General features: G+C 45.9%; 1 protein-coding gene and 1 long non-coding RNA gene across 2 annotated transcripts; both read left to right on the plus strand.

Moving 5' to 3' along the window:
* The first annotated feature begins 86,639 nt into the window (after positions 1-86,639).
* Positions 86,640-354,459, plus strand: ASPDH (aspartate dehydrogenase domain containing). The gene is made up of 8 exons (XM_078655309.1): positions 86,640-86,708; positions 133,432-133,503; positions 283,227-283,371; positions 283,508-283,592; positions 294,393-294,542; positions 314,979-315,205; positions 339,631-339,788; positions 353,492-354,459. Exons 2-8 carry the CDS (start codon positions 133,452-133,454, stop codon positions 353,527-353,529), a joined length of 855 nt encoding a protein of 284 aa, XP_078511435.1. The 5' UTR covers positions 86,640-86,708; positions 133,432-133,451; the 3' UTR covers positions 353,530-354,459.
* A 185,129-nt stretch (positions 354,460-539,588) lies between these two features.
* On the plus strand, positions 539,589-556,177 carry LOC144767582 (uncharacterized). Its single transcript, XR_013598267.1, has 5 exons — positions 539,589-539,707; positions 547,595-547,655; positions 550,126-550,316; positions 551,956-552,040; positions 555,744-556,177. It is a non-coding gene; the product is annotated as an uncharacterized LOC144767582 (long non-coding RNA).
* Positions 556,178-576,716: the final 20,539 nt, after the last annotated feature.

Raw genomic sequence — 576,716 nt, forward strand, 5'->3', positions numbered from 1 at the left:
GATTTGCATATAGCTGGGTCTGAATTGATGTGGCGAAGTGAGCTAAAGAATGATGATGGATTCAACCCAGATCTGTAACTGGGGGTGAGTCCCTGAAACGTTTCAGCGTTCCGTCCATCATCTCCTTGTGATTACTTTGTTCACTCTAATTTGGCAGTGTAGGTCCAGACGTGGGTCCCTTGCTCACTATGCCTCTGGAATCAAGCTAGCCTGGCTGATGAAGGGTGGTACTCAGAAACTGGTCCCAGGATGCTTGTTTCCGGATCAGGGAAGACTTGGCTTGGCAGTTTGGGCCCGGCTGTTCCCCTGGGGCACAGAGTCAATGCTGATTTGCATATAGCTGGGTCTGAACCGATGTGGTGAAGTAGGCTACAGAATGATGATGGATTCAACCCAGATCTGTGACTGAGGGTGAGTGCCTGAAAAGTTTCAGTGCTCCGTCCATCATCTCCTTGTGTATGCTTTGTTTGCCCTAAGTTGGTAGGGTATGCCCAGACGTGGGTCCCTTGCTCACTTTGCCTCTGGAATCAAGCTAGCCTGGCTGTTGAAGGGTCTTGCCGAGACACTGGTCCCAGGATGCGTGTTTCTGGTTCAGGGAAGACTTGGCTTGGCAGTTCGGGCTGGACTGTTCCCCTGGGGCACAGAGTCAAGACTGATTTGCATATAGCTGTGTCTGAACTGAGGTGGTGAAGGCAGCTAAAGAATGATGACGGATTCAACCCAGATCTGTAACTGGGGGTGAGTCCCTGAAAAGTTTCAGCGTTCCGTCCATCATCTCCTTGTGATTACTTTGTTCACTCTAATTTGGCTGTGTATGCCCAGACGTGGGTCCCTTGCTCACTATGCCTCTGGAATCAAGCTAGCCTGGCTGATGAACGGTGTTACTCAGAAACTGGTCCCAGGATGCTTGTTTCCGGATCAGGGAAGACTTGGCTTGGCACTTTGGGCCCGGCTGTTCCCCTGGGGCACAGAGTCAATGCTGATTTGCATATAGCTGGGTCTGAACCGATGTGGTGAAGTAGGCTACAGAATGATGATGGATTCAACCCAGATCTGTGACTGAGGGTGAGTGCCTGAAAAGTTTCAGTGCTCCGTCCATCATCTCCTTGTGTATGCTTTGTTTGCCCTAAGTTGGTAGGGTATGCCCAGACGTGGGTCCCTTGCTCACTTTGCCTCTGGAATCAAGCTAGCCTGGCTGTTGAAGGGTCTTGCCGAGAAACTGGTCCCAGGATGCTTGTTTCTGGTTCAGGGAAGACTTGGCTTGGCAGTTCGGGCTGGACTGTTCCCCTGGGGCACAGAGTCAAGACTGATTTGCATATAGCTGGGTCTGAACTGAGGTGGTGAAGGCAGCTAAAGAATGATGACGGATTCAACCCAGATCTGTAACTGGGGGTGAGTCCCTGAAAAGTTTCAGCGTTCCGTCCATCATCTCCTTGTGATTACTTTGTTCACTCTAATTTGGCTGTGTATGACCAGACGTGGGTCCCTTGCTCACTATGCCTCTGGAATCAAGCTAGCCTGGCTGATGAACGGTGTTACTCAGAAACTGGTCCCAGGATGCTTGTTTCCGGATCAGGGAAGACTTGGCTTGGCAGTTCGGGCCCTGGCTGTTCCCCTGGGGCACAGAGTCATTGCTGATTTGCATATAGCTGGGTCTGAACCGATGTGGTAAGGTAGGCTACAGAATGATGATGGATTCAACCCAGATATGTGACTGAGGGTGAGTGCCTGAAAAGTTTCAGTGCTCCGTCCATCATCTCCTTGTGTTTGCTTTCTTCGCCCTAAGTTGGGAGGGTATGCCCAGACTTAGTTCCCTTGCTCACTTTGACTCTGGGATCAAGCTAGCCTGGCTGATGAAAGGTGTTACCCAGAAACCGGTCCCAGGATGCTTGTTTCTGGTTCAGGGAAGACTTGGCTTGGCAGTTCGAGTTGGACTGTTCCCGGGGGGGCACAGAGTCAAGACTGATTTGCATATAGCTGGGTCTGTCCTGAGGTGGTAAAGTGAGCTAAAGAATGATAATGGATTCAACCCATATCTGTGACTGTGGGTGAGTGTCTGAAAAGTTTTGGCTCTCCGTCCATCATCTCCTTGTGTTTGCTTTGTTCGCCCTAAGTTGGCAGGATATGCCCAGATGTGGGTCCCTTGCTCACTTTGCCTCCGGAATCAAGTTAGCCTGGCTGTTGAAGGGTGTTACCCAGAAACCGGTACCAGGATGCTTGTTTCTGGTTTACGGAAGACTTGGCTTGGCAGCTCAGGTTCGACTGGTCCCATGGGGCACAAAGTCAAAACTACTTTGTATATAGCTGGGTCTGAACGGAGGTGGCGAAGTGATCTAAAGAATGATGATGGATACATCCCAGATCTGTGACTGGGGCTGAGCGTCCGAAAGTTCTAGCGCAGCCGACCAGTATCTCCTTATGCTTGCTTTGTTCGCCCTAAGTTGTCAGGTTGTGCCCAGACGTGGGTCCCCTGCTCACTTTATCTCTGGAATCAAGCTAGCCTGGCTGTTGAAGGGTGTTACGATCTGTGACTGGGGGTTTGTGCCGGAAAAGTTTCAGCGCTCCGCCCATCATCTCCTTGTGTTTGCCATGGTGGAATCACCGCCATGTAATGGCTGTCAGAAAGTGATAATGGGGGGCCTAAACAGGGCCCACGTCTGCCGTAGGCCGCTGCAAAGTGACGCTGGGGGTAAAGGTGATGTCCTCACTTACTTCCATGCAAGATGTGCCTTGCACAACATGGTGCATGGCACACGGTCCGTGGATGTCCAGGAGGTGCTCTGTATCAAGGCAGCTTGTGCTGTGGCCCTTTACCTTGACTGCAGCACAAGCTGCCGTGGTGCAGAACACTTTCTGACTGTCAGAACTGCAGTCATATCTAAATGCGGTGGTCGGACTACCCTCTGCTTGTCCACCAGTATCCTGACTGCTGAAATAGCGGGCAGCGATCCGACGGACCGCCATCAAAATCAGAGTCAATATGTAATTGTTAACTGTTCAGTTATGTCTATGTCTTGGTATCTTCTACGGACATGTGGAGTATCGCTTGTGGCTTTTTTAGTTTGTGCTATTTATTGTTTTAAACGGGGAATAGGTGTTAGTTGCCCTATTACGTGTAATGGTACTCTAGGTAAAATATCCTTAAAAACTTTGCTTGTCGGCTCCTGAGAGCTAGTGCTTGCCTCTTTTATATCCCGCAACACTTCTTGTACTTCTATTCCTGTCCCGTTTGAGGGGTAGTTATGCTGTCTTACATGAACTACTAAATCATCGTTTGTAGTTGCCCTCCCATAGCATGCATTAGAAAAATATTTAGTAGATTTCCAGTTTATAGTTTCTGATGATGCACTTTCTTGGCTGAAGGTGTAGACCATGTGATGTAGTCACAGCTTTTCTGTCTGTGAAGTGATACCTTTTAAACTCTTGCATGTTTGTTATTAACATGTTTAAAAATGCATTAACTCATATTTTGTATACTTTATGCATGTTCTGGTGAAATGTTTCACCTGGTTTGCAGCTTTTCCCTTGGAGGAGTTTTAATGTGCGACAGGCGTTTTTGTTTCTGTTGATAGAAAAATAAAAACAGAAGGTGATCCAGCTTGTTAGGATGCATATTTTAGTTCTTTAATGGTTTGAAGAACAAAGCCAACGGAGTTTCTTTGTCTTGCAGCATTTGTTGTTTTTGACGTATTTAGGTACTCTATTTAGTGTATATTGTCGATTTAATTGTTTGTTTTATTTTATTGGTTAAAGTTGTTTTATATTTTAATGTTATTGGGTTCCATGGTAAAAGCTAATGTTAGTGTTACTATTCATGTATAATATAGAGCTACATTATTTTTGTTTATAAAAGTATTTAGATATGGATACTAATTAATTTCTAGGTTTGTTTTTACTTGTTGTAGGTAAAGGTAATTTTTGGGGGTTTTTATTGTAAATATTTTGGATTTGTAATTTTTGGGTTGAATGGTAAGTATTTTGTTGATGTTATATGCCTGTGGGTAATTGATGCGCTTTACAAATATCAATCAAATCTAATCAAATGTAAAAAGTGTTTTTTAGTGTTTTATTAATGATGATTTAGTTACTCTGGAAATAATATTGTGCTTTATTTTGTGTGGATTTATGTTTTTGGCATATTCTATGTTTATTTAACACCTTAGGAGCTTGTAAATAAACCTCCCCAGTGCTGTGCTGTCCATTATCCAGTGCTGAACTGGACGTCCAGCGGTCGCACGCAGCACTGGGGAGGTAGTGCCCGTGACGACCGTTGGCCGACGGCAGCACTTAAAGGGTTAAAGGTAACAATATTTTTGTTTCTGATATTTTTGTTTTCAATATATTTAAAATCAATAACATTGATATTTGTCTTCTTTATATTTGTGGTTTTTATAATTAAGCATAGGGAGTCAATATATTCGTTATCTATGCTTAATTTCTGCTATTTTGTATTTTGATATATATTGGATTGATATTATATCAGTGGTCTGTATGTATGATCTAAAGCATAAGTATACTATCTGAAATCTTGAAGTGTTGATAATAAAAAGTGTTTGAATGTTATTGAAAATGAAGAGGCAATTTTGTTTTTAACTAGGCCATAGCGTGTCTGTTTGTGTTTTCTCTATGGGCAGTTTGATACCACAATTCATCATTGGCAAGAGACTGTCCAATTACATAAACGTTGCAACCAAATTTGCAGCTCAAGAAAACATGAGTTAACTAGTCAGTTCTGTCCCAGTATAGCCAGATCTCTTTTCAGTGCCCTTCCCTGGGAACCTGGCTGCTGGAGTAGACCAGGGTGAAGGTCTATATGTAGGCCCTTGCAAACAGATAACAAAACTTTTCAATCAATCAATCAGCCAGGGGTTTGTAAAGCGCAGCTACTTACCCATGAGGGTCTCAAGGTGCTGGGGGTGGGGCGGTGCTTTAGGGTGCTGGGTCTCTGAAGAGCCAGGTCTTGAGGTCCTTCTTGAGCTGGAGCAGTGTGGGGCTTTGCCGGAGGTGGAGATTGTTCCAGGTCTTGGCTTCGAGGTAGGATAAGGACTTTCCACCCATTCTGGTCTTGTAGATACATGGGACGATGGCCAGAGAGTGGTTGGCTGATTGGAGGTTTCTCTTGGGTGCGTGGAAGGAGAGGCAGTTCTTTAGGTATGCAGGTCCGATGTTGTGGAGGGCATTGTATGCGTGCGTGAAGAGCTTAAATGTTAATCTTCTTTCGATGGGGAACCAGTAGAGATTGCGGAGGTGTTGGGTGGTATGGTTGTGATAGAGGATGTCAAGGATCAGTCTGGATGCTGTATTGTAGGCGGTCTGGAGCTTGCAGAGCAGTTTTTTGCTGATTCTGGCAAAGAGAGCGATGCCGTAGTCTAGTCTGCAAGTGATGAGGGCATGTGTGCCCGTGTTTCTAAATTCAGAGGGTATCCATCTAAGCGTTTTTCAGAGTATGCGGAGGGTGGTGCAGCAGGCCAAGGATGTGGCACTGATCTGGCAGTTCATGGTGAGTGATGAGTCCAATAGGATGCAAAGGTTTCGTGCATAGTCTGTTAGGATGGGGGGGTTTCAGCGGGTGAGGGCCACCAACTGTCATCGCATGCTAATCCTAATTTAAGACAAAATCCTAATTTAGGACACAATCTTAATTTAGGATAAAATCTTAATTTAAGACAAAATCCTAATTTAAGACAAAATCCTAATTTAAGACAAAATGCTAATTTAGGACAAAATCCTAATTTAAGACAAAATCCTAATTTAAGACTACTAAATGCCTTCTGTGAATAACAAAAGTAGTAAGTTTAGGATTTTGTCGTAAGTTAGTTCTGCGAATTGAGCCCATCGTGTTCGTGCACAATGGAGGATGTTGTTATGTTTATGCACCAATTAACATATATGAATGTGTGAGGAGCACTATTCAATTTTATTGGTTATTCAAGGGAGGTGGATGTATGCCGTTTTGGCTCTCATTTTATTTATTTATTTATTTGTTTATCTGAAAAGTTGTATATAGCGCTGTCTAGACCCAGAGGTATCAGAGCGCTTTATGGGCCAGATGTAGGTGGCCAATTACCGGTCGGTAACGGCCGAATTCGGCCGTTACCGACCGGTAATTGGATTTTGAGATGTAGGAGCATGTTTTACAGAATCGGTATTTTACCGAATCTGTATTTACAGATTCGGTAAAATTACCGAATCGGTAAATACAGACTCTGTAAAAATACCGAGTCTGTAAAAGCATATGTAGGTAGCACATCTTTGAGTGCCGCAGGCCTTTCAGATTCGGTATTTTAACACCCAATCCAATTGGGTGTTAAAATACCGAATTCAGGTGTGCATGCACATGTGTGCATGCACACCTAGCCATGTGACAGACAGACATGCCCTTAGGGCATGTCTGTGTGCCACATGGCGCACATGCCTATTTTTGGGGTGCCAGGGGGTGTCAAAGTGACACCCCCTGCACCCTTGCTAAAATCGGTATTTACCGATTCTGTAATTACAGAATCGGTATTGCCCATTGATTCCTATGGGCTTCACAGCCCATAGGAATCAATAGGAAATACCGATTCGGTATTTCCAGATTCGGTAAATACCGAATCTTAAAGATTCGGTATTTACACATCTGGAAATAACTACATCTCCCCCCTTCATATTTATCCACTTCTTAAATACAGAATCGGTAAAATTCGGTATTTAAGAAGTGGTAAATAAGAATTACCTACATCGGGCCCTATATGAGTTACAGCAAGTTACAGGTTACATAGTTACATCACATAAATCAGAGCCACAGGGGGAGGAGGGGGGGAGGGAGGGAATACACAACGGAAGAAACGAGGAAAACAATGTCAGATGTCCGACTGGGTAGGTGACCGCCGAGGAGGTGAAACCAGAGCCAGACTCCTCTTTAGCTGCATGTGACAGCTCCACCGCGCATTGGCCAAGGTTGCTCATGCATCAAGGTGAGTACAAGCAGTTTTGAAGCTCATGAATGTGTGACCCACATTCGGCTTGTCCCATACAATGCTACAAAGCAGATGACACTTGTCCAGACGTTAAATAGCTGCAACTCCATATCAATGGCCAAATTCTATTAAATCTGGACTCTTCATGTTCTCCTTTGGTGGACTGGTTTTTGAACTGGCACATGTAGCAGTGACAGGACACACAGATCACAAGAATGCCAAGGTTGAGGTTTGGCCAATACAGTTGCATAAGCCACAATAATACACATGAGATGTCCATGTCAAACTCAATTCAGTATATGACAGTGAACATTCATGTAATGTAAGTTCATAAACAGAATCGGGGTGGGGAGCACACTGCCTCACAGTCCCAGCTCAGTTCGCCCCTTTGCATCCTGGTAAATGCAGTACACAGTTCAAACTTACTTCAAGGATGAATCATCTGGGGTTGCTGTGTGCCTGTGAGTGGTACTGTGACCTGAGAGGAACTTGGCAGCAATTCCAGCAACCCCAGATGATTTTTCTTTGCTCTCTGAAACTGCTGCTCTCTACTGATGAAGTGCTCAACCCAGAAATACGTGTCTAGAGATATACAGCAATGTCTGCACCAACTTTGGTGAAAAACTCCAGATAATTTTGAAGTAAGTTTGAACTGTGTACTGCATTTACCAGGATGCAAAGGGGTGAACAGTGCTGGGACTGTGAGGCAGTGTGCTCCCAACCCCCATTAAGTTCATAAAGACTGAGGGGCAGATTTAGAAGTCACTTGCGTCTTTTTTACACTGCCATTGTGTCACTTTTGTGACGCAGCGGTGGAGCAAACCAAGCGCCATGCTGCTGGGTAATTACAACGTGACGCATCTGGGAGATGCGTCACGTTGTACAGCCGTGCACCACATGTAGGCATTCTGGCACTGGGGTGGGGGGGGGCGTTCCAGTGCAGGAACAGCTCCTAAAAGTGGCTGAGTGAAATCTACAAGATTTCACTCAGTCACTTTTAGGGCCATGCTGCGTCAAAACACTGCGCCTGCTTGAAGCAGGCGTAAGAATTGACGCAGCATGTTAGCGATTGGGCAACCCCTAGCCTTGCTGGAGCGGCGGCGCACTTGCCATGCCACTCCAGCAAAGCGCTGCTTTTCCACTGGAGATGCGTCATGCATCTGCCCAACCAAGCGTCACGGTGTGCCGCATTGTAAATGCGGCGCATCAGGGGTGGCGCACAGGTTGGCAGATGCATCGCAACTCTTCTGGGACACCTCTGCTGATTAGCAGAGATGCGTCAGAAGTCGTAAATCGGCCCCTGACAACTGTAGAGTGTGATCAGAGGAGAACAAAATCTGACCTTGGTTCATCTACGTATGTGTCTTGTCCTGCATGTAACAACCACCACATCAGGATTTTGTTTACAGAAGAACTGCAGGAACCAGTCCGGAGCAGAAGGACATCAGTTCGCCGGCAGCTACACCCTCTTTCCACCAGCGAGGAAGAAGAGGTAGAGGTGGAGGAGGAGGGGACCTCAACATCAGCAGGCCAGGGGGTTGCGCCCACCCGGGGTGAGGAAGAACACGACTCTGGTGCTACATCCCCGGTGAAGGCTGTGGACATTGTAGAGGAGGGGAAGGACCGGACACCTCGGACCATGATAGGGTGGAGAGCCACTCACCCACACACTTGTCACCAGTGGTTCCCAAAGAGGTGTCCCCGGGGCAGGCCAACATTCAATCTGGGCCTGCCATCTGCCCCTCCTTACCTCTAGTGTCCCCCATGCCACCGGGGGCTCCAGCTCCATCCCCTGAAACCTGTCCCCCTCCTCGTAGCCGCCAAGCCGAACACATCAGCTCCGGACCTGAGGCACCACATCCCTCCTGTCCCCCCCAGGCCCCTCCCGGTGTTGTTCCTGCTGTGGCTGTGCCAGGGGACTTGAGTTAGATGGTCGAGGGTCAACCAGAAATATCCGCTCTATGGACAACCTCGGCACCCACATCCAGTCCCTGACCACAGCCATATCGTCTGTTGTCTCTCAAATCCCTTCCCATACCACCGTCAATGTGTCCCCCTGTCCGTTGCCCCACAATGTTTCCCCCAGTACTCCTCGTGTGTCACGTACCCATGTGGTGCCTGTTCCTGTACCAGCCAGCCGTGTGCCTGCGTCGGACCCTGAGGATCTAGACATTGTGGTCCTGGAGAAAGACCAGAAGGACACTTGACTTTTGGACTGAGACATTGTTCCGTCTTTTTTTTGTTATTAGACTGGTTTCCCTGACGCTCCCTGACATATTATATTTGTTTTGCCCCACCCCAATCCAAGTTCCCTTCTCCTTCTGCATTAAGATCATCATTTGGTTTCCTTTCTCCCTTCCAAGCGGACGGTTTGTTTTTATTCCTACATTAATATCTTTGAAGAATTCTACTTTGTTTAACTTGTTTGACTTCATTTTGAATGTCTGTTTCCAAATATGTAAGAAGAAACAGGAGTGTGACCCATAAACTAATCGGGATTAGGGTTCAAAGGTATAAAGGTAAAACAATATCCCAAAAGGTATGAATGAAAAGGCAATTTTTGTTGCATGCACAAGGCATTGCATAGATTAGAAAAAGGAGACACTTATTCAAATGATTTAAAGTCAAAATTAATTTTTGTATTTTGGTATTCAAACAAGGTAGGAAAAATTCACATAGAAATAGTTATGTACAGCACACAATTAGACAATTCAAATGACAACTGATAGGGCTTGGTGCTCAATATGTACAAGTGATGTGTGGCAACGCAAGTGAGAGAGTGAACAGCGATGGACGGCGCAAGGTGAGCAAGGTGAAATATTTACAGTGAGTAGCTCAACATGTGACACAGAATCAGTAACTTAATATTGCACAATTCGCAATTTCAATGGAGTCACAACAAGATGTGCCTATAATTTGCGCTGTGGAGTCGACGACGTTTCGGTCCTTAACCAATGTGGACCATCTTCAGGACAAAGTTGTCTCGTTTCAGGTGCTGTGAGCGGGCGAAGTCTCAGCCCCGATCCGGAGGATCCGGCGAGTATCGTCTGACCGTCCAGGGACTGACATTTCTGGAGGGCCGGAGGAGGCGTCACAAACAGATCGCGGCAATTTTGAATTCCGGCAGCCAGGGACCTGGAAAGTTACAGGATCTGGGGACGAAGTGAATCCGAGTAGGCGTACCAGCCAAGGGTCAGGAAGCCTGCGGCTAGCGTGTAGGTCATTCCACACGCTAGCCGCAGGCTTCCTGACCCTTGGCTGGTACGCCTACTCGGATTCACTTCGTGAACTCCAATGAAATTGTGAATTGTGCAATATATATGAATTTTTCCTACCTTGTTTTACTACCAAAATACAAAAATTTATTTTGACTTTAAATCATTTGAATAAGTGTCTCCTTTTTCTAATCTATGTAATGCCTTGTGCATGGAACAAAAATTGCCTTTTCATTCATACCTGGTGGAGAAGTGTGGCTCAATGGTTAGAGCGGCAGACCCTGATGCAGAGGTCTAGCCCGGGACCAGGGTTCAATTCCCCACCTCAGCGGGTCTTGAGCTCCAAAATTCCACGGATCTGATAATTCCCGCCTCGGTGCCTATTCCAATCATGGAGTCCCACTCTGCAACTCTGGGCAATAGCTTGCTTAATCTCCACAACAGCCCCCACAATGCTAAGGATGCCAGGCCTCCACCTTGGGGGTGCCCAGGAGTGGACACCTCACAGGGAAAGCCAGGGTGGGTTCCACAGCGGTATTCGTACAAGCGCCTTGAGACCCTTGCGGGTGAGTAGTGCGCTATACAAGTATCCATTTACATTTTACCTTTTGGGATATTGTTTTACCTTTATATGTTTCCAAATATGGACACATATTTTGTGAGTCATATGCTATGCACATAATATTGTTTTGCCATGATGGGTTACACTTGTAACTGTCTCACACACACATGCCTACATCATTAGACAGGACATGATACACAACAGGATATTACTTTTGTAGATCTTTATTTTCACTATACACCTAAGGACCCAAAGACAAATTGACCACGTGAATGTCACTGGTGATCGTGTTTGCGTCTCCGCAATAGTGGGGGTGATGAACGCTGTGATGGGTCAGGTTGAGCTTGTCGCCTTCATATATGTGGGTGTTGTACAGGGTGATCAAGAGGTGCAGGTGCAGATGGTGTCTGCACATTTGGTGTCTGTGCCTGGACAAGGGCTGGTTGTGCAGGTGGTGGAAGTGACTGTATAGAAGTTGGTGGTGGTTGTGCAGGTGGTGGGAGTGACAGTTCAGGGGTTGGTGGTGGTTGTGCAGGTGGTGGGGGTGGTGGGAGTGACAGTACAGGGGTTGGTGGTGGTTGTGCAGGTGGTGGGAGTGACTGTGCAGGTGGTGGGGGTGGTGGGAGTGACAGTACAGGGGTTGGATGGTGGTTGTGCAGGTGTTGGGGGTGCCTGTTCAGGGTGCCGGTGTGTTTGTATCCCTTTGCTGTGGTTCTGTGCAGTTAGTGTTACAGGTGTGTGGATTTGCTGTCCTGCACGCCGATATGATTGTTCCCCTCCCTACGTTGGCCGTGAAGGGAGACTTTGGATCACTTTCACCATTCCCTCCATCATCTCCATGGCCAAGGCATGGCGTCTTGCACTCTCTTCCCTTTGGATAGATATCAGGTCTGTCATATTCCTGGACATTTCCTGCCAAGTGCTATCCATCCTATCCAAAGCTTGGCACACCCTGTCCACCACCTGAGGGATTTGGACCATGTCCTGCAGGGACCCAGACATGTCTGACAGGGTAGCCCCTATGGCATGAATGTCCTGCCTCACATCTGCCTGCTGTTGGCAGAAGTCCTGCTCCCACTGGCCACCATCGCCACGTACAGGCCCCCTCTGCAGGTGTCTGCCAGGGATGAGATGAGCAGGTTCAACAACAGGGGGGGTGGCAGGTGGAAGACTGTGGGCAGGAGAAGGGTGCCCAGGGGATACCTGCACCACAACAGGGCTGGTACTTCCCACAGATGGTGGAGAGAATGGCAGGGATACACTGCATAGGGAAGAGCGGGTAGGTGAACCACCATGTCGGTCTAGGATGTGAGGGCTGTGAGGGAGTGATGTCTGTGATTGGATGTGTGAGAGCCATGGCTGGTTTGATCTATGCTGAGGACATGGTATTGTTTGTTTGGGAGGAGGCAGAAGAACGTTGCTTGGCAGAGGATGTGATGCCATGACATCAGAATCGTCATCCACGGAGTCGATGGATATGTGGTCATTATCCTCCTCAAATCAATGTTCTCATGGTCTTCCTCCTCCTCTTGAGCATGACTTGCTGCCGACATCACTGCCTGGAGGATCAGGGAATTCTCCCCTCTGATTCCCCGTCGGCCAGCACTGGTCGTCGGTCTGTCATCCTCTCCCTCAGCATCCTCTGAAACACAGAGGTTGCAACCGTATTAGTGATTGACCAGGTATTACATGTGGTGCAACACCAGGGTTGTATTAACTGTACTTTGCATCAGCAGATGAGGATCATGTGATCTGGTTGGGGTACCACCACTAATGACCGCTCACACCATAGCACTGAGGTGTTACACGGAGATGTACATAATACTAGCAAACTCACCAGCTCCAGCCACAACTCTCTGTCCCTTCGCGTTCCCCCCTGGTGTATCCTGCAGCACCTGTCTCCTCATAGATGTTGTAGACATAGCTGTAGAGGGTAGAAACAACATTCTCAATGATCTGCATCACCAATTGACAGACAGGCATATGTGACACTCCTGGTTTGTATTTCACTTTGTAAACAACAACTGTTGATTCCATGCAGAAGCGGATCTCGATCTCTGTCATGGCTTAGTAGTCTAAGCTGGTGACACACCTCATGCCCGATTTACCTGAAGGACAGGTGCACAAGGGTTTCACTGCTGCAGCCAGGATGTCATGCATCCCCCGGGATGGTGTCCGCTGCAGTGGTCTCATCCTGTCAGCACCTGTGATGAGAAATACATGTCCATATTTTAGTACAACAGATTGTGGCTATGAGCCAACATGTCATTCTCATTAACCATTTGCGGATAATCAAGGACGATGTGCAGCATGTTGACCTCATTGACTTTACATGTTGGCACCTGCTCACAAGCAGCATTTGCCAGCTGTTACATCCATGCAGCACTGACATCAATAAGATGACACATCAACTGACAAACCTGTATGAGAAGGTTACTGATATTTCAAGGAAGGGGATAAATGACCCGGACTCATCTGCATCACACTGATTTCACCTTTACTATTGAGACTAACATTTTTCATGGGTGTAATGTTGTCTGTTAGCAAGTCAGAAAGGAGTTCATGTGTGAGGTGTGCAGTTGTCAGGGACATGATGTTTCCCATTTGTGCTTCCCTACCCATGAGGTCACACAGCTCATTTTTGAATGAGAGAACACAGATTACCAATGTCCATCCTTTGAGTGTCCTCTGTTCCCATACTCCATTTCCAACATCATGATACTACTTACCTGACAACGGATGGTGTCTTGTGCAGCAGACATCCAAACCTCATATGTCAAAATCTCACCTATACATGTGAATACGATAGAAGGGATGCAAGCAGAAAACAACATTTGGTTATGATCACACATTGCAGATGATGTGAGAAGCTTTGAGGCTTCCCACCTGCACTGGATTATCGTGTTGCTCTTCAGCCAATTCATTTTGCAGGTGAAACTGCATGAAGAGTCACCTTAGCAGCCTCTACACCAATCTCAAAGGTACACAACTAGCACCAGTGTGTGCCTCAGCCATACCAATTTCATTTTGATTTAACCATGTACATTTTGCTAGGGATTGATCCTATCATTGAATTGCAAGCCTGTTGTGTTTTGGTCAGTTCATATGACACATTGTTCTATTGTATGTCCATTCTGCACACACTTGGCATACGTTTTGTGTCAGCCTCTCATTTGCCACCAGGGTCTGATCTGCCATGTGTTCAAATGCCATATGTGAGCATAATGTGATGCAGGACAACAGTGTTGTACAACACATACGGTGGAGGTGAAAGGCACAATTAATGAGCATTCAGACAGGTTGACTTACCTTGGCCTAGCACCGGAGCAGTGTGTGGTCCCTGGACAGATATCACGTCCAACCTAGTAGCAGAAGTCAGTGTGCGTGTTTGATTCTGGGAGGACCGCATTGTACCTACAATGATAAGTGTGTTTTGCAACTTTACATTTCTGCTGCCACATGTGATGCACTGAATTTCTGGCACAGAGGACGAGCACAAGCAGTTGTGGGCACCACCGTTGCAGAAGTGTGTCATACATGATGTAATGAGTGATCCCACATATAACTTAGAATGGGCCCACTACCTTGATGCTACCTATATCACAATAACATGCCTACGAATCCAGAGGTAAGTTCCACTATCGTGTTTTGTTGATGCCCAGAAAATAATCCATCCAATGTACGCAGTACATGACCAGCTGTGTGGACTGTGCAATTTAATGTATATTGGAAAGATTTGAAGTTGGTATGCATTGTCAATACTACAGAGACTGGTATCTCACTGCTTGTTCATCATTTCCACATCTGTGCAAATATGATTTCTTGATTAGGTCTACAGACACTATTTCAATATAGTGGGCACACACTTTTGACTAGTTGTGGCCCTCGATTACAGGATTGGTTTCCCTGGTCTGGGACTGTTGGTGAAATACATGTTGTGTACCACAATTACAAAGGTATGATGAGCCAAGAAATTTTATATTATGTCTTTCGCTGTTCACAAATGTCATATGGTAAAGGTGAATGTCCATTGACAACTCCAATTGTAATGAAGCAAATTTTGCATCTCTGGTTCACTTACATAGGTGGGCACTATTTGTCCCACTGTCGTCTCCTGACAATGTATGCATTTTGACCATCTCCTGGCCAGTTTGACTTACCAGTTAGTGTGGTTGTCATGCCTTCCTCTGTATGTTGCCGATTCTTCCCATTAGATGCGGTGACCTCTGCTACTGCAGTTGTCTGTGCTCTGGCTGGATGTGTCAATGGGTGAGAAGAGAGAAAAGTAACCAAATGGGAAATGTGCTTGTGGAACTTTTCAGGGATTTGCCCATATCTTCTGCGTGCTAACAGTGTTGTGAAGTACTGCTGCAGACGGGGCAGGTAGGAGCAGTGGTGTGTTGGGGATGTACTGGCATGGCAGAGTGGAAAATGGACAACAGAACATGTGTATGACATATTTTGATCTGATGATACTCTCTTCTGTGACACAGCGGTGGTGACAACAGACGACACATTTAGAAATATTTGCAACGTGACGCTTCTATGGTGAAGCGTCACGTTGTGAGGCCCTGCGCAACATTAAACCAGCATCAGCTTTGTTGTAGGCAGGGTGGGCATTCCTTTGGGATATGCAGCGTACAAGTGATTCAGTGAAATCTACAGAGTCACTTTTTAGAGGCCACTGCGACGCAACTTACGCTGGCTTGAAGCAGACGCAAGGAGTGGCGCAGCACGTTAGGTATGGGCAGTCCATGGACATTATTGGAGTTGCATTGCTCTTGCAACACGACTCCAGCAAAGCCCCCTACACACCATTAGATTCAACACATCTGTCTAACCCTGCGCCACAGTGCAATGCCATGTAAACGCGATGCATCCGTGTTTGCGCAAGGGTTGAATTGCATGTCACATGGGTACTGGTGTTTCCCTGCTAATATTTGTCAATAGCTACTTTTTTTTTAAACTTTATTTAGCATTTCCATGTATCATTGCACATTTTCAGTGAACATGATCAGTTATTTAATTAGCAGGGTTGTGTATGTACGGCAGCAGTACTGTGCCCATGTTTTCAATAGAGGGGGAGGGATTAGCCTTTTCTGATGCAAAGGATTCTGGGACTTGTGGTGCTACATAGAGGGTGACATATGAGTCTCTGACTGACTTTATTTTTATATACACCTTGGACAAGTTCCATAATCACAATGACAGTGTAACACAGACAATCTTTTCATGCACTTTTTCTTTTCATTCCATTTACCTGGTAACACGTAGCGGACGCCACTGACAGGCAGCCCATGGACCAAGTCTACTGGTGCAATAGGGTGGGAGTCCATATAGGCGTTTGTGGTGCCTGACTATGAACTCCGCAAGCATGGTGGTCTCCTCTGCTGTAAAGTTCCTTTTTCTCCTCATTTCCATTTTCTGTGGCACTGTCAGCGTTGTGAACAATTGTAGACAACAAGGACCCCCTGAGAGACGGATCAATTTCGGGTCAGGGCAAAAATTATAATGACAAATAACACACCCAGTCAAACAACCAAAGTTGAGGTAGTGACTACCTCAACTTTGCAATCTTTTTATTTGTGTACTTTATGTATTTTGACTATAATGTAATGTGTTACCAAAATATATATATATATTGTTTTTTATGTATTTTTTTTCAATGTATATGTGAAAATTATTAAAACATTTTGATTGGTTTTTATACAAAACTTCCTTCCAGTTCAGTGTTATTTTTAGTTTGCTGGTCTTCATTGTATTGTTAAACTTTGGTTGTTTGCATGGGTGTGTTATTTGTCACTGTCAGCGTTGGGGACACTAACTCTCTGTGGCCAAACCTGTTCCTTCAATGTGTGCTGCTTTTATGTGTTTTGTGGTGCTGGTCAATTAGTGTTAATTGGCTTCAGCTGGAGCGTGGTGGGGATAGTAGGCACTGGCAACATTCATCATGGCAAAATGGAGCTATTGGCTGGGATTGGCTGCAGTGTGTCAGCTGATCCATGGTGGGGGATGGTAGGCACTTGGACAGGTGTTTACCCTTGGCTAACATGACCAACTCCAGAATTCGTATCTTCCGGCCTGGAATCGTATTTTCCAGCCCGGAATCGTAAATTAAGGCACAATGCCGTAAATTGCGGGCCGGAATCGTAAATTCCGCCGCAGAGCCATAAATTCCGGCCCAGTGGCGGAAATTACGGCCCGGGTGTGGACGTAAAGTTAGTAGTCGTAAGTCTACTCTGTGAATACCGAAAGTAGTACGTTCATTCTGTGAATACCGAAAGTAGTGAGTTCATTCTGTGAATGCCAGAAGTAGTAAGTGCATTCTGTGAATACCAAATGGTAGTAAGTTTAGGATTTAGTCTTAAATTCGTTCTGTGAATCGGGCCCTGCCTTTATTGAAGGAGATTGTTTTACAGTGTATGAAATTGATTGTACTTTTTTTAAAGCAAACCACGTGCCAGGTATATTGAATTATGCAGCTGATGCATTGTCTCGTTTTAAAATGCAGGCATTAAGGTCACTCATCCCAGATGCAGCAATACACCCAACACCTTTCCCAGAACATCTTTGGCAGCTTGGTGACCCCAGTTATCGGACCTCGTGGCAGCTAGCCTAGCACCGAGAACCAGCAGTTTGTACGAAGGGGCGTTTGGGTCTTTTTATCATTTCTTGGGGCAAACGTAGGAGCAAAAGTGGCACGACCCAGTGTCAATGGTGGCATATCTTGCTTTTTTGAGGGAGCAGGGGCGCACAGTAGGAGGGGCCAGGTGGCATATTATGGCAATATCATTTTTTGCTAAGGTAAAAGGAGCAGGGGATCCCACGAGGAGCCTTTTGGTGTGCCAGGCTTTGAAAGGCTGGCAACTCTTGCAGGGGAGACAACCCAACGTCAGGAGACCTATAGGACTGGAAACTTTAGCTAATTTGATGGTAGCCCTGCCGCGGGTTTGTGAATCCACAAGTGAAGTGGCGTTGTTTCAAGCGGCATTCTGCCTCACATTTTATGGTGCCTTCAGGATAGGAGAACTAGTGCCAAAGAACAAAAGGGACTGGCAGGGTGGCCTACAGGTGGGCCATGTAAACATAGGCAGGGACTCTGTGTTGATCTCTGTACATAAGTCCAAGACATATCAGGGAGGCAGGGGTGAGAGCATAGTGCTAAACAGGGCAGAGAACCATGCATGCTGCCCCATTGCCAGACTAGAGGCCTTTATGGCAAAACGGGCGAGAGTCACCGAGGGCCTCTTTTGATACATAGTGATGGGTCACCCCTCACTATATTTAAGCTCAAAAGAGTCATGGTTCTGGCCATGCAAGATGCTGGGCTGGATTAAGCTAACTTTGGGACCCACTCCTTCAGGATAGGGGACGCCACGGAGGGTGTGGCCAGGGGTTTGAGGGACGAGCAGGTCAGGAGGATCGGAAAGTGGTCCTCTAACTGTTATAAGAGATATGTGCGGCTGCATATGCTTTAGCTCATTTTGTTGGTGTCTTCATTTAACTGCGATATTCTTCACCCTGTGACTCAGAGAGAAAATGGCATTAGTCCACTGATACAGTGTGCTGTGTGCAGTTATATACGTCTGTAGCATGCCGGTGTGGCAATACACTTACGGGTGTTCTATTCTTCACGTTTACTTACAGTTTCGTCAACCTGTAACTCAGGGGAGAAGGCTGCATTGGTCCCCAATCAAGAGAAAAGGAGGTCACACTGTCAATCAGGAGGACGGTGGACAGCGAGCTACGAATGAGCAGCACAGGTGATGGCTCAAGTTTAATCTTGGGCCCAGGAACAGCAAGAAATTTGGGTTGTGGGACATTCATATGTCCAGCATTTGAAAACTTTCTTTTCAGGGGCCTACGAGGCCAGGACACATCAGTTGGGAACAAAGATCATATTTTATGGGCAGGGCGGTCTGTGCTTGGGACAATTCAGAGAACTGGTGAACCGCGCTTTAAAAGTAAGTAGGGGACCACCTGCGATCTGGATCCTGCACCTAGGGGGTAACGACTTGGCTCGACTAGGTTGGAGGGTGCTAGTGGAGGACCTGCTCATTGAGGTAGGTTGGTTGGCAGAGAGGTGCCCCGAGTCTATGATTGTCTGGTCTCATATGATCCCTAGGTTTCAGTGGGGAGGGGAGAGTCAGTACGGGTGTTGAATCACGCTGTAAAGCGGATCAACAACAAATTTTATAAGCTGTTCAGGACCCCTAAATTTAGGTCAATAGGACATAGGCACATCAGGGGGGATCTATTTTTTTTCTGCAGGATGGGGTTCACCTCTCATACAAGGGAAATCAGGCCTTTATGGAAGACATCTTCGCTTGGGTGGAGAGTATGAGATGCAGGACATGACCTCCTAGAGGGCTGAGGGGGAGGCCAGATAGTCAGGCAACTACGCTGGCCTGTGGCAGTAAGGTAATTGTTGGACTTGGTCCTTTTTTCAGGGTCATCCCTGAACTTTTCGCCTTCCTCCTGTATTTTGTCTGACATGTTTTTGTTGGTTTCATGACTCTGCGCATTTTATCACTGCTAATTAGTGCTAAAGTGCATATGCTCTCTGTAATACAGATGAATGGTAGGAACTCCAGACGTAGTCATGAGGTAAGTTTCATGCAGAGGTTTATTTAAGCTGAGATGCAAGATGGTATATTCAAGTATAATTCAAGGCCCCGCCAGGAGCAGGTTCTTAGCTGCTCAGCCCTCAGTCTCGAACTATCTATTCTCTCACAACCAGTCACACTAACATTCTGCTCTCACATCAACATTCTAACACTCCAATACAAATTCATACAGGCTGAGCAGCAAGACAAGGAAATCAAAGTACAACACTCTCCCTATTGTAAATTGATGTATGGATTAGTGATTCCATGATTGGCTGATTTTGGTTTACTTGTCAACCCTAGTACAGTGCACTGAGTGTGCCTAGGGCTTGTAAACCAAATGCTGCTAGTGGGCTTGCGACACTGGTTGTGCCACCCACAGAAGCAGCCTGTAAAAGCGTGTCTAAGGCATGCCATTGCAGAGCTTGTGTGCGGTCTGGTACTGTCAGGTTGACTGGGCACGTGCACCCACTTGCCAGTCCCTAAACCTTCCCTTTTCTTCATATCAGACACCCCTATGGCAGGCCTACGGGCAGGGTGCATGGTAAGTATAAGGTAGGACATGTCCTGGTGTGTGTGGCATGTCCTAATAGTGAATTACAGCTATTTTCATTTTTCATTATTGCAAGGCTACCTGTTCCCCATAGGCCAGAATGGGAAGTTAGATTATTACATCTTATAATCCTAATTGACTCAAGGAACATGGTAGAAATTGGAGTTTAGTACGCCTGAACTCAGAATGATAAAATACATATTTTAGTGAAGTCAGTCTTAACATTCTGTGTTTGAAAATATCACTTTTAGAAAGTAGGTATTTTCTTGTCTAACTATTCAAGCCTGCCTCTGCTAGGTTGTGTATTCCTTGTCTGGAGTTTGAGTGACAGGGCTGGGGGATTGCAGGGGACAGGATGAGTCAGCCCGGTGGTGAATAGTGAGATCTGCATCTAGATGGGAGGGAGGAGTTGCACCTGGGACCTGAATAGAGCTGTGCCTTCCCTCCATAACGCTGGCTCCACCTCCTGTGGTGTGTCTGATGATTCTGCCCTGCACTGTGAAAGGATAGAAGGAGTCATGTCAACAGAGTGCTCCAGAACAGGTTTGGACTAGGCAAATGACCCTCTGCCCGCAGAGCACAAAGGATTTTGGGGTATAAGTACTGGGACCCTGATCCCAAGAATTTAGATCACTTTTGGACAAGAAGAAGAAACCTTTGCTGAGTAGTGGAACCAGAGAGACTGAGGAGAGACTATCCCTGAGCTGCAGTGCTGCTTGGGAGATTGGCCTGCAGTGGTTGCCTGTCTGCCAAAGGAAGGAGAAAGGAACTTTGTGTACTTAATTTCAACTTGTAAGGATCTCCAAGGGCTTGGAACAGAGCTTGCCTCCTGCTGAAGTCTCAGGGAGTACAGACTTCACCCACCAGCTCCCCAAGAGTCTTCCTGAAGTGTCTGCAGTTGTGCTGGACTTTTTGAGGACTTGCGTGTTCCAAGGAGCTGGAAGCGCGACTCAAGAACAGGAAACGTGTCGCCAAACTGCCGCTGTCACATCACACCACGAAGCGCCTGGCATCGCCGGAGTAGAAGATCAACGTCGCAGCAGACGCCGTTGCATCACCGGGAAGCGTGTCGCAGGACAAGAGGATCGACGTCGTATCAGACGCCGCCGCATCTCCGAGAAGCGTGTCGCTGGGCCTGTCGTGGCTCATCTCCTGAGAAGAGGATCAAAGTCGCAGCAGACGCCGCCGCATCACCGGGAAGAGTGTCGCTGGGCCTGTCGCGGCTCGCATTGTTGCGGAAGCAACTAGCATCAGCAGCAGAGACGATCGACGGCGCAGCAGACGCCGCCACATCACTGGGAAGTGGGTCGCAGGGCCTGTCGCGGTTTGCATCGTGTTAAGCATCTCGCATCGCCGGAGAAGAGGATCGATGACGCAGCAGACACCGTCGCATCACCGGGAAGCATGTCTCATCAAGGAAAAAGCACCATCTTTATTTCTTTCCACCAGATCTTCAACGGATCACCATCCTTACGTGTAAGGGACAACCGCATCACCTTCCCTGCAACACTTTCGTTGCCCTGCGTGTCGTATCTCAAGGTACATTGATTCAAAGTGTCGCATTTTAGGATCCAAAGAGAACTAAGCTAATTCTACCATTTTAAGAACAGTATTGTGGATTTTTGTAGTTTGTGGTCTTGTGATAAGTCTATATAAAGAATAGTTATTTTTTATATAAGACCTGTGTGGTGTCCATCTGTAGTGTTGTTACTTGATTACTGTATGTGTTCACAAATGCTTTACACACTGCATCTGAGATAAGCCTGTCTTCTCGTGCCAAGCTACCAAGTGGGTGAGCAGGGGTTATTTTAGGAGGGTACCCCCTTACCCTGAATAGAGGCATGCCCTGGTAACCTCACGCCTTGATTATAGCAACGTTCTGTATCTGGCGGTCACGGGTAAATGTATGCAAAGGCTGCAAGTTATACAGAACGCGGCTACTCGGCTAGTTCTTATGCTCCCTAGGAGGGCCTCCTCGAAGATGGTGTTAGGCGTGAGTCCTGTTTAAGGCACTGTGCGTCTGCCATCGTATCATTCAGGGGACTTGTCCATCCTATCGCCAACTGAGATTGGTTGGGACGGGCCAGGTGTGTGTCTCTGCCATTGAGAAAGCTAGGATGGGCGGCCGCTCTTTCCGCTTTTTGGCAGCTCAGCATTGGAACAAGCTTCCTGTGAGCCTACAGTAGGAGGTCTCAGAAGCTATCTTCCAGAAAAAGCTGAAAACTTATTTTTTCCCTGCAGGATAGGCGTGCTGGGCCAGGCTGGGTAGGGGTTGTGGCAGTTTTTGAACCGTAGCGCGGGGACACACTTGCCGAGTGTAACCATGCGCTCTATAAATGCATCTATTATTATTATTATTTGTCACAAGTACCTACCTGTGCCAACTAGAGATCCCGAAATCTAACATTGGTGGTCAGCGTTGAGGATTCTGGACTTGCATTTGTGACTCATGTGCAGTGATTGGTGGACACTACTAGTGAGTGCAGACCAAAATGCAACCACGTACTATTTTTTCCTGTTTCCATTTCGAATTTGGTTTTTGGAACTCTGGTTAGTTGTTGCACCTGTTGGACCTTGTCAAAATGGAAGTCAACTTTTCTCACCTGTTCATCTACAAGACAAGGGAGCTAAAAGTATTTTGCAAGGAGAGGGGGCTGCCTGTGAAGAGGAGATCCACAAGGCGGGATCTTGAGGCAGTCCTGGCTAGCTATGAGATGCTATGTTGGGAAGCAATACTAACAGATGACTCTGAGGAGGAATCTGAAGGGGAGGAGCCCCAGCCAGAATACCAAGAGGGCAGTGGCCCTGAGGAGGAAACATTGTGGGAAATATTGGCTCGTGAAGAGACAAATCGGATTCGTGCTTGTGACTGGAGGCTGAGGCAGCTAGACCGGGAGTGCAAGGAAATTGAGCGAGCCGTAGCTGAAAAGAAAAAGTGTGTAGCTCAGGAAGTGGGCTTGGCTGAGTTAGAGGTGGAGTCAAGCTCAGATGGTGGCAGCAAAATTGAGTTATCTAGTGCTGAGGGAGCAGTACATATACCCAGAGATGTGGCGCCTGACTTGAAGGAGGGGGTTAACATACACCAGGAGGTTCAAGGACGAGGTAGCTCCAGTAGTGCGCAGGGTCCCTGAGGAGAATGGGGAAACTGGCGCAGGGGTTCATGGTCCTAGTGGTGGAAGGGACACTCTACTGACTCTAGATGAGAGGTGCAGGGAGAGGAGTTCCCCCAAAGTTGAAGTAGTGTATGTGAGTGTTTAGACAGCCCAGAAGAGTGTGGGTTGAGTGACAGAGATAGTCAGATACTGTCTTGCCAATCTCAGGAGAGTGGTGTGGAGTACATAAGTGAGGCACTGGATGGTGAGGTGAAGGATAGTTTGGTTAACCCCTGTGAGGGGCTATGTGATCACATCGTGGGAGAGCATATTGTAAGTCTCTGTTTTCCAGAGCTTTGCCAACACCTTTCGGAGAGTGAGTTCTCTGACCCCGGTAAGCTCACATGGGAGGCAGACCTTTTGGTGGGTTCCATAGGGTCTGGAGAGGCATGGGGGAGTGACCTGGTAGGGAGTGGCTCAGGTATCTTCAAACCCAAAGTGGTGGAAGTGGTGCAGAGTAGCCCAGCTAGGTCCCATTGTAGTGGGAGGGGTGTAGAGGCTCACGTCCTGTCTCAGTGGCGAAGGAGTGAGTGTGGGGTTGAGTATCCCAAGGTGCCCGAAACCCAGTCTCAGAGCCAGGATGGTTCTGTATGGGAACACCTGCTGGGAAGCCTAGCCTGTCCTGATGGGCCACCCGTTGAGGGGGATCCCCTAGTGTATTGTGAGCTGGGAGTGTGTGTAGTCAGACCTCCATCAGTTCTGGTGTCTGGCAGTGCCTCTCCAGTTGGGAGGGTGCAAAGGTCCAGACTGAGGGGTGAGTGGGGGAAAGAGTCCCCCATGGAGGAACCAGTGGGTCAGGGGCCAGCCAGAAGGGCTGCGTCACCAGAGAATGGCCATGGTGACACCACTTCTGTCCTGTCAGACTGGAGGGGGGTAAAATCGATACCACCATGTATCGCATACCAACAGACCGCAACAGTTTGCTCCATTTTACCAGCCACCACCCTAAGCCCTGAGACTGAACCTGCCTTTCAGACAATTCCTGCGGGTCAGGCGCAACTGTTCCAACCTGCCAGATTACAAAACTGAGTCCTCCCTACTATCCAGAAACCTGAGGGATAGAGGGTACCCCACCAGAGAGATATCTAGGGCACGCAAACGTGCACAAAACAACCATAGGGGTGACCTCCTTGAATACAATACCCGGACGACAAAGGAGGCAGATTTCCTTACTTGTGTCACCACATTTTCGCCTGCCTCAAACGAAATCAAAAAGATAATCTGGAGCAGAATCATTTCCTGGACGAAATACAATTTGGCTTTCGTCCAGCCCATGGCACCGAAATAGCTCTTCTCACTGCCATGGAGGACCTTCGTATGCGTTCAGACAGGGGCCAGGCAGTAGCTCTGATCCTGCTGGACCAGTCTGCCGCATTCGATATGGTTAATCACGTGATTCTATTGGAGAGACTAAGGGAGGCCGGGGTGGATGGCACTGCCCTGCACTGGTTCCACTCCTTCCTGCGGGACAGGAAGCAGGCTGTGTCCCTTCCCCTGTTTCAATCGGCCTTCTCCCCTGTGCTCTACGGGGTGCCTCAAGGCTCATCCATCAGCCCGATTTTATTTAACATTTACCTTAAACCACTGATTACGTTAATAAAATCCCACAGGCTAAAGGCAATCAGCTACGCTGACGACACTCAGCTCATCCTCTCTTGGGAGGGTGAGGAATCGATCCCCTTGGAATCTTTTCATGACTGTCTGCGAGACACGGCTGGTTGGCTACACAATAATTCCTTACAGTTCAACGCCTCCAAAACCGAGGTTCTGTTCTGTGCCGGAAGTCGGATCCCCCGCCCGTTCCCGGCGGAGTTTTGGCCCCCTGAAGCCCCGGAAAAGCCACAGCCGGTCACCACTATTCGCAATCTGGGTGTTATGATGGATAACAAACTCAGCATGGAAGCCCAGGTTGCGAAAACAGTGTCCACCTGCTCGGCCCTCATTCGCTCCCTTCGTAAGATCTTCCCACTTCTCCCCTCACAGGCCCGGGCTTTAATAGTCAGTTGTACCATTCTCAGTCGCCTTGACTATTGTAATGCGCTGCTGCTCGAGGCCCCGTCCGTGTTGTTAGACAGACTCCAAAGAGTTCAATCTGCCGCTGCCAAACTGGCCCTTGGCTGGTCTAGGAGATCTTCGGTGACTGCGGCAATGGCCGAGCTTCACTGGCTCCCTATGAAACAGCGAGTGGCATTTAAATCTCTCTGTCTTGTTTTTAAAGCCCTGCATGGAGTCGGGCCCGGCTCCCTGCAATCCATGTTTGACTGGTACATTCCAACCAGAGCCCTCCGATCTACAACGGCCTGTCTTGTCAAAGTACCGAGATTTAAAAAGGTCAGGACCGGAGGGAGATCTTTCAAAGTTGCAGCTGCAAAATTTGGAATAGCTTGCCCCTGGACATCCGCCAAACAAAGGAACTTCTCCCTTTCAGGAAACGGGTCAAAACTTGGCTGTTTCCTAAATGTTAAACTTCTGGGTATTCTATTGATGTCTCCCAGTGCATCCATCTTAGGAGTTATCTCAGCGCCAGGATACCTGTAAGGTGATAGCCGCGCTATATAAATGTTTTAAATAAATAAATAAATAATCAAACGACACTGGCAAATTCTGAACACAGGTGACCTTAATCTTACCACACCCAGATTTGCCTTTAAAAGGTCAAGGAATATTAAGGATATTCTGGTGCATACTAGACCAAAGAAGGCTGAGCCACCTAAACAAACCACTCTCTGGCAACTACCGCCTGTACGGGGACACTACCAGTGCGGCTCCTGCAGTGTGTGCCCCTTCACCAGCACATACAAAACTATCTTCCTGACGGACACCTTCCGCTGGGAATTACGGGGTCACACGAACTGCAACACTCCCAACTGCATCTACTTTTTGAGATGCCCATGCGGTCTCCAATACGTGGGCATGACCTCCCGGCCCGTGAAAATCCGAATCTCTGAACATAGAAGCAACTTCCGTTGCAAGAAAACAAACACTAAGATGTGCAGACACTACTTAGAACAGAACCACACGGCTGACTCATTGTCCTGGCTAGTTCTTGAAACCTCCGCAGACAGATCCAAGCACAATCATTTCCTAAAGGAACAGAGGTGTATACACCGATTATCCACAGATAGCCGGGGATTGAATGAGGATATTCCACGGAGTGCTCTGTGAACACGTCTCTGCATATACATCCCTAATCTGCCTAGCGACCTATGCCTAGTTCAATGTACTTCCTCTGGTTTGCCCCAATATTTGAGACTATGGTTAATTCCTGTGACAATATCTGTCTAACAACACTGAACAAATGCCAGATTAAGAGACCAGACAGAATATGGCTAATTCGCTTACCACTGCACAACGTTGCCACATAGCGATAAAACCCAGGCTATATTTACTTACTTTTTATACACTATCCTCCACTCCATCATGGCCGCCCGATAAACCACCTTAAGCACATGACCTACCGGGGAGTTCTACTTCCTGTTTGGGATTCTTAGACCACACCCGGGTTGCTACTTAATGAGGAGAAACACAACCGGCTCTCCACTATCCGGACCCGGTGAGATGGGTAGGCATTACTGGCCCTGACACAAGCAGTAGAAAGTAAGTGTACCATCTATACAACGCCAACAGTGGGGCTCTAACTACTGGAAAAACAGGTATCTAGGGTTACTACTTACCTTAATACCATCCCACCCGTATCCTTCCCTCCTCAGCCTCAACCCCTATGGCTTCTCCCTTGATGTCAGACCCACCGGGTACTATTGATACCCCATAACTCTAACCTTTAGGTGAGTAACAGTATTTCCGATCCCCTGGGTCTGTGATTAAGTTTTAATGGATATTGCTGCTACCAGTTTTTTAACTTGTTTTTAACCACATACTAGTCACTATCTCCACTAGTATGTCACTTTTTCACAGTGTGTTCACGGTCACTATAGGGTCACATGTTGTTACTTACCTGTGGTAATGTTCTCCTTTGTCTCCCCTCTTTAGGCAAGAGCAGGGTCAAACAGGTAGTACAACTTATGTGCTGTATTTAACACTGATACTAATCATTAGGTCATGTTTTGTAGATTGTAGTTTTTTACTAGGTCCTGAAGAATCGCAGTCAATGTACTAGAAGCGAGAAACATGTTGACCACACCACTTGCACTTTAGCCCCGGTCCAATCTGGGAAACCAAAGTACCCATGAACACCGGCTGCCCTTGATTTTAATTGTGGGAGAGGACCACCAGAATAAAATTGTTTTCTGGTACCTTGTACCACATTTTATCCTCACCCGCACTATCTACTCTGTCCTGGCCCCTCACCCCTACTTCACCCATAGGCAGTTGGATAAAAGATCTCCGATAAAGAGCCCCTCTTTGAGGTGAGCCCGTTGGGCATTGCACCACCTGCCCAATGAGGAGCATTGCCTATGATGAAGCATGACACTCGCAAGGGTGTGTGAGGCCATTATATCCAACAAATTGGATACCCAGGGGTGGTCCTCCATTGAGCACTAGCCCTTATACCTTAGTGACCTTCTCCTTCTTTCTTTCTCCCCCTAGGAACAGCGCAGTCATCTCTCTTGTTGTCTTGATATCTGGGGCTACGACTGCGGCCGGACCTTCCATTCTCTTTTCTCTGAATGGTAATCAAAGACCTACTGGATCACAGTTGATCCTTGTCCTCCCCTACCCTTTGTTACATTCTCTGCACGGCTAACCACCGTGGGGATTCACTGCTTGGCGGGTAAGATTAGTTCATTCCCCCACCTTTTCTATCCTCAGTTAATAACTGAGAGATCCACGGGCCCTGTTAACTTTTTTCAGGGTACCTACACTTTCCTGTTCCTTTTCCATTTACACCTTCATCTCTCCTCTCTATACCTTTACCACCACAAGATGGATGGACAAGGATTGAGTTTCGGTGATGATGATGCGGCAGCTATCCATAGATTACCATCCATCCTTGGCTTCGATACAGAAACAGCCACTGGGAGCAACTCAGCGGATTGGAAATCACTCTCCGATATGAAAAGAGAGTGGGTTAGAATTACCCTACATGGAGCACTCATGGCTGAGTATTTTAAGGCAAAAATAGCACCTAATGGCCTTATCGTTAAAAACTTCCCCAGGATATTCTGGGAGGATGGCCAATTCAAGATCGAATGGTCATTAATCTCTTGGAAGTGTACACACGACCTCCTTATTTTATTGGTCAATACAGCAAAACGATTAGCGGATGAACTGCTCACCAAGATTCAGATTGCAGAAAATGCACTGAAGAGTGCCGGGCAGAATCCAGGCTTCAAAACCAAGCTGGCTAAATTGAACAAAGAAATCTCTGAACATAAAGAATTTCTGATGAAGCAAAAGGTAACCAAGTTACAGAAAGATATGCAGCGTTTTTCTAAAGAAAAGGTCTATCCATATTTAAAGGATGACTACGTCCCTCCGGGGACGAGCTACCTTTCAGACTCCAGTGCCAATTCCTTCAGGAGAGGATCAAATAGTGACAGCAACTCTAGCGGTGATGATTGGCAATCACAACCCCGGAGGGGGAAGAGAGGAGGGGGACGTGGACAATCATTTTACCCACACCCTCCTCTTCAGGGCCCACCGTTTTGGCAATACCCCCAATTTCAATACCCTGTGCCACCGTATGCACCCCAGTATCCACCTCAATTTGCCCCCCATGGCATCAACCAGCAGCCTTTTTAGACAGAGGCTGGGGCAGAGGACGTGGACGCAAGCGAGGAAACGGGCCAGACAAGAGGGTACAATGGGAGGACACTCAAGGTGAAGGGATGGACACGAGGAGCAAGACAGCACAAAAGTAAGCTTAGTAGTGAATCTTTCTTCACGCCAACTTACTGCAGGTTAAGAAGAACTGCTCCAGAAGGGACTCGGGTTCCTCCCTACACCTAAGATTGACCACTTCCAACAGAGCTGTGAAATCCAGATGTTTTTCCGTAACATCAGGTTAAGAGCTTTCTTTGATGGGAGACCACAAGAGATTCCAACTGACTCAGGTCTCCATAACCCTTCCAACTTCACCCCACATAGTGGGATGGTCCCCAATGAAATCCTCACGTATGAGCAGGCTGTGCTCAAATACATTGGGTCTATGAGACCGAGCAAGAAACACCACAACCTCTCTAATTCTGAAAGACAGATGCTAGATTCCTTAGCCAACGATCAGACCATCACTATTAAACTGCTATCACTGGGCTGGTTGAGTCTGCTGAATGTCAGGAGTGGATCTCTAAAAAGGAGGCTGATTTTCTATCCAAAAAAGAACCCAAGGTCCCCTATTTCTACATCCTCCCTAAAATACATAAGGGGACCACCCCCGTACCAGCACGCCCAATTGTATCAGGCATTGACTCTGTCCTAGAGCCTTTATCACAGTTTTGTGACCACTTTCTACAGCCGCTGGTAAAACGAATACCTTCCTACGTCCAGGACACCACTGATGTCCTACGCCTGCTGGATAATCTACAGGGGGATATCCAGGTCGATTTTCTCATCACCCTAGACGTCGAGGCCCTCTATACCAACATCCCTCAGAGGGCCTCACTAGGGGTGATAGAGAGAATCCTCAGTGCTGAAGACTGGAGCTCTCCTACACCACCTTCCTTCATTATGGAATGTGCTACCCTTGCCCTTACGGAGAACTACTTAGAGTTTAAAGGGCAGCATTACCATCAGACCCAGGGGCCTTCCATGGGCAGCACTTTTGCCCCCTCGGTAGCCCGCCTCTACATGGCAGACTTCGTAGGAAGACACATCAATGGGCCAGCGAACCCCTACCATCTTAACATCAAACTATGGAGGAGGTTCATTGATGATATCCTGGTACTTTGGACAGGCACTGAAGATCTATACAAAGAGTTCTTCAGTTGGCTAAACACGCTGAACGAATACCTCCACTTCACCATAACGGCGTCGGCATCCAAAATTAAATTCTTGGATCTCACTGTTAGACTGGAGGGGGGTAAAATCGATACCACCATGTATCGCAAACCAACAGACCGCAACAGTTTGCTCCATTTTACCAGCCACCACCCTAAGGCCCTGAGACTGAACCTGCCTTTCGGACAATTCCTGCGGGTCAGGCGCAACTGTTCCAACCTGCCAGATTACAAAACGGAGTCCTCCCTAATATCCAGAAACATGAGGGATAGAGGGTACCTCACCAGAGAGATATCTAGGGTACGCAAACATGCACAAAACAACCATAGGGGTGCCTTCCTTGAAAACAATACCCGGACGACAGAGGAGGCAAATTTCCTTACTTGTGTCACCACCTTTTCACCTGCCTCAAACGAAATCAAAAAGATAATCAAACGACACTGGCAAATTCTGAACACAGGCGACCTTAATCTTACCACACCCAGATTTGCCTTTAAAAGGTCAAGGAATATTAAGGATATTCTGGTGCATACTAGACCAAAGAAGGCTGAGCCACCTAAACAAACCACTCTGTGGCAACTACCGCCTGTACAGGGACACTACCAGTGCGGCTCCTGCAGTGGGTGCCCCTTCACCAGCACATACAAAACTATCCTCCTGACGGACACCTTCCGCTGGGAATTACGGGGTCACATAAACTGCAACACTCCCAACTGCATCTACTTATTGAGATGCCCATGCGGTCTCCAATACGTGGGCATGACCTGCCGCCCCGTGAAAATCTGAATCTCTGAACATAGAAGCAACTTCCGTTGCAAGAAAACAAACACTAAGATGTGCAGACACTACTTAGAACAGAACCACACGGCTGACTCATTGTCCTGGCTAGTTCTTGAAACCTCCCCAGACAGATCCAAGCACAATCTTTTCCTGAAGGAACAGAGGTGGATACACCGATTATCCACAGATAGCTGGGGATTGAATGAGGATATTCCATGGAGCGCTCTGTGAACACGTCTCTGCATATACATCCCTTATCTGCCTAGTGACCTATGCCTAGTTCAATGTACTTCCTCTGGTTTGCCCCAATATTTGAGACTATGGTTAATTCCTGTGACAATATCTGTCTAACAACACTGAACAAATGCCAGATTAAGAGACCAGACAGAATATGGCTAATTCGCTTACCACTGCACAACGTTGCCACATAGCGATAAAACCCAGGCTATATTTACTTACTTTTTATACACTACCCTCCACTCCATCATGGCCGCCCGATCAACCACCTTAAGCACATGACCTACCGGAGAGTTCTACTTCCTGTTTGGGATTCTTAGACCACACCCGGGTTGCTACTTAATGAGGAGAAACACGACCGGCTCTCCACTATCCGGACCCGGTGAGATGGGTAGGCATTACTGGCCCTGACACAAGCAGTAGAAAGTAAGTGTGCCATCTATACAACGCCAACAGTGGGGCTCTAACTACTGGAAAAACATGTATCTAGGGTTACTACTTACCTTAATACCAGCCCACCCTTATCCTTCCCTCCTCAGCCTCAACCCCTATGGCTTCTCCCTTGATGTCAGACCCACCGGGTACTGTTGACACCCCATAACTCTAACCTTTAGGTGAGTAACAGTATTTCCGATCCCCTGGGTCTGCAATTAAGTTTTAATGGATACTGCTGCTACCAGTTTTTTAACTTATTTTTAACCACATACGAGTCACTATCTCCACTAGTATGTCACTTTTTCACAGTGTGTTCACGGTCACTACAGGGTCACATGTTGTTACTTACCTGTGGTAATGTTCTCCTTTGTCTCCCCTATTTAGGCAAGAGCAGGGTCAAACAGGTAGTACAACTTATGTGCTGTATTTAACACTGATACTAATCATTAGGTCATGTTTTGTAGATTGTAGTTTTTTACTAGGTCCTTTAGAATCGCAGTCAATGTACTAGAAGCGAGAAACATGTTGACCACACCACTTGCACTTTAGCCCCGGTCCAATCTGGGAAACCAAAGTTCCCATGAACTCCGGCTGGCCTTGATTTTAATTGTGGTAGAGGACCACACAGAATAAAATAGTTTTCCGGTACCTTGTACCACATTTTATCCTCACCCACACTATCTACTCTGTCCTGGCCCCTCACCCCCACTTCACCCATAGGCAGTTGGATAAAAGATCTCCGATAAAGAGCCCCTCTTTGAGGTGAGCCCGTTGGGCAGTGCACCGCCTGCCCGACGAGGAGCATTGCCTATGATGAAGCATGACACTCGCAAGGGTGTGTGAGGCCATTATATCCAACAAATTGGATACCCAGGGGTGGTCCTCCATTGAGCACTAGCCCTTATACCTTAGTGACCTTCTCCTTCTTTCTTTCTCCCCCTAGGAACAGCCCAGTCATCTCTCTTGTTGTCTTGATATCTGGGGCTACGACTGCGGCCGGACCTTCCATTCTCTTTTCTCTGAATGGTAATCAAAGCCCTACTGGATCACAGTTGATCCTTGTCCTCCCCTACCCTTTGTTACAATCTTCGCTCACTGTCAGGTAGACAGGGGTCGGGAGATCTGCGCCAGGCTGACTATCACACAACACATGAGTTATGTGTTACCCTCAGGGGGGTCTGCGTGCTCCTAAGGAAGTCCTGGTGCGCCAGGCAAGTGTTCAACCTCAGGGTTTGGACCCTGGGTTGGGAAGCCAGTTCAGGTGTTGTCTGACTTGGAGGAAGGGGCAACTGTAATCAGTGTCCTGACCAAGGTAGCTTCTAGGGGTACCACTCCAGTTGGGAGGGTGCAGTGCATTGGAAGGGGGTGCAGAGGGAGGTAGTCCTCGCCCCTGACCCTGGTGTAGCCCATGGGTTTAGACCCTAGGTTGAAGGGCCAGGTTTAGGGTGTCCCCCTGACCTGGAAGCCCAGTTGCAGGATAGAACCCCTGAATTGGTAAGCGAGTTGTGCAGGACACCTGCCACAGGTGCCCTGATTATTATGGAAGGGAGTACCGCTCCAGGTGGGAGGGTACAGAGCCCCAAGGAGGAGGACCGGGTGTACCTGTACCTGTACCTGGCGGTTTGTCCTGCCGCCAGGTACAGGCCTGGGGCTGGTGGGTCAGTGTCAGGATGTCATACCGGACCTGACAGGAGGGAGAGTGGATAAAGGGTGCCAAGCACCTGGGGCTGCTGCCCCCCGCTCTCTGACACCACAGAGGTTTGAGATCCCTGAGAGGCATAAGGCCTGGGTCTCATCCATGACTACTGTCAGTGGCCACTGTGACTTGCTGCCCGTCTTTTGGGACAACTCGCTGGCGGTAAATGACTAATCGCAGGATCCCCAGAGTTCGGATAGATATGCGGGCCCCTTTCTGTACCACTTTCTTCTGGGCCAGCCGAGCTACCAGCTGCTAATGGCTAGAGGATAGATTAAATATAGCTCTGGACTGCTGCGATGTCGGGGGCTTCAGGTTACCCCCTCGAATATACTCATGGGGAGCATTAGCATAGAGTTGTGCCCCACCCTGACTACAAATTAGAATTAGGTACTGGAAAAAGGGGGTCCCAATGTAGAACAGAAATAATTAACACACAGTTAAATGATAATGACACAATTAAAGGGTCTGCAATGTTTAATTCACAGAGCAGACACAATTAGGATATAGTATCCAGCATTTCTCATTGCAAAGACGGTTGATTAGTGCCCAGGGTAGGGGAGGTGGTAAAGTGAGGTTTGTGCAGGTAGGGAGAAGTGACCATAAAAACAGACGGTAATCTGAAAGACTGAACCGTAATTTGAAATATATACATGAACATAAATCACATCAAGTCAATTGAGCAACACATGCCCCGAACAGTACATCAATGTTACAATTGCGGAGAGAGGGGCTGGAATCATGGGGATTGGTTGTCGACGTTTCGACCCACTATGTGCAGGAATTCATGGAACCCTTGCGGCGGGGTCTTCATCAGGACGGGTGTGGGGCTATCAACCTATTAATATTAATAATGGGTGTGTATTAATAAAAAGGTCTACAGATCGCATTTAGAGACAATAATAAGGCACACATTATGAAAAGAAGTGGGAGGAGCATACCTATCGGATTGCCGCTCAGCATCTTAGTGTTACTTGTAGGATTGCTCAGGTTGGGAATACCTACGGGGTACGAACAAAAGTATTGTGCACGTATTAGTTAATTATACTCGGAAGACCCTGTAACAGTAAATGGTCCTCAATTAAATAGAAGAGACTCGTACAATAAATTGGTGAGACTTACACGTTAATTGTAGCCAACCACATTCAGGCGGGGATCAGGGACGGCCCGGGGACGTAGGGCACAGGAGACTCTCGAATCTGACAATCAATGGGGGAAACGGATTAGTAAAATCACCCCAGATCTAGTGCAATGTCGAATGCGGGATACAACCAGTGCAGCTTACCAGCGGTTCTGGTGTGAGTCAGAGTCGTCCCCATGAGGTTTGAGTGGCGTGGCGCTTGAATCTGAAGGTACCCGCTGCAAGAGAGAACCAACAGCGATAGATGTCAGGTCAAGGGCATAAATATATTTAGATAAGGAAACACTAGGTAAACCTGTATGTTTACCGAGGGGAAAGAATCGGCCCAGCGTCTCCGCGTTCACGTCAGGAATCTCAACCAGACTTCCTGTATTGGAGGTAGTTATGGAAACCGGGTCACATGGCACAGGTTCGACATGGTAGAAAGACTAAAAACCTCAAAGTGGAGAAGTGTAATTCATCTATTGAAAGATATAGATCGAGTATATGGGGCAAGTATTGTAATTCCAGTAAAGAGACCCGCGATTGCGTGTGTGTGTATATAAAACCCACATTATTGTAGTTAAACATTTCATCAGCATGAAAAGTATAATACCGCAATTTGTAATTACACATGAGCAGAAACCTGAATAGTCTAGTTGTTACCAAGTGATTATCATGTTGGGGGCCATAATCAATTTAGGATCAAATCAGGAAATAGTACAAAACATATGAGAGGAAACCCATCCAAAGGTGTACCTATCACAAGATGGTATAACCTGGATATCATGCATTATAGCAGAATTGTTCTGGATGGTTGGTACTTATCCAGTCACAACATTAAAAAGACCACTGTTAACATGCACACTGAACATAAAAGCAGTCCTTAGATTGTTACTGATAATGGTTACGGGGATCAAGTCCTAGGGGAAGGAATTCAGTATGGAAGGATTTTAGGACAGTGTGGCTAATTGGGAGAATGAATTGTCATGTTCATTCAGACCGGATAGGATAGAATTAAAGAAAAACATCCATTTGAGCTCTCGAATGTTCAAAATTGTGGTGATGTTACCACCTCGAGGTCCAAGCTTGGCTTTTTCAAGTATCACCCACTGGAGACTTTCAGGTGCATGGGAGGCTGATTTGAAGTGGTCAACAAGTGGTGCTCCCTGGACCTCACATCGGATCCTGCTCATGTGTTGCAGGATACGCATTTTTGCCTTTTGCTGTGTCTGTCCAATATAGATTAACTTGCAAGGACAAATTATGGCATAAATAATGTTATTGGTGTTGCAATTGCTAAATGATTTTAGCGGAACCTTCCATTCTTTGTAGTGGAATTCCTTTGTCTGCACAGTGGACTCGCAAGCCTTACAGTTCCCACATCTGTAGTGGCCAATTGTTGGCGGAAGATTCCACATGGATGTAATCGTGGGTTCTTCAGGAGTCGGTAGCAAGGAGCGTACCACAAAGTCTTTCACACTTTTCGCTTTCTTGAAGGCGTGTAGTGGAATGCCTGCTTGATTGATGTCATCCGATATGAGTTTCCAATGTTGGTTGATAATGCGTTTGATCTTGTTGCTCTTGGTCGAGAAAGTAGTGACACATACTAAACGATCTTGGGATTGCGTAGTCTGATCCTTCTGAGTCAGTAGTTCTTCACGAGGGTAGAACCAGGCTCTTTTTCGTGCTTTTGAAACCAGTCTTTTGGGGTACCCACGTTCTTTTAGACGACGTGCCAGATCCTCAGATTGTTCGAAATAGTGTTCTTTAATAGAACAATTTCGGCGAATTCGCAAAAACTGTCCAAATGGCAGATTGTCGCGCAGAGCTCGAGGATGATGACTACTATATTGTAGTAGAGAATTTCTTTCCGCCGGCTTGCGGTACAGTGTTGTCAGTAAGGTACCTTGGTCCTCATAGATAGTGCTGTCCAGGAAATCCACACTTCGGTTGTCGGATTGGATGGTAAATTGGAGGTGAGGTAATTGCTGGTTTAGCCACGTGTGAAATGATGATAGGTCGGTTGGATCCCCATTCCAAATTATCAAAATATCATCGATATACCTCATCCAGAGATGTAGATGATCTCTGAATGGGTTATGTCTGCACAGTACCGTATCTGCCTCAAAAGCTGCCATATACAATATAGCCACATCCGGGGCGAAAGGAGCCCCCATCGCCACACCTTGTGTCTGCAGGAAAAACTTGTTCTTAAACATAAAAAAGTTTTTTGTCATCGCTATCTGCAGTAGTGCGATGATAAACTCTGTAGAGAAGTGTGGCTCATTGGTTAGAGGCGGCAGACCCGTAAGCAGAGAACGGCCCGGGACCAGGGTTCGAGTCCCGACGCGGCAGGGACGTGGACCAGGGTCAGCGGACTCGATAATTCTCGCCTCGGTGCCTACTCTAGTCAGAAACCACACTCGGCAACTCTGGGCATCAGCTTGCCTCATCTTCACAACGGCCCCCCCAGACCGCCGGGGATGCTTGGTTGCACCTTAGAGATACCCATCAGGGACCATCTCTCAGGGTGAGCCAGGACGGGTTCCCCAGCGGTCGAAGCGTGGAGATACTCCTCCGGGAGTCGATTCCTAGCGCTATATAAACCCGCAATTAATTAATTAATTAATTAATTAATATGTAGGTACTTGGACAGGTGCAGGTCTTGTCTGTAAGAACTTAGTTATGACTGCAAGCGCTTCCTGTTGAGGAATGCATGTGTATAGGGAGACCACATCGCAGGTTACGAGCTGTTGGTGTTGTGGATCAAATGGGAGTATTTCAATAATGTTGATGGTATGTAGAGTGTCCCTGAGGTAAGTCTGTGTTGCTTCAGCCAAGGGTTTCAGAAAGAAATCGATATATCTACCCAAAGGTTCTAGGATCGAACCACACCCCGAGACGATGGGACGCCCGGGTGGGTTCTCCATACTTTTGTGAATCTTTGGGAGGGTGAAAATCGTGGCCAGCCTTGGATGTTGTTGGTTTAAATAATCAAATTCATTTTTGGACAAAAAGCCCAGATCAAGGCCTTCCTTGGTTAACTCTAGGATTTCTAGAGCTATTGCTTTCGAAGGATCAGATCTGAGTTGTTGATAACTAATTCCATCCATCAGTTGTCGATTAATCTCAGATTCATATTTGGAAACGTCTTGGACCACAATAGCTCCGCCTTTGTCTGCCGGCTTGATGACGATCTCGGTGTTGTTCGCAAGAGAAAGGAGGGCTGTTCTTTCGGATTTGCTAGTGTTATATTTGATGACATCTCTCCACACCACCGCATCGTATGCAAGAATTTTGTGTGACATACTGCCAGATGGAGGAACAAAAGTAGATGGAATCCTTAGACCAGTGTTTGAAGGATTTATATAAGGATTGGCATTGCGGAAAAAGTACTTCAGTCTTATTTTGCGGAAGACTTTAAACAATTCCGTTTTAACCGTAAAATGATCCGGTTTGCTGGTTGGAACATAGGACAGTCCTTTCGTCAGTATTTTTACTTCTTGTTCACTCAATCAATCAATCAATCAAAGACATTTATAAAGCGCACTACTCACCCGGAGGGTCTCAAGGCGCTTGGGGAGAGGGTGTCCGCTACTGCTCGAACAGCCAGGTCTTGAGCTTCTTCCTGAAGGAGAGGTGGTCTTGGGTCAGGCGCAGGGCGGTGGGGAGGGAGTTCCAGGTCTTGGGGGCCAGGTAGGAGAAGGACCTTCCTCCTGTTGTCGCTCTTCGGATGCGGGGGACGGCGGCGAGGGCGTGACTGGTAGATCGGAGATGACGTTTGGGAGCGTAGAAGTTGAGGCGGTTGTTGAGGTAACTCGGGCCTTGGTCGTGTAGGGCTTTGTGCGCGTGGGTGAGGAGACGAAAGGTGATTCTCTTGTTGACGGGGAGCCAGTGCAGGTCTCTAAGGTGTCCGGAGATGTGGCTGCATCGGGGGATGTCGAGGACGAGTCTGGCTGAGGCGTTCTGGATCCGCTGGAGTCTCTTCTGGAGCTTGGCGGTGGTTCCGGCATAGAGGGCGTTGCCGTAGTCTCGATGGGGATCCACCGGAAGATCTTCCGTAGCATGCGCAGGATGTTGAAGCACGACGAGGAGACGGCATTGACTTGTCTGGTCATGGAGAGGGAGGAGTCCAGGATGAAGCCCAGGTTGCGTGCGTGGTCTGTGGGTTTGGGTGCGGTGCCCAAGGCGGGAGGCCACCAGGAGTCGTCCCAGGCGGAGGGCGAGGAGCCCAGGATGAGGACTTCCGTCTTGTCTGAGTTCAGTTTCAGGCGGCTGGTCGTCATCCACTCAGCTACGTCTTTTATCCCTTTGTGTAGGTTGGTTCTGGCGGCGTCGGGGTCGTTGGTCAGGGAGAGGATCAGCTGGGTGTCGTCGGCGTAGGAGATGATGTTGAGGTTGTGTTGGCGTGCAATGGCCGCAAGGGGGCTCATGTAGATGTTGAAGAGGGTGGGGCTGAGCGAGGACCCTTGAGGGATGCCGCAGATGACTTTGGTGGCCTCTGACTTGTATGGTGGTAGGCGGACTCTCTGTGTCCTTCCATCGAGGAAGGAGATGATCCATTCCAGTGCCTTCTCCTGGATTCCGACATTGCTGAGGCGCTGCACTAGGGTGCGGTGACAGACAGTGTCGAATGCTGCGGAGAGGTCTAGGAGGATGAGGGCCGCTGTTTCTCCGTTGTCCAGCAGGGTTCGGATGTCATCGGTGGCAGCGATGAGGGCGGTCTCGGTGCTGTGGTTGGCTCTGAAGCCCGACTGAGAGGGGTCGAGGGATCCATTCGTCTCGAGGATGGCGGCCAGCTGCTTGTTGACGGTCTTCTCACTGACTTTGGCTGGAAACGAGAGGAGTGAGATGGGGCGGTAGTTCTTGAGTTCGGTGGGGTCTGCTGTTGGTTTCTTTAGTAGAGCGCTGAGTTCGGCGTGCTTCCAGCTCTCAGGGAAGGTGGCGGTGTCGAAGGAGGTGTTGATGATGTCCCGCAGGTGGGGTGCGATGACGGCATCGGCCTTGTTGAAGACGTGGTGAGGGCAGGGGTCGGTCGGAGATCCGGAGTGGATAGAGTTCATCGTGCGGATGGTGTCTTCTGTGTTGATCGGGGTCCAGGCGCTGAGGGAGGTGGTGGGGGGCGTTGGTGCGGTCGTGGGGAGCATTGGTTGTGTGCTGAAGCTGTTGTGTATGTCGGCGATCTTGTTGTGGAAGTAGGAGGCGGGGGAGTTGCAGAGGTCTTGCGATGGGGTGATGTCGTTGGATCCAGCTTTGGGGTTGGAGAGCTCTTTCACGATGTTGAAGAGTTCCTTGCAGTTGTGTGCGTTGTTGTCCAGCCGGTCCTTGGCTCGGGGTGTGGTTCGATCATAGAACCTTTGGGTAGATATATCGATTTCTTTCTGAAACCCTTGGCTGAAGCAACACAGACTTACCTCAGGGACACTCTACATACCATCAACATTGTTGAAAAACTCCCATTTGATCCACAACATCAACTGCTCGTAACCTGCGATGTGGTCTCCCTATACACATGCATTCCTCAACAGGAAGCGCTTGCAGTCATAACTAAGTTCTTACAGACAAGACCTGCACCTGTCCAAGTACCTACAGAGTTTATCATCGCACTACTGCAGATAGCGATGACAAAAAACTTTTTTATGTTTAAGAACAAGTTTTTCCTGCAGACACAAGGTGTGGCGATGGGGGCTCCTTTCGCCCCGGATGTGGCTGTATTGTATATGGCAGCTTTTGAGGCAGATACGGTACTGTGCAGACATAACCCATTCAGAGATCATCTACATCTCTGGATGAGGTATATCGATGATATTTTGATAATTTGGAATGGGGATCCGACCGACCTATCATCATTTCACACGTGGCTAAACCAGCAATTACCTCACCTCCAATTTACCATCCAATCCGACAACCGAAGTGTGGATTTCCTGGACATCACTATCTATGAGGACCAAGGTACCTTACTGACAACACTGTACCGCAAGCCGGCGGAAAGAAATTCTCTACTACAATATAGTAGTCATCATCCTCGAGCTCTGCGCGACAATCTGCCATTTGGACAGTTTTTGCGAATTCGCCGAAATTGTTCTATTAAAGAACACTATTTCGAACAATCTGAGGATCTGGCACGTCGTCTAAAAGAACGTGGGTACCCCAAAAGACTGGTTTCAAAAGCACGAAAAAGAGCCTGGTTCTACCCTCGTGAAGAACTACTGACTCAGAAGGATCAGACTACGCAATCCCAAGATCGTTTAGTATGTGTCACTACTTTCTCGACCAAGAGCAACAAGATCAAACGCATTATCAACCAACATTGGAAACTCATATCGGATGACATCAATCAAGCAGGCATTCCACTACACGCCTTCAAGAAAGCGAAAAGTGTGAAAGACTTTGTGGTACGCTCCTTGCTACCGACTCCTGAAGAACCCACGATTACATCCATGTGGAATCTTCCGCCAACAATTGGCCACTACAGATGTGGGAACTGTAAGGCTTGCGAGTCCACTGTGCAGACAAAGGAATTCCACTACAAAGAATGGAAGGTTCCACTAAAATCATTTAGCAATTGCAACACCAATAACATTATTTATGCCATAATTTGTCCTTGCAAGTTAATCTATATTGGACAGACACAGCAAAAGGCAAAAATGCGTATCCTGCAACACATGAGCAGGATCCGATGTGAGGTCCAGGGAGCACCACTTGTTGACCACTTCAAATCAGCCTCCCATGCACCTGAAATTCTCCAGTGGGTGATACTTGAAAAAGCCAAGCTTGGACCTCGAGGTGGTAACATCACCACAATTTTGAACATTCGAGAGCTCAAATGGATGTTTTTCTTTAATTCTATCCAATCCGGTCTGAATGAACATGACAATTCATTCTCCCAATTAGCCACACTGTCTTAAAATCCTTCCATACTGAATTCCTTCCCCTAGGACTTGATCCCCGTAACCATTATCAGTAACAATCTAAGGACTGCTTGATGTTCATATGCTTTTATGTTCAGTGTGCATGTTAACAGTGGTCTTTTCAATGTTGTGACTGGATAAGTACCAACCATCCAGAACAATTCTGCTATAATGCATGATATCCAGGTTTTACCATCTTGTGATAGGTACACCTTTGGATGGGTTTCCTCTCATATGTTTTGCACTATTTCCTGATTTGATCCTAAATTGATTATGGCCCCCAACATGATAATCACTTGGTAACAACTAGACTATTCAGGTTTCTGCTCATGTGTAATTACAAATTGCGGTATTATACTTTTCATGCTGATGAAATGTTTAACTACAATAATGTGGGTTTTATATAAACACACACGTAATGGCGGGTCTCTTTACTGGAATTACAATACTTCCCCATATACTCGATCTATATCTTTCAATAGATGAATTACACTTCTCCACTTCGAGGTTTTTAGTCTTTCTACCATGTCGAACCTGTGCCATGTGACCCGGTTTCCATAACTACCTCCAATACAGGAAGTCTGGTTGAGATTCCTGACGCGAACGCGGAGACGCTGGGCCGATTCTTTCCCCTCGATAAACATACAGGTTTACCTAGTGTTTCCTTATCTAAATATATTTATGCCCTTGACCTGACATCTATCGCTGTTGGTTCTCTCTTGGAGCGGGTACCTTCAGATTCAAGCGCCACGCCGCTCAAACCTCATGGGGACGACTCTGACTCACACCAGAACCGCTGGTAAGCTGCACTGGTTGTATCCCGCATTCGACATCGCACTAGATCTGGGGTGATTTTACTAATCCGTTTCCCCCATTGATTGTCAGATTCGAGAGTCTCCTGTGCCCTACGTCCCCGGGCCGTCCCTGATCCCCGCCTGAATGTGGTTGGCTACAATTAACGTGTAAGTCTCACCAATGTATTGTACGAGTCTCTTCTATTTAATTAAGGACCATTTACTGTTACAGGGTCTTCCGAGTATAATTAACTAATACGTGCACAATACTATTGTTCGTACCCCGTAGGTATTCCCAACCCGAGCAATCCTACAAGTAACACTAAGATGCTGAGCGGCAATCCGATAGGTATGCTCCTCCCACTTCTTTTCATAATGTGTGCCTTATTATTGTCTCTAACTGCGATCTGTAGACCTTTTTATTAATACACACCCATTATTAATATTAATAGGTTGATAGCCCCACACCCGTCCTGATGAAGACCCCGCCGCAAGGGTTCCATGAATTCCTGCACATAGTGGGTCGAAACGTCGACAACCAATCCCCATGATTCCAACCCCTCTCTCCGCAATTTTAACATTGATGTACTGTTCGGGGCATGTGTTGCTCAATTGACTTGATGTGATTTATGTTCATGTGTATATTTCAAATTACGGTTCAGTCTTTCAGATTACTGTCTGTTTTTATGGTCACTTCTCCCTACCTGCACAAACCTCACTTTACCTCCTCCCCTACCCTGGGCACTAATCAACCGTCTTTGCAATGAGAAATGCTGGATACTATATCCTAATTGTGTCTGCTCTGTGAATTAAACATTGCAGACCCTTTAATTGTGTCATTATCATTTAACTGTGTGTTAATTATTTCTGTTCTACATTGGGACCCCCTTTTTCCAGTACCTACTATGACCCAGGTCCCAGTGACTTTTCTTGGGTAAAACCCCCCTGCATATACCCTACAAATTAGAATTTGCCTGCTCCTGAGAGGTAGTGGGAAGTACCACTGGAGAAACATCAGTCATATTCTGGTTAGGCTTGGATTGACACAAGGCACTGACTTTCTCCAATATCCCATCAAGTTTATCCAGTTTCTCTGTAAATGGCAATAATATGTCTCTGATTGTAGCCGTCCGTTTGTTAAGAATATGATCCGAGGAGGACTCATTCAGGAGTGCATGATGCTTGTCATTCCTAAGATGGACCAGGCCTGGGGAAACTATTGGACAAGCAGGAACAGCCGTCCTACACTTCCTCTTAGGTTTTGCTGCTGGAGTCCAAACTAAGGTGGCAGCGGCCACTATTGAAGCGCTAGTCCTGATAGAGATGAATGAGAGGATAGAACACCTCAGGTCACACAACTATTAGGCCACTTAATCAGGCTCTCTTCCCTGCCCTCATTACAGTCAAAGTGGTACAAAAGGGGGTGGTGATGGACGAAGCATCTGAACCAATCAAACACTCACACCCAGTCAACAGATCTGGGTTTAATCCATCACCGTTCTTTAGCCCACTCTGCCACCCCAGTTCCGACATGGCCATATGCAAATCAGTCTGACCCTGTGCCTCATGGGAACAGTCCAGCCCGAACTGCCAAGCCATGTCTTCCCTGGACCGGAAACAAGCATCCTGGGACCGGTTTCGGATTCGTAATCCTCGTCAGCCAGGCTATCTTAAATCCAGTGGCCAAGTGAGCAAGGGACCCATGTCTGAGCATACCCTGCCACACTTAGGGCAAACAAAGCGATACAAAAGGGGATGAAGGACGGAGCGTTTGAGCAAATCAAACACTCGCCCCCAGTCAACTGATCTGGGTTTAATCCATCACCATTCTTTAGCTCACTCAGCCACCCCAGTTCAGACATGGCCATATACAAATCAGTCTGACCCTGTGCCTCATGGGAACAGTCCAGCCCGAACTGCCAAGCCATGTCTTCCCTTGACCGGAAACAAGCATCCTGCGACCGGTTTCGGATTCATAATCCTCATCAGCCAGGCTATCTTGAATCCAGTGGCCAAGTGAGCAAGGGACTCACGTCTGAGCATACCCTGCCACACTTAGGGCGAACAAAGCGATACAAAAGGGGATGATGGACGGAGCGTTTGAGCAAATCAAACGCTCATGCCCAGTCAACTGATCTGGGTTTAATCCATCACCATTCTTTAGCTCACTCAGCCACCCCAGTTCAGACATGGCCATATGCAAATCAGTCTGACCCTGTGCCTCATGGGAACAGTCCAGCCCAAACTGCCAAGCCATGTCTTCCCTGTACCGAAAACAAGCATCCTGGGACCGGTTTCGGATTCATAATCCTCATCAGCCAGGCTATCTTGAATCCAGTGGCCAAGTGAGCAAGGGACTCACATCTGAGCATACCCTGCCACACTTAGGGCGAATAAAGCGATACAAAAGGGGATGATGGACGGAGCGTTTGAGCAAATCAAACACTCACCCCCAGTCAACTGATCAGCCTGCCTCTGCTAGGTTGTGTATTCCTTGTCTGGAGTTTGAGTGACAGGATCTGGGGGAATCCAGGAGACAGGCGGGGGCAGCCCAGGGGTGAATAGAGAGATCTGCATCTAGATGGAAGGGAGGAGTTGCACCTGGGACCTGAATAGGTCTGTGCCTTCCCTCCACAATTCTGGCTCCACCTCCTGGGGGCGTCTGATGTCTCTGCCCTGCACTGTGAAAGGAGAGAAGGAGTCATGTCAACAGAGTGCTCCAGGGCTGTGCCTTCCCACCACAATGCTGGCTCCACTGTCGAAAGGTAGGGCCGAATTCGACCAAGAACCCTTCAGTATTTGCCCGGCGTTAGCCGCCTCTCATACCATTCGAGATTACCAAACAAAGAGGCAGGCGCTGGAGACAGAAGGCAGGAAACAGGAGTTTATTCCGACGGAGCAGAACACGTCAAATCAGACAACAGGGTATCTTCTCGAGGTGCTCTAAACGCATCCTTGAGGCCTGGCCTCTTATACACAGGTTTATTGCTTTATTACATAAAACACATTCTTGTTAATACTTTGATGTACGGAAAGGCATCCTCGGAATCTCTGCTCCAAACCCGTTCCCACACATATTTACAGTAAAAGTCCCCACCCCGATCTCAGTAGGTGATGACTATCGCGCAGCTGGATATCCCGCCGGCTCCCGGAATGTGTGCGGCTGATCGGATCTCATGGGGTGGGGGCTTTTATCAGTCATAGATTCTCTGAAGAGGGACAGCTTCCTACTGTAAGGGGCAATAAACTGTATCCGCAGGGCTAGGTGATGGCCTGGGATCGGGCGGGACAATCGGGCACAGAGGAAGGGCGTTCATCAAAGGATGCGTGATCATTAAAGGGACGGAGGGAGGTGTTAGTCGGGTACGGGATGTGGCTCCGAGGCAGGGCCGCGCTGAAGGGGTGGTTTATGGCCCAAGCATGTGAGAACTTGGGCTGTCAGCGCGCGGGGGATGCTTGCGGGGTCAGAGAGGGAGAGAGAGAGACGCGCTGGCTATCGGCAGTGGGCAGAGAGGCCATGGCGTTCAAAATGGCTGCTACTTACGCGCACATTTGAGCTAAAAGGGGACAAGATGGCGCCGATAATGTTTACGTCGCAATCTAGATTTTAACACCACCTCCTGTGGGACGTCTGATGGTTCTGCCCTGCACTATGAAAGGAAGGAAGGAGTCATGTCAACAGAGTGCTCCAGGACTGGTTTGGACTAGGCAAAGGCCCCTCTGCCCTCGAGAGGACAAAGGATTTTGGGGTATAAGTATTGGGACCCTGATCCCAAGAATTTAGATCACTTTTGGACAACAAGAAAAAACCTTTGGTGAGGAGTGAAACCAGAGAGACTGAGGAGAGACTATCCCTAAGCTGAAGTGCTGCTTGGAGGATTGGCCTGCAGTGGTTGCCTGACTACCAAAGGAAGGAGAAAAGAACTTTGTGTACTTTATTTCAACTTGTAAGGATCTCCAAGGGCTTGAAAGAGAGCTTGCCTCCTGCTGAAGTATCAGGGACTATAGACTTCACCCACCAGCTCCGCAAGAGTCTTCATGAAGTGCCTGCAGTTTTGCTGGACTTTTTGAGGACTTGCGTGTCTCAAGGAGCTAGAAGCGTGACTCAAGAACAGGAAGCGTGTCGCCAAACTGCCACTGCCACTTCAGAACACGAAGCGCCTCGCATCTCCAGAGAAGAGGATCGACGTCGCAGCAGATGCCGCCGCATCACCGGGAAGCGTGTCGCAGGAGGAGAGGTTCGACGTCGCATCAGACACAGCCGCATCTTCGAGAAGCATGTCGCAGAGTCTGTCGTGGCTCATCGCCGGGGAAGAGGCTCGGCGTCGCAGCAGACGCTGCCACATCACCGGGAAGAGTGTTGCAGGGCCTGTCGCGGCTCGCATCGTTGTGGAAGCAACTCGCATTGCCAGCAGGGAGGATCGACGTTGCAGCAGGCGCTGACGCATCACTGGGAACCGTGTTGCAGTGCGTGTCACAGCTCGCTTCGTGTAAAGCATCTCGCATCGCAGACGCTGTCGCATCACCAGGAAGCATGTCGAATCAAGATAAAAGCGTCATCTATATTTCTTTGCACCCGATCTTCAACGCATCACCGTCCTTGGGTGTAAGGGACTACCGCATCACCTTCCCTGCAACACTTTCGTTGCCCTGCGTGTCGCATCTTAAGGTACATTGACTCAAAGTGTCGCATTTTAAGATCTAAAGAGAACTAAGCTAATTCTACCATTTTAAGTACAGTATTGTGGATTTTTTTCGTTTGTGCTATTGTGATAAGACTACATAAAGAATATTTATTTTTTATATAAAACCTGTGTGGTGTCCATCTGTAGTGTTGTCACTTGATTACTGTATGTGTTCACAAATTCTTTACACACTGTCTCTGAGATATGCCTGTCTGCTCGTGCCAAGCTACCAAGGGGGAGAGCAGGGGTTATTTTAGGAGTGTACCCCCTTTCCCTGACTAGAGGCAAGGGTCCCTGTTTGTCACAAGTACCTACCTGTGCCAACTAGAGACCCCCAAATCTAACAGTCATGATTGGTAAGCATAGTCTTCGGTCCTTAGCGGTCAGCACCATGTAACTTCAGGGGCAGTGACATCTGGTAAGTAGGCTGTCGGGGTGCGGGGTCAGGGAGTCATTCTTCCCAGTGGGCCTGTGGCCACCCTCGCATGCGCATGCGCATCAGGGTACAAGTATGCAGAAGTCTGCAGTCCCGGTGATGGAGTATAAGGCTCAGGGCATAGGGGGGTCCGGGGGAAAGTATCCGTCCGATAAGCTGTACCCCCTGCGCACCCTTACTCCGGTCGAGTATTTGTGGTTTACCGGGATCGGAGGCTGCCAGTTATAGACCTTGTCGTAGGCTCTAGAGGGGACACGCAGAATGTGAATATATGCATTGTTAGATTTACGGTAGGAGTGTCTTGTGTATTAGAATTTGTTAAGATTAGCCAAGTTACAGCATTCGTCTGTACTTTCTGCGTAATTTTGTACAGAGATGTTAATAATTCATGTTTTTTAATTTTATAATAAATACGGCCAGGTGTTCACTCCCCCTCCCCCCCAAACTCTCACCCAATCCAAACTTGGCGTGGTCTTACTGATTGTCTAGGAGGAAGGGAGGTGGCATCCATTCCATGGATTTGGTGGGTCCTAATGAAAAGGGGACTTAGGTAGTACCAGGCCATATGGGTGTAAACCTGTGATTACTTCCCTTGAGGCTTAGTGTTGCCCTCCTCCCCGTTTATTTCCATGTCTTGCATGTACATTCATGACATTCACATTTTGGGGGATCTGAGGGTAACTGCAATTTGATGGGCACCTTTTATGTCATTTTAAAGCTTGCTCAGTGTGACCACTGTTTTCCCAATTTCTCCTCTTTGGCAGGTGCGTCAGTCTTGTCTCCCTTTGACCCCACTGTTCCTGTATTACTTCCCCAGTGCACAGGCAGAGCTGTATAGTGCACCTGCCTCCTTTATCCTCTCTTTTCCTGCTACCTTCCGGCTGATGAACGAGGAAGTAAAGCAGCACACCCGCAAAGGGGTTTGCTGTTCCACTGGAAGGAACAAGCGAGTTACACAGAAAGCCTTTCCCCATCTTGCACAGTACACAGGGCACGTCTGCTTAATCATGGTAAAATATTAACCTTGTGTTATACAGGGACCATTAGCGCATCTCCAGTTCCACTTTACATTCACAACCAGGCGGCCGCGCGCATGTTACATAAAGTGAACATACTCTCCAGAGCCCAGGACGTCACGTGCCGTTCAGGAAGCCGAGGCTTTCCATTCACTCTGGCACGGATGTGTTGGAAAGGGCCCAAGAGACGTATCAGATGTTAATAGAGGTGCCCACTAAAACATGCGGAAGTCTCTCGGCATAAGGCTTGGGAAACAACGACATTTGAATGAGCCTACAACTACGAGACTCTACCGTCCTGACTCTTACAGGAATGGGCCAGAGACTCTAGGAGGCAGATTTATCAAAATTGCGCTGCCACAAATTCACTCAAAGTGACGCAGAGTAACACAAAGTCTTAAAAGTGTGTTTACTTTCTTTCAAGCACAAAACATTTTCCGTCCTAGAAAAGTGCCATGTGTCGAAATGCATAACAGTGCTAAATTTGTCAAATAAGGGGTCAAAGTTTTTGTTTCGCCAAAGGCCCTGATGAATGCTGGAGTTGCAGAATACCACGGGTGCTTGCTTTTGATCCACCTCGTGCAGCTTTTGTTGTCCACACTACACTTCCTGTGTCTCCATCTCACTTTGCAAGTTTTTTTCATAACTACGTTCTCCTTCTGTCAATGTTTTCCCTGTTTGTTTCTCTTCCCCATTTTATCCCCTTTTCTTTTCTCTGATGCTTCCTCCAAAGACATGATGAAAAATCACTCCTGGTCCCCTAAATCATTGTCCGTGCCCACCATCATCTACCACATGTATAAATTAAGCACTAGCATTGTGATACTATAAGTTGAACATATATGGCTGTTGCAGGGGAGACCTGTTTGTTTTAAATTGTCTTACAGTTCTGTGTTATTGTTTCAGTTACCTGTCATGGGGCCAGATTTACAAGTCCGTTGCGCCACTTTTATGTCACATTTAACATGGGAAAAATTACGCAAAAGTGGCGCAAGTGGCTTGTAAATCTGCCCCATGGTGCTTAGTTTTTGTGTAGTGTAGCACTTAAATACTTGTCCTCGCAACACTTTAGGTTCTTGCAGGAAGAAAAATGCCCCTCATGGTGTTGGTACATTTAAACCTCCCCTGCCCTGGCCAGAAACTCATCTGTTGATAGTGCAGTTTAATTGAATATTGGGGAAAATGCATGATGGGCGAATGGTGCAGATCACATATAATGGGGGCACAATTCTGTAGTCTATAATGTGATTGTACACTCTACCGGAGACGCTTCCTCAGTAATGATCTTATGTTTCTCAATTGAAAACATTAACACAAAACTGCTTGTAAAAAACTGTAAGATTAACAGTAAGAGCGAATGAATGGTAATTATATAGTATGAGGCAGTGTGACAATCAATCTGAGTGAATTTATGGAAGCAAGAAAGAGTGTTTGTAAACGTGAGAGAGAGAGAGAGGGTGCCAGGTAAATGAGTGAGAATTGGTGAGAGTTAGTGAAACAGTGAGATAGAATAAGTGAGTCAGAGTGAGACTAAGTGAGATTATGTGAGAGTGAAACTGAGAATGAGAGTGATTGAGAGTAACAGCGAGTGCAAGTAAATTGCCCGAAAGTGAGAATGTATAAGTGTGGGAGTGTGAGTGAAAACAAGTGTGAGTGAGTGAATGTAAGTGAATATGAGTTAGAGTGTGTATGAATGAGAGAGGGCCACAGGGAAGTGAGTGAGAGTGAGTGTAACTGTGACTGAGTATAAGTTAGTCGGAGTGAGCGATAATACACGAGAGTAAGTGCAAGTGTGTGAGAATGATTATGAGTGAGTGAATGTAGGTGAGCATGAGTGCGAGAGACATGTGTGAGTGAGTGTGAGACAGAGTGTGTGTCTGCACGTGAGCTTATGTATGTGTAAAATCCTCTCTTGCAGTGCACCTTACTGGCATGCACTGCTGACTGACTCAAACATGATGCATCAGGAAACTCTTTCCATTCCCCATCCCTTCTGCACTGCCACATAACTGAAGGAAGCTGTGTACTGTAAAAAGGAGGTGTTTGACCAATCAATAGTTCTTTGCAATAGTTCTTTGTCTCTGTGGTTCCAGGAAGAACAAGCAATACTCATCGCAAGTATAACTCAGTTGTCGGTGACTATACACAATGGAGAACTGGCCTTCACCGCTGGTACATTATAGATAAGGATCCATTTTTGCATTTTTACTGAGTTTGTACAGATCAGTACAGAGATTAAACCATCTATTTTTCTGTTTGTATTTATTTTTAAATATGGAAAAATACAGAAAATAGGTTTTCTTTTGAGTGATTTTTGATTTTCTAATATCATGACTTCTAGGCCAAAAGCTTGCAGACTGACACATTAGGAGAATTTAACAAGCATCTGCAATGCAATTGGTCTCTCACTTACGCAAGTCTGTACTATTGGCATTGTAAATGACAATTATTGGCATTGTAAATGACAATGCCTTTTATTTATGTTTTGTTTTCTAAAACAGAAATAAAAAGCATTGTCATTACAATGCCAATAGCTTAAACTCTCGCAAATGTGAGACCTATTGCTTTCCAAACGCTTGAAGGCATCACTGAATGGCCCCCTTCTGTCTCCCATGGCCCCCGAAGAGCTCCTTGTTTGCTATGAGTTAATGAGGTACTAAGGAGGGACTAACAAGCCTAATAACGAATCAGAGGCCATCATTTACGAAGGACAATGACACATACCAATGACAAATATGGGCAGGGAGAGGGCGGAGCTTCAAGTACATACTCCAATACAGTACAGCTCATGTGATGCCCATGCTTGACCTAAAAAGGGACACATTTTCCTAATAATACTTTAAACATTTGCAGGTATACTTGTGTATTATATGCCAATGCCATGTGGGGTTTTATATATGAGTAAATCATTATATATGGCTTGTAGGAGCACTAAAACCCACAAGGCATCCAATTGGCAATGTCCTTTCATCAGTTAAATAAATGCGGAAATGTACTTGCTTCTGTAAAAATGTTCTCTGAAACATAAAATAAATTCAGATAAAAAGGGGCATACATGAAATATAGATAGCATTAACTTTCAGCATGATTCAACAGTGGACAAGCTGGTTTACATCCTCAACTTCAGGAATCAAATCCATAGGCTTAACACAAAACAAAAAAATTAATCTTTACAGCGAACTGTCATCTCAGAAGGGCTCTTGTCTCAAACCCTAGAGACCTCAAGGAAGTAAGGGATGGTAGGCTTTTTTACATGCTTAGCCGCAGGAAGCATTTGCTTCTCACCAAGGATTGGGAATTACTTGAGTCGGCAGAATTGGGTAACACCAGGACAAAGTCAATGACATCCAATTTAGAGATGCTCTTATTAATCCCATTTTACCCTGTAATACTTCACTGAAACTCTCCATGCATATTACACCTCCCAGCAGCCTCAGTCACTGGGAGGAGACCTGCTGCCTGGTTTTCCCTCCACTGCCGGCAATATCTCGGAGCACCAACTCCTGCATCGCGGGACTTCACAAAAACTCTCCATGCAGACTACACCTCCCAGCAGCCTCTGCCACTGAGAAGAGCCCTGCTGCCTTATTTTTCGACCACTGCTGGCCATTTTTGGAGAGCTGACTTAGTAACACGTGACTCATGCGGCCGGCACCCGGGCCAAGGGCAGGCCCGTCCACACCTGTCTGAGCCCGGCAGAGCCTGGGTTGGGCCACCCCTCTTTCCCTGTAGTTTTCGGGTAAGTCACCTCGCCCTCCCCTCTTTTATGTTTCGGCGCTAAGTATATGCCCTTTTGCCTGTCAGGCACTGATTTATTCTCAGCAGTCAGCTGTCCTGTAGTCTCCCTCAGCCCCATGCAGCCTCGGCCCGCTACGCGAGCCCTTCTCTGTCTGCCTGCCCTCCATCCTTGCCTGATTTGCCCCTTGTCCTGCCCCGCAGAACCACCTGTGCCCCCTCTGACTGCCCCACGAGCCAGTATTCCCCCACAAACTCACCTCCTGCCCCTCTCCCTGCCATGCCAAGTACCTCCCCTGCAGTGATTCACTACCACTCCCTCCCCTGCCAGTGCCCCATTTCCCACCAGCATGGGAACCGCAGGGTGACAATGCAGCGGACGCACGCATATGGCTCACCTCGCTCAAGCCTGGACCACGCCCAGCAACAAGACCCCAACCCGCACGAATAGCCACTACTTCACCTTACATGCATTTTGGGCCCTGAACCCCAGACGCCATGACACAACAACTGCGCCCCCCACTACCCCAGGACCACCGAAGGCCCTTTTTCCTACTGGAGCTGCCACTTCACCTTCATCACCGATGATACCACCCATGCCACACCCATCAGTCACACCACATCACGCATACACACCAACATGTCCGACGCCAAGACCTCAAGAAAGATCTACTGCTTGCTGATCAGCACATGCTCACTTGGGAAACACGCTACGGAGATTTGGGACACCATCACGAGGCACACTCTGGATGCTGTCTTCATCACAAAGTCTTGGCTGAACCCCTCATTTGCTCCAGACATCGTCAGAGCCACCCCTGACAGATACAAGATCTCACACCAGGACCGATCCAACAGAAACAGCAGTGGCATCGCCAAAATCTACAACGAGAACCTAAAATCCTCGACCACCACAGATGACTCCACCCCCTTCAAAGAACACCTCAACTTCCAACTCCGAACAAACAGCAAAACGACGAACAACAGCACCCTCACCTTCAGGCCACTGGGACACGGCCCTGCATTCTGCAACACCAACCCTGACTTAATTGCCCCTGTTACCATCAACGGAAATCTGTACATCTTCCTAGGAGACCTCAGCTTCCACCTTGCGAACACCGTTGATGCCAACACGGACAACCTCCTAGAAAGTATGGCCAACCTTGGACTCTAATAGCTAGTCAGCGATCCCACCTTCACCTCAGGACCCACATTCAACTCTATCTTCTCAGCCAGCAACATAGTAAAATACACCCACACTGAGAAGCCCATAGGACAGACCACATTATCTCAGAACCAACCAACACCCTATCTCCACCGCAAGCGAGACACGGCACAGCTGGGAAAAGGTATCAGAGCAACAATGGAGCAATGTTTTCAACTCTACCTATCCACGACCACTGAAGACATAGAACAAGCGGCGGACAACTTTGCGTATTGGATCACGGTGGCAAGTGGTGACGAAGTCGCACAGAAAAAACCCCAAAACCCCAAGAAACAACCACAACAACCCAACTGGTTTATGGCAGAACTAAAAATCCAGAAAGAAGGAAAAAAGATGTTGCACCAGTAATACCCTTGAGGACCAAAAACACTTCAAAGATGCCCTCAAACAATACCAGCACCTCCTGAAGAACACCAAGAAGACCGCCCAACCACCCGAATCAAGGACAGCTCCAACAACAGCAAGGAACTTTCCAACTTAGTCATGGAGTTCACCAACCTCTCGGTAACTGAAAACATCACACCCTCACAAACTCTCTGCAACACCCTCAAAGACTTTTTCCATAACAAAATCAACACCATTTACCAAGACTTCGTTCCCCAACCCCCTGTCGAGGACACCATCAACTGCATCACACCGATTGATGCACACCAACACCAGCACTAGCTCACCTCATGGAACACCCTCACTAAGAAGGAAACAATATCCATCCTGAGATCCATCCATGCTGGAGCCCCAGCAAACCCCTGCCAACGTGATACCTTCAACCATGCCAATTAACCCATCAGGAAAGAACTCACAAGGGTCCTCAACGCCTCACTCAACACTGCCCACTTCCCCCAGAAAGGGAAATGTTGATGTGAAGCCACTGCTAAAGAGGCCATCCTCAGACCCATAAGAATTTAAGAACTACTGACCCATCTCCTTGCTCCCTTTCCCAGCCAAGGCCAATGAAAGAACCATCAACATTAAGCTCACTAGACATCTGGAGAACCACAACAATCTGGCTTCAGAGAAAACAACAGCACTGAGACAGCACTAGTCACAGCCACAGATGACATCAGAAGGTTGCTAGACCATGGAGAAACAGCAGCCCTTATCCTCCTCAACCTCTCAACAGCTTTCAGAACCGTATCCCACCAAACACTGATCAATAGACTACACCAGACTGGAATCCAAGGAGCAGCCCTCAAGTGGATTGCATCCTACCTCACAGGAAGAACACAGAAGGTAATCCTCACTCCCTCCTCCTCGCTCCATGAGAACATCATCTGTGGTGTAACTCAAGGCTCATCCCTCAGCCCAACCCACTTCAACATATATATGACACCACTAGCCAACATTGGCAATAGCCATGGAATCAACATTATCTCCTACACTGATGACACCCAACTCATTCTCTCTCCGACCAACGACCCAATGACCACCAAGTATAAGTTACAATGATGCATGAAAGACGTGGCCACGTGAATGAACAACTGTCTCAAACTCAACACCGACAAGACAGAAGTACTCATCTTTGGGAAAGGCATGGATACCCTTTTTAACAATGAATGTGAGCCATCTGAGCTGGGCCCTACCCCCAAACCCACTGAACATGCCCACATCCTCAACAGCCAGCTATTCATGAAGAAGCAGGCAGGTGCCATCTCCTTCACATGCTTCCTCACCCTCCAAATGCTCAGGAAGTTCCTCAGATGGCTCCCACCCCACACCAGGTGAACAGTCATGCAAGCTCTCGTCACCAGCAGACTAGACTATGGCAACTCCCTCTATGTAAGGAGCACTACTCAACTCATGGTGACACTCCAAATTACAATCCAATTATAAATACTGTATGCAGTTCTTAGTGTGGAATTACTAAGACAGATAGTCCCTAGGAAAGAAATGTGCTTCAATAGGACATGGGCCCTCATCATCGGGCTAGCTCCTCGTTGGGCGCGCGCTGCAATGCTCGTCAGGTACAAGGTCATGGATGATGTGAGGTGTTTTCCTCTTTCTATGCATGCTGCAGAATTCAGCATGCTAGAAAGAGGAGAAATATAAACATTTTTCCTCGTTGTGCCTCCTTAAGCCTCCCCTGGGGAGACATGGGATACTGATGCATTCCCAGGTTTACAAAATGTTTTAGATCTGGGAATATGGCAGAACCCATGGGAGTTGCGTGGGAACACCCACATCAACACCCATGGCACTCCCCTTTCAAGCAAAGTGCTGCGTGAATAGGAGCCCTATTTCCAAAGCCACGAAAAGCCACGCAGGGTGGTTTTATGTGTCCTTGTAAATATGAATCACAACACTGCGTCACCGGTGCATCAAAAAAATGGACACACTGGTGACGCAAGGGGCTTGTAAATATCCCAAACAGGCGGGAACGATCCCTTTTGGTCCGATTCAGGGCAGGTGCTGTGTTGAGGCTCATGTGCTTCCAAGGGGTCTATATATATATCAATGGGGATCCTGTATTTCTGCTTGCCCTTGTGCTGGGACCTCTGCACATCACTGATGCACTTTTTATTCTTTTGTCATATAGGTATTATTTTACACTATTCCTTAAACCGATTTTAAAAGGTTTATAATTTATGAGAAGTGCTGCAGCAACTTGGCAGCCCTGATGTTTGTTTTCGCGTCTGCTTCTTTTTTAAATCAGCTGTATGATCTAGGAAAGCCATAGATGTAAGTTACTGCTTTCATGAGTAGCATTACTTTTTAGAAAATTACATGAATTTTAACTGTTTATTGTCTTAATACTGTACGAGTTTTTACTTTTGGTTTTTTTATCTGTTGTGTTGGTTTTCAGGTCTCGAGACATGCTGTATCCCGAATATGGGCATTTAGCTTAGTAGTCCCTCCTTAGTACCGCCTTGTCTTGTCTTTTTACATCCCATAAGGACACCCCTGTTACATGTGTTGTTACTCCCTAGATTTTCATTACAGCCTCAAGGCACTATTTTCTTAAAGAGCTTAAGGCAGGACACACGCTTGTCCTAAGTAAGCTGGCAGTGTTTACTCACTAGAACATCTCATATTTATGAGACCATCTATAAATTTCCATTCATGAGCTCCACACAGAGGAACAACCTAATCCAAAATTAATGTAATAATTATTTTGTCACATTTCAAAGCTACTACTTGTATATATGGACATAGCTATTTGAATGTACTCGTAGTACTGTCTTGCATTCAATGCATTATGGGTAGGGTGGATTTACCATATCTTCTGCAGGGCAGGATGCAGTACCATACGTGATCAAAAGAGGTCCTCTTTTGGCCACATATGTACTGCACCCTCAAACATGGCTAGGTAAAAAACATTGCCATTTATAATGGCAATAATTCCAAGTTTGTAGACATACAGTGCAGGTGGTGCCTTGTTCACTAGGGACCTCTAGGAGCAGCTTGCGGTATTGCGCTTAGACATGCAGTGCTGATGCCTTGCTCACTAAGGAGCTCTAGGAGCAGTTTGCGGTACTGCACCTAGACATGCAGTACTGGTGCCTTGCTCACTAGGGACCTCTAGGAGCAGCTAGTGGTACTGCAGCGAGACATGCAGTGCTGGTGCCTTGCTCACTAGGGACCTCTAGGAGAAGTTTGCGGGACTGCACCTAGAGATGCATTGCTGGCACCTTTCTCACTAGGGACCTCTAGGAGCAGCTTACAGTACTGCCCTGAGACATGCAATGCTGGTTCCTGACTCACTACGCAAGCATTTGCAATGCACTAGGTCTCACATTACTGAAGATATGAGCATTATTATTTCAACGCCAATACCTGAAACTATAAGTAATGTGTGACCTATTGCATTGCAAATGCTTGTTATCTTTTATGGTTGTTCCAACCTAATCAAGATTGATTGATTGTTTGAATCTAGATGCCCACAATAAAAATATGGTAAACTTGAACTTGTTCTACCTGTATCTCCTTCCTATACATAGATCTATGCTTGTAATCATGTTTTCTTTCATATATGCACTATCACATTACTCAATCATGTATCCAACACCCACCTGTTCATACACTTTTCCATGCACTCACTCACCCATTTCTCGAATACATCTCTCACCACACACTGACTTATTCTTACATTCACCCAGACATACACCAATCAATGAATAGGCATCAAAAAAGCAAGACCTGTTTTCTTTGTGAACCCACATTTCTTCATGACACTTTGAAGCAAGCTTCTGGTGTCACATGAATACTAATGATAACGCCGGATTCTTATCTTGTCTTATGTCTCCACTTATCAATCCTAAGAATCCACAATTCGCTAGATCTTTTTATCTGCTAGAAAGTGTAAAGGGGAGAAACCATTTCCAAATTCAATCATTAACTGTCCAAACAATTTAGGTTCGATGGACCACTGACTACAATTAAGGTTTGAGGATTAATTACAAAGCCAAAAATAACTGGACATATAAGAACCTCAGTACGAGGTTAAGAAAATAAATGGGCACTAATACAAACATAATCCTACGAAAGAGTCTCATCTGACTCAGAATAAGGAGAATTGTAAGTTCCAAAAGCATTAGGCATGCAATAATCACTCTAAATTCTATCTTAGTATTCATTAACCTAGAAAAGAAAAGCAATTAATCTGTCCCTACACTGTGGCTAAAGTGACATTCCTACTTAGCATCACCCCCAGGCAAGAGAGAAAAAGGTGTCAGTAGTGAAGACTTCCTCAGAAGTACACTTACTTTGCGTAGGTAAGTAGTCAAAGCTACAGAGCTTGTTCTAAGATGCTCCTTCTAACTTCCCTCCTCATCCACGACTCCCAATTCATCTGCACTCCTAAACCATCTGTGTCTCCTACCGCGGAACACTGACTCTAATACAAAATCACAAAATAGTAAAACACGCCCTTAGCACGCCTCTTCGGACAGGTCCTCTTTTAGTATTTTTCCATCTAAACTCTGACTCCAGCCAAAAAACGTTGAAGTGTCCTTGGGTCCCAGGCACCTTCGCTGCTGAAAGTATCATATCTGCATTCCTGTACACTCCCATGGCGCCTTTCCTACCATCCTAACTTCTAAAACAAAGAGTTATTCTGCCTAACGAGACGTGTGTCCTTGCACTTGCAACAGAAAGCATGTGAGAGAAGCAACCTTGCACGCACACAAAAGCTACAAAATACTGTCAACCAAGAGCCTTCCCAAGTAAAAAATAAAGTTTAGGCCTGCAAATTTTAGCTAATATAAGAAATCATGAGAAGGCCTTTCATAATGAAACATAGAAATCATTTAGACTTTACACGTTTATTCATACATTTTCTAAGGCATTATTTTCACTACTTTTAAACACATGAATAAACAAACTACACGTGCAAACTTTAATATGGTGCACGTTTAACCCTAATGCATCATTTTAGACTCATACTAATTCACTAAATATCACTCAAAATACATTTTCAATGAAACACTACATTGCTCTTCATAAATGACATGGTTAGATTTCTATTTGCACTAATGTATGCTGCTTTAGTATTGCAATTCTAATAATCACACGTTAATACATTTCTCTAAATATGCAGGTGCTGACTATCGGTGATTATGATGCACCCCTACAACTTTCAGACTAACATGGCACTCTATCAGTTCCCCACTTTGATGACTAGTGTCATCACCAAAACCACAACTTCCTTGGAGAAAGAACCGACTTAAACGGAACTTGTTGCCATCCTTTCTCGTTTGCGCCTCTCCATATACCTAAGAACCTGATAATGACTGACCTGCAGTCTTTCCATCCTCCTCTCTTGCTCTCTAAGTGATCTCCAACTCTATTGGCCTTATACCACTTGTAAGATCTCACGAGACCCCACAAACTAATCACACAAGCCACAACTATAATGAGAGGCTTCAAGGCATATCCAAGAAAACCCTTTCCCAAATTTGCAAACCAAATTCCCACCTGACTAAACCCTTTGCCAACATTCTCCCAAACTCCTTCTTCAGTCAGGTCCTCAATCTCATGATGAATCATAGTGATGTTACCTATATATTTCTCCAGATCCTTGCTAGTATCCGGTATATAAGTACAGCATTCTTGGACGTTCAACATTTTACATACTCCGCCCTTTTTTGCCAAAAGGACATCTAAAGCCTGGTCTGGTGGCTCCATGGACTAATGCATCCACTGCAGGGGCCTGTGTTCGACCTCATGGTCTTAGGTTCAAATCACGGCGGGTCCACTCAGCCTTTCATCCATTTGAGGTTGATAAAATGAGTACTATTGAGTTGGATAACAAAATACATGTGTTATTTCAGATCCAAGATGCCCCGTTGCTGGGGTGAATATGCGCTTTACAAATACACATGTTATGTTATGTTAAAGCAAGTCTATTCTGCAAAACCATAGCCCTTCCACCAGCACCAGTGACTTTGCTGTGTTCATTGATAACTCATCGACCACAGTCACCAACCTTCGTATTTTCTCATCATTCAAGATCACTCCCAAACCTGGTTTCACTGCTCCAAATAAATCTCCCACTATTGCTCCAGCGCTTTCACTTCTTTTCACTCTCAAATGCTTCCCTCCTTCTAGAAGCTCCAAATCCTCTGCATGATATATCTTGGAAAAATGATCGCCAAATAACACGTGCCATACCATTTCGCAGGCAATCTCACATAAGCATTTGTTCCACACACATAATAAAAAGTTGGTATCAATTGTATCGGACTTGTAGAAAGTCCTTTGCCGAATCTTCCAAGGTAAAAACATGATCACACGTAGTCTGTCCCACTGGAAGATTCTCATATTATGTCTAATGATGCCTTATGCACAACTTCCCTCTCTGCTCCTTATCCAAAGCAATAGGACCATAACTTCATTTTGACTTATGCAATCTCTCTTCATCTGTCTAATCCATTTTACCCTCTCATGAATCTCGTAACTGTGTTAGTTTTCTGTATCTATCTTCTACCTCATCTACAAACTTTTTCTCTATCTCTGTTAATGAACATAAACAGAAAAAAAAGCAGGGTTTCAGGTGTGAGGCACTAAAAGGGCGCACTGCTAGGATGGCGCACAGTTGGTTGTATGAAGGCAAAAAGGTGCATGCAGAAGAGAGGAAAAGCCCTGTAACCCCTCACGATGTGTTATTGGGACACACCAAGTACATGAAAAACAAATTCTGCAGCACACTTATGGGGAAAGTAAAGTTAAGGCGATGTCTCAATGGACATAAGATGCAAAGTTCAAAGGCGAAGAAGTTGTCCACCAAATTAAAGAATCTTCTTTTATTGTTCGCACATGAGCCAGCCGACACGTGTTTCGTCGCAAGAAACCACACTGTTTCTGCGACTCCTCAGGGCTGGGGAGGATACAAAATAACGGATGGAGTATACAATGATACAGCATGAAACAACTTATAATGGTGACTGTATATGGTGTGGAGTTGTGATGTGAGCGATAGAAGTGAGAAGTTTAATATTCACATTTCAGTGTGGATGCACACAGTAACACCTAATCACCGGATGAGAGTCAGCGAGTACAGTGTAGTAGAATAGGTGGAACGGTAGTGCCTACAAAAGTGATGTCTAGCACAGTTCTATACGTTACATATGCAAGCGTAACTACCAGTGACGCACCAAGAAGAAAAAAGGTGAGTAAGGTACCATAAATGGGGAAGTGAGTGGGGTTTCAGCTCATAAATAGAGAACAGGGTGTGCATCCTACCTGTAGGGGAGAGGTGTGAGAACAACAGGTCTGTAGTGCCAGGAAGGAAAAAAATATATGGGGGGGGGGGGGGGAAAGAGAAAAAAATATATATGTTCCGTCACAGGGTGTTCTGACGTAGATCAAAGTTGTGATCAAATTACGTAAGAACGGGTGTCCCGGGCAGGGGCACATACAAAGCAAGGAAAAAGAGTGGAGAGAATTCTCACCGCGGTGCCGGTGATAATTCCGACCCGGCTCCGCTCGAGACCGGGTGATGTTGAAAACACGGGTTGCGTACAATGGAAAGATGTTTCTCGCGCAGTGCTGTGGTGGCCCTGTGGACAGGTGAAAAAGTCTCATAAGTGGTGTACCTGAGTGAGTATCACAGAGTGAGCACCTTACTAAGAAGTGTCCCGGAGAAACTGGGTATTTAGCTCACCTTAGTAGGAAGACCTGGTTTCTCGAAGTGTGCGTATTAAGGCTGAACAGGACCTCCGTGTCTTCAGAGTTTAAGGCAAGGGGCCTTATAGGACAGTAAGTCCCTGTAGGGATCCAAATTCGTCAGAAAGGGGACAATCCACAAAGAAGCCGAAATGGAGGAATCCAAGTTGAAAGAGGGACAAAAAAGATAGAGAAATTCACATGAAGATCCTTGTGTCAGGAACTCCCTAGGGCACTAGTGACAGGAAATAGATCAATTAATACGTCAAACCCCGATATAGGTGTCGCTCTAAAAGACGGTCGGTTGACAGTAGTAGAACCGATGTAACAATGCCAAAACAAATAATATAAAACACGCCCAAGTTAAATCTAATGGTCGCAGGCTACTGTTAATATCTGATGCACTGTCAGACACTATCAGAAAAATGCCTCCGAGGCTCACGTTGATAAAGCGAGTTCGCTTACACGGAGGCGTCCGTGTCCCTCTTTAAGATACAAGACCCGTTTGCCCAAAAAAGGGTGGCGGCTATGCTCTGCGTTCAGAAGTTGAGATAGCGTTTTTGGTAGGTTAAAAAGTAGAAAGGAAACCCTGAATGTAGCTGTAAAGGAGCAATAGCTCCAAAAACGTAACTCACCCGAAGTGCGGGGATGCTTCAGACGTGACTTCTCAGAGTCTGTGTTTCTGTTCCGGGTGCGGTCACGTGTCCCCGCACCCGGAAGTGAATTAATAGCCTTCCGCCTACCAGGTCCCGGATGTTGGTAACTAGAGCGCCGGCTCTGTTAATCCAACATTAATTCGTGCGTGCACCTTAAATAACCCAAAACCGATCTGGTAGCGAGACAGAGATTAGGAGTATCTGATCGGGAATTAATGTGAATAAAAATAATAATTAATTGTGAAATCAATCTTGAGGAAAGAAAAAAGAGAAAAAAGGGTGCATATCTTGACGCATGCAAAGTGTTCAAAGAGACAAGTCCAAAACTGTGACTATTATTGAAACAGTCTAAAGAAAATTCACATATCGCGGCAGAGCAGGTAATCAAAAATCATTAAATGTGATGGTGCTGGATGACATTCACGTGACATTATATATGGAGGGTGCACCATCATGGGGCAAAATCGCACAATACAAATTGTGATTATACTAGATAGAATTCTCGTGACATATATGTACAGAATGCATTAGTGATAGAACCACATACTTAGTGATTCACATTCCTCCTCCTTTGTGTAAAGTCTTTTCTAAATGTAGTGTGGAGCGGAGAGTTTGAGGGAGCATCCCCTCAACAAAAATGCATGAATAACTGGGCCCTCATGTAAGTCTCAAAGGGAGTATAGGGATTTGTTACAATATTAGGTTGATATGTCTAGTCACCGCTCACCTACGGTGAGATGAATTGCAGGAATTGTGTACCTGGAATGGTTAAGTGAGATAATGCTTAATTCAAGGGGATATAATCTCATAAGAGATAAATTACTTCTAATCACCCAAGAAATATTGCATCTCGTGATCAAAATTTAATCCGTGGTCGACGCTCCGTAAGCGGAGAATCCACGTGGCTTCTAAGCGTCTAAGTCTGAGTTCCCGGTTACCACCCCTTGCTCCTAGAGGTACAGTGTCTATCCCATAGAAGGATACCGTTTTATCAAGGTTCTGGTCCGAGCATGCAGCCGCATGCAAGGCCACGGGATATCTCGGATCCTGTTTCTGAATAGCCCTAATGTGCTCTGCTATTCTGTCTTTAAGAGGACGGATGGTACTGCCCACATACATTTTCTTGCAAGCACATTCAATAATGTAAACTACAAAACGTGTAGTGCAGTTAATGTTCGTTCTGATGTTGAATTTAGTTCCTTTTGTGTCGTAAAATTCTTTAGTCTTGTGTTTTGCCCAACGGCACATGGAACAAAATCCACATTTGTAAAATCCAGTGTTTTGTACTGTGAGCCAAATATTAGTTGTTGAGTCTCTTGGGATGGTAGGACTTAGTCTGTTACGTAGCGTTCTTCCCCTTCTGTATGTGATCAGAGGGTATTCACCTATGTATTCCTGAATGCTTTTATCACCTTTTAGAATACCCCAATGTCTGACTAGACTTCTGCGCAGTGATCTGTTTTGACTGGTGTAGTCTGTGATCAAACGGATCTTGGATGTGTCAGATGCTTTATCAGTCCGTTTATTCATTAATGTATCCCCTCTTTTAATGTTTTTCACACGAGTGGTCGCTTTTTGTAGTAGCTCATCTGTGTACCCTCTTCTTTGGAAGCGGGTGGTCATTTCTCTTAGATTGAGCATGAAGTCCTTGTCATCACTGCAATTTCTGCGTGCTCTTAGAAATTCACCATAAGGAATGGTGTTGATTTGGTGTGGTGGATGGGCGCTGTCTGCACGTAGGGTTGAATTACAGGCCGTGCTTTTTCTAAAAAGTCTGCTATTAATTTTGTTGTTAGCAATGTAAATCTCAAGGTCCAGAAATTCTACTCTGTCTCGACTAGACACAATAGTAAAGCTCATATCCCACGTGTTATGATTCAAGTAAGCATGGAAGTCATTCAAATGTTCTTGTGTACCTGACCAGATTAAAAAGCAGTCATCAATATATCTTCCCCAAAATACTATTGAGTCTACAAAAGAAACACCCTTAGGTCCCCAAATCAGGTCCTTTTCCAATGCCCCATTTTCCAATTCATGGGGGCATTGGAAAAGGACCTGATTTGGGGACCTAAGGGTGTTTCTTTTGTAGACTCAATAGTATTTTGGGGAAGATATATTGATGACTGCTTTTTAATCTGGTCAGGTACACAAGAACATTTGAATGACTTCCATGCTTACTTGAATCATAACACGTGGGATATGAGCTTTACTATTGTGTCTAGTCGAGACAGAGTAGAATTTCTGGACCTTGAGATTTACATTGCTAACAACAAAATTAATAGCAGACTTTTTAGAAAAAGCACGGCCTGTAATTCAACCCTACGTGCAGACAGCGCCCATCCACCACACCAAATCAACACCATTCCTTATGGTGAATTTCTAAGAGCACGCAGAAATTGCAGTGATGACAAGGACTTCATGCTCAATCTAAGAGAAATGACCACCCGCTTCCAAAGAAGAGGGTACACAGATGAGCTACTACAAAAAGCGACCACTCGTGTGAAAAACATTAAAAGAGGGGATACATTAATGAATAAACGGACTGATAAAGCATCTGACACATCCAAGATCCGTTTGATCACAGACTACACCAGTCAAAACAGATCACTACGCAGAAGTCTAGTCAGACATTGGGGTATTCTAAAAGGTGATAAAAGCATTCAGGAATACATAGGTGAATACCCTCTGATCACATACAGAAGGGGAAGAACGCTACGTAACAGACTAAGTCCTACCATCCCAAGAGACTCAACAACTAATATTTGGCTCACAGTACAAAACACTGGATTTTACAAATGTGGATTTTGTTCCATGTGCCGTTGGGCAAAACACAAGACTAAAGAATTTTACGACACAAAAGGAACTAAATTCAACATCAGAACGAACATTAACTGCACTACACGTTTTGTAGTTTACATTATTGAATGTGCTTGCAAGAAAATGTGTGTGGGCAGTACCATCCGTCCTCTTAAAGACAGAATAGCAGAGCACATTAGGGCTATTCAGAAACAGGATCCGAGATATCCCGTGGCCTTGCATGCGGCTGCATGCTCGGACCAGAACCTTGATAAAACGGTATCCTTCTATGGGATAGACACTGTACCTCTAGGAGCAAGGGGTGGTAACCGGGAACTCAGACTTAGACGCTTAGAAGCCACGTGGATTCTCCGCTTACGGAGCGTCGACCACGGATTAAATTTTGATCACGAGATGCAATATTTCTTGGGTGATTAGAAGTAATTTATCTCTTATGAGATTATATCCCCTTGAATTAAGCATTATCTCACTTAACCATTCCAGGTACACAATTCCTGCAATTCATCTCACCGTAGGTGAGCGGTGACTAGACATATCAACCTAATATTGTAACAAATCCCTATACTCCCTTTGAGACTTACATGAGGGCCCAGTTATTCATGCATTTTTGTTGAGGGGATGCTCCCTCAAACTCTCCGCTCCACACTACATTTAGAAAAGACTTTACACAAAGGAGGAGGAATGTGAATCACTAAGTATGTGGTTCTATCACTAATGCATTCTGTACATATATGTCACGAGAATTCTATCTAGTATAATCACAATTTGTATTGTGCGATTTTGCCCCATGATGGTGCACCCTCCATATATAATGTCACGTGAATGTCATCCAGCACCATCACATTTAATGATTTTTGATTACCTGCTCTGCCGCGATATGTGAATTTTCTTTAGACTGTTTCAATAATAGTCACAGTTTTGGACTTGTCTCTTTGAACACTTTGCATGCGTCAAGATATGCACCCTTTTTTCTCTTTTTTCTTTCCTCAAGATTGATTTCACAATTAATTATTATTTTTATTCACATTAATTCCCGATCAGATACTCCTAATCTCTGTCTCGCTACCAGATCGGTTTTGGGTTATTTAAGGTGCACGCACGAATTAATGTTGGATTAACAGAGCCGGCGCTCTAGTTACCAACATCCGGGACCTGGTAGGCGGAAGGCTATTAATTCACTTCCGGGTGCGGGGACACGTGACCGCACCCGGAACAGAAACACAGACTCTGAGAAGTCACGTCTGAAGCATCCCCGCACTTCGGGTGAGTTACGTTTTTGGAGCTATTGCTCCTTTACAGCTACATTCAGGGTTTCCTTTCTACTTTTTAACCTACCAAAAACGCTATCTCAACTTCTGAACGCAGAGCATAGCCGCCACCCTTTTTTGGGCAAACGGGTCTTGTATCTTAAAGAGGGACACGGACGCCTCCGTGTAAGCGAACTCGCTTTATCAACGTGAGCCTCGGAGGCATTTTTCTGATAGTGTCTGACAGTGCATCAGATATTAACAGTAGCCTGCGACCATTAGATTTAACTTGGGCGTGTTTTATATTATTTGTTTTGGCATTGTTACATCGGTTCTACTACTGTCAACCGACCGTCTTTTAGAGCGACACCTATATCGGGGTTTGACGTATTAATTGATCTATTTCCTGTCACTAGTGCCCTAGGGAGTTCCTGACACAAGGATCTTCATGTGAATTTCTCTATCTTTTTTGTCCCTCTTTCAACTTGGATTCCTCCATTTCGGCTTCTTTGTGGATTGTCCCCTTTCTGACGAATTTGGATCCCTACAGGGACTTACTGTCCTATAAGGCCCCTTGCCTTAAACTCTGAAGACACGGAGGTCCTGTTCAGCCTTAATACGCACACTTCGAGAAACCAGGTCTTCCTACTAAGGTGAGCTAAATACCCAGTTTCTCCGGGACACTTCTTAGTAAGGTGCTCACTCTGTGATACTCACTCAGGTACACCACTTATGAGACTTTTTCACCTGTCCACAGGGCCACCACAGCACTGCGCGAGAAACATCTTTCCATTGTACGCAACCCGTGTTTTCAACATCACCCGGTCTCGAGCGGAGCCGGGTCGGAATTATCACCGGCACCGCGGTGAGAATTCTCTCCACTCTTTTTCCTTGCTTTGTATGTGCCCCTGCCCGGGACACCCGTTCTTACGTAATTTGATCACAACTTTGATCTACGTCAGAACACCCTGTGACGGAACATATATATTTTTTTCTCTTTTTCCCCCCCCCCCCATATATTTTTTTCCTTCCTGGCACTACAGACCTGTTGTTCTCACACCTCTCCCCTACAGGTAGGATGCACACCCTGTTCTCTATTTATGAGCTGAAACCCCACTCACTTCCCCATTTATGGTACCTTACTCACCTTTTTTCTTCTTGGTGCGTCACTGGTAGTTACGCTTGCATATGTAACGTATAGAACTGTGCTAGACATCACTTTTGTAGGCACTACCGTTCCACCTATTCTACTACACTGTACTCGCTGACTCTCATCCGGTGATTAGGTGTTACTGTGTGCATCCACACTGAAATGTGAATATTAAACTTCTCACTTCTATCGCTCACATCACAACTCCACACCATATACAGTCACCATTATAAGTTGTTTCATGCTGTATCATTGTATACTCCATCCGTTATTTTGTATCCTCCCCAGCCCTGAGGAGTCGCAGAAACAGTGTGGTTTCTTGCGACGAAACACGTGTCGGCTGGCTCATGTGCGAACAATAAAAGAAGATTCTTTAATTTGGTGGACAACTTCTTCGCCTTTGAACTTTGCATCTTATGTCCATTGAGACATCGCCTTAACTTTACTTTCCCCATAAGTGTGCTGCAGAATTTGTTTTTCTGTTAATGAACATGTCAAGTTATGCCGGGGGGCATATGCTGTATCTAACTCTAAAGATGGAATGAAATACTTCCTAAGCCTATCTTTGCTTTTATAGTAATCATACTTATTCAAATGCTTATAAGCTGGTACTTCAGGAAGCACTACATCATAATTGGAAAAGAAATACTCAAATTGACCTCTTCCATAAAAGAGACTAAGCAACAAATTACATGAAATACCATATGTCAGTGGAAGGTGGTGATGTTGAATACCCTTGTCCACTGAGGCAGGTAACTGCATACACGCATAACAATCCTTCGCATTCATCGCATCTATATACTCGTAAAGCAACTTAGCATATGCATTAAGCTTGAAATCACCTCTAGAAAGATCTACATGAAATTTACAACTCTCTTCTAGCAACAAGGTTCTTTCAGCTCCTATGGTGACCTCTTTCTGGCTAGAAGTGGGAGGTGTAGGTGTCCCCTGTACCTCCACTGCGTGCTCATGTGGGGCTAAATATGAGACTACAACTACTAGGCTTATGAAAACTCCACTCCACCTACAAGTGTACCTACTATGCAACTAGACCAGCCTCCATGTTCTCGGACGAAGTTCCCAAGTTCTTAGCTCAGCAACGAACGCTCAAGAGTCTCTTCCTTTTTCCGCTACTTGTAAACCAGTTCCACAACTCTCTGAAAAGGCTGGAAGTCCCCTACAATTTCAGTTCTTTATTTACACAGTCCAAAAGACGTCCTTAGCCCTTCTCCTTCCTCTACGGAAAGTCCCAAAGTTTCATCTTCTTCCACTTGGGCCTAGGTTATCAATCTTTTACTTATTTACAACAAATTCCCTTTTAGTCCAAAATAGTATTTCCTCCAATTATCTCTAGAACGTGCTGCAAAAGTTCAAGACGTAGAATAATTTCTTCATGAGACGGCACTTTAAAACCAAACAACAGTCTGTTCAAAATCAGGTAATAAATTCTGCTAAAAACTGGGGGATTCCAAACTGTGATGGTCAGTATTCCTTTGATTTCAAGTCCTGGAACCAACAACACCACATCTATTTTCACGTTAGGACTATTGCTGACCACTGTCCCTCCCCTCAGCCTCCTGGACCCCAATACTCCTGGCATCGGTCACAACGGAAGACCACTCCGGAGTTGCTTATCTCTGGCAAAGCACCCTCATTCGTCTTGACCTTCTCAGACCTCCATGAGCTGGCCCTTCTTCGCCCTCTTCTTATTCGGAATCTTCACATACAGGAGCGAGATATCTCTTTGAGACCAGTCGCAGATTCAGACGCCTCGGCCTTTCAAGCCACACTTCTTCTGCGTTCTGAGCTCTTTTGCTCTCCTCTTGCTCACCCTGTGCACTACTTCCTTCTGCAGCAACAACTTCCTCCTTCTGAGGCAGTATCGATGCCGCTGTTATGGTGACCCTGCACAGCTTGGCCTGGTGAGAAACCAGATTCGTCGGCGACCCTCACAGCTTGGCTTATCCTCTACAGTGGCTCTGCCACCTCAGCTGGATTTTCATTTGGGAGAAGAGCTGTTTCTTCCAAAGGTGCTGAAACTCTACGGGTGTGGGAAGCATGCACCCAATTTGGCAATCCTCCACACTTTACAGCAGTGTTCTTTACCAATATCTCTTGGTAAGGGCCTCTCCAATGAACTTCCAAGCAGCTCTTCCACACATGGTTTCAGACAAGCACCCAGTCCCCTGGACACAGGTCGTGAGAAAGATCACTTGCAGCTGGAACAGCAGCAGCCTGCACCTGATGAGACACAGAACGGACCACATCAGCGAGTCCCTTGCAATAATCAAGAATCAGATCATCTGTGATGTTTATCAAGGCTGTCAATGGCACTGCTGGTAACCTCATTGCCCTTCCCATCAACACCTCATGAGGAGAAAGACCTGTTCTCCTGTCTGATGTGCTGCGAACGCTCATCAGGACCAGAGGCAAAGCATCAGTCCACTTCAAAGACGTAGACGAACACACTTTTGCCTTTCAAGCTTTCAAAGTCCCGTTAACCTGCTTCACTATTCCAGAAGCCTCTGGACGATAGCTACAATGGAGTCTTTGGACCAAATTCAAAGCTGTACAAAGCATCTTCATGACCTTACTGTGGAAGTGTGTCCCTCTATCCGATTCCAAAGAGGTCGAAAAACCAAATCTAGGTATGAGTTCCCTCAACAACAGTTTAGCTACAGTTGGTGTATCACACGTTCGTGTTGGGTAAGCCTCCACCCACCACCAAAATGTACCTCAACACATTGCACCTAGGCATCTCAATGAAGTCTAACTGCATCCTATTGAAAGGTCCTCCCAACCTCCCAATGTGATTCAGTGTAACCACAGTCTTCTTTCCAGCATTCAACTGTTGACATGTAACAGACCTCTGACACGGATGTACGTTGTTACAACGCATGATTTTACCACGCATGCCGTTACAACACAAGTTTTACAACGTAAGCCATTACAGCGCATTGCTTTGGGGGGTGCTGGATAGTGAATAGTTTAATTTACTATTCCAACTCCAGTCCCCGTGGATAGTAGGGAAGGTGTTGGATAGTAAATTAAAACTATTCCCTGTCCTAGAGCGCCCCCAGTGCAATGCATTGTAATGGTTTATGTTGTAAAACCTGCGTTGTAAAGGCACTGCGTTTTAAAAGTTGCGTGGTAAAGGATGTTTCCCTCTGACACACATCTTCAGCCACTACACAAAATTGTGGATTGCACCACGTCTGTCTGAACACTCGCACCATTGCATCTCTGCCCAAATGTACCGCACCATGAATTTGTCTTGCCATCGGGTTCAGCAGATCAACAGGTAATACTGCTCATCCATCACTCATGACCCAAATGTCAACGTCCCTTTTCTCACAACCTGATTTAATCCACGCACTTTTCTCTTGTTCCTGCAGGCTCGTGAGCTTATCCCAAGTGTCTGCCATGACCAACATCATGATGAACTTGGTTCTTTCTTGCCTCTCTCCTGTGTAATCTCCAGTGAAAATACAGCCTTGTTCAGCGCAAAGTGTGCAACTATATCAGCATATTTATTACCAAAAGAGACAAAATCAGTCCCTCTCCCATGAGCTGTGCACTTTACCACAGCAATCTCCCTACGGCGCTGCAAGGCTTCCAATAGTAGCCTCACAAACTCCCCGTTCCTAATAGGAGATCCAGATGATGTCATGTAACCTCTGTGTGACCATAACTGTCCGAAGTCGTGAAGAGCACAAAACCCATACTGGCTGTCGGTGTAAATGCTAATTCCAATTTGGTCAGTGGCCAGGCAGGCGCCAGTCAAGGCAATGATTTCAGATACCTGTGCGGAGTATACTCCTTCTAGACAAGCAGCTTCAACCACTCCTGTAATGGTACAAATTCTGCTCTCAACTGGCCAACACTGTCTCTTAAACATGAACCATCGACAAAGAATATCTCATGAGGGTCAGACAGAGGTTCATCAACAATGTCAAGTCTCGGTTTGGTGCAAAGTTCAGTTACATCGAGACAGTCATGATCCTCACAATCTTCATCAAGTGTTTTTGGTAAAGACATCAACGTAGCTGGGTTCTAGACAGAGCACCGTCTTAGAGTCACATTTTCCACAGCAAGTTTGACTCGCTCGTAGCGTGTGAGTCTATTGTTGGTCAGGTGCTGAGCCTTCATCCTCTAATTGAGCAGTTCAACAGAATGTTGAACATATACAATCAAAGAATGCCCCATCACCATGCTTTCACACATTTCAATTGCAGCAATGGACTTGAGAGATCCGGGCAACGTCGAAGCTACTGGGTCTAAAGTAGCTGAGAAATACGCAACTGGCCTACGGACACCACCATGATCCTGAGTCAAAACTGATAATGCACAACCTTCTCATTCACAACAGAATAATGAAAAAGGCTTATTGTAATCAGGCATTCCCAGGGCCAGAGCACGACATAAGTCTTCTCTCAGCTCCAAAAATGCTTTCATACAGTCATTGTCCCATGGTACCGGATCACTCACATCCCTGTGCGTCAGCCTCTGCAAGGGTTTCGCTTTCAGAGAGAAGTTGGGAATCCACTGGTGACAGTAGCCAACCATCCCTATGAACATTCTGACCTCCCTCTGTGTGGCAGGCACAGCCATACCCATAATGGCCTCAATTCCACCAAGTGACACCTTTCACTTGCCTTTCTCAATATGGTGACCCAGATATTGCACTTCATTCAGGCAACACTGTAACTTATTTGAAGACACCTTGTGTCCGTTCTCTGCCAAATGATTCAAAAAGGCAATAGTGTCAATCCTGCGAGCATCCTCTGTCTCGGACGCTACAAGGAGATCATCTATGTACTGTACGAGAACTGAGTTCTGCGTCAGCACAAGACTCTCATGTTTCTTCTTCAAGATCTGATTGAAGATCCATGGACTCTCTGTAAACCCTTAAAGAATACAACATGATTTTAACACACGGTTTTCCAACTTTAATGCAAAAAGAAATTTGCTCTCTTCATGATGTGGTATCGAAAAGAAGGCTCGACATAAATCAATCACTGTGAACCACTCTGCTTTGCATGGGATCTGAAAGAGTATCACTGATGGATTCGGTACCACTGGACAACACAGAACAACTATACTGTTGACTTTTCGCAGGTCTTGCACAATCCTGAATTTCTGATGATGATGAAGCATGCCACCACTGGTGACTGATGGGAATCCGTCCTTGTGATTAGTACTTCCAAGTTCTAGGATATAAATAAGTTTCCCTTTGAAAGTAAGGGAGACTGTGCTTTTTCAGATTCTCACTTGTTTATTGTGTTTAGACCCGTGGATAGTTATGTGTAATATCTGTCTCTTTTGGCTCCTGAACTGTTCGATCTTTCTTGACCCAATCAATATACTGTGGAGCTACCTTGGACTTCAACCATGTAATCACTTGTTCAAACTTTTTCATGACAATAGGCGAAGGACCATTCGTAACAGAATCCCTTTACACGCTGTCCACAAATTGCTTGGGAATACGATGTCAAACAGCATATTCAAGTCGATCTACAACACCTTCGAGATCTTAACAAAACAATCAACCTGTTTGCACCATTCAACTGGCTTTTCCCTCAGCTTAGGGAAGTCATTTGTGAACGCTGCCAATTCACCCCTACTCCAAGGCACATGCCCTCCGCTAGCTACCTCTCACAAAGGGTAATTCTGTACTCCCAGCATTCCCCCTTCTGGAGGCGGTGTCTCTCCTACGCTCTTTTTGGCACTCTTCTTTTTGGACCATCTTTCTTTCCATTTATCGAGCATACTCCATGCACGTATCCCTATAATCAGTTCCTGAATGTGAGACCTCAGCCCAATAACCCTCTTCTCTTCCAGTTCCTGATCATTGTAGTGTAAGCTGTGACCCCCTTATAACATCTGTGTTTTTGACAAATCCACCTCGTACCTCTTTGCTAAGTCGGACAATTTCTCATGTGCCGCCCTTGCCTTACGAGTCATGTCCTTTGCTACAAACAGCAACTCATCTGGTTCATAATGCTCCACTCTCTCCAAAGGCAAATTTCCCTCAATTATGTCATCTACTTCTGCCTTTAGTCTCACTACATCCATCATCTTTGCCCTTATTGCCACTCTCAGTGTCAATCCACTAGATGCACCACTCAATTTTTCGGTTCCACTGCTCTGTTCCCTGCATCTATTCCGTTCAACAGTGTCTCCAAGGGCTGTTCTCCTCACTCCCGCGATCCCAACTGCTTTTCATTCTGTCATTCCTATTCCTCACAGGTGGCTCCCACATTTTTAGGTCTGACCTCGAGTCGGCAAGGGATCTTGGCCTCGCCGTTCTCATCTTAATCTGTCCCCTTGACTAGTCTTCAGTGGCTGGCAATTGTGAACTCTATTCTAGGGGCCTCGGTGAATGGGCTATTCCGCTCACCATGCCATTCCCTCCAGGGCTAATTCTGTCTTCTACTCTTGGCTGTGATGTACCCCCAGTCTTCACTTGATCTGGGTTGTAAACTGACATAATGGGGCCAATGGTAACCAGCATCGTAAGAGCGTCCGACAACCTCCTAACTTCAGTTACTCCCTTAACTTCTGTGCTCACTGGGATCGGTGTTCCCATCCCTCCAGTTGAGAGTTTCCCAACTATTCCTGCACTAGCAGGAACCCGTGATTCCACAATCCCCTCTGTCGGGGCTGGCTTTCCCTCTTCTGAGTCTGGGTTATACGGAGGTGGTCTCTCTGATAGCAACCTCTTTATCAAGCTGTCATCGGTGTCACTATCGCTTTCCTCCGCACACTTCTTTTGGGCGTCTCCTGTCTTTACCAACAACTGGAACAGCTTATCCTCCTCAATCGCTTGCACCCTCCATCTCTTTACCAATGTATCCCATCTCGCATCTTGAAAGGCCCTGACTGATCTTCTCACTCTTTCCTAACTTAGTTCTCTCTTTCTTTCATGAGCTGCTCTAATCCATGCATGCAACACTTCAAACTGTGTTGGTCTAGGTAAAGGTCGCAAATAACCCATAATTGCCTCTAACCGATGCAACACTTCCAATCTGAAAGCTCAATTCTTCATTTCCTCTGTCATCTTGCACCTATTCTCGAGCCAAAGTATAGTATGCAATCCCACATTCGTAGCCATGTAATGAGCTGGGGTGTTTTCGGGCGGAGCCTCTTCTCCTCCTCGAGTAACCACCCGTTTATCTCCTCTACACATATCTCGTAAAACTCTAAAACACTTCATACTGAAATCACTATCTTCCTTTTGCAGCGCTCTTTTACTTCCTGATGACTATCCACCAATACCAGCACGGCTTCACACCAACCGACCTATGGCAGCGCGGCACCCTCTGACATCACTTTTCCTCCTCTCGCAGCAGTTCCCCTCCTTTACAATTTTCTCGTACTCTCCACGGGTCCCTTTCATGCTCTGAAATAACCGTTTGTCTGCAAGACGACCAAACATTCACTTCACTGACTGTCTGTCCACAGTCTTGTGTAATTGTCTACCTCAATCTGGCAACTGTCTGTCCTCCAACGACCGGACAATCACCTCAGCTGATAGGCTTCAAATGCTCAATGTTCCACTTACAACAACCAACGACCAACGTCGGCTACCTAGGCACTCACACATTCGCTACCCCTATCTCGGTTTGGGTAGTCGATGACATCTCACGACTCCCTCTCAATGGTTGACAATTACTCTCTGTGTGTCTTCTACACCACAATCTCTCAGGCTACTCGTCAACCCTAAGATTCCCGGGCTGCGCGCACTCACAGCCTGATCTCACAGTCACTCAACACTCACTCCAGCTCCGCAAGACATCACACCATTAAACAACACCACAATCTAACAACACATGACCCTGTTTATACTCACTCTCCCACAAACTGCTGCTTTTGCCGTACCGTTACTTTCCATCAGTTTCCATCAACTGCCGTCGTCCTCTGCTGACGATCCACCGGACAACCATTCCTTTAAATCTATGGGGCTCAGGGATCTCTTATCCTAATCTAGATCTCCCCTTAATCTAGAGAGAACCATCCATCTCTGCTACCAACTAATAACGCCGGATTCTTAACTTGACTTTTGTCTCCACTTACTAATCCTAAGAATCCACAATTCACCAGATCTTTTTTTTCCTGCTAGGAAGTGTAAAGGGGCGAAACCATTTCCAAATTCAATCTTCAACTGTCCAAACAATTTAGGTTCAAAGAACCACTGACTACCATTAAGTTTTGAGGATTTATTACAAAGCCAAAAATACCTGGACATACAAGCACCTCAGCACGAGGTTAAGAAAATAAATGGGCACTTATACAAACATATTCCTATGCAAGACTCTCATCCAACTCAGTATAAGGAGAATTGTAAGTTCCAAAAGCATTAGACATGCAATAATCGCTTCAACTTCTATCTTAGTATTTATTAACCTAGAAAAGAAAAGTAATTATTCTGTCCCTACACTGTCGCTAAAGTGACATCCCTACTTAGCATCATCCCCAGGCAAGAGAGAAAAAGGTGTCGGTAGTGAAGACTTCCTCAGAAGTACGCTTATTTTGCATACGTAAGTAGTCAAAGCTACAGAGCTCGTTCTAAGATGCTCCTTCTAACGTCCCTCCTCATCTTAGACTCCCATTTCATCTGCACTCCTAAACCATCTGTGTCTCCTCCCCCGGGACACTGACCCTAATATAAAATCACAAAACAGTAAAACACGCCCTTAGAACGCCCCTTCAGACAGGTCCTCTTCTAGTATTTTCCCATCGAAACTCTGACTCCATCCAAAAAACTTTGAAGTGTCCTTGGGTCCCAGGCACCTTCTCCGCTGAAAGTATCATATCTGCATTCCTGTACACTCCCATGGCGCCTTCTCCTACCATCCTAACTCCTAAAACAAAGAGTTATTCTCCCTAACAAGAAGTGTGTCCTTGCACCTGCAACAGAAAGCATGTGAGCGAAGCCACCTTGCACACACGCAAAATCTACAAAATACTGTTGACCAAGAGCCTTCCCAAGGAAAAAATACATTTCAGGCCTGCAAATTTCAGCTAACATAAGAAATCACGAGAAGGCCTTTCATAACGAAGCATAGTCTCCACTGTGTCCCCGAGCCTCGCTGCTGCTGCGAGTTCCAGGCCCTCCTCCACCCGCAGGCTCCTGCCTGCGCCTCATCCCTGGTGGCCCAGCGGTGGGCCTGTAAGTATTTTGTGTGTCTTCACTGTCGTTTATCTTTTTTGTTCGTTTTTATCTGTTACTGTTACTGTCTGTACTTGTCCTTCTTCTTAGACTCTGCCCTCTAGTTTGCCCCTGTCTCCGTTATCTGCTGCCTGTGTTTGCCACTGCTTTTGTATGCCTTCTGTGCCCCTTCATAGTTGCCACTGTGTTTTTGTTTGCCTTCTGTGCCCATTTCTTGTTTTTTGCCACCGCTGTTCTGTACCGCTCCCCCCTCCCACCGCCCCATGTTTCCCGCCGCTGCGTCCCCTATGGCCTGCCCCCCCATGACCCGATTCGTCCCCGCTCCCCCCCTCCCAGCTGCTCCTCCATCCCTAGTCCCCTCATAATGCAGGCCGCTGCACGGCCTCGCAGCTTCGGCGCGCCTAAGGCAATGCCATCTGCGCCCTTCTGTGCCTGGACCGCGCCCAGTGCCAGAACCCCTGGCCCCCACCGGAGCCAAGAAACCCGACTGAGATACGACACCGCCACCCTCCACGCCCTCAACACCGGCCGATCATCCACCTGCTAACGAGCCACCCCGAAGCGCACCCACGGACCATTCTCCTGCGGAGAATGCAATCCGGACCTTCACCCCACCCTTAACAACAGGCAACAACAACCACCTCAAGTGCATCCTGCTCAACACCCACTCCATCCATAAGCACGCCGTCGAACTCTGGGAGCTCCTCGACACTACAGCTCCCTGGGACCTCCTCGGCACTACGCCTTCCTCACGGAGACCTGGATGAACGCCTCCTCAGCCCCCGACATCGCCACAGCCATCCTGGACGGCTACAAGATCACACGGAAAGACCGCACCAACAAAACCGGAGGGGGAATCGCCATCGTCCACAGGAACACCATCAGCGTCTCAACCAACACCGAGGAAACCCTCACCACTGCCGGACACCTACACTTCCAGATCCACACCGACCCAAAGACCACCCTCAGAGGAACCCTCATCTACAGACCCCCCGGCCCACGCACACAATTCAGCGAAGCCATCGCGGACTTCATCAGCCTGCACGCCCTCGCCTCCGCAGACTACATCCTCCTAGGGGACCAGAACTTCCACCTGGAGAACTTCAACAATAAAGACACCACCACCCTGCTTGACAACCTAGCCAACCTCGGACTCAAACAACTGGTGACCACCCCCACCCACTACGCCACCCATCTTCTCCGCCAGCAACCACGTCACCTACAGGCACACCACTGGCCTCCATTGGACCGACCACAGCTGTATCCACTACACCTTCAAGAAGACTACATCCCACCACCTCCCGCAGCAGATCCTCTGCAGAAGCTGAAGAAAAATCACCACCGGCCAGCTCGTAACGTCACTAAGCCAGAACCCGGCATCCGACACCACTGACCCCAACGCCGCCGCACGCAGCCTCACACAGTGGATCAGCAACTGCGCCAACACCCTCGCACCACTGAAGAACTCTCCTGGCAAGCCCGGCAACAGAATAGCCACCTGGTTCACCGACGAACTCAAGGACTCTAAGAAATCCTACTGAACCCTCGAGAAGACCTGGCAAACACATGGCAGAAAACAATGCAGCTCTCAAGAACGCCACCCGCATACACCACCAACTGATCTGCACCACCAAGAGGACTTCTTTCAAGGAGCGCCTAGACAACAACGTACACAACAGCAAGGAGCTCTTCAGCATTGTGAAAGAACTCTCCAACCCCAGCGCCAACTCCAATGACATTCCACCATCACAAGACCTCTGCGACGCCCTCGCCACCTTCTTTCACCGCAAGATCGCTGACATACATGACAGCTTTGGCGCGTAGACTCTGCCATCAGCCACAGAACCATCACCCCCCACCGCCACCCTCAACACCTGGAACCCCATCAGCATTGAAGACACCACCCACGTAATGAACACCATCCACTCCGGCTCACCATCCGATCCATGCCCCCACCACATCTTCAACAAAGCAGACGTCGTCATCGCACTCCACCTCCGGAACATCATCAACAACTCCTTCGCGACCGCCACTTTCCCAGAGAGCTGGAAACACGCAGAGATCAACGCTCTACTGAAGAAACCCACAGTGGACCCTAAGGACCTCAAGAACTTCCGGCCCATCTCCCTTCTTCCCTTTCCGGCGAAAGTCATCGAGAAGACTGTCAACAAACAGCTGACCACCTTCCTCGAGGCAAATTGCTCCTTTGACCCATCCCAGTTCGGATTCCGCGGCAACCACACCACCGAGACCACCCTCATCGCAGCCACCGACGACATCAGGACACTGCTCGACAACGGGGAAATATCCGCCCTCATCCTCCTTGACCTCTCAGCTGCCTTCGACAGCGTCTGCCACCGCACCCTAAGATCTCTCCTCCACAACCCAGGGATCCAAGGAAGAGCCCTGGACTGCATCACATCATTCCTCTCCGGCAGAACCCATAGAGTCCGCCTCCCTCCCTTCCACTCCACGTCAACCAAGATCATTTGCGGCGTACCACAAGGCTCCTCGCTCAGCCCGACTCTCTTCAATGTCTACATGAGCCCCCTCGCCGCCATCGTCCGCGCACACAACCTCAACATCATCTCCTACGCCGATGACACCCAGCTGATCCTCTCCCTCACCAAAGACCGAGCCACCGCCAAGACCAACCTCCAGGAAGGAATGAGGGACGTCGCAAACTGGATGAAGTTCTGCTGCCTGAAACTGAACTCGGACAAGATGGAAGTCCTCATCCTGGGACCATCCGCCTGGAACGACTCCTGGTGGCCCACCGCGCTGGGCACCACACCGACCGCACCGACACCCACGGACCATGCACGCAACCTGGGATTCATCTTGGACTCCACACTCACACTGTCCCAACAAGTCAACGCCATCTCATCCTCATGCTTCAACACCCTGTGCATGCTCCGAAAGATATTCAGATGGATCCCCACCGAAACAAGAAAAACCATCACCGAAGCCCTCGTCACCAGCCGGTTGGACTACGGGAACGCCCTCTACTACGCAGGAACCACTGCAAAACTCTAGAGAAGACTCCATCTCATACAGAACGCCTCCGCTCGCCTCATCCTCGATATCCCTCACCACAGCCACATATCCGCCCACCTGAGAGACCTGCACTGGCTTCCAGTCAGCAAGAGAATCAAGTTCAGGCTCCTCACCCACGCACACAAGGCTCTCCACGACATAGGCCTCGACTACCTCAACAGACGCCTCACGTTCTACACTCCATCCCGCCAGCTCTGCTCCGCCAGCCTCGCCCTCGCCACCATCCCACGGATTCGCGGAATCACCACCGGAGGAAGATCGTTCACCTACCTGGCCGCCAAGTCCTGGAACTCCCTCCCCGTCCAACTTTGACTGACCCAGGACCACCTTACCTTCAGGAGACACCTAAAGACCTGGCTGTTCGAGCAGTAGTAGCACCTCCCTCCCCCCCAGCGCCTTGAGACCCTCACAGGTGAGTAGCGCGCTTTACAAATGCTATGATTGATTGATTGATTGATTGACACGTTTAATCATACATTTTCTAAGGCTCTATGGAAGCATTAATTTCACTACTTTTAAACACATGAATAAACGAACTACACGTGCAACTTTAATATGGTGCACGTTTAACCCTAATGCATCACTTTATACTCATACTAATTCACTAAACATCACTCAAAATACATTTTCAACTAAACACTACATTGCTTTTCTTAAATGACATGGTAACATTTCTATTCGCACTAACGATGCTGCTTTAGTATTGTAATTCTAATAATCACACGTTAATACATTCCTTTAAATATGCGGGTGCTGACTATCGGTGATTATGATGCACCCCTACAACTTTCAGAATAACATGGCGCTTTATCACTATTAACACCAAAAATAAAATAAGGCAAAAAATCTCATTTATTCTCCTAGATTTTAGCTTAGTTTTGTGAACAAAAGCAAAGTGTCCCTGGTCTCACTTATTTTTGCAGTACTCTTCCTAGATTCTAACTATAGATTCCTCAATCTCCTCTGAAAATATCAGACTCAGGGCCCGATGTAGGTCGGTCGGTAACGGCCGAAAATCGGTATTTTCGGCCGTTACCGATCGGAATAGAGACAACGGGATGTAGGAGGCCGAAATCCGGCGAAATCGGCGATTTTACCGATTCGGAAAGTCACCGAGTCGGTAGGATTCCGAATCGGAAAAAAGTAGGAATCGGAAAAAATCTCCGATTCGGTAGAATACCTAATCGGAGATTTTTCCGATTCCTACTTTTTTTCGAATCGGAATCCTACCGACTCGGTGACTTTCCGAATCGGTAAAATCGCCGATTTGGTATAAATTCCGATTCGGTGAAAATCCGATTCGATGCGAAAAGCTTAAGATTGAGATGTAGGTAAGCACTGAAATACCGATTTTGCTTCAAATTCGGTATTTCAGAGTCGGAAATTAGCATGGATTGGGATCAGGTGGTAACCAGGTGCAACCTATAAAAAAGGACCCAAAATGCAGTTCTACTTGCAACATGGCAGCTTTCTATGTCATAGCAAGACGGCTACGGCTACAGCAGGAAGGAGAGAGGGAATGGCTGAGACAGGAGCAGGTCTACAGGCAGAGGGTGACCCTGTGCATGCTGACAGATCCAGAGATCCTACAGAGGTACAGGCTGGAGGCAGACACCATCAGAGACCTCATCAGGGTCCTCCAACCCCTGTTGCAGCACCCCACCCCAAGGGCACACGCAATCCCTGTGCAGGTGCAGGTGCTATGCTGCCTACACCTGCTGGCGTCTGGCAGCTATCAAAGTGTAGTTGCTGTGGCAGGAGGGGTGACCCAGAGCAGCCTGTCAAGGTTCTTCCACAAGTTCCTTGATGCCATGATCCAGAGGATGGACCACTACATTTCCTTCCCTTCCACCCATGCAGAACTGGCACAGACAAAAGCTGAATTCTATCAGATGGCAAGATTCCCCCACATCATTGGCTGCATAGATGGCACACACATACCGATTTGCCCCCCTGCTGACACGGAATACGTATACCGCAATCGGAAGTCACGGCACACCATAAATGTGCAAGTGATATGCAATGCCAAGTGTGTGATCACTGACCTGGTTGCAAAGTTTCCGGGGAGTAGCCACGACTCCTATATCTTCCAGAGTAGCGGTATTTATGCACGGCTGATGGCAGGGGAATTTGGCGAAGGATACCTCCTAGGTAAGACACAGTGTCAGACCCCCATAACCAAAATTGCAGTGTGAAGTACATGTATGCATGTGAGTAATGTTACCCCTTCTCCTTCTAGGCGACAGTGCATATGCCCTACGCTCGTTCATTCTCACCCCTTACCTCAACCCCTCAACACCCAGCCAAAGGAGGTACAACCGTGCCCACAAAAGCACGAGGAACGTAGTGGAAAGGACCTTTGGCATCTGGAAGAGCAGGTTCAGATGTCTGCACAAGAGCGGAGGTGCAAGGCAATATACCCCCATCACCTGCTGCAAGATTATTGCTGTCTGTGCAATGTTGCACAACCTTGCAGTCAGGAAAGGCACTGAGGTAGAGTTATCCGACTACGAGGACCCTGACGATGACAATGCTGTGCCACTACCACTACCTGCTGGAGTCTCTGCACCAACTGACGGCAGATACAGGCGTCAGGAGATCACAGACAACTATTTCTGAGTGAGTACAGATGCACAAACAGGTCAATGTATGTTTTCAGAAATTAAATTTAATAATGTTGCATCAACGTTACTGCACTGATGTGCAACAAAAGAAAAGTTAAACAAGAAGGGGTAGGAATGTCCAATGTCCGGGTTGCCTCACCCGCAGTGGCAGTCTTATTTTTTGCTGCGCTTAGCAGGCCCACTAGGATGAGCCTCACCCCCTTCTGAATGCCCTGCAGCCTCAGCTGAGCGCCTGCTGATCTGGCGCGGCTCTGACGCAGCGCTGGCCGGGCTGCTGCGGCTGCTGCTGTCCCCAGCCTCGCCCAGGACGGGATTCACTACGGTGTTGGAGATGAGTAGTGTCTCCATGGCGGTTGTAATACGGCCCATGCCCCTAGTGACCTCGGACATGTTCTGTGTGAGGCTGGCCTCCATGTTTGCCCCACGTTGGCATAGCTGGGCAGTCGCAGCAGCAAGGCGGTTGAGTGACCTGTTCTGCACTCGTGCATCCCTGCGACGACTCACCTCATGGTCATCCAACCTGTTGCAGAGCTGGGTGATGGCAGTGGTCATTCGGCCAATTGATGTCGCTATTTCCTTGTTGCTGTCAACGAAGGTCTTGAAGCCCTGTGTCATTTCACCCATCTGCAGGTTGTGCAGGCGCAACTGGCGATGGCAGGCCAGGATGGATTTCGCCTGCATCCTGTGTATCGTGACCATGCTGGTCTCCAGCCCTGCGAAGACGCTGCCTCCCGGTGCTGGTATTGGGCTGCTGGTTGCACGTGGCCTACGTGGATTCCTGCTGCCCTGCTGTGTGTGCTCTGGTGACGCTGGTGTCACGGGGTCTTGTGCAGGAGCCTGAGCCGCTGCCCCCTCCATGATGACTAATGGAGCTACAATTCTCCTCCGGGCCGGGGAAGTGGCAGGTGCAGGGTGGCTCTGTGGTGGTGTGTTCTCCGGGGAGAATAGCAATGAGGGCGACTGAGACTGAGACAGTCGGGGGGAGTGTGGAGTTGTGAGGGAATGTCCAGTGTCCTCCTCATTTGCCAGGGCACAGCTGTTGTCCTCCTCCTCCTGTGCTGCTGCACTGGTGCTTGCCACCGCCGCACTGGCTGTTGGTGCTGGAGCTGGTGCTGGAGCTGATGCTGCTCCCCCGCCTGATGGTGCCCCTAGGTATAAAGAAGCATTTGTCAAGTGGGTGCTAATGTGTTCCAGTCACTACTATTAAAGCATTGCACATCTCATTACAAACACGTTGATGCTGTATTACTGTTATTTATCTTATGCTTGTGCTGTGGCATTTTTGGTAACTTTTGCAGAGTACATTTAGGAAGATGCATTGCTCATGTCTGTTGCTAGCAGTACTGGCCTGGGGTTTGGCTGTGCATTGGGTCTGTAGGGGAGGTGTCTGGTATGGTGTGTCAAGTTGCGCATGCTTCTTACCTGTAGCTGTAGCTCGGAATGAGCTATCCAGGTCCCCAATTCCCACGACACTGGCCCTCTCGATGGTGGTCGCCACTAGTTCCTCCAGCTGAGTGAGGGGTGGCGCACGGTTTGTTCCTCCTCCAGTGAGTCCAGCCTGCTTGTGCAGGTCGGCCAGTTTGCGCTTGGTCACGCCACGGATGTCATAAAACCTCTTCTTGAGGTCGTCTAGGCTCCTGTGGGTGACACCAACTGCATTCACTTTCTCCCCGATGTCGATCCACAGCCTCCTCTTGGTGCTCTCCGGAACAGTGAGGGACAGCCTTCCATATAGCTGGGTGTGCACCCTCACCACCTCCTCCACCAAAGTTTGCAGCTCCATGGTGCTGAATTTTGGATTGCGCTTACTTGCTGCCTTCTGGCTCTCTGTGCTGGTATCCATGTCTCACAGGGATCCTGCTCACAATGCTGCTCTCTCTGTGTTTGCTCAGCTCAGGCAGCTTTCCAGAAAGTTCTGATGAGTTGCACCTGCCTGAGTTGCCACTCCCTGTGGGGGAGGGTGCTTACAGCTCATTGGCTGATGTCTTCAGTGTCACTCAACCTGCTCGGCAAAACTGCATTTTCCGATTCGGTATTTTCCGATTCGGTATTTTCCGAATATGTTCGGTAAATACCGATTCGGAATGTATAATGCCTTCCTATTGGCCTTTCGGCCCATGGGGCGTATTTATATTTCCGATTCGGCGTTTACCGAATCGGTTGGTTCCGCATTTTTTTATTACCGATTCGGACGTGTCCGACCCGGCCTATACCGAATCGGTACTTGGCGATTCGGTACGTACCGACTCTCGATACCGAATGCTACCGATTCGGTATTTTTCCGATGTTTTTTTCCTACATATCATTTTCCGATTTTGAAATACCGATTCGGTACGGATCGGTATTTTAAAATCGGTAAATGCGTTTTACCTACATCGGGCCCTCAGTTTCTGAACTTGAATCTACATATTTGTGAATCGGGGCTGTAGATTAGCGGCATGGCGTTTTTTTTGTTGCCGTTTTTTTATAGTGCGAACCCGACCCAAAGGTATCAGAGCGCTTTACATAAGCACCAGTTGCATTACAGACAGCCACGTTCATTTTAGGCACGGGGATAATATGGGGCATATGTAGGTAATTTCCATTTTGCGATTCTCAAATAGCGATTTTTAAGGAATCGCTATTTCAGAATTGCAAAATGGAATGTAGGTAAAAATTCGCACATTTTTTGCGAATCTCTAATATTCCTTAATTACGATTAGCAAATTGTGAATCGCAATTAAGGAATGAGTGTCCCATTCATTCCTATGGACCAAGAGGCCCATAGGAATGAATGGGGATACATTCTCAAATTGCGATTTTCTATGAGAAAATCGCAATTTGAGAATCGCTATTCCAAGGGTGCAAGGGTGTCCAAAGGACACCTGTTGCACCCCTGGAATGTGCCTGTAAGTACATGTGGCGCACAGACATGCCCTAAGGGCATGTCTGTGCGCCACATGGCACATTAAATTTAAAAAAAATGCATTTTGACAGGAAATCGCAAAATACCATCTACTTGGAGTAGGTGGTATTTTGCGATTCCTTAAGCTAAAATCGCAATTTAAAAGGCACCCCTACATAGCATTTAAGGAATCGTAAAATTGTGATTCCTTAAATGCTTGAGCAAATTAAGGAATCGCAATTTTTGCGATTCCTTATTTTGCTATGTGGCTCCTACATACCAAAAGGCCGGAATTCTGCTAATTACGGCGTTTGCGAATCGCAAACGGCTTCCTACATATGCCCCTAACAGCCACATGCATCAAGCTAAAAACCGGTCCCAAACGGGCAGATTCTCAGAATCTGCCCCTTTGCTACCGGTATTTTTGCATTTGGGATGCATCATCCCAAATGCCAAAATCGCAATTTAAGGAATCTCTAAATTGAGATTCCTTAAATTGCGATTGCATTTAAGGAATCCCAAATTGAGATTCCTTAAATGCAATGCATCAAAGTTAAAAAATTTGCGATTTCGCTAATAGGAGTAGCAAATTACCATGAAGTTCAACTTCATGGTAATTTGCAAAAACTTTGAAAAATGCACTTTTGTGCATTTTCCAAAGTTTCATGTTGTGCACACACATGCCCTAAGGGCATGTGTGTGCGCAACATATGTGCACAGATCAATTTCAGGGGTGCAACAGGGTGTCCTTTGGACACCCCTACACCCTTGAAATTGCATTCTCAATTTGCGATTCGCTAATTGCGATTCGCAAATTGATAATGTCTTCCCATTCATTCCTATGGGCCTCTAGGCCCATAGAAACGAATGGGGAGGTATTCCTTAATTGTGATTCGCAATTTGCGAGTCGCAATTAAGGAATATTAAGAAATCGCAATTTTTTTAGGGATTTCTTCATGCATTGCCTTTTGCTATTCCTTATTAGGGAATCCTTATTTTTCGCTAATAAGGAATTGCAAATGGCATTGCTGATGCATGTGGGCCTAAGGGCCATATGTGTCAAGGAACCATTTGCGATTCTGTAATAGCGATTTTTAAGAAATCGCTATTTCAGAATCGCAAAATGGCTTGTATCAAGAAAAACACTTTTTTTTGCGATTTCTTGATATTCCTTAATTGCGAATTCGCAAAGTGCGAATTCGCAAATAAGGAATACTTTCCCATTCATTTCTATGGGCCAGGAGGCCCATAGGAAGGAATGGGAATTTTTTCTCAATTTGCGATTCGCAATTTGCTAATCACAAATTGAGAATAATTTCAAGGGTGCAGGGGTGTCCAAAGGACACCCTGTTGCACCCCTGAAATAAGCATGGGTGCACATACGTGCCCTAAGGGCATGTATGTGCGTCACATTGCACTTTGAAAAATGCTGAAATGTGCATTTTTCAAGGAAATCGTTGGTAATTTGCGATTCCTTAAGGGCATTTTGGATTTTTTTTTTTCTTAATACATTGCATTTAAGGAATCGCAAAATTTGCGATTCCTTAAATGCAATCGCAAAATAAGGAATGGCAAATTTTGCGATTCCTTATTTTGCACCCAAATTCTTTCATAAATACCATTTGCGAAAATGATTTTGCAAACGCCGAAATTCTGCTTCATAAATACCATTTGCGAAAATGATTTTGCAAACGGCGAAATTCTGCGAATTTCGGCGTTTGCGAACCCATTTGGCCTTGATACATATGGCTAAGTGATTTGCCCAGAGTCCCAGGATGCTTGCGCCTCCCGCCAGACTCGAACCTGTTCCCCCAGCTTCAAAATCGGTTGCTCTTTCCCCTGCAGAGAAGCTGTTATTCACCTGGAAGTTATATAATTATTAACTACTGACTCCAAAGGCTGCCCTGCTCCTCCCACAATGCTTTGCAGGTCAGTGGAGTGCACTGCCAGAACCGGCAGCAGCCTGAAGTGCAAGCTGCTTCTAAAGGTACGTTTACCATACACGTTGAGCCTTAAAATCCGCAGTGGCAAATATAGGGCGACCCAACATCACATGGGGAGATTTGAGCAAGAAACCGCTGCGTCTTCGCATACGGAGAAGAGAGATTTCGAAAGAGCAGCGAGGGGTATTGTACGTTCCACTTGACTTGCATCAGAGGGAGATTCTAAAGGTGCCACCCGGAGAACGAAACCCAAGCAGACATCAAGCAAAGCACGTTCTAGAAGGTTTTGCGCGGCTTTGTGAAAATAATAGTGTTTTCTATTTACTGCATGGCCCCTTTGAGAAGCAGAATCTTAAAGTAGCTAAAGGCGCTGGGCCTGTTTAGGAGGCAGCACGGCAGCATCCTTTATCAGCACCAGAAACTACTGCAGCGACCCACCCCCCCTGCTAAAACATGGTGCCCAAAGGGAATTATCTTTTGGCATGTACAGCTTATCCCAGTAGTTGCCCCCTCACCTTCTTGACCACTAGGTGCTTTAATATGAGGCAAAGAGGAGTGTGGGGCGCTAGAGGGAAACCACTGTAGTGTAATGTAACTTCCTTTATATAGTGCCTCGCTTACAAGAGAATTTTTTTGTTGCAGTTTTATATAGAGCTAACTCGACTCGAAGGTATCAGAGCGCTAATTGTATTACATACAGACACATTCATTTCTGTAGGCATGGGGAGATTAAGTGATTTGCTCAGAATTTTTGACTCGAACCTGGTTCCCCAATATCAAAGTCGGTCGTTCTAACCATTAAGCCACATCATCTGCTGAAAGACATTATAAAGCGGTTACCATGCTACACTACTACAGAAGGGGGGTTACTTCATTCGAATAATGTTGAATGGCAGTCCATCCTACCTGGTAAGCATGTTTGGGGTTGAGTTTGAGTGACAAGAGTGGTGCTCTTATTTTGCCTGGGTTGCTGTGCCTAGACACCTGATAGGCGATGAGAAGTGAGACAGAATAGATGTACTTTAATTTCGTGTTGATAAAGTCTTTAGCATCTGACAAAGAGTGACAGAAGCAAGCAGGGGATACATTGTAGATGCTCTATTTTTTCCCCTCAGATGATGTGCGTGACATGCAAACATGCCCTGGATACAGGCAGCCTTTGTAAAGAAGCTGAGTTTATCCAGGAGTGATGAGAAGTAATCCACAGGCATGCACAGAAGAAAAGCAGTTGTCAGAGATTAGGGTTATTTATTTGGGTATCCCTACCAACTCATTACACCCACTCTGATTAGGTCAAACGGCTGTTCTGAGAGCATCCCTGTCCAAGCACTAGTAGCTGTAGAAAGAGCAGCAGACAGTCCCTGGAGAAGTGAGTGATACGTCCATAGAGAAGGGTGGGATAAGTTCAAGCAGTAGCAACAGTCATATAGTAAATAGCATAAAGCTATAAAATTCCCAACCAATGCAGAATAATAGGGACAAATATAATGAGCATATAATCAAATAGACACCAAGTTTACTAAAGTAAGTTAAGGGGAACCAGAGATGTGGATTTTTTTTTATGTCTCAAGACGAAAACACCTTGAAAAAGTCAACCACTTTGGAAACACAAAAGTTAGGGGTGGAAAGAGAGCTAGGTGCAATTCCATGCCAATGATAGAGTAGAACATTCAGTGGTCCTTTAGTATTTGAGTCCTTGTTTGAGACCTCTCCTCTCAGAAAAAGCTAGGAGTTAGATGCCAGGATTTTTCTTCCAGCAGGGCTGCCTTTTTCAGATAGAGTCTTCTCAGGTCTAGGAATGTTCTGAGGTGGTGGTGGTGAAGGTATCAGATTTGTGCTGTGCACTAGCTAGGGACTGAAGGAATTCTACCACACAATCCTACATTTTTTCTTACAGTCCCCCACCTCTTTTTATAGCACTTAATTTTTGCTTTAACGTAAACGTTCTGTTTCAAAAAGGAGGGACTCATATGCCACCAGATAAATAGAAGAAGCACTCTTCCAGCCAAAGATGTGTATTTAAGCTCTAGAGATGTGATGATTTGCAGAACGTGTTAAGCCAGTTCTGGCTCAGCAGCTTAAAGTACAATTTTACAAAGATACGTTTCTGCTTGAGTTATCAAAAATATGACTTCAACGTTAGGTCAGATTTTAAAAGCCAGGCAGGAAATAACTTTAAACCATTTTTCTAACCCTTTCTTAAGCAGTGGTGGAAAAGAAAAACTTTATTACCACCTAGGCCTAAAAGGGCTAGCCTGGGCTACATAACAAAATAGTTTGGGGTTTTATTTCACTGTGCCGGCATATTAATCCCAATATGTAGTGTGCTCTGTTTTTATATATTAGCAACAAAGCCCCCTTGGCTTACAAGGCACACTTTAGGGATGACTTATGAATATATAAAAATAGGCTTTTGCTACATGACAAAGGCAGTTTTCCCTGCTATTTGTCATTGCTGTACATTTAAACATCAAGATAGTGAGACCACGGTGGTGTTCATGACAGAAATCTATTTCTGTCATGTATGTGGGTGATGTAAATACACACTGCATCCCAAATGTGACATTTCACTTTTTATGCCACAAGTACACTTAAGGCACCATTTACACTGGACTTAAATGTAGGGTGACCAGATTTTCCGAATGAAAAACCAGGATGGGCACAGACACAGAAATATAACTAAGGGCCAGATGTAGGTAATTCCTATTTACCGACTCTTAAATACCGAATCATATCGATTCGGTATTTAAGAGTCGGTAAATAGGAAGGTGGCATATGTAGGTAAATCTTATTTCCTAATTACCGATCCGGTAAGATTCGGTATTTATCGATTCTGTAAATACCGAATCGGTATTTCACATTGATTCCTATGGGCCTTGAAGCTCATAGGAATCAATGGGAAATACCGATTCGGTATTTTCAGAATCGGTAAATACTGAATCTTGCAAGGGTGCAGGAGGTGTCACCTTTGCACCCTCTAGCACCCCAAGTACAGGCTTGTGTGACATGTGGCACACATACATGCCCTAAGGGCATGTCTGTGTGTCCCATTGCACAGGTGTGCATGCACAGATGTGCATGCACACCTGAATTCGGTATTTTACTACACAATAGGATTGTGTGGTAAAATACCGACTCTTAAGGGCCTGTGGCACTCTTAGGAGTGTCAGCTACATATGGATTTACAGAATCGGTATATTTACCGATTCGGTAAAATTCCAAAGTGGTAAATTTACCGAATCGGTAAATATACCGATTCTGTAAATAATGACCCACCTACATCTCAAAAGCCAAATATCAGTCGGTAACGGCCGGAATCGGCCGTTACCAACTGGTATTTGGCTACCTACATCTGGCCCTTAATGTCCTATTTACATTCCCTCCCTTGGGCTCCAGGGTCAGGCGGCAGGTGAGCCTGGCATTGACTTATGGGCTCTGCAGTCCCGAAAGACGCTTCATTAACTCCTTCAGTGCTTCTTGAAAGCGAAATGGCAGCACAGCAGGCAGTCTATAGTAGCACATTTCTGTCCCCGGTTTTTGAGTGAGGGCCGGTTGAAATGTGATAAATGTGTTTAATGTGCAGGTTCACCTGACCCTCTCTTAAATAATGGTACATGTATTTGTTTTAGAAGAAAGTATCAGGACACCAGGACAGTCTTTTGAAAAACTGGGGGTGTCTGGGCAAATATGGGACATCTGGTCACCCTACTTATATGGAAGTTATATAGTCCACATAGGGAATTTCATTGTACAGCACATGATTTACTACTTTTTAGCAGTGATAAAGTGCACAGATTCCTGAAGCCGGGAAAAATAGGGTGTAGAAGAAGATGAACAGCCTGGGGTGAGACAGATTTGCTCCACAGGCAACCTCTAACCGAGAGCTAGAGTAGGATAATCAGTTCCTTGATGAATTTCCCTGCTCAGGTGATTGAACAAGAGCAATGTACCACCTCAACAATGACACATCCATTCTATTCACCTCCAGCCAGATATCCTGCACAGTATAGACCTATTTTTTATGTTGAGTTTTCTACAGCGCAATATAGATCCAAAAGTATCAGAGGGATTTACATGAGTATCAGTTGGGTTACAGACGGACACACACATTTTGTTTTGCTAGGCATGGGGAGATAAGTGATTTGCCCACAATCACAAGATGTTGATGTTGAGCGTCCCTGCCGAGACTCGAACCTGGTACCCCAGCTTGAAGGTCGACCACCCAGGCCATTAGGCCACATCCTCTCCCCTCTTTAGTCAGTAGGGCACTGTGGGAGTCAGGAGGCCTTCTGCTTTTTGTGTCTCTGTAACAGGTAAACAGTAAGCCAACCACTTGACCCTTAAAGAACAGTTCCAGGCTCTGGGTGCCAGCAGGATTCAGGGTTTTTTTAGTCCTTGAGTCCCTGTGTAAGTCCTCATTTGTCCAGCAGGAGCTTGAAGTCAGAAGTTATGATTTTTCATCCAGCAATGCCACCTCCTTCAGAAGGAGTCTGGCCAGGTCCCAGAAAGTCATTAGGAGGAGGTGGTGGCATACTATAACGAACTATATTGCACTAACATACCTATTTTCTTACATCCCTCAACTCTTTATGCAGCACGTCCTTACTGTAAAATTACCCAGGAGCCTCTTTTTCAAGATGGTGGGACCCAGATGCTACTAGGCAATCCTGTCTTTAGCTACTTGGCCACTCCCTTATATACCAAGGTGAAACGTGGTTGTCCTTCTGACTTTTCCATGCAGACTAATTGTCTAGGAGGGTCACAGGAATGAATTGAAGAATCATTCCTTGGCATCTCCAAGTCGAAAGAGGTAGTGCTAAAGCTACTCTTTGTTCTACCAACTGCTACTATCCACTTCCAGAAAGCTGATCTCCACTAACTGGTCAGCAGTTAAAATCCATTGGCCTTTCCGTGGCCCAGAGACAGGGCATTGTCCTCTGAATCAAAATTGTTACCTGCAGTAGCCAAAGAGATGTTTTGGAAGTGTAATAGATTTCAGAACTAGTTTTCCCACCTATTGTGATTGGGGATTAGCTGCCTAAGACTGTTCTGGGAATAAATAAGAAAAGCACTCCTTGACATCTCCAACAAAAAAAGAGGTAGTGCTAAGGCTGCTCTTTGTTCTGCTCACTGTTTCTCTCCACTCACAGATACCTAATTCCTGCTAGTGGTCAGCAGTTAACACCAACAGGCCTTTTTTGGGCCCAGAGGCAAGATATTGTCCTCTGAGGTGGAGGTGTGAACTCTCCCGTTAAGAATTTGCATTCCAGCTTTAGAAGTATGATTAGTGGCAGAACTGGTTTATGCCAGTTCTGGCTGAAACAGCCTAAATTAAAAGTTTTCTAAGTTAGATTTCTGCTAAGTTAGATTTGTGCCGGCACAGTGAAATAAAACCCCATACTGTTTCAAACCTATGACTCAACCATTATGTCAGATCCTAAAAACTAAGCAGGAAATAACTTTGAAGCATTTTTCTAGCTGTTTCCCAAGCAACAGTGAAAAATGAAGGTTTTAATCCCACCTAAACCTACAAAGTCGAGCCTTGTCAATATAGCAAAGTAGCTTTTTGGTTTGCTTTTTGGTTTTGTCCCACTCTGGGGGCACACTAACCCCAATACTTAGTGTGCCCTATTTATATTAACACCCTGTCCTGTCAGCTTACAAGGTACACTGACTTAGGTGTACATGAAAATAGGTGTATTCTACGTGCAAAGGCAGTTTTCCCTGCCATGTGTCATTGCAGTGCATTTAAACTGAAGCCTAGCCTGAGAACAGTGGTGAGCCTGGCAGAAATGTATTTGCATCATATATATGGGTGGTGTAAAGATTCACTGCAGCCTTCATATAAAATTTAACTTTCCATGTCATAGGCACGATTAAGGCCTCCACTGCTACCAGACACTCACCGCCACCCCAGCCTTCAACACTGCCGACGCCAGCACCGGCAACACCCAAAAATACATCCTCCTCAACGTACGCGCCATGCACAAACATGCCATGAAAATCTGGAAACTACTCGACTCTCTCTCGCCTGACATCGCCTTCTTCACAGAGACCTGGACCAACGCATCCACCACCCCCAACATCAGCACCGCCATCCCAGATGGATACAAGATCCAGAGGAAAGACCGCCCCAACTACCCAGGAGGGGGCCTCACCATCGCTACAAGAGCACCCTCCGCCTCACCACCACCAGCAAACCTTCCCCTCCACTGAACACCTGCACTTCCATATCCAGACCACCCCCAAAGCCACACTCCGAGGAACCCTCATCAACAGAACCCCCGGCCCCTGAATGCCCTTCGCCATCACCATTCACCGACTTCATCGCACCTCACTCCATCGCCTCAACAAACTACATACTCATTGGAGACCTGGACTTCCACCTTGACAGCCTCAGCAACCCCAACTCTTCTATCATTCGTGACAACATCACCAGCATTGGACTTAAGCTACTCGTCAACACACCGACCCACAGAGCAGGACACACCCTCGACCCCATCTTTTCTGTAAGAAACAGCATCCAATTCAGCCACACAACGCAGCCGCAATGGACCGACCATCACTGCATACAGTTCGCTATCAACAAGCCCAAGGCAACCAAACCAGTCCCACACTCCCCACGAAGGAACTGGGGCTAGGTTACCAACCAGCTTCTTAACTCCAACCTCACCCAAGACAACCACACTGGGGCACCCGATGCAAACGACGCAGCCAGAGAACTCCACACCTGGATCTCTAACTGTGCATATGAGCTCGCCCCACTGCGCAACCCCGACAGACAACGCTCCAAGAAAGCCGCCTGGTTCACCAGCGCTCTTCAAGAAGCCAGAACCACCTGCAGAAGCATGGAGAAGAACTGGAGAAACACCAAGACAACTGAAAACCACACCACCTAGAAGGATGCCATAACGGACTACCACAACCAGATCAGAGCCACCAAGAGGAACTTCATCCACAACAAAATCCTGGCCAACTCCACCAACCCCAAGGAACTTTTCAGTGTAATTCAAGAATTCACCAACCCATGCATCGGAACCACAGACATCTCCCCATACCAAGACCTCTGCGACAAGCTTGGAACCTATTTCCACCTCAAGATCAAAAACCTCTACGACAACTTCAATAACCATCCACCAGGCACCACAGGTGGCCCCCCTCGCCTCCCAGAAACACCAGCCAGCCCACCATTTCCAACTGGACATCGATCACGGCCAAAGACACCGCCTCAACCATGAAAAACATCCACTTGGGCCCCCACTGACCCCTGCCCCCCTCACATCTACCACAGAACCGTGGCTGCCATCGCTCCCGAAGTACAACGCACCATCAACACCGCCTTCAAAATAGGCACCTTCCCAGATGACTGGAAGAGCACAGAAGTCAGACCTCTGCTCAAGAAGCCCGCAGCTGACCCCACCAACCTCAAGAACTGTCTGCCCATTTCGCTCCTCCCCTTCGGAGCCAAAGTTGCAGGGAAAACAGTCAACAGGAAATTGACACAATTAATTGAAGAGAACGCCCTCCTCGACCTGTCCCAATCCAGATTCCGAAGCAACCACTGCACAGAGACCACCCTACTCACCTCCACAGATGACATCCACACCCTCCTGGACCAAGGCCACTCTGCAGCCCTCATCCTACTCGACCTATCAGCGGCCTTCGACACAGTCTCCCACCATACACTAGTCACCAGACTACATGACGCAGGCATACAAGGAACAGCCTTGGACTGGATCTGATCATTCCTCACCGGAAGAAGCCTAAGGATCAGAATCCCACCCTTCCTCTCCGACCCCACGAGAATCACCTGCGGAGTCCCACAGGGTTCATCCCTGAGCCTCACCATCTTCAACATCTACATGGCCCCCCTCGCTCCCATCGTCCGACAACACTGCTTCAACATTGTATCCTATGTCGATGACACCCAGCTCATCCTCTCCCTCACCAAAGACCCCACCACTGCCAAACTCAACTTCCAGAAAGGAATGCAAGACGTCGCAGTCTGAATGACCAACAGCTGCCTGAAGCTCAACGCCAAGAAGAGAGAATTCCTCGCCCTCGGTACCACCCCTTCTGCATGGGACAGCACCTGGTGGACGACTGCCCTTGGAAGCCCACCAACCCCCTCAGACCACGTCAAGAACCTCTGCATCATTCCTGACTCATCACTCACCGTGAACCGACAGGTCAACACCGTCAACTCCAGCTGCTTCAATACCCTCTGCATCCTCCGTAAGACCTTTAAGTGGACACCCCTGAGTCAACGAAGACAGTCACCCATGCACTCATCACCAGCAGACTGGACTATAGAAATACACTCTACGCTGGCATCAACAAGTCCCTACTCCGCAAACTCCAGACAATACAGAACACTCGTCCTTGTCATCCCTGACACGAACACATCAGTCAACACCTACGAAGTCCCCACTGGCTTCACGTGGAGAAAAGAGTTGATTTCAAAATCCTCACTCACGCCTACAAATGCCGACACAACAACGGTCCCAAATACCTCAATGATAAAATCAACTTCCACGTACCCAAAAGAAACCCCCAATCTTCCAACCTCGCACTGGCCGAAACCCCGCGCATCCACAGAGCCAGAGCAGGTGGATGATCCTTCTCTCACATTGCAGCCAAGACCTGAAACAAGCTAACGGCAGACATCAGATGTGCCCCCTCCCTAAACACCTTCAGGAAGACCCTCAAGACCTTGCTCTTTGGCATAACAGATCTGCAGACCCCCCCCCCACCCCAGTCAGCACCTTCAGACCCTCACAGGTGAGTAGCCCGTTACAATTCCCTGGTTGATTGATTGATTTTCATTTAACCTATAGGGAAGTTCAATAGACTAAATAGGAAGTTCCAATGCACAACAGATGATTTAGTTGGGAAGCACAGCTACATTACTACTGTTTAGTAGTGGAAAAGTGCACAAAATTCTAAAGCCAAAAAAATAGTGTCTGGAGAAAGGCAAAATATTGTGGGTTGTCCATAAAAAAGGCATTTTTGCCTCTGCAGCCATAGCAAATGCTCTTTAGGTACTACACAAGGGCAAGAGAGGAGCGACACAATGAAGAGGGAATAGAATGTGACCCATGGTCAGCCATCGTGAATTATGCAAAGAACAATAAGCAGTAACCAATAGGCCTTCTCAGTGATCAGAAAACTTTTAAGACTAGGCCACTTTGCAAGACCTGAAGCCTACTGATCTATGGCATACAGCCCAGTACTCCCTTCCCAGGCCTGTCACCATTAACTCACACATCACCACACCAGGTACCCCTCTCTTAGAAGATTAGACACTTAGCTGCTCACAATGTCCCATGGTGCAGTTTGTGTACATTGTATCTCCTGTTTTCCTACTACTACAGTGATGTTAAGTGTGAGAAGTTGTCCTGGCATATGCTGTCCACTAGTTATACTGGGGACCTTGCACCAGTCCAAACAACCCTTATTGATGATAGGTTTAAGATAACCTTCATTGAAAGCTATCCTAGTGGTAGCTATAGAGAGCAGCCTTCAGGCTAAGTCTTGAAGGAGTGTAAATCAGCTTGGTTTACCAGTTTATAACTTCTTGAATGACCAAATGAAATGGGAACCATACAAGGTCTATATAAAATATATGTATTTATTACTAAACAATCTCTACTAACCTCTTTATGAGATTAGAGAACAAGATACACAATATCAACGTGATAGAACTTCAGTAAATAGCACAATATACAGTGGGCCCCAGGGGGAGAACAAATCATATATTAAGAAAGTGGTATAAGAAGCACAACTTGACTAACCGGGTGCATGGGTGCCAAGTGGTGTCGGGAATCATCGCTGTTTTCAATGGCGAGTTGCTGCAAAGTGCTGCTGCCGTGGAGAGGAAAAGTGTCCGGTGTGATCCAAGCCTGGATCGGAGATGAGAATAACCTGAAAGCAGAGGGGACAGAGTCTGGGTCACTTCAGGGGAACCAAGGGCACGGTAGACCAATGCCCACCAATGTTGGGTGTTTCAGGTGCAATGAGCTTGACTCCACTGCTACGGGGACCAGTAGACGTCAATGATGACCAGAGTCTGCAGGCGAGCTGTCCCATGAAGGATGTCGAGTGCTGGGGTACCGGTGTCCAGATCAAAGACCAACAAGCCTTGGCAACAGAACCCTCACAGTGAGAGTAAAAAGGCTCCGGGATGCACCAGCAAGGTCCAGGTGACTCCCCAAGCGATAGAGAGTCAGGACACTTCTGGAGCAACCAGGTAAGCCCATTCAAAGTTACAGTACCCTTCTCAGGGACCCACAAGTTGAGGACAAGGGACCGTGAAGGGACCTCGAGAGGAATCACTAAATACCAGCCCACAGGTCACTCGTGGAGTGTAGGCCAGTAATCTTCAGTGGAATCACTGCTCGGGCTCTGGACTACAAGTAGCCTAATGCACAGCCTCAGGGATCGCCAAGAAGCATATGCAGCTGCAAATGGTCACAGTGTCCAGGGGTTGGGGCTGCAAGGTCAACACAAGGACTTTAGATCTCAGGTTTGCTGAGAGCACGGATCGGCCTCGGGGAAGTTTGGAAACCCACCTCCTGTGTTGCAAAATCTTCGGAGTCCTTCAGGAGCTGCATATTTGCAAACCAGACAGATGCGTCTTTGGTGCCTGCCTTACAGGGGAGTAACTCCTTTACTCCAAGGGAGATTCTTTGGTCATCCAACAAAGTGTAGGGGTTTCTACTTTATACCCAAGGAAGGGGTGGGACAAACTCTGGGGACCCACCTATGAGCGGGTCAGGATAGAGGGGTGGTTACACCCATGTCCTTTGTCCAGTTTCATGCCAGAGCAGGGGCTGGTAGCCCCTGCAACCAGTTTGAGCTGGACTATGCACAGAGACACCAAATGTGCCCCCAGTGCAGACATCAAAGCACTCTTAGAGGGCACCCACCCAGGCCCAATACACTAAAGCCTGTCTGGGAGGTAGTTACACCTCCCTGTGGCAGGAAACCTATTGTACAGCCTCCCACTTCCGGAGTATCATCCAGCAGCAGGAGGCCAGACTCCTGTCTGTGGCTGCAGCATCCATTTTGTGATGGCAGGGTTCTGTTAAGCTGGTACCGGGTGTACTGGTGTAGTCACGTTTCTCCCTCTAGGAGGGTGGAATCAAACGTCCGCCACCAGGACTGGTGAGGAGGTATGATTTCAAGGTGTTTGAAACCATTCCAAAGTCAGCATTTACCGCGAGGTTATAATGCACTTAAGAGTATATGGTCTGGCCGCATCACGGAACAACCCCGGATAATAGATTCCGAAGACTACAGAGGGGCCCTGCTCATGCATGAGCACCCTCTTACACAAAGCCCAGCACCCTCTCTTTAGGATTGATAAGGCCTGCCATAGGGGTGACTGATAGGTTTATATGTGTGGTGATATAAGGTGAATATAGGGAACCTATATCTAAGTAAGGGGTTCACACATCACCTTACACAGGCTGCTGTAGCAGCCCTGTGGTGTCATTTTCAGTGGTCTCTGAGGGGCGGCATAATACATGCTGCAGCCCCTGAGAGGCCTGTGGGGTACCTATGCCCTGGGTATATAGGATACAATATACCAGGGACCTATAAGGGTACACCAGAATCCAATCTGTGGTGTACCTAAAGTACATGCAATCAATTTAGGGAGAAAGCAGATAGGCTGGGGTACTAAATAGCAGGATCCCAACCAAACTAAGTCGAAAACCAGCAAAACACCAGGAAAAAATTGGGGGCAACCATGCAGCCAGATTCCACCTTCCTACATTAAGAAGTCATTCCAAAGAACACATCTGATGTGGGGTAAGGCTTAGGTAGAAAAATATTATGAAGAGAGAACATGAGCAGAAAGTTATAGTCTGGAGAGTGCACACAATGGCAGTTGTTCAGGCAATAACACATTTTTAACCTACCTGGGCTTTATCCCATCAGTTCAAGCCCTCTTCAATCCAACCTTAGCTGTGCATGCCTTTTAACATCCATTGACTAAAAAAGGAAATGGGTGGGGCCTGGCTCTTGATCCTTAAGTTAGCACTGGCGGTCTGGGCCAAGCAGAGCTTGAAAGTGTGTTTTGTAGTGTTCCCTTACGAGGTGAGATTGAGGTCATGGCTATTGTTAGAAATTGGGGGGTCTCTAGTTGGTAGTGGCGGGTGCCCTGTCCCAGAAGGGACCCCTCCTTCTAGTCAGGATCAGGGAGTTATACACCCAAGATAAGCCCTGCTCACTCCTTGGTTGCTCTGCACTAGCAGGCAGGCCTATCTCAGAGGCAATGTGTAACGCATTTGTACTAAACACACAGTAACACAGAGAAGACACTACACATTGACACCACACCAGTTTACAAAAACAAAGTTTATCTTAACCAAACAAGACCAAAACGACAGAAAAGCCAACATACACAACTCAAAATATGACTTTTTCAAGGTTTCAAGCAATACTGTCCATATGAAACTATAGATGCATGGTTTTTACACAAAGGACATCAAATGATTCACAAGGCATTGGTTCCTAGGTCTTTGGGGAGTCAATGCAACAGGTCTGCTGAACACTGAAGAAGTGATGCGTGCAATCCAGCAAGTAGCGGAAAGCAATGTGACGACTTTCAAGGCAACTCCGGTCTGCGGATGATGCGTCGGCGATGTGTGGCACCCAGGTGCGATGCGTGGAAATCTAGATGCCCTGGAGGGTGATGTAGAGGCAGCAAATAGCCACTGTGTCGGTTCCTTCAGGCGCGGTCCAATGATGCATTGTTTCTCTTAGTTGCACAGCAGGGCCTGCGTTGGAGTCAGTGCAGGGGTCTCGGACTTCGGAGACTGGTGCACTAAACACAGCGCTCGGCGGTTCTGTGGGCCGCTGAAAGGCGATGCTTCAATTTCTTGAGGATAGGCCTGGTAGGAACAGTGCTGGAGTTGTGTCGCGCCCGCGACACAACTCCAGCACTGCGCCAACCTTTCACCGGCGACATGCATCTGTTTATCCTTGCGCCATGATGCGCCGCATTTACAATGCGGTGCATCTGTGATGGTGCAAGGGAAACTTGCGTCAAGCATCTTTCCTGGCGCATCCCTGCTGATTTGCAGGGATGGGCCAGGAAACGTAAATCTGCCCCTCAGTATTTATCTATCAGGACATGTAAAACACACCTCTATATGTGCTACCTTTCACATACACTGCAGCCTGCCCCTTGAGGTACCTTGTATCCACCTTAGGGATGCATTACATGAAGTAAAAGGGACGGTTAGGGCCCGATAACTGGATGAACTTGCGAGGTCGACATGGCAGTTAAATAACTGCATGCACACACAATGCAGTAGCAGGTCTGAGAAACATTTGAAAAGGCTACTGGTGTTGATGTGCAATCAGTGATGCAGGCCCACTTGTGGCATTTGATTTACAGGCCCTGGGGACACACAGTGCACTTTACTAGGGACTTACCAGAAAATCAAATAGGCCAATCAGGGATAACCAGTCATAATCACAATTTGCACCAGGAGCACTTCCACTTTGGCACTGATCATCAGTGGCAAAGTGCCAAGAGTATCTAAACCAGCATACACAAAATCCAGCACACAGTCAAAAAATACAGGAGGTAGAGGCACTAAGACAGGGGAAATCTTGCCATGGATTCCAGGTCTAATAGCTATTCTCTCCTTTTCTCCACATCTCACGGTGAATCAGGGGCTAGCATAGACTGAAAGTGATCTCTATTTATTTCTCACTCTAGTTTGTCTTGATGTGCCTGTGTTAGTGTGATCCTCTCCTTCCATCCTTCCAAAGAATTCTTATGGGTTTACTTAGCACAAGTATCTGTGCTTTGGACTATTTTTACATATCAGTCAGCTTCTATGTCTCACCTACAGACATTTTTTAGCTGCTCTCTTGTCGAAAGCCTGTTGTGGACAATACGAATAGTTACGGTGGATATTGGGTCAGCCCTTTGCTTGACGATGGTTGGCTCTTTTGTCCATCTCATTTGTTTACGTCTTATTCAATAGCTTTCCTTCCTGGAGAAGTGTGGCTCAATGGTTAGAGCAGCAAACTCTGATGCAGAGGTCTAGCCCGGGGCCAGGGTTCAATTCCCCGCCTCGGCGGGTCTTGGGCTTAAAAATTCCACAGACCTGATAATTGTCGCCTCGTGCCTATTCCAGTCATGGAGTCCCACTCTGCAACTCTGGGCAATAGCTTGCTTAATCTCCACAACGGCCCCCACAACGCTAAGGATGGCTGGTCTCCACCTTGAGGGTGCCCAGGAGTGGACACCTCACAGGGAAAGCCAGGATGGGTCCCACAGCGGTATTCGTACAAGCGCCTTGGGACCCTTGCGGGTGAGTAGTGCGCTATACAAGCATCAATTTACAATTTACATTTCTACTTGTATTTGTCCATCCCATGGAACATAGCGTCTTTACTATTCTTTTGATTAGATGACTTGTGTGCATTCATGGATCCACATGAGAGAGCTACATTTTACTTTTTCATTTGGCACGCAATGGAAATGCAGAGGTTTTCTTGTTCTCTCCACATTGTACTACTTCCGCGTCTCATCCTACACTTTCTGTGTTCTCTGTGTCGCTCTCCCCAGCTCATCCGTTGCTTCCCTTGCCTCTTCCCACCCTGCTCAGCTTTTTGTCTTTTTTGTTAATTTAAACACCACCCCCATCTCTTCTCGCCTGCGTCTACTTTCCTCCACTCCGACCTGCTTTACGTTTGGTTCCTCGTTCTTATGTCTTTGTCACACATTTTATATTTTCAATTTGCCGCTTTCAGGTTAGTTTCCACCGTCTTAGAATGGTGCATTAAAACAAAAAGAAAGATGCCCACTATGTGGTGATGCACGAGGGATCATGTGTGTTGATGCTTAGGCTGTAATACCGTCTTGATTGATATGTGCTCATGTGCGATAAAGCAAGCACATGTGCAGCACTTTTTTTTCTTTCCAATGCTGTTCAGCATCTGCTTTAACCAATTCGTTTTACTAGTTAATGCTGAATACCATCAGCAAAAAAACATTGAGAATAAGGCCAGACATATTTGCTTTAACAATGCTTATTTATGTACGGCTTAAACCTTAGGCCAACATTGGGGGTGGCGCTTGGATGTGGACAGAGATGGAAAACTGCACTTGCCCCTTTGTTTATTCCTTTCCACTCACAGGAGCACCAATTCAATTCAATTCAATGTATTAAAGTTTTGGAACTCCAATGAGGTCCACTTAAAAATTACACACCAATTAATACATAAAGTGCAATAAAACCACGTGGTAATGCAGCGGAAACAAGATAGTAAACATTTTAAAGATACAACAGTTTCAAGGGATGAAAGTTTGGGATTTAGCAGCCAGCAATGAGGAAACCGGGCATATCCAGAGTTGTGCAAATAGCAGATAGAAAGCAACCGAGACAACGTAAAGCACTTTCGAGGAGCAAAGTTTAGAATTAGCAGCAAACAATGAGAGAACAGAGCATTCCCTGAACTGTGCAAATAACAAGTAAAAGCAGCCTAATCATGAGCACCACGCCCCTGCAGTAGTGCATGTTTGTGCAAAGCAGCGCAGGAGGCACACCGAAGAGATGTACAGGAAACAGGGACGGCTGTGCCTACTACTCCACCTACTGATGTGCCTACTTCTGGTACAATCACTTGCAAGCCTCTGCTGCGATGCCCATGAGTGGGCCTTCCTTGTGGTGCAAGAGTGATGCTCTGACCCTTCCCCACATAGGTCTACCCTGCAATCACTCGTGCAGAGGAGAGCTGACATTCTCTGGATAGTTTCCCAGGCGCCCTGATGTCGTGATGCGCCCTGGAGTGTTTTTCAAACTTTTTCCAACACTCACTTAATTACATATGTGATGAGAATCGTTTTTTCATGTATTTCCAAGTAAAACTTTGGTTCGGCTGATTCGAATTGGATAAAGAAATTATGGAATACTGGTTGTTAGAATCTTATGCCAGCTTGTAATAAGATTATGTGTGCTCTATTATAACTTATTCTGTACAGAATAAGTCTGCAGAGAAAGAAGTCGGTGTAATCACATTGTGTTTGAAAACGAGTTCCAAGTGAACATCTGTTCCTAGTTGCCATGTTTATACCCAAGTACACGTGGCTCTTGTTTCTTCTGTACTACTATGATGAACCGGGGGGCATGAAAGAGAGAGTCAAACGAACTGGATCCACCTATTTCCCAGCAGTGCAGGGCAGCAAAAGATGCAGTGAGAGGTCAAGGAAGTCAGCGAGCAGCAACCTACACTCCCTCCCCAGCTCCCTTGCACTGAGAGAGAGTTCAGCAAGGGACATGACCTCAGTTGAGCGAGGCACCCAGCCTCACATGCACACGAAGACCTCAGCCAGAAGCAATCACCTCAGATTGCATCGAGGGGACTTCACCTAAGGGTACATATCTCGCAGTATGTATGCAGGCTAGGCTGCAGCTAACTGCAGGCACCTTCTACTGCACAAGTGAAATACAGCACCAGGCGAGAGGCAACCACCTTCGGTTGCACAGGAGAATTTAACAAACTGCAACAAGCTCAAGCTATATAAAGAGGTGTAACAGGAGCACATACCTGTGCGCCAGGCATAGAATAGACAGCAACCCCTGCCACTCCCTGCACATGATCAAGCTGATGCTACTTAGTAACAATTTCGTAACAGCCAATCCACTCCTATTGAGCTGGGTTCATCACCGGCAAGTAATCATCATAGAGTACCTGAGAAACTGCTGCACAGATGGACCTTGGCAAAGGGTGATGCTTACTTCACATAGCACAGGAAGAGAGCAGCAGCGCAGCCTCTTCTGAGACCCAGAGCGAAGTACCCAACTGTAATGTAATGTAATGTAAGGTGCACTTGTACAGCGCGGCTGTCACCCAAAGGGTATCCTGGCGCTTAGATTACTGAGCAGCGGGAGCAACAGCATAGGCACGGTCTACTCTCTAGGGAACAATCTGGTTTTCAATTCCTTCCTGAAGCAGGACAAGGTGTTCAGTTGTCTAATGGGAAGAGCATTCCAGAGTCTAGAAGCAGTGAAGCTAAAGGATCTACCTCCCGTTCGCACGTTCTTAACATGGGGGACGCAGATCAGGTATGCAGAAGATGAGCGTAGAGATCTAGCAGGCGAGTACCATACACATTTCTACAAATTGCATACTGTAGCATTAGACAGTCACCATACACTGCACATTGGAGAGTGCAGCATGAAGCAGTCGCATTTCACTGCACATTGGAGAGTGCAGAAAAAGACAACCACCAAGCACCTATACCGAAAAGGTAGAAAATGCAATCAGAGGCATTCACCCTCACCACGTAGGTGGAGAATGCATCAAGAGCCAATTGCTATATACTGCACCGTGGCGATTGCAGCAAGAAACAAACACAACTGAATGCGCAATGGAGATTGCAGCAAAAGGGAATCACCCTTTATTGCAAAAATGGGGAATGCAGTTACAGGCAACCATCCTTCACTACACATATGGAGAGTGCAGCAAGAGGCAGTTACCCTACAGTGCACATTGTAGAGTGTGTTAGAAGTAATTTTTATCCACTGTACAATTAAGGAGTGTAGTAAGAGGCATTTTCAGTAGATGGCACAGATGGGTAAAACAAACAAGAGGCATTTGCCTTACAGTACACTGCATATAGTTAAAAGTAATCACATATACTGCACAAGCGGAGAAGTATGCAAAAGGCAACCACCCTACACAGCACACTGTGGAATGTGTCAAGAGGTGGCCACCGTACACTACACAGGTGGGGAACACACACAGCGACAATTTCCCTAAATCATGAAGATGAGGCGTGCAGTCTAAAGCAATTTTCCTGTATCGCACATGAGGGGGATGAAGCCAGAGGCAATCTCCTTCCACTGCAGGAAGAGAATGAAGACAGCAATAGTGCTAAAACGCCAGTTTTAAATAATTCAAGTGACAGTAAGAACAGCAGAGGGATGCAGCATTATGTAGGTTAAAGAAAGGGCAGGGAACTTTTATCAGAAGTGTTTCCACAGAAAAGGCAGGAGTACTTCGAGTAAAACTGTGCAAAGTCGGTTGCCATGTCGGTCAGAAGTTTGGGGGAGGGGGGCATGTTGCCTGATAGTGATAATATGGCACACTATTGAGACAGTAATATCAGCTTGAAGATATATTGCAACCATAATATTTACTTCCAAAATATTACCTAGGGAATTATTGCTTATCTATTACAAGAAACAGAGTTTGAGTACTTCTACTTAATCTTTAATTTTCTTTTTTGATCATTCAATGCCTCAAAAATGAATTTATTCTCCAAACAGAAACACCACCAGCCGAAATGTGTTCCTCGAAAATTTGTGTCACTTCTTCAGGTCTGTCGTCACAAAACAAATCCACACATATATATAGGTTCCCTTTGAAAGGCTTTATTAAAATACATTTCTGTAGAATTAACTGCATATTTACATTGTTCACAATTCTTTTTCGATGATCTGACACAGATACTCAATTTTTTTTTTCGAGGGGTTGCAAAGTATGGTTTGTGGTGAGCCCGAGGGCGCAGTGATGCTTGCAGGATGGGAGTGGAGCTTTGTGGGTGGTTAAATGTTGCAGGATAGTTTATTAGATTAATTTCCTTTATTTTAGTTAACTTGTAAATAAAAGCTTCCCCATTTAATTAACATCTTTCTGAATGTTAGTGCTCTCTGAAGTAAACAGCAGCCCAGTGCTGCTGTCAACTCGGGGTGGCATGTGAAGGTCAAGAGGGCCGCAGACGGCTCCGGGCCGTACTTTGAGTATCACAGGTTTAAACAATATATTCTCCTTATTAGAACATTGGGATGTTGACGCTCCATTGAGACAATGGAGTACTCTGGGCTTCTACTGGCTGGTAGAAGCCTGGAGAGCAAAATTCCAATGTTTTTTTAAATTTCACAGCTTTTGCTGTGAACAAAGGCTTCCTGAAGCCCGAGGGTAGGGCTCTGTGAGGCCTTTGTTTTTAACTAATTAGAACATTATGCCCTCAAGAGGCGTAATATTATAATGGTGTTAGGACCCTCCGTAGCGGGCTCTACTAGCCATTAAAACCTGCTCCCTTGTTAAAGGCCCGAGCCGAACGCTTGGAGCGCACCTTGAATGGCCAGTAGAGCACGCTATGTTGGGCTCTAGGGCCATATTAAAACTGCCAGCCTATATTATTGAGCCTACATTATTGTCATGATATAACTGAAGGTCTAAGGGGCATATTACCAACAACTAGCGATAATTTTTGTCTCTAACTTGTTTAGAGACAAAAATTATCGCCGCACATCGGCGATTTTTATCGCAGATAAACCTTGCTATTAGCAAGGTTTATCGCAAATGCGATAAAAACGGCCGCAATGCATGAATATCGCTGAAAAGTCAGCGATATTCATGCATTATCGAGCAAATGCTCTTAGCCATGTTATCCACCTCCCATTGGATAACATGGCTAAGAACTGCTCAGGGCAGGTGTTAGCTTTTGGAGATATTGGCGCTTAGCGCGAATATCTCCAAAAGTTGGTAATAGGAGATAGCGATGTTAGCGACTGTTTCCAGTCACTAACATCTTGGCACGCCCACTTTGCATGTCATTAGTGATAAATATCACTGACATGCAAAGCGGGGCCCAAGATGGTCGCTATCTCCAATTAGCTGTCGCTAACTGGTGTTAGCGACAGCTTGGTAATAGGGAGATAATTTTATCTCCGCCTTCTTGGCTTTTAAAGCCAAAAAAGCGGAGATAAACCCCCTTGATAATATGCCCCTATATTTCCAGACAATTTTGTGGTAAAATACTTTTAGGTCTCTCCTCCAGAGCAAGTTCCCTGAAAGGTGTACAGGTAACACAAAACAAAAATATCGATGTGTCTTGCGCCCAAATATCTACGGACTCGATAATTCTCGTTTCGGTGCCTACTCGAGTCACAGGTTCACACTCTGCAGCTCTGGGCATTAGCTTGCTTAATCTCCAGTACGGCCCCCCACGGCGGGATGCCTTGCTTTCACCTTGGGGATGCCCAGTACGGGTATCTCACAGGGAAAAACCAGGACGGGTTCCCAAGGCAAGCGCCGAGATGCCTACGGGTAATCGAGCGCTATATAAGAACGCTTAATAATAATAATAATAATCTTGCAAATCACACTGTTCACGGTTGTCATGACAATCTTAGAATGTGGTCTCCTGGGGGAAAGAGAACATTGTAAGGTGGAGACCACTAATGGAGCTTGAGACGTGTAGAAGTAACTGTGTACTGGACCAGGATCATGACTAAAACCATATCTAACAGCAATGCTCTGTTGAACTGATCCTTACACTTTTTTTGGTGACGAGTTGAAGACGATCCTGGCAGGAGAGAAAGAATCTACACGTGCAGGTTTTGGTGTACCTCTACTGACCTCATTCAAGCACTGCTCTAATACTATGCTGCTGGAAGCCTGCACACATTCGGCTGAACAAACACTACAGAGGAGCATTTATCCTTAAATAATGGGGTACTGTACCTTTGCTGTCCTTTGGATTATTTTAGTAAGTATCATTGGAGTCTGTAACGAGTTTGGCACAAGGGTTCTGCACGCGACTGCCTCCTTTCTTTCTGCTCCTCACGTACTGCATGCGCAACTCAGCAAGCCCAAATTCCTCTGGGGTTATGTATATACCGACAGCACATTATCTCACGTATGACAGCTATCTTTTGGGGAATCTTCAGGAGGGTGTATACTGGATCCTTGCTCAAGTCTCGAATGCTTTCAATTTCAGGCACCTTTAGTAAGCCTGTTGCTTCAGCGACAGGCACGCTTTAATAATGTATTCCCTGTTTGTTCTCGGCGCATCAAGACTGCATACAAAGTGGCAGACACACAGGCACATTGCACTTCCAGGTCATTCAGGTACTGTATTACGTTGGGGGGTATACTTTTAGGCCCATAGGAATGAATGGGGGAATTGGTGCGGTGCCTTTAGGCCCATAGGAATGAATGGGGAGTTATTCCTTATTTGCGATTAGCAATTTGCTAATCGCAAATAAGGAAGCTGTAGGAATCGCAATTTTTTTTGCGATTTCTACATGAATCCCGTTTTGCGAGTCTTTAATAGCAATTCCTTAATAATCGCTATTAAGGACTCGCAAAACGGGACATTGATGAATCTGGCCGTTAGACTTGTACTTTAATCGACAGCTTGTGTATAAGTTGACAGATACAAGTTTTTTCACAGGAAGCAAAGTAAATATGAGCCTGTAGAAGACTATGTTACAATACTTTAAAATTTAGCGTTTACATTTAGGTTTGCAAACCTACATGATGAGTTCATATGTGATCAAATTGTAATGTGTGCTGCAAACACTAATATTTAAGATAAATTATCGACTATGGGTGAATCTACATTACAAGAAGTAATAGATGTTAAGAAAGCTGAGATTACAGGCAGATTGTAAAGACATGAAATGCTGAGCATGGAATGTTATGAGGTCACTGCTGACCTACTGTTAGAAGGTTGGAATTTGAATATGTTATAGCCCGTGATCCTTGCTCAGCTGGGGATGTTGTGATGATATGCTGTTAATAAATAAACTTTACTCTGAAATGTTAACATTGGTACATGGAGAAGTTGTATTCAGTGTCCTTAATATGTTGTCTGCTTATCACCAGGTGGACTTGCATGCACAGACTAGGCATTTGACATCTTTTGTAACACCCTTGGGTGCGTTTCGTTACAAGAGAATGCCATTTGGCCTAGCCTCGGCCTCTGCAGTTTTCCAGAGGATAATGAAGAGCATATTTGGCGATTTAAATCATGTGCTGTGTTTCCAAGATGACATTCTTATCGTGGGTAAAAATCTCTTTGAACATGATAAATTGTTTGAAGAGGTAATGTTGTAAACATGGCATGACTGTAAAAAGAGAAAAATGTCAAATTAGAAAGAATGAAGTGACATATCTAGGCCATACTATTAGTGCCAAGGATATACGTCCAAAAAAAACATTGTGACTGCTATTGAGAAGGCGAATAGACCACAAACTCAGGATGAATTAAAGTCATTCTTGGGTCTAGCAGAGTATTGTGCTAAATTTGTGAAGGGATTTACGGAAATTGTGGAGCCCTTGAGGAAATTGTTAAAAAAAGGAGTTGAGTTGGCATGGAGTGGAGAATGTGAGGATTCATTTTTACATATAAAAAAGGGTATTGCTCATGCTCTGACACTAGGACATTTTGATGTGACGGCAAAGGAGTATATCACAACAGATGCTAGCAAAGTGGTCATTGGTGCGGTGCTCACACAAATTAAAGATGGCACTGAAAACATAATCTGTTTTGCGTCTAGAAGGTTGCAAGGAGCAGAGATCACATATTCTGTGATTGAGAGAGAGGCTTTGGGTTGTTGTTGGAGAATCAACGGGTTCAGGTTTATGTGTGGGGATTCCCTTAAAATTAAGAATGGATCACAAGCCATTGACGTATATTTTCAAAGGTGCAAGAGATTTGAAAGGGAATGTTACGCCTCGTATCTCTAGGTGGTTGCTATCTGTTATGGATTATAATTTTGAGGTAGAGTTTGTGAAAGGTAACAAGAACGTGGTGGCAGATTTTTATCAAGGTTGCCTGAAGACGTGGACGTTGAGGATGAAATTGCAGATGTTTCCAGAGCTGGAATGTTTGCCAATGGAGAAATGGCTATAATTGTAGAAGAATGGGCGGCTGCGAGGGAAGTGGATGTCGGAATGGATAAAGTTGAGGCAAAGGTTTTACACGATTGGGGAGAAAATGGTGAAATGAGTGCTGAGTTACATGAGTACTTCAAATCAAAGAGGAATTGAGCATAGTTGATGGGAAGTTAATGAGAAGAAGTCAGTTTGTCCCTCCCAAAGGTATTTGCTCCAGATTTTTATATATCGCTTACGGGGGGTCACTTGGAACGCGGTATTGTTAAAAGAAAAGTCAGGCAGTCATACTGGTTCCTGGTAAGGATCTAGACATTGAGGAAAAGGTGAGAAATTGTTCAATGTGTGCAAATAGTGATAAAACCAAGGTTGTTAGGCAGCCTCCATTATTTATCATGACTTTTCCAGAGAAATCCTGGAAAAAGTTAGCCATCGATTTTTTAGACCTGTATCTAAATTAGGATCGAACAGTAGATTCATTTTAATCCTAGTAGATTACCATAGGATGTGGTTTGTGAAAAGGATGTTGGTGTAGTAAAGACTTCAAATATTATTGAATTCTTTAAGGAAGTTTTTGTGGAGGCAGGGATACCAATAAAAATTGTGTCAGATAATGGTGTATAATTCATATCTAGCGAGATGATGGATTATCTCTCTGGAATGGAAATCGTGCATGACAGAGTTGCTCTTTTCTGACCTCAAGCCTTTGGGTTGGTTGAAAGAGTAAACCGATTGGTGATGGACAACATATAACAGTCCCTTGCTGTCCCTTTTTGAGAAGGATAATTTGGGCACATAGGACAACTTCTCATTCTCTGACTGGTGTTTCTCCTTTCGTATCGTTCAAAGGAAGAAAGCCAGGGTGAAGGAGTGTCCTGTGTGGCTGAAGGGTGCTGAAACTGACATTGAGGGCGATCGTGAGGAAATTCAAAGAATTGTCCTAAGATCGCAAACGAAAAACATGTTGAATTATAATGTAAAGAAAGGTGTGAAGCGGTGTTGTGTAAAACCAGGAGATTGGGTGGTTGTTAGGCTAAGGGGATTTGTTTGTAAGGGTGAAAGCAAGTTTTCTGCTCCTTGTAGGGCGAAGGAAGTCAAACGTAGTGTGGTGGTTCTGGAGAATGGTGTCACAAGGAGTATGGGTGATATGTGTGAGATTCAAGGGTAGTGCTCTTTGTGCATATCATTGTATAACTTCTTTCTCAGCCTTGATGTAGATGTTTTTATCTAATTGTTCTATTCTGTTTAGTATGTTTCTTTTGGGTTTTGTTCAAATATTGTGAGGGGGAAGATATGTAAGGACATGCAATGCTGAGCATGGAATGTTCTGAGGTCACTGCTGACCTAGTGTTAGAAGTTTAGAATTTGAATATGTTGGAGCCGGTGAGCCTTGCTCAGCTGGGGATACTATGATGATGTGCTGTTAATGAATATACTTTACTTGGAACTACATATGGAGAGTTCTTGATTCTTTACACAGATGCGATAGAGCGGTTATACCTGATTGGGGTGATAAGACAGTTGTGGAAAAGGATAGCAACATATTTACAAAAAAGTACACAAAACATAAGGCCATATATAAGAATTAACACTTTAGTAGGAAACAGGCTACAGATAAAAAAAATCCAGTTCAGACTGAGCAATCTACTTCAAAATTAAAATGTTATAGATGTGCTAATAAATGGCATTTGGCTAATGATAAGAAGTGTCCCGATAGGAACCAAATGTGTTCAGGGTGCAGGGTAGTCTGACATTTTGTAAAAGTATGCAGAAAGCATAAAGTGAAGCGTGTGAACCTTCTTTCACATGATTCATCCACTAGTACCGATGACTCTGATACTGAGAATGTGAACATGTGTGTTTTGAGTGTAGGGAAAGGTGATGTATCAACCATCTAAGGAAGAAACCAAAATGGGAAATCTATATAAGTGGGGTGGTTGTAACTGTTACAGCAGACTCTGGCCCACCTTATACGATACTTAATAGGAAAGTATGGCAGGAGAAATTTGTACCTGTTCTAGGGGACACGTTATAGCCCATGAATACTTGTCCTAAAACCTTTGAACTGGGGAGGAGATCAGAATGTTAGGTGTGAAGGCAATTACATTCAATTTCAAAGATAGAGTGGCAGAAGGTAAACTGTTTGTCGCTGAAGCTGGTCCATTTGTTTTGGGCTGATGTGGATTGGTTATTATACTTGATCTTAACAGCCCAGAGCACATTCTGGTGGTGCAGCCAGTAGATGAACTTGAGCAGAACGTGTTGCAAGAGTATCCTGAAGTCTTTTCTGGTGCTATTGGAGAACTTCAGGGATTTCAACACAAGATCCAGCTCAAATGCAAGGCCAGTCCACATGTGCATAAGGTGAGAAACATACCTGGAGTTATAAGAGAGGAAGTTAAGTGTGAGTTAGAAATGTTGTGTGCAGAAGGAATTATTGAGAGAGCGGAGGCCTCAGAGGGGATTTCTTACTTGGTGTTTGCCCACAGGCGAATGGGAAGCTTAGGTTACGTGTGGCCATGACATATTTAAATAGGAACATCATTGTTGACAAATTTCCATTGCCAAAGATAGGAGAAATTCTTTCAGTCACCAAGGGAGTAAGATGGTTCACCACAATAGACTTCACAGCTACCTACCACCAAGTTCCTTTACTTTAGAACAACAGGAGCCTTACTACTTTCATAAGTTCTTTCGGCTGATTCAGGCATGTCAGAGTTCCATTTGGACTTGTTTCTGCTGCTGCAATGTTTCAGCTTTTAATGTTTGAATTCTTTAAGGATGTAAGTAATGTCTTTTTATGCCAAGATGGTATTTTAATCATTGGGAAGACCAACATTGAACATGACACAACTGTCAGGAATGTAATGGACATTTTGAGCTCTAAAGGTTTACTGCTTAGTTTAAAAAATTTAAATTTGCAAAACAAAGAGTGAAATATTTAGGCCATAAAGTGTCTATTGAAAAATAGAGTTGCTAGAGGCGATAGTTAAGTCTGCAGCACAATATCCTTGGTGCAACATCAACTGTTGCATGGCTAAACTCTTATAATGTCCCAAAGATGCAACCTATTGGCTATGCCAATGGTTGTTTTTTTCTGTAAGCATTGATCTCCCTCTACCCTATCGTCTTTGAACCCCCCCCCCCTCACCCAACCCTGGCTCAGGTTCACATATAAGCACGTAGTGGTGAAGAGCTTCAGTTGAAAGCACAACCATCTTTATTATTCTTTGCCTACTTTTATGGGACACAGCCAAAATAAAGTATTGAAACTAATCGAAAACACAAACATTAGTACATACATTTAATTATCTGCACCTTTTTTCCAGGGCTCACAGTGTACCTACCATTCACAGTCCTTGAGAGGTGCTTTGAAATATGAAACCTTGAACAAGATTATTTTCAAATCGGCCATTGGCTTCATTTTGTACTGTTACAAACACGGACACTTTTCACTTTCAACACAAACCTATAGTTAGTTTAAAATAAGCTCAGTTTACGTCTGGTAAGTCGGAGATTGTGCAGATAAGGAGAATAAATAATGAAAAGAGCCTTGAGGGCATCCATGCCCTCTTCTCAAAGCAATTCCCATAATTTGGCGGCCAGGAGAAGCCAGGTCTCTTTCCCTGGGAAACGTGAAGTTTATCGCAGCTCGTCCTATGACTTCCCTGGCAGGACGAGGCGAATGCATGTTGGGAAAGGAGAAATTAAAAACTTCTCTGGGGCCAACACCAAGGATTCCTTGAAGACACGCATAGTCATGTAATGACGTGCAGCACATCAACGCCAAGGGAAAAGCATTACTTAATGACAACACTGGAGCAAGAGAATAACAAAAAGGCACGGCAGGGAAGAAGTGGGTGCTGGTTCTGGTTCAGTTTTTCGTGGCAAATTAGTTTAACTAGGCGGGGATAGCGGGACCTCAATATAGCGGCAAATATGCAAAATGCTGGAGGGTCTGACTAATGAGGGAGAACTGCTGGTCTGTATTTGATGAAAGACTCCATTTGTGAATCAGTCTGAGTATAACTGAAATCCACAGACTAACAAACATTTGCAATACAATAGATCTCGCATTTACGGGAGTTTAAGCTATTGGCATTGTACATGACAATGCGTTTTATTTATGTTTCAAAAACCAAAACATAAATAAAAGGCATTGTCATTTACAATGCCAATAGCTGAAACTCGCGTAAATGCGAGACCTGTTGCATTGCAAATACTTGTTTGTTTTTGTATGCACTATCATCCTTGAAAAAGCTCCAGGCCTGTGCGCGGTTAAGGGAGTGAAACACGTGTTCGCTGTACCTTTGGGATTGAGTGGTTTTGACTTTAGAGAATCACTTTGGAGCTCTGGCTTACCATTGAAAATTAAGACACTATTATCACATTATTTGCGACATCACCAGTTCTTTATCAAGAATTGCAGGAACAACTCAAGAATATTCACCGGTTCCTTGTTCATTTGTAGTCTTTCGGACTCAATGGGTTAGGGGTCTCCCATTTACTAATGACAAGTGACAACATAGATACCTTCATTAATTAAGGACAGGCAAACCCAGGAACTATCACACCTCCAAAATGGATTCCTTTCACAACAGGCAGCACAGTATGCAGCCCTGGCCCACTTAACGTCTTCCCTGTCCTCTGGGGTTGTCTATGCAGTGCGGTCATAAGGCAACTGTGAACCATGGAACAAGCCCTCTCAATCCATTTAGTCCATGGTACTGGGTGTAGTCGCGGCCGGCGTGTCTCGCGGGTGAGGGTGGCTGTGCAGGGAGGTGGGGGTTTAATTTAACCAAACAAAAATAGACTTAACTTTCCGCTGGCTGGGTCTCGCGTGGTCTACGCTCCTGCGCGCCTGCCCTCCTGCCTCTGGCAGGATCAGGAAGCAGGCAGCCAGGCTCCCTCTGGACCCTTCCCTAAGCCAATCACAATGCTGCAAGCAGAGTTGTGATATGTGGGGACGCCGCCCAGCCAGGGGCATACGGAGAGGCCATGTTCTCCATGCAGGCTACTTTGCAGCCTGCATGCAAAAGATCAGAGTGCACAAGACTGGTTCGGGCAGCCCCAGAGGGCCGACCAGTCACTGGCCCTCAGGAGTGGGCTCATCACTCCTCCCTTGCCCTGCCTGCTCCGCTTCTCGCACTGCGAGTTAGCAGTAGGGCGATGCTCCTCCGCCCTAGTGGAGGAGCTGGCCCTGACTGGGTGAGCTCTTGCAGGGGCCGCAAGGGCAAATTCAATATGCTCAAAGATGTTTTTAAAAACTTTCACGATATCAGCTTGTGAGGCCCCCTCGTCCAGACAGATCCTATAGCTTTTTTTTGTGTACTTTTATATAGCGTGTACTAGACCCCAAGGTTTCAGAGCGCTTTACATGAGCACCAGTTGTGTTACACAAGGCCACATTTATTTTTGTTAGTTTCCGTGAGATTAAGAGATTTGCCCAGAATCACAAGATACTTAGGGGCCCATTAGGATGGCGGGCGGATTGCCCCCGCCAGAATGGCGGTAGCCTCCGCCGACATGGCGGGGGCAATCCGCCCGCCATCCTCACCTAAATGACCCCCGCCATATTAGTAAGGCGGGGGGACCGCGGCGGATGTCCGCCGTTTTTCTGCCCCGGTCGCCTTGCTACCAGGGTGGAAAAGGTCTAATATGGTGGTGGTGTCTAATAGACACCGCCAGCCATATTAGCATGGGCTTTTTTAGATGCCTTTCCGTGGCGGCGATGCCGCCACAGAAAGGCATGCGGTCTTCACTTTGGGGGCCCCCTGCGGGCCCCCAGAGTGAAGGAAAGGTGGGGGGTGCACACGGGGGGTACCTGTGGTACCCCCCTGCATTTTCATAAACAATGTGGCAGGCACCGCGAGGTGCCTGCCGCTTTGTTTATGCAAATGCATACGTGCATTTTTAGCATTGTGGCGGGCGGTGCTGAGAGCACCGCCCGCCACAATGCTATAAATGCAGGATGCGCCCGCCACAGTGGCGGGTGCATCTTAATACCCCCCCGGGGACCCCCGCCCTTATGGCGGGCGGTCCCAATTACCGATAAGTCCGCCCGCCATCCTAATGACCCCCTAAGCGTCATTGCCGAGACTCGAACAGGGTTCCCCAGATTGAACCCCACTAGTCGTTAGGCTACATCCTGTCCAGATCGTCTCTAGATCAGACTGGGCAGATATTTGTTCGGCCTAGGTGCTCATTCCTCTTTAAGGTTACAAATGTGCTCTGGAAGCAGCTTAATTTATTTTCTGTTATTTCCGTTGCGCTCAATTGTATTGTTCATTTCCGGCTATAGAGGTGATACCTCAGGTAAAGAGTTATGGTGGACACGTCACGTTGGCCAGCTGGCAGAGCTGCATTGCCTTCTCAGTTGCATCTTATTATCTTGCAGGGTCAACAGTGGGGCACGTTCCTACGGCTCCTCCTCTTACAGTCAGCTCCACTGCATGCACTGAAAGAACCAACAGGCAACCACCTCATGGCGGCTCAGAGAAACTGGTTTATCCTGCTACGTTTGCCATAGGTGATGTCAGTGCGTGCATCCTCGCGCTTAGGGTGCGTACCTCGCAGATCTCCTCATGCGTGCCGTGCTTACGACAAAGGTCATCGGCCAAGGAACTCTCAGATCCAGCTTATTCATGTCTTGGCACACGCATCACTGGAGTAATTAACATCATAGTTTCAGTTGACAGCAGTTTCAGACATAAATGACGTTTTAAGCCATGTTGGTCTGGCCAGGCATCTAAGTGCAGACGTTTCATGTGCGTAGTGATAGAGCGAAATTGAGCTGTCACACCAGAAGGCTAGCAGTGTGAATAAGCATTGGCCGCGTGGCAATAAAGCCGCATGAAAGTGGCAGCAGGGGGAGGGGGCATGGGCAATTTCCTTTCAGGAGCGTTGCATTGCAAGCAATGCAACGCGTGCACTTCTTTGCTGAAAAAGCTCTGCCGATGGCATTAGGTCCCCTCCTATGCAACGCATGCGCGTTGCGTAGGACAAGACCTAAAAATTGAGGAGCGGTAGAATTATTCCTCCTTGCTGTTTACAAATGAGGATTATGAACTTGTGCCATGAAGGACACCTAGGTATAGCGAAAACAAAGAACCGGATTAAGGAATATTACTGGTGGCCGGGTATGAGTATGTGCGTTGGAAGGATGGTGAGAGATTGCATAGCTTGTCTTAATGCTGACAAAAGTCAAGTTACCCTCAGACCACCTTTTTGCCCTGTGAGTGTTCCAGAAATGCCTCGTGAAAAATTGATGTTGATATCACAGGTCCAATCATAGAAGGTACGGTCCAGAATTATCTGATAGTCGCCCTCGACCATTTCTCGAAATGGCCGGAGGGGGAAATAGTTGAACGTATTGATACCAATTCTGTGATTTGTTTCCTTGATAAATTGTTCCAGAGGGAGGGCTTACCGAAGTCAATTATTACCGATAATGGTGTTCAATTCTCTGCAGCTTTAAAGAATTTTTGAATATGCAATGGCATAAAACATAATACTATTTCATTCTATCATCCTGCCGGGAACGGCGCAGTGAAGACTTTTATTGGAGTGATCAAAGGAGCAATCTGGTTTGCAAAACAAAACAGTTTAGAGTGGGAGAATGAATTGTTCTGGACCATTTGGTCATTCAAAATTGCACCTTGCTCAATGACAGGGCATAGGCCTTTTGAATTAATTCGTGTCAGAACTGCATTCTCCAGGAATAATATTGGTTGGATACCTAATACTAAAAGAGTAGTTTGGGACCCTGTAGTCATAAAAGCTAAGATCGATAAAGCTAAAACTTAGATGTAAAATACCCAACCTACGGGTGGGTGACTGTGTTAAAGTTAAAAAAAACTGGTGTCTTAAGGAGTGGACAGAATAGGTTTTCTGAACCTCATGTGGTAGAGAAAATATTTTGCAATTTTGATTTGTTGAACAATGGGAAAGTTTGCCTTATGAGTTCCTTAGCAGTGTGGAATAAAAAAACGAAGCAGGTGTGCGATAATGGGGGAAAACCCTTTGACTGGTTGTTTGATGAAGGAGGAAGATCCAATTCGGTTCTCGGATTTGGGATTCCCGCTCAGAGTTCTACACCTGTTTCTTCACAGGTAGAAAGGAACATCTCGAGTGGACATAAAACAGTAAGGTTTGGAAGAGTTGAGAAGGAATCCCTCAAACTGAGGGATTATATATGTGAATAAGTCCTTGTTTAGCAAATGGTGACTTATGCTTGTGCACATGTAATTCAAATACATCTACAGCTTGTAGAATGTCATATATTACTAGGACTAACTTAGGAAATATGTAATGTTAGACTTATTCTTTTGTTATGTAGTTTAAGGATTTTATTTTTTATTTTTTGCTTTTGTTTTCAAAGAGGAAGATGTGCTGTGACTGCAGAATGCAGAGTGTTCACGGTTGTCATGACAAGTTTAGAATGTGGTCTTCTGGGGGGAGAGAGAACATTGTACAGTGGAGACTGTTTGTGAAGCATGAGACGTGTAGAACCAACTGTGCACTGTGCCAGGATCATGAATAAATCTGCATCTAAAAGCACAGCTGCTTTGGACTAATCTTTACAAGACTCCTCTCCATATGCCCAGCAAAACCATTGGAGTTCAATCCCTTTTACTTCTTTCTGGTATTTTACCCTTTTTATTTGGGAAGCAAGTGATATTGGTGGGAGTTTTATGTTGATGTCATGATTATTGATGGATCTTCCTGAAAAGGATTTGAATCTTACTAGAAGTAAGAGCAGGGTGTTGCTGGATATTGATTGAAGTGGTCCAGTGTGGTGGATAAAGATGGAAGAGCCAGGTCCAGTTTTCAGGTATAACATATCCACAATATAGGGATACCCCTTATTCACATATCAATGCCTCTACCATGCTTACGTGGTGTTTTGGGATAATAGAAGTCTGGCATCTTTTCCATGCCAGCCTTTCACTGTTGCTGCGGCGCCTTGTAAGAGAAGAGGGATTTTTCAGATGTCCCTCCACTATTTGCCCCATGTGGACTAATAGACGCTGGTCTTCGACCCGACAGTGCTCTGAAACCTGCTAACCAAGCTCCAGTGCCAGTGCTCTTTCCCTAAAACTCTTATATGTGTATCGACAATTCCATTTGGCAGAGACCTTACCCCCTTGTACCCCCTTGTAAGTCCCTGGAATATGATATGGTACCAGGGCTCCCCAGGGCATAGAGTCCTTAGTGCAGAAGCACGGTTCTGTGCCTCCCGGATTGAACCAAGCAAACCTTTGGCAGCAAACCTGCCATTGCAGACTGCAGGAGCAGTACAAACTGCTTAACCTCAACTGTGCCCTCACGATGTATGGCACAGTCAAATGCACTGCTTTTAATATGTCATTCCCCTCTAGAGAAGGCCTCCTGTGAGCAGGATGTGGTTGCTGTATATCAAGAGTGCAGATGTGTAAGTGCAAGCTTTTATGTCTCCATGTTGTCTTTGCCATTAAAGTACGCTACAAGTGATAGGGGTCCATAGGATAACATGGGACTTATGGTATCACCTAAATATGGCCTGTTTGGTGTCCAAGAACATGCCTTCTCTGCCCTGAAATGAATCTGGTGTGAAGGGAAGCCTGGCATGCACCCAGGTAGCACCTAGACGTTGCCACCTGACTGCCCCAGCTTCGCTGTGCTCTGGCTGACCAGCCTGTGCTTTTCCACTCCATGTACCTCTAAGAGAGGATTCTGACCTCCTACCAGGCAGTGTGATCACTCCCAGGGGTCAAGAACAAAGGTTGAGCAGGAAGGTAGATCACACCTGTCTCCACTCCAGCAGTCTAGTGAGGTTACAGATCAGAGCGGTGAGCTTCAAAGGCTGCACTGCTTCTGATATGCATTTGCGCTGTTAGTTCAGTTGAATAAACTTTACTCAGCAGTTAAAAAACAGCCATAAAAGTATAAGTAAACAAAAGTAGTATAAACAGAGCATAAAAATATTTCATCAAACCCTCAATACACTCAAAATTGAATTGGGCATCCAGTAGGGTACAAAACCAAGTTATTTCCAGTACATGGTGCTTATTCTCCAATTTATAGCTTTCCGGATTAAAGGAAACACCATTAAAACACACTTACGACCATACATCCGATTAGATTCATGATCAGAAAGATATCTAATACATACCACTTTTCCTCTTCCTCCAGTTCATAGCTTTCAAAATAAAAAGAGCAACATTAAAACATACCTGATGGTCATTCAGTGCAAGCAAGAACTTAGGGCCATTTGTACATTGATACATCTGGCCCTTAAGGACTTCTTTATGAGTTCTGTTATTCTGTGCACCAAACAATGGTTTCAGATAATAGCGCCTAATCTGGGAATGCAATTTGCAAAACAGCATAAAGTGCAATGTGCTTTGTTTACTAATACCATCACATGGACAAGGGGTCAAGAGGGACAGGACCTCATAATAGGGAAGGCAACCAAGTGGTGCACTATTCCAAGTCTTAGCTTGGATAGGACAAAACGGTGCTGAATGTTGGTAAAAAGAGTTAGGTAATTTTGGAAGCCTTCCTCAAGACTAAGAGACAAGCAAAGTGCTGCTGCTGACTTCCGTTTCTCATTAACCACCTGATGTTCAGCTCTATGTTGTAGAAAGACATCCTTAAAGGCTCTTCTTCGATAGTGATAACACATGGAGGGGGTCAGGTAAATTAAATAGAGTGCTGAAAGAAGAATGCATATATGCCAACCAAGGGATACACACAATATTATCCAGTGCTAAACAGTCTAAAATGATAGATTTAGTAAAACTGGTTACTTCTTTAGACCAGATAGACAACCAAAGTTAAAGCAGTCTTACTGAAATCAGATTCTCCAAATACAATAAGCCAGCCTCTCAATGAGCAATCAGAATTGAGGCAGAGGCTGGTAAATAGAATAAATGTTTCAGGAAATTATTTTCCTGTACTTGCAATGGCTTACATGGGGTGTAGCTCCCAAATAACAAAACAAATTAACTTTAGATATTATGGTATTATCAATAAAGAAAATCTGCATTCAGTTGTTTTGTGCCCAAAAACCATAGTAAACGTTTTTGATTTGTTGATCACCATTTTTGTAGAGGCCATGAAATTCTCCAAAGCATTTAGCAAACGCTGCAAACCGACCGGGGTCCTAGATATCAAATTGGCATCATCCGCAGATAACACTTGGCGGCACACGGCACATCAGCTTGTATAGACTTGAGGGCGTTATCCACTCCATTAATAAAAAGCGATAACAGCTAATGGGCCAATACACAGCTTCCTCTGATTCCTTACTTTACTTTAAAAAATGGAGAACATTCTCCCTGTCGGCTATAACAAAATTTGCTTGATAGATTCTCGTACATACTTGCCAGAAAAATAATAATGGCCCTAAGTACACCCAGCGTGAGCAATGTTGGCCACAAAAGGGCATGTAAACAAGATCGAAAGTGCTACTTAGATCAGCGAAAAAAAGATATAAGGAGCCTAATTTGGCCGAGTCTACTTCCCGATCAGGAGGTCTAAGTTAACGCACTGCTCAATAGTACCAATACCCTTTCTAAAACCAAACTGGGTGGTAGATAAAATGAATGATTCCTGCACCCTCTCTTCCATTTTCTGAAGCAAGATCCTAATCACTTTGAGTGAGGAATCTAAAAGAGATAATGGGCTGCCGTTTTTTGATTTGAGTGATCACCCTTCTTGTAGATAGGAATAACTATTGAAGTAGCCCATGAGGTAGGAATTGTACTAACAACTGCTGCTTTGAACACCCTCACCAGAATTGGACCCCATCATTCTATTGCTGCTTTAAAGGCATCCACAGGCACCCCATCAGGCCCCGGAGCCCTGCCACTAACGCTATCATGCAGAGCTCGAATAACTTCATCCAGAGTAATGTCTAGTTGGAGGTGGTCCCAGTTGCTCCTCTCCACACACCCTACAAGACCACTAATCTTGCTGCTCTTTGCAAATATTGCAGAAAAATGTGCTGTTCATACTTCGTAGGAAATCTAAGAGTGAAACTCTAGTATAACATCATTTTTAAAAAAAGGGGCCTTGACCATATCCCTAAAGAGCTTGTGATCTTTAGAGTCTGTTACTGGAAGAGGTGTGGTCTAAATTATCCCTAGAAGCAATTTCTTCTTTGCTGCAAGGACCCATCTGTATTCACAGTGAAGAGATTTAATTAGATTATAATCCTAGCGGGTGGCAATGTTTTGCCACCTTCAGGTCGTAAGAGGCCTGGGTGCATGAATGGTCAAACCATCTCCGATTCCGGGCTTGAGGAGAGGTAGAATTCTGAGTCAAAAGTGAACTAATAGGGCAGGTCATATAATTAAAGCTTGACAATAACCTATCAGGGGACACAACTTTCTTTAGGCAATAACTAATATCGGTGTAGTTCCTGGCTATTGTTCCCGGAGAATGGTATCTGGCTCCATTCTTATCCATTTAACTTGCAACCCATTGGACCTAATAGGGCTGATATCTTTGACTATATGGGAGGCTACACATTTCTTACCCCAAAAGAAAAAAGGCAACATAATTAGTCCATGTTCACTCCTTGCCAACTGGATAATCCTTGGGGTACCACACAAGCGTCTAACAAGGGCAGATCTCAACACTTGGCCAATAACTAATGTATAATTTATACCTATGAAGTTTGGAATTTGATCCCCGTTAGCACCGCATTTGCTCTTCAAAAACAACAGGTCATAATTGGCAATGACTGAGTTTAATACATGCCCATAGTCGTTGTGACAAAAATGTGTGGAACCCGTCCTGCCTAGATTGGTATTGTCACATACATACTTAGCTTCAAGAGGACATGTCTGAATATTAAAATTCCCTGCCCACAATAATACAAAGCTGGTGTGTATGGATCCTAGAAAGAAATCTAATCACATACACCACCTTACTACTTGTGGTGTGGAAGACATTATTATAAAAATGAACCAAGACCAGGTTAGGACCCCCTTTAATGGTTAACCACAACAGTTGTGAATGTGGGCCTGTTAGAAAAAGCTTTCTACATGTTACTGGAAGTGAGTTAGGAATAGGAATCTGCAGCCTGCCTTTAGCCTGCCCAGCATTTGAAGGAATGGCACCTAAGAAATGGGAACAAAATCCCTCAACTTGGTTAACCATCCCAAACCAAGTTTCCTGCAAACAGAATATATCAAAGCCAGAGATGGTGTTAATTCATTCCTAGGATCACAAATTATTTGATAGCCCCTCCACAGTCCATGTGGCAAATTTGTACCTTCCATCCAAGTCAGTGGGAATATATAACACGTGATTTTCTCATTGTTATGGTGTCATCTACAACCAGAATTAGCATCAGTAATATCAACAAGTGTGACAATTTCAAGACAAGTAACTGGTCCAACACAACCATCATCTACACCTAATCCAGCACTCAGCAGGGCTATGTTTTCATCCAGCAAATTAACTCCAAGGTACACAGCTCCACTAATCAAAGGGCAAGATTGTTTATTATAGCCAAATCAATCATTATCTTGTAGTGAATTCAGTACCTGGAATCTGTTTGTCAAAAGGGGTGGAAAAGTTAGGATCTTGCCTCAACATTGGTTGCAGAAAAGGACCAACTTGGCGCATTGGTTGCAGAAAAGGAACATGTTGATGCATTGAGTCAATGTCATGCAGATATTGAGAAAAAAAAACAAAGGGAAAAGAGCGATTTTGCTGGGGAGACGATGGGTGACACAGATCTTTCCAGGAGTTCACCCGCACAACTAGGGTGTCAAAAATTAAAAACAACACAGTATCCCTTATGTCTTTCTTCAAAGGCCTTATCCATACCACTCTCTTAGTTAATATGATTTGGTGTGCTCTATCAGCTGGAAAAATATGATTAGTGTTAAGCCAGTGAACAACTTTGTTCTTTAAGGACTTCGAGGATTCCCTCAATCCAGGATTCAGGGGAGGAACATTGACCTTAATGGCTCAATGATGTACAACTCGCTGGAGGTAAATTACTAATCGCAGGATCCCCAGAGTTCGGATAGATATGCGTGACCCTTACTGTACCACTTTCTTCTGGGGCAGCAGAGCTACCAGTTGCTAATGGCTAGAGGATAGATTAAATATAGCTCTGGACTGCTGCGATGTTGGACACAGAGGAATGGGGCTTCAGGTTACCCCCTCGAATATACTCATGGGGAGCCTTAGCATAGAGTTGTGCCCCACCCTGACTACAAATTAGAATTGGCCTGCTCCTGAGAGGTAGTGGGAAGTACCACTGGAGAAACATCAGTCATATTCTGGTTAGGCTTGAATTGACACAAGGCAATGACTTTCTCCAATATCCCTTCAAGTTTTTCCAGTTTCTCTGTAAATGGCAATAATGTCTCTGATTGTAGCCGTCAGTTTGTTAAGAATAGGATCCCAGGAGGACTCATTCAGGAGTGCATGATGCTTGTCATTCCTAAGATGGACCAGGCCTGGGGAAACTATTGGACAAGCAGGAACAGCCCTCCTACACTCCCTCCTAGGTTTTCCTGCTGGAGTCCAAACTGAGGTGGCAGCGGCCACTATGGAAGCGCTAGTCCTGATGGAGATGAATGAGAGGATAGAACACCTCAGGTTACACAACTATTAGGCCTCTTAATCAGGCTCTCTTCCCTGCCTGCATTACAGTCAGTCACAGTCAGAGACCATTCAGTGGACTCCCCCAGCCCACTTGGCCCAGGCAGCCCTAAAGATAATCGCTGCTCGGCTAGATCAATTTCCTTGGAAATTACACCTACAGTACGCACAAGGAATGAGTCAATAGTAGTGCTATTTGGGTCCACATCAGGTTTTGCTTTTCCAGGTTTACGCATGGTAACAACTAGGCCCAGATAAAATGCCTTTAGTAACGAAAATGGAACAAAGAAAGGCGACCCTCTCGTTTAATATTGGCGAACAATTTTATGATAGACTAGAACAGGTCACTATATCATCCTTAACATGGGTCTCAGAGGTGTGGCCCAGCTTATCCTTTTCCAGCCACTGACGGGTGTAGATGAGCCTGGTCTTGTCTCGGTCTTTGCCCGGGTGCAAACCGACCACGTCTTTCGCGGCAGCTGAGGAACCTGGGGAATATGGTCTCCTGCCGCGAACAGAGTAGGGAAGGCAACAACAATGAATGAGGCACCCAAATGGGCTGTCATCCCGAGGAGGATACAGTCCTCCTCCCACCACAGGTGTGCTTGGACTCAGGCAAGGTGGGAAATTGGGTATACAAGAGGTGTACACTTCCAGGAAGGCTAGTCACACCTCCAGAGTGAGCAGCCTGAACTGTAAAGCTAAATTAGAATGCCACCATCTTAGAAAAGGTGACCCTGGATGTAGTCACCAAAGTGGCGGATTAGCTGCATTGACTTGCTGCCAATTGGCTACTGTCTCCCACACCCCCTAACCTTAAATATAGGACTTATAACCCTCCTGAAACCAGAAGCTCAGAACCTCAGATCTCAACAATTTACTTCAAGGAAGGACAAAAAGGAGACCGACAACAGGACCACTGCACCAAAGCAAAAGAGGCATACTGTGTTCCTGAGGCAACATACTTGGAAGTGAGCGGACGACCCTTGTCCTTGGCTAAAACTCAGCACTCCCTGGTAAAAAGGATCCCTGTTGAAGCCAGAAGCACTGTCAGTCTCCCTTGGACTAGCAGGTCTAATCCTCTGCAAACTGGAGGTAAAAACACTCACCGGATACAAAGATGTGCTGGTCATCGGGCCCTCAGTGGGATCCTAAATCCAGATGGTTCAGGGCATTTTGGGATTTGAAGTCTCACCTGCACTGAAGTTTCAGGCCATTACGCCACTCCCCCAGGCCCCGTGAAGTTACAGAAGCTTTTCACTGTGCCTACCACTACCAAGGCTTGATGGTTGCCAGTCCGGTAACCGACCCCATAACTCGAAACTGCATTAAGAGGCCATTCCACAACACCTGCAACCAACGTCAGAAACAAAACTGGCCTTGTGATTTTGCATTTCCTTTTCAGCAGCACAATCCCAGTGGTAATAAAGCAGCTTTATCCGTGAGTCCCGTTCAGCACCAAGGACAGCCAGGACAATTCTGCAGCCGGACTCCATGGGCTAGGTAAAATTGAACTGACTGGTGGGGCCTGGTCCTGGGACCGCACCACCTTTACCCTGCAAGGATATAAGGCAACTCGATTCCTAAGTGACCAATTGTCACTACTACTTTTTGCCACTGACCAAAATGGTAAACTCTCACTGTATTTCACTGCTTGATTTTATATTGCTTTGAAAATTCATAGCTCTGGTTATATGTATGCTATTTGGTTAATTTTGGTGTCCTAATAAGATAAAAATACACTCTATCTTTATAAATTGGTAACAGGTTTCTATCGAGTTGTGTCAATTGCTCATGAACCTTACTGGGACTGTAAAATGCTTAACACATGTTCCTCTGATAAAGCTGGACTGCTTTTTGCCACACTACCAGGATTGAGCTAATGATTATTGTTGTTGAATCCAAGGATCATTTTTAAGGCATTGTGATAATATTACATGGTAAGGTTCCCCAGCCACACACATAGTATTCCACTTTCCTACATCCTGCTTTGCAGACGTTGCATTTGAAATGTAGGGATGCAGATTCTGTGGTCTGCCATTTTATGGGAGAGACTAACACTGCATTTCCCCATAATACTTTAATATCAAAATAATTTTAAAAGGTACAGTTCAGTATGTCTAAGTTATGTCTAAGGTTTGGGTTCTGAGATCTCTCAGGTTGGTGCAGATGCTTAGTGGAAAGACCCATTGGCAATGCAGTAGTAGCTTTCATTAACTAGTTTTAGGCATCTGAGAGCACAATAGCTTGTTACTCATTGACTTCACTGCACATTTTAACAAATTGCCATACCCATATCAATTTCTTCCTATAATCCCATTTAGAGTGCTTATCACAATCACAAACAGGCCAGAAATCATAATTTGGCCGTAACATGGGCTACTGGCTAAATTGGGAATAAGAGTATCATAGAAAACCCAGCATATCAGGAATTTCCCCATACACATTTCACCACGTAAAACCGGATGAAATGTGAATGTGTAAAAGAGCTCCTTAAAAGAGAAAAAAACTGCAAACTTGGGATTTCCACAGTTATTTCCCTGTTTACACAGTAACATCTTGTAAAAAGGAGGGAAGCCTGAACACCTGAACTACTAATCCTGCGGGTTAGGTAATACCTTGGTACAGAACTTTTGACAGGATTACCGAGTAGCTCGTAATATATCCACAATGTGCATCTAAACGTGACACCCCTGATATGTGTTTTGAAGCTATCTAAGCTAACAGCTCAGTGTGGGTCTGTGCCAGTATTCTCTGTAAGTTATTTTACATGGTCTTCACATAATTAAGAAGTTCTAGATCAATGCTCATTGACCTGTCAGAAAACCAACAATACATTTGTCTGAGTTCTCAGCCCAATCCATATGCAATGGCATGGAGATAACCAGATGAGAAAGATGGTAGCATCTGTGACTGGTAATACTTCTCCTCTACTTTAAAGTCTATTGACATTGGGTTAATTCAAGAAGCTTCCATGGTGATGTAAAAGGAATAAAATTCAATACTGGATTATACATCTATTAAATGTAATTCAGATGTCTTTTGAATAAGTGTTTTATGAGATCAGGCATTGCCTGGCACTATGTTTGAAAATTAGTTTCCTCTTACTCACTTTTACGTCAGTATATATAGAGAATACATAAAACGTAACAGTGTAATATAGGCCTTTATTTTACCAACGAGTTCTGGTGACATTTGTAAACCACAAGTCCCAAGGCCGACTTGTATATAAATGTCACCTGAACAGCGACATGGCAATATGGGACCATATTACACTTGTTACTCGTTATGTAGGTTTTTATATTGCATGATTTATTAATTGATTTTAGAACTCTCAGGTCTCTCCTTGCTCTCCTGAAAAGTAGCCCAACCTACCTGTATCATTCTGAACTAGGTGCCTCCTACATAGCAGACCTGATTAGGATCCAGCCAGTGCTTTTATGGCATAAAATATGGTCATCGGAATATTCAACTTTAAATCGAGCCATAATTGCTAATTGCCAAAAATCCTCAAACACCCTTACCATTCCGTGGCTCAAATATGTGCACAAGTTTCTGACAGACCTAAGTCGTCTTGAATATTTCAATCTCTCCGAGAGTCTGGTCAATGTGCAAAGGAAAGCTTTGAAACTGAAATGCATCTCATTATTGGAGGAAATCAGATTAGCGTCTGAAATCTGTAAACAAACTGTGCTGAGGAATCAAATGACCCTGACTAGTTTTCCTATGCAACCATATCTAGTCAATGTGTTTAATCCTCGTCACAGGTTTGTGCTTACCCGCTTTCGGTTTGATATTTTCCACCAGTTAATTAGCTTTCCGTTCACTAACAACAGGTCACTTGACCTGGGGAATTGGACGTGTGATGATATTTCACCTCAGAACACTATGCACACCGTGCTTTTCTGTAAACATTTCTCAGGGTTGAGACAGAAATTCTTTAAACCCTTGTTATTACAGTTAGGTTTTACACAATGTCGCCCGGCGTTTATTTACCTGCAAACGCTACCAAATATTTTTATCTGTACAGTAATGTCACATTTTCTGCTGGCTATAGGAAGCAGTTGTAAATAGTAAACATATGATTGTGCTGCGATTACAGTTTTTTAATACTTTTTAACATTCTTGTTTTTATACAGAAGAATTTTGTACCTTGTTTTAAACTTGTATTTTGGTTATTTTAAAGTATTGCCAAAGATGAACTTTGTAGCTTTTATGATTCACTTTGTGATATCAAATAAAGCTTATTTTGGTTTGATTGATTTGATTTTAGAACTCTTTAGAAAGATTTGGAACATTTGAGCATCAGTTGTTTAATATTCATTGTTTGCCTGAGACTGCAGATATGTGTGTTAATTTTTTGGAGAAATGTGTGTTTTTGCTAGGCATAATTTGCTACATTTTTAAAATGTGTTTTATGGAACAATGTGTATTATTATAAATCAGATGTTCAATGGAGAGTGTTGTGTAAGGAAATTACTAGAAGTCATACAAGAACTATACTCGGTAAACTGGATCCAGGTAAAACTTGGTGAAAGCGCATCCCTGTCAAGGAAAATACGTACAAATCGAAGCCTCAAACAGGGATGTGTCTAAGTTCCTTCTTTATGTAACTTGTACATTATACAGATATCATCAATGTTTTAGCCAACTCCAGAGCCTGTCCATCCAAGAATAAACTAAAATCTTACACAACTTCTCTAATGTTTGCCTTGGTGAAACTGGAAAAACATCCTGAGTCGTCCATCAGTGAAACCCCTAGTAGATATTATCAGGGCAAAGTGTATGCCACTATTAACCAGTGGCTGTAAGGTACTCCCAGAAGTTGTCATTAACTGCCATAATTCAATGCTACCTGTTTAAGCAGCTTTTAGCCCTTCCCTTTTCCAACTCAGCAATCCATATTCAACTGAAATTCACTTTGATTAAACTGCCAACCCTGCAAACATTGTGTATACTAAGGGGCGTATTTACAATGTAATGACACAGTGCGCCGCCGCAAGCAATTTTGGGGCTCCGAGCTGCGTTATTTAAAAAATGAAGAGATGCACTGTATTTACAACAATATGGCGCACCCCTCTGCTCTCGCCTGTGCACAAACAGCAGCCATGCACCAACGCATGCACCCTTGCACCATGGTGCAAGGTTGCCTGCAGGGATAAATGTGTTTGTGCAGAAAGGGAGACCTTCTTGCAGAAAAACAGTCATTAATGGCATTTTGCCCCGTCTATGTGTGCTGCATCCTCATAGCAAAAACGAGGAGAAATAAAAGTATTTCTCCTCTTTCCGCCACTTTAATGCCTCCCTTGGAAAGGAGTTTATTTTTGGCGCTGCCTCTGATTTACAAATCCTTTTAAATATGGGGCAGTGTCAAAAAGCCATTTGTGTTGCCTGGGACCACCCACAGCAACACCCATGACACGCCTCTTTGACAGAGAGTACGGTGTGAAAGAGAGCCATATTTACAAGACCATGTATAGCCATGCAAAGTGGCTTTGCGTGGCCTTGTAAATATGGGCCAGCACACAGCACCACCGGCATGTCAAAAAAAGTAATGTTACGGTGGCGCTAGGGGCTTAATAATATCAGGGCCTGTTATAATCTCTTTTATGAATGGAAATTAGGAAAGGGTTAAAAAGCAACCAAAGACAACATAGGACTCTCTCTGGTTCACTTGATGTATCTTTTACAAATGCCTGAAGCATGGGAATCGTCCCTCCCTTTGCCTCATGTCGAGGTAATAATGAACATATAAATGCATGCTGCTTTCTCTGCATTTGATATCAGAACATGCCAGACATTAAAGCACTATGATACCTTAGTAGAATCTTATATTAAAAGACAACGGCACTCATAACCTGAGGAGTACTTCTCATTGAATTTTAAACAGAACTATACTGGACTGATTAGGAGACCCATAGATTGCCCCCAGTGGTTGCATTGTTGGGAGTCATGGAAGGTGTTAGCGACACCATTGGGTAGTGGACTCTTCTGGGGATAGGGGTGGCTTTGGCGATGAGAGACATTGCTAAATGGTGGCAAGCGGTTTCCCCATCTCTAATGGCTTCTTGGAGGCAGGTGATGGACTGGTGAGCCACCCAGGAGAGATCGATCTACATATACCGGGGTTGCCCCAAGAAGCATGAGAAAATTTGAGGGAAATGGTTGACATGTCTTGGGATGCTTTGACAGGAAATGTTTTATATTGTGCAACATGTGGTTTCATTATCTGTCATTGCTGGTGGCGATGTAACACAGTGATTATATGCTCAAAAAACAATACAATGTTTTTTTTGTTTTTTTTATAAAGACTTTAACTACATTTTGATTTGGCCAGTTTGGCACTAGGAGAAAAAAATGAAAAACTGCTTCACATACAGGCCACAGCAGGCCCTTCCAGTATGCACCTGAAACTCTAGCCTATATTCTAACGCAGCTTGCATAAAAAAGAAGGGACATTATTAATTCCATTCTTCAGTCACTGGGGATCAGACCTGTGCCAAGGCGGTGAAAAATGCTTTAACACTGAAGACATGCAGCTAGCCAATGGGTTCATATAGCCTTATAGAGCGCCAAAGCAGACTATACCGGTTATTAAAGGCCCGCTGCAGCGTTAAAGGCCGGAGCCGAAGGCAAGGGACTTTAACAAGGCAGCGGGACTTTAAAAGCTGGTATATCCCTGCTACGATGGGCGATAAGGCTATAAGAACATTCTGCCACTAGAGGGCAGAATGTTCTTACAAATAAAACAAAGCCTTCAGGGAGCGCGAGGGGATTGAAATCCCCTCAGACTCCCTAAAGCCTTTGTTCACAGCCAGAGCTGTGAACAAAGAAACATTGGAATGTTGGAGCTCCGGGCTTATACCAGCGATTATAAGCCCGGAGCACTCCATTGTTTTCAATGGAGCTTCCAACGTTCCAATGTTCTAATAAAGTTAATAAAAAATAGTCACTGCAAAATTAAAAGTCTGCCTTGGTGCTAGGCGTATAATCGCATCATATACTGAAGGCTAAGTCTACATGAATGTCCACTAAAGCGATAAGTCAGGCTGAGGCGTTGTAATTGAAATCCATCGGGAGAATTCAGTATACAATTTGAGATTATATATCTGAAATCTTAGTGTTCACTTTTATTATGATGTCATTTATTTCCTCTAATCTGTTAGTTGAATGTTTTGCAAATGATTTTATGGATTTACATATTTTGATAGTCATGCGTGTGCATTAACATGTTTTTGTAGTGGCTTTTATTAACAATCTAATAAAGTATTATTATTATTATTACTACTCATAGTAATATAATTATGATGAATATTACTATTATTATTAATATTGTTATTATTCTAAATAATAATAATAAAGTAATCGTATATTCTAAAATGCGTTTTTCTTTTGTAATATATTGTTGCAACAAAGTATGTTTAGGAAGACATATATAAAGAAAGTAAAGTGCAATGTGGAAAGGTGTGAGTTTTTGAGAGAGTTTTCTACGTTTACAATGTTTATTTTCTCAGACTGGTAGATGGTTGCATGAAGAGTGGGCCTGCAAGAGGGAGCTTGCCAGGCGTTCTGATTAATGCTCTGCGAGCTGCACTGACTTTGTGGAAGCATTTTCAGCACTGACTTTTTCATTTGTTTAAAGCATCTAAATAGCATGCAAATCACCTAGGCATTGTGAATGATGGGAAATCATTTACAGTTAAAACCGTGTTTCTCTAAAATAGGAGCTTTAAAACCACTGAAAAACATAAGTTGCCCCACTGCCATATTCAGATTTTTTCAGGCCCAGTAGCTGCACTTTGCAGGGTCAAGACTGATTTGCATGTGGCTGCGTACAAATAGGAATGGCACGGTGAGCATAAAAACGATGGGTTTAGGTGCAGATCTCTGTACTGGGGCGAATGTATGCCATTGTTCTGCATTCTATCAATCTACTGTTCTTTTTGCATTTGTCACCCCGAATGGGAAGGGTATGCCCAGATGGGGGTCCCATGCTCTCTATGCCTCTGGAATCAAGCTATCCTGGTTGAAAAGGGGTGAAAACCCAAAACCGGTCTTAGGATGCTTGTTACCAATCCAGGGAGGACCTGGCCTGGCAGTTTGAGCTGGACTGTTCCCATTGGGTGCAGGGTCAAGACTGATTTGCATATGGCTGTGTCCAAACAGGAATGGCATGGTGAGCAAAAAAAACAATGGGTTTAGGCCCAGATCTCTGTATTGGGGTGAATGTATGCCATTGTTCTGCATTCTGTCCATCAATTGTTCTTTTTGCATTTGTCACCCGGAGTGGGATGTGTATGCCCAGACATGGGTCCCGTGCTCCCTATGCCAATGGAATCAAGCTATCCTGGCTGAAGAGGGGTGACACCCCAAAATTGGTCCTAGGATGCTTGTTTCCAGTCCAGGGAGGTCCTAGCCTGGCAGTTCGGGCTGGACTGTTTTGGGCAAAGGGTCAATATTGATTTGCATATGGCTGGGTCCAAACAGAAATGGCAGGGTGAGCAACAAAATGATGGATTTAGGCCCAGATCTCTGTACTGGGGTGAATGTATGCCATTGTTCTGCACTCTTTCCATCAATTGTTCTTTTAGCATTCGTCACCCCGAGTGGGAAGGGTATGTCCAGACGTGGGTCCTGTTCTGGAATCAAGCTATCCTGGCTGAAGAAGGGTGAAACCACAAAACCGGTCCTAGGATGCTTGTTTCCAGTCCAGGGAGGACCTGGCCTGGCAGTTTAGGCTGGTCTGTTGATAATGATTTTATTTCCCAAAAACAAAATTACTAAGAAATAATGCATTTCTGAATTTAACTTATTTAAAGAAAGTGGGCATGAATTCTACAGGAGTTGACCCTTCAGCTTAATCTAGGGTTACAAAAATTGTCAGCTTTTCGCTTCACTAGGGGGAATGAGGTTTTAGGACAATGAAACATACACAGTTCTTTATGAGTATCTACTGTGAATGTATTCAGGTACAGCCACAATTTAAATATTGCAATTCATTGAAATAACTGTGGAGCATGATGCTGTGAGAAGATGCAACTGGCTGACCAAGCCATCTGCTGCTCATACCTATTTTTTTTATGTGTACGAGGTTCACTTAGTATTTCTAGATTTATATGGTTGTAATAGCTTGTATACTTTTGAAAGTAGTTTTAAATTGCATAGTTTTGCTTCTTAGAAAGTTTATGGAAAAGTAGAACTACATGAACATTTGTGAAGGAATGGGGTCAGTGGTCTGCACAAAATTAAATGTTCACCTTTTTTGACCATCACAACTTGAAAAGTTGTAACTCTTGATAGAAACGCTACATATTGATACTGCGCATTTGCAATTTTGAGTGGGGAGTTGACCACTCTTCTTGATCACTTCAAGCCAAAACTCTGATTACGGTGTCGCCACTCGTTCATTCGCAAATGTCTGCATTGTCCAAATCCAAAGGTGTATGTTTGAAAAAAAGAACCTACCACATATTAAGTCTTTTTGATCTGCTCCAACAGGTCTGGGATCAGTGTATGCAATGTCGGGTCAAAAGAAGGTCAGGGTTGGAATCGTTGGATATGGACATCTGGGTAAGTTGTGTTAGTTAAATGTGCTAGTCTCCTAAGAGATTCCTTCAAATTGGCTTCCTGTAATAAAGCACATAAAATATTACTTTCCTATCTCGGAGGACTGTAATTGGAGTTTGTGTCTAGAAGCCCATATAGAGAGGGGCCCTACACACAGGGGCATTCGGTATCATAGTTGTGTTCTGCGACTCCTGTGTCAGAATCTTGCAAACATGGGCTTCCCTCCTTGCAGTTACTCTTAAATCATCCTCGCTTAGAAGATCTGACTTTCATTTGACCATAAGTCAAGAACTATTCTGCCTTAACCCTCTAGACTATTTATCCAGTTAAAAGCTTTTATTTTCAAAAGTTATGTTTGACCAGGAATCCAACTTTGTAGGACCTTCACTTCTATATATATATAGAGGTAGTGTTTAATTGATGCTGGCAGGTAGTTAGCACTGAGACTCATTTTAACCTAGACTTTGACTCAGACCAAGAAAAAGAAAGAAAATACAGGGAGCAAGAACGAGGATAAGAATTACCAGAAAAATGACAGAGAGAAAGCAGGGATTGAAATGAATTTACCGCACTGACATAAAGAGGAAGGAAGTTTAGAGTGGCGGAAGATAAAGGCATTGTGTGAATCCAAGACTAAGCAGCCTGAGTCTTCAGCGACCCTGGCAGCCAGCAGTGCCGGCAGTTGCCTCTTAAGAAAAGTTTTTCACTCCTGCACTTATCTTTTGTTTACAAATGAAGCTCTGCTTAGAACCCTGCGTAGTTAGACCTTCACCTGATAACCATTCATACATGGAATTCTTAATCATGTACCCTTTCTTTGTTAATGCCCACTAAACAAAGGATGTCTGGTTTCAGCCTCATCCACACAGAGTCTTTTTGCCTAAGAATCAAAGCTGCAACATTGCATGCTGTTTTATATACCTTGACTTAGTCGTTGCTTTTTCACAGCAGAACTTCACATCCTAATACCTATTGACTCATAAAGTGATAGAGCGCGCGAGGTCACCCAGCCAATGATTCCGCCGTTTCCGGCTTCAGGGCCCATATACTTTCAATTCACACTATTCATTGACAGGGCGACTTCACGGGCTGCTACCAATTGTGTGTGTTCCCTACTGTTATTACTCAGAGTACCCGACTTACCATCCACCGACACGGGTACCTATGACCTCAACGGATCAGGAGCCTAGCTGTAAAAGGAAAGGCAGCAAATGCAAATTCAAATGACATTCAATATTGTTTGTAAATGACCACGGACAACTGGAAGTTTTAAATGTTTATCTAAAGTTCGTTTTCATCAAGCATTAAACTTACAAGAATAAGGCAATCAATACCCAAGATAATGAAAAGTACATAACTATAGAGAAATAAAGTCAGGGTAACCATTTAAATGCAATAATGAGATGCAAAGGAAATATGCTATGCATTCAAGGCAAGAAATCTTTAGAAAATTTAAGTAAGGCCGTTCTAGACCATATCAGAAAATGACAAACTGCAATGCAAAATATGATTTCCAAAAGGTAGGATAGCATAGGAACAATTTAAAATTATATGCAATTGACTTTATGATTCAACAGTTTGCGGCAAAAGCATGGAAAAATCAACATGTGCAAAGGTGTGTCTTTATTTAAGCAAAAGACTGAAATATAGAAAGGTGCAAGTTTTAAAGAACTTAGAGCAGTATTTACCTAGACTGGTGTGGAAACCAAACCCTGGCCACGGGTCAGTTAAGGACAGGAAACCCTCAAGGAAGGATACCCCTCAAAGGACAGCAGGTGCAGAATGGACACCCAGGACAGGACAGGATACCCTCAGATTTAGGAATCAGGACAGGACCTCAGGACAGGACAGCAAACCCTCAGGACAGAACCGCTCAGGACAGGACCGCACCCGCAGTTTGGAAGCAACGCCTGCGTTCCACCCTCTCTGCAGCTATCGATCAAGATCCCGATTGGATCAGCGAACTCCCAGCAAAGTGCTTCGCCAGCACTTTAAGGTTCAGTAAAACCTTAGTCTATGGTCAATTTCGGACAGAGTGCTCCGCAGCGCTCTGTATCTTCAGTCACCTATTGAGTACGATGGGTCAGTGACAGGTCAGCTAAACCAGACAAGTCGGACAATTCCCTAGGTGAACCCAGGGTAGATATACTGTTTTGGGACAGGGTACCACCCCCCAAATGTTGCAAAGTGTCAGAATCCCCAATTTCGATTGGTCCTAAGGTAGGCTTTGGGTAACACACCAATCATAACACACTATTTGGATGCTTCATTTACATATCTGGGTACCGCCTAGCAAGATTGGGGTTCCCATGATAAACTGTGCAGAAATACGAGTGACAATTAACATTGTTGCCGAGTTAGGACAACTGGCTCCGTTTTCCTGGGTTTTCAGGTCAGTTCTCAGGAGCATCTTGCCCATCACTGCCAGCTGGCTAAGTTCCATCAGCCAAAGTTGTCAGGTCCCCGGAAAGTCGCATATGCGCAGAAGGGACCTCCAAGATGGCTCTCGGTACAGACAGACCCACATTTCCCGCAGTACATGAAAAGTAAGCGAGAACAAATTAATACATAGAAATAACATTATGAAAACACATCATTTGGTTTTGAACTTTCAACTTATCACTACAAAATATACTTATGCAGTCTAAATGTTAGCTACATATAACAGGCACAAGAGCAGTGGCACGAGCAGTACCACGTTACAGGCAAAGCTATGTATTACGCATGCGCATAAATTTCCCTCCAACTCTGCAGACACGTCAGGACACGTGAGTGTGACTGACGCATGCGCAGTAACTAAATACAAGCGGCGGCCATATTTTACGGACACGGATTAAATTCATTAGGAATACACATAGGCAAGCTTCTTAATCCTTATTAAAACTTAATATAAACATTAGTAAGACGTACACTTATTACCTTGTTACACATAAACGAGGTTCATGAATACAGCAAGTCGCAAAATATGCGAAGCTTTGCTTCATCAATCCCCTCTTTGATGATATTTACTATCATCACAAAATAAATGGAACCAGATGCCAACTTTCTTTCACACTTTGTACAACTCTATCTCTTCCAGCAATTTCTCCAGTTTCTCCCTTTCAGTTTTGGTAGGGTGAGAATTTTTCACCTTTTTATAGATCTGATTATTCACTTCCTCCAATTCGAGCTCATCCACACTTCGTTTCACCCCTCTTGCATTCACTTCATGCTTTCTGGTGTGCTTACGGCATTTGCAACAGACAAATATGAAAAATAGAATGAGACCTATAATTCCAATTGGCATCAGTACTTTAAACAATAAGCCTTTACCTATACTAGCGAACCAATGACCTACATTTGAGAGACCATCTACCAGTCTCTTCCAGGCACTATCAACCTCGAGTGGTCTGAGTTCCTTTGCCAAATTAGTAATGTTTCTCACATATCTTTTGAGCTGCACACTTTTGTCCGGAATATAAGTGCAACAATGTTGCGCCTTCAACATCCGGCAGACTCCGCCCTCTTTCGCCAATAAGGTATCAAGAGCAAGTCGATTCTGCAAAACCATTGATCTGATCGCAACCATTTCAGTATTGACCAGCAGAAATCCATGAGCTGTCTCAGTCGACAACACATCCACTATAGTGGACAATTTGCTAATTCTGTGAGTGTTCAGAACCACTCCCACTCCGGGTATCAGTGCACTGAAAATACTACCCATAATCTCACCTATACTTTCTCTTTTACTACGCACTAAGCCATTAGTATTTTCACTGCTTCCAGCAACTCCATTCACATGGTATATTTTCGGGAAGACAATGCCAAAATAGCAACTTCCATACCAGTGATCCGGCAATTTGAAATAAGCCTTGTCCCCACAAATATAATAAATTCCAGGAAACACAGGCTCTGACCCATTTTTGAAACCCCAACCTCCAATCACCTTGTAATTATGTTCACATTCACTGGAACCAATGAAAATGTTATTACAATAGCTAGTCTTCTCGCGGTGAAGACATAGCTTGCCTTTCTTTTCAAAATCCAGCAACAGAGCAGGACCCGCCCCACCAGTTGAGGTGCCTTCCATGTTCTCTGCCCACTTTGGCTTTTTCTGACTTTCGTCATTAGCCTTCTTTTGTATTTTAATTCTTCTTTTCTCTGCCATGTTTAGGAACATCTTTTCCTGCTCATGCAAAGAACAAGTCAAGTTATCTCTGTGTGCGTCAGCTATGTCGATATTACCTATGGTTAGGAAGTAATCTCCCATGTATCGTATTGCGTCACTTTTGGTATGTACAGGATTCAAGTTCCCACGTATAGGAAGCTCAGAAAAGATCACGTCATTATTAGAGTAATAGTACTGTAACGGTCCTCTTTTGTAAAATAAACTAGCTAAAATGCTACAGGAGATTCCGTATGTCAGCGGTAAGTGATGGTATGTCACGCCTTCAGCTACAGAGGTAGGTAGCTTCATGCAGACATAGCAATCTTCAATTTCCATAGTCTCTACATAGTGTATTAATAAGTTTGCAAAAACATTTAAGCGTGTCCTGTTTTTAATTCTATGATAATGTAGTTCTCCCTCATCTGGGGCTTCTAAGTCTTGTTTTGTTTGTCTCAGTGCTCTCTCATGTCTAGCTACACTCTGTGTTGTCAGCTCTTCACTGTCAGTATTTACAATTTCAGTAGGGACAATATTAGTATCTTTGCTTACAGCAAAGGGAATGAAAATTGTTAGTCCTATCCAAAGTAATATCAGGACAACTATACTACAGACACATACCTTGCAGCAAGTTTTGCAACCGCTGCGACTAGGTCTACCATTCACGTTCGAATCAGACATTTTGGCTTTAGAAGAAGTTTCTCAACCCCTCTTTGTGTCTCTACACAAGTATCTTACTTTGTGCAAATTCACGGTGGCTCTTCTTCCTCTTCGTCAGAGTACTCAGGGACGGGCTCTCCGTCGCCTACGTCAGTGATATCGAGATCTTCAAGTTCTTCTAACACAAGTGTCCATTCAGGTGACTTGTACTTTTTGTTTTGTCTCTTTATCCGATCACTCCTTCTTTTGGAAGTGTCTTCTGGTTGTTCTGCTATGCGAGCACTTCTCCTTTCTTCTGCACGTTTTTCTTCTACTGTTTTTATTCTCAGTCTTAATTTCTTTATGTTAGGCTCAAGGTGCTTTCTTTTCTTAAGTCTTTTTGTTGGTACTTGAACTTCGTTCCCTTCTCTTGCCCTTTTGTTCTCATTAACTGTTGGCAATTCTGTCTCAGTATCTTCTTCTTCTATCTGACTAATTCCAGGGCTAGCATCTATTTTTTTTTCCTGGGTACTAATCTGGCCTTGTTCAGGTAAATTGTGTGTTTGCTCTTCAAGTGTCTCTGACTCTGTTTCCTGAACACGTTCTTCTAATTCTATCTGATCCTGTTCAAGCACTTCGATCTCTGGACTTTCTTCTGCTCGAACTATTACACTATGTCTAGTCTGTCCCTTCCCGATATCAGGTGTCAGTGGAGGAGTATCAATCACTTGTTCGGTATTCCCCTCTTGTTCAGGATCCTTCACTTGTTCAGTATCAGGCACCGGCTCTGCAGCATTCACTTGTTCTGTATCAACCACGTGCTCTGTCCCTGTCTGACCTTCTCCTTCCTCAGTTTTGATGTGAATCTCAAGTTTCTGAGGTTCTTCGCCTGTGCCTTGCTTTTCCTCTCTAGTCCACTCTCTACCTTCCCAAAGTCTCTCACTTGTTCGAATGGGGTCTTCAGTGAGATCAATCAAGGGAATCCACTCCTCTGGCCATATGCTCGGCAGCTCGTCTTCCGTTACTTCTGGCTCAGCTTCTTTGACCCCTTCAGCAGGCTGGGCTCCTGGTAGTTCGTTGTCAACTATTCTTGGGCCAACGTCTGCTGATTCTGTAGCTCGACTGGTACTGGGCTGTACGTTGTCAGCTACTTCCGGTCTGGCTCCTGCAGAGTCCTCTGCTGGACGTCCTTCTGCTTCAGGCACTTCGTCTGGTGGTACCTTCTGGGTGTGGCTGGCGTGTACCCAGCGTGGAACTCCTGCACACTTTACTGCTGTGGTAGTTACCAGGATCACCTGACGTTTTTCTCCCCACCTTGGCTCCAGGCAGCTCTTCCGAGTATGCTTCTTTATCTTCACCCAGTACCCCGGGACCAGTTTGTGGAGAGGAGTCGTTGGATTGAGGATGGCGTCTTCTCCGATCTGGCGAGAGATAGAACGCACTTGGTCACCCAATCTCTTGCAGTATTCAAGCACCAAATCATCAGTAATACTCAACAGTTTGCTTCCAGGCACCCATGCTTGCCTCATCACTCTTCCCATAATGATTTCATGGGGACTTAGGCCTGTTTTGCGATCAGGAACACTTCTGAGTCCCATCAGGACCAAGGGTAGGGCCTTCACCCAGGTCAGTTTAGTTGCATCACACAGTTTTGCTAGTCTGTTTTTGATAGTTCCATTTATTTGTTCCACTACTCCAGAAGCCTCTGGACGGTAGGCACAGTGAAGCTTTTGTGAAATTCCAAAGGCCTTACAGAGTTTGTCGATCACTGCATTCTGAAAATGTGAGCCTTGATCTGATTCAATAGTTACTGGAACCCCAAACCTAGGTATCAGTTCTTTTAATAAACACTTAGCTACTGTTTTTGCGTCATTTTGGGGAGTAGGGAAAGCTTCCACCCACTTTGAAAATAAACAGACCATGACGAGGACATATCGTTTCCCTTCACAACGGGGCATGGTGATGAAATCAACCTGTATCCTTACAAAGGGACCCCCGGACCTCCCAATTTTTCCCAGTTCCACCACAGTCCTCTCTCCTGGGTTCATCTTTTGACATGACAGGCCCCTCTGGCAGAGGGACTCTGCTACTTTCCTGAACTTTTTACTGTACCAAGTCTGTTGGAACACTAGAATCATGGCATCCCTACCAATGTGTGATCCTTCATGTATCAACCTCGCCATTGTGCTAAGTAGGTGTCTAGGCAACACAGGCATACCAGTTGGACCTAAAATGACACCATCCACACGTCTTGGTCTACACCCATCGTCCTTCCACTTCTCTCTTTCTTGCCAAGGTGCCGCCTGCTGCCACTCTTTCACTTCATCCCATGTAGGAACTTCTTCAAACACCTGAAGTTGGCAGCTGGTTCCTGGCCCCCCTCGTTTTGGATTTACGATATACCGATCTCTTGCGCACCATTGGGCCACTCGATCAGCATAATCGTTTCCCAGTGATACCTTGTCCATGCTCTTCTTATGAGCAGCACATTTTACCACTGCCAGTTCCTTTGGTAACTGGATTGCCTCTAAAAGGTCCTGAACAACTTTTCCATTTCGAATAGGGGTACCTGATGACGTCAGGAACTCCCTGTGTAGCCACAATTGGCCAAAGTCATGCACAACCCCATAACAGTACTGACTGTCAGTATACACTGTTATGCGTAAGTTCTTCCCAATTTGGCAAGCTTTTATCATAGCAATCAATTCGGCTACTTGTGCAGACTTTATGTGATATAGGTAACCGGCTTCTTCAATTTTCTCTAAGGAAACTACCGCATAGGCAGCACTCAGGCCTCCTTGTTCATGCCTTAGACACAAACCATCCACAAATAGTTCCTTATCATGCACAGGCAATGGCGTTTCCTTTATGTCTGGGCGTGGCTTGGTGTTGAATTCTGTTAAGTCTATGCAATCATGTTCATCATCCACCCCCCCTTCCATATCCTTTGGGTCGGGGAGCAAGGTGGCTGGGTTCAGAATACTGCACCTAACAATGTTTACATTTGCAGCACCCACAAGAATCCTCTCATATTTAGTCAGCCGACTAGGGGTGAGATACTGAGTTTTTGTTCTGGTCAACAAAATTACCACTCCATGTGGGACATACACAGTCACCGGATGTCCCATGACAATTGACTCACTCTGTTCTAAACTGGCACAGGTAGCAGCTACTGCTTTCAGACAACCTGGTAATCCAGCAGCCACTGGATCCAGGGTGGCAGAGAAATATGCCACAGGCCTTCTCGTTGTGCCATGATCTTGCGTCAGGACTGACAACGCGCAATTATCGCGAGTGTCACAGAATAGGGCAAATTCTTTGGAATAGTCTGGCATTCCCAATGCAGGGGCTGTACACAGACAATCTCGCAGTTTGGTGAAGGCTGTTAAGCTTTCATCATCCCATTCTACAACATCTGGTGTTCCTCTCTTGGTCATTTTTATCAAGGGCCTAGCTAGGACTGCAAATCCCAGAATCCACTGCCTGCAGTATCCTATCACACCCAGGAACATTCTGATTTCTTTCTGAGTACGGGGTAACTGCATCTTTTGAATTATTCTCACTCTTTCCGATGTCACTTTCCTGACCCCTTTCTCTATCTGGTGCCCCAGATATTTCACCGATTTTGCACAGAACTGTAATTTGTCAGGGGCCACTTTATGTCCCTTCTCACACAGGTGATTTAGTAAGGCAATGGTGTCAACCACACAATCCCTATGACTTTTAGACGCCACCAAGAGGTCGTCTATGTATTGTACTAAGACAGATTTCCCAGGTAAGACCAAAGTTTCCAAACATTTTTTCAAGATCTGATTAAAGATAGAGGGGCTCTCTGTGTACCCTTGAGGGACCCGGTTCCAGCAATACACGTGACCATTGAAAGCAAATGAGAAAAGAAATTTGCTATCTGGATGCAAGGGAATGGAAAAGAATGCATGACATAGGTCTATCACAGTGAACCATTCAGCATCCCAGGGAATCTGATACAGAATCACTGCTGGATTCGGGACAATAGGGCAGCAGGGGACTACTATCTTGTTGATTTTTCGTAGATCCTGCACTACTCTGTACTTGCCACTAGGCTTTTTAATGCCCATAATCGGGGAGTTACATGGGCTACTCATTACTTCCTGTATGATGTTTCCTTCTAGCAATTTCTGTATTTCCAGAGTAACACCAGCTTTCATTTCTGCATTCATTCTGTAGGGTTTAGTATTGGGGTATATTGCATTGTCCTTGATGGCTATCTGTATGGGGTCCACATTTTTCATTAACCCTACATCTTTCCCAGTAAAGTCCCACACCTCTGGCTTCACTGCTTCTTGGAGTTCTTTCGGTAAATCCTGCATGGTCATTCGTTTAATTTCCGAGTCAGGGCGGACTAACATTATTTTATAAATGCCGTCTTCATCTGGGGTCTGAATTTCAACACCCTTTGGTGTGCAAAAGATGGTACAGTTCATTTTGCACAGCAAATCACGTCCCAGCAAGTTCACTGGACTGGTGTCGCAAACGACAAATCTATGCATTTCCTTAAAGTTTCCGATTGATATTTCCATGGGCTTGGTAACAGGAGTACTAATTAGTTGATTAGATACACCCACTACTTGGATGGCTTCTCCCGAGAGGGGTAGGTTTGGAACGTCCACTGTTCTCACAGTAGAACGGGTAGCGCCAGTGTCCAACAGAAAGGTGACATCATTCCCGTCAACCCTTCCTTCAATGTATGGTCCGGACTGGTCTACCGGCAAGGAGGCGCCAAGTACGCACTCCTCATCCTCCCCTCTCAGGCCCCGTCAGTACTGGTCATCACAAAGGAAGGTATCATTTAAAAGATACTGCGAAGTTGCTGCATTTCTGTTCTCATTGCTTTCCCAGACTTCTATCTCATCTCCTCTCTGCTTGTTTTCCCTTGTATACCTGCTTTGGTGCGCGAGGCACCTGCACTGTCTTTACCTGTGGTTGAGTCTTTCTTGGTCTTTCTTTCTGCGTCTGTGGAGTTAAATCAGGTGTTTTGGGGTTATCATCCGGCAAGTAAGGACACTCGTTACGCCAGTGTCCAATTTCGCCGCACTGATGGCAAGGAAATTTCTTCATAGCCTCCTCCCTGTTCATTCTGGGGCGGGGCTTACTTCCTCCCCCACCCCCAGGACCTTCGTTCTTAGCATTTTTGACCATTGTACTCAACTGCTTTTCCTGCTGTTCTGCGAGCTTCACCTTTTTCCTTGAGAGCCTTTTTCTTTTCTGCCATCTCGTCCTCGCAGTTCTTTGCGTACCGCAGGACCTCGTCTACCTTTTTGGAGTGCCAACAGATTTTGTTATCTTTTATCCACTGACAAATTTCAGGTCTCAAACCGTTTACAAACCTGTAAATAAAGTGCGTCATATCCTTCATCTCGATGTTATCTATACCACTGTATGTTTTAAACACCAGCAACAGCCTTTCATAATAGGAGTGCACTGTCTCCTCTCTTTCCTGCGTTGTTCTATCTATCCTGGTCCAATCAGTTTCCTTAGCTGGCACCTTTAGTTTCAGATGCTGAATTACTTGCTCATACTTTCTCATGACTTCCTTTGAAGGTTCCCCTGTTTCTTTATCTCTTGTGTACTCCTCACTAGGCCAGGCTATGGCTATTTTACACTCGGTCCATAGATCGACCGGGACCACAATATCGAAAAACCCATCCAGGTCTTTCCACAGGCATTTTTGCACCTTTACGAACCTTTCCACTTGCCGGTACCATTCAACCGGCTTCTCGCGCAGTTTCGGGAAATCGTTAGTAAAGGACACAATATCCTGTCTGGACCATGGAACGTGCACATACCTCCCACCTGGTACCTCACGCATGGGGCATAATGTTTCAGGCTTGTCTACTTCTCTTAAAGGGAACTCAGGGGTAGCTTGTCTGGATCGAGCCTCATCTTTCTTTCTTGCCCATCTGCTTCTCCACCTTTCCACATCTCCCCATTTTTGCAAAACTGCAAGCAATTCTTTAATCTGCACCTTCTTCCCTGACACATTCAGGTTTTCTAAATCCTTGTCTGAGAATTCAGCTCTGTAAGGCTTTTGTAAGGGCTTGGATCTTGAAATATCTACCCCCATACTAGCTGCGGCGTCTGTCAGCTTTTCGTGGAGCACCCTGGTACTTCTGGTAAGGCTTTTACACATGAACAGCAATTCTTCTTCAGAATAGGTGTTTAATCTGTCTAACCCCACATTTCCTGCCATCAATTCCTCTATTTCTAGCCTCAGCTTGTAGAGGTCTAAAGGTTTCGTTTGCGGAGCCTGTTTTTCTAAATCACGACTCCAACTTTCAATCTCTTCCGGAGTTACCAAGGAAACACTCCTAGTCCCTGTTGCTGATTCTAATTTAATTTCTTTCGCATCAAAAGGATTATGCCTCTTCGGCACTCCCTTTCCGGTCTGTTTGTTTGGTAGATCCAGGAACACCACTTCGGACTCGCACTCACTGGACTGATCGTCTATCAGTAGGGGCTCTTGCCTCGGCGGGGCCATTATCGGGTTCATAACTGGAGGGTTCGAACTTCCTTGACTATTCCCATACAACGGGACTACTGGTCCGATCGTTACCGGAATAGTCAAAGCTTCAGGACTGGTATTTAACTGGGAGATTTTCTGAATTATTTCTGTTCTCTGTCTAGCTAGGGCCTCTTGCTCCCTTTCATCTAGTACTCTTCCTAATGTTCGGTCAGGTATCATCTGTGGGGTCAGGTGAGGGGTATGACTCGGGGCAGTAGGATGCGTTTCACTTGGTCCTCCGCCATAATTTGGTTTTGGGAACAAAGTTCCTGTGCCAAATGACCTACGCTCTTCCCCATATGGAGGCTGCAAAAAGGGTACTCCTGAACTTACTGGCTTTTCTTCGTTTTCATACAGAGGTCTGGGAAAAAATGTTCTTTCACGGGAATATTTTTCCTCCGGGTTCACGGGCATACTGGGATATATATTTCGTACTTCCGTGGGTCCGGGGTTCTCAAAATAGGGCAACACCTGGCCACCTCCCCCCCTAATTAGGGATCTGTCCTCCTCCTTAATAGATGGACGCTGGGGATTCCCTCCTGTACTGGAAAGTCGGGCTCCCTCATCATAAGGGGGCGGACTTCTCGTAAAGATGTCATCTAACAATTCATCATCTGATTCTCCAAGGGCTCCCCAATGCTTACACTTTTCTGTCTTTTTCTCTTCCCCCGAAGGGGTACATGCTGGCATCATGGGAAACAGACCCTCCACAATCATGCTCTGTCTCCACTGTTTCATCCTCTTGTCCCTAGTCTCCTGTTTCAGCCTTGGGTACCACTTGGTCAGACCTTTGTCCATCCGGGGTTTCTCTCTTTCAAAAGCCTCAATCTCCCATTCCTCTAATGCCTCATACTGCGTTAGTCTTGGTCTGGGATGTAATTCATTCATACGGGTTCTCAAATTGAATAAAATCCTACCATTGAAGGTACCGTCTAACGGAAAAGCCAATACTCCGTCATCTTTTGTGTACCTTACCCAATTCTCCAACCACACACAGGTGTTGTACCCTCGGTCAAACATCATGAATGAGGCAGGAGTATTCGGTGGCGGGATAGTAACACCCTCTCTAGATTTAATCGGTTTGTCCGTTTTGAAATAATTCTTTACCCTATTTACAAGGGACATCTTTCTCTTAGCTCCGTACATGATATCGTATCTATTGGCTTTCCACTGATCCCTTTCAAACCCTTGGTTTCTTGGATCGGGTCTAGTTTCTGGACAATACGAGTGCCACATACGATTTCTACGCTTAACTCTGTTTACAAAGTCACCTCCAATCAGAACGCGTCTTGCAAATCCGTGCGACCAATGAGGTGCACGCGTTCAAATATTTTCGGCCAATGGGTGCGCGGCCCCTTCGTGAGACTGTTCTCACGCTCCGGCGCTTCACCCCTCCTTCACAATTCCAGTCCCGCTACCCGCCCGCTGTTTCTACCAATCCCAGCGCGGCACGGAGTGACGTCAGAGGCGCTTCGCGACTGACTCCCTCCCTTCACAAGGTAACGGAAACTTTCTTTCCTTTTAAAGTGCTCAGTGCTTGGTTATTTTACAACAAATACACATTCGCCACAGTGCTCAAGTGTCTAGACAGGATAGCTTTGTTTTACTGCAAGTAAACTACTTCCATTTACTTTTCACGCGCTGCGGGTAGATCTCTTCCGCCTACCCTTCACTCTAGCATCGGTGCACCTGTTATTCCCCTAAACTCATCCACTTCTTTCCGGGATATATCCGAGTCTAAGGTTTCCCAGCGGACCCCTCTGCTTTCACCCAAGCTCCGAGGAACCTGCTACTCTTCCGATGTGACCCTTACTAGGTTACGCCACTATGGGAATTTTGCCAATGAACCCCGTTACTGACATTTATTCACACACGTATTCAGAAAAACCCTAGTTAGTGCTTCCCGGTTATCCTAACCTGCACCTAACTTTCCTTAAGCCTGTGACCTCAAGACAATGGATTCTATTCACCACTTGCCTTTTCAATTCCCCAGGGAGTTCGGACAACAAGAAACAATACGATTTACAAACGCATGGATTAATACATATAACAATATAAGAACAAGAATAATAATGAAAAAACAATTCATTGATTTTAGCAGCGTATTCACAAGAGAGTGATCAGTCCCCTCGGAACAGCCGCTCTTATAGCAGCATTAATGTACTAGCAGCTCCAGACTTAACTAGTCTAACTAATCCTGCCTAACCTTTAGCTAGTCCCTAACCATCCTCTGATCTACCAGAAAACTGATAGAGCGCGCGAGGTCACCCAGCCAATGATTCCGCCGTTTCCGGCTTCAGGGCCCATATACTTTCAATTCACACTATTCATTGACAGGGCGACTTCACGGGCTGCTACCAATTGTGTGTGTTCCCTACTGTTATTACTCAGAGTACCCGACTTACCATCCACCGACACGGGTACCTATGACCTCAACGGATCAGGAGCCTAGCTGTAAAAGGAAAGGCAGCAAATGCAAATTCAAATGACATTCAATATTGTTTGTAAATGACCACGGACAACTGGAAGTTTTAAATGTTTATCTAAAGTTCGTTTTCATCAAGCATTAAACTTACAAGAATAAGGCAATCAATAACCAAGATAATGAAAAGTACATAACTATAGAGAAATAAAGTCAGGGTAACCATTTAAATGCAATAATGAGATGCAAAGGAAATATGCTATGCATTCAAGGCAAGAAATCTTTAGAAAATTTAAGTAAGGCCGTTCTAGACCATATCAGAAAATGACAAACTGCAATGCAAAATATGATTTCCAAAAGGTAGGATAGCATAGGAACAATTTAAAATTATATGCAATTGACTTTATGATTCAATAGTTTGCGGCAAAAGCATGGAAAAATCAACATGTGCAAAGGTGTGTCTTTATTTAAGCAAAAGACTGAAATATAGAAAGGTGCAAGTTTTAAAGAACTTAGAGCAGTATTTACCTAGACTGGTGTGGAAACCAAACCCTGGCCACGGGTCAGTTAAGGACAGGAAACCCTCAAGGAAGGATACCCCTCAAAGGACAGCAGGTGCAGAATGGACACCCAGGACAGGACAGGATACCCTCAGATTTAGGAATCAGGACAGGACCTCAGGACAGGACAGCAAACCCTCAGGACAGGACCGCTCAGGACAGGACCGCACCCGCAGTTTGGAAGCAACGCCTGCGTTCCACCCTCTCTGCAGCTATCGATCAAGATCCCGATTGGATCAGCGAACTCCCAGCAAAGTGCTTCGCCAGCACTTTAAGGTTCAGTAAAACCTTAGTCTATGGTCAATTTCGGACAGAGTGCTCCGCAGCACTCTGTATCTTCAGTCACCTATTGAGTACGATGGGTCAGTGACAGGTCAGCTAAACCAGACAAGTCGGACAATTCCCTAGGTGAACCCAGGGTAGATATACTGTTTTGGGACAGGGTACCACCCCCCAAATGTTGCAAAGTGTCAGAATCCCCAATTTCGATTGGTCCTAAGGTAGGCTTTGGGTAACACACCAATCATAACACACTATTTGGATGCTTCATTTACATATCTGGGTACCGCCTAGCAAGATTGGGGTTCCCATGATAAACTGTGCAGAAATACGAGTGACAATTAACATTGTTGCCGAGTTAGGACAACTGGCTCCGTTTTCCTGGGTTTTCAGGTCAGTTCTCAGGAGCATCTTGCCCATCACTGCCAGCTGGCTAAGTTCCATCAGCCAAAGTTGTCAGGTCCCCGGAAAGTCAAATATGCACAGAAGGGACCTCCAAGATGGCTCTCGGTACAGACAGACCCACATTTCCCGCAGTACATGAAAAGTAAGCGAGAACAAATTAATACATAGAAATAACATTATGAAAACACATCATTTGGTTTTGAACTTTCAACTTATCACTACAAAATATACTTATGCAGTCTAAATGTTAGCTACATATAACAGGCACACGAGCAGTGGCACGAGCAGTACCACGTTACAGGCAAAGCTATGTATTACGCATGCGCATAAATTTCCCTCCAACTCTGCAGACACGTCAGGACACGTGAGTGTGACTGACGCATGCGCAGTAACTAAATACAAGCGGCGGCCATATTTTACGGACACGGATTAAATTCATTAGGAATACACATAGGCAAGCTTCTTAATCCTTATTAAAACTTAATATAAACGTTAGTAAGACGTACACTTATTACCTTGTTACACATAAACGAGGTTCATGAATACAGCAAGTCGCAAAATATGCGAAGCTTTGCTTCATCAAAAGTAATAGAACAAGCATTGGCATAGCCAATAGGTCTCGCTTTTGGGACCTTATAAGTATTTAGTAATTCAGCACAATATCCTTGCTGCAAGAACATCAACTGTTGCATGGCTAAACACTTATAAGGTCCCAAATGGGAGACCTATTGGCTATGTCAATGCGTGTTTACCTTTGGTATTAGAATCGGCACAAATTGTACATTTAAGCAAAAATCAGAAGCGGGCTGGGTAAACAGACATTTACAATACTTTCAAACGAACTATTCTGTGAATCCTGGGCATTATGCCAGAATTAGAGGAGTTGACCAGATATGTGTTCAAGATCAGTATGCAACAGAAAATGTAGCACGGATCTACATTGAAAGTTGCATCAAGTAAACATATGACCTCAATCATTTCCCTTTCTGTCCACTCCAACCATTCCCTCTACAGTCACTTACCAGCACCCCTTCAAAGGTGCAATAATCTGTGATGGAAATGTATGCAGGGTGCCAGAACATAAACCCTGGAGCCCAGCCACATGCATCAATATACGTGCTCTTATGTCCGATTTTCACTAGAATGACCCTATTAGGACACCAACATATTTCTAAGTCTGGTCATTTTCCTTTTCGCGGGTTAGTGTGACCATTTTCTCTGCAGGTGATGTGTTGTAGATTTTCACTTAGACTTGTCAAACTCACTGTCACTGCCACTGCCATAATGTGCCTTCTTGTCAAGCGAGAGCAAAACTGCACTTGGAGTCGCTAATTATGGTTGGCAAAGAATACTGAATGTATCGAGAAACTGAGCTCTGAGTGGATTCGGCACATTCCTTATGTGAATATTCAAGCAACAACTTAATGTTCACAGAGAAAAACGTCAAGGACTAATGACACACGAGATTAATAGTACTTGCAGTCTGTTGTGCAGGGCTAAGAAACGGATGTCAGAGTAATTACAACAACCACACAATGCAGGCTGGCAAAAAGCAATGAAATATGAGACCGAACCTAATGAAACTAAAGCAAAAAGTAGAGTGCATGTTTCTAGTAATACCCAAGACATGCAGAAGAAAAAGAAACAAAAAAGGTGAAGAGGACTAGCCACTTTTTGATAATCTTCTAGACTTTTGGCTCTTGACCGAAGGCTGTAAGGACCAGAGACAAAAAGCAGAGGGGTTTAAGAGGATATTAATGAGCGGGAAAGGCTATTCTCTAAAATAGTGCCAGATATGCAGAGAAGGTCTCTAGTCTTCATGCTTAGCAGCTCCAACATGACCGCTAATCAGATTCAGTATGGAAGTACCAACATAAAATCCTAACCACATGTCGATAATGATACAGCCAAAAACCAGGAAGAAAGGCCACAGGTGCACTGAAAGCCTTGTACTGCAACTCCAGTATAGATTGGGTGCTCTGATTTCCAAAGACTGAGTAGTCGTACCCGGGTCACTGTTGATAGGAAAGAGTGTGAGCCATCATAGAAGAGTGTGCTAAAGTTTATTGTGCACTAATCTTTGCACATATTAAGGTCAGAACTCAAATTACTCCGATATCATTAAGCATAAAGACTGCCAAGTTAATACAGAGAGTGGTACATTTACCATGCCTCCTCTCCTTATTGGCAGGAAGTCTTGCTTACATCCGAGGATCTATGAATCAAGACACCCCAATTTACACTCTAGTTCAGAAAGAAATTCAGTACCATTACAACTCACCCTGACTTGAATGCGCGTCTCTGGTAAGCTTTCATATACCATGCTGTAGTAAATGACACACCAACATGTAGGAACAGGAGCGAAACACACAGGCTCACGGGTTAGGCACATGGTTTTCATAATGTTTTCAACATTTTACGATACCTACACATAAAGTAGATCACAAAGCATAATACAAGGGTCTAATAAAGACCACAATGTTTTTAAGAATGAGTCATTATGCTGGGTTTGGTAAAACCTCGACTGACCTTACCTACTCATGGTTCAGCCTCTATATTGAGGTATGTATGGGTTAAAATAAGAAGTATCATTACTCGCATATCGGCACTGCTTCATAATAGGAGGTGTAAAGGTTCACAAATTACCAAATCACTGCCCTTCCTCTCTTCAGTAGCACTTTGAGAATGGATATAGTATGAGCGCCCCCACACCCGCTTAAAACCAATGTTGTCAGATAAGGTCCGGTGGAAAAGTCAGCAAGCACTTCACCAGTTTCATCCCATTTTGGGAAAGTCTGTGATTAAAATGCCATCAGCGATTTATAGTCGAGACCAAGTTTTAGCCAGCAGGAAAATTCCATAATAGAAAAATAAATCTTGATTGGTGCTACTGAAGCACCTCTGGGGCAGAGAGAAACCAGTAAAAACATAACATGTGGTCGGGATTGAGAGCATTTACTACGGCGCTGTTCGATAGTGCAAAAAATGGCAAACCTAGACTTAGAGGAAAAAACCAAGAGAGTCTGCAGTTTTGCAAGGAATTCCGGAGACAAATTTAACCGTTCGAAAAAATTTGGCAACCTAGTGCCTCGGAAAGCCAGAGGGACTGCATGAAAAAAACAAGTGGGAGGGGTCGGGGAGTGCGGCCGAGAGCATGGACACACAGCGTTTTCCTTGCGGGAGCGAGTGCAATAATTGCTAACACATGGCGCTGCTCGCTCCCACAAGGGAATCGCCAAACGTGCATGCATTGCCATTCAAAGCAATGCAATGCGTGCACGTTTTTGCCCTCAAACCCAAATCGATTATGAGAGGTCTCCTCCATTGCAGCACAGGCGCGCTGCGTAGGCAAGACCCAAAAAAGAACTAATACAATTCGCATAATATGAATTGGGTTGCCCACAGGACGTACGTGACTTACTGGAGGAGCCATGTGGACAGAGGCCAGTTGAAGCTATCAGATGGCCCTCCAGAAATAGATTTTCTGCTTTTGAATCTTGGAAACATGGTCTTCCAGTTTCAGAGGATCCATACCATAGCCCAGTGGTTCAGTCTTACACATTCAACCAGGGGCTTCTTTGCTAATGATCCTAAAAGTATGGACTTATTTTCCAAGCACTTTACAAGCAGGAATGAGTCCTATACACAAGGTTCCCCTGGATATATACACAGTGAAAGTTTGTAAGTTAATCGACAAAAGACCTCATTCACACTTTTTGGTAACTTCACAGTAGTATTCATATACACAGGGTTCTCCTGGATAGGAGCACAGTAGAAGCTTGTAATGTAATTGACAAAAGACCCCTGTTAACACGTTTTGGTAACTTCACAGTGGTTTTAAACATGGTTTTCCTGATAGTAGCACAGTAGAAGCTTGTAACGTAATTAACAAAACACCCCTTAACACTTTTTGGTAACTTTACAGTGGTGTTACACATACACAGGACTCACCCGAAAAGAAGCACAGTCGAAGCTTTTAGGTTAATTGAAAAAAGACCCCTGTTTACACTTTTTGATAACTTCACAGATGTATTAAACATACACAGGGTTTTCTTAGATTGGAGCAGAGCGAAAGTATGTAAGTTAATTGACAAAAGACCCCTGTTTACACTTTTTGGTGACTTCACAGTAATACCACGAATGTGTAAGTATTTTACTGCACCTCGTAATCATGCTATTACTGCAACTATAGCATTAGAAGGAGAATGTCCAAGTACTGGACTGCTAATCCTAGCATCTTATATTGGGCTGACAAAGCCAGGACAAGTGGAAGGTGTCACACAGCAGCTAGACATTTGGAAGTTCAGCCTGTAAGATTAGCCCTTAAGGTAATCATAGAGGCCTCGAAAAAATATATATATAAAAACACTGATAGATGTCTATTTTGTATAATTCATTCAATAGCCTTGAGGAAAGGCTAAAACTCATAAAATGCACTTTTAGATGAAAACCCTCAGCTAGAACATTGTGTTTCGCGTAATTAATACTACAATACTCATAAGTGATAGACAACACTTAGTTGGGAGCCAGAAATGCTTCTGAATCTGGTTGGATGGGCTGAGAAATTATCTCTCCACTTGACACTACACAACACGCACTGCTGGAGTGGCACTTACAACAGGCACACATGTGGTCTGCTGCAGCAGACTACCAGTGCTCCTGGGTGCCTTGCAAACTCCGAAGCACTGTGATAGTGAAGTAATAAAGACAGAGAAATGTCTTGTGAGGTTAGTTCTTCTAAGGGTTTATTTCAGTAACACAGGTTACAAACACTTTTGCTCTGCAGTCCCCCAACAACTGCCAACTTCCCCCATCAGATTTAGTTTGCCACCTTCCATCCCAAGATTCCACTAATACTCTGAACAAAATGTTACCCCATTGAAGTTCCAAGTAATTCATATGCCAATACATATACAAGACATCTTCCCCTCCTTTTTTTGCACAACGTATACCAAAAACAAGAAGGAATAGGAGAAAAAACAAATATTTGTAAATCAAATAACATACCGTGAAAATCCATAAGAACATACTAATAAACATTTTACAACAGTAAGATTAATCAATAGTTTCCCAAACTATTGCTAAACACAATGTAAGGGTTTTTAACACATTACCTTATATACTCTTGAAATTTTTCAGAAACTTTTCTGTTTCTTACACTTTTACACCACAGAGTCTAAGACATATCTGCCTCTGAATCACAACATTCACCAGTCACGCATTCCAGTACCATAGAATTTCCAACTCCATCACCCAGGACATTATTTCCAAGATCCAAAAACACTTTGCAACTATCTGGTATAAGTCTCTCACTACTCTCGGACTTCTCTTTTGAACACAGAAATTCACCTAAGGTTCCATATTTTTCCACCTACCACATGCACAGCTTTTCTGACAACCTCAATCACTTTCACTGGATTTGACCACTTTGCTAACCCCTTATCCACCAATTTAGGAATCTTTATTCTCACCAAATCCCCAATTTTTAAACAAGAACATTCTGAACCACTTAGAATAGCAAACCATCATCCTTTGGTGCGCCTCCAATCTCTTTTCTATCTTACCAAAATCAACTGTAACATCATAACCATGTTTCCCCCAAGTCACCATGGAATAAACTTAATTCCAGGTTTTTACCTCTCAACACTTGCAAACTGAGACATACCAGTAACTGAATTGGGATACGTTCTATATTACAACAATGTAGCCTGTAATGCCTTCCTCCAAGGTAATCCACTTTTAGTCGCTAGCTGAATAGACTCATTGACCACTCTATTAAATCTTTCTACCTGATCATTAGCCTGGGGATGATAATTGAACACTCTTGTGCATCACCCCACACCTGGCCAAAAATCTATCAAAGCCTTCACTTGTGAACTGGGACCCCTTGCCAATACCAATTCTTCAGGCAATCCTTCTCTGCAAAAAAGTTCAACCAGAAAATCAATGACACAACTAGAATCCACTTTCTCACACAGCCTTACCTCCAGCCATTTTGAGAAATAATCTATCAACAGAACAGCGAAAGCATATTTTTAACCAGCACTGCAAACAGACAAAAAATATTGATTCCCAACTTCCACCATTGATCTTTAGCACACTCTACTGGTTCCATTTCAACAACACATGAAATAACCGACTTATCACTACAAAAGCACGGCAAACAATCCCTCACCCAACCATCAATTATGCCATCAATCCTTGAGCACCAATAAAATTCACAAACTCTTCATTTGATAGCAGACATACCTGAATGTCCTTCATGAGCCACTGAAAATATTTTCCTCCATCCTAATTCTGAGGAGGAACTATCTTATCACCCCTCAGCAGAATACCATTACAAATCATCAACTAATTTCTTATTTTATAAAACAAAGCTAAATCCTTGCTTAACTTCTGTTCTTCAAGCCATCCATTTTAAAAAAAAACTTTCAAATTCAAATCTTAATCACCCTACAGGGATTCCTTCTATTCTTCTCCTGCAATCACCCTCTGCACACCCATACTTTCACACCCCTCTTTCACATCATCTACAGTGTAAGTTACATCACATCTTTTCAGTAACAAATACATCATCATTTAAACATTGAAAATGGGACATGTAATCTGCGTGTACATTATCATATCATGGGTTATACTGCACAATGCACTTATATTCTTGTAATTTCGCTGCCAAACAAGCCAAGCCAACCATGCTGTCAGAGTCCTGCCCCCACTTTCAGATAGCATACTCACCAGGGGCATAAGGTCAGTCCTTAACTTAAATTGTGTTCCCCACAAGAATTGTCTAAAATGTTGTACTGCCCAGGTGCATACTGAAACTCTTTTTCAAACCTTGATGCAGGCCCGATGGGCTTAGGAGCAGTGCTCTTGCAGAGACAACGTCAGGAGGAAGACTGGGCCCCGGTGGCATGTGCAAGCAGGTCCCTCACAGAGACTGAGCAGCGTTATTCTCAAATAGAGAAGGAGGCTATTGCCATCCATTGGGGGTGTCGTCATTTCCACTTATACGTCTTCGGGAAGCCGTTTGTGGTCACGACCGATCACAAACCTCTTGTGGCTTTGTTCGCAGGGACATCCACGAAGCCTCCGCCAAGAATCGAAAAAGTGGATGTTACAACTCCAAGACTATAATTGTAGAGTGGAATACCAACCAGGATCCCGCAATCCGGCGGACTACTTGTCCCGACATCCCCGAGCAGCCACTGACAAAGAGATGGAGGACGCTGCTGACACTGAAGAATATGTAAAAGGTATCACAGCCTGGTCCTGTCCAATTCCCCTGTCCATGCAGGACCTATCCGAAGCCACCGCTAAAGATGAGTGCCTACAAAGAGCCAAGCTGATTTTTCAAAATGGAAACTGGCACAAGGCTAAAGAAGAATGGGAAATTCTGACAATTCCAGCTCAACGGATTATGGAGAGCTTACACCATGTGAAAGATGAACTCACTGAAGATCCAACAGGCTGTTTGTTAAGAGGGCATCGCTTGGTCATCCCCACGTCATTAACGGACCGATGTGTACAATTGGCCCATGTGGGGCATCAAAGCATGGTGAAAACAAAGTCGCGACTCCGCACCAAGGTGTGGTTCTCCCTAATGGATGAGTTGGTGGAGAATGCTGTTCGATCGTGCTCTGCATGTCAGGTCACCGGAGACCTGCCTCATCCTGCTCCAGTAATCACAGAGCCTCGCCCACGGTCACAGCGGTCCTGTTTCAGCATGGATTTTGGCAGCCTGCCTGACGGCCGTCACACATTGGTGGCAATAGATGACTATTCCAAGTATCCCGAAGTGGAAATTGTGACATCCCCCAATGCGGCTGAAGTAATACCTAAGATAGAGAAGATCATGGCCACCCATAGATTGATACAGGGGCTGCGCACTGACAATGGGCCCCCATTCCAGGGACAATAGTTGGCCACCTATCTCACAGCCCATGGCATCCGGCACCGCCGAATCACTCCACGCCGGCCTCAAGCCAATGGTGAGGCGGAACGATTCATGAGGACTCTTAACAAAGTCATCCGAACTGCATATGACAAGAAACAATCGCTAGAGCTAGCTATCTTTACCTTCCTTCGCAGCTACAGGCAGACACCCCACACCACCACGGGGGTAGCTCCAGCTCACCTACTGATGGGTCGAGTAGTTACTAACTCTATACCTCATCATCCAAGATGGCAGCCAAAGGACCCTGATGACCCTCGGATTGATGCTCGTCGGAGAAAGGCCTATGCCCAAGTAAGCCACCAACGGAATGCGCAAGAGAACCGGACCCAAAAAGGGGACTTAGTTTTGCTCAAGAATCGCTACCCTACTGGAAAATTCCAACTGCCGTATGAGAATATGCCCTGCTCTGTAGTAAACATCAAAGGAACCAGAATCATCGCCACTAGAGACCGGGAGACTGTGACCCGCAACGTGTCTCACTTCAAGAAGTTTCACCCGGAACTGCCGGCATCACCCTCCATCCTATATTGAGAAAGAGGGGCCCCAGTAGGTACAAACTAATAAACCAAGACTGGTAATAAAAAACTGTAAACAGAAAAGTCAATCCGCTAACATTGTTTTATTACAATGAAGCTAAGCCAAATATATCAGTAATAGTTAATAATACAAAAATGTTTTTAAAGTTGCCGTGCCCTGGGAGGGGAAGAGGGAAATGTGCAGTGGATGGAGTGAATATAGGGAAGGGTAAGTGACATATACACACGGGCCAAAAGGGCCACACAAAATTGTACAATTTAGAAATCACTGTCCATAGGTTTGAATAATAACCTAGAAAGCAACCAACTTAATGGATAAAATGGATAACACAATATAGAATTGAACAAAGGGAAAATAGTCGACGTTTCGACCCTTTTAAAAACGCAGGCTTGAATGATTCCCTTGCAGTGGGGTCTTCATCAGGACAGAAGACAGGGACACAGACCTGATTTGGTGTAAAAATTCAAAAATTAAGGAAAAATCCATACATTTAATCACAACTACTAAGCACATATATTCCAAAACAAGACATACCGGGATGCTCGTTTTCAAGTGGTGGAAAAAGAACTAGCCCCCCATGTCGGGCGTAGGAACTGAAGACAGTCGCTGGGGGTCCATGGGACATGTTCCTGCGGAGGAAGAGTGCGACGCTGGTGACCTGGATGACTCCTGGATTGGATTGGAGATACTTGTGGCGCGGAGAGTGTGAACTCTTCGGCTCTGTTGGAAGATCGCCGCTGTGAAGTGATTCCAGAGGCTGATGCAATTCCTTCCTCTGGGCGAGGTCAGTCTCAGTACCAGCTGCGGAGAAATCCTGAACTATCGTCCAGACTGAGGGACTATATCATGTAAGACTGTTTTATGTATATTGCTGTGTTTTGCTAAATAACTATGCCCCGTGCGGGGCTGAGTTGCAATATGAAAAGTTTTAACTTGTTGATCATAACATTTTTCTTGCCGCATTCTTTTGATCCTTGTTTGGGAGGAATGTAATGTTGTGACTTGTGACGACACCGTCACGTCACCACGTAAGGGTCATGTGACCCTCAGGTAATAAAAGTAAGGGGACGCGCTCACGTCGGCAGTCGGCGATGGAGGCGAGACCCGAGAGTTACACACACACCTTGGCTCCTCGGTTTATTGTAGTGCACGTGGGCCCTCTCACATAACACTAAAGCCATACCACGTTTCTCATGATGCAGTGGGCCGCATCAGATAACAACGTCTATCATGCATCACTTGTAGAACACGTAATTGTCAAAGCAGCGAGTCGCACCAGATCGGTTCTCTTATAAACACAGTGCTTCCTCCCAAAAGAACGAAACCCATTGAAGTTCCAAGTAATGCATATACTAATACATATATAACAGATAGTGATTTTATCTTGTGAATGCTATTAAAACCTACTTATTTTAGCTAATATATGTGGACCATTGGAATGTACAGTAAAATTAATAAACGGGCTTCATAACTTTGAGTAATACCCTTTGGCAAACCCCCTCCAAGCCCTCCTGGAAAAGGTGGAACTCTCTCCCTAGCCCCCTCCCTAGTGTAATATATGGCTGAAACTGAAACAACTTCCAGGGCTGCTTCCAGCTATCTACCCAGTCATCTGGCAATCCGGCGCCTCAGAGCACTGTAAATGGAGACACCTTGTCTCTAAGCATGAGCTGCACTGTAAATATTTCATACTAGGCAACCCTTGAGCCATCAACTCCAACAAACGTGGAAAGAGCACTGGCAGAGCCTTGCCACTCTCTTCATATGTTACAAGTTGTATGGGCCCGAGGGGTTTAAGCCCCAGCAATAATTCATGCTTGGGGGCTCGACGTGTAGGTCCAGAATAACAAAGTGTCAGATGCCCTTTCACTTTGTTAATCCTTGCCTGAGTAGTTCGAGGTTGAAGGAGGAAGTGCAATATTAGGAGGTGGCGGGAGTAACAATGAAGAAAGCCTTAAGGAAGCCATTTTATCTGGAGTGTGAAGATCTTAGATGGATGAGTATACATACCTGCAACATAAAGGCAGATCTCTCTCAAAACAAAAGCATTAACCTTTTAAGGAATATGCTCAAAATGTGTACTAAATGAAAAGGCCCTTTTAAAGATACCATGCAAGCTTCTGCACCTGTTCAATTGTTCTCGTCACATGTTTGTGTTTGCTAATATGTATTTTGTGGACTCATTTTGTATACCTTTCAAGCAGTCCGAATGCCACTTTACAGCACTAATAAAAACATAACATGATCACAAACCTGCCATATCCCTCAAAAGAAAACTGCACTTAAATCATATTTTCAACGATGTATCACAAATAAATGCTTTTATGATGATATCACTGATATTATCTTGAAAAGTTCCAAATACATTCGAATAAGATTATGAAAATGCATAGTTCTTTAAAGCAATATTTTCATTGCTTCCTGTGACGTTGCTTCCTCTGGAAAAGACATAGGGCCAGAGGTAGGAAGCATTTTGCTGTTTGTAAACGTTAGTGACCGGAGAAATGCATTTTGCCATGTACAGAAGGCAAAATGCAACTCTGTAACTTGTTACTGAATCGCATTTTGCTTTTGCGATTCAGTATTAGGATGCGGTGTGTTTAGGGCGTCCCTTCCTAATACCGAATAGCACTGATATGTATGAATGTTTTGCGACCAGAAATATGATTGGAAAACATTCACAGTTACCACTAACTTCAAGTTGGTGGTAACCCATTCGCAAATAGGAAGGGGTTCACAAAGGAACCCTCTTCTCTTTGTGAATGTGACAACATTTTTTAAGGACAGGAAGTGGTCCCAGGACCACAGCCTGCTCTTAAAAAATAAAAAAGTTAGCTTTTCATTTTTGTTTGCGAATGGCTGCATAGTTCTAGCATTCACGCCAAAGAGTTCCAGACTTAAAGTTTTGATCGGCACGTTCCTCACGAATGGCTACACTCAAGAGCCATTGGTTAGAGAGGATTGATAAAAGTCTAGAGTGAGGTCTGTCCCTGTTGATCAATGACAGTCACATAGATAATAATTTCCAATGTTCTTTTTGTTCTTTTGAAGCGAAATGTGCTGCTTCAATTATTTCTTCCAACAGTACAATCATACTGAGAACAGCTGACACTTGTCTCGCCCGATTAGCCAGCAGGCCCAGGGCTTTTTCAAGGCTGATATTTACAATAGCCTCAGGGGCAGATTTACAATAAGTGGCGCATCCCTGCATATTAGCAGGGATGCGCCACTTATTGTGCGCCATGCCTTCGCCACAATTGATGCGCCGCATTTACAATGCGGCGCACCATGGGGCAAAAAGGCACAGATGCGTGACGCATGTGTGCCGTAAAGGCGTCGCATTGCTGGAGTTGCGTCGCAAACGCGATGCAGCTCCAGCAAGGCTCTGGGGGGCCCTATCTTGTTAATGCTGCGTCAATCCTGACGCAGCATGGGCCCCAAAGTGACTGAGTGAAATCTTGTAGATTTCACTTAGCCACTTTTAGGAGGTGTTCCTGCGCCGGAACGCCCCCCCCCCCCCCCTGCGCAAGAACACCTCCTTCTGGTGCAGGGCTATACAACGTAAATACCCTGCACCATGGTGCATCTTTTGAGCTGCCGCTGCGTCACAAAAGTGACGCAACGGCAGCGTAAAAGGGGCGCAAGGGGCTTGGAAATCTGCCCCACAGTGTTTTAGTGTGGGACAGAGGCATGTCCAAGATACCAATAGTTCTGAAGCAAATGCGTGTTAACGATATGCAAAATAATTAGCAACACAAATTATAATCAATGCAAAACAACAAGAAAAGGAAAGTTAGTTATGGTGAGAGCAGTAATAGACAGAGCAAGTGAAGCAAGAGAAAAAAAAGTTGAAAGAAGAAAGAAACTGGAGAAAATAAAACGATAAATACATGTTAAAGATATGTAAACCTCATACAAAAAATCATAGCTCATTTCACAAGAATAGCAATATTTTTGCCCTACAACATGAATTAATCAGTATATTATATTGGCTACTAAGAACAACAAACAGCCCTTGTCATATCCACATTTAGGAGTCACAAATTGTTTCTGTATATGGGCAGACATAAAATCCTTCAGGTCCCAATTTGATTGAGAGAGACAGACATACTCATATTATCCTCATAAACGAGCGAATCGCTATCAGTGTCAAACACACTGTTGTGCATCGCGGTTTGTGATTTCCTAATAGCGAATCATTAAAATTTGATATTAGGAAATTTCAAACAGGGTATTTTGTACATCTGGCCCATAAGGATTCCTGGCCTGACCTATTTACCCCCTGGTTGGTTTTGTAGGACTTGTTCTCCACTTCCCGGGTAGAAAGGATGGCATGAACCTGGGAAGATGGCGCTATACAAAATGTATAAAACATGAATGATTTATGCAGGTTTCAAGGGTTGGCGCATGCAGTCATTCCCGGGTATTATTTGGAGTGTTGGATATATTGCTCAGAATATTTACCAGGCCGAACATTTCATTTTAAACTCCGGCCTCCCCTGTCCCAATTATTTGGTAACCCTGTCTTCCAATGTCTTCCTCGCATTTTTAACATTCGAAGAATTTATTTTTGTATTTGTAGACAAGGTCGAAAAACAGCTAGAGCTGGAGTAAGGGAGGGTACCTCTAATGCAAGTGCTGCTGAATTGAACTTTGACCAGGGCTGTAAGTGGACCAGGTCTCACCGGGTGCTGAGCAACTGCAGTTTCTTAAAGGGGGCCTCGAAACGGTCTCGGTCAGGCTCTGTTTTGTGCCCTGGCACAGGCGGTCAGTTTTTTTTCTGGACTGCAGTGACAGCAGGCATATGCTCACACTGCTTACTTCTCACAATTGGAGGTTACAGCATGACGTCATGCTACATGAGCTTGTAGGCAGGGGAAGGGGAATCCTTTAAAGAGAGTCAATCAATCAATCATAGACATTTATAGAGCGCTCTACTTACCCGGAGGGTCTCAAGGCGCTAGGGGGGGGTGCTGCTACTGCCCGAACAGCCAGGTCTTGAGCTTCTTCCTGAAGGCGAGGTGGTCTTGGGTCAGGCGCAGGTCGGTCGGGAGGGAGTTCCAGGTCTTGGCAGCCAGGTAGGAGAAGGACCTTCCTCCTGTTGTCGTTCTTCGGATGCGGGGGACGGCGGCGAGGGCGTGACTGGCTGATCGGAGGTGTCGTTTGGGAGCGTAGAAGTTGATGCGGTTGTTGAGGTAGCTCGGGCCTTGATCGTGTAGGGCTTTGTGTGCGTGGGTGAGGAGACGGAAGGTGATTCTCTTGTTGACCGGGAGCCAGTGCAGGTCTCTTAGGTGTCCGGAGATGTGGCTGTGTCGTGGGATGTCGAGGATGAGTCTGGCTGAGGCGTTCTGGATCCGTTGGAGTCTCTTCTGGAGCTTGGCGGTGGTTCCGGCGTAGAGGGCGTTGCCGTAGTCCAGTCGGCTGGTGACGAGAGTCATTTTCTCTCTGGATTTCCTTTCACTTTTTGAAACTCAGGAACAGCGACATTGTCGTTGTGTCACCAGGGCTTTGAGTGGAAGCACGTTCAATATTATATACAAGCCATAGTTGCTGCTTATTTATCTTATGCAACTAACAACCATTGATAAAGCCAATAGTCCAGAATTGTAGGTATGATGTATCTTGTTGTATCATATATCTGGATGCAATGACAAAAACAGCAACATACAAGTCGGGCGGTACACTATCCTAATCACAGACTTTAGCTTATGTGTTTTTAAGCCACTTAAAGCCCTAGCTTTGACACAGGGTCGGGTTCTGCGCGCCACTTTGACCCTGAAGCCTTTTGCTTAGCTGCTACGAATGATGTGGAATATCTCAGCGCTGGGAAGGAAGGTTGGCTGCAAGGGCCAGTGTCACACTTCTCAATGTCAGGCAGTTCTAATGAGATCATGCGCTGTCAATCCAAGCGCAAGTTTGAGGACATCGGGGCGGCAATGTCTCGCGAGTCACAGTAAATTGAAAAAAAATAACATCATGGTTGCGATGCTGGTTCAGGGGGAGTGAGGCAGCCATAATGTGAGTCGAGGCACAGCAGACATGAGCGATGCCACTGGTACATACATAAGCATGTAAAAACTGTATTCTGTTGTCATTCTACTCATTTGGCGAGTACCTGCACTTATTTTTTCCCATTTAAAGCACTGGGGGCACAGAGAGGTTCTATACAGAACCACAGAATCGTGACTGCATTCCAGGCAGCGACATTTTAATGAATGGCTGTAGGTGGTAATTACCCCAGCGTCTCCATTTCGTAAGGAGCATAGGTCAAGTGCTGATCGACTATATTTCCTCTGTTTACACTCCGTATTTGCGCAGAGTCAATTGACGTTCAATAGAAAAAGTAACCAGTGGCGCTTACCAATGGGACGTTGCTGCCACCTAGTGACAGAATGTAGAATTTTCTGTGTGCTGGACAGTGCTCGCCACTCTGCCCAGCACCGACGATCATGTGACGACCATGACTCATCTGATCTTTGTGCTTGTTATCGCACTCCTGCTGCTTCTGCAGCCATTACCCACAGAGAATGATGTCTGCAGACAGGCCAAGTCGCGCAACAATGGCAGCGCCGGGAGTCTCCAGGGCCTATTTTAAGGAAACGCGTTACAAGTCAAAGGCACGAGCGACTGAGCAGTGCGTTGTGAAGCACGTGTTGAAAGGTGTTTTGTTCGCAGCAGACTGTGCTTTGCAGACTTTTGAAGGGGCAGCGTGTATCCTCTTGCCTCGATTGCATTCTTCTGCAAAGTTGGTCAAGTGGAACATTTTGCATGTCCTTCTCCGTCATATTTTGGGATTGACAGGTACCCAGTAATAAAGATAATTATATCAGCGTGTCCTGGAAAGAATCTGTGCAGTCCAGGCATGTAATTGTCCAGCATTTACCCAGCTGCTTCCTGTCCTCTCCCGTGCATAATGGGGGTGGGGAGGTGGGGAGTGGGGGGAGGAGGGGCGGTGTGCAGTGCAACTAGCACAAAGGAAATAGATTGAGAAGTGAGGACATTATGATTTAACTCATGCCTTAATGAAGGAAAGTCTAAGGGGCATATTTACAAGGGCTTTAGCTCCTCTTTTTTCGCTTAAACTTGATTCAAGCTAGCCTGGCTAATGATAGCTGATTAGCCTGAAACCGGTCCCAGGATGCTTGTTTCCGGTACAGGGAAGACATGGCTTGGCAGTTCAGGCTGGACTGTTCCCTTGACAAAAACTACAGGTGATGGACAGAATGCAGAACAATGTCATACATTCACCCCAGTACAGAGATCTGGGCCTAAATCCATCGTTTTTTTGCTCACCATGCCTTTCCAGTTTGAACCCAGCTATATGCAAATCAGTCTTGACCCTGTGCCCCATGGGAACAGTCCAGCCTGAACTGCCAAGCCAGGTCCTCCCTGGACTGGAAACAAGCATCCAAGGACCGGTTTCGGGCTTTCAGCCCTCATCAGCCTGGATAGCTTGATTCCAGTGGCATGGAGAGCACGGGACTCACGTCTGAGCATACCCGTCCCACTCGGGGTGACAAAGCAAAAACAACAGGTGATGGACAGAATGCAGAACAATGTCATACATTCACCCCAGTACAGAGATCTGGGCCTAAATCTATCGTTTTTTTGCTCACCATGCCTTTCCAGTTTGAAACCAGCTATATGCAAATCAGTCTTGACCCTGTGCCCCATGGGAACAGTCCAGCCCAAACTGCCAAGCCAGGTCCTCCCTGGACTGGAAACAAGCATCCAAGGACCGGTTTCGGGCTTTCAGCCCTCATCAGCCTGTATAGCTTGATTCCAGTGGCATGGAGAGCATGGGACTCACGTCTAAGCATACCCGTCCCACTCGGGGTGACAAAGCAAAAACAACAGGTGATGGACAGAATGCAGAACAATGTCATACATTCACCCCAGTACAGAGATCTGGGCCTAAATCCATCGTTTTTTTGCTCACCATGCCTTTCCAGTTTGAACCCAGCTATATGCAAATCAGTCTTGACCCTGTGCCCCATGGGAACAGTCCAGCCCGAACTGCCAAGCCAGGTCCTCCCTGGACTGGAAACAAGCATCCAAGGACCGGTTTCGGGCTTTCAGCCCTCATCAGCCTGGATAGCTTGATTCCAGTGGCATGGAGAGCACGGGACTCACGTCCCTTGCTCACTTGGCCACTGGATTCAAGATAGCCTGGCTGACGAGGATTATGAATCCGAAACCGGTCCCAGGATGCTTGTTTCCGGTCCATGGAAGACATGGCTAGGCAGTTCGGGCTGGACATGAGGCACAGGGTCAGACTGATTTGCATATAGCCATGTCTGAAATGGGGTGGCTGAGTGGGCTAAAGAATGGTGATGGATTAAACCCAGATCAGTTGACTGGGGGTGAGTGTTTGATTTGCTCAAACGCTCCGTCCATCATCCCCTTTTGTATCGCTTTGTTCGCCCTAAGTGTGGCAGGGTATGCTCAGACGTGAGTCCCTTGCTCACTTGGCCACTGGATTCAAGATAGCCTGGCTGATGAGGATTATGAATCCAAAACTGGTCCCAGGATGCTTGTTTCCGGTCCATGGAAGACATGGCTTGGCAGTTCGGGCTGGACTGTTCCCATGAGACACAGGGTCAGACTGATTTGCATATAGCCATGTCTGAAATGGGGTGGCTGAGTGGGCTAAAGAATGGTGATGGATTAAACCCAGATCAGTTGACTGGGGGTGAGTGTTTGATTTGCTCAAACGCTCCGTCCATCATCCCCTTTTGTATCGGACTGTTCCCATGAGGCACAGGGTCAGACTGATTTGCATAAGGCCATGTCTGAACTGGGGTGGTGGAGTGAGCAAAAGAATGATGATGGATTAAACCCAGATCAGTTGACTGGGGGTGAGTGTTTGATTTGCTCCAACGCTCCTTCCATCATCCCCTTTGGTATTGCTTTGTTCACCCTAAGTTGGCAGGGTATGCCCAGACGTGAGTCTCTTGCTCACTTTGCCACTGGATTCAAGCTATCTTGGCTGATGACAGCTGATTTTCAGGAAACCGGTCCCTTGGCCCTACCTCTTCAAAGTACTTAGGCAGTGAGTGGGATGGGATTTCCAAAGTGGGTCTCTCACCTGTTCAAGGATCAATTGGCTAGGGTTCACACGGGCACGGATGTCTCAGACCCCTTAGCTATACACAGGGGTACTATGCAGAGGTGCAACACTAATTGCCATCTGGACCCATTTGCCATTGTCTCCCATGGGGAGAATTCCAATATCCAAGATGCTACATCTCCTGGGTTCTTATATGATTTCTAAGCACTGCCGGTGGTATTGCCCAGCGCCTTCTTTGGGGAACTACGCTCACTATTAACGTTATTAATCTAGGGAGGTGATAGACGCAGAGTGACCCTGTTAAAGGTATATGCTCATCTTGATGGTGGGGGTCTGAGAACCTCCAACTATCAACTCTACTATGCTTCAGCTCAGTTACAAAGGGTTGCTTGTTGGCTGGTGTAGTTTGAGGGGCAGGAGCCTGAGGACATGCTCGGGGAGCTGGGAGAGTTTGGTATCCTAGACTACCTAATGGGTATGGCCTTGGTTACAAAAATAGACAATAAGTTATTAAAAGTGGCCGGGATATGCTGGGAAAAATACATCCTTACATGGAGGGGTCAGCTGATATATTAGCTGAACCTACTTATATGGCCCCTACACCAAACCCGGTGATTGAAGACCTAGTATCTGATGGAGGGTTGGACAGAGGTGGGGAAGACATGCTGGGGTGACTTGACTGAGAACAGTCACTGGCACACATTTGATAATGTAGGTGAAGCATACGGGCTGAGCTCGATATACTTCCTGTTATTGGGGCTCTATCCATTCTGAAGAGACACATTGAGGGGGCCCACAAAGGGTGCCTGAACTACCACTGGGTCTGACAGTGTTGCTAACTCATGGCCACCATTGCAAGACAATCACTCTTATTTATGGTGCACTACGGAGCCAGTTTCCGAACCCGAGGAAGCAGATGAAAATTTGGTGGGAAACTAGACTGGGCGGGGGGTTTATCCATATTGTGTGGCGATGGTGCCTTGAGTCTGGAAATAAGATATCAATGAATGCTAGGCTGAGGTACAGCCAGTTTAATATCATACACCACACTTATATGACACCGAAGAAGGAGGTACATCTACCCGTAGACGTCCTCTGCCGCCGCTGATGTGCTGATACAGATGCGGATTTCCTATTTATGCTGTGGCACTGCCCGGTGATTATCAGGTACTGAGAAGAAGTGTTGTGTTACATGAGGAAATTGACCATGGGACACCTTCCCCTCGACCCTATACCAATGTTATTGGTGATGCGCCCAACATCAGCAAAGCATTAACATGTTAATGTTTTTTGTTGTTGTAATATTTTATTAAATTAGAAAGAGCATATAAATCGTTAAATACAATAGAAAGCAATACACTGACAATATAGCAATACAAGATTCAATGTCAAAACTTTTATATATGGCTCCTGCCTAACCATATAAATACCATTTTTCAAAAACAAGAATATAGAGGAACCATATTAAAAAGTCAGATGCATCACTTGATACAAATTGATCACAAGAAAGGAAAGAGAAAGAAAGGGAAAGAAAGGGAAGATAAGAGGAGAAAGAGAAGAAAGTAGAGTGAAGAGTGAAGAATGAATAGAAAAGAGAAGAGAGAGAGTCTCCTGCTACAAAAGAACGAGAAAAAGAAATTAAGTAGACAACACAAAGGGAAATTGCTCTACCAAACCTTTTGAGGCCAAGTCCACATAACTATCCAGTGTTCTCCATACCCCATTAGAAATGGAGGGAGAGAGATGATTCACCTCCACAGAGGTATGAGCCCCACGGAGAAAAGAGACCCAAGCCCTCCATGTATGATAGGATACAGAACCAAATGATTTCCACTCCGTAAGAATAATCTTCACTGCAATTGTCAACAAGAAATCTAATAAGTGCATATCCACAGAATCTAACGATAATGGCGATGTGCAACCCATGGACCTAACAAGATTAGAGGTAATGAGAGTTGAAACTGAATATTAAAAATTAGCATTAGATGTTTATGAACCAATTCCCAAAAAGATTGAAGTAAAGAACATTCAAAAAACAAACATATGCTGATAGGTACCAGCGGTTAAATTACAACTACAACAAAGGTCATTATCTTTAAGGTTTAGAGAGTGCCAGCGTACCGGTGTCCAATGCAACAAATTAAGAGAAAAGAATTTAGACTGAATTAGAGATGGAGCAATCTTAGAACAAAGAGAAAGTCTCCCAATAAGTTGCCAAGTGTCTGGGGAGATATGTTTGATAAGATCGTGGTCAAAATGGTGTAACCATTTCTGTTTTGTAACAGTCATCAGCAGAGGCAGTGTGGAAGATAGAAATTTATAAATCTTAGAAGCCATATGGCCTGATTTATACCACATAGATAGGAGAGCAACTGTATGAGAAACCGGATCAAAATGAATCTTAGCAACAGCAACTTTGATTTTAAAAAATGTATAAAAGTCGAGATTAGTGAGAGAAAACTCTCGAGCCAAGGAAGAGAAAGGTAATGTATCATGGTTGGAATCATAAAGATGTTGGACACGGGTAATACCTTTATTAGCACAGTAGGCCACCAAAGACGAATCAATATCAATTTTAATTTTAGGGTTATGCCACAAAGAAGACCATCTAGACTTATGGATTGGCTTAGAAACTTTTTTATCAATTGCTTTAACTGCAGCAATGGTATCTAAAATAATAGCACGATAAAAAGGAATAGGCAATGTGGAGGTAGCTAAAAAAGAAGAGGTAGGCAGAGGAGAAGATAATTCCCGCTCAATAAACACCCACGGCGGAGTATGTCTAACATCTGTAGAGAACCAAAGAGCCCCTTGGGAGGCTACAAAAAAGGCACTTGATATCGATCCCAGTCAGGAAAATTACAACCCCCATGTCATTAGGTTTCCTCAAATGTTTATAGGCTATTCTGGCTCTCTTATCACTCCAAAGAAAAAAAAAGATGAAGATAATTTAATAGGAAGCATTGAGGACACAAAATTAATAATAGGTCTTATCATCATCTTTAAAGATTGAAGACGTCCCCACCATGAAATATATACTTAGGTGACCAAGTATCCAGAAGTTGACTAACCTTAAGTAAAGTTTGAGCTTCATTATAAGAAACTGTGTCTGTTAAAGTACTGCAAAACCAAATCCCCAAATATTTAATATGTTTTGATTGCATTTAAAACCAACATCCCCCATGTGTGCAGGAAAACAATGCGCATTGAGGGGAAACATTTCCGTTTTATCTTTGTTGAGAGTATATCCTGAGACACTAGAAAATAGATTAATAGTCTAGGAGATAGCAGGAATTGCTGTGACTATATCATCGGAAAAGATGAGCACATCATCTGCATAGGGAGCTTTTTTGATACAGGTGGAACCAAATCGAAACCCTTTAATATCTTGATTAATTTTAAGTAAACGAAGAAGAGGATCAATAGAGAGTAAAAACAAAAGAGGCGATAACGGGCACCCTTGTCTAGTACCTTGACAGAAATTAAAGAAAGAAGAAGTAGCACCATTAACCCTAATATTTGCCCGAGGATGTGCGTACAGAGACATCACCATATTAATAAAAGGATGTCCAAGATTGTGGGCTCGAAGTACTGCTTGCAAAAAGGGCTATGAGACCTTATCAAAAGCCTTTTCGGCATCAAGGGCAAGGGCCGCCGCAGGCAAATTGGATAATTTTGCTTTCCCTAGGATATGACAAAATGTACGAATATTATCCCAAGCCAACTTACCTTTAACAAAGCCAGTCTGCGAAGGGTGAATAAGTAAAGGAATATAGTACTCTAGACGTTTGGCCAGGATCTTGGCAAACATTTTTGCTTCCATATTCAGGAGAGATATAGGGCGAAATTTTTTAGGGTCCAAATGATCTTTACCCTCTTTAGGGATTACTACAATGGTAGCCTCCGCCGCAGAACCAAAGGCCTCTTCGGCATCAAGGGCAACGGCCGCCGCAGGCAAATTGGATAATTTTGCTTTCCCTAGGATATGACAAAATGTACGAATATTATCCCTAGCCAACCTACCTTTAACAAAGCCAGTCTGCGAAGGGTGAATAAGTAAAGGAATATAGTACTCTAGACGTTTGTCCAGGATCTTGGCAAACATTTTTGCTACCATATTCAGGAGAGATATAGGGCGAAATTTTTTAGGGTCCAAATGATCTTTACCCTCTTTAGGGATTACTACAATGGTAGCCTCCGCCGCACAACCAGAAACTGAACCTGTCGAAATAAAGTTATCGAAAACATCTTTGAGACGAGGCACAAAAGATGGAAGAAAGGTTTTATAAAAAAGAATGGGAAAACCATCTGGATCCGGAGCTTTCCCAGAGCGGGTGGCCTTAATAGCATGAATAATTTCTTCGGATTCAATCAATCTCCCTAACTTTGCCCCATCAGCATCAGAAACAGTCTGAATAGGAATTGTGTTTAAAAATTGTTGGCATTGATCAAGAGAAGATTGATTGTGAGGGGTGTATAATTTACTATAATACTCCCGAAAGACCTCAAGGATCTCCTTAGTATGAAATTTCCTATAGCCAGAACTGTCGTTTATACAAGAAATCTGTGCTGATCTGATATTTGATTCTTGAAACTTTAATGTAGCCGCCAAAACTTTCCCTGCTCGGTTTTTGAGGAGTAGCCGTTTAGACTTTTGTGCCTGGACGCCAATGTGGGCTCTCTTAGTGACAATAGAATTGTAAGAGTATTTTTAATTCTTGATATCTTGTAAGAGCGTCTTGTCCTTAGAAGTCTTATATAAAGATTCTTTCTGCTTAATGGTATCTGCTAAAGCAGCAAGTTCCTTATTAATATCTGAGCTTTTTTGCCATTATGCTAATAATCTGTCCTCTGATCGTACATTTAAAAGCGTCCCATAAAACCACCGGAGAACTAACGGAAGACTCATTTTCACAAAAGAAAGATTTAATATCCTTGTTGAGTATATCAACTTGAGATTGATCATACAAAATCTCTGAATTCAGACGCCAAGAGCGAGGCTCCCTGGTTTCTGACAAGCTGAGGAGAGTAAAAGAAACTGTAGCATGATCGGACACCAGAATGGGATGAATGACAGGATGGAGAACTGGGCCTTATGGGCCTAGCGGCGCAGGGCACGCCTGAGATCTCCGGGTTCACCTGCCTTATCAGACAGAGACACAAGACACTCCGTTAGGCGTATAAAATCAGGTTTATTAGCTGCAGCTAAGCACAGTTGTCCAAGAAGTTACAGAGAGTAGGTTCTTAGGAGACTGCCACTTTATTCCGTGGCAAACAGTCTTTCATACCATACATCTTTACAATACCCACTCCCAAAACATATAACTGTCAAATGAGAAAAGTTCGAATACAAGCTATAAAGTATCTCATGTACACCCTTCTTTCAGACCCCGTGTTCTCCCCTCCCCTCAAGTTAATCAATGCTAGTGCATGTAATTCAGTTTGCAGGTGGCAGGACGTATTTGCGAGCCTCAAAGGACAGTTGTATAACAAGAGAATACACGGAGAGAATAGTGAAGGCCAGTTAAACAAGATAAAATAGAGGAAGAATGGTGGGACCCAAACAGAAATCTAAGACAAGGATCAATTAGTCTAGACATGGATTAACTAACTCGGCCAGTCCCTGACAGCGGTTTCATAAACAAGGACAAAGGGTTACTTTTTAACAGGAGAGGCGAGCAGCTGAAAAGGCAAAAACACTATGTTCGCCGTGTCGCCTGAGTGAGGGCAACACAAAATGGCGGCTGTCACAAAATGGCGGCTGACTACGAAGCGAAGTCGAAAATCACGGAACCTCAGACCCTCCTTTTGCCATTACTCAGGCAAAACAAAAAAGGACTCCCGCTAGTCTGAGTCAATGTCAGTGGTCATGAGGTCAGTGAGCTGTTGCTGCAACATCATTTTAATGTTCTCTGTTTGCTGTGACACAGGCTTTGGAACACACAAGGTGGCACAAAGACCACAGATGGCAGGACCACATTGCAAACAGAGACAACAAGAGAAAATGATGGCTAAAATCATTCCAAGGAAAGTTAACACTTTCCATCCCCACGTGGACAGTAGTCCCCAAAACCATCCCATCACAGACCAATCTCCTGAGTCCTGATGAATAGACTCGGAAATCACATGTAACTTAGAAATGGCTTGGTATACTGTAGGGGCATTATCAGGAATGTAAATGCAGCAACTAGACCCAATCAGTTTACAAACTCCTCCTCTATCAGCAAGGACAATGTCCAAAACCATTCAGTTTTGTAAAGTCATGAGACGATCCGCCTGAAGTTCAGCAGTCAAGTTGCTCAAGGCTCCGGAAGTTATATTGATCGTAGCTTCGACAACACGAACCAACTGTCTAATGTTTCTGCTATTGACCATTGGGCCCCAAAAGGGAAGAAACCCTCTAATAAAGTCTCCTCCCTCTTGTCCGGCTGTGTCTCCAGGATCAAAAACCCCTCTACCATATCTTTTCCTGTGATGTCCTGAAGGAGCAGTGTATGTAGGGGGAAGAAGAAAAAATATATAGCATGTTCCTGAGAAATAGGCAGGAAGCCATGTATAAGCCCTATTGTAACAAACAAAATATGTACCTTGAGATGGTACTAACGGAGAAGAAATCAAAGGGGAGTAGACATAGGTATGAGAACAAACACTCTTTTCCTGTTTATTCTTATTATTGTGACCATTTATTTGCAAACATAGGATACCTTGATGAGGTACAGTCCAAAATGGTAAGGATCTTCATTCTTTAGCCCTATCAGTGAGGCAAGTAATGTAACGAGTCACGTTCCAACCATCATATGCTCGTTTCTCATCCACGGGAATCTTACTAATGTCGGCAATTTTAGCCATAGTAACTATTCCCTTTATCAAAGGACTATGACTATAGTCTGATCCACCAGTATATATATCACCAGGAGGATATCGAAGTTGGTTCTGATATGCATTGGAAAACATAGCCAAATAAGCCCAAGCAGAACTTTCATATGAAAATGGGAGAACTAAATATGGCATCCGTTTCTCAGCGTTATGGGGCATAAGCCCGCAAACCCAACAGTTAGTAGTGTTAACTACCAGTTGATGCTGGTGTAACAACTGGATGAATAAATTGTTGAAATATTCTGGTCTCCTAACTTGTTCATTGTCTGGGAGTGTGTAAAACGTATGCGGAGAGTCAGTAGAAGAAGAGAGTAAAGGAACAGAAGTTGGAACAGGTGCTAGCTGCATAGTTTGGATAACCCATCCCACACAAGCTAATAAACTACATAAACACACTATCGGCCACATGCATCATTGTAGGATTTTGCAATTCCTAAATTGCGAAAATTAAGGAATCGCAATTTAGGAATTGCAAAATCCTATGGATCAAGAAATCCTAAAGGTTTTTAGGATTTCTTAATTTTCGGTGTTTGCGATTCCTTAATTGCGAATCGCAATTAAGGAACGGCATTACATTGATTCCTATGGGTCTTGAGGCCCAAAGGAATCAATGGAAAGGCATTAGCTTTTTGCGAATTTGATTTTGCGAATGACAATTTGTTGATGCATTGCAAGGGTGCTGAGGGGGGTCCAAAGGACCCCCCCCTGCACCCTTGAAATGTTTTTTTTTAGTGCAAGTTTCACACACACATGTCCAAAGGACATGTGTGTGTGTAACATGTCACTTTAAAAAATGCGTTTTTGAGCTTTTTTGCAAATTTTCGCAAATTAACACGAGGGTCCACCTCGTGTTAATTTGCACTTCCTATTTCCTAATTCTCATTTTTTTTAAAATGTATGCATTGCATTTAAGGAATCGCACAAATGCGATTCCTTAAATGCAATCGCATTTTTAAGAATTGCAAAAAATAGCGAGTTTTCTAAAATTATTTCATGCATCCCAAAAAGTGATTTTGGAATCGCAAATGGTCAATTTTTCCGATTCGCACCGTTTGCGACTCCAAAACCACTTGATGCATGTGGGTGTATAATACATAATGCTACGCCACATCGACTAAACAGCGATTTCTTGTACTTGTTTCTTTTTACAATCATAACATCATTCCCTTCCATCTCAGTATCCATTTCTCTAAAGGCGTTGTTCACGGTAATCTTCCTAGATCACTTAGCTGTGATTATTAGCCGTCCTATGACACTGCAAGTCCTGTTGACCTAGTCACTATTCAGGTCACAGCCTAAGACTCCTACCGTGACCCTGCAACTGGATGGATAGTGGAAAGGAAATGTTTTTCAAAAAAAGTAATCAAAGGAAAAGGAAAAAAAAGTGTTCGATTAGTGTTCAATTGTCTTTAGACAACCCGGATCTTAGGTTGTACCGTGTCTTTCCAGGTACCGTTTGGTCCTTAAACAGAGTCTCTGGGTTAGTCGTGTCTAATTTTAGATGTGGTGGTACAGCTTCTTGTAGCACATCATCATCTTCTTTTTCAGAGTTTGTCCAGTCCAGGCGTGCACTACTAAAAGGTACAAATCGGGGTACTTTCTCACATTCACTATCGCCAATGCCTTCTTGAACCCACTGATCATAAGGTAAAGGCAGGGGTACCCTCTTACAGTGCACGCCGTGGACCCAGTTTTTCTTCCCAGCGACTTTTACAGCTGTACGTGTCGTCAAAAGCACTTGTCGCGGCGGCCCCCAACGAGGTTCCAGATTCTTCTTTCTCTGGAAGTTCTTGAGGCACACGAAATCCCCAGGTCGAATGGAGTGACCTGGATCTGTGGAGGCCTCCGGCAAAGCGTTTTGGACCTGTTGATGAATAACACGTAATTTAGTGGTGAGGTCATGCAAGTAGTCAACCAACAATGGATATGGGATGTCAGAATATCTTTTTGGTCAAGGGACTCACCAAACATTGGCTGGGCATCCAAAAACGACCTCATACGGACTAAGTCCTAAACGAGAATGCACAGTTGTTCTCATAGAGAGAAGTGCCAAAGGTAAAGTGTCAGGCCAAGCGAGGCCCGTGCTGGCCTAAATCTTCGCTAATTTGAGCTTGAGAGTGCCATTGTAGCACTCTACCAAACCTGCTGACTGAGGATGGTTTGCCGCATGGAATTTCTGTCTAATCCCAAGACCCGCACACACCTTCTGCATAATTTGACCCACAAATTCACTTCCATTGTCACTCCAGACAATGCGCTGCAAACTGAACCTTGGAAAAAATTCTTTCAAGAGAACTTTAGCAGTGGACAAAGCAGTATTATCCTTTAGGGGGTAAGCCTCTATCCATCTGGAAAAGGCACAAACCACCACAAGGACATACTTGAGGTTGTTGGAACGTTCCATATGAATGTAATCTATTTGTAAAACCTCAAAAGGATATGTAGGGGGAGAAAAATGACCTGCCAGAGTTGTTGTTCCCTTTCCTGGATTATGCATTAAACAAACAATACAATGCTTCACCACATTTTACGCACATTTAGGAATACCTTCATTCTGCCATACTGGAGCCAGAAGCTTGCATATTCCTTTCGCACAGATATGAGCTGGACCATGCGCCATAGTAACTACAGGTAGTACATAGGCATCTGGTAACAACCATCGTTGGTGTTCCGACAATTCGTCCAACATCCTGTCTCATCCAACATTCCCGTACTTTCTCTCCACTTGCTTAATTCCTTCTCAGTCACTTCTGCTTGAATCATTTTCACACTTTCCACTGTGTCCTCACACATACCTCCTTCTCTGACCCAGTTCGCAGGGCCTGCAACATACATATGGCTCTTAACATTTCTCGCTGTTTCTTTCGCGACTTCGTCTGCAAATGCATTCCCACGACCCACATCATCAGTGATCCTTTTATGCGCACTGCACTTTACAATTGCTATTTGGGTAGGCAAGGCAAGTGAATCAAGAAGGTTAGTAACTAACTGACCATGCTGAATTTTAGTCCCATGGGAAGTAACAAATCCTCTTTCCTTCCACAAGCGACCAAAACTATGAGCCACGCCAAAGGCGTATTGGCTGTCAGTGTAAACAGTCACTCTCTTTCCTTTTGCTAACACACATGCTCTTGTCAATGCAATCAACTCAGCTGCTTGTGTTGAATTGTGTGTAATACGTGCAGTTTCTACTACTGTATGCAAAGTGGTAACAGTATAAGCTGCAGTCGTATCACCATTAGGAAGCTTAAAACACGAGCCATCTACCCATAGAATCCCATCCGGATCCACGAGCGGTGTATCCTTTAAATCTATTCTGCCTTTAGTCTCCACCTCTGTTCGGAGAAAATAATCATGCTGATCTTGTGTACCCTCCTCTTCTGGAGTAGGTAACATCGTTGCTGGATTCAAAACATTGCATCGTTTGATGTGTATGTGGCTTGCTAAAAGCGTCAACTCATACCCAGACAAGCGAGCACTCGTAAGATGTTGCGTTTTCGTTCTGTTCAAAAGAGTGTCTACTGCATGTGGTACCATAACAACAAGAGTGTGATCTAATACCACTCCAGCAGATTGACGAATAGAGATCGCCGCTGCTGCTGTTGCTCTGAGACAACTAGGCAATGCCTTGGCTACTGGATCCAAAGTAACCGAAAAATAGGCATGTGGCCTTTGTTTGTCTCCAAATTGTTGTGTTAAAACTGATAATGCACAACCTTCTCATTCATGCACGTAGAGTATAAAAGGCTTACTATAATTTGGAGTACCCAACACAGGAGCAGAACACAAAGCAGTACGTATATCAGAAAAACTCTTCTGACATTCGTCAGTCCAAGGAAGAGGTTGGGGTGTGTCTTTCAGAGTAAGTGCCAACAGAGGTTTAGCCAGTTAAGAAAAATTCGGGATCCACTGTCTGCAATAAGAGGTAATGCCCAAAAAGGCACGTACCTCCTTTTGCGTGGATGGTACAGACATTTGTGAAATTGCATGAATACGTTCTGGGGTCAATCGCCTTCCCTCCTTCGACAAGAGATGACCTAAATAGGTAACCTCTTGGCGGCAATATTGTAATTTAGAAGGGGACACCTTATGCTGTAAATCAGACAAATGTTGCAAAAGCAAAACAGTCGCATTTTTACAGACATCCTCTGAATCAGCAGCCACTAACAAATCATCCACATACTGAATAAGAGTAGCACCTGGAGGCAAAGAGAAAGCATCAAATTAGGATTTCAAAGCTTGGCTATAAATGGAGGGACTTTCACAATAACCTTGAGGTGCACGTTGAAATCTAAAGCTTCGGCCTCCAAGAGAGAAACCAAAGAGATCCCTACTTTCCTCAGCAGTAGGAATGTAAAGAAAGCATTTTTGAGATCGATAACTGAGAACCAAGCAGCCGAAGCAGGGATCATTGTGAGCAAAGCAGTAATATCCGGGACAACGGAAAATTGAGGGACAACAATTTTGTTGACCTCTCGAAGATCAATCACAAAACAATACACATGTGGTTTTGAGGAATCCGTACGTTTAAGAACATGCAAAACAGGACTATTGCAAACATTTCCTCTGGTTTCTTCGACAACACCTTTCTGAACTAAATCATACACAATGGCCAACAGAGCTCTTTTACCATCGCTAGAAGTCTTATACTGAGGAATACGTGGCAACTGAACATCTGGCTTGACAGTAATCATGTAAGGTGGAATTTTAAGCAAACCAACATCATTCGGACCCGTGGCCCAAAGCGTAGCAGGAAGTGAACGCAATTCAAGTGGTAGTTGATCTTTAGACAAATACATAGGAGAAATCAATTTATCTCCCAACGTAAGATGTACAGCAGAGGGGGAACAATACAACGTTGCATGTAGACGTTTCAATAAATCCAAACCCAACAAATTCTCACCGCAACCAGTCGTTAAAATGAGCGGAGCTTCCAAATCATAAGGACCAATAGAGATGGGTAAAGGACATGAAACTGGGTTGCTAACTGGGGCGCCAGAGAATCCTACAGAAACATTCGTTAAGCCAGACAAAGGTGCCCCAGGGAGTTTGTAGTGAATAATAGAACTTCTCATTGCACCAGTATCCAAAAGAAACGGCTCTGAAACACCCAATGTAACAACGTTAACATAAGGCCCATTCTGATCCACTGGAACTGATACCACTCCCTTGCTTTGTCTATGGCTGTCCTAGCTTGTAGAAAAGTCAGAGTTTTCATTCTCAATACAATAATCGTCATTGTAATATTGTGCAGACTGAGAATTCTGCTGATCAAAATAATTCATAGTATTCTGAGGGGGTAAGGAACGCTGTCCTTGAGACGGCGCACCTCGCCCTCTACCCCTAGGTGCTGACTGAAAACCACCACGGCCTTGTGGCCCTGATAGTCCACCATTACGCTGCAATAAAACCGGACAACTACTTTTGAAATTACCTTCCTTTTTACATTAGGCACATTGATTAGGACCCAATGGAGGTCGCGGAACAAAAGGTGCAGGTCTCTGTAACAATCTCTGAAACTGCGGAGGCTGTTGCAATTGACGCTGAGCAGAACGAGGGGATAGGCTTGTTGCAAAAGAACCTTCATCTTCAACTCTTTAGTCTTTTTCTCCATTTTAATCTTTTCTTCCGTATCCCTATTCTCATAATACTGAGCAGTGGCTAATATCTGTGCAGATGAAGAAACAGCCCACAAACTTTCGGAGTCTTTCAATTTATGCGATAATTCCGGAAGTAAATTAAATACAAATTTATCCACAAATAATCGCTGTCCACCCTCCGTACTCATATCTTGACCACTGTGGTCGATGAACGTCTCCTCGAAACGAGTAAAGAAATCAGAGACACTCTCATCTTTCTTTTGTTTACACGCAGCTAACTTATCCCAATTAACTCGGGGGGCAGGCATCATCGTTTTCATTAGAGCTATTATTCTACCAGGCAATACAGTGATCAAAGCATCGGGTTTAGCACCACCTACTTGTGCAGCATCTGCGGCAGTTAAAGCAGCCCAATCACCACCCAAAGCTTTATCGTGGTCTTCCTTACGAATCCGAGCCCATAATGCTTGAGGAACTACATTGCCCATCAACAAATCAATATCTGCCAAATTCATAACGCACGCATCAACAGTCTGGGACAATTCTTTGTAATACCCAGCAGGATTCTTACGAGGATCCGGTAAAAACTGTTTAAGCGCCAGAACTTCAGAACGTTTCCAGGGAACATGTACCCATATATGCTGGAAATGAGCAGGGACAGGCGGAACAGCAGTCTGATCCCCTTCCCTCCATACTGGAGGTACTTCTCGCATAGGATAATGTTTCACTTTATGCCTTACCGCAGGATCCGTCTCAAGAGAAGCTTGAGAGAAAAAGGAAGACCTAAAAGTGATAAGTGTTCGAACAGCATCCTCGACATCAGAACCCACAAAAAGACCCTTATCAAAGTTAGCCTGTATATCAAACAAACCCTGAGGAGGTAAATCCAAATCCATATCACCCCATCCTTTAATCAGAGTATTACACACAACATTAAAAGCATATCTCTGAGTAGGCGCATTCCACTGAAGAAAAGCATCCAAGATATCGCGCACATTATACAGTGGACCACTCATGATCCAATTGTGAGCGATAGAGTCCAACCTAATTCGTTCGTAAGTATCCGGAATTTGACTATAGGATTGTCTTCGGGACGAAGCAGGAGTCAAATTAAGAGACCCGAAGAAAGGCGACAAAAGACCAGAAATGGTAGCAACTAATCGCTGACGAGCTGTAGGAGAATCCGACGGTAAGACTGGAGACAACGTGTTAAGCACGGCAGGAGAAGAACTATCAATATTAAAAGAAACTGACGGTGAAGGAGACTGAGGTACAGAAGTCGGTGGCAAAGGAGGTGGAGGTGGAATTACTGGAAGAGGCAATTGCGGGGTAACCGAAATAACTGGTTAGACAACATGTTGCTGAACAACAGGTTGTAATGGAGGTGCATTAGCACCTAATACATAAGGCGGGGGTAATCGCAACAGATGAGACATTAAAGGATCTTCATCAAGATCTCTACCCTTTGTGGGAGGAGGCAACACCGGATAACATCTATCTATTGCCATACAATGCTGTCGTTCTGAAATGTCAGTCATTTGATCAATTTCATTATTTTTAAACTGTTGAGCAGCCTGTAGGATCGTCATATCCTGTGCTTTCTTATCTTTTGTCGCTTGTTTAATTTTTTTCTGTTTGGCTTCCTTACGCCAGAGGAGGAAAGAGTCCAACATTGCCGGCCGGGCTTTTCGCTTAAATAAAATTGCTTCTAAATTGTCTAATATATCAGGCTCAAAGCTACCATTTTGTGGCCACTGCAGAACACCATCTTTCTTCGTATATCGAATCCATGTGTCATTAAAAATAATAGGACCAAGACCATGTTTTGAATAGAGCTCATAAGTGGGAGTTCCAACCGGAGGAATTGGACAAGAGTCCTCTTGCTGGGAATCCCTATTACAACTAAAACAGAAAAATCTTCTAAACTAAAGTCCAGGCATTTCGTAACGAACTGGACTATTCTCAAACTTCAAGGGGTTTAGGGCAATTATCACAGCACAAACGTATTTACCCCTTGGCTTCGACTAATGCATTTGTCGAATAAAAAAAAACAAAAGAGTGGGAGCTACCCACGTATACTTAACTAAATATTTTCTCACGCCAACAGGTGTTCGTCTAACGTCTCGCGATACCAATCATCACCAGAGGGCCAAGTCAGGGCGACAGTCAGGGCAGCAGTCGTCTGCAGCCGTCGGAAAGGAGTAGCCGCGCTGAAAAAGACCTTCGGTCCACTTTTGACATGCAGGGGTCGCTTGACGTGGTTCGCGAATCCTCCAGAATTTTCTTGCGTGGCTCTTCACGATCTTTGGGCTGAACCGCTACCACTGAAGTCGCCCCATGTTGGACACCAATTGGAGAACCGGGCCTTATGGGCCTAGCGGCGCAGGGCAAGCCTGAGATCTCCGGGTTCACCTGCCTTATCAGACAGAGACACTTCGTTAGGCGTAGAAAATCAGGTTTATTAGCTGCAGCTAAGCACAGTTGTCCAAGAAGTTACAGAGAGTAGATTCTTAGGAGACTGCCACTTCATTCCGTGGCGAACAGTCTTTTATACCATACATCTTTACAATAACCACTCCCAAAACATACAAAACTGTCAAAAGAGAAAAGTTTGAAAACAAGCTATCAAGTATCTCGTGTACGCCCTTCTTTCAGAGCCCGTGTTCTCCCCTCCCCTCAAGTTAATCAATGCTAGTGCATGTAATTCAATTTGCAGGTGGCAGGACGTATTTGCGAGCCTCAAAGGACAGTTGTGTAACAAGAGAATACACAGAGAGAATAGTGAAGGCCAGTTAAACAAGATAAAGTAGAGGAAGAATGGTGGGACCCAAACAGAAAACTAAGACAAGGATCAATCAGTCTAGACATGGATTAACTAACTCGGCCAGTCCCTGACACTAGTTTCATAAACAAGGACAAAGGGTTACTTTTTAACAGGAGAGGGGAGCAGCTGAAAAGACAAAAACACTATGTTCGCCGTGTCGCCTGAGTGAGGGCAACACAAAATGGCGGCTGTCACAAAATGGCGGCTGACTACGAAGCGAAGTCGATAATCACGGAACCTCAAGGAGAGGAGGAGTATCGTAAAAGGGCTAAGTGAACTAGGAGATAGTCAATATGCGAAAAGCTAGAGTGAGGAGAAGAGAAAAAAGTGAAGTCACTACCAGAGGGATTATGTAAGATTAGAGGAGGAACACATGTTAGACATCTGTTTATGAGCCCTAGGAGGACAACATTTAAAAGCAGAATGTCTATCTAAAATGGGATCCATTGGAAGATTAAAATCCCCGCCAACAATCGAATTACCATTATGAGAAACTTCAGAAAGTTTTTTTGTAATAGAACGCCAAAAAAATGGATCATCACAATTCGGTGCATAAATATTCATGACATAGATATCAAGAGAACCATTGGATAAACGAGTCAGCAACCACCTACTCTCCGCATCATGTTCCGCAGCAACAACAGTCAAACCAGAAATTTTGGAAATCATAGTCACCACTCCATTCTTCTTTCCAGAGGCCTCAGAACAGACCACATCAAGAACCCATTCTTTTCGCAATAATAACGCTTCTTTATACGATATTTTGGTTTCCTATAAAAAAACTAAGTCACTAGAAAGGCTTTTACAATAATCCAAAATGTTTGCCCTCCTTACAGGATCATTCAAACCACGCACATTAAGGGATAATAAATTCAAACCTGGCATAATAGCGAAAAAACAAAAAAACAAGTATTATTTGGTGCCAGAAAAAGAACTCCATAATAGAGACATCCGCACAACAATAATAAAACAAAACCACTGAAATCACGAACAAAGGACACCGGCAGGAGACTCTAGGAAAGAAAGAAAGAGGAGAGATTAGAGAAAGAGAGACAGAAAAAAGAGAAAGGAAGAGAAGGTGTAGAGAAAAAGAGAAAAAAGAGCCCACCAGGGGAAGTCTATAAGAGACAAAATGCATGCAAGGGGGGAACGTGAAGGGGCAATCAAGGAGGCCAGCAAAAAGAGAAAGAAAAAACCCAATCACCACACAGGCAAAAAGCAATAGATAGTTAAATATTAAAACAACAGAGAAAGGCAAGGCAGAACAAATATATAATAACATCATAATATATAAACTGATGAAGTACAATTGATCTAACAAGGAGCCATCAATCAATATGAACCGTATTTGAAGAAAATAGCGTATAAAGTGATCATCATATTCATAACATATCCAAGCACAAAATCGATAATACTATAGAACAGTATAAATAAAGGAAGCGTATCCAAATAGATAAACACTCTCAGCATCAAAAGGAAATGCATATATAACAAGTCATACAGCATATTGGAAAAAGACAACTATCAAAAAAGAAATAGCTCAAAAAATTAATAACTGATCTAGAACAGGGTAAGGAAGCAGTGGGTTATATTTCCAAAATAGAATGGTAGAACAAAAGAGACACAATAAATATGAACTATGAACAAGAATCATCTGTGAAAAGGTTAGAAGTACACCACATATTATACACATAAAGTCAAACAAAGAGAAGATATAACCGACCATAACTAATAACTTGAGCGATCCTCACATAAAGTAAGAAATGCATCATACACTATAGTTATTTAGAGACAGACAAAGAAATAGACTAAGATAGTATAATCCACCATACAGAAACAAACCCACCCACGTACAGGAACAAGATGATGATAAAATTACACTAAGCAGTGGACAAGACTTCAAAATAACATACATACATATATTAGACTCACGTAAGAGAAAAAAAAAGGAAGATCTACTTAATGAAAAACAAGAGATAATAAAGAGCAACTAACAAATTCCAACAATATTGTCACCACAATACAAACACTAAAAGGAAGGAAACAGCACTAATAATGAAGAAAGAAAGTCAAAACAAAGAGACAAGAAACACTAACAAAACATAAGAAAAAAAAACATCAAAAACAATAGAACTAAGAGAGACACATCCTTGACAAAAACAGCAGAACCTGCAAGGAAAAAAAGGTTAAAACATGTCAAACATCAGAAACATCTCCTAACTGTGGCATGAATATAGGAGCACAGACAATAGTATTAGCGAACGGATCTAGCAAAACATCCAAGTAGGAATACAAAACATCCCACCAGACAATACTCAAGAACCAGACGGACCAGGAGGAGAAGAAGATTCCATCAGGGACTCTGTCTGATTATCCAAAAAGGTCGATAGGTCTGAAGGCTAAAAAAAAATCTGAGTGCGACCTTTAAGAGTTATGCGAAATCGCGAAGGACCAGCAAAAGAGAATGGAATATTCATGTCAAGCAATCGTCTCTGTAGATTAAGAAAGCCTTTCCGTCTGATAAGTGTCTCTAGCAAAATCTTGTGAGATGGCAATTCTGTGACCCCCACAAGCAATCGCTTTGATTTTCCGCATCTGGGCCAATATTTGTTCAGAATGCTGATGTCGCAATGGTTTAAAAACCACAGGTCTAGGATGAGATGAAGACTTCAGTCTAAATGTAGGAACCCTATGAGCACGTTCTATTTCAAAGTCTTTCTGAAAAGAAATCTGCAACACAGTAGGGATCCAATGGAGCAAAAAATCAAGCATTGATGACGATGATTTCTCCGCGTCCTCTGGTAAGCCAAAGATACGCAGATTACTTCTACAATTTCTATCTTCCTGCCCCGTGAGATCTCTCCGCAACGAAGACAAGGAGCGTTCCATCTGTTGTATTGTTTTAGACTGTTGTTGCGCAGTATCTTCCACACCACTTTTCTGTGATTCAGCAGTAGAAACACGGAGTGATAAGGTCTTAAAATCATTTCTGATTGCTGCAACCTCTACTTTTAGTAAGTCTGTATTGGTTTTAGTTGATTGCGCAATATCATGAACAGCGTTTAGGTGCGATAAAATAGCAACCAGCATAGTACCGTAATCTTTCGGCACAGAATATGGAGTAGGAGAAGTTTGCTTAGATCTTTTAAGATTTCCTTTAGAGTCCTTGGTTTTGGGAGAAAGGCCCATGTTGTCAGCCTAAGGGAAATGCAATAAGAACAAAAAAATTCACAAGCCCACACTGTATAGTAACGTAGCGGAAGTGACACCAGACACCTCACTCTTCAAAAACAGCACTTTAAGAATCAGCAAAGTGGGCAGTACAGAGCCAGAAAGATAAGCCCTCTTACTGACTTACAACAAGGAAAACAGCATTGAATAGCCTCTTAACAATCTTGTCAGATAGGATATGCCGCCATTTTGAGGAGCAAGTCAGAGGAGACAGCCAAATGATGCATTGACACAACCTCAGGCGAAAAATCAGATGCGCAGAGTGCCCTCCAAAACCAGATGATAAGTAGCTGTAGGTGTAAGGTGAATGTCGCAGGGGTAGACACAAACTACACCAATAAAAGCTGGGAATATAGCACCCCACATTGCCTGGATATTTGCAACGCTCTAAAATTCCAATGACGACCAGAAATAAAGGAAATCCTCCTTAAGTAACCAGTAGCAAACTGCGAACGTCATGCAGCATCCTCAATATATGTCTGCCACAGAATTATAATAATAAGAAAAGCATGGGCAGAGAAAAACACGAGCAGCACCACCTGGAGGTAAAATGGCGGCCGCCCGCGAAAATGCTGAGGAGAAAGACGTTGTGAGAATGAAGTCTATAAAGCAGGCAGCGGGAGCAGTGCAAATGTGACCAGAGAGCTCACCGCATATTCCGCTCACCGTAACGCCGTTTTTGAAGGGGCTTCCTTGCCTGAGAGGACCGAAAATCTCTTCACTGACCTCCGTTGTCCCGGAGCTCAAGCGCGACCCTCCATCACACCGCGGCGCGCTTGCCACACCGCCAAACATGTTAATGGTTTTGTGAATCTGGCCCTTGAGTTGGCAAAGCAGGGTATGCCATGGTGTGGAAATCCAGAGCTGCGCCCCCGCTGCAGTGATGGAAAACTGACCTACTGAAGGGGGCTAGAGCAAAGGTAACTGTCTGGTCTGTCATATGGCATCAAATGAGTGCAGAATAAAGATATGATCAATAGGATGATTTTATGGAAATACTGGCAATCAAATCAACCCACTGTAGACGTGGCCCACACTTATGACTGAATTCCTGGTATAAGTAGCCAATGTTTTCTGGTCAACTGTGATGTGAAGGGGATGCCAGGAATTGTATGGAGGCAAATGCTATAATCCCCCGGTTATGAATGTGTAACACTGATAGTGTGGAACTGAGTTTGTGTATGTATTATACATTTTCTGTCAGCCTGGACAACTGCAGATCTCTATAATAATGTCCCTGGTATACTTGTCTGCCTCTGACCACCCTACTAGCTGCTAACTGATTGTTTGCCTTGGTTATTTGTATTGTTGTGAAAACTGTCATAAAGATATACATTAAAAACAATTGATGATGTTGCTGAAAGAATTGTCAGAGGCAATCTGAACTATCTAGTCAGGAAATATATTTTCCAGTCACTTAAAGTTAAAATTTGATTCATTACCTAGATCATTTATTTCCCCATGAGGTTTGAGGAAAAGATTGAGAAAGGTAAGGATTTGGGAATCTGATACTAATTCGAGGATGATTGTACACCATACAATGACATAGTGAAAAGAGAAATATTGATACTAGTATTGGTTTTTAACATCTGACTTGGGCCAGTACTCTGCAGCACAGTATATGTATATATATTAGGTATAATATTACCTACTTGCAGTCACCAATAGGCAGTTACAGTTAGGACCAAGTTCCCGTAGGAAAAGCGTTTTTTGACATGCCTACATATTTTACCGTGGTTGACAAATCTTCACGGAATTTTACCAAAAAAGTGTGCCGTGATTCTAGTTGTGCATGGAACGTTTTGGGGCGATCCGTCAAAGAGAAAATGAGGGGGTCAAAACAAGTGTGTTTCTTATGTTAATTCCAAAAGGGATTTGGAACACGACTAGCCCGAACCCCTGGATGGAATTACACCAAATTTGACAGAAATGTAGCTCTTGGTCCTCAAAGAGTGCTTTTTATTTTTTGTGTAAATCTTCTCAGTAATTTTAGAGTAATTGAAAAAAATGTATTCAATAAATATATATATATTAGGTATAATAGTACCTGCTCTCGGTCACCAGTTATATTAGTTAATATATATGTGAATCTTTTGTCTGCAGAGGCACCATGCAGATGTTACCTAAAAGTATTATATTATATATATATTCCTCCTACGTCAGCGAATTTACCTTCCGGGCTGCCTAATCGCCGTTGGTGCCAAACAAGCAGTGCTTCGACGCATGCTGCAATTAAATCACTCCAGAAGCCTCCTCACTTACAGGAAAGAACTTCGGCACTTCAAGGTGGTTGTTATGGTGTTTTATTCGGCAGAATAAACAATGCCGATGCGTTTTGATGACAAAGGTGCCGGGAGCACCAAAACGCATTGGCGTTGTTGATTCTGCCGAATAAAACACCTTAACAACCACCTTGGAGTGCCGAAGTTCTTTCCTGTATGTGAGGATCGCCAGTAGATAGTTATAGTCAGGACCTATTATCCATAGGAAAACCACAACATTCTATTGCAAATAACTTTGGCGTCGATTGATGAATCTTCTTGAAATTCTCCAAAACTTTTGGCCAGCTCAGTCTGCTCCTTCCCTGAAAGTGTTGGGGTGATTGGTGAAGCGGGGGCCGAGAAAAAAGGGGGTCCCAAAACACGTTTTCCCCATGCAATTTCTCATAGGACCTTTAGCCACGGCTACAGCTCGAACGGCTGAACGGAATTACACCTAATTTGGCAGAGCGGTAGTCCTCAGTTTCAACTTGTGCCTTTGGCATATCTGGTGTCAATCTGTTCAACAGTTTCTTTAAAAATTACGGTTAAAGTCATTTATATATCTATGGGCACGGAGGATCCGCGGATTGTGCGAGGATTGGCCTCGTAGGATAAGTGCACCGTTCCGATCACGCGCGGAATTCTAATTGGCTGTCAAGCTGTTGTAAACATTCGAAACCAGGAACTGTTGGCAGCCATTTTGTGCCTCGGTAGAAGCAAGAGTGAAGAAGTCTGTGAAATATGTTGGCAAAACGTGAGCAGGGGCAGATTAGACATACCCTGTCCCCCTAGGCCTGCTCAGGGGGTGACATAGGGACCCGTAGGGCAAAAAACAGTAAGAATATTTTTTTACAAAAAAAGTCGCGTTATGCGCATAGGATCTGCGCATTTGGTCGCTGAAAAAAACAAAGCATGTATTTTTGAGATATATATCAAGCTTATGTATATAGATGCTGGATGGTTCTAGAAAGAGCCCTTGTGTTTATTGAGAGATTTTAGTAATTACAGGTAAGTACCGATGCAGAGTCTAAAGTTCATGAGGAAGACTTGGTTTCCTTCATCTGTAAAATGTACACTATCTCTTTAATAGATGCCATGCATATTGAAACGCTGATTGTTGTGGTATATACGACAATATTCTATAGTCTCGCAGAAAAGTAGAAAGATTTAATTACATGTTTATTCACTTATCTGCGCAGATCAGGTGTTCCAGTCTTCCCCTATCTCGACGACTGGTTGTTGAAGGTGGGCTCGCCCCAGATAGTCATCTCCCACCTCCCGGCTACGGTCGATCTCTTGCACCTGCTGGGGTTGTCCATCAACATGCCGAAGTGACACCGGTGCTCCTCTCAGAAGCTCCTATTCATCGGAGCGGTTCTAGACTCGGCGCAGTTTCGGGTTTTTCACTCCAAACAGAGGGTTCGGGATATTTGGGCTGATTCTGATCTTTCAGCTTTTATCCCAGGTCTCGGTCAGGTTGACACTGCGGCTCCTGGGGCTGAAGGCCTCCTGTATCCTGGTGGTGCATCACGCAAGGTGGCATGTGAATAAACATAGGCCACGCAGTTTGCGTCCCGTAATATACAAATTTCAGGGGGTGGTGGTTCCCAGAGCTTAAGGGGGTCGTTGAAGCCCACATACTTGTAATGTTGTAGGGGGGGTTGGACTATAACTAACAAAACAATATAATAAACAGCATATAATATGGAGTCCAAAAGAAGTATTGTAGTTAATCTGCCAAACAAAAATTTAAATTAGTGTTTAAAATTAGGTTGATGTGACTAAATGAGGTCAAACATTACAAGTCAAAGTAACACTTGACGATATATATACTTTTTTAAATGTTTCCAGTGTGCCTGAAACGCTTCCACTGGCATTGTACATGCAGACTTTGGTCCACCCTTTTTATCAATTTTAGCAGTTTTAGATATAATGTCCTACCACTGTTATTCATCTCCTAGTTTCTCCTTTCAAATTCTTTTGTAAAGACGTTAACAACAATTAAAGGGAACATTTTATGCATACTTTCAATAAAGCATTTGACACAATGCATAGTGACACCGTATTTATTGAATGTTTTGAAATTCATTTTCACAAGTCTTAAAAAAGGTGAATGCAAGAAAAGTTACCTGACACATATGCAAGACTTCTCTAAAGAGGAGACCCCAATAAAGAGGATTAGTGTGGAACTGCAAGTATGCGGAAGCACTTGCAGACTAAGGATCCGGTCAACTTTGCAAGGGAAAAGTTAAGGAGATTGAAAGAGGCTCCTCCTGCTTCATGAGGAGGCCCAAGTACCAGTGGAGCAACATCGTCAAGTAAGAAGGTTGGGAGCTCTGTATGCCATCCTAAAACCTAATCATCCATTAGTTATACAGAGATCCACCCTGTATCAGAGTCATTCGTAGAAGTGTGAATTTGAGATTATCTGCCACCGAAAACCCCTCAAGTACTTATATCCGTTACTTTTTAACTTTGTCGAGTAGTCGTATTGTGAGTATTTACCTTAACGTTATCCGTTAAAAATTTGTGAATGTGCATGGCTTCGGACAACTAGTAAATGCCATATTTGAGACATCGGTGTAATCAGCTGGAACAGGAGGATATCGTTTTCTTCAACCCCGGCAACTAACATTCTGCAAACTGGCACTCAAAAAAATAATGCATCAGAAAAGAAACATCAAAATAGAAATATCTTGGCTAGGAAACTACTACCCTAGTCTTTGTCAGTCTTCTAGATGCAATGTTCATCATAATTAAATTCAAACTAATGGATGCATTTCCACATCATGCAATGATGCAACTGTACTACTTAATTATTCTCAAGTGGGTTAGCTATCACATAATGAGCAGAGGGGGGCCAACATTTGTTACAATTTTGCCCAAGCTGTTTTGTTCATATTGTGAATACCATGGAAATGAATGTCCAAAAAATGCGGCATCTGTAACTAAAATAAAATAAATATAACTGAGTCCCTACCTATAATCAGCCAAGACTGTATCCATTCATTTTAAATGAGTAATTAATTTTTGATCGGCATTCACACCTTTCTTTCTACATGTACCCAAATCAATGAGGTATTAAGACTCCAATTGCCTTAGATTAAGATCACAGTTTCCCTCTCTTGGATCATTCACTACTGTGTCAATACCCAAATTTTTTTAGCCTTTTACAGTCACCATGACGTACTTCTTGAACAAGTCTCACAATTGGAAATGCCCTGTGTTTGTGGTGTTTTACCATCCTGTGTTCAAAAATTAGTTTTGTGACAAGAGAAACAGGAGACAACGTATTCCCTATGTACCACATACTGCAGGCACACCCCAAAACGTTCACAACATATGTGGTCATGCAAGTTATGAATTTCTCTATCCTCCTTATCTGGTTAGTATCTGGCACTGTATGCCGATTTTTGTCTTTACCAATTCTACAAGCTTTACAGGCTCGACATCTTATGAAGCCCTTAAGGTGTGAAAGGGGCTGAATTATCTTTTCAGAAAGAAGATAGCTCAGTACTAGAGTGACTATTAAAGTCCTTGCTCTCTTATACGCCATAGTTGGTAACTTCCTTATAATGTCAGATAGCATGCCATCCAAGCTGAGTAGCCCCAAAAGTTTTCTTATAATATTTTTGATGCTAGAAATCTGTGAGCTATACTGGGCGGTTGGACTAACTAGGCGTGAGTCCTTTAACCTGATCCGGGGGGTCAACAACACCTTCCTTTTGATTTGGTTGACTTTTCTTTTTGACTGTATCAAAACATATTCTGTGTAGCCTCTGCACCTGAACCTCTTAAAAGCTGCTTCCTATTCACATTGAAAATCTTTATCTAAACTGCAATTGTGACGAATAGTGACGAACTCTCAATAGGGAATGCTCAATTTTGTACTGTAAGGGTGACAGCTTTTAGCATTTAACCAACTATTGCTTAATATTGGTTGCAGAAATAACTTCGCTGTTAGGATACCAATTTCTACTGTCACTGTGACATGCAAAAATATTGTACACTGTCTATCAATCTTGAGTTATAACTACAAATTGAGATAATTTGTAATTAGCTTGAACATGAAATATTCAAGTATATTGTATCATCTTTTCCTACCAGACCACCTGCTCCTCCCATCTGCCCATGAACACATTTGCAAAGCTGGGGAGAAGCATTTTCTCCTTTTCTTTTTCCTCCTGTATTATTAATATTATAATTGTTTTATTTTTTAGTATACTATTTATAAGTTCTATTGTGTAATTAAAATGGTTTTACATTTTATTAGTAATTTATAAATTAATAACTGGTTGTTAGGTTGAGAGTGGAATTGAGTGGGAAGTTATTTAAATCATTATTCTTTATTCAAGATTCTTTTTTATGTTAATGACATATTTATTTGGTAATTAATTGCATACATATTTTAAACAGTTATTTGTTATTTTAATTATGTAAGTGTATTTTGTGATTTTCAAAGTGTAATAACATTTTTCTGTAATTTATTTAGTAATTTGTAATATAGGAGTGGGTTGTTTGGTATGTAGGAGAAAAGGGTGGATAGTTATTTAACTTATTAATTATTATTTTTATTGAAAATTACTCTTTGATGATAATTAAATAATTATTTTAATTAATAGTGTTGGTTACTGGTTAATTGCTATTTTATTTAAGTATATCTTATGATTTTAATATGTGTTTTAATTTTTCTAGTTGTATTACACATTTTTAATTTAGCAGTGGGTCGATGGGTTTTAGAGGATTAGAGTGGGAACTTATCGAAAATATTAATTATTGAGTTTTCTTTGTAATGAGGTTTCTATGTTAATTAAAAAATTACTTGATAATTATGTAAAATATTTAATTGAATATATGTTATCTCAATTATTTGTTGTACTTTAATTGTTAATTTGTTGAGAGGTGTATTTAATAAACTTTTTAAATTAAATTTGATATGCATCATTTGTTTTATTTTAATAGGTTTAATAGGTTTAATAGGTTTAGTTTCATTACTATGTTAAAGATATTAACGTTTTATTTTAGTTTTTTGTTGTTATTTGGGAACTAAGGAGGGAAGTGTACATATTTTAATTTGATGTATTTCTTTATGTCTGTTAAAATATTTTAAAATTATTTTTCTATTGCTTATTTTGTGTGATATATTGCTTTAAATGTTATTTATTTATAAGGCATCCAAAGTCCAGCATTTCTCCTTATTCAGCTTACTTTCTAATGGGAATAGTAAATCTATCCCTCCTAAGTCGAGCACACTTTCTGATGTGGCTTTCATTAGAGTGGTAATAGCAAATATACCCCCTCCAAAGAAAAAACACTTTCCCTACTGTTGCGTAGAATAGAGTGGGATTGGAGTGGGAATAGTGAATCTTCAATTGGTCAAAGTCCATTATTTTCCACGATTTTGTTTACATTGGAGTGGGAATAGTAAATATAACCTCTACAAAGTCAACCACTTCCCCTGCTTTTGTTTATATTCAAGTGGGAATAGTAAATCTAACCCCTCCAAAGTCCCAAAATGTTCCCTTAGTTTGTTTAAATTGGAGTTAGAATAATAAATCTGACTCTTTTGAAGCCCTAATTTTTCTTTAATGTTTACATTTATTATAAGAAAGAATTTTAACTTTTTCATTGAAATTGTATTTTTTTTATTAATTAGGATTTATATATATAGCTCCCCCACAACTGCCCTCCTGTGGTTGTACTATGGCGCTCTTTGTCCAATTTCAGGTGGTGAAGCGAAATCCACAGCAGGGCTGGTTCAGGACCAAATGAGTTGGAAATACACAATCTGGCAACAGTGACTAAGTTCAAAACAAGGAAATATACCCATAAAATGACCGGACAAGAGAAAGTCTGTGAGATGAATAGAAAGACACTCCTACACCAGAAGAAAGCTAAACAAAAAGATGATAATGTCGTCAGATTCATTCAACATTTTCACCGGAATCAGGGCAAATTCGCACAGTAATGAAAAAACACTGGACAGTGTTAAAACTGTCTCTCTCTTTTGACAATGTCATTGGTGATTTCCCTCAAATCACATTCAGAAGAGCACACAACCTTAAGGAGAAACTGGCGAAGAGCTACTGCAGTAATAAACCAGACTGGTGGCTGAATAAAAAAGGATTTTGGAGATGTGTCAATTGTAAGGCTTGGAAAATCGGGGTGAACAAACAGGAATGTAAACTTGCAAATGGCCAACACCAGAAAATCAATCAGCACATCACTTGTAAGAGTAGATTTACCATCTATGTGACTGAGTGCCCCTACAGCTTAAAATACATCGGGAGCACAGTATGTGAAACGACGAAACGGATCCTGGACCATATCCGAACCGTCATAAACCGATACAGAAGCTATTCAGTAGCGAAACTGTTGTAAGTAAATGACAGGATACTTCTAGTTAAGTTACATGTAGGCTTATCCAAGACGCAGCTGAGCACAAACCTCGCCAGCTGACCAGACCATCAACTGACAAGTATGGAACACACAGGTGCCAAGTAGAAATCACATAGGTATACTAGGATGATTAAGAGGTGTGAACATATAGGAAGGTCTGTTGACCAAAGGTGGGCATGTTAAGATCAGTATGAGTTTACTACAGAGACACTTGGAACAAACACACAACGTGACTAGAAACAATTGAGATACTATGCCATAGATCATGTAAAAAAAGCTGGGAGAGGTGGTGAAAGGGACAAAATTATCTGACAGAGAGAATCCAGACATATCTTGGCAGTACGTCCCCTTGTGCCAAGATGGTTCACCCAGGATGAGGAGCTACATGTTCATTTGTAGTTAGGTCGCCTTCTTTCATCTGCTGGATTGACAAATCCTGGCCAGATATGGAACTGGGCCAATTTGTTCCATACAATTCCTTTAAATGTGTAATCGGATGTGTTTTCCAAAAAACACTCATGGCAGCAATAAGCAGCAAGAATCTGACTTTTTTGCTGCCGGTGTCATTTGGTACACGTTTTATTATTTATGTATTATTGTTTCCTCATTGGGGGAGATAATTAAGCCTCTTTACAGTTGTATTCACAAGAAAATGATGTTTTTATGTCCTGCATTTGATAATGGTTAACTAATTTGAATGATCAATTGAGAGTAACTCAGCAAGATTGGAAATGCACACAATTGTTAGTGTAGGGTTTATATACAACAGCCACTGTAAATTTCATGCATCAAGTATGTTGCGGTGCTCACAACAAAGCCTGAGTTTGCTCTGGGGATGGAGGTAAATTATGGATAAGATAACAAAACATGTATGTATGTGAATTGTTTATACTTTTGAATAAGAATGACCCGCTGCACACACACACGAAAATTGGACACAAAAATTGCAAGGAAAACGCTAAAAGAGCAATGTGTGTGTGGGCAAACCATTGTCATCAGTGCCTTGTGATCACGCAATTGACTACACGGGCACTAGAGCCATAAATATGTATGCACAACAGTGGTGATTTGTACCCTGGAGACTACACATACCAGAATGCACTCTGATGAGCTAGGCCTTACGGTATTCATAGAATTCAGTTTGCTCCGGTACACAGCATGCATGCGTTTGGTATAATTGGGCACTAGAACCAGGCACTAGTTTAATTTCCACATACAAGTGACCCGATGCATGCACAGACCAAAATTGCAAGGAAAAAACACTGAAGGAGCGATGTGCGTGGGAGCAAACCATTGTCATTAATGATTTGCGACCATATAATTGACTGGACGGGCACTAGAGCCATAAATATGTATGCACAACACAAATACATCTCAACAGTGGCGATTTGTACCTCAGAATCTACACATACCAGAATGCACTCTGATGAGCTAGGCCTTACGATAATCATAGAATTGAGTTTGCCCGTGGGACGCAGCTATGCAAACATGCATGCGTTTGGTATAATTGGGCACTAGTGCCAGGCACTAGTTTAATTTCCACACACAATGAAAGGAAGGAAAAACATTGAAGGAGTGATGTGCTTGATGGCAACCCATTGTAATGATTTGCCAACGTATAATTGATTACATGGGAACTTGAGCAATGAACATGCAAGTACAACATGGATATATCCCAACAATTGGGATTTGCATCTGGCATATTGGTTAACATTGGCTTTAACCACAACAGCGGGCACAACGAAATACAACATTACTGTAATAACTGTTGAAGTTTCTTTACATTCATTACTTGCATGGCATATACGAATTGTTTATAGAAAAATAAAAAACACGTGCTGGTATTAAAAGTGTTGGAGGACAAAGATATGGTAGCCCGCGATCAAGGTCCTGGTGACTGAAACGCTGAAGGCGTATTTCGCTTCTTCCGAAGCGGTCCTTTATTCTTTCCAAGGCTATGGGAGGTTCTCTCTCTCTCTCTCTCTCTCTCATATCTATATATATATCTATCTATAGATAGACTTGGAGGAATGCATTTTTATGCCGGAGGGCGGAGAGCGACAGTGTGCTATCCTAAATGCTTCAGGGCAACTTGCATTGAATCTTACTTGCACGGCAGCCCGGCCGTGGGGATAGGCACCACCGTCAGTTGCTGAATACGAACCTCAACAGCTAAGAGGAGCCGCTGTCAGGACTGTGCTTGCTTTAGCGGCGCCGCTCTCTATATGCGGATTGAGCCCCCCTCTTTTCATCCGTGGCTCACTCAGAGCAAGAATTGGAATTAAAATGAAGTTAAAGACAAATGGACAAACTGTATGCAAAACCCCATCCCCCAGAATACACCTGTGTGAAGTGGATGCAAACACGCCCCCCAGGAGGTGGGATGCTGTCTCAAATAAATTTGGTAATCAAGCAGGCAGTTTCCATTTGTCGTTTGTCAGCCCAAGAAGAAGGGGCCTTGAGCCCTGAAACGCGTTGGCAACATTAACTAACAACGGATAAACTTGGAGGGCTGCATTTTTATGCCGGAGGGCGGAGAGCGACAGTGTGCTATCCTAAATGCTTCAGGGCAACTTGCATTGAATCTTACTTGCACGGCAGCCCGGCCGTGGGGATAGGCACCACCGTCAGTTGCTGAATACGAACCTCAACAGCTGAGAAGAGCCGCTGTCAGGACTGTGCTTGCTTTAGCGGCGCCGCTCTCTATATGCGGATTGAGCCCCCCTCTTTTCATCCATGGCTCACTCAGAGCAAGAATTGGAATTAAAATGAAGTCAAAGACAAATGGACAAACTGTATGCAAAACTCCATCCCCCAGAATACACCTGTGTGAAGTGGATGCAAACACGCTCCCCAGGAGGTGGGATGCTGTCTCAAATAAATTTGGTAATCAAGCAGGCAGTTTCCATTTGTGGTTTGTCAGCCCAAGAAGAAGGGGCCTTGAGCCCTGAAACACGTCGGCAACATTAACTAACAACGGATAAACTTGGAGGGCTGCATTTTTATGCCGGAGGGCGGAGAGCGACAGTGTGCTATCCTAAATGCTTCAGGGCAACTTGCATTGAATCTTACTTGCACGGCAGCCCGGCCGTGGGGATAGGCACCACCGTCAGTTGCTGAATACGAACCTCAACAGCTGAGAGGAGCCGCTGTCAGGACTGTGCTTGCTTTAGCGGCGCCGCTCTCTATATGCGGATTGAGCCCCCCTCTTTTCATCCGTGGCTCACTCAGAGCAAGAATTGGAATTAAAATGAAGTCAAAGACAAATGGACAAACTGTATGCCAAACTCCATCCCCAGAATACACCTGTGTGAAGTGGATGCAAACACGCCCCCCAGGAGGTGGGATGCTGTCTCAAATAAATTTGGTAATCAAGCAGGCAGTTTCCATTTGTGGTTTGTCAGCCCAAGAAGAAGGGGCCTTGAGCCCTGAAACGCGTCGGCAACATTAACTAACAACGGATAAACTTGGAGGGCTGCATTTTTATGCCGGAGGGCGGAGAGCGACAGTGTGCTATCCTAAATGCTTCAGGGCAACTTGCATTGAAAAATATATATATATATATTAATCAAAGTGACGGTCTAGAACCCCCCAGGACTTATTATGCAATTCAGTCGCCAGCATAACAAACTACGCAAAATCATTAACAGCAACTGGTCTATTGTTCAAAATGATTCAGTGATTGGTCACACTCTCCCTAGGAATCCTGAGTTGACTTTTCGTAGGCCACGCTCTATGAGTGACATGGTAGTCAAAAGTAGCCCTGAAGTAACTCCTGCCAAGTTCTTGGCTGCAGCTCACCAAGGGATTTATCAAATGTGCTTCTTGCAAAGCTTGTAAGCTGGGAAGGAACAGAACGACATACAAAAGTCCATTTAGTGATGTCCCCAGGGTAATCAGCAAGAAGCTCTCCTGCAAATCTGATTTCGCGCTGTATGTGCTGGAGTGCACTTGTGGCCTGCAGTATGTTGGTAGTACCAAATTGCAGGTCCACAAACGTGTACTCCAGCACATGAGGGCCATCAGTAACAACAATGCCTCTTATCCAGTGGCCAGGCATTTCAAAGAGACCCACAAGAGTAGCTTGGAACATCTTAGCTACTTTGTGGTGGACATGGTGCTCCCACTTTTCCGTGGGGGGACTGTGAGGCCTTACTCAGAAAACTGGAAACAAGATACATTCTCGAGCTCGACACCAAGAGCCCTAACGGTCTGAACTCGGGTGAAGATTTATATACCCACTTATAAATCTCCTCCCAGCTCTTATTAGTATTTCAGCATCAGTTGAGAATCCATCCATATCTATGTGCTTCACTGAAATCAACTTATTTAAGCAGTAGATATTCTCCCATGATCGTATTTCAATTACTTTTATATCACTTTTTCCCTTTGTCCACACTTCACTCCCCCTGTTTTATACTTAGTATCATGATTTTAGTGGACCAAACTCCCCGGTTGGGCATCTTGGATATACATGGATTCAGTTAGCCACTATGGGGTGCAGATGATACAATCTTTTAGATGCTCTACTTGGCAACCTGTCTATGTTAGGCGGGTTGCAACTAGTTTACCATGCTGGTGTCAGCCCCATACTTTGGGATGTTTTTACTGTCTTAAAGTCTTATGTGGCTTTTAAAATATTTATGATGCAATAGATATTTGCATTTATTCTTTGTGCAACAGAATTTCAAAGACCTAATTCATGATGCTCTTTTGTGTTGGTATGTGTTATTATAGAGGATAGTGAGCACAACACATTGTTTTTAAATCATTATTTAATTGATTTTTATTTCCCTGCATCCTACATTCACACATAACCACCATTGACTCCATTTGAGCGATTTGCTCCTAATTTTTCAAGGGGGTAGACATCAATTAATGAGCTATTTCAGACCTCTTTTAAGATCGCGGACCTTTGCACACAATTATAGTTTAGGATTTTTTTGTTTTCTCAAGGTGAGGGCATCATCGAGCTAATTGCATCCCAGTGGGAACTGGCCATGTATAAGTAAAATTAATCATAGGTTCACAGCGCAGGTTGCTATTGTTCCAGCATCTTTGCACCCAGGCAGCATTCTGGCCCATATAAACACTAAGACACTTCACCAAATCGGGATGAATTATTAACAGCCAGGCGTTATGCACATGTTCTAAGGGACTGATAATTGCCTATGTATATACCTGATTACTTGTATCAGATACTTAATATACCTGTGCACCTTCGCCCATTATGGGTTTTATCAGGCGTTGAACGAATTTGCACTGACTTGCATGTGTTGGCACAATTATTGTCGATTTGCACATTCATCACAACGTATAGGATTCATTATCAACTATGTTTTATCCCGTTATGTTTTCAGCGCATTTATGGTTATTCATTTTATGTCTAACTATACTACATATCCATTCAATGCATTTGGTGCCACTAACCATGGTGCCTTTCCTTTGGACTCAAAATTGCTTCTTACCAAGGAGGAGCCCATGTTATTGTTTTTTCTAAAGGTTATCGACGGCATTTTAGGCATGGAACCCCCTATTACTGGATCACCTTTGATAATAGGCTAATTTTTACGGACTATCGCTCTGATTTGTTTCTGTTGCTTTGAAAAACCCAGGATTAGTCGAATCGGTTCCTGCTCTATCCCTTCACACTGGTGTTTCTTCTTGTACTGCAAAAGATCTGTTCTAGCTATCGACTTGGTTTTCCCAATAAATAAAACGAATTTTGTTGCGCGCACTGCATCACCAAATGTGATGCAGTGCGCGCAACGAAATTCATTTTATTTATTTAAATGCTTACTTACCTGTAAAACTCTGTAATCTATACATTACTACCACCCACCCTGCCCCTCCCCCTGCACACGTCACCGCCCTGCAGTAACTCCTACTGCCGACCGCTACTGCCTGTATGTCGTGGAGTAGGTCATAGTCCGCTCCTACTGGGCCTTGGAGTTCTGGATATTGTTGTGAGGGATCACTGAAATAATATCGAGGGACAGAATATCGACCAACAAAAATATCGTTGACAAAATATCGAGAGACAAAATATCGAGTTTCTATCTACAAACAGGTAAGTACAAAAATATCGAGTTAAAAATATCGTTTACAAAAATATAGTTGTAAAAAATATCGACTTTAATAAAAACAATGTTTAATTACATTAATATAAAAAATTAATTACTAAAATATACTTAACAATACTTAAAATAAATTTTAATAATTAAATAATTAATGAAAGTAAAAAATAATATTTTTTTAATCATATTTCTTAAAACATATATATATATAGTAACAAAATTTAATTAAATAATAGCCAATATTATTAACGTACAAATACAAAAGAGTAAAAATTACTATTCCCTCTCCAGTGGGTGCAACAGTAGGGAAAGCGTTGGATAGCGTAGGGGTTAAAATTACTATTCCCACTCCAAGGAGTGCAACAGTGGATATATGACGTTACAACGCAACTTTTACAACGCACTACCATTACAACGTAAGTATTGGTAATAAGCATGGGCGTAAAATCCGCTCCGATCGCGGATTTTTCGGATTTTCGGCAAATTCGCAATCCGCGAACTCTCGCGAATTTGTCGAAAATCCATGAATCCGCTCGTGGCGGATTTTTTGCTTGGTTGCGGCGCGCGGCGTGGTGCACGGCGTTCACTTTCCGTCATTTAGCGTTTGCCGAGTTGTTTTTCTTTGCGAGTGCCGCGCCATTTTGGATCTTGCTGCTTGATCCCGCGGGAGTTTGGCGCCCGCGAATACGTAATCGCGGCTTGCCACCTTGCACAGCACACCTCGCGAGAGTTCGCAATTGCGAACACGTAGTTGCGGCGGAAAGGAACAATCTCGCACTCGCGAAATAGAGCTTTTGCAATTCTGCACAAGAAAATCACCAGCAAACAGGATAAACCTTCAGAAAATTATGATTTTTATCAGAATCACTCCTCAGGTTGACATTTGCATGGCCTTTTTTTTGCAAGGAGTCCATTTTTTTGGGGGGGGAAGGAAGGAAGTGCCCCACAGTCTCCAACTTCCTGTTCCTGTCCAGCAGGCTCCTCCCAGTGCTTTGTCCATCTCCTGGTCACTTTCATTTGGATCTGGAGCTGGAAGGATTACTTTTTGTGGGTGCTGCTGGATATTTGGATTTGAGGCCTTTTTGACTGTCTTTGGATCACTTTTGGATTAGAAATCAACTTTCACAAGTAAGTTTGTTTGGGGCATTACAGTTGCTGCAAGTAAAATTTTGGAACTTTTTCAGAACATTAAATAAATTATATTGTGGGTAGCCACAGTATCCAGTAGGACCAGGGTTGGTTAGGGGTGCATGATACAACTGTTTTGTTGAATTTAAACACCATTGAGGCCATGGATGGGCTGGGATTGTGCTGATTTTTGTCGTTTTTTTGGGCCTGCTGGTGGGGCCCTTTGCCCAGGGGTGGTGAGTGTTGCATGGGCCTAGTCTTTCTGTGGGGTGTCTTCTTGAATTTAAACATAATTGAGGCCATGGATGGGCTGGGATTGTGCTTATTTTATTGTTTTTTGTCGTTTTTTGGGGGCTGCTTGTGTGGCCTTTTGCCCAGGGGTGGTGGTGCATGGACTGAGTGTGCCTGTGGTGTGGTCTCACTCTCTTTAATGTAAACATCATGGATGGCATTGGATTGTGGTGATTTCTGGCTGTTTTTCTGTTTTTTGGGGGTGTACTGTTGATGTGGACTGGCCATGTGGGTGGTGGTGGTGGCCATCTTGAGTGCTGGCTGGTACAGGCAACATGTGCTTGGGGTGTAAGGGGCCATTTTGAGGAGAGGCAGTGTCTGAGGCCTGCACTTATTTTGCCTACTTTTCATCCATTATGCCCAGGGGTGGTGAGTGTTGCATGGGCCTAGTGTTTCTGAGGGGTGTCTTCTTGAATTTAAACACCATTGAGGCCATGGATGGGCTGGGATTGTGCTGATTTGATTGTTTTTTGTCATTTTTTTGGGCCTGCTGGTGGGGCCCTTTGCCCAGGGGTGGTGAGTGTTGCATGGGCCTAGTCTTTCTGTGGGGTGTCTTCTTGAATTTAAACATAATTGAGGCCATGGATGGGCTGGGATTGTGCTTATTTTATTGTTTTTTGTCATTTTTTGGGGGCTGCTGGTGTGGCCTTTTCCCCAGGGGTGGTGGTGCATGGACTGAGTGTGCCTGTGGTGTGGTCTCACTCTCTTTAATGTAAAAATCATGGATGGCATTGGATTGTGGTGATTTCTGGCTGTTTTTCTGTTTTTTGGGGGTGTACTGTTGATGTGGACTGGCCATGTGGGTGGTGGTGGTGGCCATCTTGAGTGCTGGCTGGTACAGGCAACATGTGCTTGGGGTGTAAGGGGCCATTTTGAGGAGAGGCAGTATCTGAGGCCTGCACTTATTTTGCCTACTTTTCATCCATTATGCCCAGGGGTAGTGAGTGTTGCATACTTGCATGTCCCTAGTCTTTCTGTGGGGTGTCTTCAATGTAAACATCATGGATGGCATGGGATTGTGCTCATTTTTCTGTGTTTTGTCGATTTTTTGGGGTGTATAACTGAACTGATGTTCCTCTGTCTTCCATTGCTTTTAGGTGCACAAGAAGACTCAAGAGAACCACCAGTGCCAGGAAGAAGTCCTGCAGCGGTGTGTGTGTGCAGCATAACGTCACGCGACGTCACGTCTGGACACAGAACCCTCTGCAACTCGTGCAACTGCTGCCTGCTGACCTGCTCTGAAGAAGATGGCCCCAAAAAAAGTAACCCGTAGCTCCTCTAGCAAGAAAGGTGCCAGTAAGGAGCAGAAGAAGCAAGTTACCAAGGACACTGGTGTGCCGCCCGCCCCTTTTTTGGGAGTAAAAAAAAAAGTATGCCTGCAGCAGCAGCGGGATCTGCTGGGGACCAAGCTGGCAGCAGCACCCCCGCTCCATTGGGCTCAGTGCCACCACCACCACCATGCCAACTTCAGTCCAAGCCCTTGAGTGCTGCAGAGGCAGCCAGTATAGTTCTTCAATCACCATCGACCAGTGATGTTGGCTCATCGCAAGAAAGCAGCAGCAATGTCCCTCAATCAACACAGGTTGTTGTAGCTCATCTGACGAGTGTTGAACAACCACAGCCGCAACAACAATCACATGTGCAAGTACAAACCCAAGTACATGTGGAAGGAGAGGCAGCGCAAGGAGATGCGCAAGCAGAGGTGCATGGAGGGTCACAAGTGCCCACAATAGTTGTTCCTCCCGAAGTAGGGGCACATCAGGAAATCGACAATCAAGGCGAGGTATCATTTGAGGAAGCCACTCCTCCTGATGATCCTTCATTGTCTTCCACACCCCTAGCAAGGAAGAGATCAAGGGTGGTGTCTACATCTTCTTCAAGCACACCTCCTTCTGATGATACGGATCAAACTTGGGAACCAGCACCACAGCCGTCTGAGAGTGAGGCACACCATGATCCAACAAAGGTAGTTAAGCGTAAAAGGAAGCTCGTCCAAAGTCTCAGAGTTATGGAGTGTGATGAGGCTCAACAAGAAGTGGCGGATACTGCTGCTGATGAAGACTCTGCCAACGACGACCCAGTCATCATAAAGGTCACTGCAGCCCCAGCGGGCATGCAGCAAACAGACATTTTGACCCTAGCCCGAAGAGCTGCTGAGCGTGATGATGATGATGATGTTGTCGATGAGGAGGCAGTGGAAACACCACAATCATTGGAGTTAAGTAGTACACCAACTCGTCCCGCTTCCATATTTCTTTCTGGCAAGAAGAGACCTCCGTCAACCTCGACCTTAATTAGTGGCGGTGAAAGTGCAAAACATACAAAAGTTGGGCAATCCAGATCCTCCACTTCATCTGGCATTAGCTTCATGACCACCACCACCAGTATCGCCGCCTCCTCCAGGTCCCACAGACACTTCAAGTCCCCAGTTTGGGACTTCTTTACTGTCAAAAAAATCCAAAGTTTGCCATTTGTACCCTTTGTAAGGTTGCAGTTAGTCGTGGTAAGCCAGGTACCAACTATGGTACCGGAGGCCAGAGAGGTCATCTTAGGAGACAGCACACTGTCAAATGGTTTGCGCACCTAGATGCGATCAAGAAAGGCCAAATTCAAGGAAACGTTGATGTTTCATCTGATGATGACGAGGAGGAAGAAGACGTGTCAAACACTTCCCTTACACCCAGTACCCCTGTCAGCAGCACACCCAATGTGAGGCACACTAAGAGTGTTGGAGCGAGTGAGACACCAACGCACAAAAGTTCACCAGCGAGCAAAATTGGGTCAACGAAGTCATTATCAGCCCGTAAATGCTTGGTCCAGGGCAACATTAGAACAATGCTTACTTCAGACGTGCCATATGAACGCAACCACCCACTGACGCGTCTGTATAACACTAAGCTGGCTAAAATGCTAGCTGTGGACCTTCTCCCTTTTTCTTTTGTAGAAGCGGTAGGTTTTCTAGAATTAGTGGCAACGCTCTGCCCTAAATGGAAGGTTCCTAGCCGGTTCTATTTTGCCAGAGTTGCGGTTCCAGCACTACATGAAGATGTGCTGGAGGCGATTGGGGCAGCTTTGCAGAAGAGTGCTGTTCACACAATACATCTGACAACAGACATGTGGACCAGTGGCGCAGGCGCTGATTACATGTGCATCACTGCACACTGGGTCTCTTTTTCAGGTGTTAAAGCAAAGCTAAACGCAGGTGTTGACCCGGACAAAGTTTTCAAAGCTGCTCGGAAACATGCAACACTAGCCATGTTTGGCTTGGAGAAAAGTCACACAGCAGAAAACCTTTTGGAAGAGTTTGACAAAAAGGTCTTGAAAATGCTATCCCCCCAAAAACGCAAGATTGGTTATGTTTCCACGGATAATGGCGCCAATGTAGTTAAGGCCATGTGGCAGGGTGACTATTTTAGAGTGCCGTGTTTGGCGCACTGTATCAACCTGGTAGTTCAAAAATTCTTGAGTGATAAACACAGTCCAGCGTTCGAGGTAATGGCCACCTGCCGCAAAATGTGCAACCATTTCAGCCATTCTTTTAAGGCCCGGAAGCATCTGAGGAGACTGCTACTTGAACGTCAAATGCCAGTGAAAGCACTCATCCAGGAGGTGGCAACACGTTGGAACTCAACCTTCTACATGCTTGAGCGTCTGTATGAGCAGTATACGGTACTCGATCACTATTTCTTCACAGAGGGTACATCTCAGAAGGAGGACATGCGGTTGGGTGCGGCGCAATGGGACATAGTTAAAAGCCTGACAGACATGCTTCGTCCTTTTGAGTTCTTCACGCGTGCAGTCAGCCAGGAGGACTGTAATTTGGGAAAAGCTATCCCATTGTTGTGCATGCTGGAGCACCAACTGATGGCGGTGTCTTCTGAGTTTGAAAAAGATGAAAAAAAAAAGACCATTTTATTTTGTCTGAGAAATTATTAGAGCGCCTACGTGGTGATGAACGTCTTCAAAAAATCAAGTCAGAACAGCATTACATTTGTGCTACTATTCTGGATCCACGCTACAAAAAGGCGCTGGCAGGCGAAGCATTCTTTCCTTTTGCTGATGCAGATGTTCAAAAGTACAAACATTGGTTAGCCTTGTCAGCCAAGAGGTTTGAAAAAGAACGGCAGGTTATTGAAGGAGAAGCAGCATCAGCAGGCCATCCCCAGTCACAAGAATCCACTTCTGCACCTGTGGCTGGGGCACAAGTGACCTCTCAGCCGTTAAAGACACCGGCAACTGGATCATCTTCTGCACCACACACAACACTAACAGTGGCTGCTGAGGAGGATTGGCTAAGTTTGCTTGGGTATGGTTCTCGAAAAAATGTCAAAGGCACAGCAAAAAGTAAGCAAAGTGGAGGAACCGTTGATGACCTTGAGTCGATGGTGCAGGACTATATGAATGACTCAACAGAGGTCTTTCTTAATGATGAGCCATTGCAGTATTGGCATGGCAAAAAACAATTGTGGCCACAGCTCTCCAACCTGGCTATAAACTATTTGTCTTGCCCACTCGCTAGTGTGTCTTCTGAACGTGTTTTCAGTGCTGCTGGTGGCATTGTAACTCCCAAACGGAGCCGCCTCTCGCCCAAAAATGTGGAGCGGCTGATAATGATCAAGATGAATCAGCACCTCATACCACCAGATTACAAAGTACGAGAAAGCACGCCGCATGAAGACGAGGAGGACGGCAACGTAGATGAGGGGATTTGTTCTCTGTTCGGTGGCACTGACCTCATCCTGCCTGAATTCGCAGAGTATGATGACGAAATCTTGTTCTTATCCCTGACACCGAGCCCTGAAAATGAGACAATCAATCAAGAACTTTCTATTTCGTCCTTATTCACTTTTATTCCTGTGTGCTATGTGTCTCTCTTTCTTTGTTTTGCACAGTTAATTTAATTCAAACTTTAATCACCTAATCCCAAAAACAAGACCATCATCAGAACTGTCTTCACTTGTTTGCTTATTGATTTGAAGGTGCCGCAGTCTACATTCCTCAGGTTCACAAGTTCTGAAGAACATGCTCCTCTATCCTCCTCCTCCAGACTGCGATTTCCCTCAAAGCAGAGTGCTGGATTACGCCCAATGAAGAAAGACTCAGCACTTGTGGGGGTGTTGTACTTCTTTGCGGGTGAGTTGACGGATTTGGGCCTATTGCTGTGAAGCTCTAATAATGGACAAAAGTGTTTTGGACCAAATATGAGGTGGAAATTTCTTGCCGTTTTTGCTGACTTGCTTGCCTTTGGGGTGCTCTTTGGCGGGGTTCCGGGTGTTTGTGGGTGATTTTTGGTGTCTGGGAGCACTGCTGCGACAGTCTAATCTTGATTGCATTTGCTTTTCAGGAAATCCGTGGTGGAAAACAGGAGTTATGATCATTGATGATGATGACCTAGCTGCACAGCGGCGCGTTTGGACCGAAGGCCGAGAGATATTGTAAGTATGAGATTTAGCTTTTTTGCTGTTTGGGGGTGTTGTCGGGTGTTTTTTTCCGGGTGGGTTGGCGGGTCTTGCCTGGGGCATTCTTGGGAAGGTCTAATACCGGATAGAAGTGTTTTGGACAAAATCCTTAAGGAACAGCCTTTTTTTTGCTATTTCTTCTGTCATCTTGCTCAATGTAGCGTTTTGGGGGGCTTCCTGCTGTTCGTGGGTGGGTTGCGGCCGGGGTCTCTGTCGAAGCACTGCTGCGACAATTTAATCTTGATTGCATTTGCTTTTCAGGAAATCCGTGGTGGAAAACAGGAGTTATGATGATTGATGATGATGACCTAGCTGCACAGCGCCGCGTTTGGACCGAAGGCGGAGAGATATTGTAAGTATGAGATTTAGCTTTTTCGCTGTTTGGGGGTGTTGTCAGGGTGGTTTTTTCCGGGTGGGTTGGCGGGTCTTGCCTGGGGCATTCCTGGGAAGGTCTAATACCGGATAGAAGTGTTTTGGACAAAATCCTTAAGGAACAGCCTTTTTTTTGCTATTTCTTCTGTCATCTTGCTCAATGTAGCGTTTTGGGGGGCTTCCTGCTGTTCGTGGGTGGGTTGCGGCCGGGGTCTCTGTCGAAGCACTGCTGCGACAATCTAATCTTGATTGCATTTGCTTTTCAGGAAATCCGTGGTGGAAAAACAGGAGTTATGATGATTGATGATGATGACCTAGCTGCACAGCGCCGCGTTTGGACCGAAGGCCGAGAGATATTGTAAGTATGAGATTTAGCTTTTTCGCTGTTTGGGGGTGTTGTCGGGTGGTTTTTTCCGGGTGGGTTGGCGGGTCTTGCCTGGGGCATTCCTGGGAAGGTCTAATACCGGATAGAAGTGTTTTGGACAAAATCCATAAGGAAACACCAGTTTTGGCACTTTTTGTAAGTTAGGGCTCGTTAGGGTTAGCCCTAGCAGCAGGATTGCATGTGTTTCGGGGGGTTCTATTGCAACGCAGTTCTGGTGTTGTAGAGCACTGTTGGAGCGATGCTGGCTATGGATACTTTTGCTTGCTTGCAAGTGGTTTGAATACAATCCACGGTCTGTATTTGGGCCTACTGTTACTTTCAAAGTACGTTTTGTAACCATTTTTCTGCTAGGCATCGTTTTTGGAGATCTGATTGGGGTTCTTCTACATTTTTGCGACTGGCTTTAGTAAGGGTCTTGGTGGGAGCATTGCTGGGAAGGTCAAATTTTGTTCTAAAACACAGTTTACAGTACACCTACCTTGAGGGGAAAGATCCGCTATAATATTTTGGCCATACTTATTTATCCTTAAAAAGGTGACTCAGACAGAGCACGCAATTTCAAAAATATTGTACTGTCTATTAGGGAAATCAAAGTGTCACTTTTTGAACCACACAGCGTACATACCTTTTATTTATTTATCAGTGGTATTGTAATAGCACTTCCTGTTTTCCGTTCAATAATTACAGGCCGGGTTTCAGTCAACATCCGCCAGGCAGGCAGTGGACAGGGTGTCTTCTGTCAGTGGTCACCAACATTGATGGACGAAGCGTCAGCTGGAATGGAGGAGTGCCGCCAATAAGAGGAATTGTTTGCTGCATGCAACTTACTTACCAAATTCAACAGGACAACTCCAACAACATACGCAATACAGATACAGTATCCATTGTTTTATTCTATGAGTGTGACTGCATGTGCTTAGCTTTAGTTTGTAACCAAAGATTGTCTTTATCTTCAATTATTGTTTGTCCATGCTCTGCTTTTTTTTTCTTCTCTCAACAAAACCTACCCAAAAAGAAACCCCCATTCCCATCCATTTTACAAACCCTAACCCTCTTCCCCCGGGCTGTGTTGTTTTGCTTGATGTCTGACTAAAATGACATCAATAATTCCACACACTTGCTGGGGAGGATAAGGTCATAGCAACAGGCTGGTGAAGGAATACGAGGATATCTTCTAGACTTACTCAGCTTCAGTACTATATCTTCTAGTAGTAGTAGCCAATGTCAAATAAATTCAACGCAAGTACTAGTTATACTTGCAAGCAAATACTTTACCATTTGTTAGGCTACATTATGGCACTGTTCTAGTGTACTGTCACCTGCTATATTCTCGATCGTACCGTAACCGTTGTAATGCTACAGTAAGGACAAACAAGGTTTCGTTTTCTTTTTTTCCATAGGCATGCAACTGCCACTGTGTCACACCACTAGTACCACCGCAATGAGGAAATGTCACCCGCCCAGGATTGACAACGTTAATCCCCATTTCACGTGGAGCCAGCCCTGGGCCTAGCCCTAATTTCTAACACAAATTACAGGTAAGATAAGCGTTTGGTGGGAGGTAGTATAATGGAGTATTATTTCGGAGTAGACAAGAGATTGACGGTTGTACTACTAAAGTCCTACGACTGTTCAGGAAAACAAAGTTACTGTTACACCCCCATCCCCCACCCACCAGACTGAAAAGCAGTAAAAAACAGGTATGGTCAGATAAAGTTTAAAAATGTATATTTATGTAGTCCTAACAAAATAATCTCCCTCAAGACCCACCCTAACCCCAACGATTGTCTTTGAAACGTCCCAAAACGATCCCAACTCCCAAATCCCACCCCCCAAAAGTCTATAAAAAAAGGGCAAGGGACACTCCACTACTGGAGGGTGCTGGTGCATTTTGCGGCATGGGCATCATACTCCTTGCGGAGGGTGGCAAGCTCTGAGCGGAGGCCCTTCACCAAGTTCTTATACTTCTGGACCTCCTGCTCCAGGTTGGACATTCGGACTCGTAGGCGGCGTTGGCGTTCCTTGCAGCTCCTATGGGGGGCAGCTGGTCTTTCTGTTGCTTGGCGGTGGCGGTTGGCTTTGTTAGCCCGGCTCGGTCCCGCTGGAGCACTGCGCATGCTGGCATCCCGTGGGGTCATGGAGGAGGATGCAGCGGTCCCAGTCGAGGTTGTTGTTGTTGCACCGCTCGACTGCGTGTCCTCCTCCTCCTCCAGGGCCACCAGCCGCCGATATTCGGCGACAGTGGCATCCAGCCTCCGTTGTCGGGCCATTCTAGCCTGCTCCCTCCGTGTTGTTGATTTGGAAGGAGCAACTATATGAAGAAAGAAAGACATAGTCTGTAACCAATGCTCCTTAGCATTAATAACACAAAGTGATTGAGCCGAAAGTTGGGTCACAGGTAGCAAATTGAAAGCACAGTACATAACTATTGAGGACAGTATCTATGTAACCTCCCACTTCTGCATCCTTGCTCTAACATTAGTGGTAGTTTAATGAACAAATTCTACGACCACTATGGACTTCCATTACAGTCGACTATGACAGTACACCAGTCTTATTCTTCTTCTTCTCTCTTGTTTAGGAAAATTGGTACGTTATCTTATGCAAGCCGGCAGAATGACATGGACAGCACAGTGAACTTGCACCCGAGAAAAAAAGTTGCACACCATGATGAGTGAGACAGACTTGCGTTACTGTACCGGTCCAGTACATGCAGGTGGTGAAGCTATTACTTTTCTATTACGGGTGGCACTGAGAATACTCTGTTACAAGGGCTACTGCTTAATTAATTTACCTTTCACCCTACAGTGCAAATGAGTACTAGAAAAGGAAAATGAAGAAGCTAACTAATTTGATTATCTATCCCTTCACATGGGACGTATTTGATGACATATGGGATGACTTTAGGTGCTTTGCTTAATATTGAGTGAACAGTGATACACCCACACATGAATGACGTACTACAAGTAAACTAAAGTTATTAAGAGAGGTACGGAGTGTCCACCGTAATAACCAGATATATGCTGTGATTGCAGACGCAATACAAAGTACTGCTACTATTCATGGTAGTATTGGACACATTTACAATTTCTTTTCCTTGCCTTCCCTGCACTGGAACGGACGTGCGGGTGCGGTGGTACATGCTCTTCAAGGTAACACTTAGTTCATCCAGCGACCATCTACTCTCTCTAGATACACATGTGCTATCTAAGAGTCAGAGAATACCATGCTCCAGGCATCCATTCAGTCAAAGTATACGCACACATACAGTTTCTGTTTCACCCACCCAGGCTGCTGTCCTTCCACCCATCCTTGCTTCATCATTGACCCAGCCATGCACCATACCATATTCTTCCCTTCCCAGCCACCTCGGGGGCCAAGCAAACACATATCGTTCTTCTTTGCCAGCCATCATACAATTTCGCGTTCCACTTACTTACACCCTTCTTTCGCTTTTCGTTCATCCCATCCATCACGTTCGTCTAAGAACTTATTGGGATTCTTCTCACCAAAAACTTCACAGCTAAGTCGAAGTACATTTCGAGGAGGCTACTACCTGGTTGATTTGTAATACACCCGTGCAGAAAGCACACTATGCAGTCCTCAATCTCAATAAGTAAGGAATATATAGCTTACCTGTTTCCGCCACCACCGTTTGAACCCCCACAGGACCGTCCGCCGGCTCTTGCACCGCCTCCTTCCTAGAGTCCTCCGAGTCCTCGCCCAACACAGCCACCTCCGCGCTGGCCCCGTCACCAGATGTTACACCTACAAAGTACATTTAAGAATGTTAGAATACACCACTCACTACTATATAATATTTGGTCTAGGAGAAATGTTAAACAAACAGAATACAATGTAATAATTTGTGACTGTCTACTCCAAAGTAAAAATGTCCCTTTTTCCAGGGAAGGCTGTTGTCTTGCTGCACTTTTATGCACAACTGATGAATGCTTGCTTTTTATTTTTAACACGCACCACTTTTTCTCCTAACAGACAGAAGCTTGACTCCTAAGAACACGACCAGGATCAAGTTCAAACCAGGTGAGAGCTCGGCTCGACCACAAGAAATGTGTCCAATTAATCGTCAGCACTAACCACTTTTCCGTTTTCAGTTAAATAGTTTTATGACAAAGTAGATTTTAATAAATGTGTTTACTTTTAATAAAGCTTTTAAACTTAAATAGACTCTGTGGTTTTTGGTCCTCCAGACTAGAGTGGATGAGCTAAAGGTTTTGGAATTTTTGCAAGCATGAGTGCCTCTGACACTTCTTGACTGTGCTGTGACTCCGTACTCTCTTGTCCTGCCTACGATAATCTAGAGATCATTGGGGATCAATAATCGGTGACTTCGGGAGCTGAATGACTCTGCCACACTATCTAGTCAGTAAGGAGACAGTGCATAGAGCTATTGCTGAATAGAATGGGAGTCCAATGGAATTGCCAAATGTCCAATCTTAGTTAGCTACACAGACAGACTAATAAGAATAATCTAGTAATACCACAGGGAGTCATATTAGAGCCAGGATAAGAATTTATATCCAGTCTACAAGAAGATCAAAGACGATTTAGAAAAAATCGAATGAGGAACGCTAGGAAAAAATAGGTACTCTTTATTACAATTAAAACTTACTGGGGCCAGCAAAGGAGCCCTCGCCTGCCCGATCCTGGCCTGCATCCTGAACAGCACCCTCCTCCTCCTGTGTCCTCTTCCCCTTGGGGGGAGCTGATGTACAACATGAAAGAAAGAAAGACCAGAAAACATGGATGAGATTTGTCAACCAAATCAACCATTTCAAAAGAACAATAACAACATTTTTTGGAGAAATAGCAAATAGATAGACAACTATTCCACGGGATCTATCTCATGTGGTATACTACGTTATTCGTATTGCCTGATTTGCGGACCGTTGACTTAGAAAGTTCCTATGTAACTCAATAAACAGACTACTAAAGAGGTTTGCCTAGGCCTGGCACTGCAGGCAGCAGTCCGCAGCACGCGAAGTGACAGACAAAGTCCATCCTGCTTGCAGATCAGTGAATACTCAAACTATCAATCCACCCACCACCACCACTATTTCTTCTTATAGCCATGTGTCTAAAGGAAGGAGTGGACTTCAGTCTGTTGGGGCTGATTTAGAAGTCCCTTGCGGCTCATTTTCCTCCATTGTTGCGTGACTTTTGTGACGCTGCGGCAGAACAAAAGACTCGCCATGGTGTTGGTGCGGCGTATATATTAAAAAAAAAGAAATTATGGGCGATGCATCACGTTGTAAAGCCCTGCGCCATCAGGGGGCGTTCCGGCGCAAGGGAGGGCGTACCTGCGCAGGGACGAATCCTAAAAGTGGCTGAGGGAAATCTACAAGATGTCAATCAGTCACTTTTAAGACAATGATGCATGAGTCAAACCCTGCGCGCTTGAAGCCGACGTACGGCTTGATGCAGCATTGGGGAGATAGGGTACCCCAGAGCATTGCTGGAGCTGCGCCATCGTTGGCACGCAACTCCAGCAATGCGCCGCCTTTACGGCACAGATGCGTAAGGCTTCTGTGACGTTTTGGGCCAATGGGTGGTGGTGGCATGGCACACAATTACTGCCGCATCCCTGCTACTTTGCAGGGATGCGCCGGTAATTGAAAATATGACCCTTAGTATCTAGCATTACGCAGTTCTTATCTTTACACTACACTCATACATAATTTCTCAGGCCAATGAAATGAACACAATGTACAAAACAAATAAGCATAGTAGCAAGCAAGGCTACTGAGAAGGAGAGCAGTGCACCTGAAATGCAAAGAAGATTTTGAAATATAATGTACCTACAATGTAATCGACAGCATTATTGCTCTTGGTAAAGAACAAAGATTTGCAAATAACAGAGCCGGATAAAACAGAGTAGTGATGAATAGCTACTACTACTCACCAAGCCCGGGGACCTCTACGCCGAGCGCGTCCAGCAAGTCCCGTTCCCGGTCCATGACATCGGTCCAGCGGTGGGTGGCCTGGTTATATGTGCGCCGGACCCCAGAGAGCTTATACATGGCCCGGCACACCTTCTCCCACCGCTTCCGGCGCTCCCGGATGCCATAGCCAGTCGCGATCTTGCCGCCTCCCAGGATCGTCTTGGGGAGGCGGCGCTGGACGTGGAAGATGAGTGCCGCCACTTCCTCCGCGCTGAAGATCTCCCGCGGCACCACTTGCTCCCCCCTCAAACGCCCGCACGGGAGCCGGGCACGGGGTGCGGGACCCTTCCCCTTCTCAGGGTGCTTCCCGGCTCCCTTTACCATGGTCTGGGCAGAAATAAACTTAAATGATAAAGAAGAAATAGAATAGTGAAGAAGAAAAGAAAAGAGTTTAAAAAAGTAGTTTAAAAGTAACTAAAAGTAGCGGAAAACACAAAAATATACAGCTAGAAAAATAGAGGGATAGATAATAAGTAAAATAGATTAAATAAACTTCAAACAAGCAAAGGATGGCAGAGATTCAGAGAGGATACAGAAAGCATGCCCAGAACCATAGCAATGAAAGAGAAACAAGATGGCCGCGCCCGTTCACAACCGCGTGGGTAAGTTCGCGCGAGATTTTCCTCGCGAGCACGCGCGAAATTGTACTAGCGAGCAGCACAGTTTGCGAGATTACACATAGCGGCCGGAAACGGAATTACGTCACGCAAACAAGATGGCCACGCCCGTGTACGACCGCTAGGGTAACTTGGCAAACGTATAGCTACAAGCGCCTCGCGAACACGCGCAAAAGCACGCGAACATACACGTCGCAAAAAAAAAAAAAGTGTATTCGCAAGCATTCGCGGCTCCCGAAATCGATCTCGCACGGATTCGCGCCCCAAAAAACGCGCGAAATTGCAGAAAAAACGGTTTTTGCTAAACTGAAAGCAATGAGCAGGTGCAAAAGTTCAAACTTAACATTTGTAACATTCACTGTAGTGCTTCCTGAGGGGCCCCTCCAGAGTTTGCAACTATTCTATGACCCTGCTATGACCCAAACAGCAGGCTCATAGAATAGCTACAAGTAGACCATAAAGGTCCTGTGAAAATTTTTTTCACTGCAACAGAAAGCAAATTACAGATAAGGAAGGAAGCAGGTGCCAGCCAGACTGGAACTTTCTAAATAACTGACACATTAATCAACCCCCAATTAATTCATGGCAGTTGAAGTAGGGGAGGTGTGCTTGCTTTTTTCACCCCCCATAAACTACAGTGATAAACAAACCTAATGGGTGGCAGTGAGGATGTACCAGAGGGTGGCATGGGTGTCCCAGAGGGTGGCAGTGGTGAAACAGAGGGTGCTGTGAACCTATGATAAACCAGACGTAGAAACAACATAGTCGCGGCCGTTGCGTGCCGAAAAGTAAGTTCGCAATTGTGAAATTGTCCCAAAATCGTCGCGAACGCGCGCCAACACAAAAAACGGGAAAATCCGCAAATCCGCGAGAGTTCGCGTATCTTCGCGGATTGCGAATCCGTAAATCCGCAATTTCGCGTACGCGAGATCCGCTAGACCCGCCCATGCTTAATTGGTAAGTATATAATAATTTTTATAATTTAAATTATTTAAAATTAATTTAATATAATTTAATTTAATTTAATTTCATTAAATTAAATTAATGTAAATTTAATTTTACTTTATTTTTACACAGTACCCCTGTACCCCAAAAACCCAAAACTGACCCTGAACCCTAAAAAAAACCCTTTACCCAAAACCCAAAACTGACCCTGAACCCTAAAAATACCCCTTTACCCAAAAACTAAAAACTGACCCTGAACCCTAAAAATACCCCTTTACCCAAACACCCAAAACTGACCCTGAACCCTAAAAATACCCCTTAACCCAAAAACTAAAAACTGACCATGAACCCTAAAAATACCCCTTTACCCAAAAACTAAAAACTGACCCTGAACCCTAAAAATACCCCTTTACCCAAAAACTAAAAACTGACCCTGAACCCTAAAAATACCCCTTTACCCAAAAACTAAAAACTGACCCTGAACCCAAAAAATACCCCTTTACCCAAAAACTAAAAACTGACCCTGAACCCTAAAAATACCCCTTTACCCAAAAACCAAAAACTGACCCTGAACCCTAAAAATACCCCTTTAATTTAACATAATTAGCAATTAATCAATTAAATTAAATTAATTACCAATTACATTTTAATTAATTAACAAATATTTTTTAATTAACAATTAATTAAATATTACTACCAATTATTAAATTTACATATTTAATTAATTATAATTAAATTACTTCCCACCCTATTCCCCTATAAACCCACAACCCGCTACAGGAAATGAATTATTTAAATTTACACAATTAGCAATTGATCAATTAAATTAAATTAAATACCAATTAAATTTTAAATAATTAACAAATATTATTTAATTACCAATTAATTAAATATTACTACCAATTAATACATTTACATATTTCATTAATTATAATTAAATTACTTCCCACCCTATTCCCCTATAAACCCACAACCCGCTACAGGAAATAAATTATTTTAATTTACATAATTAGCAATTAATCAATTAAATTAAATTATTTACCAATTAAATTTTAAATAATTAACACATATTATTTAATTACCAATTAATTATATATTACTACCAATTAATAAATTTACATATTTAATTAATTATAATTAAATTACTTCCCACCCTATTCCCCTATAAACCCACAACCCGCTACAGAATAAAATTACACAATAATTAAAACAAATCATTAATTAAAAATAATTATAACATAAAATGACACTTTTCACACATATTATAACATAAAAACACTATAAATAATTAAATATTATTTAAAAAACGATATTTTTTACTATCTAGATTATGTACTTGGATATTTTCACTTTCTATATTATTTACAGTCGATATTACTTCACTTACCTTAAAAACTGTCCAAACGATATTTTGGAGTCGATATTATGTCTGTGCACCGTTGTGAGGCCCTCTCTTCATCATTGCTATGGGCACCCCGCTGTTGATGGAATTTCTTCAACTTTAATTTTCTTATAAATTTATAAATATCTGCACGTGTTTGAGTATAATTAAAATTAGACTCCGGGCAGTACAAAAGTCCTAACGTCAGCAGCTGTTTTTCGGCTGTAGTCAGGGTGACGCTTGATAAATTGACAAAGGAATTGTTGTTACTTGTTGTTGGGGCACTATGTGAAGCGTAGTCTTTGGGGGCCCCTCCTAAGCCATCTGTTGACCGCGGGCTCTCCCTCTCCCTCGCTTCTTTGTGCCTCCTCCTTGCCTGCCTGCATCCCCTTCTCTTCCTTGTTGCCCTGTTTTGTTTTGTACTTTGTTGCTAGATCTCAATGTATCCCGGCGGCTGCTTTTGAGAACTTGCAATTCTTCCCCTAACGTCAGTCTAATGTTGCTCAGTGCCGATCTTGCTCCCATAGTATTATCAGATTCTGATCCACTTTCAACGGCGGAGCTAAAGTCTGAGGCAGATGGAAGTTCCTCAGCCCCTCGCTCCGCATTGCCTGTACCTCCACGTTTATTCACCGTTGCCACCCTCAGTGAATTATATCTTTTGGCAAACGTGACGATTTGCCCTTTTGCGTAGTCGTCCCTGTCCCGCCTGAACTTATAGCTTTTTCTGTTTTTAATTTTCTCCTCCTCTTTTTACAGGCGTGCAATCATGTCATCCACCAATTTGCTTTTTTGTTGTGGATCCCCCAGTAATTCTATATCTTTTTCCAGCGCCTCAATTTCATCCTGCAACAGACTGCTGTCGATTATGGCATACTTCACCAAGACTTCTATTAGTCGACGCGAAGAGTCCAAATTGCACTCCCCCCTCTCCGCCATCATGTCAGGGTTGGGGGTCTCTTAGCTTGGCGCTAACATTATTCGGAGGCCCCTCGGTATCCTGCCCACATCCAGATATCGTTGGAGGGATGGGGCCTCCCACCATTTCGCTTGTTCCTGCCGTTTTAATTTCTCCAGCACCCTTAGACTATCTCGCAGCCCCTTGCTCTGGATGCTGTTGCTGGTTTCCACACTCGTCGCCATATCCATTCAATGCATTTGGTGCGGTGCACCCCACCATGGGGTTAACTACATTTTGCACAAGACTGCATTTTCAAGCATTTGCCTGTACTGTATTCTGCCAGTTTGCACATCTTTTGGAACAGGTTTCATTTATTGTTGCCAACATTTATTTTAGACATTAATAGGCGCATTCTAAGCCGTTATTTATGCTGTGATACCTTTAGTATGTTTTCCATGTTGTTTGATCCGCCAATCATGTGATGGTTTGCACTAGCACTTTAAAAGGGCGGCTTGCACTGTCAGTGTCATGTGATCAAGGCTTCTTGGGAAGCCAAAACGTGTCATGGCGGTGCATGGTGTCTGAAGGAAAATAAACATATTCATGCATTCAACTTCCTGGGTCCGTGTCCGTCTTTCCCGTCAAGATTTGGTGTTTTGGAGACGAAGTTCTGCTTATATATATATATATATATATATATATTCACTAAAAAAAAACATAGGTTTCACACCAGTTATAGTTAGCTGGAAATTTTACTCACATAAAATTCCCACGTTATAGTTAGTTGGACTCACTATAACTTGCGCGTGCAATGCACTGCTGATGACGTCACATATTACATCACTGATGACATGGCCAGTGACATCACTCATGACATTACTGATGACACCATCCAGTGAATGTGTGTCTTTTTAAAAAATAAATATGTGTTATATATGTATATGTAAAAGTTGATGGAAGAATACATGTTTAAATAAGTGTTTACATGGATGTTGTTTTTTAAAAAAATTGATTGGTTAACTGGTTTATTAAGTGTATCTTAGTGAATACATATATTAGAGAGTAATGTTTAAATATTTAAATATATGTATTAGTGTTTCACTTTGTGTATAAGTGGCTGCATGGGTTGGTGAGTAGCTACATGTGTATGTATATGGGTTATTAGATGTTTTTCTTAGTATCAGTATGAGTGTTTGTATGGTTTGGTGGGGGTATTACTTAGCACATAGATGCATGAATGACTGACTCTCTCTTTGTATGTGTTTTGAAGACAGCATATGTGCAGGACTGTATGGGTGGATGAGTATGTATATGTGTGTGTTAGTGAGTGAATGACTGTCTCACTAGTGTCTTTATCAGTAACTACATATGTTTTAATCTAGTATATGTGAATATTGATGTATATAAGTGAGTATATGTGAGAGTGAGGGATTGTAAGAGTTCCTGTTTAAATTAGTATGTGTTTCTATAAGTGATTGTTTAAGAGAGTAAGTATGTGTAAGTTTCCTTAGAAGTAAAGTGGTAGTGGTAGTGTATGTATAGCTGTATATGCAAATAAATGGATGTTCAATAGTTTATTTGCATGTGTAAGTATGTGTGAGAGTATCTTTTGGATGACTGTCGGTGTGTTACAGGATGTATAGGTGTATCACTACATATGATGAGTGAGTATATGTATGAGTGACTATATAGAACTGTTGGTGAATGAGTGGATGTGTATATAGATGGTGGAATTATTGAATTGGTTGTTGTAACTGGTATGGGTATCTCCATTTTTTTGAAAATTTTAGTTTCTATTTTTGACTATGTGTTTCAAGGGTTACATTACAGTGAAAGGAGGTCTGTCACTCTGTCACAAGGATGGTGTCATCAGTGATGTCATGAGTGATGTCACTGACCATGTCATGAGTGATGTAATAAGTGACGTCATCAGCAGTGCATTGCACCCGCAAGTTATAGTGAGTCCAACTAACTATAACGTGGGAATTTCAATGGTTTTATCCAAGTAAAATTTCCAGCTAACTATAACTGGTGTGAAACCTATGGTTTTTTTGTGAATTTAAAAGGTTTTTTAAATGCTAATTCCTAACTATAACTGGTGTGAAACCTATGTTTTTTTCAGTGAATTTCATAGGTTTTTTAATAGCTAATTTCTATAGGTATGAAATATAATATTTTTCATAATTAATCCTATATTGTATATTTATGTAATACTATTTTTTTTTATGTATATTTTTATTTTTTTGCCTAGGAGCGCTGCTGATGCGCGTACCGGTGAGCACACGGGTAAGCGCAGTGTTGCGGCACGCCCGGGTGCGCATACCGGTGAGCGTCCCATTAGCGCTATTGGCACGAACGAAAACATCATCGTGACGTATCGCGTAGCCGCGTAATGCATCTTATGACGCACGCCGTAAGCGCCACCGGACGCGCCCAGACGCGCTTACGCTACGCGCCCCCGGGCGCACACCCGGGCACGCCCCGGAGCACGTAGCGTAAGCGCGTCGGGTCATGTGACCTGAAAATAACACTTTTCATTGGTTCAGAACAGTTTTGTTTTCCAAATGATGAAAGTCCCCACCTTTTTTCCTCATTCTCACTTTGTTCTTGGAGTGAGGAAGACCTGCTTCTATTGATAGGGAAATGGCTACAGTAGCAGCAGCAGCTGGAGCATCTGCACCACCACCACCACCACCACAAGGACCACCACAACACCACATTGGTGGTGAAGAAGAAGAGGAGGAGGAGGAGGAGGAGGAGGAGAGAAGGCAGTTCCTGCCTGAAGACAATCCCCCATATAAACCTAGGGAGCACTTTATATGGGAGTTTTTTTTAAATACCAAGGGGTGCCAAAAAAGTAAATGCTGCAAAGGTGACCTGTCTCATCTGTGGCGCTGTACTATCCAGGGGGAACCCTGCAAAAAAATATTCATTTGTGAATCTCACAATGATTCACCACATGCAACGAAAGCACCCCAATAACTCTTCTGCTGCAGAGGTCAGGGAACTGACCAGAAACCCCCCCCAATCTTCTCCGAGCACCTCCAAACAACCCACTCCATCGGGTCCAGAAACTAGAGAGATGGTCCCAAACATCCAACGCAAGTTTGGAGATTACAAGATTACTTGTATATTTTGTGGGACTTTAATTTCTTATGGGGAGCAGAGCATCAAACTCATAAACCGTGCTGGAGACAACCACCAGTGCCCAAAGAAGCCTTAATTTTTTCCTGTTTTTTTTGCTCCAGTTGAGCTGTTTACAATTCCCTGTTTTTTGTTTGTCCCCATAAAAAATACAAAAAAATATAAAATTCTTCATAAAAGCAAAAAAAATAAAAAATGTTCAAAAAAACAATAAAAAAATATGAAACAACAAAAAGAATTAAAAAAACAGTTCTTTTCAGAACTACCTCTAATTTATAAAAAAATGCTACATTTTTATAAAACTCTGTCATTCTTTTTTTTCCAGGGTACGCTCCCCGGTATGCTCCCGGTGCGCGTACCGTGCGCTCCCCCGTGAAAATAAAAAAAAAATAAAAAATAATAATTCCCCGCGAAGCCCTTTTATGGCCCCCACATCAAACCTATGGGGTCAGGGAGGGTCTACCCTGCCCCCTTTTGGTCATTTCCCCCTTTGTTTTTGCCACCTCTTGTGTCTCGATCCTACCGAGACACAAGATGGCGGCCGCTTCGGACTGTTTGGAATGTTGACAGACACCCGAGAGCCAATCAGCTTTCCGCTCGCGTACTCGCATAGCGCGCTGGTACGCGCCCCGGTGCGCGTACCGGGGCGCGCTTATAGATATATATATTTTTTTTAACCTAAATTACTCAAAATCCACTGGAGCACATATCTTGAGACATAGCAAAGGCACATCGGGCTACCAGTCCCTACAATTTTGCCAAGTTTGGTGGAAATCCATTCAGCCGTTCGGGCTAAAAGTGAGTCCAACCGCCCTATGGAAATGAACATGGGGAAAACACGTTTTGGGACCCCCAAATATCTCAGCCCCCGCTTGACGAATCCCCCCCCAAACTTTCAGGGAAGGAGCAGAGCGGAGCGGGCCATCTTCTTTGAAAAATTCGCGAAGATTCGTCCACCGGCGCCAAAGTTATTCCCAATAGAATGTTGCGGATTTCCTATGGAAAACAATCCTAACTATAACTACCTACTGGCGACCGTCAGTAGGTAATATATATATATATGTATATATATTTATATATTACCTACTGACGGTCGCCAGTAGGTAGTTATAGCGTGGACCTACTTTCCATAGGAAATCCGCTTCATTCTATTTGGAATAACTTAGGCTCCGGTTGACGAATCTTTGCGAAATTTTCAAATCTTATGGTCAGCTCCGGTTCGCTCCTATCCTGAAAGTTTCATGATGATTCGTCAAGCGGGGGCCGAGAAAAAAGGGAGGTCCCAAAATGCATTTTCCCCATGCAATTTCCCACTGGACCTTTAGCCACAGCTACAGCCCGAATTGCTGAACGGAATGACGCCAAATTTGGCAAAGTGGTAGTCCTCAGTTCAGACTCTTGCCTTTTGCTTAAATGGTGTCAATCTGCATCATAAGTGCACCCTTCCGATCATGCGCTGAGTGCTAATTGACTGTCAAGTGGTTGTCAACATTCGAAATCAGGAACTGTTGGCAGCCATTTTGTGCCTCGGTAGAAGCGAGGCTGAAGAAGTCAGTGGAATATGTGTGCAAAAACGTAGAAAAGGGGCAGAGTAGAAATACTTTTATCCTCTAGGTCTGCTTAGGGGGTCCCAGAAGGACCCCCAGGGCCCACAAAATTTAAATTAAAAAAAAGACCCAACAGATGCGTGTACGGTGCGCGGACTCTGCCGTAAAAAATAAAAATAAAATAAAACTGAGCTTTTTTTATAATTAGCCCTTGGGGGGCTAAATACCGGGGGCAAAATTATTAAATTTTATGAGGGGCCCTCCAGCCCCGGAGATCATCACCTCCGGGGCTCCAAAAAAAAATGGTGGGGTCCAAGGTCCCCAATGCCGTGGGGACCACCACCCCCGGGGCTTTATGTATTGTGGGAGGGGGATTGCATGGCCCCCCTCCTGGAGCACTCGAGGGCAACGTCACCCCGCCGGGCTACAAAAACAAATTGTTGGGGGGCTGCAAGGTCTCCAAAGCCCCGGGGACCACCACTCCCTGGGGCAATATGTATTGTGAGAGGGCCGGCTCCTGCAGTATCCCGGGGTGTCCAGCCCGCCCTCCAATAGCAAGGAAATCTGTTCTCTCTTTCCACATGGGGAGCTGCATGTTAGTAGCTCCCATGTGGAAAAGCAATGCCGGCTCCCAAACGCGTATAAGTTGTGCACCAAAGGCGCTGGAGTCGTGCACCTTACAGATTATGAGTCGTGCATTCAGTGCATGCACACCAGGGGGCCACACTGAGCGCCGCGCTTGGTGTGCAACTTCTAATTTTGCCGTAAAAAGTAGCCCCTATCAGTAATTTCTAATTTCCACGGGGACCCCATCCCCCGGGTCTTATAAAAAAAATTGGGGACCGTGGGGGGAGCCAAAATGCCCTCAGGGTCCCGCCGATTCCCCGCGTCCTGCGGGAGCCGGCATTGCTTTTCCACATGGGGAGATGCTAACATGCATGTGGAAAAAAAATCTAGTTTGGATTTTGAAAGGGAGAACAGATTTCCCTGCTCTCTCTTTAAAAATCCGAACCAACTTTGTTATGGGAGGGCGGGAACTGCGAGACTCCCACCACCTCATAGCAAACAGCAGTATCCCGGGGGTAGGCACCCCGGAACACTGCAGAAGGCATGGCGGTCCCCAGGGTCCTCGAGGGCTCCAGGTGGAGGGCCATGCAGCCTGCCTCCCACATTACACAAATCCCCAGGGGGTGGTGGTTCTCGGGGCTTGAGGGGGATCGTTGAGGCCGACACACTTCTAATGTTGCAGGGGGGCCTTGGAGGCCCTCCCAACCATTTATTTTATAGCCCTGGGGGGTGGCTCTCACTCTTGCATAGGAAACAACAATGTTGAGAAAATCTTCCGGTAAGATAACAAAGAATGTTGAAGTCCATTTTCGGCGTTGTTGTTGTTTGCAGCCATTAAAGCGACGACAATTCTAACTCCGTCTTTGTAAATATTCCACTAAGTTTTGTAATGTCGACAATCTTGTCTTGCATTTAAATAGGCACGAAGTATTTATTGAAGTTCATTGTGAATCGTGAAGCAATACTGTCTAATTATGACCGATAAAGAATTGAATGAGTTGTGTACTTGTTTGGCTCTTAATGTGCATAGGGGCAGATTTACAAGTGCATTGCATTACTATTGTATCACTGTTAAGATGGGAAAAGTGACGCAAAAGTGGCGCAAGAGGGTTGTAAATCTGGTACACAGTGTTCTGTTTTACTTTGCTTTCCTTTCTGTCATGTAGAGGATCCTGGGTAAATATAATGGTTTCTGTACAGCCAGTACCTTTCAACCCTACCCCCAAACGGCTTACTGCCTGTTACCGTAGTAACAGTTCATGGAACACTTAAGTGAGGACAGAGGTTAGAAGTTCAACACACTATGTTGCTATTCGAAACAGTTACTGTGCTGGATTTTTAAAAGTTTACCATAGGAACCGTTAGTCGAAGCTAAAGACTCTGGTAAAGATCTGGTAAAGAGTTAGCCTCAGTATTATACTTCAAGTTATAAATATCATTTCTTTTTTTAAATGTTTTCTAACTGTATTATTATCACACTAAATAAGAGTGAAATGTTGTCAGAAAGAGCCGTATATACTTTTTTTAAATGAATTTTTATTAAAACAACAATAAATAACTGGAAACGTAACTTTAAAAAAACAATTCAACAAAATGTGATATGGACTCCAATAGTAGTAGTGTAGGGAATCTGCAAAACAAAAATGAAAATACGTGTTCAAAATTATATCAATGTGACTAAATGAGGTCAAACATTACAAGTTAAGGTAATATTTGGCAATAATATTTAATTTGCATGTCTGCAGTGCGCCTGATACATTCCACCTCTCTTATAGGCCGGAAGTGCCTACTGCGTCAGATTTACAGTATGGACCAACAGGTCTTTAAAATGATTCAGCGATGACACAGAATTAGGTGAGAGATCAAGTCATTATGCAGGATAATATTCTTCAGGGCTTATTTACAAGCCTCTTTAGCCACTTTTGTGTTACTTTTCCCATGTTAAAAGTGGCGCAAGGGGCTTGTAAATAAGCTCTTTTATTTCTAATGCATTTAATCGGAGGCATTGTATATGTAGGCCGCTCTACTTACCTTGTGTAAACACTGTGACCAATCGAGTTCACAACTTGAACTCAGCTTTGGTTGCACACAGCAAAGTGGACAGCAGCGTACATAACTTTAAAAGAGAAAGAGAAACGATGTGAGAGAGAGAAAGAGAAAAAACGACAATAAATCTGTGAGCGAGAGAAAGTTCTAGCTGGAGCATTTAATACTGGAGAAAATACTCGTAGTTCACCTTTTGCCTCCATTGTGTGTCCAAGCACGAGTTGGTTCATGGTGCACCCTCCAGTTTAGTGATCTGAAAGATAGTATATAGAGTTAGTAATGGCATAGTACATACAACTGTACACATATATTTTTACTTTATTTATTTGTACACTCAGGATAATGTATTTCATCAACTTCCACTGTAAGGAGGTGTCTGTGCGTTGTTTTTCTTTCAAAGTAGTATATCCCATGCACACCCACTGCATAGTGGTGAGTTCTCAATATTGTATACCAAGGCTGTTGCACCCCATTGACTCGCAGAGTACAGAGGTGAGTGTTTTTCAAGGGAAGTCAGAGGCAGATTTATAAGCTCCTTGCGCCACTTTTCCCATGTTAAAAGTTACACAAAAGTGTTGCAAGGGGCTTGCAGATCTGCCCCTCAAACTGTTGCAACCTATCCTCACTGCTTGGAGGTAATTGTACATTCCTACGCAGTGAAGCTGCTGCACACCACCCACTCTCTCCTTTCTCAGATAACTTGTCGTTGTTTCGTAAACAAGCTTATTTGCTCAGCTTGTGCCATTGGCGTGCACCACGGGTCGAAGCAGCCTTCTCAGATGTTGTTACGATGGCCACACATCATCGCAGAATCCACAAACGTAGAGCTTTGTAGGTGTTTTGGGGGGATGACGCCAATTTGTGAAACACAACCTGTAAGATAAAAAGGAAGTTAATAGTGTGGGTCATTTCTTTATCAAAGGAGAGAGGAAGTGAGAGAGTGACTGAAATGAATATTCGGAGCTCACCTTTTTGTCACGGGTGTGTTTTTCACCACGTGCCAGGACATAATGCACCCTGAAGCTCTACATATAAAAGATAGTAAAATAAAGATGTTATGATTGGTATGTGTTACTATCTTAAGGGCCGATTAGGATGGCGGACGGACTTGCGTCCGTCCGCCACCCCAGAGGTGGAGGGACCGTCCGCAGGGGCAGTGGCGGTCCCTCCGTGCAAATTAGGACGTGACCGCCACCCTGGCGGTCACATCCTGTATGTTTTAACATTGTGGCGGGTGCTGCTTGAAGCAGCACCCGCCGCAATGTTAAAACTGCATGTGTTACATTTACATGCACAAAGCGGCAGGCACTGCGCGGTGCCTGCCGCTTTGTGCATGTAAATGTTGGGGGGTACCATAGGTACCCCCCATGTGCACCCCCCACCCCCCGACACCCTGGGGGCCCGCAACGGGCCCCCAAAAGCCAAAGTCCACATGCTTTTCCACGGCGGAAAAGCCGCCACAGAAAGCATGTGTTCGTGCAATTCCTAATTTGGCTGACGGTGTCTTGCAGACCCCGTCACCAAATAGCCCTCCTCACACCGCGGATCAGCGGCGGACGGACCTGCCGTCCGCCGCTGGTCCAACCGCACTCCCACCGCCATCCTGATCTGGCGGTGGGTCTTCTATTTCACTGCGGCGGATAATCCGCAGCCACCGCCGGCCCGGAGTATGCGGATTATCCGCAATCATAATGAGGCCCTTAATGTGGAGTTGAATAACATTGCCCTTTCACACACCTTCCTTCTCGCATTTAAAAACAACTATTTGTATAGTTTATATTCCGGACGTTTTACCGATTATAAAAACGTTCCTGCTATTGGAACAAAAAAAATATACATGCAATAAGATATGGTATATAGGACTGCGTACCCCTAAATCGCTGCGTCGCTTTTTTGCATCCAGTCTGCTGCACCCCATCGACTCCCTCTGATGCGCACCTAGGCCTCATTTCTCACCTTTTTGTAGACAGGACACCTTCTACATTATGCAGTCCAGCTCTGCCCCCAAGAAATCTGACATATTGTGCTGAGTCTTGATATCGGTATGGGTAACGACATACTCGTGCTCCTATCATCATCGCAGGTTTCTCACCCGCTCAGTCCTTCCGGTACCATTAACTCAGTGACCAAAGAGGCCACGCACATAGTGGTGGGCCCTTGTACTCAGTTGTTCGGGCCTACATGAGGCGTTCAAAGCACTAGGACGGACCATCACAGCGCTTGTGATGGGAGCAACTCTAAAATGGTGTAGAGCTCGTGCGACCCGTCTTTTTTATAGGTAGGGTCACATTGTAGTGACGCAAGTGCTAGATGGGTGTGGTGTGGGTGTATACCACGTAAAAAAGTTTGGAGGTACCCCTGCTTTTGTACAGGGAGGGGGGTTCAAACAGTAGAAATATCAAACATACCCTGTCTTCAAAAAAGCCAATGGCTGGTGTAAGTACTACTGGAAGTGGTCTGGGTAAGGGGGTCTACTATTCACCAATCACTATATGGTATAGATGCACCTACTAAGTCACACAATTTTACACCATTTAGATGAACTTGTAAACACACTCAAATATATCAAGCAGAAGAGTTTTGTGTCTTGTTAAAAAATTAATCATAAATGATTTATTTACCTCCCACTGGGGTTACAATCTAACATGTTATCACAAATTTAAAAAGAATTTTTAAAAAACTCATACATGATTATACATAAAATAAGTCAAAATTTAATCAAAAAAACAGACTGTTTTTTTGATTAAATTTTGACTTATTTTATGTATAATCATGTATGAGTTTTTTAAAAATTCTTTTTAAATTTGTGATAACATGTTAGATTGTAACCCCAGTGGGAGGTAAATAAATCATTTATGATTAATTTTTTAACAAGACACAAAACTCTTCTGCTTGATATATTTGAGTGTGTTTACAAGTTCATCTAAATGGTGTAAAATTGTGTGACTTAGTAGGTGCATCTATACCATATAGTGATTGGTGAATAGTAGACCCCCTTACCCAGACCACTTCCAGTAGTACTTACACCAGCCATTGGCTTTTTTGAAGACAGGGTATGTTTGATATTTCTAGTGGGTGTATACCAGCCATGAGGGAGTGTGTGTGTGTGTGCTGTTTTGACAACTAGACCTGGAACTAAGAAATTAGTACAATGGAAATCTGGACAATGTTGCGTTTTTGTTTTTTCTGGAAGCGTAAGCGGAGTGGGCTGGCCTGACGTATGCCAGTGCTGCGTGAAGCTCTGAATTATGATTCCGGGGCTATTGGCGTGGTTCAGTCGTGAGCTTTATGAGAAAACAAGTGATTCGTGTGTCCGTCTTGTAGGGCTGACGTCACCCGGGTCTTAAACGCAAATGTGTCATTATATCTGTAAAGTTCCACAACATGGCCAACATGGAAGGTACAGGGTATCACTGACTCTATATTCATTCATAGGTGCATACATAAAAGATGGTGGACATGACACATTTCTGCAATTATGAATGTTTGTTGTACATTCAGTGGAGTGTTGTAGCTGTAGTAATACAGGGCTATTAAAGGTTTAAGTTGCAGTTTTTGGCACATGAAAGGCAGATAATATATACGTATGTGGTCATTCAGGTATACTGTTGAACTTGGTGCTGGAAATCAGTGTTCGAGGCTCGGAGTTGCATCCACATCCTGTTACTGTAGAGTAATGACATAATCAACACATGCCTGAAAATGTATTGTAAATACGGTGGTCATGTAAATTGCTGAAATAGTTTTGGGTTGATTTTGCGCTATATAAATATGCTAAACAAATGTTTTTTTAAATGAGGAATAGCCCACACTTACTGTCAGAGGTAAGATGGTTGTATACGCTATTTATATCACAATATAATGTGGCAGGGCGCTGGAGCAGCATTTTACAACATAATAAATACTTAGAAACAAATAGATAGTTGAAGTGTGTATGGGCACGTGTGCTCAACTCCATTTTATTATGTTGCAGTTGTTAACAAGTAAAATAGTAATCATGATATCATACATAGATATTCAATCGTAAATGGTTCATGACTTCTGCTGTACAAAGGTAGGCGCACTACATGTAAAATAATACACAGAAGATTCTATCGTAAAGGGTTCATGAGTTGTGGTGCACTAAGGTAGGGTCGATTTGTGTGGAACCTGCGATGATGTGTAGTTCAGGCAAAACGCACTGCTAACAATGACTTTTAGCTACTGAATTTTGCCTTAATAAGGCCACGTGGCAATTATTTATGATGCACTGAGTTAGTGGTACGGCTGGTAGTCAGCGTGTTGTCTACTAGACTGCATAATCTGTAATCACGATTGAAATAAAAGATGAGACATGTATGGAATACATTGTCGAAATGTGTATGTTTCATGGACATTATAGTTCAAGTTGTGACCTTTGCTGTCCGCAGTGTAGACTGCCATTGAGTGTGCCTTTGCACTTGCAGCGTGAATTTTGTTTTTTAACTGAACCTAGAACTGATATAAAAGAAGTTTTTGAAGGAAGGCTACTAAAGGGATATTGTATTGGGTTTGATAGATGTTTTATTTAGTTTGGTGCCGCAATCTCCAAATAATGAATGAAGAGTCAGTGGAATCCTGCCTGAATATGGCCACGTGGCGATGAATTATGGTGCACTGAGTTAGTAAGACCTTTGGGACTGAGTGTGTATGTAACCTGTGATGATGCGTGATCCGGACAGGCCACACTGGGCGTTATGTTTTTTGACTACTGAATTTTGCCTTAATAAAGCCTCTGGGCGATTATTTATGGTGTGCTGAGTTAGTAGTACGTCTGGTGTTTAGAGTGTGCTTACCCTGCGATGGTGCGTGGTCTGAACAGACAGCACTCAAAGCATTGAATGTTGCATACTGGATTGCATGTACTTTGAGGTGGAAAAAAAAACTACCATCGATGGTTATCAATAGTTCTGCAAACTAGGTCTACTGATTGCTCCCCATAACAAATTCAACTATTGCACTTCATGCAGTGCATTCTAACTTTCTCAAAATGGGGTTGTATGTCTGCTGGCGATGTTGCAGATTGGGAGCATTTGGGGCATATTAACAAGGAACAGGGAAAATTAACGCTAAGGACGCTTAGCTTTAATTTTTTTAACGCCCACTATAGCTGGATAATATCGCCTGGTTATTGCGTTATTAACAACGCTAACCACCTAGGCGATAAAAAAATCCAGCGATAGCTGAATTTTGGGAGGCTATCGCTGGTAATGCAGCGATAAAACTACAAGGATAGGAATATCCTTGTTGATAGTCCATGGTGGACTTAGCCATGTAATCCTCCTCCCATGCGATTTTGTTAGCACCCTGTTGTTGATAGGGCGATATTTTAACTCCGCTTCTTCGGCTTTTAAAGCCAAAAAAGCGGAGATAAAGCCCTTGTTATTATGCCCCTTGGTTTTCTTAACCAATTTAACCACCAGATGCATCAACAACCCATTTTGCGATTCCCTAATAGCGAATAATACCGATTCGCTATTAAGGAATAGCAAAATGGAATGCATCAAGAAATGCATTAAGAAATCACTAAAAAAATAGCGATTTCTTAGAATTTCTTAATTGCGATTTGCAAATTGCGACTCGCAAATTGCGACTCGCAATTAAGGAATACCTCCCTATTCATTCCTATGGGCCTAGAGGCCCATAGAAATAAATGGGAAGGCAATCTCAATTTGCGAGTCGCAATTAGCGAATCGCAAATTGAGATTGCAATTTCAAGGGTGCAGGGGTGTCCAAAGGACACCCTGTTGCACCCCTGAAATGGATCTGTGCACATATGTTGCGCACACACATGCACTTAGGGCATGTGTGTGCGCAACATGAAACTTTGAAAAATGCACTTTTTTGCAAATTACCATGAAGTTGTAGTTCATGGTAATTTGCGTGCCCTATTAGCGAATTCCCTATTTTTAAAACTTTCATGCATTGCATTGCATTTAAGGAATCTCAATTTGAGATTCCTTAAATGCAAATAATCGCAATTTAGAAAATTCTCAAATAGCGATTTTTGCATTTGGGAAGATGCATCCCAAATGCAAAAATACCGGTCGCAAAGGGGCAGATTCTGAGAATCTGCCCCTTTGCGAGCGGATTTTTGCTTGATGAATCTATGCCATAGTCTCTTACACAATTTGCATCGGTACTAATCTTGAATTGTGAACCTCACTGTCCGCAGTATAGAACGGAAGCAGTGGTCAGGAAGGGCCCACAGCCATGTGGCATTGACTTGAGCTGTATACAGTTAGTAGTAGGTGTGTGCTCCCAGCATCTACACAGCCAGCGATGATGTGTGGTGTGGGCCAGCCACACTGGGAGCAATGTTTTTTGCCTAGTGAATTCTGTCTTAATAAGGCAACGGGGAGATGAGTTATAGAAGCATGCTTTTTATCACTTATTTAAACAAAATCTGAATACATACAGTATAATTGTCTCTGTATTAAGTAAATCAAGGATGAATTCTCTACTGTCTATAGTGTAGATGCAAAGCTGAATCCAAGTGGTAAACCCTGCTGTCCGTAGTGCTTCTTTTCATATCCTCATACCTATTCGCTCTTTCCTTTACTTTGAAATCTTTCTCTCTTTTATTATACGAGTATTAAAAAAAATCACCAACTTAAAATGCACCAAAGGGCATGTCTGAAGAAAGTGGTGAAGGGAGGGGATGGTGTAGGAAAGTGGGAAGATATATACTGGACGGAAGTAAAATCAGCCGAACTACAAATTCCGATTTACTTACCTGTTATCAGGAGAGACCTCAGTGCTGCAACTTTGAGCCCAGTACTGATCTTGAAAAGTAATTCTAACTGTACTTACTAGTAACTTGAATTTCCTTCCATAGGCTAACATTGACTGCTTTCACTTGGAAATTTTTGTAAGTGTGGAGTTTTCGAACTTAAAAATATTCACCTAAAATCATTTGAACAACGTATTCCGATTTACTCACCTATTATCAGGAGAGAACCCAGTGCTGCATCTTTTAGTCCAGCACTGCCTCTGAAAAGTAATTCTAAGCGTACTTACCAGTAACTTGTATTTTTTTCTATAGAAAACCATTTTCTGGTTTTCACCAGAAAAGTTTCTAAGTGTCGATTTTCACAAACTACAAATATTCCTTACAAATCGCCTGTATAACACATTCTTTCAACTGTTTACTGAAGATGCACCAGTGCTGGATCCAGGATCCAACACTGAGTAAGAAAAAGTAATCAGAACCCTACTTACCCGCTAAGTGAATTTCCTCCCATAGGATAACATTGGTGATTCTATGTGAAAAAGTGTCAACTTTTAAAATACAATAATACTAATCAATAACTAACATAGACACTCATGTAGTTAGTGATCAATTGATGCAGCATGTTATACAACAGAGACAGTGATGCACACATTCACATAGTTTAGTTACTTATTCATGCATTAAGTGAGACACTTTTAATTACTCACTTAAACAGACAGTCAGACAGCTACTAAATGTTCCATCCAGGCGCCAGGACGCTCCTTTACTGGAGCATCTGTGCGCGTAATAAATGATGCTAACATAACATAACATCCAGACAGTTATATATCCACTCAATCTTCAATACAGATTGGTATACATATAATAATACATATTTAAATTTCAAACTAAACCACATTCACTGGATGATGTAATTAGTGATGTCATCAGTGATGTCACTTACCATGTCATGAATGATGTAATATATATAAGCAAAGAGCTGCGTATGAAGAGCTGTATTTACAAGGAAAGGAAAAGTCACGCAGGGTAAATTTTTCTCTCCTTGTAAATATGGAGGAGCCACCTGTGCCACCAGTATGTCACGAAAAGTGACAAACTGGTAGTGCAGTGAGCTTGTAAATCTGCCCCAGAATTGTTTTAATTTCTCCTCATTTTTTTCTTCCAATATGTGCTACAATGCACAGCATACATTTAAGGAGAAAAATGCCTTCACTGATTGTTTTTGTGCAGGAAGGTGTGTCTTCCTGCACAAAAACAAACTCCACACAACACAGATATTCTTGCACCATGGTGCAAGGGTGCATGTATCCCCACATGCCTGCAGTTTAAGCAGCAGTGCCGAGGGAAGCACAGACTTCCAACATATTTATGTACATATGTTGCATCCCTGTGCTTCGGAAGTAGCTCAGCACGCTGTAGCAAAGGAGCTTACAGTGTCATGCTACAGCACTTCCTTATAGCTCTGCAGTTATAGATTCACCATATACCAAAAATGCATTCTTTACTCAATTATGCAGTACGTATTCATTTATGTAAACTTTCACACACTAGCATACAAATGTAGCTCTTTCTTTAACCAAAGTAGTTAGTTCTGAAAATAACTTTTTTTTGTACTTTTATAATTGTTTTTGATTTATTTATTTTTTTTATTTTTTGAAAAAGAAAAAAAAGAGAACAAACAAAACCATGAACTTTGTGGGAATAAAAAAAAACTAGGTCTAATGATTGCTCCCCATAACAAATTAAACAATTGCAATTCACGCAGTGCATTCTAACTTTCACAAATTGGGGGCGTATGTCTGGTGGTGATGTTGAAGGTGATGCCCCAGAGGTACTTGGTATTGCTGGTGGTGGAGGTGCATTTTGGCGCAGTCTTCTACATTCTTCATGAAAATAGTTCACAGGATGCATGGATTGGAGATGTTTGCGCATACTAGCAGTGCCACAGGAGTATTTCTTGTTTGGATCTCCTCTGGAAAGTACTGCCTGGCAAATCTTGCATGTTACTTTGGTGGCATTACATTTCTTTTGACTCTCCGGAAAAATAAAAAATTCCATACGATGGATGTGTATCTTTTGGGAGGGGGATGTTCTGGTAGAAATTTTTCAGCAACAAAATCATCAGAATTAGATGATTCTTGCAGTGGTGTAGCCATTTTTGTCTCTAAAAAAGAAATTCAGGTCTCCAATGAAGAAAAAGCGGCGTTCTTTTCAGGACAGGTCTTCGCCTAAGGAAGGTCTAAGAAGAGTAATTGAAATGGGTAGGGTTCTTCAATAGTTAGAACAGTAAGTGTTATAAACCAATCGAATCTCTTTTTTTTTTGTCACATGGGTTCCACGTTTGGTGCATAGACGCAGCACGCACCTAGCACGACTTCGCGAAATTGCCTTTAAAAGTAATATACGTTTATTAAAACTAAACGAATATTTTTTTTTGCCTTAATATTTATATTTATATTACATATAAGATATATATATATATATATATCTTTTTGTATATAAAAATTTTTTGCAGATGTCGCAGAAGATTTTGCGGAAGTTGTGAGCCCACCGCTTTGAACATGTAGATGACGTCATGCGGAAATTTGCACGCGTGGTGTGGCATGATACGTATGTGTTGCGTATGCGCTTGAAGTCCCGTACGGGTCGCAAAGCGATCGCGCATGAAAATACGCACCCATCGCACACCCTACGCGGATCCTACAGAGCAATTATAAAATGGCGGTTATGTTCCATGCAGTAGTTGAGAAAGGTGCGTTTTGGGTACGCAACGCCTCAAAAAATAAAAAAAAAAACAGAAAATATTATTAAAATATTTTTAAAAAATTTAAAAATATATATTTATTACATTTAAATATATATATATATTAAAAATGGGTAATGTAATCTAAAAAATAAGATATCTGAAAATAAATAGATTAAAAAATGTAGTAAATCAGTATCAAAGAAATAAATATAACAATTAATACATTTAAAAATTGTCATTGAAAAAATCTTTCAAAATCACTGAAAAAACCATAGGTTTCAGGCAGGTTATACTAAGGAATTATCTTTTACAAAAACCTTTGAAATTCACTGAAAAAACCATAGGTTTCAGGCAGGTTATAGTTAGGAATTATCATTTAAAGAACCTCAGAAATTCACTGAAAAAAACATAGGTTTCAGGGGTGTTATAGTTAGCTAGACATTTCACTCATACAAAACCGTTGAAATTCCTCTGTTTTAGTTAGTTGTACTAACTGTAACTCTCGCACCCGCAATCCACTTGTGATGATGTCACATATTACATCATTCATGACACGTTCAGTGACATCACTGATGGCATCACTCATGACATCTCAAATGACATCACAGATGACATCACTGATTCCTAAACTGAGAAAAATCCTAATTTTAAGACTTTTGGTAATCAATGTAGGCATTTAGGAGTCCTAAAGTTAGGATTCCTAACTTTACTACTCCTAAACTGGGAAAAATCCTAATTTTAAGACTTTCGGTAATCACAGAAGGCATTTAGGAGTCCTACAGTTAGGACTCCTAACTTCTGTGAATACCGAAATGAGTAAGTGCCTTCTGTGAATACCAAAATAGGTAAGTGCCTTCTGTGAATACCAAAATGGTAGTTATTTTAGGGTTTGTCTTAAGTTAGTTCTGTGAATCGGACCCTATGATAGTAACCTGGTTGGAAAACAACTATTTCTACTTCCAAAATCAGGCCTATCAGCAGACTAGGGGTGTGGCGATGGGGGGGGGGCTTGCTTCTCCCCTAGTTGTGCATGTCTGCATATGGGCCTATGGGAGGAGCAAGTCGACAAAACTAAGCATGCAGATATCATGAGTCAACATATATGTCATTCGTATAGGCACATTGATGACCTGTTCTTGATTTGGAGGGGCCCTGAAGCTCTGGCACTCCATTTCATAGAACAGATTAACTGTGACAACCTTATCCTGAATTCACTGCGTACATGAGCAGAGAAAAAATGTATTTCCTTGATGTTCAAATATATATATATGATGGAAAAATTATAACTAGAATGCATAGAAAACCAACTGCTGGGAACACAGTATTACACACTACCAGCCATCATCCCAGACACCTTATCCAAATCATACCTTATGGGGAGATGCTACGTATTAAGCGTGTCTGTAGCACTCCTCGTGATTGCAACTTGGCTCAACAAGAGAGTAGGGAAAGGTTCCTTGCTAGGGGCTATTCTACCAAGATTGTGGACAATACTATCGCTAAGACAACCACCATTGAGAGGGCAGTCACTTTGTCCACCATGCCCAACTCATATAAAACTAGTTCAAGTACAACCAACCAAGTAACACAAATGATTCTAACATATAATCGACAACACCAATGCATACGCAAGATATTTAATAAGAATTGGGGGTTGAGAGGAGGAGCTACGTGCGCATTCAAGATGGCCGCGTGAGCCCAGGGCTCCCGAGACCCTCGCCACCTCCCGCAATTATCCTGAATATTATCCTGCCAACATCGACGGGCTATTGAAGACGCAACCCAGCTGACGTACGAGCTGTTTTCAGAAATCGATTTGGACTCTGGGAACCGAACTTATGACACTCTGAACCTTTGAGGCCTGCCCCATGGACGCAACCGGGCCTCGGGTGGTCTAAGTGCCCAGGCTACAATTCAACAACAACGGCGGCGGAGTCTTGGTTGCTGCCCCGAGTTCACTTTCGGTTTCGTTTTTGGATCTTCACCCTCTTGCATCTCTATCCTGCTGCAATAGCCGGTGTTGCGCCCGGACCCTGGATTTGCTGTGAGCCCAGGGCGGTGTATCGGTGGTCTATGTCGTATGCCCGCTGGCTCGCTATCAGTAATATAGGTGGAAAACACACGAATCATTTTCACCAGATCCAGGGCGCTTCCTGGGGGCTTGCCGACCGCCATGGCGGGCAAACCCGACAGCGATAAACTCAAAACCAAGACCCCTCTCCGAGGTGGTCCCGTTCAAACAAACGTCATGGACCGCTATACTCAGCCTAAGGTGTCACTCGGAGGGGCGAATAGAAGTCGGGGTGAAGTGACCGAGGACCCCGCCATGTTGGCTGATCTTACACTCCAAGACGTCATGGGCGCCATCACTGGTATGAAGACTTCTATGGACCAACAATATGAGGCCATCGCCCTCAAGCTAGACATAGTGGCCATCGACGTCAATATTATCAGAATGGATTTATCGAAGACCAATGAAAAGGTAAAATCTTTGGATTTAAAGACTTCCAGCCTCACTACGGATGTCGCTGACCTCCAAACGGAGGTGCGTACTCTCCGAACCTCTAATGACCTCTTTAATCGTTGGCTGGAGGATTTTGAAAGCCGGGCACGACGCAACAACGTGCGCATCATTGGTGTTCCAGAAAATTCCACGGGCTCTTCCACGGATCTCCTTGTTGAAGACCTCATCCTCACACATCTTGCTCCTAAAGGCCTCAGCAAATTCTTTGCCGTTGAACATGCGCATAGAGTTTCGGGTGGTCTGCCTAAAACCTGTGCTCCACCGCGCCCAATTATTGCTAGAATCTTCTATTTCAGAGATAGAGACGCTATCCTGCAGGCATCGCGAACGGGTGGCCCGGTGAAGTTTGAGAATACCACTGTGAGCTTCTACCCGGACTTCACACAATCTGTTCAGAAACAGCGGATGGAGTTCCAAGGAGTGAAGCTGAGACTGAGGGACATGGGACTGAAATATGCGATGCTTTTCCCGACTCGACTACGGATTGAACACGAGGACCGGACATTTTTCTTTGATCACCCTGAAAGAGGCTTGATTCCTTGCCTGAGCAACGAGATCGCACGGAACATTCCGGCGGAGCTGAGGGTGGTCAACCGGACCAGGAATGAGCTGTGCTCCCGAGTTCCTGACACTATTCATGATTTGTCACTGTGGTTAGACGTCTCCCGTATTACTAAGACTTCTGTGTATGCCCCTAGGTGGCGGGGTGTGGGACTCTTTCCTCCTCTGGGTTTCTTTTTGTAGATTAGTTTCATGTTAGGGTGACAGGCACAATGCAAGTTGGGGTGGCTTTTGAGTCTAACGCAGGGGTGCAGGGTGGGGGGCGTTTGTTTCCTGGGACTGTGGGGGGAGGGTGGGAAGTGTTTGGGGTGTGTTTTGGTTCTTTTTCAAGGCAACGTATTGAATTATTGTTTGATTTGGGTGCTGCGCTGCGGGTTGGGTGGGTTCTGCTGCCATTTCGAGTGTGGGGGGTAGCGGGTTGAGACTTCTAAGCTGGAATGTTAATGGATTGGGGGACAGGATAAAACGAGGTGTAGTATTGCAATACTTGAAACGTTTTTCCCCTGATGTAGTGTTATTGCAGGAAACACATCTGATTGGGAACACTTTCCATGCTATGAATAGGCGGGGATACCATCTTGCTGCCCATACTGGTTTCACCTCTGGTTCCAGGGGGGTGGGTATTCTTGTTCGGAACTCCCTTCCCCTGGAGGTTGACGATGTAATGTGTGATGATAGAGGGCGTTACGTTGCCCTCACTGGTAGGTGGGAGGGAAAGACCATCACGTTGCTTTCTGTCTACGTCCCCCCTGGTTTGCAGTCCTCGACCTTTTCTGATTTGGGGAGGGTGGTTCTGGGACTCCCGGACTGTATGTTGCTCGTGGGCGGAGACTTTAATTCTGTTGTTTCTGGTGTAGAGGACCGCCATCCCACCGAGATCTCGTGAGGTCCCAGTCATGGTTGAGTGGATTCCTGGAAACTTTGGGCTTGATTGACTGTTGGAGGGTGATGCACCCTGGTCGCTCACAGTTTACCTTCCATTCGGGTGCCCATGGCAGCTTGTCTAGGTCGGACTATGTTTTGATGCCGGCAGCACAGGCCTCATTGATAAATGAGATTAAGCACTTAGCTAGGGGGATTTCGGACCACTCGTCTGTATGGCTGTATATGGACATTAATCCGGGCACTGGGGGTCGAGTGGCTCCGATTAACCCCTGGTATCTTCATAACCCTAAGACCCGTGCTGAACTTGTCAAGTCCCTTGATCACTACTTTCTTGAGAATGAGGGATCGGTGTCCTCTTCTGTCTCATTATGGGAAGCATTTAAGACAGTCCTTCGTGGACAGGCCTTATCATTGATTGCTGGTGCAAAAAAGAGCAAGAATGAGGCGGTGGTCCGACTGGAGGCTGATATTACTGTATTGGAAGGAGAGTTGGAGTTGGAGTTGTCCTTGGTCTCAAACAGTCTGATTATAGGGCCTTAGTGACTGATGCCGCTAAACTCATGAGTAGGGAGCGACAGGGGCGACTGTATGATGTTGGGGACAAGGCTGGGAAGTTGATCGCCTGGTTGGACAAAAAAGAGAGAGCGAGTCGAGTGGTTCCGGTGATTGAGAGGCCTGATGGAATGCGTGTGACTGACCCTGTTGAGATAGTCGAGTGCTTTGCTGATCATTTTCGTGAGGTTTATTCACCAGTTTCTGTTAGACCTGAAGGGGACTCTCACCATTTGTTGAGAGATATTTCACTGCCGTGCCTATCGGATTCAGACAGGGAGCTGCTGGAAGCGCCACTTTCGGTAGATGAGATAGCTACTGCTATACGTTCTCTTCGTTCGGGAAAGGCTATGGGTCCCAATGGTCTCCCTATTGAATTGTACAAGTTGCGTCCGGATAGGATTGCACCATATCTCCATGGTATGTTCATGGAATCGAAAGATACTGGCTCCCTCCCTTACGATCAGCGTCTTGCATCGATAGTAGTGATTCACAAGGAGGGGAAGCCAAGGGTCTGTTGTACGTCCTATAGACCCATTTTGCTTCTTAATGCGGAGCCAAAGATCCTTGCTAAGGTACTAGCTAACCGCCTAATTATAGTGATTAGTGACTTGATCCATCCGGACCAATCCGGATTCATCCCGCGCCGTAACACTGCACTGAATTTGAGACGCTTACACGGCGCTCTCGCGAGAGCCCCATATCTTCTGAAGTCGGCCATCTTTGTCTCTCTTGACGCCACGATGGCTTTTGACACCGTGGAATGGTCATATTTGTGGGCCGCTCTGGCAAAATTCGGCTTTGGTCCTGGCTTTATTAGCTGGGTGAAACTTCTTTATGAGGCTCCGTTAGCACAGGTGGTGGTCAATGGTCGGGTGTCCAGTCCCTTCGCTCTGGGAAGGGGTACTCGGCAGGGTTGTTCGTTATCTCCCCTCCTCTTTCACTCGCCTTGGAGCCTCTGGCTGCATGGTTGCGCTGGGAGCCTTCGATGAGAGGTATACAGTGGACCCCTGAGTTTGAAGATCGCATATCGCTCTATGCGGACGATATTCTTTTATACCTCACTTCGCCCCAAAAGTCGTTAAATGTGCTGTTTGATGTGTTGATTTCATTCGGACGCAATTCTGGTCTTGTGATCAATTGGTCAAAGTCTTGTATATATGTACTCGCGGGTGGCGCCCCCGCATTGCCACGTGGTTGTCCAATACAGGTTACACAGGAAGGTGTCAAATATTTGGGGATTTTTATCACTTTGGACCCCGTAGCCAGATATGAACGTAATTTACTCCCTCCGCTACAACGATTGCGTTCTGACGTGGTGGGCTGGTGCGGCCTTTCTCTGTCCCCCCTCGGGCGAGCAACCCTTTTCAAGATGATGTCTCTACCGCGATTTTTATACGCGCTCCAGAATACGTTTGACGTAGTCCCGGCAAAATACTTCCGGGAAGTGGAGAGTCTACAAAGACAACTGATTTGGGATGGGCGTTCCCGTATCGCCCTCCCTAAACTCACTCTTCCCTGGTATGATGGCGGTATTGCTCTTCCCGATATTAGGCATTACTATTGGGCCTCTCAATTGAGTGCAAATAATCACGGTTTGTATGGACCGGGTTTGGATCCCGCATTCGAGATGGATAGGTGGCTTTTACTGGGAGGGAACTATAATAGGGCGCTATACTCGAGATCTGCACTTCGGACGCTTACTGGTCCTACAAAGATCGCCGTGCAGGTGTGGAATTGTGCGACCGCGGCAATGGGGTGGAGCGGGAGACTGACGCGGGGGACCCCCTTTTACGATTCTTGCAAGCTGGCAGACGAAAGGCTTTGAGAAATGGGATATGATTGGTATCAGTAGGGTGGGCGATCTCTGGGTTAAGGATAGGATTAAGACTTTTGAGACGCTGAAGGCGGAATATGACTTGAGTGATCGGGAATTTTTTCGCTATCTACAGATTCGTCACGCGTTGAGCTCCGTTTTCCCCGTTGGGACCGTTATTCCGGAATCTTCCCAGTTGCAGGATCGGATACTTGATGGACATGTACCCGATAGCACGATCTCTTTGATTTATAAGAAGTTGATTAATGATCGAGCTGACCTGGTAACGCATTTAAGGGAGGTCTGGACCAGAGACGGTTTACTATTAGATGATGAGGACTGGCAATCCGCGATTTCCTCACCCAAAGAGGTCGCGATACCGGCCCGTCTTCGATTAGTCCAACTCAAGATTTTGCACCGTGTGTATATTACTGGCCCGTGACTGATTCGAATGGGTTATTCTGTTGATGGGCTATGTGTCCGTGGTTGTGGTCAGCTTGCCACTTTCCTTCACATCATTTGGGAATGTCCGGAGGTTGCTGTGTTTTGGAATAGAGTGCATGCCGTCATGAAAGAGGTTACGGGAGTCGAGATACAACCGGAAGCTATGCGGTGTCTGCTGAATGTATGGGAACCGAATGACTATGTTGTGGCTCAGACCCGTTGGGCAACCCTGGCCAACATGATTGCTAAACGAGACATTGCACAATTGTGGGGCGCTCCCCGCCCGCCGACGGTCTCGGTGTGGAAGGAAAATATGGATTGGTGTATGTTTAGAGAGAAGACGGTATATGTGGCACGAGGAAGGCCCCAAAAATGGGGAAAATTTGGAATCAATGGAACTCCTACAGAGGGGATACATGCACACCACCCCTTCCTGATGTATCCGATGATTCACATTCGCCCTAATACTGACACTCCATACTTGTTTTGATTTACATGTTTTAAAATCTCTAGTCTTTTTCCCCCGATTCTGCCCCCCCTGATCTTTGTTCATTGACTTGTATTGTAATGCTCTTGCCCTTTCCTTCCTGCTCTGAAATAGCGCCTATATTGTAATGTTCTTATTGCCTTGATTGTTTGTTTTCTTTTTATAAAATAAAAAGAGTTAAAAAAAAAAAGAATTGGGGGTTGGTGAGCAATGATCTGGTCCTGGGAGATCAAATACCAAAAACCCCAGACCTAACATTCAGAAAAGCACGCTCCATGAGTAATATGTTGGTTAAAAGCAGCGCTGAGATCACAAATGTTGAGACCTGGTTGTCCTCCCGCAAGGGATTTGTGAAATGTTCCTTGTGTAAAGCATGTAGGTTTGCTAGCAGTAGAACATCGTATGTTAGCCCATTAAAATCAGAAACAGTACCTATATCTAAACTGATAACATGCAAGATGGAGTATGCAATATATGTGCTGGATTGTCCCTGTGGCATGTGATACTAGGGCAGTATCATGTTGCAGGTCCACAAGAGGATACTCCAGCACATTAGGGCTATTAATATGTGTGACTCATCGTACCCGGTTACGAGGCATTTCAAGGACGCACATAGTAAAAATTCAGAACATCTAAAGTACTATGTGATAGAAACAATTCTGCCACTAAGAAGGGGAGGCAACCGTGAAGCTCGCCTACGCTAACTGTAAACTAGGTATATCCTAGAGCTAAATCACACACACCAGCCCCAGACATTGCTGGGGATGGGAACCAGAGGCTCAGGGCCTAGAGACTAGCCAGCCTCCAATACGATATGTATACACAAAATGGGGCTGTCCCTAGTTTTGATTCCTGCAGATTCTTACACGGTTCTCTTGTAATGCGAAACCATCGGGGGCATCTCATAAAAAGTGACGGACTGGCCTCACACACCACCCGGTGTCATGCTTCATCATAGGCTGTCCTCGCCCTCTAAAAACTTCGTTTGATAGAGGGCGGGCATACACCTGGAGACAGGGATGCACTTCTAAAGCTAAGTGGTGGCCCGTGAATTAGTGAAAGGTGATCTAAAAACCATTGGATTTGTCAACAAACTAATTCATTTGTTGACAAATGTAATGGTTTTTAGAACCCTTCCGAACGAATTGGTACGTGTCGGAGGGATTCCTTTCCAACCGAGCCATTCCGATGGGCTCAGTCGGAAAGGAATCCGACTCGGATTTCTGGATGGCCTACGACGGGCTCGGAGAGCCCGTCTGCCATCTGGAAATCCTCCAGTACTCCTCCGGTCGCCTCTATGCGACTGAGGGAGTGCGATGGCAGTTTTTCACTGCCTTTTTGTGCTGGTCTGTCCGGCACGAAAAGGCAGTCGGAAACTGTCTTTGTGGGTCCCCAGCAGGGTCCCCATGGGTGCAAGGCTGCCAAATGGCAGCCTGGGGGCACCTATAGTGACCTTCTGTGGATCCCTGCACCGGGTGGCAGGCACCTTGGGGTGCCGGCCACAGGTTGCAGGGATGAACTGCACCCCTGCTTTTCTCAATGCAGGCATGCATTCCGCTCAGAATACATGCTTGCATTGTGAACCATACGAATGCGACCAGAAAGGGTTTGGTCGCATCGTACCAGCAGGTTGATCGGTTACGGCTCCTGACCCATGTCGGATGGACTTAAGTCCGTCCGATATCAGAGTTGGCCCCTAGGTCTTCAAATATTAGCATTTAGCACTTTATGAACCGTGGTTGGTTCAATTGGGTGGAACGTTTAGCACTTGCACTTTAATATAGTAATAGAAGAATTGAGTCTATGCCCACTTGAGGCTATATTGATATGCACCAGTACTCACTACACATAAAGGAAAACAAGCATTAGGACTTGTTGAGGCATAATCTCAGCGTATTTTTCTTAATCATCAATAATAGATCAGGTTTAGTAATGTTTACGGTTGATAAAATGCATTAGCATGTTATGAGACATCTGTTTTTGATAGTTGTTGCTACATGTGATTTCATGCCTCTCTTAAAAAAGCGCACAATAATGTGTTTTTAAGTTAATGTATTGGCTTACCTTTTTAACATATTTAGATGTTTTTAAGGATTCAGAAACTTTTCATGCCAACATTCTCTTATTTATTGTATTTATTATCCAACTGAACTTGAAATAATTCTTCAATGTCTATTATCATACCATGTGATAGGTCACAAGTTACTGCACTAGCACTTTATAAACAAGAAGGCACTCCGCATGCGCGTTATGTTAGCAAGACCTCCTGTAGGTCGAAACGCGTTGTGGCGGAGGTGCAGGGCATCTAATAAAATCCTGTGCACTGAATTTTGGGTCCGTTTTCGTCTTTCTCCAACAATTGGAGGATGATGTGTGGCGAAGTCCTGGGAGATACATATATATATATATATATATATATATATATATATATATATATATATATATATATATATATATATATATCAACAAGTCATCATGACTCCAAAACGCGAGTTTGTTGGCAATTGTTACGGTGGATTTTTCATACTCCACTTTCAAAGAGATACAATACCTATTAGTGTCAGCTAACTGGTCGTTTCATTCTTTCCGATACATGTCTAGAGGCCAGATCACAACATTTCCCCCCTTGTCACTTTTTTTAATTACAAAACTTTTATTTGATTTTAACTCACCCAGGGCAGTTCTGTGAGTCTGTTTCAGGTTATGTCTGTTGTGTGATCTATGTGTTTTCAATTTCTTGAGCTCATTAATGACCCCTTTCTCAGAGCAACTTATTGCCTCACTGTTGATTTGTGGCAAAAACAACAATTTAGGTTTAAAATTGGTTTTCGCCATTTTGTCAAGTTGGATATCTGTGTTAGCTAGATTTAAATAAGGGTTGTTGGAGCTACCCCTGGCATCTGCTAACTCATGTACTGTTGTAAGGTTTCAATGTCGCTTATGGCCAGAGTGGGTTGAATAACAGTGACATCACTTATAGATCTAACTGTTTTGTTTGCAAACCATTTTTAGAATGTTTGTTTTTCTCACAAAATGAAATAGATCAATCCATGCCTCTGTGTAACTAAATTCAGAAGTGGGACAGAAGGACAAACCTAATGATAGTACTTCAAATTGATCTTTTGTAAGTTCAAAGTTGTATTACCAACTATCAGTTGACCGTCCTGACTAGTTCAGAAACGGTCGCTCCCTGTGCACTGCTCCTGTGAGTATTACTCTTTACTTCTCTGCTGGATTGTGTCTGCGCTCTGCCTCATTACCGCCTTAGGACTCCACATAGCGCTACAGCGCGAGTGCCATTACATTGTAACGCGCTGGGGGCATTGTGGTGACGACGCTTTAAATCTGAACCCTGTTGTGAGTAGCACTTTAATTGTGAACCCTGATTTGTGTAGCGCTATTCTGCAGCTGGCGTAGTCAATTTCCTGAGCCCCAGCCTACCTCTAGTTTCGGTTTTCCCTACGCTGACGCCATCTTACGTTTGTTGTTGCTGGTGACTGGTGTCAGAGCCTGGCCCCCACAGCCCGCCCCGCCTCCCTGCTGACCCTCCCTCGCCCCTCCCCCTCCTCCATCCATACATGACAGATGCACTTTCGCGCAGCGTTCACGCGCAGCGGTCGCGCCCCAGTTGCGCCGAAGGTGCGCCAAAGGTAAGCCCGTCTGCGCCCGTCCGCGCCTGGACCGCGCCCAGCACCAGACCCCCTGACCCTCGTACCACCCTCCTCACCCGCACTACATACGACGCCGCCACCCTCTTAGCCCTAAACCACGGCCGCCTGCCCAACTGCGCCCAAGCCGCTCCTGGACACACCCATGGACCCTTCTCTTGTAACTCTTGCAAGTTCGACGGCACCAGGAACAACTCCTCATCCACGAACTCCAAACAGAGATCTGACACCAACCACCTACAATGCATCCTGCTCAACACCCGCTCGGTCCACAGGCACGCCATCGACCTCTGGAATCTACTAGACACCACCTCTCCGGACGTCGCTTTCCTAACAGAAACATGGATGAACGCCTCATCAGCCCCAGACATCACCATTGCCATCCCGGAAGACTACAAGATCATCCGCAAGGACCGCACCGGCAACACAGGAGGAGGTATCGCTATCGTCCATAAAAACACCATCCGCATCTCAACCAGCTCAGACGTCAACCTTGCCAGCGCCGAACACCTTCACTTCCAGATCCACACCGACCCCAAGACCACACTCAGAGGCACCCTCCTCTACAGGCCACCAGGACCCCGTGCAAAATTCTGCGACGACATCACTGACTTTATCACCCCACACGCCCTCCCCTCCAAGGAATACATTCTATTGGGAGACCTCAACTTTCACCTGGATAAGAGCAACGACAACAACGCCACCACCCTTCTGGACAATCTCGCCAACCTCGGACTCAAACAACTCGTCACTACCCCCACCCACATTGCAGGTCACACCCTCGACCCTATCTTCACCTCCAGCAAACATGTCTCCTTCAGTCACACCACAGCTCTCCAGTGGACGGACCACAGCTGCGTTCACTTTATCTACAATAAGACCACAACCCACAACCACCCTCAACCTACTCTGCGAAGAAACTGGAACAAAATCACCATCGACCAGATCTCCTCATCGCTTCTTCAAAACCCCCCTGCCCACTCCTCAAACCCCGACCAAGCAGCCACTAACCTCACCCAATGGCTATCCAACAGCGCCGACATCCTAGCACCGTTGAAAAAACGTCAAATCAAACTAAGCAGCAAAAACGCCTCCTGGTTCAACGATGATCTTAAGAAATCTAAGAAACTCTGTCGCTCCCTCGAGAAGGCCTGGAAAAAAGACCCAAACACCAACACCAGGGACGCCTTCAAAAACGCCACTCGTATACATCACCAACTAATCCGATCTGCCAAGAAAGCCGCATTCAAAGACCGACTAGATAACAACGCTCACAACAGCAAGGAATTATTCAACATCGTCAAAGAATTCACCAACCCCTCAGCCAACTCCAACGACATCACCCCCTCTCAAGCCCTCTGCGACTCCCTAGCTTAATTCTTCCACAACAAAATCGCAGACATCCACAACAGCTTCGACAACCGACCCGGACACCAACCCACCCAACCTTCTGCAGGACCTTCACCCCCCTTGAACATCCTTAACGACTGGAACCCAATCTCCACTGAGGACACCATCCGTCTGATGAACTCCATCCACTCAGGATCCCCAACTGACCCATGCCCTCACCACATCTTCAACAAAGAAGACTCCATCATAGCACCACACCTCCGAGATGTCATCAACTGCTCCCTCAACTCCGCCACCTTCCCGGAAAGCTGGAAGCACGCAGAACTCAGCGCCCTTCTGAAAAAACCCACAGCTGACCCCACCGAACTCAAAAACTACCGCCCCATCTCGCTCCTTCCATTCCCAGCCAAAGTCATCGAGAAAGCTGTCAACAACCAGCTCGCCGCCTTCCTCGAAACCAACAAATCCCTCACAGTCCGGCTTCCGAGCCAAACACAGCACTGAGACCGCCCTCATCGCAGCAACAGACGACATTCGAACTCTACTGGACAATGGAGACACAGTCGCCCTCATCCTCCTTGACCTCTCCGCAGCCTTCGACACAGTCTGTCACAGCACCCTGGTACAACGCCTCAGAAACATCGGAATCCAAGGAAAAGCTCTGGAATGGATCACCTCGTACCTGACCGGAAGAACCCAGAGAGTCCGCCTCCCACCATTCAAATCAGAGGCCACTGAAGTCATCTGCGGCGTACCACAAGGATCCTCACTCAGCCCCACCCTCTTCAACGTATACATGAGCCCCCTCGTGGCCATCGCTCGCCAACACAACCTCAACATCATCTCCTACGCTGATGACACTCAACTGATCCTATCACTCACCAGAGACCCGAACACTGCCAAAACCAATCTACATGAAGGAATGAAAGAAGTAGCCGAGTGGATGAAGCAGAGCCGTCTGAAACTGAACTCAGACAAAACAGAAGTCCTCATCTTAGGCTCCTCCCCCTCCGCCTGGGATGACTCTTGGTGGCCAGAGGCCCTTGGAAAAGCACCCATCCCGACGGACCACGCACGGAACCTGGGCGTCATCCTGGACTCCACACTCTCTATGAACAGACAAGCCAACGCCGTTTCATCATCTTGCTTCAACATTCTTCGCATGCTCAAAAAAACATTTCGCTGGATCCCCACCGAAACTAGAAAAACGGTCACCCACGCACTGATCACGAGCCGCCTGGACTACGGAAACACCCTATACGCCGGTACCACCGCAAAACTCCAGAAAAAACTCCAACGCATCCAGAACGCTTCAGCCAGACTCATACTAGACATCCCGCGTAAAGACCACATCTCTGGTCACCTGAAAAACCTCCACTGGCTCCCCGTCAATAAGAGAATTACTTTCCGCCTCCTAACCCACGCACACAAAGCACTTTACGAACTCGGACCCGAATGCCTCAACACACGACTTTCCTTCTACACCCCCTCCCGCCAGCTACGATCCTTCAACCAAGCCCTTGCTATTGTCCCTCGCATCAACAAAACCACCATGGGAGGTAGATCCTTCTCCCACCTAGCAGCTAAAACCTGGAACTCACTTCCCACTCACCTTCGCCTCACTCAGAACCACCTAGCATTCAGAAAGCAACTTAAAACTTGGATATTCGACAAGTAATTCCCCATCCTTCTTCAAGCGCCTTGAGACCCTCTGGGTATGTAGCGCGCTATATAAATCATTTGACATTTGACATTTGACATTTGTATTACGTTAATTTGTGGTTTTTCCCTGTTCGGTCACAATGAATTGTACATGAAATGATTGATGATGTTTATTGTGGTAAAGTTCAATAATCAGGTTAAAACTTTATTGAGATGGTATGACATTTAATTTTAAGTTTGTCTGTCTTTAATTTCCATGTCACGTGATTTTGCACTTTATTAGTACCCACGGAAACACAGTCTAGTGCCCATGAAGAAGGAGTGTGTTTAACTCCGAAACCTGTCCGAAGATTGTGTTGACTTAATAAACCACAGTTTGAATAGATTCCACGGCTCCAATGTTGTTTATGTCCTCGGATCGAAGGTGTTACGCATTGGTGCCTGTTTGTTGATGTTACGGGGATGGCTACCACTGCAGTTAGCCCACCATACAAGAGGCTCGGGCTGAAGCTTACGTTGGTGTTTGGATACATATATATATATGTATATATGTTAAAACATTTTATAAATCGCACGTACACAGGATTGGTTTTATTTCATGGTGCTGCTCTGAGAGGTACCGGAGCCCTAGGGAGTTACTCGTAAGGTTGTCTAAACAGCCAGGTCTTGAGGAACCTCCTAAAGCTGAGGAGGTCAGTGCAGGATCGGATTTCAGGGGGGAGAGAGTTCCAAAGTCTTCAAGCTAAAACGACAGACTTAGCACCACCCAGGCGCTTTAGTTTGAAGGAGGGGGTTGACAGAAGGCGCTTGTGGGCTGAGCGCAAGTTGCACATGGGTAAGTGTCTCTGAATAAGGCTATCCACAAATTTAGGGCTCCTTCCATTCAGAGATTTAAAACTGAGACAGCATACCTTGAAGGCGCATCTCTGTGTGATAGGGAGTCAGTGCAGCTTCTTCATGAGGTGGTGACATGATGGTGCACAGGTTGCTGAAAAATCAGTCTCGCTGCTTGGTTCTGTACCAGTTGCAGTTGTTTGGTTAGGTATAGTAGGATGCCAAAGTATAGGGAGTTAGCATAGTCAATATGGCACATAACCATGGCAAGAACCACCTGGGTCATAGCTTCCTGGGTGAGAAATCTTCTGATCTTTCTTATTTTCCCCAACTGGAAGAGGCAGGTAGATATCACTGACCCAATTTAGGACTTCATGGTGAGGACACAGTTTATTGTTACCCCAAGGCTTTTGGCCGCGGCAGATGGGGAGGGGGATTGGCCCAGTTCCTTTTGCCAAAAGTGTGGGCCCAGGGGTTGTGAATACCCCCTGTTAGAACTAGCTCGGTTTGTCTGGATTGAGTTTCAGGTGATTGCTATTCATCCACCCGCTAATTAATAGCAAGGTGGACTGAAAATCACAGACCGAGTCGGGGGAGTTGCTGATGGAGAATATTATTTGGAAGTCATCAGCATAATTGAAAGTGCAGACTTTTCCATCTTTCAAGGCCCAAATCAGTGGGAGGAGGTAGAGGTTGAACAGGAGGGGAGAAAGTGAGGAGCCCTGTGGGACTCCACATGTAGTCCTCATTTTGGGAGCTGTAAACTGAGCAATGAGTTCCGACTGAGAGCAATTTTCCAATTCAGGGCTCGTCCCTGGATCAAAGCGTCTCTGATACGATTGACCAGTATACCGTGGTCAACGGTGCCAAAAGCCGCAGAGCAATCAAGCAGTACAAGGGCCTGCGTGGAGCCCTTAGCGGTATCCCTACGGAAAGTGTCTAATACCGTTAGTGTGCTGGGTGGAACCCTGCTTGATGGGGGTTGAGGTATTCAGACTCTTCCAAGAATACGGAGAGGCATCTAGTCGCGTAAGCCTCCAAGACCTTGGCCAGCTATGGGAGTAGAGAAATCAGACAGGAATTCATCAGGGTTTGAGGGTCTGCTCATAATTTCTTCAGAAGGGGGACAGCAATTGCGATTCTCCTAATACCATGACTAGAGAATCTGAATTTCATTAAAGACTCGGAGGCTAACATTAAACATATCACTTTACTGCAGACCCAAGCAGCCGCACACATCATAAAGCAAAGGTTTCAAATATAGAACTTTAGCAAACAAATAAAAGGCATGAGCACATAACAATCAGCTTCTTTTAAATGTGGTGTATAGAAGGAAAAGTCCCATAAACCTTAAAAAGAGTCGATAAAATTCAATAAGCCATCACGAAGAGAAGGAAACATGAACGTCGAATGAACTGCTCCGAAGATCAAAACCATGAAGTTATGAGAGGTTATCTAAAAAAAAAGGAGAGAAATATATGAATAGTCCAAGTAGGATAAAAGTAAACGAGGAGGTAAATACTGTGATGAAGCATACGCAAGAGAAAAAGCAAGCATATGTGATAAATATACAGTAATTGGCAAAACATATATATATATATATATATATATATATATATATATATATATATATATATATATATTCACTAAAAGGATTTTTACCTTGCGGTAAAAAAGAGATGAAGCGCACACACTTGTTCACAGAAGTTGTGGCAGTTTTATTTACAAGGTTCCACCATGCCCAACGCGTTTCGCCTTAGCACAAGGCTTGATCACGGGATGTTATCACAAAAGAAAAGAACTTCTTTTATTTCAGGAGGCACACAGTTACTTCCTGTTTTCTAATTGCTGTGCATTGTGGTATTTGTGGTAAAATATTTACACGTGACTTAACATTATAAATCTATCAAATTTAAGTGCACTTTTTTTGTGATTTAGAACTAATAGCTATAGAAATAATAGCTGATCTATAACAGTTGATAGATCGGTAACTAAGACCCCTTTCAAATTGTTCCACAAGAAAATTAACTATGTCAACGATAGGTGCTTCCACGGAATCCAGGTTCCTTTTCATGCACCAACGTAACCAAACTTTTCAAATGTTGTTATACCGGTAAAGTGTACCAGAGGCCCAAGATTCTCCGAGGAGAGTTGAAGCTGTTGACGAAAGTCCTGCGAGATCATTAGATCTCCAGACACACTCCAGGCTAGAAGGTTCAAATTCCCTGTTTGAACAAGAGGGTGAATTTGACCGTCTACCTCTGTAAGAAGGTCCGGGAGGGAAGGAATTAGGAAGGGAAGGTCATAAGTCAGCTCCAGGGTAGTGGGGAACCAGGCTTGGGATGGCCAAAAGGTAGTCACTAGGACAATGGAAGGGTGTTTGATGTGGAGAAGTGTGGCTCAATGGTTAGAGCGGCAGCTCCTGATGCAGAGGTCTAGCCCGGGACCAGGTTTCAATTCCCCGCCTCGGCAGGTCTTGGGCTCAAAATTCCACGGACCTGATAATTCTCGCCTCAGTGCCTATTCCAATCATGGAGTCCCACTCTGCAACTCTGGGCAATAGCTTGCTTAATGTCCACAACGGCCCCCACAACGCTAAGGATGCCTGGCCTCCACCTTGGGGGTGCCCAGGAGTGGACCCCTCACAGGGAAAGCCAGGATGGGTTCCACAGCGGTATTCGTACAAGCGCCTTGAGACCCTTGCGGGTGAGTAGTGTGCTATACAAGTATTAATTTACATTTACACCTTCTGAAGGACTCTCTGGATCATGGCAAAGGGGGGAAAAGCATAAGCGTTGATCCCCTCCCAGGATTGGAGAAACGCATTCACCGCTAGAGCACCCGGGTCGGGCATCCAGCTGTAATAATCCTCTCAATTGAATGTCAGTCTGCTCACAAAGAGATTGAATTGAAAACAGATGTGTTGAGTTTCCAGTTGCGGTGATCCAAGAGGAACCTCGAGTTCCAATCAGCACAAAGGTTCAATTTCCCTGGAAGATATTCTGCTCTTAGTGAGATCTTGTGTTCTAGGCAGAACATCCAAAGTTTTTTGGCTAAGTTCAAGAGGTCTACCGATTTGGTACCCCCAGGCGAGTTATGTAGGCAACAGCGTACGTGTTGTCCATTTTTAGAATGACTGATCTGCCCTGAAGAGAATGTTTGAAACTCATTAGTGCATAAACACCTGTGGTCAGTTCCAGGTAATTTATATGTTGTGAAGATTCTTCTTGAGACCAAACCCTTTCAGTGTTCTGATCCAGGAGACAGGCACCCCAGCCATGAAGGCTTGCATCTGATACTAAGATAAAGTCTGGCACTGAAGATCGCTCTGCCGTTCCAGGCGTCCAAATTTTCTAACTACCAGGTCAGTTCCAATATGGCTTTGTGGTTCATGGAAACACGATCTCCGTACCAGAGGCCTGATCTCAGGCTTTTGTCCTTTGAAGGCCTGATAATTTAGGGGGCCCGGAAAAATAGCTTGAATAGAGAAGACCCAGGAGCCAGACAAATTCCCTTAAGGATAGATTTTGTTGTTTCAGGACGTGTCTTATCTCTTTCCTGATTTTTTACATTTTCTTTGGTAGAAGAAGAAGAAGGCAATTTGTGGTGTCTACAGTGAAGCCCAGGAATTCCATACTCCTTGAGGGAGAAAGTATCCACTTCTCCTTGTTTATGATAAATCCCAGGTTCTCTAAGAGGTCTACTACAGTCTTCAAGTCTTGAATAATTTGAGTGATCATGAGACAGGATAAGGATATCATCTAGGTATATGATCAGACGAATACCCTTTTCTCTTAAAGATGAGGCGACTGCTCTCAATATCTTGGTGAAACACCAAGGGGCTGAGGAGAGGCCGAAGGGAAGAGCCTGGAATTGAAAGAGATGGTTCTTCCAAATCAACTGAAGGAAGGGTTGGTGTTCCTTGGCCATAGGAATGGTAAAGTAAGCATCTAATTTGATCAACCAGTCCCCTTCTAACAATAGATCTCTCAGAAGATGGATGCCCTCCATCTTGAAGTGTCTGTAAACAAGGTATTTGTTGAGCTCCCTTGGATTGATGACGGGCCTCCATCCTTTGTCCTTTTTTTCTACAAGGAAGAGTGTGCTTACAAACCTCAGCAAGCCCATAGGGACTTCTACAATTGCACCTTTCTGAAGCATTGAGGAGATCTCCTTCTCTATCATATTCTCTTGAGCTAAAGTGAAGGGAATTTCCCTGGGAAGTGAATTTTGAATTGGAGTTTCTGTAAAATCTATAGTAAATCTGTTCACGGTATTTAGAACCCAGGGATCTTGAGTGATTAGTTTACAGTTCTGAGAAAATAATTTTAGTCTGCCTCCCACCTTTGGGGAAGAAGAAGGAGGAGTATAAAGAATTGTAGTACTCACTTTGAGGGTGAGCAGCGTTTACAACGCAACTTTTACAACGAACTACATTTACCACGCAACTTTTACAACGCAAGTCGTTACAACGACTTGTGCTGGGGGGCGCTCTAGGATAGGGAATAGTTTAATTTACTATCCAACACCTTCCCTACTATCCACGGGGACTGGAGTTGGAATAGTAAATTAAACTATTCACTATCCAGCGCCCCCCAACGCAAGTCATTGTAACGACTTGCGTTGTAAAAGTTGCAAGGTAAAGGCATGCGTTGTAAAAGCATGCGTGCTAATGACATACATCCCACTTTGAGGGTTGGGGTCACCAGTTGCTCTTCTTGCTCTGAAGACTCTTCAATGGAAGCCTCTTCCTCTCGGCGGGTAGAATTGAGGTTAATTTGAGGGTTGGAAGCCTCTTCTTCCGTAACTTCTGGATCTTGAATAGGGCCTGTGGTTGAAGCGGCCGGAAGATTGACCTCTTCTTCCGGCCCTGCCAAAAAGGTTATTAGAATTGAAGGCTCTTTTCATATTCTGATGGGCTTTGTCTAATGCTGTGAAGGTAGATACGTATTTACCTAAGGTCTTAATTAGACCTTCACCGAAAAGGAAACTCCAAGGGTTAATTCCTTATCTGCTAAGTCACTCAATTTTGGACTGATCTTAGTCAGGACTACCCTTCTCTTCTCGGAGTTAAGACCCACGTTGGCATTGCCCAACAAAACTAAGGCCCTTTGACTCCAACCTCGAATTATATCGGTGTTCAATGGGGAGCCATTGAGGTAGCTGTCTTCAGCAGCATCGATGATTTTAGCTAAAGTTCCTAGAAAATCCAGGACCCGGGCTTGGCAAATCTTAGGGGATCTCTCTAAACCCTTTTTGGGGTCTCTCCCAAGTTTTAAAAGGTACGTTATTAGTTCGGGGTCGAGGTTTTGGGATCTGGCGGCCCTTACCCTCAATTGACGGTCTAGAGCATTCGGCTCTTAAACCATTTTACAATAAATTTGCTAACGTGTTCATGGGGGACCCACTCAGAGCTCCTGGGATGTCTTATATTAAGGGGGGAGAACATCTCCTCACCTAGAGGGTCTATAATGATGTCTTTTGAGGAGGAAGAGAGATTATCCTCAAAAGGTTGGGAATCAAAATCCTGTTCGTCCTCATTTAGGTCCAGGTTGTATTCATCGGGAAATTCAGAGACATTATCATCATGATCGTTGGCATGATGGTTATCATTATGTCCAAATTGGAGACCATCATCACTTTGAGCACTTGGATAGATTGTGCCGCGGGGACACCCATATAGTTTGTGCCGCTGAGGACACCTTTCAATGTCATGCCACCAAGGACACCTGAAGTGTTTGAGGTGCGAAGACCTCCCATAAGTTTTGAGGTGCCAACACCTCCTGTAGTGCTCTTTGGGGTACTCTGGATATTTCTGGTCTTTTTAGTTTTCTTACCCCTTATTTCGATGAGATCGTTATCATCTGCCAGGTTATGTTGAACTTCAGTGGTATCATCCTCTTCAGAGGGGAATGATCTTTTTGACGCCATAAACTGGGATAGTGTTGAAAACATACAGGATCTCATTTCTTTGTGAATTAGACTTTTGATTGCCTCATTTCCCATATCAGATACAGGGGTGCTAGCCTCATATGAGCCTGTGTCAGACATTGTGTGAAAAGCATTCAAGGATTATATCTTCCTTTTTTTTTAAAATGTATGCCAAATATACATTATGGGGTCGATTCCGATCCGGTAAAATAATCCGGCGTACGAATCGTATTCGTAGCAGATTCCGTACGAATGGGAAACTACCGTCCGACCAGCGAATTCTGATCCGTTTCCATTGATTTCCGTACGATTTGCAACGACCCGTACGAATGACATTCGTTTACCCGTACGAATAAGCCTCGTGCAGACCACCGTACGAATCGTCATCAGTCCGTACAAACTCACTATTCCGATTCGGAACGAAATGCCTGAGCGAGATACGTATGGGCCAAAGTATTCACGCTTCTACATTGATTCGTACGGGACATTCGCCTCACTGCACGCTCCACCAATACATACTACACGCACACCCCTCGGCCAAGCCTACGCAAACACCCCCACCCGCCAACGGCCCGTACCACTCACTCGCACGCACAAGTACGACACGCACACCCCTCGGCCAAGCCTACGCGAACACCCCCACCCGCCAACGGCCCGTACCACTCACTCGCATGCACAAGTATGACACGCACACCCCCCCCAACAAGCCTACGCGAACACCCCCACCCGCCAACGGCCCGTACCACTCACTCGCACGCACAAGTACGACACGCACACCCCCCCAACAAGCCTACGCGAACCCCCCCACCCGCAACGACCCGTACCACTCACTCGCACGCACAAGTACGACACGCACCCCCCCCAACAAGCCTACGAGAACACCCCCACCCGCCAACGGCCCGTACCACTCACTCGCACGCACAAGTACGACACGCACACCCCCCCAACAAGCCTACGCGAACACCCCCACCCGCCAACGGCCCGTACTACTCACTCGCACGCACAAGTACGACACGCACACCCCCCCAACAAGCGTACGCGAACACCCCCACCCGCCAACGGCCCGTACCACTCACTCGCACGCACAAGTACGACATGCACCCCCCCCCCAACAAGCGTACGCGAACACCCCCACCCGCCAACGGCCCGTACCACTCACTCGCACGCACAAGTACGACACGCACACCCCTCGGCCAAGCCTACGCGAACACCCCCACCCGCCAATGGCCCGTACCACTCACTCGCACGCACAAGTACGACACGCACACCCCTCGGCCAAGCCTACGCGAACACCCCCACCCGCCAACAGCCCGTACCACTCACTCGCACGCACAAGTACGACACGCACACCCCTCGGCCAAGCCTACGCGAACACCCCCACCCGCCAACGGCCCGTACCACTCACTCGCACGCACAAGTACGACACGCACACCCCTCGGCCAAGCCTACGCGAACACCCCACCCGCCAACGGCCCGTACCACTCACTCGCATGCACAAGTATGACACGCACACCCCCCCAACAAGCCTACGCGAACACCCCCACCCGCCAACGGCCCGTACCACTCACTCGCACGCACAAGTACGACACGCACACCCCCCCAACAAGCCTACGCGAACCCCCCCACCCGCCAATGGCCCGTACCACTCACTCGCACGCACAAGTACGACACGCACACCCCCCCAACAAGCCTACGTGAACACCCCCACCCACCAACGGCCCGTACCACTCACTCGCATGCACAAGTATGACACGCACACCCCCCCAACAAGCCTACGCGAACACCCCCACCCGCCAACAGCCCGTACTACTCACTCGCACGCACAAGTACGACACGCACACCCCCCCAACAAGCCTACGCGAACACCCCCACCCGCCAACGGCCCGTACTACTCACTCGCACGCACAAGTACGACACGCACACCCCCCCAACAAGCCTACGCGAACACCCCCACCCACCAACGGCCCGTACCACTCACTCGCACGCACAAGTACGACACGCACACCCCCCCAACAAGCCTACGCGAACACCCCCACCCGCCAAGGGCCCGTACTACTCACTCGCACGCACAAGTACGACACGCACATCCCCCAACAAGCGTACGCGAACACCGCCAACGGCCCGTACCACTCACTCGCACGCACAAGTACGACACGCACCCCCCCCAACAAGCGTACGCGAACACCCCCACCCGCCAACGGCCCATACCACTCACTCGCACGCACAAGTACGACACGCACACCCCTCGGCCAAGCCTACGCGAACACCCCCACCCGCCAACGGCCCGTACCACTCACTCGCACGCGCAAGTACGACACGCACACCCCCCCAACAAGCCTACGCGAACACCCCCACCCACCAACGGCCCGTACTACTCACTCGCACGCACAAGTACGACACGCACACCCCCCCAACAAGCCTACGCGAACACCCCCACCCGCCAACGGCCCGTACTACTCACTGGCACGCACAAGTACGACACGCACACCCCCCCAACAAGCCTATGCGAACACCCCCACCCGCCAACGGCCCGTACTACTCACTCGCACGCACAAGTACGACACGCACACCCCCCCAACAAGCCTACGCGAACACCCCCACCCGCCAACGGCCCGTACCACTCACTCGCACGCACAAGTACGACACGCACACCCCCCCAACAAGCGTACGCGAACACCCCCACCCGCCAACGGCCCGTACTACTCAAACGCACGCACAAGTACCGCAAGCACACATAACGCCAACACCAAAACGACCACAAGGACCTTGCTAATGAGTCGCACTACCACACTGAACATGTCTCCTGTGTACACACCTTTGACAATCAATGTCCTGGTCACAGCCAAGCAGCCAAACAGAGGACAACACCAACACCCACCCCATATAACACCCACCCCAACAATTCACATTAAGCCACAACCACCAATTGACCAATAAAAGGGACCACACATACAACCCATCATCCTTTGCAACATACCCATTCTTGCGAGGAAACAGAGAGCACACCAACAATTGCAGCCACATACCTTCACACATACACCCTATCACATCTACACCAACACCACCCCCTTCACAATCACAAACACACACCCTCATCCATACACACCATCACACCCTCAATCACATACACCTCACACCATGACCACACCCAAGAATCCAAAATTCACTAACCCGGAGATGGAGATACTTACTGATGAAGTCATCAGAGTCGAGCCGCAGCTGTTTGGCGCATTGATCAGACAGACCAGCCAGGCAGAAAGAACACGCCTGTGGGAGAGGATTATAGACCGGGTCAATGCTGTTGCACCCATCAGGCGCACCAGGGATGAATGCCAGGCCAGGTGGTACGATCTGCGGAGGATGGTGAAGAAGAAGATGGCACAGGATTACGCCAATGCACACCACACTGGAGGCGGTGGTCCCCGCAGACCTCCGGTATACCAGCCCTGGGAGGAGAAGGTCATGGTCCTACTGCCAGCGGTGGGAGTACATGGAATAGAAGGAGCCATTGAGTCTGGTGAGTGTACAAAAAACACAAGTTACATGGGTAGACTAACAACAGTGCCCAGCAGCATGGGGTGGGTGGCCATGACTCCAAGCAGTACACAACCAAATGGTGGTAGTTGCAAGGGGGAGGCACATAGGGTGCAATGTGTAGGGTAAGAGGCTGCTCTCATGCCTTATGTCCCAGGGACACACACAAGCATAATGACCAATGCACAGGGATAGGTAAATATCACACAAGATACAACACCACATCTTCTAAATATTTACTATTTGCTGACACACCTTACAGAGATGCATCATTTTGTGACAAAGTAAGGCAGTGTAGCAAGAGAGCAAGCACAATCTACCTGTCTCCATCCCTGTCTGGCCCTCTGTCTCTGTCTCCCTCTGTCGCCCTCTCCCTCTGTCGCCCTCTGTCTCCCTCTCCCTCTGTCTCCCTCTGTGTCTGTCTCCCTCTCCCTCTGTCGCCCTCTGTCTCCCTCTCCCTCTGTCTCCCTCTGTGTCTGTCTCCCTCTCCCTCTGTCGCCCTCTCCCTCTGTCTCCCTCTGTGTCTGTCTCCCTCTCCCTCTGTCGCCCTCTCCCTCTGTCTCCCTCTGTGTCTGTCTCCCTCTCCCTCTGTCTCCCTCTCCCTCTGTCGCCCTCTGTCTCCCTCTCCCTCTGTCGCCCTCTCCCTCTGTCGCCCTCTCCCTCTGTCTCCCTCTGTGTCTGTCGCCCTCTCCCTCTGTCGCCCTCTCCCTCTGTCTCCCTCTGTGTCTGTCTCCCTCTCCCTCTGTCTCCCTCTCCCTCTGTCTCCATCAGTCAGTGTTTGTCCCTCGGTCACCTCAACGCACATCCCTGGGGCACACACACAGTTGCACACAAGCACTGCACAGGCCTCACAAACTCCATAGAGCTGAATGTTAAGGGATGTCTCACAAGTACCAGCAAACATCTGCTATGTGCCTGTAAGACACCCACCATTTGCTGTCAACACTGTACTGTGTCAGGACACACATTTCAGAAAGCTCTATAGTACACAATAGGCACAGGTGTAGGCAGCACAAGTCCCTCCTGTGCTCATTGCTAACACAAACATCAGGACAAGGTCACACATCCTGTGCACCAACACAAAGCCACCATTATGGCAGCATGCCACATGAGGGGACAGCCAAATCATGAACAATGGACGCTTGCAATTCTCAAACAAAGTAATAGCATGGCCTGTTGTACACACCCCTTACAGAAACTCATCCCCGGGGGACAGGCGTTGTATTGCAACACTGTCCCAATTGCCATGAACCACAACAAAACACGTACTCATATGAATATGCATACAACTCATACATGCACATAACAGAAGCTCCAGTCCATTGTGCCCCTCTAAAAAAGCTTGTGCCCCATCTCATTACCTTTGTGGATGTACATAAGTACCAACATGGACATGGGTATTGACAAGGTGATGCGTCTTAGAGAAGTGCCAAGTTCTAAAGCCATGATCTAGAAGTGGGTGTACAGGTCCAGCGGTGTTGGCATTGTTTGGACAGCATGGAACAGCAAAAGACATCCATAGTAGTAGCTGACATGCTAAATAATGATGCTCTGTCTCTTACATCAACATGCTGCATCTAAAGTCTGTGCATGCTTGACGCACACATAAGAATTTTCACCATATCCAGGATGTTGCCTGTAACTTACAAATGCTTTACACGTGTGGTGCCGGCAACACAAGACACAGCAATGGCTATGTCAGTCATTGTCAAGAGATTGGAAGAATGTAAATACCACATTGTACAATTGTTTTTTCTACCACTAAATACACAACTGTACAATGTCAACAATGTATAGCTTGTTGAACAGTGATGCTGATAATGGATAACCAAACCACATGTCACTTGATATTGCCTTAACAGTGTCTGTCTCTCCCACACACAGGGCAACGTGCGGATCTCCCCCCCAGACAGGGGGGCCAAGGATCCCAGTCCCAGGCTCAGCAGGACCCAGACCCCACCGGCAGCGCCGTCCCTCAACGCACTGTGGATGACCCCAACCAACCTGGCTCCTCTGGATCCCAAACTCCTGCAGCAACTGTACCAGCTACATCTCTGCCAACCACCGGACCTATTCCCACCACATCCCAGCAGACAGGTCAGAGCCCTGCCCATGATTCACAAGAGAGCCAGTCTGAAAATGAGGAACACCCTTTGGCGGGCGCCCCTGAGGTTGGTGACAACCTCCACCCTCCCAGCACTCGGGGGGCCCGTCGATCGGATGTGCCCACAAGCGCAGGCCGTGCTCATGTGGGTCAGGGTGGTGGGAGTGGCGCAAGGCGGAGGCGAGAATCTGGGCAGTCAGCTGCAGGGACCGGTATGGCTGAACTCAGTAACATCCTTGAGGCATACCGGCGGGACACCAGTGAGGTAAGCCAGCTTGCGGAGACCCTCAACCAGGTCAAAGAACAGCAGGCAGAGCTAATAGCCAGGCAAGACCTGCATTATGGACGGGTGGAGGCACACCAGGCTCAGCTCTTGATGGTGCATAGGGACATTGTCCATGTGCTACGTCAGATGGCTGCCAACATGCAGCCCCCTCCCTGTGTCACAAGGCCAGCAACATCACGGCAAAGTGCAACACCAGCCACAGGGAGGGAGGAGAGGGAGGAGGAGGAACCCTCTGACGTAGCGTCCCATGCACCATCCATGCCTGCACATGAGGGTCCCCCAAGGAAGGTGGGTCGTCCACGGCGAAGACGTTGAGGGCCTGTGGCCCATGGACTTCTCCCAGGACACAGGACCCGGCATATAGCGCCTGGGTGCAACAGCATCCCCTATGAGACTCTCCCACATGGACTTGCTGGTCCCAGTCTGCCCAATGATGTCAGGCACTGTGGGCTGGACTCTGTTGACTGAAACAGTAAGGCATCTCATCTCCAGCTGTGAATTTTGGATTCCCCCCCTTTCTGTACAGCACCTATTCACGTTTCATGCACTAGAGCACCCAATAAATAATGTAAACATCATACGCATTTGGTGAGTAATCTTTGAAACAGCATACATGTATATGTGTCTGCAAATGTCATAAATGCAAGGTATACAACAAACAGCAGTCATCCACACACTTGGATCAGAATCTGAGTGAGGACACACATTGGTCAGAAATTTCCACAAACTACATACATGGATAGTAAGACACACCTGTGTGGGACAGTCAATGCTGGAGGGGGGATTGAATCCCAATACTGCTAGCACAGGCAGGCCCAGGAGAGTCACTTTGAGGAGTACATGTCAGTGTCACAAAAGTAGTAGTCCATGTAGGGAGTACCTACAACTGTGTCCTCAGGTATGTGAGCTACCATCAGCATGATGCATTACTGTGTATGTGATTAATGCCGCACAGGATAACGGTGGCAGGACAGACTGTGGGCAATGGGCTGGAGCACTCTAGACAAGCACACCTGATTAGGTGACCTACCCCTATAGAGCTACAAGTACTATACTACTGTAATGGGAGCAACGCATACAGAACAACGACACACATCAGACAAATACCAACCCCGGAACGGCCAAATCACACCACACCCAAGAGACAGGGTCATGGTGTGTGTCCCATGTGCCAACTTGACTGACTGTGACAGCAATGTTGAAGTGGTGTGAGCATGTTGTGTTCTGGCACGTGACTGTAAGCTAACTGTTTTCTGATCTAGTGGTGTTGACAAGCTAACACTGTACAATATTGTGCCTATGTAAGGTGTGTGTGTGTTGGACACGCCACATGACCTGGTGGTACGTAGACCCAATGTCATGTGAATCTGCATAGTCTTGCCAGTATGTGTTGCACACACACGCATAGCAGCAGCTATGGCTGAGTACAAAGCATTTTTATAGCTCGAGGGTGAATGTCTGGTGTTGTCTGTGTGTAGGGTGGCTGGAGCATGCTCTATTAATGGATGGAAGGAGGGTCATCCTGTAGGTGTCTGTGTTCCTGGATAGTGTGCGCTGCATGTTGGCTGTGTATGCAGCTGCAGCAATGAGTGAAGACATGACGGCAGGAGGGGTGTGACTAATTGCTAAACAAACACATAACACAAGGGCACCCGCAATGCACAAAGTGACATGTGGATGTGAAGGCAGGAGTGTCTGCCTCACTCAGGATCACTGACAACAAAATGGCACAGTAATCACCACACATCACAGTCACTGGATCAGGGCCCTTACGGTCAAGTGGGGCACAAGACACACAGCGTCAGCATGTGTATACAAGAGCTAGTATGTTCAAATCAAAACTGCACCAACAAAGACATGTACCTCACACACAACATAGTATTCTAGCCTTCACCCACCCCATGCGTGTGGTCAATATACAGTTACACACCTAGGAAGCATGAGGTAACTACATTCAAAATAGTATATGTGCACATTAGACGGACATGTGTGTTGAGCCACAAGCAGGCACTATATTCTGTAGGAGTCTGACGTCATGCACAACATGATCATCTACATTGTGAGCCCATGGAGCTTTCACAATCATACATGTGCACTGTCAATAAGTCCAATTTACACTAATCATGATATCACCTGTAATGCCGCTTTACGAATACCTACAAGGCTGTCAACGACTGGCCGTACCTTTCTTCATCAGACTGGTGTGATGCTCTAAGGGTTCCACCTCCAAATAGCCCATTGGTCTGAGTACAAACAACAGACACAAAAGGGTGATCAGGCGAGGGAAGGAGAGGATGGGAACTGCTGGGAGGGAGACCTGAAACAGAGGCAATTAAGCATTAGGACAACATTCTCATGTCACAGACACTTCAAAAACCTCATTAGCTACACTGTACCAGTCACACCTGTGAAGTGTACTGTCTGGTGAAAAATAATGATGATTAATCATGCCATCACATCAGATACGATGCTGTGACACAGACACATAAAAACTGGGACAGTCTGTCATCCATTTGAGTCATGTGTAACGCTCACAAGTGAGCACCCATGCTAAAAGATCTATGTAGTATAAACACATTCCCAGGCACAGATGAGGTGGACCTCAGTAACAAATGGAAACATATGGAAATCCAACAACCGCTAACTCTAAAGTCTGTATCTGATATTGGATAGCCATAAGGGCCATGTAGGCTAACTTGAGCAAATCCACTACAGCTGTTAGTATCACATATGATGAGGAAGCTAATGATCGACATGCAATGAAGGCACTCTGTAGCCAGTCTTTTGGTGTGTCAAGTATGCATCACAATGCTAAACATGATATGCAGGTACAATATATATTAAGTGCAAGTGATGTCCATCCAAGCTACATAATCAGACCCTACCATAGCACAGTAATGGTGCCGGCGACCAGAGATTCATGTGAATGACCGCACTCCACTGGTGCAACACAAAAATTCACATATGCATCTTTCACTCTTTTTACTTAGTCATGATAAACATACATGGCATCATGTGCATCTAAACATCACTGCTACTCACTGTGAAGGCTGGCGTAGCAGTATTCTCAACCGGCACTGAGGTAACGACATGACAGTGACATAATATACTGCTGCAAGGGGCAATGCATCCATGTTAACTAATTCACAGGACAGTTGTCTTAAGATGTGGAACATACACTGGGCAACACCGACACCACATGGTTTTATGGTAATCACACTGGACTGCCCCACAAGCTGGAGGTGAGGATCCAGTCACATTCTAATGCACACAGTGAGGCTGCAATCCCCCACAGAGTCCGTGGTTGTGACCTCTGACACAATGTCATGCCATGGTATGTGCAATGTTGCTGTGGCAAGGTCTACACACATTGATGCATTCACCAGAGTATCAAAGTACAACAGATGACAGAAGGGGTGACTAATCTGTCATGGGAGTGGCCATACATGTCATAAGGTACATAATGGAGTAGCATGTATGCAAGGTGACACTACATGCACATGAACATGTACCACACGTTTCTACACATACCAACGGTAAACAGCCACATATGAGTCCTTACCCAAATTGACTTCTCAACATGTCCAAGCATGCTCCGTTGATGTGGCTGACGTTGCAATCATAATGAGCAGTAGCAGGATGACCACGATGTACCCCAACGGACAACAGGCAGGGCGAGGTGTGGATGAGAGTGGCACACAAGGGGTCAAGTTCTGTATAATGTCATTTTGTCAATGTCTGTTGAATAGCCAGATGTAAATGTAAATGTAGATGTAGTATGACACCTGTACATTCCAAGTGCACACATAGCACGTATGTGTGTAGCATTACAACTGAACATGTGACACAGCACAACACACATCCAAGTGATCTTGCTTACAGTCTGTTGCATACACAGCATGCTACCCATGCAACTCTATAGTCCATCTCTTACATAACAGATGAAATGACTCACCATCATGAAAAGAAGTTGCGGATGAGGTGACCGCGGATATCATCTTCACCCTCCTCGTCACTGGCATCCTGGCCAAGGCCTTCATCCTCAACGGGCGGATGTTCCAGCTCATCAGGATCCAGGTAGAGTGGCACAGCCTTCTCCACTGCCATGTTGTGTAGCATGCAGCACACGGTGAAGATGTCACACACCTTGCGTGGGCTGTATTGGAGGGCTCCGCCTGTCTTGTCCAGGCACCTGAACCGGCTCTTCAGGAGTCCAAAGGTCCGTTCGATCACCTGCCTGGTCTTCACATGAGCATTGTTGTAACGCTGGTCTGCAGCTGTCCTGGGGTTGCGTAGCGGAGTCATTAGCCACGGCATGTTTGGATATCCAGCGTCTCCTGCAATTTGACATCATGTACAAGAGTGAATCATATGATGCAGATCATGAAGTTGTGACATACTGACATACAGAGCTCACAGTGTATACTCACCAACTAGACATGCCCGGTGGTTGTGCAGCTGCAGCATCATCTGTGGTACCCTGCTACGCCTCATGATGAAAGCATCGTGGCACGATCCTGGATAACGTGCACAAACATGTGAGATAATCATGTTGGCAAGACACACCACCAGGGCATTTATCGAGTGGTAGTGTTTCCTGTTGCGATACGCTTGCTCCTGAGCCTGTGGTGGGACAAGAGTAACATGTGTACCATCAATTGCACCAATTACATGTGGCATGCGGCCCAGGGCATAGAATTCCCCCTTGACATCTGTCAACGCTTCTGGAGTAGGGAATGTAATGAATTCATCAAGGTGGAGCAACATTGCTCCCAAAACATCACCCAATACCCGGCTAAACATGGTCTGAGACATCCCTCCCACATCAGCTATGGTAAATTGGAAGGTACCTGTGGCAAAGAAATGGAGGGCTGCCATCACCTTTGCCTTGGGTGTCAGTGCAGTAGGATACCTGTGGCGTGGTTGTAGGTGAGCCTCAAGCCTGCCCGTCAGGTCCTTGATCAACTGTCTCCCGAACCTATATCGACGGATGCAGTTGCGCTCCCTCATGGCTTCCAAGTCAGGCAACGGCCTTTCCAGAGGGGGTGCCCTGCAAGACACAATTTTAAGGAAATGTCTTCAACTGTCTGACTAAGACTATAACAATGTACATGGCACAAGCAACACTGCTTCAAATAATGTAGACAATTTGGAGTGTGGCGTGGGATACACACTGATGCCAGCTCCCACACACTCCTCCGTGGCAAAGGTAAATACCTGTAGTGTGTGGAATGGATGTGACATGCATACAAACGATCAGATGTAAAGGTCTTAGTGACCATGACAATGTATCATGTCAGTGAGACACGTCATGTCAATGTCAGTAGGAGGTTGTCTGCACATCCAGAGGGCTGACTGCAATACACACACACACCACAAGTGCAATCATTTGCACTGTTCAGCCTTAGTCATGTTGCGGTGTGTACTTTCAGTGACAATGACATGACCATCATCATACAGCATGATAATTACATTTGTCACTGATGGTCTGTGATGCCATCACACATGTGAACGGGTCATTAACACACGTGGCATGGTGTGTGTACATTAGTCACCCTGCCATCACAGCAAGGACACAACATAGATGCTCCTACAGCAGATGCACAGTACTTTCAAGGACTAGTTACTTACCTTTTGTAAACCAATATCTGTAAGGAACAGTAGGCAGTAGCAAAACAAAGTGTCACATTTCAATACATACATAGCTTAGGACTCATTAGCCTCCCTGGGTGCCATCGATCTGACCAGTGAGTGGTGGCAATCCAGGCCACACCGGAACAAAACCAGTGTTGTAGATTGGCATCCGACAAGGGCGTGGCCACGTTTTGGCCGTACCTACAACGCATACACTGGCAGCTGTTACACAAACATATCCCACAGAGAGTGTGGGTAGCAGGTAAAGATGCATGTCAAGTAGCTAAACATCACTCCCAGAGTCAGGGAGGATGATGACATCTTTGCGTAGTGCCTGTACCTCTTGGATACCCTCTACAGCGTAGCAAACGGGAATGTGTTCTGTGGTTTTGAGGCCTGCATGCAGATGCTTCCTGGGATGGGGTGGTAGGACAGGGAACATGGTCAGTCCGGGTAGGGCAGTGGGGGTCTGACAACGTGCCTATGTACAGACAAACATGCTGCGTGGCTGTACATGCTTGCCAATATACATACAGTACTTTCATCAAGATAGGCCTGCAGAGGCTCAGCGTAGCGTTAGTGTAGTTGAAGGACCTGAGTGACAAGTTGGTCCTCACCGCAGTAACAGGGAGATGAAGGGCCATGGTTCCAACCGCCCACATAAACACTACACTGAACGTTGCCCAATCATCCAAATACATCTTTTGAGTTGAGACATCACCTGTGTCTGGCTAGGTGTCCACAACACTCGCGTCCCCCAGTCCACCTGTCCTGTGGTCTTGGGACTGACACTCACGTGCCACTGGGTCTTCTTGACCCTCCCAATACTCATTAGCGCCAATTGTAATGAGGTGTGGCCAGCTCATTGATGTTTACATTCCCATGCAGCATTAAGAGCGGTGTTCTGCCACACAGTTACCACAGCGGAGCCGTACAGTGTGTGGTATCGGGGCCAGCACCACCCCAGAATGGCGCCACGGCTGACACCTGGGGGAGATCTGGCAGTGAGGTTGTGAGTTGAACCAGCGGGGACCAGGATGAACATTCCGATCATGTCTGTCACAGCGGTTCTGGGACGTATGCACCGCCTGCGTCCGTCACTCAGCGAGTGATGGCGTCAGGGGCATATCAACAGAGGCGCAACTGCCCCCTGACGGGTACGGTGGGCCAGAAGCTGATGCGGAGTCAGTGGGCGGGGTGAGGGACATCATGGACATGAGGAAGTGCACTTACTCCTCCTGTGTCACATGCAGGGCTGGGACCGTAGGTCGTGGTGCTGGCTACGATGGCTGGTATTCTGATGGAGCCGTGTGGTCGCTGTCACCCTAATCCCATGCAGCATTGCACTTGCATCGTGGTTATTTGTTAATGCAATTACACATCTCTGACTTCTTTTGTTTACCTGACGAGTTTGGCCTGGGGAATGATGTACTAATAAGGGGCTCACATGTCTCCACACCCACACACATGCACTGGTCCTACATCCCAACCATGAGCTATTGTGGTGCTGTGCCAACTGCTGGAGTCTGAGTGGCTTGGGGGACATATCACACCTGGATTCATATGTCAGGTCCCCGCAATTGGAGCAGCTCTTGTTGTTGTGCCTGACGTGAAAACCGTGGAGACACAGACGGTGAGGGTCACTCACCAACATGAGGCCTTTTCATTCCTCACAGGCTTTGTAAGTGACATCCCTATTAGCACGGTCTTGAGTATGACAATAAAAGGTAAATGTTCAGAAGTGTTAGTACAATGATTTAGGGTACAAAATGTGTAAGCTTTAACTTAGACCGGACCTGCGTTGGTGTTGAGAAACAGACAGAGTACCTGACGTGTGGACGCAGAGGTGACATATGACTACTCAGATAACGTCATCAGGGCACACACAACGCCAAGGATACTTGCAGAGCCAGAGGATTTACACACCAACACACGTGTACGGTATTACGGAAATTGCCATGTCCAGGATGACATGTGGGGATATTCTGAGGTGAGTAATACTTTACTGACCTGTTCATGGCATATGCTAACAGCATGCACAATGTAGCACATGGAACACACATGACGTGGTCACACAGGGTCATGCTGTGCGGCTATGACACCTCTGTGACAGTGGGCATGTTCCTGTCATCATGTGCCAGTTCCCTGTACTGAATTGTGGCCCATTTGAGTGTTCATGTGCCTCGCTACATGTTGCAGACGTTAATCGTGTTGAAATTGTTGAATGCATGTGATGCACATGTGCATCATGATTGATGACATGTTGTGCAAGCTATTCACACATCAACTGAGGCACAGGGTCACAACCCCTGTGCTTCTTCAATGTCTGCCAAACCTGGCACATACTGATGTATGTGTGCCATGCTGATGTATGCATCCACATGGTTGACATGAGTGTAGACTACATCCCTGCTGTGTGATTTCCTGGTGTGACTCTCCCAATGGTGACATGAAGGTGGACAGGGACGCAGCCTACACAATCGTTCACTTGACCATGTCTGACGCAATGTACGCATCGTTTCCCTATCGCCTTTAGGCTCTACGCGAGCTAAGCGTACCCCAATGGTACGTGCGTGTGTACGCATCGTTTCCCTATCGCCTTTAGGCTCTACGCGAGCTAAGCGTACCCCAATGGTACGTGCGTGTGTACGCATCGTTTCCCTATCGCCTTTAGGCTCTACGCGAGCTAAGCGTACCCCAATGGTACGTGCGTGTGTACGCATCGTTTCCTTATCACATTTAGGCTCTACGCGAGCTAAGGTACCCCAATGGTACGTGCGTGTGTACGCATCGTTTCCCTATCGCCTTTAGGCTCTACGCGAGCTAAGCGTACCCCAATGGTACGTGCGTGTGTACGCATCGTTTCCCTATCGCCTTTAGGCTCTACGCGAGCTAAGCGTACCCCAATGGTACGTGCGTGTCTACGCATCGTTTCCCTATCGCCTTTAGGCTCTACGCGAGCTAAGCGTACCCCAATGGTACGTGCGTGTGTACACATCGTTTCCCTATCGCATTTAGGCTCTACGCGAGCTAAGCGTACCCCAATGGTACGTGCGTGTGTACGCATCGTTTCCCTATCGCATTTAGGCTCTACACGAGCTAAGCGTACCCCAATGGTACGTGTGTGTGCACGCATCGTTTCCCTATCGCCTTTAGGCTCTACGCGAGCTAAGCGTACCCCAATGGTACGTGCGTGTGTACGCATCGTTACACCATTCAATGTGTAGCATTGGCAATGGCAATGTCACCATACTTGTGTGTGGATTTTAAAAAATGCATAGGGAACAACTAGGGGAACAGTGTACTGTTCAAAATGCAACCAGGTTGTCATGGATACAGAGTTTTTTTAAACTCCTACAGGTGTCCTGGAAGAATCAGTTAGCAAAAAGTATACAATGTTGCGAAAGTTGTTGTTCTGCTCTGGCTGTATTTTCAAACCATGCATATGTGTGTAATGGGCTTAGGTGTGATGTGATTGGATGGAACATAGGATGCAAATTATGGTGGCCTATCACACACTACTCCTTGGACTCACAGACCCTCTGCAGCACAGATATAAGGCTGCATGTGGCTGTGGGAGGGCACTTGCCTGCACAACATTGGTGTGCTAACCACAGCTGCTGTCTCTGAATCCTCTGGACCCTGATCAGCTGAACATGGAGAGGGCACCTGCATTCACTGATGGTGAGAACAAGGCCCTGCTGGATGCCCTCCTGTCAAACTTCAGCAAGCTGTATGGGAGACCAGAGGATCAGGTGAGTGATGTGTGCAATACCTTGGAGTGTGCACCTGTTGTGTGTGTGACATCATAGCCACTGTGTAGTAATAGTGGATAGATGCAATTTTGTTGTGAGTGAGTGCCAGGGTGCACAGTGTTGCTAGAAGAGAGTTATTTGTTGTAGTGTGGTGTGTGACAGCATGTCACGTGCTGCATTGCACCCAGATATAGCATATATTGTTCAGTGAGTGTCATGCTCAAATAGTGTTTTACAACCCTCATGTAATCTGTTGATTTTCAATGTCATGCAAAGCAGTTGTGTTAGCACACAGGCCACATACTCCTGGACAATGATGCTAATGTGTGTGCCATACGTTGCCCTGTTGTCCTCATGTATTTTGTGCACATATGGGTGTCTTGGGAACATGCACCAGGTATACTGATGTTCTGTAACTTTACATTTGTGACAGGTATCTGCCTATGAGAAGGGTGAAATCTGGGTGGACATCGCCAGGGCTGTCCGGAGAGAGGGGGGGCCTCGCAGGAGGCTTCGAAACATAAAGAAGAGGTGGCAGGACATCCGGTGCTGGAGCCGCCGCATCGCCCGAGTCCAGCTGAAGCTGGAAGCTCCACGCCGGCATGGCGGCAGCCGCCAACTCACCCCCCCACATTCTCCGGGTCCTGGAAGTGGTGTTCCCAGACCTCCATAGGCAGTTGCAGGAGGGACAGCAGCACGAAGGGGGTAGGTACATGTCTGTTTGTAGTCATGTGTGTGTGAAATGGTACCTGAAGAGCTCTAAGGCATGGTCACACTCCCATAGTTTGAGTGGTGTGGTCAGACAGGCAGTTCATGCATTGGAATTCGATTGTCCCTCTGTCAGCAGCTGCTTCTTTACATGCCTTGTCCTACTCCACAGTAGAGGTTTGCTTTGGCTAATGCTTGTTTTTGACATGTACTCCTATGGTGCAGTGTCTCAGATTGCATCTTCCTTTGCACATCATCATGTTGTAGGGGGGTATGTGACACCTGTTCGTACCTTAAATGTAGCACCACATGTGCACTATGTCTGCCCTTCTTCATATTGTGGCACTGTTCTTGAGTCTCAACAAGTGTTTTATGAACAAGTCAGCCTCAGTGGCCTTTGTCCATGGTACACTTTCTAATTATCTTGTGTTAGCTACAGGTGCACAATGTACATGTGCTATATTTTGGGCTTCTGCATACTCACACTGGGCAGTGCGTGTGTGCATATTCTCAACATCTGTGGCATGTTCTTTGTACATAGTATTGATGGTTTGCCACACACTGTGACTTTGGATGTACAAAGCGGTGATGGCAGTGTGAGGTGATGGAAGACTTGTTTCAGGTCCCAGGATGGCATCACATGGCAGTTCTCCCAGGACTTTTCTAATGTGGCACAGAGTCAAAGGGAATCAAACATGACCAGGTCTTGATTTGGGTGGCAGGGTTGGCTAATGAACTGTTATGCATCATCAGCTATCCTGTTGTCAGGCAGTGGATCATCATTGTGTCTCTCATACAAGTATTTTCCTTGCCTATACCTTGTCTCCTACCTTACATTGAGCTTTGTGTCTATGACATTTCTCCACAAGTAGAATTGTCATTATGAAGAGTTATGTGTCATGTGACTCATGATGCATGCCATGTTGAGGAATGAGGCCAAATGATTTGCAGCTGATATGTCTGATGTGTACAGGTGACTGATATGTTTTCATTCTTCTCCTTGCTCACAGCATCATCATCTGAATCTGGAGGAGACACAGGCGCGGACCAGGCGGAGGGACACACCGACAGTGCCACCTGCTTTGAGGTGTCAGAGGGAGGCAGTGGCACAGAGTGGGAGGAGAGTCTGCAGGCCGGACGACATGTGACTGACACATCTTACCATGCCGACGAATCCGAGACAGACTCTCAGGAGGGGGGGGGAATATGCAGCAATGGTCACTCATTCATCTTCGGCTGCCCTCCCCTCCTCCAGTCCCATCTCCAACCTCCCAGTCCTTGGTGTGCCTAGGGTCCGTGCTAGCCCCCGTGTCTCCTTTGTTCCCGGCACCGCAGCCCCTGCCCCTGTGTCCCCTGCTGCCCTCAGTGTTGAGACAGTGGACCTACTCTGGCAGATTGCTGTAGGTCAGACATCCATGCTGTCTGTCCTCCATGGACATACACAACTGATGACACAGGTGGTGTCGTTCATGGAGGGCATGTCATCAGCCATGTCTGATCTGCGTCGGAGTGTGGCTGCCATTGAATCAACACTGACGGCACCTCTCTACACCCAGCAGCATCTGTCCCCCCCCTCCTTCAGAGCCATCCACCTCTGCCTCTCACATACCTACACAGCATACACGCACACGCCACAGGTCAGACACACCCAGCGCGCACACACAGCATAAGAAGCTCAAAGCTCCATGCACACAGTCTCAAGGGCAAGTAGGCACACCCACAGGGAGAGAGGAGACACCTCACACACGCATCCACACACCCAGTAGGACAGACTCACAGCCCTGTACCTCCACCCCCAATGTGTCCCCGGGTTCAGGTGGTAGTTTTTCCGCCCTGGCTGAGGTGTGCAGCCAGGTTTTTGAATCTACTTTCGGCGAAGCCCCAACCAGTGTGGATGATTCCACTACACCTGCACCCACTCCACCTGTCCTTCCCTCTCCTGTCCATGCGGTGCCGGAGCATTCCACAGATGGTGCCCCCATAGTCAGCACAGCTGATTAAACGCCATGTGCAGGCAGGTTTGGGTGAGATGACACCCATGGAGGCACAAACTGTTGCAGAGACTCTATAGGACTGGCCATTGGCCTTTAATGAGCGAGGACTCTCATTTGCTTTTCTTTTGTGATTCCGCTGAATAAAGCTAATATTTTCATTTTCAGATTTGTAGTTTGTGTGATGATGTCTGTGACTGCTGGGTGCCTGGGAGCTGGTGTGATGTTCACATTTAGGTCTACTAAAATGAGTCTATCTCCTGAGGGTAATGAGGTTGCAATGGTATGTTTTTGATGTACGAGCTGGGCACTGGTGGGCACTCTGATGCTGGGCACTGGTGGGCACTGGTGGGGGTCTCAGCCACACACACACTCTGATGCTGGGCACTGGTAGGCACTCTGTTGCTGGGCACTGGTGGGCACTGGTGGGGGTCTTAGCCACACACACACTCTGATGCTGGGCACTGGTGGGCACTGGTGGGCACTGGTGGGGGTCTTAGCCACACACACACTCTGATGCTGGGCACTGGTGGGCACTGGTGGGCACTGGTGGGGGTCTTAGCCACACACACACTCTGATGCTGGGCACTGGTGGGCACTGGTGGGCACTGGTGGGGGTCTCAGCCACACACACACTCTGATGCTGGGCACTGGTGGGCACTCTGATGCTGGGCACTGGTGGGCACTCTGATGCTGGGCACTGGTGGGCACTGGTGGGGGTCTCAGCCACACACACACTCTGATGCTGGGCACTGGTGGGCACTGGTGGGCACTGGTGGGGGTCTTAGCCACACACACACTCTGATGCTGGGCACTGGTGGGCACTCTGATTCTGGGCACTGGTGGGGGTCTCAGCCACACACACACTCTGATGCTGGGCACTGGTGGGCACTGGTGGGCACTGGTGGGGGTCTTAGCCACACACACACTCTGATGCTGGGCACTGGTGGGCACTCTGATGCTGGGCACTGGTGGGCATTGGTGGGGGTCTCAGCCACACACACACTCTGATGCTGGGCACTGGTGGGCACTGGTGGGCACTGGTGGGCACTGGTGGGGGTCTTAGCCACACACACACTCTGATGCTGGGCACTGGTGGGCACTCTGATGCTGGGCACTGGTGGGCACTCTGATGCTGGGCACTGGTGTTATGCGGTGCATTACCGTACCCCGAAGTCGATGACGTAGGTGCGGTACGTCTCCGTATTACACTGGTGTTGTGCGGTGACGTACCATACCCCGAACTGGATGACGTACATGCGGCACGTATAACACTGGTGGAGTGCGGTGACTTACCGTACCCCGAAGTCGATGACGTAGGTGCGGTACGTCTCCGTATTACACTGGTGGAGTGCGGTGACGTACCGTACCCCGAAGTCGATGACGTAGGTGCGGTACGTCTCCGTATTACACTGGTGGAGTGCGGTGACGTACCGTACCCCGAAGTCGATGACGTAGGTGCGGTACGTCTCCGTATTACACTGGTGTTGTGCGGTGACGTACCGTAACCCGAGCTGGATGACGTACATGCGGCACGTATAACACTGGTGGAGTGCGGTGACTTACCGTACCCCAAAGTCGATGACGTAGGTGCGGTACGTCTCCGTATTACACTGGTGTTGTGCGTTGACGTACCGTACCCCGAGCTGGATGACGTACATGCGGCACGTATAACACTGGTGGAGTGCGGTGACTTACCGTACCCCGAAGTCGATGACGTAGGTGCGGTACGTCTCCGTATTACACTGGTGTTGTGCGGTGACGTACCGTACCCCGAGCTGGATGACGTACATGCGGCACGTATAACACTGGTGGAGTGCGGTGATGTACCGTACCCCGAAGTCGATGACGTAGGTGCGGTACGTCTCCGTATTACACTGGTGGAGTGCGGGAGTGTGTGGTGCAACGTACCCAGACATGACAGTCGTGCAATGGAGATGTGCCCGTGTGGCAACACGTACAGGTATGTTGGAGTTCGTTGTGCTCACCTTCTGCGCCGTCGTCGGTTTCTAAATACGAGGTGGTGGGCGTACAGGATAGGGATGACACGGACGATGGCGTTCATGTCCTGCTTGTCGTGTACCGGGTGCCGGTTTTGCCGGAGTGTGGGTTTACGGTAGTTTGGAGCTCTCGTAGCAAAAGAGCCGTACGGAGTGTGTTCAACACGGATCGTACTTCCTGGGTCGGAAGGCGCGGTCTATTTACGTACGGACGCTGCGTGGTGCGTCAGCCGACTGCAATTCGTATGGATTTCCGATTTGTACGGTGTTTTTTACGAGTCGTACGGAGTGACGCTTTCTTTTGTGATCGTACTTGCTGAATCGTACGGGGACGCCTACAGGTGCGATTCGTACGGGGAAAAACGCTCCGAACAGCAATTCGGAGCGCTTTTTACCGGATCGGAATCGACACCTATATGTCCCCTTTTAAAAAAAATGTTTTATAAGTATTGAGAATAGGTTAATGAAGGAGAGTAGAGGGTTAATAAGAGTTGGTGGGAGAGAGTACTAAACTGAGTAGGAATGACCCAGGGATAGAGCACTCAATGGAGTGATTCCAAAGCCAAGTAATCACTAATTTGTTTTAAAAGATCCAGGGACAGCTTAAAAGCGCCTTCGATCACGAAAGAAACAGCTGATCTGCGCGCTGAGCAACTACCTAAGGGCTCGAGCGCGATTCAGCTGTGTTTGTTGCTAGGACACGCTTGAAGCGTGCAAGAGGGAAGAGAAAAGAGCCTTAGCAACGCGGCGGTGCTCCACGCTCGTTGCCAAGGGTATTGCCTCTAACGCTGCCAGATGTTTTGAAGGAGAGCGTTATGGGGTGAAATGGAGGCAGATCTCAGGAGAAGAGAGATCGCGTGTCCCGGTATGTTAGTAGGGGGACAGTAAAAACTGATTTGGCAGCCAGGAGACATGATAAGTGGACAGAATATTCTGAAATAACCGTGAGGTGAGTAGAGCGCCACGCACGATGCCAGCGAGAGAGATTTGAAGCAAAATAAGCCAAGATAAGCGTTTAAGGCGCAATTAAAAAGGCAGAACGACATGGGGGAACAAATAGGCAAGGTCGGGAGCCGACCTCCATAAATTGGAGGTTGGGTGATCGAGTCAGGGGGGGGCAAAACACACAAATGAGGCATGATAAATGTACAGCAAGGAGACCAATGTATAGAAAAAACACTATCAAGCGATAAATTAATAAGCAATAACAAGATAAGATATCAAGGTAAACATGAAGAACAATCAGTAAGAGCAATAAAAATAAGGAACTTATCCACTTGGAGCCGCATTTAAAAGAGGCTGATTGTTATGTGCTCATGCCTTTTATTTGTTTGCTAATGTTCTATTGTGGAACCTTTGCTTTATGATATATGTGGCTGCTTGGGTCTGCATTAAAAAAGTGATATGCATAATGGTAGCCTCCGGTCTTGTAATGAAATTACCTACTTGAAGATTTCGGGGACAAGGCCCTCAGACAGTGACTCGTTCAGAAGAGATAGAGCTATACTGGGAAGAACAGTGAACATTTCTTTTAAAATGCCAGGAGGGCAGCAGTCCCTGGGTGAGCCTGATTTTACTTTAGAAAGATGATCCAAAAATGTCTGGTTGCTAATTGTTGGGAATTGTGTGAATTTGCTGGGTTTTTTTTAGGTGTAATGTGATTAGCGTCAGGGTTTGGTCATGCCGGAATGCTGGCCTTAATTTTTGTAATCTTGTCAATGAAGAAAGTATTTGGGTAGTTATATAGGGGTTGAGACTGAGTGGGTTTGATTGTAACTCAGCTCATTGACAATTGAGAAAATCTCCTTGGACCTATTTGTTGCAGTCAAGATTTTAGAGGAAAAGTAGGCAGCTTTGGTGGTGAGAATAGCTTTTTTCTAGGTTTTCATTGTGTCTAAATAGATCCTTTTGTCCTCAGATAGGTAGTTGTGTCTCCACTTCCTTTCAAGTTGCCGAAGAGCTAGTTTTTGGGCTATTAGGTCGATGGAGAACTATCTCAGAGCTTCATGACGTCGGGCAAGGTGCGTTTTACTGAGTGGTGCTTATTTGTTGCTGGCTGCAGAAAGTTATGCTGTTAAATTTCCTTCGCTATGATTAATAGAAGGGTGATTGGGTGGAACTGAGTTGGCCAGTGTATTGAGGAATAGAGGTTTGTCAATTTTCTTCCATTTCCTTATTGTTCCCCCTTCAGAGGTGGGGGTTTTGGCATTGGCAATGTCATTGATGGTAAATTTAAATAGATAGTGATCCGACCGGTGAACAGTCACAATATTGAAAACAAAATATCTGGACAGAATATCGAGTTTTTTATATAGAATGGACAGAATATCGAATCGCAAAAATATAGGGGTGCAGAATATCGAAATTCAGGTAAGAAATATTGATGTTCATAATATCGCAGTTAGTAATATCGACAGTCATAATACATTTGTTAAAAATATCAATTTTGTTATAGTGTTTTAAGGGTTAGTATATGTGTTAAAAGTAGGTTTTATTTTTGTAATGTATGTTAGAATTTTTTTAAAGTAATGAATTTTATGTCATTTAATTTTTGCGGAATTCAATTCCATAACGGGTAGTGGGTTTATAAGGGAATAGGGTGGGAAGTAATTTAAATATAGTAAATTGAATATTAATTTTTAGGAACTATTAATTATTTTTAATTTAATTGTGCGTTTTAGTTCTGTAGCCGGTTGTGCGTTTATAGGGGTAGTGGGTTGGGAAGTAAGTTAATTGTTATTAAGTAATTATTTATTTTTATATATTGGTATTGATAATTCATTTATTGTTAATTAAATATTCATTGGTAAATAATTTTGTTATTAATTGGTAATTAATTTTTATTATTGCTTAATTGATATTTATATTAATTGTATTAATTTGTTATTCGGAGCAGGTTATGGGTTTATCGGAGAATAGGGTGGGAAGTAATTGAATTGAAATTAAGTAATTATTGACATTATTTTTGTGTATTGATAATTAATTTACTGTTTATTAATTATTAATTGGTAAATAAATAATATATATTGGTATTTATAAATAATTATTTATTACATATTTTCTAATTGGTAATTAATTTTAAGTAATTTTTTATTGGTATTGATATATTTTTTTGTTTATTTAAATATAAAATCATTACTTTCCCTCACTGGAGTGGGAATAGTAATTTTTACCCCTACGCTATCCAACACCTTCCCTACTGTTGCACTCTCTGGAGTGGGAATAGTAATTTTCACCCCTACGCTATCCAACACTTTCACTACTGTTGCACTCACTGGAGTGGGAATAGTAATTTTTACCCTCCCGCTATCCAACGCTTTCCCTACTGTTTCACTCACTGGACTGGAAATAGTAATTTTTACCCTCCCGCTATCCAACGCTTTATGTACTGTTGCACTCACTGGACTGGAAATAGTAATTTTTACCCTCCCGCTGGCCAACGCTTTCCCTACTGTTGCACTCACTGGATTGGGAATAGTAATTTTTACCCTCCCTCTATCGACGCTTTCCCTACTGTTGCACTACCTGGAGTGGGAATAGCAATTTTTACCCTTCTACTATCCAATGCTTTCCCTACTGTTGCACTCCCCAGAGTGGGAATAGTAATTTTTACCCTCCCGCTATCCAACGCTTTCCCTACTGTTACACTTACTGGAGTAGGAATAGTAATTTTCACTCTTCCGCCATCCAAAGCTTTCCATACTGTTGCACTCACTGGAGTGGGAATAGTAATCTTTACCCTCATGCTATCCAACGCTTTCCCGACTGTTGCAATCACTGGAGTGCGAATAGTAAATGTTACCCTCCCACTATCCTACGCTAAAAATATTGAATACTTTTTATTAATATTAAGTTGTGCCCAGCGCCCTGAACTTGGGGCATCACTTGGTGTTTTGGGTCTGCTTCACTGTATGCTGGACCCAGTTGGACCACAGCACCCAGCATGCACTTTGCCCTAATCCACAACCACACCGGCGCAAAGGAGGAGGAGCCGGGAGACTGCCTTAAGGGAGGGGTCTCTGAGTCCAGGGATGGGACCACCAGCCTGTGAGACCGGCACTGATGACGGCCGAATCCGGCTAGAAACGCGTCTGCCACAAAGCGTTTCACGGACTGTGAGGACTGGTTTGTGCTGTGCTCAACAAATCCCCTGTTGCCACAAAGCGTTTCACGAACTGCGAGGACTGGTTTGTGCTGTGCTCAATAAATCCCCTGTTGGTATCCGGAGCTGTGTCCTGCTTGTTTTCAGTGGAGAGAAGCAGTGGTATGGATCTATAATGCCGGTTTGCTGATACCGGCTTAAGGACACACCCTCTCGTTCTGGTGCTCCGCATTCACTCAGCAAATCTTTCGGTGTGAGTACTAACAGTGCTAAAATGCGGCGCCCCCCCAAACAACTAGTCATTGCCATTTGGCGGTTATTTGAGTGCGGGGAGAGAGTAGGCAGTATGCATGCTGCCTGATAAGGATACCAGCAGAGGTAGAGCGGGACGATTCTATCAGGACATTGTCTGCGAGTGCTGTGCCCAGCGCCCTGAACTTGGGGCATCACTTGGTGTTTTGGGTCTGCTTCACTGTATGCTGGACCCAGTTGGACCACAGCACCCAGCATGCACTTTGCCCTAATCCACAACCACACCGGCGCAAAGGAGGAGGAGCCGGGAGACTGCCTTAAGGGAGGGGTCTCTGAGTCCAGGGATGTGACCACCAGCCTGAGAGACCGGCACTGATGACGGCCGAATCCGGCTAGAAACGCGTCTGCCACAAAGCGTTTCACGGACTGTGAGGACTGGTTTGTGCTGTGCTCAACAAATCCCCTGTTGCCACAAAGCGTTTCACGAACTGCGAGAACTGGTTTGTGCTGTGCTCAATAAATCCCCTGTTGGTATCCGGAGCTGTGTCCTGCTTGTTTTCAGTGGAGAGAAGCAGTGGTATGGATCTATAATGCCGGTTTGCTGATACCGGCTTAAGGACACACCCTCTCGTTCTGGTGCTCCGCATTCACTCAGCAAATCTTTCGGTGTGAGTACTAACAGTGCTAAAATGCGGCGCCGCCCCAAACAACTAGTCATTGCCATTTGGCGGTTATTTGAGTGCGGGGAGAGAGTAGGCAGTATGCATGCTGCCTGATAAGGATACCAACAGAGGTAGAGCGGGACGATTCTATCAGGACATTGTCTGCGAGTGCTGTGCCCAGCGCCCTGAACTTGGGGCATCACTTGGTGTTTTGGGTCTGCTTCACTGTATGCTGGACCCAGTTGGACCACAGCACCCAGCATGCACTTTGCCCTAATCCACAACCACACCGGCGCAAAGGAGGAGGAGCCGGGAGACTGCCTTAAGGGAGGGGTCTCTGAGTCCAGGGATGTGACCACCAGCCTGAGAGACCGGCACTGATGACGGCCGAATCCGGCTAGAAACGCGTCTGCCACAAAGCGTTTCACGGACTGTGAGGACTGGTTTGTGCTGTGCTCAACAAATCCCCTGTTGCCACAAAGCGTTTCACGAACTGCGAGGACTGGTTTGTGCTGTGCTCAATAAATCCCCTGTTGGTATCCGGAGCTGTGTCCTGCTTGTTTTCAGTGGAGAGAAGCAGTGGTATGTATATATATATATATATATATATATATATATATATATATATATATATATATATATATATATGTATTAAAAAAATAAAAATGCATGTTTATTTTTTTTAACTTACAATAATTATTTATTAATTTTAAGGTTATTTAAGTATTTTTAAGTATGTTTTAGTTAATTATATTCATTATTTCATTAATTTTACATTACTTTTAAGACATTTAAAAAATCTGATATTTTAACAAACTATATTATTTACAACGATTTTTTGGATTCAATATTGTTGTACTTACCTGTTTGTAGATAGGAATTCGATATTCTGGCATTCTATATCTTTTCCTCGATATTCTGGTAGGTCGATATTTTGCTCCTCGATATTCTGTCAGTAATCCGATCCTACCATGTGCACGGTGAAACCGACGTGGCAGACGTGACAAAGTTGACTGTCCAGACCTGGTCAAGTGTGTGCCCTTTAATGTGTGTGACGGAGGACACCTGATTAGTAAGATTTAACCCTGTGAGTAGCTCGGATAGTTCGACAGATTGAGGGCTGCCTGATGTGTCGTTAGACCAGTAGCTGAAATCACTAATCAGCAAAATATTTGCATGATTGATTATTAATTGAGCTACCTCTTAGCCCAAGGATTGTGGTAATAAAGGCATGCTACCAGGGCGCCTATAGAGCAGAACACAGATCGGATTCTAGTTTGACAACAAGGTTATCTACTGACGGTAGATCTAGCTGCGTTAAGGCAATTAAATTCCGATCATGGAGTATTATGGCTGCTACTCCTCAGCCCACTTTCCCCTGAGGGCGGTGGTCTTGGAGGATGTAGTAATCCTTGGGTAGGGCTGCCATCTTGTCAGGGGTAAAATCCTGAGAAAGACAGGTTTCTGTTAGCAGAAGAATGTCAGGCTGCTCGAACTTTATTAGGAGAAATATATCTAGCTGATGCTTTACCATGGAGCAGGTGGGATAGCCTACGAGCTCCATTCCCTCTTGTGACTGGGGGTCCTGCCCTATAGTTAGGACATGGTAGTTCAAGAAAGAATGTTCTATTACAATAAACCCATGTTTGACCAGGCTGGAGCAAGTTGATGGATTGGGTATGAGTTTGTCTGAGTGAAGCTGTTTATGCTCAGCTGGGGAGTAGGATGTTATTTGGGTAAAATAACTGCTCCCTGGCACTGGACGTCTGCGGACGGGCGCAGATGGCTTGCCTATGGCACGCCCACTACGCACATCTGCTGCGCACCCACACTGCAACCGGCATTAAATGGCCAGTAGCTGCCTTGGCTCACCCCCCCTCCTCTGTGATTGGGCGCCCAGGTGGGCCTAACACCAGTAAGCATTTATATAGATATATATATTCCACATTTTAATTAAAAAAATATATATATATTGTAATTTTTGAATTACATTACATATATGTTTTTCATACATATGTATGTTAATTTATACTTCGAATTAATTGTTAATATTTGTAATGTCATTTTTAAAAACAAATCTTGCATTATTAATTTCATATTTTTAGAGAAACAAATCTATACCTATAAATAGGGAAATGGCATGAACAAAGATGGTCTCTCGGAATTATAACTGAGCAACACCTCTGACACAGGTAATATGGAGCACTGTGGGGGAAAGCCTAGCCACACCTATTCGCTCTGAGTGAGAGACATGGAAATGTAAGCTGCCGGGAGCCATCCACTGGTCGTGGAACTGTACCACACCTGGAAAAAAAGCACAATAATTAATTGAACACTATAATGACCTGAAGAACAATAATGTTAATAATGACAATACGAATACAATACCTATCTTGACTGTGACAGCAAGAAGAGGGGACTGCTTCAGCTCAGTCAAGAGTACTGTATGAATTTCTTGTTTCTTGTTGATGTACTACTTTAACATTCCCATTGGCCAGTTTGGATCTATGCCCTTCAGGGGTAGTGTAGTTTTTTCTGTTTCTCTTTACTGCTGCTGTTTGATTAAATCGAGAATAATATGAGCCTCTGCTCTTGAAATAAAATCATGCAGAACAAATGCAGTTGTGTCCAAATGTCAATAAACGATTAATTGGCTCCTGTCTAGATCATATGTGCAGCTCCAGTGATGCCAGACACTAGGTGGCACGTGAGATGCCACACATGCCAAACTACAGAGTAAATATAGTTATGAGTTCCTAGTCTAGGGCCTTCATTAAGAGGTTAGAACATGCATGGAATCAGTAATTGTATTACTTCAAATGGTATTTGCGGTATTACTGTAGGCATAGATTTAAATCGAAAATAATGTGGTGCTTGTTTCTACGTAACTTTGTTAGGTCCCGACACAATATCAGTTAATCTTGCAAATCTTCACACATTTTGCGTTATGCTTGTTACTTGAAATTCCCAAAATTACATCACTATGTCACGGTGCGTAATTATCGCTGTGGAAGTATGGGAACAATGCGAACAACCAGAACACGAGCAACAGTTGTTTATGGCACTTGTTTTTTTTGTTGCAATTTTTAGTTAGCGCAAAATGTGTTGTTACATCCAAAATAGAAATGAGAACAAATTCCACACTCATATATAGCACTAAATACTGGGTTTGCATTGTATCCACAATAGGTGCATAGCAATGCATACTAGGGGTTGGGCATTTGTCGCTTATGAGCGGACCCTGCACTGCAAATACCCTTGTGGCTTACAGGTGCATACTGGGGGTGGGCTCCTGTCATTTTTGTGTGGGGTCCATATGGAATGTAGGCGGAGGAACTCCACTAACCCAGACGCTAACTGCCCCTTGGTGGCCTCAAATATCGATTCCAACTGCTCCTAAAATGCTGCGTATGTGTGATTGCATCATACTCATGGTTATGCGCAGTGACATCGTTGCACCTTGTTCGAAATATCTTTCAACCTTATGCCCCTCACCCAACAGATCATACTATATCCAGCAATCATCCAGTTGTACAAAAGTGCATCCAGAAATCTGATGCACATTGGAACAATTTGTGGCCTGGTTTGGGGTATGCAATGCTATATACAATACAATACAATGCAATACAATGCAATACAATTTATTTAAATGGAAAAATGATGTACAATGTGTGGTACTCTGTGTAATACAGATTTAATATAATTTTCTCAGTGTACCTGAGAGTTCTGTTTTTACGGTAGGAGGGATTAGGGCTTCAAGCTTTTGGCCCCCCATTGTATGACGCTGTTTCCACTGAGTGGTATGAGTATGTGCCTGGCCACTGAGAAGAGGATCTGTGATTTGTCACTCTTAATGGTCATGGAATGGCTTCCTCCATACGGCTTTGCTCTTAATGAAGCCTATTCTTTTAATTTTCTTTAGGTCAATATCTGGTGGACAGACTATTGAACGAGGGCTCCTGGAGTCACCATGAACTGGTGTTTGTTTGGAATCGGGATCTTAAAAAAATGGATGAGAAGGTGCCAGCCCAGCTACAGCTCCATGACCTTAGTGAATTCAGAGAGAGGTAAATGAACACAGGTCTAGGATATAACATGGGGCTTGGAGTTTTGGAACAGGCATCTTTGGTCCTACATGTCTCACTCTCAGACTCCTTATGTTTTCTCTTTCTGCCTTGTCTTTGATTGGTTTCTCCACTTCAGACAGGCAGATCTCATTGTGGAGGTGGCCCATCCATGCATCACAAGAGAATATGGCGAGAGATTCCTTTCCACGTCTCATTTTATGGTATGTTATTAGTTTGTTTTCTGATCTTTTATTCTTCATTTTCCTTTCTTTTATTTGCATTGTCTCCTCATACTTCTCACTCTCTGTCTCGCTCAGACTCACCACTGACCAGTACTATGCTGAATACAAGTAAATAGAGCATTACCTTCATTTCCTGCCTTTTACATACTGTGCTCCCTATGTATTTTAAGCCTCACGGATTGAGCAACTCCTCCCCTTACACACAGTTCACCCAGAAATAAAAATGTCTGTTATTTGCCCTTCTTTACCACATATCATGATGAGTAGGCACCTGGCCACCTTGTCTGCCACTTGCCTGTGGACTCCAGCTCATGCTTGTTCCAGTCTGATCCAGTGACACCTCTGCTGCCCTGGTTTTTCTGCTGGGGTTATCCCACGCCGGTTTTCCCACTCACCCTTCTTCCCACCAACAGAAGCCCATCCCACCACAGGACCTACATAATTCAGGCCACAGTGCAACAGCGCATTGAGCGCAGCACTGGTGTGCCAAAGGCAAACCCTTCTGCGTCCGTTCATGCCTGGACCATGCCCAGCACCACGACCCCTGGCCCTCCCACCCCTGGAGATACACCATCGCCGAGCTATACAACCTTGACCCCAAATGCCCAAAGAAACACTGCCACTGCACGACCCACACTCCACGGTTGAACCTTTCACATGCACTCATTGCCACTTACCCTGCCACAGCACACACACCAGCCCATTGACCAGCCCCACCATGAATAGTTACACCACAGACACCACCTGAACAAAATAACCAACTCGAAGGCGCCCTTCTCAACACATCCTCACTATGCAAGCAGTCTACCAAATTATTGGACCTCTTTGCCACCCTTGCACCCAACATCATCTTCCTCATCTGGCTCAACCCCACATCTGCCCCAGACATTGCCACAGCAATCTCCGATGGATATAGAATCACTTACCAGGACCACACCGGCAAGCCGGGAGGAGGAACAGCCATCGTCCACAAAGAGACCATACATTGCACCACCACCACCATCGGCAACACCACCAACCCCATGGAACATCTCAACTTCACACAGACGACAAGTCAACCATCAGAGCCACCCTCACATATCAACCTTCAGGCCTACGTTCCAGCTTTTGCAACACCATTGCAGACTTAATTGAGCCCCTAGCCTTAGACTCCTAGGACTACATCTTCCTCGGAAACCTAAGTTTCCACATCAACGACCCGAACAACAACAACACCACACACCTCGTCAGCAGTATGAGCAGGCTCGTAATGACCCAGATCATCCACGGCCCTCCACACACCGCCGGACACACATTGGACCCCCTTTTCACCTCCAGCAACCACGTTAAGTACAGCCGTGTTACAGAACTCATATGGACTAATCACTCCATCAATCAGTTCAGCATTTCTAGCCCCTGCACTGCCACCCCAAAGACGACAAGCACCCCCAATGGAGGTGAAATAAAATCTCAGAAACAGCTGGACAGACTTCCTACACCATCAACCCCGCTACCACCACCAACCTAGAACAAGGAGTGAAGAACTTCAATGCCTGGATCATCAATTGCGCCAACAGCATCATCCTCATAAAGAGCAACATCCAGAGAAAAGCCCCTAAAAAGGCCTGCTGGTATACCCAAGAACTCAAAACAATGAAACAATACAGCAAACAGCTGGAGAGGAGATAGACCACCAGCAAGGACACCTCCAACAGGACAGCCTTCAAGACCTCCCACAACCTCTGCCACCACATGCTGAGGGCAGAAATGAAGACAGCCTTAGCCACACGCTTCAAAACCAGCAACAACATCAAGGAACTTTTCAACATTGTTAAGGAATTTACCAACCTTGCTGCCAGAGAAAACAACATCACACCCTCCCAGGAGCTGTGTAACAGCCTCGCCGACTTCTTCCATGAGAAGATCACAACCATATACAGAAATTTCGAACCCCAAACCACATCTACGGTCTTCCTCAACAGATACGCCACCACCGCAATCGAAACAAACCACAGATTGATCACCTGGAGCCTCCTCTCCACCCAGGACACCACCTCCACCATAACAACCATCCACTCAGTAGCTTGCCCAGACCCATGCCCACAACACATCTTCAACCTTGGAAAACAAAGGATCGGCCAGGAACTCACCACCCTCCTCAACACCTCTATCACCACCTCAAAATTTCCAGATCCCTGGAAACACGCCAAAGTGAGCACTACTCAAAAAATTGTCCGCCGACACCAACGCACTCACACATTACTGGACAATCTCTGCTTCCATTACCAGTGAAGCTACTGGAAAAGATCATCAACAAGCAATTCATGACACACCTGGAGAAGAACCAGCTACTGGATGCCTACAAACCCAGATTCAGCAGAAATCACAGCACGAAACCGCCCAGGTCGCAGCCTCTGACGACATCTGAACCCTCCTCAGCTGAGGAGAAAGAGCAGCTCTGATCCTCCTTGATCTCTCTGCAGTCTTTGACAATATATCTCACCTCACGTTGATTGAAAGGCTCCACCAATTTGGCATCCAAGGTGATGCACTCAGGTGGAGCACCTCCTTCCTTTCACCTTAAAACTCAAGATCACCTGTGGTGTACCCAGGACCCATCTTTCAGCCCTACGCTCTGCAACGCATATAAGACCCCACTGGCCAACATCGTTAGATCCCACTGTCTCCGCATAATTTCATGTGCAGATGACACCCATCTCATCCTTCCTCTCACCTACTTTCCCACCACCACCAGAACCAACTTCCACAGATGCATGACGAGTGTCGACTACTGGATGAAGAACAACTGCCTGCAACTGAACTCAGACAAGATGAAAATATTGTTGTTCAGTAACAGCTGTAACACATGGAATGACTCCTGATGGACATCAGACCTAGGACCCGCACATACTCCCTCTGACCATGCCAGAAACCTTCGAATTATCATTGAAAGCAAGCTCACCATGAAATCACAGATCAATGCTGTCTCCTCCACCTGCTTCCACACTCTGCACAAGATACGTAAGATATTCAAGTGGTAACCCCAACACAGGAGACGCTCTGAGACACAGACATCACCTCAATTCCGGAATTCCGAATGATCCTCAAGACCTGACTGTTTGAATAAACATCCAGGACCTGCAAGCGCCTGGATACCTTGTTGGGTGATTAGACGCGCTTTGTAAATCCTGCTTGACTGATGATCTCATGACTAATAAAGGAGGAGCCGTGACAAAGTACTTCCTGTTTGTTATTCTGTACCATCGTTGCCAGATCAAGCCCAGAGTTATGTTTTGTTATTTTATTAATAAATATCAATGTTTTATTGATTAGGCCTGCTCCAGCTGCCTTCTGTTTTAAACACCATGAGTGTTTTCATTGCTGGGTGTCTTTTTGTGTTCCTCAACTGAGCAATTAGGAGTGCGATAGAAATATTTATCAGTTTCCCTAGCTTAGCGATTAGGAATGAGTTATTCAGGCACCCAGATGCTCACATCCATTAGCCAGATGTTGGTGTTCATTTCAAAGGCTCTCAAGGTTGTTGCTCAATCTCGCCTTTGGTTGCTGGACCACAAAGATCAAGCGGGCTGCGCTTTTTCCATCTTTGCTTAGGACTGCTTCCGCATGCTCCCACGCTTCGGGTGCTAGGCAAAAAGGTCACTGGAGATATTTAAATGTGACATTCATAATCCTCATTTCATATTCGTAACTGAGGTGAAACATTTTCTGCTGGTCTTACCTTTTATTTCAATGGATCCTCCTAATAAACACCCTTCCAAGAGGAAGAATTTGGAGTCCTCCTTGGAGGAGGAACTGCCCTAGTTCCCTAACCCTGAACCTCTCCAACCATATATAGATTTATTACAAGACATGATAAAAAAAAACAGCTGTTGCTACTTTGGGGGCTAGAGATGCCTCTTCTCCTCCAAAATAGACAAAGTTTGCTATGGACATTGATGTGTCGCACACGCAAAGAGAACAGAATGGAAGATATATTTAAGGATCACAGCTCAGGGAGGTTTTGGAGCTTTTAAGGGGGAACCTCTCCTTGCCTTCCACTTATCAGAGAAAGGAGGAGAAATGTTTTTTCCTCAGTATCAACAAGATAAGAGAATTATTGCCTAAAGACTGGGCATGTGGAGAAATCAACTTTCCCACTATTCTTTTCAGAGGTTTATTCTCTCGACAAATTTTAGAATTCATTTCCTTCAAATGTTAAAGTGGACTCTCTGGTAAATTAGATTTCTTCTAGTGGGTCCATTATACTAGAGGAAGCATCTTGGGCTGACCCAATCGATAGGAAAGTCTACGTTTTCTTTAAAAAATCCTATTTTGTCTCTGACTTTGCCATTCAGGCTGGGCTTAAACGTCTTATATAACCCAGTCACTCCTTCAAGATTTTCATACCTAAGCAGAGGAGCTTCAGCATGGGGAGGATGCTTCTGCACGTCTGACATTGATGAAACAAAAGGTTTTGATTCCTATCGGACAAATACTTTGATTCTCTATGTGCAGATGCTTCGGCTTCAGATTCAGAAGTGGCAGCTGAAAGACACACATGGATGAGATCCTGGAGCATGAACAAAAGCCAGAAATCTCTACTAAGTCACCTACAATTTTTTATAAAACTTTATTAGACATCATCAACAAAATACACCAGTTACATTCACGAGCATGGAACCATACAATGTTTTGAATTGCAACATGAGACATGATAAATCAAATCACAGTGTACTATTTAGGGTATTTCAAGGGGTTTCAAGAGTTTCCGTATCTTGTTTTGGAGCTGGTGGAACACAGATATCTCGTCTGTAATGATTCCACGACCCTCACACTCAATTCCATTTCCCAGGGCATCCTCTTGCTGTATAGACCGATTTCTCCCTGAACGTGCCCCAGTCAAGACCCTCCTCCCATTGTCTAAGTGTAGGTGACTGGCGTGCCCCGCAGTGCTGTGCAATGTCCCTTTTCGCAATCATTAAAGCTAGAGTAGCCCACAAGGTAGTATAGGAGTTGAGGTCTGTAGGTTTCCAGATATTTAGGTGGCATCTATGGGCCTTCGGCTGCATGTTCATTTTCAGATCCTCTCGTAAAGTTTGATGTGTGGCTTGCCAATAGGTCTGTATATGTACACAGTCCCATATGATATGTTTAAATGTGCCGACGTCCCTGCACCCACGCCTACACTCCCCCGTTTCTGCTGTACCCATATGAACCAAGTTCGGCCCTGTATAATAAATCCTGTCCAGAATTTTGAGCTGTACCAGTCTCAGTCTTACCTGGATCACCACTTTTCTCGGAGAGGAGACCGCTTCTTGCTAATCTTCCTCATCTAGCTCTATACCGTCACTGAACCATTTCTCCCTCAGAGATTGTAAGGGATCTCCCATGTTATTGATCAGCTTTTTATAAAGCAGGGAAATGTTTTTCTCCGGGAGGTGGCCATCAAGTATCCTGTCCTCCAAAGGAGATGCCTCCGGTAATGTGGATTTTACTCCTAATTTGTGTGAGTAGGGCATGCCATACCTGGAGATAACGGAAATATTCGGAATCTGCCAGATGGTACTGCTGTTGAAGGGAGGCAAGGGGAAGAATAGTCTCCTTACTCCAAATGTCTTTGATCCGTGAGAGTCCTATCAGACCCCATTTGTCGAAACCCTTTTATTGCCACAGGCTTCCCAGTCCCTCAGAGTTCCACAGTGGAGTTGCCAGGGTAAGCCTGTGGTCCCATCCCAGCTGCCCGCTAGCCACATGCCAGACATGAACCGAATGTGCAGTGGGTCCTGTGAGGGGAAACCTGCGGGGCTTGGCCTAGAGCGCTCTGGTATATTCACCCCCAGGGAGCAGCCATTGATCCATGGCATACCCTGGTTCATCCGGTTGACCGTAGATCCCATGATTGATAGCTGCCAAATGAGACGCCCAATAGTATTTTTTAACATCAGGGAGGCTAACCCCCATCGTACCAGGAGGTCTGCATTCAGCGTGATGAAAACTTTCCGAAACTATTTGAATCGGGCAGCCCCATGGAAGGTTCTGCGGTGCTCCCTGTAGGACATACACTACGGACTTAGACCAGTTGATGGTGAATCCAGAGAATCCCCCATACACCGTGAGAATGTCAAGGAGGCTAATCATGGAGGCCTTTGGGGAGGTCAGGAACAACAAAACATCGTCTGCATGTAGTGATATCTTATCTTCCCACCCCGGTGACCACCGCATCCCGCGAATCACTTGATCACTGTGGATCCATGCCGCCTGGGGCTCCAAGGCCAACGCAAACAGGAGTGGAGACAAAGGGCAACTCTGGTGTGTGCCACAGCTCAATTGGAAAGCTGATGACTTGCAGTTGTTCACGACAACCTGAGCCATGGGTTTAGAATACAGCAGACGGACCCAGCTCTTGAAGTTTGGTCCAAAACCTAGCTTGTCTAATACGGCAAAGAGGTAGGGCCACTCAACCATATCGAATCCCATGGTGGCATCCAGGGATACCAGTATGGCGGGTTCTAGGATTGTTGGCATTGTACCCAGAGCACCATGTAACCGACGTAAATTAAGAGCGGTATTCCGGCGTGGCATGAAGCCTGACTGGTCGGAGTGCACCAATGTGTCAATTACCTTAATCAATCGTGTAGCTAGTAATTTAGCTAGAATCTTAGGTTCTGCATTCAGCAGTGATATAGTTCTGTAGGACCCGCAGCTGGTATTGGATTTACCCTGCTTGTGAATGACTGCAATATTTGCAACTCATTGGACAAATGGGAGCATCCCCTTGTCTCTGCTCTCTAGGAACATCGAACGGAGGTATGTAGTCACCTTTTATTTAATGTATTTATTTACAGAGTATTATATAGCGCCAATATCAGAGCGCTGTACAAATTTCAAAATAAGTGAAGACCTAGAGAACAAAGGCAATAAACAGATAGAAAAGCAGTTATGTTGTATAAATATCAAATAGGTTGTAACAGTAAAAACAGAAAACCACAGGCAAGATACAAAATGTATACTGTGAAAACAAGCAAATTCAAGCACTCAGGGTATATAAATGTATATAGACGAGATAGTTTAACCTACAGCAAATAAGGACAACTGCTGAAGGTATTTATTCCGCCGCAACAATCAATGGCAGCAAGTTGTTCTTTCCTGAGTTTGAGGAACTTGTAAAGAAATCTGCATGAGACCATAATAATCTGGGGTCAATTCTCCCTGCGGGAGATGGAGAGGATTCAGTTATAGGTGGACTTTTGGTCAATCTACCCCCAAGGAATTATGACATCCCATTTGTGGCAGGGGACGTGCCAGGGGTTGAGGGGGGTGGTTCCTCTACTATAGCAGGTGGACGTCTCAGATGCCTGGGTCCTCCAGGTTGCCCAGGAGGGTTATCAAGTTCAGTTTTCCCCAGAATCATAGAATTTTTTAATCTCCACACTTTCACCTTGATGCCCGCTGAAATGGCAAAGATTAATGAAGAGAATTTTAGATCTCATCAACAATGGTGCCATCCTCCCAGTGCCAGAACACAAGTGAGGTCTAGGATGTTAATCTATCAAGTTCCTGGTACAAAAGCAACCAGGAGACTTCTATATTGTTGTGGATTTGAAAAACATCAACAAGTTCATTCCTTACCAATGATTGAAGATGGTAACTTTGCAATCCATCCTTCCTCTAATATCTCCAGGAATGTTCTTTAGTTACCAATACAGCACAGTTCTCAGAAGTTTCTAGGATTCCATGTTTTTGAAAATCACTTCCAGGTACGTGTCTTGCTATTTGGACTGGTTTTGGCACCCAGGGTGTTCACGAAGATTCTATGGTGGGTAACCATCATTCTCTAGATATATTTTGATTTGCTTTCGTCGATATCTACCTTTTCTTTTTCAAAGGGTCAGGAGGCAGTCCAACTGGTCTGCAAAGTTTTATTGTCTAATGGGTTTTATCTAAAAAAAAGCCAAGTCTCATTTTAAACCAATACAGAGGCTGTTTATTGTAGCCCTCTTTATGACAAATGTTGGGATGGTGTTCCTTCAACCAGCAAGGTAAGAGCAACTGAGGAACCAGTTAACTCATCTCCTCGGTCACTGAGAAACCTCAGTAAGACTGTGGTTAGCAGTTCAGAGAGACATGGTATCCTTTTTGTCTTTGGTTCCCTGGGCTCGTCTTCACCTTTATACCCTAGTGAAGTATCTTTTGGGTCACTGTGGTCCAATGTCACAGAACTACAAACTCATAGCTCTCATACTACAGGAGATAGTGCCCAAGCTGCAATGTGGTTGAATCCTTCCAACCTGATCAAGGGGGTTTTGTTATCTCCTCCTCTTCTCGTTACAGTGACCACAGATGGTAGCAGTCTGGGTTGCAGGGCAATAATGCAGACACACTCTGTTCAAGGTTTATGGTCCAGGAAGGAATACAGCCATTCTTCCAACAGGAAGGAACTCACAGCAATATATTAGCTTTAGCATCCTTCCTCAATGATCAGGTAGTCAGAATTTGCACAGACAATCAAGTGGCAGGGAGAATGACAGGCGAAGAAATTGAGTTGCCCATTGGCATCCTCAGAGCCCATGACTATGATTCCCTTGGTTCTTCTGAATGTTCAAAACAGAAGAAGAAAGTTGTGGTTGGAGTTGTTTGCTTCCCCACACAACACTATTCCCCTGAAGTTTTGCTCGCTCTGTCCACATCCTCAGGCCTGTGGGGTGGACGCTATGAGTTTCAGGTGGCTCAAGGAACTTATGTTTGCCTTTTCTCCATTTTCTTTGATGAAGGTCTTAGTCAAGATCGGGAAGGAATGAGCAGAGTTTCTTCTGGTTGCTGCACAATGATGTCACTCTGGTTTACTCTGTTATCCAAGTTGGAGGTGAAAACACCATGGATATTTTTCATATCACCTTATCCTCGCAGGTTCCATCTACTTCCACAGAAAAAGAGCTCACTAACAGTCAAGCATTTGAAAGGCAAAGATTAAAAGCCTTAGATTGCTCTCTGAGGTCTCTATCCGGAACTCCAGAAAGTTAATTACTTTGACTCTTTACGAGAGACACTCAAGACACTTTGATTCTTGGTGTATCTCCAAGGGTTACATTGACTCATCCTGTCGGGGCTCCTTAATTTGGGATTTTTTGAGAGATGGATTTCTAATGGAGTTATATGCTTCCACAACCAGTGAGAAGCAATTAAAGCCATTATGGGTTCTGACATAGATACCCTTGACATGCAGGTTTCTAGACTTCTGAGAAGATTCTTCATACAAAGATTGGGGTACATACTTATGTCCCTTCTTTGGATCCGCCCTTAGATCTTTTGGCTTTACTAAACTTTTGAACCTTTAGACTCAGTATCTCTAATGTTCCTGACCCTTAAGGTTTATTTTCTTGTTGCCATCTCCACTGGCATAGGCTGGGTGACATTGAGGCCCTCTTGGCTATCAAGCCCTTTTTGAATTTTTTTAATGACAAAATGGTTCTCAGACCTGACGCATCCGTTTTCCCCAAAGTCACATTGTCTTTTCATTTATCCCTGAATTTAGTGTTGCTTACGTTTTTTCTTTTTCCTTCTAATAAGCAGGCATCTATTTGGCACTGGTTGGATCCTCATAGAGCCCTTTCTATATATCTACAGCGAACTGCCTCAGTTCATGCAGTAGAATATATATTTGTGACGTTTAGACTAGCAAAAAAGGGTCACCATCCTTCTACTGCTGGATCCTAATGACTATTTATTTGGCATATCAGAAAGCTAATGTCCCTATCCCTTCCTTGATCCAGGGTTGTTCAACCAGAAGCATGCCCTCTTTATGGGGTTACTTAAAGTATGTCTGTGCTTCAGCAACTTCATTTTCATTTCACACTACAAATTGAGAAAGAGGGCAGTGTTATTTTCTTCTTTTGGTTCTGCAGTTCTCTCCACAGTGCAATAATTTTGTAGTCACAGTTAATATATTTGTCTATGTCTGAAATTTGTGTATTGATTGGTTATACTCTGTGATGAGGAAGACGGGTGAAGGAGATAATGCTTGGATTACCCACCGGTAATATTCATTACTCCGAGTCATAGTGTTCCTCATCACAGTCTTACTTCCCTCCCTCCCTCCGCTCCCTTGGGGGTATGTTGGAGGGTGGGAAAAAATCATACTTGGTTTTTAAAGTGTGCTGCTTGTTTTTTGAGCACTTTGTCAAGACCCCTCAGTTATCAGTCATATGATCATGACATATGGTAAAGAGGGGCAAATGACACAAGTTTTTATTTTGAGGTGTCAACCGAAGCAGTTGTTCAATCAGCGAGGCCCACTTGGCGGAAGACTATGACTCGAAGTAATGAAGATTACTGGTAAGTAATGCGAGCAATACTACATGTCTAGTCCCAGAGGTGTTACATATACATGTTCGACACATATTACTTTGATAGACAGTGGTTTAACAGAACACTGCATTCTTAGGATGAGACACGGTGGATAGAGCAGGTCCATAGGCGGCACAGTCACCACAGTCCAGCCAGCACTCTGATAGAGCCAAGGCCCACATCTAACACAGTAATTGCACATAAAGCATGTCAACACACAACACAGTGATCAGAAGCTGTTAAATGGACCCATCCCATAGATAGTGTTTCCTCATGGAAGAGAATTAGACAGAATAGTAGTGCACACTGCACAACCACAGCCAGCATTGTCCTGCAGACCAGCACAGCTCAGACCACAGTCCAGGTTAATGGTTATCGACTATACATTTTCTGAATTCAGGTTTTTATTAAAAAAAGGTCATGGTCTTGTTTTGCTCTTCTAACCTCTCCTATTAGGTTGGATCCCCCACGGCCTTGGCTGACCGAGCTACAGAGCAGTCTCTGCGGAAGGCAGTGGCATTGCACCAGAATACACTGTACATCCCGCGTGGGGCCTTGTGGGGTGGAGAAGATATTCAAAAGATGGCCGACAGAGGGACTCTAAAGGTGAGAGATCCTAAAGAGCTTTACTAAACTTATGGTACATGTATGTGCCTGATTCGCCTATAAAACTCCAATCCCTTTGATCAGTTATATTTTATATTATCCCTGATGGTGTTATCCATCCACTGGAGCTTTAGACATCTGTGTGCTCTTAATCTATCAGGAAAGGCGGGGTGGTCAGGAAATGAGTTGCTGATTGACATAGTATGATGCTGAATAAATGTAATTTATTCTTTATCAATGGAAGATCTTTGACCTGGATGCATCTCCAATCCCTTTAAAAAACTGGCAAAAGAGGTAGCTTTACTCTGTAGCATAATTCATTATTCCCTAGCTCAGCAATATTCTCTAGAATGACCAAAATACAATGGTCCACTTTTTGTGATACCTGTAGCTCAAGAAACATAATTAGGAAATAATCATGTAAGGATTGTGGGCTTTATCCAAAGAAGAGTTGACGTAGAGCCTTATTATGAGTTTGGCAGTCTCATAGCAGGCTGCCATGCCGCCGCCCTGCTCTGAGACTGCCAAAGCCATAAGAAATCACCTGCCAGAGTACGACTTATAGAAATGTTTCTGGTGGGCAGTTCTTTGGCCATGCCTTTGAAAAGCCACTGTAATAGGAGCGTCAAAGGCAGTTCCTGCAAGACATAGACTTACAAATCCATGCTGTGCAGGAACTGAGGGTGCGTGCAGACAGGGGGTGCACAAGGTTTCCTCGCCACCACCGCCATGAAACATGTGGCAGTGAGGAAAACCATAAGATGTTTGGCAGGGCGGCAGCGGCCCAGCCAAGCAAATTGCAGCCTCAAGACAGCTGCAAAACTGCCACGGACCTCTGATCCCTGGTGTTTGCGGTGGTGCTAATGCGGTCTGACTGCCCAAGTTGTAATGGGGGGTTAGACTGCCGGTGCCCAACTGCCCACACTGCCACCGTGGCTATGGCTGTCCGATGAACCTATGTAATCATAATAAGGCCCATCGGCTTCTGCTCCAATGTCTAGATGTGTTTGGACTCTATCACTTACTTTTCTCAGGAGAGATGGAAGAAGATACTTGTAGACATTGCAAACACTTAGGGGGATAATTGGAGCTTGGCTGACCGTGTACTCAGCCACAAACATGGCGCAGTATCCTGTCTGCCAAACTGATGGTCCTCCTATACTATATAGATACTATAAACTGTTAAGCTTCTGCTGGTAGAGGCCATTCTGGGTTTGCCATTGCAAACATCAGAGCGACAACCTGACAGACATGGGGCTGACAGTGTAAGTACCTCAGACCATCCACCACATTTAATGAGGATGTTCTGATGTACTCTTATCCTGTTAGGGACCATCATGAAAAGCCTGGTAGTCTCAGACAGAAAAAAATCAAAATGATTACACACATGGGAGTAAACTCCCAAATGTTTTGCTTTTCAAAGACAAACTATCTCTTTGAAAGTTTGTTTTTGAAAAGCAAAAAAGGCTGGCTGAGCCATAAATGCAGCTCCTCTGAAGGCTTAGAGATCTCCGCCCAAAAGACAGAGGGGTATATTACCAACAACTAGCGATAATTTTTGTCTCTAACTTGTTTAGAGACAAAAATTATCGCCGCACATCGGCGATTTTTATCGCAGATAAACCTTGCTATTAGCAAGGTTTATCGCAAATGCGATAAAAAACGGCCGCAATGCATGAATATCGCTGAAAAGTCAGCGATATTCATGCATTATCGAGCAAATGCTCTTAGCCATGTTATCCACCTCCCATTGGATAACATGGTGAAGAACTGCTCAGGGCAGGTGTTAGCTTTTGGAGATATTCGCGCTTAGCGCGAATATCTCCAAAAGTTGGTAATAGGAGATAGCGATGTTAGCGACTGTTTCCAGTCGCTAACATCTTGGCACGCCCACTTTGCATGTCATTAGTGATAAATATCACTGACATGCAAAGCGGGGCCCAAGATGGTCGCTATCTCCTATTAGCTGTCACTAACTGGTGTTAGCGACAGCTTGGTAATAGGGAGATAATTTTATCTCCGCTTTCTTGGCTTTTAAAGCCAAAAAAGCGGAGATAAACCCCTTGATAATATACCCCAGAGATCTTTAAATATGGCGAGCGGTAATCTGTGAAGGTGGTGGAGACTATGACCGCCATCCTCTGGTGGATGGTCAGATACCACCATGAATCTAAATAACGCCCTGGTTCTCATAGATAAAAAGTGCTTGAGTATTACCCTTATGGTTTTTTTTTTAGGTCTGGTCTAGAGACAGCCTTAGCTATTTGGCAGCTTCATGCTTTCAAAAAAATTAATTATACAAAAAATACATGCATATATAGATACATACGGGGCTGTTGGTCAGTCCTTTTCATCCAATGATATGTTCGTGTCATTCAAATTGTGCAAGCATAGACAAAGTCTAAGTCCACTCCAGCCATTAGTTGCATCCGACTCAAGTGAGTTGATTTTGCTTCTGCACACCTGAGTCCAGGGCTGGTCTCAGGGCTAATAACCAATATTAACTTTTTATTGCTGATTGTATTTCATGTTATTCTTTTGCAGCGGCTTATGTTTGCAGTCTCGCTACAAACACCTCCAGCTGTCTGTGACAGACAGCATTGTATAGAATACTCCACAGAGCAAATCATTGCTCAAGGTTGGATGGCTCTGTGTTAGTCTTGGATGCCTTGCTCTTATTTGTGACTTTCCTCCGTCTCCATTTCTTTGTTTGATACACACACAGGAGCTTATTGGTTTCGCCCTTGGTAGATTTTTCTTTTGTCCTGCTCCCAACAGTAACATTGTATTTAATAAAATAGAGTAATGTTTAAGCATCAACCGTTTGCTGCATTTTATGGCCACCTAGTGGTTGGTAGTAAAACTGCAGCAGAAATGTGGATGATGCAACATTGATCTTGACAGACATTGAAGACTTCTATAACGAGCATTTGCAATGTAATAGGTTTCGCATTTATGAGAGTTTGAGCGTTTGGTATTGTAAATGCCAATGTCTTTTATTTATGAGTTGTTTTTAAAACAGATAAATAAAAGGCATAGTCATTTACAATGTCAATAGCTTAAACTCTCACAAATGCGAGACCAATTGCATTGAAAATGTGTTGACGTCCGTGCTATGAAAATAAAACAAAAGTGTTAGGAGAGAGTGTGTCCACAAAGCTATTTGGGAAAATAATTCTCGGAGGCTGTAATTAAAGCCTACAGAGTAACAACACACTTAACAAGGGGTGTCACAATGGGAGGTTACAAAATGAGACAAGGCGGTACTAGGGAGGGACTACTTAGCCTATTGATCAATGAACAGTTTACAGTGGAAATGACACAAACCACTGAAAAATATTGGCGGAGAGTGAGCGGAGCTTCTAGTCCCTACCTGAATTCAGCATGCCTCGCAGAGCAGCGCTTGTGCTGCCCAGGTTCAACCTCAAAAAATGTACTGACAATGCTAGTCAGTCTCCCATGTACATAAAGGTGAGTGAGACTGTCACTCTTTAATGCTGATTTCATATTTTTGCCCAAACAAATGCATTGTAGGTTTGCCAAAGCCAGACCTATTGGATTTGCCAAACCCTTTGGCTGGAAAACTATGTTGATTTGCTGTCAAATAATGAGGGTACTAAAGAGGTTATCTTTAGTGTTAAGAAACTAATTTCTGTTTTGGATTTAGCCAGCTCTGTTAAGCTAAACAATGATTTCCTAATGGCCTATTGTCACAATGCTTTTGATACTGACTATTTTTAGGATCATGTCTGTCTTAGGCATGTTTGAATACATCTGAATTGTAAACTGTTTGATTAGCATTCCTGAGGCTTGACAAATACGCTCAAACGTCATGGCAATGGCATTAGCTCATGAGGACTATATTTGAATCCTGGTGACGGGGATACAAGTGGGCCTTCCCACAGAAAAGTGACAGACCAGCTGGGTAGTCTGATCTGCACTAGCAATGAATTTAAGTTCACCACCCACAGACAGTTCTGGTCTGTGGGAGTGCGTCAGAAAACATGCTGCACAGGTGCGATACATGGAAATCCGGGATGCGCCGGAGAATGATGCAGTGCCGGAAAACAGGCACTGTGTTGATTTCTTCAGCCGCAGTCCCCCAATGCGCCGATTATTTCAGCTGAACTGAAGGACCTGAGTTGGTGTGGTGATCTCGGACTTTGGAGATCGTTCCACAGGACGCCGCGAGCGGCATAGCTTGGAAATGTCTCCCTCTCTGCGGTCCTGCTTTAGAAACACAGGCGCTGGAAGGGCGATGCATCGATTTTCTTAGTTTCTTCAAGTTCTTTCATCTCCCTGCCACAGGAACAACCTCAAGAGGCCTAGAACTGGAACAGGCACCTTCTGGCAAGTTGGAATTCCCAGCTGGGGAGTTCAGGGAAGCTGGAGGTGAAGTCTTTGTGGCCCTGAGACTTCATAAGATGAGCCAAGCACACACAAGCCCTTGGAGATTCTTCACAAGTAGATTCACAACAAAGTTCCAGTCTTTGTCCTCTCCTTGGCAGAAGTAGGAACTGCAGGCCAACCCAGCAAAGCATCAAACAACAAAAGGGCAGTACTCCTCCTTACAGCTCTTCAGCTCCTCTTCCTTGGTAGAGGTTCCTCTTGATTACAGAAGTAATCTAAAGTCCTGGGGTTTAAGGTCTAACATTTTTGCCCCATTTTCTCTTTGCAGTCTTTGTTGCAAGAGTCTCTGAGCTCGGTAAAAATCAGTTCTATCCTCTCTGGCCCAGCTTCACTACAGGAGGTGGAGACAGCATTGTGCAGAGCAGACAGCCTATTCAGGTGCTTGTGAAAACTCCTCCCACCATTCTAAATGCAGAGAGGTATTTTCAGCCTGGCTATGAGTCACAGGAAAAGCAGAATACACCTCAACCCCCCTTGTGACTGTCTACAGTTACTGCACATCCCCAGCTCCTGTCACGCCAAAAATAGACAGTGAATATACAAACTAGCAGAGGCGCACATAATGGCTGAACAAGAAAATGCCTACTTTCAAAAAGTAAATGAAACAAATGATGGATGGAATGCTAGAAAATTCATACATTCACCCTCAGACTCAAAGATCTGGGTTTAATCCAAATTTTCTTCTGCTCACCATGCCACTCCAGTTTAGACCAAGCCATATACAAATCAGTCTTGACCCTGTTCCTCATGGGAACAGTCCAGCCTGAAATGCCAAGCCCTGTCCACCCTGGACCGGAAACAAGTATCCTGGGACCGGTTTCAGGGCATCACCCTTCATCAGCCAGGCTAGCTTGAATCCAGGGTGCTGTCAGTACGAGACCCACGTCTAGGCATATCTTTCCCACTTAGGACAACAAAAGCAAAAGGAACAAATGATGGATGGAATGCTGAACAATGCAAACATTCACCCCCAGCCATAAAGATCTGGGTTTAATCCATCATTGTTTTGATCACCACGCCACCCTAGTTTGGACCCAGCCATATGCAAATCAGCCTTGACCCTGTTCCTCATGGGAATGGTCAAGCCCGAACTACCAAGAGAGGTTCTCCCTGGCCTGGAAACAAGCATCCTGGGACCAGTTTCGAGGCATCAACCCTCCTCAGCCAGGCTAGCTTGAATCCAGTGGTGCAGTGCGCATATGTCGGCACATACCCTTCCCACGTAGGGCAACAAAAGAAAAAGGAACAATATAGGCCCAGATCTCTGTACTGGGGTGAACGTATGACATTGTTCTGCATTCTGTCCATCAATTTTTGTTTTCTCATTTCTCACCCCGAGTGGGACGGGCATTCCCAGACATGGGTCCTGTGCCCTCCATGCCACTGGAGTCAAGCTAGCCTGGCTGATGAGGGGTGATACCCCGAAACCGGTCCAAGGATGCTTGTTTCCAGTCGAGGGAGGACCTGGCCTGGAAGTTCAGGCTGTACTGTTGCCATGAGGAACAGGGTCAGGACTGATTCGCCTATGGATGGGTGTAAACTAAAATGACATGGGGAACAATAAAATGATTGTTTAGGCCCAGATCGTTTTACCGGTGTGAATGTATGACATTGTTCTGCATTCTGACCATCAATTGTTCTTATTGTACTTTCTAAAAGTGGCATTTTTAAAAACAATTTAAAAACTCCTATACTAAAAGATGTGTTATTACAGTCTGAGTTCAGATAGTCTGAACTCATTCCTCTATCTTGTAATATTGGAAAGTCTATGGAACAGACAGCCTTTCAACAGGGAAAAATGAAGGAGACTATTTCACTATCAGGACATGTAAAACACATGAGTACATGCCATACCTTTCACATACACTGCACCCTGCCTATGGGGTTCATTGGGCCCATCATAGGGATGCTTTACTTGTAAGAAAAGTGAAGGTTAGGGCCTGGCAAGTGGGTGCACTGGTCAGGTTGACAAGGCAGTCTAAGACTGCGCGCGAAGACACTGCAGTGTCATGTCTGAGACAAATTTGCTACTCATGTGGGTGGCACAACCAGTGCTGCAAGCCCACTAGTAGCATTTGCTTTCCAGGCCCTGGACACACTCAGTGCACTTTTCTAGGGACTTACCAGTAAAGCAAATATGCCAATCATGGAGAACGAATCATAATCACAATTTACACAGGGAACATTTGCTCTTTGACATTAATCTGCAGTGGCGAAGTGCCCAAAGCATCTAAGCCAGGAAAAAACGAAATCCAGCACACAGTCAAAAAGGCATGAGGTAGAGGCAAAAATTCAAGAGAAACCACAACAAGGGTGCCAAGTCTAACACATAACAAAACCATGATGGACCCAAGTCTTCTTTCTCTCTATGTCCATACAGCCAGATGCCATGGTTTGAAGAAAATCCTTTGACTTAGGGCACTATGACATGGCTGCCCTGCCATGTGTGTCAGAGAGTATGTGGTTGCATGAACATACATGTGTATGAATGGAATATATGTGTATGGGTGACTGAGAGACCGTGTCATATGTACTTATGACACAGGACATACCTTTCGCCATACGTGGCACCAATACATGTTTAACATTAATGGGAGAAATTGAAAGTGTAGAAAAATGTTCTGCAAAAATATTCCGAGTATGGAACATTTTTTTGCAAATTTCTCCAACTTAAAATAATGTCTGTATTTTTCAATTATAAATATGGGATGGTATCGAGAAAATTACACTTAAGATTTAACTTTGTTTATGTGGATTCCATAAACTCATCATTAAGATTTTCTCCAATTTTCCAAGTGTAATATTTATAACATTAAAATACATTTGTTTAAATGGGAGGAATTTTAAGTGAATTAACATACTTCATAAAACATTAAGAGGTATTTAGCTAAAGTGAAAATGGAGAAAGATATTAATACTTAATGTTTCATAGAAAACATTTTCTTCACTTTAAATTTCTCCCATTTGAAAAAATGACTATTTTTCATTTATAAATATGGCACAATGTCAACTGGTCACTGGGAGCTAACGGCCTGATACCTGTAAGACACTTTAAAAAGGGAGTACTTTAAAATGTAGAGCTAATCATTGAGGTAACTTTTAATTTAAATTTTCTGCCATTTAAAAGCATTCAGAAACATAATTTGTTCTCGCACTCCAATATTGAGTTGAGGAGGAATTTCATTTGAGACCTAAATGCTTCAGTGTTTCAGTTCTTCAATGCTCATTATCAACCCCTGCTTATCTGCAGCCTAATGATAATATTGCAAGGTAAACACAGCATTCCCTTAATGTTAAAAGAAAAATGTAACCTTTTGCTGATTTAAAAATTAACTTAAAGGCTCCAAGCTACTTTAAAGGAGTCTGGGAGCTTCTGGTAGCTTACGATCGACTGGTTGGGGAAGCCAGCCCTAAATGAGGTCTATGTCTTTGGCAAGTAGGTTGGAGTGGCCCTCCCCTCATAGTAAGAAGTGAGGGTGGGATGATTTGTGCCACCTTTATTTTGTTTCATTTATTTGAGGTTCTAGGTGAAATGGTTCACCTGAAAATCAGGTGCCAGTATTATACTTGTATTAGTGCTTTGTGGCTCTAATCAGTATATGTAACCATGTATTTTTCCAGATAGCCTGCATACGTCCATGTCTGGATGGATACATGCATACCCGGATACGACCGGCACGGGAGCCGCAGCCTCAACACCTGGCATGGCGCTCACTAAAGCAGACCTAATGGGCAGCCGGAGAGCCTTCAAATCAGAGCTCAGAGACGAGCTGAGGCAGGACCTCTCTGCAGGTTTAACGAAATTTCATTCAGACTTACCCATGAGGCTTACAGACTTGCACACAGCTGTAGATGCAGTGGTCCAAAGGTCCCTGGACACTGAAAAGCAAGTGGAGGCCCATACGACTGCTGAGAATGATATGACAGCCTGATAAGAAGCATTAGAGGAAAAGCTCACACATTCATTTGCCTGTAAAAACCTCTAAAGAAGGAAGAACTTATGGCTCAGTGAACTTAGTCAAGAGGTCATTGACTCCAACCTGGAGGCCTGTGTTATTGGCATGTTCCCATCCTTGTTGTGTGACAACCATTCAAAAGTCTAGGAGGGCAGAGTCCACCATGTGGACCCAAAAAAGCAGTCCCAGTAGCAGAGACCAAGAGTTGTCTTGATCAAGTTCCATGTTAGAAGCCGGAGTTCCCGCGTGCACCGTTGTTGTCAAGTGCGTGACCCGGACCTCCCCCTTCCACGTTAGGCCAAGAAAGGACACCGTCCGACACAGCCCTGCTCACCCCCTTAGTACCTTAGTAGCTTGACACGAGCTGCCAGGCTTATCTCCAAGGCACGAGTGTTCAGTATGTGCAACCACGCCAACAGCAATCCCAATGATGTCACCACAAATGGACTCCACACGAGTTTGTGTAAAACGAGTATAGTTTATATAAAAAGATATACGAACTGACCATACGATACAACTCCCACATATATACACTGGGTAATATTGTGTCCTGTGGGTTGGGCAGTTCTAATCCCCAACCACAGCATCTAACCAACAGTTATGCTGACTTTTAACCGTTCTCAACTAGATTCACACACATTGCAAAATTCAAGGAATACTGCACTACTTAAAGATGGGTCCCTGTACAGTGGCACTGTTGCAGGGATTCTGCTCATACACAGAACTGTGCACAGAGACCCAGGACCTCAGTGAATTGTGGTGTACCAAAAAACTCACCTCAGTACCTAGAACCCCTAACCGACTAGCATCAGTGTCTCATTAGCTCTCCGCTCTATAGCAAAGTTACCAATAATTAGACAACCCAGAACATGCGACTTAGGATACTCTAAGGAATGGTGGGAATCAAGAACACTCTTTCGTTTTTATTCTCATACGAGTACACAAAGTGAGTAAATAAAAACAAGGAAAAGTTTTAAATGTTTATTTTAACAATGTGCTATAAGATGCAGTATTTTTGTGAACATAAGCAGGCATATGATTAAAAATAATACGATCAGCATTGTTACAATTCCATAAAACACAAAAGGAGAAATCATATTATGATAGTGGAAACAGGTCCTATAGTGCCTCCTGTACCACCCTCTCTTGCTAAGGACTAGGTTTTATAATAATAGAAAGTCTCTTAGGCTTGAATGGGGAACCCCATACCTCAAAGATCAGTAGAGGTGAATCACATCAGGATCATCAAAAGCTCTCTCTCTTTGGAAACGGATTTTCTGCAAGTGCCCTAATCATGCATGCAGTGCAATATTAAAGGCGCTAGATATTCAGTTAGCTGCAGCTGTGTGCATGTTGTGTCTAGAGCGTGGGCCGATCAGCCCGAATAACAGCTAACATTGTTATGGTAACCTTGGAGGCTTGTGTACTCACAGTGCAGACTAAGGCCGCGATGTAAATCTAGGGATGTTGAAAACAAGCTGTTCTCATGTGAAGAAATTCAATCAGCCTAACTTACTACAACAGTTACATGCAGTGTCTTGTGCAAAAGCAGCAAAAAGGTAAAATGGTGTTTAAACTTCTAATAATCCTATGCTAACATAGCAATGGTTGCAAGCAGGGCCCTCCCTTCACTACACCACAGTGAAACAATGAAATGCGTAGTGTCAAGATCATGTACTGAGTCAACACAAGATAATGCAATTCGATTCGCTACCAGCATGCCCTGTTCAAGAAGAAATACAGCAATGCATCATGCTGCAATTACGTACAGTGCGATAGGAAAACAATGCAATGCGCATCACCACCATCATCCCCTGTGCAAGGAAGTAATAAGGTAATGCGTCACAGTGCAATTCCGTACAATACAGTAAACAATCAATGCAGTGCGCTACGCTATGATCCTGTATCCTGTAAGAGAAACATAACGTAAGGCGTAGTGCACTAACCCCTGAGTTCGTTAAGCACCTCTAGTGTCAGACGTTGTTCAATAGTTCGATAGTTCGTTAGCAGCAAAAATGCAACGTGTTATACAACTGTTTTTAGAAGTTGTGCGACTGGTTACCCCCAACACAGATCAACGATGACACCCAAGTTCCACTCCAGGCCCTGGCCCCTGTACTGCCCTGTCCGCGATCAGCACGGACCGAGATCCGGGCCGAAGCAACAGGCGCACACAGCTGCCGGCAGCGAGAAACTGAGAGAGTGTCCCTCCGGGCCTGCACCCTTCCCCAGGCGATGATCCACTTTACCTGGGGGGCGCGACCCCACTCTCCTCCTGCCGCAGAGGCTTGGCCTCACTCAAGAACCTTGTCACCACGGGCAAGGTGCGCTCGGGCTGGTAGTTCAGCTCCTGCGGTGCTGCCGGTCAGGGCTGCCAATGTTCAGCACAAACTCCTTCCACAAAGCCTTCCACATGGTGCTGTAGCTACCTTACGTTGCCTTTGATGGCCGATCCCTTGGCTCTCCTCTCCAGCACTGTTAGGACTTCTTCACTCCCTTGTGCTTACCGCTCCTCGGTACTCCTCACCAGTTCCTCCGGTGGCACCTTCGACATGCACCCCCCGGCGCGTCCGAGACTCACTGTGTCTCCTGGTGCACATCACTAATGCCCGAGCCGCACCACGACATGCACACTGCCGGTCTGAGTCTCTCCTCTTCACCACACGCCGCATATCGTGTGTCGAAGATTCACTCCTTCTTAGTGCCCACGATGTCCCGGCACTCTTCACTAGTGCTTGGACTGCACTACGACAAACACCCCCTGCGCATCCCGAATCTCGTCTTCTTCCACAATGCCTACAATTTACAGGTGCTCCAACACCTGTAGCCGCACCAAGACACTCACCCTGCGCGTCAGAGTCTTGATTCGCTCTGGATGCCCACGATCACTTTAGGCACCCCTTTGGAGGTCACGGTCTGCCACGACACGGTCCCACCACCGCGCCACTTGAGACTTCCAGGAAACTTTTATTTTATGTTCCTGTGATTCCAAACAGGGAGCCATCTCACCTCGGGCCCTTGGGGTACAGGACGCAGCACACAGCAAAGTCCTGCTCAGGAAGAAGGGGGGGCATGACCCACTGCAGCGCTCCTTTAGCCTCTCCTCAGTCAAGAGCTACAAACTGCTCACAAACCCCGGATCGCGAAGCAAGGGTCAAGTGTCTCCCGCAGCCTATTCAGCAACTCTTCCTGAGGCAGAGGTTTTCTTCCCGATCACGGACAGGTCAAAGCCACCAGAGACTCGACCAGTCCACGGCGTCTGAAAAAGCGCTCGCAACACTTCTCTGAACGATACCGAGACCGTTCTCGACTACAAAGTTAACATAACCTGACCAAAGTCTTGGAATTATCAGTCTTGCATATCTCCCCCGTGTCACCATCCCCTCTTTGATACTGGGGGCCTGGATCTTTAATCACTCAGAGGGAGATGGGTCTATTGTTTTATGGCTCTGAACCAGGCCTCTTCACCTCGCAAAGCCTCTCCTTCTACCGGCTCCAGGTGCAGCGCAGCCTGGTGCCATCTCCACCCCTCCCCTGGGGCACGACCTCCCTGAGCCTTTCTCACCTCTCCCAGATCCAGGCAGGCAATTCACATTCTGCTGAGACACACAAAAAGGTCTAAAGCACAAACTCAGCCATTTTCCCAAACAGCGGTTTCTGGACACACAACAACAAAACTATCTAACCAAAAAGATGCGTTATGACGCTGTCAATTCAGACTTACCAAAATTCACTCTTCCATTTCAAATTCTTGGAAACTAGGCTAACAATACTGCACCCAGACTCCCCCATTCTGTCCTATGTGCAGGATGACCTTTCACCAGGGAAAATGAAATGGAGCATTTTCCACTGTCAGGACCTAGGACCCACACTGGCACAGGTCCTGCCTTTTCCCTACATTGCACCCTGCCTAGGGGTTACCCAGTATGTCCTACAGGGGTGCCCCATGTGTATGCAAATGGGAAAGTAAGGCCTGACAAGTGGTAGCACTTGTCAGGACCTACACTGAAGACCTGTGTTCCTCCTCTGCGCATTTCTTTAGTACTAGCTCTGGCACACACAGTGCACACCACTTAGGGATCTTGCTGGTAAGGCAAACATACCAATCAGAGACAACCAAACTACACTACAATTTATACAGGGAACATCTGTACTTACACACTGATTAGCAGTGGTGGCTAGTACCTCCAGCATCTAACTTCACAGCTCTCTGTCAGGAAAACAGTCTAGGGGAAAAGCAAAAAGTTTAAGTCAACTTTAGCCAACAAGGCCAAGTCTAACATTCCACTACTTCTCTGAGAAAGAGGAAATCCTATGCCTTACCAGAAGAGTAGGAGCAGTAGGAATTCAGGACTTTTGTTGCACAGTATATAAAGATGTCTCTCAACTCATGCTACAGAGGCGACCTGAGTTTCACCTAGGTACACCGAAGCTTCGGGATGATGGCATTCATTATAGGTGGCTGTGTCCATTCGGCCTCTCCTTTGAACACAGAGACCAGTGTCACACTTTCACAGATGAGTGGATGGCCAAGGCCTTGATGGGTCTCCTGCTCAAATGCTTATGGGGACCCCTGGGGTCAGATGTTGTGGACCTAAGCAGCTCCCAGAACTCGGACCATGCCTGCTGGGGCCCGCCAGTCAGAACCGGGGCACTGGTCCAGGGTCTGGGTGAAGCCAACCACTTATCTGATTAAAAACATCCTTTGTTATATTCTGAACCGCACAAGAGGTCATACTGGGTAACCTTCAGATGGCCCTGGGGATAAAGAACAACTCGTGTACTTTTACGGCCTGACACCCTGGTAGATGAGGAGATGGGCAGATCTTGTGCATCTGTCTTTACAGTGACAGCCTTGTGTGGGTCCTTGGAGCCTCACTGCGGTTTTAAATTTATCTCAGTGGACCAGGATGAATGTCACTACTAAAAGCACGTGGGAGCAGGGGGTGCTGCATTGGGGGGCTGAGGTACGTGTGGCCACCTAGCTGAAGGGCCACAAACTGACCATGGAAGCTAATAATAATAATAATAAATGAGTTTATAAAGCGCCTGGTGACGCCTTCCCGGCGTGTCCCCGCGCTGTGGAGAGAGTAGCTGGATGCAGAGGCCAAAATCATAGGGTGTACAGGTGGGTTTTTAAGTTTTTCCTAAAACTGGTTTCTGTTTCAGCTAATCTGATGTGCGTGGGAAGGGTATTCCAGTGTTAGGCCGCCAGAGCGCGGAAAGAGCGACCACCCATCCTGGCCTTCTTTACGCGAGGCATTTTAAGGAGACCCTTCCCCATTGAGCGGAGAGCTCTATTTGGCTCATAGGGTATGGCTAAGTCTTTGAGATAATCAGGAGCTGTCCCGGAGATGATCCTGTAGCTAATGAGCAGTGCCTTAAAGAGAATTCTTTTTCTTATGGGGAGCCAATGAAGGGCATCCAAGGCGGATTTAGAAGGAGCTCTCTTGGGTAGTTTAAGGACTAGCCGTGCTGCCGTATTCTGTAGGACTTGAAGCTTTTTCTTGTTCTTTTCAGTTGTCCCTAAAAGGAGCACATTGCCGTAATCAAAACGGGAGGTGACTAGTGATTGGGTCAGGGTACGTCTGGCCTCTAGCGGGAGAAGGTCTAGAGTGCGATTTAGAGTTTTTAACACCCCGAAACATTTCCCTACCACTTTGTGGACATGACTATCAAAGGAGAGTCTGGGGTCAACCCAAACCCCTAGGTTCTTGGCTTCCACGGCAGGGGTGGGTAAAGGTCCCAGGCAGGAAGGCCACCATTCCTGAGTCCAGCTGGTATCGCTACCACCTATCACAAGAACCTCTGTTTTGGAGCCGTTAAGTTTTAGGCAGTGTTGGTTCATCCAACCTGCCAGCTCCTGCATGCAGTTTTTGAAGTTAGTTGCAGCTAAGGTCGGGGCTTGGGATAGCGAGATGAGCAGTTGGGTATCGTCGGCATACGATACTAAATTTATGCCATACGATTGTACCACATCTGCAAGAGGAGCCATATACAAATTGAACAGGGTCGGACTCAGGGCAGAGCCCTGAGGTACCCCCTGTTCAAGAGCAATGCTGTCTGAAAGGAACGCACCTCTTTGGACCTGGAAGCTGCGTCCCAGAAGGAAAGCTTTGAGCCAGCCTAGTGCTGTCTTGGTGACCCCAGCTTCGTTTAGACACTGTAGCAAGATGGAATGAGCTACAGTGTCAAACGCGGCGCTGAGGTCCAGCATGATGAGTGCCATAGTATGACCCTCATCTGCTCCTGCCCGAAGAGTTTCAGTCGCTCTTAGAAGGGCTGTCTCCGTGGAGTAGTTAGTTCTAAAACCAGATTGGGAACCGTGCAGGGAGTGGTTGGATTCAAGGTGGGCCATCAGTTGTTTATTTGCAATTTTTTCGCTCACTTTGGCAAGATAGGGGAGAAGGGAACTAGCTGAAATACGGCTGGGGAAGTACCATATACTTTCCTGGGGAAAATAGATATCTACCTGACCAGTGCTAGTCTTGGGGGCGTCAACACACTAAGTGGTGGGGACCTCCCTGCCCCATATAACGGTTTTTGAAGGCACACTGTGCCCTTATCTGTCAACTGTTGGAGAGGGCTTTTTTTCCTTCTCCTGGTTTTAACTATGTTTCATTTTATTGATGATCTGCTTGTTGATGATCAGCATAATTCATGTTTATCTTTTTGGTTTTGGGATTTAGAGGGGGAAGGTCTATTTCTTTATAGAGAAGATTGCAATGTTTACTTCATATCAGTTAGCCTTAACCTACACAGCCTAGTTTTATTCCCAAAACTACTATCCAAGTGATCTCGCTAAATGTGTGGGGTCGAACTTCCCTAATAACCGGGGGGCCATCTGGCGCACCCCTCAAAACCTTTGCATACCCCGTGGCTATCACTCCTTGGCATCAACTAAACAGCCGGATGTAGCTATATATGTAAGAAGTAATTTACCCCTGGTGGTCTCACAGATCAAGGCTGACAGAGAGGAAAGATCCCTAGCCCTGGTGGGCACCCTGGTCAACAACTCATTACTATAGCGACGGTATGTGCACCAAACACAGCTCAGGACTCCTTGATTCCAACATTTCTGGAGGGTCTTGCGGGGTGGACCAGAGGGGAGATTATAATCACTGAAGTCTTTAACATGGCATGGGATCCCCATAAAGACAGAGAGGGAGGCTATTGGGCACAAGTTCCAATTGCCCTAAAAACCTGAAAAATCTTGGCTTTCGAGATGTCTGGCGGGAGCAACATAGGATGGACGTTAAGTTTACCTTTTACTCTCATGTCCATCCCACACACTTACGTTTTGACTAAATACTGCTAATTAATTCACTTATTTGGCTACTCAGTTCAGTATTGATAGGACATTTTGCCATCTCAGATCACACGCCCGCCCTAGATGACTTGGGAATGGCACAAGCTGCAGCTCCCCAGACATTAGTGACTTCACCCCTTTCTCCTGAGAGATCTCATTGTTCAGCCGTAAATTGGCACTTGCATTGAGTTTTTTTTAGCTTAATTAGGGAGTGATGGTTGCTATACCAGGAGTCTGAGACGCTTTCAAAGAAGTCATATGGGGCCTCTTTATAGCAGCAGCAGCTGAACCACAAACTCTACAAACTAGAGGTCCAACAGCTGGAGGTTGAGATCCAAATATCGGAGTAGGAATTTCTCAGATGCCCCTCATGTCATACCACTGATTGCAGCTCTGTGTTAGTTATGCATGTACTAGGTCAAGTTCTCACTGCAACACCTTAGAAACACTTGTACATTTGTAGCAGCAAAGTGGGCATGCACCTAGCATGCATTTTATGGGGCAAGAAGGAAAATAAGTTTACCAGGGAATTTCTTGATAGTGCAGGGACCCTCCTCATGGCTGACACCAAGAAGGTGAAAGAAAGCCACCGCTTCTATCAGGTACTTTATAATAGCGCCCCCTCCTCCACAGCTGAAGGGGAGACCCTCCTCCAGCAGGCCTCTGCCACGGTTTACGGGGACACAGAGGGAAGCCCTGGAGATCCCTATTACTGCTGTAGTGGTCCGTCTAGCCATTAAATCTTTAAAGTCGAATAAAGCTATGGATCCAGACGGTCTCACAGCCCAGGTTTTTTTTAATGTACTCACCCAGACTGATTCCTAAACTCATGCCCCTATTTAACCACTGTGCAGAGTCAGGGGCGATCACACAGTCCATGGGGTAAGTAGAGGTGATGGTTATACCGAACCCGGGAAAAGATCCATCTCACTGTGCGTCATAACACCCTATAGCCCTCCTGAACTTAGATGCAAAGCTTTTCACAAAGATCTTAGCCACATGCCTCAATGACGTGCTGCCCAGCCTGATATACCCAGCCAGATTGGGTTCATACAAGGCCAGCAAACGCATGACAATCCTAGATCAGCTATCCACCTTATGGAGAAGATCTCCCTGAAGCAAGTTCCGGTGGTTTTCTGTCATTGGACACTGAGAAACCTTTGACATGCTTCAATTAACTTTGAAAAATTGGTATGCGCCCCAATTGGGTGAACATGATCTTTGCAAAATATGCAAAGCCCATGGTGAAGATCACTCTTAATGGACACAGTGCATCACCCTTCATAGTCTCCAGGGGAACAAGGAAGGGCTGTACCCTCTCACCTCTGTTATTTGCCCTTTTCATTGAGCCTCTAGCCTTCCTGATATGGCAGTCTCAAGAGGTGACTGGAGGTGACTGGAATACAGTTCGGTCCTCAAGAATTTATAGTCTTGCTATACACTGAAGACATCCTCCTGACACTATGCTCTTCAAAGACCTCGCTACCGGCAGTTATAACTTTACTTCAGGCATTTGAGAAAGCTTCCGGCTATAAGATCAATATGGAGAAGTAGGAGATACTTACACTAACTGTAGACAAGGAAGAACAAGTGGAGGAGACACAACAACTTCCCTTCTTCTGGGGCAAGTCCTCTATTAAATACCTGGGCATACACTTAACTAAATATGTGGGAGACCTTTTTGGTGCTAACTACACACATTTGATGGCAACTACAGAGTTGGACTTGCGGTCTTGGGGGAAACTGATGCTTTCCTGGCTGGATAGGATAATTGTGGTAAAGATGAAGGGGCATATTACCAAGGCAGGCAAAATTAAATTATTGCCGCTTTCGCGGCCGTTTTCGGCCGCAAAGCTGCGATAATTTCATCGCCTTATTAGCAAGCTGTCGCTAACATCAGTTAGAGATAGCTTTTAGGTGATAGCGAGCGGTTTGGGGCCCGCTTTGCATGTCAGCGATATTTATCGCTAATGACATGCAAAGTGGGCGTACCCAACCTGTTAGCGACTGAAAGCAGTAGCTAACATCGCTATCGCCTATTATCAATGCAGGCGTAGCGTTTAAAATATTTGCGCTAAGCGCGAATATCGCCAAATCCTAATGCCTGCTCAGACCACTTCTTAGCCTGTATATACAATGGGAGGTGGATATTCAGGTTAAGTCCCTATTAGTGATAATGCCTGAATATCGCTGAATTTCCAGCGATATTCACGCATTTCGTCGCTATCGCTGGATATTTTATCGGTTTGGAGATAAACGTTGCTAATAGCACGTTATCTCTGCAATAAAATCAGGCGATGCGCGGCGATAAAAAAAAATTCGCTAAGCTTATTTAGCGATAAATATCGCTAGTTGTTGATAATATGCCCCGAATATTCTTCTTCCTACTATATTTAATCATCTGTGTACTTTCATACTGTCCAGCGCTGCCTGTCATTCGTCTGGAAGGGCAAAACCCCCAGACTCCCACAAAACCTGATGATACAGCCGAGAGATGCAGGGGGCCTTGGAGCCCTGAGCATACTGCACTATTATGCTGCAGCCCAACTGCTCACCATGGTAAAGTGGTCCATGTTGAACTCAGAAAAGAACTAGCATGGAATGGATCACACAATACTCTGGAGACCTTTCCGGGACTTAGTCCAGTTGATTCGACTCAGTAAACCACCTAACACATATATCAGTACCCCAGTGGCCACAACCCTCAAAACCTGGGATGTGTATGTAGAAACAAGTGGACAGGTGCAGTACCCATCTCCATACACTACCATCCTTTACAACCAGTCCTACACTTCTGCCATGGAGGGACGTGTCTTTAATAAGTTACGGGTGGGAGGCTGCCTGAGGGTTTGGGATATGTATGATACTGCTGTCCCAAAATCTTTCTCCCATTGTAGAACTGAGTTTGCCCTCCCAGAGTCTTGGAGACTCCAATGCACTCAGATCCGGCATTGGATAACACATCCTGTTTTTCCCGCATGAGCTACTAGAGCTCAAATAACGCTCGCGTCAGCCCTTTCAAAGCTCATAGACACCCGAGGCACATTCTCCACGCTGTGTTATATAAACTCCTCCTAGGGCAGGATAGGCCACAATCATGGAAACATAACCGGGGGTGTGAACAGTCCATAGGCATACAGAACACAGCTAAACAGTGGTTAAAATTATGCAGTGACACACACAAATCTTCTACGTCTACCCTGGGGAGAAAAATTCACTACAATGTCTGCTATGAATGACACTACATCCCCCACAGGCTACACCGTATGTACCATAAGGCTTCCCCTCCTTGTTGGAAAGGCTGTGCCCCTGGTGGTCTACTCCTTCTGGGAAGAGGTCTCTGGATTTTTACAAAATGTAACGATATACCGACTCTGCTCCCCTTGATGCTCCTAGACCTCAAGCCCACCATGTGGACAGCAATGACGAGTCACTAATGGCACCTAACCCTCCAGTGCCTGGGGGCTGCGAAAGTGGCAACAGATTATAACTGGAGGAAGGGGGAGTGCCCTCCGTCCACCCAGTAGTACTATAGACTATGGACTCTGTTGGCCATGGAACACCTGATGAGTAATATGAATGACACCCACTTAATGTTTGACCCTAAATGGAAACTACTCTATAAACAACTTAGTATCAACCTCCCTAATTTGATTTTACGACTACGCTGGAGGTCCCTGGGTCTTTTTTCACAAAAAATGCATGGAGAGCCCACGTCTTAGGTATATTATGCCTGGATCGCTATTGGGAAGCTGGTTCTGTGAAACCTGGGAACAGGCTGAATAGACATGAACTGCATTTTGGAAATTGATCATGGTCTGGGGGTGTGGTGGTTCTACTCCGCAATTTGGGGTGCAGAGTATTGGGGGGAACGGGAGGGGAATCAATGTATTTTTCATTGGCATGCTTTGTACAAGGTTATGATGCACTATGTAACAACCATTTTCCTCAGGCCTATGCTGGTCCCCATCCTGATGTACGGAAGGAATACCTTTGTTCTCCTCTTGATATTCTACCAAAGTTAATAAAAATATTTAAACAAAAACATAAACTTAGAAATATTCATGTCTCCCCCAGCCCTGACCACAATGCCACTACTGGGGTCGTATGCAAGTCATGTGTCATGTCTACCCAATATGTGGCATAGATTCCTATGAAATATGGAGAAAAATTATAGTCTGTTAAACATAAGAGGTTTCTTAATTCAAGCATTTGAAGGTACTCTCTTCTGTCATAATGAAGAAAAGGTAGACTCGGAATTGAAATATTTGCCTAGGATCACAGAATTTGTTCATACAGATAAGACTGGATTGACCCTCAAATTTTCTGGTTCCACCCTGTACAAATCAGGAAGTAGATGGGTATCTCTTTCTCTCACTCATTTGACACCTGACCACTGCTTTGTCATTAATTCTTGGTGCATGAGTTTAGAACGTGGGGGGGAGTGCGGAGCAGACACCACATGAAAGCCTAGCTTGTCTTGGGCTTGAGGGTGGGTCCACAAGGAGCTTGAGATGAGCCAGAGCCAGGCATCTGGCTCAAGATTTCAGTAGCTCGTCCACCTCTAGGACATGGCCTGCGATTGCAGACTGACCTATGAAGAAGGAGTGAGGAGCAGGCAGAGTCGAGGGCATGGATCAGATTGGTCTCTTTATTATTCCTTCCCTTCCCTTCTTGCTGTTTTAAGTTTGTGGATGGGTATAATGTTGCTGATGTTGCCTTCTGTCTATTCTTTACTGTTTCCAATCTTTTTGTCTCTAGGGTCTGAAGATTACCATGACAAAACATCCCAGCAGTTTTAAACTGGAGGGCCGGCTGTGGGATCTTAACCAGGAAGTGAAGAGCAAGCGAACAGTTCTCTATGAGGGACCGGTGCGTGACCTCTGCCCCCTGGCACCCAACAACGTGAACACAATGGCTGCAGCATGCATGGCGGCTCATAACCTGGGTTTCGATGGCGTGCTCGGAGCCTTGGTGGCCGATCCGAGGTGAGAAGCCCCATGTTCTTTCTTGTTTTCTGGTACCGTTTCGATTTCACTCTGGGTGTTAAAATGAAGAATTTGTCCATTTCATACGGGCTCTCTTCTCTGCACTCCTTCATGTTCGTGCAATAACCATTCCATGCTGTATGTTAGCATAAAAGGCCATTTATTAGGACAGGGTTGACAACCATATTTAAACACAACATCAATGAACATCTAACAATCCCCAACCTCAGGTCTTTCATCCATCATCCATTCCCTCACTCCAGTTACTCTCTCCCGATTCACTCAGCGACCTCTTCCCTTATACCATTCGCTTCCTCACTTATCTTTCAACCTCTTCCAGCATTTCCAGCCATCGCACTCCTGCATGCAGCACCCCCATCAGCACCTGTATCCCCCTCCCCGGAGGGGTGAGTATGCCCGTCATAGGCTCCCCACCCTTCCAAAGTACTGCCAACCAGGAAAAACCCCTGGAGGGTGGTTACCTGCCCCACACTGCTAAAGTGCACCTTTCGCCCTCAAACCCTTCGGCACCAAATGGACTTGTTCCACAATTTACTAATGACATCCATCATTTCCATCATGTAGTATGCATTACCCATGTGCGAGAGGTGCACTCCATCATCGTGAAAAAGCAGTGACTCCTCGAGTCGCAATACCACATGAGCAATCACTTTAATACTGTTGTTCCAACAAAAAGCTCTCATTGCACAATTCAATTTTGGTCGCGCTTTTTCGACTGCGGCGGGCTTCAGTGCCCCAAGATAAATCCTTCTCGGTACAAACTCGGTCCATACAATACAGGCGCCTGCCAGATTGCTCTTCATGGCCGCCAGATCCGTTGCATCAAATGTAGAAGGGACAAGCTGGATTGCTTGATTAAGTCATTCTCCCCCAAGTGGATAACCAACATGTCTGGGCAGCCCCTTTGAGCCACCTTTTTCATCAGCCAGGGCAACAATGATCCCCAGCGCATCCCACTCTTACTCCACCAGTGTACCTCATGGTGGCTGCTCCGCAGACCAAGGCTACGACCGTACACCTACCTGTCCGCATATTTTGATGCCCAATGTACACACGAGTGTCCGACAATCCAGGTAACCGTCTTGGCTCCCGGACCCCCAACGCAACCTACGAAGAGAAACAAATATTAATACAACTGAACCAACATACAACTACCCCTCTAACACCCTTACGGCCTACCTCGGCACCTGACTCATTTGCGCACATAGCGTTCGCAGCACCGAAACCTCCATCGTCCAAGACATTTAATCTTGTCCCAGGACCAACCCAGGCATGCTGCCGCCATCGCCGGGCCAATGCGAAATGAATGCATCTCATACCTAGCAGGGTCCCTGCCCAGGCACCTCAATGCAATTAGTCACACCGCCAGTAACTGAAAAGCCATAACCTGCTTCTGGGAAGCATGACAAAAGATTTCCCCAGCTACCCTCCGTGTCCTTCAACAAAACTCTTGCCACTCCCTCACCGGGCATGTCTCCACGCATCCACTTTTGCCCAGCCACACCCACTTGCCCCTCCAAACCTGGTCCGTCTTAGTACAACCCAACCAAATACCCAGATGCGTCCCATCCTGGTGCACATCCTCATACACCCTACCAGCTTTGCCCCTTGCTCCCACCTATTCTGAAACCCGTAACACCCCAAAGAACATCCAAATCATACACAAACGGAACAATGCCACCTTATACTCATCATAACAACAATGCGATAACTCAACCAACAGGCCTTGTAACAGGTCAAAAGTAATCGCCTTTCTAGGCGCCTCCCCCCCTCCCTCGCCCCTTTCACGCCCCCAACCTTTAAACATTCTACTCAACAAACCACTTTTTGCAGGATCAAAACTAGGCCTGGGCAGTAAATTCCGTTCTGCTCGTGGAATTTGCAGAATTTGGGTAATTTTGAGTTCCGCGGAGAACGCAAAATTGCCCAAAATGCTGCGTTCCGCAATTTCGTGAAATTTTCTGCTTGTTCGCGTTCTCAAATGCGTGTTTGCAAGATTTTTCCCCCCGAGCACGCAAACAGCGAATGCGAACAGTAAAAAAGCATTGCGAACAAGCAATTCCTCGTGTTTGCGGAATTTCTGCGTGTTCGCTGAGATTTTTTACCATTTCGCAGAGATTTGCATAACGCGATTACGCAAATTCCGCCCACCCCTAATCAAAACCGATGTACGACGTGCTGTAAAAAGAAATCCCAGCCAAATTCCCTGCAATCGTAGACTGAGATAACCCTTTATCAATGTAGTCCAAATCAAAACGAATGACTCCCTATTCACATCCTTGTCTGGACATGCGCCATGTCTCACTGTTCCATCCAAGAAATGCGCCGAATTCAGACCACGCCAACCTGTAAGAGCACCTCGTAGAGTTAGCTATGGATCTCTCGACCAGGCCCACTACTCTCACTCTCCCCAGGCCACATACCATCCGGCACCTTGGTCTTGCAAGCCTACGCTCTCAGCACCAGACGTCTGAAACGCTGCCACTGCGAATGACACAATGCTTCTGCAATGTCATTGCTTGCACCTGGGACATGTTGCGCGCGAAACAGCACATTAAAACGCAGACATTGCGACATAAAACTTTGCAACAAGCGTGGCTCACGCAGGTCCCTTGCTTTCTGATTGTTCACCAAGTCCACTACAGTCCTGTTGTCCACGTGGAACAATACCGACCTGTTCTGGAACTCCAGGCCCCATACCTCTAATGCTACAAACAGTGGCAAGAATTCTAGGAAAGCAATGCTCCTGCCTTGTTCCAACCAATGTACTGGCCACTGTTCCGCGAACCACCTCCTGTCCCAGAAGATCCCAAAATCAGAAGCCCCATGCGGCGTCAGAGAAAAGTTGCACCTGCCAAACCATCTTGTCATCCACAAAATCCAGCGATACACTATTGAAGTCAGACAGGAAACTCTGCCACACCCGAAGGTCCACCCTGACCCCCATCAAGATCCTGACTCTGTGATGAGGGAGCACCGGCGCTGACATGGCCATGCAGAGACGTCTGCAGAAAGTCCTCCCAGCACGCACCACCCGACATGCAAAATTCAACAACCCCAAGAGTCGTTGCACCGACCGCAGATCGATCTTTTTCTCCTCAATCACTTACAGCAGAAAAACCTGCATGTCTGTCACCTTCTGCTCCAGTAACCTGGCCATCCAAGCGACCGAATCCAACTCAATACCTGGGAATGTCAGACTGAAGCTGGACCCAGCTGTTTTTTCCAGGGCTACTAGAACCCCAAAGTCCTGGGCCAGGACTTGAAACTGAGTAAGCGCCCACTAGTACTCACCAGACCGCGCTCTCCCAACGAACAGAAAATTGTCCAAATAGTGAGACACCTCATGATGACCGCTCCTGCACATAAATTCCCACTGCAGAAAAGAGCTGAACGTCTCAAACAAAGCACGTGTAACCCATAGGCAAGACCTTCTCAACAAAGATGGCCCCTTCGAATTGCATCCCCAGCAGGGAGAAATCTGCAGGGTGAATGGGAAGGAGGCGAAAGGTGATATAATGAGGTCTGAGACAGGCCAATGATCAAATGGGCCCACAATCCTGCCTTCTAACACCTCCTTTTGGAATTTAGCTACAACCACACTTGGCAATTCCTTCGCTGACTTCAAATTCTCCGCCCATCTCTGCTCCCGGGGGCCCTGGTATCCCAACCGAAACCCTCCGTAAACCCCCAATGAATCTTCAATCCGGGCTCTCTATCAGGGTACCTAGAGAGCCATGGAACCATGACCTCAACGTCAACCGATGTAGGAGCCCTCGGGCCCAGCTTGCCCCCCCCTTTCATGACCCGCCACTGTTCAGATGGTGTGGCCAACGTGAAACATTGCCTGAGAGGATGGCGTCTGCCACACTGTCCCGTTGACCCAGTGTAAGTGCTCTGTCCTCCCATTCCGGTGTAAAAGCCATGCCCTCCCGCCCCAGTCTGGGCAGGACAGGACTGAAAAGGCCGGTATGTGACTGGGAGGGCGCTGGCCGTGTGTGTAGATGCCAACGACTGAGTGGAGGACATCCACTGCATCCAGAGTTCCTGAACTACCTCACCCCATGGCTTATCCAGATTGACGCTAATCCTAGCCCTAAACTCCTCGTCGTAACTGAGCCACGCAAAACCACTGAAATGCATCTGGGCTTTCCGGATGATGTCAATATACTTAAGCAACGCTATAGCCCTCTCTAAATGCTTCTTGCAATAAATATTCGGGTAAATCAGAAATGCCGACATACAGTTCTCCATATTTACCGGCACCCTCGGCTGCCGAGTCAGTTGCCACTCTTCCTCCTTAGAACCCTCCTTGGCCTCTATCTCTTTGTGCAATAGCTTGAATAGGTCTACATACTTGTGCGTCCATATCCTTGACCTAGTCTTTTCAGATAAATGCGACCCCAGCACCATCACCAAACCTATGTACGATACCTTTTTGCGATGCTTATCATCCCCCTTGTCATCCTTCCCTTCTTGTTCATCAGTCTTGTCAGTCTGGACGCTTGCTCCCACCAGTTGTTTATCCCCCCCACTGGTTCCACCACCAATTTGGAAGGCACTCCCGGGTCCCTCACAGACCCCTCACCCACACCCACCGACCAGCAGACCTTCTTCCGCCCCCCCATTTTGGGCCATCATCCCAAGCCACCCACCAGGTACCCTCGCCTGAAATTCATGGGCACCTCTTGGTCCTTCCCTCTGGCGTCTGCCATCTTCGGGCTCGCCTTTCTGCTCCCGCTGTGCTGGACTGTGGCACCTGCAAAACACCAAACTTCCCTGTTGCCGTCTTAACCCTCCCCCAATCCACACAGTCCCGCACTTCACCCTTCTCCAAGTCATTGCTTTCATCATTATAATCCAGTTGTTCCTCAATCTCACCCTTAACAGGTGCCCCCAGCACTTCACGCACCGCTCTCTTCAGACCTTTCCATTTCCCACCAGGCACAACCTCACATTCCTGCGCCGCTAATGCCCGCTCCCTCGGTGGAGGCAGGGCTGGACTGGAAACCAAAACTGGCCCTGGCAAAGAGATCTGCTGGCCCCCCTGGGAGCGGCCAAGCTGTTTGCCAGGGCCGGTTTCGGACGATTTTGTTACAGGGGCCGATAATGCAGTTGTGCTGCAAAAACGGCCCCCACCCTAGCGGCCCACTAGGAAAATGCCCGGTGCCCGCTATGGCCAGTCCGGCCCTCGGTGGAGGGCAGGACCCAGTGGACCCCTCCTACTGCTTCTGCCCAGCGTCTAGAGGCCATCTTACACCCCGCCGGCCCACCCATGCCTCTGCCAGCCTCCAATGCTGGCTTGTGCCCACCCTCCAGAGACCGTCGAAGCCTGAGGGGCCCCAGCGCCATCAGGTCACTGCACCGTCATGGCAGTCCCTGTCCCCCCCCAAAGGGGGCCTCACCTCTTCCGCCCAGACCCACCTGCCTCAGGGCCCAGAGTCCCTTCGGCCGGGCCCGTGCTTTCTCCTCAAGAACATGTGCCGGGGGCCCATACCCCCGTGTGCACCCCCAACCTGTCTCCCTGGCCGCGCCCAATACCTGCCACTTCATCTTGGTCTCTTGGGTAATACGACGCTGGTCGCGGATCTTCTCTTCCAGCAACATTCCTGCCCACCCGTCTGCTGAGGGCCTGTGGCTCAGAACACCTGTACATGGCCCCCGGGCCCGAGAAGGGCCGTGGGCACTGCCATCTGGGGTTTCTAATGAATGGTGCTGCGTGGTGACCTTCAGGAGCCCCTTCCCTTTGACCCCCTGTGAAGCAACCCCCGTCCAGGTCTGCAGGAAAGGTTGACTGGCTGAACCCCCCCAACCCCACTCCTCACCCCCAACAGACTCACTGCCTGACAACACAAGGGCAAAATCCTTGGTTGCAGGCTCATCACACTTGCCATCCTCCCCACCCTCCTCCTCAATAACTTCTCCCAGCTCACATGCTAAACCCCCCAGTTCATGCCCACCAGCTTCCGATGTCTGGGACACGCTGGGAGCACTCCCTGAGGCCCCCTCCCCTGTCGCGTGCTACTCTGACCTCAAGACCCCGGCCTTGCCATCACGACTGAGGCGGCCGCGTCACCCTGCATGCACACGGGGAGGTTCTTACGCCGTCCCCCGTGCTTTCAAGGCTCAGACTGCCCCATCCCTCGCCCCTGCCCAGATATACCTCTTTTGGGTGGTGGTGGCTCCTCCTGGCATGCCACCACCGCCGTGGCCACACCCACCAACACGGACCGAGGTGTGCGGGTCATCACGACCCACGCAACATCCAGAACCCCGGGCCACAGGAGATTCGCGAGCCCGAGCCCGGCCCAGGACCAACAATGCGCGCGAACCGCCACCACGTCCGGTTCCGCCATCACATGCACGCGTAGAGTGCCCCGCCGTCGGGAGCCTCACTCTGGCCACTGGGCTGCACTGAATGGAAAGTGGGCACTGCAAGAAAAAGAGAACGTGCACCAGGTCAACCGGCTTCGTGACACTCCCGCCCCAATCGGTAGATTGGACCTACGAAGTACCATATACTGGCCTGGCTAAACTAGCTACCCTAACAACTCCCCAAAACTTTCTTAACCCTTCCCTAATGGCGCTGGGGGCAGGAAGAGGATGAAACTTCCTCTCCTGCCCCCTATAAACCCTACCTTAACACCACCCCTAAACCCACCCCTTAACCTTTCCTAACACCCTGTCCTAACTATCGCGTGAACACCCCGGGGGAAGACTGGTCCACCGATCTCACCTCCCCCGGGGGGCGCATTTTGGCAGAATATATTCACTGCAGGGGGTGAATCTCTTGGCTAGCAGCACCCGAGTGATCTTTTCAGCAGGAAAACGTGTCAGCTACTGATCACAAACAGTCACGCTCCCTTAACCACAGATCACAAATGTTCACACTTAAGTCACATAAATGCTGACATACACAGACTCCACAAAAACTTTTACAACATTGTAGCGCGGACCAGTGGGCCTGACTTGGGTTTCATGGCATGGCAGCACCAGTTTACTTCACTATCAGTTGATGAAGGGACTATTTAATCTTGGGGTTACAATCAGGTTAGTAAACCTCTATGTAGGAGCCAGGGCTAATTGGTGACATAGCTATCCCCTTTTCATGGCTCATACTTATAAAATTATTGAATAATTCACCAGACCAGCCCCTTCTCTCAGCCATCTTGGACAGAAGTCCTTTAAGTTCTTGTGAGCGATCACACCTTTACAAGGCGCTTGGAAAACACATGTCCAGACTGCAGCTCAAGGCACTAATAAAAAAGTTCAGATTTCAATTTCCATCTTTTTTTCATCCTTCCTTTTCCCAATGTATTATTTCTTTCTATGTTCACAATTCACATCATTGCACTCTATTTTTGTTGTTCTTCATTTTCCTGAAATCCTCTCTCATTTCTATCCAGCTTTCTTTTCAATACTTCATATATTTATTGTTGTCCCTCATTTCTTTTTTCTGCTCCCATCGTCTTTACATCTCGATCTTCGTTCCTAAACTTCCTCTTTTACCTTGCTAATTCTATTTGTCAGCCTTTTTATGCCTTCTTTTAATTATTTTTGTTTGTTTTGTTTAATTAATTTTTTTCTTGACTTTTTTGTCTTCGTTGCATTACATTGTATGCCTTTCCCTCTTATTTCCTCATACATTTTGACTCCTTTTGTATAAGTTTTCCTTTATTCATCCTTGTTCCTTACTCTCCCTCTGATTTTATTTATCCTCTCCGTTATTTCTTGTTTGTTTTCTTTCTTCTTCTCTGCCTTTCTAGGTCTGTTTTCCTGTTTTAGGCCTTACTTCTGTCAATGTGAATGACACCTTTTCCATTTGTTAAATATTTGTCTTTCTCTCCATTTTTGTTCTAATCTTACGTTCTTTCTTTTATCAATAATTCCTACATTGTTTTGTTTTGTTTGTTCCACGTTGTTTTCTTTCCTTCTTCATATCTCTCTTTTCTTCTTTCCACCATCAATTCTCTCTTCTTCTGTCATTCTTTCATTTGTCATTCCATCTCTTGTTACTTCTTTCTATTTATGGTTTAATCCCTTTAATTTTTCCTTCTCCCTTTCATTATTTGCTTTCTTTTTCCCTTCATGCTATCTGAGTTTTGTTTTCCTTTCTTTACAGCCCTCTTACCTTCTTTCGTTGCATCTTTACTTTTTCTCTTCAATCTCACCTTTTTCTGTTTATCTGTTTTCCTGTTCTTCTTGCCTTCTTTCCATGCATTTATTCTTTTCCCTACCTCCTATCTTTTATTCCCTTCTTCAATGTTTTCCTCCATTTTTCCTGTCATTCTTCCCTTCCGTCTCCTTCTTTTTTCCTTCTTCCATCTGTCTTTTCTTCATCACTTCCTTCTTTCTTCTCTCCATTCTGCTGTTTTATTTGTCTCTCCTCTAGATGTATTTTCCTTAATTCAATTATGTCTTTCCTTCTTTAATTCTTCCCCTTTTTTGTTTCTTTATTCTTTTCCTTCCTTTCATTTTCTGCTGTCCCTTACTCTTTTTCTGCTTCTCCTTCCCACTTTCCATCCCGAAAGTGAGGGGGATATTCACAAAGACGGGCGATAACTATCACCATCGTCAGTCATTCCGAGAAAAGTTAACGCTGCCTAACCCTGATTAATATCGCCATGTTAGCAGGGTATTTTCAAGTCCGCGGTACATGGCGATAGTGACAGGGAAGGGGTGTCAAAACTCACATACTAATCATAGCGATGGCGAATTAAAATCCTGCATTAGCCGGCGATACGTTGTGAATGGCCAATTATCGCCTGAAAAGTCCCATCATCACTACTTATAGCTACCGGCTCAACACTGCCCCTGCTGGAAGCCAGGTGTCACTCTGAGACTGGCAGCATGGTGACCACGGCAATCAGCATCCTCGAAGTCTGACCATTTGTTTTAACCAAAAATACTGTAATTTTAGTGGTGCCTACTTAGGCAGACACCTTCCATCTGGAATACTTGCATCTTAAAAGGGTCCTGGCTGTGTTCCCTTCCATGCTGCAGTTAGGCGTCCTGCTTAACACCAGCAAAAGGAAGGTGTAAAATCCCTGGTGCTACCGCGGGTTGTCCCCTGTTTTTGCTTCGCTTTGCAGATCTGGCAGTTCGTTGTGAATGTGGTGTTGTGGTTTTCTCGTGTGTTTTTGCACGGCAACGCCTACTCTGCATCTCATTAGTGTTAGTTGGTGGCAGTGGCGGCTGGTGAGATTTGAATATGGTGAAAATAATTATTGGAGTGCACTGCTGCGAGTGAGTGTAGCGAGCAAGCTGGAACAACCTACGGAGGGTTGAGTAGACCAATGGTGCATTTTCAAGAAAATTTGAGAAAGCAGGAAGGGTAATAACGCAAATGTTATTTGCCTTTCTACTCCCCTGTCAAGTAGCATCACACCCCTGTACATCTCCCTTCTATGTTCATTGCCTTGCTATGTCCCTGTCAAACACCAGCACAACCTTGTATGTCTCTCTTCTATTTATTTATTTGGTGTTTTATATAGCGCAAACATGACCCTAATAGGGTATCAGAGCGCTTTACATTTACACAACTTTCCCCTTAGTACAGTTCGAACACTATATTCATCGCCTTACTTTATCCCTGTCGAACAGACGCAAGGTCTAGCACATCTCTCTCTGTTATGTTCATCGCCTTGCTAGGTCCTTGTCACTTAGCAGCACAGCCCTGTACATCTCTCTTCTATGTTCATCTACATGCAGCCTTGTAGTATATGATTGCTATCCCATCCTGCGACGCCTGCACTGTTTTGCTGTCCCTTCTTACCATGCTAATATGTATTTATCCAGAACTACAGAAAACGAAACACAGCAAAGGTATTTCATTTACAACTCTCTAGCATTAATTAGTGTGCAAAAACATGTTTGTGGAATTCTCCTCCACAAACTCTACAGTTCCTCAAACATCATATTGCCAAAGCTTAGGTCCATGCAAGTTGGCAGCCGCAAATGGGAGCTTGGTGGTTGTTTTTTAAAAGCCCCCTCCTCATAGAGCAAACCCACTTTTATGTATAGTTTAAATAAAATAACGTTCTGTACTCATGGAAGAGCTGCTGGAGTGTGCCCACGGTATGCAAGGTGAGTAGGGACCGAGTGACTGACAGTCAGATATTCAGACAGCCAAACAGGTAGATGGGCGGGCATATAGGGAACATAATTCTAAAATGTGTGAACTAACTCATATTAGAGATGTTTATAAATAGTCAAAAATTAATATTTCTGTTTCTAGTTTTACCCTATGGACTTTGTACAATTTCTGTGGAAAAATATGCCATATGGCGGAGACTCAAAGCGCTGGAATGTCGAGTTTGCTGCCTTGTACTGTCAAGCCACGTGCTAATCGAGTGGTGTTTCATTAAACTCATGTGTAAGCAAGAATACATTAGTATGCTTAAGAATGTATTTGTGTATTCAGCTTTCATAAGGCTGCATTTCAATAAACTGATGCGATAATGCGGTGTCCCACGAAGCAAGTAAAAGATTCGTAATTGAGTGCTATGCTGCGAAATGGATGGGGACACTTCACAAAATTATAATAAACAAAAGCTTAATCTACACAACTTCGGAACAGCAGTACTATAATTAAAACTTATAATAATCATATGGTACTTCCCTCTAGGGTTAAGGGCTGCTGTTGTAAATCTCCCAGTAATGAGAATCGGGGGTGGGGGCGGGACAAAACGAATGAAAGAGTAATTTGCCCCCATTTCATATTGGATGCTACTACGTCTTCTCTCTCTGTATAAATAATCATTGAGTGCTCACGCACCTTGAACACGTCCTTTCCCCACTCCAGTCACAACATTTATATATTGTGATGTTCATAAGTGAAAGTAAGGGTGAGGAATGGATGTAATTAGTAAATGCTCACCGTGTCCTTTTTCTTCAGCCCGTCCAAAGGCAGCAGGTCTGCTGAGTCATTGTTCATGAACTGCAACGACTTCTTTATCCTCCTCTGTTGCCGAAGAGATGCTGCCTCCCTGATCTCGGCCTCCTTCCTGCCCGAGTAGAACATCTGGGCAGCGGACCCCAGGGGGCATACAGGCTCTCTCATCCAGTCTCAGCTTTCCGTAACAGCTCCCGCCCTCATTATAAGGCAGGAGACTAGGATCTGTTCCAGCTCTACCGGTACTCAGAGTTTAGGCGGGGAGTGTGATTACAGTTCGGGTTTGTTTGTTTTTTTGTTAACTTCTTAAGTGCCACATCGGGTCTTGCCGCGCCCTGTCACCCTGGTGGCATCCTCAGACTGTTCTGGTCTTGCAGGGCAGCTTTCATGAGCTGCTCACTCTCGCTGCAATCTTCCGGGCTTCGCTGACGCTGTGGGACACCCAGCGCTGGCGATGCGGGTTTCTGTGCAGCGCTCCTCGTGCCCATGGTGATTAAAGGAGCCTGCGGTCGCCTGCTAGTGCACTTGTCAGCAAGTATTTGGGGCCCTCCAGGAGGGTGGGAGGTGAGAAACTGACCACAGACACAGTATTACGGTGTGACAAAGGCCGCTTTATTGGAAGCAGGTGCACCCTGAGAACAAAACCTTGGCCTGTGCCGAACAAACCTAAACCTCACTAAATATGAATTACCTAACAGACCCCCCACCCCCTCCCCTAAATGATTTCCCCCAATTCTCAACATAATCACAACATAACCATAACATCCCACCTGCAACATGCCTCCTTACCGAACTAAACATCCCTTGACCTCTGCAATCCCCACCCATTGGCAAACAAACCCAGGCCTCCTACCCTTAGTCCCCTTTTTCTGCTAGGAAAAGCGCCAACCTCCTGTATTGCACACCTGCACCTGTTCCAGCGACACGAGAACCCACCAACATCTGATACCTGATGCACTGGCTCCCAAGAAAACCCCTCTGCTCAAAACCCCTCCTTCTCACCTGCCCCAGAAAAACCCCAAAGCCTCCCCCAGAATTGTCAGGGACCTAACAGCCAAACCTTAGGGAAAAAACACCCCTAATAACTTCTAACACTGGTTGGGAGGGTGAGAAAAAACACGAGACCAGGACCCCCGCCGGCTGCTGTGCCACTGCCACCGAAATGGTGGTCAGTGACACAAAATGTCCGCTAAAATAGCCCCCCAGCCCAACTAGCCTAAGCCCCAGCCCAACAGGAGCCCAACCAAACCGCCCCCAGCCCAAGAAGCCCAAATCCCCCTATGCTCCGTGTGTTTTCCTCCCCCCCCTTGCTGCCCCAGGCCCCAAAGACCCCCGGGGGTGTCAGTCCTCCCGGTTGTCGGCCGCCCCCCCAAAACCCATTTAACAGGGCAGTGCTGGCACAGGTGGCATGATAGCGGCCTGGGAGGCAGACCAGTCTCCATGCAGGGTCAGAGATGTCAGCAGGGAGGAATCAGTGGGCACGCCGTTTCATGCTACGGCTTCTGCAGCTCTCTCCTTCCTCTTAGGGGGAACAAAGGATAGCGCAGGGCTGACAATGCCAGTGCGGACCTCTCACAGAGGTGCCTCCAGCAGCAACTCTAGGTGTAATCCGCAAAAGCTATAAACCAGCGAAATGACACTGTAATGACTAGATAATTCCAGCTGGTCAAGTAGGCGTTAATTCAATCCCTAATATACGGAATAACACGTGCTTTCTTTGTGGTTAAACCTGCACGCATATGTTGCTAGCAGTAGGATTTACCTTCAATACACAGTATATTTCAATGCATTGAATTCAAAGCGCTCTAGCAGCCTAAAACACACGGGCTACCAAGGACCTTGCATCCAAAAATCAGCGACAAAGTGATGTTGGTGTATGCAAGTTTGTAGTGGCAAATCATTGGTTAAAAGCAGGCAGAGCTTTTACAATAGGGCAAATTCCTACAGTGCTGCAGTACAGGCAGCTCGCGCTCGCAAGTACGTCAGCCTGCACATGGAAAGTTGTGGCTGGCATGATTTGCGGGAGGGGAGGAGAGATTCGCGCAGGGGGATGTTTGCGCAGGGGGAGAGGTGGGTTGAAAATAAAATAAAAAAATGTACCTTGCTAGTCTCGCGCCACCTCCGTTCCTGGCCGGGTGACGGTCCCAACGGGGTTTCCTGGAACATTCTGGAAGGAAGCATGTATCCTCCCTCCCCTCCCTTAACCTAATCACAACGCTGAAATGGCACCGTTGTGATTGAGCAGAGTCCCGGGCGGCGCCCTACCGGGCACTTGTTGGGATGCCATTTTCTCTATATAGGCTACAGCAGCCTACATAGAGAAAATGTAGAGTGTGCATGACTGCTTTGGTCAGCCCCAAGGCTGACTAAGCAGTCAGGGCACTCAGAGTGGTGACAGACACTCCTCCCCGACCCGCCCACCAGCCCGCCCGTAACCAGGCTCTCGACACAAACCAGGCATACCCAGTGCAGTCTGCTTTCTCGTAGCGTGACAAGTGGAAAATAAAATGCTATTTAGAATGCCATTTTATTTTCTGCTTCTCCCACTGTGAGAAAGCAGTGAGGCGGCGCTCCGACGCCCTAATGGAGCGGCCACCACTGGTTGCTGGTGTCCACTGTGGGGATACATTTGGGGACAGTTATCGTGGGAATACTGGTATTGTCTGCAGTTTGCACCAGCTTGTGAATATGCCCTCGAGTTTTTCATTCTCACCCTAGTGGTAGTTGTTTGCAGTATCTGATTTCCCAGTACTAGTGGACTAGAATGTTCCTTCTTTGTTTCTGCCCCCAGAGTATCACTTGAATTTGGTTGGCTGCCTCCAAACATTTGAGTGTAGCACAGCACCTGAATGGATGGTAGATTTGCACTGCCCCAACTTTAGGATATACAATGGAGCTGGAGATCCACGAATATGTAAACTTTGATGTCTTGGAAGCTCTGTGCACCAACAGGACAAATGTCATGGTATTACATTGCTGTTCTCCTCCTCAGTCAGGGATAGGATCTAGTACTGTGGAAGACAACTGTTGTTTTCTGTGGCTCTCACTGAGAGCCGCTATTGTGAACACCAGTATCTGAGTAAGATTTCTTATTACAAGGACATAGCAACATGGGAAAATAAAAGTTGGTTCCCACTGTTGCTGCATCTTAAAGGAATTAGGCTGCTCTGGCAGAGGTCTTAGACAGCGTGACGGCATAGCACTGGCTCTTTCCTCTGATGATAGAAGAGAGAACACCCTTGTGATAAGGCACATGTGGTGAGGGTGGATGGCAGGAAGGTACTTTTTAGGTCTCGCACCTGCGACGCATCATGTCGCAGCGAGACCTATAGTCGTGGAGTCTGCTTTCAAGGAGACAGGAGATGGGCACGCGCAGCATGCCGTAATCGGATCAGGTCGCGGGCGCATTCACCATCTCCTGTCTCCCTTGAATGCCTCCAACACACACAGCCACACCCCCCTGCTTTCGCTTCGCACACGCACGCACACACACACACGAGCGCACACACAGAGAGACACACGCACACACACACTAGCGCACACACAGAGAGACACACGCATGCACACACATGAGCGCACATACACGCATGCAAACATACACACAGAAGCGCAAACATACAGAGACACACACCACACAATCCCCCTGCCGCCGCCACCCCCCCAGTACAACTAAGCCCCACTCACCGCATCGGCGCCACTCCGGACTTCTGCAGCTTCCGCGGGGCTCTCCCTCAGGCATGGGAGCCCCGCGTCACCACTGCTCCTCTGGGTCAGCCACTCCGTGGGCGCGGGCTTCTCTCAGAAGACGGAAGACCTGCCCCACGACAGGTTTCGGTTTCAGCAGTGCACGCTCACGTCTTGTTATAATGTTTAGCAAATAAGATGTTTTTTATTGGAAGTATCTACATGTAAGTATCTACTTGCATGATATTGCGCTCTGCGGAAGGATGAATGTGTATTCCATAAACTTGGTTTATTGTCGCTGATCGCTCAGAAGTAAATGAAAGTCAAGCGTAGCACTCTAAAATACTCCTCAATAAATTAATACATTCCCATTCCAGAAGCAGCGATCTCTAGACCTTCTTCCTCGATAAACAGCACTATAAAATGTTGGTCTTCAATTGGGTGAGCCTTTTAGAAGACGACCTTGTAAACAGATGTCATTTGCAGGTGCGGGAAAAGAAAGTGCAAAAATCCAAAGGCATAGTAGTAACCAGCTGTTCGAAGATCAGTTAAACCTCACTTTTTTAGCCTACCCTTCAAATTGAATTCCAAAGACTGAAATCCCCATTTGATAGGTCCTATTCAACTGTTATCCTACATACACTAGTCTATTGCCGTCGAGGTAAATAATAAATAACACCCATTTCTAGACACAGTAAGGTGCCAGTAAACATTGTAATGTAGTAAAAAAAATAAAAACACGCTATTTGTTCTGACAGGGCTGTCTTGCTGTTCATCATTCCGACAACATGAGCGAAATCGAATTAAATAACAATTGTCCCCACTATATAGTATTACTACATTAACACATTCTAATGTTATACCTGTTTTTTGTGATGTTTTTATTTGTCCATCTTTTATGGCCAATTTCTGTGCCGAATAAAGACATTTTGAATAAGAATTACTATATTGCCTTTCTAAGAGACATGCCGGTGCACCTGCGAGTTACATAAATATCAGAGGTTACTCTGCCTCATATTTCCAATAAAATGAGTGGCATCAATCTGAGTAATAATAACAGTAGTGCAGACTGTATGAAGAAGTACTCGGAGACACAATAGTTAAGCGGAGTGTGTTATATTAAGGAAACACGTTTATATTCTCTAGGGAGGCTCTGCCTTTCATCTTTCAACGTGTGTAAGAGAGAATTGTATAACTCCAGAACAACCTGCTCTTCAGATCTGTGAAATGCCACGTAAAAAAGATAGTTAGATTTTCTCAATTGTTTGTCCCCGACTATGCAATAACCCTCAGGATGCCATTTATTGTACATTAAAGCCCTGGCAATATGTAGATTCTCGCCGAGCTTCCCAGCGTGTGTCTGAAGCAGAATCAGTGAAATGTGAAAGTCGTGGTGCACCAAAAAGAGGAGCTGGGCCGGCTCGGTGTAACAGAGGGATCCCACGGCCTCAAATCAAAGCGAGCTAAATAGGTACAATACATGGTGGCTGTGCGCAGTGACGGGTGGAAAGAAAAGCGGCTCCAGCCACAGCCATAATGCGATTGGACCGGCTCAGTACAGCAAAGCGATGTGGTGGCCTCGCTCCACAGCGAGATAATTAGATAGCCGCGCATAACAACATTAGTACTTTGTCTCCATATTAGACGATGCAGGTCAGCATTGTGGGCTGCAACAATTGAGAAAAGATTTCCCCTCAACAACCCATAAAACCACCCAAGTGGTTGAAAACTGTAGATAGGCGGTGCTGCTTCCTGAAAAAAAACGAAAGTAACATTTTGCCGCATTAACGATTTAGAAAGCACATAAGGAGAGTGGCACAGCATTAAGCCAATGTCGGAGCAGCAGGCGGGAGCAAGTGTGAGCAAAGTTCTTTTACAGACTTCTACATACCACACACACACACACAAAACCACATACAAATAAACACACACAACCAACCACACACACAAACACACCACACAACCACACACACAACCACACACACCACCATACACACATCCTCACACAACCACCACACACAACCACACACAACCACACACACATAACCACACACACATCCACACAACCACACACACACACAACCACACACAACCACACACAACCACACACACAACCACACACAAAACCACAACCACACACAACCACACACAACCACAACCATACATACAACCACATGCACACAATCACACACACAACCACGCACACATCCACACCGTCAGTGCACACTTTCACCAGGCATAGACAACATCTGTCGTCAATGCACGATTTCACTGGGCACAAACACCACCAGTCGTCAGTGCACGCTTTCACCGGGCACAAACACCACAAGCCGTCAGTGCATGCTTCCACTAGGCACACACCACCAGACATCAGGGCACGCTTTCACCAGGCACACAGCACCAGTCGTCAGTGCACTCTTCCACCAGGCACACACACCACCAGCCGTCAGTGCACAATTTCTACAGGCACACACACCACCAGCCATCAGTGCACATATCAATTATTAACGCATCCACAATTAACTATTGTTGCTATTGCAGTATGGCACACTTTACTTTTAAACATATTCATCTAAAGTGCAGCATGCCACCATTGCTACAAAAATAAATACACATTTTTTTGGCCTACAATTTATAGACTTTTGTTGCAATATTTAGCAAAGCCAATAGCTCAAACCTAATTAATGCGAGACCTATTGCATTGCAAATGCTTGTTTTATATGGGACAGGGAGTAGACCCAATGTATCTATGGCTCCCCCATTATTCCCCTGCCCAAGTGTAGCAGTTGAACACAGGGGCAGATTCATTTGGTGGCCATACATAACAAAATTATAGATGGTAAGAAAGTGAGTAACAGGGATATTATTAACTTTGGGAATCTGAATAATATCACAGACATTGATAACATCTGTTTACATCACTCAGAACATCTCGGTGGAAATCATTCCTGTTATTGACTGTCACCCATCTATAATTCTATATGTTGATGTCAGAGAAGAAAGAGTAGAATGCTACCAGAAGAAATGGTTCAGACTCACTCCCAACAGATGTGTTTGAGAACTTTTTGCCTAGACAAAGATGTGTCTTTCTCTGCCCAACCAAAACAAACAGCAACGTTTTAGACATTGCCTATCTGCTTATCTCTATGCTTGCCATGTAGAGTCTTGTGTGTGACTTTCGTCCCAGCTGAAGTCATGGTTGCTGAGGGAAGAGCTCAAGAAACCTCTCAGGTGGACCATTGTTATTATTGTAATATGGCGGATTTTATCTTTGACTATGTGGGCCGCTCCAGGAGTTGTCTTCCAGTGGAGAGAGACCTACCTGACTAACCCATCAATGTCACAATTCAAAGATCATTCCCTAGAAACTGAATCCCACCAGTGGCAAAAACTGACATGTCTGAGACACTGTGGCTTGGCCTCTGCTGCTGGTTGTGTAGTATGCATGTAACTCCCTCTTCACATGCCTGTGGACATCTTCTGAGACAAGGACCTCCTAGGTGGCAACTGGAGGAGAGATGGCATGACCACACCAAGGGGCATATTAGCAACAACTTGCGATAATTATCGCAAACCGCGCTTAGCGTGATTTTTTTAATCGCCTCCTATTGCTGAAAAATGCAGTATTACCAAAGTTTATCCTCCACGGTGACATAAAATCCAGCACTAGCGGTGAATCCCATCTTTAACGTGAGATTTCCAGCGATATAAAATCCTATCGCTCAGGAAAATCTCGCTAATAGGCAGGTGGGGACTTAGCCGTAGAATCCACCTCCCATTGACTGTTATGGCTAAGTCAGGTTTTTACCAGGTGTAAAATCCTGGCGCTAATCGCGGTAAGCCCGCTTTTTTTTATCGCTTCGCGGTTCTTGCTAATGGGCAATAGCTGTGTTAGCGACTGCTTTCAGTCGCTACCAGTTTGGTTACGCCAACTTTGCTTGTCATTAGCGATAAATAGCGCTGACATGCAATGCAAGCCCCAAAGCAGTCGCTATCGCCTGAAAGCTGTCGCTATTTGCTGTTATCGACAGCTTGGTAATTGGGCGATAAATAAATCGCCGCTTTATCGGAAAAAGTGCTGCTAAAGCGGCGACAACGCCCTTGCTAATATGCTCCCAAGTTTTATCTCGTTACCATCTGGTACCAGAATTGCGACAGGTGGCACATTTTGATTTTTGCTCTCTACGCCACAATAAAGATTGCATCTTGATTGTATCTGTCTGCCGTATGCAGGACCAGCAAAACGTAAATGAATGCTCAAAGGTTGTGTTCTGATCATCTTTGTACACATATTCCACTCAGAGATGCTTGGGCAAATGTGTGATATTGCCCAAGGTTTAGGGTCTAGGCTGTGAGCAGGTACAATTAAGCCTCTCAAGGATTAGGCCAGGCAAAATTACATTTATTGGAGTGTAATCCCACGTAATATATGACATTTTGCATTATGCTCTTTACACAAAATGCCAGGGAAAATGCTATTAGGCCACTTTACGTAATTGGTATTTCATTCTAATAGAAATTCGATTGTGGTGATCCAGTGTGGTTACCAGCTTGGTTACTCATGAACTACCATACTCACCTGGGCCCATAATATTCAAAGGTAAGCCGATAATCACTGCTGCAATCAAGATTTTATCATTTCCTTTGTGGTGAATTTACCTTTACACCAATTCTTACCAACCCTATCACCTTGGATCTTAATTTCCTCTGGTCAATAGATCAGGTTGTTAGCAGAATAGGTAGAAATTACATTTACCTTTATTTCTTTAAATGACCACAGACTCGAGAGAGAGAGTTTTAAACGTTTTATCTATTGAATAATTTTGTGAGTCAGATACCAATACATGTCATACACCAATTTCTTTAAGGAAAATGATCAAGAGTAAGACACAATAACTTAGTTAAATCTCAAGAAGATAGTACATGGAAAGGGTGGAAACAAAGAACAGTATAAGAACATACTAGACGGAATTATATTTATCTAGAAGGTGTGAGCACCAACCCCTGGCCAAGGAGCTGGGAAAGGGTACTCCCGAGTAGTCAGGAGCTGACAGTTCAGGACGGGTTCAGGACAGGATAGATCACGTCTTCTAAGTGCAACTCCAGCATCGCACCCCTCTCTGGTACTGCCCTCCCCGTTTCTTCCCCTTCTAGATGGACAAGTTTGTCTTCTTCAGCAATTTCTCTGACTCTTCTCTCTTTATTCTTCTCTCAGAGTGCTCGAACAGCGTCTCTGACCTCTGTGGCATCCGCCGTCTTCTGCGTCTGATGGGTCTGTGACAGGTCGTTGACAAGTTTGACATCTAACTGACTAAGCCTACCTTAGTTATACTATTGTAAATGTATGTACCACCCCCAATGTTTCAATATTCATGAAAACCCCTACTTCTGATTGGACAAAAGGATGAGGAGAGGTCATCACACCATACTAATGTAATGCTTTTTTTCCTTAGTTCATAGTTCGATATTCCCACCCCTTAATTTTACTTTCCCAAGCTTAATTCCCACCCGCATTTCACATTGGAAACATATACAATGTTTGCAACTTTTGTCTTCTTTCCTTCTCTTCTTCCAGTCGAGAGGTAAAGTTCCCAAGCGCTTCATGGCTAAAGCATCCTTGGCTGGGTTTCAAATAAACCATCATGGCTTCAGACGCATTTGCAATTTAAAAAAACATACAAGGTTTAGTTTAAGCATAGCATGTGCATTAACATCTGACTTGCAAGTGGTCATCTTAATAGCTACTGCGAAGGTGCAAAGATTTCCCTCCAAAGCAAAGGATGTCATACTATGTACATGTAGTGTACTTGTATAGCGCACGAATCGACCCCAGCTGGGGTATCTCAGCGCTTGTACGAATACCGCTGTGGAACCCTTCCTGGCTTTTCCCTGTGAAGTGCCCACTCCTGGGCACCCCCAGGGTGAAGCCAGGCATCCTAGCATTGTGGGGGCCGTTGTGGAGATTAAGCAAGCTATTGCCCAGAGTTGCAGAGTGCGACCCATGATTAGAATAGGCACCGAGGTGAGAATTATCAGGTCCGAGGAAATTGAGCCCAAGACCCGCCAAGGCGGGGATTGAACCCTGGTCCCAGGCTAGACCTCTGCATCAGGGTCTGCCACTCTAACCATTGAGCCACACTTCTCCACTACATGTAGTAGACGCATGCGCAGAAAGTTCCCGTGTTTTTGGCAGCCATTTTTAGACAGTCGGGTTACTTATTTGTAAAACACATAGGCCAGCTTTCCCTAGATTGTGTAAAAAGGTGTAATGCAATTATTAGTATTTACAAACATGTTGGTTACAGTATTACATGTTACTTGAGAGGATTGCATCCAAGCAAGTTTTTTTACGTATGAAACCTTGCTCCATCAGTGAGTAAATGGAAAAAACTCGGACGGATCTTGCTCGCATCATTGCATTATTTTGCACTAACTTTTAGTGCAAAAGTATTCTCATTCCCAAAATGCGTGCATTTTACGTGAAAAAGTATGCACAAAATGCTGGACCGGCATTTGTGTCATTTTTTTGAGCACATCACTTATTTCTGCAAAGGAAATTATGTGAAGTTTGTCCAGGCCTATTAAAAGTACAAATATTCATACACTCTTTGGCTACCATGTTGCTTACAAACTGTTCTGTTTTACTATACTACTAGCAGCCCGTCCCGACGATGTCCGGGTATGAATTGCTGCCGGCCAGTAGTATATTGTTTTGTAGGATTTCGTTTTGATAGCATTTCTTATCTGTGACAGGCCTGTGAAACGCTCCGATTCACAGTGCACTGCTGATGCACATAAGAGTGCGCATTCAGTAGTGTGTGAACTCGAGTTTCCCTACTTTATTTTTCCTTGCAATATTATATAGCGCAAACTCGACAACATGGCATGAGCACAATTTACATTACAGAAGAACACATTCATTTGTGGTAGGCACGGGTATGGGTATAGGGCTATATGTTTTGGGGGACTGAGGTATATGTTTTGGGGTGTTTGGGTATTTTAAGGGTTCAGATATAGTTTTGGGTTATGGGGTACAGGGGTAGTTTTAGAGTTTAGGGATAGGTATGGGTTTTGGGGTACAGGGGTATTTTTAGGGTTTAGGGCTAGGTTTGGGTTTTGGGGTATAGGGGTATTTTTAGGGTTCAGGGGTAGGTTTGGGTTTTGGGGTACAGGGGTATTTTAAGGGTTCAGGGCTAGGTTTGGGTTTTGGGGTACAGGGGTATTTTTAGGGTTCAGGGCTAGGTTTGGATTTTGGGGTACAGGGGTATTTTGGGGTTCAGGGGTAAGTTTGGGTTTTGGGGTACAGGGTTATTTTTAGGGTTCAGGGCTAGGTTTGGGTTTTGGGGTACAAGGGTATTTTAAGGGTTCAGGGCTAGGTTTGGGTTTTGGGGTACAGGGGTATTTTAGGTTTCAGGGGTAGGTTTGGATTTTGGGGTACAGGGGTATTTTTAGGATTCAGGGTTAGGTTTGGGTTTTGGGGTACAGGAGTATTTATAGGGTTCAGGGCTAGGTTTGGGTTTTGGGGTACAGGGGTATATTTAGGGTTTAGGGATAGGTTTGGGTTTTGGGGTACAGGGTATATTTATAGGGTTAAGATGGGTTAGTGTTTAAGGGTGTTGGGGTATTTTAAGGAGTAAGGGTGGGTTATGATTATGGAGTGCAGGGTTATTTAAAGGGATCAGGGTGGACACCCGGAGCTGGAATGTACAGAACCTGGGAAGAAAAAACAATGAAATATTGGGCACAACGCTCGCTTTTTTTTGTTTCTGTAATCCCGCGCCCCGCACACGCCCACACCCCCAGCACAAGCCCACAGCACACGATATGAGACATGGCATGAAGGGCGGAACGTACCACACGCCCCCAGCGTTTGTCATGCCCCCAGCACACGCCCACAGCACAACGCAGACACGCCCACAAGGGACTACTTTGCTGGCACGGTTCTTTTACCTTTTAAATGTATATGGTGGGCGTCTGCATAGCATATGTCCTTCTGCTGCAACTGCCCTTTCCAACGCTGTATTGGGTGTTGTGATTGGTGCTGTGGTTCCTGAGATTACCCGTCTCAAAGGTTTGGGCTCTCTCTTTATTATATTAGTATAGATTAATTATATTGATGGAAAAAAAATCACTTCTAAGGAGACGGTTCTGGCTGAGTGCTCTACTTATTATACGATACTCATGTGGTAGCTATATTTGGATTTCTAACCATACATTGATGTCTGAAGGGGTTACCTTGACTGCTTGACCTCACACTTGAGACACAAACCCTGAATACGGAGTTCTTGACATTTCAGGAAGTTCACAGTGCTTTCCAGACCCCCAATTTCTTGTCATAAGGTTTGCCCAGTTGCTCTGCCAAAAGATCAGAAGATCTGGCATGACAGGTGAGGGCATCTGTCCTAGATCAGTAGTGTGGGAGGGAACAACCTTTCTCCTGTGTCTATCCTTTCTTATTCCTTCATTTTATTGTGTGGACTTCTGCCCTGCCTTTGGCTTGGCAGACTGAAGACCTTTCTCATGGGTCTTCTTTTGCTAGATAAGGGGATCAATGCTGTGTCTGTCCCTGGTAGTAACTGCCCATGTCCTGGGTCCACCCATGGGGAGATTGCTTCTGTCTTCTGTGCCGGCTTCTGGATTTAGGGCTTGTTGGGAGGACATTCATTGTGAGGTTATGACCTGGACATGCGCTTGTGTGTTGAAGACCCCTGTCCTTAACCAGTAATTGTGGTGTGTGACTCTCTGTCTTTGATCCTTGAGAAATGAGTGACTTTGAACTGAGCTTGCCCTGGGGGGCTTTTCATGGATTGTGAGGTCCTCTAACCTTGGTCGGTTCATGGGTTGTGAGGGCGTCTGTCCTGGGGTTGTTCACGAGTTGTGAGGGCCTCTGTCCTGGGGCTGTTCATGGGTTGTGAGGGCCTCTATCCTTGATCTATTCAAGGGTTGTGAGGGCCTCTGTCCTAGGGCTGTATACGTGTTGTGAGGGCTTCTATCCTTGGTCTGTTCTTTGGTTGTGAGGGCCTCTGTCCTGGGGCTGTTCATGGGTTTTGAGAGCCTCTATCCTTGGTCTGGTCATGGGTTGTGAGGGCCTCTGCCCTGGGGCTGTTCATGGGTTTTGAGGGCCTCTATCCTTGGTCTGTTGATGGTTTGTGAGGGCCTCGATCCTTGGGCTGTTCATGGGTTGTGAGGGCCTCTGTCCTGGGCCTGTTCATGGGTTGTGAGGGCCTCTATCCTTGGTCTGTTCATGGGTTGTGACAGCCTCTATCCTTGGTCTGTTCATGGGTTGTTAGGGCCTCTGTCCTGGGGCTGTTCATGGGTTTTTAGGGCCTCTATCCTTGGTCTGTTGATGGTTTGCGAGGGCCTCTGTCCTTGGTCCATTCATGGGTTGTGAGGGCCTCTGACTTGGGCCTGTTCATGGGTTGTGAGGGCCTCTGTCCTGGTGCTCTTCATGTGTGGTGTGGTCCTCTGTCTTTGATCAGCCCAGGAGAGAGAAATGGCTCTGTTATGGACCTGTTCTTGTGCAGCAAGTACCTCTGAATCGCTGTACTGTCCTTGAACTGTCCTTCAGGGTAGGTTACTCTTGTCCTGAGTCTCCAGGTAAGTGGAACACCTTTGTGCCAGGACTGTATGTGCCCCCTATCCTTTCTCTAATTCAAGAGGTTAATCTAGGTTAGGCTCTCTCCAGGCTCTTGTTGGCCAAGCTATGAGACTTTAACAATGTTTGTACTTTACAAAACTCTCTACAAAGTTACACTGAAATAAAGACACTGACACAACCCAAATAATGAAGCTGAACACCTCTGACATAAACCCTGCTCTCTTTCAGCCTCCCGGACTGGCATGTGGTGGACATTGAGGTTGTGGGGCCAGTGGACAAAGAGAGTGGGCATACGTTCACTGTGAACACCAGCCGCCGGAATCCTGCCATGCCAAGCGCTGTGACTGGCACCGCCACCTTCTCTTCCTTCTGGAGCAGCCTCCTGGGTAATGGCCTGCTTCTTCAAGCCAAGGCCGACACCGCAGACATGTGCAACCCATTCATGATGACTTCCCTCAAACACACATTCTTAACACATGCACAAACACCCCAACACAGTCACAAACATACATGTAACAACCCACAGTCATAGTCACATACATTCACACCACACACATAATGCACACACAAGGACCCACTATCACACAGTCACAAACATATATGTAACAACCCACACACAACCTTCAAATATGAACAGTCCTAGTCACATACATACATACCACACACACACACACAAGCACCCACAGTCACAATCGCAAAGTTAGACACATGCACATAACCATATACACAAGCACCCACACACACCCACAGTCACAATCAAACACATTAATGTCTAACACGCACACACCATGCCACGATCACATAGTCTCTCATACGCACATACAATGGATACACAAATTCTCACAGTCAGAGTAGAACCATGGACAAAATCACATACACATGCACAATCACATAGATATTTCTAAAGCAGTCAAAAGCATCCAATTGCTGTGGGTGTCATACATGCCGTAAGGAGTTGTATCTATTTATTTATCCATCTATCTATCTTTCTGTGACTCCTATTTTTACAAACTTTTGATAATTTAGAGTGCATCTAAATACACTAGTTAACGCCTCCAGTTGATATATCTAGGTACGTTGGTAAGGTATGTTGCTTCTTCTTTTGGTTCCAAGCATGTTTCAACTACCAAGACAAATTACACAAGACACATTTTTGGAGGGATTTTGCATATACATTATTTCTAAGTGTGTTATTCACTAGGCATAACCCATTCCTCAGAGTGTCACCCAAAACAGATTGTGAAGGGTGCCACTTACTCTGAATTTCTGAGGGAGACATGCAAATATACAGACATGCCATTCCTGAGGAATTCTCACCCCAAAGAAAAATGTCTTACCTTTGTTTATGTGAATGTGACAGAAGATAAATTACCCCCTACCGTAAGTGCTAAGGGCATTTCAAGGCATGGATTCGCTTTTAAACCATATAGAGGAACAAGACCAAATGCCAAGTTCCTGTATAAGGAATGTAGTGCCGGCAGAGCTGTTTGCCAGGGCCTGTTTCGGTTCCCAGTCCGGCCGTGATGGTATGGAATTCAGAGGTGACTTGCAATATCTTTATCAGGTACTTTATCACCTATGTTTGAAGATAGTGTGAAAAGCAGAAGGACGATGGCACCTCTCTGAGGACACCCCCCCGATGTAAACAAGTTCAAATGGCAGGAAGCTGGTACTACTTGGCTTTCAGGCTTTTCTTGCTGTGCATAGTGTTAGGTGTTTCCCTCAGGTTTGGTCCAAGGCATTCCACAGCCTAGTGCCCTGGACTCCCAGAGGTGTGCTTCCTTTTTTCTCCTCAGTACCACAGAAGATGTGCAGTTAAATTAACAAGTTGGTGCAAATATTTAGCTGACCAGTGGCATAGCAAGGGCACCAAGGGCCATGATGCATTTGGGTGAATTGTGTGCTGGAATGCCAGGCATTGTGCTGTCCCTCCATTTTGCAAGCAAGGAATTTGAGCCCCCATCCCATAGTTTCCTCACAAAAAACAGCCACTAACTGTGGTGAAGGGCGTCCCTCGTATCCTGTGCTTAATTTGTAAAATAAACAAGTGCTAGGGCTCACGTCAGGAAGTTACTGCAACTTTGCCCACACATTGCCCCTGTCTGCTCTGTCAATGATGAAAATAACACAACTACTATCACACTCTTACAAGTGTGACAATTTGGACTACTCCAGGCCCTCAAAGCTATGAGAATGGCTTGGGTGGCAGGTATTAGTCATTTTTAATTTATAATGAATTAATAATTGACTGTTATTGTGGTCATCCCAGACAGTGGCACCTTATGGCACACCTCCACAAGCGCCAGTGTTGACATATAAGTGCTGGTTCCTAGCACCGGAAACCACTGGCTCAAAATAAGCAGTGATCAGATCCTAGTGTCACTGCATTAGCGGCACTAGTGAAAGCTGCGCTCCTGGAGTTGATTAAGTGTGAGCTGAGGTGTGCAGCACTTGTCAGATGTAACTGTTCTTAAACAAGGATAATGCTTAGAATTTCTTGCTTAGCTATTGGAGAAAAACAATTGATTCACAGTCCTTAGGATTTCGAACAGACCCAGTTTCTGGAAGTGTCTTACACAAACCACATTCCTGAGAGTCTGAAGCACCAGTTGTGTGTTACGCTCACCATATCTTATTCATCTTGGTCATACACAACATCCTGAGGGCACCGCTCACAGTCGATGGTGGAAGTAGCTGCACTGCTCTATGGCTGCATTGTGGACTAATGGGTAGTTTCCTTCTTCTAATATTGATAAACCATCTAGGGGATGGATCCTCATGAACACATCTCTCACTTTCTCTTTCTAACACATTGACTCATGCCTGGCTCAGGATTCATACAATTATAATCTTTTGCCCTCTCCTGCCACATATGTGTTCCTTGAAGACAAAGGCACAGTGCTAAATGCTACTCCTTTTCTGTCATAGGCCACAGTTAGAAGATATATTGGGTCGGATATCACTGCGTTTGAAGACACCTGGGCCCTGAGACCCGCCTCATTAACTTTCGAGCATTGCCGGCGCTGGTGTGGCACCCCGGGTCTGTAACTTGAACAGTGCAGTCACCTCATACCGCAGTGGGGTGCTCCTTTCCATTTAAGCTGTGCTGTAGACTTAGGCCTCTGATAATTGGGGCTGAGTGCATTATAACTCTGGGCCTGGTGGAGTGGCGCTGCAAGGGGCGCTTTGGTGCTGAATATTACGAGGGAGTGTCCAGCTGACTACTTGTCTCAGAGGGCTGTTGCTTGACCCCCACACACCTGCCCTTGATTATAATTGATACAGGGGCGTCCTTTGGCGGCCCACACCTCGGTTAGGACGGTGCGAGATCCTGACTGCTGGAAGGGGTGCAGAGACATGGATATCGCGCCCATAATTGACTAACCTTGGTGGCCCCCTCTGCCGTATACAGAGAGTACAGTATTTTCCTCTGTGAGGACACTCGTGTGGGCTACATCATGGGCAGGACTAAAAAATCACAAACGCGTCTCACGTTTGAGGCGCGTAAAACACCAAAACCTTCCCAAGAAGCGGCCTCAGATTCAGAGGTAGATGCCCATGTGACAGAACAATCCACCCTGGAGACCACGCTCCTTGCCATGCAACAAAGCCTCCAGTCCATAGAAGGGGCGATGGCTGCGGTGAACCATCGTCTAGACCAGATGTCCTCCCAACTTGAAAAACAAAATGCCCACATGGGAGAGGTAGAACAACGGGTGTCCGCCACTGAAGATGGTCTAAGTGATGTAGCGGGGAAGACTTTAAATATGGAGAAGGTCCTCTCCCTCATTCAAGTGAAGAATGAGGATTTGGAGGCCCGCTTCCGGCGGAACAATATACAAATTATTGGTCTGCCGGAGTCCACGAATGTGTGGAACATGGAGACCTTCATTGAATGGCTGATCACTGAGATCTTTGGGACCACCCACTTGTCGTCTATGTTTGTTATTGAACATGTGCACCGCTCCCTGGCTCCTAAGCCGGTCCCGGATGCGCCCCCTCGTCCGGTAATTGCTAGGGTGCTTAATTATAGGGACCGCGACTCCATCCTATGAATGTCCAGGGAGAAGGAGACTATTGAGCATCAAGGGAAAACTCACACTTTTTTCCCGGACTTCACTATGGCTGTGCAGGCGGCTCGCAGAGAGTTTGGGGCAGTCAAGAAATTTCTGCAACGGAAGGGATCCCTTATGCAATGCTTTACCCAGCTTGCGGATAGGGTCTGAAAATGCATCAAAAATTTTTACCACTCCTAAAGCAGCCATGGAGCACGCAGAAACGTTGAAGAAAAGGTGGTGTGAACCTCAAGCAACCTCTGAGACTGGTAAGGGAGAGTGGTGCTCCTCCATGACCATTTGTGTGGTATGAGTGTGTTGCTTGTGAATGTCTACGGCATGAATACAGATGACCCATCCTTCTACTCAGATGTGTGGTGTAGGATTTCTGAGTTTCCCCCTGCAGCGATCATTTGGGATGGGGACTTCAATGTGTGCCTGGATTCACGGTTAGATAGAATGGGTAGTGGTGAGACGCGTCTTAAGCAGGCTTCTGAGGTGTTGCAGGGAATATGTGATGCAGGAAACATCTATGATGTGTGGAGGTGCCACCATCCTGATAGCAGGGAAAGCACGTTCATATCTACAGTACATGGGTCCTGGTCTCATTTGGACTTTTGGCTACTTTCTGAGACTGCCTACTCGTGGGTGACGGGGGTGAAGCAGGAGGCGCGAACATTGTTGGACCATTCCTGGGTAACTTTGGATCTGCAGGTTCCCACGTGCGAATGTCCGCCCTATTCGTGGCATTTGCAGCCTACAGAGTTGGCTGACCCGGTCTTTAAACAGACTGTTACGGAGGTGATAGGCAACTGTTTTCCGGAAAACAAGGGCACTGTCGATAGTGCAGGGGTGCTCTGGGTAGCCTTTAAGGTGACTATTTGAGGGGTGTGCATTGGAGCGGAGGCAGGAGTGCTGCGAGATATCCGGCGCCGAATAAAAAAGTTGACATCCGATATCTCGGCACTCGAGCGGTAATATGAGGTCAATCCATTGGCAGATATACGGTCCCTCGTCACCGAACATGACGAAACAGTGGATCAAGAGCTGCTGCACGGTGCCCGTCGTAAGATAGCTCACTATTAGGGGAGGAAGGGCGCCTGAGTAGATCTTTGGCACAGAAACTAGCCGCGCCTAGGACCCAGGAACATATTGCGGAAATACTAGACCACGATGGTGTACCTCACTACTCCACTCCTGAAATCAGTGAGACAATTGTGCAATTCTATACCCGCTTATATGCTGCCAAACATGATATCTCTCCTGAGGAGATTGGTGCATACCTAGACGACATAGCATTGGGCTGGCTTTCCAACACGCACAGGGAGTCTCTAGTACTGCCGTTTGATGAGGAGGATGTTAAAATGGCTATCATGTCGCTTCCAACATGCAAGGCAGCCAATTGGACGGACTGCCTAGCGAATTCTATAAGGCATACACGTCTGAACTGGCCCCCGCTTACGGGAAGTCTTTGCGGAAGCGTACGACACAAGGAAGTTCCCCCCGACCCTTCGGGAGGCCTTAATAGTAACACTGTTGAAACCTGACAAGTCCCCGAATACATGCGAATCGTACCGGCCACTTTCAAATATAAAAATCGTTGCAAAAATCGTTGCTAAAATGATCGCAACTCGGTTGCAGCCATTGGTTCACCTGCTAGTCCTACCCGACCAGTCTGTCTTTGTCACGGCGCTCTCCACTACACATAATCTCCGCACTATTTTCTCCACTTTACATTATTTTTACCCTGACTTCCAGGCTGTTGCTGTACTTTTAGATGCAGCAAACGCCTTCGATTCATTACAATGGCCTTACATGTTTACGGTTTTGCTCCGGATGGGTTTCCCCCGTTTTTCCTAAAATGGTTCATGGTGCTCTATGACGATCCTGTTGCCAGGGTGCGTGTGAATGGGTGGGTATCTTCACAGATCCCGATCAGGGGTGGCACCCGTCAGGGATGCCCGCTGTCACCCATACTCTTTTCGCTCTCCCTTGAACCTCTCGCCTGCAAACTTCGGCAATTACATTGTGCGGCTGCTTTGCGGTTCCGACAGAGTCCACTGGTGGTGTCACTATACGCGGACGACATGTTGCTCTACGTGCGCGACCCCGAGGTACACCTGCCAGCGTTGCTTCTGGAATATATCAAATTTGAGCGCTTCTCCGGCTTGGGGATTAATTGGTCAAAATCAATGATCTTCCCTCTTACAGCGCATACGAAAGAGATTGTGCTGGAATTTTCGTTGACTTGGACTTCAGACCCTGTGAAGTATCTGGGAGTCTGGATCCATAGGGACCCGGAAGTGGTGATTTCAGAGAACCATGGGCAGGCAATCACGAGTATAACAGAGAGGGCCGAAAGATGGGCACACCTGCCCCTTTCGTTGGCAGATAGACTGGCAGTCGCCAAAATGACTTTTCTCCCCAAATTATTATACTTCTTCATTAATTTCCCTGTTAAATTGAATGTGGCATTTTTTTAAACTCTCCAGTCTGTACTATCGACATTTGTATGGGGCGGAAAGAAGTCAAGATGTAGGTGGGACCTTCTGGTGAAGCCATTTGAACAGGGGGGCTTCGAGGCTCCGGATTTCACACTATATTATCTGTGTGCTCACGCTCAGTTTGCTCATTACTGGCAATACCCGCAACGCTTTCAGCCCCACGTGGCTATGGAGGCAGACGCGGTACTTCCAATGGTGGTCCAGGTGGCGACACTGTCGGGTGGCACTGGTGGCCCCCGGACTGAGATTAATCCTGTGCAATGTACGGCTTGGGCTTGGCGACAGCTGGCAGATAGAGCTCAACTATCGTATGTATATGCCCCGTTATTGCCACTGGCGTCCCATCCGGATATATCAGCTGTACGTGAGCAGCATGGCCTTTTGCGAATTGGCCAAGGTGGGAGTTTATAGAATTCACTGTGTCACTTCCATGACCCTTTCTTGCGTCAATACGCCCCCTTGCATACATTATACCTGGCGCAGGTATAATGTTGCGCAGGGCTTTACAAAGTGACGCATCTAGATAGATATGGCGCAACAAGGCGCATTTGTTATGCCACTGGTGCGTCACAAAAAGTGACGCACCAGTGGCGTAAAAGTGACACACAGCCTCATAAATGAGGTCCCTAGTATTTTGTTGCAAAAAAAATTGTATTAGTATCATGTAAGTCATATTAAGTAGCTCCGATTTTGTAGAAACATTTAGAAGTTCTATTCGTCCTGCAATGACTTATAGTGTGTGAAAAAATAAATGTTTCATTATCTCCTTAGTGTTCATTTTAGAAAAACAGATAAGAATAACTAGACGCCATCTCGCGGTTTATTTAAACTGCAGCTGCACTTATGCTCTGTGACTTATCTTGTACCATGTCCTCTGGCTCAGCAGGAGGCATTGTGGCATCACAACTCAATTGTAATCATTTATTACTGTTGAATAACTACACAATGTCTTTGTTAAAGGTGACTAGAAATGTCACAGCTCAACTGCAATAAGGATATTGTGGACAATTTATTATACAGGGATTGCAGGTTCCCATTTATTATATGATGGGTGGTTGCTTACTCGAAGACGTGACAAAGATTGAGAATTGAAGACGATGCTGTGTGAATGTTTTATTTGCCTGAGGCAACCTACATTGTAATTCTATCAATCCAGATCAGCACTCCATCCGTCTTCTCTCCCCTGCTGGTACCTGTAGTGCTGCTTGTTTTTTTAAGCATAATGGGCCATATTTACAACGAAAGTGACTCCGTGTGTCCCGTAAGCCATTTGGCTGGACCACACTGAGTCACTTTCAAAGTACAGGGATGCAACATATCTACAACAATATGTCACTTCCCTGTGCTTTCCCCAGTGCTGGCACACAATCGGCTGCCACGCATCGGCACAGGCACCCTTGCACCAAGGTGCAAGGATGCCTGCGTCGTGGGGGGATTGTTTTTGTGCAGGACAGGACACCTTCCCGCACAAAAACAATCTATTGAGGGGATTTCCTCTTTCCATGCGGGCTGTAGAATGCAGAAAGCATTGAAAGAGAAAAAACAAGGAGAAATGTAAACATTTCTCCTTGTTGCAACTTGCTACGCCACCCCTGCGGTGGCATAGCATTCCGACGGATTTCCAGGTTTAGGATTTCTCATAAATTTGGGAATAGATCAGAAAACATTGGTGTTGCATGGGAACACCCACAGCAACACCCATGTCACGCCCCTTACACGCAAAGTGTTGCATGAGAAGGGGCGATATTTACAAGCACACATAAAACCACATAGGGTGGCTCTACGTGTCCTTGTAAATATCGGGAAGCAGGTTGAGCCACTGGTGTTTCACGCAGCGTGATGTACCAGCAGTGCAAGGGGCTTGTAAATAAGCCCCATTGTTTTCAATTACGGGCACATGCATAACAAAAATTATTCTGAAAGGAAACAACACTTAATTTAAGCAGCCCTTGCTGCTAAAGGATAAATCAGGGCCCATGGAGGTTTTGCACTAATGGAGAAGTCGAGTGCTCCTTTATGTTTTGCAGTGGGCAGTAAAGTAATGTCCACACCTTAATTAAGTGCAAATTTGAGAGTCTCAGTAACCAAGGATGCATTATTTGTGGAAAGGACAGCACAGTGCTGGCCTCAGAAAAGCAGTGCTTCTCCTCTGTGTGTTTCTAAGGCAAATAGAATACTGGCAACTTTAGTTTAATAAGTCTAGGAAGGAACAGGAAATTGTATTTCTCTGAAAGGAGAGTATTTCTCTAAGAGGAGAGGCACATTTACAATTTTTTCATGCCAACCAACTTAGGTTGCTGATCTATGTTATGTGAAAAGGGAGGGCAGGGCAGCATCATATCTACAAAGGTATGGTACTGCTGCTGTATTTCCAAGCACTGGAGCACTATCTGTCTAGCACCACACATACACACACATTTGCACCATAGTACAAAGGTAACTGCTTGAGTCTACCATATGTTTAGTGTGGAAGGGTACATTCCCAACAGTATCCTTTGACCTACTTTTAAACTTTGCCCACTTTATGTGTAAACTGTACAGTACGGCGCAGATGCTAAATATGAAAAGAAAACTTTTCTCCTTCATTGTACCTATTTCAAAGATTTGTAATATTTTTGTGCAAGGCCCTGTCTACATATTTTAGTAGATCAGGCTTTTCATCAAAAACCATGGATGGTTGCACAGGAACCCCCAAGTAGCACCCATGGAATGCCCTTTGAAGCAAATTAGTGCTAAATTAGTGCATTGTACCACTTGGTAGTACTTTCAGGCAGCTATCCAGCATTGGAAAGTAATCACCACATCTATACTTTGCACTGGTTTGCATCACTTTTGGTGACTTAGTACCAGCAGAAACGATTGATAAATTGGGCCCTGTGTTTTAAAATGGCAACCCAGAGGACTACTGACTTTCCCAGGTTGCTTTGCTGACAAACTGCAAGTCACTCTAAACATCATTAGAAGAATGTTAGTTTTTACAAACGCCTTACGTAGCACTTCAATCATAGGATTCTTTCCAAACCACTTAATTTCTGTGAGGACATATCTGAAGTGTCTTCCCAGACTATGCTGTGTGCATATCAAGCACGAATTGAAACTCTGGAGCACACACTAATCAAAGGAAAGAAATATTCTGTGGAAAAGCAACTGTATTAGGACACAGGCACAAAGATGGAATTTGAAATCTATGAGATAACTACAGTACTAATATTACATGAGTGGCAGAGTTCGACTCCCTTGCCAGTCAATCCTGGCTCCTGTAATTGCCCATGTAGATGTAAAAGGGATAAATGCCCTGTTAGAAACGGGACCCCCGGCCGGCCAAGGCTCACGCCAAAGTCAGTCAGGGATCACCATTTCTAAGTCAGGGCAAGGGAGTTACACACCAAGATAACTCCTGCTCACCCTCTAGGTAACGTGACGCGAGCAGCAAGGCTAATCTCAGAGGCGATGTGTAAAGCGTTTGCGCGCGCACCCCAGCAACAACACCCTAGGCCCACCACAAAGGAAACTCCACACAAGGTTATATCAAAAATAGCCTTTGTATTATAATAATAAGAACACATTAGATAACACACACACTTTACAATGTGCCAACAGGCACGGGCAAGATTTACAAGGGATTATGTACAGGACAGGGCCACCTGGACCACTGTCAGGGGTATGCACTTTTTAGAAATAATACTTGTAGGTATAACACTTAGCACATAAACATATAATGACTGTAACACAGAAATAGTAAATGTAGCATACAACCAGTAACTACTGGTAAAGGGTAAATACCTCCTACGCCACCCTAAACACTGTAGGGAAATCACGCAGGGAACTAGGACCTTATCATCAGGACCTATGGAAGGAAAACCTATCACCTAAGCAAGTCACATTTAGCAAAGGGAAGGAAACCTAAAATAATCACCTAAGCAAGTCACATTTAGCAAAGGCAATAAAACATCAACAATCCTCTAAGCAGGTCACTTTTAGCAAAGGGGAATAACACATAAAGAATCACCTAAGCAGGTCACTTTTAGCAAAGGTAATAACAAACAATTGCACATGAAACATTAAAACACATTCAGAGGTGCAGGTAGAACATTTGCGCAGGAATCACATAAGCAGTAACTCATAAATTGCGCAGGGTGCTTGTAGCACAACACTAGAATTGTCCCTCAGGCCAACTGGCCTCGCAAGGGGCTTAAATGCCCTGAGTCTCAATGTCAGGGAAGGCTGCGCAGGCAGCCAAGAACACAAAGCCTAAACGTAGCAACTGTCCACTAAGTGCTGGACAGTTGTAAATACAGATGGGCAACGTTGGAGCCTCTGGGGCTCAAGAACACAGGTGAGGGCAAGTACTGCGTGGGAGCCTCGGGGCTCTGTACCAAGAACTGCCCCCTCGAACCTCGTGTGGGCTCTCAAAGTTACTGTGGGCGCAAGAGCCTCTCAGGGCTCGTGAAACAAGAAGGCGCTGTGAGCCTCGTGGCTCTAAACAACAACTGTGGCGCCTCGAGGAGCCTCTGCGGCTCTGAACAATAATTGGGGGCGGGTGGAGCCTCGTGGGCTCTTAAAACAAATGCCCCCTCGAGCCTCGGGGCTCGTAAATATAGTTAGGGCGGGAGCCTCTCGGGCTCTAAATAACCAAATTGCCCCCAGGAGCCTTGGGGCTCCTAATCACACTGCGAGCTTCGGTGGAGTCCCTCACGGGGGACTCAGAAACAGATAATGCCCCCAGAGCCTCAGGCGGCTCTACTCACTTGGGCCGCTCTCAGGCCCGGCCCGCACACGGAAGGGGAGGGGCGGGCACCGACAATGTGCCCCGACGCCCTCCTCCCTTCCCTCGCTCTCCCGGGGCCCCACTCTGCACTCACCGGGTCTCCTGGGCCGGATGCGTCTCCTCTGCAGGCCGGCGCGGGGCTCTCCTTCACTCAGGGGAGCCTCGAGGACGGGGCCGGCTGCTTCCTTCGTCTCCCGCCTGGCCTTGTCTCGCCGCCCTCCGCCTGACTTCCGCTGGGGCCGCCAATGGCAGCGCGGCCCTGGGGGTCAGGAGGCGGGACTTCCGGGTCGCAGTAGGCAGCGGCCCGGCAACAGTTTTCACGGCTCCGGGGCTTGCGGCGGTGATCACGGGGCAATGCCGGGTGGGCACCGGCTCCTAAATATAAAAATAAACCGGGGCAATGCCGGGTGGGCACCGGCGTCCAAAAGAAATATAAAGCGAGGTAGGCACTCGCGATGCGCCGCAAATTCGGGCAGATGCCGGGTGGCACCGGCTAGAGTCAAAATAAAGCGCTTGGAGCGCTAGAAGGCAAAGCAAAGCGCTATTGAGCGCTGGGGTAAAACTAAAGCGCTCCCAGCGCTATAAGTCAAATAGAAGCGCTTTCAGGCGCTCTGGCATAAGATAAAGCTCCAGCAGGGTCTGGAGGCAGGCAGGGGGGCAAGGCAGGGCCAGAGCCAGCACACTGGGTCTCCAGGCAGGGAGACAGTCCAAGTGGCGGTCCTCCTGGCCCCAGCAGCAGCAACAGCCCCCTCTGGCAGGATCCAAAAGTAGAACAGAGAACCAATTGTAAGGGGACACAGCCCCTTCTTATACTGTAAATTCCTTTGTCTTCAGGGTGCAGGGTGGGGGGAAACCAGTTGCAGCTGGCTTGGGAGTACCCTTGATGGCCCAACCACCCCTTTCATTCACTGGGGAGGCTTGGGTCGTTAGACAAACCACAGGGGGGCGGAGACAGCATTGTGTGGGGAAAAACCCAGCCCATCCAGGACCCAGGTGCACTCCTCCCACACATCACTCATGCTGATCTCACACTCACCACCGGGCAGACCCATCCAGACTTCCTGGAGCCTGACATGCCAGCCAGCTCCAGCCAATCACGCTCCAGCACCCTCACTGCACACATACATCAATGTCCAGAAGTAGCACTAACCTTCTAGACACATGCAAGCCGCACATACCATTGCACAGCATTCATTCTCACGAGTTCATACATACCAAACTCGAGCCTGCACTCCCCACACATCAGGAACTAACATGGACACACACATTCCCCATGCATTCCTATGGGAGGGCAGGCCAGCCATACTACACGCACGCACTTTACTCTGGGACACAGGGAAAAAGTGCGCAGAGACCCAAAAATCACTACACAGGGTCAAAAATAAAAGCAAAAAGGTTAGGGGTGAACCTGTCCTAAGGCCCAAGTCCAACATGCCCTAACCCATAGTTCCTGGTGCTTCAAACAGCCTATGGTGATCCCAAATGCGAGCAGTGTCAAGGAAGCCATTGACTGAAGTGGGATGAACCATCCCTGCTCGGTGTGCTTTGGGCTGCTCCAAAATGTTCTTGGCACTTCAAACATGTAAAATGCAAAAAGAACAATTGATGGACAGAATGCAGAACAATGTCATACCTTCATCCAAGTACAGAGATCTGGGCCTAAATCCATAGTTTTTTGCTTCCCATGCCATTCCAGTTTGAACCCAGCCATATGCAAATCAGTCTTGATCCTGCGCCCAATGGGAACAGTCCAGCCCAAACTGCCAGGCCAGGTCTTCCCTGGACTGGAAACAAGCATCCTAGGACCGGTTTTGGGGTTTCAGCTGTGTTGTGTTGTACAAAATATTGATAAATTTGGCCCCATTTCTACCTAGTCTTGGTTTCACCTCATGCCTATTCCGTTCACCTCCTCACACTTCCTGTCTAATTATTTCACTGTTGCAGTTGTTTTTTCTTCTTCTGTGCTTTCTCCCTTTGTCACTATTTTAGTCTCTTTCACTTCTCCTTCTTTCTCCCATTCTGCCTTTCTGTCTCCTTCTCTGGGTCAAAGTCAGGGAATGAATATTAAGACGTGATACTGAAACACGAGGGCCCAGGCCCACCTCTTGCAACCAACCACCTTCACAGTTTAGGCTCCAATTGTACATGATGGCAGCAACCAGACTGTTTAGCTCTGCTCTGAGCTAATCCTTCACTCTTCCCCTATGTCAGTATCTGAAAGTGTGTCTGTGGCATGGTAGGGAAGAGCAAAGGGGATTTGGAAGGACAGACCATGCTCCCCCAATGTCAGCTGAAGCACACCCTGTTAGAATATAGAGATGTGAATAAAGTGTTACACATAAGCACACTGCAAACATGAAAATGTTGCATGTAAGCAAACTAGAAAGGCCAGACTTCAAAGGTTGTAAACAGAAAGCACATGGCTGGAAACACTGTGTCTGGAGATAGGGCCAGGGGATCACTCTAGCAATGGCATCTTTATTAGAGGGATTTGGTAGCCAGTGACATTCAAGGACAAAACCTGTCCAACGAGAGTCCAAAACTAGCTGTAAACAAGTAACATGCAATAGTCTAAACTGTGATTGCAGGATGTGATGGTCATTTGTGGCCCCTATGGTACACCATGCCTAGTGCACACACAGTGGGACCACTATGAATTGTACATTACCGTAAACGCTGAGCAATAATCTCTGATGTAGGTCCTGGTGCACCTCTAATGTACCCTGATGTTACTGATTGCCTGCTTCTTTTGCTCCCAACAGCCTGCACTGGCCACGGAGGTTGTGTTCACCTTTGCTGACGTTCCGGGAGCTTCCTCGTGGTGAAAAACGTGGATATGGGGGTGCTGGAGCCATCAGTGGAGGACAAAAGGGTGCCAAGCGCTTCAGCCACCAGATGCCCTGATGGGAGTGTCCTTGCGTGTCTGCGCATAAGATGTCCTATGTCCAGCATCTTGTGATGCACATCTGCAACCTTCAGATTTAAAGAGTCCCTCTCCTGCACCCACTCATCCCCACCCCACTCACCCTCGCCCACACATGGCACTGCAGTGTGCCTCTCTGTTCCTCAAACTACATGTGTTTAGTAAAAGAGCTATGGTAAAAGTTCTATGGGTAAGTTATGCACTGTGCAGTCTAGATATAACAGGCCTCAGCTTTGCACAAACCAGGGATAGATACAGGTGAATGAAATCCCCACCACTATTTGTAGAGAATGAACAACCATTCGCCTTGGCTGAAGCCCTATGGTCGCTTGAAGGTGTTCCCTGTGCCACTTTCTGCCCCAGTTTTTGGATGCTTACTTTATACAAACACTGCCACATCGCACACACTTGTAATGTGGTATCAGTATGTTTTTAATCCATTATCCTGATGGCATCATTCTCTATCTGAGAAAGGCCCAGGAGGGGGGGGGGGTTCTTTTAGGCTTTTAACTGCAATAATACAGGTTCACCATTGACCCTTCCATCGCTAAAAGATGTGATAAGATGACAATTTTGGACTTTGAAACTGATTAAGGACCACCATCAGACAAAACGCATTAACAGCTGTGAGGATTTGGGTGTATTTTATGGTGCGACTGTACATCCTCAGCGTGTAATACACTTTAGAAAACTGTCTTGGTTCCAGTCAGGCTCATTTGTAAACCTTAAACTCAGCCCTGGGTAGCTATGGCTTTGAGCAGCAAGGTTTAAGCAAAGAAATAAGAAAGCCGCTCAACACAAAAGAAATCCAACACTAATGTATAAAAGTAGATCACATTTTAATGAATTTTTAGAGTCCAATATCAGCCAAAGGGTTCTGGAGAAACAGATTTTTCAATACAACTTAAATCTTAGTGTGAGGATCTAGGATCTTATTATACGATATGGCTGTGGGGCCTTATCGTGGGATACACTCGCAAAACCCTTTATTGGGTTCATTGAGGCTCATTTGAACAACTCTAAGCTAAACCCTGATTAGCTATGTCTTTCGAGCAGCAAGGCTTGAACAAAGGACCTTAGTTTAAAGTATTTAACAGTAACAAACAACATAAATAAGAAAGCCACAAAACACGAAAGAAACACAATACCAATTTTCTAACAATAGATTGTATTTTGATGAATTTTAGAGAGCAAGATGAGCAAAATTGCCTAGAGGGTTCTGGAGATATGATTTTTCAAATATGTTATCACTTTGAATTTCAACAGCAAGCAAGCATTGGTCAACAAAAGGTTTCCAAACTTTGTTAAAGTTTGGAAAAGTTAGTTTGGCTACTCTGGCCCAGCTTGGGAAACCGAATCTGACAGGATTTAGGCCTAGAGGGCCAATGGGGGACATTTGGACAGTTACCTGGTCGCTAGAGCATTTTTCAGTCCAGTTCCTGCCTTTGCAGCACAACCACCATGGTCACTAATGGAGTGGTCCTGATGCTAGGGAAGGAAGATGAAAAGATACTTAAGGATATGGTTGACGGGGTTGCCTTTGTGGTCATTTCTGGGTCTACTGGTGATGTGGGCTGACTTTAGCCACAGAGGTTGGGGACCCACAAAGTCTTCTTTATGGTGGTAGAAGGACAGCAGTTGCTGAGCTTCTGGCCTGCGGATACAATGGTTGGTGCAAAATCCTTTAGTGGAGGCTAGTGTCCCTCCGGAGTGACCAATCTGGACTTTGACAACACTCCTGGGTCCAGCGGACTTTGGTGCAGCTTTTGGTCATTAAAGATCGGCCTCTCGAGAATCCCAGCAGCAGATAGCAGTACATTTTCTCCAGTGTCTAGCACTTTGCTGGTTTGAACTATTTCAGCTGTTTTGTTCCTGGAGCTGGTTCCCAGCATTAAGCAGATTGATCCTTTGAGTCACTGCTCTGGGGCTGAGAATCAACTCTTTGAGCTAGAAGCCATAGGCACAGTCCTTACTTTGCAAGCCCAAAGTGAAGCAGGTGAAGTCCAGCAGACAGTGCGACCTCTCTTTGTACGATTCCACAGGCATCAGGGCAGTTCTTCTTTGGTCCTCTTTCCAAATCCAGCATGATCTAAGGTTCATGGTGTCATATTTAGCTTTGGACATTGCCCGAAAAGGACAACACAGTCACTAGTCCATGGGCTTCTAGGTCCCCTCCTGCTTGGTGATGAATTTCCCGCAATGTGTGGCATCTTGCGTTCTCAGGGTGCACTATTCCAGCTACTCTCAAGATGTCTGAACATTCCCTCAACAGTTAGGAGCTTGGTAGCCCACCCCAGGGGTGCGGCTACTTGAGCGCCACACGCCTACTGGAAAACCAGTTTGGGAATACATTTTCCCTCTCTGGCTCTGTATCCAGCTACCCTACATTTTAGCACCATTTGCCCATCAAAGGCGGCTTCACCTCTGAAGCTTGCCTTTTGGGCTGACATCCTGAGTGGATTCCTGAAAGGGGGACATTAACACCTCTCATTGCAGCAGGCTGATATTGTTGCACAGCCTGGCAATCTTTCACACTACTCCCCAGGTGGTCAGAATGCTGCCTATGGGCCAGTGCCCATGTGAGGCCACTCGACCAACTAAGACACTTAGTGGAAATTTTTGATTCAGAAGTTATCCAGGCTGGGGTGCCAACCTGTAACCGTGTATTAGCCAATGGGGCAACTAACTTTGTCCCATCAAAAGAGCAACCTGAAGGGTTTTGCTCAAGGGACATATAAAAGCATACATGTCTCACTTAATAATATACAGCTCCCTGCCTTAGGGTTCTATAGGCCTTCCTTAGGGTAGTCTTACATATATCATTATGGGAAGTGGTGGCTTAAGTCGAACTGACAGGATGACAACTACCCTACCATTCTGCAGTTGAAGGCTTGGAGTAATTTTGTACTTTGTCACACAGAGGGTGGCACAAACAGTGCTGCTGCCCTGGTAGGACACTCTGTCTTACACGCCCTTGATATCCTGGGTACCATGTACTAGGAACTTCTAAATAAATCAGTCCTTTCCGATTGGGGATAGCCAATTTGACATGCACTTTACCATGGGTAAGAACACTGACACTGCGGTCTGATTAGCATGTCTCAGTGCACTGTAAGAGTTGAAAAAACGGCAGCTAGTAGTTCAAATAGGGCAAAAAGTGGGAGGAAACCTGCAAAAAACCCGATTCCTTATAGTTTATCCACAAACAGCCATTGGCAACTGTAAAGTTTGTAAACGTTTCGAACGTTTGTAAGAGTTGAGTTTGACTACTCCAGCCCGACTTTGGTGACCAAATCCGACAGTGAGAAAGTCTGGGAGGCCAATATGGAGTATCTTGACAACCAAAGTGTTTTCCAGTCCAGTTTCAAACTTTACAGCACGGCCGCCATAGGCTTCAATGGAGTGGTCCTGATGCTACGGGGGTCCTGATTCAGGGGATGATGGACGCTCAAGGATGCTCTGGGTGCTGTACATTTGATGGGGCTGCCTTTGTAGTCAGTCCTCTGTCCAATGGTCAGGTGGGGTGACTTTGCCCACAGAGGTCACTATCCCTTGAAGTCCACTTCAAGATTGTGGAAGGTCAGCTGCAGCTGGGCTACTGATCTCCGTACATAGTGGTCCTGGCAATATCCTTTGGTGGAGCCTGGTGTACCTCTTGGGTGAACAATCTGGACTCAGATGACACCCCTGGTTCGGCTCACTTGGGTGCAACTTGTGGCCATTGAGGATCGGTCTCTTGGGACACCCAGCGGCAGTCAGTAGAGATTCTTCTGGAAGGACTACAGACTTGCCAAGTTGGGCTACTTCAGCTTTGATGGTTTCAGGAGGTCAGCCTACTGACCCTTTGAGTCACGTCTCTGGTGTAGGTCTGAGGAACAACATATCCCTAAGCCAGGAACCACAGGTACAGTCCTATCTTTGCCAGCCCAAGGTGCGGCAGATGCAGTACAGCAGATGGTGCAGCTTCTCTTGCCAAGTCCAGGGGTCAGCAGGGCAGTCCTTATTTAGTCTTTTCTCCAGTTCCTGCGTGATTGGAGGTTCAGGGTGCCAGGGGTGCAATATTTATTCCCAAACAGTGTTCTGGATGATGCAGTCACTAGCCAATGGCCTACCAGGTTCCCTCCTTCTTGGTGATGACTTTCCAGCTATGTGTGTGCATCTAGCCATCCCAGTTTGCACTATTCTGCCCACTCCCAAAATGTCTGAAACCTTCCTAGGATGTTAGGAGCTTGTTGGCCCACCCTAGAGGTGTGGCTACATGTGGGCTACACGTCCATGGGAAAACTGGTTTGGGCAGTGGTCTCCCCTATCTGTTCCCACCACCAGCCCATCTACCTTAACAAAGGGCAGCCTCTCAATAACCATTTGAATACCGAAGGCGGCTTTGCCTTTGAAGGTCGTCTTTTGGGCCAACACCCTGAGTGGCTTCCTGTGACAGGGAGGTAACACCACACCCTGTTGCAGGTTGCTATTGTTCCCAAGCCTGGGAGTCATTCACATGACTCCCCACGAGGGCAGAAAGCAGGCTAGGCACCAGTGACCATGTGAGGCACTGGACAAACTGAGTCACAGAGTGGCAACTTTCTAAAAGTTGCATTTCTTTAATAATGGCATTAAATTCAACCTGGGCATCAAGTCGGGTTTAGTGCCATGATTAATTTGATACCTTACAACACCCAACACAGTAATCCCATTCAGAAGTTTGCGGGCTTAGTAGTCAGCCGGTTGTCCTGTGCTAGCCAATGGGGTTACAAACTCTCCTACAGCTATAACAATGATTTGTAACTTTTGCTGTGAGGACATATATATAAAATACATGTCCTACTTCAAAATATGCAGCTCCCTCCCTGCCTTACAGCTCGAAAGGCCATCCTTAGGAGAGGTGTACATACATTGTTATGGAAAGTGGGAGCTTTGCCATTGGTTTGAATGTTACCACAGGGTGGCACAATCAGTGCTGCAGCCCTGGGTGGGAACTCTGCCTTACATGCCCTGGGTACACTGGGTACCATATACAAGGGACAGATTGGCCATACAAGGCATCAGGCATTTCCCCGAAAGGCTGGAAGGGTGGGGGCCAGTTTTGTTACTGGGGGACGGTTTTGTAGCTGTGCTGCAATTTCAACCCTTGGGGCCAGCCAGTGCTTCACACTTGCAACCCCACCCCCAAAATTCATCTTGTAGTGGTCAGGCTTGCTCACTATGCACTGTGTGGGTCCTGTCTGACAAAATTGCCATGGCTGCTTTGGGTTTCCAGTTGGGCACTGAGTAGGGACTTAAGAGTAAGTCAGTCTCTGCCAATTGGGGGTAGCCAATTCGACATACACTTTGTAAGGGGTCAGAACACTAGCACTGAGGTCAAGTTGGCAGACCTCAGTACTCTCTCAGAGTCGGAAAATCAGCAGAATTAGTTCAAAAATGTGGGAATGAACATGCAAAAAGAGGCATTTCCTTACAGCAGACAGCTGTTAACTCTTTAAGAAATGCACCTTGCACCTTTTAGTCTGTAAAAAACCTTTTTTAATGTATTCATAAAATACCATGCCTATATATGAATAGTATTACTTTTTAGTAATTTCTAGGCCCTATAACTCATTTCTATGTTCAAAACATCCAGTGATTTCAATAAAAAAATCTTTAATATTTCTGTGTCACTACATGTAATATTTATTTTTTGCAAAGCACATTTAAGATGGCTGATAATCCATACACCAGATCACTAGATCATGCACCAGGTCACATTTTTTGATGTACCATAAACAATACTTTTGACATCTAAAGTGGTCTGTAATATCAACTTCATGAGTTCTAAATATAAATGAAAACTTCACATCAGCCTAGCGTCTTAATTAGTATCTGCATTACTAAAACTATACTTCATTACGTAGGAGGAATATGCATTTTTCAATTATTCAATGTAATGTATGGTTAAATGCTTATAAGTCCAAGTAGTATGCATTGTCTCATTGTCAAAAGCACTAACTGCTTTATATTCACATACAACAAGCATGTTTGGTTTAGAAACAAATGTACACATAGTATACATGGTTACAATCATATATCACGCATATGTATAGTACATAAAAGATATAGTAAACCCTATTTCAGCTTGGACTGTAATAGCTGGTTCGCTTTTATGTGATGGATAGAAGTGCAGTGCCAACGCTTCCTGTTTCGGGTAATGTCCGCGCTATATAAAAACGCATTACAAAAAATGTGACGCCATATGGCATAGTGCCTTTGCCAATTAGGCCCCTCATTATTGTTTATGACTTGCCCCCTGGCCCTCAGCCCCATCACAAAGTCACCAGGGGGGTGTACACATGCAGCAGGTTCGGTGCACATTTGTGTTGATTTATGCTTTGTGTATTTTAGCGGTAGTTCCACGTTTCACACACAGGAGGGCGCCCTGAGGCAATGGTTATATTAGACTGCTGATAAAAAAATCCCTTACATTTGCTTGCTGCTCTTGTGCAGTCCCCTTTGCGGGATAGTGAAGCAGCATCAAACTTTAGCGTCCACCCCCGCAAGGCACGGTGGGAATGACCACACACGCTCAGCTACCTGGGTAACCCGCATGGTATGAGCTGTCGTTTCCCTAATACAAATATCTTCTAACAACAGACAGTTGGACATTTGACATGAACGTCTCCGGCGGTCAGACCGACAGCCTGGGTAACGGATAACCGGTCTTTTTGTCACTAACTTTTGATACCGGGGTTAGGGAGGCTGACTTGGTCTGTCCCCCGCCTCATAGATATGTAAATCAATGTAGCTCTTATAATCGTATTTTAGGGGGTTACTGCATAGGTTACATGCAGATGCAAATTAAATATATTTATCGAAAAATGAAACCTGTTCTCTTTTTCCAAATCTGATCACTTAATTAAAATCGGGTTCCTTACTGTGATGATGGTATTTCACTGCCAATGAGGACACCTGAGCAGGGTATGTGTTTGTACACAGGATTGCTTTATTGGCAAAGGGTTAATCACTATAAGAGAACCAAGCGTCTTTCTCCTGAGTGCTCTGGTAGCTTCTGGCGCACATCGCCGCTCACGCATGCGCCTACTCCTCCTAGCGCATGCGCACATCGTTCACGCTCTCGCTCTGACGTGCCGCGTCATCGCGCTGCCACGCAGAGCTAGAGCGCGACACTACATATCTCCTCCTTTTCACAAACACATATAGGCTGCTAGTTCCAGAGTTCAATAGTCCTCTAATTCAAAGTCTTTAAAACGAGCAGGCCTGACCACCATTCTCCCAGCACGTGTGCGTCTTACCGGCGTAGATTCTTCGCGGGTACCTTCACGTGCAGGGCTCACCACCATTCCTTGTGTCCCAGACTCATTCCTTGTGGGTGCGGCGCTTTTTACTGTTGGAGTCCCCTCTCCACTCGATTTCTCCAGATCTTCTCTCTCTACATGCATTCTTCCTTCCTCTTGGCTTTCCTCTCCTGCGGTCATCTCTTCAGCGCTACTTCCCTGTCTCTGATCACATTGTTCCCTCCAATTTCCTATGGGCCATTGTATAATCTTGTTGATTTTTCACCATGCGGTCTTGGGACCACACCTTTCCGTCACTGAGTAATGCAGCTCTTCCATACACCTCTTCCACTTGCAGGGGTGGGCTGTACTTGCTTTCTCCTTTCCTTCTTAGTACAGCGAGCTTGACTCTCACCCATTCCCCTCTCTCCAGATCTGTCTCTTTGACGTTACGTCTTTTATTATAATGTTCAGTGTACACCTTCTGAGCTTTCTCCAGGTTGTGCTGGACTACAGCTGGTGACCATTTGCTGGTGATCGTCTTTTCTCTCCAGATTACATTGTTTCTCGTAAAAGGGTGTCTTCCCCGCAGAATCTGGAAGGGGCTGTACCCCGTTGAAGCAGGGGTGATTCTATATGCCCACAGCATACTCTGTATTTCCACCTCCCGGTCTTTACCCTTCATTATTGCTGCCTGTATGGATCCCATCAGGACGCAGTTGAACCTTTCTACCTGGCCGTTGCTCGCCGGATGGTACACTGAGGTGTGTATCGATTTTATCCCGTTTCTTTCCATATATCTGGTCCATTTCTCTGAAGTAAATTGCGGGCCATTGTCACTTAGGATCGTCCTCGGTATCCCTTATCTTAGAAACACTGAGGTGAGAAATTTTATCACGGCTTCTGAATCCATTTCCTCTTGCATGTGCACTTCTGGCCACTTGGAGTATTTGTCCACCAATACACATAGGTACTTTGCTATTCCTTGGGTATCTAACACTGGTCCCAAAATGTCTACTGAGACGTCTTCCCATGGGTTGCGCGGTTGATTGAATTTACCCAACGCCGGTCTCAGGGGTTTCAATATTTTGTCCGCCCCTTGGCACTGGTCACAATCTCTCACATGTCTACTACTTGAATATCCATACCCGGCCACCAGTACATTTGTTTGACACGCAGATTCGTTTTCACGATGCCAAGATGGCCCTCGTGTAGCTGGCCCAGCAGGAGCGGGATCAATGTCATGGGGGGCACCACTTTATCACAGCGGTACACAAAGATTCCAGAGTCACTCACCGACAACTCTTCCCGCACTTCATAGAATTTCTTAAGTGTTTCTTTAAGTCTCTTTTCTTCAGGCCAACCCTTGATCAGATAGTGTTTGACTTCTTTCATGTCTCCGTCGTCCTCATATGCCTGCGACCATTCTTGCCTGCTGATCGTCCTTTCCGAGTCCTCCATCACAGCTACCATTTCGTCTCCTCCCACCGAGGCCTTGGGTGCCTCCTCCATGGCTGAGGCGCAACTAAGGTAGTCAGCTACTTTATTGCATGTCCCGGGTATGTACTCTACATCATATGTGTATTCCAACAGTTTGAGGGTCATTTTGGCGATGCGTGGAGTGGCTGTGGCATGTCCACTCGAGGTGAGCACCTTGACCAGTGGTTTGTGGTCGGTTTGTAGCTTAAATCTGGTGCCCCACAGGAACTGCCTGAATTTCCCCATGGCCCATGTCACCGCTAGCATCTCCTTTTCAATTACACTGAATTTTTGCTCTGTGGGAGATAACGCTCGGGAGGCGAAACTAAGGGTCTCTACGGTGTTATCGTCCCTCTCTTGTGCAAGCACTGATCCCAAACCTTTTTCACTGGCGTCAGTCGTCAGGATAGTCCGTCCCAAGGGATCATGTCCATGTAACGGCACCGCTTGACTTATGTTCCTTTTTAACTCCTCATATTCACCTTGGGCTTCATCATCCCATTGGAACGCCGTCTTATCTCTAATGAGTTGTCTCAGCCTGTGAGTCTTCGTGGCGAAGTGTTGGACGAACTTGCTATAATATTCGGCCATGCCCAGGAATGATCTCACTTCGTCCTTGCTGACTGGTGCCCTGGCTTCACAGATAGCTTTCACATTTTCTTTTTTCTGGGTGATTCCTTGCCTCCCTATTTCATGCCCGAGGTAGGTGACTGCTGTCATGCCAAGTCTACATTTTTCCCATTCAGCCGTGAGACCTTTCTCTTGCAACACCCTCGACACTTTGTTTAGCTTCCTGTCATGATCCTCACTGTCCGTTCCCATAATCAGAATGTCATCCTGGAAGTATTGGACGCCTTCCACATCCTTGAACAGGCGGTGCATGAGTTTTTGGAAAACTGCTGCCGCAGATGCCAACCCGAAGGGCATTCTGGGGTACTGGTGACATCCAAAGGGTGTTATGAAGGAAATACGTTTTCTGCTCGTTGAGTGTAAGTCTATTTGATGGTAAGCAGAGGTGAGGTCAATTGTGGAGAACCATGTCACCCCTCTCATTTTGGCTAGCATCTCTTCGATCCTCGGCAACGGAAATTTCTCCACTATCAGGCATTTGTTGAGTTCGCGAAGGTCCACACACAAACGCACCTTGCCGTTAGGTTTTCTGGCTACTACCTGGGGCGCCAGCCATTCCGAGCTGTCTATGGGCTCGATTATCCCTTGCTCCTCCAGTCTTTGCAGTTCTTGCTGGACCGCATCCTTAACCGCAATGGGTATGTTTCTGACCTTGTGGGATACAGGAAGAGCATTTTCTTTGAGTAGGATCTTCTGTACGAACTTCTCTAGTTTGCCAACCGTGACTCCAAATACTTTGGGGGAAGTCCTTTTTTACTTTCTCCAGGTCTGGCTGTTGGACTTTGGCCCTTAGGGCAGGTTCACCCCTAAACTTTTTGCTGGTATTGGTGACCTGGCAATAGTGATTTTTGGGATTCTGCGCACTTTCACTGTGTCCCAGTGGAAAGTGCGTGCGCACTCTGAGTGCATGTGCTGAGCTAGGCCTGCCCGCCCATAGGAATGCATGGGGAATGTATGTGTCCCTGGTAGTTCCTGATGCGTGGGGTGTACAGGCTTGAGTCTGGTATGTGTGAACTCGTGTGAGTGAATGCTGCGCAACGGTGTATGCAGCATGTATGTGTCTAGTAGGGAAGCGCCATTTCTAGACATGGCTGTACGTGTGCTGTGAGGGTGCTGGCGTGTGATTGGCTGGAGCTGGCTGGCATGCCAGGCTCCAGGAAGTCTGGATGGGTCTGCCCGGTGGTGAGTGGGAGATCTGCATGAGTAATGTGTGGGAGGAGTGTACCTGTGTCCTGGATGGGCTGGGTTTTCCCCACACAATGCTGGCTCCGCCCCCCTGTGGTGTGTCTAATGACCCAAGCCTCCCCAGTGAATGAAAGGGGTGGTTGGGCCATCAAGGGTACTCCCCAGCCAGCTGCAACTGGTTTCCCCCCACCCTGCACCCTGAAGACAAAGGACTTTGTACTATAAGAAGGGGCTGTGTCCCCACAGAAAGGGTTCTCTGTTCTGCTTTGGACCTTGCCAGAGGGGGCTGCTGCTGATGGGGCCAGGAGGACCGCCACTTGGACTGTCTCCCTGCCTGGAGACCCAGTGTGCTGGCTCTGGCCCTGCCTTGCCCCTCTGCCTGCCTCCAGACCCTGCTGGAGCTGTTGCTGTGCCTGGAAGCACTTCTATTTTGATTTATAGCGCTAGGAGCGCTTTCCTGGTGCCCCAGCGCTCAATAGCGCTTTGCTTATATTTCTAGCGCTAGGAGCGCTTTCCTTTGCTCCCAGAGCGCTTGGGAGCGCTTTATCGACATTGCCGGTGCCCACCCGGCATTGGAACCGATTTCGCCGATTTTCGGCGTAGCGAGTGCCACCTCGCTTTATCTTTTAATTTGAGAGCCGGTGCCACCCGGCATTGCCCCGTGTTCTTTTATTGATTTCGAGCCGGTGCCCATCCGGCATTGCCTAGGAGTGTGTGTTGCCCTGCTGGGCCGCCGCGCTGCCTGCAGCGACCCGGAAGTCCCGCCTCCTGACCCCCAGGGCCGCGCTGCCATTGGCGGCCCCGGCGGAAGTCAGGCGGCGTGCAGGAAAGACAGGTCCAGGCGGGAGGCGAAGGAAGCAGCCTACCGCGTCTCGCCGGCTCCCGAGTGGAGAGGAGCCCGCCCGCGGTCCCAGCCGAGCCGCCGAGGAGCCGTCCTGCCACCCAGAGACCCGGTGAGTGCCTGCAGAGGAGAGGGGCGTCGGGACACATTGTCGGTGTCCGCCCCTCCCCCGTAGCGCGATTTTGCGCGCACTACTGTGTGAAGCCCGAGGGCTTCAGGGGGCATTTATTCTTCAAGCCCTGAGAGGCTCTGGGGCAATTTGTTTATTTAGAGCCCGAGAGGCTCATTGCCCTAACTGTATCTTTGAGCCCGAGAGGCTCCACCCGCCCGCATTGGTTCTTTAGAGCCCCGAGTGGCTCAGGGCATTTCCTTCTGCGAGCCCAGCGAGGCTCATTGCCCACATCGTTTAGAGCCCTGAGAAAGGCTCGTGGGGGCCTTACCTGTGTTGTTGAGCCCGGAGAGGCTCTAAGAGACGGCGCATTTTGTTTGTTGGAGCCACGAGGTGCCCCGGGGGCATCAAGTGAGTTAGAGCCCAGCGAGGCTCTTGGCAGGCATTGTCACTTTGAGTCCCCAGAGAGGGGACTCCCATAGAAAGGCGCTGCATTTTGATCTACTTAGAGCCCAGAGGAGGCTCCAGGGGGCATTTCCTTTTGCCCCACCAGTGTGCTAGAGCCCTGAGAGGCTCAGGGGGACAATTTAGTTCTGCAGAGCCTGCGAGGCTCCAGCGTTGGCCCCATCCTCATCTCCAGCTGCCCAGCACTTCGTGGGCAGCTGCCACGTTTAGGACCCTGACATTGGGACACATGGACAGTCACAGGTGGTGACTTGTGAGTTTGGCGCAATTGTTCATTTTGCTTACACCTCTGAATGTATTGTGATGCATCATGTGTTTTCCTCCCTTACACCTCTGAATGAATGTTATGCATTGCATCATGTGTTATGTGCTTCCACCCCCACAGGTATTGTGATGTGTAGGTGGTTGTTTTCTCCCTAGTACAGGTGGTGCTAGTGAGGTCCTGGTTACCAGTGATTACTGGTTGTGTGCTATTTTGTGCTATATTCTATGTACTAAGTGCTATTTCTGAAAGTGCTACTTCTGATTCCTGACAGTGGTCCAGGTGGCCCTGTCTTGTAAATAATCCCTTGTAAATTCTGCCCGTGCCTCTGGCACATTGTAAAGTGTGTGTTTTATCTAATGTGTTTTGGTGTAATACAAAGGCTATTTTTATATAACCTTGTGTGGAGTTTCCTTTGTGGTGGGCCCTGGGAGTTGTTGCTGGGGTGCATGCGCAAATACTTAACTTACATCGCCTCCAAGTTTAGCCTTGCTGCTCGCGCCACGTTACCTAGAGGGTGAGTAGGGGTTATCTTGGCGTGTAACTCCCTTGCCCTGACTTGGGTGTGGTGGTCTCTGACTGACTTTGGCGAAAGCCCTGGCCAGCCGGGGATCCCATTTCCAACACTGGCCAACTGTCACCGTCCGTCAACAGTACTTGTTCCTTGCCTCCCGGGTCCAGTTTGATTCCAAGGTCTCCTTGATCCCTCCATCCTAGCACCGAGGGCCCCTTCTCCGCCACGTACAGTTTGCATACTGCTGACCTCCCTCTAAATTCAAACTTCAAGGTCCTGTATCCCCTCATGGGAATCGGGTTGTTCGTGTACGATATCGGTCTTATGTCAGGAGGTTCCAATTTCGGGCCTAGGCTGAGCTTGAACTCTCCTTCCCACACTGATCTTTGTACTATGGTGTATGGGGATCCTGAGTCGATCTCTATCCTGATTTTCACCCCTCCAATCAACATGTCCGCGCGTGGTTTATCAGAGCGCTTGCCTGTTACTTCCAACACTTGCTCTTCAATACACAGTATCAGGTCATCGTCCTCTAGATCTTCCTCCGCTTGCTCTCCTGCTGGAGATTGCGCAAGGTACTTCACCATCGACTTCTTCCCTTTCTTGAGACATACTTTCTCATTATATTTTATCAAGCCGCAGAACATGCACTTAGCGTGGAATGCGGGGCATCGCTTGTCTTGGGCTGTGTGTCCCGCTCTCCCACATCTATAGCACGTGAACTTGCTCTCCGTGGGTTGTCTCCCAGTTTGTCCTGGTTTTCCTGACCATTTGGCCATTCCTCTCCCTTCTCCGGGTGCAATTCTATGCTTGCCTGGGGACTCAGCATCATCTATTTTATTAACCATAATCCTTTGAGCGTTTTCCTTTTTTGCTGCTTCGGTGTAACGTTTTGAGAGCTCCGCTTTCTTTACCATTGCGATCACCTCCTTGAGTGATGCTTCTCCATGCGCCCACAATTTATCCTGCACCGATTTTTTGGTGGTGTGCATCACTATTTGATCTTTGATGAAGTCGTCTTGGAGTTGTCCATATTTACAAGTGATCGCTAGTCGCCTCAGTGCTGCGACGTAATCGTCTATGGATTCTCCTTCTTCTTGCTTCCTCTGTTGAAAGTTGAAGCGATCAATGGAGACACACACAGCTGGGCGGTGGTGATTGTCAAGATCTTCCAGGGCATGTTTGAAGACGTCATCGTCTGCTGCTTGCCGAGTAGCGGGCACAATGTTTGTGAACACTCTTATCCCTTCAGGGCCCAGATTATGCAGAAGAATCCGTCTTTTCCTCGCGCTGGTAAACGCTTCCCCATTTTCGTCTTCCAAGGCTTCAACGTAGTTTTTGAAATATTCCCTCCAATCCTCCTATTTCATTTGAGGTTCACCTCGCTTGGGCAGGAATGGAATCGGTGCTGTGAGAGATGTCGTTTGGGTGCTCATCTTGGGCAGTTCTCTCGGTCCTACTCCCTGGTTCCCGGGGCTGCCTGGCGCACTGCTGTTCTCTCCTTGATCTGGACCTTCTCCCTGGCTCTTGGGGCTGCCCGCTGTGCTGGCACCTTTGTCTTGCGATTTGCTGGGACGTTGTTCTTTTTCACTCCCCGCACCGCTGTCCCCTTTCTCCGCCAGGGCCTCAGTGGGGGCGCCGTTACCATCTTACCGTGCTTCTCCTCAGCCACCTTGTGGTTAGGTCCTGGGGCACGTGGTTGGCGTGGCCTGTTCTTGTGCGCTACTGCCGCGCTCTTCTCTGTGATTTCTGCCGCCTCCTTTCCCTGCTGTGTGCTCTCTCGGAGTATCCCCGACGATTTCTGACCTTTGTATCTGGTCCAGGTGTCGCCGTCGCGTTGTTCTTATTGCTTCTTTTTTTTGGGGGGGGGATGGTGTTTGTGGGGAATCCCACTCCTCGTCGCCACTGTGATGATGGTATTTCACTACCAATGAGGACACCTGAGCAGGGTATGTGTTTGTACACAGGATTGCTTTATTGACAAAGGGTTAATCACTATAAGAGCACCGAGCGTCTTTCTCCTGAGTGCTCCGGTCGCTTCTGGCGCACATCGCCGCTCACGCATGCGCCTACTCCTCCTAGCGCATGCGCACATCGTTCATGCTCTCGCTCTGACGTGCCACGTCATCGCGCTGCCACGCAGAGCTAGAGCGCGACACTACACTTACTTCTCGTGTTCAGTGCACTCTATGCATTTAACTTTTTTATGGAACACATGTACAACTGATATGGCAAGTACGCAGGCAGAAAAATAAAACACCCCCTAAATTTCACCCATATTGCACTACAGAAGTATGCGAAACATGCCACCCTTTTAAGGACAGTATTCTTGAATGTTTGCCCTAATTCTTCCAAACTTTTTTTTTATCCCTTCCGTCTTTCTTTTCTTCTCTTCTTCATACTTTCGGACTCTCATTTCATTTGCCTCTCGCTTATTTTATTTCTTTGCCCTTTATATCTTATCCTTTAATCATGTTTGTTGGTTCATTTCCACCCTGGTTTCTAGCTGTCACTTGTGGCAATCTATTTCTATTTTAAAAAAACTAAAAAATGGGATTTTAGCCCAGCTATTACTTTGCTTCATCGTCGCTCTCCTTTCCTTAGTTATTGGCCAGTGCAGGCAGATTTCACTTCCTCTTTGTGTATTTGTCTGTTCGATGGCGCATGGACCAAGTATTGATTAATGTCTTTATTGGTGTCCTTCTGCAGCTTGCGCTCAGATGGAGTTTTTTTTTTGTTTCCCCTCCGTCTTGTTTCCTCCTTTGTTGCTTGTTGCCTTGGTACTCCCGTTCCCTCCCTTAATTGCTAATGTTGCCTTTGTTTTGCCCCTCCCACTAAGTTGCTTGTTACAAATTGGCTTTAGTGGAACTTTTGAATTTTTATTGTTTCACAGGGAGCCAGAGTCTTGTGGTATTTTGTGCAGGATGTTATAAGCCTGCCCCTCTCTCCTTACTTCTGTGGTCTTCAGGAGCACAATCAAACGTACAAGCTTTTAAAGCCAACAGACTGTAGCTTCCAAGAATGACAAGGCCTTTGTCTGCATGCTGCAGAGAAGAAAGTAAAATCACTTGGACCGGAAGGGATAGCTGGTGACTTGTTGGGTCCTACTGAGCTCACACGGTGTACTTAATACCTGTAATTAATGACTGCTCAAAAAACTATGGTCGTCGCTTCTTCCTGTGTTAATCACTTAGCTTGTTCTGATCCAAGATTTTGGTTGGCTTCACAAAACAGATCATTATGACACAATAGCTCAGTGAGTGTACGCCTTTTTTTTAAGGGACGCGTACACTATGCATGTTGGAGACTTCAATTCTGCCATTACTGATTCTGCTTTTTATACCCAGAGTCAATTAACTGAGTACTATTCAGTCCCAGAAAAATTGCATTGTGTTTTTGGTGTAATCTCTTTCACATAGCAAAATAAGGCTTTTTGTGTCAATTTGTTTCATGCTGCTTACATCTTGTAATTCAGATTGCCTCAATGCAACACCAGCACTGCAGACAATTTATGTTACGTTACATAAGTAGCATTTGTTTAGTGCACACTCTAACGTTAGCACAGACTTATAGGGCCAATGGCTACCCACAGGTTTCTGGTTGCCTAGTTGAATACTTGTGTATACATACATGCATAATAACGGTATGTATATATATTATAATATAGAATAAAAAGGTAAACTATTTTTAAATTATATTTAAATAAAAACATAAACATTTTTATTTAACAATCTAAATACCCACATGACTTTAACAAGCATCTTAATTGAAAGTTTACAAGCATTTGCAATGCAATAGGTCTCGCATTTACGTGACTTTAAGCTATTGGCATTGTAAATGACAATGGGTTTTATTTATGTTACAAAAACGTAAATAAAAGGCATTGTCATTTACAATGCCAGTAGCTCAAACTCGCGTAAATGCGAGACCTGTTGCATTGCAAATGCTTGTTTTAAATGCCCACCAAATTAATTTGTTTGTCATAAACTTTAAGTTTATTAAATCTATTTTATTCATGTTCTAAAATGAGCTTTTTTAACGTGTATAAAAGATTTTTTTATAAAGTGATGGAATTATGCATTTGGACGATTTTGTAAGAGATCTAAAACAATTAAATTAAAATTGACTAAGAATTGACTAAGATTGTTTCAACACTTTTTTCCCCAAACCACTTCCACATTCACATAAATGTTTTCAATTAAAGTATTTCGGCACAGTTGTCATTTTAAATACTTCACAGCAGAGATGTGGAGGGGTTGGGGGGTGTGTGTTACAAACAGCTGTCTGGTTTATTTTGGAGGAACATCCAGTATTCCGTGACTGAGGTCAGTCCCCAACTATGGGGCCGGATATGAGCAGGAGGGATCGTCCACAAGGGGTGCGGCGTTCCCTCCGAGCAGATTAGGATGTGACCGCCAGGGTGGCGGTCACATCCTCTATCTTTAACATTGCGGCGGGTGCAGCTTCAAGCTGCACCCGCCGCAAGGTTAAAAATGCATGCATCGCATTTGCATGAACAAAGCGGCAGGCACCGCACGGTGCCTGCTGCTTTGTGCACGCAAATGCAGGGGGGTACCATAGCAGGGCTCGACAAATCCACTCGCCCGCTCGCATTTGCGAGAGAGAATGGATAAGGACGAGCTATTTTTAGGTCCTACTCGCCCTTTCTGGCGAGTAGGAAGACAAACTAACTTTTGTCCTCTGTCTTTGAAAACGGAGCAAAAGTGACAAGATAACAAGATTTAAAGGCACTTTTATTGCTCACAAAAGGATTGAGCAATAAAGATGCCATTAAATCTTGTTAACTTATCACTTTTGCTCCGTTTTCAGAGACAGGGGTCAAGTAGGTTGCAGTTGGGTCGAGGGGATTTTCCAAGTTACTAGACCTGCAGGACTAGTACAATTTTTCAGATTTGTCGAGCCCTGCATAGGTACCCCCCATGTGCACCCCCCACCCCCCCTTCACCCAGGGGTCCCGCAACGGGCGCCCGAAGTCAAAGTCCGTATGCTTTTCCACGGCGGAGAAGCCGCCGCGGAAAAGCATGACATTTACACCATCCTAATATGGCTGGCGGTGTCAGATAGACACCGCCAGCCATGTTAGAGCTTTTCCGCCGCAGTGGGAAGGCGACCGCGGCGGAAAAGCTGCGGACGGAATTCAAGACTCACCAGCCATCCTAATATGGCGGTGGGTCTTTGGAGGCTCCGCGGCGGTTTTCCCGCATCCTCCGGGCCGGCGGTGGCTTCCGCCGGCCCGGAGGATGTGGGAAAACCGCAATCATAATCAGCCCCCAGGTTCGAGTCTCGGCATCGTCTCAATATTGTGTGATTCTGGGCTAACCACTTAATCTCCCTGTGCCTACTTAAAAATGATTATGACTGGTGCTCCATTAACTTCAGGTCGAGTTCACGCTATATAAAATTGCAATAATAAAAAAATAAGATACAAACGTTTGCACATGGCTCTCTAAAAACTGAAATGCCAGCGGTCCACGGAAATAATTGAAAATCATATACAATTTTGCCAATATCACTCACCAGATGTATTGCTAGTGGTCCTGTGATGCCGAGTAGGCCTCAGTCTGCTGATAGACCCAACAGCAATCCTGGAGTAGGAGCTTTGCCGATGGAATAGCCGGTGCCAGTTGAGAAACAGGCAGGATATGTCAGAAGCTTTAACGCAAATAGTGGCAGCAAGACATGCCCTAAAAAAAATAAGTCATGACTCAGGAGTCCGAGATGGCCCGGACTTCCTGCAGAGGCAACCAGAGCAACGGAAAGGGCTCCATTAGGTCTGCAGCACTGCTAGCACTGTGAAATACATAGGACAATGTTGCATGTTTACGGTGCACTGCTGCCCTCTTGTGTCTATTCAGGAAAACTATAGCAACAGAGAGTTAAATGAAATAGAATGCAGAAGAATAAAGAGAACAAGCAGCTTGCGCGGAGCTTCTCCCGAGCCAAAAACTCCATCTCTCCACAAAGTAATACAACAGATCGCCTACAGCCAGTGCTTTAAATGGGAAAAGATAAGTGCAGGTACTCATTTAAATGAGCTAGAGTTGTAATGCGTGGTCGGGGCTAGGGGCGGGGCTAAGGGCAAGACATGATGACACTTAATGACTTCTTTAATAGTTGCAGCACACAGCAAAACACATGATAGATGTGTTTATATAAACAAAGCAGTTTAACTCAATACACAAAACGAAAGAGAAATGCGATAATAAGTTAACATTTCCTTTTTTTTTAGCAATATTTGCACCTTCTTAATGCCATACTGTTAATTGCTGTTGTTTGGCACAATACTATATATTTTGGAGAATGTGAGTAGGAAGAAACTGAAAATACCCCCACTTCAAACCAAAGTTCTTATGGCACCAAGCAAATGAAGCAAATCATCATGACCCTCCCCACAAGATATCTCTTGTCTCTTCCATCGATCTATCCATTCATTCCTTTATCCTACCATTTACCTGCTGATGTCCACCATTTACCCTTTACATTCTGTCGTCTATTCAGTTTTCAATCGATCATTCAGTTTTTGTCTATTCCGTCTGTCCACCCTTCATATCCAAACCTATCCATCTATTCATGTTTAAACCTATCCATTCATCCTTTCACTCATCCATCTCTTTATCCACCATTTCACTCATCCATCAATCCTTTTGCGCATCTATCCATCAACCCTTTCACTCCTTTATACCATCCACCCTTTCATTCCATCCACCCTTTCATTCAATCCCTCCTTTCACTCATCCATCCTCCACACTTTCATCCATCCTCCCTCCCTCCCTTTCATGCATCCATCCAATATTTCACTTATCCACCCATCATCTGCCCTTTTATCCAATCATCCACACTCTTTCACCCATTCATCCATTTACTCATCCATCCATTCACTCATCCATCCATCTATACATCCACCCTTGCTCAGTCATCCATCCTCTCACTCACCCACAATCCTCCCTACTACAGTCTAACTGTGCTGAGAAAATAAAGGGTGCTGCTTCGTAATGTCACTGTCAAACAAGGATGTTAAACACTTTGCACTACTAATAAATCAGCAAAACTGCTAGTTTAGACAAAACATAGCCCGTTTTCAGCATAGACAGGCAACTCTAGTATGCCCATTTGCAAGGCCCTACGCCGTGCTGGAGCCCCCTAATCATTTCCGTAACACACATTTTAAATGTCAGCAGCAGATTATTAAATTAATATCTGATTTACCTGAATCTCTTTACAGCTGTCAGAATGATCGAGAGGAACTGCTGGCCTGTCTCTTCTTCAGAGAGCCATCCAGTATGGCAATGTGGGACCTAACGTGCCCTCGGGAACAGTAACATCACGCAGGGTTGGCGGCGCTAATTTTGAGCTTATTGGGCATATCAGAAAGCATTCTATGCACAGACTGGGTATTTGAGGCATTTGGCATTAGAAAGGTAGGTGCCTCAGTACAGAAAGCAGTTAGATTAGCACTCCAGCGGACATTTCAATCGCATTTTCTGGGCATTAGCCTCCAATGGAGAGAAAGTACGGGAAGCGAGACAGTCCGCCGCCTTTGCCCCTGATAAAATTTCTATGTTCAAAGTGTTACCCTGCACTGACTTTTCACTACCTGAAGTGCTGCGCTTTGAAAATCAGATGCGCACACTAGCAGGTAAAATTAATCTCGACCCCGCTTGTTGTAACGGCTTGCGTTGTAATGGTACTGCGACGTAACAACGCGCTCATTGTAACAACCAAGTTATTCAAATGGCCCTGCTGAATAGCTCAGCAGGGGCTCAGATCAGGGCTGCAGAACTCGGCACCTTCCCTGCCAGAGACTCGTTCCACTCCTGCTGATGAGCACTCACAGCCAATGAGCGTACCCTGTCATGAGTACCGGTACTCTCCACGGCAGTAGAGAATTGCCGGTACTCCGAATGATAAATTTAAGAAGTGCTGGTACTCAGTACCAGTGAGTACTCGCCCATTTAAAGCCCTGCCTACAGCGCAAGCGCTGTTTAGGTTCGACCTAAAAAGCAATATGACGCATCCAGAGTTGACTGCATTATACCCGTCATAGGGGAAACAGTCATCGTATGGGAAACAACAAATGTGTTTACAACAACCGTGTTGTTACATCGCAGTACCATTACAATGCAAGTCGTTACAACGGCGTGCGCTAGGGGGGCGCACTAAACTAAGGAATAGTGTAATTTACTATTCCAACACCTTCCCTACTCTTGCACACACCGGAGTTGGAATGGTAAATTATACTATTCCTAGGTCCAGTGCGCCCCCTAGAGCAAGTTGTTGTAATGGTACTGCTACGTAACAACGCGCTCATTGTAACAACCGAGTTGTAATCGCATGCGTTGTAAATGCATGTGATGTAAACGCCTGTATTCGTGTCATAGTGCATAAATATATGTGTGTGTGTGTATTTATATGTATGTATGTGTATATGTATCTATATATGCTGTATAACATATGTTAGAAACGGGACCCCCGGCCGGCCAACGCTCACGCCAAGGTCAGTCAGGGATCACCATTTCTAAGTCAGGGCAAGGGAGTCACACACCAAGATAACCCCCGCTCACCCTCTAGGTAACGTGGCGCGAGCAGCAAGGCTAATCTCGGAGGCGTTGTGTAAAGCGTTTGCGCGCGCACCCCAGCGACAACACCCTAGGCCCACCACAAAGGAAACTCCACACAAGGTTATATCAAAAATAGCCTTTGTATTATAATAATAAAAACACATTAGATAACACACACACTTTACAATGTGCCAACAGGCACGGGCAAGATTTACAAGGGATTATGTACAGGACAGGGCCACCTGGACCACTGTCAGGGGTATGCACTTTTTAGAAATAGCACTTGTAGGTATAACACTTAGCACATAAACATATAATGACTGTAACACAGAAATAGTAAATGTAGCATACAACCAGTAACTACTGGTAAAGGGTAAATACCTCCTACGCCACCCTAAACACTGTAGGGAAATCACGCAGGGAACTAGGACCTTATCATCAGGACCTAAGGAAGGAAAACCATCACCTAAGCAAGTCACATTTAGCAAAGGGAAGGAAACCTAAGATAATCACCTAAGCAAGTCACATTTAGCAAAGGCGATAACACATCAACATTCCTCTAAGCAGGTCACTTTTAGCAAAGGGAAATAAACCATAAACAATTACCTAAGCAGGTCACTTTTAGCAAAGGGAAATAAAAGCATAAGGAATCACCTAAGCAGGTCACTTTTAGCAAAGGTAATACATAAACAATCCTCTAAGCAGGTCACTTTTAGCAAAGGGGATAAAACATAAACAATTACCTAAGCAGGTCACTTTTAGCAAAGGTAACAACAAACATTCCTCTAAGCAGGTCACTTTTAGCAAAGGGGAATAAAAACATAAACAATTACCTAAGCAGGTCACTTTTAGCAAAGGTAATAACATAGACAATCCTCTAAGCAGGTCACTTTTAGCAAAGGGGATAAAACATAAAGAACATGGCACATGAGGTAGTAAAACACATTCAGAGGTGCAAGTAAATGTAAATGTAAATGTTTGTATTTTATATAGCGCACTTCTACCCGGAGGCCTCGTAGCGCTGTATTCATACCGCTGCGGAACCCATCCTGGCTTTCCTGTGAAATGTCCACTCCTGGGCACCCCCAAGGTGAAGCCAGGCATCCACAGCGCTGCTGGGGCCGTTGTGGAGATTAAGCAAGCTATTGCCCAGAGTCACAGAGTGGGACCCATGATTAGACTAGGCACCGAGGCGAGAATTATCAGGTCCGGGGAAATTGAGCCCAAGACCCGCTGAGGCGGGAATCGAACCCTGGTCCCGGGCCAGACCTCTGCATCAGAGTCTGCCGCTCTAACCATTGAGCCACACTTCTCCACGAGAACATTTGCGCAGGCATCAAATAAGCAGTAAATCATAAATTGCGCAGGGTGCACGTAGCACAACACTAGAACTGTCCCCCAGGCCAACTGGCCTTGAAAGGGCTGGAATACCCTGAGTCTCAATGTCAGGGAAGGCTGCGCAGGCAGCACAGAACACAAGCCTAAACGTAGCAACTGTCCACTAAGTGCTGGACAGTTGTAAATACTGTTGGGCAACGTTGGAGCCTCTCTGGGGCTCTAGAACAAATGTGGGCGCTGTGAGCCTTCTTTGGCTCGAAGAACAATGGGGCCGGGTCTGAGCCTCGCAGGCTCGTGAATCGATGAGGCCGCCTGAGCCTCTGCGGCTCGTCAAGCAACTGCGGGGTCCTGGAGCCTTTTGGCTCTGCAACTATGAATGCCCCCAGAAGCACGAAACCAAGACCTTCGGGACACGTGGGAGCGACCCACTGCCAGCCGGGGCCGCTACAGCATCCACAATGCCCCACTCATTGGAGTCCCTCACGGGGGACTAAGGAGCAAACACAAAATGCCCCCAGAGTCCTCTGTGGACTCAAGACAATCATACCCTTTGAGCCGCTCGGGGCTCGAACACCACGGAAATGCGACCGGAGCTCTCCCCCTGCCCGTGTACACTCACCGGGCTCTCAGGCGGAGGCTCCTCTCTCTCTTGGGCGGCGGCTGTCTCCTGGGTTCTCGCGGCCGGGCTCTGCTCTCCTGGGCGGCTTGGCTGTTGGCTGTCTCCTGGGCGCACGCGGGGAAGCCCTCGGGGCTTGGCCAATCCCTGTGTGGCCCCGGGATGATGCTACGGGAGTCCCTGAGGTCGGGACCAATCACAGAGCTCCTGCCCGATGACGCGAGGGGAATCTCCGCCGGCTGGGCTAATCCCAGCGCGGCCCGGGCTTGAAGGCGGGCGCTGCTTCCTCCTCTCACTCGGGGCCGCGGCGGTGAATACACAGAGCAATGCCGGGTGGGCACCGGCCTTAAATCTAAATATTAAGCGAGGTAGGCACTCGCTCGGGGTACCACAACAGCGGCAAGGTCCCTGACAGGGTGGGCACCTGCCAGCGGACAAAATACTCAAAAATCAGCGAGGTGGGTACTCGCTAGGCAGACAGAGCGCTCCCAGGCGCTAATAATGAAAGGCAGCGCTCCCAGGCGCTGTAAGTAAAAGAAGGGTCCAGCAAAGTCCTTTTAGGCAGGCAGGGGGGCAAGGCAGGGCCGGAGCCAGCACACTGGGTCTCCAGGCAAGGGAGACAGTCCAAGTGGCGGTCCTCCTGGCCCCAGCAGCAGCAACAGCCCCCTCTGGCAAGGATCCAAAAGTAGAACAACTTCTGTGGGGACACAGCCCCATTTTTATACAGAGAAATCCTTTGTTTCCAGGGTGCAGGGTGGGGGGAAACCAGTTACAGCTGGCTTGGGAGTACCCTTGATGGCCCAACCACCCCTTTCATTCACTGGGGAGGCTTGGGTCGTTAGACAAACCACAGGGGGGCGGAGCCAGCATTGTGTGGGGAAAAACCCAGCCCATCCAGGACCCAGGTGCACTCCTCCCACACATCACTCATGCTGATCTCACACTCACCACCGGGCAGACCCATCCAGACTTCCTGGAGCCTGGCATGCCAGCCAGCTCCAGCCAATCACGCTCCAGCACCCTCACTGCACACATACATCAATGTCCAGAAGTAGCACTTCCCCTCTAGACACATGCAAGCCGCACATACCATTGCCCAGCATTCATTCTCACGAGTTCATACATACCAAACTCGAGCCTGCACTCCTCACGCATCAGGAACTAACATGGACACACACATTCCCCATGCATTCCTATGGGAGGGCAGGCCAGCCATACTACACGCACGCACTTTACTCTGGGACACAGGGAAAAAGTGCGCAGAGACCCAAAAATCACTAACACAGGGTCACAAATAAAAGCAAAAAGATTAGGGGTGAACCTGCCCTAAGGGCCAAGTCCAACAACATACATGTCTAAAAAGACATTGACAAGGCCAATAGATCTTGCATAGGTGAGACTTTTTGGCTTTGCCAAAGCTTCTTTTTTTCACTTTTTATCATATACTTTAACTATGTTTATTTTGTTATCACCCTTTGCTCCTCTCCCATCCCCAGCCCACACTTGTTGCAGTTGTATATTAGCTTCTCTTTCTGTCTTGTGATCTTCGAGCTACAGATCAAAGTCAAGAGAGGCCATTAGGAGCTGTTTAATCTGTCCATTGGCAACCCCTGGGGCCACGCTCTTGTGATTCGGTGTCACCCAAGTGCCACAACCTAAACTTCATTGCCTGAATCAGGGGCACAACACAGGCCCCTGCTGCGCTGGTGTGGCCCCAACCCTCCAGGGGGCCTTCCTGAACCTCGGTTCCCTGTTCTGACAATCTCAGGAGTGTCTACTCTCTATGCCAGGTCCTCTCTATATCTCTATGTGCTGCAGACTCTTCAGCACTAAATAGGTCTCTTGTTTCACTTCTATTTTCTCCTCTATAACACCACCCCAGGATCACTCTTTTACCTTCTCTGCCTGTAACTGTCTCGCCAGCATCTCATCGGAATCCTTCTCTCACCTCAATGGTGTCCTATCTGGTTCCTACTCTTGCGTTCGCCTCCACATTGTCTCTGTTATCCACTTCTCTGTCTTCGACAGTTTCTATGCCTCACCCTGTCCTGCTCTCCTGTGTACCTCACCAGTGTCCCTCTTAACTCCACCTCTGACCTCAATTACATTCTCTCTCTCTCTCTCTCTGACACCACTATCATGTGTTCCCTCTCACCACTGCCTCTCCCCCACTGCTGTTGTTCATATCTTTGCTTGCACCTCCAACTGTTCTTTTCTTCACCTATCTTTGTGCCTGTTTTACCGGTTTCCTGAAATCATCTATGCACTTACACCTCTCATTTATTAATGTTATTACTACTGCTCACTCTCTCATGGGTATCTCTACCTGACCTTCGTTCATCTCTCTTAAAGTCTCCCTCAGGTTTCATCTTTCTGATTCTCATCCATTTTCTACTTAACTACACATCTTTATTTCTCTCGACGCTATCCCATGGTCATTACTTCCATTTGTTTCCATTGGCCAGTAATGATCTCTTCACTTTCGCTTCCTGCCCACCTCCAGCATTTGCAAAAAATTCATTTTATGATTCGTTAAATGTGTTTAGGCAACACTAAAGAATCACTTTTTTGGATGGGGTGTCCCTTACAAGTACCGATTCCATAAGGTATATATTTATGTTTTGTGTCCTGAATGCAGTCGCAAAACATTCATAGTTTTACTTAATGGAGGTGGTAACCCATTTTCAAAGGTAAAGGGGTCCCCAAGGGTCCCCTTCTTTTTTGTGAATGGTTAGAAATGTTTTTAAGAGTAGGCAGTGGTCGCATGGACCACTCCCTAACCTTAACAAAAGTTTAGAAACATTTCCATGTTCTTTCTTTTTTTAATGCATCCGGGTGTCCTTATAGGAAACCTGGCTGAATAAAAAAAAGATTGCTTTATTTAAAAGTATTCATAGACATTGTGGTCTACTGACTCCAACATGGCACCATTCAAGTGATTGTAGTCAATCGTACTAGGTCACTATTTTCGACTCACCTCATTAATATTTAAGAGGTAGGTTGAATTGTGACCAATTACAATATAGAGGTCCATTCTCAAAATAAGAATGCATTCGGTGAAGGTCGTGCCCATATTGTGACCCTTTTTCCATAATGCAATTCAATTCAGTTCATAAAGCTTTATTCGGCACATATAAAATGACCATAAAAGCACAAGATAACACATCTGATAACCAAAATTACAGAATTTGACAAGTACATACAAAAATACAAATAAATGCTTAAAACAACATACTTTTCCGGGCATTAATTGATTGAATTAAAAACGGAGCTGTATGAAAACAAATATCTACAAATTGCAAATTTAAAATTAATCTCATTGCCTGGTTAACTGTACATACGCTATATTTGACAAACATAGGTTTCAGATAAGCAGTACGAAAATTCTTGTACAGTTTACAGAATGATAAAAGTGCTCTGTTTTGATACACCGTCACACAAGCAAGGCCCTATCGGATGTTTCTTGAGGTTCGGGAGAGCAACACGATGATGTGCTAAACCAAGCATCAGTCTGGTTAGCACAAACTTATGGGATGGCCTAGTTACCATAACTAGATAAAAGGGGAAACCTTCAGTAATAATATAATTGTTATAAAACATGATAGAGGACATAGAACCGTTAACTAATGTCCGCTTGCTCACTCTGAAGGCCAAAAAGTTAGATTTCAGGGCTGCTTTAGGTATCAGGGATGCGGCACTTGGGTCAGCCAATATGTTTATATTTAAAATTTCTAAAAAACAATCCGCGATATATTTTATCCAGGAAATTTTTAAATGGTTGTCCAATAAAAGGCAATCTTCTTCTATAACAGATCTATTAAAATGTTTTTCATCCTGTAGCCAGATGGAGCGCCAGACCATCAGGGGCCTTAAAGATAAAAGATCAATTAAAAAATGTATATCCAGTTCCCGGTGGATCAGCTCAGTATGGGCGGAAGGGGGTAGGCACAAAAGCTTTTTCAAAAAGGAATTTTCCTCTGTCTGCAGGCTATAATCGCAGCTATGCCCCCAGACACCTGTCCCATACAATGCAGTTGAAACACATCTGGCCTGGTAGATCTGAAGCATGTCCCTGGTACGTCTATCCCCAACTTTTGCCGTAAATCTAAAAACCCCATAAGCGTTTTTGGCCATTTTGTTACGGATATTAGTAAACTCATTAGTCCACTTTCTATCCTTTGATAGCACAATTTATCTACATGTTGCACTTTGTCATTATCAATAAAAAAGGCATTAGAAGATTTACTTTTTATCCCACAGGTCATGGTGTGCGTTTTTCCCTTGTTGGTGATCAGTTTCCTATCCCTTATAAAAATAGAAAATCTGTTGATCAAATGTTGTAACCCAAGGGGAGTTCTTGAGAGTAGCATGGCGTAATCCGCATATAATAACACCGGCACAGTCGCACCATTGACCTGGGGTGCATCAGCATTTACAGTTTTTAAAATAGCTTCAATTTCATTAATGAATAAGATAAAAAGTAGGGGGGCCAAAACACAGCCCTGTCTGATCCCTCTTTTAACACTGAACTTGGGAGTACATTCACCTTTGGTGCCATAACGCACACATGTTTGTTGCTTTTCATACAGCCTGGCAAGGCAGAAAATAATTCCCTCCGGCGCTCCACGCTGTAGCAAGGTTGGCCATAGTATGGAGGTGTCAACCAAATCGAAGGCGCTGCTTAGATCTGCAAAGCAGAGATATAATGAGCCTTGTTTAGCTTAGGTGTACTTCCCTATCAGTAAGTCTAAATTTATACACCGGTCAAGCGTGCCCCTGCCCTTCCTGAAGCCAAACTGGCTTTCGGCCAGAATGCCCTCTTGCTCTACCCACTCTTCTAGTCTAGCCAACATAACTCTACTCATGATCTTAACTGAGGAGTCTAGAAGGGAAATCGGGCGATAATTTTTTACATCTGATCTGCTGCCCTTCTTATGTGTGGGGACTATGATAGACTCCCCCCAAGTCTTGGGGGCCTCGGTACATACTGCTGCATTAAATACAATAGCCAGGAGAGGGCTCCACATCTCTGGTGCCGCTTTATAGACATCGATAGGGACCCCATCAGGTCCTTGGGCTTTCCCCCCTTTACTAGCACGTATACCTAGCTCAACCTCGTTGGCAGTGATGTCCACCAGGATCACAGCCCACTTGCTAGGGTGGGTACCTGTACCAGTATCAGAGTTAAAAATTGTGGAAAAATGTGAGACCCATCCTTCACTAGAGACATTAGAGGTTAGCTCTGGGGTATTTTCCTCCTTGAGAAAGGGAGAGTTGACCGTAGCCCAAAATAATGCACAATTACGTAACTCAGCGGCCTGGTTGAGAGATTCCCAAGCCTGCTGTTGCAACTCACCCTTCCTCCGTTTCAGAGCAAGCTTATACTCTAGTCGTAGCTTAATAATTAAGTTAGTGTCCCTAGGATTTTTTGCAAGTGCATATTTTAACTCGGTTAGTAAAGTAGTACATGTGTGATCAAACCAACCCGGTCCATTTCTACGCTGTACTCTGTCCGGTCTGGTGAACCTGGTGTCAATACATTTATTAATGCCAATAAAACAGATAAAACCCGTTCAAAATCAATACTATTTTCTAGGCTAAGGGTGATTTCAGTCAAACACTCTTTAACAATATAGCTTATTAATTCATTAGATTTCTCCCCTATACATCTTAGTCTTGTGCCATTTTTCTGTGTGATTCCACATTAGTTACTGTAACCCCCGTATCTACAGGCCTGCCCTCCCAAAGAATGGTTTCTAAAATAATACAGTTGTGGTCACTCAAGGAGGTGACTTCAACCCTTGAGGCAGCGCAATAGGGGGTAATATGAGACAATTAAATGATCAATAATTGAACTCGTAAACCTGTTCTTAAAAGTAGGAACGGTCTGGCCATTATCATCTTTTATAAAATCCAAGATTTCCAGATCATGATCGCCTATAAATTTATTTAATATTTCTCCATAACTATTGTTTCGGAAATGCAAAGCATCCCAGCCAGTGTTGTTTTTAACCCCACAGACTTTTTGGTTAGACATTTCACATAACGGGATATTAAAATCGCCCAGCCAAATAAAATCAAAACAAACGTTCATTTCTGCATTTAAGTTAACAATGACGGTAGCCAGATCTTTTACAACTAGCGTCCTAGTGTTATCAAAAACAGTGTTATAATAATTTACAAGCAGAATATTGCGGCCTGGGTTCTCATATAACCAAAGAATCTGCACATGGGCTCCCACAGTCAAATACCTTTTTACAACAATTGGCCAATTAATAGAAAACAAAGTCAAAAGGCCACCTTTAGCTCTACCAGAGCTAGAGCCCACTGCTGGTAAATTATATGAAACAAACCCCTCAAAATTTACATCATCCGTACACCACGTTTCCTGAAAACAAAGTATGTCACAAGAATTGATCAGGTTCGTCCAACCCAAAATGTTACCCTTAGATTTCCATCCACCGATGTTCCAACTAATAATAGCTGCGCCGTTGATACCCTTTGTACCGATAGTATTAAAAATGCTAATTTCGTTTAGACCATCTCCTACATTAGAGTTACCATTTGTCATGTCTCCCCTGCCAGCGATCGGATTTAGGTAGGCCATCTGTAATAACCCTGGATCTATAGATATTTCTCTTATTTCGGTCGCCTGGCTAATTGGGGTCACGCATGCGAGAGGCCGGCAAACTTGTTTATGTCAATCATTAGCATCTAAGGAGCTTAGGGCTTGGTAACGGTTTAGCGATGGTACCTCAAACACTGGATGTGGGTCAGAATGAAGAATGGGTGTAAACGGGGTTCGTCTATTATTATCTAAAGGTTCTTTGATGAGGTGACTGTAGAAGAAACCAAGTGGGCGTACACATATACTATTCTCGTGATAAGATAAGGAAGCTGCTCTTAACAAGACAGTTGCCACGTGTTGGGAATGTTTAAAATTAACTATAACACAATCCCCCCTACAATTCTTCCTGGAGTTACCAATCCAATTTACCCTTCTGGTAGTTAATATTTGATCAGAATAAAAGGTTGGGAACCCACATTGTTTATTAAGCCATGATACCATTTTATTTTTGAGGGAGTCATGTGATTCCTGTCGGTCCTGGTTCAAGTGATTGTCAGATGGGGGGACATTGGTTAAAACCACCACATAAGGTGCACAATCAGGGGGGAGGTTAGTAGTGTAACTTTTCTTGGGTACAGTCTGTCCTATGGTGCTCTCTGGTACTATTACCTGTTTTTTCCTGCAGACTATCAGCTGGGGTTCAGGCGTGGCCGCATCTATTACATTTATCCCCCCAGCCTCAACCGAAATAGGTGGCTGTATTTCCATTTTACTAGCCCTAGAACCCTCCTCGTCAGCCCTATATCTTTCTACTAAGTTAGTATGGGCAGTTATAAGATCTCCTAATCTTAGAACTTCTGCGGAGATCAAATCTAATTTGGCTGTGAGGGGTTTAATGGACTTTTCTATTTTGGCACCCATGATGCTGACCAGTAACTCAAACTGCTCAATATTCATTTTGACGGTGCCATTATTATCCATTGACTCCTCACCGCATACAGTATTTATTGGTGGTGTGTTCCCTCCTTTTTTATTATAGTTTCCTCCGCATTTAATTTGTACTTTCCTACATGCCCTTCTTGTCCTAGGTGCCGGAGAGCACTGTACCGGAGTATTGGGGGGTGTGCCATGTGCAATCGGCGTTGTCACCAATTGAACCGGCATAACATCAGGATTACTAAGTTCTTTGCTATCATCCAAGGCTAATACAGCCGAAGATGTAGAGGGTGTAGGAGATACATTGGGGAGACTGCCTAGGCCTAATGAAATTCGCCGTTCGGCCTTATCAATTTTATTGTTAATTTTGTTAACAGCTTTTACTAGATAATTGTCCAACGTAGCAGTAGCTCGCACTAGCGGAGTTTTTATAACTTTCTGCTTAGACATATCTAGATCAAGCACCAAATCTTAAATTAAATATAAAATACTACAGTGCTAAAGCTATTATGAATCTTTAAATAAAAGGTTAAATAAGCTTGGACCGATTTCCCTATTTCATTACGGTACACGTATCCATACACTAGCATGGGTTCATGAGTCTCACTTCATATGTGTAAAGGCTCCTTTACTTCAGAAACAAGGATCTGTGGCCCAGCCTAGCCACGGCCAGCCACGGACGGCCACAGACAGCCCGCCCTTTGCCCAGGCTTAGCCCGCGCGCGTCCCGCGGGGCGGGAGGTGTTCCACAACTTTGTAGCGCCGTCGGGCGCAGGCTTCGTCATTACGGCTGCGCCTGTGAGAGCTGGGGCACCTGGGAGTTGGAGTTTTCCGCAGTTTCCCTCACGGCAATGGAATGGCTGCTCTTACAACCCCCACAGCCGTTTCCCTCATGGCGGGAGCGTGTGCGGCAGTGACGGGCACACAGCAGCGTCCGGTAAGTTCAAATGCCCCCTAGAGCGCTCGCCGCTCCACAACTTTGTAGAGCCGTCGGACGCAGGCTTCGTCATCACGGGTGTGCCTGTGAGGGCTAGGACACCTGGGAGTTGGAGTTTTCTGCCGTTTCCCTCACGGCAATGGAATGGCTGCTATTACAACCCCCACAGCCGTTTCCCTCATGGCGGGAGCGTGTGCGGCAGAGACGGGCACACAGCAGCGTCCGGTAAGTTCAAATGCATGTTTTGCACATGAGGACCTTCTCTAACCTTGATTGCTCAATACTTCCCTGATCTTCTGTCTCCTAGTTTCAAACTTACTCCCACCTCTGCCTTGCTCTTTGTGTCATGCTTTAAGTACTTTCATTCCAACAAATTGTGTTAGGTAGAAGATGCCATGTTGTTCTATGTGAACTTTGTGAATAGTCCTGTCCTCTGCCAGTGCCCTCTGATGAGTAATTTTGTCATTGCTTGCAACACACTGCGGAAGCCAAACTCCAATGATTTATTGAACCTCAATATCACAAATCCTAATATTTACTGTAGACTGTTCAGCTCCATAACTCTTCTCATTGATCTAGCAGCAAGCGACCACTCTCTATTACAATCATACAATATTACAAATGTAGCAGAGAAAAACCATCCTAGAGACTGAGCCCACTAAAGAATGGAGTTCTACATCAAGATTAAATTTTTAAAGACTTAATACAGAATCGTTAACAAAACATTACAGGGTAATGCAAATTGTAGTCTCTAACAGCCTGATTCATCAAAGACCCGTTTTGCGAGTCTTTTATAGCGATTCATAAGGAATCGCTATTAAGGACTTGCAAAACGGGATTCATGTAGAAATTGCATAAAGAAATGTGATTCCTACACATTTCTTATTTGCGATTAGCAAATTGCTAATCGCATATAAAGAATAACTTCCCATGCATTCCTATGGGCCTACAGGCCCATAGGAATGAATGGGGAGTTATTCCTTATTTGCGATTAGCAATTAGCTAATCGCAAATAAGGATGCGATTTCAAGGGTGCAGGGGTGTCCACAGGACACCCTGTAGCACCCCTGAAATGTAATCTACATTGGTGTTGCGCACACCATGTCCAAAGGACATGTGTGTGTGTAACATGCAACTTAGAAAAATGCATTTAAATGCATTTTTCTAAGTTTTCGCTATTTACCACGAGGTTTGACCTCGTGGTAAATAGCGGCCCTAAATAGCGAATTCGCAATTTTGAAATGTTTCATGAATAGCATTTAAGGAATCTCTAATAGAGATTCCTTAAATGCTAATCCTCGCAATTTAGCGAATTCTTTATTAGCGATTTTTGCATTTGGGATGATGAATCCCAAATGCAAAAATTGCACTCGCAAAGGGCCAGATTCTCAGAATCTGGCCCTTTTGCGAGCGCATTTCGCTTGATGAATCAGGCGGTAAGACTCATAAATATAGAAATACAGAGTCATACCCCCACATGCATCAATGTAGGATTTTGCATTTCTTAAATAGAGAAAATTAAGGAATCGCTATTTAGGAAATGCAAAATCCTATGCATCAAGAAATACTAAAAGTTTTTAGGATTTCTTAATTTTTGGAAATTGCGATTCCTTAATTGCGAATCGCAATTAAGGAATGGCATTACATTGATTTCTATGGGCCTAGAGGCCCATAGGAATCAATGCCATTTTGCATTTTTAGGGCTCGGGGCGGAGCTCCGAGATCCTAATGTAACAGAAAAAAAAAAAAAAAAGAGTCTTTAGGGCCTCGGGAAAGACACATTCCTTAGTTGTTTTATTATCTGAATGGTGATTGGTCCTCGCGGTGATGTATTTTTAGTAGTCGTGATGCGATTGGGCAGATGTAATTTTCGGGCGCCATTTTGGGCATTTTCTCAGCGGTTACGTGCTCGGCAGTGCATTAATTTTAATTAGGAGCTGTCAGAGTGGCCGTGTAATGCATTCCAGATGGTGTGCGCGCCTTCACCATAGAGCAGTGCGTTTGTCGGGCGAGCGTCCTCCTCAGGTGCACACAGGCATAGACGCCGTGTGCGGCTCCTTCCTGCCGGCCTGGGGAGCTGCTCTGCCGCTCTCTGGCTCACTCCCTGTCTCCCCGCCTGATTTAGACATCACCGGCTCGGGCTCAATTACCAGTCCAGGACCCGGGCAGCGCGCTGCCTGGCTCCCTTCTCTTCCGTTAAGGGAGCCCCGCTTTTATTGTAATATCGGCACTTTTTTTATCTCATTTTCAGAACTATATTTGTGATTATAAGAATCTGCCGCCGCCCGGATCCATCTAGAAAACAAAGCTATTCCGTTTAAGGAGAAACAGCCCCGGGAAGCGGCAAAGAAGGGCGGCCGCGGCCGGGCTGTCAGCGCGCCCTGCACACACCGCCCCGGAAAGCTCGGGCCAGTGACTTCACAGGCCCTGCACAGTCCCATCCCCACGGTGCCCCCATTCATGCCCACGCCCCTTCCAGCAGTACGAGAAGGAGCCCCCGTCTCCCCACGAACACGAAGGGACATGACGCCTCCAACATCGCAATGTTCCTTCAAACAACCAAAACAAATGTCTCTGCTGGCAGATTTTATCGCCCCGAGAAAGGCACTCTTTTCCTCCGAAAATAAATATATCATACCCAATAAAAAAGTGTCACTCCAGTCCCAAGCACAAACAGATCGTTCATCTCCCGGCCACTCAATCCCCAAATTTGGAAATAAGCGACTAGGGCATAATAGGAAATTAAGTGTGTGTGTGTGTGTGTGTGTTGGGGATGGGGGCAAGGAAAGCATTCGCAGGATTTCGAGGAGCATGGCACATGCACCTATAAACCCGCACAAAAAGTTACGGTCTTAACATTTTAAACATAAATATATTGTCTACTGAGTAAAAACCAGCGAGAAACTGCACATTCAAACCTGTGCCCGCCCTGCTAAGGTTTCAGCTGACCGAACCTGATAAATGAGCGAGAAATGACCTAGTTTGAAGTTTAAGTGTGGGTTGAGTATATTTCTTGTACTTCTCCATTTTGCACCTGTCTCGGGGTAAAGACGGACCCGCGCATTTTTTTTAAATCTGTCATGCCTGGCTGCAGAGTAGTGAGTGCAGAGTAGTGAGTGCAAATTAGTGAGTGCAGAGATGTGAGTGCAGAGTAGTGAGTAGTGAGTAGAGTAGTGAGTAGAGTAGTGAGTAGAGTAGTGAGTAGAGTAGTAGAGTAGTGAGTAGTGAGTAGAGTAGTTAGTAGTGAGTGCAGAGCAGTGAGTAGTGAGTGCAGAGTAGTGAGTAGTGAGTGCAGAGTAGTGAGTGCAAATTAGTGAGTGCAGAGATGTGAGTGCAGAGTAGTGAGTAGTGAGTAGAGTAGTGAGTAGAGTAGTGAGTAGAGTAGTGAGTAGAGTAGTGAGTGCAGAGATGTGAGTGCAGAGTAGTGAGTAGTGAGTAGAGTAGTGAGTAGAGTAGTGAGTAGAGAGTAGAGTAGTGAGTAGTGAGTAGTGAGTAGTGAGTGCAGAGTAGTGAGTAGTGAGTAGAGTAGTGAGTAGTGAGTAGAGTAGTGAGTAGAGTAGTGAGTAGTGAGTGCAGAGTAGTGACTAGAGTATTGAGTTGTGAGTGCAGAGCAGTGAGTAGAGTAGTGAGTAGTGAGTAGAGTAGTGAGTAGTGAGTAGAGTAGTGAGTAGTGAGTGCAAAGTAGTGAGTAGTGAGTAGAGTAGTGAGTAGAGTAGTGAGTAGTGAGTAGAGTAGTGAGGTGAGTAGTGAGTAGTGAGTGCAGAGTAGTGAGTAGTGAGTAGAGTAGTGAGTAGTGAGTAGAGTAGTGAGTAGAATAGTGAGGTTAGTAGAGTAGAGTAGTGAGTAAAGTAGTGAGTGCAGAGTAGTGAGTAGAGAGTAGTGAGTAGTGAGTAGAGTAGTGAGTAGTGAGTAGTGTAGTGAGGTGAGTAGTGAGTAGTGAGTGCAGAGTAGTGAGTAGAGTAGTGAGTAGAGTAGTGAGTAGTGAGTAGAGTAGTGAGTAGTGAGTAGAGTAGTGAGTAGAGTAGTGAGGTGAGTAGAATAGAGTAGTGAGTAAAGTAGTGAGTGCAGAGTAGTGAGTAGTGAGTAGAGAGTAGTGAGTAGTGAGTAGAGTAGTGAGTAGAAAGTAGTGAGTAGAGTAGTGAGTAGTGAGTAGAGTAGTGAGTGGAGAGTAGTGAGTAGTGAGTAGAGTAGTGAGTAGTGAGCAGAGTAGTGAGTAGTGAGTAGTGAGTAGTGAGCAGAGTAGTGAGTAGTGAGTGCAGAGTAGTGAGTAGTGAGTAGACTAGTGAGTAGAGTAGTCAGTAGAGTAGTGAGTAGTGAGTAGAGTAGTGAGTAGAGTAGTGAGTAGAGTAGTGAGTAGAGTAGTGAGTAGTGAGTAGAGTAGTGAGTGCAGAGTAGTGAGTAGAGTAGTGAGTAGAGTAGTGAGTAGTGAGTGCAGAGTAGTGAGTAGTGAGTGCAGAGTAGTGAGTAGAGTAGTGAGCAGAGTAGAGTAGTGAGTAGTACATCACAGGCAGCAGCTGTGCAAGCTTCTTACACTCACAAGGAGACCACAGGCAGCTGAGGTGCAAGCTTCTCCCACTCACAAGAAGGACATCACAAGCAGCAGCGGTGCAAGCTTCTCACACTCACAAGAACGACATCACAGGCAGCAGCAGTGCAAGCTTCTTACACTAACAAGGAGACCACAGGCAGCAGAGGTGCAAGCTTCTCACACTCGCAAGAAGGACATCACAGGCAGTAACGGTGCAATATTCTCACACTCACAAGGAGATCACTGGCAGTACACACCACATGAACACACTCCATAACACATAGCAACAATACATTGGCATTTACAATGCCATTAACTCAAACTCAAATAAATCCGAGCCCGATTGCATTTCTAATGCTTGTTTTTTTTTGCACTCGCAATTTGTTGAGGCATTGCAAGGGTGCAGAGGGGGGTCCAAAGGACCCCCCCTGCACCCCTGTAATGTATTTTCAAGTGCATGTTTCACACACACATGTCCTAAGGACATGTGTGTCTGTAACATGCAAGTTTAAAAAATGCATTTTTTTGCTTTTTTTAAAATTTTCGCAAATTAACACGAGGGTCAACCTCGTGTTAATTTGCACTTCTAATTTCAAAATTCGCTATTTTTTACAAATTGATGCATTGCATTTAAGGAATCGCACAAATGCGATTCCTTAATTGCATTTGCATTTTTAAGAAATGCAAAAAATAGCGAATTGTTTAATGCATCCCAAAAACGTATTTAGGAAGTGCAAACGGCCGAATTTACCGATTCGCACCGTTTGCACTTCCTAAATAGGTTGATGCATGTGGGGGATAATTTCATACCAGAACCACAGTCAGTTAACAAAAGCCCCTCTCAAATCTAAGTCTCAAACTCATGAAGAGTACTGCTAAATCTTAGTGAAAAATAAAAATCTCAGAATACTCGGACAGTCTCAAGAGGAAAATGAAAAATCACCCCCAATCTTTCAAACCCAGAGATTTGTATACATTGTTATGCATATTAATTAATAGCACTGCAAATTCTGCATAGTATGACCATGTTTAAATCCAGTGGTGTAACGAAATTTGACCAACCCCACGCAGCCCCCGTCAGAGGCTCTCAGGGAGCAGCATATAAAGCTAGATGCTAGTCCCAGAACCAGTCAGTCAGACCCTCCAGGATATTTGGCTTGGATTCAAAAAAAAATTGCCACCAAAGAGAACATTTCGTGGCACACTTTTGTGGTTTTTGCGACTGCTGTACCGATGGACAATTGTGTCCTTTTTGTTAGAAAACTTTTATCGAAATCAAGTGAGCCATAAACAGTTACGGCCACATGCATCATTGTAGGATTTTGCAATTCCTAAATTGCGAAAATTAAGGAATCTCAATTTAGGAATTGCAAAATCCTATGCATCAAGAAATCTTAAAAGTTTTTGGGATTTCTTAATTTTCTGTATTTGCGATTCCTTAATTGCGAATCGCAATTAAGGAATGGCATTACATTGATTCCTATGGGCCTAGTGGCCCATAGGAATCAATGCCTTTTTGCAATTTTTAGTTTGCGAATCGCAATTTGTTGATGCATTTCAAGGGTGCTGAGCGGGGTCCAAAGGACCCCCCCTGCACCCTTGAAATGTTTTTTTAAGTGCAAGTTTCACACACACATGACCAAAGGACATGTGTGTGTGTAACATGACACTTTTAAAAATGCTTTTTTGAGCATTTTTGTAAGATTTCACAAATTAACACGAGGGTCAACCTCGTGTTAATTTGCACCTCCTATTTCCGAATTCGCATTTTTTTAAACATTCATGCATTGCATTTAAGGAATCGCACAAATGAGATTCCTTAAATGCAATCGCATTTTTAGGAATCGGTAAAAAATGTGGCTTTTAAAAAATTGTTTCATGCATCCCAAAAAGTGATTTTGGAATCGCAAACGGCCGATTTTTCGGATTCGCACCGTTTGCGACTCCAAAATCGCTTGATGCATGTGGGTGTTAATGTAGCAATGGGAGGAGTAGGGTGAATGTTGGAGGAAATCAAAAGGAGTGCTCTGAAAATGTTGGTCTGAATGTAATGGCAGAAAAGGAGTGGAGTTCAGAGGTCACTTCACTGGGCTGTTGAGCACTGGGTACTGGTTTTGTGCCGAGGGGTAAAGGTGAGTGAGCCACAAAAAAGCTCGATCCATGTTTGATCCTGAAGCCTGGCTCAGCTTGAGGTCCTATTGTAACTTTGGGATCATAATGAGCAAAGCTTTCATGCAGATTTTGCTTGGCACCGGACATCCACTCAGGATGTGCTGTTACGACCACAGCTGCTGAGGGGTATATTACCAACAACTAGCGATAATTTTTGTCTCTAACTTGTTTAGAGACAAAAATTATCGCCGCACATCGGCGATTTTTATCGCAGATAAACCTTGCTATTAGCAAGGTTTATCGCAAATGCGATAAAAAACGGCCGCAATGCATGAATATCGCTGAAAAGTCAGCGATATTCATGCATTATCGAGCAAATGCTCTTAGCCATGTTATCCACCTCCCATTGGATAACATGGTGAAGAACTGCTCAGGGCAGGTGTTAGCTTTTGGAGATATTCGCGCTTAGCGCGAATATCTCCAAAAGTTGGTAATAGGAGATAGCGATGTTAGCGACTGTTTCCAGTCGCTAACATCTTGGCACGCCCACTTTGCATGTCATTAGTGATAAATATCACTGACATGCAAAGCGGGGCCCAAGATGGTCGCTATCTCCTATTAGCTGTCACTAACTGGTGTTAGCGACAGCTTGGTAATAGGGAGATAATTTTATCTCCGCTTTCTTGGCTTTTAAAGCCAAAAAAGCGGAGATAAACCCCTTGATAATATACCCCTGAGTTCGGAACTGGGGAACCAGGTACGAGTCTTGGTGTTGGCTCAACATCCTGAGATGCTGGGCAAATCACTTAATATTCCCAAGGTCTATTAAAAATAATTGTTACCGTGTATATTATGGTTAGTACCCATGTAAAGAGCTCCAAAACAGGTGAGTTTGTGATAATAAAACGGAACAAAAATTCACAAAGAGTTCAAAGCAAAGCCTTCACTTAACTGAAGACAAATTGGTACCATTTAGTGGCTGATTTATACGAAGTGAAAGCATAAAACTTTGATAAATTGTGTCTTCCTTACTTAAATTCTGTGATCGTAGGCATATATTTTATTTCAATCAAAACTTCTTTTTCTTCATTATAGCGTATGAAGTACTTTCAAATATGTGAGTTTAGAATACCAATTGTAAAAAAAAAACATTGTGTTTAATATAATAGACTATTGTTGCTTAATAATAATTTGGGCATGTGCAGGGTTTAAATGACATCTGTCTTGCCTCTTAGTTCACAAATGGTTAACATTAAAAAAACGATCACTTTTAATAAGTACCTCTCAGTACAGAGTCTGAGGCAAACCCACGGCTGTCAGACTCAGAGCCTCGGTCCTTGGTTTTGTGGTTCTTGCGGTTGTTACAACAACTGGGTTGTTAGAACATGATACCTTTGCAATGCATTCATTAGATCGACTTGCTGTAGGGTGTGCGCTGGACTTAGGAATAGTATAATTTACTATTCCAACTCCAGCCTGCGAAACAGTAGGGAAGATGTTGGAATAGTAAATTATATTATTCCTTATGTTAGCGCGCACCCTACAGCAATTCGATCTAATGACTTGCGTTGTAAAGGCATCACAGGGCATAATATCAAGGACCGGTGTTAAAATTATCACTGGTTTATCTGCAGGAAAAACTGCAGATAAAACGGCGATAATGGGCTTGATAATACGCCCTTGTTAATTCCCATAGAAGCCCATTGTAGCAGGCTCGGACGCACGGGACACGGTAGGAAGGGGCAGCAGTCGGGTTTTAGTTAGTGAAGGTTTTATTGTGGCATAAAGATAGTCAGTACAGGTCTTTCTATGGAAGGGGGTCCGTCGCGGGGAACGGCTTCTTGTTGATTGTCTGCTCCGGGGCTTGGGGTTTTCTGTCCTCCGATAGCCGTCCGGGCTTCTTCGGGTCGTCCGGTCGTCTGAGTCCATCTTGGCTCTCCGTCCGCAGAACCCACAAACAAAAGAGAGCACCTTGTTAGTATTGCTCTCGTGTTTAACACGGCAAAAGGGGCAGGGAGTGAGGAGTCAACCAGAACCCGTGTGTCATTCAACTATGACAGTGCAAGGAGTGGTAGTGCTCGGGTAAAGGGAACCAGGAATTGGTATACCAATGTTACACAAAGGGACCGCCCCTCCGTTCCACCCAGCCCTTGATTTTATCACGCACCTGGGCGAGCCATACACCTCCCCCAGGTGTATGGCTGGGCGACTAGCAGAGTCGGTGGCCTCCTGGCTTCTCCTTCTTGGGGTCTTCGGTCCTTCCTCTCTCCTCCGGTCGTTTCCTCTCGGCTCCTAGGCTCCTCCGCTTGCTCTGTTCCTCGTTTCTCTGCACCTCCGCTCTCTCTCCACTCCCGGTGTACAAGCACCCCAGGTCGTCCGTTACTTCCGCATTTGAAGGCGGTCTGTCGTTGGTAGGTCCCGCCCAGTCTCCCACTGCTCGGGGATTAAAGGGCCAGTCGTCCTCCTCACTGTCTCTGAGTATGTAATCGGCTCAGCTGACGTTTGATTGCTGTGGATGATAAGGGGGGCGGGGGGGTTGGAAGCGTGAGTATGTGCCGGGTCCCAGTGACCCCTTCTATAGCCCCAGAACAGTCCTGGGAGGGCGCTCAGGGTACCCCGTTACACCCATGTTCTGATGTTAACATGGGCTTCTATGGAAATGAACAAGGGCGTAGTATCAAGCCCATTATCGCCGTTTTTTCGGCAGTTTCCTGCCGATAAAACGGTGATAAATTTAACACTGGTCCTTGATAATATGCCCCCGCGTTCTAACAACGCAGTCGTTGTAATTGAACTGCGATGTGATGACTGCGTTGTAAACGCTGTCTCCTGCTTGTTGTCCTATCCCAAGTACCTGGCTTCATGCCAGAGGCTGCCCAGATGAGCTGAGGTCTGGCCTAGCACTTTGCCTTCTATGTGAGGAGTCCCACTGGGGGGCTGGGGCCAGAACTCACATGGGATTGTCCAGGAGCACCCTGCGCAATCGCAGTGATGTTATTTTAAAATAACAGACACACTGCTTAGAGAAAAAGAAATCAACTTTCTCCCCATGACTTTTTTTCCCCACTGGTGTCTAATTTTTTTTTCTTCAAAATGCACAGAGCCAAAAGGCAAGCAGCATTTTCAAGAAAAGGAAACTCTTTCTTTTATTGTAAAAGATAAAGTCGAAATTGTAGGCATTGTGGACCTTTGGAGAAATCGCTAAAAGCTGGAGAGCCTGATTGACAGTCTGTAGTATACTGGGATGAAGGGGCCTCCTGGAGCTGAGTTCCCCCCCGCACCGCAAGGGCTGTGGGGGCTATTGTTACCCCACTGGTTAGATCGCATTTGCAAATCACAAGCTTTCGTATATTCAAAATGTCCTTAACACTATCCCATTTTTTAAAGTAAGAAAAATCTTCCACTTGCTTAATAATGCATCATTAAAATTACTAATTTGTATCAATACATTGTCATCCTAAATCTGTACATCTGAAAAATCTGTATCAAATGAGGGTTCCTGAAGAGTGCGGTGTTCCCATTTTTCATGTCTAGAGCGCAAAAGTGTCTTTCTAAGTGAGTGCCTTCTTCATGTCCAGGGTGTAGTGTGCACCTGGTTTTGAGGTAGGTGAGCTGCATATTTCCAATATGATTGCTGCTCATTTATCTCCTGAGGCGGAAGCCGGGAGGCATTATTCAGATAGCGCTTCATTTAAAAATATTTTCAATACCTGGCTTTTCCAAGAAGCTTATCTCTAATCCTTCTTTGGGTGATTTTTGAGTTTTCAGCCTACCATCTTCCAGCGCCTTGATGCCTACGGGTTAAGTTGCGCTACCTACAAATTTCTTTTAATAATAATAATAATAATAATAATAATAATAAGGGACGGCGTGAGCTCCTTGTGCACCCTACGTTGTGTATAGAAAGACGTGAGAGGACTCAGCTCATCATGGGTGGCACACAGTGTGTGAGCGGACTCGAGTGGGGTAGAGCTCAGTTGTCCCATGCACAGTTTATAGTTTATCATGCGGTGTATAAACAGTCGGAGAAGTGTATGTATGTTGTGGTCCATATAAACTGCAACGACTATTACAATGCTACCCCAACTTGGGGGAGGACTCCTCGGTGCACAGCGTTCATGAGACTCAGAGGTCTAGTTCAATATGCAAAGTTCCACAAATATAATCCAACGAGGTCCAAATTAAAGTTTATTCAACACATCATCATCATGGTTGTTCAATTTGCAAAAAGATTCTCCATATCTGTAAATATTCTACTGTTTTACATCAATGATGTCGTCCACATTATATTTCCCCAATGCATTTCGGGCTATTACTGCAGCCCTTCCTCAGGGGGTAGCTCTATGAATTAAAGAAAAATGAATGCTGTCAGTGCTATACTACTGTATATGGCAATTGCGCGCTGTTAGCTTCCAAGGTGAACAAAGTGTCTCCATGTCTGTGACCCAGGTGACAAACACTATCGCGGTCCATGAATCTTTAATGAAGTGACTCGAATATGATTGTGAAATTGTGTGAATTAGACATGCAGCTAATCTAAGGGTCGCGCTATTAATGCAATAACTAAGTCAACCGATATAAGCAACACCTCCGTGTGTGGTCTCTAAAAACTCATGTGAAAAGTAAAATTTGTGCCGTGTCCCATGCTGTTAATGCTAATGAAAAACTGAAGTATCACTCACTCGATATGATGAGCCGTGAATCAACGTGAACGACAGTCTGTAAAAGTAAACGCGTGTTAGTGTCAATCTAATTCGACGGCATCTCCCACATTATGAGGTAGAAGAAGTGCTCAGAAAGAGCTACTCACGATATGCAGAGTTCCGCAGGCTAACCAGATCAGGTTGACGGCCTCCGGTTAAGTGAGCTCCGGTTTGTTCGCGTCGTTATGCCCGGAGTAGTATAGTGTGATTAGTAGGCATGCGCAGTGAAAATAAACAAAGGACTAAAGCAACCTAGTTGGGAGCGGCCATCTTGGGGAGGGAAAGTCGCCTCATGCAGTAAGAACTGCCGTGCTTGGGCCACATTAATGGTTGTGTAATTAAACGTTAAAACAAAGTAGAAAAAAGGTACACAAACTGCTGGATCTGATGTCAAATGGATAAAAGATAGGCAATTGCTCACAGTAATTAATGAAGCTATACAACATGTAAACATATCAAATAACGCCATGTCAAGATCAACAATGCATTATAAGTAGCATAGGAATTCCATGCGATCATTGAGTCCGTGCGGCTCCATGGTCGCCATATATCGGCTCCAAAAGTTCTCACGTTTCAATAAAGTGTTCTTATTGTTCCTGGTGAGTGCAACTTGTTCAAGTATCAGAAATCTTAATTGGGCAACTGTATGGCCAGATTCAAGGAAGTGTGCTGCAACAGAAGATTTGGAATTTCTTGTCCGTATGTTACTTTTGTGCTCTAGAATCCGCACACGTACTTTTCGCTCTGTGTGTCCAATGTAACATTTGCTGCAGGGACACTTCAACATGTAGATGACGTTTGCCGAATTGCATGTCGCGTTCACTCGCAATTTAATGGGTTGTCCTTTCATGGAGTGGTGTGTGATGTTCCCTGGTATACAGTTATGACAATTGCTACAATTGTAGCAAGGTTTGAGACCTTTGTAGGTGTCCGAATGAGTTACCACCATTGGGTGTGTCAACATTTCCTTCAAGTTCCGCCCCCTGGTATAGGCGAACATCGGTTGATGGTTGAATATTCCTGAAAAATCGGGTTCCATACTTAATAAGGGCCAATGCTTGGATATGATTTTCCTGTACTGATTGCTTATGACATGCATTTAGGTTGCTTTAGTCCTTTGTTTATTTTCACTGCGCATGCCTACTAATCACACTATACTACTCCGGGCATAACGACGCGAACAAACCGGAGCTCACTTAACCGGAGGCCGTCAACCTGATCTGGTTAGCCTGCGGAACTCTGCATATCGTGAGTAGCTCTTTCTGAGCACTTCTTCTACCTCATAATGTGGGAGATGCCGTCGAATTAGATTGACACTAACACGCGTTTACTTTTACAGACTGTCGTTCACGTTGATTCACGGCTCGTCATATCGAGTGAGTGATACTTCGGTTTTTCATTAGCATTAACAGCATGGGACACGGCACGAATTTTACTTTTCACATGAGTTTTTAGAGACCACACACGGAGGTGTTGCTTATATCGGTTGATTAGGTATTGCATTAATAGCGCGACCCTTAGATTAGCTGCATGTCTAATTCGCACAATTTCACAATCATATTCGAGTCACTTCATTAAAGATTCATGGACCATGATAGTGTTTTTCACCTGGGTCACAGACATGGAGACACTTTGTTCACCTTGGAAGCTAACAGCACGCAATTGCCATATACAGTAGTATAGCACTGACAGCATTCATTTTTCTTTAATTCGTAGAGCTACCCCCTGAGGAAGGGCTGCAGTAATAGCCCGAAATGCATTGGGGATATATAATGTGGACGACATCATTGATGTAAAACCGTAGAATATTTACAGATATGGAGAATCTTTTTGCAAATTGAACAACCATGATGATGATGTGTTGAATAAACTTTAATTTGGACCTCGTTGGATTACATTTGTGGAACTTTGCATATTGAACTAGACCACTGAGTCTCTTGAACGCTGTGCACCGAGGAGTCCTCCCCCAAGTTGGGGTAGCATTGTAATAGTCGTTGCAGTATCCAGCGCTGTAAGGAACGGACAGCGCTGCCTTAGTAGCATGTAACCGCCCATAAACTGTTGGATTTACATTACTCATAGTCTAGCTGTGCGAGTCCCACCATTATCTTTGTCAGTCGATATAAACTGTACATGTATGAGATAACGAAGACAGTGAACTGTGCAGCGTATAGTCCATGGTGAGTGAGTGCCTCCTGTCCCAAGTTTATCGTATAAATGTTCCAGTGAGGGCAGTGAGCTGTGCATATCATGTTGGGGTAGCTCCTCTGGTACTAAATGCTGTGCAGGAATGGCCTGCGTGTGCCTCCTGTGCAGTGTGTGAAAAGACTTGAGGAAAGTCAGCTCCACCTGACCCATGTGCAGTGAATGAATGTCCGGGGAGGACAGTCAGCAGCTGGCCATGGGCTCTATGTGCTCTCTCTATCCTCGGTACAGTGTATGAATAGTCCAGGGATTGCAGTAAATTGCTTGCTTCCCCTTTGAGCTACGAGTGCCCTGCGTGCAGTGCATGAATGGTTTAGCGAGAATTGATCTTGCCCTGCCCCCTGTGCAGTGTATGGACTGCAGTGAGAGGGCTCCTCAGTCCTACGTGCAATGGTCCAGGCAGGGCAGTAACCTCCCTGTGCCTCCTGTGCAGTGTATGGACTGCAGTGAGAGGGTTCCTCAGTCCTATGTGCAATGGTCCAGGCAGGGCAGTAACATCCCTGTGCCCCCTGTGCAGTGTATGGACTGCAGTGAGAGGGTTCCTCAGTCCTACGTGCAATGGTTCAGGCAGGGCAGTAACCTCACTGTGCCTCCTGTGCAGTGTATGGACTGCAGTGAGAGGGTTCCTCAGTCCTACGTGCAGTGGTCCAGGCAGGGCAGTAACCTCCCTGTGCCCCCTGTGCAGTGTATGGACTGCAGTGAGAGGGCCCCTCAGACCTACGTGCGATTGTCCAGGTAGGGCAGTAACTTCCTGGTGCCCCCTGTGCAGTGTATGGACTGCAGTGAGAGGGCTCCTCAGTCCTACGTGCAATGGTCCAGGCAGGGCAGTAACATCCCTGTGCCCCTGTGCAGTGTATGGACTGCAGTGAGAGGGTTCCTCAGTCCTACGTTCAATGGTCCAGGCAGGACAGTAACCTCCCTGTGCCTCCTGTGCAGTTATGGACTGCAGTGAGAGGGCTCCTCAGTCCTACGTGCAATGGTCCAGGCAGGGCAGTAACCTCCCTGTGCCTCCTGTGCAGTGTATGGACTGCAGTGAGAGGGCTCCTCAGTCCTACGTGCAATGGTCCAGGCAGGGCAGTAACCTCCCTCTGCCTCTTGTGCAGTGTATGGACTGCAGTGAGAGGGTTCCTCAGTCCTACGTGCAATGGTCCAGGCAGGGCAGTAACATCCCTGTGCCCCCTGTGCAGTGTATGGACTGCAGTGAGAGGGTTCCTCAGTCCTACGTGCAATGGTCCAGGCAGGGCAGTAACCTCCCTGTGCCTCCTGTGCAGTGTATGGACTGCAGTGAGAGGGCTCCTCAGTCCTACGTGCAATGGTCCAGGCAGGGCAGTAACTTCCTGGTGCCTCCTGTGCAGTGTATGGACTGCAGTGAGAGGGCTCCTCAGTCCTACGTGCAATGGTCCAGCCAGGGCAGTACCATCCCTGTGCCCCCTGTGCAGTGTATGGACTGCAGTGAGATGGTTCCTCAGTCCTGCGTACAATGGTCCGGGCAGGGCAGTAACCTCCCTGTGCCTCCTGTGCAGTGTATGGACTGCAGTGAGAGGGCTCCTCAGTCCTACGTGCAATGGTCCAGGCAGGGCAGTAACATCCCTGTGCCCCCTGTGCAGTGTATGGACTGCAGTGAGAGGGCTCCCCAGTCCTTCCTGCAATGGTCCAGGCAGGGCAGTAACCTCCCTGTGCCTCCTGTGCAGTGTATGGACTGCAGTGGGACGGCTCCTCAGTCCTACGTGCAATTGTCCAGGCAGGGCAGTAACCTCCCTGTGCCTCCTGTGCAGTGTATGGACTGCAGTGAGAGGGTTCCTCAGTCCTACGTGCAATGGTCCAAGCAGGGCAGTAACCTCCCTGTGCCCCCTTTGCAGTGTATGGTGTGCAGTGAGAGGGCTCCTCAGTCCTACGTGCAATGGTTCAGGCAGGGCAGTAACGTCCCTGTGCCTCCTGTGCAGTGTATGGATTGCAGTGAGAGGGCTCCTCAGTCCTACGTGCAATGGTCTAGGCAGGGCAGTAACCTCCCTGTGCCTCCTGTGCAGTGTATGGACTGCAGTGAGAGGGCTCCTTAGTCCTACGTGCAATGGTCCAGGCAGGGCAGTAACCTCCATATGCCTCCTGTGCAGTGTATGCACTGCAGTGAGAGGGCTCCTCAGTCCTACGTGTAATGGTCCAGGCAGGGCAGTAACCTCCATATGCCTCCTGTGCAGTGTATGCACTGCAGTGAGAGGGCTCCTAAGTCCTACGTGCAATGGTCCAGGCAGGGCAGTAACCTCTCTGTGCCACCTGTGCAGTGTATGGACTGCAGTGAGAGGGCTCCTTAGTCCTACGTGCAATGGTCCAGGCAGGGCAGTAACCTCCATATGCCTCCTGTGCAGTGTATGCACTGCAGTGAGAGGGCTCTTTAGTCCTACGTGCAATGGTCCAGGCAGGGCAGTAACCTCCCTGTGCCTCCTGTGCAGTGTATGGACTGCAGTGAGAGGGCTCCTTAGTCCTACGTGCAATGGTCCAGGCAGGGCAGTAACCTCCATATGCCTCCTGTGCAGTGTATGCACTGCAGTGAGAGGGCTCCTTAGTCCTACGTGCAATGGTCCAGGCAGGGCAGTAACCTCCCTGTGCCTCCTGTGCAGTGTATGGACTGCAGTGAGAGAGCTCCTCAGTCCTACGTGCAATGGTCCAGGCAGGGCAGTAACCTCCCTGTGCCTCCTGTACAGTGTATGGACTGCAGTGAGAGGGCTCAGGGCAGTAACCTCCATATGCCTCCTGATCAGTGTATGGACTGCAGTGAGAGGGCTCAGGGCAGTAACCAACTTGTGCCTCCTGCGCAGTGTATGGCTGGAGGGGAGTGAGCTCCTCCTGTTCCACGTGCAGTACGGAAGATCCGGGGAAGCAGTTGGATGTCTCTGCCGAGTATGTATAGCTCATGGCAAGTGTCTAATGTACAGTGCATGAGTGTTCCAGTGATGTAAGTGAGCTATACAAGACCCCAGTGCAGACTATGACTGAAGGTGAGGGAGCTTCTCCAGTACCACGTGCAGCATGGATGGTCCCGTCCAGTGAGTGGTTGAGCTGCTTTGGTGGTTGAGCGGCTCTGTGGTGTATGTATGGCCAGGGCCGGCTCTAGGGCGGTGCGACCGGTGCCACTCCACCGGGTGCCGACTTTGTGTGGTGGCGCCAATATTATGGTTTTAAAAGCACCTGCTGCTGCTTTCCTGGCATCTAGCAATTTTCACCCAACAATAAAACTGTCAAAATACCTGCAGTGATTAATGAACTTCCTGCAGAGAGAGCGAGAAAGATCGGAGGTTTGTGTAATGGAAGTTTCTACTCATCGTAAGGTAGTGCAGAGGGTTAACATGCCTGCTGCAAAGAACGTGCACATCACAAAGTGCATAAAATGTAATGTAAATAGGTCAGTGGGTTACTACTTTTGTTAGAGAGACCTGTTGCTAGCTCTTTATGAGTTAAAATCCAAAAGTAGAACAGTGAGCAAATAACTGTTATCAAAGAGCTGGATGAAAACTGCAATGTACAGGCTAGAGTATTATGATTTCCACCCAGTTTTTAATTATCCTAATGTTGCAAAATTGGTTCATTTGGGTAGAAATCAATTCTTAGTATTAAAGAGAAGCCCCCAATCATGGTGTTAGTTTTTAAATTCTACGTTAATGACTTTCCTAACCAAGCACTCTTAAACTCTCCTGCCTACCAGTATGGATAACCTGTGACTCCAATACCTTCTTGTGCTCTGTTTTATATAACATTTTCTATACACTGATTTACACACTTATGATTGCTTGTCTCTGTGTAATCTGTGTGATGTAAAGTTTTCTGACACCTTATACTTGTAGGAGTGGCGCAAATAAACGAATTGAATGCATCTGAGAGAGAGTGGTTATGGAGGATTTAGGGGCCCTGTGAAAGGATGGTTATGAAAGAATCCATAGTGGAGGTGGTCATTGGGGGCGCCAACAAGCATTATCGCACTGGGTGCCACCACTGCTAAAGCCGGCCCTGTGTCAGGCTCACGGTGAGTGAGTGTCTCCTGTCTCACGCACAGCACATGAACTGTTCAGTGAGGGCTAGGGGGAGTGATCTTCTCTATCTGGTCCAACATGCCGGGCAGGATAGGTCAGGTGAGGGCAGTGAGCTGCTCGTGCCCCTTTGTAGTGCATGTAGGATAGGGTGAACAAACCGTCCGTAAATTTCACGGAAGGTCCGTCGTTTTAGTGTCTAGCCTGTTGTCCATTATAATTCTTTTTACAGACGCATTTTGTCCGTAATTCTTGGGTTTGCAGGGATGACCCCCTTGAGAAGCGTGGCTGCGATGATCCCTTTGAGAAGCCTCAGGGGTTTCAATGGAGTCTCTGTTGGGGGCCAGCTTGCACATTTTTCAAGTAACAAGGCTTCCACAGCTCCTCCCGGACTTGTCAATTAACCCTATTGTCCTTCTGTCCCAATTCTCTCATACAGAATGACAATGGGCCATGCTGCAGTTACAGCATGTGGTGTGTCTGTGCCTGCATTACAGAGTCGGTGTCATAAATGCTGGGATGTTCCTGACTGACAAACAACTGAAACAGTATTTCACGTTCACTCCAGCGGACAGCAATTGCTGCACAGCCTCTAGTTTGAGAATTGTTTTTTATGGAGGGTCAGTCCAGCGCATTCCAGGAATCGAATTCTGCCCATTAATTCTCAACTCCCTGTTTCTGCATAGTTTTCATCCTGCGAGATGGGTATTTTTGTCACCTGTTTTCCCCATCTCTTTGTTGGGGACACCACCACCCACCTAATTGCCAGGATGTTTGAATTAGTGTATGTCACTGTGCCATATACAGCTTCCTGACGGTTAGTTGAGCTGATATTTTTTTTCTTCTTCCTTATTGTTGGTGGCGCCTATACCCTCCTTTTCAGCAGACTGGATCAATCTATGCCCAGGTCACCAGGCATAGAAATGCCTAAGCTTTAGGAGACACAGCCCATGAACTTTAAAAAAAAGTGACTACTACATAACTAGCCCGTATTTCAAATTAATTAAACAATAGAATTTAAAAAGTACACTTTTATTCCACTTTGTAGTTTAAGAGAGATTAACTATTTTTAAGCTAATTTGAACAGTGGCTGTGACTTTGTGCCATCGCTCACACTGAAGAGCGCAGTGATAAAGTGGGTTGACCTATAGCCCCTTGCTGTATGCTGTGGTGGGCTGAAGCAAAGTGTAAATTTAACAATTGAGGGCCTCATTTATTAGGTTTTGCTGTAGGGCAGCGCAGCAGGCCTTCCTGCTGCGCTGCCCTACAGCAAAAGAAAAGGGCAGGAATGCACCCTATCTATAAGATACAGCGCATTCCTGTCCTTTACTCCTGCGCCGGCGCACAATGGGCTGTGTGCGTTAACACTGGCTCCTTTGAACCATGGTGCAAGGGTGCCTGCTTTACGGGGATGATTATTTTTGTACAGGAAGGGAAATCTTTCTGTACAAAAATAATCACAAGAGGCTTTTAACTCTTTCTATGTGTGCTGCAGAATTAACACAAATAGAACAAGCATTTGCAATGCAATAGGTCTCGCATTAGGAAAGTTTGAGCCATTGGTATTGCGAATTACATTTTTTTTATTTATGTGTTGGTTGTAAACATAGCTATAGTAATAGCTAAAGTAATAGCTTTGTCATTTACAATGCCAATAGTTTTAACTTTCACAAATGTGACACCTATAGCATTTGCAATGCAATATGTGTTGTATTTTCACGAAAATCCAAGAACAGAAGTGAAATATTAACATTTTTTTGTGACATTTATAAGACAGACGTTATTGTTGTTCGAGTACTTTACGCTGGTGTTTGGATTCCTGTAAATCCCCAGTGTTGCAGGGTGCTTAAGAATTTTGTGATCACAGTGGTACTGTATTCCGGGCTACCTTTGATACTTGCACAAGTGCCACCTTGCCCATGTAACGCTTGTTCCTGAGCCTCTAATCATACTCTGTTTTCTCTTATAACTGCACACCTGTCACTTTCATTTCCTCTGGTGCACTTTTGACTACCTCATGTATTTTGTTTGCTCACAATTGTCACTATTACCCTATGTAAGTAACGTATGTTTTTGCAACCTGTTCTTTTGTAATGTTTCTCATTATGTTTCATTTCTGTTCCTGTTGTGAAGCCTCCGACGCCTTCGGGTAAAGTCCGCGCTTTATAAAAATGCATAAGTACATGAATAAATAAATACCGCCTTCGGGTAAAGTCCGCGCTATATAAAAATGCATAAATATATGAATAAATAAATACCGCCTTCGGGTAAAGTCCGCGCTATATAAAAATGCATAAATACATAAATAAATAAATACCGCCTTCGGGTAAAGTCTGCGCTATATAAAAATGCATAATTAAATAAATAAATAAATACCGCAAAACATCCTCGTTACTCTGCCGGCCTGCGACCAGGAAGTCAGGCAGGCCGGCGCGACAACAGGAAACAGGAAGTAGGAGGGCGGGAGCCTACCCCGCCTCCCACGGAAGAGCCGCGATTGGAGCCGTGCACCGGAGCAGGCAGGAGCCTACCCTGCGCCCCGGTGCCTAACGAGGGAAGAAGAGTCCTGCTGCCGGGCCCTGCAGCTGAGGAGAGCCGGTGAGTGCGTTGCTGAGCTGCGGGCGGGCGGGCGGGCGGGGGGGGGAAGCATGTACGCGCGCGCGGGGGGGCGGCCTGTGTATGTGTGTGTGTGTGTGTGTGTGTGCGTGTGTGTGTGTGCGTGTGTGTGTGTGTGTATGTGTCTTGGAGTGCGTGTGTGTGACTGTGGGGGAGGGGGTGTGTGTGTGAGCGAGTGTCTGTCTGCCATGTGTACGGCGCGGGACGCGGACGCGACGTGCGCGTTCGCGCACACGAATCCAGGAGAGAAAATGCTCGTGCACCCTCTGGTCCGTCATTCCTCCCACAGTGATCGCTACTGGTCTCCAGCTGGATGCATCCTTACGGATGCTTTTCCAGCGAGACCCAAAAAGGAAAAACGAGGGGAAATAAAGATATTTCTCCTCGTTGCACCTCCCTTACGCTTCCCCTGGGGAGGTGGAAGCTTCTGCCACTGCCTCAGGTTTATGATTTCTCATAAATCTGGGGCAGTGTCAAAAGGCCATGGATGTTGCTGGGAACGCCCCCAGTCACACCCATTGCATGCCCCTTTAACGCAGAACGGGACTTATTTATCAGGCAGCGATAAGCCGAAAAATGTGGCTATGTGCTGCCGGATAAATATCATGCAGGCTTCTGCGCCACGGAACGTCACAAAAAGTGACGTTTCGGAGGCGCAAAGTGTCTCATAAATGAGGCCCTTACAATTTAACAGGCCAATCAGTGCACGAGTCGGGGCTCCACGACGGTGGACGGCGTTCCCCCACTTCTTTCACAAGGTGGATGCCGTCCACACTGCCAAGAAGTTGGGCCCCACTAAAAAAAATGCTGAATTTGTCCCGGTGTAATTTCCAAACACCGAGACACATTCAGCAGCGCCTGCAGGTTGTTGTCTGCTTTCGATCACAACAACGTGCAGGCGGGGCGGGGCCTTCTTATTTCTGACTCCTGCTGGCCCTTAACAAAGGCTGGGTCTCAGGGGTCATCAGGCCTCCTATTGTTGGAATTTCCTGGCTGGCAGTAGTCAGTAGCCTCACACCTGAGGCAAATGCAGCAGAGGGGAAACAAAGGCTCGCACCTTGTAAGCACTTCACATATACTTAAGAAAGGCAGCTTTTCGCTTTGTTCAAGCTCTGTTTAGGAGATATGCATGCACTGTTAGACCGTCAGATGTTTTGATCTTTCCCAGTATTTGGACAAAATAAATAGCATTTATATACACTGACTATCCTTGAGGAGGCGTTGTAATAGTTTAAATATCACTATTTCTTTTAAAGCACTATGGCTATAGAAAGCTTAACGCTGACAAAAGCTAACATTGTTTTATGTGTAGCGTACAAAAGTGTGAATCTTCTGCCTAAATCAGGAATGTTTGCAAGTATACTCGAAATGTGCTCAAATGTACTCATGATACAGCTGCTAAACATTTATGTGAGGGCTTAAGATCTGATATCACTTCTTGTGATGCCAGTTCCTGTGATGTCACGTGCTGTGATGTCACGTGCCGTGATGTCACACGCTGCAATGCTAATTGCATACTGATTAACTAGGTTAATCCTCCCACTTCTTTTTTCAGGACTTGTTCCCTGAGGCCAATAAATGATGCTGGCTCGCCAAAGGCCTGTTTATGTATTTATACTACTGTGCAACTTCCTCCGTGTCTGTTAAACGTAAATTTTTTCACCCAAAGGTTTGTCCTGAATTTTGACTGGGTGTCCTGAATTTTTGTCCTGAATTTTTACACTCACCATCCTGAATTAGCACCCATGCCAGTTGGTCACCCTACAGTGCATGGCTCATGGTGAGTGAGCTCCTCCAGTCCCACGTGTAGTGCATGAATGGTCGTGTGAGCAGCTGGTGGCCCGTGTGCACTGAAAACCTTTCATTCACGTGCAGCCGGCAGCCGCATGACCTTGACATCAAGACGCCTTGTTCTGCAGACGCCGCTTCTCTCCACTCAGGCCAGTCTCGCCTTTGTCCCGAGGCCGGGATTGCTTTGGACTTTAACGTTTCCAATTATAGGGCAGCAGATAGAGCGCTGTAATCTCTGCAGCTGCTGGCCTTAATAGCGGTCTGGAATGTTCCGAAAGCTGTCTGCGTCACCTCAGTCTTGATAAAGAGCTGGCACCCTCAGCCTGTGCTGTACCCCAGAGCTATGGGATACGTGGGCAGTTGCCACGCAGACAGACGGAGAAGAGTGAGGGTGGGCACTCTTGATATGTTTGTTTTGAGCCTTTAAAGACACTTAGCTGACGGGCGAGCGACTTCTGAGCAGACCTTTGAGCCTTCCACTCAGTCTTTTACAAAATAAGCAATGGGTGGGTGCGTGTATGCAGTTCATTACAGTTCTCTGGGACAGTTGGTTAGAATGGTGAATACTCAGGACACCACTGCTGAGACTACGGTAGAATGCCTTTAATTTTTTGTTTGCCATTCTGACTGAAAACTGAGGGGAAATGTTTCTTGTGCAGAGAGCTGTGGGAAGAAAATTCCTCTTGCATGCGACGCCATTGCCTGATGCTCTACAGATACTTGTCTCTGACACCACACCAAATATGGCGGCCCTTCTGGCTGCATTGACATTGTTTCAAACAGAGCGTCTGATAAAAAAGCTGACCGGGAGCAATTTGTGACTGCCCACAGATAACAGAAGTACAGATACTCTACTCTGGCTTGAATGCAAGATAGCATGCCTTTATGTGCTGCGTGGGAACATGTGTTCGAATCTACCCTCTTAGGGTGTCTGCTTCTTGCAAAACTACTGACTCCCCTGCTTCGTAAAGAGCCAGCCTTATGCTTAGTCCTACAGATACTGCAAAGCATGAATATCCGAATTTACGTAATTGTTGCTTTTTGGAAGGGGGGACCTGGGGAGAGCCGTGCGCGAGCCGGTCTCTCCCCGGGTAGATTTGCGCGAAGGCAGTGGCCACGGCAGGTGGGGCTTAATGAGCGAGGGCCAGGTGGGGTAATTAGGGCCAGGCAGGGTTCGTGTTGTATCTGTACCTTTTATTTCCTCATTCTATGACATGTACTGTGTTCCATAATGACATATTCTGTATTCCATGTTCTATGTCTGAGCTCTGCTGTCGTGTCATTCTATTCCGTTACTTGGACACGACAGCATTGCTCTTCCATAGCCTGTTCTTGTGGGTTTATATTTTTACAGATTTATTCTTAATAAATCTTCTATTCAGACTCCTGCCTTGATATGTTGTTATTCCTTTAAATACAACATAAATATGGCGACGAGGGATTGGGATCTTGAGGATATCTTGATTGAATTTTAATTTTTGGCAGTTTGAGTTTGATTTAATTTACCCACCGAGAAAAGATTCAACTTTCAAAAAACGAAGACTTTATTTACAGCGACTACATACTTATGGTAAGATCAATTTACCAATTTCGTATGCATCGCTAGACTGTATGCGTTTAAATTTACCTGGTGTTCCATTTAAACGTCGTTGAGAGACGAGCGCGAGTGAAGGAGAGCGAGCTGAGTGCAGTACACGGAACGTCATCGGGAGCTGAGCGCGAGCGGAGGAGAGCGAGAAGGCTCAGTGCGCGAGCTAAACACAGCTTGGTTACGCTCTGTCATCACGCAAGGTCAACCAACGTGACCCCACGCAGCGGCCATTTTACTTTACATGTAAACAAGGAAACGTTTCCCGATTCAAGACACCAGCAAAAAACGAGCAGGTTCTTTTTATATAAAAAAGAAGATCGTTACTGGTAAAATTATTTATTTATAAATCGGAATATTTTGTTTTCGTTATAAACATTTCAAATCTGAAGTTAAAGCTTTATAAAAAAGAGTTTTTTGTGAAATAAGAAAATATAACAGCAATAAGGTGAATTATTAACAATGGCTTACCAAATTCAACCTTATCAAATAAATCCTTTCCTACAGAATGCTGGTAAACCGCCTGTTAGGTGGGAACAGTGGCATAAATCTTTTGAAAGCTATCTTATTGCAATTGATGGTAAGGATTATACAAAGGAGAGGAAACAGGCTGTTTTATATGGACTCTTAGGTGATGCTGGAAGAGAAATCTTTGACAACATGCCTGAAAGTGAACCACCACCTGGACAGTTCATTCCATGGGATGAGTACACTGAGGCAGTAAAAAGATTAGAAAAAAGATTTAAAGAACAGCCAAATATAATGGTGGAAAGGCATGGATTTAATAAGAGAAAACAGTTGCAAGATGAAAGCATTGAAGACTATCTTTCTAGTTTGCGCATTTTAGCTTCAAAGTGTGAATTTGGTGACATGCTTGATACTTATTTAAGGGATCAATTGGTCTTTCACTGTTTTTCAAACAAAGTTCAAGAACGTCTTCTAGCATGTAGAAATCCCACTTTAAATGAAGTCATCGACATCGCAATTGGGATTGAAAGGTCTTCAGTTTCAACTAAGGTTATTTCTGGAACAAACAATGCGGAACCTGTATGTTCTATAACGAATAAGAGTAAAGTACAAGACTTTAAAAAAGAAAAAGGATCCATTTCTGCAAAAAAGAATTTTGTTTGTTATCGTTGTGGTTCTAAAACTCACATCGGAAATAATCCTATCTGTCCTGCACATGGAAAGAAATGCGCAAAATGTAAAAAAAATTGGACATCTTGAGAGTGCATGTAAAACTATTTTTAAAAATAGGAATGTTTCACATACTAGTGTAAATGCTTTAAATGACATGGAAGAGGAAATTAGTAACCTTGTTATTAATGTAAATTTAGTAGATTCTGAGATTACTTTCAAAGCACCTTTAGGCGAAGCTATTATTCATGGTGTTAAATTGGAAGTAATGGCAGATTCAGGGTCGCCAATAACCATTTTAGATGAAATGACTTATGCCAATTATCCTTTTCCTAGTAAACTTTCTGTTGCAGATGTTAATCCAAAAGCAATTGGTGGACAATTCCTCAAAATACTAGGATACTTCACTGGTTTAGTTGAACTGCTAGGTAGGGAAATTACAACAAAAGTTTATGTAGTTGAAAAAGGCAAAGATATTATTGGTTGGCGTGATCTAGGTAAGATGGGCATCATGTTAAAACCTGGTAGTGACACTCCTATTATTCTTGGCGACATTCCAATAGCTTCTATAGATATCTGCAGAGAGAAAGTATTTTCTAATAACCTAGATTCTATTCTTAGTAAATACAAAGAGGTATTTGAGGACAAAATCGGTTGTGTGAAGGGTGTTGAGCATGACATTAAGTTAAAGGATAATGCTATACCTGTTATACACAAGGTCAGGAATGTACCATTGAGTGTACGAGCAGAGTTAAAAGAGCATTTGGATGGTCTATTTAAAGATGGAGTAATTAAACCTACAGATTCCTCTGAGTGGGTTTCGGCTGTTGTCTTAGCCAAACGGAAAAATGGTAAGTTGCGCATGTGTGCAGATTTGCGCTCTCTGAACAAAAACATTTTGGTGGATTGCCACCCTTTGCCATTGATTCAAGAGATGCTTATGGCAATAGGAGATTCTACTCAATTCAATTCATAAACTTTATTCGATTCACATAAGAATCATAAAAGTCAATTAATACATTTCAGAACATACTTTAAAATTCATTTAGAAGCAGTTTTTAAATTTGTACAGTAAATTAATAACATACATTGATTAATAGGGAAAGTTATGGCCCATTGCTTATTCGATCAGGTTCAAATAATCATGAAAAATAAAGCAACAGTATACATGAGCAACAAAACTGATTACTGGGAGCCAAAATTAGCTATACCGTTTTCTGATCATGAGTGACACACGTATAAAATTTAACATTGCACAACAAACGTCAGGTGTAGACAAAGCTAACAAATGGTCGTAGCCCTCTTTATAATGGCAAAGTTGTTTTTCCTTAAGGATCGGCTTAATGAACCTCGTTCTCGGATCCTTATATAAAGAACAGAAAAGAACAACATGCAACGTGCTTTGGCTATCTTTGTTGTTACAGGGACAGGGGGGCAGTCTCTCACACCAGCTCCCCTGTCTAGGAAACGCAAAAAGAAAATGCAAAATGTGTAACCTAAACCTTGTCAAATAGAATCGCCATTGCACATGATTTATAAAGGTTAAATAAAACTGGCAATATAAAGTAACCTTAAATTCTTGAGGGCTAGCCAAAGGGTGCACAAGTGAGGATTTCAGATAACTTTTTTTGATAACAGATTTGATATCCCCCTGGATGTTTTCAGGACTATCAAAAATATTACCCAGGCCTATTTTATGAAGTGTTTCATTTACATAAGACAACCATGGGATCTTGTTCATGTGTGTCAATTTTAGACAATCCCGAAGGATGTCTCTAGACAATTGTAAGTCCTCTGACAGCCATATTTTGCCCCATAATAGAAGGGGGGAGAGACGGATTGTGTCACTCACATAACTCAAACCTACCTCATCATGGGCAAATCTATTTGAGGAGCTTAGTGGAATAGCCAATACACGTTTTAAAAACTTGTTCTCCATAATTTGTATTGCATCAGGGCTTTCAGTTCCCCAGACCCCTGCCCCATAAGTAGCTACTGACAAGCATTTTGCTTTATACAGGGTTTTTAAATGCTTGACGGGTTTTTGGCCTAACTTCCCACAGAAACGAAACAGTCCTTCAATAGAGCGGCTAGCACTCTGGACTCGAGTCTTAATTACCGGGGCCCAACTTAGTTTGTTGTTAAAAAGGTTTCCCAGATAGTTGAAGTTTTCCACTTTTTCAATGGTGCAGTTGTTTACTACAAACTTTCTGGTTTTGGTGCCCTTTGGGCCACAGACCATTACAAAGGATTTGGTGAAATTTACCTTCAGGTCTAGGTCCAACATAAAAGTATAAAAGGCATCAAGACAATGCTGCAAACTATTTCCTGTGAGAGTCATTAATACCGTATCGTCGGCATAAGAGAGCATCGGTACACTCCTGCCATTAACCCTTGGAAAATCATGGCAGTGGTCCAACAGGTATTTTTCCAGCCCATTAGTGTAAACTAAGAACAGGAAGGGGGCTAAAATACATCCTTGACGGACGCCCTCAGTCGAGGGGATAGACTTTGTTTTCTCTCCCCCTGGCCCGAACCTTATGGCTACAGTGGTTGCTTCATGGAGTCTACGGAGCAGAAGAACCAAAGGTTCCTCGAAACCCATATCCTCCATCATCTTCCACAGCTTATTTCGGCAGACGGTGTCGAATGCACTTGAGAGATCCATGAAGGCAAGATGAATGGAAGAATTCATTGCCTTCATGTATTTCCCTATAATCAATGCCAGGTTTAGGCACTGTTCGACAGTACCTTTGCCTTTCCTGAACCCATATTGCGAATTTACAATAAGGCCCACCGAATCTGCCCATGTTTCCAATCTGGCTAAAATAACCCTACCCAATATCTTACATGATGCATCAATTAGTGAGATTGGGCGATAGCATCGGGGGTCAGATCTATTGCCCTTCTTAAAAATTGGCACCACTACTGCCTCCTTCCATGACGATGGAATACGACTAATAACAACTGCTCTAAATACATTTAATAAAAGAGGGGCCCAAATCTTGACATTGTGCTTGAAAAAATCCAATGGCACTAGATCAGGGCCGGGAGCTTTTAATGGCATACCTTTCAACAGAGCATCTTCTACTTCCTGCAAGGTGAGTGATAGGCTCAGGGACAAAGTTGATTGCGAAACCACTAATTCCCTAGGGTCTCCCAATAACAATTCATTAGGTGGAGTTCCATGTGGGTTAAAAATAGCCCCAAAATGTGATTCCCATGTTTCACAAGGAATCTGCATCACAATATTATCCTTACCATTACTTATAAAAAGAGGGCGATTAATTACTTCCCAAAATAGCCTTCCGTCCTTCAAATCAGAGGCTTTTTCTAGATCTTCCCAAGCCAGATTTTTTAGGTCCAGCTTCCTTGTTCCTATTGCTTCTTTATAGGCCTTTCTAGATGCCCTAACTAATTCTATATCCCTAGGTTTTTGATTTAGTGCCACTTTCAGGGATCTATGTGTGGCCGAACATGCAGCATCAAACCATCTGGGCCCTGACCTTTTGTTTTTCCCAATTGGTTTTGTAAGGCGTTTGGCTACATGCCCACACAATGTTTCAAAATTCTCTATAACCTTTTCGGGATTAGATGTCGGTGATAGGCATACATCATATTCTGAGCTATGTTCAGTTATGATCTCTGCCTCAAGACCTGCTGCATCTATTTTACCCCATTTAAGAGTAATGCCTTGATTCCTGTTACATTTTATGGGTTGATCCCAAATAGAGTGTTTGAGTTTAACAGGACAAAAAAGGGATAGGATTAAGGGATTGTGGTCACTGGCAGCATTAGCAACTACTTCCAATTTATCAACATAATGGAAATACCCATTGGAAATAATTACAAAATCAATAAAACTCATCGTGCCTCTACTTCCCTGAAATGTCGGTATCGGGGCCAAGTCTGGACCAACCCAGGGTTCCACTATAGCTAGGTCATTCAAGATGATGATATTATTTAAAGCGTCCCCCTGGGGTGTATGTTTGAAATGTGTCAAAGGAAGGTCGTGGGAATCTCTCAATCCACACACCTTCGAGTCCCCATGGGTACACAAAGAGCAGTTAAAATCCCCCACCCAGATGACAAAAAGTAGGGGATGCTCGTGACGTGCCCTGGTCATGGCCTCCTCCAACTTCAACATTACAGTTGTCTCGTTAATATCAAAGATGTTATAGTACCAATTAATCAATAACAACGGTTCGGGAAACAAGTTAACCAGCATAAGCACTTGGAACCATGCAGTGTCAACTATCTTGGTAATTACAAGTTTACACAGTTTTAATGAGGTTGCTGTCATTAGACCACCTTTTGCCCTACCAGCCTGCGAGGCTACAGCAAGGGTATTAAGGGCTTGGAAGCCATCAATATCCTGTGTGCAACGGCTCCATGTTTCCTGGAGACACAAAATATCACAAACACCCACAAAATCTAACCATGCCTCATCCTCCAGTCTTTGAGCAAGCCCAGCAATATTCCATGAAATTAGGCAGATCCTTTGTTCACTTTGGATCTTTGTGACTGGCTTAAGTGATACTTCCGGAACATGCCATTCAATAATTGCACTTGACACACTTTCTGTATTGATACCGGCCACAGGAACTTGGGGTTTAGAAGCACAACCGTCACCGATGGGAACTTTCACCCATGGGTTGTTGTTGCAACTTTCACCCTTCGCCCTCTGGCTGGCATCTTCTGTTATCAGGGCATTACCAGGAGAATAATGTGGTGGTCAATCTTGCTCATCCATACCCATAAGTGGTTCAAAACGATTTCTTAACGGGATATTATTTGGGAACCATCCTGCCACCTCCTGCAAAGGACCAAACATGTTGGTAGTTGGTGCCCCTTGCCACCAATTTTGCTGGCTATGTCCATCGAACCTATTTGGTATCCGTCCAGCATTCTGGACAATAGTCCAGGAACCTTCTTTCGCATAGTGAGTTCTTGGAGGATAAAAGAAGGTAAGGGGTCTCAAAACTATTGTAGGGTTAACTTCATGCGATGGCCGCACACATATATTCTGTGCTGTGTAAGGATCAGCAAAAGAAACAATAATACAGTCGCCAACCAAGGACTTAGGTGTGGGGCCTATCCATGGCACTCTACGGACCATTAATATACTGGTTCTATGATGAACAGGGAGCTGTGTGTTGGAATTAAGCCAGTGAATGACTTTATTTTTCAGGGATTGAGGATTCTCCTGGGAATTCTGATCCAGCTCTGGAACTCCAGCAAGTATAGTCACATAGGGCCCTGCTTCTGGTGGAAGATCAATAAAGCCACCACGAAAATTGGGGCGACTGATCGGCCGCTGGAAATTATTCAGAGAATTTTGCATTTTCCTATGCTGTGGGGCAGCTCGTGGATTAGAATTCTGCCTATAGGGTGGATTGGGCAAGGGACATAATTTTGGTGCAACAACGATTGGAGTTGATGCAGTCTGGTTTGCAACAGTGGTGCGTGGCTTCGGTATAGGTTTTACTAACGGTGAGGGCATAGGAATATTTTGAGGTAATTGTATTGGTAATGGTACGGATACTGGTTCTTTTATTTTGGGAGCTAAATCAATCTCACTAGCACGTTTAGCTTCCATTTCCTTTAGACTCAGGCTGGCCAAGGTAACTATGGTCTTATCCATTTCCAACAGATTATTCTCTATACGAGACAGCCTTAATTCTAAGGGAGTAAGTAGCTGTTTTAACGTACCCCAAACTAAATTAAGAAATTCTTCATCACCCCCTCTATCATTTGGTGATCCACCCACTTGAACCATCGGATCATCAGTTCTAGTTGTCTCTGGGGAGGCAACCGGGATGCTATCATCCGCGGAGCTGTTTAAATCCGAAACGGTTTCCACACCCAGAGTGCCCTGATTAATTTTTAAACTACCATCCGTTATCCCAAGGGATCCTAGTGCCCTTCTGCTATTGAAAAATTTTGATCTAGCGGTTTTCGCCTTTTTTCGAGCATGGATGGCCCTGGCAATACATTTCTTTTTACGTATTGCCGCTTTCCTGGCCCTAGCTGTATTCATAAGTGAGTTAGTTTTAGGGGGAAGCATGGTACCTAACATGGAGGTTAATGGCACGGGATCCTTAGTTATTACCAGTGGAGTAGGTGAATGGATCGAAGGGGATATTGAGGAAGAAACAAAAGGTGCTGGATGGATGACAGCCGCTGTCAATAGTGGCTGCGGACCTACTGTATGCTCGGGTGTACGGGCAGAGGCAATATTCCCCATCGAAGACTTTCTAGTAGTGGCTAAGTGCTCGGATAGTCTTCGTGCAGCTTCAAGATCTAAAGAGACCCTGTGCTGCATTTTACTGATTTCCTCGTCAATAGCCAAATTGGTTTTGACTAGGAAATCATCCAGTGTCCGATTAGAGTTCGATTTACTTACAGCCATAAGGGTTTTACTCCTACTACCCCGCGAGCACATTATACAGATTTAAGAAATAAATAGCAATAAATAAATATTAAAATTAAAAAAATTTTCACCAATAAAACTGTATAATGCACCAACCAACCAAGGGGCATGGCCCAGCCCAGTCCTCTTTAGTCCTCGAACGGCCTCAAACGGCCCAGTCTTTGCCCTGTCTTCGCCCGTGCTGCGTCCCGCGCTGCGGGAGGACAGGAAGAGGAAATAGGGAGCGTGGAGGGCAGGGGGCGGGGCCAGCAGGGAGAGCGGACCGGAAGGTGGTAAACGGTCTCGCAGGGACTCCTGGCTCCTGGAGTCCCTGCACGCTCGCAGCCCCGCTAGCGCCTCTCACCCTCGGCCAAGCAACAGTAACCAAGCCCTCCTCAGAGTGTCCTGGGTCCCTCAGCGCGACGCGGCACCCGCGAAGCGGGTGCGGCGAGCTGTGGGCGGTGAGGCGGTGAGGAATGGGCGCCGCTGTCGTCCTATTCAAATCAGGTAAAAGCTCCGTGTAAATGCTCCGTGTAGTCAAGGGGAACCCACAGGAAAGGCAGTGGCGGGAGATTTAATAATCCTCAGAAGGGGAGGGGCGGGGCCAGCAGGGAGAGCGGACCGGAAGGTGGTAAACGGTCTCGCAGGGACTCCTGGCTCCTGGAGTCCCTGCACGCTCGCAGCCCCGCTAGCGCCTCTCACCCTCGGCCAAGCAACAGTAACCAAGCCCTCCTCAGAGTGTCCTGGGTCCCTCAGCGCGACGCGGCACCCGCGAAGCGGGTGCGGCGAGCTGTGGGCGGTGAGGCGGTGAGGAATGGGCGCCGCTGTCGTCCTATTCAAATCAGGTAAAAGCTCCGTGTAAATGCTCCGTGTAGTCAACTCATTTTTCATTAATAGACTTAAAATCAGCCTACCATCAGGTTGTTTTGTCAAAGAGATCACAAGATCTTACTACTTTTGTTACTCCCTTTGGTGCCTTCAAATATACGAGACTCCCTTTTGGATTAGCTTCTGCAGCAAGCGTATTCCAGAAGCTAATGGACTCGTTATTTGGAGACATCAAAGGGGTGCAAGCATTTCAGGATGACATACTCATTTTTGGAAATGGAGTCGAAGACCATAATAAAACTCTTGATAAAGTATTAAACATCTTGAGTAAAAGAGGAATGACTGTATCGAAAGAGAAGTGCAGTTTCTTGGTTCAAGAATTAGAATATTTAGGGCACTCAATAACTAAAGAGGGCATTAAACCTAAACAGAACCTGATTGATTCCATCATGCTTGCACCTGCTCCAATTGATAAAGACTCTCTTAGATCCTTTTTAGGATTAAGCGAATACTATGCACGTTTTGTGCATGGTTATGCTTTTGTGGTGGAACCTCTCAGGTGTTTAACGAGGAAGAATGAAAAGTATGAATGGTCTTTTATCCATAATGAAGCTTTTAACAAAGTCAAGGATATGATTAAGAATGCACCAGCCTTGAAGCCATTTTCTTGTGGTATTAAGTGTGTTGTCACCGTAGATGCTAGTTGCGTAGGTCTTGGTGGAGTACTAACACAGTTTGTTGATGGAAAAGAAAATACCATTGCCTTTATTTCGAGAACCTTAACTGCAGCTGAGACCAATTATAGTACCATAGAGCGTGAAGCTTTAGCTTGCTCATGGGCGGTCGAAAAGTTCAGGTGCTATTTATGGGGAACTCGTTTTGATCTTGTTACAGATCATAAACCTCTCATTTATTTGATGAATGGGAATGGTACAGGCCAAGCAACTTCAAGACTAGTTAGAATTATTTCTAAGCTACAGGAATATAATTTTGATGTTAAACACATCTCAGGAGGAGCAAATTTTAGGGCAGACTGTCCTCTTGACAATCAGATTGGATCCTCCGATGTTCTTGATGATGAGTGTGTTGTGGTTTCAGCAATAGATGCATGTGATAATTCTTTGGGATGTTTTACTGAAAATGATTGGTTGGATGGTTATGAGAAAGATCAAATTTTTAAAAAAATCAAAGAATACATTAGAAAGGGATGGCCACCAGTTAGAAGTCTTGGTAAAGATCTTGTACCTTACCAACAAGTATCCTCTGAATTAAGTTTGGAGAATCAGTTCATCACCAGATGTGGACTTTTTGTTCCGCCCTGTGATTTCAGAAAGGGTCTTGTAGAGAGAGCTCATTCTGGGCATCCAGGAATGTCCGGCACCAAGAAAATTTTGAGAAAATTTTATTGGTGGCCCAGTATGGATTCTTTTGTTGATGATTTTGTTAACCTGTGTCCTGAATGTCTTCTATCCGACAAGCATTGGAAAAGTAAAAAAAATGTTACATCTACTAATTTATTGCCTGAACAAGCATGGGAAAAATTAGCAATTGATTTTTCAGGACCTTATAATATTTTGCCGGAAGATATGAGATATTTAATTGTCTTAACTGACTATTATTCTAAATGGATCTCATATGATTTTGTTAAATTTCCCTCTACGGATATTGTAATTGAATTTCTAGAGAAGATTTTTAATGTAGAAGGATTTCCAAAGAAATTAGTATCCGATAATGGCACACATTTTGTATCTAAAAAAATGGTAGATTTTCTGAATAAATATGACATAAAGCATATTAAAAGTCCTTTGTATTTTCCAGCTGCAAATGGACTAGTTGAAAGAGCAAACACATTTTTCAAAGAAGGCATACAAACAGCTTTGTCATCAGGAATGGATGTCAAAAAACATGTAAAAGACAAGGTTTGGAGTTATCTTAACACTCCGCATTCTATCACTGGTTTTACCCCTTTTTTCTTGTTGAAAGGTAGGGATGCAAATGATAACATCAAACCTCTTTTTGATAAAAAATCATCTTCTCTAAATAAGTTACATCTTTCAAAAGCTAATTCAGTTGATGAGTGTGTCAGGCAGAATTTTGAGAAAAAATATAAATTAGCGAATACTATTTCTCTGACAAACTGTGAGTTTAAAACTGGTGATTGGGTAATCATTAAAAAAACCAAACAAGTTGTCAAAGGGGAATCTAAGTTTTCTTTGCCTCAACAGGTTGTTAGATCATCTAATTAATCTGTTATGATTAAGAATAAAGGTTGGTGGAATAAGAGTGCGGTTATCAAACTTGAACCTTATCAAAAAGACATTATCTTGAAAAAACTTTAAAAAAAAATATTTCAAGAAATTCCTCCTTTTTGTGTTGCGAAGATTTCTTGGATTTTGTGCAGCCATCTCTTCCTTTGGATTTTGATCAAGAGTTAACATCTAAAGATCATGAAGTTTTTGATAATACTCAAATTTCTTCACATGTTAGTGAAACTAATTCTCAATCTTGCTTTGGTGAGGAAGTGGGTGAGAGTAATCTGTTAGATGTAGAAACAGATGCAAATTCTGTAAATAAGTAAGTAGAAACAGCTGTAAATTCTGATGCAAATTCTGTAACTAAGGAGGTTGAAACAACTCAAAATTCTTTATCTGATTCGGATTTGAATCTGACTTCTGTGAAGAGAAACATTGTTATTCCTTCCAAATTTAAAGATTATTATTTGTATTGAAACTTGTTTAGCCTAATAATATTTGTTTTACTTACTTTTGTTTTCTTTTTCTTTTATGGAAAGGAGATGTTGTATCTGTACCTTTTATTTCCTCATTCTATGACATGTACTGTGTTCCATAATGACATATTCTGTATTCCATGTTCTCTGTCTGAGCTCTGCTGTCGTGTCATTCTATTCCGTTACTTGGACACGACAGCATTGCTCTTCCATAGCCTGTTCTTGTGGGTTTATATTTTTACAGATTTATTCTTAATAAATCTTCTATTCAGACTCCTGCCTTGATATGTTGTTATTCCTTTAAATACAACAGTTCGTCAGCATTGCGTTCTGGGAGGCGGGTGGCGAGGTTCGTTTGTCCGCTTGCGCTGTGTTCTTACCTTGCTATGGCGGACTCGGAGGCAGTGCGGAGGGCGGTTCGGGTCCTCTGCAGGGCCGGGAGAGAGGATTTGTTGTCCCCCGGAGTCTCGGAGGCGGCGTGGTTGGGGCTCGCCTGCCCCGTTCGCAAGGCGGCTGGGGGAGTTGCCCAGGCCGTCTCTGCCTGCCTTTCTTCGCCGGCTGACAGCGGGGACGACGGTGAGGTGGCGATGCCGGAGGCGGTGCCTCCAGGCGAGGCAGGTCTTGAGGAGCAGTTGGTCGTCCCCTCCGGTGTGCCGGGCCCCCTGCCACAGGTATGTCCACCCCCACGTGGGGATGTTGTTGTGCATGGGGTGTCCGGCGGGAGGCGGGGCCGCTCCAGGGGGAGGCTCCCTCTGGGGGGGAATGCTTTGTTGTCCTGTAAGACCTACAAGCCTCCCTCGAAGGCAAGAGGTAGTAGGGGGAGGAGCCTGGCGTCTGGTGGCTCGTCCTTGGAGCCTTGTCCTCGGTCTGCCTCTGTGCCTGCCTCCACCCCAGTGGTGGAGCCCCCCCAGACTGCTGTGGGCCCTTTCCTTGTTTTAAATGGGCAGCGTTACTTGCTTTTGCCTGCCCCATGTGCTGCCCCTGGGTTTCCTGCTTTGCCAGAGCCTTGTGCTGGTCAGGTTGAGGGTTCTATGGGGCCTGTAGCATGTGTTTCCGGGCCTCCTTCTAGCCCTTCTCGGGGTTGCGCAGTTACTGGTGGGGGGTCCCCCCCGTCTGTTGTTTTGGTGGATGGGGTTGTGCGAGGTCCTTCCGTGGGGGCGGTGGGCCCCCTTTTATTTCCTGTTCTTTCTAATCAGCCTTCTGGGGGTCTGCCCCTTGTGGGGGATGCCCCGGCAGCCCCTTGCCCCCTTTCCACCGGGTCTTTTCCCAAACTGCGGGGGGCTCCGCTTGCTGTGTCGGCTCGGCGGCGTGGCCCTGTGGGTGGTGGCAGGGGTGTGAGGTTGGACACTGGTGGGGATTTGGCGGTGCCTCTTCTCGGTGCGGCTGGGGGTCTCGGCGCGGCGGCGGGGGTGCGGTCCGGTCTGAACGGCCGTGGACGAAGGCCTCCTCATTCTACGGGTCCTTGGTTTCCCACTCGGGGTGGTTTGCGGGCTGCCCCAACGGCGGTTTCTGGGGAGGGGAGAGCGGAAGGGGTTTTTGGAGCGGACCCCCTTTTTCGGGAACAGGGCACAGTGCGCAGTTCTGGTCTTACTGAGGGTCCTCATTTTGCCGTTCAGAGTGATTCGCGGGCTGCCCCGACGGCGGTTTCTAGGGAGGGGAGAGCGGAAGGGGTTTCTGGAGCGGACCACCTTTTTCAGAAAAAGAGCGCAGTGCGCAGTACTGGTTTTTCATGGAACTCTTATGATGGAGGTGTGGGAGATGGGGAGATTCCTGGTGGAAGTGGGGAATATGTTGAAGATGATGTATTACATTTGGATATTGATGATGATGATTGGGAGGAGGGTGAAGTTCGGGATGGGGAGGTTGCTCCTGGGCTACCGGTTGGGGGTCTGGGGCAATCACATGTTCTCAGTGTTTTGCAGGAGTCTGGAGCGGACCCTGCAGCTACGAGAGTTCCGCGCCAAGGGGATCCTGCGTTGTTTCGGCAGAAGTTGGCACAGTTGCCTACAGGTAAGACAGGTTGGTGGTCTGTGTGGCAGCAGGGGGAGGGTCTTCCCGTTAAGCGGACCTGTTCCATTGGTGTTGGGGATGGGAATGTGGGGGAGCAAGTTGCTAATCCAAAGCTGTCTGAGCGGCAGGCTACTGTGCCGGCTACGTCCTGAGGCGGGGAGACCGCCACTTCTGCGGGGAGGTCCGGTGATGTCGATCTTGTGGCCAGGGCAGGGGACCTGGCTGTTCCTGAGAAATTGCCATATTCTGGCATTGGTATGCCTTTGGGTTCCCACTTGTCGGAAAAAACTAAATCTCGCATTTGGGGTAATGAGTATGTTGATGTTTTTAAATTGCTCCATTGGGATTTGCAGGCAAAGGAAGGATCTAAGGAGGAGGAGCTGGAGTTGGCGCGGCGGCCGCGGGTTCCCAAGTCCATTGAAAATTGGACATCTGCCTTTTTGATTTATGCTAGTGTTTATTGCCAGCGTCATGCGGATAAGGCTGTGGCCAAGCTGAAATATGTCGATGTCATTAGGAAGGCCTACAGCTATTTTGGGGGATTTGCTTGGCTGTCGTACGATGAGGAATTCCGTGCGAGGATGAGCTTGTTCCCTGAGCGTTCTTGGGGTGAGGTTGATACCGAGTTGTGGTTGCAGTGGATGTCTTCGGCTCATCCCCCCGCCACTACTCACACGGCTAGTGGTTTGCCGATCACGTATCGGCCCTTTCCTTCTCGCCCCACTCACTTTGGGGCGGGGGTTCTGGGCAGAGGACAGTCCACTCTTTCGGGCACTGTGGAAAATGACAATGTATATGTACATAAGCGGCGTTCATTTGTGTTCACCATACCCCTCGCTGTAAGCAGAACGAATACCGCGAAGCATTGACCGCATCATCCCGCCAGCATAGGCCCATGCACGCACGTAAACGACAGCCATTTTAGACACCAAGGCCTCTCTGCCCACTCCCGATAGCCAGCGCGTCTCTCCCCCTCACTCCCCGGCCTCGCAAGCATCCCCCCCCACCCTGACAGCCCCCGGTCTCTCCTGCTTGGGCCCTAAACGCACCTCCAGCACGACCCTGCCTCCGAGCCACATCCCGTGCTGAACCCCCACACTCTCATCTAATTCATAAAACAGGCCCTTTGATAACCTCTTCCTCCTTGCCCGATTGTCCGGCCTGATCCCAGGCCATCACTTAGCCCAACAGATGCAGTTTATTGCCCCTACAGTAGGACCTCGCCTCACATCAAAGGAGCGGGGATTAATCAATGCCCTCATACCCCTAGATCCGACCGATCGCCCGCATTTCTGTTCCCAGCGGAATGTCCAGCTGCGCGATAGCCATCATGCTGAGATTAGGGGTGGGGACTCCTGCTGTAGATATGTGTGGGAACGGGCCTGAACAGGGGATTCCAAAGATGCCTTTTCCGTACTTCAAAGCAATACCACGGATGTCACAAATGTAATAAAGCCATAAAACTGTGTATAAGAGGCCAGGCCTCAGAGATGCGGTTAGAGCACCTCTTGAAGACATTGTGCGCGTGTCCGAAATGACAGGCTCTCCTCATGAGAAATAAAAATCTGTTCCTGCACTCCCGCTTCCAGCGCCCGTCTCTTTATTTGGTAACTGTTCAAGATGGGAACTAAGAGGCGTCTTGTGCCAGCAGCCTGGGCATCGGTTGTAATTTGGGCTGTTTTTCCTCAATTGGCGTCCCAACGCGGGGCCCATCAGCGACATAAGGTCCGGTAAGAGAGGTCCACACGATGGGCTGAACATCTGAACGATTGGAGTATACCTGCCTTGAGAGGGCCCTCGTCCGGCTGCCGATTGAATGAACTTCACCGATTCCGAACGGACCTCTCTCAAGCGACCTACTGTCCTGACTGGGATCCCACAGGAATGCTGCAGTAAAACATGGAGTAAGAGAACGATCGGGCGCTGGAAAGGGAAGGCAAAGAACTGTCCACACGGTCCGGTCCGGGTAAGGTTAAGTAGGACGTCTTCACGTCTGATAATCGGCATTTAAATACTGGTATTGTTCATTGATTGGTTCATTTAGCCTTGGTTGCTACTTGAAGTATTGGTTCTCTTTGAGACATTCTCTGTTTGCAAACAGCGACGAATAGGAACGTTTCTCACTCTTTGCAAATAGTGAAGGATAGGTAATGCGGAATTTTGTCCCCCGTTGTAATCCGTCATGCCTATTTTTCTCCCCACTGATTGATTGATTGCTCTGTTGCTCTTTGAGACATTCGCTGTCTACAAACGGGGAAGAATAGGAATATTCTGTCTCCCTTTGCAGATAGTGAAGGGTAGGTAATGCAGACTTTTGTCCCCATTGTAATCCGTCATGCCTATCTTTCTCCCCACTGATTGTTTGTTATCGATTTTTATCGATTATCGCTCTTGAGATATTCCCTGTCTACAAACAGAGAAGAATAGGAATATTCTGTCTCCCTTTGCAGATAGCGAAGGATAGGTAATGCAGACTTTTGTCCCCCGTTGTAATCCGTCATGCCTGTTTTTCTCCCCACTGATTGATTGATTGTCTGGACATTTATTGTTCAAGGAATAGTTCTTTTGAGGTATTCTCTGTTTGCAAATAACGTGGAATAGAAATATTCTGTCTAGTCTTTGCAAGTAGTGAAGGGTAGGTAATGCGGACCTTTGTCCCCCGTTGTAATCTGTCATGCCTATCTACTCCCCACTGATTGGTAAACTAGTTCCACCCGGACCACTTATTAGAGGTAGATCATCTGGCTCAACCGGAGGGCGCCCCTAATAAAAAGGACATACGTAAAATACGAAGTAATCACCGTATCCTGTTAACAGAAACTTTAGCACAAAACGCACTAGAAAAGGAAGAAAAAAGAAATCGAGCAAAATCAGTAGGCCACTGATGAGTTTTTTTTTTTACTTCGCTAGAAATAAGAAACGTTAGAAATAGCCCGCAATAAGAAAAATGAAAGTGGTGAGAGAAGCCAAGCTTGACATCACGGCAGCCACGAGGTAGCTAGGCTCCGCCGCCCCTCACTGCTCCAAGCATGTCTGTCCCACCGCCCTCCACGCCCAATAACGGTAACATAATATAGATACAAGTCAGCAGATGCCTACCCCCATTCCGGAAGCTCCCGAAGTGCAACAGGTCCACGGTTACGCCCATCCGGAAGACGAAGCCTCGACACGTGCAGGGCGGGCCCGGCTGGCCGCCATCGGCCGGAGAGGTTGTGGGGTGGATGTAAATGTAAATGTAAATGTAGTATACTTGTAAAGCGCACAGCTGCCCCAGCAACGGGGCGTCCCGGCGCTGTATAACTCTGGGGAACCCGTCCTGGCTTTCCCTGTGGGATGGTCCCTTGCTGGGAGTCCCCAAGGTGGAGCCAGGCATCCCCGGAATTGGTGGGGCCGTTGTGGAGATTAGGCAAGCTAATGCCCAGAGTTGCCGAGTGGAACCCCTGATTAGAGTAAGCACCGAAGCGAGAATTATCGAGTCCGCTGACCAAGGTCCACAACCCTGCCGCGTCGGGAATTGAACCCTGGTCCCAGGCTGACTTCTGCTCTCGGGCCTGCCGCCTCTAACCAGTGAGCCACACTACTCCACTAGGATGGCCCGGAAATGTACTGGTCTTCCCATCCTCTTCTTCTGGCGCCTTGCAGGCCACGGGGGGGGATGTCTTGCTTATGCCCCCGAACCCCCCCCTCTCTCATCGCCTGGTCCGGCCATCACGAATGTCAGCGGCCGGAGAGGACGTGGGGGGATGGCCCGAAATGTACTGGTCCTTCCATTCTCCTCTTCTGGCGCCTTGCAGGCCACGGGGAGGGGATGTCTTGCTTATGCCTCCGACCCCCCCCTCTCTCATCGCCTGGTCCGGCCATCACGAAAGTCAGCGCCGGGAGACGGCGTAGGGTGCACTGGGAGGGAGAGGCGGCGCGGACGAGCCTCTCCCACCTCCCCAGGTGGAGGCCCCTCAGCGGCACCCCCAACGCTCCACTCACCCGACAAGGGTTCGTCCACTGTTGCGGTGCAACACCACGCCCGACAGGCTGGAGTCCGTCTGCCCTTACGACCCAACGACTGCCGGTTGCCGCGGAACTCATAACATGGCGGTCGACTCTGCAAGATTGGGCCTGGCGTGCAAAGATGGCCTGGTCGCTTGTCAGCTAGAAAATGAGTCCCCGTCCAGAAGCGTTCTCCCCAGCTTTGAAGATTCTACGAGAACCGCGGGGGCCCCCGACTCCCGCGGGCCCCCCGATGGGGAATGACTGCCATGATTGCCCGCGGAACGACCAAGACGTAGCCGTGAGACGTTGGCGCTCTCATGCTGGCGCCAGCCTCAGTTTGAATGACCAAAATCCTGCAGACTACCAATTTGATCAGTTCCGGTGGAACACCAGTATGACCCGGTAGGAAAGATTGTTGCCTCCCTCCCCTCTTTGACTGATGGTTCTTATCGGCGGCCCCTTCTGTTGCCCTTTTACGAAACTTTTGGACTGCCGAAAGAGGCTCTGGTCCAACAAGGAGTTGGTGGAGACATTTTGACTATACTTGGACCTGCCTGACCGCACCCAAAATGGCGCCGATACAAATGAAACTCGCAACTCCCTGTTGTGTTCCGGTTGCTCAGCCGTGATATCATGAGATATGTATGCAGTTTTTTTGAAGCGCATGGCGGGAGGGGATGGGTACTGATTGAACATTCGGACAATGAATTGATATTAAGTTCTGACGCGTCATTGATTACCGTATTATTGAAAGTTCGAATTTTCGACACTTATGGTACTTGCCCACAATGAATTTTCGATATGATTTTATTGCACTTGTCGCACCTTTATGAAATCAACGGTCACCGACTCCGTTACGTTTTCCTCAAATAAATATCCCCTCATGTACAGTTCCAGTCTGCACCGTGGCCGGCCCACGTGGTTGTAGGCCCGTATTTGTGCGCCAACATTTTAAAATAAAGGTTTTTTTTTAAAAGCAAACATTGTTGTAGCGCTTAGATTGATAAGTTTCGAATAAATGGCCACTGTTTCCGATCTAAGTAAAATACAGGTGAAATGAAGCAACTCGATTACTTAAAGGTTAAAAAGCAAAGTACACAGAAATATCGCAAATGTGAATGGTCCAGGTTTGTTGTGTGTGTGTTTTTTATATTTTTGTGCAACGTAAAGCGATCGATAAAGGTCCCGATATTTAGCCTTTACTTTATGTGCCACATGTATCAGGGAAGTTGTTTCAGATGCCCCTAAGCCACTCCGAAGGAATGCCACCTAGCCCCTCTAGTTTCCGTGCCTGATGAACAAAAACAACTCTGTACCACTGTAGACCATCCCTCCTCCTCGAAGGAGAGCACGAGTTCACCCCACTTTACACTGACTGCCCTTTGTTTTTGACCCTTCCCTACACACGATCCATAATACCACCCTTGGGCGATCTATGCAATATACAGCCCATCAATAATTATCTCTCCCGCACTACCGGTCCCTCTGGGCTTAAAACGCCGAGATGAAAGGGACTGCATCCCGCGGAGATAGGTCGAGTATGTGGTAAGTAAAAGCATTTTTGGGTTTATGCGCGCTGATGTGTTTTAAAACGCTGCCCCCACCCCTTCTTTTTCCCTTCTTTTCTGCAGGTCACATCGGAACGTCGACTAAAGTATGGAGAAGACCTAAGCAACACGCCATGGTTCCGCACGGAAAAATTGTATATTGTCTATGGGGACTGCCCCTGAGAACGTGACGAATTTGTGTGATATGAATGCACGTGTGGATGCCCTGATGTGTATAGCTCGACTGAATACACGTTGCACCCGTTTGGATTGATAAGAGAAATGTTTTATGTATGACTTAAGTGATGATCGAACGGCCGATGGAATGGGAAAAAGGGGTCTGAACATGGTGCCTATACACGACGAACAAACAAAGATATAGCACTCCCTTACTTAGAAACGACTGTCTCTCTCTCTCTCTCTAAACCCAGCGACTGGGAGGGTGGCCTGAAACAGAAACTTGACGGGTTATTGCAGTATAACAAAATATGACTCCAACCGGCACCCCAAATAATGCAACCAAGAATGACGTGCACCCATGAGTAAATTCATACGATAACTAAATAGGGAAAGGTTCAGGAATATCCCGGGGTGAGGTTTACCCGAGTACACTTCTCCTGGAAGACTAGGAATATTGTCAATGTTTAAGATTTACCACCTCCTTCTTGCACCCTCATAGACATGAAACTCAAAGCTGCCCCATTGTTCTCCCGACTGACACCCTCCGTTGCCTCAGCCTGGATACCCATTCGCTAAAAATGATTCGAAGATCCCACCGTGAGTATTAGCCCGACCAGGTTAGTTCCCGAACAATTGACAAAGGTGTAAGTATTTGCAACCGAGACCACCAGCAAAGGCAGCCAGATGAATTAAGTAGGATACTAAGGATGCACAGCATGCAGGAAGAAATCTTTTTGGCCAAGCACTGTTCTATGTTTTGTCTTGGATTTTTGTATATGATACATGTACTATTCCCTCCCCGCCTGAATTCATGTGTACGTAATGTATGGATCTACGTCGTCCCTCAGCCTGTGTTTCTATATAACTTGACCCCTGTTGTTCTGTGTTGTGTGCGCACTAAATGGCCTATTATTGTACACGATTTCTCTCTCTCCATGTCGTACGTGTACCGAATAGTTCGTTTAAAATGCAGACGACTCTCTCTCTCTCTGAGAGTCCCCCTGTTCCCCCTTCCTTTGTGTGGTAACGTTGTGCCCCGCCGGCACAAGCTCAATTGGTTTTCTAACACAAAGGTGTTCGGCAAAATTGACAGCAACTAAAACAATTGTAATTTGCCATATTACTACCTCTCCTTTCTGTAAAATGATGCAACTTGAATTGGCTAAGAAGGAAAGGACAGGTAAGACGACTGATGTTCCCTAATCTGGCCTTTTTATAAGGGGACTATATGTCAGTGGCCTTCTCTTCTCAGTCCGTTAGAAACACAATACCCAATGCCCAGACTGCCCCACCCCTCTGCACCCAAGTACGGATGTCAAAGCGTCCTCGTTTCTCCCGATTGACCCCAGCTCCATATCCCGAAGTATAACTGATGACCCTGATTAACCGTTGCTCCCCGAGAAAAGAATGTTTAGCCTCTGTTCCTCTCTCATGATGATAGAAGACTGCCAGGGCTTGGGTTAGAAAGACGAGTCTCTACCGTAGGATCCGATTCCGAGTTCGATGGAATACGCAGTTGATAAGAGTCTGACTTCTCTCCAATATACGCCAAATAGACTTAGTACAAACTCAGTAGAAATGCCCGCATACATACTCCATAGTGATAACTTCTGACTGTGACCGATGAATGTATCCCCAACTACTTAAGATTGGGGGCAGAATTGAAATGTATAAATGTCTTCTCCTGCCAGTTCTCTAAAGCTTGTTTTGTACCCATTCAAAGATACACAATCACCGGAGGAGGGGGGGGGCCGGACGTGACGCACAGCCTAGCCGCAGATCATGAAGCACATGTGACCTCGACCAAAGGTGGAGCCGCAGAACAACGAGACGCGGGACGAGGCACCACTCTCAAACGCGGGAAATGAAAGGATGGAGGGCTGCTTTGAAGCCCTCTGCTTGCTGACCCACGCGTGCCAGAAGTCCCCGCCCCTTTTAGCCCGATCGATGGGCCTGCCTGCTCGTTATCCTTTGCTCCCTTGGTTTGTCTCAAAGATCTGATCCCACTCCGCCCTCTCTTCCCTCGATTATCCGACAAACCCCCCTTTTTTTTTTCTTTTTTTCACATGGATTTTGACTCAGAGAAGAAGAACAGCATTTAGGTAGAATAGGGTTTGCCACAGAAGGAGAAAGAAATGCAGGTGCCCAGCATGAGGCACCCTTGAAAAGATTAGTTAGAAAACAGGACTGTGGTCTAACAGCAGAGGACAGATCGCACCCTGCAACGTGTAAGGATTGATCCGAGCTGGACCTATAGCTCCACCGCCGGTGCTCAACAGCGCCAACGGAAGAAGAAGAACTACTAGAGCCTACCAGTGATGGCTCGCTGCTAAAAAGACACTGTGGCGAAGACCCCCCCCTTTTTCCCCGAACTTTCTACCCCCCCCTCTGACTACTTGCTTGTATTGAACTGAATTCCTCCCTCAACCACTTTGTATTGCTTTCAAAATGTTTCATCGGTCACTTTTAACTGTACATTGATACCGCCGGAGAGAGAGTCAGAACATGGTTCCATAATGTGCCGGAACATTTCCTTGATTGACTCCGACTGAGTTGTATACAGATCTCTAGACTCGTATATATATATATCAATACAAATGTAAATTCATATGTATTGCACCTCGTCTATCGCATCGACTGCACATGGTTATATGCAATCCGCCAGTATTGACAACGCTATTTCATTGACCACACATGGCTATATGTACACCCCGTCAGTTATGATAAACACGGAAATGAACTAACTTATGTTAAAAAGCGGCGACTGTGGAAAATGACAATGTATATGTACATAAGCGGCGTTCATTTGTGTTCACCATACCCCTCGCTGTAAGCAGAACGAATACCGCGAAGCATTGACCGCATCATCCCGCCAGCATAGGCCCATGCACGCACGTACACGACAGCCATTTTAGACACCAAGGCCTCTCTGCCCACTCCCGATAGCCAGCGCGTCTCTCCCCCTCACTCCCCGGCCTCGCAAGCATCCCCCCCCCGCGCCCTGACAGCCCCCGGTCTCTCCTGCTTGGGCCCTAAACGCACCTCCAGCGCGACCCTGCCTCCGAGCCACATCCCGTGCTGAACCCCCACACTCTTTCATCTAATTCATAAAACAGGCCCTTTGATAACCTCTTCCTCCTTGCCCGATTGTCCGGCCTGATCCCAGGCCATCACTTAGCCCAACAGATGCAGTTTATTGCCCCTACAGTAGGACCTCGCCTCACATCAAAGGAGCGGGGATTAATCAATGCCCTCACACCCCTAGATCCGACCGATCGCCCGCATTTCTGTTCCCAGCGGAATGTCCAGCTGCGCGATAGCCATCATGCTGAGATTAGGGGTGGGGACTCCTGCTGTAGATATGTGTGGGAACGGGCCTGAACAGGGGATTCCAAAGATGCCTTTTCCGTACTTCAAAGCAATACCACGGATGTCACAAATGTAATAAAGCCATAAAACTGTGTATTAGAGGCCAGGCCTCAGAGATGCGGTTAGAGCACCTCTTGAAGACATTGTGCGCGTGTCCGAAATGACAGGCTCTCCTCATGAGAAATAAAAATCTGTTCCTGCACTCCCGCTTCCAGCGCCCGTCTCTTTATTTGGTAACTGTTCAAGATGGGAACTAAGAGGCGTCTTGTGCCAGCAGCCTGGGCATCGGTTGTAATTTAGGCTGTTTTTCCTCAGCACCTGTTGGCATTACAACAGGGGCCTGTGTGCCCGACCTTTGTGTAGATACAAGCATGAATGTGCCCAGTGTGGTGGTCGGCACGCACTCACCCAATGTTTCCCGGGCCACCGCGGGGGCGATGCCGGTAGGGGTTCTTGGGGCCGAGGCCAGTCTTCTCACTTTGGCGCGAAGGGCTCCTACTCCTATTAATGTGGAGTTGTTGGATTGCTGGTTGCAGGATTACCCGGATGGGGAAGCGGCCACGCGATTGTCTTGGGGTTTCAAAGTGGGTTTTCGGATTGGGTACCAGGGCCCTCGGAGTGGGAGGTGGTCCGACAATTTGAAATCTGCTAAAGAACTCCCCCAGGTTGTGCAGAGGAAGTTGGATGCTGAGGTGGTTGCAGGCAGAGTGGCTGGCCCCTTCTCCCATTGCCCTTTGCCAGACTTGATCGTGTCCCCTTTGGGGGTGGTCGCTAAGAAAGCGGCTGGTGAATTCCGGCTTATTCATCATTTGTCTTGGCCAGAGGGTTCTTCCATCAACGACTTCATTGCCCCAGAGGATTCAAGTGTTTCTTACGCTTCAGTGGACGCTGCTTTGGGGTTGGTGAGGACTGCGGGTCGGGGTGCTCTGCTTGCAAAATGTGACATACAGTCGGCTTTTCGCCTTTTGCCCATCCATCCCTCTGATTTTGGCCTGTTGGGGATGCATTTCCACGGGAAGTATTATGTGGATCTGGTCATGCCTATGGGGTGTGCTGTGTCGTGCGCATTGTTCGAAACATTTAGGGCCAGATGTAGGTAAATTTATTTTACCACCTCTTAAATACCGAATCATACCGATTCGGTATTTAAGAAGTGGTAAAATATATGTACCGAGATGTAGGTAAATACAGATGTGCATTTACCGAATCGGTAAAATTCAGTATTTACCGATTCGGTAAATACCGACCGGTAAATGCCCAATCATTCCTATGGGCTTTGAAGCCCATAGGAATGATTGGGCATTTACCGGTCGGTATTTACCGAATCGGTAAATACCGAATTTCACAAGGGTGCAGGGGGTGTCACTTTGACACCCTCTAGCACCCCCAAAACGGGTTCAGGTGCCATGTGGCAGGCATACCTGCCCTAAGGGCAGGTCTGCCTGTCATATGGCACAGGTGTGCATGCACGCATGTGCATGCACACCTGAATCGGTATTTTACCATCAACTTGTATTTGATGGTAAAATACCGATTTTGTAGGGCTTGTGGGACTCAGAAGAGTCCCACCTACATCTCGATTTTACCGATTCTGTAAAAATACCGGTCGGTAAATTTACCGACCGGTATATTTACAGATTCGGTAAAATTACCGAAATGGCCTGTTTTCAGGCACCTACATCTCAAAAGCCAAATACCGGTCGGTAACGGCCGAATTCGGCCGTTACCGACCGGTATTTGGCTACCTACATCTGGCCCTTAGTACTTTCTTGCAGTGGCGATTTTCCTTCATCAGTGGCCATGGACTGGTCTGCCATTACCTGGACGATTTCATGTTCATTGGGGCACGGGATACAGGTCAGTGTCGGTTGGCATTGCAGACTTTTCAGGCGATGGCTGGGGAGTTGGGGGTGCCTTTGGCTGCTGACAAGACAGAAGGTCCCAGCACCACTTTGACTTTTTTGGGAATAGAGATCGATACCTTGGCCATGGTGGCGAGATTTCCTGCTGCAAAAGTGCAGGAAATTTCTTCATTTTTGTCTTCTGTGGTGGTGGAGCGCAAGTTGGAGCTCCGGAAAGTGCAGAAACTTCTGGGGTACTTGAATTTTGCCTGCCGGGTGGTTCGAGTGGGCAGGACCTTTTGTAGGAGGTTGGGCATGTCCTTGTCCGGGGCGTATCTTCCGCACCACAGGGTGCGCATCACAGCGGCCATCAGGGCGGATCTGAGTCTCTGGTTGTCTTTTTTGCGGGACTTTAATGGCGTGTCTCTCTTTTTCACGGAAGAGGACATGGTTTGGCAAGTACAGATCTGCACCGATGCTTCTGGTGCCCAACGGTTTGGTATCTTCTGGGACGGGCGATGGTGCGCTGCTCGCTGGCCTGATCATTGGCAGGATCATGGCAGGAGTATTGCCTTTTTAGAGTTGTTTCCCTTGCTAGTGGCTCTGTGCATCTGGGGTGCGGAATTTCAGGACAGATCTGTATTGTTCCACGTGGATAATCTGGCGGTAGTTCAGCTGATTAATCATCAGAAAGCGAGGGATCTGCGTGTCCTGAAGTTGCTGCGTGTGTTCATGTTGCAGTGTATGAAGTTGAATATTGTTTTCAAAGCACGACATATACCTGGGACCACTAATTGTATAGCGGACGCTTTATCTCGCTTTCAGTGGTCGGAATTCCACAGATTGGCTCCTGGGGCAGATCCCAAGCAGACTCCGATCCCACAGTACGTATGGGCCTGGGGGGAGTGAGGGTCTCTCAGCTGGTGGAGCATTTGGTTGCTGTTTCTACTCGCCGGAGTTATTTGCAGGCATGGAGGGAATTTCTGGACTGTGGTAAAAGTTTTGCTGTACCGCCTGGAGGGTTGTCTGCTGAGCAGTTTTTGTTGTCTTTTGTGTTACATCTTGTTGATAAAGGTCTGTCTCACATGACCATTTCCAGCAAATTGGCTGGGGTTTCTTTTTATGGGCTACTACACTGGGGGAGGGATCCAGTTGAGGGGGTGTTGGTCAGGAAGGTTTTGAAAGGGTTGGGTAGGTTGCAGTCTACTTCCCGGTTGTTGCGCCGCCCAGTCCCTTTTGATTTGCTTCAACAGTTGTTATCTCATTTAAGGGGTTGCTGTTATGATGATTTTGAGTTTGTCAAATTTCGTTCGTGTTTTGTATGGCTGTTCTTCGGAGCCTTTCGGGCCTCTGAGCTTCTAGGTTTGCGCACCAGGGTGGGTTTGACCTGTGACGAAGTGATTCTGGAACATGATAGGTTGCGCATTTGGCTGCGCGCTTCCAAAACGGACCAGTTGGGTAGGGGTAAGTGGGTTTTCTTAGGTAGGAGTGTGGTTGTGGATTGTTGCCCAGTGCGTGAGTGGTAGTGTTTTGTGCAGTCTGGGGTTTTTTCGCCTGGTGTGGTTTTTTGCCATGCGGATGGCAGCCCCCTTACCGTTGCCCAGTTATTGGCTGTGCTCAGAAAGGTTTTGTCCACTTTGGGGTTGGAACCTTCCCAGTTTGGTACGCACTCCTTTAGGATTGGGGCGGCGACAGAGGCTGCTCGTTTGGGGTGGGATTGGTCTCGGATCCGTACAATTGGGCGTTGGAGGTCGAAGTGCTGCGAGAAATATGTGCGAAAGTAGTGCTTTTTTGCTCTGTTAACGTTTCTTTTTCTTCTAGGTGCCTGGCTCCGGCGGGCTGGATTAAAACGGAGAGTGTGGATTATTGGCCACTCCTTCGTGAAATGGGCTGCTGTGGCTGCAGAAGGACAACTTTGTGGGCGCTCTTTGGGGCTCAGCAGTTTAACCCACGAGGTTGTGTGGCATGGGATTGGGGGAATGCGATGGGGGGGATTGCTTCAGTTGCTTGCTACTCTTTGTCTGAAGGGTGGGGGCCCGCCTGACCTGCTCGTGCTTCATCTGGGCGAGAATGACCTTGTCTCTCTATCTGGTTTAACTTTGATTAAGGCTATGCAAATGGATTTGGAAGTACTCAAGGTAGCATGGGCAGCCACCATGTTCATCTGGACCAAATTCGTCCCTCGTCGTCACTGGACTGGTGCACGGAGGGATTCTGCGATGGAAAAAGCACGGAAAAAGGTGAACCGTGCTATGAGACTTTTTTGTAAGGATTTATCTATTTATGCGTTGGCACACCCTCATTTGCAGGTTTCCGAATGCCACCTATTTCGTGCGGATGGTGTCCACCTTTCTCCAATGGGTCAATCCTTTTATCTTTTAGAGTTACGTGATTTAATTTCCAAGGTGCTTGATGTTCACTTGTGGTGCTCTCAGCGTTCCTTTTAGCTCTGCGGGTGGGGCAGGAAAACTCTAAAGGTTTTCCTGGGTGGCGGAATTTTTAGTGGGGGTGGGCAGCCTGGAGCGGGTTGGTCCATCCTCAAAAGGCAGTTGTAGGAAAGGAAGGGGTATACATAGAGTTAGGGGCTTCTGGTTTGTTTAGGGTTAACTTGGTGGGGGTTTATCAGTTGGGTAGGAAGGTTCTGTTAGGCTGAGAGCTGTTTGATTTAATAATTAATTAAATGAAGAAACAAGATTGTTTTATGTTTCACGCCTGTCTTAATAAAGTGGCCTTTCTTGCTAACTAAGAAGTTGTGGACAATGACTTTCTTGCGCGAGGGGGGACCTGGGGAGAGTCGTGCGCGAGCCGGTCTCTCCCCGGGTAGATTCGCGCGAAGGCAGTGGCCACGGCAGGTGGGGCTTAATGAGCGAGGGCCAGGTGGGGTAATTAGGGCCAGGCAGGGTTCGTCAGCATTGCGTTCTGGGAGGCGGGCGGCGAGGTTCGTTTGTCCCACCCACCCTCCCCCTTTGGTTTCTCTGGGTCTTTGTTTTTTTGTTTTTCTGGGCCTTCCTTCTGGTGGGCTGCGGGTTTTTTATTTTTGCCACTGTAAGACAGGTTGTTTTTCTTTGTAGGCGGAATTTTTAGTGGGGGTGGGCAGCCTGGAGCGGGTTGGTCCATCCTCAAAAGGCAGTTGTAGGAAAGGAAGGGGTATACATAGAGTTAGGGGCTTCTGGTTTGTTTAGGGTTAACTTGGTGGGGGTTTATCAGTTGGGTAGGAAGGTTCTGTTAGGCTGAGAGCTGTTTGATTTAATAATTAATTAAATGAAGAAACAAGATTGTTTTATGTTTCACGCCTGTCTGAATAAAGTGGCCTTTCTTGCTAACTAAGAAGTTGTGGACAATGACTTTCTTGCACGATCACGCTATGAATCTTTAAGAAGGTAAGTGTGCTCTAGCTGTTATAAGTATGGGCAACAGGCTTCTTGCATCTTTGTTGAACCTCGGTTTCAATAAATATTGTTTTCCTTTTAATTATTGTAGGGATTTGATATTGTACTCACCTCTATATAAGGAGCATCATAACAGTCTAAAGAGAAGAATTTTATTGTAGCAATACCGTCTTTGAAATGGGGTTTGTAGAAATGAGAATGAAATGAAAAGGTCTGTTATAGAGCATTGTAGACTGTATTTGTCAACATTGAATACAGTTGTTTTTATAAACATCACACAGATTTACAGTTTACGACACAATTGGAAAAGCGTTGGGAATTTTTTTGGGAAAAAACATGTTTTGGTTTGCTAATAACTTTGGCACGGTTTGACGAATCTTCTCAAAACTTTCCAGAAATAAAGTTCATCCAGCTAAGCACCTTCTTGGACGTTTCGAGGTGATTAATCAACAGGGGGGGACCAAGAAAATTGGTGGTCCCAAAACACGTTTTCCCATGCAAATGTCCCTAGGAAAATTGATCACTGATATCACAAAAATGGCTGAACGGATTTATGCCATATGTAGCAGAAAGCTAGATCTTGGTCCGGAAAGAGTGTTTTTGGGAAATTAATGTATTTTCCGAAATTTGGGTCTAAGCCATTTGTCCCACACCCTCCCATATTTCTTAGGACACCCCCGTGCCACGTACATGGGTTTATCATGTGCCGCACATCAATCCACCCCCTTTCGCCATTTCTCAGAACTTGGTGGGTTAGGAAGTTTCCAGGAGGCGGCTATATCCCGTTTTGCTACAACCATGGCTTTATTGTAGAATAACTTCTCGTTCCTGGACACATCTGGTCCATCTGTAATCCCTAAAAGGGAGTGACGTGGGTCATGGGGAACCTCCCACCCCAGGACCTCAGACAGCTCACTTTCAAATTCTCCCCAGCACTGCGCCAGTCGGGGGAATGCCCATACCATGTGGAAGAAGTCAGCCGGGTCTTGACCACATCTTTTGCATGAGGCGGATGTGGAGAGGCTGGCTCGATGTAAGCTCTGTGGGGTTAGGTAAACTGTGTGTATATAGCATAATTGGCTCAGGTGGAGTTTAGCGGAGGTAGTGACCATCTTGGGTGACATGAGGGCATCTCGCCAGTCCTCCTTGTCCAGGGGACCCACCCACCCTACCCATTGGTCCCTGAGTCAATCTAGCAAAGTTCGGGTATTGTTGACCAGCGTCTTGTAAATGCTGGAAATACCCCCTTTCCCCATGTCACCCAACACTGTATTCAGGGATCCTAGGGTCATCCGATATATGTTTGTGGAGGGCATGTCGCAGTTGTAGGTATTTGTAAAATTGTGATGGATGCAGGGAATATTTGGATTGGTCTTTAAAGAATCTCATGTGGCCGCTTGCCCACACATCGCCAAGATGAGAGATACCAATAAGATCCCACTGTCGGAACCCCTGTAGCCCACTGACCTCTAGAGAGCCATGTACTTTGCCATAGAAGCATGTGTTGAGTGAGTTTGTGAGTCCATTTGGTATGCCATAAAGCAGCCTGCCAGGCTAGGAGCACAGAGCATGTGACGTTAGGCATGGTGGATGGGATGGATTCCCCGTACATTAGGGATTGGATTTGGGGCTGGCTGAGTTCACTTAGTTGAAGCCTATAAGCTGGGTCAGACCACCCTCCATTGAAACAGTCATGTATACTCAATAAACGAGTTGCCAAGTAGTAGAGGTATAAATGTGTCACCCCCATGTCCCGGTCGAATGATGGAATCTGACAGGTACTGAACGCCATCTGGGCCCTCCCTCCCCTATAGGAATTTAGTAGCCATAGTGTGTATCTCCTGAAACCACACCCGTGGAAAGCAGAAGGGGGTGTTTTGGAGGACGTAGAGAAATCTGGGAAGAACCATCATTTTAAACAAGGAGACCCTCTCTTGGGTCTAAACCTTATGAATATATCACACCGCGCTGGAGCTGCATAGCCAACAAATCTAAAGATAAGATCTGATTGGCTACCACCACGTCAACAAAGATGGGCATGATCGGGTTGCCCCTGAGGCCTAGTGGGAAGTAAAAAAAAAGGTATTTTTTTCCCACTAGTATTGGAGATACATGGTGCCTAAAAAAAAAAAAGCAGGTTCCCGCCCTTTCCAAGAATAATCCCCCCCTCCCCCCTCAGGGAAGACAAGGGCCCTAGGGGTCACGTGATGTGTGTTTAGTAGGGAAAAGGGACATGCAGGCCAGAGTCTCTGGGGGCATCTGGGGAACTCATGTCCCGGGAAGGTATAGTTATTAATGGGGAGGGATGTGCACCCCCGATCCCTGGGCCTTTGTAAAGCCCATGGTGCACCATCCTCCAGGGATAATTTTATTAATATTAATATCTCGGGGATTCCATCTCTCAGGAAGGAATTATGGGTTTAGGGGAGAGGGGTGTATTGTCTTCTCCCAGATGCTTAGAGAGGCCCCGGGGACCCCATCCCCAGGGACAGTGAGGTTTTCTTTGCAAGGGGGGTGCAGTGTCCCTCTCCCCCACCATAGTTCAACCTTGGGGACCTCATCTCTGAACCCGATTAAAGCAGTATCCCAGGGACCACATTCCCTCGGAAACTGGGGTGTCCCATACCTGCGATAGTGCAAGCAGGAAATGTAAATTTCATTCCATGCCCGCAATCTTTCAGGCAGGGGACACAACTTTGCCTCCACCCAGCAGAAGCAAAGAAAAAAAGCTGCTCGCGCGTGGGTAGGAACAAAGAAATGACGCCGGCTCCTGCCAGTACCCTGGATGGGTGCTGGCTGGAATGCGAACAGTGGCTTGGGGGCCTTGGAGCGTCCCTCGCAACAACTGACCAGTTTTGGGTGCTCCAGGTGGGCACTGTGGCACCCATTTTGACATAATGGCCAGCTCCTGCCTGCAACCACTATTGGTGCAGGCTGGAAAGCCAGCAGGGGCTACTGGGGCCTTGTTCCTCCCCCACAGCCCCTAACTTAATGTGATGAGGGTGCCCCGGGTGGGCAATGGACCTTCAAAGGGTAAAAAAAAATATCTGGCTCCCACCTGGGTGCTGACTGGGTGCTGCCACGGGACATGGGGGCCTTGGGGCTCCTCAGTGGCCCCTAACATTGGGCAATATGTGAGTGCTGCCGGTGGGCACTGGCGCATCCATTAAAATATATATAAAAAAAAGAATAATAAATGAGCAGGAGGAGCCACTCATTTAATATTCACTGCTCTGAGCAAGCAGAGCCGGCTATAGCAGTAGTGATGCCCAGTACGACAATGCTTGTTGGCGCCCCCAATGACCACCTCCACTACGGATTCTTTCATAACCATCCTTTCACAGTGCCCCTCAAGCCTCCATAACCACTCTCTCTCAGATGCATTCAATTACTTTAATAGCACCACTCTTACCAGTATAAGGTGTCAGAACACTTTACATCACACAGATTACACAGAGACAATCATAAGTGTGTTAATCAGTGTATAGGAAATGTTACATAAGACAAAGTACAAGAAGGTATTGGAGTCACAGGTTATCCATATTGTTAGGCTGGATAATTTAAGAGTGCTTAGTTAGTAGAGTCAGAAACATAGAATTTAAAACCTAACACCATGATTGGGAGGCTTCTCTTTAATAATAAGAATTGATTTCTACCCAAATTAACCCATTTTGCAACATTAGGATAATTAAAATCTGGGGGGAAATCATAACGCTCCAGCCTATACCTTGAAGTTTGCATGCAGCTCTTTGATAACAGTTTCTTGCTCACTGTTCTACATTAGTATTTTAACTCATAAAGAGCTAGCCACACTATGGTCTCCGTAACAAAAGTAGTAACCCACTGACCTATTAACATTCCATTTTAGACACTTTGTGATCTTTGCAGCAGGCATGTTAACGCTCTGTTCTACCTTACGATGATTAGAAACCTCCATTACACAAACCTCCAATCTCTCTCTCTCTCTCTCTCTCTCTCTCTCTCTCTCTCTCTCCCTTCTCCCTCTCCCTCTCCCTCTCTCTCTCTCCAGGAAGTACAATAATCACTGCAGTTATTTTGACAGTTTTATTGTTTGGTGAAAATTGCTGGATGCCAGGAAAGCCGCAGCAGGTGCTTTGAAAACAATAATATTGGCGCCCCCACAGGAAGTCAGCACCCAGTGCGGTGGCACCGGTCGCACAGCCCTAGAGCCGGCCCTCTGAGCAAGGACTGCCCCAGAATGCCTTGTGAGGGCGTTTTACTTAGATTTAAAGCTCCAGGTGCCACTGGCATAGACTGACTTGGGCAGGGCACCACCAAGCACTTTCAATGTTGTGGAGGTCTGAAGGGAGTGCAGCAGCCTCAAGCAACATACAAAAACACAAAAAGAAAGTCTCCTGGGTCATTTAAACCATGACAGCTCACCATAGGTTTTGAAGCACTCCAAGTTGCAGCTGTATGTTCTACAGCTGGAGTGCAGGGACCACTTGTGGTTGGTTCTATGGTTGCACTTTCTGGGCTGATAAATGTTAGAAAAAGACTCAAAGACATTTTTTTTTTAATTATGCTTCTTTTAAAATATTTGATGACAATCACTATCATTAAACAATGCAATGTGGGAGTTTATAAAAAATACATTTTATTATAGTTATTAAAGACTTAACAAAGGCAATAGGTCCATTTTATATATGTAGATTAGCTTATCCCTTGATAAAGCCTATAGGCCACTGCTGACACTTTGACAAAGTCAGTCGGTCCACCTTATTTGAAAGGACACTCGTTATACTGTTACATGACATAGTCAGCCATGCGCAGGGGCGGGGTGTTGGGCCTTGTCACAGGTCAGGCCCTGCAGCCACATACACATCACACACAGTTGTTCGTGGCATGAGTGCCCAACCATGACCCTGCGGCACACGACCTTACGCTGCTTTGCAGCAGTGTGTTAGGTGCCCACTGGAGGATTCCCTTAAATATGGGTAGGAAGACTATTTTAGGGTGTAGGGGCAGGTATTGTCATGGGGGAGTAGGGGTTGTAAAAGTTTAGGGATGGGTAGGTGTAAGGAAATGCTACTTTTTGCATGCTCAGCTCACAATTTTTGACTTATGCTGCTGTCTTTGTTATCTGAGAATGCACTGAGGCCTGCTAACCCGACTTCAGTGCCAGTCTTCAACCCCATTACAAAAGATATGTTGAATTGGCAATGCCCCATTGACATAGACTGACTTACTTATAAGACCCTAGTTTATGGTACCCAGGGCAGGGCTAGTTCGACTTTGCCATTAAACCAATGGGAAAGCCCCCACTTCCCTTAACAATACTTGTAAGTCTCCCCTAAGGATTACCATGGAGCTCCATGGAAGAGAGCCTCATATTGTTTGGTTTGACATATATTTTTATGTGCCCTGCTAAAACTGGGGCTTCTGGTAGGTTAGGGTATGCACCTATGCCAGGCAGAACCCACCACTCTAGTCAGGGTAAGGGAGTTATACACCCAGGATAACCCCTGCTCACCCCCTTGGTAGCTCGGCAGAGAAGTCAGGCTTATTCCAGAGGCAATGTGTAAAGTGTTTGCGCAACACACACACACACACCAGTGACACACTAGGCACATCACAAAAGAGTCTAAACACAAGGTTATATAAAAAAAATTGTTTGTTTTATTCATCAAATACATTAGACCACAATCACATAAATCACTTTGCCAAGTAGGCCATTGTTATGATAATGCATAGATCATAAATAATTCAATCAATCAATCAATCAATCAATCAATCAATGAGTGGTTTATAGAGCATGCTTCTCACCCCTGGGGGTCTCAAGGTGCTGGGGGGTGTGGGGCGAGCAGCTTCGGATCAGTCAAAGAGCCAGGTCTTGAGGTTTTCCTGAATTTGTGCAGGGTCGGGGAGCATCTGATGCTCACAGGGAGCTCGTTCCAGATTCTTGCTGCAATGTAGGAGAAGGATTTCCCGCCTGTTCTGTTTCTGCGGATGCGGGGGACCTCTGCCAGGGTGAGGTCAGCGGAGCAGATGTTCCTTTTGGGGACGTGGAAGGATACCCTCTCGTTGAGGTATTTGGGTCTGATGTTGTTGAAGGATTTGTAGGCGTGGGTGAGGAGTTTAAAGGTGACCCTCTTCTCAATGGGGAGCCAGTGGAGGTCTCGTAGGTATTGGGTCATGTGTTTGTGATGCGGTGCCCCAAGGATGAGTCTCGCCGCGGCGCTCTGGATGGTCTGGAGTCTGTGCAGAAGAGTTCTGTTGATTCCGGCATGTAGGGCTTTTTCCGTAGTCCAGTCTTCTGATTATGAGTGAGTGGGTGACGGTCTTTCTGCAATCGGGGGGATCCATTTGAAGGTCTTGCAGAGGATGCGCAGGCAGTTGAAACTGGTGGAAGCAACTGAGTTGATCTGGCGGGTCATGGAGAGGGAGGAGTCAAGGATGATGCCAAGGTTCCGTGCGTGATCTGTAGGTGTGGGTGGATTCCCGAGGGCAGAGGGCCACCAGGTGTTGTCCCATGTGGAGGTGCAGGGTCCGAGGATGAGGATGTATGTCACTACAACGCATGCTTTTACAACGCATGCCATTACGACGCAGGTTTTACAACGACTTGATTTGGGGACGCTGGATAGTGAATAGTTTAATGTACTATTCCAACTCCAGTCCCCGTGGATAGTAGGGAAGGTGTTGGATAGTAATTAAACTATTCCCTATCCTAGAGCGCCCTCCAGCGCAATTTGTTGTAATAACTTGCGTTGTAAAAGTTGCGTCGTAATGGTAGTGCGTTGCAAAAGTTGCATTGTAAAGGATGTTTCCCCTGTCTTTCATCCAGGCTGCCACTTTGTCATTAGGCAATTGTCATAATCATAACAGTTAGGGCACTATATCAAGGACTTGTAAGTTGTACATGCCATAAAAATCATCCTGAAAACATTAATGCTTAACATCACAGTTAGTGCAATAAGGCAATAATTATATATTGCACCTGTCATGAAAACATCAGGGCATGGAACAGAAATGAAGTACTTACAGGGAGAGCTAGAACACAAATGCAGTTATCTGCACAAAATGCCCCCAATGAGAGGCAGCTGCTGACAGACACGTGGCGGAGCCGCTGAGACAAATGTGGCGGGGGCCCAGCCACTCTGCTCAGGCCAGTGGGGCCAGCAATAACAAAATGCAGTACTTTACTCAAAAAATGCCCCCGTTTGCAGGGACATCTTACTGGGGCTCTCACATGTAAAAACTGCAGAGGGCAGCTGCCTGGGGCCTCGTGAAGCCGCTGTGGAACAAGGCGGCTTTCCAAAATGATTGTGGCAATGTTGCAGCATGTCTGGAGCACTCCGGGCCCTTGCCAACCCAAGGGAATAAATGACTACTGCCCCAGTGCAACAATGGCATTTTCTGCTGAGGCTGAGCCGACCGCATAGCAATGCATGACAACAGGAGAGTTCCTCCGGTTACCTCACCTGTTTGCTCTCTGCGAGACCCGCAGAGGTCTCCCTGGCACCATCCTCCTGTTCTTCAAGGCGGGAGGTGGCTGATTGGAGCCCCCGAGGCTCTGATTGCTTCTGGGTGTGGTGGGTTTCTGTTGCGGCTCTCTGGTTACTACGGCAACAAGCAGGGGCCGCATCCAGGTTTCTTTACTCAGCATTGACTTCCTGGCTGACGTTTGGCAAATGCTTCTCAAGCCGGTTCTGCAAAGCACGGGGCCACTTCAGCAAAGCCCATGCTGGCTGTTTAATTGGTACCTTGGCACATGTAGTGCAACACTGGCCTTCATAAGAAGCACTTCTCACTCGCTCTCACATTTAGTCATTAAAAATGAGGAGGTTAGCACCCTAAAGCACTCCACATGCTCTGGATTGTCAAACAAAAGAGTCCTCACATACTTACCCTTTTTCTTCCAATCCAAAACGTACCAGGACAGTCCAGTCCTTTTCCTGCTCCAGGCAGGAACAACCACTGCAGGCTGTCCTACCCCACATAAGTCAGGGGCAGCACTTCTTACACAGCTTCTCCAGATCTTCTCCCAGGCAGGTTATTTAAGTTCCAGTAAGGATATTTTCTTATGAAGTCTTTGATTTCCCTAAGACTTCCAACAGGAGGCAAGCACACATAAGCCCTTGGAGAGTTCTTCACAAGCAGGATACCGCAGCAGGGCAAAAAGAGTCAGTCCTTTTCCTCCACCACAGACATAAGCAGCAACTGCAGGCCAACCTACCACTCACACAGAAAGCAAGGGTCCTCTTGTTTCTTGAAGTAATCTAAAGTCCTGGTGTTGAAGGTCTCATACTTATACCCCAGTTTATCATTGTGCTCTTTGTGGCAAGGGTCTCCGGGCCCAGTCCAAACCAGTCCTGTCCTCCCTGGTCCAGCTTGACCACAGGGAGTGGAGACAACATCGCGGAAAGGAGACACAGCCTATTCAGGTGCTATAGTAACTCCTCCCACAATTCTAAATGCAAACCAGGTATATTCAGCACAGCAATGAGTCACTCAGGCAAGGCAGGACCCACCTCAACCCCCCTTGTGACTGTCTAGAGCATGGGTACTGAGAGAGCGCAAATTAAGAAAAAAATGTAGAAGTGCACCATATTTACAAGCAGGTTGCATTAGCTTAGTATAGATTACATAAGAGTGTCGAAGATATAGAGTGACAATATATAAGAGTGGTTAATTAGAATAATAATACATATACTAGTGTGAAAAGCTAATATAGAATTGTGTAGTGATGTTAGAATGATGTTGAAATCCAATGTTATGTGGCTGTTGTAAGGGAAAATGTAATTCTGCCAAACGTAGAAATGTGTAGGCCACATGGCAGTTCACAGAGAATACAAGTGGCTGATGCATTTCCACACAATATGGATTTTAATGTTCTGGAAGCTCAAAGTATTATTGATCATAGAACTGAAAATGTTTATATAAGTGTTATACTTAATCATTGTGTGTTATAAGTTAGAATATTGTTTAAATTAAAGAAATTGAAATGTTTGCAGAGTGCAGAGGCCTGTTTTCATGTAATTCTAGTAGGCCTGAATAGATAAAGTCATTTCGTTTGATCTGCATGTGCTCGTTAGAGAAAGGTCATGTTAAGCACAAGACGCAGAGCCTGCTAGATAGTTTACGACTTAGAAGATATGGTGGAGGCCGGAATTTGGGGCCCACAGAGAAAGTGTCTGTTTGCAGGTGCGAGGGGGTTTAATCAGGAAAGTGATGAATAGGCATTGTTGAATTGAAATTGAATTGAATTGAATTGAAAATTCCATTTATATAGCGCATAACCACCCGAAGGCCTCGCAGAGCTTGAGACTGAATTCTGTGTGCGACTGCAGGGTAGGATTAATGCGCTTTTGAAAACAGATGGGTTTTCAATTCTCTCCTAAATGACATCAGGTTATTGTTTTTTCTGAGGGACAAAGGCAAGGAATTCCATGCCTTCGCTGCTGAGTAAGTGAAAGAGCGGCCACCCCATCGGGCTCTCTTGATTTTTACTTTGGTTGCCAGATGCAGTGAAGCTGAACGTAGGGTTCTGAGCGGCACATAAGGCGGTATTAAAGGGTACAGTACTGCCGGGCCAGTTTGATGAAGGGATTTGTGCAGAATGCACATGGCCTTGAATAGTGTTCTTGAGGCCACTGGAAGCCAGTGAATCTCCTTTAGGGCAGTTCTCGCCGACTGCCCACGAGGGATATTAAACAGTAGGCGTGCGGCACAGTTTTGAGTGACTTGAAGTTTTTTTGTCACTGTTGCCGGGGCCCCAAGATATAAAACATTTCCGTAGTCCAGGCGGGAGAGAATCAGGGCCTGGACCATGACCCTCCTCGCCTGGAATGGGAGCAGAGGGAGCACTTTCCGGAGCATTTTCATTAGCCCCACGCATACAGAGGCAGTGATAGTAGCTTGGGACGAGAAGTCTAGCGCTCTGTCCAGCCAGACTCCCAGACTCTTTATCTGCTCTTTAGGAGGAGGGGGAGTACCGAGACACAGAGGCCAGTCATCCAGAAAGGAGGTTGGAGAGGAATTACCAAGCACCATGATCTCGGTCTTCTCCCCATTGAGCTTGAGGTGGGAGAGTTGCATCCACCCAGCTACAGCCTCTAGACATGGACCCAAAGTGTTCGACGAACCCCCCTCGTGGTCCAAAGAGACCACGAGTTGAGTGTCGTCTGCGTAGGTGACAATCCGCACACCAAAGGGGAGAACGATCTTCTCCAGAGGCTGCATATAGACATTGAACAGCGTGGGGCTCAGGGAGGAGCCCTGAGGAACCCCACAGCTGAGTGGATGTTTTGATGATGCCACCTCGCCTTCAAATACCCGGAAAAAGCGTTCCTCTAAAAAGGAGGTCAGCCACAACAGGGCCGCGCCCGACACTCCCAAGCCACTCAAACGATGTAATAATGTGGCGTGGTTCACAGTGTCGAACGCGGCACTGAGGTCCAGGAGTATGATAGCTGTTTTACCACCTTGGTCCATTATGGCTCTGGCTGCCTCTGTGACCGCTAAAAGAGCGGTCTCAGTGCCATGTTGTGGGCGAAACCCTGTTTGGGAGACCTGGAGCAATTTATTGGACTCCAAATATTCCCCTAATACTTTGTTGATATGTCTCTCCAACAACTTACTCATCCATGGAAGCAGCGAGATGGGGCGAAAATTGGATAGATTGTTAGAATCAAAATTCGTTTTTTTTAACAAGGCCTTTACCATTGCACACTTCCAAGTGGATGGTACAGAGTTGGAGGTAATGGAGGTGTTAAGAGCCTCCAGCAAACAGGGGCGGATGGTGACCATTGCTTTTACTAAGGTCTTGGGTGGAGCAGGGTCATTTGGGGATCCTGAGGTAACCTTCTGGGCCAGGGAGTCTAAAGTATTAAGGTCCAGGAGTGGAAAGGTAACCAAGGAGCAGGATGGATGCGGGTCTAGGTCTGAGGTGGGCAGTAGAGTGGTGCCCCCATCATTTGTTGCTAGTTGGGAGTAAATAGCCTGAATCTTCTGTGAGAAGAAAGTGGCAAGATCCTCACAGCGGGCCTGAGCACCCTCTGATATAGGTCTCTCAGAAGGAGGAGATATCAGAGATTTAGCGATCTTAAAAATTTCCCTAGGGGAGTTAGCTGCCATGTTAATTTTAGTTTCATAAAACTTGGCTTGAGCAAGTTTTATCTCCCTCTTATAATGCATTATAACTGCCCTGTACTCCAATTTTTTAGATTGAGAGCGGTCTTTCCTCCAGGCTCTCTCCGCTTTCCGGCACGTTTGTTTCAGGGACCTGAGAGCGAGAGAGTACCAGGGAGCAACTTTGGGCCTTCTGATTGTTTGCAGGGAGCATTTTGGAAGGACTAGATCTAGAGAGTTAGAGATCCAGTTATGAAAATTATGAACTGCTAGGTCAGGATTCTCCGTTTTTTGGGGCAGTTGTTCAGAGAGGGCCTGTTCCCAAGTATGAATTGGAAGCGCACTCCATTTCCTACCCCAATGCCTATTGTGGGGTACAGAGGTAGTAGGAATATTGATGGACCATGTAAGGGGAATGATCAGACCATGGCAATGGTACTGGTGTTTCCACCGAGAGCATGTCCAAATTACTGAAAACATGGTCCAGCAGATGACCCCTATTATGTGTCGCCTGAAACCCCTTTTGGGTCAGACCAATGGCTTGAAGACTAGAGCGAAGGTCATTAGCAGCAGCATTGAGGGGATCATCTAAATGCAGATTTAGATCACCCAGCAAAGTGAAATTGGCCGAAGTAAGTACAGAGTTGGCGGCTAGGTCTGTTATGTTGGCAATAAAATCACCAGAAGCGCCTGGTGGTCGATATGCCAAGATCCCAGAAAAGGTAATAGTCGGAGACAGATATATTGAGAAATATAGACTTTCACATGATGATGAGGTGGAGGGGGTGATGCGACAGCTATAAATATCCTTATAAATAATAGCTAGTCCTCCACCCCTGCCTGACTGACGATTATGATACTTGATGGTATAGCCTTGAGGAATGGCCCACACTACTGTGGGATTATTTTGGGACTGGAGCCATGTCTCTGTTAGAAAGAGGGCCTCTGGATTATACTCCTGAATCAAAAGCGCCAACTCAGTATGATGCTTTGGGAGAGAGCGGCAGTTGAGGAGGAGCAGCTTCAAGGTGTGCGGGGGCTGTTGATCAGCTATACTGGGCGCAGAAGGACCCCAATTACAGCCTTTGCAGCGTAAATTGGTGGGATAGGGAGGAGCAATAATAGAACAAGAATGAATACTAGTGGGTCGCTAGGCATGCAGCGTAGGAGCACTATATACAAAGCGCAGTCCTACCATGCTTCCTGACCACGAAGCCCGAAGCGTCTGAACGCGGACTGGCACAGACTGGCTTCTCTTTGGCGCCTCTTCGGCGCGTCAAAGGCGCTCCCGCTGCGCGTCACCGCTGCGCTGGGGGTAGCTGCCTATAAGGGTTAGGAGGTGTGGGGAGACTAGACCGGCGACCTATCAAAATGGCTGCCTCACGAGAAACGATCAGGCAACACGAGCGCTTTCCTCCCTCCACACAAACAGCACAAGATCGCTGCGGTGGAACGGGGAGTGGCGCGACAGTCACAGGGATACAGTGGTAATGTCAGACAATTAAAATTTCCAAATATCAAGTTTTAAAAATGTTTTAAAAGTTATTCACAAACACATGCACTTTGTCATAGGTGCATCACTAATGCTCCCATTAGCGCGGTAAAGTTCTCAGTCAATCTCTCGACCGCCTTAGTGACCAACCCTTTTGTACTCAGGGAGGTGCGGGGAGACTAGACCGGCGACCTATCAAAATGGCTGCCTCACGAGAAACGATCAGGCAACACGAGCGCTTTCCTCCCTCCACACAAACAGCACAAGATCGCTGTGGTGGAACGGGGAGTGGCGCGACAGTCACAGGGATACAGTGGTAATGTCAGACAATTAAAATTTCCAAATATCAAGTTTTAAAAATGTTTTAAAAGTTATTCACAAACACATGCACTTTGTCATAGGTGCATCACTAATGCTCCCATTAGCGCGGTAAAGTTCTCAGTCAATCTCTCGACCGCCTTAGTGACCAACCCTTTTGTACTCAGGGAGGTGCGGGGAGACTAGACCGGCGACCTATCAAAATGGCTGCCTCACGAGAAACGATCAGGCAACACGAGCGCTTTCCTCCCTCCACACAAACAGCACAAGATCGCTGCGGTGGAACGGGGAGTGGCGCGACAGTCAGAGGGATACAGTGGTAATGTCAGACAATTAAAATTTCCAAATATCAAGTTTTAAAAATGTTTTAAAAGTTATTCACAAACACATGCACTTTATCATAGGTGCATCACTAATGCTCCCATTAGCCCGGTAAAGTTCTCAGTCAATCACTGTTCAGAGAAGCCTGGTTCAGGCCTGGAGGAGGCTTCAGGAATTTCCTGGGGGTACCGTCCATCAGGAGAGGAGCCTGGGAAGCAAGGTCAACGCTAACGATGGACCCAGAGGAGTACCAGCATGGAAATTGCCGCCAGAACCAACACCACGTGAGGGGCGTCTCTAAGGGCGTTTCTATTGGAAATGTGATTTTGTATTAGGGACAGCACCCCTGGGTGGAGTTAGAGCAGATGGTCTGAGGAGCCTAAGAGAGCGGATGGGTAGGCAGATAGGTTAACTGCAAGAGATCGATTTTGCAACGAAGACTAAGAGAAGTGTGTGATCTTCTTTGGAAGTCACCACGGCTGACACCTTTTTAGGTAAATATCTTGTTAAGTAGGGATGTCACTTAGTTTAGTGTAGGGACAGTCTAACCTGAACTTTTCCTTTCTGTAAATGACGCATAAGTTACAACTTGTGTCGATTCTTGCAACTTTGATGCTATTTGAATTTGTTTTAGTAATATCATTCTGTCGACTAAGAGCATTTAGAGAATTCTTGTTTGTATTGATTACCGTATATCTTTTGAATCTTATTCTGAGATGTTTGTATCTCCAGATAACTTTGGCTTTATAATAAACTTTTAAAACTTAATTGTAGTAAGTGGTTCTTTAGAGTGGTGTAAGTCCTTATTTGATTGGCCTAGTAGTGGGTTGCCTTTTACTCAATGACAGGTACCAACGATTTAGTCGACCTGAGTTGGGATCTGGAATAATAACTATAGACCAGAAATCCCGCGTTAACAGTTGGTAGCAGAGTGAGGATGGTTACCTTCTTGAGGAGGGTGATCTAGACTAGGTTAGATTATCCCAAGGCCCCTAGAGATCGAGAGATGAGCATCGGAAGAATCGCGTGCCGAAGAAGGTGCTGATGGTGCGAGAGACAAGCAGCAGTGTCGGAAGAGAGTGAGTATAACAAGGGTCATGCGTTGACAGATTGCGGTGTTTTGTGTTGTATTTGTATTGTGATGTCATGCGGAGTAGAATGCCTGTAGTGTGATTGAGAGAAGGTTGTGAGCGCGCGCAACCTGGTAAACTGGTAACCTGGTAAACGGGTGAACTGGTAAAATCTTAAGTTCGGGGTAGAGCTTAAATGGTTCGGGTGTATCGAACATCCAGAGTAGTTGTCAACCAGAGTAAGGGGGTCATGAGGTACCATTGATCGCCCGCAGGACCGAGATAGGGGGAATGCAAGAGTGAGTGTGTGGGTAACGGACGCAGGTCGAAAGTTATCGTGTGCAAGTAACCTATCAGAGAAGGCGATTGTCTGGACGTACACGGAAAGACATTTAGTCGGTTAAGGTGATAATTACAGTTAGACTGTGGACGTACAGTCAAGGAAACTGATCGCTTGGACGGAAGTAATCATTTTTCAGAGTATGAATGGGACGCATGCATGACCGGGAGAAGAGCGGAGAAAGGAGGGGAACTGCTGCGAAGGGGAAGAGTGACGTCAGCTAGAGCCGCGCTGTGATAGGGCGGTTGGTGAGAAGCCGCGCTGTGATAGGGCGTTTGGTGTGACGTCGGCTAGAGCCACGCTGTGATAGGGCGGTTGGTGTGACGTCGGCGGGAAGCCGCGCTCTGATAGGCCAGATTAGCGAAAACCGCGCTGAGATAGGTGGATTGTCATCAGGAAGTAAACGAATGCGGAGAAAATAGAAATTTTGTAGATTTTGAACAATGAAGTGTTTTAAATGTTTGAGAGGGATTTTTAAGAGAAAAAGAAGAGAATCCTATTACGGGGAAGAGGCACCGCCAGAGGGTACACCATCTTACTACATGGCAACGAATGTTGGGTTGCATACTATACTGTGGCTTGATACGTGGAGTAACATTACAGAAGGGAATGAGGAACTGACGTTTCCAAAATATGGAACGTTTAGATTAGAAGTGATGCATCAGCTGAAAGCAGTCATGTCCTCACTGAGACCTTTGCCTAGACCAACACAGTTTGAGGCCCTTAATGCGTGGAATAGGGCGGCGCACGACAGGAGTCAGAACAGACGCCAAGAAAGGGTACGGCGATCAGTAAGGGCAGTGCAAGATGCCAAGTGGGATGAGGAAGCCAAGAAGTGGAGGGTACAGGTGATCGAGGTAGATAAGTTGTACCCCATGAGAGAGATTACGGGAGGAAAGAAACCCATAGAAGAGGATTACGAGAGCGAGTCGGAGGATGGTCTGATAAATAGGTTGTTGATGGATAGACCGCCTCCGGACCATAGGGAGACGGAAGGTACGGGGCTCCCAAAGGAAGACAGAGTTGGCATAGAAGGGTATAGGCCACTCCCTTTAGCGCATTGGGTACCTACCAAAGATGAAGGGTCACCCCAACATGGTACTGTACAGAGTGTAGTCGGAAGGGTTGTGGTACAGAAGACGCCAGCAACAGAGAGGGTTGAGTCTTATGAATTGCCAGATGCTCTTCAAGTACCCGTCACCATAGGTCCTATACGGTCGATTTATCACCCAGAGAAGGGGAAAGAGGGAGAACAGGTACAGTTAGACAGGGAAAGAGTTGAGATGGAAAGGAGGAATAACACGACAAATGCCTGGAGGCAATTGCCAGGACCGATAACGTGGAGCACCCCATTAGATTCAGCAGTGAATCCCACAACAGGGAAGGGGGGTCAGAGAGGACCGATGGACCTGAGGGGACCACGGCCGAAATCCTATAAAGAGTTGAGGGTTGACTTGAGAGAATGGGATGGGTCCACAGAAGCACCGAGCAACAGGTCAAGAGTGGAAGCAGAATGGGGAAATGGAGGGAAAGAGACATTGTCTCACTGCGGGGCTAGCGCAAGCAGTCAGGAGTGGGACGGTAAAAGTCAGGAGAGTAGAGGAGTTATACGTCACATTGACGGGGGAAATGGGCAGGAGCGAAGAGAGAGAAGTACAGGATGTGGAGAGATGTCTCGTCTCATTCAAAGTGAGGGAGACCAAAGGACACAAGAATACAGGGACAGGTTTAGGTGCACTCACCATGTACCTGATGAAAACGTGCAGCACTGGAGTCATGGGAACACAGGGAACAGAGAGGGATGTTGCCATGAGTCGAGGGATCGGAGGTCACCGCCAAATTGTGAAGGAATGGGGAATAATGAAATGTCTTACCATGCACCTAGAGAAACCAGGCAGGATGGACATTCTGGGACTATGGGAAATAGAAAAGTATTTCACCATACCCCCAGAGAAGATGGAACTGCATGGGACCTGGAGAGGTGGGAGCATGTGAGGACTCCCCATAACTCGCCTGAGCCCAGACGTAGGACTCAGAGCTGTGATGGGAGAGATGTAAATGGACCCTCTAGAAATGGTGTACTGAAAGCTGTGGTGAAAGCTAAAAGACTCGATGTGTCCAGCTTAAGATCTGATCTGGATGATATAATAGATGGCTCGTTATCTTTGGAAAGGATTGACTTGTACGAACAAGATGAGCTACTGCTTATAGCAAAGGACATCACTCGAAAGGCAAGAGCAACTCATGAGAAACTGTCTGAACTAGCAGAAAAATATATGGTAGATTTGTCCAGAACAAAGGCATTGCAGGGTAACCATAGGTTACATTATTCAGATCAGGACTTAGATGAGAGAAGGACTACTGGATTGAAAACACACATAAGAGAACTGATCACAGGAATAAGAGCATGGAGAGATCTGGACAAATGGGAAGAGAGGTGGTCCAAAAAGGGAACTGTTAGGCGGAGCGTAAATGTGATGTCTCCAGAGGGAAAGTTAATGCAGATGGAGGCATTCCCTTTGCGAGAAATAGCGAATGGGAATTATGTACATGTGCCCTGGAGTAGAGGAGATTTGGCCGCATTTACCAATTCATTTCCAAAGTTAAGGGAGAATCCTGTAGAGTGGTTTGTCAAGATTTTAAAGGTATTGTGAATTGATTTGAACACTTTGTTTGACATTGTGGTTCCAGGGGACTTGTGGATAACATGCAAGATTAGTGTCGAATGGCCAAATGCAGAACCACAAAGGAATGCTATTACTAATGGACTGTCGGAAAGTGTCATGGAGAAATATGAAAGGGTAATAACTTGGTTGAAAGAGAAGGTGCCACCACAAGATATACATTGGGTAAAAATAGACCGAACAAGACAGGAACCCAAGGAGACAGTTCATGAGTATTATGAGCGATTGCTGAAAACATTCAAACAATACAGTGGACTAGATGTAATGGATCCCAAGGATATAGGACAGTTTGTATCAAAGTACGTTTTGGGGTTGAGACCTGATATTTGTTTGATGATTCAGCAACATTTAATTTGTTGGCAAAACAAACCATTAGATGAAATTTTGAGGTACGCAAGGTATTGTAGTGATGAGATAGATTCCAAAGCAAAGAAACTAAAAGAAAAACTAATGGTGGTACAGATGCAGTCAGCTGGAAAGGGAGGACAGCAGCAGCAGGGAACAGGGACGATGGGACGGAAATCAAATAATCAGAGTAAGAACAATGATGAAGGGGAGGAGCTTGGCGGGCATCCGTGATGGCCGCGTGAGCACAGCGCTCTCCGGACCCCCGCCACTCCCGGCATGATATCCTGAACATATCCTGATTTCTCACAAGGATTAATGAAGAGGAACCTGGGCTGATCTTAATATTGTTTTCGGATTCTGAATTGGACCAGGGGCACCGAAGCTACATCGACTCAAACTTTTGGGGCCCGCCTTGGTGGCGCGCCCGGGTCTTGGTGAGGCTCTGTTGCCGTGTCTGAGTTGAACAACAGCGGCAGGGGGACTCGACTCATGGGTCCCCCTCTTAACTTTCGGTTTCGATTCTGACTCAGACTACGTCTTCTAACGGAGGTGTCTGGCCGGTGCTGAATCCAGCGGCGCGAGATTGCAGTTGCACCTTTTGTCTGCTTGGTGTCCTTCCGGGCCGGTTCACACCTCGACTTGCCCTCGCTGCTGACTTTTGGCTCCGGCGCCCTGTCTTCCTGCGGCCATTTTCACCAGGTCGCGTGGGTCCCTTGGGGACGCGGTCTCCGCTATGACTGGCAGAGGGGACCAAGAGCAGCGGAAGACCAAGACGCCCCTTCGCGGGGGCCCGGTCCAGTCTAATATCATGGACCGGTACACACAATCGAAGGTGTCCCCCAGTGCCGCCTTGCCTGGCCCGAGTGCAGTGGGGCACCCTTTGGAGGCTTCGGCGGAGCCGTCCCTGCAGGACATCATGGGCACCATCTCTGGCATGAGAGAAACCATCGGCCAACAGTATGAAGCTCTGGCCCACAAAATTGATACTGTGGCTATTGATGTGAACCTGATTCGAGCCGACTTATCTAAAACCAATGAGAAGGTGAAGTCATTGGACCTCAAGTCATCTAGCCTCACGGCCGACGTCTCGGAGATGCAGACGGAGATCGGCAACCTCAGAAAGGTGAACGATTTCATGACTCAGCGCTTGGAGGATTTTGAAAACAGGGCACGGCGTTGTAACGTGCGTGTGATTGGTGTCCCGGAAAATCCTGATCCGCATTCTGTTGATCACCTGGTTGAGGACTTGATACAAAACTACCTTTCTCCATCCGGATTGAGCAAATTCTTTACGGTGGAACGTGCTCATCGTGTTCCCGGTGGCCAGGGCAAACCGGGCGCCCCGCCCAGGCCCATTGTCGCAAAACTTTTCTATTATAGGGACCGAGACGCTATCCTGCAGGCCTCGAGAGCTAAGGGCCCGGTGGCCTTCGAAAATGCCACGGTGAACTTCTATCCGGACTTCTCACAGCTTGTGCAGAGACAGCGAATGGGCTTCCGTGGAGTCAAGAAGCGTCTTCGGGACCTGGGTCTGCGATACGCCATGCTTTTTCCTACCAGGCTACGAGTGGAGTACAATGAACGGACCCTTTTCTTTGATCGACCTGATTCGGTAAATGACTGGCTGGACTCTCTGCCGGACCGGCCTAATTTGACTGATCCCACCGAGCACCCGGGTGGTGCCGAGGGTGGCGTGGAGAGCTGAATTTGTTATCTGGGCCCCTGTTTCCGTATCATGTAATTTCTTCCTGGGTTCTGTACTTGAGTGATCTGTTTTCTGTGTACTCTCTTCTCCCTTTATCTCTGTCGGGGTGGCGGGTGGGACAGGGCCTTTTCCTCCTCCGGGGTCTTTTTGTAGAATGGGGGTTTTTGGGCGACAGGCACACTGCATGTTGGGGTGGCTTTTTTGTCTACTGCAGGGGTGCAGGGTGGGGGGTGTTTCCTTGGGTGTTGGGGGGGGGGTTGTTGGGGTGTTTGTAGTTTGTGTTTTGTTTTCTCAAGGCGATTCTATTTTGATAATTGTACTTTCAGTGTCATGCTCATTGGGGGATGGTTCCTGCACTACTTCGTGGGATGGGGGGTAGCGGGTTGAGGTTTATTTCATGGAATGTCAATGGTCTAGGGGATCGTATAAAGCGAGGGGTGGTGTTGCGATGCCTGCGACGTTTGTCTCCCGATATTGTCTTTCTGCAGGAAACACACCTAGTGGGCAATACTTGTCGCGCGATGAATAGGTGGGGCTATCGTCTTGTTGCGCACTCAGGGTTTACAACGGGTTTCAGGGGGGTGGGCATCCTTGTCCGGGCTTCCCTTCCCCTTGCGATAGATGATGTAATCCTCGATGATCGGGGGCGTTATGCCGTCCTCGTGGGACGATATGAGGGCAAGACCCTTTCCCTGTTCACCGTCTATGTGCCCCCCGGCCTGCAGACCTCTACCTTCTCTGATTTGGGCCGAGTTTTGTTGGGACTCCCTGATGGTGCTCTTTTCATGGCTGGTGACTTTAATTCTGTTCTCTCTGGTCTGAGTGATCGTTACCCCCCTAGGGATACTCCTTCGACCCATTTATGGCTGGGTGGCTTTTTGGATACTTTTGGTTTGGTGGACTGCTGGAGACTTATGCACCCCACTCAACTTTAATATACTTTCCACTCTGGGGCCCATGGGAGTTTGTCTAGATTAGATTACTTCCTCATGCCAGCTGAACAGTCGTCGGCTGTCCGGGAGAGTAGGCACCTCCCCCGGGGCATCTCGGACCATTCTCCGCTCTGGCTCTGTTTTGATGTGGGGGTGGAGGCGGCGGGCCGGGTGGCTCCTATCAACCCTTGGTACCTGGCCTCCCCTGAGACCCGTGGTCAATTGATTACGTCCCTGGACAATTACTTTCTGGAGAACGAGGGGTCTGTCTCTTCTGCGGTGTCCCTATGGGAGGCTTTTAAGACAGTAATTCGTGGGCAGGCCCTGTCCCTTATTGCTGAAACCAAAAAGGCAAGGAATCGGGAGGTGGTGGATCTTGAGATGGAAATACTTGAGATGGAGGCTGACCTGGAATCGGGTGTCACGCGTGACAAACTCCATGCCCTGGGTCTGAAGCAATTTGCCTATAAGTCTCTGGTCACAGATGCGGCCAAAATGATGTTTAGGGAGCAACAGGGTCGTCTGTATGATGTTGGGGACAAAGCGGGTAAATTGCTTGCCTGGTTGGACAAGAAGGAGAGGGCGAATCGAGTAGTGCCTGTAATTCAGACTTTGAATGGTGTGAGAGTAACGGACCCGGTTGAAATAGTGGAATGTTTTGCGGACTATTTTCGTGCGGTTTACTCCCCAGTGTCGGTAAGGGATGAAGACGACTCTCGCCTCTTGCTGCGCGACATAGCTTTGCCCTGCCTCTCCGATTTGGAGCGGTCCTCCATGGAGGCCCCGTTCTCTACGGACGAAATCGTGACTGCAATTCGCTCTCTCCGTTCGGGCAAGGCTTTGGGCCCGAACGGTTTGCCAATCGAGTTATACAAACTGCGTCCTGACAAGATTGCGCCCTATCTTCGTACAATGTTTTCGGAGTCCCGTGAGCGGGGTGCTCTCCCTTATGACCAGCGCCTGGCTACGATTGTGGTAATTCCTAAAGATGGTAAGCCCCGGGATCTTTGTTCGTCATATAGACCCATCTCCCTGTTGAATGTTGAGCCTAAGGTTCTTGCCAAGATCCTGGCTACTCGCCTCCTAACGGTCATTAGTGACTTGATTCATCCGGACCAATCCGGATTTATCCCGCACCGTAACACAGCTCTTAATCTGCGTCGCCTTCATGGAGCCATCGCGAGGGCGGGGCTCCTGACGGAGCCGGCCATTTTGGCTTCGTTGGATGCCTCGATGGCCTTCGACACGATAGAGTGGCCCTACCTTTGGGCGGCTCTTGAGAAGTTTGGTTTTGGCCCGGGGTTCATCGGATGGGTGAAGCTGCTGTATACCGACCCCCTGGCACAGGTCGTGGTTAACGGTCGAGTGTCGGCTCCCTTTCCCCTTGGTAGGGGGACCAGACAGGGGTGCCCCTTGTCTCCACTACTTTTTGCTCTCGCATTAGAGCCGCTAGCTGCGTGGATTCGCTGGGAACCTTCTCTCAAAGGTATACGTTGGTCCCCAGATTTTGAGGACCGTGTTTCGCTTTACGCGGACGACATTCTTCTTTATCTTACTTCCCCGCGTAAATCTTTGAATGTCCTGTTTGACGTTCTCGCCTCGTTTGGTAAGAATTCTGGTTTGATTATAAACTGGGCTAAGTCCTGCGTCTATGTTATTTCGGGTGATCTGCCCCCGTTGCCGACTAGATTTCCCATCCAGGTTGTTCAGTCCGGTTTCAAATACTTGGGTTTTTTTATTACATTGGATTCGTCGCTCCGGTTTGAACGTAATCTCCTTCCCCTGCTTCATAGATTGAGGCTGGACGTGGCTCGCTGGCGTAAATTACCCCTGTCGCCGCTGGGCAGGGCCGCCCTTTTCAAGATGATGTCCTTGCCGCGATTCCTTTACGCACTCCAGAATTGCTATGATGATATCCCCGCTACTTATTTCCGAGAGGTCGAGAGTCTACAAAGGCAACTGATTTGGGACGGGCGCCCACGTATTGCACTTGCGAAGCTCACCATCCCTTGGTACGACGGGGGCATAGCACTTCCTGATATCAGGAGATATTATTGGGCTACGCAACTGTCTGCCATTAACCATTCGATGTATTCCCCGGGTCCGGATCCGGCCTTTGCAATGGACAGACTCCAACTACCGGGTGGTGACTTTAATAGAGCGCTTTACTCTAGGTCGGCTGGGCTCCACCTTACGGGACCGACTAGGATTGCGGTTCGTGTGTGGCGCGCTGCGAATGTGAGCTTAGGGTGGGATGAACGAGTGACGCTGGCGACTCCGCTTTTTGCGTCTGAGCTTTTGGGATGTCTTTGGACAACGAAGGGGTTTGACCGCTGGGACATGATTGGGATCTGTAGAGTGGGTGACGTGTGTGCGAATGGAGTGGTGAAGTCCTTCGAGGCCCTTCGGAATGATTATGACCTGAGTGATAGGGAATTTTTTAGATATTTACAGGTCCGTCATGCCCTCACTTCTGTTCTGACTTCCGGTACCGCCGTCCCCGAGTCCTCCCCCCTCGAAGATCATATCCTGGATGGTCATCTCCCTGATAGCACTATCTCCTTGATTTATAAGAAGCTGATTCACAATCGCACTGACTTGCTCGTTCGACTCCGAGAGGCATGGGTCGGCGACGGGCTGGAATTGGATGACGAGGATTGGCAATTGGCGCTATCTTCTCCGAAAGAGGTCGCCATTCCAGCCCGTCTCCGTCTGGTTCAGCTCAAGATCCTCCACCGGGTGTATGTTACTGGTCCTCGTTTGGTTGTGATGGGTTTTTCCCCGGATGGCCTCTGCAAGCGTGGGTGTGGGTTGAGTGCTACGTTTCTTCACATTCTTTGGGAGTGTCCGAGCGTGGCTGCCTATTGGACAGGGGTGCTTGCGGTGATGGCTGATGTGACTGGAATTGCCCTGGTGCCGGAGGCAAGGAGATGCTTGTTGAACGTTTGGGAACCTACCGATTGTTCGGTGGCACAAACCAGATGGGCGACCCTGGGGTATATGGTTGCGAAGCGAGACATAGCGCAACTTTGGGGCTCGCACAGGCCCCCCACTGTCTCTGTGTGGGAAGAAAACATGGACTGGTCTATGTTCCGCGAAAAGACTGTCTACACAGCCAGGGGCAGACCTAGGGCATGGACGAAGATCTGGTGTCAGTGGAAAGCATATCGCGGAGATATTTGTGCTCCTCCCCTGGTGGAGGCCCCTGATGTTCCCCTGTCACCCTAGGTTGGCGTTCTTGAAATTTCGTATACTGTACTTTGGTTTGATTGACCTCCCCGCTGTCCCCCCGCCTTGACTTATCCTACTGATTGTGACTTTGTATTCCTGCTTAGTGAGTTTCCCCCCCCTCCAGGGCTGACTCTCTGTATATCACTCCTTCGCCTAGTTTTTGATGTTTGTTGTTTTTGGTGTGCTTTAAAATAAGAAAATTGTCTTATCCTGTTCCATATTGTGGGCGACATTTTGTTTCCGGATTGTGCCTGACCGCCAGAGTGGCGACCACTGTTTTATACCGCGTTATGCTCCGATCTTAGCGGCCAGCCCGTGCGGTTGTAGGCCCATCTCTGTACACATGATTTTGTTGCTCAATAAAAGTTTTTAACCAAAAAAAAAAAAGAACAATGATGAAAGCCTGAGACCTAGAGTAGACCTTGCTACATTGAAGAAAACAACAAAGTGCCACCAGTGTCACCAGGTGGGACATTGGAGACGCGAGTGTCCATATAACCCTGAAAACGGAGAACTAGAGGTAGAAGAGGAAGTTCAGGAAGTTCCAGTCCAAAGGGTGACAGTGACAAAAAGTAATGTGGCCAAAGGTGGGACTTCGGCTCCACGAGCTCAGTTCCCGCAGCCACCAAAGATTGGGACCGGAGGAAAGGTCTATAGACAAATGCCTCTTTTTATAGATGAAGAAAAATGTTACTACATTGATCCATTGACAGGACAACGAGTAAGCAGAGAAGAGGACTGTACCCTCGGGGCAGTTCTAGAGGTGGATCAAAGAGGTCCGTTTGTTGAGGCTGAAGTGGCAGGGTGTCCTACAACATTCTTAGTGGATACTGGGGCTACTCGATCAACTCTGAGATCAGCAGCGGTTCCAGATCTACCGATGTCGGGGGAGACAATTCAAGTGGTAGGAGTCGCAAACAGGAGAATGACTAGCCCTTTGACGGAACCAGTGTCAGTGAAAATAGGAAACTACACCAATGAACATCAGTTTGTGGTATGTGATTCTAGTCCTGTGTGTCTGTTAGGAAGGGACTTATTGTGCAAACTGAACTGCACTATATACTGCACACCACAGGGATGGAGGTACAGACTACAGACGATGACACTACCTTTAAAGTTGCTAATTCGAGAACATGCATAGAACTGTATCCTACTCTGACTGTGGAGGACCTTCCTTGGGACTTACGTGATGCAGTATCATCAGAGGTATGGGATTTTACTGGAGAAGAGATAGGATTGATCAAAGGGGTAGAACCAGTAAAGATCATGGTGAAACCAAATGTCGATTATCCAAGAACGCCCCAATACAAATTGTCACAGGAAACGATAGCAGGAATAAAACCTGTGATTGACTCTATGATTCAACAGGGAATACTGAAGGAAACCGTGGGTAGTCCATGTAACTCCCCGATTATGGGTTTGCAGAAGCCTAGTGGGAAGTTCAGAATAGTACAGGATCTTCGAAAGATTAACAACATAGTTGTTTCATGTTGTCCAGTGGTACCGAATCCATCAGTGATATTGTTTCAGATACCATTCCAAGCTGAGTGGTTCACAGTGATAGATCTTTGTCAGGATTTCTTTTCAATCCCATTAGATGAAGAGAGCCAGTACCTTTTTGCTTTTAAAATGGAAAATCGCGTTTTAACATGGTGTCGTATCCCACAAGGGTTTACAGATAGCCCATCAATTTTTAATCAGATACTGAAGAAAAATCTTGAAAGTCTAGTACTGCCACAGAACTCGGTTCTGGTCCAGTACATAGAAGACCTACTTGTTGTGTCAGGAACAGAAGAAGCATGTAAGACAGATACCATTGCCTTGCTGAATCATTTAGCTGAAAATGGACACAAGGTATCCCCGAACAAATTGCAGTACTGTCTGACCAAAGTACAGTACTTGGGTCATCGGATAGAAAAAGGGAAGCGCAAGGTGTCACCAGATAGGATAGAGGCGATAATGAAGATGAACGCGCCTACGACACAGAGAGAAGTCAGGATGTTCCTAGGAATGGTTGGTTATTGCCGACAGTGGATAGCTAACTTTTCGCTGAAAGCAAAACCCTTACAGAAACTGACGCACAAGGAGGTGAGTGATCCGGTACCATGGGACAGAGAGTGTTTGATGTCGTTCCTACAGCTGAGAGAGGACCTGTGTCGTGCTCCGGCTTTGGGGATGCCAGACTATGAGAAACCATTTTCACTTTACTGCTGTGAAAGAGAAGGTTGTGCTTTGTCAGTTTTAGTACAAACTCATGGAAATGCCCGTAGACCAGTTGCATATTTCTCGGCTACTTTAGATCCGGTAGCCGCAGCGTTGCCCGGATGTCTCAAATCCGTTGCTGCAACAGGTGTCAGCATTGAACGTTGTGAGAATATAGTGATGGGACACCAATTAGTGGTGTATGTACCGCATTCTGTGGAATTGTTAATGACCAGGACCAAGACACAGCACATGACCAACAGTAGGCTCATGCGTTACGAGCAAGTTATTCTTGCTGCGGAAAACGTGACCCTTAAGAGGTGCTCTGTTTTGAATCCTGCTACACTGATGCCACTTCCTAATGATATAGAAGGCGAAGACTGTGAAGATCACGATTGCCTTGATGTGACTGAACTATGCACGAAGCCCAGACCAGATATTGTGGATGAGCCATTGATAGACCCCGATTAAATTGTCTTTGTTGATGGTTCATGTTTAAGAGACGATGCTGGTCGGTTGAGAGCAGCTTATGCTGTTTGCACCATTACTGGAGTTGTGGAAGCCGCTTGCCTGGAAGGAGTACACTCCGCACAGGTAGCAGAAATCATTGCATTGACACGTGCCTGCATAGCAGGTAGAAAGATTAGAGTCACCATTTATACCGATAGCCAATATGGTTTCGGTGTAGTTCATGATTTCGGGCAATTGTGGTCTCAGAGGGGTTACATGACCTCCTCTGGTTCGCCCATCAGAAATGGAGAATTTGTGCGACTACTGTTAGAAGCATTACAAGGTCCAGATGCAATAGCAATAGTTAAATGTATAGCCCACACCAAAAATACAGATTTTGTGTCGCAAGGTAACAGATACGCAGACATAGTTGCCCGTTACTGCGCGGAGCACTGATATTCTTTCACGGAGGTGGAAGTAGGTGGGACTCAGGAAAAGACAGAATTAAACATGATGTTAGAAACAGTGGATACTTGGGAGGATTTGAAGGTAATGCAAGACAATGCACCTGATTTTGAGAAAAAGGCATGGGAAACAGCAGGTTGTGTGAAAAGTGAAATGGACTTTTGGGTTTCAGCAGATGGAAGGGCAGTATTACCTGAGGAGTTAGTGAGTCCAATGGCACAACAGATACATGGTCCAGTACACTTGGGAAGAGATGCCATGCTGAGGGTATTTAGGCAAACTTGGTGTTGTCCGAAGTTTAGGATTGCAGCAGAAGCAGTGTGTAGGAGATGTGTTACATGCCAACAATTAAACGTAGGGAAAAGAACACCAGTTACAATGAGTCATATTGGGAGGTCTGGGGGGCCTTTCAATCGAATGCAATTAGATTTTATCGAGATGCCAAAAGTCAACCGCCTCAGGTATGTTCTGGTGGTTGTATGCATATTTTCTAGATGGGTCGAAGCATACCCTACACGCAGGTGCGATACACTCACAGTAGCAAAGTTGTTACTTAGAGAGTTGATCCCGCGCTACGGGGTGCCAAACTCCCTGGAATCAGATCGAGGAACTCACTTTAACAGTGAAGTTGTGAAGATGCTTTGCTCTGCATTGAACATTGATCAGAAGTTGCACTGTAGCTATCGACCAGAGGCTTCAGGTATCGTGGAGCAGATAAATGGGACTTTGAAATGCCGAATTGCCAAAGTATGTTCATCGACTTCCTTAAGTTGGTCTGATGCTTTGCCCTTGGTGCTTATGAGTATGCATAGCACACCCGACAGGAGGACAGGTCTCTCTCCACACGAGGTGCTAATGGGGAGGGCAATGAGACTTCCAACCGTCCCAACCACTGCTTTGTTGAACATTACAGATGACTTGATCCTGGATTACTGCAAGGGACTGTCTGACGCCATTCATTCTGTGTCCCTTCAGGTGCAGGCTGCTGAAGTCCCATCTTCCAGAGATTTATGTCACGACTTGTGTCCAGGGGACTGGGTGCTAATAAAGAAGCACGTTCGGAAGTACTGCCTAGACGTGCGCTGGAAGGGGCCATACCAGATCATATTGACGACGAATACCACAGTGAAGTGTGGAGGGCTGCCTAATTGGATCCACGCTTCCCATACTCGAAGAGTTCCAGCACCCCTGGAAGAAACAGCTCCTCTCGCTGATGAAAATCCAGCAGTGGACAGTGAACCACTAGAGGGGATCAGTCAAGCTGAGGGGGTGTCTGAAGAAGTTGGGAGTGCTACAGATCCAGAAGAAGAAAGGCAGGACGGCAGTAAAACTGAAGTTGCCACTGAAGGAGAAAGTTGCTGTGAATACGGCTCAGACACAGATCAGTACCAGAGTGATCAAGAACAGAGTGTGAGGACGAGAAATAGGAGAACAAGGCGGGGAGAAGTTAGTTGGCCCGAAAGAAAACAGAGGCCAAACTTGAAGCCAACTCCAGAGAGAACCCTTGCTCCTATATCCGAAGACTCAGATCCAGACGAAGGTGCACAAGGACAGGAACAGGAAGGTCCGAGAAGATCAAGGAGGGTGCGAGTGCCTTGCAGAATATACGCTACTCCTGAGTGGACCTACCTCGCTGCAGATGTCCGGAGCACACAGAACGGGGAGGGTGAGGGAAGTGACCCTGACCAGTACTGACCCCATCATAACAGTAGAAATAAAGTTTCTGATACCAGGAGTGGAGGTCGAAGGGTTGCTGACACTCAATATCGTTTATCCTCCTTACTTGAGTGGAATAAGAGACTTGGTTTTAAACAAAGTAGAATTTCCGGTTTGTTGTTCAAGGAGTCCAATACTTGAGGAGCTCCTTCTTCGTTTGGAAATATTAGAGTGCGTGATGAGAGTTGTTGGAACACGTATAATTCCGGATTGCTAAAGACTTTGGAAAAACTTTGTAAATAAACTGATTGAGAGATAACCTAGTGCCAAGTGGAAGAAGAAACTAAGGACTTCCATTTTAGCAGATGGAAAAGAGCTAGGATTGTCTATTGCTACAGAACTCAAAGACTGATTTTGCGGAGGGGATTATCAGTTTCCAGGTGTGGTTCGAAAAAGCTCAAGAAGCCAAGGAGAGAGACTTTGTGCTGTGAAAGAAGAAGCAGAGCTATGTTTTGAGATCATGGAGGCTGGCAACCCGAACCGCAGGACAAAATGCATAGTAGGCACACTTTTAGTGGGAGTGATTTCTCTTATAGTGTTAGTGGTTACTATATCATATGTAGTGGGACATGAAAATGAAGTGAAAGCAACAAAAGAAGCAAAAAGTGTATCAACACAGAAACCTACTACTGCTGGTCAAAGGGGGGACAATGCAGAGAAAGAGAAAGCTTTGCTAGCAGCTGAGACTCGTAGGTTACATGTTGATGAATCCCAGGGAAATTTGAATTCAAATGCATATGCTAAATTGCTTTATGAATATATCGATGTTATGGAGTCTAAAGATTGCTATGTTTGCATGCAATTACCAGCCTCTGTAGACGAAGGTATTAGGTACCATCATCTTCCATTAACTTATGGAATCACATGTAGTTTGTTGTTGAGCATATTTTATGAACGTGATGGTTTCGAATACTATTTCTCAAACTTTGATTCCGTGTTACCAGAGTAGCCAAATTACAAGCACCTCAATAAATGGGATTATTACAAGAGTGAAGACAGGTTACAGAAATTTTTCCTTCCATGGAAAACTTTAGATACTTCACATGCCCGAAGAAATAATTTGACTTGTAAAGTGTCAGAAATTGAGAAAAAGTTTATAGGGCAGGTGGATGATCGGTATGGGAGACAAAAGATCCTAAAAGCTTCAGGTCAATGGAAAATAGATTGGACTGAGGAAGAAAGATCACACAAAAGAAAGGGTAGTAATGGCCCAATAGCTTTAGATCGAGAGAAAAAGGGGAAACTGTGTATACATAGGGGTGAAACCTATTACGAAAATGTGTTTGTGGGAGAAGTAAGTTGTGAACATGCTTTCAAATTAGAGTACTATTCTAAAGACTTCTTGAAGGAAATGCAGGTGATCCCAAATGTATATTTTGTCTGTGGAAGAAATGCATACGTGAAACTACCGGATAATTGGTATGGATCATGCTATTTAGCGATTGTCTTCCCCAAAATTTACCATGCTAAGGATTTAGAAATTAAAGAGGGAGGGACTCAAGCTAGAGGAAGAAGGGATGTAAGCACTGAGGAGATAGTTGGAGACGTATTTGGTGCTACACTTCCTCTTTTGGGGGTAATACTAAATGACATCAAGATTAGAAGATTGGCAACAGTTGTAGATAGGTTGTCCGCCAGTACTGCTAGATCGTTAATGCTGGTGGAGGGAGAGATGCAATCGATAAGGGCAATGGTTCTTCAGAACCGACTTGCTCTAGACGTTCTGTTAGCCAAAGAGGGAGGAGTCTGTAAGGCTTTGAAGGTCCAGGAATGTTGCACTTACATTCCAGACAATTCAAAACCTCTAGAAAAATACATACGGAACATTACTGAAATACATCATGAGATTGAGGATTTGGCGAAAGTAAATGTGTGGGAGAAAGTAGGACAAGGAATGGGTAAAGTTGGAGGTTGGTTTGCCAACCTAGGAAAGGGTTTCATTTGGTACATACTGAAACCTATCATCATAATAGTGATTTGTGTAATCACTTCGTGGGGATTGGTGCGGCTGTATCAATGGTATAGATCAAACAGGTTGCAGAGATCCATGAGAGAGCAGGAGAGGAGATTAGCTGCGATGCAGGATAATCAGTACAGGAGCTTGAGGGCCCTAGAAGTGATGAAACGAGGGAATATTGCAACAACTTCAGTTTGAAAATTCACATCTTAAGGATGGTGGTGTGATGATGATGACTACTAAAAGTCATCAAAGGGGGGACTGAGAGAGCGCAAATTAAGAAAAAAATGTAGAAGTGCACCATATTTACAAGCAGGTTGCATTAGCTTAGTATAGATTACATAAGAGTGTCGAAGATATAGACTGACAATATATAAGAGTGGTTAATTAGAATAATAATACATATACTAGTGTGAAAAGCTAATATAGAATTGTGTAGTGATGTTAGAATGATGTTGAAATCCAATGTTATGTGGCTGTTGTAAGGGAAAATGTAATTCTGCTAAACGTAGAAATGTGTAGGCCACATGGCAGTTCACAGAGAATACAAGTGGCTGATGTATTTCCACACAATATGGATTTTAATGTTCTGGAAGCTCAAAGTATTATTGATCATAGAACTGAAAATGTTTATATAAGTGTTATACTTAATCATTGTGTGTTATAAGTTAGAATATTGTTTAAATTAAAGAAATTGAAATGTTTGCAGAGTGCAGAGGCCTGTTTTCATGTAATTCTAGTAAGCCTGTATAGATAAAGTCATTTTGTTTGATCTGCATGTGCTCGTTAGAGAAAGGTCATGTTAAGCACAAGACGCAGAGCCTGCTAGATAGTTTACGACTTAGAAGATATGGTGGAGGCCGGAATTTGGGGCCCACAGAGAAAGTGTCTGTTTGCAGGTGCGAGGGGGTTTAATCAGGAAAGTGATGAATAGGCATTGTTCAGAGAAGCCTGGTACAGGCCTGGAGGAGGCTTCAGGAATTTCCTGGGGGGTACCGTCCATCAGGAGAGGAGCCTGGGAAGCAAGGTCAACGCTAACGATGGACCCAGAGGAGTACCAGCATGGAAATTGCCGCCAGAACCAACACCACGTGAGGGGCGTCTCTAAGGGCGTTTCTATTGGAAATGTGATTTTGTATTAGGGACAGCACCCCTGGGTGGAGTTAGAGCAGATTGTCTGAGGAGCCTAAGAGAGCGGATGGGTAGGCAGATAGGTTAACTGCAAGAGATCGATTTTGCAACGAAGACTAAGAGAAGTGTGTGATCTTCTTTGGAAGTCACCACGGCTGACACCTTTTTAGGTAAAGATCTTGTTAAGTAGGGATGTCACTTAGTTTAGTGTAGGGACAGTCTAACCTGAACTTTTCCTTTCTGTAAATGACGCATAAGTTACAACTTGTGTCGATTCTTGCAACTTTTATGCTATTTGAATTTGTTTTAGTAATATCATTCTGTCGACTAAGAGCATTTAGAGAATTCTTGTTTGTATTGATTCCCGTATATCTTTTGAATCTTATTCTGAGATGTTTGTATCTCCAGATAACTTTGGCTTTATAATAAACTTTTAAAACTTAATTGTAGTAAGTGGTTCTTTAGAGTGGTGTAAGTCCTTATTTGATTGGCCTAGTAGTGGATTGCCTTTTACTCAATGACAGGTACCAACGATTTAGTCGACCTGAGTTGGGATCTGGAATAATAACTATAGACCAGAAATCCCGCGTTAACAGTACTCACAAACTTTCTCTCTGGGGCCAAATTCCCAGTGTGGTTTGTTACCGAGGGCCGCACCGGTGGGGGTGGGGTCAGTGGGAGAGGGGGCAGGGCTAGAGCAACAAACAAATCTGGGACCATGAGGTTGAACACAGCCCCATGCAGCTGACGCATTCGTCCACTGAGCCACTAGACCCAGCATACACATCTCTCTATCTCTATCTCTCTTTCTCTCTCTCTCTCTCTCTCTCTCTCTCTCTCTCTCTCTCTCTCTCTCTCCCTCTCTCTCTCCCTCTGTCTCTCTCCTTTCCTCTCCCTCCCTCTCTCTCCCTGTGTCTCCTTCCCTCCCTCTCCCTTCCTCCCTCTCTCCCTCTGTCTCTCTCCCTCTGTCTACCTCCTTCTCCTCCTTCTGTCTCCCTCCCTCTGGCTCCCTCCCTCTGGCTCCCTCCCTCTGCCCCCCACTGTCCATCCCCTCCCTCTGTCTCCCTGCATCCATCTCCCTCTGTGTCCATCTGTGTGTCCCTCTCCTCCCTCTGTTTGTCTCCCTTCCTCTCTGTGTCCCTCCCTCTCTCACTCCCTCTGTCTCCCCCTCTCTCTCTGTCTCTCTCCCTCTCTCTGTCTGTATCCCTCCCTCTCTCTCTCTGTTTGTCTACCTCTGTCTGTCTCCCTCCCTCTGTCTCCCTGCATCTGTCTCCCTCTGCCTCCCTCTGCCTGTCTCCCTCTGTCTCTCTCCCTCTCTCTCCCTCTGTCTGTATCCCTCCTCCCTCTGTCTGCCTCCCTCTGTCTGTCTCCCTCTGTCTCACTCCCTCTTTCCCCCTCTGTCTCCCTCCCTCTGTCTCCATGTGTCCGTCTCCCTCTGTTTGTCTCCCCCTCACTCTATCTCCCTCCATCTGTCTACCTCCTCCCTCTGTCTCCCTCCATCTGTCTCCCTCCGTCTGTCTCCCTCCCTCTGTCTGTCTCCCTCTGTCTCCCTCTGTCTGTCTCCCTCTGTCTGTCTCCCTCTGTCTCCTTCACTCTGCCTCCTTCTGGCTCCCTATCCATCTCCCTGTCTCTCTGTTGGTCTCTCTGTCTGTCTCTGTCTCTGCCCCTCTCTGTCTGTCCCTGTCTCTGCCTCTATTTGTCCGTGCCTCTATCTCTGTCTCCATCTCTGTCTGCCTCTGCCTCTATCTGTCAGTTTGTCTCTGTCCCTGTCTCTACCTATGTCTGTCCCTGGCTCTATCTGTCTCTGCCTCTATCTGTCTTTGCCTCTACCTGTCTCTGCCTTTATCTGTCTCTGCCTGTCTCTATCTGTCTCTATCTGTCCCTGTCTCTATCCGTCTCTGCATCTGTCTCTGTCTCTGTCTGTCCCTGTCTCTTTCTGACTCTGTCTCTATCTGTCCCTGTCTCTGTCTGTCCCTGACTCTATCTCTGTCTGTCCCTGTCTTTATCTCTGTCTGTCCCTGTCTCTATCTCTGTCTGTCCCTGTCTCTATCTCTGTCTGCCTCTGTCTACTTCTGTCTCGATCTGTCTCTGTGTCTCTATCTGTTATTTGTGTCTATCTGTCTCTGTGTCCCTATCAGTCTCTGTCCAAACAGGAAGCTTCCCAACGCCCTTTTGAAATTCAGCTGGGAAAGCTCTTACAGACGACTTTTAAAGAGTCTTTTAGGAAGCTTTCTGAAGGTGCCCTTGTGTCACAGAGGCGGGCAGTAAACACAGAAGAAGGCCAAAGGAGCATACGTAGTGAATACCTATTTAACTTGTATTCACTAAGTATGCTCCTGCGGTCATCTTCTGTGTTTACTGCCAGCCATGGAAACTGCAAGGCAAGGTCCGCGGGACGCCAGTGAAGGCGTGTCGGGCCACTGGTGGCCCGCAGGCTCTACTATGAGTACCAGTGGTCTAGAGTGAATGCACATCACCAGCTCCTGTCAATCCAAAACCAGAAACTAAATACACAGACAGTCAGAGGCACACCGAATGAAAAGCAAGAAAATGTCCACTTTCTAAAAGTGGCATTTTCAAACACACAATTTAAAATTCTCCTTTAAAAAGGTGTATTATTAAATTCTGAGTTCAGGGAGCCTAGACTCCATTTCCCCATATTGTCCTAATTGAAAGTTACACATGTAAGATGTTAAGGTGCAGCCCCAATGATAGGCTATGGTACAGACAGCATTTCAATAGTGAAAAACAAAATACACAGTATTTAACTATAAAGGACATGCCACACTCACCAGTACATGTCTTACGGTTCACATGCACTGCACCCTGCCCATGTGGGTACCTTTGGCCTAGCTGAGGGGTGCCTAACATGTAAGAAAAGCAAAGTTTAGGGCCAGGCAAGTGGGTGCATTTGCCAGTCAACATGGCAGTTTACAATTACATGCGCAGACACTACAGTGGTAGGTCTGAGACACATTTACAGGGCTACTCATGTAGGTTTCTATTTGGATATCCTGCCTACCCAATTCAATCCCCCATTCAGCGTTTTGTTGTTCAATATCATCCGCCTTTGTATTTAGCATGTGACAATATAATGTGCCTATCCTTGCAGCTTTCATATTATCTTCTATCAAGGGATTAGCCTGAATAGTGACTCGACTATTAACAAGAAAATTCCGAATCTGCAAATACTTAGCAAAATTCTCCCTAGGGAGGTTGTACTGTTCCTGCAATTGTTCAAAAGATTTAAGACAGCCTTCAGAATAAAGGTCTCCCACCACCTTTATTCCTTTAACCCTCCAACTATGCACCACACGGTCCCACAAATCTACTGGAAGGAATATTGGAGATACTAATGGTGTATACCATGAAATTTTCTCAAAGCCAAACATACCCCTTACTGTTCTCCAGACCTTATACGCAGCTTCCAAGGTCATGAACCTCGTGCACTTGTAATAGCTCCACTCTAGGTACAGGAACAGACAATTTTTAGCTTTTACCCCCAATAGCATTGGATATATAGATGGACATTCCGCAATATCCATCGGGCCTGTCCCTGTAAGTAAAATATTCATACCTTGAATCCAGCACGCATAGTGATATAACATAAAGTCTGGTACCGCCCATCCTCCTAGATTTCGCGGTAGTATCATGTATCGTACAGCTCGTCGGGCCTTACGCCCGGACCACATAAAACGCATACAAATTGCATGGAGCTGCATCAAACTCGCCTTGGGGGCTTCCAGGGGGACGCACCTAAAGAAATACAAAATTTTCGGGAGTATCATCATTTTTAGTAAATTACATCGTCCTACTAGAGAGAGATGCAAACATTCCGCCTGGTCTAACTGTTTCTTTACTCCCGACAGGAGAGATTCCCAAATTGATTTCACCAGAGCAGTTGTAGAAGCCCTAAGCTTAACCCCCAAATATGTGACCTCTTGACATACCCTTGCATCAACAAACGTGGGTTTGTTGGCGGTTAGCAACTGTGTCTTAGTCGTGTTCAACTTGTATCCAGAAACCGCACCAAACTCTGCGGCTAGGTGTTCAGTCGCCTGCATCGCTATAACTGGGTTCGGAGTAACGACGGCCACGTCGTCCGCGTAAGCAAGTACCTTAAACTGATAAGTTTGTATATTCAGTGGTGGAATCCTAGTATTGGATTCTAACATTCTTAAAAACGGTTCAATATATAATGAAAATAAAAGAGGCGAACAGGGGCAGCCTTGCCTGGGCCCCTCTGTATTAGAATGACCACCGACTCGAGACCCATGGTGCTGATCCCGGCTACAGGTTGACTATACAATGTCTGCAGTGATTTAATAAATTCTGGTCCAGCGCCCTGGGCCCTCATAACATCCCATAAAAAACACCATGAGACCCGGCCGAAGGTCTTCTGGGCATCTAATAAAATTAAACAGAGTGGCTCCCTAGTTACATTCACATAATCAAAAAAGGTTATCACACGGTTTACATGATTCGCCGTGCCACGCTGTGGGATGAACCCATGTTGTATAGTAGAAACTAGTCTAGAAATGACAGGGGATAGCCTATTGGCCAAGATCTTCCAGTAAATCTTCCCATCCACATTTAAAAGCGAGATGGGATGGTAGGAGCCAGGGAGGTTCGCCGGTTTGTCTTTTTTATGGAACACAACTATGCATGCTTCATTCCAGGTTTTAGGGGAAGCACCTTTCTGAGCCATTCTCATTGTTGCCAACAAATCAGCCTTTAAAACAGGGAAAAAAGTTTTATAAATTTCCACAGGTAGCTTATCTGGCCCTGCCGCCTTGCCCCATGCCAATCCATTTACTGCTAATTCCATTTCTTCTAACGAAATAGGAGCCTCCAGCCCTGTTATCTCTTCTATAGGTAGATCTGGCGTGCAATATTGACTGATGAGAGCGGCTGCGCCAGCCTCATTATACTCATCTCTTTGATACAATAACTCGTAAAATTGTCGAAACACCTCCAAAATCCCACGTTCATTTTCAACAGAACCCCTGTTCAGATCAAAAATGTTATCTATCCGTTGGGCTGCTTCCTTCAATCTTAATTTTTGGGCGAGGCATCTGCCATTTGCCTTGCCGTATTCATAATGGATTTGTTGTTTAATAAAAAAATATTTTGCAGTTTCCTGGGACCAATTCAGATTTACTCTTGCTTTGAGCCGTGCCACCGTCGTAATCAAATCAGTTATATCTATACCAGCCTGAATGCCCTGCATAAGTACTTCCTCTGCTTTTATCAACTCCTGGTATAGCTCTTGGGATTTAGCTTCCTGTTTTTTTTGATTATATAAACCAAAACTCAGAGCTTCCCCTCGGAAGGCAGCCTTAAAACTATCCGAGACACAGGCCACACTACCGCTCCCCCGATTAATATCAAAAAAAGAATTAATCCATTGTTTCATATGCTCAATAAATTGCGGTTCCAATAGTAATTTACGGTTATAAAGATAACTACCGGCCCATGGTCAGATGTGATTCTCGGGTATACCTAAATCACAGCCTGATTTAACAACAATTGAGGAGTAAAAAAATAATCCAACCGGACTAACTTCCTATGGGGGGAAGAAAAAAAAGTATATCCCGGGGCCCCCCACTTAAGAAAGCCCAAACATCTACCAATCCATGTGCCATCATTAATGCCTGTAAGGCTTTAAAAACACGCGGTTTCCTACCACTGTATTTCAACTGTTCATTACATAGAATATTAGGTGCTAAGTTTATATTGAAGTCTCCACACAGGATCAGTGGTGTGGGCCACATCGATAACTCAACATTTAAAAACTCAAGAATGGTTTCTTCATCTAAATTCGCCCCGTACACTACACAGATCGTAAATATTATAGGGCCAGCTACACATTCTGCAATTGCCCACCTACCTAATCCATCAGTTAAAGTTCTACCCGTGTTGCCTATATGTTTTTTACCAAGAATTGCAACTCCTCTAGCCGTACCAGAATATTTAGTGCAGGCTATTAAACTAAATCCCAAATCTTCAAGCAAATGCCGCTTAAACCATACTATGTGGGGCTCCTGAAAACAAATTATATCGCAGTAAAGAACTCGTAACTCCTGCGCCACCCGCCGCCTTTTATCCACTGAATTCAGCCCTCTCACGTTCAATGTACCTATCCTAATACCCCTGCCCGCCATTTAACTGTATATTGATTCCTACCTTCGTCCACAAGCTTCTTAAAGAGAAAAGAAAAATCACTGGCTGCCCAGAATAAACTCCTTGCCATCCTGTACTCATGTATTATTTTCTTTTTTATCCCCCCTCCCTCTCCCCATCCCCAGAACCCCAAGCCGCACCTCCCTCCATGCGACCCTGCCCCTCCCACCCAAACCCACACCACCCATTGTGAGGCTTAAGGACCATGTCCTCAGCGATGTAGAAGTGCTTTCTTAGTGCTCCCCTGTTGGACTCTCCTACCCCCTCCCACTGTCCCGCTGTCTCTCTCTCTCCACAATCCACTTAACAGCCTGACTTCAGGCTCTAACCGAAAAAAGAAAGTAGATTCCACCCCCTTTCTTCAAATTACTTCAAGAAAAAAAAGGTTCATAAACTCCACTGGTCATTACTTCCAATGTTTCCTCTTCACTCCATACTCTGAATAACCAAATTTCAATGCTTCCTATACAGCAAACACACATTCATCTGAATTTTGAGGAAACAAGACCGAAGAACACAAAATCAAAGAAAAGAAAAGACACGAGAAAGAAGGAAAGGGAAGAGCAAAGAGAGAGAGATAAACCCCTATAGCCTAGAAAAAGACCAAGAAAATTGCGCTTTCCACCCCCTACTAAGCCCGATATATATTCAACTAGCAGTACATGCCCGTCAATTTAACTACATGTCCCTTTAACTTTTCTGAGACGGGCTTTTCGGACTCTTATCTATTTCCTTTATATAATCTTGTGCAGCCGTCCCGGATGTGAGGTACCTAGTTTGGCCTCTGAAAATGATATTTAGCTTAGATGGATTGAGTAAAAAGACTTGAGCCCCCTTTGCTTGAAAAGGGGCAATTAGTTTCCGAAGTTGCCACCGTTCATGCACCGTTGCGGGGCAGAAATCCGGGCGTACAAAAAACTCACACCCCATGCCATTCCGTTTTTTCTCGGGGCGCGCTAGGTCATATAGCGCCTCTCATAGTAAGTAGTTATTGAGGCAGATTAAGATTGTCCTGGGGTAAGAGTTCTGATCTCTACCACGCTGCCGTGCCACAAATGGGAACCTATGTGCCCTAATCACTTCCGTTTCCCAGTTCCAAGCATTAAGTTCAGGGAAGGCTTCCTTAAAGAGCTGTATGATAAATTTCCGTGGATCAGCGCCTTCTCTAGTCTCAGTAATACCTAGCACACGCAGATTGTTACGTCACGCACGGTTCTCTAAATCCGTGAGTTTCCAGTCAACGTCTGATTTAGATTGTTGCAAAGTCTCAATGGCTGATTGATGCTTAACCAAACAGTCCTCCGCAGAAGAAACTCTCTCTTCCACCTCTACCACACGAGTGGTAACTTCCGCACAGGTTTTAACCAGACGTCGCACTGTGTTCTGGAGTTTCCTTACAGCCCCTTGCGTACGTAAACCTTCCGCTTTAGTTTCGCTGCGATGTGCCATTATACTTTTGTAAATTAAAGCAAGCGTAATTGAGTTTTCTACAAAATCCTCATCCAAATTGAACTGTGCTATTAGAGGGCTCTGTTCATCCCCCGAAGCACCTACTGTCTCCACCACTTTTCTTACTGTTTCATGTGACAGAGACAGACCAAGGTCCTCGCCTTCTTCCTCATGCGGCAAATCCCCCCAGTCACCTGGGTTGCTAAGACTGTCCTCGTCATCATCATGATCCTTGTCTGATACGGTTGTTACATCAGACATCGAATAGAACTTGCCATCCGATCCAGCATCCTCAGACTCGCTGCCTTTCTCAACTACTGAAACGGTAGCATTAGTACATGGTCCTGGCAGAGTACAGCTGTCTTCTATTGTGGCGACTCCATCAAGGCCATCCACTGCCAAATTCTCCACTGCGATATTATGGCTACCTTCTTAATGAGCAAGGGCCAAGGCCGGCAAGATTTTAGAAGAGGCACTCACAATTTCCTGTGACACTTCAGGTTGGGTATCGGAACCTGCCAAAGCTGTATGAGTCTCTCCCGTTGCCCTCTCGGCCGTCTTTGCTATTGCTCCTTGCTTTTTATTGAAAATTGCCGGGACAGTCCATCGCTTTACTGGGGTACCCTGCATTGTGTATGCTATCTGGGTCTGGCTCTGGCTCTGATGGATCGCCTGCCTCTTTGAGACTGCCACATTCATCTGTTGAGTGTTGCCATCTTCAGACATCAAGACAGCACCATCAGCACTACCGCTGCTGTTTGTACTAACATAGATACCTGCCATAGCATTTTCACTGTTGTTGCCGCTATTAACGGCGCTATTCACAGCGCCATGTTGCACCGACACCATGGCAGGTTCAGTCCCCCTTCCAGCGGGAGTACTCGCTGGTGCTCCCCCGCGGTTCCTAGCGCCACCCCTACCCTTTGGTGCCATAAATTATGCTGTTAGTCAGCAAGCAGTAGCCAAAATCCCAAAAATACAGCGGTATCGTTATTGATATGGCCGCGATATGACCGCAGCCTAACCGAAATACTTCACTTACTTCTCCGCTGTATTCCACCGTATTCCGCTGGTTTTTTTTTTCTTGCTGAAATCCCGAGTCACAGGTAAGTCACAGCCGATGAAGAGAGCCGTTGGAGGGCAAAAGGTAAAAATACCAGCTTGCTTAACCCAGCGCGGTCAGAGCAGCGCACGCCGGCGCCTCCCTGCTCGGTACCTGCCGCAGCTGTATCTTGTCGAGGCGGCGTGAGGCAGCGCTGGAGCGGTCATAACAGGTGTAGCCAAATGTTAAACGAACACCTCACACACCAAAATCCTGCGGAAAGCGGTAAGCACCCTGCCTGGGGCCCCACTCATATCCGAGAAGGCTTCGCAGGATTTTTCTAGGCAGGAGCACTGCTATACCAGGGGGAGCGGAGAATCAAACTGGAGCATCAGAGAATGCACCTCAAAAGGCCACAGTCGCGGCCGCCATCTTGCCCTTGAGGTATCATCTGAGTCCAGATTTGTCGACCAAGAGGGGCAGCAGCCTTCACAAAAGGATACCATTGTGAAAACTCAACTGTGGATGTAGACCGGTAGCCCAGCAGCAGTTGGTCTTCTTTTGGCTCAAAGAAGACTTCGAGGAACACCGACCTCTGTGGCCAAAGTTGCCCCACCTGACCAGTGGACTGAGGAGTATCGTTAACTGCACAGCAACCAGAGCATCCAGTGAGCATCCCTCATCTCCTGCATCCTCAGCATGTGAACCACTCCATTACAGTGTTTGCAGTCGTGCTGTAAAGTTCAAAACTGGACTGAAGAATGCTTTGTTGGCCAGGTAAATGTCAAAACACTTCTTAGTGACCGACCTGACTTTCTCCCTGATGGATTTTGTTGCCTGTTGTTTGGTGCTTCTAAATTCTTTACACTAGTTCCTTTGTTTAAGCTCTACTGCTCAAAGCTACAGCTACCTAGGGTTGAGCTAAAGGTTCTACAAATGAGCCTGACTGGACCCAAGACCGTTTTTGCAAGTGTATTACACAGTAAGGTCGCATGACCTTACCATATAATACATGCAAAAACTCACAGTAGGGTTATGGGGAGGTAAGGGGTGTTTGGGGGTTAAGGATGGGTAGTGTTACTGTGTAGTAAGGGGTTATTAGGGTTCTGGGAAGGGTAGAGTTGATTGGTTTTGGGAGTTCAGGAATAGGTAGAGCTGACAGGTAGGTAGTAATGGGGGTTTTAGGGTCAAGGGATGAGTAGTGTTAAAGTGTAATAAGGGGTTTAGGGTTCAGGGAGGTTTGGTGTTGAGGGATAGTAAGGGTATTTGTAATGATTTTATGGATGAGTAGAGTTGAGGAGTAGTAACGGTTTTTAGGTTAATCAGTGGGTAAGGAGATTGTAGGAAATTACCATTTTTTGTTTGGTGTATGCCCAGATAATTAACCTATCTGTTGTTGCTGACTTTAGAACTCTATGCAGTTTGCTCCTGCTAACCAGTAGTAAATTGCTTGTGCTCTCCCTTTAAACAAGATCAAACTGGCCTAATCTAAAATGGCATATTTAAATTACATATAAGTCCCTAGTGTATAGTACAAGGAGCAACCAGGGCCTGTAAATTAAAATTCACTAATGGACTGCAGAGCCTAATGTGCCATCTACTACAGTGACAGTTCAAACATGGCTTTGGGTCTACCATTGTAGCCTGATTGTAGCAGTGTAAAAACTGCAATTCGACCTCTCACAATAAAGGACTGTGCTTTGCCTCATAAGACTTCTATCTATGGCTTTTATTGTGGGTAGATCACCTGCTTCAAACTGGATTTTAGTGTTAGATGTGGGAGAACGCTAGGATTACCATAGTACACTCCCCACAAACACCTCCAGCCCTCAGAGCCCCAGTTTAGTTTCACCATGTTGAAAATTGCCAAAGTGGGCACTGATCCTGGTACCTTAACGCCATCGGATAAAGCATACCCATGAGTCATTCCCACACGCTAGCTAGTCACTGGGATAAATGTGGCCCATCCAGGTACTCACTAGAGAACACTTCCTAAACTTGCAGAATATCAGAAAAGGACTGGACCTGCTGACTGTGACCTGAGAGCAGCCCAGAAAGGCTGAATCTGCTCCCTCGTGTGTCCAAGAGAAAAAACTGGACTCCAAGTGTCCTAAGTTAGTATGGTAAAGAACGTAGGAGTCAAACTATATGCTAGTCTAGCGATGAAGACTCAAATTCAAACCGCTGCTGGCACATGTTTTCATCTGTTTCCCCTTCCATGCTCATGACGGAACGGTTCCGTCATGAGCGTCGGTTGAGCTGTGCTCATGACGGAACCGTTCCGTCATGGTTCCATAAGCCCAATGGAACGTTCAGCAGAGCGCAGGAATTTGCGCCGCGCTGAAGCGGTTAAGAATGGTATAAAACATTCTCCCTCTGCTACCAGTGTAATATTGGAAAACCATAGTGCAAGCCCTAATTTCATCCAGGCCTCGACTACGTGAATGTCCTGTATCTGGGCTTACCAGAATATCTTCTCAATCGGCTGCAGGTTGTTCAGAACGCTGCAGCCAGAGCTATTCTTATGGTAAATCCCAGGATGCATATCACCTTACCTGAAGGATTTGCACTGGCTCCTGGTTAGAAAGAGGATTCAGTTTAAGGCCGTAGTGCTGGCCTACCAAGCTTTTCATGGAACGAGCGCCGCCTACCTGAGAAGGAGGGTCCAACATTATCGGCCACAATGGGCCTTGAGGTCCTCTGGGCAGGACTTCATGCTCATCCCCAAGATTGCCCGCTCTCGGAAAGAGGGACGCTCCTTTCAGTTCCTTGCGGCACGTCTGTGGAATGATCTGTCGCTGTATCTCAGGCAGGCCCAGAACCTGTTACTTTTCAGGAGACAGCTAAAAACTTGGCTGTTTCAGCAATAACTCATTGGCAGGCTAGGTCGGGCTCTTACAGTTCTCGGTTTTTGGTGATTTAGCACCAGGACACTCTTTGTGAGTAGCTTTATGCTTTATAAATACCTATTTTAATTTCATTTCATTTCATAAGGCTGGCCTACAGTTCAAGCCACAAGGATAAAACAAGCTACGAGTGGCACTATACTTAGACAGGACTCTGCTGTTGACCTCTGCCTAATACCCTGTGAGTCTTTAAGCACCTCCCCTGAGGTTCAAGTGCCTATAGAAGTATACTTCTGCAGTAGATTGGGACTTAAAGAACTTAGTCAGAAGATAAATAATTTGACCAGGATGAACCTGGCTTGTGTACCTGACCTGTGATCGATCTCTGTCAGCCTCAAACTGTGCATATGTCCAGATCGACCGTGACCATTGTCTGTCACAAGCGCGTTGTGGTTTTTGGCGCCCATCCTACTTTAAAAATTATAGATCTTGTTCCCTTTATTGGATCCTTGTCATATTGGTGCTAGTTTATTAAATGTTACTCTATTTTACTAATTCAGTTTGGGATTGTAATTCTTTTGCATTTTTTCTTGATCAACGTTTTGGTATTGCATAAATTCTTTACACATTGCCATAAGTTAACCCTGTCTGGTCTGTGCCACGCTACCAGGTTTAAGGTTAATTTTGTGACTTTGAGGGTTCAAAATGACGAGGGTTGTGATCATTTCTGCAGGTGGGTAGCCGCCCACTACAAATAATAATTCAATTGCTGACAGGGGTTTAAATAAATAGATATTACACAGTGTATCTATGTAGGTATAGTTAGGTCAGAGTTTCCATAAGAAAAGCTTTTTTGTGTTGCTAATAACTTTAGCACAATTTGACAAATCTGCACAAAACTTTCCAAAGAAATGTTCATCCACCTCAACTCCTTCCTGGAAAGATTTGGGGTGATCTTTATAGTGTACGCCAAAAAAGGGTGAATCAAAAAAACTGGCATAACTTTTCCTAATGAACCAATAAGGACAATTGCCTTTACCATTGGCTTTACATCTTAACCAGCACAGGTGTACTCAATTACACATAAACTGGCAACCATCATGCATATAGTTATAAAATCACAAATATGTATAAGAATACTGTTTGCAAAATAATATGCAAAGCCTCTCACTAGGGCCCTACAAGAATCATCACAGTGAAAACCCCTAATGTTTGTCAGAATGATTAGCCAACACCAAAATCCTTGCCTACTATTGTAATCTGTGAGATTTAATGTAACAAAATACCTGTCTATTGCCTGTAGCACAATGTGATAAAAACAAATTGTTAAAGGTCTGACATATTCTCTGGGGGTTCATCTCCACCCCCCTCCCCAGAGTAAGATGGGTCAGGTGTCTAGCCCCCTGGTGCTAGAACTTAGTCAATGTGCCAATATGAGTTACAAATCCAATTGGTCTTCTACCCATACACAACCCACTGAGTACTGCTGTGTAGGAAGTATTTCCTGGTAATGATCATTCCCTCAAAATGAGTTTAGGGACACAGTGGAACTCCAAATCCTCTTTCTTTAAAGAATAACACTGTCATGAATAGCTCTAAAAAAGAGAGCATATATTTTAAAATCCTAACCCAGTGCATTAAATGTGAATTGCAGCTATATAGAATATAAAAAGGAAAGCATTTCATGGACAGCAAGAAAAACTCCAACATCATCATTAAGTTCTATAATCGGGACACCCTCAAGCTATTTCTAAGGGCTACGCTAACTGTAGCTAAGGCAGTAAATAGCAAGCCTGACCTTGAGTTTCAGAGATGGAGGGCAGAGCATACCCGTGTATTTGTTATGTAATAGTAAATATTGCAGCTTGTACATGACAGGAACATAAACTTAGCTGATGACCATTTACTTCCACTGCCACCTTCGACAAATGTTGATGCTGCAAACTGGTGTGACCTCTGCCACTATAGACCTGGAGAGAAGTCCTTTTCTAAAGTATAGTTCAATGCCTGGGTTTTTATAGGAGAAGATTATCTATCCTATCTTATGTTTTGAAAACAATAGTTTGACCAGGAGACACTAAACAAGCGGTAAGCCAAACAATAATAGTAATGTTGTGTTTCTAATTCGATATGCCCTTATGTGGTTATAATAAATAATATCCTTATAAAGGCATAAGAATCATATCTATATTTAGTAATAGCCCATGCAGTACAAATACGGCAAGGCTACACCCCTAGACTCCTAGAAAGTACAACGCGTTCTTTAAACAAACCAAGCCTCCAGCAGCCCGGGAAATCCCCCTGCTCTTGTTTTGATTTGCACAAGAACTCCTAGAGTCCAGAAAGAACTGTTAGTTCTTAGTGACGTCTTATGTCCAACCTTACGTCAAACCCGGCACCTTTCAGGTATAAATATACCAACGTTGCCTTAAGCAAACACACGGTGGTTTGGAGCAGAGCGGCTATCTACTTGCCCGAAGCCCAGCTGATGCGAAGAGCCGAAGGAAGCCGCCCCTCCCTTTTGACGCACTGAGAAAGACACTGTCTTTTTCTCCAGCCGAGAAAATCCAGCTCCGGTGTTTCCAGTCACCCTTGCGGGTTGCTTGGAGATCGAGTCCTGAGAGAGATACAAGACCTCCTACATTCCATTACCAAGGTACGGAGCTGACTAAACCCTTAAGAGAATTCTTGATTCAGATTCTTGGCAAAAACCAACTTAACTTAAACTGCAACTTACTTCCTACTTCCCACATATTAGGCTTAGGTCAGGTACACCGGGGTAGGCGTATTTAGAAGCACCAGTTGAGCACGTTAGTCAATGTTTTTATGTATGTATATATTTTATCCATTTTAAAGTATCATATGGCTAAGAAACCATATCTTTTTTTTTTATATTTTAAATGTTATTGTTTTATGCAAGGAAATACAGCAGTGGACAAAAAAAAGAACAATTCCAAACATAAATATAAGATTACATACAGACTCAAGAGAACAAAGGAAATTAAATCCATTCCGCAATTGGCACCCATATTTTCTTTCCCAAAGCCCTTCTTTTAACCCCCTTAGACTGATAAATAGCAGACTCCATATTGTACATAAACAATAATTTTTCCCGCCAATTAAAAAAAGAAGGAGGTTCAGAGTTGATCCACTCCCTAGTAATGCATGCTCTGGCTACTGCCATACAAATGAAAAAGAAGACAAGTTAGTGATTTAGATCTTGAAGTGCTAGAATCTATATCTATTATCAGCAGCTCTGCAGTTACCCTGATGTCACAATTAAGAACAGAAGAAAAAAACATTTCAATTTGATGAAAAAAATCCCCAAGCTTAGGGCATTGAAAAAACATGTGTGTGTCGTTAGCTGCATACAAACCACAGCAGTTACATTTCGTTCCCACCGTCGTACTCCATTTAACCACTTTGCTAGGGGTGTAGTAGAGGTCGTGTATACACATAAAATGTTGGGATTTCATCATCCCGGTAATTAAGATTTCAGACGCTAATTTAACAGATTCTAGAACATCAATATCCGGGATCTCTAATTTGCTAACCCATTTCAACTGACAATGCTCTAAGTCATCCTCAAATTCCTGAATCAAACACAAATACAGAATGCATATCGGAGTTTTTCTATGCAAGTGTTCCCTAAGGGGGACTTTGCTCATACTAACATCAGTAATGGAGGAAGAGCTTTGAAGAAAACTGCGGATCTGAAGGTATTTAAAAAAATCATTTTTAGTTAACAAAAACTTATCCTGAAGTTCTTGAAACAAAGCAAGTTGGCCATTAATATATAAATCACCCAAATAGCGTATTCCTTTCTGCTCCCATCTAATAGTAATTAAGTCACAGAAAATCGCAGCTGGTAAAAGACCGGGAGCGGCAATCGGCGTATAGGCATTCAATTTGCTTAATCCCAAATGCTTCCGAAATTTTTGCCACACACCAAAAGCTGCCTTCAGCGTCTTAAATTTGATTTTCTTGTGATAACTAGGTTCAATCACCTTAAGAAAGCAAGCTTTGGCTTTTTCACCCATAATCATTTCGAAAATTGAAGGTGTTTGACAGAAAGGAATACAGGCTCTATCACCGATTATCAGTGGGGTGATGTATTGAAGTGTTGCCGCTAGGTAATAGAACACAAAATACGGGACATTCCACCCCCCATATTCTTTACTCAAAATCATTTTTTATGGGCTTTCCGATGTCGCTTGTAGCCCCACAAAAATCTGGATGTGGCCCTTTCCAGGTTTTTGAAGCTCAAAGGAGGAAATTCTAGAGGTATTGTACAGTACATATACAATACCTTGGGTAAGATTAGCATTTTTAAAATATTAAGTCTGCCATGCAGCGATAAATGCAGGTGGTCTAAACGCTCTAACATGGAATTTATTTTAGTCACTGCAGGGTTAATATTTATCTCAGGTATATTTGCTATAGGCAGTGAGATTTTAATTCCCAGGTATGTCCCCTCCGTAGCCATGGAAATATTTGTAGGGAGATTGTCCCCAGAACATAGGATTTGGGTTTTCTCCAAATTAAGATTATAGCCGGAGAAAGATCCGAATTGTGTGGCTAAGTCATTAACTGCCGGTATCGCAGTCTGAACGTCCGTAGTAGTAATGACGATATCATCAGCATAGGCTAATGCACGGTAATTCACATTGGCTAAATAAATAGGTTTGATTTTTTCCTCCAAAATAAAACGATTGATTAAGGGATCAATATAAAGTGCAAAAAGTAAAGGTGAACAGGGGCATCCTTGACAAGTACCCCTGGTGATTGAGAAAAAGGGAGAGAGTTGAGCATTAATACAAATACAAGCTTTTGGGGCCACATACATAGTTTTTAAAGAGGTTAAGAAACCTGATCCGAATCCTTTTCTAGCCAAAATATCCCACAAGTAGACCCAGGCAACCCGGTCAAAAGCTTTTTCAGCATCCAAAAAATCAGTCCGATATTAGATTGGGTTGCCTGGGCCCAGTCTAGAAAAGTAGTTAACCGCCGGATATGATCCGCAGTGTCACGTGCAGGGATAAACCCATGTTGGTATTTGGAAACTAGAGGGGTAATGACGGTGGATAAACGCGAGGCCAAAATCATGGAATTTTTTTTACTATCCGCATTTATTAATGAAATGGGACGGAAAGAAGACGGAGAAAGAGGAGGTTTGCCCTTCTTTAAGAATACAGTGACTATTGATTCGTGCCAGGACAAGGGAGCAGTGCCCTGTTGTGCTGCTAGAAATAAAGAAACTAATTCAGGTTTCAAAATGTGGCTTTAAAATTTGAAAAACTCCAAAGGGATTGCATCAGGGCCCGCCGCTTTGCCTGATGCTAAGGACAGAATCGATAGCTCGATTTCTTCCCAAGTGATAGGTAAATCCATCTTCTCCCTTTCCTCTGTTGTTAAAATACCAATTACAGCAGAGTCGGTAAATTGACTTATCCTGTCCCCTGAATCACACACCGCATCCTCAGTGTATAATCTAGAATAAAATTCACAAAACACCTCCAGTATATCGGTGGTATTATTAAAAGTAGTCCCTGCAGTATTATTTATTTTATCTATACTGGAAAAAGCAGCCTTCTGCCTTGCCCTTTTAGCCAAATGTTTCCCTGAGTTTTCTCCTACTTCGTACACCTCCGATCGAAATGCAGCGAGTTGTTGAGCAAGCTTTGCAGAAATCCCCGATGTATTTTCGCCTTCTGGGCCAATAATTCCTTAAGGATACTATCCGTACCCACACCCTGATTGCAGGCCTGCATAAGTTGTATCTCCAAAAGTCTCAGCTTACTCATCTCTTCTTCCTACTGTCCCTTTGTTTTTTTAATGAATGTCTCAAAGTCTCACCCGAACCCCACATTTGAACGCGTCCCAAACTATCTCTGGAGAGGCAGTTCCCCTGTTATTTGCGAAAAATTCCAAAATACATATGGACATACGTTCAATGTAGGCTTGGTCAAAAAGAAGTTTACGATCAAAAGACCAGGTCTTCGGACTTTGTGAGAGGTTCAATTCAAAACTAAGAGTAATGGGGTTGTGATCAGAGATCACCTTAGGGAGGACCGTATACCCTATATTTGAAAAAGCATTAAAAACCTCATGGCAACAAAAAAATAATCCAACCTAAAATGCTTCTGATGTGGGGTGGAAAAAAAAAGTGCAACCGGGTATTCCACTAGATCTTATATGTCCCACATCAAGGAGTCGAAATTCCTGAACAATTCCTTTAACTGCCTTATACACTTTTTTTTCCTGCCTACGTACGGGATATTACCACATATGTCAAATGTTTCATCCAGATGCAAATTGAAATCCCCACATAGTATTAACAAAGGGGGCCATAAGGCTAATTCCACACTTAATTGATGCAAGGCTGTTGGATCGTCAACATTTGACGCGTAGACAGAGCAAATAGCAATAGTCACATCCCCGAGTTTTATTTCAGATATTACCCATCGCCCCAATGGATCTTCTTTAGTTCTTTTAACCTCCCCCAGTCCACGCAAGATAGCCACACCCCTTATATTAGAGCTTTGTCGAGAGCACCCCACTACCTCTAATCCGAGATCCTTAAGCCATCCTCTATTTTTCCAAGATATGTGCGTTTCTTGTATACAGATTACATCCATCCGCATAGCTTTCAGCATCTGAGCCATTAAACCACTTTTTCTTTTATCGTTAAGGCCACAGACATTCAGTGAACAAATCGATATTTTACCCATTTTCTAATGTAGTTGCAATACTGTCATTAATCCTGTCTTTAATCGGAAAAAAAGTACAATAACAAAGCACCATCAACACAAACAGATCTTGAGTCTTGATTGAAAAATGCCCATCAACTGTATTTCCTTGCCCCCAGCGTACCACCCTTCCCTCCCTCCTCTCCCCCTACCCCCCTCCCGAAGCCCACCCAACAGAAGCGTAAGGACTAATGTCCTCATTGCTGGAAAGCGATAATGAGTTGTGTGGCTCTACCCATGCTGACCAAACCCAAAATTCACCTTGCACCTGTGTAGCTCAGACTTTAGGGGAAAAAAAGAGAAAAGGAAAAAAGAGGAAAAGTGCAAAAAGAATTTTAGTTATTTTCTACTACATTGTATCTATAAATTGTTGCGCTTTAACCTCTGAAATAAAAAAGAAGGTTTTCCTCTTATACAAAACCTTATGTTTTGCTGGGTTCAGTAAAAAGACCTGCCCCCCTTTTGTTTGAATAGGTGACATTAATTGCTTCAACCTCCAGCGTTGCTGCACAGTCGCCTGGCAGAAATCTGGTCGCACGAAAAATTCATGCCCCAGAGCTTTTCTAGTTTTTGTCGGCCTAGCTAAATCGTACAGGATTTCTCTGAGTAAGTAATTATGCAGACATATAAGGATAGCTCTTGGCTTCACTCCTTCCCCCCCGATCTCATTTTTGGGTTAAAGGAAATCGATGTGCTCTTATAACTTCTTTATCCCAGTCCCAGCCTTTAAGATCTGGGAAGGCAGCTGAAAACAAATCAGCGATAAAACGCCGTACATCTCTCCCCTCTGACTGTTCAGCTATCCCTAATATGCGCAAGTTATTACCACGTGCGAGGTTCTCTAAATCAGTCAATTTCCAGTCAATATCATGTCTAGTGTTTTCCAAGTCATTTATTGAAGTTTTCTGGGTGGAAAGTTCATCTTCTACAGCAGAAATCCGGACTTCAGCTTCCTGTACTCTCGTAGTAGTTTCATTACTGGATTTAGCTAGTCTGCGAACAACATTTTGCAACTTGCGAACAGCTCCCTGAGTACGAAGCCCCTCCGCCTTAGTCTCCTCTCTGTGGGCCATAATGATTTTGAACATCGAAGTTTGTAGATTATAGATAGATTTTCAACGTGATTTCCTCTTCATTTTGCATAGAATCTGGCAGCTCCCCCTGGTTCTCCGGTGCTGCATCTGCTCCTTCCCACTGCGGTTGATCTATCATATTTGTGCAATCACTTGCGAGAGGATTCTGTAAGTCTGAAATCTTCCGAACTGTGTTGGGAGCACCCTCACTAATTAGAGACTCGGATATTAGAAGTTCATCTTCAAAAAATTGGTTAGCATCTTCTGCCCAGTCCCTTGTAAGTCAGAGCCTCTCATTGTCAATACCATCACCAGTCTCCCCTTCAGACCCTATTGATACATCGGACATAGAGAAGAATAGTCCCACTGAGCCAACGGACTCTGCACCAATTGCAGCAGTGTTTAACACTTCCCTTTCTTTTACAGTTTTTTGCTGAATGGAAACGCCCCCTTCACTAGCCAGTGGAGAGACTCTGACCTCCCCCACCGCCTGGCAGAGATCGGTTAAGTCATCCTCAATGTCCTTTTCAAGGGGGAGGGAGGGTCCCCCCTCTCCGGTTATGGATGTTGCTGCATTTAGGGGAGTTTGTACAGGATTCAGTACCTCACTCCGATGTTTAGAGACAGCTCCTGAGGGGTCATCAGAGTTAGGAGTAACAGGTGGCTAAGTACTGCTCTTAGATACCACACTGGCATTCTTTTTCTTAAATAAATCAGGCAATATTAGTTCTTTTACATTCCCATGAGAGTCAGCCCGGGCCACAGAAATAGTTGTGCTATTTAAACTAGGTTCTGCAAGTGTGGTTGTAGCACTATTAGCAGTATTAGCATTATTAGCACTATTAGCTATGGCCGCTGCTTTAGCTTTAGCTCCCTTGCCTTTAGGAGCCATACTTGATAATAAGGTCGGAGAAAAAACATCGTTGTCAGGGGGGGGGGGTTCCCAGCTATAGTTTCCCCTTCCACTTCCACTGACAGACAGCTCTCTCCCGCTGATATCGGTTAAGTCAAAGCACAAAATTGAATATCAGAGGTTTTTTTTCAGCCACTTAGCAATTCAATTTGGCTGCTGCCAATGCCCGTGGGTTAGAGCGCTTCCTCCTCTGCGAGTTTTCCCTTTCACAAACATCCCAGAATAAAGACTGGTCCGAGCTTGGTCACAATGTTTCACAATACTGCAATACTGCAACACTGTAGCGCTGGTTATATACTGTCTTTTAATGCTCTCACTACCAAGTCAATCGTGTAAAAAAAACAGCCCCAGTACAACCATCCAGAAACAAACAGCTCCTATGCACTGTGTTGCTCACCTCATAGTGCTCAGTATCTTAAAGCGTTGAAACGTTTGTAATATAGACTTGTATAAGATATAAACTTTGCCACAGCTTTCAGGGATACCGCTCGTCAAATTTCAAAACATCAGGTTCCTCCCCAGAAGCTCACTCCCCAGCTGCTCCCGTACTCACGCCGTAATCGCGCCTCTGACCTCAGAACACCTCCGTCAACACTCCGTACAGCGTCAGGCTACTCCACCTTCCCGCTTCTTATCCCGCTGACCAGACTGCTCCAGGAAAAGCAAAGCCCTCGCGCCGCAGACCTCAGAACGCCACCGTCAGCACTCCATTCGGCATCAGGCTACTCCGCCTTCCCGTCTCACGTCCCGCTGACGGACCGCTCCAGGAGGAACAGAACCCTCGGAGCCTTCGCCGCTTTCCTCCTCACGCTTTCCTCCTCACGGCTCCAGCCCCCAGACCGTCAACAGCAGAGGAGCCAGCAGAAAAGCGATATCAGGGGCAGAACAGCAGAACAGCAAAAGGTTGGTCAACAATGGGTAGATGCACAGCACAGCTCTCAATCAGCTGCGGTAGCAGCCGCCATCTTGCTTCATCGCTAAGAAACCATATCAATGCTTTTACAGTATTATTTCATAATACTCCTTTTACTGTACGCACTTTACTTCATGATAAGTATTGCAATTGTGGCAATTTATTTCTCTTGCATGAGAAAGAAGTCTGCTCAATAAATAAACACCTTTTATTGAAAACGCCCGTCTCTCCATTTCTCTGCACTCTGGTGAAACTAAGTATGCACGATTGACTGAGTAAAATAACTGTCTATTGTTTTCACACGACTCTAGAGATACACTCTTTATTCTGAGGGAGCAAAGTTGTCATGTTTATGCGGTTGTCAGAAACTAATCCCTTCTTGTCTAAATCAGGAGAGTTAACTCTTTCCTGAACATTCGAGAACGTTTCTAGTGACCTCTGAGCTAGCTGGCAAAACTAATTAAGTCTAATATAGTCAGTAGAGACCTAGTTGACCTCAGTCCTACGTCTACACTGCTGATTATATTATTCCAATGCGCAGAGCCTATTGGGAATATAGGAACTACACTACAGTAACAATTGTGTCACCTCATATATCATATTGATCCAATACATTTAGAATTCATAAACAAGCAGGTGTAGAGGGCATAGAACATTTCTGAGCATGTCTAAAACTTCACACTTTCTTTGAAAGAAATAGAAGAGTCTGAAAAGGCAAAGAATGGAATTAGTAACGTCTAAATGGACTAAATATTGAAAAGAGAAAAGTCTGAATAGGAACCGTCACCATCTTCATGACAGGCCTACTGACTTTTTGTAGGAACAAAATAGGGTCTTGGCTCCTCAACAGCAAGGCTAAGCCTATTTAAACTACAAAAACAACACAACTGCCAATACTGAATTGACTTATTTTTTCTTTAACAAGGATCTGCTATGAATGAAACATGGCAGTCTATTATCACTATCGTCGCTAGTTTAATATAGTATTTTTTTTCTGTCAAAAAGTTTTTTCATTTTTTCAAAAACATTTCTTGTGCATATACAACTATACAAAATATACAGATTTATACAAAATTTACAAAAACAATCTCTTAATTCCTCAACAGCACATCTATACCAAGCCTTTCTCACTACAAACATTCAAATAACATTCACACACATAAACAAACAATACCTCTGATGTATAGGTCAGTGTCAACAAAAAAACGTATTTTGCAGAAGGTTAGGAAAAATATGATGTATCCTAAATTTTTCGTTCAAACAATCTGAACAGTTGAAATTATATTATGTCCTAATCCAGTCTTTCTAATCTATTTATATTGTTGACAATTGACCACAAAAGATCGACGCGTTTTGAACACCCTGATTGCTGGGTTCTCCTCAGGATCAACACAATTTCTACAAGAAAAAGATATATGAACCAAATTAGACTCCCTAGTTTGTCAGTAGCATAATCACTATCTAGAGCAGCCACCTGCCGGCTCAAACCACCATACCTTAGAACTCCTATGGAGGGTGTCTCTTGGGACTGGTGTGGGTGTTGTTATCTAAACACTGTAACACAAAAAGAAGAACAAAACACATGACAGGCTGTTCCTACTGTTAAGAAGACTCACAACGTGAGCCAGATGTAAACGCTTACACTCACCTCACAAGCTTTTTAATTCGCTTGGAGTGCCTGTAGAAGAAATGAGAATATAGTTGGTGTCGTCTCCAACAACACAAGTCAGAATAACATTCACTGTAACGCTTTAAACGTAAGCCACCTACCCGGTGTAGGCGTAGAAATCGCTTCACCGGGCTCGCTGTAATGCGTGGCGTGTATTTCAATGGGCCGCCGTGTAACTCAAGAGCTGCAACCAATGCACTATGTTCTGTAACAGACAGCGCGTAAACCATGAGTGTCTCATTCTGTCATATCATTCCGAATCATAAAAACGGCAGTTCCGTCTTGCCGGTTCAATTTGGAATCCTTATCTCAACCCATACGCTTACCTGTCAAGCATGTAAACGGTGTTGCCAGTCGGTCCTTCCGTTCGAGTTTTCCTTAGTCATGTGACCATGTGAGTTCTTAAAGGGGAAGTATCGCATTCACCATATTGAGAACTTTATTCATACATCGGAGTCACGAACACGAATACACTGATGATTTAATAACCGTTTCGTAGGAGCTTTTCTTTATCCTCACTGTCTCTGATCCATTATTTCCTTGTAAAAAAGAATATAAATCGACATAGGTGAGCAGGAATGGAGTCACGGTATTGTACTGTGACTGGGGCATTCTGGTAGCAGTAGTCTTAGGTTGTGCTTATACATGACTGGATGGATAATTTGAGCTGAAATTAGTCTTCTCATTGCTCCCAGTTTGCAGTATGAGTTTGTGGCAGTCGCTATGGTCATAAAGGCTCAAAGCTATTAGGCAGCATTTGTAAAGAGGACAACTACAGGCTTCTTAATCACGGGTTTCCTTTGAAATTTCTGAAAGTTTTTAAGAATACGGAGGAATTGCTCCAACAAAGAGGAATATTTTTTGCATGCAAATGCACTTATGGATCGGCTGCTTGAAAGAGGCTACCCCAAAAAACTTTTAAAACATTCATTAAGAAGAGCCTGGTGGGTCCCAAGGGAAACATTGCTGCAAAAGAAAACACGTCAAGATAAAAAAAAATTGTCTGCGTTACCACCTTTAGCCCCATTACACACCAACTGCGCAAGATAGTAATGCAAAATTGGCATCTAGTCAAAGATCTACATTGCGAATTCCATGAACATCCCCTTTTTTGCATTTAAAAAGGAGAAAAGTGTGGCAAACCACATTGTAAGGGCAGCCCTGCCCCGTGAACCCAAATCGACACTAAGAGGATTGATGGGACTACCTCCAGTAGTCGGACACCACAAATGTGGAAATTGTACCTGCTGTTCTTCAACAGAGGAAGGGTCTTTTGTTTATTTTTGACAGAATATATTGGAAACATCTAACTTTCACTAATTGCCTGACAAAGAATATAATAAATGGAATCTGGTGCCCATGTCCAAAATTGTACATTGGTAAAACTACGCATGAAACAAGACAGCGAATAACTCAACATAAATCAAGAATTAGATGCCAGGTCCCCAATGCACCATTGGTCCAGCATTGGGCTTCACATGAACACAAAGAAGATGACCTTCGGTGGACGATTATTTCGAAAATCGAACATGACCCACAAGGAGGAAACATGGATTCGAGATTGGCACAACGGGAGGCATTCTTTATAATGAAATTCAATACTGCCACCATGGGATTAAATGAAATTTCAGAAATTTTCAAAGGAAACCCGTGATTAAGAAGTCTGTAGTTGTCCTCTTTACAAATGCTGCCTAATAGCTTTGAGCCTTTATGGCCATAGCGACTGCCACAAACTCATACTGCAAACTGGGAGCAATGAGAAGACTAATTTCAGCTCAAATTATCCATCCAGACATGTAGAAGCACAACCTAAGACTACTGCTACCAGAATGCCCCAGTCACAGTACAATACTGTGACTCCATTCCTGCTCACCTATGTCGATTTATATTCTTTTTTACAAGGAAATAATGGATCAGAGACAGTGAGGATAAAGAAAAGCTCCTACGAAACAGTTATTAAATCATCAGTGTATTCGTGTTCGTGACTCCGATGTATGAATAAAGTTCTCAATATGGTGAATGTGATACTTCCCCTTTAAGAACTCACAAGGTCACATGACTAAGGAAAACTCGAACGGAAGGACCGACTGGCAACACCGTTTACATGCTACACCGTTAGTGCTTGACAGGTGAGTGTATGGGTACCAATACACGTACCAATCATTACGAGCTGACACACCCACTGGCCAGACAGATGTGACAAGAAGGAATGAACAGCAAGAAGCATAGAAATTTCAGAGTAGATTTGAATGAAAATAGATCAGATACATTTCCACTCTGTAAATACAAGACAAAGCGAAAGAATACCTAGATTAGAGGAGTGAGATAGAGAAGTAGAAAAACATAAATAGGAACTATACTTCCCTTTCTTCCCAACGAATATATAAACGTGGAACATGCAGGTAGTATTTTTCATACTACACTGTTTAACAGCATAAATAAATAACAAGTTGAATCGATTAATGAATAATATTAAAACATTGAAAGGTTGTAATAGAAATTACATCCTCAAAAACATTGAGATGGAGAATTCTCCATGTCGACAATCTAAGAAGGTCAGACATTGAAATATTGATAGGCAGCAATAAAAATTGAAAACCTTAAAAGTCACACATTGAAAATATTAGATACTCTCTTGAACGTGACTATTGATTTCTTGAGATGAACACGTAGGTAAGATCAAATCGTCGCCATCAAAATGTTGTAATTGACTCCAGGCTGGTTGAGGTATTTCATGAAGATTTATTGTAAGATGTTAAGTATCCTGGAATAAGCCCCACCAGGAGCAGCCAGCAGTCAGCTCAGCCCCATCATAACTGTGCTTATCTTCAACCAGCACCCAACATTCCGTAGTGCATCACAGTGCAGAGACATTCCACAAGAAGGGCATTAAGTGGGTTAAGGCATACATGGGAATATGCAATAGGTAGAATACAACAACCGGCAAGACGGAACAGCCGTTTTTATGATTCGGAATGATATGACGGAATGAGACGCTCATGATTTTACGCGCTGTCTGTTACAGGACAGAGTGCATTGGTTGCAGCTCTTGAGTTACACGGCAGCCCTTTGAAATACACGCCATGCATTACAGCGAGCCCGGTGAAGCGATTTCTACGCCTACATCGGGTAGGTGGCTTACGTTTAAAGCGTTACAGTGAATTTATTCTGACTTGTGTTGTTGGAGACAACACCAACTATATTCTCATTTCTTCTACAGGCACTCCAAGCGAATTAAAAAGCTTGTGAGGTGAGTGTAAGCGATTACATCTGGCTCACGTTGTGAGTCTTCTTAACAGTAGGAACAGCCTGTCATGTGTTTTGTTCTTCTTTTTGTGTTACAGTGTTTAGATAACAACACCCACACCAGTCCCAAGAGACACCCTCCATAGGAGTTCTAAGGTATGGTGGTTTGAGCCGGCAGGTGGCTGCTCTAGATAGTGATTATGCTATTGACAAACTAGGGAGTCTAATTTGGTTCATATATCTTTTTCTTGTAGAAATCGTGTTGATCCTGAGGAGAACCCCGCAATCAGGGTGTTCGAAACGCGTCGATCTTTTGTGGTCAATTGTCAACAATATAAATAGATTAGAAAGACTGGATTAGGACATAATATAATTTCAACTGTTCAGATTGTTTGAACGAAAAATTTAGGATACATCATATTTTTCCTAACCTTCTGCAAAATAAGTTTTTTTGTTGACACTGACCTATACCTCAGAGGTATTGTTTGTTTATGTGTGTGAATGTTATTTGAATGTTTGTAGTGAGAAAGGCTTGGTATGGATGTGCTGTTGAGGAATTATGAGATTGTTTTTGTACATTTTGTATAAATCTGTATATTTTGTATAGTTGTATATGCACAAGAAATGTTTTTGAAAAAATGAAAAAACTTTTTGACAGAAAAAAATGACTATAATAAACTAGCGACGATAGTGATAATAGACTGCCATGTTTCATTCATAGCAGACCCTTGTTAAAGAAAAAATAAGTCAATTCAGTATTGGCAGTTGTGTTGTTTTTGTAGGCCTACTGACTTTGTCATAACTTTTCATAATAAGCCAATCAGACCCAAGGCATCAGACATAACCTTTCCAAGTGTACCAATCAGGCATACGGCTTGCCACCATAACTAACTCAGGCCTACTATTTTAAGCATATTTGTGTCCTCATGTGACGCAACTGGTGCTTGTGTAAAGCGCTCTGATACCTGATACCTTCGGGTCAAGTTCGCGCTACATAAAACTCAGTTAAAAAAAAAAAAAGCTTTTCTACAAGGCAACCACGAGGCACTTAGCCATAAAATTACAAAGGTATGCAAAGATATAGTTGGCTAAGCAAATTACTATCTCTCATAGGAGGGCCTATTAACGATTCTCACAGTGCAAATCTTCTATATCCACCATTTGTCACAGAGGGTAACAAACATTAAAACCCCTTCCTACTAAGGTAATCTGTGAGATTCCGTGATAAAAAATACCAATCTCTTTGATTTAATATAGACAGTGCCACCCGTAAGTGCCTATTGACTATTTACATTTATTTTTCATGATAAATACATCAGACCTACTGCCTTTTCATAACATTTCATAATAAACAGATCAGCCCTATAGCCAGGATCATTGTCTAGCCACCTTAACCAACTCAATCCTGCTGTATAAGCTTTGCCACAAAACAAAAAGTGCAATTCAAGCACTCTTTTCAGTGGAAGCACAAAACTGCTGCCCAATCAAATGGTAACTCAACAAGTAGGTGGAGCCTAAACCCTTCTGTCAGTAGTTCTCTGAAAGCTCATTTTGTAATCACATACGGTTCAATGTTTGAACTTGGGTTACTGGTTGAGGAGGGTGAAACCCTTCTAAAGCAGCAACCACTATTCCTGTCAGGGTGAAATCACAAGCAATCCCCAAATTAACGTGTGCTTAACACTATGGTAGCTTGGCACAAAGCAGTCATGTTTAATTTAGGGGCAATATGTAATGTATTTATGCAGCAATTCAAATAGTAATAAAGTGGAAACACAGCAAAGAATAATCCACACCAATTTAGAAAAATAGAGCTGATTTTAATAAATTCTTTGAGACCAAAATACTATCTGTAGAACCAGATATATGCAAATTAAAAAATGTTGGTGAAATCAGTGCCTAAATGCACAAAGCGCAATGCGTGGTTATATGTTCATGCGAGAACGGGTGAAAGTCACAAGTTCAGGTCATCCACGATGGACCACGGGCCAGAAAAGGGGACCGGGGTGGTCTCGCACAAACAGGTATCTTCTAGAGTCTGGTGTAAAAAGTCCAATTCACGGCGGAGGGAGCAGTGAGAAGCAGGAAGAGTGTCGCTGCAGGTCTTCGGCCGGATCATTTAATAGTTAAAAATACCTGTCCAACTTTTTAAATACACTGCACCATGAACTCTGGGCTGTTTATGGCTTACCCTAAGGGTGACATATGCATTTAAAAGGATGGTTTAAGCCTTGCAAAAGGTTTATTTTGGCAGCTCGAAATGGCAGTTTAAACCTGCATACACAGGCAGCAATGGCAAGCCTGAGACATGTTTAAAGGCTACATTAGTGGGCGGCACAATGAGTGTTGCAGGTCAAAAAGTGGCCATTACTTTACAAGCCCTGGGTACATGTACTACCACTGTACTGGGGACTTTTAAGTAAACATAAGGAGTCAAATGGGTGTAAGCTGGTGTTACCATGTTTTAGGGAGTGAGCACACCCACTTTAGCACTGGTAGTCAGTGATAAAGAGCACAGAATCCCAAAACCTGCAAAAAATGAGATCAGCAAAAATGGAGGAGTAATGCAAATAGTTTTGTGGAAGACCAATCTAAGGTTGACAGGTTTAACATCCAGCGACAATTTTTCTAGCCAGGTAAATATAAAAATGCATGTAGGTGAGTGCAGCCCTGGGCATCCCATACTGCCCTCAAAGACACACATGCCGTCTGAACTCTAACGTTAAAGGTGAAAAGGATAGGAGATCTGTGCAGCTGCCAGAGAAAAACATGATCTACTTCTCCAAGGCACTTGAACAACAATTCCGTTGTGCGTGTGTTCAAGCCGCACTGTGAGCCTGATACTTTTTGTATGTTATTGAGCCTTCTTGTAGGCAGCCTGCAAATTCACCTGCCTCCAAACCTGCACCGCAACCGCCGAACTGAGCACCAGCAACAACCACCTCTAGTGCATCCTGCTCAACACCCGCTCCGTCCACAGGCACCCCGTCGAACTCTGGAACCTCCTCGACACAACATCACCAGACGTCGCCTTCCTCACCGAAACCTGGATGAACGCCTCCTCAGCCCCCGACATCGCCATAGCCATCCCGGAGGGCTACAAGATCACCCGGAGGGACCGCATCAACCAAACCGGAGGAGGCATCGCCATCGTCCACAAGAACACCATCCGCATCACGACCAACTCCAACAACACCCTCACCGCCGCCGAGCACCTTCACTTCCAGACCACCCTCAGAGGCACCCTCATCTACAGACCCCCGGGACCACGCACACAATTCAGCGAAGCCATCGCAGACTTCGTCAGCCCACACGCCTTAACCTCCACAGACTACATCCTCCTAGGGGACCTCAACTTCCACCTGGAGAACAACAAGGACTGCAACACCGCCGCCCTGCTGGACAACCTCGCCAACCTCGGACTCAAGCAACTGGTGGACACCCCCACCCACCTCGCCAGCCACACGCTTGACCCCGTCTTCTCCTCCAGCAAGCACATCTCCTTCAGCCACTCTACCAGACTACACTGGACAGATCACAGCTGCATCCACTTCAACTTCAGGAAAACCACGACTCACCACCACCCGCAACAGGCTCCTCGCAGAAGCTGGAGCAAGATCACCGCCGACCAGCTCACCACCGCCCTCAGCCAGAACCCACCCACCAACACGACAGACCCCAATGAAGCAGCACGCAACCTAACGCAGTGGCTCACCAACTGCGCCGACGAACTCGCACCACTGAAGAGTCCTCCCAGCAGACCCCGCAGCAGGAAAGCCTCGTGGTTTACCAACGACCTCAAAAACTCCAAGAAAACCTTCCGCACCCTTGAGAAAGCCTGGCGCCATGACCAGACAGCAGAAAACATGACCGCCCTCAAGAACGCCACCCGCAAACACCACCAGCTGATCTGCACCACCAAGAAGACAACATTCAAAGAACGACTGGACAACAACACCCACAACAGCAAGGCACTCTTCAGCATCATTAAAGAGCTCTCCAACCCTAGCGCCTGCAACAACAACATCACACATCGCATGACCCCTGCGACTCACTCGCCTTGTTCTTCCACCGCAAGATCGCCGACATACACAACAGCTTTGGCGAGCTGACCACGCACCCAACCACCGAACCAGCGCCCCCAACAACCACCCTCTGCACCTGGACCCCGGTCAGCACCGAGGACACCACCCCCCTGATGAACACCATCCACTCCGGCTCCCCTACCGACCCCTGACCACACCACATCTTCAACAAAGCCAACTCCATCATCGCACCCCAAAACCGGAACATCATCAACAGCTCCTTCGCATCCGCCACCTTCCCGGAGAGTTGGAAACATGCCGAGCTGAGCGCCCTCCTGAAGAAACCCACCGCGGACCCCACAGACCTCAAGAACTTCCGCCCCCATCTCGCTCCTCCCCTTTCCAGCCAAAGTCATCGAGAAGACAGTCAACAGACAACTCTCCGCCTTCGTCGAGACCAACAGATCCCTCGACCCCTCACAGTCCGGTTTCCGAGCAAACCACAGCACCGAGATCGCCCTCATCGCAGCCACCGACGACATCAGGTCCCTGCTCGACAACGGGGAAACTGCTGCCCTCATCCTCCTGGACCTCTCAGCAGCCTTCGACACCGTATGCCACTGCACCCTGATACAACGCCTCAGCAACACCGGAATCCAAGGAGCGGCCTTGGAGTGGATCATCTCGTTCCTCGACGGTAGAACCCAGAGAGTCAGCCTTCCCCCGTTCCGATCCACGGCCACAGAAATCATCTGCGGCGTTCCACAAGGATCCTCGCTCAGCCCCACCCTCTTCAACGTCTACATGAGCCCTCTCGCAACCATCGTTCGCCAACACAACCTCAACATCATCTCCTACGCTGACGACACCCAGCTGATCCTCTCCCTCACCAACGACCCCGCCGCCGCCAAAGCTAACCTCCAGGAAGGAATGAAAGACGTCTCGGAATGGATGAAGATCAGCCGTCTGAAACTGAACTCAGACAAGACGGAAGTCCTCATCCTCGGACCATCTCCCTTTGCCTGGGACGACTCCTGGTGGCCCCCTGCCCTGGGCACCGCACCCAAGCCAACGGACCACGCACGCAACCTGGGCTTCATCCTGGACTCCTCCCTCACGATGACCATGCAAGTCAACGCCGTCTCGTCATCCTGTTTCAACACACTGCGCATGCTCCGAAAGATCTTCCGATGGATCCCCACCGAAACCAGGAAGACGGTCACCCAGGCTCTCGTCACCAGCCGTCTGGACTACGGGAACACCCTCTACGCTGGAACCACAGCCAAACTCCAGAAAAGACTCCAGCGCCTCCAGAACGCCTCAGCAGGACTCATCCTGAACATCCCTCGCCACAGCCACATCTCTGCCCACCTGAAATACCTGCACTGGCTCCCCGTCAACAAGAGGATCACGTTCATACTCCTCACCCACGCACACAAGGCTCTCCATGACACGGGCCCGAAGTACCTCAACAGCCGCCTCACATTCTACACACCCACCCGCCAGCTCCGATCCGCCAGCCTCGCCCTCGCCTCCGTCCCACGAATCCGCAAATCCACCATCGGAGGAAGATCCTTCTCCTACCTGGCAGCCAAGACATGGAACTCCCTCCCCACTCACCTACGGCTGACCCCGGACCATCTATCCTTCAGGAAACAACTCAAGACCTGGCTATTCGAACAGTAGCGACCCCCCTTCCCCTCCCCCCTCAGCACCTTGAGACCCTTACGGGTGAGTAGCGCGCTATACAAATTCTGTTGATTGATTGATTGATTGATTGGTGCTTCTGGCTCATACAGCTGGAATAATAAACTAAATAATGGCTACGTGGAGGGAAGCGCTTTTTATGTGAAAGAGCAAAACTTCAGCGCAGTCAAAACATCTACTCCTGCCCATAAAGTGCACTTTTAAGCTAGACGTAAAAAAGAAAACATACTATAGCCATCCTCCCTCAGCTCAAATTGTATCTCATGCCATTTCCGCTCCTTTTGGTTCTGGTAACATTGCGCTACTTGGAGGAAACGGAGCTGCAGGGGCCAGGCTGAGCCTCTAGGTAAGCCGGTGTTGCAGCTGCAGCGCGATAGCTGAGGTCGCTGTGCCACGAACCCCAGGCCAGATGTTTGGCAAATATTTTTCACCCTTGCAGAGCCTGCAGCAGATGAGCAATACTTGGAAACAACTAAAGCTGTGAATGAAGTGACACTGCAAGTCTGAATGTATTTATACAGAAAGCTAATTTTAGTATTCCTTGTAAATATAAATGAAAAAGGAAGAGGATTTGGGGTGCACGACCCTGTCTTGAGAGTCACAAAGAAGCAGATCAGCAGTTTCTTACTACCGCTCTGGCAGTCACTTGAAATCTTACCAGTTGTCACCCCACTAACACGGGGCAGAGGGTGGAACGCAAACAAAGAAATCAAAAGGTCTCCAGTTTGAGTCGGGTTAGGCACACTCAACCGTTCATCCTTCTGAGATTCATAAGACTGCTGGAATGACGCTATTGAACTAGGGTTATTGAATAATGCTACGTTTTAAGGGACACCATGTTCCAATCCGAGAGCAATGTATTCTGGAAGTTGTAGTCTTGGTTTACTTCAATTGGACTAACCGTTTCGATTAGAGTGGTTTGGAGAAGAACTGATTAGAACATAGGATACATGATGTAAAATTGAGTCAGCTACTGCAACGGCTCCATTTAGGTACATTTGTGGTGTGCTCTGTATACACATTCAACATTACTACAAAAGGGAGCTTCGTCCAGACAGCTGCCCCCCTTGGAGCCTGCAGCTGAGCGACCGCAAGTTACAACAAACTCCCGGCATTCCTCGGCGCGTCAGATGCTCTCTCTGACAGGCTGACCCCAAAACACGTGCCCCGAAGGACAGCTGGTGTCTGCGTAGTGAGACTTCACCAGACTAACTCAAAACATGAACCCCCCTTGACAAAGCTAAACAGTTGGCAGCAGTAAACCATCCCAACAGCCGACTGACTCTGAGCTCTCAAGCTGCCCAGTCCCAGACAGAAATGTTCTTTGAATTCTGGGACTCCTAATTTCGTAAGCAACACTACAAATCCGGGCATACAGAGGAACATTCGATTGGAGGAGCAACTCATGCAATTTCTTTTTTTTTGTTTGTTTTTTTGTTGCAGTTTTATATAGCGCTAACTCGAGCCCGAGCGCTGAATATGAGCACCAGTTACATTACATAAGGACTCTTCTTTTTTGGTATATACGGGGAGATTAAGAGATTAGCCCAGAATGACAGGATGTTGAACCGTCGCTGAGACTCGAACATGGTTCCCCAGTTCCAAAGTTGGCACCTCTGGCCGTTATGCCACATCCTCTCCCACGTGCAATTAGCTAATGTAAAGCTCTACATTTTCTCAGTCTGCACACTGCTCTTTCCGTATAACTGGCACAAAAGAAAGCTGCACTTCCTCATGTATTGCCTGGTACCCAGGACACGATTCAGGGGTACGCGGGAGGACGGCTTCCACCCACTTTTTGCAAAGGGTGGACACCGTCCACCCTGCCAAGAAGTTGGACCCCACTGAAAAAGATGCTGAATTCGTCCCGGTGTAATTTCCAAACACCAGGACACAGTCAGCAGAGCCTGCACATTGATATCTGCTTTCAATCCACAACAACGTACTCATTTCTGACTCCTGCTGGGCCCATAACAAAGACTGAATTTGAAGGGTCATCAGGCCTCCTTTTGTTCAAGTTTCCTGGCTGGCAGCAGTCAGGAGCCTCACAGAAGCAAATGCAACAGGGGGAAACAAATGCTCACAACTTGTTTCCACTTCACACATACTTAAGAGAGGCAGCTTTGCACTTTGTATAGGCTGTGTTTAGGATATATTGATGCACTGTAAGAACATCAGATGTGTTGGTCTTTCCCAGTATTTGCACAAAATAAATAGCATTTATATAGCGCATACTACCCCTGAGGAGGTGTTGTAATAATTTAAATATCCCTATTTTTCTTTTAAAGCACTAGGGGTAGAGGAATCTTTATGCTGACAAAAGGCAACATTGGTTTATGTGACGCTTACAAAAGTGTGACTCTTCTGCCTAAATCAGGAGGGTTTGCAAGTATACTCAAATGCGTCAAATGTACTCATAATAGACCTGCTATGCATATATGTGAGGGCTTAAGATCCGATGTCACTTCTTGTGATGCCACTTCCTGGGATGACACATGCTGTGATGTCACGTGCATCACACATCGCAATGTCACGTGCCGTGATGCCACTTGCATACTGATTAATTAGGTTAGTCCCCCCACTTCTTTTTTTAGGACTTGTGCCCTGCTGGTACCCCTCTTTTGCCTTCAGCAACTGAGCCCTGCTTTGACAGGCATGTATCTTCTCTCTTACTGGGACTGACAGACCCTCTCCAGGACATCTCACCTGCTCCTACCCACTCTGACACCCAACTTCCCATCAAGGAGGAAGGGACAGAGGCCCACAATTCTCTCCCTACGCAGGGTGACACCTCTCTTCTAAACCCTACCGGTACTGACATTTCTCACCTCTGACCTGGAGGCTTTAACCCTTCGCTACTGCCTCCACCACTGGAACTCTTACCCGAGTGAGTGAATTACTTGTAAAGCGGCATTCAGAGGTATCCTGGAGCTATGGACTGATTTCATTCTACGACCAATGGAGCGAAAAGGGGAAAAAAAGTCTCAGCCAGACAAATGGGTTTAAGGAGCGTCCCCTCTCTTCTCCTGTCAGGATTTATTTTATTTATGCGATTTTCTATAGCACGAACTTTACCCGAAGGTGTCAGAGCGCTTTACATAAGCACCAGTTGAGAAACATAAGGACTTAGGATTACATGCGTTACAAAAAGGATACACACGGAAAAAAATTGCAAATGTACAAGATGTAAAGTCACACAAGGAGGTGATACACGTTGATATACTCTAAGATGGTATAAAGGTCTACTGCATATACTAGTGATTACTCTATATACATAGGGAGGGGATACACATGGATATACTCTAAGAGTCACATGGAAATGGAAGAGAGCACAACGGACTACTGCATATACTAGTGATTAGAGTTATCTCTATATACATAGGGAAGGGATACACATGGATATACTCTAAGAGTCACATAGAAATGGAAGAGAGCACACCGGTCTACTGCATATACTAGTGATTAGAGTTATCTCTATATACATAGGGAAGGGATATGACTGGATATACTCAAGGGTCACATAGGAACGGTAGATGGTCAATCAATCAATCAGTGGCACTTATAGAGCGCGCTACATACCCGTAGGGTCTCAAGGCGCTGGGGGGGGGGGGGGTGCCGCTACTGCTCGAACAGCCAGGTCTTCAGCTTCTTCCTGAAGGAGAGGTGGTCTTGGGTCAGGCGCAGGTCGGTCGGGAGGGAGTTCCAGGTCTTGGCGGCCAGGTAGGAGAAGGACCTTCCTCCTGTAGTCGCTCTTGTAGTAGCCCTTGGCGTGGTTGGCTGATCGGAGGTGGCGTTTCGGAGCGTAGAAGTTGACTCGGCTGTTGAGGTAGCTCGGGCCTTGGTCGTGTAGGGCTTTGTGTGCGTGGGTGAGGAGGCGGAAGGTGATTCTTTTGTTGACGGGGAGCCAGTGAAGGTCTCTCAGAGGTCCGGAGATGTGGCTGGTTCGTGGGATGTCGAGGATGAGTCTGGCTGAGGCGTTCTGGATCCGCTGGAGTCTCTTCTGGAGCTTGGCGGTGGTACCGGCGTAGAGGGCGTTGCCGTAGTCCAGTTGGCTGGTGACGAGGGCCTGGGTGACGGTCTTCCTGGTCTCGGTGGGGATCCACCAGAAGATCTTCCGTAGCATGCGTAGGATGTTGAAGCACGCCGAGGAGACGTTGTTGACTTGCCTGGTCATGGAGAGGGAGGAGTCCAGGATGAAGCCCAGGTTTCGTGCATGGTCTGTCGGTTTGGGTGCGGTGCCCAGGGCGGGAGGCCACCAGGAGTCGTCCCAGGCGGAGGGTGAGGAGCCCAGGATGAGGACCTCCGTCTTGTCCGAGTTCAGTTTCAGGCGGCTGGTCGTCATCCACTCGGCTACCTCTTTCATCCCTTCGTGCAGGTTGGCTCTGGCGGCGGCGGGGTCGTTGGTCAGGGAGAGGATCAGCTGGGTGTCGTCGGCGTAGGAGATTATGCTGAGGTTGTGTTTGCGTACGATGGCCGCGAGGGGGCTCATGTAGACGTTGAAGAGGGTGGGGCTCAGAGATGATCCTTGGGGGACGCCGCAGATGACTTCGGAGGCCTCTGACTTGTACGGTGGTAGGCGGACTCTCTGTGTTCTTCCGTCGAGGAAGGAGATGATCCATTCCAGCGCCTTGTCCTGGATTCCGATGTTGCTGAGGCGCCGTACTAGGGTGCGGTGGCAGACCGTGTCGAATGCCGCGGAGAGGTCTAGGAGGATGAGGGCCGCTGTTTCTCCATTGTCCATCAGGGCTCGGATGTCATCGGTGGCGGCGATGAGGGCGGTCTCGGTGCTGTGGTTGGCTCGGAAGCCGGACTGTGAGGGGTCGAGGGCTCCGTTTGTCTCGAGGAAGGCGGCCATCTGCTTGTTGACGGTCTTCTCGATGACTTTGGCTGGAAACGGGAGGAGCGAGATGGGGCGGTAATTCTTGAGGTCGTTGGGGTCCGCTGTTGGTTTCTTGAGTAGAGCGCTGAGTTCGGCGTGTTTCCAGCTCTCCGGGAAGATGGTGGTGTCGAAGGATGTGTTGATGATGTCTCGCAGGTGGGGTGCGATGACAGCGTCGGCCTTGTTGAAGACGTGGTGAGGGCAGGGGTCGGTCGGTGATCCGGAGTGGATGGAGTTCATCGTGCGGATGGTGTCTTCGGTGCTGATCGGGGTCCAGGCGTGGAGGGTGGTGGTGGGGGGTGGTTGTTCGGTCATGGTGTGCGTTGGTTGGTTGTTGAAGCTGTTGTGTATGTCCGCGATCTTGTTGTGGAAGTATGACGCGAGGGAGTTGCAGAGGTCTTGCGATGGGGTGATGTCGTTGTTTCCTGCGCTGGGGTTGGAAAGCTCTTTCACGATGTTGAAGAGTTCCTTGCAATTGTGTGCGTTGTTGTCCAACCGGTCCTTGAATGCTGTTCTCTTGGCGGCGCGGATCAGCTGGTGGTGTTTCCGGGTGGCAAGTTTGAGGGAGATCCTGTTGTCCGGTGTCGGTTCCCTTCTCCAGACTTTCTCGAGGGCTCGGCAGTTCTTCTTGGAGCTCTTGAGTTCGTCGGTGAACCATGGGGCCTTCTTGCTGCCGGGTCTGCTAGGCGGGGTCCTCAGTGGGGCGAGTTCGTCCGCGCAGTTGCTGATCCACTTCGTGAGGTTGTCGGCGGCCTGGCTGGGGTTCGCTGAGCTGGCAGGAGGGTGCTGGCTCAGGGAGGTGGCGAGCTGGTGTGCTGTGATCTTGTTCCAGCTTCTGCGGGTACAAAGATCTACTGCAAATACTAGTGATAAGAGTAATCCCTATAAACAAAAATAAGCACACATAGTAGAGATCCTCAGGCAGAGTTCCCTTAAGTGGGATTGTAGGGGGGACGAAGTCACAACACCAAGGAAGGGTGGGAGGGAATCAAGGGTAGGGAGAGAAGGCAATGCATAAAAGGGAGGAAACATTTGAGGAACATCAAGGGGGAAACGAGGGAAAAGGGTAAAAGACGAAGGAATGGGCAAGAAGACAAGCCGGGGACAAGAGAAAAACGGCCGAGAACAGCAGCAAAATGGCGGGCAGGAAAAGTGAGGAGGTCCATGAGAGTCTGTGGTCCACCAATACAGTGCCTCAAGTGTTTCCCGTACCAGGGTGAATAGTTAAGGTCATCCGACACTCCGATGCATCTTATAAGAGTGCCCCTGGCCAAAAAAAAAGAGCCCTGTTCGGCCTGATGCCTGCTTGTAGACAGAGACGGTTGGTATGAAACATTGTCCTGCAAGGCTTCGATATTCCCTACCACAGTCATGGTGCAGGCATGTGGTATTCCTCAGCACGCTGTGTGGTAGGCTGGCGCGCGCACACCACCATGAGCAGGTCCGTGGAAATCCAGATCAGTCTTGCGTGACCCCGAGGCAGTCTGGTGATGTCGACAGCCTCAGCGCTCCAAGTGGAGGAATCCAGCAATTCTTAAGATCAGGGGCAGCTTTTGGTGTGTGAGGGCAGTGAGAGTTGGGTTCAGAAGCTCAATAGGGGGAGGCGATCGCCAGTTGCAGGTCGAAGCCAGCCGCCATTTTAAGGTCAGGCACGCGCGGGAAGGAATATCGTTATGAGGACTGCCTCCAGTGAAATGCTGCTAATGAAGCACCTGGGTTTTGTAAAGCTTGTGTCAGCCTCTGTGCTGCGACCTTCAACTGTACCTCCTGTTGGGGATTGCAGCTGTCGGCGCTCTCGGCAAGGTTGCAACTGCTATTTTGTACGCCGCCGCCTTCTCCCCCGCACTGCAGATTTTCACCGCTCCCACGGCACCAGCAACGATCGGAGCAGCCCTGCAAGTGCCCCACACTCTCTGGTTCAGGTAGGGAGCATCGGTGTCGAGGAAAATGCTCTCCAGTGGCCCGGAGCCGTGCCGGAGCAGAGCGTGGACCGAGAGCTGAGGCAGACCCCCGCTGGTTGCTCAGCCCCTCCGCTTAGCTTAGGATTGATACATGGTCCCTCTTATTGGAAAGGACTCCTCTCCTCTCTCCTCGTTCAACAATGTCAGTACCCTATCCGTCACTTCCTTTCCTTACAAAGGATGGATTCTCCTCTATGTCCCTCTCTGTGTAGGGGCGAACAGCCTTCTCATAGCTACCCCATTTTCCAGATTCATGTGTGATGTGCTGCTACAGTCCAGGCCTTTTGCTTTGAATTCTGGGACTTGTAGAAAGCGGTGGCTCCTCTGCTAAAGCGGAGGACCGTGGCCCCACTCCTCTTAGAGCAACTCAAAAAGGAAAACCAATTTATGGTTGTTGGACTTTGGCCCTTAGGGCAGGTTCACCCCTAGACTTTTTGCTTGAAATGGTGACCTGGAGATGGTGATTTTGGGATTCTGCGCACTTTCACTGTGTCCCAGTGGAAAGTGCGTGCGCACTCTGAGTGCATGTGCTGAGCTAGGCCTGCCCGCCCATAGGAATGCATGGGGAATGTATGTGTCCCTGGTAGTTCCTGATGCGTGGGGTGTACAGGCTTGAGTCTGGTATGTGTGAACTCGTGAGAGTGAATGCTGCGAGATGGTGTATGCAGCATGTATGTGTCTAGTAGCGAAGCGCCATTTCTAGACATGGCTGTACGTGTGCTGTGAGGGTGCTGGCGTGTGATTGGCTGGAGCTGGCTGGCATGCCAGGCTCCAGGAAGTCTGGATGGGTCTGCCCGGTGGTGAGTGGGAGATTAGCATGAGTGATGTGTGGGAGGAGTGTACCTGTGTCCTGGATGGGCTGGGTTTTCCCCACACAATGCTGGCTCCGCCCCCCTGTGGTGTGTCTAATGACCCAAGCCCTGCCAGTGAATAGAGAGGGTGGTTGAGGTAAACAGAGTACTCAAGAACCAGCTGCGACTGGTTCCGCCCCCACTCTGCACCCTCAGACAAAGGAATGCACTGTATAAAAATGGGGCTGTGTCCCCACTGAAGTTGTTCTCTTCCAGGATCCTGAGGGGGCTGCTGCTGCTGCTGCTGGGCCAGAGGACCGCCACTTGGGGTGTCTCCCTGCCTGGAGACCCAGTGAGCTGGCTCTGGGCCCAGCCTTGCCCCCCCCTGCCTTGCTGAAGGACCTTTGCTGGACTTTGTTGTCCTATAGCGCCTGGGGGTGCTGAATTGGATTGATAGCGCTGGGAGCGCTTTCCTTTTCCCTCCTAGCGCTAAGAGCGCTTTATTTTGCATTTAGAGCTGAGGGAGCGCTTTGTTGGGCACCTAGCGCAGGAAGCGCTGTATTTTTACGCCCCTAGCGCTTGGAAGCGCTTTATGGTGGGCTAGCGCTTGGGAGCGCGTTATCTTCACAGCCGGTGCCCACCCGGCATTGCCCCCGAGATTGCCGCTGTTGCCCGTGCATTGTTTCCCTCGAGGGAGCCCACTCCTCGGGGAATTCATTCTCCGCCTGCGGTGCCTGAGCCGGGCCGCCGCGCTGCCCGCGACGACCCGGAAGGAGCTCCCAGGCCGGCCAATCGCTGCGCGGCCCTGGGAGAGGTTGCCGGAAGTCCCGCCCCCGCAACCCGGAAGTCAGGCAGGCCGGGGGCAGGAGGAAGCTGACTGCCGGGGCTCCCATGTGCAGGGAGGGCCCCGGGCTAAATCAGTAGAAGCGCAGCCATCGGCGAGGCCCCGGAGGAAGGGAGCCCCGCCCGCGGCACCAGAGGAGCAGCCGGAGCACCAGGGACGATCCCCGCCAGAACCTGGTGAGTGAGGGTGCTTACAAAGGGGAGAGGGGGACGTCGGGACGCATTGCCGGTGTCCGCCCCCCCCCTCTCAGGAGCACGACGTCCGGGGCAGTTCCCAAGAGCCTGAGAGGCTCCAAAAACGGCCGCATTTTGTGTAACAGTCCAGAGAGGCTCAGGGGGCAGGATTGTGCTCGAGTCCCCAGGAGGGGGGACTCCAACAAAGCTTGCCCCAGTTGTTTAGAGCCAGGGAGGCTCTACCTTGTCGGGGCACATTGTCGGTGCCCGCGCCCCCCCCCCGTGTTCAGAGCCTGCGAGGCTCAAGGGGGCAATTATTTCACGAGCCCTGAGAGGCTCAAGGCGCCCCAGTGTTTAGAGCCCAGTGAGGCTCAGGGGCAGTCCATGTGTTTTGAGTCCAGAGAGGCTCTTTGGGTGCCATATGTGTTTAGAGCCCAGAGGAGGCTCCAGGTGGCATTTCCTTTTGCCCACCAGTGTGCTTGAGCCCACAAGGCTCCCCACGTGGCCCCCTCAATTGCACCAGTTGCCCAGCACTTTGTGGGCAACTGCTACGTTTAGGACCCTGACTTTGGACACAGGGCGTCCTAGCCCCAACAAGGCCAGTTGGCCTAGGGACAGTCACAGGTGGTGACTTACGTGAGTTTGGCGCAATTGTCCTTCCTATGCACCTCTGAATGTATTGTTTATGCGTCATGTGCCTTTACACCTCTGAATGAATGTCATGCATTGCATCATGTGTATGTTCTTACACCCCTACAGGTATTGTAATACATAGGTGGTTGTTTTCTCCCTAGTACAGGTGGTGCTAGTGAGGTCCTGTTACCAGTAGTTCCTGGTTGTGTGCTATTTTGTGCTAAAGTACATTTATATTTTACCTTCTAAGTGCTATTTCTGAAAGTGCTACTTCTGATTCCTGACAGTGGTCCAGGTGGCCCTGTCTTGTACATATCCCCTGTAAATTCTGCCCGTGCCTCTGGCACATTGTAAAGTGTGTGTTTTATCTAATGTGTTTTGGTGTAATACAAAGGCTATTTTTATATAACCTTGTGTGGAGTTTCCTTTGTGGTGGGCCTTTGGTTGTTGTTGCTGGGGTGCGTGCGCAAATACTTAGCCTACATCGCCTCCAAGTTTAGCCTTGCTGCTCGCGCCACGTTACCTAGAGGGTGAGTAGGGGTTATCTTGGCGTGTAACTCCCTTGCCCTGACTTGGGGGTGGTGGTCTCTGACTGACTTTGGCGAAAGCCCTGGCCAGCCGGGGATCCCATTTCCAACATTGGCGGCAAGCGGTGGGATAAGGATTTGTGTTTGCGTTGTACCTTGGTAGTAACTGGCCATACCACAAAACTCTGCATTTTAGATGACCACATTTTAGGGGATTGTTTTTGAAATTCCATTGTTTCTTCTCCTGAAGAGTGTCATTTGATTGTGTTCAGTACATTTGTCCCCCGCCCTGCTTCCAGAGTTTGGTACCTGTGTCGCTTTTGGTCAGGTTGAGAAGTCAGGGGTGGTAGAAACTGCCTTACCGATCCGAGGGGAGGGTGTGTGTGGATGAATGGTGTGTTTTCCTGGACGCATGAGTATGAGTTCTCTTTGATAAGGAGATTGTTGAAGTTTTGGAATTGTGTCCTCTTACTTCAGATTGTTCAGTCCCCTGTGTTGCACGTGTCTGTGATCATCTTGCCAAGATGGAGTCTGCTTTTAATGTCTGGGGTCTGTTTTTGCATGAACTGAGAGAGTTTTGCGAAGAGAGAGACATTGCAGTGAATGAGTCAGACACCCAGTCCCAACTTAGGGGTAACCTGATCCAATGGCAGAAGGATGACTGGGAGCGTGAGCACAGTGAGGAGAGGGCCCGGGTCTCACACCATGAGGGTGGTGGGTCAGAGGGGAGCCCTGAAGAGTCTGAGGAGGAAGAAGATGACAGCTCAGGGACGCCAGCAGAGAGTGAGGACCCCATAGATAGGGAGTCCCTTGCTGGGTCCAGTTTAGGAGGCAGCGCCTCATCCCTTTCCCTGTCCCCAGAGGAGCTGGAAGATAGGAGGAGAGAAAGGGAGCACCAGCTGGCTTTAGAGAGGCTCAGGTTGGAGCATGCCCAGGCTATGGCACAGCTGGGCATTAGAAAGCAACAGCTGGAGGTTAAGAAGCAACAGCTAGAGACCGAGAGGGTCTTAGCGCAGGAAAGGATAGAGGAGGCTGAGAGGGCCTCCACCAGAGGCGAAGTAGCTCTGGAGGGTAGACTATCCCCTGCGCGCAGTGTTGAGTGTCTGGATCCCCCAGGGAGGGTTGGGTCCAGTGGTGGCAGCTATTTAAATCTCAGTCTAGAAAGTCCCAGTTCCCAGAGTATGGTTCCTGTTTCCCCAGAGGAGGAGAATAGGTTGAGGTTTAGGAACCTTAGGAAACCGTCTCATCAGTCTTGGGAAGACTTTGAGGATGACTGTTGTAGAGCCCTGTGTGATTGGGTACGGGAGCCCACGAAATGTGATTGGGACCTATTGCTCGATATGTTTCTAAGAGAGCAGTTGCTCAGTTGTTGTTCACCAGGGTTGCGCCAACACCTGTTAGGGTGTGGATTGTCTGAACCATGTGAGCTGGCAGAGGAAGCAGACCGCTGGGAAGGGACCAGAGGTTCTGTAGAGTCATTGGTGAGTGACTCCAAAAGTAGTGGGTCAGGGATCTTCCAGCCCAGCGTGGTGGAAGAGGCTCAGTGTAGCCCAGCGAGGTCCCAGTATAGTGAGAAGGGTGGAGGGGCTGACTGCCTGGCTCAGTGGAGCAGGAGTCAGTGGGTGGCTGAGAGCCCCCAGAGGCCCGAAGCCCTGTCTCAGAACCTGGGTGGTTTCTTGAGGGAACACCAGGTTGGGGACCTAGGCTGTCCTGTTAGTCCACTTGAGGAAGATCTCCTAGTGAGTAGAGGACCTGGAGTGTCTGTAAACAGAGCTCCTGTGGTTCTAGAGTCTGGCAGTACCGCTCCGGTAGGGAGGGTACAGGAGTCCAGAGTGAGGAGTGATTGGGGGAGTTCCCCAGTGGCTGGACCAGTGGGTCAGGGACTACCCAGTTGGGCTAGGTTCCCGTGTAGTGACCATGGTGACACCACTTCTGGTCTGGGGGGTCTTCGCGCACTGTCAGGTGGACAGGGAGTGAGAGATCTGCGCCAGACAGACAGTCACACAACAGATGTGACATTTGTTAGCCTCAGGGGGATGGAGTGTAAGTCCCCAGAAGTCCTGGAGTGCCAGGCAATTGTTCCACCGAAGGTTTTAGACCAGAGGTTGGAAGGCCAGGTTCAGGGTCAGCCGGACCTGAAGGGTAGGACGACTGTAACCAGTGTCCTGACCGGTTCTTCTTCCAGAGGAACTTCTCCAGGTGGGAGAGGGCAGACCTCTGGAAGGGGGTGCAGAGGGTGGGAGAGCCCACCTCTGACCCCGGTGCAACCTGAGTGGATAAGTCCTGGGTTGGAATGGCGTTCTAGGGGTACCCCTCGCAGAGGGAGGAGGAACCCTAGGAGAAGAGGTAGGGGGAGGAGAGCCTTCCCTGAGACTCCTGGTCCGCCTGAGGTTGTAGGCCCTAGGCTGGAGTACCAGTGGCAGTCTAGTCCTGTCTTGCAGACAGGAAGAGTGGAGAATGGCTCCTATTTGCCAGGGGTTACTACCCCCCGCTCTGCGAATTGGCATGGACCAGTGGCACCTGGGTGGCCCAGGGCCTGGTCCTGGCCGCGGACAACTTGGGAGTACCAGTGGGGTAGCCCAGTTGGTCCAGACAGTGTGTTTAGAAGGAATCCCATGGGTTCACCGTGGCGTAGAACAGGAGGGTGTCCCTGCAGTTGCGGGCCTGCGTCCGTGTTCTATCGCCCCAAGCAGGGAAGTCCATCACGGTGGTGATTGTTCTCCCCTGCGTTTTGGCTGGAAGGGGGTTATGTTGGACTTTGGCCCTTAGGGCAGGTTCACCCCTAGACTTTTTGCTTGAAATGGTGACCTGGAGATGGTGATTTTGGGATTCTGCGCACTTTCACTGTGTCCCAGTGGAAAGTGCGTGCGCACTCTGAGTGCATGTGCTGAGCTAGGCCTGCCCGCCCATAGGAATGCATGGGGAATGTATGTGTCCCTGGTAGTTCCTGATGCGTGGGGTGTACAGGCTTGAGTCTGGTATGTGTGAACTCGTGAGAGTGAATGCTGCGAGATGGTGTATGCAGCATGTATGTGTCTAGTAGCGAAGCGCCATTTCTAGACATGGCTGTACGTGTGCTGTGAGGGTGCTGGCGTGTGATTGGCTGGAGCTGGCTGGCATGCCAGGCTCCAGGAAGTCTGGATGGGTCTGCCCGGTGGTGAGTGGGAGATTAGCATGAGTGATGTGTGGGAGGAGTGTACCTGTGTCCTGGATGGGCTGGGTTTTCCCCACACAATGCTGGCTCCGCCCCCCTGTGGTGTGTCTAATGACCCAAGCCCTGCCAGTAAATAGAGAGGGTGGTTGAGGTAAACAGAGTACTCAAGAACCAGCTGCGACTGGTTCCGCCCCCACTCTGCACCCTCAGACAAAGGAATGCACTGTATAAAAATGGGGCTGTGTCCCCACTGAAGTTGTTCTCTTCCAGGATCCTGAGGGGGCTGCTGCTGCTGCTGCTGGGCCAGAGGACCGCCACTTGGGGTGTCTCCCTGCCTGGAGACCCAGTGAGCTGGCTCTGGGCCCAGCCTTGCCCCCCCCTGCCTTGCTGAAGGACCTTTGCTGGACTTTGTTGTCCTATAGCGCCTGGGGGTGCTGAATTGGATTGATAGCGCTGGGAGCGCTTTCCTTTTCCCTCCTAGCGCTAAGAGCGCTTTATTTTGCATTTAGAGCTGAGGGAGCGCTTTGTTGGGCACCTAGCGCAGGAAGCGCTGTATTTTTACGCCCCTAGCGCTTGGAAGCGCTTTATGGTGGGCTAGCGCTTGGGAGCGCGTTATCTTCACAGCCGGTGCCCACCCGGCATTGCCCCCGAGATTGCCGCTGTTGCCCGTGCATTGTTTCCCTCGAGGGAGCCCACTCCTCGGGGAATTCATTCTCCGCCTGCGGTGCCTGAGCCGGGCCGCCGCGCTGCCCGCGACGACCCGGAAGGAGCTCCCAGGCCGGCCAATCGCTGCGCGGCCCTGGGAGAGGTTGCCGGAAGTCCCGCCCCCGCAACCCGGAAGTCAGGCAGGCCGGGGGCAGGAGGAAGCTGACTGCCGGGGCTCCCATGTGCAGGGAGGGCCCCGGGCTAAATCAGTAGAAGCGCAGCCATCGGCGAGGCCCCGGAGGAAGGGAGCCCCGCCCGCGGCACCAGAGGAGCAGCCGGAGCACCAGGGACGATCCCCGCCAGAACCTGGTGAGTGAGGGTGCTTACAAAGGGGAGAGGGGGACGTCGGGACGCATTGCCGGTGTCCGCCCCCCCCCCTCTCAGGAGCACGACGTCCGGGGCAGTTCCCAAGAGCCTGAGAGGCTCCAAAAACGGCCGCATTTTGTGTAACAGTCCAGAGAGGCTCAGGGGGCAGGATTGTGCTCGAGTCCCCAGGAGGGGGGACTCCAACAAAGCTTGCCCCAGTTGTTTAGAGCCAGAGAGGCTCTACCTTGTCGGGGCACATTGTCGGTGCCCGCGCCCCCCCCCCCCGTGTTCAGAGCCTGCGAGGCTCAAGGGGGCAATTATTTCACGAGCCCTGAGAGGCTCAAGGCGCCCCAGTGTTTAGAGCCCAGTGAGGCTCAGGGGCAGTCCATGTGTTTTGAGTCCAGAGAGGCTCTTTGGGTGCCATATGTGTTTAGAGCCCAGAGGAGGCTCCAGGTGGCATTTCCTTTTGCCCACCAGTGTGCTTGAGCCCACAAGGCTCCCCACGTGGCCCCCTCAATTGCACCAGTTGCCCAGCACTTTGTGGGCAACTGCTACGTTTAGGACCCTGACTTTGGACACAGGGCGTCCTAGCCCCAACAAGGCCAGTTGGCCTAGGGACAGTCACAGGTGGTGACTTACGTGAGTTTGGCGCAATTGTCCTTCCTATGCACCTCTGAATGTATTGTTTATGCGTCATGTGCCTTTACACCTCTGAATGAATGTCATGCATTGCATCATGTGTATGTTCTTACACCCCTACAGGTATTGTAATACATAGGTGGTTGTTTTCTCCCTAGTACAGGTGGTGCTAGTGAGGTCCTGTTACCAGTAGTTCCTGGTTGTGTGCTATTTTGTGCTAAAGTACATTTATATTTTACCTTCTAAGTGCTATTTCTGAAAGTGCTACTTCTGATTCCTGACAGTGGTCCAGGTGGCCCTGTCTTGTACATATCCCCTGTAAATTCTGCCCGTGCCTCTGGCACATTGTAAAGTGTGTGTTTTATCTAATGTGTTTTGGTGTAATACAAAGGCTATTTTTATATAACCTTGTGTGGAGTTTCCTTTGTGGTGGGCCTTTGGTTGTTGTTGCTGGGGTGCGTGCGCAAATACTTAGCCTACATCGCCTCCAAGTTTAGCCTTGCTGCTCGCGCCACGTTACCTAGAGGGTGAGTAGGGGTTATCTTGGCGTGTAACTCCCTTGCCCTGACTTGGGGGTGGTGGTCTCTGACTGACTTTGGCGAAAGCCCTGGCCAGCCGGGGATCCCATTTCCAACAATGGTAATTTGTTGAAGAGCGACATCTAATAACAAATCAATAATTTTGACATTCAGTGTAATATTTTCCCAAATAGATGAGAGACTTCCTAAAAAAAATATGGATAAAGGAAAAAGAAAATGTAGTACCAAAAATTAGATTAATTTGGGACCATACTTGTTTCCAGAAAGTATATACACATGGACAATAGAATAAAATATGAAATAAATCAGCGTTTGAGGATGAACATGTCCAACAAGTATCCAATACAGTCGAAAAACATTTACTTAACACCTTGGGTGCTATGGCTTTTCCCCTCCTGTGCTGGTGAATATAAAAACCCATTGTTCATGACGAGCTCACCTTGTCATTAGCACAGCTCCAGTGTGCCTCATGACGAGCTGAGCATGGAAGGGGTTAAAGTAGTCGGTGTTAGTAAGAGTCTATTGTATACATAAAACAATGTTTGTATTGTGTTAGCTGCTCTGGAAGACCTACCTATCTTGGTCCATATGTTCTTCTAAGAGTGACAACGGCCAGGATGTCATAAAAGCACGTTCCCAAGCCTCTTCTATTGTAAAACTTCTGTCTGACAATGTCGGTACCTTGTAGGTAATTATAGCTAGTGGAAGCTTTGGGCATGGTTTGTAACAAGGTATGAAGTTGTGGGGAGGTGTCTGGAATAATAGAAGTAACAGATACAGTAGAAAGTTGGATATATGTATCGATCACAGCTTTCTTAAGTAAGTTATATCTATGATTAAATGAGGCAGGTAGATTGAATGATTTGCTGAGTGAAGAAAAAGGTAAAAAGTCAGATCGTGAGAATAGTTGATGGACCCATATTAGTCCCCTTTGTTTCCAGGCCTTCCAGTAGAAGGGTTTATTCCTAATAAGCAAGTTTTTGCTGTGCCAAATTGGGGAGTTGAGAAAGGAGTCTGGAGTACTATGAGGTGAAGGAGAAGTTGATTCAAGAAGTTTGGAGGTAGGTTTGATTATGGGAGTAGAGAGGGACTGAGGTTTCCGTGAAAAGGAAAGATTTTCATGAAAGGAAATGGGGGATATAAATAGACGATCAAGTGAGGTCCAAAGAGGGCAGTCTTCTGTGGAATCAAGCAACCAAAAAAAAGCTTGACGTAGAAGGAATCCTTTCTGATATGCCTGAAAATCAGGAAAATTAACTCCACCTTCTGTTTTCAGCGAGTTAATTTTAATAAAGACATTCAGGATTTCTTATTGCTCCACAGGAAAGAGGAAAGGATGGAATTAACATTTTTTTAAATAATTTAGCGGAAATTGGGACCTGGGATGTTGGAAATAGTATATAAGACTATGGGTGACAGCATCATCTTTATAGTGTCTAAACGACCACACTAGGATAAGTAGAGGGGATGCCATATAGTGGTTAACTCTGAGATCTTTTGAATACATTTATTCATGCATAATACTACTGCGTCTGAAACTGAAGAAGTGAAGTGTAATCCTAAATACTTAATATGTTTAAGACTCCATGTGAAATTAGAAGTGCTAAAGTCCGATTTGAAAGTGTACTTGGTTAAGGGCAGAATCTCACATTTATCGTTGTTACATTTGTATCCAGAGATAAGGGAGTATGACTTTACTTCTGCTAAAAAAGCAGGGATTGAGTTCTCTGGTCTTGACATAAAAAGCAAAATATCATCAGCAAAGGTTGCAAGTTTAAGGGGGGAATTCAATGTTTGTAAACCATGTAAGTTTGGATTTTGATGCAATTTAGAGAGAAACGATTCGAAAGCTAAATTGAAAGGAAGGGAGAGAGAGGAAACCCTGACGTACTCCCCTACCGAAATCAAAGAATGGGGAAATCAATCCATTAGTGCACACTGCAGCCCAGGGATTAGAATAAAGGAGAGATATTAAAGATACAAATTTAGGGGCAAAACCAAACCACTTAAGAGTATAAAACAAGTAAGTCCACTCAACTCTATCAAACACTTTTCCACATCTAATGCTATTGCTACAAGGGGTTGTTTTAGGTGGGATGATTTAGTTAAAACGTCAAAGAAAAGTTGCGTGTTGTCTGTTATGAGTTGTCCCTTAACAAAGCCAGATTGTTCTTTGCTCAACAAATTTGGTAAATTGGAATCTAAGCGTATAGCTAACGCTTTGGGAAAAAAATTGTAGTCAATGTTTACCAGGAGGTAGGCCTGTAGTTTTTAAAATACTAGAGTCTTTTCCCTCTTTAGGAATGAAGCAGTTGTGCACTTCTGAAAAAGAGCCAAAGAGCTGTTTAAAGAATGAAAAAAGTTTATCAGGGAGTACAATTTGGGCAGTAAAAATTTGGAAAAGAGTAGATAAATCTATACCGTAACCCCTCTGGACCTGGCGCTTTATCTTTTTTGAGGTGTTGTAGAGCTTTGAGGAGTTCTTGCTGTGTGAGGTCCAATTCCAAGGAAGATAAATCAGGAGGAGCATGTTGTGGTTTTTGGATATTAGAAAACAAATATGACAATGATTGGTCTGTAGATTGTGTTTCGGATGTATATAATGATTTATAGAAGAGAGAAAATTCATTCAATATCTCAACATCTTTAAATTTTAGAGCAAAATGTTCATCATAGATAGATTCGTGTTTAATTTGTTGTGCCGATTTTTTAAATAATTAGCTAATATTTTCCCGGCCTTGTTTTTGCCTCCATAAAATTTTACACTAGATTTTAACAAGTATAGTGAGGCATTATTTGTAGACTTCTTATTAAATTTCAATTTGGCATTTATAAGAGCTGTTAAACATTCCTTCGATTGGGACGTGTAGTATGAGTGCTCGTGTCTCTGAATGTCATGAAGGAGATCATTTGTAAGTTTGCATGCAGTTCTTTGTTTCTTGGCAACAAAGCTAATTATAAAATCTCTTGTTGAAGCTTTAAAAGCATCCCAAATAGTTGAAAATGGCATGGACTCACTTTGGCTTATCACAAAATACTTGTTAAAGAAAGTGGTGAAGGAAGCGGTAAACACTGAATCTAAAAGAAGAGCATTGTTAAAATGCCATCTTCTAGGAGCATTGACTTTAGGCAATATATCAAGGCCAATTGAGACAGGGGCATGATCTGACAATAGAAACATTATGAGAGACAACTATATAATCTATTCATGACTGAGTTTGATGGGCTGGGGAATAAAAAGTATATTCTCTGGTAGTCGGGTTATACAAACGCCAAGCATAAAGGCATTTATGCTGAGTGATAGTGTGAACAAAAGATTTATGGGGCTTATTGGGGACAAAATAAACTTTGGAACATCTGTATAAACGGGTCATAAATCTGATTGCAGTCACCAGCTAAAATAAAATTATCTTCAATGGAGTGAGTAATTTGCTTAGGCGAAGTGAGCCAAAAAGAGGTATCACCTCCAGTAGGGGCATAGACATTAAGGAAAGAGAGTAGAACACCCTTGAGAGACAATTTGGCTTTCAACCATCTACCATCAGTATCCGAGTCCTGTGATAAAAGTTTAACTGGAAGTGATTTACGACAAAGTATCATGACACCATTACGTTTACCAACCCCTTGAGAGAAGAAAACTTCCTCCACCCAGCTTTCTCTTCGTTTTAAAGATTCAACATCCATGAGATGTGTTTATTGTAGAAAAACTATATCAGCACCCGTTTTAGCTTGATGGGTTAAGACTCTTTGTCTTTTGATGGGAGAATTTAATCCCCTAACCTTCCATAAAATCAGCCTTAAAGACATAGAATATCAGAGAAAGAATTTTAAAAAGGAGCGATAAACAAATGTTAAATTCATTAAAGAGACAATGGAGGATATTGAAAGAGAAAATATAGAGATAAAAGGTCAGCTCTAACATGAGACAAAAAAAATAAGAATCAGGTGACCTGAGCCAGGAATGAAAATCAGAGATAGCAATGCAAACGAAGATAGGTAAAATGGAGAAGTAATATAAGAATGTAGATTTAGGAAGGTTTAGATATGTAATGACAAATATATTAATAAACATAGGTGTATGGGAAGAAGTCGAAATAATAGAGACACCGAGAGAGAAGAGAGTAAGGAAATGCATGACAGAACAAATAACAAAAAACAAAACAAATAACATACCTAAAAAAGGAAACGTGAATGCGGGGGTGGGTGGAACCACATGGAGCAGACGAACGTCTTGGGACAACTCGACTAGACCGGGGGAGGATCACGCCATAACTTAGATGTAACTGTGAAGCAAAGAATAACATACTTAACATTAATCTATAGGATTAACGATAAACATGGAAATAATGAAACACAGTAACATGAACTAAGATTTTCAAAGCGACAATAAACTGTAATTCTATTGAAAAACCACCAGCATATATATGAGAATAACATCATAAAAATCTGCAATCAAAAGAATGGTGGCACCTCATATATACAGTTCAGGAAAGTCATGTAATATGTGAAGAGGAAGATCTTGAAGAATCCATATGATCCATTTTGTGCAAGTTGATGAAGCTTTGCAAAAGTACTGGATCTTCATATGTTGTTGTTCTGTTGTTGTAAGTAACCTTAAAAAGACAAGGGTGGAAAAGGCCATAGCTAGCTCCCATGGAACAAAGGTCTGGTCTCATATTTAGAAAGACTTTACGTCTAGCTGCTGTGACCTTAGAATAATCTTGTGCAACGAACAGTGTGGATCCAGACCAAGAAATCCGTTGAATAGCTTTAGCGGCTTCTAGTTCTTTCAGCAAGTCTGTATACTCTAGAAAATAAAGGATGACTCCTCTTGGTCGTTGTGAATGTGAAGTGTTGATGGAAACGAGACCCAACCTATGGGCGCGTTGTATATTCAGCGCAGTTTCTTCTGGCATATGAGGGATCTTAGGGAGGAAAGATTTAAAGAATGCAAGAGAGTCCATATATTCGGCCCCTTCATCCACACCATATATACGTATGTTGTTTCTCCTGTTACGATTTTCAAGGTCCTCGACCTGCTTTTGAAGTGTTGAGACTTGAGAATGCAGGCAAGTAACACTCTAGGTGGTGTCATTGAAGGAGGAGACATTTTGCTCTACTACTGTAAGTTGTGTGTCAAGTTGTTACCAATTGTCTGAAAGGACCTGTCATTTGGAGTTGGTTTCCTCCGCAAAGGGTCTCAGGGCTCTTATTTCCTGTAGCAATAACTCCATTGAAACTTGAGAAGCGGATTTAGGTGGTGAAGGCGGGTCTTTTTTCAGGCATTTCACATTGGACTTTCCTAGTGTTGCTTGTGAGGGATCCATTGTTGTGTTAATGCTCTCTGTCGTGAGGAATCCTGAGTGCTCCAGTTTGGAGAGTTCTGAAAAGAGTGTTGAATTTTTGATAAAAGAGCGTTTTGGTTTTGAAGTGGTATGAAGAGATCCGTTCGTTCCACCCATCAATTTGAAAAATGGGCGGAACAGAGAATCTGGAAAACGGACTCAGAGAGAATTAGTAAAGGAATTAATAAATGGAGGAGCAAATTCAGTCTGGAAGATGCAGCAACTTAAATAAAATTATACAGTCCAGGTGAATATTGTATGAGACTATGGACCGTGAATTGATTGCAGCCTTTTAACGTCGTGGACCGCTATGGCCACTGTTGCAATGAGAGCCTTTATACTCCTTGATATGCCTTTTCCCTCCTCTTAATATACGTCATAAAAACTAATACATGAAGCAGAGGAGTAGAAAATGCGAGAATAGCCCCTTATTGAAGCATTGTACGAAAGAAAATGCATAAAAAACATGTATAATCCAAACAAAAACTTGAGAGTTCACCATATTAAGCATATAAATATTCCTCAAAATGGCGGTCACAGCCACATCTCCTCAGCGGTTATGAATTGGTGAGGTGGAGCTGGGTAGCTGTGCCGCTATGAGTTTCCACCAGAAGGGCGCATTAGAGTCATATCATGCCAAAGAGATTGAGGTGCTCGTGAAAATAATTCATTTTTGCCGCTATGAAAAGGAAAGACGTTTGCGATGCGGTTCAAATAACCAAAATGGCAACCGCGGTACCGCGACTACATATAGGAACGTTTTACCTTGAAAATAAACCATTCCGATACTGTAAGGAGCTTCTGTCGATATCACATCTTTGTGTACAGTTCTTCATGAAGGTATTCCTTCGGGCAGCTTTGCACGAAATGTTCTCGAGGCGCGATTCTGCCGCACCGGTACAGACAGCCTCACGAAAATGCCGCCATGCTCATTAGGCACCTGGCCACGCCCCTCTTGTAGTCCTATTTTATAATGGAACAAGACTACAATTCCCAGAACTCAAAGCAAAATCCTGGGCTGAAGCAGCATGGACCTTGGAAATTTAGCATGGCTGCTGGCACCTTCTCATCAACCTCTATTCTCAGCTGTGCTGGATGATACCCCCTTTCCTCCAAAAGAAGAAAATTACACACCCTTCCCTCCATCCCTAGTGGAAGACACCCTTTATCCCCCTCCTCTCGATGTCACATCTCCTCTCTCCATCTGAGGGTGTTTACACCAATCATGTCTAAACGCTTCCCCAGAAGAAGGTTCCACCTTTCTACTACTCCTCCCTCCAGTGCGGTAACCTCCATCCTCTATGACTGCAGTACCTGCTACCCATTTCGCACCCCCTGCCAGCCAACACACATGCCTTGACAGCCATTGCTTACTCTTTGTGATTGGCGAGCAAGCATATTTTAGGGGGAGCCTACATCTCCAGCAGGAGTCATCATGCACACCCGACTCAGGGGACACAGTGGCAGATTTGGTTGATTTTAAAGTAGCTCGCTGTCAGCTGTGTTTCTCGGAGGCCCTTGTCCTAAGGGGGCATAAAAGAAGACTGCTCATCTGTGTTGGATCACTGAGGGCTAGTGTACTAGTGCATACAACATGTATTCCCTGTTGAGATCAGCCGGTATGGAGATTGGTAGAACATCTGGAGTTGGCCTAGTTTCTTTCATATACAGTTGTCTATATTCCGGCCACATTCGTTCCTACTGTAGTGAATCAGATGCTTTCCGATGGCCATTATGAAGTGCACCAGACATAGCTGCCAAGGTTTCCGATTCCTATGTGTGGCATTTTTTCATAATTTCAGTGTAATTATGAGTGACATTTCAACGACTATGCGTGACACTTTCTCGCAAGCAAAATCAAGCAATGACACCCATTTGAGCAATGAGAAACTCTAAGAAGATCTTAAAACTACAGCAAAGCACCAGAAATCAGGAGAGTGAGGCGCACACATTACAGCAAGCCAGGATGCTTTATTAGACTTGAGTATAGTTCTGCTTAATCAACCCTTATATGAACACGGAACTCCTAAACTGCTGCCGAATGACAATACATTTTTAGTCAACAACAGTAAGCTAATCCGGACTTGCTCCAGCCCGCCACCGCAGACTGCAATGTGCATTGTGCAAGCCTTAGGAGTGAGGCTGAGCCTGGCACACGCAGTTGTTTTTCTAAACACATTTAATTAAAATTAAAGGGGCAGATTTACAATTACTGGCGCATCCCTGCATATCGGCAAGGATGCGCCAGTAATTGTGCGCCGCAGCTCCGCCACCCTTGATGCGCCGCATTTACAATGTGACGCATCTGGGAGATGCGTCACGCTGTAAATAACCCGCACCATGGTGCATCTTTTGCGCCCCCGCTGTGTCACAAAAGTGACGCAACAGCGGCGTAAAAGCGGCGCAAGGGGCTTGTAAATCTGCCCCAAAATGTGTGTGTTCATAGTCATAAAATCTATTTGTGCGGTCACGTTTTTTTGTGTCAAATAATAAAAACTGCACCCTGTGCAACTTCTGGTGCTGACTTTGCAGTCAGATAGAATACCTGAATTAACTGGTTTTAATCATTCGAATTGACTAGAAAAGTGAAGTCACCGCTCGGCTACCTCCGACTACTGCTCCTTTCATCATTCATGCATAGCACTAAATAATAGGCAGTGACAGGCTACGACCAAAACATTTTCAGATGATTATCATGCACGTCAGCCTGCACCAAGGAGGCATGTGCTGTCTGTTAGCAGCAGCACACTGACTGTGCGTTTCAAGTATTTAAGTCAAGTGATGTCTGTGTGGCTGTGAGTGCACGTGTCAACGTTGTGTGTGCTTTCATGGAACTTACTGGAGGAAAGCAAGTCAAACAGTGGAAAAAACCTCTATCAGGTGAGGCCTGGCCCTGCTGGGTCTTGTCCGTGTCGATTGCGATGCTGGCGGCACTGCAGGAGGATTTTGATTACCGCTGCGCTGCGAGCAGCTCATCACTAGTAGCCTGCCCATTCTGAACTGCCAACCACATGCGCCACAGGAGAGTGACAGCCTACAAGTGACCCATAACCGTGACTCTGACACCTGACCTCACTCTGATGTCTCCGAGGTAAATGTAAATGTAAATGTATGTGTCTTGTAAAGCGCACTGCTGCCCTGAGGCGTCGTGGCGCTGTAGAGCGCTGGGGAACCCGTCCTGGCTATCCCTGTGAGATGGTCCCTACTGGGTATCTCCAAGGTGAAACCAGGCATCCCCGGCGAATGTGGGAGGCCGTTGTAGAGATGAGGCAAGCTAATGCCCAGAGTTGCCGAGTGTGATCCCTGGTTAGAGTAGGCACTGAGGCGAGAATTATCGAGTCCGCTGACCCTGGTCCACGACCCTGCCGCGTCGGGAATTGAACCCTGGTCCCGGGCCGTTCTCTGCTTCCGGGTCTGCCGCCACTAACCAGTGAGCCACACCACTCCATTGGCAGGCGCTGACTTGACCTCAGTGGAGTATGCTGCGCACCCATGGTGGTTGAATCATTAATGGGAATCAACCCAGTATTTATTATGTTTCATTGTAGCAAGGCGAGCTAAGCCCAGCACCGCCCCCTCAAGATGTTTGCCTGAGCAGCGCGCACCGCTGGCTGCTTGCCACTGAGCCTGGGTATTATAATGTCAGCAGCAATACGGCGCAACGCCTTGGCAGTAAGGCATAGGCGCTAATATGCGTGACTTCGCATTTCGGGGATGTGGACCATCACACTGAATTGCTTTAATATAATGCCTGATGCTTCGCACTTGGCAGGGCTGCTTTTCGGTCCTGATGTCAACATTGTGCGATGGTGCTGGTGCCTTGAAGAGAAGTATGTCCCTGCAGAGTAGGGTGACCAACTGGCATGGATGCAAATTCAGGACGGTGAGTGTAAAAATTTAGGAGAAAGGGTCAAAATTCAGGACAAAAATACAGGACAGAGGGTCAAAATTCAGGACGAAAGGTACGTTTTACAGACACATCAAAAGGAGGACACGCAATAGTATATAAGTAATCCCATTTAAATCCACACATAATCATCCATTTGCAAACCTATCCATCATGTATTCTTCCAGCCATAATTTCACTCATCCATCCCTCCATCCATACTTTCACTCATCCATCCATCCACCTTTTCACCCTATCCATCCCTACACTAATCCATCCACTCTTTCATACAAGCATTTACCCTTTCACCCATCCAGTTATCCTTTCATTTATTCATTCATCTAGTCACTCATCCTTCCACCCATTCACCTTTTCTGTCACCCACTCATCCTCCCTTTCTCTCTCCATTGACCCTTTCACTTAACCATCCTTCCTTCCATTCATCCATCCACCCATCCTTCTACTCATCCACTCATTATTTCATTTCATGAAGCTTTATTCGGTACATATAAAAATGACCATAAAAGCACAAAAATACGTACATTATACAACAAATACAGCAGGTTACATACAGGGAAACAACCAAAGTATAACTAACATAATATTTTAAAAACACGTACTTTTCCTAGCCTTAATTGATTGAGTTAAAAACGTAGCAGTAAAAAAACAGATATCGACGTATTGTAGGTTAAAAACTAAACTCATGGCCTGATTTACTGTACGTACACCATATTTAACAAACATAGGTTTTAAATATGCAATACGAAAATGTGTGTACAGTTTACAGATCAAAAGAAAGCGCAGAGTGCTCTGTTTGGATACGCCATCACACATACATGGCCCCTACGGGTGTTTCTTGAGAGTTGGCAGTGCCACTAAGTGATGAGCTATACCAAGCCTCAGTCTGGTCAGCACATACTTATGGGTTGGCCTAGTCATCCAAACTAAATAGATGGGGAAACCTTCAACAGTGGTATAATTATTGTAAAACATAACAGTAGATAAAGATCCACTGGCAACAGCCCGTTTCCTTGCAGCAAAGGCCAAAAAATTAATTTTCATCTCTTGTTTAGATATTAACAATGCTGCGCTGGGGTCAACCAAGATGTTTAAATTAAATATCTCGGAAAAACATCTGACGGCGTAATTTAACCAGGGAATATTTAGAAATTTGTCCAACGAGAGACAATCCTCGATGATCGATCTGGTAAAGGATTTTTCTTCCTGAAGCCAAATAGAACACCAGATCATAAGTGGCCTCAGGGATAATTGATCAATCAGAAAATTAATGTCCAATTCTCTGTGGATTAGCCCTCCATCCACACTTTCACTCATCCATCCATCCACCTTTTCACCCTATCCATCCCTACACTAATCCATCCACTCTTTCATCCAGCCATTTACCCGTTCACCCATCCAGTTATCCTTTCATTTACTCATTCATCTAGTCACTCATCCTTCCACCCATTCACCTTTTCTGTCATCCACCCATCCTCCCTTTCTCTCTCCATTGACCCTTTCACTTAGCCATCCTTCCTTCCATTCATCCATCCACCCATCCTTCTACTCATCCACTCATGAATCCATCCATTGACCCTATCACTCATCCATCCTTTCACTCATCCATCCACCCATTCACTCACCGATCATCCACCCTTTCACTCATCCATCCATCCATCCTTTTGCTCATTATCCATCTATTCACCCTTTCATTCATCCATTCACCCTTTCACTAATACATTCAGCCATCCACCCTTCCCTTCACTTACTCACTCACCCACCTTTTCATATTAATTATGACCTGAGCCTTTGTCTGCAGAGTTGCAGACAGAAGAGGCCCATCAAGAAGTTCACCCTCCCTGTAGTTCCTAAAGCAAGGGGTGGGGTGGGGGAGTGCTCACTATGCCCCTAAACATATGCATCTGAAAAAGTGGAAGTCATGAGTCATGTGTGATGCACAGTGCTAGTACATGAGGCGACTGCGACATGGTGTTGTTTCCAGGGCTTTAAATGGGATGGAAAAAAGGGGGGGGTCTCTCAAAAGGGAGTGTTCGATGTAATTAAGGGTGGGGCTTAAACACCTAAGCTAAAAATCTGTGCTTAGCATAGTGTGCCGCCGGACTGGTATTTTGCCTCTTCTATAATTGTATCCAGATAAATAACAACAAGTAATGTTACACTTACAACAAGCTTGAACTATTGGCTTTGTCAATGGTTGTTAGATGCATAAAATAAAAATGCAGCAACCATGGCTTTGTTGAATATATTATTGAAACTGCACTTTTCTAAAATGATGAGACTGAAAGAGCTCTAGCTCGCGGCCCCTTATTTTCAACTTGTTTCACCTGCTTCTTTAATGAACTGGAATCTGTAGCAGCATCCGCGTATTTGCACATTCCTTCCATCTAACAAAATGCGCTGCCCTAGACCGAGGCAGTAGGAGGCCCACTGCATGCAGTAACACTCTAGACTGGCCCATTGTCATTCTGTATGTGGCAATCACCCAGCATACAGAATGATAATGGGCGAGGTGGGGCTGGTCTTGTGCTCCGAGGAGGAGTGCAAGGCGGCCCCATCAGGGAGCTGAGGCTTCATGCAGGGAACCCTGTTCCCTGCAATGCCCAAAATTACGGACAAAAGGTGTCCGTAAAAATGATCCTCACAGACAGCGGATGTGTGGTCCAAATTACAGACTGTCCGTGAAATTTACGGACAGTTGGTCACCCTACTGCAGAGATTAGGTGGTCAGTGGGGTGTGGATTTACAAGTAGGAACTTTATAACTGCCCACTGCACCACCCAGAGAACTTTCTATAGACAGTTTAAAAGAAAAGGAACATTACTCCTGTGGGATCACATGATAACCTAATTTGTGGTTTATGAGCCAACACCCAAATCCAACCACTGCTCTTTGTCCATCCCAGCGAGTCTCCACCACTCTCCCAAACGACCCCCCCAACAATCTACAATTCCCTCACCCTGCCACATGCCCTTCCCCCAACAATAGTCCTGGCATTGATAAATGCAGGGAGGTTCCACCTAAGCTACCTTCACACATTAGGCTTGGAATGGTAGCATTTAATTTGATTGTTGAGATCCTCCTGCCAACACTCTCTCCAGTTTGACCAAGTTTTGTTGGTGGATGCTATGTGTTTATTATTTAGAACGTTTTCATTCATATTGCATACATGATGCCTCTTGTTTGTAGCCCAGCAACAATATCTAAGTGAAATCCAAGGTGTTATTGTATTGAAATCCTAGGTCCAATCTGTGAAGAGTAAATGGGGATGGCTGAGGATGGCAGCTGTGTCTTCAACAATAGTCGAGCCCTACAAATGCAAACTAAAATCACACAAGGTATCTGTGACTTGTCTTGGTTAACATTGTTCAAGCAGTAAATAGGTTCAAAGAGAAATTGGAGAAGGTAAAACGACCAGACAAAAGAGATAAGGAACTACAAGGTCCAAACCAAGTTTAGATAAGATAAATATTTACTAAAACTTCCGGAACAAAATGATAAAAAACAAGATAAGTAGATCAAGACTTACAAACTGTCCTAACCTACCCTTGTGAAAATAAAGGATGGAGCTCTTCAAGTATTCTACAAACATGAGAAATGGTAACTGTATTATAAACTGTATTATACAGTAAAAGTCACTTTGAAACATTATTGAACCTGTGCTCACATCACTAATTGTCTTCCAGAAGCCGTTCCTAATCTAGCTGCAGGCAACTGAATCTGAAAATCATCCTTTGGGTCTTCCGGGTGGTACAGAAGGGTCATCCAGTCAGTTTGACTCTTGGAAGTACCTGAGGTTGCGTTGAAGTGAGCACTGGGGTTCAAGATGGCCGTCTGAGCAGGAATCTTTGGAGCTGTTGATATCGATTTGTGGAAAAGTTCCTATGATCTTTTAAAATTCTAGAAATCTTTAGGTCAATCTCTAAAATCACTGATTGCTTGACTTCCATCTGCAGGGGTGTTCCCATAATATCCTGGCTGCCAGGCTTGCCAGGCTCTCTCACTCTCCTAGGGTTAGCAGGAAAGAACTCCTAAAGAGCAGACATGACAAGGGAGTCAGTTCTAAAACTCCTGCTGCCATCTTTCTGGTATTAGAACATTAGAATGTTGAGTGCTCTATTGAAAACAATTGAGTGGTCCGGGCTTCTAATGGCTGGTAGAAGTCCCGAGCATCAGCATTCCAATGTTAACAAAGGCCTCAAGGAGCCTGAGGGGGTTTCAACCCAATCATGCTCCGGGAGGCCTTTGTTGTACACATTAGAACATTCTGCCCTTTAGGGGAGGAATGTTCTAATAGCCTTAAAGAACTATGTAGTGGGCTCCACTGGCCATTAAAGAGCTGTTCCCTTGTTAAAGGCCCTCACATTCGGCTCAGGCCTTAAACGCTGGAGCAGACCTTTAATGAGCTGTAGAGCCTGCTACGTCGGGCTCAAAGGCTATAGTAGAAACATCAAGCAGGTTCAGCAATATCTATAGTGTCTGCAGACTCATTAATGCTTGGAAGTCAAATCCAAGAGGTTGTCTGGCACCACCCTTTAAGCCAGGCCTTGAGTCAGAGAGTATTCATTCCTCATCAAACTTCCAAGGTTGGTTGGAGATTCAGTAGCCCTGGTAGCGGGATTTATATGGTATAAATCTATTCCAAAGTTCAGTATTGATTCCCTGGATTAAATCTCTTGAATCTTCACAGGACATCAAGTCAATGTTATCTAGTAATCTCGCTGGGGGATATGATTTCCCCATTTCATTATGTAAAGCCTCTAAGTTAGACACTTACCTGTTTTGCCCAGAAACGCTGCCTTGAGGGGAACGGCTCTTCGACCATTCCTGGGACCTGGGACCTTTTCCTGGGAGGGACGCCGCAGTTGTTCCAACGCCGCCGTGAGGGGAACGGCCTCTGAAGTCGCAGCAAGCCACCACCACCGCCGCAGGGACTACACTTCCCAGCAGCCCCGGCGGGCGTGGCGCGACCAAGTGACGTCAGCGGAGCGCCCCTTAAGAGGGAGGAGCGCCGAGTGAGCACTGAGAACGCTTCAGACACTTACCTGTTTTGCCCACAAACGCTGCCGTGAGGGGAACGGCTCTTCGACCATTCCTGGGACCTGGGACCTTTTCCTGGGAGGGACGCCGCAGTTGTTCCAACGCCGCCGTGAGGGGAACAGCCTCCGAAGTCGCAGCAAGCCACCACCAACGCCGCAGGGACTACACTTCCCAGCAGCCCCGGCGGGCGTGGCGCGACCAACGTGACGTCAGCGGAGCGCCCCTTAAGAGGGAGGAGCGACTCTCGCCCCGCGAGTCGCACGCGGGAGCGCCCGGGCGAAGCCCGGGACAAGGGCGGGACAGTCTAAGACAGTCCAAGACTGGCCACGACTGAACTGGACTAGGACCCTTGACATTTTCTACTACGAGGTACTTGTAAGTTGCTGAATCCTCACAGTCACTGCCATTGTTTGTTTAGTGTGAAAACAAATTCATTCAGTGATTGGAAGTGGGCAACTTGCTCAGGACATTACTCCTTAGTGGGTAGTTCTAGGTGATGTCTAAACAAAAATCGCTGAGCGCTCCCTCAAACACTATGGACAATTATCTAGTCCAAGTGGTGGCCAAAATAAATAATGAGCGAAGGTCTTCTTTGGGACTTAGCCCTTCACCAATAGTCACCCAAACGGAGATGTCTCCTGTGAATGTATTGCATCTGGACCCAATGAATGAAGCTGTAGTTCTCTCTCAAAGCGATATTGACAGGCCTCTTTTAAACGTCTCTACTACTTCTAATTTGGATATAATAGTGGAGGATGATCTAGATGAGTTGCATGAAGACTTAGACCTAGTTGAGGAAGTTTTTTCCCCTTTAGCACCTGTCCCAGTTCCGAGAAAAGCTAGAGGGACCACTAAGTCCCAACCAAAAAGAGGAGGATTGCGCTCCAGTAGAAAAAGAATAGCATCCCCTCCGTCAAAAAGTGCCACAGAGGACCCAGGGAGAGAAGACAATGCTAACATGGGGTGGGATGATGCCAACATGGAAAAATGTATGGGAATGTTGAACTCAAAATTATGTTGGATTATTAAACCCTTGTTATCCAAGATTGACCATCTGACTGACAAAGTCAATAAACTTGAAAGCCTGTTAAAAAGCACCAGTGGTAATGTGGAAGATATACCAGATCTGGTAGTAAGCAAGATCGAGCAAAAGCAAAACAGGGTAAATCTTCCCGGGGAGGGAGTAGAGTCAATAGCTCCACTAGTTGCGACCCACCCTCTTATACCAAAATCAGGCTTATGCACAAACATTCCTTTAGTTGACGGTCCCATAGCGAGTCCATTGAGGATTAAAGAAGATGGTTTAGGATCGAATTCAGGACCGGTTGAATTAATTGTAGAAGCCTCCCCACTGATCCTGGTTCTCGCGAATGTTCCACCTTTGAAAACAGGCCAGACTGAATTTCCCCAAGCTCTACTAAATAAAGCGCTGCTCTGGTTAAGTAACAACATGCATATTTCTCCAAGGGGTAAGCAAAAATTAGCAGAGGATTTGACATCAGCAAGAAGAGTAAAGTGGATAGGGAGCGGTCCTAAGAAATTTATGGGCGACTGTGTGGTACTGAATCTTAAAGATCCCGAAGTACTGCCGGAAATTCTAGCCAACTTATTCCCTCCCCAACGTAGAACAGCTGAACTAATCCCACTTACACTGGACTTCTTCTATAGTAGAAAAGGTCTCTTAGCAAAACCAAGTGTATTAAGGACCAAATGGTCAGTTGTGGGCAATAGAAGGGTGAGGGGTGGCCCAACTTGCGATTGGGGGTTGAGCATGGAAAATAGATATTCTGCCTTGTCCAACCTAAATGAATGTGATTGACTTAAACGGTCAAAAAATGTCCTAGATAAGATACAGGGGAGGACATCAAACGTATTCATTGGAAATAAAGTGGGCATACAAAGTAATACTCAGGCAGGAAGACGTAGGGGATCCCTAGATCTTACTGTAAGGGGGGAAGAAAATATTCTCCATGGCAGACATAAAAATCTTCAATACATAACGAGTAATGGTTGGTCTACTGATCAGGAAATATCTGAGCCAATAGATACTTCCAGAGCAAATCTGAAAGATGGATTGATCCAAATAGCCGAGCCTGTAGAAAGTGATGCAGGGCTGGGCCAGGCAGGGTTAAATACGGATAAACCCAATCTGTCCTTTATGTCTTGGAATATTGCGGGCATAGCTAACAAAATCGTAACCCCAGAATGGTGCGATTTCATTGACCTCTATGATATCATTCTTTTACAAGAAACTTGGTCTACAATTCCAGTTTTTCGACAGGGTTATATAAACTTTTATATTCCAGCAACAAAAAATCGAACAGGGCGCCCTTCAGGAGGCCTGTTGATCTGGTTACGTCAGTCGTTGAACTGTACAATACGTCAAAGATCACTACCATCCAATGATATCTTAGCACTAAATATCAAATGGGACAATGGCCAAGAAATTGCTCTTTTTAATATATATGCCAGGGGGGTCGGGTTGGTAAAACCTCAGAAGTAGTATGGACCCTAGAACAAGAGCTAGAGCTGCTACCCCTGGAATCACATATCATTGTAGGGGGGGACATTAATTCGACCTTCGAACCCCTGGGAGAGGAGGATAGGACCCTGTCAGAGGAGGAGGATAGTAAGTGGGGAATACCCCAGCTTGAGGTGCCTGCCATAAAAAAATGGAGTGCTGTGGCCATCCAAGTTAAGAGCCTCTGCCTGGCAAAAGGTTTAAGAGCGGTTAATGGGCGTACGCCCTCTGACCGCAATGGAAAGAGTACTTTTGACAACGGTCGAGCGTCCAGTAGAATAGATTATTTTCTAGTTGATGTGAGGGATTGGAGTAAATTAATAGACATGTCTGTGGAAACAAGAATGGAAAGTGACCACAACCCCTTGTGTATGATATTCCACGCATATCAGGGGGTATGGGGGCATAGCACTAAGGTTGAACGAGTGACCCAGGATGTAGTCTGTTCAAATAATCAGCGCCATCTGAAATGGAGAAGGCTGATAGAAGATCTTGGGAAGTTAGATGTCCTCAAGAAAGCAGTGGTAGAGGAAATAAATATTATAAAACAACATATTGGGAAGCCAAATTTCGAAGACCATATGATAGAGGCTCACGCAAAATTCTTCCGCAGACTGCAAGGGTTTTTCCTAAAAACGGTAGACCTGAGTAAGGGCAAAAAAGACCCACCAAACCAGGGATGGTATGATAAAAGCTGCAGATTGGCACGACAAAACTTGAGCAGCGAGCTAAGAAGGGTTAACTCGAATACAGTTAGGAAGGCGAGGGATATATACAGACTAACCCAAAAACAAGCCAAGAGAAAGTGGGACGAGGAATGCTGGTGCGAGTTGAAACATGCTTGCGCAGCCAAAGATTCCAAGTTATTCTGGTCCACGGTAAAATGGGATAGGGGAGGAATAGCCGCCAATCCACAAAACCATGTTGCCAAACACAAATGGGTTGAGTTTTTCAAACCACAGTATGCCCGTAGCCCAACACAAGACACTGATATTCCCCCACCAACCGTTTATTTTAATTACAAAATATTGAACACAAAAGATGTAAACAGTGCTCTGGACTGTGTAACGGGGGGGAGGGCTCCGGGTATGGATGGCATACCGGGAGATCTGTTTTTAAGCGACCGGAATTCATGGTGTACGTATTTTTCATGGCTGGCTAACGCAGTGGCCATGGGAGGGGAAGTGCCACCCTCCTGGAAGGGTGCGGAAATCATTCCTATATTTAAAAAAGGCGATAAATCCCTTCCCAATAATTATAGACCCATCAGCCTCATAGACACAGCACAGAAACTGATGGGCCGATTAGTACAGAATAAGCTGCAAACATGGATAGAGGACAATAACATCTTGTCGCCATACCAAGCAGGGTTTCGTCCCTTGACTAGTTCCATAGATCAGGTTTTCTATTTCATTGCCATCTATTGGAGAAATGTAATATTGAAAAAGGGCACTTTATATGCCGTGTTTGTGGACCTAAAAGCAGCCTTCGACCTAGTGCCTAGAGAAAAGCTGTGGAGGACTTTGGCTGAAGCAGGCATAAGTCCAGATCTTCTCACTCTTCTTGTGCGCCTACATGAAAATAATTATGCCAAAATTAGGTGGGGGGGCACAGGGAGAAGTGACTGATCCATTTCCAGTGGAGCGGGGGGTGCGGCAAGGGTGTGTCCTGGCCCCAACGCTATTTTCTATTTATATTAATGGCATTGTGGACTACCTGAAAAAAAACCCAAGTGATGCTCCAATCATAGCAGGATCACATGTTCCAGTCCTTATGTTTGCGGACGACACGCTTATATTCTCATGCACACCGAGCGGTCTCCAAAAGGCTTTCAATGCATTTGGCGAATTTTGTGATCTCAGGGGCCTTGAATTGAACACAACGAAAACAAAATTTATGTGTTTAAACCGGCAATCCACATTCAAAGGTGTAATTACATATAAGGGCACTCCCCTTGAGAAAGTAGAGGCTTTTTCCTATTTAGGAATAATTTTACAGGGCAATATGAAATGGAAATCACACATCAATACGGCAGTATTAAAGTTTAATCAGCTTGCAGGCGCAGTCGCATTCAAACATGGAGCCTCGCTGACAAAACCAATAAACTGCGCCCTTGAAATTTACAATATGAAAGTCTTGAGTGCCTGCTTGTACGGTTCAGAATTGTGGGGTTTGTCAAATTTAGCAGATCTTGGTCGAGCGGAAAATAGATTTCTGCGAGGGCTGGTAATGGTTCCACAAAGCACACCTATAATTCCATTGAAATTAGACCTTGGGAGAAAAAATATCGAGGACATAGCCAGACTCAGGCCATTATTGTATTGGAGGCGACTGATGGTGACCCCTGAGCTAGCCCACTACGCTGCAGCATTGTTAGATGTTGTTAAGTTTGATCGCTTTCACTATATTGTATGGCTGAAAGATCTGAGGGGTCTATTGGTAAAGTTAAAATTGGATCATCTTTGGGGCAATAGGGATGTGTCTTGTTTTCCGACTAAAATGAAATTGAAAGAAATATACTGGGAGATGGTGTATCTCACAACTTATTGTTCTGGGCAAATAGCAAACTTGTCAGCCCGCTTTTTGAATATTAAAATGGTTCCATCTTGCGAAACCTATTGGGACATAACTGAAAGCCCGCGTGACAGGAAGTTATATTTCCAATTTCGAGTTGGAACACTTCCAGTAAATGCTTTCAAGAGACATTGGTTCCCATCGCAAGATGAGCACTGCTATCACTGCAAAGAACAAACTGAGCATATTTCACACTTATTCTTTCGTTGCCCCTTATATGTTAGCCCACGGTGGAAATAGCTTCGCCCAGTCTGTATAAATATTGGCACTCGTAGTCAATCAACTGCTCTTAGAATATTGGAATCAGATTGTTCCCCACTTTTTGCAATTGCTGTTGCTAAATTCCTCGGTTGGGCATGGGTGATCCGCACTCGCACTTTATTGGGTTATCCAACATAAGGAAATTTGGTTAATATGGGTACATTGTGTCTTTTATCAAATTTTTTAATTAATCATGCACTTTTATCTTTGTAGTGTATTCGACTGTCAAACTGTTTAATATGTATTTTAACACGATCATTTTAGATGTAGTATTTATTTGTATAGTGTTAGGGTGTAAAATGCTTTTATGACAAATGTCGAATAAAGCTTTGAAATTTGATTTGCCTCTAAGTTATCTGAAATACCACATCTGACTAAGGCTTTCAGCACCTGCCTTTTTCGGAAGCCATTGCCATATAAAATATCAAGGGTCTTCATTCAGCAATGCATAAAGATGGCAAAGATCCAGCCTCTGCCCTCATCAGATCAATTACTCTCCACAACAAAGAAACCGAAATATTTTCTGAGATTTTGGTGAGTATGCTGAATTCTATTTTGCTAATTTTAATATGTGGCAACCAGAGTGGCTTTGTATGAGCCCATCAGGGCCGTATTAACTCACTTTGCCCTTGGAAAGGTATTAAGATGACCTGACTCTAGTTGATGACATTCTGCTTCTGGCCTGTCTTTATTTCATGGGTCAGAGCCTTATATGTTCACCGTGAAGCAAAGGTTAATTTGCCAAGATTTGCTCACCGTGGTTGACGGGAGTCATTACGTAGAGCGGTGTTGTCCTCCAGTTGCTTTCTCTGCTTGCCTTCCATCCACTTTCAGCCACATGGTGTATCAATCTGTCCATCAAAGTCCTGCTCAGGCGTTCCGGAACCCATCCAATAGAACTCTTCCCTGGCAATGATCTCTTCTGTACTGAGTGCTCCTGCTTGCTTTTAGGGCCACAATGGGATGATTACAATTGACAGTTCAAACTACCCAAATTTCTGATGCTTTCCATTACAATGCTAAGGAACAGGTGCAGCCAGGCTCCATGGAATTTCCTTTCATTGTATGAATCCTCCTATATATATTTGAGTGCCCGCAAGTTGTTGAAATTTACATTTCATTGACTTGCCCCCTCCTTCAAATGTAATTATTCCCCTTGAGTTGTACACCCGCTATATTATTAATATCCCTCCGTTGCGTGTTAGGGTTAAAGAAGATATGCCCAGATAGTGCATCCCAATGATTTCATGAAATGGTAGAATGGCTGTAGTTAAGGCATACATGTTATGCTCTTTTTCTTTTCCTGTTCTCCAAGCTCCTGAACACAGTCCCAACTCTTTCTTTGTGGTTCATGATACATTTATTTTGTCCCTTCTGGAAACGTGTGCGCTAGTGAGACTCCTGCCACAACGACTACTGCTGTCTATTATTTATGAGCACATTTGAAATCTGCGGTAGACCTCTCATGTCCAAAAAAAGGCAGGCTTTGTATAAGAAATTAATCAGCTTAATATTATTGTTTTATTGATTTGTTTCGGTCGCCTTTATTGAAGTCACACAGTCAATTCAGGCTCACCTCTTCCTGGACTTGATGCCTAATGATACATTGACAAAACTAGGGCTAGCATGTCTCTCCTGCTTGTCCCTATTCTGTCTCATTGTGGCTCAACAGTCTTCTGCTGCTCCCCGGGACTGTGTTAGGTTTGCTCAGCAAATGAAATCGAGCCTAGCTGAAATTATCATTCAAGAGTAGTCTGCTCTTGAACCTACTGGGACCCAGTCACTCTTGACCCACTTATCAGTTCTACTTACAGAGGTACTGGAAGCCTCCAAATAGGGATGCCCCTCTATACATACATTATCTGTGCTTCGGGGACTTACTTGCTAAAGGAAAAAGTGGCAAATACCTATCTCTGGGATTTTCTTCTCTTTCCTAACTACGCCTGCTTTTGTCTCCCTGAGATATTTAAACACCACTCTGAGTAGGATTGCCTGCGCCATAGTAGCAACTCAAATAGCTGAATCTTTCTTCAAAATACTGTTGTTAGGGTATGTAACATATACAATAAACTGCTGTCTGAGGGTTCACAGTATCTCTTTTCTTTATTGTTTTATATGGTCTTCCTCCAGTTGAGATCCTCAGACATGCCCATTGCCCAGGGATGTATGCCGATCCTGTGTTAAATTTGAACTATACATCTGTGCTTTATTTGTTTTATAATTTTGTATGCATTATACTGTTGCTCTTTTTCAACTTTATTTAGAATCTTTTTTAAGCAAACAATGACAATAGTTTTGAAACCTTTGTGGGATCCTTTGCAAGATGCGTCAATGCTGATTGTCAATAAAATCAAATAAAAATAATATAATAAAAGAAGAAGCCCAAATGAGTCTAATGCATTGGAGGAATGTCCCTTGTTCTGCCCTACTTAGCAAATCTGAGCTGCCAGGCCATCTGCATTTGTCAGTAAATGATCTTCTCCAGTGTTTGTGCCACTCCATTCTATGATTCATAGCCTCCCTTGTAAAAGTGTCTGCCACTGCTTTTGCTAGATGACCTGCCCCACAGCTTGCCCCATTCCATGAGCAACAGTCTCCTACCCTTTCTTTGGTGGGAGTGGGTCAGCTCATCTGGGAAGTCTGAAGTCCCTCAAGAACTATGAGAATATGAAGGTTAAAATGGGAGATGCACCTAGGTATGATTCACACATCCAAATGTATGACACGGATTCGAATATGCCTCCTTATTCCGCAGTCTTTTAGTACGCAGGGAATCACAACGCGGTCGTTACAATGACCGCGTTATGATTCTGCCACCATAACTCCGCAAGTCGGAACAACGACTTGCGGAGGGGGGGGCTGGATGTTGGAATAGTATAATTTATTATTCGAACTCCAGTCTGTGATGACACTAGGGGATTTAAAATCCAACACCTCCCCCCCTCTCAAGTCGTTGTTCCGACTTGTGGAGTAATGGTATGCGGAATCATAACGCGGTCGTTGTAACGACCGCACTGTGATTCCCTGCGTACTAAAAGTTTCGTTATAAACGTTCTTTACCCACGGATTCCCCTCATTGATATCTCTCTGATGCTGAGAGACAGGAAGTCACTGCACTTTACCTGACTCGAGGACTTTGGCCTCAACTGTGGCCTATTCTAGGGCTGGATCACACAGTGCCAGCTTCCTGACTAAACAGCAGAATAAGCTGGTTTAAGAAGTCAAACTTCCTCTACTCTGTCAATCCTGCCTGTCTACCCTGGATTACAGCAATTCAAAGCCTGCCAACCTTCTTGTGCCCACTATGCCTTGTCCTGGCAGGTGATCTGCTAATACCCAAAACTGCCTACTCATTTCTGTAGGCCTAGAAGTGGCAGCTTGTAGGAAAGCGACTGCTGGGTGAGCCAGAGAGTCTGCATTCCTGCTCCAAGGTAATCTATCTATGGGACTTCTCAGAAGGCAGCCCAGTGAGCCCCTGAGTTCGCGTCTGCCTGGCTTATTGTAACTGTAAATTAAATTTCATTTGTATAGCACTTACTACCCTTAATGAGACGTTGAAGCATTTTATGCTTGACAGCATGCTGCTCTGTAACCACAGGTTAGTCCAGTATTTATTGGTTATTGTTGACTGTTGGGATTAGACTTGGGTTCCCAACCATGCATTCACTCATTCTCTCCAGTTTCTTGTGGTGATTAACTTAAAAGAAGTTTTTTGTGATCATTAGTGGGCAGTATGTGACACATGCATCTTGTTGGTGGTATTAATAGATGAGTTAGAGGAAGTTAGGTATTGCTGGATTACAGGGGTATGACTTTCCTCATCGGACACCACCTGCCACCTTGCCCGGCTGAACTTTACCTTCTGAGAGCATTTTTCAAGAAATGTCTTCTAAGTCCGCAGATAAGCGCCGACCAGGCTCAATCCTCTATTTGTATTCTTTGCGTTCTCCAGCTCGATCTGCCATATTTTTTTACTTTGATACAGTTTTATGCAACTAGGTGTCTGCAGTTGGCACCTTAATCTATTAGGCACTCGTTTTTACCTTAAATTTTAAAAATGAATAACTCTGGTTCTACTGATTGGATTTTTGTCATTTAAATGTCTGTTTTTCTACATTGGTGTGAGTTTGTCTGTTTTTCTACATTGGTGTGAGGTTTTTTTTTTGTATTGTCTTTTAACTTTATTGCTGTGTGTGTGCTGCATTAAGACTTTAAATATTGCCTCTAAGTTAAGCCGGACTGCTTTTGTGCCAAACTACCAGATGATTAAGCACAGGTTAATTTTGAGAATTTTGTGCTTCCCTTTTACAGGGAATGAGGCTGAGATAACATCCCACTCGACCAACAATCTAATGACTCTAACTTTGCAGTCAGAGAAAAAAAAGCAAACTCCAATATACCTTCTAAAAAAATAAGTAGAAATGTGTGAAAGAACAATGCCTGACTTTCGACCTCTGTCTTAGAACGCACCACAAATCGTACAAGATATAAACAAACTTTAAGGGCATCTTTATTGCTTATTCACCTTCTGAACTACAGCATGGTTATTTTGCGGGTGCTCCCAGCATCCCTACTTCAAGCGCCTATGAGGTGAGTCCGTGAGGGCCACCTGCCTCTCATAAAATGACATTATTCAGCAGGTGGTTGTATACAGTGTCCACACGGATGTCACCAAGCAGGCAGCGATTCACATGAAGTGTGTTTTGGACATGACTTAGCAGGTGCTCGCCTCGCGTGTGCTTCACTGCCTACTGGAAGATGTCCGAAGGCCTATGACGCACTACCTGCTGCCTCGTGCCCCCAGAGACCCTGCTGTAGAGCTTTGCTTGCTGGGGCCACCGTGGTGTACCCTCCCTCCTAGCCACGGCCTATCTGGCCTGCTCTATCCCGGTCACTCCTAAGCCTCGTATGTCCCTCCACGCCCACCCGCTGCCCCAGGAGCTCGGAGGGGCGCTGCTGCAGTGTGTCACTTGAGGAATGTGGGTCAGCTGTTAACACCCGCACTTGTCAAGATACGAGCAGCTAAAGAAAGAAGGCGACACATTTAGAAACTCCAAATAGGGCCCTGATTCAGCCGCCGCGAGCAGTGACCAATGAGCACCTGTCCGGAGACCGCCCCTCGTCACGGGGGCAAGGTCGGTTTTTTTTATCAGGATGAGGAGACGCCAAAGCCCCCTCCTCCGCGGGGCCAGTGTCACTTATTGCGAAGGGAGATGAGGCGCGCGTGGAGGTGCTCGCCCCGTGGGATGAAGCTCACAGCCGGAGCCCAAGAAGGTGAGACGACGTGGGTCGGGAGGTGACGGAAAGTCGTGTGTATGAACGATACTGGTCCCAGGTTGTCGTCAGTCTACCTGCGAATGCTAGGAGCGTGGGAATCAGGGGGTCAGTATGCCTGAGTGTACCTGGAGCTCACAGACAGGTTTCAAAGAGCCGAGTGCATGTTTGCATTTTGAAGGTCACAGACAAGGCCTCGCGAGTCGCGAGGTGAGTCTGCGAGTCTAGACCTCGCGGCCAGGATTTCAGGAGCGGACTCTCGAGCGCACAGCAAGTGTCCAATGAGATACGTCTGTGCGCGGCACAAGCTCACTAGCGGCTGCGGAAATGAGAGGGAGAAGGAGGTTAATCAGAAATATAAAGGCAGCTTGGCAGCCACGTTTTATTTATTTGATAGAATCTGAAATTTTGAATGGAAGCCTATAAAAAAGATTTGCACTAGGCACAGTCAGCGTATCACTAAAAACATACCTTTTGAAAGCACTTTAAACATTTAAACACAAACGTTTTACAACAGCCTATATATACTGTGTGCAATAAAACGAATGGCTTACATATTCACAATGCTTTTTGTGACAGTCTGGACCCTCCTAGCACTATAAATGGATCTCATTTTTTCCAGTGCCCTGACCAGCTTTTCAAATGTGTGAGTGACCGTCTGGTTACACCAACAGACATCTGAAGTGATCACATTAACCAACCGAACTTTCCTATCAGAAAAATGCATTGCCAACAAACACATTTACGTTGCATTATTTTATCATATAAGGTGTGTGCATTACATGTATATACAGTTACCTGTAGGTGAAAGATCAAAATAAAGACTATTTCGCAGTGCTTAATTTGAGCACCTGCTCTAGTGACAGTCCATCACATGGTGACACTGTCTGTCACAGACAGGCTTTAAGGAGCAGAGGGTATTTTTGCACTTGGATGTCACAGCCTGGGCAATGAGCAGTGCGTTTGTGTTCGCCAAGAGGTAAGGATCCCAAAAGGTGAGTCTAAAGTGGACAGCCAGTGTCACACGAGATGAGGATCTGTGCGGCTTGAGCTCACAGACAACCTTCAAGTAGGTAAGTGTATGCTAGTACTTGTAATTCACAGCCAAGGCCTTGTGAGGTGAGTCTGAGTGAGTCCGCAGCACGCTACCAGGGCCTCAGGAAGTGAGCCGGTGTGCAGTTTGAACTCATAGTAAAGCATCAAAGTGCTGAGGGTAGGTTTATACTTGGAGGTCAAAGCCAGGGCCACGCCTGGTGAGGGTATGTGAGTGAATACGTCCTCGTAAGGATCCCAGGATGTGGGTCTTTGTGATTCTGGCTTTGTCAGCTGTGCTTGCAATAGGTCAGTTTGTCTGCACGTGAAGCTCTCAGGCAGGGGCCCAGAGATGGGTCTGCATGCACCAGGAAGTCCCAGTTAGGGTCCCCGGAGGTGAATCTCATATTCCAAGGAGTGTGCAGTCACCGAGCTCACAGTCAATATCTGATAAACTGAGTGTTTGGACCCCACAGCCAGAGCCCAGAAGACCAGAGTTTACACCTAGAGGGACACCAAGGTTCTTCTAAGCTTTGTGTAGTCTTAGAATAGAATATCTTCCTATTTAGTATGCAGGTGGTAGAGGTTGCTATGTGTTGCATAATTCATATACTCAGTCTACAAGTACTATCACTCTATCAGTCTAGAGGTCGATTATGAGTTTAAGGCTCTGGGATTATCTGCACAGTCCCCAAATCTACTTTATTCTCAGTCCACAGAACTTCTAAAAAATGTTTATTCCTTCTGCTCAGTGTACATGTATTGGTATTCAGTTATGACTTTTGATGTTTGGTGTAGATTTTAGGTGTTTAGTGTCCATTTCAGATTATAAATAGACAGTTCTGATGTTGATTATACAGCTATTATGTTGAATATTCGATTCTTATGCATTTGTACAATTCTGATAGTCAGGGGCAGCTCTTGCCATCAGTGTACAGTTCCTTTAGTCTTTCATAAAGCACCACTTGTCATTGTGTGATTGATTCGTGGCGCTGGCCTTCCAGAGAGACATGAAAAACTATAAACGTGTACAGTACAACATGGATAATGAACATGTTGTTCCCAGACACCAGTTGGGTGTAGTAGACAACACCTGCATGCTTTGATCACGGAGACTGGTCTTGTACTAGAAAGAGATTTACTTTAAACACATTCGTTTAGAGGAGTTTCCTGAGTTGAAGGTAGTTTGATCGTAATTGTATTTATATAGCGCAAACGCCCCCTGACGAAGCGTTGAAGCACTTTTCAGTGAGTTGCGCGCTACTTTGGAACCCAAGGTAGATTAGTGGACTACTAGAATAGGGAGATATCAATTGTTATTCGGATCTGTGAGCATGTGAATGTTAGTTTGTTTAAATAAGATAAATCAGGATAGATGAGATCCACTTCATCCATTGGATCACTTCTTTCCTCCTTCTCCTGGTCACTTTTTCCCCTAGATAATTAATTTAAGTTTCTCTGCATTGTGCATTGTGCCCAGGGTACTTGTCACCAGTGCTTAATTTGAACTGGTGGTTTCTGGTGCTCAGTACTGGCACGTAATAGTCAGTATTAGTGCTTGTGACAGTCTGCCACAAGGTGGCCCTGTCTGGCTAATGTTGAGCTGACCACAACAACAGGTGTTTATTATTTCAATATACATCAAAAACTTCTGTGCTCCCTTCCACAGGCATGCCCTGCCGACAAGGGCCGCCTTGATGGTGTAAATTGCACCTAAAAAATTTCCTATTGAATAAAATGAGTAGCGTGGAAAAACACCCTAGCTGCTGGAAAAGTAAAAATCTATTATTAAGGTTAGTTCTAAACAGACCTATTTTTACAAACTTTAAACCTTCTGGCGAATTTTCAGAACATTAGCAGCTTGCAGAAATGCACGACTTTTCTTGATTTCTTTTTAAAACATTTCGCTGACTGCTACTGTCTGGTCTCTGAGCCCGAGCTAATTCTTTGTCTGTTCCAGTTGCCCGCACAAAGCTCTAACCCTCGAGGCAGCTAGAGAGTAGAAGTTAAAATTAATTTTTTAGCAGGCTATATTTTAGGTAGTACAAATGGTTTCTGCTGCACAGTGATTTAAAAAAAATATGAAGATATCGCAAGTTTCCCAGATCTATGCGTAGCAGTTCACCCAAAGCAGAGGTTTGCTTAGCATGCGGAGAGGTGCAGTCCAATTTATACAAATATAAAATCAGGACTACAAGCCCGAAAAGGCAAAGTAGAACCTTAGATTGGGTAGCCAGCTCACGCACATGCTAAACATTAGGGGCCTCATTTATGAGGCTGAGCGTCACTTTTACGCCGTTGGTGCGTCACTTTTTGTGACGCACCAGTGGCGTAAAAAATGCGCCTTGCTGCGCCATATTTACAAAGTGACGCATCTAGGTAGATGCGTCACTTTGTAAACCCCTGCGCCACATTATATCTGCACCAGGTATAATGTATGCAAGGGGGGGGTATTGACGCAAGGAAGGGTCGTAGAAGTGACGCAGTGAAATCTATGAGATTTTACTGCGTCACTTTTAGGACGCCGTTGCTTCAAATTCTTGCGCCTGCCTCACATGGGGCTTGCCCCATGTGAAAGGATGCATTGCTGGAGTTGCTTCACTTTTGTGACACACTCCAGCAATGCGTCACTTTTGCGCTTACAGATACGTCAGAAATACTGACGTATCTGTAACTCCTTGCGAAATGATGTGTCATACATTAAATATGACGCATCAGGAATGTCGCAAGGAGTGCGCACTGAGAAGTGATGCATCGCTGCTTTCACGCAGCGATGCGTCATTTCTCATAAATGAGGCCCTAGAACTCTGGACATGCACTTTACTAGTATAAATGTCTTTGGGCGCTTTTAAGAGTTGGTGTTAAAATACATTAGACACATTAATAGTCCTATGAGTACAGCTACTCAAAGCAGCAAAGAACATTTAGGCAAACGCAGACGCAGTTCTGACTATCTTCTTACGTACAAGTGAATCCCGTAGACAGAGCCAGCTGTCCTGTCAGTCTGTGTGAAATGTCAAAGATTAAGCCACCTGTCCTTTCTGTCGTAGGTGCATCGTAGTGTCAGTCATTTTCATTCAACATTTCTCCGGAAAATATTTCCCAAAATGATTGACTTTTTGTGAAATGTGTCAATGTATAGTTTGAGTGCATGATAGAGTAAGACGTGGAAAATATCTTTTTTCCCCTAATTTCTATGGCTAACATTACTATTTGCTCACTTGTATTCAAGGATATTTGCAAACTTACTCTGAACAAAAGGCCGGGATTTCTTCAGTCTGTCGTGTTAAGAGATGATTTGCATGTTTATATTTTATTTTTCACTGTATCTTTGTGCAAGGTGTTCCAGTTGTTATTTATTATAAGGAACACATTGGCACCAAGTATATGTAGTGATGATTTTTCAAGTCAGCTCGAAGTACCAGGACCTTTTATAACAAGGGTTCCCAGTTATATGTTATTTATTTTGTTGACATTTCTTCTGTATTTATCCATATTTATTTGTTTAGAATGTTATCTGTACTTATCCATATTTATTTTAGGTTTTGTGAAAAAATTAAGTTGAAACTTGTATATTTCCATGTTTATGTAAACGATTTTAAAATAAATACAGACAGGAAAGAAATGGTTTTCTGTCTGTTTTTATCTGTAAAAATCAGTAAAAACTGAAAACAGGCAGCCCTATTTTTAATTATTCGGAGAGTGGATCTGTGTCTCTGTGGTCACGAGACAGCTTTGTTTAAATATGATTGTAGAATGTTATCATAGATATAATTATCCAAATGAATTTTACTCAATTTACGAATAATAAAAGAATGAAAGACTGCGCCATACTCATTTCAATTTTGGAAAGTTTTGTTGAGGTTCGTCAAAAGAAGTCAAAGTTATCAGTAACACAAAAAACACTTTTCCTAAGGAACTACTGGTATATATGCCAGCAGATCCTTAGGAAAAGAGTTTTTTTTGTATTGCTAATAACTTAGACACCTTTTGACGAATCTCAACTAAACTTTTCAAAATAGTGCTACATTTTGACTAGTTTGTGCATGGAAAGTTTCGGGGTGACCCATCAAGCTGGGGCCGAGAAAAAAAGAGGGCCCCAAAACACAAACTCTCCATGCAAAAACTGCTGAACGGAATTACCCCAAATTTGGTAGGGAGCTAGATCTTGGTCCGCAGATGGTGCTTTTTGTGATTTGATGTAAATGTGTTCAGTAGTTTTTGAGAAATTAAGGTTAAAAATACAGATATCTGGATGGTGGGGTCCCTGAGAAGCTCGAGAGACTCTAGGAGGAGCGCCAATTTAAAAATAGAGCATTCTGATTAGCCTATGGGGCTTTTTTGCCCTTGGGCCAATTTGCTCCCACAGGAGTCAGACTCCAGCAGGAACGAGCTGATTGGCTACCAGGAACATCAGAAAAATGTTGCTGGTAGCCATTACTGGACTTAGCCCCCTATCCTGCAGTAGTGAATGAAAAAAATATAAAGGGGAAAGGGACCTCCCTGGGACCACAATAAAAAAAAATTCTGCATTTTCTGCTGCGATCCGGATAGGAAAAAAAATGGAGACAGTGCCACATCATTCAATAATAGGCCCTGGGGATCCCATACTCTGGGCCATATTCAATATGGGGAGGGGCGGCCATGTAACCCCCTGCCCGAGCCATTATAGGCCCCGGGGAGCCCACCTCCGTGGCCACATTCAAAAAGGGGAAGGGGGCGTGTGGATCCCCTCCCCAACCCAATCACTGGCCATGAAGAACCCCCGCACGGCTGAAATAAACAAAAAAAGGGGCGGGAGGCCATGTGGCCCCTCTTCCTGGGCCATCACAGGCCATGGGGGCCCTCCTCTCGTCCCACAATTGCTCAAAAAGGGGAGGGGCCCTCCCGGAGCCTTTCAATGGTCCTGGGGGCTCACTAGCAGCATCCTGGGGAGCTCACCCGCTGGACACAATGCTTCCTCTGCCCAAAATCTGCTCCCAGTGGACAGTGGCTTTACAATGCTCCTGCCAGATGTGAGCAGACTTGAGATCTGCTTCCCTGCCCACACTGTTAAGAGCAAGGAAACAGATCAAGAGATTTCTCCCACCCGGAAGGAGCAGCACAAATAACTGCTCCATGAGGGTGAGAGTAATGCCAGCTCCCGCAGCATGTGGGGAGCCAGCTGGAGCCAAGGGGCCCAAGACTACCCCTGTGACCCCGAACATTGTAGATGGTGGTTCTTCCGGGTGGGTACTAGGGTACCCACCTTTAATTAATGCCTCAATGAAGGCCCTTGGAGATGTGGTCCCTGGAGCCAAAAACATCTTAGGGAGATGGGCCAAGTGGCCATCCCTCCACTTAAAAAAAGAAACAGACCTGGCAGGGGAAGCCCCCAGGCCCAGTTAAAGGCTCTGGGAGGGTCGCCACACAGCCTCCCTCCCTATTAATAATAAAAAGGCCATAGGGATTGGGTCCCCAGAGCCTAAGAAGGTGAATCGAGGGGGGCTACATGATTCCCCATATCCTTTAATAAAAGATACAACCCTGGGGGATGAGTTCCCCAGGTCCTAAAGAGACCTTTTTAGTAAGTATCGTCCCCGGCGGTGGGCTTTCCCAGGCCTTTAGTGACTCGGGGCGGGGGGCCACATGGCCTCGGGTGATGAGGTCTCCAGCACCGAAAGAGGCTCGGGAGGGGGGGTCACACTGCCCTCCTCCCCTTCAAAATAGATATGGCCCTGGTGAATGGAGTCCCCATGACTTAATAAGGCCTGGGGAGGGGGCTGAGCGGCACCCTTCCTGTTAAAAAAGAAACAGCCATGGGGGGTATGTCATCAATGATGTTATTTGAGATGTCATCAGTGGTGTCATAACTTATATCATAGAACATGTCATGAGTTATGTAATATGTGGGGTCGTAAGCAGTTCATAACTGGGACATACAAGCATTGTAAATGCTGCATGGTAGAGGCCCTGCATGGTAAAAACATATTTTTAATGTTGTTTCCCATGAGTGGAATCAGGTGTTCTCTAAGGAACATGGGCCCATTTCAGCAAGGTGTGTCAATCCGAAACACTAAGAGCATTAGCGGTTCCATGTTCCCAACAGTGGCTCTTAAACCAGAGACCACACATGTGGTCTCCACTCTTTCACTCATCAACATAGATTGTCCCGCAGGCACTGCAGGAGTACAAACTACTGGTTGAGGTCAAGATGAACAAGGTGGAGTAGGAGATTTTGCAACTTAAGAGATAAGGATGCAGACCCAATCAGAGCATCCAGGTGACCCAGGTCAGACACCAGAAGCCTGGAGCACTCCATAGGGCTTGATCAGGGAAAGCGTGCTACCAGAAGGCAATATATTCTAAAGGGCGAGGACAAGAGCCTGAGCTTTTTGGTTTTATTTGCTGCACACAACAAGATGGCCCAGTAAACCGCAGCCAGGTAAACGTCTGTGCTTTATGGCGCACGGTGCACTGAGAAGAGTATTCTTGGATACATACAACTGTGATGCCCTGCCATCCACTCCAAGTGTATGAAGGTTATCAGGGCAGAATTTGGCTCGCATTAGGACATGTATCAGCATCATTAATGTATCTGTGACCTCAGACGTACAGAAGAGTATGTGCTTTAATACTGGGGACTGTGATTTGATACTAAGGGATGCAAACATTTTTAGAAAGATGGCGCAATCAATCAAATTGCATCTCGGGGCTGAGTCCTAGCCTGAAAAGTTCTTGTTAATGAAGATCCCTGGGAAAAATATGAATCATGGGAGTATTTCTCAAAGGCTCCACCATAAGGGTGACATTTGGGATTCGTATCTGAATAACAGCACTAATGTCCATGTCTCTTCATCTTCCCCTAATTCCCAGGGTTCCTAGCGGTGGACGAGGGAAGCTACAAACCTGACGTCAGAGGAGATGAACCGTCAAGGTAGGTGCGAAGGAAGGGGCCACTGTTCAGGCAAGGGGTGGTTTACTGCATAGGGAGGTTGGTGGGTCCACCGGTCTAGGGAATTGTGGGGTGGAGGGAGGCTTCTGTATCCATAGGCACGGTATGTATAGTTGTTACACTTATTAGTTGAGCCCGTGTTACAAAATAGGCAATATGCATGGTGTGTGCCAGTGCGCACACACACATATACACACGCCCTTATTTTCCCACCCACATGCAAACATTAATCCTCATCAAACGGCTGCAACTTGTGTGGTGGGAGTGAAGCTCGAACAATCTTGTTTTAAATTGATTTATTTTTAATGCTCTAACTGCTGCCAAAACACATTTGGAGCACAAAATTACCAGAGCACTTCCTCTCTCTTATAACACATACATTTTACGTCTACTTATAAACTCTTATATGAAATCTAACGTCCGCACATAATTAATATTTTATTCAAGTTATTTGATTGTTTAATGTCTATGTTTAGTAGTCTATCATTGCATGTATAAAAAAATCCCTTTTTAGCAAGCTCTCACTCGAGAATTGAACTGATAAGTAAGTAAAGCGTCCATTTTTCGAAACAAATTTCCATTTGCAAGACCGCCATCAAACTTTCATTTGCACGTATGCGCGTGGGCAGTACTACCAATTATATAGCAAACACTGATTACTGTTTCATGTAAATGTCATATGTAAAGCTGCTTCGTCTAATCACGTGTTTAATGATATACACATGTTTGCAAGCTTAGACAATGTACTAAGTCTGTGTTTGGCTGCATGGTAAACATCAAAGAACAACACTAAACGCAATGGAGACAGCCCAGCATTTTGTCTTCTTGGTATTGATGGCATAAATTGAGAAAAGTGGCATAGCTCTGTTGAACTACAGGAAAAAACAGAAATGCCAAAGGGGGGCAAACGGAGAAAAGGCAGCACAGATGGTTGCTTATTGGAGTCTCGGTTCAACTAGTGAATACAGCGGACCAGATTGGTAGGAATGGTCCTTCTGGACTACTGCAGTATTCTCTACACAGGTCCTCCTAGAAAGCCCACTGACAGACCACAAAGAGTGAAAACCATTCAGCCAAATTAGGGGTGAATTTGCAGAAATAAGAGAACTGCAAACTACCCCCAAAGGCACTCCACTGGCTCCTGTCGGATGTGAGGATACATTTCACAGTATTCTGTAGCCCCAAAAAGTAACAACGGAGCCAGGTAGCTGCAAACCCTGGCTCCCCAGTACCCCCAGGCCGGGAACCTATGATCAGCCAACTTTTACCTTACCAACAAAGCACCTTCCTTCAACAGGAAGAAAGGGGCTGGCCAAACTCTGGATCTCTTTGATTCCCACCCTGAGAACAGGACCCAATCCCCTCGGCTTCAGATGGAGCCTGAAAACTGGTGTTTGTCTGAACACTTGGCACTAGTTTAGGACAGTGAATATTGAATGCTGGATAGGGTCTATGGGCCAGATGTAAGTGGCCATTTACCGACCGGTAACGGCCGATTTCGGCCGTTACCGACTGGTAAATGGGTATTTGGGATGTAGGGGGCCAATTTTACCGATTCGGTAAATTTACTGAATCTGTAAATTTACCGAATCGGTAAAATACAGAATCGGTATTTTTACCGATTCGGTAACTTTGGGATGTAGGTGGGACTCTTCTGAGTCCCAAAGGCCTTTCAGATTCGGTATTTTACCACCCAATCCAATTGGGTGGTAAAATACCGAATCCAGGTGTGCATGCACATGTGTGCATGCACACCTATGCCATGTGACAGACAGACATGCCCTTAGGGCATGGCTGTGTGCCACATGGCACACATGCCTGTATTTGAGGTGCTAGAGGGTGTCAAAGTGACACCCCCTGCACCCTTGCTTGAATCGGTATTTACCGAATCGGTAAATACCGATTCGGTAATGCCCATTGATTCCTATGGACTTCAATGCCCATAGGAATCAATGGGCATTACCGAATCGGTATTTACCGATTCGGCAAATACCGATTTTTACAGATTCGGTAATTCAATTACCGAATTTACCTACATCTCCCTCCTTCTATTTTACCGATTCATAAATACCGAATCGGTAAAATTCTGTATTTTTGAGTCGGTAAAATAGAATTACCTACATCTGGCCCTATACCTTGTATGCAGCAGGATTTGACCTATCCCAGACTTCCTGTCATAACTGAAGTATTCGTTTTCTTCTTCAGTGCTCTGTAGTGGCCGCTGGTGGTATATAACCCCCTCCCAGATAAATAGATACATTATAATTTGGTAAAAAACAACAATTCTTCTTTCACTGTAATGCAGTGGAGCCAGCAAATGCTTTCCCGATTCTGTTCTGGTCAAGATTTAGTAAAGATATTGTCATTATCTGTATAATGCAAACCTCTTTTAATAGGTCGGCCCTTTGTCATCATCCTGTGATCGAATGATAACTTGAGTAACTTCTTGCAGTCACCCCTGGAGTCCAGCATGCAGAACAAGGACAGCCTACGGCAGCGTATGGGAACTGCACCAATCAACAGCTACATGATGCACAAGAGAGAGAAGTGGAAACATAACGGCAATGTCTGATCAGAAGATCTCTGTATGATCTGGGAGGAAGCCCCCCTCCACTGGCTTTAACATCTTGAAGAGGGGAGAAGGTAAGATGAATGATTCTGTATAGAACCAATAGACATTAGGGACAGCAATGTGTGGCTGGATTTACACAAGTAAGACGTCAGCGCTCTATTGTCAGGCAATGTCGGCAGCTCCATGGCTGGAGTTTAGCTGCGATGGACAACCAGGCTTTGGTTAAACTCTCGGGGCCTCATTTATGAGGCCTTGCGTCAGTTTTGCGCTTCCGATGCGTCACTTTCTGTGACGCATCAGTGGCGTAAAACATGCCTCCTGTTGCACACTATTTACAAAGTGACACATCTAGGCAGATGCGTCACTTTTTAAACCCCTGCGCTACATTATACCTGCGTCAGGTATAATGTATGCCGGGGGTACGTTCCCCTGCAAAAAGCCTCGTAGAAGTGACGTAGTGAAATCTATGAGATTTCACTGCGTCACTTCTAGGACGCCGTTGCGTCAAAATCTTGCGCCTGCCTCACAGCCGGCGTACGACTGATGCAGGCCCTTTCACATGGGGATTGCCCATGTGAAAGGACGCATTGCTGGAGTTGCGTCACTTTTGTGACACACTCCAGCAATGCGTCACTTTTGCTCTTACAGATACGTCAGAAATACTGACGTATCTGTAACTCCATGCAACATGATGCATCATACATTAAATATGACGCATCAGGTATGTCGTAATGAGTGCGCACTGAGAAGTGACGCATCACTGCTTTCACGCATCGCTGCTTTCATGCAGCGATGCGTCATTTCTCATAAATGAGGCCCTCGGAGGAGGTGGAATGTGCAGTGCTCTGCCAGGCAGTGCGACATGCCCATAGATACATCATAGTATTAATGTACTTTCATGCAGAGGGGGCAACACCATGATTAGGTGGTATGTGCAACCCACTGGCAAGGCGACCTGTCCCTGGCACTGTGCAAGTCAGGCATCGGGCAGTTCTGTGACCGGATCATAGTGTCATTGCATTGCCCATGAAGGTAGCTTTATGGCTAAAGCAAAGGTGCAGCGTGCGGATAGGCAAACATCCTGCAAACCAGCCAGCAAATCTTTTAGCACTGTGAGGAAAGATCTAATTGTGCTAAAGTAACAAACAAGCATTGGCAATGCCAACAAATCTGTTTTACAAATGTATTGTCAAGCCAGATCTAAAACTAAAAATCCATGTACGTTAATGACTGCCCTCTTCGCATCTGTGATGCTGACCGAGAAAAACAACACAAATTATCCAGTTATCTAAGACACTTTAATAGTATTAGACTGTCAGGTGTGCTTCGAATGTTCAAGCTTAGGCAATTGGATAATTAAGAACATTATCACAGCAGTTTGGAGAGCACTTTTATGTGGAAGCACACAACTTCTGCCCAATTAATAACTGCACTTCTGACTCCCAACATGTGGGTAGAGCCAAAGCCCCTTTCCTGGTGTTTCCCGCATAATTGCCTGGTAACAGGTGATCTGTCAAGCCAGACCATAAAAAAGGGTTGCAATCAGAAATCCCATCACGATCATATAAGATAATATATTGCTTGACTCTAACAGGAGAGTACATTTATGCCATGACTTGTTATCAATCTATGATCGAGTGGTGGCAGCACTCTGTGTGAAGGCAGTGGTGAATAATTAAAAACAGGAGGCTCTGTTTTTTTTTTTTCAAGGTCGACCTTTTCCTTAATGGTTTGGACAGACCGAGCACTCGGAAATCACCTAGAAGGGAAACGTCTGAACATCAGCGGATGAAAGGTACAGTACGAATTAATTTCAGAACACGATTAACACTTTTTATATGACCCACAGATGTGTGTCATACAACTCTGAATATTTTCACAGGATTTGAGGTCATGCTTGAAAGAGCTAACGTTTCACATAATTGTCCAGGGTCACATTCAGCCCATCTCTCAAACATGAAATTATTTTCCTAAATTTCAAAACTAGTTGTGCGGTCTCTTGACTTTCAGTCATCTTAAATTATTTGTTATTAGCCAACTTGTTTTTTGTTGCATCTTTAAAATTATAACACTTTTCGCGCATACAATGAGAAATGTAATTTCTGTATACCAGGGACTATCCCCCAGATTCATCATTGTCATGTTTTGCGAGTCCTTAATAGCGATTATTAAGGAATCGCTATTAAAGACTCGCAAAACGGGATTCATGTAGGAAATCGGAATATTATTTGCCATTTCTACTGCTTCCTTATTTGCGATTAGCAAATTGCTAATCGCAAATAAGGAATGACTCTCCATTCATTCCTATGGGCCTAAAGGCCTAAAGGCCCATAGGAATGAATGGGGAGTCATTCCTTATTTGCGATTAGCAATTTGCTTAATCGCAAATAAGGTAGCGATTTCAAGGGTGATAGGGGTGTCCAAAGGACACCTTGTAGCACCCCTGAAATGAAAATGTAGACTGATGTTGCGCACACACATGTCCAAAGGACATGTGTGTGTGTAACATACAACTTAGAAAAATGCACTGTTTTCGCTATGTACCACGGAGTTACACTTCGCGGTAAATAGCGACCTAATATTGCGAATTCGCAATTTCAAAAAGGTTCATGAATAGCATTTAAAGAATCTCTAATTGAGATTCCTTAAATGCGATTCTTCACAATATAGCGATTTCTAGTATAGCGATTTTTGCATTTGGGATGATGAATCCCAAATGCAAAAATTGCACTCGCAAAGGGCCAGATTCTCAGAATCTGGCCCTTTGCGAGCCGATTGTAGTATGATGAATCTGGCCGTATATCTTTCCTGATTCTAACACAGTTTAATCGTTGGTATGGATGTTCATACTGAGGCATAAGGGATGGGGATAAAGATGTCAATGAAGAAACACCTTCCACAATAACTGGCTCTCTAAATTGCTTTTATAAAATGAATTAAAGGGTTGGCAGGTGTTCCCAGTATAAAATACTTGCAAGGGTATTGCAACTAGAGGTCGCTCATTTTCCTGGAACCACGTCCCTCAATGCATAAAAGCCTCCTCATCACTTCTGGAGTTCCGCAAGAAGCTGAACACCTGCCTTTTCTTAGAAGCATCTTGAAACCACATACCTACACACCTTGCCCAAGCACCTGAATTACCTTTCGGGTGATTAGTGCACAATATAAATCAACATAACTTCACACGGAATAAATAGGGTTTGTATATGTGTGTGCTTTACTGCTGTGATGTTTAATGGGTTTTATGATCAAATAACTCCCTCGCTATGAAATGTACTAGTTAGTTTTATAAATGTATGATTCATATTAAAATCAACAAATATTTGTGTTGTAAACAAAGTAAAAATGTAAAGGTATATATTGTTTAAATCAGATGGGATGTGTAGCAACTGAAAGCAGTAGCCATCGCTTAGTAACACATCGAGGCTTAATTGAGGAAAGGTTATTATTATTATTATTATTACGAATTTTAATATAGCGCCTGGTTACCATAAGGCATCCCCGCGCTTATCCAGAGAATAGCAGCGTCACATCAGCACAAGAAATCAGGCAGGGAACAAAAAAGTTTTCAAGAGTTTACGAAAACGTAAAAAACTTGCTTCCGAACGCAGGTACAGAGGGAGGGAGTTCCACAGGATAGCCACCCTTATGGAAAATCTTCTTCCACCAGTTCTTTCTTTCCTCACCCTCAAGACCTGCAGCAGGTGTTGATCGTCGGAGCGGAGAGAGCGGGGGGCCTTATAGGATTGGACCATATCCTCAAGGATAGGTGGCCCTTTCCCCTGTAAAAGTTTGTGGGCTATACAAAGTGACTTAAATGTAACCCTCTCTCTGACGGGGAGCCAATGTAGCGCCTTCAGTGCAGGGCGAGCAGACTGACGCCTCGGGACATCCATCAGGAGCCTAGCGGCCGCATTCTGCACCTGCTGCAGTTTGTTTAGTGTACCTTCCGGGGCACCCAAAAACAGGGCATTACTAAAGTCCAACCGCGAGATGATAAGCCCCTGAATAAGTAACCTCCTAGAGGCTGCTGGCAGTAAAGGTAAGATCTTCCGGGCTGAGCGGAGCAAGCCAAAACACACGCCTGAGATCTTTTTCGCGTGAGTTTTAAAGGAGAGGTCCTGCTCAAGCCACACCCCGAGGCTCTTGATCTCCTGCTTAGGGGTGGGCACGGGTCCCAAACAACTGGGCCAGCTGCTGGGAGATAAAGAAGGCGATGAATTCCCCAGCAGCATCAATTCAGTCTTCGAGCCGTTAAGCTTTAGGGCTGAGCTACACATCCATGTAAAGATCTTCTCCAAGCATGTGTGCAACCGGTCGGGATGATGGGTCGATTGAGGGAGACCTACTACCAGCTGGGTATCATCAGAATAGCTGATGATCTTAATACCCAGAGGCAGTACCACTCTCTCCAGGGGGGCCATGTAGATGTTGAATAAAGTAGGGCTCAGCGAAGAGCCCTGTGGCACACCGCACTGGAGAGGTACTGAGGATGATTTCTCAGGGCCTTCCCATACCTCAAATGACCGGCCTTTCAAAAAGGAGACGAACCACCTGAGGGCCATCCCGGAGACCCCCACCCCTGACAGCCGTCGGAGAAGCACCTGATGGTCTACGGTGTCGAAGACAGCACTGAGGTCCAGGAGGATCACTGCCACTGATCCCCCTGAATCCAAAATGCTCCTTGCGTTCTCCACGACTGCCAGCAAGGCGGTATCGGTCCCCTGACCGGGGCGGAACCCAGTTTGAGAATTGCCCAGAAGGACGTTAGACTCCAAGAAGCGTGAAAGGCGACTATTCACCAGCTTCTCGGCCACCTTACTGATGCCGGGAAGCAGGGATATAGGCCTAAAATTGGCAAGGTCGGCTGGATCCAAGTTCGGCTTCTTTAAAAGAGCCTTACTAGCCACATCGCAGAATGAAAAAGTTATGCCTCTTTAACCAGAGACGAGGCATCAATTTCTAAAAACAAAATTTTGGAAGGATTGTCCGCACTTGTTAAAAAGGTAAGATAATAGAAATGTAGACTTGGCTAGGTACCTTTGAATGTGTTATCTACCTATCATGCACTCTTGCCTGCATTGACCAGGTGTCCCCTGCATCATTACGCTCATTACAATATTACTCTGGAGTCTAATGACCATGGTTTACTAATGAGACCTGCTTTATGACTGAGATATGGCCTGAACCAGCCTTTTTGAACCGCTATTGATCACATGGAATACTCAAAAATGTATAATAGTTGTAGATTCAGGTGAAAATTCCCTGGGGTTTTTAAGAATCACATAAAAGTAATAGCGTTAGTTAACTATTTGGTGTAATCTTATGACTCGATCTGTCAGCTTCTTTTTTTGTGAGTTGTCCCTATGTATATTTTATTAATGGAAAACAGCCTTGAATGTAGGTGCGCCAATGGGGTACAATTGTGTTCTGTTAATTTAACTGCTGGTGATTTTTATGTGTTCAGAAATGATTAAGTATCTTTCTTCCTTTTTCAGTTTCTGCACCCCTATGTGAGATGGATGGAGTCCCCTAACTGCGACTCAAACCAATGCAATGCTTTTCTAATGGCACTGGAGGAGTACATGGACAAAGGGAAGGTTTCGTTAAAACATGTTCATAGGGTCGTTACCGAGAAAGTTATGCAAACACATTTTTCTATAATTTTTGTTAACCAAAAATATCCCATTTACGTGCGTTGCTCAATCAATGAGCTTTATTATAAGCAATGTTGGAGGTATCTCTACAAACTGTAGGAATTATAGGAAGGTACAGATTGAAGGGACATTCTTAGCCTTCCTACCCTCTAAAGTATGGGGCAAAAGCAATCACTCTGGCAGAGTAATCTCCGAGAGCACAGTGAGCTATGCAGAGATATAGTACCAAGGGCCATATTATCTAGAAAGGGCGATACATTATCGCCGATTTTATCGGCAGGAAACTGTCGCTAAAGCAGCGATAATGGGCTTGATAATATGCCCTTGTGAATTCCCATAGAAGCCCAGGTTAACAACAGAACCTGGGCTTCTATGGGAATTCACAAGGGCATATTATCAAGCCCATTATCGCTGCTTTAGCGGCAGTTTCCTACCGATAAAAGCGGCGATAATGTATCGCCCTTTCTTGATAATATGGCCCCAAATGTGGTGATTCCACCCTGAGCGCATAGATTCCACCACTAGTACGGAGGCTTCGCAAACACAACTTTACTACGTGTAATTTTACCTTTGTGAATTAGGCCTTGGGTGTACTGTGACTAGGATTCAACAGCCTAGAGCCAATTTCCATTAGCCAACATACACAGCCAATCCTCGTCTCTAAAGCTCTAAGCACACACCAAACTATGCTTTGTCTGTAAAGCTCTATGCACACCTAAACTCCAATATGCACAGCAAAGACTTTTTTCTAAATCTTTATGCGCAATCAAGCCTCTTCTCTAAATCTCTATACACATGCACCAGCTATCTTCTTTTCTAAAGCTGAACACACATGCACAACCAATTCCCTTCTTTAATGTTCTTCACCTTCTCTTCAGCTTGTTTTCTAGCCTGTTCTCTACAGCCATGTATAGCTATCATTACCATCTTGCATCATGAGCAACTCTGCTGTATGAAAACACACTCCGTAAATCTGTATCCTGTCTCCTTCTTCTCTGCAACCTATATGTGTATTCTCTTAAATCAAGTTATATATTTCTCTCCTATGCTACATTTCTCTATTCGCATATTTCTATTAGTTTCTCTCATTTCTGTAATGCAGCTGACTGTATGATTCTAATTTCTTTCTACACTATGCTGTTCTGTATAACTAATTTATATTCTATATTTCATTGCTCATCTTTCATTCCTGCCTGTTATCTTTATGTAATTTGTATGCCTGCTGCTCCTACAACAACAGCCATTCTGTGTTCTGCATCTTCCAAGTTAACATAGCTCTCTCTGTATAGATATCATATTTATCCTGTAGGTATCTATCGCTAGATATGTACTATTTCTGAACTATATTTCTATATCATTGATCTGTATGTAACTCCCTTTACCTATGTTTGTGTGTATCTTATCAGCTGTGCACCTGTGTTCACCTGTATCAAATCTGCTCTGTATCTTTTCATGCTTACTGCATTCCTATACTTTATCTTTGTATGACTCTTGATTGTAACCACTGCCTTGGCACTGCTGCCATCTCTGCTGTGTGTTCTTTGCATACATTCTTCATTTGACTCTAAGGATGTGTGTACCCTCTTGCATCTATCTCTGTCTCTAAGATGCCCTGGGGCAGCTGTCCAGGATTCTACTCCAAGGATCCAGCTTCTCTTCGTTGTCTCAGTGGACCACAGGAGTAGCGGCATATTCCTAAGTGTGTGCAAATCCCTTGCTTCTCTTCTGCATTTCTTCTATCACTGTTTTAATAAAAAAACACACATGGTTGCTCTGTCCTTCTGCTAACTGTCTCTTTTCATTTTTTCTCTACTTGCTCTCTAGCTTTGGGCTGCTATGGCTATATATTACATGCACTCATTTGCCATCACATTTGGGACTCCTCAAACACTGGTTTAAAGAACATTCCTCCAACTTTTCTTTCGTATGGAACATATTACTTGCTAATATTTCAGTTGTGTGTCTGCTGTTGCCCTAGAAGCCAAATACACGTGTATCGAGTAGCAATGAAGTATTTTTAATGCACTTAACTAGGCAGGAATTTGTGTTTTGTCACATTTTAGACTGTATCTGAAATCACACAAAATTGCCAGTGAAGGCTTCCGAGGTAGTGCAAAGAAAATCTGAGATTTTATTAAACATCCAGAGGTGGATATTATTAGCGACTGCATAATTTGAACAACTAATATTTTTCGAAAGTTTTTTTTTTAAAACAGCAAATTTTTCTGTGTAATTCTTAAAAAAACCTACACTGTGGCTTACTTTTTATTTGCATCATGAACTATTACCCTTTCAGTTAAATACCTATCTAATACCTTTTGAGGTCCTAATTCGGGAAAAGAGTCATAATTAAGCCTGCAAATAATGGATTATTTGCTGAAAAGTTCCATAATTTATTCATTAAACAAAGGAAAAATTATACTTTGGTAAGTAAAATACATTTTTGAGAAGCATCAGTTGCAAAAAATTATGCAAGCACTAATTAATACAGTACAAAACATGCCAACTCTGGTCCTGCAGTGAGTGCTTAATTTGTGAATGAATAATTGCCGGAGCCAAGAGTGTTGCTGAGAAGAAGGGCTGCATAGACTTAATTCCACCTCATGCCACTTTTATCCACCACCATTCATGCCCATTTATCTCACACTTGCAGATCCCTACTTGCTCTCTCTTTCACGTTTTTTCGATCTTTCTATCCCCCCTTTCCCCCCCTCTTTTTTCACTCTCTTGCTCTGGGCCAAAGTCTGATACGCTAAAATGTGTGCCTTTCCCAGTGGTTAATTTGTAAAACAGTAAGTGCCAGGGCCCACATTATTTCCCAGGAATCCACCAGGGCTCCCACCATTCACTGCCCCTGATAGGTCTGCCAGATGGCAGTTTCAGCGCTTACTATTAACCATCACACTATACAAGTATGACATTGTTAGAAATGGGATCGCTGGCTGGCCAAGGCTTGCGCCAAAGTCAGTCAGAGACCACCACTCTCAAGGGCAAGGGAGTTACACACCAAGATAACCCCTGCTCACCCCCTTGGTAACGTGACACGAGCAGTAAGGCTAAACTCGGAGGCAATGTGAGTTAAGCGTTTGCGCGTGCACCCAGCAACAACACCCAAGGCCCACCACAAAGGAAACTCCACACAAGGTTATATATAAAAATAGCCTTTGTATTACACCAAAACACATTAGATAGAAACACACACTTTACAATGTGCCAACAGGCACGGGCAGAATTTACAGGGGATATGTACAAGACAGGGCCACCTGGACCACTGTCAGGAATATGCACTTTTAGATTTCAGAATACTTGTAGAAATTAGCACTTAGAGCATAGAATATAAAATTACTGTAGCACAAAATAGAGGATAGAGTACACAACCAGTAACTACTGGTAACAGGGAAGTACCACCTACGCAACCCTAACCACCTTAGGAGAATGTCACGCAGGGAACCAGGACCTCTCTAGTAACACCTGTACTAAAAAGAACAACCACCTAAGTATCACAATACATGTAGGGGTATAGGAATAAAAGCATAACACATGATGCATAGAAACACATTCAGAGGTGCAGGCAAAACACAATAGCGCAGAATTCACATAAGCCACCACCTGTGACTTGTCCCCAGGCTACCTGGCCTCTCTGAGGCTAGGGCGCCCTGTGTCCCAATGTCAGGGGCCTAAACGGAGCAGTTGCCCACAAAGTGCTGGGCAACTGGTGGAAACAATGGGGCCACACGTTGGAGCCTCGTGGGCTCAAGAACCAACACTGCGGGCAGGGAGCCTTGGCGCTCAGAGGAAAGAATGCCCAGTGAGGGGGGAGCGGCCTGCTGCCAACCGGGGCCGCTCTACCACCCTAAAAATGCCCCAAATCGTTGGAGTCCCTCTCTAGGGACTCGAAAAGCACTTATGCCAGCCAAGAGCCTCTCTGGCTGTAAAACTAACTGGCCCCCCTGGAGCCCCTCGTGGGGACTCTAAATAAACAAAAGCTGCACGGAGCCTTGGAGCCTCGTGGGCTCTGCACCACTGCGCTCAGGTGAGGCGGCTCGCACACAGAGTACGCACACGGGGAGGGCGGTCAACGGCAATGTGCCCCAACGCCCCCCTCCGTATTAAACAACACCGGGCCCCTCAGGCCCTATGGATAGGCCCGGAGCTCTCCCCTCGCCCGTCAACTCACCGGGCTCTGCTGCGGGGAGGCTCCGAGGTCGCGGCTGACTTCTTCTCCGGTTGCTGTGGTGCTGCGGGCCTTTCCCGGGCAGATTCTTCGCTTTCTTTCCGCTCCTTCGGTCTCCTCCTGCCGGCGGCGGAGACAGAGGCTGGGAGGCTCCTCATGCGGCACCTGGCTTCCTGCTTTGGCCCAGTACTCCCGGGTTGCGCCTCGGGCCGGCAGCCAATCGCAGCGCAGCCTGGGGTACGACGTCACTGGGTGTCCCGGGCTGGCGGCGGTGAAACGGGGCCACACGAGGGGTAGGCTTCCTCTTTAATTTCAATATAAAGCGGGCTGGCCACCCGCTAGCTAAATTATGCCACGAGCGGCACAAATGCGAGGTGGGCGCTCGCTTGGGGGCACAAAGGGGGATCCACCGTTTTGGGTTATGGTGTCCACCAATGATTTTTCTCTCACAGGACTCATATGTAAGGCATAATGACCCTGGACCAGATCAGAGTCAAATGTCATTGCCGTGCAGGAAGAAATCTCCCTGCTTATCAAGGACAATTTGAGTTTGCTTTTCAGAAGGAAATCCATGCTTTACGGATTTATATCTGAAAAGCAAAAGAGAATGCCCAGCGGCCACATGGACACATCCCACTTGGCATTCAGGTTTTAATAAGTGGCATTTGTAGCACTGGATGTGCATTTTTATTAAAATGATCATTTCCAGGTACATGGGGATGTGTAAACAGGGTAGGTAGACCTCTGCCAGAAGGTGGAAGTAAGGGCCTTTTTCTATCTGTATCCAGTGGGCTAACTACCAGGGTCTAAATGTTGCCCATAGAGATCTCTGAAATGATACTTAGATAGGGAAATACCCTGGGGAGTCAGTAGTGTATGGATGTGTCAGGATCTCCCCGGATTAGCTGCATGAGTTGTTCGTGGTCACCATTCATTACATTTTTTAGCTGAAATGGATTTTTAAAGGTTTTTTATTGCTAATCGAGTGATTGGAGGGCTTGAGTTCCAAGTTACCCCTCTTGTGGGTGCTCACCAGATGCAGATGAGCAAGTCTTGCAGTGCTTCTTCCTGGCTACAGTCTGCTAGGTGTTTTAGACGAGCTCTCTGGCTGAGCTCTTGGTGTTCTAATCTAACAATACCTTATGCTTCCATGGATTAGGAGGCTAAATTTAAAGCTGCTGCTATTGTTTGCCTTAGAACAATGATACCTGACAGACAATGACATGCTTCTCAATATTGTGTGGTAGTCATAAGCAGATAAATCCACAGCTCTGAAATGACAGTCTCCCCAGATTTTGGAAAATGTCAGCAGGATTCCTGGAAGTCTTGAAGGGGGGTGGCCTACCCATTTCTGTGTGGATATTCGCTTTTCTGATGTGGTAATTTTTCCAATCCCATACTTGACTTGTAAAACAAAGTACTTTTTAGCTTAACAAACTAGCCTAAAGTAATGTGTAGACTTTCAAAGCACCCAGTCCAGCTTCGGTGGCTATTCCCCGTACTTTCTTGGAGAGAGGCCAACGAGAATGCAATAGCATAGTTCCCATGGAGATCCAAGCAGCACCAGACAAGCTCTCGAACCTAAGAATGATTGGATCCCAGAAGCACACTAAAGCATAACAAAACTTCTTATAGCATTTTGGAAAATCTGAACACAAATTATATTCACCCTCTACCCAAAGATACACCAGAACCCTTACTTTTATGAGTTTCCAAGACCAGTGATGTTTTATAGCTGGATCTTGGCTTCTAACTGTGGATTCACATACATCCCAGCCAACCTTGTGCTATGGTTGTACGTTGAGCTTGAGATCTCATGCTCAATATTATGCCCCTTTTCCTGCTCCTTGGTTTTCTTCTTTTCTGGTACAGGGCCAGCTTACTGATTTGAAACTAATGAGATGAGCAGTGGTCCTAGAGACTGTGAGACTGGCTACTGGGCCTGATGGCGGATGTTAATTCCATACTCACGTGGTAGAATGGTAGAATATTGCATCTATTATTTGTGACACAGATGCATCTTGTGGTACAATCCTCTCTTCCTAAACGATCTCTCTCTATACATATCTCTCTCTACACCTCTCTCTCTCTACCTCTCTATCTACCTCTCTCTCTCTACCTCATGCTCTTTACCTCCCTCTCTATATCTCTCTCTCTCTACCTCTTTCTCTACCTCTCTCTACCTCTCTCTCTCTTCCTCTCTCTCTCCACCCCTCTCTCTCTACCCCTCTCTCTCTACCCCTCTCTATACCTCTTCTTTCTCACTAACTCTCTCTCTACCCCTCTCTCTACCTCTCTCTCTACCTCTCTCTCTCTCTACCTCCCTCTCTCTCTACCTCCCTCTCTCTCTCCACCTCTCTCTCTCTCCACCTCTCTCTCTCTACCTCTCTCTCTGCCTCTCTCTCGTCTCTCTCTACCTCTTTCTATACCTCTCTCTTTACCTCTCTCTCTACCTCTTTCTCGCTATCTCTCTCTCGCTACCTCTCTACCACTCCCTCTTTCTACCTCTCTCTATACCTCTCTCTACCTCTCTCTCCACCTCTCTAAACCTCTAACTATACCTCTCTCTATACCTCTCTCTCTACCTCTCTCTCTACCTCTCTCTCTCTCTACCTCCCTCTCTCTCTACCTCCCTCTCTCTCTCTCTCTACCTCTCTCTCTCTACCTCTCTCTACCTCTCTCTAATTGTCTCTCTCTACCTCTCTCTCAATCTACCTCTCTCTCACTACCTCCCTCTCTCTCTACCTCCCTCTCTCTACCTCCCTCTCTCTCTCTCTACCTCTCTCTCTCTACCTCTCTCTACCTCTCTCTCTCTACCTCTCTATCTACCTCTCTCTCTTTCTACCTCTCTCCCTCTACCTCTCTCTTTACCTTTCTCCCTCTCTCTCTCCCTCTACCTCTCTTTCTCTACCTCCCTCTCTCTACCTCTCTCTCTCTACCTGTCTTTCTACCTCTCTCTCTTCCTCTCTCTCTACCTCTCTCTCTACCTCTCTCTACCTCTCTCTCTCTACCTCTCTCTCTCTACCTCATGCTCTTTACCTCCCTCTCTATATCTCTCTCTCTCTCTACCTCTCCCTCTCTACCTTTCTCTCTCTCTACCTCTCTCTCTCTCTCTCTCTCTCTCCCTCTCTCTCTACCACTCTCTCTCTACCTCTCTCTCCCTACCCCTCTCTCTGCCCATCTCTCTCTACCCCTCTCTTTCTACCCCTCTCTCTCTCTACTCTCTCTCTCTCTCTACCTCTCTACCTCCCTCTCTCTCTACCTCCCCCCTCTCTCTATCTCCCTCTCTCTACCTCTCTCTCTACCTCTCTATTTACCTCTCTCTATACTTTTCTCTACCTCTCTCTCTACCTCTCTATACCCTCTCTACCTCTCTCTCTATCCCTCTCTCTACACCCCTCTCTCCACCTCTCTCTCTATCTCTCTCTCTCTCTCTACCTCTCTCTCTCTACCTCTCTCTCGCTACATTTCTCTCCCTACCTCCCTCTCTCTACCATCCTCTCTCTTCCTCCCTCTCTCTACTTCTCTCTCTCTACCTCTCCCTCTCTACCTCTCTCTATACATCTCTCTACTTCTCTCTATACCTCTCTCGATACCTCTTTCTATACCTCTCTCTATACCTCTCACTACTTCTCTCTATACCTCTCTATACCTTTCTCTATACCTCTCTCTATACCTCTCTCTATACCTATCTCTCTCTCTCTCTCTCTCTCTCTCTCTCTCTCTCTCTCTCTCTCTCTCTCTCTCTCTCTACCTCCCTCTCTCTCTCTTCCTCCCTCTCTACCTCACTCTCTCTCTGTCTCTCTACTTCTCTCTCCACCTCTCTCTCTACCTCTATCTGTCTACCTCTCTCTCTCTACCTCTCTGTCTCTCTACCTCTCTCTACCACTCTCTCGCTACCTCTCTCTCTCAACCTCTATCTCTACCTCTCTCCATCTCTACCTCTCTCTCTCTACCTCTCTCTCTCTCTCTCTCTCCACCTCTCTCTCTCTCTATCTCTCTCTCTCTCTTTACCTCTCTCTCTACCTTTCTCCCTCTCTAACTCTCTCTCTCTACCTCTCTCTCTCTCTCTACCTCTCTCTCTCTACCTCTCTCTCTACCTCTCTCTCTACCTCTCTCTTTACCTCTCTTTATACATCTCTCTATACCTATCTCTACCTCTCTCTCTACCTCTCTATACCCTCTCTACCTCTCTCTCTCTACCTCTCTCTCTCTGCACCTCTCTCTCTACACCTCTCTCTCTACCTCCCTCTCTCGACCTCTCTCTCTCTACCTCTCTCTCTACGTCTCTCTCTCTACCTCTCTCTCCCTACCTCCCTCTCTCTACCTCCCTCTCTCTACCTCTCTCTCTCTACCTCTCTCTCTACCCCTCTCTCAACTTCTCTCTTTACCTCTCTCTCTCTACCTCTCTATACCTCTCTCTCTCTCTCTCTCTACCTCCCTATCTCTCTACACCTCTCTCTCTATACATATCTCTCTCTACACCTCTCTCTCTCTACCTCTCTCTCTCTCTACCTCTCTCTCTACCTCTCTCTCTCTACCTCTCTCTCTACCTCTCTCTCTCTCTTTCTTTACCTCTCTCTACCTCTCTCTCTACCTCTCTCTCTCTAACTCTCTCTCTACACCTCTCTCTCTAACTACCTCTCTCTCTACCTCTCTCTCTCTACCTCTCTCTCTCCCTCTCTCTCTCTACCTCTCTCTTGCTACCTCTCTCTCTCTACCTCTCTCTCTCCCTTTCTCCCTCTCTACCTCTCTCTCTCTACCTCTCTCTCTCTCTACCGCTCTCTCTCTCTATCTCTCTCTCTAGCTCTCGCTCTCTACCTCTCTCTCTACCCCTCTCTCTACCTCTCTCTACCTCTATCTCTCTCTCTACCTCTCTCTCGCTATCTCTCTCTGTTGGAAATGGGATCCCTGGCTGGCCAGGGCTTTCGCCAAAGTCAGTCAGAGACCACCACTCCCAAGTCAGGGCAAGGGAGTTACACGCCAAGATAACCCCTACTCACCCTCTAGGTAACGTGGCGCGAGCAGCAAGGCTAAACTTGGAGGCGATGTAGGCTAAGTATTTGCGCACGCACCCCAGCAACAACAACCAAAGGCCCACCACAAAGGAAACTCCACACAAGGTTATATAAAAAATAGCCTTTGTATTACACCAAAACACATTAGATAAAACACACACTTTACAATGTGCCAGAGGCACGGGCAGAATTTACAGGGGATATGTACAAGACAGGGCCACCTGGACCACTGTCAGGAATCAGAAGTAGCACTTTCAGAAATAGCACTTAGAAGGTAGAATATAAATTTACTTCAGCACAAAATAGCACACAACCAGGAACTACTGGTAACAGGACCTCACTAGCACCACCTGCACTAGGGAGAAAACAACCACCTATGTATCACAATACCTGTAGGGGTGTAAGAACATACACATGATGCAATGCATGACATTCATTCAGAGGTGTAAAGGCACCTGACGCATAAACAATACATTCAGAGGTGCAAGGAACAGCAACACAATAGCGCAAAATCCACATTTGCCACCACCTGTGGCAGTCCCTGTGTCCCAATGTCAGGGCCTAAACATGGCAGCTGCCCACGAAGTGCTGGGCAGCTGTGTAACAGAGTTGGGCCACCGCTGGAGCCTCGCAGGCTCTGGTCAAAACAATGTGGGCAAGGAGGGAGCCTCTCAGGGCTCTGAAATGAAGATGTGCCCCTTGAGCCTCGCTGGGCTCTTAAACACGAACGTGGCACCTTTGAGCCTCTCTCAGGGCTCTAGAACCAACAATGCCCTTGGGTGCTGTGGAGCCTCGCAGGCTCTGTAGAACAAATGCCCCAAGAGCCCCTTGGACTCTGTAAAAATGCGGCCACTGGTGGAGCCTTCAGGGCTCAAAACAAACGATGCCCCCTTCTGGAGCCCTCGTGGCTCAAAGAAAGACTGCCCCTCTTTGTTGGAGTCCCACTCGGGGGACTCGAAGCAATTATGGCCCTCCCAGAGCCTCTCTGGGCTACAAGTAAATCAAAATGCCTCTCTGGGCTCTTGGGGTCCCTCACGGGGGACCTAGAAACACTGGGGGAACCTCTCGTGGGCTCGAACAGATATGCCCCACACGTTGGAGTCCCTCCGGGGGACTCGAAAAGCAGAGGACGCCCCCCCCCAGCACCGGAGACACAGCGCAGCACTCACCGGGACTCTGGGGGGTGTGGGCTCCTCCTCGGCTTCCTTGCTGGCTGCGGGGCTCTCCCTTCACTCAGGGAGCCTCGTAGCAGACGCCGGCTGCAGGATTCTTCCTCCCCGGCTGCTGCAGGAGTCCGGGGCTCGCTCCTCACTTGGGAGCCCCGGGCAGGAAAGGCAGGCTGCTTCCGGCTGTCCCGCAGTCCCGCCCACGGGTTGCCTGGCTTCCGGCCAGGCAGCCAATCGCAGCGCGGCCCCTCGCAGGGAGGCGGGCACTTCCGGGTCGCACTTGGCAGCGGCCCGGCAACGTTTTCACAACACTCCGGGCTGCGGCGGTGATTCTCCCAGGCGAGGTGGGCACTCGATCCTGGGCAGAAATGAGTGGCAAAGTCCCGGGCAGGGTGGGCACCTGCCAGGGGACAAATTAATCCCAAATAAGCGAGGTGGCACTCGCGAATGCAGTAGCGATCGGGGCAAATGCCGGGTGGGCACCGGCTCTGAACAATAAAGCGCCCCGAGGCGCTTGCAGGAAATAGAGCGCGCTCTCAGCGCTAGGGGGTCGCAATAAAGCGCGCTCAGCGCTATAAGCAAAACAAAGCGCTCCCAGGCGCTAGGAAAATCAGGAAGCGCTCACCAGCGCTAGGGACAACAGAGTCCAGCAAAACTCCTTCAGGGCAGGCAGGGGGCAAGGCTGGGCCCAGAGCCAGCACACTGGGTCTCCAGGCAGGGAGACACCCCAAGTGGCGGTCCTCTGGCCCAGCAGCAGCAGCAACAGCCCCCTCAGGATCCTGGAAGAGAACAATTTCAGTGGGGACACAGCCCCATTTTTATACAGTATTTCCCTTTGTTCAAGGGTGCAGAGTGGGGGCGGAACCAGTCGCAGCTGGTTCTTGAGTACTCTGTTTACCTCAACCACCCTCTCTATTCACTGGCAGGGCTTGGGTCATTAGACACACCACAGGGGGGCGGAGCCAGCATTGTGTGGGGAAAACCCAGCCCATCCAGGACACAGGTACACTCCTCCCACACATTACTCATGCAAATCTCCCACTCACCACCGGGCAGACCCATCCAGACTTCCTGGAGCCTGGCATGCCAGCCAGCTCCAGCCAATCACACGCCAGCACCCTCACAGCACACGTACAGCCATGTCTAGAAATGGCGCTTCCCTACTAGACACATACATGCTGCATACACCATCTCGCAGCATTCACTCTCACGAGTTCACACATACCAGACTCAAGCCTGTACACCCCACGCATCAGGAACTACCAGGGACACATACATTCCCCATGCATTCCTATGGGCGGGCAGGCCTAGCTCAGCACATGCACTCAGAGTGCGCACGCACTTTCCACTGGGACACAGTGAAAGTGCGCAGAATCCAAAAATCACCATCTCCAGGTCACCATTTCAAGCAAAAAGTCTAGGGGTGAACCTGCCCTAAGGGCCCAAGTCCAACACAACCCCCTTCCAGCCAAAACACAGGGTAGAACAATCACCACCGTGATGGACTTCCCTGCTTGGGGCGATAGAACACGGACGCGGGCCCGCAACTGCAGGGACACCCTCCTGTTCTACGCCACGGTGAACCCATGGGATTCCCTCTAAACACACTGTCTGGACCAACTGGGCTACCCCACTTGTACTCCCAAGTTTTCCGCGGCCAGGACCAGGCCCTGGGCCACCCAGGTGCCACTGGTCCTTGCCAATTCGCAGAGCGGGGGGTAGTAACCCCTGGCACATAGCGGCCATTTTCCACTCTTCCTGTCTGCAAGACAGCACTAGACTGCCACTGGTTCTCCAGCCTAAGGCCTACAACCTCAGGCGGACCAGGAGTCTCAGGGAAGGCTCTCCTCCCCTTACCTCTTCTTCTAGGGTTCCTCCTCCCTCTGCGAGGGGTACCCCTAGAACGCCATTCCAACCCAGGGCTTATCCACTCAGGTTGCACCGGGGTCAGAGGTGGGCTCTCCCACCCTCTGCACCCCCTTCCAGAGGTCTGCCCTCTCCCACCTGGAGAAGTTCCTCTGGAAGAAGAACCGGTCAGGACACTGGTTACAGTCGTCCTACCCTTCAGGTCAGGCTGATCCTGAACCTGGCCTTCCAACCTCTGGTCTAAAACCTTCGGTGGAACAATTGCCTGGCACTCCAGGACTTCTGGGGACTTACACTCCATCCCCCTGAGGCTAACAAATGAGACATATGTTGTGTGACTGTCTGTCTGGCGCAGATCTCCCGCCCTCTGTTCACCTGACAGTGCGTGACGATCCCCCAGACCAGAAGTGGTGTTACCATGGTCACTACACGGGAACCTAGCCCAACTGGGTAGTCCCTGACCCACTGGTCCTTCCACTGGGGAACTCCCCCAATCACTCCTCACTCTGGACTCCTGTACCCTCCCTACCGGAGCGGTACTGCCAGACTCTAGAACCATAGGAGCTCTGGTTACAGACGCTCCAGGTCCTCTACTCACTAGGAGATCTTCCTCAAGTGGACTAACAGGACAGCCTAGGTCCCCAACCTGGTGTTCCCTACAGAAACCATCCAAGTCCTGAGGCAGGGCTTCGGGCGTCCGGGGAACCTCGGTCTCCCCCTCACTCCTGCTCCACTGAGCCAGGCAGTGAGCCCCTACACCCTCCTCGCTATCCTGGGACCTAGCTGGGCTACACTGAGCCTCCTCCACCACGCTGGGCTGGAAGATACCTGAACCACTACTTTTGGAGTCACTCCCTAATGACTCTAGAGAACCTTTAGCACTCTCCCAGCAGTCTGCTTCATCTGCAAGCTCACTTGGACTAAGGGATTCAGACTTCAACAGGTGCTGGCGCAACTCTGGACAAACAACATTGAGCAACTGCTCTTTGAGAAACATATTCAGTACTCCGTCTCTCTCATCATCCGAGCTAGCCTCCAGCCAATCCCACATTGCATCAGAACAGTCATCCATAAAAAACCCCCAACTCTGATGAGGCAGTTTCCTACTGCCCCTGAACTTCAACCTTAACTCCTCCTCTTGGGAACAAGGGACCATACGTTGGGCACGGGGTAGGGGACTTTCTGCACTGAAGTCTAAACAGCTGCCACCACTGGACTCAGCCCTCCCTGGGGAATCCAGAAAATTAAAACTGCGCGCAGGGGATAGTCTATCCTCCAGAGCTACTTTGCCCCTGGTGGAGGCCCTCTCAGCCTCCTCTATCCTTTCCTGCGCTAAGACCATCTCGGTCTCTAGCTGTTGCTTCCTAAGCTCCAGCTGCGCCATAGCCTGGGCATGCTCCAACCTGAGCTTTTCTAAAGCCAGCTGGTGCTCCCTTTCTCTCCTCCTATCTTCCAGCTCCTCTGGGGACAGGGAAAGGGATGAGGCGCTGCCTCCTACACTGGACCCAGCAAGGGACTCCCTATCTATGGGGTCCTCACTCTCTACTGGCATCCAGGTGCTGTCATCTTCTTCCTCCTCTTCTGAATCTTCAGGGCTCCCCACAGACCCACCACCCTCCTGGTGTGGGGCCCGGGCCCTTTCCTCACTGCGCTCAAGATCCCATTGATCCTCTTGCCATTTGACCATGCATCTCCTAAGTGCATACCATCCTGACTGATCCGCCCCTATGCCTCTCTCTTCACAGAACTTTCTCAGCTCCCACACACCGTATGTGGCTAGATCATTGAAATCAAAAACCAGCTCCATTCTGGCGGACGTTCTTGAGAAGAGATCACACAGGGAACCTAGGGGTCTGAGCTAACACAGGAGTACACAATTCACAAAGGTATCAGCAAGCTCTCTACCCCAGAGAACTCACACTCACTTGCCTAGTGCCACACACCATTCATCCACACACAACCCTCCCCTCGGACTGGTAAGGCAGTTTCTACCACCCCTGATTCCTCAACCTGACCACAAGTGACACAGGTACCGACTCTGGGCGCAGGGTAGGGGACAAATGTACTGACACAATTGCACAATGATACCTTCAGGAGAAGAAAATATGAAACTTCCAAGAACAACAATCCCCTAAAATGTGGTCATCTAAAATGCAGAGTTTTGTGGTGCAGCCAGCTGCTACCAAGGTACAACGCAAACACAAATCCTTATCCCGCCGCTTGCCGCCAATGTTGGAAATGGGATCCCTGGCTGGCCAGGGCTTTCGCCAAAGTCAGTCAGAGACCACCACTCCCAAGTCAGGGCAAGGGAGTTACACGCCAAGATAACCCCTACTCACCCTCTAGGTAACGTGGCGCGAGCAGCAAGGCTAAACTTGGAGGTGATGTAGGCTAAGTATTTGCGCACGCACCCCAGCAACAACAACCAAAGGCCCACCACAAAGGAAACTCCACACAAGGTTATATAAAAAATAGCCTTTGTATTACACCAAAACACATTAGATAAAACACACACTTTACAATGTGCCAGAGGCACGGGCAGAATTTACAGGGGATATGTACAAGACAGGGCCACCTGGACCACTGTCAGGAATCAGAAGTAGCACTTTCAGAAATAGCACTTAGAAGGTAGAATATAAATTTACTTCAGCACAAAATAGCACACAACCAGTAACTACTGGTAACAGGACCTCACTAGCACCACCTGCACTAGGGAGAAAACAACCACCTATGTATCACAATACCTGTAGGGGTGTAAGAACATACACATGATGCAATGCATGACATTCATTCAGAGGTGTAAAGGCACCTGACGCATAAACAATACATTCAGAGGTGCAAGGAACAGCAACACAATAGCGCAAAATCCACATTTGCCACCACCTGTGGCAGTCCCTGTGTCCCAATGTCAGGGCCTAAACGTGGCAGCTGCCCACGAAGTGCTGGGCAGCTGTGTAACAGAGTTGGGCCACCGCTGGAGCCTCGCAGGCTCTGGTCAAAACAATGTGGGCAAGGAGGGAGCCTCTCAGGGCTCTGAAATGAAGATGTGCCCCTTGAGCCTCGCTGGGCTCTTAAACACGAACGGGGCACCTTTGAGCCTCTCTCAGGGCTCTAGAACCAACAATGCCCTTGGGTGCTGTGGAGCCTCGCAGGCTCTGTAGAACAAATGCCCCAAGAGCCCCTTGGACTCTGTAAAAATGCGGCCACTGGTGGAGCCTTCAGGGCTCAAAACAAACGATGCCCCCTTCTGGAGCCCTCGTGGCTCAAAGAAAGACTGCCCCTCTTTGTTGGAGTCCCACTCGGGGGACTCGAAGCAATTATGGCCCTCCCAGAGCCTCTCTGGGCTACAAGTAAATCAAAATGCCTCTCTGGGCTCTTGGGGTCCCTCACGGGGGACCTAGAAACACTGGGGGAACCTCTCGTGGGCTCGAACAGATATGCCCCACACGTTGGAGTCCCTCCGGGGGACTCAAAAAGCAGAGGACGCCCCCCCCCAGCACCGGAGACACAGCGCAGCACTCACCGGGACTCTGGGGGGTGTGGGCTCCTCCTCGGCTTCCTTGCTGGCTGCGGGGCTCTCCCTTCACTCAGGGAGCCTCGTAGCAGACGCCGGCTGCAGGATTCTTCCTCCCCGGCTGCTGCAGGAGTCCGGGGCTCGCTCCTCACTTGGGAGCCCCGGGCAGGAAAGGCAGGCTGCTTCCGGCTGTCCCGCAGTCCCGCCCACGGGTTGCCTGGCTTCCGGCCAGGCAGCCAATCGCAGCGCGGCCCCTCGCAGGGAGGCGGGCACTTCCGGGTCGCACTTGGCAGCGGCCCGGCAACGTTTTCACAACACTCCGGGCTGCGGCGGTGATTCTCCCAGGCGAGGTGGGCACTCGATCCTGGGCAGAAATGAGTGGCAAAGCCCCGGGCAGGGTGGGCACCTGCCAGGGGACAAATTAATCCCAAATAAGCGAGGTGGCACTCGCAAATGCAGTAGCGATCGGGGCAAATGCCGGGTGGGCACCGGCTCTGAACAATAAAGCGCCCCGAGGCGCTTGCAGGAAATAGAGCGCGCTCTCAGCGCTAGGGGGTCGCAATAAAGCGCGCTCAGCGCTATAAGCAAAACAAAGCGCTCCCAGGCGCTAGGAAAATCAGGAAGCGCTCACCAGCGCTAGGGACAACAGAGTCCAGCAAAACTCCTTCAGGGCAGGCAGGGGGCAAGGCTGGGCCCAGAGCCAGCACACTGGGTCTCCAGGCAGGGAGACACCCCAAGTGGCGGTCCTCTGGCCCAGCAGCAGCAGCAACAGCCCCCTCAGGATCCTGGAAGAGAACAATTTCAGTGGGGACACAGCCCCATTTTTATACAGTATTTCCCTTTGTTCAAGGGTGCAGAGTGGGGGCGGAACCAGTCGCAGCTGGTTCTTGAGTACTCTGTTTACCTCAACCACCCTCTCTATTCACTGGCAGGGCTTGGGTCATTAGACACACCACAGGGGGGCGGAGCCAGCATTGTGTGGGGAAAACCCAGCCCATCCAGGACACAGGTACACTCCTCCCACACATTACTCATGCAAATCTCCCACTCACCACCGGGCAGACCCATCCAGACTTCCTGGAGCCTGGCATGCCAGCCAGCTCCAGCCAATCACACGCCAGCACCCTCACAGCACACGTACAGCCATGTCTAGAAATGGCGCTTCCCTACTAGACACATACATGCTGCATACACCATCTCGCAGCATTCACTCTCACGAGTTCACACATACCAGACTCAAGCCTGTACACCCCACGCATCAGGAACTACCAGGGACACATACATTCCCCATGCATTCCTATGGGCGGGCAGGCCTAGCTCAGCACATGCACTCAGAGTGCGCACGCACTTTCCACTGGGACACAGTGAAAGTGCGCAGAATCCAAAAATCACCATCTCCAGGTCACCATTTCAAGCAAAAAGTCTAGGGGTGAACCTGCCCTAAGGGCCCAAGTCCAACACTCTCTCTCTACCTCTCTCTACCTCTCTCTCCCTCTCTCCCTCTCTCCCTCTCTTTCTCTCTACCTCGCTCTCTCTCTACCTCTCTCTCTCCCTACCCCTCTCTCTCTCCCTCTCTCTATTTCTCTCTCTACCTCTCTCTCTACCTCTTTCTCGCTATCTCTCTCACTCTACCTCTCTCCCTCTCTTTCTCTCTACCTCTCTCTCTCCCTCTCTACCTCTCTCTCTACCTCTCTCTCTCTAGCTCTCTCTCTACCTCTCTCTACATCTCTCTCTACCTCTCTCTCTACCTCTCTCTCTACCTCTCTCTCTACCTCTCTCTCTACCTCTCTCTACCTCTCCATACCCTCTCTACCCCTCTCTCTCTACCTCTCTCTCTCTACACCACTCTCTCTACACCTCTCTCTCTACCTCCCTCTCTCGACCTCTCTCTCTCTACCTCTCTCTCTACGTCTCTCTCTCTACCTCTCTCTCCCTACCTCCCTCTCTCTACCTCCCTCTCTCTACCTCTCTCTCTCTACCTCCCTCTCTTTCTCTCTACCTCTCTCTCTCCCTCTCTACCTCTCTCTCTACCTCTCTCTCTCTAGCTCTCTCTCTACCTCTCTCTACATCTCTCTCTACCTCTCTCTCTACCTCTCTCTCTACCTCTCTCTCTACCTCTCTCTCTACCTCTCTCTACCTCTCCATACCCTCTCTACCCCTCTCTCTCTACCTCTCTCTCTCTACACCACTCTCTCTACACCTCTCTCTCTACCTCCCTCTCTCGACCTCTCTCTCTCTACCTCTCTCTCTACGTCTCTCTCTCTACCTCTCTCTCCCTACCTCCCTCTCTCTACCTCCCTCTCTCTACCTCTCTCTCTCTACCTCTCTCTCTACACCACTCTCTCTACACCTCTCTCTCTACCTCCCTCTCTCGACCTCTCTCTCTCTACCTCTCTCTCTACGTCTCTCTCTCTACCTCTCTCTCCCTACCTCCCTCTCTCTACCTCCCTCTCTCTACCTCTCTCTCTCTACCTCTCTCTCTACCTCTCTCTCTCTACCTCTCTCTCTCCCTACCCCTCTCTCTCTCCCTCTCTCTATTTCTCTCTCTACCTCTCTCTCTACCTCTTTCTCGCTATCTCTCTCACTCTACCTCTCTCCCTCTCTTTCTCTCTACCTCTCTCTCTCCCTCTCTACCTCTCTCTCTACCTCTCTCTCTCTAGCTCTCTCTCTACCTCTCTCTACATCTCTCTCTACCTCTCTCTCTACCTCTCTCTCTACCTCTCTCTCTACCTCTCTCTCTACCTCTCTCTACCTCTCCATACCCTCTCTACCCCTCTCTCTCTACCTCTCTCTCTCTACACCACTCTCTCTACACCTCTCTCTCTACCTCCCTCTCTCGACCTCTCTCTCTCTACCTCTCTCTCTACGTCTCTCTCTATACCTCTCTCTCTCTACGTCTCTCTCTCTACCTCTCTCTCCCTACCTCCCTCTCTCTACCTCCCTCTCTCTACCTCTCTCTCTCTACCTCTCTCTCTACCTCTCTCTCTCTACCTCTCTCTCCCTACCTCCCTCTCTCTACCATCCTCTCTCTTCCTCCCTCTCTCTACTTCTCTCTCTCTACCTCTCCCTCTCTACCTCTCTCTATACATCTCTCTACTTCTCTCTATACCTCTCTCGATACCTCTTTCTATACCTCTCTCTATACCTCTCACTACTTCTCTCTATACCTCTCTATACCTCTCTCTATACCTCTCTCTATACCTCTCTCTATACCTATCTCTCTCTCTCTCTCTCTCTCTCTCTCTCTCTCTCTCTCTCTCTCTCTCTCTCTCTACCTCCCTCTCTCTCTCTTCCTCCCTCTCTACCTCACTCTCTCTCTGTCTCTCTACTTCTCTCTCCACCTCTCTCTCTACCTCTATCTGTCTACCTCTCTCTCTCTACCTCTCTGTCTCTCTACCTCTCTCTACCACTCTCTCGCTACCTCTCTCTCTCAACCTCTATCTCTACCTCTCTCCATCTCTACCTCTCTCTCTCTACCTCTCTCTCTCTCTCTCTCTCCACCTCTCTCTCTCTCTATCTCTCTCTCTCTCTTTACCTCTCTCTCTACCTTTCTCCCTCTCTAACTCTCTCTCTCTACCTCTCTCTCTCTCTCTACCTCTCTCTCTCTACCTCTCTCTCTACCTCTCTCTCTACCTCTCTCTTTACCTCTCTTTATACATCTCTCTATACCTATCTCTACCTCTCTCTCTACCTCTCTATACCCTCTCTACCTCTCTCTCTCTACCTCTCTCTCTCTGCACCTCTCTCTCTACACCTCTCTCTCTACCTCCCTCTCTCGACCTCTCTCTCTCTACCTCTCTCTCTACGTCTCTCTCTCTACCTCTCTCTCCCTACCTCCCTCTCTCTACCTCCCTCTCTCTACCTCTCTCTCTCTACCTCTCTCTCTACCCCTCTCTCAACTTCTCTCTTTACCTCTCTCTCTCTACCTCTCTATACCTCTCTCTCTCTCTCTCTCTACCTCCCTATCTCTCTACACCTCTCTCTCTATACATATCTCTCTCTACACCTCTCTCTCTCTACCTCTCTCTCTCTCTACCTCTCTCTCTACCTCTCTCTCTCTACCTCTCTCTCTACCTCTCTCTCTCTCTTTCTTTACCTCTCTCTACCTCTCTCTCTACCTCTCTCTCTCTAACTCTCTCTCTACACCTCTCTCTCTAACTACCTCTCTCTCTACCTCTCTCTCTCTACCTCTCTCTCTCCCTCTCTCTCTCTACCTCTCTCTTGCTACCTCTCTCTCTCTACCTCTCTCTCTCCCTTTCTCCCTCTCTACCTCTCTCTCTCTACCTCTCTCTCTCTCTACCGCTCTCTCTCTCTATCTCTCTCTCTAGCTCTCGCTCTCTACCTCTCTCTCTACCCCTCTCTCTACCTCTCTCTACCTCTATCTCTCTCTCTACCTCTCTCTCGCTATCTCTCTCTGTTGGAAATGGGATCCCTGGCTGGCCAGGGCTTTCGCCAAAGTCAGTCAGAGACCACCACTCCCAAGTCAGGGCAAGGGAGTTACACGCCAAGATAACCCCTACTCACCCTCTAGGTAACGTGGCGCGAGCAGCAAGGCTAAACTTGGAGGCGATGTAGGCTAAGTATTTGCGCACGCACCCCAGCAACAACAACCAAAGGCCCACCACAAAGGAAACTCCACACAAGGTTATATAAAAAATAGCCTTTGTATTACACCAAAACACATTAGATAAAACACACACTTTACAATGTGCCAGAGGCACGGGCAGAATTTACAGGGGATATGTACAAGACAGGGCCACCTGGACCACTGTCAGGAATCAGAAGTAGCACTTTCAGAAATAGCACTTAGAAGGTAGAATATAAATTTACTTCAGCACAAAATAGCACACAACCAGGAACTACTGGTAACAGGACCTCACTAGCACCACCTGCACTAGGGAGAAAACAACCACCTATGTATCACAATACCTGTAGGGGTGTAAGAACATACACATGATGCAATGCATGACATTCATTCAGAGGTGTAAAGGCACCTGACGCATAAACAATACATTCAGAGGTGCAAGGAACAGCAACACAATAGCGCAAAATCCACATTTGCCACCACCTGTGGCA

Source organism: Lissotriton helveticus, chromosome 7 (genome assembly GCF_964261635.1).
Source record: "Lissotriton helveticus chromosome 7, aLisHel1.1, whole genome shotgun sequence".
Lineage (NCBI taxonomy): Eukaryota > Metazoa > Chordata > Amphibia > Caudata > Salamandridae > Lissotriton > Lissotriton helveticus.

What these genes read in the sequence shown, in the direction of transcription:
- ASPDH (XM_078655309.1), top strand. Translation starts at nt 133,452, where the DNA reads ATGTCGGGTCAAAAGAAGGTCAGGGTTGGAATCGTTGGATATGGACAT. An exon ending in CGTTGGATATGGACATCTGG is followed by an intron (nt 133,504 to 283,226) that starts GTAAGTTGTGTT and finishes AATTTTCTTTAG; the next exon opens with GTCAATATCTGGTGGACAGA. An exon ending in CCGACAGAGGGACTCTAAAG is followed by an intron (nt 294,543 to 314,978) that starts GTGAGAGATCCT and finishes TTTTGTCTCTAG; the next exon opens with GGTCTGAAGATTACCATGAC.